General features: G+C 33.9%; 46 protein-coding genes and 6 long non-coding RNA genes across 92 annotated transcripts; 22 read left to right on the top strand and 30 right to left on the bottom strand.

The window, feature by feature from the left end:
* Positions 1-2,868: 2,868 nt before the first annotated feature.
* On the bottom strand, positions 2,869-4,444 carry LOC149736285 (uncharacterized). Its single transcript, XR_016384953.1, has 2 exons — positions 3,971-4,444; positions 2,869-3,724 (listed from the first exon to the last, which is right to left on the bottom strand). It is a non-coding gene; the product is annotated as an uncharacterized LOC149736285 (long non-coding RNA).
* A 133-nt stretch (positions 4,445-4,577) lies between these two features.
* Positions 4,578-5,913, top strand: LOC149736284 (YEATS domain-containing protein 4-like). The gene has a single exon (XM_089877109.1). It carries the CDS (start codon positions 4,831-4,833, stop codon positions 5,530-5,532), a length of 702 nt encoding a protein of 233 aa, XP_089733235.1. The 5' UTR covers positions 4,578-4,830; the 3' UTR covers positions 5,533-5,913.
* Positions 5,914-5,952: 39 nt separating this feature from the next.
* LOC149736283 (regulator of microtubule dynamics protein 3-like) lies at positions 5,953-9,897 on the top strand. Its single transcript, XM_089877107.1, has 8 exons — positions 5,953-6,099; positions 6,579-6,737; positions 7,365-7,490; positions 7,826-7,988; positions 8,363-8,526; positions 8,744-8,895; positions 8,957-9,111; positions 9,374-9,897. The coding sequence occupies exons 1-8, from the start codon at positions 5,996-5,998 to the stop codon at positions 9,500-9,502; spliced, it is 1,152 nt and encodes a 383-aa protein (XP_089733233.1). The 5' UTR covers positions 5,953-5,995; the 3' UTR covers positions 9,503-9,897.
* Positions 9,898-11,859: 1,962 nt separating this feature from the next.
* On the bottom strand, positions 11,860-13,561 carry LOC149736282 (uncharacterized). Its single transcript, XR_016384952.1, has 2 exons — positions 13,404-13,561; positions 11,860-13,319 (listed from the first exon to the last, which is right to left on the bottom strand). It is a non-coding gene; the product is annotated as an uncharacterized LOC149736282 (long non-coding RNA).
* LOC149736281 (uncharacterized) lies at positions 12,346-25,296 on the top strand. Its single transcript, XM_089877096.1, has 15 exons — positions 12,346-12,681; positions 12,881-13,553; positions 14,696-14,780; positions 15,051-15,208; positions 15,808-15,994; positions 16,605-17,748; positions 17,918-18,187; positions 18,511-18,614; positions 19,121-19,226; positions 19,737-19,850; positions 21,648-21,820; positions 22,312-22,450; positions 23,001-23,235; positions 23,542-23,771; positions 24,083-25,296. Exons 1-15 carry the CDS (start codon positions 12,346-12,348, stop codon positions 24,149-24,151), a joined length of 4,023 nt encoding a protein of 1,340 aa, XP_089733222.1. The 3' UTR covers positions 24,152-25,296.
* A 211-nt stretch (positions 25,297-25,507) lies between these two features.
* LOC149736280 (chondroitin sulfate synthase 1-like) lies at positions 25,508-32,589 on the bottom strand. Its single transcript, XM_089877097.1, has 5 exons — positions 30,526-32,589; positions 30,273-30,399; positions 29,164-29,364; positions 27,706-28,125; positions 25,508-27,365 (listed from the first exon to the last, which is right to left on the bottom strand). Exons 1-5 carry the CDS (start codon positions 31,479-31,481, stop codon positions 25,809-25,811), a joined length of 3,261 nt encoding a protein of 1,086 aa, XP_089733223.1. The 5' UTR covers positions 31,482-32,589; the 3' UTR covers positions 25,508-25,808.
* Positions 32,590-33,092: 503 nt separating this feature from the next.
* On the bottom strand, positions 33,093-48,777 carry LOC149736279 (uncharacterized). 2 transcript variants are annotated; one of them, XM_089877092.1, is made up of 24 exons: positions 48,609-48,776; positions 48,318-48,543; positions 47,817-48,073; positions 47,387-47,495; positions 46,423-46,875; positions 45,719-46,152; positions 45,323-45,408; positions 40,173-44,949; positions 39,828-40,013; positions 39,320-39,535; positions 38,879-39,075; positions 38,677-38,803; positions 38,539-38,621; positions 38,217-38,382; positions 37,203-37,344; positions 36,864-36,928; positions 36,760-36,806; positions 36,431-36,528; positions 36,188-36,285; positions 35,526-35,666; positions 35,106-35,229; positions 34,449-34,756; positions 34,009-34,149; positions 33,093-33,622 (listed from the first exon to the last, which is right to left on the bottom strand). In XM_089877092.1, the coding sequence occupies exons 2-24, from the start codon at positions 48,538-48,540 to the stop codon at positions 33,395-33,397; spliced, it is 8,706 nt and encodes a 2,901-aa protein (XP_089733218.1). In that variant the 5' UTR covers positions 48,541-48,543; positions 48,609-48,776; the 3' UTR covers positions 33,093-33,394. The 2 variants fall into 2 exon arrangements, 1 of the variants encoding a protein (XP_089733218.1); XR_016384949.1 differs by lacking the exons at positions 33,093-33,622; positions 34,009-34,149; positions 36,864-36,928 and having other exon boundaries at positions 34,737-34,756; positions 48,609-48,777.
* Positions 48,778-49,822: 1,045 nt separating this feature from the next.
* On the bottom strand, positions 49,823-54,177 carry LOC149736278 (SWI/SNF-related matrix-associated actin-dependent regulator of chromatin subfamily B member 1-A-like). 2 transcript variants are annotated; one of them, XM_089877101.1, is made up of 10 exons: positions 53,791-54,099; positions 53,424-53,535; positions 52,985-53,041; positions 52,241-52,370; positions 51,796-51,936; positions 51,506-51,633; positions 51,116-51,285; positions 50,743-50,933; positions 50,243-50,374; positions 49,823-50,085 (listed from the first exon to the last, which is right to left on the bottom strand). In XM_089877101.1, the coding sequence occupies exons 1-10, from the start codon at positions 53,890-53,892 to the stop codon at positions 50,055-50,057; spliced, it is 1,194 nt and encodes a 397-aa protein (XP_089733227.1). In that variant the 5' UTR covers positions 53,893-54,099; the 3' UTR covers positions 49,823-50,054. The 2 variants fall into 2 exon arrangements, with proteins under 2 accessions (XP_089733227.1, XP_089733228.1); XM_089877102.1 differs by lacking the exon at positions 52,985-53,041 and having other exon boundaries at positions 53,791-54,177.
* Positions 54,178-54,700: 523 nt separating this feature from the next.
* LOC149736277 (lysM and putative peptidoglycan-binding domain-containing protein 2-like) lies at positions 54,701-56,411 on the top strand. Its single transcript, XM_089877110.1, has one exon. The coding sequence runs from the start codon at positions 54,701-54,703 to the stop codon at positions 55,220-55,222; it is 522 nt and encodes a 173-aa protein (XP_089733236.1). The 3' UTR covers positions 55,223-56,411.
* Positions 56,357-58,051, top strand: LOC149736276 (uncharacterized). The gene is made up of 5 exons (XM_089877108.1): positions 56,357-56,495; positions 56,774-56,925; positions 57,142-57,291; positions 57,496-57,652; positions 57,799-58,051. The coding sequence occupies exons 1-5, from the start codon at positions 56,432-56,434 to the stop codon at positions 58,008-58,010; spliced, it is 735 nt and encodes a 244-aa protein (XP_089733234.1). The 5' UTR covers positions 56,357-56,431; the 3' UTR covers positions 58,011-58,051.
* A 424-nt stretch (positions 58,052-58,475) lies between these two features.
* On the bottom strand, positions 58,476-68,649 carry LOC149736275 (NPC1-like intracellular cholesterol transporter 1). Of its 3 annotated transcripts, XM_089877093.1 has the most exons (21): positions 68,549-68,649; positions 67,866-67,959; positions 67,528-67,760; positions 65,582-65,741; positions 65,054-65,218; positions 64,118-64,920; positions 63,793-63,965; positions 63,487-63,589; positions 62,975-63,139; positions 62,776-62,904; positions 62,349-62,531; positions 61,940-62,182; positions 61,745-61,876; positions 61,250-61,418; positions 61,078-61,189; positions 60,404-60,652; positions 59,990-60,235; positions 59,591-59,822; positions 59,425-59,538; positions 59,065-59,227; positions 58,476-58,822 (listed from the first exon to the last, which is right to left on the bottom strand). In XM_089877093.1, exons 1-21 carry the CDS (start codon positions 68,594-68,596, stop codon positions 58,638-58,640), a joined length of 4,101 nt encoding a protein of 1,366 aa, XP_089733219.1. In that variant the 5' UTR covers positions 68,597-68,649; the 3' UTR covers positions 58,476-58,637. The 3 variants fall into 3 exon arrangements, with proteins under 3 accessions (XP_089733219.1, XP_089733220.1, XP_089733221.1); XM_089877094.1 differs by lacking the exons at positions 67,528-67,760; positions 67,866-67,959; positions 68,549-68,649 and adding an exon at positions 66,027-66,269; XM_089877095.1 differs by lacking the exons at positions 67,528-67,760; positions 67,866-67,959; positions 68,549-68,649 and adding an exon at positions 66,112-66,269.
* A 1,291-nt stretch (positions 68,650-69,940) lies between these two features.
* LOC149736273 (glioma pathogenesis-related protein 1-like) lies at positions 69,941-82,339 on the bottom strand. Of its 4 annotated transcripts, none has more exons than XM_089877103.1 (10): positions 81,452-82,339; positions 79,407-80,879; positions 77,697-77,806; positions 76,223-76,356; positions 76,017-76,152; positions 75,607-75,814; positions 74,833-75,035; positions 74,225-74,429; positions 72,095-73,499; positions 71,759-71,897 (listed from the first exon to the last, which is right to left on the bottom strand). In XM_089877103.1, exons 4-9 carry the CDS (start codon positions 76,332-76,334, stop codon positions 73,206-73,208), a joined length of 1,158 nt encoding a protein of 385 aa, XP_089733229.1. In that variant the 5' UTR covers positions 76,335-76,356; positions 77,697-77,806; positions 79,407-80,879; positions 81,452-82,339; the 3' UTR covers positions 71,759-71,897; positions 72,095-73,205. The 4 variants fall into 4 exon arrangements, with proteins under 4 accessions (XP_089733232.1, XP_089733229.1, XP_089733230.1 ...); XM_089877104.1 differs by having other exon boundaries at positions 79,411-80,879; XM_089877105.1 differs by lacking the exons at positions 77,697-77,806; positions 79,407-80,879; positions 81,452-82,339 and adding an exon at positions 76,558-77,254.
* On the top strand, positions 80,886-81,502 carry LOC149736274 (uncharacterized). Its single transcript, XR_016384954.1, has 2 exons — positions 80,886-81,157; positions 81,296-81,502. It is a non-coding gene; the product is annotated as an uncharacterized LOC149736274 (long non-coding RNA).
* Positions 82,340-82,412: 73 nt separating the features above from the next.
* LOC149736272 (uncharacterized) lies at positions 82,413-88,657 on the top strand. The gene is made up of 12 exons (XM_089877098.1): positions 82,413-82,590; positions 83,126-83,249; positions 83,682-83,796; positions 83,862-83,980; positions 84,165-84,294; positions 84,505-84,658; positions 85,502-85,674; positions 87,350-87,559; positions 87,823-87,922; positions 88,047-88,160; positions 88,218-88,493; positions 88,558-88,657. Exons 1-12 carry the CDS (start codon positions 82,428-82,430, stop codon positions 88,590-88,592), a joined length of 1,713 nt encoding a protein of 570 aa, XP_089733224.1. The 5' UTR covers positions 82,413-82,427; the 3' UTR covers positions 88,593-88,657.
* On the bottom strand, positions 88,527-90,657 carry LOC149736271 (protein lines-like). Of its 2 annotated transcripts, XM_089877100.1 has the most exons (3): positions 89,623-89,782; positions 89,036-89,111; positions 88,527-88,978 (listed from the first exon to the last, which is right to left on the bottom strand). In XM_089877100.1, exons 1-3 carry the CDS (start codon positions 89,645-89,647, stop codon positions 88,648-88,650), a joined length of 432 nt encoding a protein of 143 aa, XP_089733226.1. In that variant the 5' UTR covers positions 89,648-89,782; the 3' UTR covers positions 88,527-88,647. The 2 variants fall into 2 exon arrangements, with proteins under 2 accessions (XP_089733226.1, XP_089733225.1); XM_089877099.1 differs by having other exon boundaries at positions 89,036-90,657.
* Positions 90,658-94,601: 3,944 nt separating this feature from the next.
* On the top strand, positions 94,602-107,023 carry LOC149736270 (uncharacterized). Of its 3 annotated transcripts, XM_089877452.1 has the most exons (27): positions 94,602-94,837; positions 94,960-95,061; positions 95,351-95,521; positions 95,674-95,773; positions 96,145-96,295; positions 96,467-96,578; positions 96,820-98,219; positions 98,480-98,676; positions 99,065-99,249; positions 99,430-99,581; positions 100,008-100,102; positions 100,421-101,038; positions 101,204-101,329; positions 101,689-101,801; positions 102,097-102,227; positions 102,555-102,720; positions 102,973-103,094; positions 103,457-103,570; positions 103,649-103,811; positions 104,050-104,204; positions 104,395-104,441; positions 104,500-104,549; positions 104,722-104,922; positions 105,116-105,335; positions 105,508-105,734; positions 106,224-106,481; positions 106,541-107,023. In XM_089877452.1, exons 1-27 carry the CDS (start codon positions 94,718-94,720, stop codon positions 106,712-106,714), a joined length of 5,670 nt encoding a protein of 1,889 aa, XP_089733578.1. In that variant the 5' UTR covers positions 94,602-94,717; the 3' UTR covers positions 106,715-107,023. The 3 variants fall into 3 exon arrangements, with proteins under 3 accessions (XP_089733578.1, XP_089733577.1, XP_089733576.1); XM_089877451.1 differs by having other exon boundaries at positions 99,433-99,581; positions 103,457-103,811; XM_089877450.1 differs by having other exon boundaries at positions 103,457-103,811.
* A 1,071-nt stretch (positions 107,024-108,094) lies between these two features.
* Positions 108,095-128,565, top strand: LOC149736269 (low-density lipoprotein receptor-related protein 4-like). 2 transcript variants are annotated; one of them, XM_089877449.1, is made up of 35 exons: positions 108,095-108,353; positions 110,981-111,124; positions 112,518-112,634; positions 113,263-113,382; positions 113,861-113,974; positions 114,504-114,689; positions 115,664-115,777; positions 115,990-116,109; positions 116,429-116,554; positions 117,073-117,192; positions 117,250-117,399; positions 117,653-117,889; positions 119,190-119,309; positions 119,959-120,115; positions 120,201-120,418; positions 120,698-120,874; positions 120,992-121,151; positions 121,237-121,405; positions 121,664-121,851; positions 121,922-122,056; positions 122,110-122,288; positions 122,460-122,706; positions 122,767-122,897; positions 123,227-123,376; positions 123,541-123,652; positions 124,020-124,188; positions 124,267-124,499; positions 124,809-125,073; positions 125,330-125,523; positions 125,840-125,975; positions 126,566-126,742; positions 126,800-126,922; positions 126,982-127,324; positions 127,383-127,476; positions 127,534-128,565. In XM_089877449.1, the coding sequence occupies exons 1-35, from the start codon at positions 108,293-108,295 to the stop codon at positions 128,213-128,215; spliced, it is 6,168 nt and encodes a 2,055-aa protein (XP_089733575.1). In that variant the 5' UTR covers positions 108,095-108,292; the 3' UTR covers positions 128,216-128,565. The 2 variants fall into 2 exon arrangements, with proteins under 2 accessions (XP_089733575.1, XP_089733574.1); XM_089877448.1 differs by having other exon boundaries at positions 114,501-114,689.
* Positions 128,566-130,172: 1,607 nt separating this feature from the next.
* LOC149736268 (putative glutathione-specific gamma-glutamylcyclotransferase 2) lies at positions 130,173-131,983 on the top strand. The gene is made up of 4 exons (XM_089877457.1): positions 130,173-130,191; positions 130,360-130,781; positions 130,950-130,985; positions 131,136-131,983. The coding sequence occupies exons 2-4, from the start codon at positions 130,383-130,385 to the stop codon at positions 131,667-131,669; spliced, it is 969 nt and encodes a 322-aa protein (XP_089733583.1). The 5' UTR covers positions 130,173-130,191; positions 130,360-130,382; the 3' UTR covers positions 131,670-131,983.
* Positions 131,859-137,434, bottom strand: LOC149736267 (tRNA (uracil-5-)-methyltransferase homolog A-like). Of its 2 annotated transcripts, XM_089877453.1 has the most exons (11): positions 137,206-137,434; positions 137,009-137,144; positions 136,100-136,251; positions 135,623-135,759; positions 134,998-135,164; positions 134,508-134,715; positions 133,748-133,963; positions 133,073-133,292; positions 132,629-132,762; positions 132,184-132,272; positions 131,859-132,126 (listed from the first exon to the last, which is right to left on the bottom strand). In XM_089877453.1, exons 1-11 carry the CDS (start codon positions 137,372-137,374, stop codon positions 131,991-131,993), a joined length of 1,764 nt encoding a protein of 587 aa, XP_089733579.1. In that variant the 5' UTR covers positions 137,375-137,434; the 3' UTR covers positions 131,859-131,990. The 2 variants fall into 2 exon arrangements, with proteins under 2 accessions (XP_089733579.1, XP_089733580.1); XM_089877454.1 differs by lacking the exon at positions 137,206-137,434 and having other exon boundaries at positions 136,100-136,258.
* On the bottom strand, positions 137,394-140,674 carry LOC149736266 (protein farnesyltransferase subunit beta-like). 2 transcript variants are annotated; one of them, XM_089877455.1, is made up of 11 exons: positions 140,499-140,674; positions 140,276-140,343; positions 140,039-140,111; positions 139,876-139,967; positions 139,668-139,814; positions 139,343-139,519; positions 138,750-138,924; positions 138,426-138,545; positions 138,263-138,354; positions 138,100-138,205; positions 137,394-137,710 (listed from the first exon to the last, which is right to left on the bottom strand). In XM_089877455.1, the coding sequence occupies exons 1-11, from the start codon at positions 140,655-140,657 to the stop codon at positions 137,621-137,623; spliced, it is 1,299 nt and encodes a 432-aa protein (XP_089733581.1). In that variant the 5' UTR covers positions 140,658-140,674; the 3' UTR covers positions 137,394-137,620. The 2 variants fall into 2 exon arrangements, with proteins under 2 accessions (XP_089733581.1, XP_089733582.1); XM_089877456.1 differs by having other exon boundaries at positions 140,039-140,115; positions 140,499-140,673.
* Positions 140,675-144,770: 4,096 nt separating this feature from the next.
* Positions 144,771-148,188, top strand: LOC149736265 (ammonium transporter Rh type B-A-like). Its single transcript, XM_089875995.1, has 10 exons — positions 144,771-144,926; positions 145,207-145,355; positions 145,902-146,094; positions 146,203-146,353; positions 146,541-146,685; positions 147,016-147,179; positions 147,236-147,373; positions 147,435-147,568; positions 147,640-147,826; positions 147,913-148,188. Exons 1-10 carry the CDS (start codon positions 144,922-144,924, stop codon positions 147,985-147,987), a joined length of 1,341 nt encoding a protein of 446 aa, XP_089732121.1. The 5' UTR covers positions 144,771-144,921; the 3' UTR covers positions 147,988-148,188.
* A 1,070-nt stretch (positions 148,189-149,258) lies between these two features.
* Positions 149,259-158,350, bottom strand: LOC149736264 (uncharacterized). The gene is made up of 17 exons (XM_089875994.1): positions 157,727-158,350; positions 157,371-157,525; positions 157,049-157,199; positions 156,490-156,721; positions 155,945-156,096; positions 155,335-155,458; positions 155,156-155,273; positions 154,788-154,984; positions 154,179-154,379; positions 152,088-152,231; positions 151,666-151,821; positions 151,409-151,513; positions 151,215-151,341; positions 150,449-150,623; positions 150,214-150,380; positions 149,988-150,148; positions 149,259-149,829 (listed from the first exon to the last, which is right to left on the bottom strand). The coding sequence occupies exons 1-17, from the start codon at positions 157,785-157,787 to the stop codon at positions 149,517-149,519; spliced, it is 2,739 nt and encodes a 912-aa protein (XP_089732120.1). The 5' UTR covers positions 157,788-158,350; the 3' UTR covers positions 149,259-149,516.
* A 147-nt stretch (positions 158,351-158,497) lies between these two features.
* On the bottom strand, positions 158,498-165,807 carry LOC149736263 (organic cation transporter protein-like). The gene is made up of 12 exons (XM_089876959.1): positions 165,506-165,807; positions 165,237-165,319; positions 164,741-164,798; positions 162,870-163,039; positions 162,529-162,680; positions 162,017-162,185; positions 161,399-161,521; positions 160,253-160,387; positions 159,954-160,168; positions 159,527-159,635; positions 159,278-159,408; positions 158,498-159,106 (listed from the first exon to the last, which is right to left on the bottom strand). Exons 1-12 carry the CDS (start codon positions 165,695-165,697, stop codon positions 158,976-158,978), a joined length of 1,668 nt encoding a protein of 555 aa, XP_089733085.1. The 5' UTR covers positions 165,698-165,807; the 3' UTR covers positions 158,498-158,975.
* A 1,306-nt stretch (positions 165,808-167,113) lies between these two features.
* Positions 167,114-169,455, top strand: LOC149736262 (putative ubiquitin carboxyl-terminal hydrolase MINDY-4). The gene has a single exon (XM_089876956.1). The coding sequence runs from the start codon at positions 167,481-167,483 to the stop codon at positions 169,278-169,280; it is 1,800 nt and encodes a 599-aa protein (XP_089733082.1). The 5' UTR covers positions 167,114-167,480; the 3' UTR covers positions 169,281-169,455.
* LOC149736261 (pyrroline-5-carboxylate reductase 1, mitochondrial-like) lies at positions 169,413-175,502 on the top strand. Its single transcript, XM_089876964.1, has 6 exons — positions 169,413-169,550; positions 169,997-170,139; positions 170,278-170,382; positions 170,680-170,889; positions 171,125-171,217; positions 171,388-175,502. The coding sequence occupies exons 1-6, from the start codon at positions 169,478-169,480 to the stop codon at positions 171,574-171,576; spliced, it is 813 nt and encodes a 270-aa protein (XP_089733090.1). The 5' UTR covers positions 169,413-169,477; the 3' UTR covers positions 171,577-175,502.
* LOC149736259 (uncharacterized) lies at positions 175,167-187,422 on the bottom strand. Its single transcript, XR_016384936.1, has 2 exons — positions 185,207-187,422; positions 175,167-182,359 (listed from the first exon to the last, which is right to left on the bottom strand). It is a non-coding gene; the product is annotated as an uncharacterized LOC149736259 (long non-coding RNA).
* LOC149736260 (cystathionine beta-synthase-like) lies at positions 175,360-183,344 on the top strand. Its single transcript, XM_089876957.1, has 17 exons — positions 175,360-175,502; positions 175,727-175,830; positions 176,013-176,122; positions 177,439-177,573; positions 178,227-178,306; positions 178,822-178,956; positions 179,238-179,307; positions 179,395-179,486; positions 179,657-179,778; positions 179,971-180,059; positions 180,680-180,785; positions 181,007-181,084; positions 181,367-181,501; positions 181,862-181,970; positions 182,024-182,108; positions 182,483-182,542; positions 183,043-183,344. The coding sequence occupies exons 1-17, from the start codon at positions 175,398-175,400 to the stop codon at positions 183,114-183,116; spliced, it is 1,689 nt and encodes a 562-aa protein (XP_089733083.1). The 5' UTR covers positions 175,360-175,397; the 3' UTR covers positions 183,117-183,344.
* A 932-nt stretch (positions 187,423-188,354) lies between the features above and the next one.
* LOC149736258 (CD166 antigen-like) lies at positions 188,355-196,653 on the top strand. 3 transcript variants are annotated; one of them, XM_089876953.1, is made up of 20 exons: positions 188,355-188,514; positions 190,990-191,088; positions 191,147-191,292; positions 191,565-191,673; positions 191,749-191,877; positions 192,158-192,184; positions 192,454-192,542; positions 192,600-192,668; positions 192,730-192,796; positions 192,876-192,984; positions 193,357-193,487; positions 193,591-193,728; positions 193,823-193,930; positions 193,998-194,129; positions 194,184-194,330; positions 194,545-194,571; positions 194,850-194,960; positions 195,122-195,211; positions 195,281-195,348; positions 195,580-196,653. In XM_089876953.1, exons 1-20 carry the CDS (start codon positions 188,469-188,471, stop codon positions 195,580-195,582), a joined length of 1,845 nt encoding a protein of 614 aa, XP_089733079.1. In that variant the 5' UTR covers positions 188,355-188,468; the 3' UTR covers positions 195,583-196,653. The 3 variants fall into 3 exon arrangements, with proteins under 3 accessions (XP_089733079.1, XP_089733081.1, XP_089733080.1); XM_089876955.1 differs by lacking the exon at positions 192,158-192,184; XM_089876954.1 differs by lacking the exon at positions 194,545-194,571.
* A 4,061-nt stretch (positions 196,654-200,714) lies between these two features.
* On the top strand, positions 200,715-202,723 carry LOC149736257 (uncharacterized). The gene is made up of 4 exons (XM_089876965.1): positions 200,715-201,098; positions 201,567-201,717; positions 202,055-202,159; positions 202,243-202,723. Exons 1-4 carry the CDS (start codon positions 200,922-200,924, stop codon positions 202,389-202,391), a joined length of 582 nt encoding a protein of 193 aa, XP_089733091.1. The 5' UTR covers positions 200,715-200,921; the 3' UTR covers positions 202,392-202,723.
* Positions 202,161-208,875, bottom strand: LOC149736256 (very-long-chain (3R)-3-hydroxyacyl-CoA dehydratase 3-like). The gene is made up of 10 exons (XM_089876963.1): positions 208,699-208,875; positions 208,429-208,471; positions 207,794-207,867; positions 207,220-207,381; positions 206,775-206,940; positions 206,361-206,488; positions 205,977-206,089; positions 205,386-205,492; positions 203,092-203,223; positions 202,161-202,711 (listed from the first exon to the last, which is right to left on the bottom strand). Exons 1-10 carry the CDS (start codon positions 208,804-208,806, stop codon positions 202,632-202,634), a joined length of 1,113 nt encoding a protein of 370 aa, XP_089733089.1. The 5' UTR covers positions 208,807-208,875; the 3' UTR covers positions 202,161-202,631.
* Positions 208,876-211,326: 2,451 nt separating this feature from the next.
* On the bottom strand, positions 211,327-214,134 carry LOC149736255 (mixed lineage kinase domain-like protein). Its single transcript, XM_089876962.1, has 9 exons — positions 213,895-214,134; positions 213,426-213,572; positions 213,082-213,262; positions 212,875-213,022; positions 212,637-212,778; positions 212,431-212,583; positions 212,101-212,228; positions 211,837-212,024; positions 211,327-211,771 (listed from the first exon to the last, which is right to left on the bottom strand). The coding sequence occupies exons 1-9, from the start codon at positions 214,042-214,044 to the stop codon at positions 211,740-211,742; spliced, it is 1,269 nt and encodes a 422-aa protein (XP_089733088.1). The 5' UTR covers positions 214,045-214,134; the 3' UTR covers positions 211,327-211,739.
* Positions 214,135-217,130: 2,996 nt separating this feature from the next.
* LOC149736254 (uncharacterized) lies at positions 217,131-233,714 on the bottom strand. The gene is made up of 10 exons (XM_089876970.1): positions 232,010-233,714; positions 230,181-231,822; positions 229,775-229,831; positions 226,087-226,128; positions 225,676-225,771; positions 223,791-225,112; positions 223,622-223,637; positions 222,134-222,408; positions 221,804-221,998; positions 217,131-221,561 (listed from the first exon to the last, which is right to left on the bottom strand). The coding sequence occupies exons 2-10, from the start codon at positions 230,507-230,509 to the stop codon at positions 221,473-221,475; spliced, it is 2,421 nt and encodes an 806-aa protein (XP_089733096.1). The 5' UTR covers positions 230,510-231,822; positions 232,010-233,714; the 3' UTR covers positions 217,131-221,472.
* Positions 233,715-237,755: 4,041 nt separating this feature from the next.
* On the top strand, positions 237,756-243,137 carry LOC149736253 (phosphatidylserine decarboxylase proenzyme, mitochondrial-like). The gene is made up of 9 exons (XM_089876960.1): positions 237,756-238,440; positions 238,499-238,793; positions 238,850-238,984; positions 239,038-239,133; positions 239,371-239,491; positions 239,703-239,858; positions 241,739-241,899; positions 242,167-242,301; positions 242,546-243,137. The coding sequence occupies exons 1-9, from the start codon at positions 238,163-238,165 to the stop codon at positions 242,627-242,629; spliced, it is 1,461 nt and encodes a 486-aa protein (XP_089733086.1). The 5' UTR covers positions 237,756-238,162; the 3' UTR covers positions 242,630-243,137.
* Positions 243,138-244,617: 1,480 nt separating this feature from the next.
* LOC149736251 (MAM and LDL-receptor class A domain-containing protein 2-like) lies at positions 244,618-346,832 on the bottom strand. Of its 2 annotated transcripts, none has more exons than XM_089876945.1 (216): positions 346,672-346,832; positions 346,172-346,603; positions 345,975-346,109; positions 345,810-345,921; positions 345,494-345,659; positions 341,211-341,295; positions 340,847-341,154; positions 340,611-340,740; positions 340,121-340,264; positions 339,754-339,850; positions 339,307-339,429; positions 338,865-339,019; positions 338,565-338,707; positions 338,143-338,259; positions 337,657-337,839; positions 337,144-337,282; positions 336,674-336,846; positions 336,326-336,464; positions 335,856-336,030; positions 335,519-335,640; positions 335,251-335,455; positions 334,909-335,006; positions 334,351-334,577; positions 334,011-334,098; positions 333,131-333,286; positions 332,589-332,746; positions 331,997-332,192; positions 331,752-331,880; positions 330,769-330,935; positions 330,428-330,523; positions 330,009-330,132; positions 329,523-329,753; positions 328,898-329,073; positions 327,434-327,674; positions 326,914-327,123; positions 326,517-326,740; positions 326,173-326,320; positions 325,670-325,836; positions 325,167-325,464; positions 324,596-324,825; positions 324,269-324,404; positions 323,861-324,041; positions 323,415-323,521; positions 323,194-323,352; positions 322,583-322,848; positions 322,032-322,263; positions 321,482-321,642; positions 321,117-321,227; positions 320,402-320,567; positions 319,911-320,051; positions 319,337-319,470; positions 317,993-318,167; positions 317,384-317,639; positions 316,771-316,975; positions 316,257-316,524; positions 315,961-316,092; positions 315,620-315,756; positions 315,074-315,289; positions 314,180-314,376; positions 313,756-313,906; positions 313,338-313,524; positions 312,896-313,209; positions 312,262-312,402; positions 312,095-312,205; positions 311,656-311,907; positions 311,137-311,353; positions 310,638-310,821; positions 310,109-310,355; positions 309,529-309,695; positions 308,820-309,060; positions 308,399-308,543; positions 307,976-308,086; positions 307,500-307,660; positions 307,099-307,237; positions 306,720-306,961; positions 306,163-306,405; positions 305,535-305,760; positions 305,177-305,318; positions 304,718-304,871; positions 304,375-304,465; positions 304,182-304,313; positions 303,818-303,935; positions 303,387-303,513; positions 302,841-302,943; positions 302,547-302,639; positions 302,031-302,201; positions 301,548-301,642; positions 301,264-301,429; positions 300,870-301,011; positions 300,385-300,512; positions 300,221-300,329; positions 299,934-300,096; positions 299,590-299,691; positions 299,229-299,423; positions 298,910-299,108; positions 298,548-298,673; positions 298,069-298,214; positions 297,777-298,008; positions 297,304-297,437; positions 296,576-296,703; positions 295,647-295,824; positions 294,998-295,206; positions 294,692-294,851; positions 294,197-294,287; positions 293,758-293,901; positions 293,252-293,406; positions 292,969-293,090; positions 292,342-292,483; positions 291,860-292,062; positions 291,605-291,766; positions 291,121-291,232; positions 290,696-290,879; positions 290,216-290,400; positions 289,969-290,157; positions 289,500-289,621; positions 288,759-288,919; positions 288,320-288,449; positions 287,965-288,179; positions 287,692-287,848; positions 287,283-287,446; positions 286,799-287,024; positions 286,606-286,741; positions 286,262-286,372; positions 285,735-285,882; positions 285,241-285,430; positions 284,599-284,835; positions 284,150-284,338; positions 283,614-283,761; positions 283,182-283,281; positions 281,958-282,094; positions 281,671-281,797; positions 281,489-281,615; positions 280,991-281,113; positions 280,660-280,778; positions 280,246-280,440; positions 279,663-279,838; positions 279,250-279,454; positions 278,805-278,964; positions 278,337-278,449; positions 278,118-278,279; positions 277,624-277,830; positions 277,168-277,343; positions 276,636-276,795; positions 276,150-276,278; positions 275,906-276,090; positions 275,384-275,639; positions 275,072-275,238; positions 274,714-274,978; positions 274,207-274,413; positions 273,660-273,857; positions 273,499-273,604; positions 273,197-273,402; positions 272,804-272,957; positions 272,220-272,413; positions 271,796-271,947; positions 271,652-271,744; positions 271,459-271,597; positions 270,968-271,129; positions 270,789-270,913; positions 269,956-270,193; positions 269,613-269,731; positions 269,228-269,423; positions 268,157-268,343; positions 267,739-267,842; positions 267,250-267,419; positions 266,852-267,002; positions 266,434-266,595; positions 266,037-266,234; positions 265,633-265,865; positions 265,047-265,251; positions 264,599-264,769; positions 264,078-264,259; positions 263,692-263,809; positions 263,296-263,470; positions 262,835-263,006; positions 262,240-262,356; positions 262,082-262,180; positions 261,647-261,820; positions 261,229-261,418; positions 260,955-261,057; positions 259,641-259,794; positions 259,256-259,380; positions 258,860-259,017; positions 258,263-258,428; positions 257,915-258,071; positions 257,523-257,595; positions 257,280-257,465; positions 256,982-257,108; positions 256,567-256,702; positions 256,133-256,294; positions 255,451-255,658; positions 255,012-255,119; positions 254,613-254,740; positions 254,136-254,306; positions 253,861-253,951; positions 253,369-253,545; positions 253,098-253,155; positions 252,872-253,040; positions 252,302-252,514; positions 251,932-252,066; positions 251,785-251,879; positions 251,496-251,704; positions 251,081-251,302; positions 250,666-250,929; positions 250,265-250,382; positions 249,512-249,653; positions 248,946-249,070; positions 248,533-248,692; positions 248,127-248,292; positions 247,733-247,918; positions 246,871-247,104; positions 246,352-246,557; positions 245,929-246,126; positions 245,584-245,758; positions 245,253-245,343; positions 244,618-244,966 (listed from the first exon to the last, which is right to left on the bottom strand). In XM_089876945.1, the coding sequence occupies exons 4-216, from the start codon at positions 345,917-345,919 to the stop codon at positions 244,720-244,722; spliced, it is 34,932 nt and encodes an 11,643-aa protein (XP_089733071.1). In that variant the 5' UTR covers positions 345,920-345,921; positions 345,975-346,109; positions 346,172-346,603; positions 346,672-346,832; the 3' UTR covers positions 244,618-244,719. The 2 variants fall into 2 exon arrangements, with proteins under 2 accessions (XP_089733071.1, XP_089733072.1); XM_089876946.1 differs by having other exon boundaries at positions 335,522-335,640.
* LOC149736252 (septin-6-like) lies at positions 342,402-345,065 on the top strand. Its single transcript, XM_089876961.1, has one exon. It carries the CDS (start codon positions 342,517-342,519, stop codon positions 343,804-343,806), a length of 1,290 nt encoding a protein of 429 aa, XP_089733087.1. The 5' UTR covers positions 342,402-342,516; the 3' UTR covers positions 343,807-345,065.
* On the bottom strand, positions 345,946-346,943 carry LOC149736250 (MAM domain-containing glycosylphosphatidylinositol anchor protein 2-like). The gene is made up of 5 exons (XM_089877079.1): positions 346,877-346,943; positions 346,672-346,815; positions 346,466-346,603; positions 346,172-346,399; positions 345,946-346,109 (listed from the first exon to the last, which is right to left on the bottom strand). Exons 1-5 carry the CDS (start codon positions 346,941-346,943, stop codon positions 345,946-345,948), a joined length of 741 nt encoding a protein of 246 aa, XP_089733205.1.
* A 611-nt stretch (positions 346,944-347,554) lies between these two features.
* On the bottom strand, positions 347,555-370,834 carry LOC149736249 (chondroitin sulfate proteoglycan 4-like). 6 transcript variants are annotated; one of them, XM_089876947.1, is made up of 42 exons: positions 370,691-370,834; positions 370,275-370,438; positions 369,743-369,956; positions 369,267-369,407; positions 368,178-368,346; positions 367,191-367,313; positions 366,115-366,200; positions 365,647-365,788; positions 365,204-365,360; positions 364,443-364,796; positions 363,720-364,170; positions 363,215-363,360; positions 362,829-362,974; positions 362,320-362,559; positions 361,566-361,776; positions 361,407-361,508; positions 361,002-361,114; positions 360,618-360,754; positions 360,379-360,566; positions 360,015-360,129; positions 359,280-359,430; positions 358,630-358,810; positions 358,023-358,251; positions 357,668-357,839; positions 357,225-357,585; positions 356,815-357,013; positions 356,171-356,292; positions 355,743-355,896; positions 355,139-355,233; positions 354,920-355,076; positions 354,658-354,763; positions 354,189-354,330; positions 353,646-353,783; positions 352,901-353,132; positions 352,563-352,648; positions 352,327-352,503; positions 351,798-351,972; positions 351,383-351,550; positions 351,115-351,247; positions 350,386-350,471; positions 349,585-349,754; positions 347,555-349,249 (listed from the first exon to the last, which is right to left on the bottom strand). In XM_089876947.1, the coding sequence occupies exons 1-42, from the start codon at positions 370,767-370,769 to the stop codon at positions 348,614-348,616; spliced, it is 7,548 nt and encodes a 2,515-aa protein (XP_089733073.1). In that variant the 5' UTR covers positions 370,770-370,834; the 3' UTR covers positions 347,555-348,613. The 6 variants fall into 6 exon arrangements, 5 of the variants coding, with proteins under 5 accessions (XP_089733073.1, XP_089733074.1, XP_089733075.1 ...); XM_089876948.1 differs by lacking the exon at positions 370,275-370,438 and having other exon boundaries at positions 370,691-370,832; XM_089876951.1 differs by lacking the exon at positions 351,115-351,247 and having other exon boundaries at positions 349,075-349,249.
* Positions 370,835-370,859: 25 nt separating this feature from the next.
* On the bottom strand, positions 370,860-371,413 carry LOC149736248 (small nuclear ribonucleoprotein F). Its single transcript, XM_089876969.1, has one exon. It carries the CDS (start codon positions 371,335-371,337, stop codon positions 371,074-371,076), a length of 264 nt encoding a protein of 87 aa, XP_089733095.1. The 5' UTR covers positions 371,338-371,413; the 3' UTR covers positions 370,860-371,073.
* A 3,297-nt stretch (positions 371,414-374,710) lies between these two features.
* Positions 374,711-386,681, bottom strand: LOC149736247 (heparanase-like). The gene is made up of 13 exons (XM_089877191.1): positions 386,133-386,681; positions 383,714-383,823; positions 382,597-382,718; positions 382,306-382,392; positions 381,472-381,639; positions 378,953-379,127; positions 378,487-378,534; positions 378,347-378,422; positions 378,165-378,289; positions 377,682-377,793; positions 377,490-377,626; positions 377,014-377,157; positions 374,711-375,039 (listed from the first exon to the last, which is right to left on the bottom strand). The coding sequence occupies exons 1-13, from the start codon at positions 386,193-386,195 to the stop codon at positions 374,868-374,870; spliced, it is 1,539 nt and encodes a 512-aa protein (XP_089733317.1). The 5' UTR covers positions 386,196-386,681; the 3' UTR covers positions 374,711-374,867.
* Positions 386,682-390,871: 4,190 nt separating this feature from the next.
* On the bottom strand, positions 390,872-392,225 carry LOC149736246 (uncharacterized). The gene is made up of 2 exons (XR_016384965.1): positions 391,786-392,225; positions 390,872-391,510 (listed from the first exon to the last, which is right to left on the bottom strand). It is a non-coding gene; the product is annotated as an uncharacterized LOC149736246 (long non-coding RNA).
* Positions 392,226-392,665: 440 nt separating this feature from the next.
* On the bottom strand, positions 392,666-402,245 carry LOC149736245 (heparanase-like). Of its 2 annotated transcripts, XM_089877190.1 has the most exons (14): positions 402,231-402,245; positions 398,039-398,151; positions 396,864-396,973; positions 396,593-396,717; positions 396,390-396,536; positions 395,936-396,103; positions 395,568-395,742; positions 395,462-395,509; positions 394,874-394,949; positions 394,693-394,817; positions 393,964-394,075; positions 393,763-393,902; positions 393,551-393,694; positions 392,666-393,211 (listed from the first exon to the last, which is right to left on the bottom strand). In XM_089877190.1, the coding sequence occupies exons 3-14, from the start codon at positions 396,905-396,907 to the stop codon at positions 393,031-393,033; spliced, it is 1,485 nt and encodes a 494-aa protein (XP_089733316.1). In that variant the 5' UTR covers positions 396,908-396,973; positions 398,039-398,151; positions 402,231-402,245; the 3' UTR covers positions 392,666-393,030. The 2 variants fall into 2 exon arrangements, with proteins under 2 accessions (XP_089733316.1, XP_089733315.1); XM_089877189.1 differs by lacking the exons at positions 398,039-398,151; positions 402,231-402,245 and adding an exon at positions 397,447-397,979.
* Positions 402,246-403,827: 1,582 nt separating this feature from the next.
* On the top strand, positions 403,828-431,591 carry LOC149736244 (tRNA (32-2'-O)-methyltransferase regulator THADA-like). 10 transcript variants are annotated; one of them, XR_016384959.1, is made up of 39 exons: positions 403,830-405,116; positions 406,146-406,243; positions 410,970-411,088; positions 411,236-411,432; positions 411,751-411,987; positions 412,173-412,246; positions 412,308-412,510; positions 413,189-413,254; positions 413,373-413,542; positions 413,953-414,102; positions 414,293-414,465; positions 414,754-414,906; positions 415,216-415,302; positions 415,779-415,934; positions 416,295-416,369; positions 416,654-416,777; positions 417,108-417,253; positions 417,537-417,679; positions 418,097-418,231; positions 419,068-419,252; positions 419,435-419,577; positions 419,976-420,085; positions 420,548-420,680; positions 421,008-421,136; positions 421,194-421,293; positions 421,549-421,660; positions 421,929-422,011; positions 422,515-422,629; positions 422,814-422,973; positions 423,182-423,273; positions 423,524-423,606; positions 423,967-424,108; positions 424,428-424,531; positions 425,135-425,208; positions 425,557-425,724; positions 426,679-426,813; positions 430,415-430,537; positions 430,892-431,022; positions 431,187-431,591. XR_016384959.1 is itself a non-coding variant. In XM_089877182.1 (39 exons), exons 1-39 carry the CDS (start codon positions 405,038-405,040, stop codon positions 431,307-431,309), a joined length of 5,046 nt encoding a protein of 1,681 aa, XP_089733308.1. In that variant the 5' UTR covers positions 404,985-405,037; the 3' UTR covers positions 431,310-431,591. The 10 variants fall into 10 exon arrangements, 5 of the variants coding, with proteins under 5 accessions (XP_089733310.1, XP_089733308.1, XP_089733309.1 ...); XM_089877182.1 differs by having other exon boundaries at positions 404,985-405,116; positions 406,149-406,243; positions 426,660-426,813; XM_089877183.1 differs by having other exon boundaries at positions 404,985-405,116; positions 416,693-416,777; positions 426,660-426,813.
* Positions 431,592-433,582: 1,991 nt separating this feature from the next.
* On the bottom strand, positions 433,583-435,997 carry LOC149736243 (uncharacterized). Its single transcript, XM_089877197.1, has 2 exons — positions 435,826-435,997; positions 433,583-435,379 (listed from the first exon to the last, which is right to left on the bottom strand). Exons 1-2 carry the CDS (start codon positions 435,886-435,888, stop codon positions 434,300-434,302), a joined length of 1,143 nt encoding a protein of 380 aa, XP_089733323.1. The 5' UTR covers positions 435,889-435,997; the 3' UTR covers positions 433,583-434,299.
* Positions 435,998-447,933: 11,936 nt separating this feature from the next.
* On the bottom strand, positions 447,934-458,616 carry LOC149736242 (uncharacterized). 2 transcript variants are annotated; one of them, XM_089877188.1, is made up of 9 exons: positions 458,201-458,319; positions 457,737-457,812; positions 455,837-455,977; positions 452,357-452,594; positions 451,747-451,897; positions 451,329-451,489; positions 450,552-451,107; positions 449,845-450,092; positions 447,934-449,610 (listed from the first exon to the last, which is right to left on the bottom strand). In XM_089877188.1, exons 3-9 carry the CDS (start codon positions 455,903-455,905, stop codon positions 448,352-448,354), a joined length of 2,682 nt encoding a protein of 893 aa, XP_089733314.1. In that variant the 5' UTR covers positions 455,906-455,977; positions 457,737-457,812; positions 458,201-458,319; the 3' UTR covers positions 447,934-448,351. The 2 variants fall into 2 exon arrangements, with proteins under 2 accessions (XP_089733314.1, XP_089733312.1); XM_089877186.1 differs by lacking the exon at positions 457,737-457,812 and having other exon boundaries at positions 458,201-458,616.
* A 1,131-nt stretch (positions 458,617-459,747) lies between these two features.
* Positions 459,748-475,011, top strand: LOC149736240 (mitochondrial dicarboxylate carrier-like). Its single transcript, XM_089877198.1, has 9 exons — positions 459,748-459,968; positions 460,028-460,147; positions 470,660-470,771; positions 472,034-472,124; positions 473,625-473,739; positions 473,807-473,899; positions 474,095-474,175; positions 474,392-474,448; positions 474,639-475,011. Exons 1-9 carry the CDS (start codon positions 459,870-459,872, stop codon positions 474,735-474,737), a joined length of 867 nt encoding a protein of 288 aa, XP_089733324.1. The 5' UTR covers positions 459,748-459,869; the 3' UTR covers positions 474,738-475,011.
* LOC149736241 (zinc finger MYM-type protein 1-like) lies at positions 462,456-467,993 on the bottom strand. 2 transcript variants are annotated; one of them, XR_016384964.1, is made up of 2 exons: positions 463,317-467,993; positions 462,456-463,252 (listed from the first exon to the last, which is right to left on the bottom strand). XR_016384964.1 is itself a non-coding variant. In XM_089877192.1 (2 exons), the coding sequence occupies exon 2, from the start codon at positions 465,288-465,290 to the stop codon at positions 463,908-463,910; it is 1,383 nt and encodes a 460-aa protein (XP_089733318.1). In that variant the 5' UTR covers positions 465,291-467,330; positions 467,694-467,993; the 3' UTR covers positions 462,456-463,907. The 2 variants fall into 2 exon arrangements, 1 of the variants encoding a protein (XP_089733318.1); XM_089877192.1 differs by having other exon boundaries at positions 462,456-467,330; positions 467,694-467,993.
* A 310-nt stretch (positions 475,012-475,321) lies between the features above and the next one.
* LOC149736239 (isobutyryl-CoA dehydrogenase, mitochondrial-like) lies at positions 475,322-489,384 on the bottom strand. Of its 3 annotated transcripts, none has more exons than XM_089877194.1 (10): positions 489,171-489,384; positions 482,810-482,910; positions 482,313-482,482; positions 480,467-480,576; positions 479,507-479,583; positions 476,711-476,848; positions 476,267-476,402; positions 475,973-476,070; positions 475,626-475,778; positions 475,322-475,506 (listed from the first exon to the last, which is right to left on the bottom strand). In XM_089877194.1, the coding sequence occupies exons 1-10, from the start codon at positions 489,217-489,219 to the stop codon at positions 475,354-475,356; spliced, it is 1,185 nt and encodes a 394-aa protein (XP_089733320.1). In that variant the 5' UTR covers positions 489,220-489,384; the 3' UTR covers positions 475,322-475,353. The 3 variants fall into 3 exon arrangements, with proteins under 3 accessions (XP_089733320.1, XP_089733319.1, XP_089733321.1); XM_089877193.1 differs by lacking the exon at positions 489,171-489,384 and adding an exon at positions 487,722-487,985; XM_089877195.1 differs by lacking the exon at positions 489,171-489,384 and adding an exon at positions 486,764-486,782.
* A 2,214-nt stretch (positions 489,385-491,598) lies between these two features.
* LOC149736238 (uncharacterized) lies at positions 491,599-517,839 on the bottom strand. 4 transcript variants are annotated; one of them, XM_089877391.1, is made up of 23 exons: positions 517,554-517,696; positions 513,870-517,500; positions 513,523-513,601; positions 511,433-511,570; positions 511,045-511,149; positions 504,644-504,733; positions 502,101-502,241; positions 501,816-501,941; positions 501,429-501,554; positions 500,804-500,929; positions 500,419-500,574; positions 499,785-499,876; positions 498,815-498,940; positions 498,563-498,723; positions 498,263-498,375; positions 497,596-497,653; positions 496,621-497,274; positions 496,129-496,212; positions 495,804-495,911; positions 495,363-495,450; positions 494,251-494,325; positions 492,545-492,587; positions 491,599-492,294 (listed from the first exon to the last, which is right to left on the bottom strand). In XM_089877391.1, exons 4-23 carry the CDS (start codon positions 511,463-511,465, stop codon positions 492,208-492,210), a joined length of 2,592 nt encoding a protein of 863 aa, XP_089733517.1. In that variant the 5' UTR covers positions 511,466-511,570; positions 513,523-513,601; positions 513,870-517,500; positions 517,554-517,696; the 3' UTR covers positions 491,599-492,207. The 4 variants fall into 4 exon arrangements, with proteins under 4 accessions (XP_089733517.1, XP_089733516.1, XP_089733519.1 ...); XM_089877390.1 differs by lacking the exon at positions 513,870-517,500 and having other exon boundaries at positions 517,554-517,839; XM_089877393.1 differs by lacking the exons at positions 511,045-511,149; positions 511,433-511,570; positions 513,523-513,601; positions 513,870-517,500 and having other exon boundaries at positions 517,554-517,691.
* Positions 517,838-519,109, bottom strand: LOC149736237 (cytochrome c1, heme protein, mitochondrial-like). The gene has a single exon (XM_089877395.1). It carries the CDS (start codon positions 518,999-519,001, stop codon positions 518,096-518,098), a length of 906 nt encoding a protein of 301 aa, XP_089733521.1. The 5' UTR covers positions 519,002-519,109; the 3' UTR covers positions 517,838-518,095.
* A 14,188-nt stretch (positions 519,110-533,297) lies between these two features.
* On the top strand, positions 533,298-540,633 carry LOC149736236 (uncharacterized). 3 transcript variants are annotated; one of them, XM_089877396.1, is made up of 6 exons: positions 533,301-533,722; positions 533,825-534,721; positions 535,301-535,387; positions 535,906-536,121; positions 539,163-539,886; positions 540,337-540,633. In XM_089877396.1, the coding sequence occupies exons 2-5, from the start codon at positions 534,694-534,696 to the stop codon at positions 539,342-539,344; spliced, it is 513 nt and encodes a 170-aa protein (XP_089733522.1). In that variant the 5' UTR covers positions 533,301-533,722; positions 533,825-534,693; the 3' UTR covers positions 539,345-539,886; positions 540,337-540,633. The 3 variants fall into 3 exon arrangements, with proteins under 3 accessions (XP_089733524.1, XP_089733523.1, XP_089733522.1); XM_089877397.1 differs by having other exon boundaries at positions 533,300-534,743; XM_089877398.1 differs by lacking the exon at positions 535,301-535,387 and having other exon boundaries at positions 533,298-534,721.
* On the bottom strand, positions 540,620-542,344 carry LOC149736235 (uncharacterized). The gene is made up of 2 exons (XR_016384974.1): positions 541,591-542,344; positions 540,620-541,322 (listed from the first exon to the last, which is right to left on the bottom strand). It is a non-coding gene; the product is annotated as an uncharacterized LOC149736235 (long non-coding RNA).
* Positions 542,345-544,801: 2,457 nt separating this feature from the next.
* Positions 544,802-552,775, top strand: LOC149736234 (uncharacterized). The gene is made up of 13 exons (XM_089877394.1): positions 544,802-545,265; positions 545,356-545,410; positions 546,004-546,215; positions 546,297-546,342; positions 546,403-546,470; positions 549,117-549,220; positions 549,290-550,202; positions 550,272-550,322; positions 550,538-550,724; positions 550,989-551,142; positions 551,728-551,836; positions 551,939-552,081; positions 552,272-552,775. Exons 1-13 carry the CDS (start codon positions 545,151-545,153, stop codon positions 552,455-552,457), a joined length of 2,343 nt encoding a protein of 780 aa, XP_089733520.1. The 5' UTR covers positions 544,802-545,150; the 3' UTR covers positions 552,458-552,775.
* Positions 552,776-574,900: the final 22,125 nt, after the last annotated feature.

Below are 574,900 nucleotides of genomic sequence, written 5' to 3'. Positions count from 1 at the left end.
TACATTGCTACATTTATTTCCGCTCTGTTTTTTTATATAGTTCTACCTGTATTCGCAAGTTGATCACAGCACTTTACTAAAGTTACAATGAATTTTATTTCGGAATTTAGGTTGTGTCATGACGCATTGGAGGGCATCTTAATGCAAGAACCGCGCTACCTCTGTGATGATTTCCCGAATGCCATAAACAATAAGAAATTGTGCTTTTGTTTTGCGTCACACATTTACGCCTCTGCATTTTGGATTGGCTTAACCTATAATGACAAACCCGGATGTTACATATATTTTTTACAATATTCTCTACTTCTACAATCCGCACGGTCGTTTTTAACTTAACATATTTGGTTTTACTGCATAACTTTTACTATCTATTTCACACATATATACGTGGCTTATTTACCTCTATTCGTGACTTATTAAGGTTTCGATCAAGATTAATTTCTGTCATAATATTTAACAACCTTAAGCACTTGCGAGAAACAACATGCTCATGCATTGCGTATATTTACTTAAGATAAGTAATGCCTTCGAATTAACGTCTGTTTTAATATCAGCCTTTTAAAAAAATCTATTATATGATTAAAATACAACGGAATATTTAAAACTCCATACCTTAAAACCCAAACAAAATCTCTTTGTCGTATTTACTTCGTCATAACATTATTAAGCCTCAATAGACACTGCATTCTTAATATGACATTATAGATACAATCTGTGCTGCATCTTCATAATTGTTGTCACATATAAATTTCTGCTTGTGATTTCAGCGCTAGCGATTATGCCACCTGGACAACGCGATGTTCGACTTACAGGTACAATTAACCAAAGCAACAAATTGCCATATACCTCATGTTTGGATAAGTCGGTTGAAGAATCACAGAAGCAATTCTATGTAACGGAATGGGAAGAAGATGACAGCAGCCTACTCGTGTGCGAATCACTTAAGAAAACAACCACGACGAGGACAGTCGGGAAACTCCAAATGACTTATTACGTATAATAACCTACGCGGCATTATATTTTAATGATTTATGCCAAAAGGAAAATGTGATGATGCATACATACCACGCACCTATATTTAACGAAGCATACGGGTGCAAAGGAAAGGTATTTTTCAGTACAAGAAGTTACGGCTATGATACTTGTACGGTGATTTTTACAAGTGTTACCATGTGATATGATTCGAAGGTTAATAATCTCCATGTGTTTGTTTAAGGTGCGAAGAAAGCCGTGCCCACCCGCACCAGACACGGTGCGCCATTGCTTGCAACTTGAGTTGCATGTTCCTGCCGTGTAACTCGAAGCCAGTCTGGGCAAGCAGCTTCCACAATAGCTTGTGCACACACCGTTCCGACCCTTGTAACCACCGCGGCAAGCCTTCGTGCAATCGGAGAGCCTCTCTCTACAAGCTAAGCAAACATATCAGCTAAGTTGTCGTCCGCAGAAGAACTTTACAGCCGCTTACAAAAGTTGACACAATGCATCAGCACTTGGCATATACTGGTACGCCGAATTAATAGCGCTTATAAAACGACACCTGTATCTCATGCATCTCGTTAAAATTCTTTGGCTGTTTGATTAAAAAGGGTGCCGCCTGCATCTGTCAGCTACTCGTTTAACCTGAACCACATCGAAAGATGGCCTTTTATTTTTACGATTGTAATAGATATTTTTTAGACGGTTATGTTTGGATAAAAGTTTTAAATATTAAAAGTGTTGTTTAAAGTTGTTAAGAAATGCGAAATAAAAATAGATCAAAAGGGTCACTTACGTGCGGCCATTACTTGATTGACAGGCAACGACAAGCAACTCTGCAACGCCACCTCGCGAACTGTGTGTTTATAAAGAATTCGTTTTGATTTTGAAGTAAGACTAGTTTTATTTATCACCGTTCCTGTTTAAAATATAAAAATGGGAATTTCCACATAAAAATATTGCTATTTTGTGGTTATTTTACTTTTAAGGTATATACCGTCTCCGTGGGAAAGTGGTTGGCTCACCTGCCTGTTACCCAGAGGCAATTGTTTCAAGTCTCGTCACTGGCTCGCTGCCACCACTGTCGGCGTATGTATCCTTTGGCAAAAACTTAACGGCAATTGCTCGAACCCAACTCTGGCTTCTCTTCAGCGCATGATTCTTTCAGCATTTCAATGAGTCTTTGACTATTTTTCCACACCTGAATTTGGTCAGGATTATTTACTGCATTCTGGTTTCATGGATTTGGTATTGCACATTTGTTAAAACCTCTTTTAGCCAATTTTGTGAACCGCATGACGATATCAAACTATCCTCGTTTATGACCGACCTTTTAAAAGAATATATAATGTAACATGCCAACTCACTAAAAAAAAATTGAACCCGGTAGTCACTAAATTATCTGCCATACATAAAAAATCCAAAAAAAATATTCACAAACAAAGTAACATACATGATAACTCGTAAGCTGACACGAGTTGTATAAACACCCTTGTTATAACGACCGTCATTTTGTGGCCACGCGAGGATATATAAGTTACATTCATATTCATGCGTTAAAATGTAAATCAAGTTGTTAACCTTTAACGTAGTCACATCATATCTACCATCAGCAGCAACTTTTAAAATTTGACGTAAACAGTTCGTTTCAAAATTATTCTTTAGGTTTCCTAAAAACGAAAAGAGATCATAGATCTAATGGATGAGCACGGTTTAAACTAATTAGTATAGTATTAATTAGCACTTTTACTACAACGCATTTTACAAATCGACTTCCAGCTAATACGTTTTAATATCGCAACCCCTACATTTTTATAAAATCGACGCCACTGATATTATATGTCAAATAAACTTATTAGGGGAAATTTTGAGTCTTTATTAAAACCAAACCAGTGCAATACAATGGATTTGTAATGAAAAAACACAAGTTCGACAAAGAATACATAAAATGTTTGTGTATATTAGCTTATTACACATTTATTACGTAACTGCACACATATAGGCTATTAGTGTTTTGGATACTATAACAAATAAAGAAGCATTTATATAAGTTGGCATACGAGTCAATTCAGCAATACTGAGGTGACAAGCAATTGTCTATTTTCAAAGCTGGGTTCACAAAGCCACACTATATGTTTATCCAGGTGACCTGTTTCAGCTCACAGATGTAAACAATTATTTGCATTAAATAGTTCACTATGAAACTCATTTGTATATACCAAAAAGTAAAACATGCTGTTATTGTATGATTACAACGTATTGAATAATTTAACAGGTACAACCCCCTTATTGCATGGTAATACCCAAGAACTCTACCATTGCACAAAACAAAACGGTGATTTAGGATTAGGATCGTCATTCACATTTTAACAAAATCTGGGATGACGTGATTAAAATGCATTTACAATCACAGCTTAAAACATAAATAAACTTCATTGAATAGTATGAATAGAGTAGGGTTTGGGTCTGATTGTTTCCATAGATACTTAACAGCAGGTTAAAAACTATAGTGACTTGTAAAACTGGGGTGACGAAACACACTATCTCACTTTTGTTTTGAAAAATTGGGGTAACAAGGCACCCTCGAAACCCCTAATTGAACGCCTATGAATAGTGGTACATAAATATCACTGGGTTTTATACTACTATAGTTAACTATTGTTTGAGAAATAAATAATACATGATCGATTTCTTGTTGCTATGCATAGAAAACCATCTCTTCAACTTCTATGCTTTTCTTGATTTTGCTCTGCGTAGTAGATTATATACAGAACAAAATATGACTTACAGTGTACAAGGCATAAATATTGGTACACGTCAGTCTTCGCGAAAACTACGTTAACAACTTAAGTAACCGCATCAACCTATGTAGGTAGTCAAACAGTTCACTTGCCTGCTAGTGCTGTTTTAAAGTGAAAGTATGTAAACATTGGTATATCGTTTTACTTCTATTAAAGTGGCTTTGTTTAAAAACTCGTAATAAATTAGTGCTTACCACTATAAACACAACCAATTACGGTCATTGAATAATCCGTAGTTTAATATTCCATCTCTACAGTGCTGAGTATAGTAAGTACCAACCTCATTTCACGATGTAAACTGTTCTTGGCACAATTGCCTGCTGTTAGCACTAACTGAATTTGTTTGTATGAAAGCAAGTGTACCAACTTACGGTGACAATTTAACGTCCAAACTATGATGTAAACGATTTACTAACCAGACTAAACGAAAACATAAACAGTGCAATACTCGAGCGCAAAATTGCCAGCAAAGCAAAAATGAAAATCCTGATTTCTATGATATTTGGAGTTTGTAGGGGAAATCCCGATTGAGTCGGCCAGACGGCCACTAAAAAGACTAATTAATCGCTAGTTATGCGCGATTTTAAATCGAAATTTAGTCTAAAATTTATAGATTCATTTTATAATTTTATTTCAATCAAGAGATTAAAGAATAATGCTAGAATTAAGATTTGAGATTAATGCGGAAAAAAGTCGTGGAAAAAACAACAACAACAAGAACAACTGTTCGACGAAAAAGGATCTATATGACCACTGCCGTGCTCAATAATTCCCTACTGGCCAAAAAAGAAAGATTGGCCAACAAAGTGACGTCATAATCTCCTAGCGGTAAGCGATGGAAAAACAGCAAAAGAGAGATTGCTGCAACTTGACTGTTGGCAAAAAGTGCCCACCGTAAAAAAACATAAATTGAATTGCATGTTGGGTGGCTGTGAATTGACAACACGATACTAGCAAGCTTTGGACTATTGAGTTATTTTTAGATTTTTAAGTTTCAAATGAGCTGCGACTGTCTCTAAGAAACCTTTGCAAACATCGTGGATAAGGTTAAAAAATGAGTCGAAATTCTAATGAGTTTACGAACGCTGAAAGCGGAGGTCGAGTTAAAGGTGTTTGCATTATAAAACCAATTGTTTATGGTAATTCTGCAAGATATTTTGGTAAGAAGCGGGAGGAAGATGGACATACACATACATGGACTGTCTATCTAAAGCCATATCACAACGAAGATATGTCAGTGTATGTAAAGAAAATTCAATTTAAGTTGCATGAAAGTTACGCCAACCCCATTCGTGTTGTAACTAAACCACCATATGAAGTTACTGAAACTGGTTGGGGTGAATTTGAAATTGTAATTAAAATATTTTTTCATGATCCAAACGATCGGCCATTAACAATTTATCATGGTCTGAGATTGTTTCAAACTGAAAACAATATTATTGTTGGTAATAAAAAAGCTGTAATCTCTGAATTTTATGACGAAATGGTGTTTCAAGATCCAAGCACAATGATGCATTCGCTACTTACAAGTAACAGGCAACTTACACTTGGTGCACATAAACATGAAACTGATTTTGAAGAAAAAGAAGCAACCACCCTTGCACAACTTCAGTCAGCAAAGCAGAAAATACAGAATGAAGTGGAAGAGTTAAAAGAGAGATTGAAGAAAAGTCGAGAAAACATTAAAAGTTTTCGGGATGAAATTAAAAAACTGGAGCAAGAACAAGTAACTGACATGGAACTAAGATATGACTGAAATTAACGTGATCTAATAAAAAGTTAGTTTCAAAAAATTGAAACACCCTTTTTACTGTATGTGATAGTTGTCTTTAAAGCAGAAATCTATTATTATTTATGGCACACAACACTTTCTACAAATAGCCACACCTGAAGTTGTCAACCAAAAACATAACACAGGCAAATCAAGTGTTTTAGCTTTGGGTCAAGCAATGAAATTTAAACCAATCATACCTTATAACAGAAAAAATAAGAAACATCGTTGTATAATATAAACTTTTTCCAGTGACTTCTATTATGTTCCACATTACCATAATCTTTTCTTAGTTTTGGCCAGACTGTCTAATGAAGTGTTTTCAGGTATATTTCAGTTTTATGTTTCATTTTTCTACTTCTTAGATTGTACGTCTATTGTTAATATGTATTAGATTAGGTATTTCTATTTGATTTATTAAACCTTAACCAACTGTATAAGAATAATCATGTCGTCTATGATGAGCTTATCTGATCGAAGCACATTGAAACATATTGGGATTGGTATAACTCTGTTTGTTGGTGGGGGTCTTGTATCATATGCAGTTATTCAGTAAGTTTGTAATTACTAGAAATGGTAAAAATTGTTTTTTTTTTTTACTTTACTGTGATTGTGAACCTGTATGGACAAACACAAGAGCTGCAATGTGTTGGTTTATGAGTCTTTCGAGGCTCATAATTTATAAAGATTCCAAGTAATGCTTCATAACCTTGTTTGATTTTTGATTTTATTCACCTTACCAAACATTGCAAAACAAATTTCTTTCACCCCCTTACAAGATTTTTTTCAGAATAACACAAAACTGTGAAACACAATGTTTTTATTAAAAACGTCAAATTGGAATTGAGCACAAAACATTTCATTTGCCAGTTTATTTCACTGATATTTTCCCATCTAAAGAGTATATATTTAATACTTTAATTTTTGATTCTAATAAAACATTACATATTACATTTATATTCATTTGTTGCATGGTAAGTGGCCCACTGAAGTACTAATGTGCAACAATAATATCTGTAAACTTATCACAGGTTTTGGTCATCTAACAATCGAGTACAAGATCCAGATCTATCTCGTAGCATTGTAGAACTTAAAAGAGAAATAATAAATTTGAAAGGTAATTTATCGGATGCAGTCGTCGAGCTAAGAAAAGAATTGGATGGAATAAGAGGAAGTATCAACCCAAAGAAGTAATATATATATATATATATATATGCTTGTGTTTATTAGCTAAATTTCCAAGGTATACATAGGGATGCACATTACAGAATTTCGAATCCATGAGATTCGAATCTAATTACGGGATTCGGTATTCTGTTTAATGACATCATCATACGTCATCTCATACACTATATTAACAATTTTTCAAACTTATTAATTTAAAAAAAAATGTGTTTGTGGGACTTTCAAGAGTATACGTTATGCAACGTCTTTTCATAGCCTGCTATACGTTTCATGACGAAAAAACTACCCAATAGTACAATTTTCGATCGTTTTACAGCTCATGATCCAACAAGGCTGGTATGAAAGAGTCAATAAACCAACTTATGTGGCTAAAATTATTTTTTTCTATAAATATTAAAAGATTCGAAATAAAGTATTCTAGGATATCCTAGAATACCTAATTATTCTGTAATGTGCATCCCTAGGTATACAGATGATACACTGTTTGTGTGTTGTGTGACCTTGAGCAAGGTTTAAAAAATAGTTTATATATTATATAAATATTTCTTAATAATATCATTAATAGTTACTTTACTGTTTAAATATAGTGGGCAAATTTTTTAAATAAATTTTCTTTGTATTGTTTATAAAAGACGTACTACCAGCACACGCAGCAGAAGTGGGACAGCATTATCAATCGCCTCAGGCCGAACAGCTGGGACTTTTCAAACAGCTTGTAGCGATTATGATGATGATTTCCCATCTGATGATGAATTTCTGTGAGTTTGTAAATAATTAACCTGGATAAAATATAAAATGGTCCAAAATTATAAGGTGACTAAATATCGAATTATGTTAGCAGTAACATGAGAAGATTGCCTGAAAGTGTGTCCGGCACTGTGGCAAATTGGTTGCCTGTAACTCAAAGTAAATGGGTTCAAGGCTTGTCGCTGCTACCATTATGGGCTTGTGTGTCCTTGGGCAAGACACTTGCTTCAACGCAAATTATTAGCCATACATAAAAAAATCCCAAAATAAATTACCCACAAAAGAAAAAAAATAAATGGGTAATTTAATTGAAAAAGATACAATATTAATTTAACTATTTTTTTAGATCACCACCAGATCATATTGCCGATGATGTAATTGAGAAGCAACCATTACCTGGCTCTGATGAAGAACTGAACATAATTTGTGTAAAGGTTGATCTACTTAATGAGGGAACAGATGAAGACAGAGAAGAAGCAATGAGGATTTTGCAAGATAATGAGTTAAATGTAAGTGTTGTGTTTTTCTGCATGCAGGTTCTGGGAAATTAACTTAATTAATTAACCGAAAGTGTCTTGAAGCTGGTCCCATTAAATTAATATAGCTAAAACGTTGTGCCTGTTTCTCGTATTCCCAACAACATGGAACTTGAGCAGCACTAAGCATATTCAGTTTTCTTCCTCGGTGGATTTTGAGAGAATTTGCTACTTTTCATTGATATATTTGTTTTGCTTAATTTATTTAGCAAATATATATTTCTCATATAATCTACAAACTGAAATAAATAAGATGGTTCTGTTACAAACATTAAACAAAGGCAGAGTTTATTAAGTTTATTTGTATCTGTGTTGCGACAACATTGTCAACACCTTTCATACCACAGCACAAAGATTCCTGGCAGCTGTTATGGAGATTGTGTCGTTCACATGTTGGTGCATATGATATGCGGGACGCATACGATGAACGTTGTCTCCACGCCATGTCAGCTCTCGAGTACGCTAAGCAAGCCATCTCTCTCAATGATAATTCTGCTGACATTCATAAATGGTAAACTATGCTGTCATTTATTTGCACACAACATTCACCATTTACCATTCAATAACATGTCATACTCATTAAACAGATATAGATATTTATCTTTTTGAGAGGATAACGATAAGATCTTATATTAAGTAAACAAAGAGACAACAATTATAAAACCACCCCAGGGAAATAAGTTAAAAACTGTTGCCATTAATCTTGAATACAGTTTTTTGTTTTCAAGGTATGCTATTAGTCTTGGGGCAACAACAGATTTTGTTGGAACCAAGGAAAAGATTGAATATGGATATGAATTAAAAGAACATATTGAACGTGCACTTGAAATACAACCAGATGAACCAACTTTACATTTTATGCTGGGCCGATGGTGTTGGGGTATATGTTTTAATACATCCATACACTACTATATATTATTGATATTATATTTTAACTACAGGTGTGTACATGCTAACTTGGATTGAACGTAAATTAGCAGCTACATTATTTGCAACCCCACCAACAGCTACAGTGGATGATGCTTTAAAATCGTTTCTAAAAGCTGAGGAAATAAATCCTGGATTTTATAAGTCAAACCAATATTATGTTGCAAAAGTAAGTTCAGTTTTTTCAGTTATATAACTTGGTTCTGAAAAACACCTGTTTGTTGTAGAAACCTTCTTTGTTAACCATAGGTTATTTAAATTGTGGGTATGTGTGAATGTGTCCTTGGGCAAGAGATTAAGTTGTTGTTCCAACCCAGTGATCATGGGTGTTATAAAGATAAAGCAATAGCTTTTAAAGTTGCGTACTTGTACTTTTTAACTTACGGGTAAATTAGTAAATATTATTAATGTTATTTCTTTAAATTATATAGTGCTACTATGAAAAGTCGGATTACTCAAATGCAAAGAAATGGCTACAATGTGCAGCTCAACTGCCATGTAAAAATAAAGATGATCGAGATACGCACAGAGATTTACAGCAATTACTTGCAAAGTTATAACTTTATTTTTACCTAAACTTAAAGTGATGATTATCATTACGTCACTGTGTATTCGTAATTAATTATTGAGTAGATTTTACAGTCCATGTTTTATTACTACCATTTCCATTTTAAAATGATGTTAAATTCATACAGAATTAGCGCTACCTCTGTATTGGAAACATTGTGTTGTAAAATGTTTTATTAAAGCTAAACTCAAGAAAAATGCTTTTAATTATATTTTTTTGTTTTACCAATTGCTTTGTAATATTATATGATGCATTATATCTTGTTTACCCAAGACATCAAAATGTGTTTTAATTGAATTATTTGTGTTTTAAAAATGTTCCGTCGGAGTGTTTTTATTATAATTTCTTCCAGCTTGTTACGAAGCCATTACAATTGCACCAAAACAATCATTGCAAGTTTATATGCTTGGTTGGTTTTTTAGAAAACCCTTTAGAATGTTTGTATATTAAACTATGCATTCATACCAACATATTTTAGATTTGTATGGGCTGTTGTTGCCAGGCTTTATATAAACATAACACAGCACTTTGCTTAATTTATTTAATATATAGACATTTCGGCTTCCTATTTAGGTCACATGTATCAGGGATTCAGGGTAAATATCTTTTCTAGATTTATAACAAAAAAATTGAAAACTGATTTAATTGAGCACGCTACTGAAGTAGTATTATTCATCGACTGTAACAACTGCTTTTACTTTACTCTTTAATCAAATGCGCCAAATTCAAAATGCACCTTAAACTTCAATTAAATGATTGTACTCTATAAAGTATTTTGAACTAAGCATAGTTTTATAAACCATATTGCATATGATCGCCTAATTAGCGAGTAATTAACGATTACATTTTTGTTTGTTTAAGGCGCTAACTCGTACTTAAAATGTACCTTACCATTGATTAATCGACTGTATTCGATACAATAATTTAAACTAAGCTTAGCCTTATAAACCATGGTGTATAAAATCGTCCAATTAATGAGTAATTATTAATGATTGTAACGCTTGCGAGTCAAGTAAACTGCCATGCATCGGGAAGTCGCTGGTAATCGGTAACTTTTGGCTTTGTTTGCGTTAGTATGCAAATATAAACAAAAAGTATATATAGTAGTCTCATATATCTCTTATTAAAAGAAAACAAGTCCATAGTATATTTGCAGGCGAGGGTCGAACCCCGGATATGACGTTAGTAAAGCGTGCGCTATAACCGTTAGGTCAATAGATCTACTAATCATCGCTGTCGAGACAGCGTCTATATTGTCTGTGAATTTGGAACGCACGTGTTGGTGAGATAAGGAATCCTCACATCGATTCACGCCTGAATCAAACTATTTCCATTTAAGTGGGGACGCATTAAAAGTTTTTGATCAAGCTCAGTCGACCGTTGCAGTAAAAGGGTTAATTAATACTATGCTAATTAGTTTAATTAACGTGCTCACGCATTAGATCCTTGATCTCTTGTTAAACACATTTTGCACAGTTTCAAGGTAAATTTCTACCATCTTATACTGTTGGCGTCGCTATGTCTGATTACGTCAGACATCATATTGTGCCGATGATTACCAGTAATGATATAAAGACCTAAATCACTTGCCTCTGCGAGTAGTTTATTTGATAATAGCTTATTGTAGGCTATGTATAACATGCCCCACTCAGTTCACACATAACCTGCTCAAAATTTGGACCGGTTTGTCATTATATATGTTTCGATCTAGTCCATCTGCGCATTAGCGTACGTTGCGGCACATGCGCCCGGTACAAGTTCAACGGTCAGAACAATTATATCACGATGCCGGCTCTAACAAGAACTCTTGCAGCTGCATCGACAGATACAGCAAGGCAGAACAACTACACATTTTATTTTGGTTTGTTAAAATAAACCTGAATGATTCCGATCAGCATTATAAAATTTATCTGTTTTTTTTTCTCTTTAGTCTCATTTGTAGACCTACCAATGGTACCTATGGTATCATTTTCTTTAAAATAAAAGTCGGTCGTTCATGTTGAAAGTTAGGTTTGAAAAATGCCCAGTCAGTATAGGCCTAATCGAGGTTGATTTATTGCTATTGTTGAAAAGAATGAGCATTTTATCATTAAATGATATTTGCCGTGTTTAACTATCGTAGTATATAGCATAGTTGGTGGGGGAAAGATGGGATATGTTTTTATTCTCTTTTCTCATTCCATTTAGTAGTAAACAAAGAATACTTACAGAAGTATATATTCGTGACCCCGCGACTCTAAAAACTATTGCTAATTGGTAATAACATGGTTGGAAAATATGCGATACAACTGCTAACGATATCGAATCTTACCTTACAAAAATATACTGCTAAAGAAAGAAATGTAAACGTTCACTACGTGCACATTCAAATACAATTCCCAAAAATCAATATAAGTTTGTCCAGTGAGGCATGACAGTTAACCAGCTGCACAAACACAACATAATGACAATGCTGTAGTGTGCATGTAGCTAAAATTCACAATGCGTCAGGTATGGCAATGCAAAAATTGGGTTTTAGTTGAAATTGTGAATAAGTTTTAATTCATATAATTTAAATTAATAGTTCAGTTGCTTCATTCGTATTTTCCAAACATCGTGTTAAAGTTGATGTGCGCCAAAGATTTCCATATGTAGGAGTTGTACCATTTAATTCTCATTGCCAATTCTGCCAAATTTAGCTACAGATAGGAATATGCCAAACAAGAATCTAATGGTGCAACAATGCAACTCTACAGAAGGAAATATATTTGCAATCTATTTTATCTTATTGACATACTATTATAACTGTTTAAACATATATATATATATCTTTAGATACTGGGTTAGAATCTCATTATGTCAGATTACACAGATGATTGCTTGCTTAATGATATTTTATCATTAGAGTCTAATGATGTTCATGCAGACAAAGAAGATGGGTTGCTTTTTTCTTCACAAACTGATAAATTTGGTGTCAGTAATGATGAGGCTTTAAACAACACAGATAAAGAATACACGGCATCATTTTCTCCGCAAAGTTCTTCATTCAGTTCATCTTTAACAACTTCCTACACTAAAATAAGCGTCAAATCAAATAAACTTTCATCAAGCTCTTCTGAAGTAAAAGATACTTCAGACTCTGAGGTTCAAGGAAGGACTTACATGGCGCTTTGCAATGAACAGGATAAACAGGTATGTGTAAACCAGATTAAAATGATAAATATTTGTGTATAAAATGTTTAAGTCATTTTTTGGAACTGATTTACTATTACTAGGATTGGGTTTTATTGGGAAAAAATAACCTTATCAAAATAGTACAACACCAATCGTTACTACACATGAACTTTTTGTGTTTTTATCATTACATTAATAAATTGTTTGTTTTGTTCAGTTTTCAAGCAGTGAAACTTCAAGCCAGATTGAGGAAACACCATATGTCCAGCAGCAAACATCTCAGAGTTGGATCAAATTTGATGATGGCCAAGTAAATGCTTCATCTAACATTGATAAACCTTCCTATGCATTTCTTGCACACACTAACCAGCAAGTACCGGCAATACCGAGCAGAAGAATGTCAAATAATACAAATAAAATAGACCTTTTAACAATGGACAGTGACTGCTTAAATACTCCCCTTGAACAAACAAATAAAAAAGTACCTCCAATTCCTGACAGAGTTTTATCTCCAAAAAAAATTCCATCCAATACATCTTCACCATGCCAAAGTCCATCACCTGCTAGCTTTGACTTCAGGCTTCCACCTCCAGCCTCAAGAGGAAGTTCAATGAGAAGACAGTCTCGTGGTAGAAGTTCAGTTAACAATCCAAGCACTGTTGGGACAAAAGATAAAATTATTTTTCCTGTTACACCGACTTCAGTTAAAGGCCCCCCAGTCCCACCCCGTAAAGACTTACTTGGTGACCAGCCGCTTAAAACAAAACTTGATATATTGGCTACTGCATCTTCATCCGACAGTTCTAGCATAACCAAGGAACCCAGTGGCCCAACCTGGATACAATTTGAAGAAACCGTAAAAGGTGTAAACAGTTGTCAATCACCATCAGGTAAGCGTTATAAGAAAAGTTGTTTAATACATGTTTGACTATAAAGTTAAAATCTATTAATAAGGATCATTGTAGTCAAGTAGTCTAGATTTAAAAGAATGACACAAACGCACAAAAGAAAAAACCTTGTGGTAGATAACTAGTTATATTGTCCTATTCATTTCAATAATTAATAATTACATACTAACATCTTGTTAACCAGTTAAAACACAAGGATATGAATTGTTATAGCACATCTGCTGTAGTATACATAACAATTCTTATAGTACAGCACAATTCCCAGTAAGAATTTCTGTCTAACTGTTTTTTTATATCGTCAAAATTGCAAAATTATGCAACTTTGTGAAAGTGTCCTATGGCAACTTACATTAATGCGTATTTAACTACAGTATTATTACAGTGTTTATGGCAGAACAAATGCCAGGCAGATTTGTAATTTAGGCCATATGCATATATATATATATAATTACTGAAGCAATCCAAAACCCTTTCTGTGATCTAAAGTTACCATCAAAGTAATCTACAGATTTTAATTTTTTGTTTGTATGCGCCTGAAGCTGAAGCCATGTATTTGACAGCAGATCTAATATATTTATCTGCTTATATGCGTTGCTGGCCCATTTTGTGCATATATAATGCATAGCTTTATAACTTTCAGTGTTAACAATAAGGCTATTCCTAATAATGATCCTATCATTTTGATTATTGTTCGTTATTAATTTACCAATGATAACAAATGATTATCTCTGGGGGCAGTCTCACTCAAAAACCCAAATGTTAAATTTAAGCTAAATTTAAATTAAGTTTCACTTGTTTTCTGTTACTTCTGCTACCAGGCATAGTATAAACAATATATCAGTGGCTCATCTGGTATAAATTAAAAACGTAGTGTATTTCCAACGTTTCGTCTGCCAATTAAGTTTTACTTGTTTTAAACACAGCTTTTTTTGAGCATAAGGTATAAACCATTTTGTTCAGGTGGCAACCTAAACTATTCAAATGATGTCACCCATCCATATTTAGATAGCTACCAGGGTTTCATATGTATTTGATGCATACTGTTAGTAGTTACTAGCTACCTGTAAACTGTAAAATTATGTAAGAGAACAAAAGCTATGAGTGATACTTGTTTATATTTTTAGCTTTTGAAAATGATCTAATTGGAGCTGGTTTTGATTCTCAAATAAATGACGGAAATAAATCTTTCGACGATTGTGTATTTGAAGAGTAAGTCGAGTAATGCAGTGATATAAATATAGTTTGGATTGAAATGATTTTATATCATTTTAGTGCCCACACTACACTCATGCCTGATACCTTATAAATCAAATGAACTCTGAGGGCTGAGTAAGACTTTAACTCAACTTTGTATATCTTTTTTGTTGTTTGTTAAAGTTACTCTTTATCATAAGTTTTTAATAAGTAGGTTTAAATAGTTGGGACACTTTAGTTTTATATTAATATTTACATAGCTATATACTTGTGCAATTTACACAGAGGTAAGATTGAAGTAATGAAGCCAGATGAAGGAGGATGGCCAACCATCACCCCAACACCAACCTCTTCACAAGGATCACCAAAATCTTTGCGAAAGAAGAAAGGAGGATATCAACATTTGCCAAGTGATTCAGATGAGGAAAAAAGCAATGTTTCAGGTTTTTGTATGCCTTGAATGATGTACAGAAAGCTGGTTTTATGTGTTTTACATCGTATTTGTACATTTTGCAGCCTAAGGGTGCGCAAACATAATAAGTTGTTAAAATTCAAACAGTTAGTTTCTTGTTTGCTTTTTTATGTTGTTGTGTCAGTGACTGAATTAGCATTCAAATTCAAATAAACTCTAGCAATTTAAAAAAAATCTTATTTCTGAACTACTATGTACTGCTACCCTATTTCCAACAGTTTGCTTTTATTATGAAGCAATTTTTGCAGTGCATGTAAGTTATTATGTCTATGATGTAACCTATTTATTTATTTTGGAATCTTACTAATACAGTAATGAACCCTAATTAATTATTTATAACTTTCCTGCTGTACATAGCCAGTTACATTTTCTTGCTTTTAGTATCTGTGTCGGGAAATAACATTTTCATTGTGGCAATATTAAGATAAAAAAGAAACAGCTCCTTTGAAAAGATTATTTCTCAGACAAATGTTTTGATTACCCATCCAGGTTGCATTTATTTTTAGATTTCAGTTATGCTTGTGCCTGGCAGCCAAAATTTTAAATAATCCACAATCACATAACTTGCAGAAAATGCCACCGTGAAGATAAAAGTAACGGATTTATCACCGATGAAGCCGCTTTCAAGATGGGCTCCAATACAAAATGAAGTTGATGACGTGGCTGGTTCATCAGGGAATGTCAGTGCACATAATAGTTTAGGCGATGAACTTGTATCTGAAGATCTGGGTTTGGATGATGACTTTGGTTTGAATAGGTAGGACGTAGGACTATGTTCTTATTACATTTGGTTCCACACTTCAATATATATTTAAATCAACCAAGTCAAACCATATTTCAAGACTAGTGTAGAGTCTTCAAATTTTTATTTAAACCAAAGAACAATTCCAACAACTTAAACTAACGAACAAGTAATCCCAAGACACCAACCGTAACCTTTACTTGTGAGCTTTAACTTTGTCATTTTAATTGATTGTTCAAGTTTCTGTTTAAAGTTATTAGACTCCTGTTTGATAAATATGGTGTTAAAGTGTAATATGAATCAATAAGACATAATACTTCATTTAAGTATAAACTTATGTAATTTAGTACTTTCATTTCCCTGCCCATTTTATTGATTATTTCTAACTATATATAAATAATCAATAGAAGCGTGTACGTGTCTGTATCAGACTGTATGTATTAATTCCAATGGATATAATCTCACTGTACAACGTATGGTATACTATTTAACACACATGTCAACATCATTACTTCAATTGTACAGCCTGATTATGACTATTGTGATTCATACTATAATTAACATGGCCCTTGATGTTGTTTTATATTAAAATTACATACTGATATATATTTGATTATACACACAGGCTTTCAACAGAGATCAATGGTTTAAGAGGATTTAACCGTGCTGACAAAGGCTCCCAGAATAATTTGGTTGATTTTTCTGGCTCTGATGGAAAGAATCAAGGATCTGTTCGATCCAGTGTCTGCAGTAGTGCTGAAGATGAAGATCTTGAAACAATATTTGATATGACGGCCAAGGGAGACAGTTTAAAGCGGAAAAGACACAAAAAAATACAGGAAAACATTCCAGGTACTTCACAAAATGAACCTGCAAAACCTGAAAATATTAAAGCAAACACCAACGAAACAAAAGAAGAGGAAAATTTGAATTTAAACCCTCAAACCAACCCTTTCTGGACGGCTTCTCCAATTGGAGATACTTCATCCCTTGCCTCAAGTACTGGGGAAGGCAATCCATTTGAAAGAATCCAATTCCAATCCGTATCATCCGCACCAGCTGCAAAACAACTCTTTCCAACCATCCCTCCACCTCCCAGTACAGGAAAAGTGAGGTCAACGTCAGGGAGTTATAGAAGAAGAAGAGAAGTATCAGCGTCCTCTCCCTTTCAACCCAGCAATGTAGAAAGTGATGATCTTTCCGAAGTTAATGAACGTAAAATAGTCAACACTCCTGAAGCATCAACTTTATTAAACACCAGTGTAAAAAATGAGGATACAATTTCCACCCTGTCAAATTCAGTAGATCCTATAGTAGTTCCCACTGCAGCTCACTCATCCACACCAGTAAGCATGTTGGATGATATTTCCTGCACGGGTATATCAACAAAGAAGGAAGAAAGCAGCGAGAAAAATATTTTGAATACTACTCTGTCGTTGCTGGATATTTCTTTACAACCTAAAGATGATTCTTTAATAAATGCTCCTGATGTAGATGTTCTTACTTGCTCTGCCATGCAGCTTGATCCTGTTTTTCCTGCTAGCATCCTCCATGATAAATCTATGGAGTCTTTGGAGAAGTTACAAAAAGCGATCTCGGTTGAGAGTCCGGACTCCACAGATGTGGTGGAGACAAAGAAATCCTTCGCAAGTGTGGAGATTATTCCTAGGTTGACCGAGTGGAGCATGTTAATGAGGTTCCCTCGCCAAAAAAGAGTAATGAGTACTCGCAGATGGGTTCCTATTTATGTCAGGCTAAACATATCAAAGGTATTTATATTGGTTTCATATTGATTGATTGCAAATCATATTGATTACACAATGCTTTTAATAGACGAATAGACAATGCGTTAAGTCATAATCCTTTGAATTTGTGCTGTCAGCCCCAATAGAAAGTTTGGTTTACACTTTTAATTTTTTTATTCCGCTATTTTTCCAGCCTGAACGCCCTAGTCTACAGCTATTTCACACAAAGACATCAAAAGATCCGTTTTATGTTGTGTCACTATCACAACATGATTGGCAAATGACTGAACCAACATTGCAAGCAAGATTTAGCAGCAGTGATGATTTATCTGATGTTGATGCAATGTTAGCAGCCAAACGTAAAGTTCACTCTGTTAAGTTACTTCATGTGCGATACAAGGAAAAAGTTGCCTTTTCAACCAAACAAGACAAAATTCTGATGAAGCCGCCTGTTGGGTTCAAGGTAGGATAATACACACTTTTATGACAAGGTGTTGTATCTATGTATGGATTAAATGATATGGTGCTTCCATAAATATACATACCTTGTGTGACGGAATTGGATTATTAGTTTGTGTGCTGAAGTGGTAAAATAATAAAAACTGGTTTTAAAGTTTTGTGGATCAGTGATTGTACTTGCTTTAATAATGTGGTTCTTAATGCATAATATTTTATTATCTGTTTTTTTGCCTATCCAGTCAGATATTTCATATTACCATAAGATAACTGAGAAATTACTGCAGCAGGTTATTTGAAAATTGTAATTATCCAATGTTGATTTTCCAGCATTCTTTGAAGTGGAAACAAGCCATCAAAATTGGGACAGAAAAATATTCCGACCTGTGTAGCTTCATTGCTTCAATAAAAGATGCTGCTTTCAATGCAAATAGGTTTGAGATTTACTGGTATAAGTTTAAAGATTTTAAGTATGTGTTACATGCTTTAAAAATTGATGTTTAACCACAAATATCATTTCTTTTAATAATAATCTTACAATTCTTACTTACCAACTCAAACCCATAGGCCACCATTTACTGAACATTATACACCATTAAAAAACTCAACCAAGAAAAAAAAAAACAGATATTTGTAATGTGTTTGTTATAACAAAGTTGTTGTTGTTAAGTGTTGTTGTTGTTAAAAAGTAACATAGGATTTTTACAAAAGTGAATCTCGCAAAGATTAGGATTCCATATTAAAACTAGTTTAAGAAATATTTTTGGAACTGACAAAAATATCTGTGGCCCAGTGGATAAAAAACACTGCTCTAAAAAAACTGTCATTAGACTTCCAACACATGCAACCAACCCTTCACCTTCACCCTATTTGTTTTGCCTTCAAACTCCTTTTTTATCATATAAATGCAATGATCAACCCGATATATATTATGTTAAAGGTTGCCAGGGTTTGTAAAAAAAGAAGTTGCAGATCCCGAACATTCACCTGTTGTCAAGTATCATTCAAGAGATGAGATTGTGTTTGATTGCAAGGATGAATTTAAGGTATTTGTAAATCTTAAACCATTCTAATCGGAATTCATTATCTTATCGCCTTTTGGGATTCTATTCAGAATTTGTGAAAAATATTTTCCAGCAATACCTGTTTTATATTTCAATTATGCCTGGCAGCAAAAGTCTCCATCCATGTTCTAAAGCTCTACCTTCATAGCTAAAGATACGTTGCCCTTTGATTTGGTTTGGTCACTACAGTGGTTCACACAGCCTTTTGATTGTTGTAGAATAACGGTTAAAATAAGGTTTATAATGTTGGTTTATGGTTAATATGAGACTGTGTGCAAAAAAAAAGTTAAAAGACCGGTTTATGTGTTAAATATTAAATAATTCTTCTAATTCAAATTGCTACAATTGGATCTTACCATATTAGATAAAGTTGTTTAACAAATCAATAACTAAAACAAGAATTCCAATTCTATTGATTTAATTTTCCCAGGGGTCTGACATTTCCACTAATAACTTTGGTGTTCACTTTGGTTTAATTACTTTATTGAACAGGGCTTTGTGACTTCCAGTGGTGAAATTAAAGCTTGTGAAGTCACCGTGAATGTTTTTGTTACTTCGTTTCTTTCTGGTGATCCAATGGCAACTGTCACATTTAATGACGCAGAGGTAGCATAGTTTCGTGTTCAATTATCGTATATTTAGTAGATTTTTTGTCATTTTAATTTTGTGTTTTGTTGAATAGTTTAAAAGATGTCAACTGTTAAATAAACTCCAGTTGGTTAATGATATAAATATTCATTTTGAATATTTTTGCACACCGAATCTAATGTCACTGCACACAGTTTGAGAAGTCGTGATTTCCATTTTACCTAAAATTTGTAAAATTCTCCTGTTATTTGTTTTTTTTAGGGATGTGCCGAGCCGAGCCCGAACTCAAAAGCTCGTGCCCGAGCGTCTCCTTTTTTGACGCTCGGCGCTCGGCTAAAAACTGGGCCGAGCGCCGAGCCTTATGCTATAATGTTGCACGCGAGAGCGAAAATTATCAAAAATGAAAAAAAAGTGAAGCTACTAAGAGATAACGAGAATAGTCAGCGTAGCTTTCTCTTTAATTGTTTTTCGTTCGTTGTGAATTTGCTCTCTCGCAAGTAACGAATCGCAACGTCAGCAATTTGCCGGTATCGAATTACAGCCGGTGTCGGATTACACGAGCGCCCAATGTTTTCGTATCAGATTTTAAATAAAAAGCCAAAAACTCTTTAACTTTTTTATAATGAAATATTATAAATTGCTGCAACCACGGTTTTGCAACCACATGACAGCCCCCTTAACCGCAGACACGCACACAACCAGAAAATGCTAAGACGCACACACACACGCGTTGCATTCAATATAACATTCCTTCGCTTGGAATTGGAACAATTTTTCATTTAATTATTACGTCAGGTGTCCTATCGCAAGGTAACTATTAATTATGACGTTTCATAATATAACAATCGGGAGGAATGTGCCCACTGCCCAAATTGGGCAGCCAAACCAACCACGAGATCAAACCATCGTGTATCAGCGTCACATTTTTACACTCTGCGCCGGCGTATGAAATAAAGGAAGACGCATGCGGTAGCGTACATTCCACACGTAACAAACGAAGCAATCGTTGTGAATTTATTCTCCTGAAAAATGACGTAATGAAACTCTGTTTTCTCGTGCGGTGCCATCAAACGATGTTTTTTTGGCTTCAGTCCAAGCTCGGCCGGGACGATACTTTGTAATATCATATTACAATTTATGTTGGTTCCCATTTACTGATAGCGTCGCTCCTCGCTCTTATATTTCCACCAATTAAAACTCACATAATCGGCGTTTTACCTGCATTTAAACTAATCATCAGAAACAAAAATTATACACAAACTGCAGATCGTATAGAAGCGAATAAAACACGATTGTTTTCACCATCTCGTTTGAGATGTAACGATCGTAAAGGTTTATTTTGACGTAAATAACCGTTACCATATCCAAGATGAACATGCGTAGAAACTTGCCAGTTGCGCCACTGGCTGTAACAAGTATATATATTTTTTTAATTAAATACTTTTTGTATGAATTTTACATTTTGCAACAGTAGAAATTACGAAACGAGACGCGTCTTTAACCGCAAACCACGTGTTCTGTATTATTTTGATTAGCGACGCTTTTCGGCTGAATGGGAACGCATTCTCGTACGCCTTTCTCCTTGATGACGTCATAGGTGCTCGGACTCGGGCTCGTGCCGAGCTTTTCGTTAAAGCTCGGCGCTCGGCGAACCCGAGCTTTTTCAACTTCAGCACATCCCTAGTTTTTTTAAAAAAACATCAAACATGCCAAACCTTTTTCATAAATTATTGTACATTAGTCATAATTTTAAAACACATACCACAGGCACAGCACACAGCTTGGACATTTTGTTTATCAAAAATTTCCTTCCAGGTTGAAGGTAGAGAAGTGGTTAGGAGAGAAGACATCATGCCAAGTAGTAACTCACAGTGGGTGGAAATACATGACGTGGCAGTTCATCGATGCAGTGCACCTCATGGATATGATAAACAGAATGCTTCATTAACTTTCTATCCACCTGATGCTTGCAGATTCCAACTCTCCAAGTATGTCATTGTGACAAAAGTTGTTTACATGTGTGTAAATATCAGTATCATTCAGTAATATGTACCCAATACTTTATTCAATAAGTTGCATACAGCTACGCAGTGTTTAGTCTATTGTACTAGGGATTTAGAAAACCTTTTCCCCTTTTACAGCAAAAGGAATATTTTTATGTCATGCTTATGTCTTGTGTGAGATGTAGTTTTGGTGGCCATGTCACGTGTCACCAAAGCTTCACCATTTACTTTTGCTGCAAAAAAAAGGTTAAAAACAAAAAGCACTGCTATAGGGTTTAAGTCTTGGGGCTACAGTTTGAAGATAATAAGAACTGAGGTAGAGGTACCGGATTGGAAATTGAAAGCTTTAAATTTTGGTTGCAATTCCTTAAAAGGCCTAAGTTGATTATATCTTTACTTATGTTGGTATACATGTATACTGGTAATGGTATATGTGTATAGTGTATTAAACTTATATTCTAATTTATTAAACATAGATTCCATTGCCCATACCGTGAATCAAATCTTCCGATCACTGTAAAAGTAACCGCTCACGTGAAATCTAATCATGTGAGTTTACGATGCATCTTGCGATCCAGTGGAACTCATAGTTCAAATAAAGATCCTTTGGCTCAGGTTTGTCACTCATTTGTTATCTAAATGTTCTATAGTATTTGATGTGGTAGTAACTAATGTGTTCCTGCCATAGGCGCCGATTTTTTTAAATTGCAGAAGAGGCCACGTTTATGATGACGTCATTCGTTTTGCAGAAATTAGGAAAATACGGTATACGCGAGTTTTTATCACTCGCGCCAAAACACGATTAAGCTATACTTTCCATGGCAGCAGTAACAATAACGGCGACTATTAAAGTTTGCCAAAGCTGCTGACTATCGTTCATGCGGGTATGAAACTGGCAAAATCACACAGTCAAACTCGTTCGTCGTTCTTTGAAGGACGTTGTTCCTACGCAGGAACTTCCTGCATAGCAGAGCAACTAAGAGTTATAGCATTTCAGTGCAATTACATACCATTCGTAGTAGTTTTGTACATGTTTATTGTGTATAAACTTTGTTAGTAATTTGTTTTTACAAATTTGGAAAAACCAATGGTGGCCACTGAGATTCAAGCCATAACTGTTTAGTGTCTAACCCAATACACAACAATAACAAGGGTTACTTGAAAGGTTCCATGTGAGGATCTCAACATTCGATTCTTCGTACCACCAAGCTGGGTGCCTGCATTCAGGCGTAGTGGAAGATTCCGTATTAAATCTGTTCATGCGAAACGAATTATAAAAAGATCATCTGCAGCCAGGTCCACATTTGCTCATATGGAAGCCACGATAGGTTCCGCTAAATATGAAGCTGCTCATGGTGCTGTGGTGTGGAGGGTTGCAAGATTTCCAGGGAAAAATGCTGGTGAGTTTATAGTGAATATTACTTATTTAATCCTTACATATTTTCCATAGTTTATCGAGGGTCCCTAGATAAAATATAACATGAGTGTCTCATGTTGTGGGTCATCCCATTTTCAACTTATTAGTGACTGGGTTGGAGAAATTGTAGCTGAATGCCATTTCATACACCTTTCGCCTTCTTAACAAACTATCAAGCAAGTTCCGTTTTTGTTCTCTGTATGACTGTTATATTACACAACCTCTGGGTTAGAGTAATTGTACAAGTTTGGTGGCAAGTTTTCATTAAACCTACATGTCTTCTTATCAGCTCAAAATACACCTCAAGTATTTTCGTGTGCGCTCGACCTTGCATCTGACCTTGATCTTCCCCGTCGTGATGTCATTGGTGATGATGTCATGAATACATTCACTCAATGTGAAGTGGAATATACGATGCCGAGTGCAACAGCATCGGGGGCATGCGTGCGTTCTATCCATCTACCCAACACTAACAAAGCTGAGAAGTTTACATGTTACAGCGCGCGATATTTCTACAAAGTAAGTAAAATGTATAAACTTTCTTTTTTTAATTTTCTTACTCAGATAAATATAGTTCATTGCAAATTTCAGCAGATATATTACATACGCAATGCACATACTCTGTATTTCACACTAAAGAATAACATAAACCATAACTTTACCAGTGTCAGTTGTTATCATGCAAGATTCCTCGACTTTAATCTAATCTCTGATAGGTTTATTGTGATGGGGAAAAATGGGACACCTTTTCTCCAACCTACTATACCACTTTTATCAGACCATATGTGCTCATGTGACATTTCATCTAATATTTGTATAATCATATGTAGGTTGATATGACAGTAACCCACTATCATGACACAAACACAAGTGAAACAACGGACTGCACGGTTCAGTGAACACCAAAGTCAAGTTTTTGTACAGGCAACATATGAATATTAAGTATTTGTAGTTCATGTCATTTGCTTGGTACTGCCACAACACTATGTTATATTTTTTGCTGCTTACGTTGTTACATTATGAAGCAGGGTTTCTCAAACAGTTGTTTAACTAACAATAATTTATGAAAAGTTTCACCTTGTTTTATGTATGGTTGTAAAATAAGATCAAGTGTGCCATGAACTAAAAAAGTTTTGAGAACCCCTGCTACAAAGGCTCTAATAGTTAAGTAGGGCCCCCTATTTTACTTTCGAATAACCTTGAAGCAAATATGTGGCTGTGCATATTTACTATGCATATTCACCACCGTCTTCAGCACTGTGCAATCAATTCTTCCCTGTTATTGCTGCGGGTGTGCCATATATTATTACTGCAGCAAATATAAAGACAAATAGTAATAACAATTGAATATTTTTTACAACGTTGCTAGTCACTTGGTTCTGTATTATTTAGATCACTTTTACTGTTACAGGTGTTGTATTGTAAGAAGTAAATAATTTATTTTTGGCGTCTAATGGCGTCCGCGTGGTGACGCTCTCTCAACTGTGCATGCTTTCTTAGCTTATGTTCACTAATAATTTGTATTTATTGCCAGTTTTAAGTTGTTTTTTTTTAATGTTCCCATATTTTATAACCGTTTTCAAACATCATAACTCGTTATGACCTGGTACAACATCAAGACACCCAAGCGTATGCACCAGTAAAACACTGTAGTGTCAAATTTTGTTACAAAATTTATTATTCCATTAAGAAAGCATCTTCGGTACTGTGGTTTCTCTTTTCATATAACACTTAATTGCTAGTTCCTGTAACAATGAAATGTGTCTAAATGCTTTTGCATCTGTAAGCAATTATTGTTCGGTGCTACCTGTAATGATATTTCTGCCATTTCATGTGTCCTATTTGTCAGTGTTGTAAAAGAAACGACTCATTTTCATTGTACCTCTTGTCCTCTTGTATATCAGTGATTGTAGAAAAGCTGCTTTAGATGCAACCAAGTAACATTGTCAGTGACCTGCGAATGGTAGCTTACATATCTCTGTTCAATCAGTCTTTTACTTTCGTTGGTTACTGCTGCATGGAAAATACAAAGCCGCTTATAGTTTTCGGGAATAATTTATCACTCATGGTCATGGATCGTCACCTCTAACATGTTAGCAGTAGAAAGTTTTTTCTATGGAGAGATTTTGTCTGTCAATGACATTTAAATAATCACGGAGATTTGTGTTCCGACGTTTTCATATCTGCTTTCGCACATCTCCTTAAAATATTTGATTATCTCACGGATACTCGAATCAACTTTCAAATATCACATGTGGAGAAAGTGGGTTAATTTATTCGTATTCATTTTATCACAGTGTAAATAAGGTTTGTTCAAATTTGAAAGTTTTAAAAAACTGTACGAAACAAAACGTTATATGAGGTAATTGGGTAAAAAGTCTTTTTTAGCGCAGCATGCCCCACATATGTTCGCTACATATAAACGAAGATCTGCCTTTAAACATTTAACTAATTAGTTAGATAATGTTAAACATATGACTTCATCTTTTCGAACTCGTAGCCACCTAACCACCGCTCGAAGCTCGACATTTGCATTTGTTTTTGATAATTAAAAAATCAGCGTATCCCGTTTCGATTAAATTTTCTATTCTGTTTCAATTTCAACGTTCTTCTTTCGATCTCTAGCGCCCTCTCCCGTCTATCGGAAAAGTTCTCAATCCCTCTCTCTCTCAGTTGCTCTTTTGCGACGTCATGTGGTAGCACAGGAACTATCCCACTGACAGGATCGGCCACAGCAGAAGCGGTTCTATTCAAACCAAGCAGTTGCCACATTCTGTTTAAATTATAAGTAGATGTAATACCAGATGCCCTGGATGCTTGACACATACGTAACTGATTCTCCATCAAATTTGGATCGCAGTGAGAAGGATGATAAACATGAACCAACGACGGTTCTGAAACACGCATAATCTCCATATTCTTTGTCTTGGCAGCTGCTTCATCTTTAGTCAATGCGTCCGCTTTCTTTTTGTGTTTCGAGCCAAGAAATTTGTCAATCAAATCCACATCTTCAAGACCCCACCCTTGTATGGTCATGTCGAAGCCACCGGTTTCCGTAAAATCCTTCTGATACACACAGAGCAAACCATACCCATAACTTCTCCAGTGGCCAGTGTTTTCCGTTAACTCATAGTGATTTTCACGTGGTTTTACTACGTTCCGTGCGTCTATATCATCCGAGGTAAATTTCCATGACGTATCAGCTCCGTTAAAACGGGGATGGAACTCACTGAACAACACGGGATAAAAAACTCTTTTTCCCAAATCTGTGTTTGATCTGCATTTCCTAGTAAACTCGTTGTCGAACACAACGTCTACGTCACAAAAGAATAACAATGAGTCGTTTGAGAAATGCGAAGCTCCTATTTCAAGCGCCAGCCCTCTTGAAAACTTGGCGTTTATTGGTATTTGTCGCATGTCGTATAGTGGGTAACGCTTTGAATAGCTGTCCAGCAAATCACGTGTTTTTATCCCTTCTTCTTTATATTCCGAATCCACGCCGATAAACACAACGGCCATAAGACTAATTGGGTCGCCTCTTGATAAACTGACATTCTCCAAGTTTGACATAAAAGAACGAAATGTGTCGTAGCGTCCAGATAACGGAACTATTATATTAACAGTCTCCACATTTGCTTGACTTCTTGCATCTTGTGGAAATACTCTAAAGGAACCGGTATCATACTGGACTTTCGATTCTTTACGTTGTATTGACTCTTTATCAATGTCAATCGGTTTGCTCGATTCTGCGACCGGACTCCTTCCACCAGCAAGTCCCATAACTGATAAAATAGTTTTAGATTTGTTTACCAAAGAGTTCATGAAGGAGAGAAGCATGTTCGCACTTGAGCCTCTCAAAATGCGTTTAATTTCATCTTTATCGATAGGGCTGTTCTCATACATGTCCGTACGGCCAAAGCTTTGTTGAAGATAAGCATGACGACGTACAGGGATGGTCATTTTCTTGCCTTTATACCGCTTATAGATAAGCAGGAGATCTAGCACATATTCAGCTCCATAGAGGGGGTTAACTCTGCGGTATCCATAACCAACTTGTTTGAAGTCAATCACTCGACCACGGACACGAGAATTAGAATTCATCATTGCCATTACCTATGTTTACCAAACAAATATTATTATAAGGCAAATGAGTAAATTGAAATATTTATTTTCGCGTGGTGGGCAACTTAACATTATAACACTGGTGTATTTCATACACCTCGGGTCAACTACATATACAATTCTATAAGTGACCGCTTTTTGTTATCTAAATCACCATTAAGTCTCTTGCCTAAGGACACACACGGCAAGAATAGTAGAAACATTGAGCTTTGATCCGATATCCTGGTAACGAGGCAAACGCCTATAGGCTCTACCACTATGCAATGGCGTCAATATATAAAGTAAACCACAGTACGCGACAAATACTATTTAATTGATTTTCTAACATTACCTGCATTACTATGCTCCTTATAGTCATTTGCCAATCGTTTGGAGTTGAGCGTCTGGGTTGGTGGGGTGGCGTGGAATAAAGTAAGTGGTCAGTGATGAAATTCCAATGTAAAACCTCTGAATGTTGACGTGGCATAAAACGGTTTAATGTAAGGGGGGATCCCAACATAAAGTCTTCAATATCCGAACCACTACCAAGGTATCCATCCATGTTAACTACGTCCCTTGATAGTCGTTTAATATCCATCATACGTTGTTTGAGACGCTGTGAGCGCATGAATTGATGTAGTTTGACTTGGTAGGCGGGATTTTTGTTAGGGTGAAGCGTCATTGCGGTTCGAAATTTCGGGTTGTTTGGTTCCTCGTAGGGGTCAATGTATCCTTTGCGAAGTGTATAATGCTCATAGAACAATTCCTGCATCTGTAAAACAATTGGAATGTGTTCACATAACTACACAATGGTACTTCATCTACGTATCCACTAGATTATGTCCCACATAAAACAGTTAAATGTAAAATTGCCTCATTTACTCGACTATCCACTGAGCCATGACCAATGGTTTCCGTTTTGTTACGTCACAGCAGCCGATTCTACTTTTATGATGGGAGTAGTTGGCCGATCGAGAAAAACTCGGTTTTACAATCGTATTGTTAGAAGCGCATCTAAATAGGGGTTACTGCTCAACTTGATACATTGTTTGTAATCTGGCGTTTAGGTGATCTTTACGTCTAACCATGGCATATTTAAAAACTTTCTCGGGCTAAACGCCCCACACCAATGACTTCGTATATATACCGTTCTGCACCGTATATTACTAATTATAATGAATAGAAATAAGTTTAAATGCGAAATCGCTTGTGGATAGTTATTTCAAATGCCCTTTAAAGTAGATCGAAAAGGCATCTTCTGTTGTCCATGATTTAAAACGTTTTGCTGGCGATTATTGGACAAATTAATGTATCCGGTGGTCGAATTGGCAGCGTGACAACTAGCTAGTTAATAACTTCCCGTTTTCCACGAATAGACTGAATTACTTCTCAGGTATACAGAAACAAGTAGTACATAGTTTGTTTGATACCAATTTAAACTTGTGGGTTTGAGGTACACAATAATATAGTAGAATGAATAAATGTGATTTATATTTCACCGCATTGCCCGATAATTAAGGATATACCACGGTTGTTCTGTTTAACAGTTACCGTGTGTGTGACTTCATGTGTGAATATTTTTTTGTCAGTATGACAATAACAAGACAAATTAGAAAACCAATTACTAATCACAAGGTTGTAGCAATTGCCGTCAAGTGTCTTGTTCATGGTCCCACGCCGACAATGGTCTCAACACCGGGTTGGAGTTCGGTATCCTTTGTTTCGCTACCTTTGATGTGATGGTTCTAACTATCTATTATTGTGTCACAGGGCCATATATTACAAGTGTAATATAAAAACCTCCATTTACCTGATACGACCAGGCACAATTCACCCCGGCGAACTTCCGAACACAGCGACTGATTTCCACATCTTCATGCCACGAATAAAGATGGTGTACGCACTCCCGGATGTGAGGACCTATCCTACGGAGGACTTCACGACTGAATATCATACCAGGTCCACCCATACAGTAGTTCTCTCCGTGCAGTAAACTCAATCGTCCCCTTTCCTAAGTATATTTGAATTAAAGTTAATTTAAATATTGCTACACAGTTTCGTTTATAAACTGAAAAACAGGTATGGAATATTTCGATTGGAAAACCGCATATCTTAGTTGTTAACAATATTGTATCTGTGCACATTTTCCTTAAATCAGAACATTAGTGTTCGTTTAATTAAATTAAATCATCTCAACGTGAGTTGTTTTATATGTTGTTGGAGGTATAACGTAAACAATTTTATCTTTTATCGCGTCATAACGACTGTCGCTTTACAGTTACTTCCCGCCTCGTTTATTCGCACATGGTTAATACCTTCGTTACTATAACTAAAGAGAAAAATAAAATAAATAACAAGTTTGGGTAATATGGGACATATTTTCATTCTCTTTTATCATTTCATTTGGTAGTAAACAAAAATATTTTTAAAAATATATAACCGCAACCCTCTATAAGAGCGTTGTTAATTGTTCAACACAAGAAATATAAGATTTAGGTTCTAATTGTATCTCGTCTTACCCCACAGTGCCATATGTTCCATTTCATATTTTAAACCTTAAATAAACTTCCCCATCTACACCAACATTCCTAGCGTACGAGCCACAATGTATATTATAGCGTGATGGCCTAAACAAGTTAATGTGTTTCCCTTGTATGAGCGACTGGTAATACATCAGGGAACAGTCAGTAACATGAAACAGCGCGTTATATTACGACAGTAATAAGACCTCCGTTGAATGTTAGCTGTGTACATTGGTATTGCAATATATTTACTTATTGTAAAATATTTTTTATTAAAACGCATTTATTCAAAACATTAGAATCAACTATACAATCATTCGTTTCCGATAAGCACAAGTGGAAAAGTATGGGGAGTTGGTTATGAATACGTGTGAACGACAAACGATATTAAGCGTACCTCAGCATTCCCGAGACCAGTCTGTCCAAGATATATCGGCTCGGAACTGTTCAATCGGCGAAGAAATAACTCAAGTTTATGCGTGTTGATATACACATCATCATCAGCACGCATGAACCACTGATATCTGTTAACAAGAGAACAAAAGGAAATATGGTGTTTACCGTTGCATTGAATCAGCAAAACAAGCTCAAGTTATGTTTTGTTTCAAAGCAATATATTTTGAAAACACCCGATATCGTAATCTACCTACCCAGAGTTAAGGTAGGAGTCGTACATTCGCTTCAGCAGTAAGAATGACTTCTTTTGTGGCGGGTAAACGTCATCTTGAACAGACTGTAGATTGACTAAGGGCAGAGGGTCTTTCTTTTCAGCATTAATTTCCTCTACGCCTTCGCCAACGTAGAACTCAACCTTTCCAGGGACGTGAGGTTCCCAAGTGTGGTGGATAGCGCGACCTCTAGTCGCAAGATACTTCTGTGCCGTAAGGACGCCGATGTATAAAAAGTGATTCCGGTCTGTTAACGGTTTATGCAATTTTCGATGCACCTCATCAGCGAGCATTTGATCACTGTCACGAACGTCCCCATTATGTTCGCCATCAATTGAATCGCTATTCTGGGCGTTGACGTCACTTTCGTAATCTACGTATTTCTCAAAGTTCCGCGGAAGTTGAAACTCTTCGAATCCTCCACCATTCTTCGCATCTCCATCATCGTTTTCGATGTCACTTTCATAAAAAACTTCTAATTCTTTTTGGCGTTTCAGTCTCTCTTGTTCTAAATCGAAACCATCGGGTAATGCGCCTCCTTCTTTTAAACTTTTACTATTTTGATTTGCTTGCTTTCTTTCGTTTCTTCTTTGCATACGTTTTTGTGAAAGTGGTTTAACATCAGCAGATTCATACGCAATTACTTCATGTTTGCATCCCTTTCCTATATGTAACGAACCCACACCCTTTTGCCTTCGTATTCTAGCTGCACCAACGCGAAACTCAGTCAGTCCACCAGCCATTCCTTCCAGCCCTTCCGCTCCATTACGAGCTATTACAGCAATTTCGATATCAGTCCTGTTTGGCGTCGGTATCGCGATGTACGATGCGATGTTAAAACCTAACAGAATTCCAATACCGAGTCCAATTAAAGCTCTTCTGCTCACCAATCGTCGGTGGCTGCCCATTCTAATGTCTGACACACGTAATGGAATCATAGATTCTATAATTACTCTTCGAGCGAAGCTTTTTTCTCAAGTTTGGCTTGCTGCTGTTATAAGTCTATGGGAACTTGGTCCCTTTCCAACCTTCCGAGACCTGGATCGCAGTTCAATTCATTGTTCTGTCTCAAATCTTATCGCCTGGTATCAAGAAAACAATGACATTGCTTGATTAAGCAAATAAAGCCCGGGGGAAGATGTAAGTTAGAGCGAGTCTGTACATACAACAAGCATATACTAGAGTCGTTTAAACACTGACATTAGTCTACAGCACAAAATACCTATACGTGCAAGCGTTAAATAACCTATCTCTGTGGCTCGCCGCAATTCCTGTGAACTGTACAATAGAATGGATTGTTGTCTCATTTCCTTGAATCTAGGCTGCTCAAACATAGCAATGGGTTTCTCTATTTACTCGCGAAAAGTGTTGCTTCTAAATCTGGCTAACTACGCTATTTGCTACAATGGTTCTTATCAGAAAAAGTGTAACAACTGGTAACTTTAACGACATAAAAGCGTTTAACGAAACGTTTTACTTTAATTGATTGTCCCGTTCAAACATTCCACAACACTACTCCTTTACGAAAGGTGTGTGAGTTTGACTGTCTTGTCGAAAGCCTTAAGTATTTCCTTATCACTGAGTGCGAAGCAACGCAGTTAATACGACATGCTGTGCTTTTGCGGTCGCCCAATACAACATTACAATCGTTCTCGTTGTTTTTCCTTAAACACCAAGGACAGAAAAAGGCGTGTTCGATCACCCGAGACGAAGCCGAGTGACAAAACTTGCGTTCGTTACGCAGGTACGGACAGCTGTTTTTTGCTTGACCATTCCGCAATTTAGGTTAAATCTGCCACATTAAGTACATACAAATTGGATAAAACATGACAGAAAAAATACCCACACCGTATAATTTGACCGATAAATTATAATGTACCAGGAACACTTACATGAAGCGAGTATTAATATGCTCGCGCCTATTTTATTGTTGGTTATCTAATTCCGGCTTTACTACACTACAAGTATCTTCTATTGTAACCTGGAATTGTTCAAACTACCATATGCAATGTTCTGGTTGTACTGTGTAAATTTATTATATTCTTTCAGTCTCGAGTCTAGACGTTTGACACGATGTTTCGTAGCTTTATCCCTGAGGTATAGAACCGGAGTCTAGCCTGCTGTGACGGTCTGGGTTGGAAACCTCAATTTTTCTTTTTTCCTTAAATTAACAGCCAGCAGGATATCTCACATTAAATGAATGTAGGCCAAGCGAATTGGTGTTCATGCGTTGCGGAATGAACCAGACACTTTTCAATCCTTCCGCATACCACTTTAAATGTTGGGCGATATAAAAACTCAGCCACACTTTCTACTCGGTTAATTTAAGTTTAATTCACTTGGTCGTGACCGGTTTTAAAAATAAAGCAGCTTTTTATGTCATTTTTACTAAACCATTGTTCGTGCACAAACCGCTGATCCACGACTTAATAAATTTGTCCCATACGTAACGCGCAACTTTTTGATTAATTTGGATAAAATATAAACCTAATTATTCAAAAAAACAGTTTACTTGACCATATGTGTCTTATATTCACATATTACCAATGTTTAGATTAGAAACATATCTTCTTCGTAATCAAACACGCAATAAATACCGCAGCTAACAGCACCCAATAACACGTTTGTCCAATGTTAATAATAATATGGCAGCTTGGAAACTTTGTAAGGAAATATAAAGGCTCGGGTGACGTACCATGAATGCCCATTGCAAGAAAACGGCAATGTGCCTTTGGAAACAAAGCACTAAAAATCTGTACAATACTGTGTTAAAAATGAGGCAACGAGAAGCAATTGCAGAAACCTTCATGAACAACGATACTTGTTAATTCTTCCGTAACTAACAAGCATTTCAAAATTGTTTGGACTTGACAAAGGCAAGTCCATGAGTTCGCATGTGCGTTCGTAGCTCTGTGTCAGCGTCAAACTTTTTAAAGCAGACCTGACATCGATGGATCCGTTCGCCCATGCCTGACGTCGCAGATATCTCGCGCCCTCCATCGGACGGCGAGGAAGAGTTATTCTGTAGTTCCAAACGTAAGCGAGCGTCATACCGCTCTAATAACTTAAAATTTTTGATCTGGTAAAACAATATGAAAAATGTTATATTAGATACTAAAATAAATTAGGCAGATTAAAACTTACAAAACAGTATGCCCTTTATAAATTGAAATAACCAAAACGTCTAAAAGAGTTGCACCGTTTTTCAACCTAGAGCAAGCATGCGTCGCAAACTTTTGAAAGTCAATGAAAAAAAAACTTGTGGCCCTAATTCTGTTCAGTCTTAATTGTTAATAAAGAGCAAATATCGTATAGATTTTATCTACTGAACAAAAATTACAGAAAATCAGCAAAATGATGTGAAATACTTTCGATTTATATTTTTGCAATAGTTCATGACCCTTTATTAGAACTTCTTGATATGAAAAGGTAGTTAAAAACAAAGTGTAAAAACAATCAACAAACCTTATGCTTTATAAAAAGATGTTTTTCTTTTGATGCATTTGAAGCAAAACACAAGCCACATTCAGTGCATTGTACCATGGTGAGCGCTGCTGCTGTACCTGAACTAGTGGCATCCATGGACCGATGCTCTGTGATATGTTCCTGTAATAAAATATAAGTCTGTGAATATTGGTGCTGTTGCACAGTTGTTAAATACTCGTTACTGGATGACACTGGGTTCGAAGCTTAAAGCCGCTATTATTCCTGGTACTTAAGCAAGATACATTAATATAACTGCTGCAAACAAGTAGTCAGTATAAAGCTACTACATATGTTGAACAACATAACAGCTTGGTTATAACTCTAAGGTTCCCCAACGGAAGAGTATAAATATTGGCGTCTATACATTCATTGACATCAATTTAATTCATAATCGCAGCTCATGTTAAGTACAAACTTACCTGAAACAATATTCGATCCTCATGTGAATAATCACACTTCACGCATGTGTATATGGTTGGTAACCGTAGCGATGAAACATCAATATCCGCAACATCATCTTCCTTATCATCATCTGAATGATCCTGCTCCTCCATGCTCTCATGGATGACCTCCCCACCCTCCACCATTCTCTCATCCACCTCACCAACTGATTCATCGGATCCAAGTTGTTCTTCTTTCATCCTTGCTAACCGCCGTGCACGAGCTTTAGTAGGACATCTAGTGGTGATCTTTTTACGAGGGAAGCGACGTTCACCAACAACATCATCTAACAAATATATTTATTAAAAATATAGGACAACAGATCTCAGAAGTAACAAAACAAATAATTTTTGGTTTTGTATTCTTTAGTATAAAAATGTGACATTAATCATATCATATTTGTTAGTCAACATAGACTTTGGTCGAAATTGAAAAGGTATGTTGCACCAAGTCATAAAAAAGGCCATGTTACGAACACTGGAAAATCTTTTAACTGTTAATGTAGTTTATTACTTAAGTTTAAACAAACTTGTTATGCCCTTGACCGACTTGACCAGTTGTGTTAAACATAGTTTGGTTAATTAGAATTAGTTTGGGTAATTAGAATTATTTGTACAATGTAATATGTAAATCACCTTTTAATGTTGTAGTCTCATTGTTGTGTATCTTGCTTGTGGTTGGACTACTTGCTAGCTTATGTGGAATATATGTACGCACAATTTTAACATCTTCCTTTTGTGGAGTGCTTATATCATGAACCTTTAACAACACATGAGCATATAAATAAATGGGTGTCACTTATATACCGACGCATGGTGGGATAAAGAGTTACCAGCAACAGTTGCAATTTTATGGGTGATAATTAGCCATTTTGCACAAGACATTATTGATCAATAGGTTTAAATAAAATAGTTATGTGTTTATGTGGCTTGCCCTAAAATACAACTACCCACAAAGATAGCAGTAAGCTTCAAAACAAGTATTTCTGGTAGTTAGGCAAGCACTGTCACTGTAGCATGGCGTCAGTTAGACGCAGTATTTTAAAAATAACTCACTTTGAGCAAATGTTTCACCAATGTTATACGCTTGGCATATTTGATTGGTACGGAAGTGCAGTATGGACAGCAATACAAAGCACGTATACCTCGGTGTACAGTACGTACATGACTCGATCTACTGTGTGTTGATAGAAACACCTGAGTACAAATAACAATTGGTTATACAATAGCCATGCTGTAAAACTCAAATAACAAAACAATAATTAAATTTATTATTGGTATGTATACTTAAAACTAAAAAATGCTTTGACCCAACCTGCCACATTCTTGCATCAATATTTTAATTTCAATTATTTATACTTGTGTGGCGGGACTCAGAGAGTTACAGCAGATGTTTTGAAACTCATCACCTTATTCATGCTTACAAGCTACAAAACGTAAAACTTTACAAATGTTTTTATTTATGGCCCATTAGTTATTACTGGATTGGCACACAATTACTGTTTTACTGTTTAGTGTTTAAGCACCATTTAGTGTCAGCAAAAACATGGCTACAATAGCAGCAGCACCTAGCACCTACGCATGTACCTTTGGTTAAGTATTTACATACAGTAAAAAAATACACCGGATATATTTTAAGTATATGCAAATAACAAACAACACTGGCTTGATAAATTCTAATATCAACAATGTGTTGTGAATGCAACAATATTACGTACCTTTTCACATTCTCCACACTGAAACACTTTCTTGCCAGACCTGATAAGCACTGAACCAGCTTTGACAGCTTTATTAACATCTGGTGACTCATTTGAACCTGGTAAATATTTATTGCCTTTACGAGGTGTTCCTAAACCTAAAGACACACCCTATTGATAAAACCTATTAAACTTAGCAACCCCCTTTACACAAAAACACAATGTTCTTTTTTATATCTAGATCAAGAACTGAAAAAACCAAACCTTTTAATCGGATTTTAAATGCTGGTCGTGCATGCTTGGGTTGTTTATCTGAAGAAGACGAAGAAGAATCCGATTCTTCATCACCAGGGGGAGCCAAACTACACAAGTCAGATAAAAAAGTTTATTTTGAGCCGAAGGTCCAAATTTGTTTGCATTAATTTGGAGTACTACACATGCACACAAGACTGCTATTAAGTCTACTTTAACACTACTTTTAAAAACCAACAAACATGATAGTATTTTCTGCACGACTGTTTAAATCAGATGCCACTCCAAAATGTGTATTTTCACAGAAAAGTTTATTAAAAGGTAATATTATCACACACTACCTCGGTGTCTGCCGATTAGGTGTTTCCATAATTGATTTTCTCCCTTTCTGTAAACAGTATGTTTAAATAAGTTGTTTACTGAACACAGGTCTATAATATGTAACCTTGTCTGATTTCTTTTTTAAAATCACTTCTCCATCCTTGCTGCTATCAGGTATTTGCTTACGATCTATACAATAGTGTTGAGTTAATTAACCTGTACTTTAACACAGCTCATTACAGTACAACAGCTTGGTTAGAATGACTAACAAGGTCAAACACATGAGAGAGAGGGAGGGAGAGAGGAAAAGAAAAAAAGGGAATATAAAAAGAAGGCTGAACCACTGCAGCATGACAAACTGCAAATAATGAATTTTATAGGGGAGTAACAAACAATCCCAAATACATAACATTATACTAAGCTTGTGCACATATATGATATATTATAAAAATATTATGATTACCTTGGTTTTGTCTAGCATCATCAAGTGTGTTGCTAAGATCCAGTTTATTGGCAACTTCTGTTAACGATGAAACTTCATGTATGTTGCGTAGATGGTCGCGCAATGATGACTTTCTTTCACTCACGTTACTGCACAAGTAGCACTGCAGATTTGCTTAATTATTAGTTTAAAATGGATTATTTAGGATCACATGTGGCCAAGCAACTTTTGTAGGATTAGAAAAACACATTCTGATTTGAATTTTCACAGAACTGTCACGGCAATACTTTGCAGCTTGGTCATTCATTCTTAAACATTCCTAATTCTCATACACTTGACCAGTGTCCTCATTTTTAAAAATAAATAACAAACCAAATTGTAAAGTCGAAATCAATATTTTAGCAGTAAATGCCAAACACTTCTTATTTGACCAAATCTAGAGTATTTACATCAAACATAAAAAACCAGTCCTAGAAATCCTTGCTTGATTATCCATATCCTGATTAGCAGGAACTTAACTATCCCTTCTTTTTAATGATGTTAAAACTACAAAAATACAGTTCTATGCATTGTACATCTGACATGTGAAAAATATAGTTTTCTTTTTTCTATTAACTACCATCTGCACATTATCACCATCCCCCCCCCTTTGTTCAATGGAGGATTGTCTTACAACCATTGTATTTCTGTTGTCTACTTTTTGTGCTTATTCAGTCAGACTTTTAATTAAAAAAATATACAGTAGGGTGGGAGAAGATGGGACACCATCACATAATATCCAAATATCCTAATCGTGTTTTAAAGAACAAGGGTCTATGGGAGTCGTGAGGATATAGTTTTATAATTCTTTGAATAACTTTTGTTTACTACTAAATGGGACGAGAAAATAGAATAAAAAGGTGACCCATCTTTCCCTAATATATCTATATATATATATACATATAGATAAAAAAAGTTGTAAAATACTTTCTCCAATTAGACCAGCTAATTAGAGAAGCAATGAAACTTTTACTGACTGAATATAACTAAATCAACCTTATATGCAGTAATCCTTAGAGATGTGATGTGGCTATCAAAATGCTTATGTAGCACAAAAAGCTGTTGAGAATGACTGCAGTCTGTAAACACTGAATCGCATAATGGGCATTTATAAATGGTTTTCAATGTGTTCATTGGTTCAGGTGTTTGATTGTGAGCAGTTCTGTAATTTAAAAACAAATTTAAAAAAATGTTAAATAAAAGAAAAGGTAATTGAAGATGTATAAGAATAATAAGAGGGTCGTGACTTCCGAGAAAAAGGGTTTATTTAGTATATATGGTGAAATCACGGGATTAGATGTAAAATTGATTACCCCACCTTTGATGGTTGCTTATATTCGCAATTGTTTTGAAAGCCATCGGACATTCACGACATTTGTAAAACACTTGTGCATGATTTATCTGCAAAAAATTGATTTAATTTTCACTTGTATATAACGAATATTATATTTGTTACCCTGAGATGGTTCCGGAGCTGGTCATCAGTAAGAAACAATACATTACATAATTTGCATTTGAAACAAGACACACGACTCAAGTGAAAGCACTGGATTCTTAGATGAAGATTAAAGTCCATACCATTGCTGTAATAATATACACCAGCAGTGATATGAATAAAACCAATTTCATTACTTTAAATCCATAATGTAAACACTCACCCATCAAAGCTTTGGCCACACTCTGGGCATGTATGAGGTGGGACTCTTTTATGCATTCTCATATGAGCAGAAAATGAACATTGGTTGTGTAACTCAAGTCTGCATATGTCACATGTGTACCACTCTGCTGCCCTCTCCTGGAAATGTTGATCAAGCACTGCTTGGTTTGAGCAATTGAACTTACATTCTGTGCATGTCTGTAGAATGCATGGTTACAAGTTAAAACAGTATGAATTTAGGTTGATAATATTTAGTCCATGATTAAGTGGTATCGAATTATGATTAGATTTTAAAACAGTAAAAACACCCATGTAAAATTACTCCAACTTTAGTGACCACCAGTTTCAAGTTTTAGTATTGAATTTTACATAGAAAGTAGAAACAAATGAGCAAAAACAACTGATCAATTACATAGCATAAACACTTAATAATAAAACTTACAAATACTTCTCCATGATCCTTCTGCTGCTCTCTTTCGTCTGCTTGTTTAAGGAAATATTCTTTAGTTCTTGGTTGGCATAAATGGAGGGGTATTGGGGTAAGATGTGCTCCATTGAATTGCATTACATCCCCACGATCACTATGCTCCCGCGCATGTTTTAGTATCTCACATTTGTTGAAAAACATCAACATACGATTGCATTGCACACAACGAACCTGGGAAAATAATATCATATTAACATAAGATATGACTTTTGCGAAAAGTTAAACCAAGATCACGGAACAAAAGTATTAAAATTTAGCAATTAACTTATTCAACAGGGCAAAACCACAATTTAGATTTAAAACAAGGCTCCCTATCTATATGAAGGCTTTTTTTCGAGGCCCTATCTATATGAAAACCTGCATTCCACTGACTGAGAAGGAGTGTTTAGTGATAGTTCATGGGACTGTGCCAGACTTACATGGCCCCTTACTTCAAAAACAAATTTATGCTACTTGTACTAACTTTGACAGTAATACTTCTTCTTGAATAATGATGTTGAAGACTTGAGTTAAATAAAAATGTGTCTCCACATTCAAAACAGCGAAAATTTTCAAGATCAATTAAACCAGGTAGTAAATGAGAAGGCATTAGTGGTGGAACATATTTTTCCAATGGGTTGGGACTGCTGATCAGTTTGGAAAAGGCAGCCTGAAATAAAGTACATGTTAAGGTTAAAAAAATTCATAAACTGTTATTGCTAGGCATAAAATAAAACATATTTTTTCATATTGACTTTCAATGGGGTAAATATTCAACATTCAGGTTGCACCATTAAACATGAATTTTATAATTTTATAAAATACCTACCTGAAAGCAAGTATCGCCAGGGGCTTTGGCTTCATACTTTGATTCTGATATATCTTTTATCAACAGATCACTGACTGATTTGACCGGAACATTCGATGAAGTTGGTGAAATTAATATCTTGGGAGCTAATGGTGAGCTTGTAACTTTTGTCATCGGTGAAGTGAAAGTTACATTACACATGGAGTTATTTAATGTGGATGCTTTGGCTGGGGAGGTGTGTGTACAAACTGTAACTGATGCTTTCGGAAGAAGTGCAAAAGGGAAACGCTTCATTATAACAGGTTGGGTCGGAGAGACTACTATTTGTCTGTATTGTGAATTACTTTCGCTGGGCGAAACCGTACTTTGATATGATGTGGTCGTAGCACATACAGTAAGAACAGCTGCTTTCCCAACTGTAAATGATGAACAGGTTGCTTTTGGTATAATAACACGCTGAGCTGTACTTAGTGCAGAAACTGTTTGAGATGTTTTGATAACATACCGAACTCCACCTAAAGAGGATTTTGGCATGATTTGTGCCTGTGGAGTTTTTGGTGATACGATGGGCAGTTTTACACTGACGATCTTTCCCTGTGCTGTGGAAGAAATGGAAGGAGATGAAGTGACTTTCACTGAGGGTTTACACACTGGTCGTGGAAGCAACTGGATTGTTGGGACTGGGTTTGAACCCGCAGAAGTAGACTGGTTTACTGATGCATTTAAATATAATGGCAGCTTGCCTGGTTCTCTACCAAATGCTGCAGATGATGTTGTAGATGTCGAACCTTGGCTGGGTTTGCATTTATATCGGGGCGTAGATATTTGGGATTTTTTTTGCTTGGATTTTGACTTGTCCTTGTCACTATCAACACCTGAGCTGGTTGTTCTAATTCGCTTTAATGGAGGATTCAAAACCTGTTTGTTTAGACCAACACCCTTTTTTCTTTTCTTTACTTTACCAGAACCAACGCTTGCCTCGGAATCATTATTACTACACGATGCTGCAAGTGGGTTGAGTTCATCAACCGAACTGTAGGGGAACTGATTGACTGATTTTTTTGCTGGTTTTGAAACAATAGTTGGTGCAATTTTTACAGAATCTTCGCTGCTGGATGAAGAAGTCCTTCTGCGCTTTTTCTTCCGCTTTTGCTTCTTTGTTTTCTTTTTCGATTTATCTCTCTGTAAACCATCTTCATCTTCTTCTGGAAAACTGGGACCGACTCTTGATGCTTGGTGGATGACTTTTCCACTAGATGAACGAAAAGCAACAATGCGGAGTTTTAACCTGCTACCACTAACTTGAGTTTTTAGGTTTAAATTTCTGGACGTACTTTTATCTTCAGAATCCAGTTTTACGGCAGGAATTTGTTCTTTGGGTTCTACAGGTTCAGAATTAGCAGCACTTGAAACTTTTGCATGTTCCTCAGCATTTGATATTACAATGTTTTCAGTAGTAGCAACTGTAACTTTTGGTTTTATATTCTGAGATTTAACTTCTGTAGCTTGCGTGGTGGGTGTTACAGTTGTAGGATTAAGGTTGTTTCGAACATGTCTTCTTTTAAATGGAAAAGTAGCAGGGCTTCTATTTTGTACAGAAGTAATGTTGGTTTTTTGAACACTTTTTTCAGAAGCAACAGTGGTAACAGTGTTAATAACAGAAGATATTGTATTTGTACTTTTTGTACTTGGGTTAGAAACTGTTTTTTCTATAGATATAGTAGGTTTAGTTTGTTCTGGCTCAGTAACTTGTGGTTTTTTCAAACTTTTTGAAGCAGACTGAGATGCTTCTTGTAGCAACGAATCAAACAAAGAAAATATTCCTGCAGATTGTTCTTTATCTCTAGACAATGAATTAGAATCAGAAACATTTTTCAAGTTTCCTGTGGCTTGTTTGATTTCTGGTTCAGCAACACTACTTTTGTCATTTATTACCGGTTTTGTTTCACTTGTTTTCGCAACTTCAATGGTTTTAGTTTGTATTGTAGGTTTCTCAGGTTGTGTAGACCTCTTGTCAGCAGAAGGTTTTCTAGCCTTTGTTGATTTTCGACCAGGTTTCTTCTCTGCTCCAGTAACACTTGCAATGTTTTGCTTTAGCACCGTGGACACAGAAGGCACGCTGGTTACACTCACTCCACTGTTTTGGATGTTTTGCTGTGAATACTTTTCTAAAATATGCTTTTTCTTCGGTCCATGGTAGGTCTTGTCATGCAAAATAGAAACAGTACTGGGTGCAGATGATACAACATCTGTTTTAATTGCAGGTAAACTCTTGGTCAATTGAAATGCAACTGGAGCAGCAATGGTAGCTTCCGAAACACTTGTTGGCATGGAACTTGTGGTTAAACAAACAGGAACATCATTTTTTGATATTGAAAAATTCAGGGGTTTATTGGGGGGTGGAGCTTCATTAACTGAAACTGTAGGTTTAGAAAAAAATGTCTCAGTTATTGTGCTAGTGTTGGGATAAGTTGAAACCTTGTGTCCATTCGCAGATGATATAACCGGTACTGGGCTATTCTTTTGTTCTATCCTTTCTAATGTAGATTGGATACTTTTTGTAAATTGTGGCAAAAATTGGTTAGAAACTGACTGCTCATATGTTGGTGGCTTAGCCTTAACTTCCACTGAAGTTGCAGCAGTAGTGCAGGGAGCTATATTTATGGGTGCAGCTTCAGGTTGTCTGTTTATTCTCTCTTGAGTTTTTCTTAAAACTTCTAATGATTTTTTAACAGCCTCTTTATCTGGTAAGATCATACTATGAAAAGCATCAGCTTTTGTTGAGGGCAGCAAGTTAGATGGTGGTTCAAACATTTTAGAAGTGTGATGTGCAGAGAAGTCTGGTGGGTTGGATGTATGAGGGTGGTGGTAGAATTGTGAGTTTACCCCATGCATTAGTGAGTGAGGAGGATTTGTAGTGTGTGGAATCGTACTTTGAGATGGAGTGGATGAATGGTAATGGAACAAAGATGGAGACGTTGTAGCTGTATGGAGCACAGAGGGTGGGAAATTATGTTGGTCCAAAAAGTAAGGATATGGCAGGTTTTTTTCAAACCCAGGATGTGTGACACTTGACTGGTTCCACAAACCAGCCATGCCAATATTGCTCAGAGCAGCAGTTGAACGTAAGGTTTCAGAAGTTTTTGTATCGGTTACTGAACATATTTGAGCATTGTGGCCAGCATAGTCGAGTTGAATTTGTGACATGTCTGGTAGTTTGACATGGTCAGGTACAGATTTAAATAAGGAGTCCGTATGTGGCTCAGAATGAGGGACTTTTAAACTAAAGTTTGTATTTAATGAACTTGAGGAGTTTACTTTTGACTTGTTGTTTTCCTTTGCCCCACCAACAATTGTTGTAGATTTTGAGGATAACATTTCATCCAGGTCTTGTGACAAGGTTTTGGTCAGTGTTTGTGTAGAGCTAGATACAGAAGCCCAAGGGAGTTTGGACCAGTTAAGAACATCTGGTTTGTTTATTTCTACTGGAGGTAAGCTTGAATGAGTAAGGTTACTCTGCCCCCAAATGTTATTGCTTGATAACAAGTCTGGATTTTCTGACAGCGGTAATTTTGATAACTGAGTTAAAGGGGTTGACTGAGGCAGTGTGTGTATGGATAAGGGATTTGATAGTTTTCCTGATACTGGTACTGGGACTGGGACAGATTGATCAAATGTTTTTGAAGTTGTTGATACTTGATGGTCTCTGTTTCCAGTGTAAGTGTTAGATGCCGATGCTGCTTTCTTATTTGAAAGCACACTTGCTGGTGTGTGCCTATACACATATGTTGATGTAGTTGAAGTAACAGTATTTGGCTGATTCTTTTGTGCATTTGAAGCAACAGGTGGGGTAAATGAATTGTTTATAAATTGTTGAAAGTTGTTTTGTGTATATTGAACTTGTGGTATAGGATGAGACTGCTTGGTTGTCGATACTGGTGGGAACGAAACACTTGCCTGCTCTGTGTGATGCTGGAAAGCTTTTTCCATTTTGTGTGCTGCTAAAAAGTTATCCTGATGGAAAGGCATAGACTTTAAATTTAGATGGGTATCCGCTTGTGTTTTTAACGGATGAGAAAATTGTGGCAGCTTTGATTGTATTGGTAAACCAGAGTTGACCGTTGTAACCGGAACATTTGGTCCAGTTAATAAATTACTTGGCTCATTTGTCCATGCATTTGACTTTGCAGGTTTTCTTGATTTAGTCTGCTTGTTTGATGTTGTGTTATCAACTGTTGTAGTGTTGTTGGTCGTGGTTGATGGTGGGGGACGATACACATTACGAAAAGCTTTCTGTGGTTGAGGTTTATTCCGAGAAGCATTCAACTTCTGCATTAGTGACTTCTGTTTCTGTTGCAATGCAGCCAATTCTTGAACAGAATCATAAACTGACTGATCAGAATAACTCTCTCTCTGCAATGGCAAAGGATTTGGAACACTTTCCAAAGGTTTGTTCTGAGGTTCTAAATTGCTTGTTAGTTTCATAGGGAGACGTATGGTAGGTTCATCTTGGTCAAATCCGAAATCATCATCCAAATTTAAACCATGCGACTTATTAATAGACTTTGTATTTTCATTTGCCTTGCGCTCTGCACTGGCACTACGTCTTCGTGCGAGTGGTCCAAATTTTGTTGTTTCACCAGCATTTACAATATTAATATTGTCATTTCCAAGACCACTTTTATCATCCTTGTCTTTCCCAGCAGAGTCATTTAAAAAAGATGAAATGTTGATAAAGCTTTCATCAATGCCGATTGAGTGATGACCTGATGCAGTTGATGTTGCTTTGGAAGTAACACTAAAATAAAAAAAAATAAATAAAATAAAAAGTTATAATGCAATGTAGCAACTAGATACTTATAAACTATATAGGCTGTATTTTTAAACATTACCTAATATTTAAAATCCTAGGCAGAACCAAGTTATGCTCCAAAGTCAATCTCATAGGTAAACAATTAATTTATTTTTGATTTTTCAAACTTTTTAGGTTCATGATCGTCATACACAACACATGCTTAAGTATTTTTTTAATTACCTTTAATTGGTGTTAACTACATAGCAGACCTAAGTTAATTCCACAGCACAAAGCTTGAGATTCACTGTGCTAGCTAGTAATAGTTACCTAGACATAATCATTTATTTAGTTTAGTATTATTATCAATATGTGTTACTTTGAATCACTAAATCCAGGTAAGGGTGAATTGGAATAATCACTAATTGGACTCACAGCTTCGTATGCAGAAGATTGTGAATAAAACTGAAAAAAATATAAATTACAAATTGTTCAATAAAGGTAATTACCAATTGGCCTTTAAATTTTGAAAAACTAGAAGCTAAAGCAAAGCTTTTCAATGTAAATAACAGCAGCCTATTTGGTCTGTGAATCCTGTGATTTTTATTTATAGCTTCAAGGTGGTTGGGAGTTACGGAAGTATCACAAGATGCTATTATTCCACTTTTAGGTAAATTTACGTTTTAGGTTTTTATTCGCCATTTAATTTCTTACTCGCTCTGTAACAAAAGGAAAACAAAAATAATGTTTAGCCAAACCCACACAACAATCTTACTTGTTTAATTCCACTTTCTGCTTGTCCCAATAAATTTAAAGTTTTACTTTTCGGATTCTGAATTTGCTGCTTTTGGTCAGTTCCAAGATTCAATTGATAATTACTGGTCTGTTGCAGTCCACTTATATCACTGAACATATGTGGTAATGAAGCCTTGGCATTATTCGGTTTATTGTTTTTCTTTGATGTTAAACTGTCCAACAACTGACTCTGAGTTGATGTCAAGCCAGCTGAGGAGTTTGTCATGTGAAAATTATGTCCTTGATTATTTATTCCAGTGTTATGTTGCTGAGTGAATGTATAACCTGTCCTTTCTACGTTACTTTGCATGCCTGAAGTAAACACTTGATTTGTGGGGTCTTCCATCCAATTAGAAGTTCTGGTTGTAGATTGTAGACCAACAGGTTGTTGAGTTTGAAAATCTGTATAGTTATCTATAAAAGAAGAAGGAAAATGTCATTGTATGAAATATGACCACAACTTTGTTTTCTTTCTTAGTTTATATTGGGATACTTAAAATTTAGGATAAACTTGTCAGACTTTCAGCCATTTTATGTTATACAGTATGAACAATTTTGGTCAAATATAACTGAACTTTTTTATGTTATAAATCAAATTATTGATTTGTACTGCTAGCAATTAAAGAGTTTTTTTTTCAAACAGTAAAAAGACACATTAGTAAATCAATTCTACATATTCTTTACCATGTAGTCCAAACACTGATTTAATGGGAGTTGGTAAATCATCCAAAATTTCAGAAGACATATTTTTCTGTATCTGTGATGAACTTGTGTTGAGGTATTGTAAATGAGATTGGTCATCTGGAACAATAGGGGGTGGTGGGGTGCGCACATGTGGTAGCATACCAGGATATGATGGGTCAACAATCACTCCTGGGTGCTGCAACTGTAGCTGGGGGGTGGCTGCTGCTGATCTGTTTTGCTGTGAACCAACCGACTGGTTAGATTGTGGGGTAAGGGGGTTGTTTGATAATGGTGTTCTTGGATTAAAATTGGAATCAATCGAACCACTAGGGCTTGGTTGAGGGACACTGCCAGGATAGAAGGAGTTATCACAAGATGTGTTGGACTGTGGGCGTGGAATTGGTTGCGTGCGGTGATATGTTGGTTTAACAAATGATTCCGGAGATGGACTTGCTGCAAATTAAATAAAGAATAAATATTTTGTAAGTACAGAGTACATATTTGTGATAAAATCCTAGTGTAAGAATGCAATAAATCAGAACAGCTGCAAGATTTTATACTGTTAAGAAGGTTTGTTTTACAGCCGGCATATTTGACACTCTTTGTAACAACAGCACATGTTCCATAACAATCATAAAATTGCTCTGAAAACAATTTAGACAATGTATGTTGTGTAAAGCCACCTGCCTATATAAAAAATGTTATTTCAATCCAATTTATTTCACAGTTACTAAATTTTTCCACCGGACAAAATTGTACTTGCTACTCAATATAAAACATTTATAACTCTAAATTTAAAACCATAATATTTTTAATACCAACAGCTTTGTTAATTTGTAGACAAACAATTTTTTGCTAAAAAAAGTTTTGCTATAAAAAGTATAATAGTGGACTACAATTTAAAAACAAACATACAACATTGACTGAACAGATTTACAGCAAATAATGTAGAAAAATGACTTACCTAAATATGATTCTTCAACATTACGAGATGCAGATGGTGGTCTGTATGGTGCTTGCAGAATATTTTGACCTTGACTGTAAGATGATTGACTTTTAGATGGAAGCTGTTGCTGTGAAAACATAAACTTTAAATTCTAACAAAACGCTGATGTGGTATATGTAGATTACTTCGAAATTAAGTGGAGCATGAAGCTGCCAAAAATCCTATATAGAGTAAAACACCAATGTTTCCAATACATCTACATGGTTGGTATTTAAAATAGCAGAGCACAAGTTTAATAATATAAATCAAGTTTGATTTAAGATAAATAGGTTTTGTGCATTACATCCTGTAGGAACCAATTTAGATTTCCATCTGAGTTGTGTTTTGTTACAATTGGGACAGCTTATACAAGTTTTCCCGTATATGATTGTAATCTATATGAACCAACCTGTGATAAGTTTGATGTGGAAGTGTCAGGTGTTGGATGAATAGGTGAATGAGTAACCACTGTATCAGCTTTCCGTATTAATTGCTTTTTTGATTTATTCTTTGTCGATTTCTGTTGCGTAACACTAGGTGGGGTGAATGTCTTTTGACTTGATAAGTCTTCTTCAACAGAGGATAAAAATAAACTTCCAAGACTGTTTCCACTTGGTAGATTGAACTGCTCCCTTTCATTGGTTGGTGTTGGAATTGGAAATGAATCTAAAGGAGATAACTTAACTAATGTGAAACAACTATAGGAAATGTGGACGCAGTTATACAAAATCAAAATACTACTTGCCTAAACAAATAACAAGCCCAACAAATAATCACTATCTTTTAACAGGGACAAAAAATTACACTTTCAGCCTGTTTCAGGTAATAATAAAGAAGAAATATATAATATATTTGTTTATTGATAATGTTTAATTATTAATAATAAACAAAATCCTACTACACTGCTTACATTCATTCATTCCATTGGGATTGGTACTTTGAATCCTGTCATTGACACCACTGTTGATATTTACAGATCCTGTTTGAAGCAGATCAAACGGGTTGGTGTGCATACTTTGTAGCATGGCTGGTGTTTGCATTGCATGTTGGACAGGAAGATTACTATTGTCTGCTTTTGAAGCATCTTCGTCCCATGCAGCAAGGAGTTCTTCAATATCAGGCACATCTGCCATTTTCTATTAAAATAAATAAACCTTGTATTATTTCATTTATTATAAAGCCTATAGTATTGGTAAATTACCTGTGTTTTAAGTCACATATAAAATCTGATAATAACAACTGTTCGAAAAAGGTTTATTCCAATTTTGATACATTGCTCAAATGCATTTTCACAACTAAAATAAACAGTTACATGATAATGATTACTGATAAAAGAATGCTGAAATAATAAAACATAAAATATTAGCTTACAAAGTTATTTTAATGCTTAGATAATGCTTAAAGATACTGTTCGCTATATATCTGCTTTTCAAACACTAAAATAGCCTATCACAGAAAAAACTAAAACACTGCTAATATTCACTTTTAAAATTGACATTATAAACCAAAGAACTCTTTTATCTAACACTAAATCTGATATCAGTTTTCTATCAATAACAATACTTTAGTTAATCTGTTATATTTATAACACTAATATTTACTTTTATTAAATCCATACAGATTTTATTCAAATGTTTGAAAATGATTCATTATGATCTAAAAAAATAAACATTAGTCAAAAAACTGTGGCTAACATTCCCACTTTTAAAACTGTGTCATCAACACAATGCGAAACGTTACCAGCGCGCGTAGTCGCCAATCCGATTGCACGACTTCAACACAGGAATAGTCTGGTAAACCGGCTGAAACCGGTTAAAACTGGTCCTATGACGGAAGCCATTCGCGGTGTGTGCGCACAGCGAAGAGCATAAGGCACCATCACGCTTCGCTGATTCGGTACAGGGTTCGAAAATCCTCAAATGCTCTTTAACTACAGGTTCTTGTTGAGTGAAAAAATGGCCTATTTATTCACAAGTTTATACCTTAATCGACTATGACGTTAGTTATTTACCAATAATTGATTATAAACGGATGAGAGTAAGAACTCAAAATAAAGTAAACTAGAAATGTTTTCATGTCTGCTGTTTACGTCGTACATAGCTTTCTTGGGCAACATCGTTTGAAAAGATAGTACGCTCTCTCGTATTGCATTAACTGCTTTTTTTCTTTTTACTGATTACGAGAGATTAGTGAAAAAAGGCAATCGTGGAGCAGCATTCAACGCAGAGTGGAGTCAGCGTATTGTGTCAGTGCAGTTGTTGCTGACATCATTTCAGGGGAGTAGTATTTCGGTTGCTCACAAACTTTTGTTTCCCTAGTTACATTGCTAGTTTACAGCGGTTCTACAATTAAATTGCAAAAAATAGTTTACTAAAATAATTAACTATATACCGTGGCGAACAGTAAACTTTAACAGACTATACGTTTCCTGTTTTATTCACAGATAAACAAAGTAACGCAAAAAACTTTCCACAACAGTTTTTTAGATTTTTGGCGGTGCCTTTCGTTTCCATGTATTAGGGTCTATGGTTTTTAGTCTGGAATGGACAGGACTACTATAAAAGGAATTCAACAAGTTTTATGTCTGAAGTAAGTCGAAAGTTTTTATAGGTAATCCAATTGTTCTCTTATTTAGTTTCCCATTGTATCACCAGGCAGCAGCTAGTCGTCTCATTCTCCTGTGGAAAAAGATTAAATATTGAATAGTTACTATGAATACAATTCCATTGTTTGCAGATACTTTAAGGGATATTAGTGCGATATTGAACTTTAATCACAAACAACACAGGTTTACTTAAAATGTAACTAATTATAAATATAACTTCGAAAATTAACCTTGTGTTTCTATCTTGATCTCTTATCTTCTTCTCCATCTCCGCATCAGTTAGAGATTCAAGGAACGGACACCACTGGTCAGCTTCACCAGTGTTTCTCAATGCAATGTCAACAGATGGAAGTGGATTCTCACTGTTAAAGTATTAGCATGGGTTACATCACTGCATACTATTTGATTTGATTGGGTTGCTCACTAGAAGTGGGAAAAACCTTCTGTCCGTTTGTGTTAATTTGTAAAAGTATTAAGGTGAATATTTAGGTATCTAAAAATGCTTGTTAAAACATGGCTGCATGTCAGTTGCCACTACACGGTTAACATTTACAAGAATACTATTAAAGAGTTAAACAGTGTATTTTTAATGACACAAAACCTGTTGGGAATGTTTATTCTAGTGCTTGTAATAAGAGCCTTTCATAATAGAATATACCAGTTGTAATACTCAGTAATAAACCAATTGTAGTACTCAGTAATAAATCTTTAAAGGTGATGTTATCCTAACCTAAATGCATATGTCCTTTGATGCCAGCTTAATTGGCCACGGATACTGTAAGCTATAGCTGTCACAAATTCCCCTCCTAGTCCAAGCTCTTGGCAAAGCTTTGCAGCAAATTCTTCTGGACTGTTGCTTGGTTCTGACATGTCCCATTCAAACTGGTCAACTAAACTGATGTTGCCGACATGAATGTTCAGCTGTATGATCAAAAAAAAGTTGTGTCAAAAAATAAAGGTAAATAAAAAAAGACCACACTAAAATTTAAAAGATGTTTAAGAATTAATTGCAACTTATCTGCCAAATGAATAATCAAATACCAATTAAGAGGTACGGGTATTCAAATCAAACCAGTACTATATTACTACCAATTAAAAGTTACTTTTAAGATAACCCGCTGATCAGTTTGTCCTGATAGTATGTTTGTTTCTAAAGGAAAGGCTTCAATTTGTGTTCGTATGGCTTGTGCAATAAGTGGTACGAATGTGAGTGCATTCAAATCTAAATCATCGCACAAAACTTCAGCAAACATTTCTGGTGTTATCAGTTGTTCTGAGAAATATAACCTTGTTACAAATAGAACTAAAATTTACTAGAAGTAGCCCCATGACGATGCCATAACACTGCAGCACCAGCACTTTATAATTAGTCTTTAAAAGGCCTTAAACAAAAGTCAGTGTTTTTAAAAATATGTAGTCTTGGTAAGGTTTGGAAACAAGCTAAACTGACACACAATTGAAAATACATTACATTAAAAACCAGTACAAGTTACCATTTTTATTCCAACAAAATGTATCTCTTAATTTTTGGCCATCCACTTCCATATCGAGGCGTATTGGAACCAACACTTCTGGTTGAGCTGCATTGCTGTGAATAGCTGCGGGTCGACGATCATCATAACTTATTTAAAACACAAAATGTTAAAAACAAGAGAAAATGGGTATGCACTGGTACAAGGTGTATGAAACAGAACACCCATGTCATAAAGACTGTCGTTTCTGGCCATAGGAAGATTAAGATTCAAGTAATATATTAACTTTGGTACAATACACAAAAACTCACCAAAATGGAAAAGTGCGAATTTTTTTCTTGGATTGCGGAATATGTGTAATAGATGTTGCACAAGGCACTGCATCAAGATGGTGTGAACTATTAGGTAAAGTTGGAACCCACTGACTGCTGCGCTTTTGTTTGTTTGCTTCTCTATAATTAAAATATTACTATTTTGAGTTAAAGTTTTAAAAAATAAACACATATAACCTGAATGATAATGGTAATACTAATACAGTATATACACGATAGGTAAAATTGGGCAGCCAGGCTTAGCTGGTAGCTTACTGTATTTAATATTCATGTTACCACAAATATTAAAGCTTAAAAGCTATTTTACCTGGCTAATTTTACCTTCAAACAATTTATTTTAAAGTTTCTATTATTTAATACATATAATTTAGAACTTGGTTAAATACTGTTTACAAACATTCAGCTAAACAGTTGTAAACATCACCTTGCAGCTATGTCTGCTGTAGTTGATAAAGTTGCAGCGCGATATTTTTCATCATTACCTTGGTACACGTCTTCGACTTCACTTGCTTTCAGCAAAGAAACATTAGTTGCAAGACTACTATGTCCGATATCTAAACAACATTTAAACTGAAATTATACTGGAGTAAATGTATGCAAATTTCAATGTATAGGCCATTGAGTGGTATATAATATTGTTTTGTGGAAAACAACATTATACCATGAATTAATAAGAATGATACTATTTCTACTTTATTGGGACATGATTTCACAGTATTATCTTGGACATAACATGTACTTGTGTAACCACATAATGGTTTTATATATATAAAACTTGAATAACTCAAGTTACTTGATATGTAGAAGAATAGATAAAATTCAACTCGACTCTCAAAAAAATGCTATAATCAACTGAGGACAGTGACTAGTAAAACGTCAAATTGTTAATATGGTGCGAACAAATAAGATAACATGTGAAACAATAACCACCCAAAATTAGTCTATAAAACCTGGTCTACATTAATGTTTAAGGCTAAAAGTATATATATTTATGTACATGTATCATCACTTCATAAACATGCTTCAGCAGACATACAAGGAGTTTAATTGCATTTAATGAGGTTTTGATTTCTACATTTATTATACTTAAAACTAAACTACTTCATTCATATATTTTATTGGATAACTTGCACCTTGCATCACTGAGTATACATATCTACTACTTCACCTTGACCTCTCTTTAACCTTATTCTTGCAGCTCTTCTCAATATTCTTTGCCAAATTTCTAAATTCAGTAAATAAAACTCAACAATAGAATTCATAATAAATAACGTACTGTCTCCAAATCTGTTATAATTAAGGAATAAATTTTAAACCACTCCAAGAATTTTAGCGCTAAATTTAATAAACCTTACTGTATGACAAGCTGTAACTAAACATAACGAAAAATACAATTAACCATATATAAATAATATATATATATATATTACACAAGTAATGCTTACTACACTTTACCTTTTCAATGTTTTAATATAAATGGTTAAATAAGTAGTTTACCCTGTGTGTAGAATGTTTGACTTATTTTAAATATTTAAAACATGTATTAAATCTACTAGGCTATTTAACAAAAAACGCCATTTTTTTCCATATAAAAGACAAAAATAAACCTGGAGAGCGTGAGGCAATTAGTTTTCTCTCTTCTGTTGTTGCCATACGCCTCCATAATGATGGGTATCGTTTGTATAAGGAGCCACGGAATAAACGAAGATAATTGCCAACCTACAAGTAAATTTTTTAATAATCTTCAACTTATTTAATCAAAATAAATGTTACATTTTACTCAAAAAAAAACAACAAAAGGTGTATAAAAAACTTAAAGAAAGTGACGCTCATTTATACAAGTGCATTTAACTTTACTTTAAAAATATAGATTCTTAATCTTACAGATGTTTTAAATGTTGTGTAATTTATGCCACTGTAAAATCAAGCAGATTTCTTTATACAATAAAAAAGAAGCAAAAGTTGCATTCATACCTCAGATCCAATCATATAAAATTCGCCACCTTCTTCTAGTTGAAACTTCGCTGGTTTTTGACCAAACGTACGCGGGGTGGTAGTTTCATTAGTCTTCGACATTGTTCAAGTTGTTGAAGTTGCACAGCTTTACTCCAAAACCAACCGTAGCCCGTAACTATATGACATAAAATGACGCTAGAGTACACAAACGTCTCTGTTACCCCCACACACGAAACTCTCCACAAGTCAATAAACAAATCAAAAATTGTACAGTGTTTCCCGTTTTTTTTAGTATTGGTAGACACACACTATTCGACAGGCAAAGTTCGTGTGCGTTGATTGTAAGTGCTGTACAAGCACGCTATACATGTGACTTAACTGTTTCCGCGGCAACTAATAGCTAATAGATTCTGTTGGGTATTTGGTTGGCAGTTTCCCACGTAAGTAGCGTGGGGACTGGCCACTGGTTAGTTATTTTCAGTGTTTCCGCTTTGACCTGTGTTTTGTCTGAGAGGCTTAATTATTTGTCATATGACGCCAGTAAGTATGTTGGATCATAGCTTACTAAAGAAGTGGATACTAGTGAAGAATCCTCCGGTACATAGCAGGAAAGTATTAGAGGTTGGTGGTTACTGGTTAGGGGGTTAGTGGTTATAGGAGACCCAGGAGTTGGTAGTTTGGGGTCAGTGGACTGACAGTGGTTAGCAAATAAAGTGGGGAGGGGGATTCTTCACTGGCACCGCTATAATACAATCCATTATAGATAACGAGAAGAGACTTTGAGTTTATAACCTATCTTTTATATTAGACAAATTTTGTAAAATGAAGAATAGAGCACTTGTTAAACTTCTTTATTTTTGCTTTCTGCAGTTAACTAGCAATAGACAATTATAATAATCGTTTAATGTAATGAACGTTGTTTGACATAATGAGTGAATGGGAATCAATAGTTACATCAGGCAAGCCAACCACATCTTATGGCACATGTGTACGAGCCACTAACAAGCCTTTATGTCGATATACGAAGCATTCCTTGTCAAAATCAGACACCCTACAAGGAATAGCTTTAAAATATGGGACAACCACAGAAGAGCTTAGAAGAATAAATAAACTGTACAGTTCTGATTCCATGTTCATCAGAAGCTATTTAATGGTTCCTTACTCTGAGAATTGCAGCAGCAATTTAGATGTCCCAACAACAATAACTAAAGATAATCAAACAAAGGTGGCTGAAAATCAATCAACAGCAGTTAATGATGCAAAACAATTTTTAGAAAATTTGGATTCAAAAATAATGCTTCGAAAGAAGGCTGTAAATGCATTTAAAGTTGATGAAGAATCAAATACCGATAATGTTACACCTACTGCTACATTAGGAGAGCTAAAAGCTCATCCAAAAACTATATTTTCTCATTCTAATTCTGATAATGATAATCTATTTCGACTATAGAACATAGTTTATTTAAATTAAATTTCTCACTGTGCTGTCCTATACCACGGCACAAAATGAGAGATTGTGCAAATAGCTGTACTGTTAGATATTTTTCCATGTAATGTTCTTTGTTTAAAAAGTAATAAAAGGTTAGTGGTACATATACCTTCTTTTTGTATAAGATCCAATGCACCTTCAATATTATTGCCAACACCAAAAGTTGCTTGTAATTGGAGGATAGTCAATGTGCTCTGATCTGACCTAAATTCCAGGTCTTCCGGGTGTGCCGCACCACATAATCCGCCCATATTAAATGGAATCGCTTTACCATACATTATATAAAAGTCTATTGCTGATAAAGTAATTGACACAATCATGTAAGCTCTGTTGTAAATATTCAAATAATTGGTTTTAGCTTCTTTTACTTTATGTAATGCAAGAATTAGATAGGATATTTGATTATAAGAAATTGAAATAGAAATTGACTTGTTAAAAGTTATAAAAAAAATTATGAGTGATGGTTGGCTTAGTTCATTGTCTCAGGATTAAAAATTGCTGTCTTTTTAAGCTTTATTCAGAGTAATCTGTTTTTTGTTTATTAAGACAATTTTTGCTGAAAGATTTACGTTAGTGCATTTGAAAAATGACAGGACAGTACGGGCTACATTTGTGCTTTACTGTTTGTTTAACAAACTTTAACTATGTTTTTTTACACTGTGGTTATTTAAACAATAACTGTATGAATGCATCGTGAATTTTATGTTTTTGTACCCATTGTGCTTCATTCTTTTAGTAATCAAGTTGTCGTGTACTATCTGAATACTTTTCATATATTTACTACTAAAAAAGCAATGCTTATTAACCTTGGTTTCAATCCCAAATTTTGGATTGGGTTACCCATTGTAATGTTTCATTAAACCCTTTATCTTTTAACACAAAAGTTAAATCATTTTCTGTATGCTGACAAAAAGGTCAATTAAGTGTTATTGCTAAAATCGAGTGACAAAATTTTATTATGTATATTTTTTTGATTATTTGGTATGGTCGGTAAAAGGCTTTAAAGCACTGGAGTAAATGAATATCATTCTTTTTTTCTTATATAGGGAAATATAAACTTCTTTTTGCATCTTTTCTTAAAAATGACCTTTGCAGTGATACATGAGCACTGATAATGTGGCACCTTTTATTTTAACATTTTATGTTTAGATCACCAACAATAAGTTTAGGATGAATTCTCCATGTTTAAGAACAGCTCTAAGTGGAATATACATTCGTCATATTGGAGCTTTAGGTATGTAAACTGTTTTTATTAAGATATGTTCCTATGGGTGCATGTAAGATTATTAATGGTCATTAGGGATGTCAGAACATCTTATAAGTTATGATTTAACATGTGTTCCCCAGCAGGTTTTATAGGTGTCTCTAAAGTTTTAAAAATTATAAAATTCAATTAAATGATTACAATACTAACAGGCATTTGAGTATAACACTTTCTGAAATATTACTCCCCATAAAAATGCAAGTTTATGGTAGATTTGTTGCATTCTTTCACATAAATTTCAATGGCAGGATCGTACACAAATATTCCAAAGAGAAGTAGGTACTTTTGGGAAGCAAGGCCAGAATGCCGAGAACGAAAACTCTTAATGCAAATTACTTTGCCTCGTCTCAAACAAGCAGTGGACCCCACGCAGTTTGTTCAAGAAGTAGAAGAAGAAAAAGTTAGTTATTTTAATGTATTTAACCTCTCTCTTGGTCATGGCTTATGTTAAATATACCAGTAAGTTTTTGATAACAGAACAGGGTCCAGTATTAATTTAAGGTGATAGTCCTATAAGGCCACAATTTAATTTATTGTTATAATTCGTTCATTAACATTTTGCAACCGATGATTGCACTAAAGCAATAATAATTATTATAAGCCTTTTCTTCAAAAGCTTTACGGACTTGATGTGATCCTGCATAAAGAAGTTCAGCAAATATTCAATGAAAATGAACTTATTGCTGTGTGTTTATATTCTGAAATGCCCAGTGACAATTTTTACCAAGTCCGATATGAATTGCAGCAACATGGAATGAGCATGGAGGTATTTTGCAAAGTTTGCTACGATAATCTGATTTCATTGTATATGACATTTGTTTCTGTGACACAGGCCGTGGGTGCCCCATTTCATACACTGCATTTTATTTTGCACAACCTTCTGACAATAAGTAGGCAATATTTATTTATTTTTTTATTTAACACATTGATAGTTTTATTTGTTTTGAAAACATACTTTTATATTATGCAGAAATATCCTGAACATGTGATGGAGTTCACATTGAAACAAACACCATATGAAAATATGTTGGAGCTTTTTCGGGGAGAAACAGCAGTCATATTTGGAGAAGCAAACGTCAAACAAATGATTAGTGCAGTTAGCAAGAATAATTACCTTCTTTTACTTGGTTTGTATTTTTATCATTTATAATTGGATGATTTATAGTGTATTGGATTTTATTGTTTACTAAAGATGTATTAGATATTGTTTCATTTTGCACAACTTTCTTCTATTTTATTTAACATTTCTTAGTAATTATTTCTATTTTTATAGGTGGTTTAGTTCAAGGAAGATACATGTCTTTAAAAGAATTGATAAAATTTTCAAACTTAGCTGGTTTGGATTCATCTAGAGCGGAATTGGGCTTTTTACTGAACACAGCAGTTAGTTCAACTAAAAATATGATGCAGAAACCAACTAATCAACTTGTTCATTCATTACAACAATATATTGAACAGTGTTCTAATGCTTCAAATGAAAATTAAATTTTATGTCCGCGGTTTAATAAATATTAATTCTTTTACAACTTGTGTCTTGAATTCTAACAAACGTTTGACCAAAGGTCACATTTAATAATGCTTTAATCTTTCAGCTTTTACCGATCAATTTAATTGTGGATTTGATTCTAAGTCTTGCTGGTCAGGTTAGTACTACTGTATATAGCTCTGCGAACTGGGCTTCATATGAAATGTCATAAACTAAGGGACACAACATATCAGAGATCAAATTTTGTGTTAGTTTTTGGACTTCTATTGTTTTCAATATTAAAAGCTGTAATAGACGTTTTAATGAAGAATCATAAACATGCGTACCTTATATACTTTCTAGTGTGAACAACTTGTTTTATGTCAGACAAAGTAAAATACTTTCCATTGGTAGTTGTAAGGGCCAACTACTATTTCTAAATATCACGTACTTACCTAAATTAAAATGACGTCTGGCTAGAGAAATGAACGTATGTTTTGTATTGATTACTCATGAAAAGTTAATGCAGTTTACAAGTTAGATAATCTAGTGCAATAATAAATTAGTGTGAAGAAATTAGGTGCAATTTGTATAAAACATCTTAATCCTTTGTAAAAATAACATGGGGGAATGAAAATGATAAAAAATTAAAATTCTGTATAGTCACATTGCTTTTCTTGATCTGCTTTTTCTACATTCATATAGACATTCTTATTTGTTTTGTCACATTGTTTTTCTTGATCTGCTTTTTCTACATTCATATAGACAGTTTGAGTTGCTTTTCGTAACTCCGACTGTTCTTCATATAGTATAGCCTTGTTTACTGGTGGTCCTGAAATAAACAAATGAAAGTTTCCATTCAATGCGAGGTCGAATTTAATATTAACATAAATCAAATGCAACTATAACCAAGCTTGTAATGTCAATTAGAGCTTGCCCAAGCGATTAGTTACATAGTTTTCTTTCCTTGTAATCTAAACTATTAAAATATATACAGGCACATTTTTAATGGTACATGTCTACATGACTTAAACAAATAATTTAATGTATAATGTATATATACTATGAGCTTACCAAAATAGCTGAGAAAAACAGGAAGAAAAATCAACCCATGTGCAGTGCCAAGCAGAGTTATGACCAAACACATTCGGAAGAAAAAGATTTGAATTAGTTGAGCAGTCGCCCAGTTGAGTACAATTATTCCAGGAAGATTTGTCAAAGCAACTCCAGCAAAAACCTGAATTACAAAAACAGTTAATATTAAAAATAGCTGTTTAAAAAAGAAACCACTTCAATTTGTTAACACAAGGTAGTTTTAAGTTTTATAAGTTTCACTTGTTATCTAACAAGACATCTGTTTTTTTCTAATATTACATTATGCCTGGTAGCAGCGAAAAAAATATGGTTTAGTATTTAATACACATATTTGTATACCGCTGGTCCCATAGTTGTCATTGATTCAATCACTCGTTTCTTTTTTGATATGTGGGTCTTTAAAGAGAAAGTCCGTACCACATGGCTTATAAATTCAACCGACAATCCAATTGCCTATGTATAGAAAACATTATTACTGGAACACATTTTTACTCTGAAGACTTACCGCCACAAGATTTATCAAAGACACAGCATTCATATCCACACCCCATAGTGAACAGAGCCCTGCTGTATCCACAACAATCATTACAATTGTAAGGACTGTTATAATGCCTGAATAGAAGTCAAATCCAAGTAAAATGAAACTGAATGCAAATGTGGGAATAAGGCAAATTCCAAGTTGGAAAAGTGTGTCTTCAACTGCAGTCAAGTATTGTTCGTAGTAAACATAGTAGAGACTGCAACATAACAAGCATTAATATATAAAAACTAAAAGGTACAAATTGCCATTTAAAAATACTGTAAAGCCTAACCTATGAAGGTAGCTAAACACAATAAAAACTGCACATGAGTATATTGTAAAAAAGTAAATTAAATTAATATAACAAATTTAAATTGTATTTACCAATAAGGAAACACTTCAAAATCTTCCTCATTTTCCAAAATATTATTTCCATCTTTATTTGCTGCTTTCAATGTTTTAGTAATATTATCTGCCAGTTTTCTTGCTTTTATCAGATTTTCTGTGCAATCCACCGATTTAATACACACACTGTGAAAAGCCATAAAATAACTGGCATCTACAACATCTGTACCACTTCCAGTGTAGTTATTTACTATGTTCACTGCATTTCCATATGCTGAATGGCCCCTGTAAACCAAAATAAAAGCATTGATATTGGTTGCAGGTATAATTTCAATTCTAAATACGTGACATTGTATGTGTGGAAGAACAGTTTTCCACAACCGCGTTCTCTCCCAAAATCGATTTTGTTAGCTTATCTACAACAATGGTCCTAAAGCTACTGTAACTATTTACCCCTTGTTACACTCAACACCCGGGTTGTCAATCAAAAACCAGGGAAGATATTGCATGAAGTCATCTGGTGTGTAGTCCTCATTTTTTAAGCATGGTGAGCATTTTGATACTGTATCAGTTGCTGGACAAAATTCATTTGGATGAAAGGTTTCATACCGACAGCATGACTTCCTCCCACCTACACCTTGTGGGGGCAACCAATCCACATAATCATCATACCAAGATGCAGCAGGGGTTTCTATTCGCCAGCTGGGTGAACAAACGATGATTACCAAACATTAACTTTAAGTTTGTGATAACTTGTATCATTTTTTATCTAAGTTGTCTTATCTGGGTTAAAAATACAAAAATATAATAATAACCTTTATTTATCTTTTCGATTGTGGTAGTGAAGATTAAAAAATATTTTAAATGAAAAGTCAGGATACAACGACAAAACAACAGTTTTTGATTAAAGTAAAGACATATTTACATTTAGTTGTAAGACAATAAGCGTGTTGACTCTTTTACACAATATTTTTGTTTCACTGTCCATTAACACCCTTAACAACTTGTCTCATTTGAACAGTTTAAATATTTACAGAATACAGGTATTTTGACAAATTAAAGCAGTGATTTTATATTCAACAAAATAGGATGATTAGCCTACTTACAAAAAAAGTCAATTCACTTACTATGATGCATTTTGGCTGGCATAAGATATTTGTTGCGTCAATGAATATGTGTCACAGCCAGCAGATCCGCAAATAAGTGAACTTGCATTTTTGTCGGCAAAATTATAAGCCCCTGTTATAAGATTGAATACAGAATTTAATAAAATTAGATTTTACATTAAACTTAGTTCACCTTTTGTCACAAAGTAAACTGGCACACCAACATCTAGATATTTTTCCATGTAATCAAAATACTTCAATACATATGAATCTTTTGGAACAGAGAGATCTTGATCCAATCCCACAGTAATTCTTGTACACAGTATGGTACACCAGCAACTGAGTCCGACAAAACCAATCATCTGTAAGTGGAATAAATACTTTGTTAAGCTTTACTAAATAACCCCATCTTTTATTCTACCCCTGCTTGGTAGTTCGGTTTGGACAAAAGAAGTACAACCCAAGTCACCAATATTCATATGATTACAAATGTTCACTAATGTATAATATTGTGTTTCTGTAACTTAAAATACCAATAAATGGCCACCGGTTTAATACAATTACGACAAAGTGTCATAACCAATGACACACACCCACAACGGCAGTAGCACTGGGCACTAAACTTGATAAAACTATTAACTAGAATACTTAATCAAGCCATGGAATAATACGCAACATAGTTTCTTACCACCACGTATCGTACAAGATCGTTCATTAATACCGGTGCATAATATTTGTGGAAAAAAGTCTCAAGATAAGTTTTTGTGTTTGGTTCTGCAGGTTCCATCTTAATGCAACAGCAAACATCCACACGATTACCCTTGATTAAAATATTGAGAGATGTTACTAACTCTCAGTTTCTGGTACAAAATATTGAACCTACCCTTGTTCGTCTAGCGTCTAATGACAAAACTGCTAGAAATGCTGTTATTTGAAGTAAAAAGTCAAAAGCAATCGCAACAGCAGCAGCCAAGGCAAATTGTTCAACAGCTGGCATGTCAGTCAAAGCACCGAGAAAGAAAGCAACACATTCTGTAAGTGAACATAGCAGCATGCTTGGGCCTACTTCACCCATTACTCGTCCTATTTGATCTGCAAGATCTTCATCTGGTTTCCTCTCATCACGCTGTTGAATAAATACAAAATATATTAAGGTTTTTATGCATGACTGACATATTAGACAACTTGTGGTGATTGTACACTCCCCTGAAACAGGAGGTGTGCACTCAAACAAGTGTGGTACATGTTTGATTCGAATTAACATTCTAATTGATGACGTGCAATAGTATTACCTGGTACTCAAGTGTTAGAATGAAAATGTTATCTGCTCCAATTGCTAAAACCAAGAATGGCACAACTTCAATCACAATCAGTGAAGTAGCGTACCCTATATAACCAAAAAGTCCGATACTTGTAAACACACTCGCTAAAATGACAAGTATTCCTGATACTCCAAGTGATATCTTTGAATCCACCTGTAAGCATAATGATTTTAAGTTGAATTCAAAAAACATGTCATTTATCTATTTAAACTACAAGAATTAAGAGAAAGTTGTTTGTATGTGACTATCAGTTTTAACAACTCGTTATTGATGACTTGGTTGAAACGAACACTGTTAATTATAATAGGAAAAGTATTGAGCTTTGAACACGATGTCAGCTAGGTAGAGGCAAGTATTTTAACCAACTACTATGTCAGTTAAAATAAATTTGACTTACAGGGATGCGCTTCAGTGATGTGTAAGTGCCAAGTGCTATCGCAATGTAAGCAAATATTACAAGATAACTAACAGCAAACACAACAACATCAGTTTGACTAGATCGTTCCAATTCATCTTCTGGTGACCTCTGTATATCCAATGCACACAATGTTAATAATTCTAAATATACAACATATTTTTTATGGTGGGAAATTTACCTCGGAGAAATAGGCAAAATCAAAATACTCTGATGTGTAATTATCCATGAACCTTAGGAATTGTTTCTCCCATGCTGTTACTAATTTAGTTCTGTTATCTTCCTTAGCAAAGTTGCTCACGACAAATGTTAATATTGAACTTGGTGCTTCGTTATATCCGTTGCCCTGCAAATATGAATTATAACAAACAGTCAACTCTGCAAACAATGTTCAAGGTAAAGTTTAAAAACATCTAGTAGTCCCAAGGTGAATGTTTAATTACAAGCTTGGTAAACAACAGCCTTACACATATATTACTTACTTGCACGCAACTTATGTTTTACATTAAACATAAAATAAAAAGATTTGACTTTTACAAACATTTCTATGGTGCCATTTTTTTAATCCTAATACTTTGAAAGACAGTGATGAATTATCTTTTTAAGCTATTGTGCCGAAAGTGATAATGTAATTAGCCTACAATTCATTTTACTATGTACTAGCCAGGTAATATAATAAAAAGAGTATAAAACCTCTCCTTGCCCCCCAAGAGCTAAATATGGAAATACTGGTCCACCAAAATCTCCCATGCAGTTTTGTTTCAATGGTGTTGTATCTTGGACTGTAGCTGGGGCTCTGTAATCAACAATACTAATAACAAAATCATCATTATATACCCATTCAATTTGTCAGCCATCTCAGAAAAACAATATATAAATTCAAGGTGAACGGGATCAGTCACCTGTGTTACAATACTCAGCTGCTCATTATTCCAGCATGAATAAATTAATTTATTCTTTTTTATTAATTTTTAATCAAGTTAACTGTTATTCTCTTACTGTACGCAATATAAGAAATGGTCACGATAATCGACAACATATGTCTCCTCTGATATTTTATCTGTGTAGTTTGCAGTTTTAAACATTTCATTTGGATCATTTTGCCAGTAGTTCATTACTGATGTAATGGTGCAGTTGTTGTTATCAGGTGACAAGGGTATGAAACAGATATCCTGAAAATTATTACAAAGTTAAACAGAAAGAGTGTCGCCATAAACAAACATAATGTTAAGTACCACATTCTTAAACCAACTTGATCTTTGTTATCATATACGTAATAAATATTTAATTTAATTTACACAGTCAATAAAATTTTAATTCTTACATTCAGCGTTCCAATGTTTACTTCACCATCAACTTCATAGGAAACGTTCATATATCGAAGCTCATTTTGTAAAGCAAGCATTTCAAGTATGTATTTGGTTTCAAGAATATTACTGAAGTTGTATTTCACACCAGTAAATGAAGTATATTCCGAAAATCCAGTCACATATTGTGGTTTAAGTTTCATGATAATCATCTCTGTCCGATAAAAAGCTCCAAATTTTTCATCATAGTAATCTTTTTCTTGTCTCACCCTACTTCCAGCAGAAGACCATAATTCAATTGGATCAGTTGTAAGAATGACAAACTTAACACCAACGCACAAAGCCACACACACCAAGATGGCAGAAATAAGAACAACCACAGGATTTCTTGCAACAAAACTACCCCATCTACGAAACACTGAGCTTATAAAATCTTGAGTTGATTTTCCAACTTTTTGAAAAAAGGGGATTTTTGTAACAAGTGTCCGACCTCCATTATCCTCAGCTTTAGTATAAGGTATTTTGCTCTCAGCCTCCGCAACCATGTAGTCGATCTTTTGTTTCACATTCCCATTTTTAAACATAAAATCAATGACGAGATATGCTGTGAACAGAACCACAAATGCAAGAAATATGATGAGCACTATAACAGCAACACCATCCGCAGTGCCGATCATGAATGGTACTTGATCTGGTTGTAGTATGGGTGGGGCAGGACATGAGGCTTCACAATCAGTACAACTACATGCAAACTCCGTTGGACTTGGAGCATCTTGGCACTTATAAGCAAACGCATCGAGTGGAGCCATGCCCTCTGGTGCTGCAGTAAAAACCTTTAATTAGTTAGGTAATAAATCAAACTAATCTTAAAAGAATAGATATATTCATTCAAAAATTTACTGGCGCGGTGGCAAAAAATTATTAGCCAAACATAAAAATTGAAAGAAACTTACGTGATTGTATAGCATCACTGTTTGGACCTGTGTCATTACCAATTTGTTGAAAGTCCATATTTAGTGGAGCAATGCCATTATTAGTGGAACCCAGATAATCAAGGAATCTTTGTGGCGTGCAGTCATCACCACTAAAACCATTACAAACCAAAGCCATTGCTTTTCCTAAATAATACAATGGTAATATCTGATTTATCATTATTGCTTTTAATATTCAATATGTTGCCCCTGTATGATGCAACCTTGAAATAATGTGATAAGTGTCAAAATAAATTTCCAGTAGGCCATTTACTGCCAAGCATTAAATTTGAACTACTGTATTCCATCATACATTCGTTGCTAAAGGCAAAGTTTTCTATAAGACAATATGAATGGGACATTAATATATCATTTAACAGAAAATGTACCGAATGTTTTTTATTTGCATTTTAGTATTTAACAAACACAAATATTCTTCTCTAGGAATGGCCTTAATGCCTGAAGAAAGCCTTGCCTATACTAAACCTTCAATCATATCACTATGCTTACCATTAGTCTGTGGAAAAATGACATCTTTACATGAAGTGTGAACATTAGTCGCATATGTTTCAGATATATAAATACTTTCAGTGAATGCACCCTCGGTTTGGGTGGTATTGCGCATTTCTGTGACGTTCATAAATGTTGCTTGATTTGGCGAACATGTTATCTGGTGAGGAAAGCATAATCTTTGTTTAACTCTGCATATTTTGGTAGCAAACAATAAAAATAGCGCACAACAACAAAAATATATATAGTGACTACAGGTCAGTCGGTTCCTGACACAACAAATCAGTTAAAACCGTTGCCGGTAAACTAACGATTAAAAAATTAAATATTAATCTTAAACCAGCAAATTACGACATCTTTAAATAAACAATGAGCATTAAAACAGTATACTAGTTTTACAAAGAGAGTGAATAAAATAAGTGATAACTTTGAAAAGGGGGATTACCTTTCAGTAAAACACCGAACTAGAGATATTCTACACCAATAAGAGTTAAGTTTTAAAATTAATTCAATAAATATTTTTATCGTACACGAAAAGTATAACACGTAATCCAATGCAGAGATTCCTTGGAATCTCTTTAAGCAAGACCCCGAGTGACAACATATTGGAATTTCGCCCGTGTGAATCTCGAGTGAAGCGAAACAGCGTTCCGATATTGAAATTGCGGTGACGTCACAAACCTATCCTACCACTATCGCGCGCATTCTTCGTAGCTTACATATAACCATATGTAAATGCATTCGTGTGTTCAGTTTGTTCTCACAAACATAAATATTATATTCTGTTACTCTTACTACTTACTATTACATTTATATGGCGCAGTTATATACACTATATATGAGAGTTAATGTGGTATATAGGCGTAGGGTAAAAAAATCCTAAAGTACAGTAACATTGTAGAATACACAGCAACTGTCTTTTAACCACATCTTAACTTTCCGGTGCACCTTCACCTAACATCCTTTGTCGTAACTAAACTGGTTTACGATTACGAGGTATAAACCGAAATACCAGGATATCTTGCCTTTGTATACCGCCGACTTTGCGCACGAACCTTAATGTGCTTGCCCGCCATTTTAGTTTCGCATTAACAGATACGCAATATTAACATTCTGAAACCCGTGTTCTTATTGGCAGGATTAACACGACTCATCAATACTACCAAAGCTAAAATACACCCCGTATCATACAGTAGGGTGGGAGGAGACGGGATACCTTTAGTGCATAATATCCAAATAATCTTATTGTGTTTTAAACAGTTAGCAACGATCTATAGGGGTTGTGAGAAAGCGAATTTTTAATTCTTTGGATGTTCTTTGTTTTCTATCAAAAAGACAAGAAAATAGAATGAAAAGGTGTCTCATCTCCCCCACACTAATATATATAGAGGAACAAATTATTTATACGAGGAAACCTACGGTCGGTTATAAATTTAAAATATAGTAGTGTGGGGGAAGACGGGACTCAGGGTAAGACAAAATTTTTTAAAATTTCCTTTTACAGCTACCATTTTGAATGCTGGCTAAATTATATATACATCTAAAACTCGAGTTTAAATCATCAATCCAGTATCGGTTTTAGTTTTGTGTGAAAAACTGAGGTACATACTTAAAAATGGACTAAATAACTTAAATTAGAGATAAAATCAAAACAAAAATACATGTTTCCGAATCGCTAAAATTACACCTGGTGTGCGAATCGCTAAATAGATCCTCGTGTGTTTTAATATATTTCTTTGAATTGTTGTTAACTAATTAAAATATTGTAGTACATGTTCGTGGTATCACTTCAATATCGTCATAAATATTCTGAGTATATTTCGGATAATATGTGCAAGGATCCTGCCTTACCCCGCCCTATTATACAATACAGCGGACATAGGGGCATCTTATATTCTTGCTGTGTGTAATAAACTTTAACAGGCTAAATTAAGCTACATACTTACTTGACAATATAAGCCACGAAAATTTTCCACACAACTTGGACAGCGATTAAAAACCAAAACTGAGGCTGTTAGTTGTCTTTCCAACGTATTGAGTTGTTGTGGGTCGCAACATATTGCCGTTGGTTCGCCATCCGGCTTTATAAGGTTCGGACATGTCTTTGCTAAACTTTTGTAATGCGCTGATGTCTTATCAAGCACCACCGCTTTCCGGTTGTCCAAACAAGGTAACTCTCCTAGATTTATATGTCATGATTTGAATACTAAAGTAACTTGTTATTTAAACAGAATTTCATTTGAAATATATTGAACTGGTGGAATTAATGGTCTTTCATAAATACCTTTACTATGAGTTGGATCATTTTCTTCGTAGTATCCGCAGTTCCCATAAAGCATACACATCCCCGGCTCATGAGAAATTGTTGTTGCAGTAACCTTATAAATGTGAAATTGATTAAAAAAAATAAATTTGTAGGTCTAGTATTTTTTAAATATATACGACATTTTTAGTCGAAACATATAAGTTAATGCCAGCACGTTATATTTACCTGGTATTCGCACTTTGGTATAAGAAATAAAGGAATAAACAACACTTATTTAACCTTATGTGGCGAAACAACGGGGTCGTTTGGGTACAAAGGCACGGTATGTGTTTTATTTCATAAATCTCGTGCCCGTTTAAGAGTTACACGTGTAAAGTTTAAGGCACGATGTGGCAGTATCGAAACCAGTATCTTGTTCAGCGCTCTGGTACACCAGCATTGCCGCACCGCTCGTAGAGATAACGATTATGAGTTTGATTCTCGGTCTAGTGGTATCCAATACCATAACTTCCCTCGAGTAAAACACTAAATATGTATTACCCCCAAGCGATACGTTATATAAGGGTGGGCTAAAAGTAGCAATGAATAAATAACACAATAAAATTGATTAACGCTATTAAACCCAAGACAACTATTGTCCAAATTGCACGTCCCATATTCAATATGCTACCTGAGTTATATTATATAAAATTAATACTCACAGATGTTCCATACAGCAGGATTAATATTCCACTTAACAATCGAAACATCCTTAAGATTCTACTTTATAATCAGTTCTGAAAATACAACTTGTCTGTGAGGAATTGTTTTAATTTTAACGTAACAATTCGTGCCAATACACTTATTTGTGACCTTATATGTGTTAAATGTTACTTACAGTTTCGGCTAAAGCTTAATTGACGCCTGAATTTGTTGTACGTTTGCTAATATGTTTTTTAACACTTTGGTTAACCTGTTTACTTTATCATAACTTTTTATTCCAAAAATCATATGTACAGACTTTAGTACTGTGTGGAAAATCTAAAAAAAAAACGAAAAACAAAAATCAATGATGACACTTTAAATTATGTAAAATCTATTTCTCGCACTCATTCTTTCAGTGTTATCACGCCAACGTTCATTGTTATTCCATAATTAGCTACAAATCTAAGATTATGTGTTACGTTTAAAAACATAAATCGATTTTATTTCATCATCTGCCTATAGCGTGCCACCCTCGAACGATTCGTATTTATTTTTCTCCAGTTGATCATTTGTAGAATCTTGGTGACGTATTCAATGACGAAATATTCGTCGCTGTTCTGATTGGATCCGCCAGTCACCCCACTTCATGACGTTTATTACTTAATCACAGAGTACCAACATTTACATAGCCGTTTAAACCACCGCAGGTCAAAGTACGGAACCCCGTCCTGCCCACATAGATGCGCTTAAGATACATATATGTATCAGCAAATGCTATGACCAAATACGTGTTGTGGTTTGATTTCTAAATTTTAGGTGCGCTCCTACAAATATTTACACTAATCATGCGAAACAATATTTTAAGAGGTGACAATACTTTGCAATATTGTATGCGATTATTATTACACAACGGCGTTTGTAGAATTTTAACGCGTATATTCATTCATGCATTCAGGTTCATATAGGTGTACTGGTATAAATAATACAGAACATGAAATCCGTTAAGGTACAAGCAATTCTGCAACAGTGTAAAAGAAGTTGCTGACTGACTTAACTAATAATAGTTTTTTATTCCGACGTGTTATAAACTTGACAAATTAATGTCACAGAAGTTAAACACAAAATATCTATATTGCATATATGTAACACCTATTTTAGTCAGCATACCAAAGAACCGTAAACTTCCCGAACAGTGAAAACGCAAGTTCATGACTTTCGTCGTCATGAAAGTTTCACATTTCATCACCCTTTGTACATCAGGAATATTTTGCACCAAAATCGCCAAGTAAGCTGATGTTTTATTTCATGGCAAAAGTGCATAATAAAGTAGATGAGCATTTGTTCTGGGTCAGACATTCAAACATTTAGCCGTTCTCCTGTTGGTTAATATTTAACACATGACTGATTGATGATGTTTCATTTTCTTGTACTTTCTTAAAGTTACCACTTTCCATTTATCGAGTTTTATTTGTTTGTCAATTACTTATAATACAAGAAAGGGTATACGATAGTTTTTGGAATGCCGTATTTAGCAATGGATTAAATATTTTTCAGCATAAAGTATAGCAACATATAATATTCTTATAGATTAAATCTATAATGCAATTTCATGATTGCAATGTATTATTTACAAATCGCTCACATCTATGTAGCTAAACTCGAATAATACATTTTTTCTATTGCAAACTATGGTACATCATTACGTGAATAACAAAACTAATTAACAAAACATAAAAAGATTGACAATTTTTAGATATTCTACGAGTAAGCCAAATGCTAACGTTGTACACCATACTGTATTACCCAATGTTAGAACGCTTGAACAACCACTAGTAGTTGATTGCATCGTCGTAGCCCCCTCAACAAACTTTGTTTTTTCTTGCTTTATTTCTGTCACTTGCATATTGTCTTTAAATGTGATGCCTGTTTTTTCCGGCTCTTTCGTATTGTCTTTGAAAGTGCTTGTTATTAGGTGAGTATGCGTTGTTGTATTATTGGTTGGTTCAGGAGAAACACTTGACACAGCTTTGAGTAATTCTTTGTATTTATTAAACAGAATCTGTTCGTTGGGGGTGCAGCATAAATTACTTTCACATATAGGAACATCTTCGGGACATGAGCTGCTCAATAAAATAAATCCCCGATAAACAAAAGTGAAAAAATTAAAGTTTGGCCAGCGTTGAAACTTCGTTTGTGTCGGATATATTTAGAAAAAATACAACATGTAACCACTTTACGGTTTAACCAAAAAAACTGGCGCTAAAACTCATGCTTTTGTTTTATTGACCTAATAAATTCTTTAGGACCAAGATTGAACTCGGATGCATACGCTATACTTAATATGTTTATGTGTTATATGTTTAAAATGTTTACCTGCATGGTGCGCCTGTGGTGTATGGGGGTGCGGGTTTCGTATTAAACAGGAAGCCAGCTTGCTTGTTACCTGATGGGTAATACTCACAAAATATCAAAGTAGCGTTTATAAGATCACCATTTGGGGTAGAAACAGGTCCGGAACAGAACTTTAGCCCACAGCCAACCATGTATGTCGATGACCATGCAAGCTATAAGCAAATATAACGTATAGTAGGGTGGAGAGAGATAGGACAGCTTTAGCACATACCACTCAAACATCCTGATCTTGTTTTAAAGTTAAAACAATTAACAACGGTCTATTATGAGTCGTCAAAATATAGTTTTATGTTTCTTTGAATGTTCTTTGTCTGCTACTAAATGGGGCAAGAAAATTGAGGTAAAAGGTGTTCCATCTCTCCCCACCCTACCGTATATTACATATACAGGCCACCTCTTCCTTACCCCTGGGCCACTAAGTTATCATGCATTTGCTTATGTACCTGTGTGTAGTGACCACATTTCTCCCCCGTTTCGCATATGTTCGTTGCCAAATTATAAAAGTGAACTTCTGCGTTCCATTTGAACACGGCTCTTTGAAAATACCTGGTCCCTTTGCAACAAAAAGCAATGTAAATAAATGTTCTTCGTTATATCGTAACCGAAGAGACGAAATAAGATTTCATTCGTTCATTTAGTAGTAAACAAAGAATAATTAAAGAGTTATATAACCGTAGCGACTTTTAAATAGCGAAGTTAATTGTTAAAAACAAAATCAGGGAATGTAGGATTTAGCTGCTAACGGTATCCCAGTTCACCTCACAGTACTATATTGATATTCTTACTTGGATAACTTCCGTCTGTTACGTAAATATTTTCTCCTAATTCCCCGAGCTTAGGGTGGTGCACTCGTACTCCGTGCGAATAAACACATTCTTCAGCTTTAGCTTGCGCTAGTTTTGATAAATCAGAATTCCAAGTCATCATTCGCATTTCAACTGCTGGTGGTGTAATCTATAAGTGTATGCTGATTATAAAGTAGGTTCAGTAACAATTCAAAGCCACAAATTCAAAATTGTTCAAGACCGTCAATTCTCAGTCGACAATGTAAATATATGCAAACTGGCCCAAAGTTTAAATCTGCCCCGATCGGCCAACTAAAGGGCCAGAGACCCCGCAACCAACAACTCCATTTATTACGAAACTCATACCTGTGATCTATACTTGTTGTGCAGTAAGACTAACTGCGCTATATCTTCATCCATAAACGAATATCCTGTACTTAATGAAAGTGAAGGTAGCCACACAACAACTATGGTGACAGAGCATATCACACAGCAAAGTAAAGACATCACATCAAAAGACACTATAAGCTAATAAGGTTATATTTCAATGGCGTGGAGTTTTTTAAAAAGTTTGCAAAGGTCATAGTAAAGTATAATGAGCTTAACACATGCATGCTTTTTATTGGCGTATATAAAAGTGAATAGATTTGCCGCGTAGTAACGAACAATACATGATCGTTCATACATTGGCCGGGTGCAAAGCAAGTCTGCAGCCGACACTCGATGTGTGCAACGACATTTAACAATGAATACTGCTTATACGTTTGAAAGAACCTTCTACAAGCTAATAAACTGAAGGATTCAGCTTCCTTTTTGATTTAGTGCAGATAAAACATTATCGTATATTGCAGACATTAAAGTTATATAATATAAAGCTCGCATCAGGATCTACACGGATACACCTGATTTCTTGCTATGTACGTTTACTCTATAATCTTAAACATCTGAATTTAAGCGTAATCTATATCTATAAAACGATATGTAATAGAACATATTGCAGACATCAGACAGCGCAAGACAAAATCAAATATAGGTGGTTACGTCATGAGAAATGCAACAATACACTCCACATTGTTTGAACGGAAACGCAACATTTCCTACTTGATGTTTTAAAGGTGCCAAACAAAGTGATGATTACCAAGTTTGTAATGTCAATCATGATGTCTCGGAAGCAACCGCGGTACCTACATAGCAGCGGTCACCTTTTGAACCTCACCTAACATTTAAACGTTACAAACGATTAAATAAATCGATTGGTTGTTTTGATTTTCAACAGAAAGTCAATAATGCAATATAAAGATTTTGTATCATTGTAAAACGTTTGGTGTCATTTTAATTCAATATAGTTTGCATGTTTCCGCCATTTAAGTGAAAATGTATAGAATGAACTGATGTTATAGAGACAGCAGTGTTACTGATTTTAAAGTTAACAATAAAAATGCGGTGAAACTACTACGTAAAATAAAAATGTGTTATTTCACAGTCCATCTTGTTTTATGGAATTCAAATCTTTTTGTTCGTTAGTTGTTGTTGTTTTGCAAGTCCGGGTAGAAAACACCAATTTTCGTACTTCGAAACGGAATCGTTTTACTGTGACGCAATAAAGAAAAAAGTTAAGTGCTGAATTTGTTATACCGCCTAATGCAGCTAAATATTCCAAAATTTGGTCTCCATCACAACTGTGGGAATGTGCGTCAGCATGAGTCAGCATAATTACAGCTTGCGGAATCCACAGCAGAATAAATGTCGAACTAACACAAAGCATCATCACCTGTAATAATTAAAGGAATTTAAAAATATCTTTGATACCGCGTCTCAGTTTAACAAGAGATCACAGATCTAATGAATGAGCACGTTTTAAACTAATTAGCATAAGATAGTAGAGTCGGGGAAGATGGTACACCTTTAACACATAATATCCAAATAGCCTGATCGTGTTTTAAACAATAAACAACGGTCCGTTGTCGTGGCCCCTAAAAACGTTTGTTTTCGTGAACTTTGACAAACCGTAATTAGGTAATTAGGTAATGTTAAAAGTTAATATTAATCATATGATGTTGAATTAAAAATGATGTTTCAATTACGATTAATGATAATACGGTATAGGAGTAGTGCATTTAATGCGTCCCCACTTAAATGCTAATAGTTTGATTCATTCGTGAATCGTTGTGTGGATACAACACGTGCCGTCGTTTTCCGCCAAACTCCCAGACAGTGTTTCCGCTATGTAAAGTGCATGAGGAAAGTAATCGTTAAATAATCGCTCATCGTGCGGTTTTAAATCTGAAAATTTAGTCTAAAAATTATAAATATATATTATGATTTGATTTCAATCAATAGAATAAAGAAAAATGCTAGAATTAAGAATTGAGATGAGTGCGGAAAAAAGTCACGAAAAAAACAGCAACAACCACAAGAACAACTGTTCGACTAAAAAGGATCTATATGACCACTAACGTGCTCAATAACACAGAACACTTATCACATTATACCAACCGTAATCTTTCTGTTCATTCGTCGGCGCGATCGCACCATAACCGAGCTATTGGGTTGACAATTTAACTTTCGAAATATTGCCGCGTTTAAAAGTATGATGATAACATAAGGGATCAAAAAAGCAACGCAAACGTGCAGGATCAGGTTTATGAGATATGCTGTATCTGGAGAAACCCGAGCCATCAACGAACACCCGAATACCAACCTAAAATAAATAAATAGAGAATAAAATAAAATTCGTTCAGTGTTGTGGAACTCTTTGTGGGATGTTGAAGCTACATATTTATTTTGAACAGCCTCACATTTAATAACTGAACTTGAAGAACGTGCGAGACCTTTTCATTCTCTTTTCTCATCCCGTTTGGTAGTAAACAAAGAACATTGAAAGAATAATAAAATCGTATTTTTACGACTCCTATAGACCGTTGTTAATTATTTAAAACACGATTAGGTACTTAGACTTTATGTGCCAAAAGTGTCCTGTCTTCTCCCAACCTATTTTTTTTTCTTTCACTTTTTCCACTTTTCATTGGTATGCGCCTTTTAAGGGCTAACACAACAGAGTACCTGAGAACCATAATATATATCAATATTTATTCATAACTTACTTCATCTGAGAATCAGTGGTGTTCAATGTGCCATGTAATCGATCATCGTTACTAAAAATCACGTTTTTTGATTCATTCTCACTCGGTTTCATGAATATTTCAGCCACGTGGAGACCACCACCATGTTTCGATTCAAAAACACCACCAGCAAGTAGGTAAGGTGCCGCAAATAGGAACGAAAGTACACAAACTGCTATTATAATCTAAAAAAGTCTAATTATAGTGTATATTATATAATACCCTAATTTACTAAACAGTAAATGTACAATGCTGGTAAGTATATAGCATAACAACATATTTTCCATTGATTAAACGTCTAACCACGTTCTAACCAATACAAGGTTGTTGGATTATAAGAGCATCAATAATTTCCAATTTAGTAAATGTCAATAGTTAGATTAATGCAATTATACAATAGTCATAAGTTTATCGCCGTTGACATATGTAGCCTATACGTCATTTGTACGTGTGTTGTAGAAAAACTAAAATCGACCCAATGCTCACGGTGGTAAAGATCCCAATAAAACGTTAACATCTCAAGAGATTTACTGATTAAAGTATATAACAAGCCTATTTAAATTAGGCAAGTACGTAGTACCGTTTTGCCAATCAGCAGCGTGATAGCTCCGGTGGTAAAACTCTTAGAAACACTATACGCTCGTAGAAACAATTATATTATGATGTTTTGTATTGTTCAGTAACGCACGTGTTATTTATTAGTGCTCTATTGTGGTTTAAAATAACCACCACATTACTGTATTAACATTTACCTACCATTTTTGCTTTTTTTATACTGTGGTTTGTCCGTTTGTATGTAAAAGGCAGACAAGCTGCCAAAAATCTGTCAAAAGTCATGACCACCAAAAGCCAAACAGCAAAGTTATGCGAGCCGTGCATGAACAGTCTGTGCCATCTACACAGGTAAACTTCATACACCCAGTTGGGTTTATGTGGGTCATACAACAATGAAATAATCACGTATCTATGAAAAACATAGTATTATTTAATTGACATTTTTACAACTGCAATACAGAGGAAAAAGGAGCAAAGTTTATCTAAAGTTTTGACAATGCTGCAAAAACAGTAATGATAATAAAAGTGTATATATATAGGTTGTTATTGTCTAAAATATATTTAGAGTTTCTTAATAAAAGTGATATGTGTAAAGTTATAAATAAACTCACCTTAAAATACCGTTAAATATCAAAACCCCGCTATCTGCAAACGCTAATGCAATAACGTAAAGTCGGTATACGTTGGATAGTATCTTGCTTTTTCGACCATTATTTTTAACAAGAACTGCAACTGAAACTCCGTTACCTACGAAATGATCATCATTAAAACATAATTATAAACCAATGTTGGCCGTGGAATTTAATAATGAACTCACCAACTATTCCAATTACAGTCACAAAAAGAAAAATCCCAGCAAAGTATGTTTTTAATTCGCGTCCAACTTTATCACAGTTTTCTTCATGCAAATGTGTATCGTTTATCTTCATACTGATGTCTTCCCCTTCGTTTCTGTTATACAGAGGAATGATTACACAACGGGCCATCCAAAAATCAACCATAATTTTGAAAAAGGGTAATAGATGCCACGTGTTAAATTATGCAGTGCATTTAAAGATCCCAATGCTTTGAAACAAAATCTTAAACACGATGAACTAATGATTTTAAGTGAGGCTAAAATTAAGGAAACTTTTTAAAATTTTATGAATCTACCTTAAGATCCGTCTGTGTCGCAGCAAATTCTAATGATTATGTTCACTCTAATCAGGCAATCAACCTCAACCTAAGTCGCTTGCCTGGTTTGTTTGGAATTAAATTTAAATTTGCTGCAAATTATTTATAATTAGGGTTTTAAAATAATACTCGCTTTAAAATATTTGTTTAACCTCAAGTTTGTTCTGTGTGGAGATTATCTTGCGCCGTATATTTGACTTAATGTTTACAATAGGAATGTACGTATTAACCATACAACAAACCATACACAAGTATGCCAAGCCACATCTTAAATGTTTGATTGAGTTGCTGTATATGTTATAATGAATATTTTATAAGTTACCGTCTAGATGACACGCAGAATAAGTGTTTATTACATAATCGGAGAAGCCAATTCGCCTTAGCTTTTATGAACTAAAAAAAACGTTATATACGCCTTTAAAACCTTGCCCCTGATGGTTATCATGTATATATATATTTTTTATCACGAACACTTGTACTGTTTTGTTTACTGATAACATGTTGTCTGTTGGTATTTTAAATCTGCAGCTAAAAGTCGTTTCACGTATACCCCTTACGCAGCACATGTAGCCATGTCTTAATTGCATAAACCTTCTTCTAAGCAATGGAAGTTGTTACGAAAAAGGATTTGTTCGCAGTGTGCAAACGATCAATAGGACAAACGAGATTTCCACGGTAAACGCAGGAAAGTGATTATAAGTTCATTTCAGTAAAGCTAATGTCTGTCTTTATTGGTTTTAAAAATAAAAAAACAGCAATACTTGTTTTTTTTGCATCTGAACTAGAACACAAACCCATTGATTGCAATAAAATACATATTTATGGAACTGCAAAATGTTACAGTTTTTTTAAGGCTCTTTTAACCGAGAGCGCAACAAATCCTATTTTTTTATAAAACTACATTTTGGTAAATTAAGTAGCTAACTACAGTTGTGAAATTTCCTCAAAGCGCAACAATGCATTCTATGTTTAATTGGTATAGTCAATGTGTTTAAAACGGCATATACAAACAAGTAATGCATACACGAAAAGTCATAGTTTGTAAAAAGAATCTTTTATTTTTATAAATATGTATACAAACACGAATCGCCATTGCACTGTATACTTTTTACATTTACCTTTGAGTACAAATGCCCTTAAAACGGTGTCCGTGTTTTACAGACTAGCTGTTGAAGCGGGAACGTTGCAAATGAGATTATTAGGATTACCTTTTCGCACGAGTAATAACCTGTAAAATCGAATTTCGATAAGCAGAGAAGTGATGTGCAATCGTTATAAAACACAAAAGACGTGAGGTATTCCAGTATACAGTAGGGTGGGGAAGATGGGACAACTTAGCAACACATACTATCCAAGTGTCTCGATTGTGTTTTAAACAATTAACAAGGTCTATAGGAGTTTTAAGGACACGGTTTTGTAATTCTTTAAATGTTCTTTGTTTCATACCAAATTGAACAAAAAAGTAAAATGAACAGGTGTCCCATCTTTCCTCATCCTACTTTATAGCAAGGAAAATATTTTTTTGGTACAAAGAGCGGCAATTTTAGCGTTTAGTTTGGATACTTTGCACTGATGTCCTTGCAAAAAACAACAACCTATACTGATTACAACCTGTAGATTCTATTCGTGAAATAAATTTGTAACAAATTTAATCATTTAGTAGGGTGGGGGAAGATGGGACACTTTGTCAAACGAGACCTTTTTAATTTTTTTTACGGACCCCCATTTATTTATAATCGGAAAAATAATGTTACATAATTATTCGAAAGTATTATCATATCACGACTTGATAAAACGCGCGTCGAAGCCGATCACTGTATCTATGGTTGGTGTTTGTTATCAGCACAAGAACCACAGAAACAAGAGATCACACAGATCTAATGCATGAGTACGGTATAACTATAAACTAATTAGCATAGTATTAATTACCCCTATCACTACAATGGTCGACTGAGATCGATCAAAAACAAATCAAAAGTAACCAACAAAGCGGGTTTCAGTCGCCATTGGTGACTGTGGAGCAGTAGATAGAAAGCATTTAGTCGTGTATTAAAACTCATTAAACTTAAGACGTATAAGGAATGAAAGTTTGGTAAAGAATATGTGTAAATACGCTTTGTACAACTCCTGTACCATGTGTTAACATGTAAACTTACACTAGTTAACCTTGTCGTCGCTTAAAGACGTTTGCTTTTGTGAATTTGGATAAACCGTAATCACGCAGTATTATAGGTAACGTTAGAAGTTAATATTATTCAGATTGTGGCGGCTGCATAATGATTTATCGCGAGCGGTAAACTAAAAGAGCAAAGAAACGAGAGACGCGGTGTTTATATGGAAGATAACGATAAGAAAAAAGCACTCGTCTACGCTTCGGTGCACACACGCTAATTGTGCGGTTTTAAATCTAAAAATTTAGTCTAAAAATTATAAATATATATTACGGTTTGATTTCAATAAAGAGATTAAAGAAAATGCTAGAATTGAGAATTAGGATTAGGATAAGTGCGGAAAAAAATCGCCCTATCAGCAACAATATCAGCAACGCCCTATCAGCAACAATTTAAACCGACCATCCCTATTAACACTTTACCATTCAATGATGTTAAGTCATATAAAATATTGTATATCTACTTGGTGTAATGGAAACAATCAATTAATTGCTAAACTTCAAATACTTTGCAACAAATTTATTCGAATGATCTTTAATCTACACAAACGGGTTAACACAACTAAAATCATGAGACAACATGGCCTTCTTACAATTCAGGAAATGTATAAACTGAAAATTCTCACTCTAATGTACAAATGTAACAGTTATAAACTACCTACAGCTCTGCTTCATTCCATCTCCCATAAACCATCACACATTACACGAATAACTAGAAGTCAAGCCAAATTCTCCATCCCCTATTGTGCCAAGACTACCTCCCAACAATCCATTAGATATATTGGTCCTAAACTTTGGTCTTCATTACCAATAGAAATCCGCAAAATGGCGACCTTAAAAAAATTTGTCTGTGCTGTCAAACACCATATGTTTACAAACACTAACTTAAATACTGACTAATACACTTACCATATTACCCTACTTAAACCATTTTAGCCAAACACACACTTTCATCCTTTCTTTTTTAATCTATAACCCTCTCTTCTATGAATAACCACTTTTTTTTCCTATATAAATAACTAGGATGTAATTTACCACTATTTTTCTATTGTTGCACTTTATACTTTGATTTATTTTAAATTGACCACTGTGAAACACGATAATTCTCATTTTTTATTCTTTTTTGCATGGTCTGACTTTTACTACTTTGCATGGTCTGACTTACTTTATTGATACAGCACTTACATTCACTGCCACCACATTTTGATGCACATTGTTTCAGTGTTCAACATCGACATGAGTACTATTACTTGGCAAGCCGTTGGCACACTTGTGTTTTGTTTGTTTATTTTCCTAATTTCCCCTGTGCAGGCCCTAATAGAACTCTGTCTATCAAGCTACTGTTTCCGTAGCTCACATTACTATTCTTATATACCACACATTCTGCATGTTACTCATTTTTGTTCATATTTTAATTTTTTTATTTATTAAATTATGCTGATCCACTCTTCTTTCCAATACTTGCTTATATATCTTTTCTTATCTTTTCCATCGTATTCCTAACTTTTCAACTCCTAAGCATACCCTAAACAAATTTACTGCCCACAAGCACTCTAAATTGCAGGTTCAAATCAACATCAAAAGGAACCCTTCACGAACTCGAGCTCCAGGCATCTTAAGGATTAATATTCAAAATCAATAAACATAACTCAATTTGCAACTAACTGGACATTATACTTGCTGCCCATTTTCCTTTTTGCTTCTTATTTATTACTATTTTTATTTATTTGTTCTTTTTTTTTTTTTTTTTTAAGTTCTTAATCCAATGTTTATTTATACTGTGATGTGTATTAATGTAATGCACTTGTTTCTAAATTCTATATAAGTGTGCACTCGAAACTGTTTACTGTAAACTTTGGTGGAATTTCTTTTGGGGGGTTTTGTTTTTCCATCACGTTCCAATCTTTGGATCAATCTTCTTTAAGGCCGACTCCCCCCATTGTACGGGTTGTGTCCTTACGCACACTTTTCTTCCAATTAGAACTTTAATATGTTTAATTAAATGTTATTTATTTAATTTTGAAATTGTATCGTCTGTAGGGTGTAACGGTCACGCCTTTTATCCAAAACATTATTTCTTTCTTTTTTATCAACAAGCGTGTTTTAACAACTGTTGTTTTACCGTTACTACCTGTAACGTCTTAATTTGCTTCATAATTCGCTCTTGCTTTGTAGCAGCTTGTTTATGTCCCCTAATTTTAATTTCTTATGCGTGTGTATTTTATGTGTTATGTGACGTCACAATTACGCCACGTTTTGGCTGCTGGTAATCATTTTTTATCTTTCTTTTCCGATCACCTCGCAGTCCAAGTGTACTGTTGTATTTATATCTGCCAACATCCATCTTGTTTGAATAGTTACCCCTGAGCGGCCCTGTGTGTGCCTGCTATCTTGTCCTAAAATTGTTCGGTAGGTGCTATGTTTTCTATATATCGTATTATTTTGTGTGATAGTTTGTAAACCGTACGCCCTGTGTGTGTGTACTATTTAAGTGTGTATGTATCACTTAAGTGTCTGTGTATTATTTAATCGTGTATATATTTTTAGAAAACCGTGCGTGCGTACATACGTACCGTACCGTGCGTACCCGTACAAAATAAATTCGTTTACAACAAATCAACGTACGCGTTTTCGTCAATCTACAACCCTCGTGTGACCTGTCGGGGCGACCTAGGACACGCCTCTCATAGACCGTTACACTACCCGTCTTTTCGCTTTTTATCAACTCTCTTGTTCTTCGTTATCGTGACCGAAGAGACGAAATAAATTTCATTCAACAACAACAACAACAAAGCCAAGAACAACTGTTCGACGAAAAAAGGGATCTATATGACCACTACCGTGCTCAATAAAAAAGAGTAGAACGCGCGTCTTTATTGTCGGTAAGAGAGAGAGCATGGTACACTCTTTTTCACGACTCGTTCCCGTTTACTATTGTAGTCAATGGAAGCCAGGGCGTTTTATGTAGTTTTTGTTCGTTTTTTGACTTAATATAAGTTTATAGGGAAAAATAACTATTTCCAAACACATATATATTTCCAACAAACCGTTTGTTTGAACGTTTTTAATTAAATTTATAAAATAATTAATTTTTCTAAACAAGCGCTAAAGTGTAAGCGTGAACCTACCAAAAACTAAACTGGCCTAATAAACTGGAATAGTTAGTCCATTTTTTAAAATAAACAGCTAAAACCTCCCAAAATCACTGTGCGCCTATCTTTTACAATAGAGACCAAGCAAAATGGGGACGGAGTTGGCGGTCACGTGAATAGAAAAAAGAATATATCACGGTTTTGGGAAGTGGCGCGTTCTACTCTTTTTTTATTTCTGTGACAAAAACACGAACCAGCAGTGATGCGAAACTAAGCGAAACTGCTTCAAAATCACCGGCGTGACGTCATATGCCCGCGAGTTCCTAATGTAAGATTGCTACTTTGCCTGTTGCTGGTTCGTGTTCTTGTTGGTACGTTTTGTCAAGTACGTACGCTGTGGCGTAGATATAAATGTCTGCATTAAACTGTCGTTCTGGAAACCTTTTCGATATTTATATTTACATTTACCATTAGCACACGTCAACACGTGGTCTTCCAATCTTCCACACGTGCGAAACTAGTGAAAAAACTCTAACGCTTGTATATAAACATATACATATATATCTAAATTTCTTTATATTTATATTATGTTCATAGAAAATAGGTCAACTAAGTTAAGTAGCATATTGATATATCCGGCCATTCTTTCCAATCTGATATATGTAATCTTTGATCTATTTGAAGACCATTCTTACAAAATGAATCAAATGGTGAAAAACTTGACCCTTAGATTAGCTCAGCGCTTTACAGGTATATGTGTGGCCTAATGATAACCAGTATATCATATGTACTACATATTTAATATATCTGAATTATATTATCTTCCTATGTTAGTGTTAGTGTACGAATGTATGACTACAGGACTTACTACAAGGAATTTTTATTATAGGCTTCATTAGTTTCTGTACATTATCACTATCTTATTTTACTTGGCATATATTATTATTAGCCTACCAGTATTGTAAAAATGCGACTCAAATATTGGAATTATAAAACAAGGATAACTTTAGCACAGTTGTTGAAAGTCATTAAAGTCACTGATAAACTCGGTTGTAATTTTGGCAGTACTACAGAAAGTGAATGCCGAATGGCATAAAAAGACATTGCGCATGGAAAGACGCACCTAATATTAATATAATATACACTGTCACCTGGTAACGGATGCTATAATTTTCTAGTGATGTAGGTTTCTTAGTTGTTACCAAGAATGTGCTGCATGTTTAAGGGAAAAAGCTTGACGTCTTGAATAAATTGAAAAGTTGAATTAAAAAAATTTTTTTTTTAGAACAACAAAACATTGAACTATCTGCTGATGAATATTTTAACAAAGTAGTGTCAGTTTTGCCACAGTCTAAAATCAAAGCATATTTGTTAAAGAATTTTGAGCAAGAGGTTCAATTATTTAAAGGGTAAACTTTTTCGTTTTGTATTTAAGTTGTATATATATAGTACCTTTCCTTAATTATCTGACCTAATTGGCAAGCCATTTTTTTAAATAGTGACTAAACAATCAAAGTTTTTTTTGTTAATTTCCTTGGAAAAATTCTTAATAAAAAAAATCAGGAAAAAATTTATCTTGAAATCATATTTCGGTTGTTCAATAGAAGAGATGTATACCAACCAACGCAAAGTAAAATGTCATGGAATTTAACATAACTGTGTGTTGATGCATGCGAAATATATGATACAATGCCCATCCATACAGCGATTTAGCAGTAGCTATGGAAGGGGCAACATGACTGACATATGCAATGTATTAATTAAAAACTGGAATACATCCGTACAACTACAGCTACAATATCTACTTTTATGTTTGTTATGATCTACAATTATAATTGCAGGTATTGTGAAACATGCAAGCATGGTATTACTTCGTCAAATAATCCTGATGTTCAAACACAACTTAGTCTTGCTGAAGAGTTATTGCTTTATCAAGATAATTCTGAAAAATTAAGGGTATTTTAACTTTACCATAATTAAACTTCTTTTTAGGTTTTGTCTTTACATTTTTTATGTTTTAGGTTTCACTGAATTCTCAGCTTCAACTAAAGTCCTGTAACAGTTTTAGTCAACTTTTGTTGGTCATATTAGGATCAGATTCCAAGCTTGTTTTAAATAGCGTTGCAAAAGGCATATACAGGTATGCAATATATATATTTAATACTTACTCGGCATTAGATTCATGGCATATCTTACTGGTGCAATACCACAGCAATTGTAGCATTTTCACTATAGAATACAATACAGCTTCCAGGCTTGATGCTCAATAAATAAACAATAGTCACCCATTTTAATTGACAGATTCTCTTTCATTTCCCAAACAGGTTTTGTGAAACTACTCTGACTAATACTTTAGCAAATGAGGCGTGTGTAATGGAACTCAAACAATTAAAAGATTTCATTTTGAAAATCTGTTTCTTGCTTCAGATAAGGCACAGAGAATTAGAAAAACAGGTTTGACTATCATTTGTAATTTTTTTAATGCCATAAATGTAATGTAATACCGCAAATTTAAAGCCAACGAAATAGGGAGTTAATTCACTGATACGGGTTACGAGACTTTATGGTTTGGGCTTGGGGGTTATTTAAGGGTCAAGGGCCTAGTTATGAAACGAAACATATTCTCCTTATTAAATTTAACGGAATGATATAAATTAATTTCAGGAAATTCGTAGTGATTCTGGACTCGGTGCAATAATGTCTGCCTTGTTTTCACTGTATATTGATGTGGAAATAAATCTTAATGTAAAATGCAATGAGGAAGCTAAGCCTGAAAATATTGGAAATGTTATTGTGGAGAAAGCACATTTAATATTAGGTAAGAACTTTAAGGAATTCACATTCTATTCTAAATACCCATTTTGTTCCTTTAGTGATGCCTATGAAACATTTTTTACCATGTGCATTTGTAATTTATATGTTTGTAGTATCCAGCAATTATTATTAGCATTCATCACATTTTTCCTTTTGTTTAAATTCAACAATCAGGTTGTTTTGCTGGATTAATCACTCACACCAACCCATGTGTTTGTACTTTAATACATAAGTTGTACGCCGCATTGTAGCGTTAATAATAATGTTTCTGCTAACAACGAATAAATACGCAAAATATCTCTTGGCATAAAAGCGGAAACAAACTATTAATTCTAATACTTGAAAAGCATTCAACCATCATTGTGATCAACAAGTGAACTGGTAATCAATCCCTATTATAAGGCAAATAATCTATGTGTGAATTCTAACTTGGTACTGTTTCTTAATAGACAATTTTCTTTGACCAATCGTAATTATGATAACTGGCGTAACCAAGGCCAAAATTACCACACACACACGTCATGCATTTGTAGCTACGATTCCTTTGTATAAGATGGTAGTTATTTTTAAAACAGTTGTAGCAGAATTTTTTTATCTTCCTGGCACAAAATACTAGGAGAACATATGTATGATTAATAAAGCCAGTCTTATGCAAAATTCACTGTTTATGTTTTTATACACTTAGTAACTGTATGTCTATTGCTAAAGACGATTTGTGTATTGCAGATGCAAATTGTAATATGCTAATTTGACGCTTGGTTATAGGTAGAACTATAGATCTTGGTAAAACTTTATTATTTAAAAACATATTACACTAAACTGCTTATAACCATAAAACTATTAAAAGGAACAAGCCCACAATTACCCATGAGTGCCTTGCTGCAAGTATCTTCACGAGATGTAAAAAATTGTTCCGATGTTTTATTGCCATTATATTCAAATATTTTGTTGGAAAATCCATGGCCAAGAACAGATGTGACAATCACCCAATACCTACAGTATATATTATCAACAAAACAGGTAAATGAGTTGAACATTATTATAATTACAAGGAATGAATATAAATGTAACTTGCTTCATCATGACTTTGCCAAAATTGAATGTCATTATAACACGTATGTTCTGTTTTCATGCCCTCTTAGCTCTTACCATGTATGTAACTTTGTTTTTATGTATAGCTGACATTTTTTTAGACAACTTAAGTAACCACTAGCTTGGGGCAACTGTCATTAAGTGTCTTGTCCGAAGACACTTATACCCAAAACGATAGCACTGACAAGTGACGAGCCTTAAACCCATAATGTCTGCTTCCAACCACTTTGCCTGCATAGCCTCTCGTCTAAATCATCAGCCTTTATCATGCATTTCATGAGTACGTCATGGTTGAAACAAATGTGGTGTCTGGTGTGACTGTAAATATAGTACAATGGGGGAGGATAGGTACTACGAATTAAGTACCATCATTCCTTGTGGGGGGAGGAGGTATTACTACGAATTAGTACTATCATTCCTTTATAAATTGACACCAATTTAATAAAATATAATAAAACACACGAGGAGTTATTTAACTATCCGCACAACAAGTGAAATTTTACAAATTCGAAAACACACAGGATAAGATGGGACAGTTTGAAATCATTGTTAATTTTTATTATTAAGTGTATTTATAAATAGGAATATACGTAAATAAAACAAAATAATACTGTACGCTTTGAAACTTAAGTTTAAACATTCTTTTTCTTGCCCTACTACAGCTTACTGCTATAGTTTTTAACATGTTACCTATACATTATATTATTGCATAACAATTGGTATTGTTTGAACGACAATGGGTAATGTTCGAACATCAATGCATAAATATTGTATCCAACAAGTGTGTCACACACTGTGTGTGTATATGAACTTGTAATAACAGAAAATTGATTATAACTTTTAATAAAGTTTTTATTTTTGCTACAAATTGGGTATTACTACTCTGTTTTTGGCACAAGCCACTTCTCATAAATTATCACCAAGTGCAAATGACCAAATTTCGAATATATTTTCAAAATATTATCATTTTATTATATCAGTATCTTATAGTTGAATATCCCCTGAGATATAAATTACTAAATTAAAAGCAAATCTTTAAAAGTTGAAATATATTTACACTAGCAGTATTCTGAAACTTGTAGTTAACCTACCGAATTTAACAGGCTGTGCTAGTTTCTTTGCCATGTAAACTTCATATATATAACGTTAAACCGATATTTTTTTGTTGTCATTATCTCAAATTAAAGTCATATTGCCTCCTGCCTATTTTCTTTATGCTTATATACAAAACTAAAACTAGTTTTATGAGACAAAATCAAACTGTACGAAATATTATAATGAAGCTATGAAACTAGTTTAATCGTTCGCACAGGCAAACTAAAAAATTCATTGGCTTTACTATGATTTAGCGAGCATTAAAAAATAGCACCTTACTATTTCGTTTTTTTTACTTTTAATATTTAAAAACAGTAATCAGCTTTGCAGTCGTTTTGTAAAGTCGTGATAATACTGTCGAATAATTCTGTAACCTTATTTTCCTGATTATCATTAAATGGGAGTCCGTAAAAAGAAAATTAAAAAATAGTCTCGTCTGACAAAGTGTCCCATCTTCCCCCACCCTACTATATATCTATGTACGAATCACCCATATTGTGAATCTTAGGCAATGTCAATGACCAAACAAACTAGTCTGTTTCAAAGCGAAGTACTGAAGTTTGCAGCACCACTTAACTTTTATGACTGGATGGTCAAAAGACAAGGTGGCTCAAAACTGCTGGATTCAACAACGATTGTTCAAACTACAGAAAGTTATGCAGTAACAAAGTATCTTGTTCAAGATGCTGATTTAAAACTTGTAGAAGATTTCTTGGATGTAAGGTTTTACGTTAATGGCAATTTTTTCGGTTGCTTTTATTATGCTATGCTAATATTTTAACAAAAGCCAGTGAAACGTGGATAATTGATAGAATAATAGAGTCATAAAATAATAGAGTTCAATCAAGACTCTTAAGATGTTTTAATTTGGGGTTTTAAAATGTCTTATATTGAACTTTTTATATTACTGGTATATAAGCTAGTCATCTGGTAAATTCTTGTAATGTTGTTTCTCACTTGTAACTATGGTTCCATGTGCAGCTGAGTCTTGATAGTGTGCATCTGAATGCAGAAGATAAAGTTGTTAATGCAGTTATTCCTATGGAACAAGAAGAGCAGACAAAGGATGTAAAAGAAGAAGGTAGAATTTGTTTTTTATTCTTCCATGAATGGTTGGGATCTGTAAATGTCTTTAGTCTTCTGATAACTATTGCAATAGTCTGTTATACAGTAGGTATTAAACTTCATTCTACCATGTTAAACAGATGCAATGTTTTATGTTGATAAAAAACCATCATGTGAGGTGCTGAAGGTGGAACAACTTAATAAAGAATATATCGAAGACGTTAAGGAGAAATGTATGTTGCTGCTAAATAAAGGTAATCATCAAATATGCACTTAGCCTGTAGCGAATATTTCGTAATTTGTATGTATAGGTGAGGAACCAACATCAGCTGTTGAAAAAACTTCTGATGATGAAGAATCTTGTGAAAACATTCTAATTACCCCAAAAAATCCAAAACGAAAATGCTATTTGTCCAAATCGGCAAGAAGTTTAAAGCGAAGAAAATGTGTTGTTGACATCAAACCACTCACTCCAATTTTGGAAGGCAAACAAAAAGAAACTCTTTGTAAAATAACACACCCCCTAAAGGTTGAGCAAAGCACAAGAAAGTTGCGATCGGAATCTGAATGTTCTACTGGAAGTCACGGTAAATGAATTAATTTAAAAAAAAAAAACAATGTTATTTGTTTATTGTTTTTATTGTGTTACAGGCTATAGCACAAGATCTCAAAAGAACATGTCATGACCTGGAAATATTTTATCAATCATGCATCTCAATGTTAAATTTAATACAAAAATTGTTACAAGCGAGTTAATTTAATGACATTCTCTAAGTTCTTAATCAGGGGTTGCGGATTGTAAGGAAACAATTCTTTCATATGCAACTTGGCAATACGTAGTTTTAGGTTTGCAAGTTCATTTAAAACCTGGTGTTTTACATGCCCCATTATCTTACATGAATCACAAAATCTTTCAGGAGAGGTTTGTAAGTATTTTAGGTATTTCACAAAATATAAAAGAAAATCCGTTTCATTTGACATCAGCCAATCTAACAAGACCGAGAAGTCAAATGAGAGTTTGATCTGAAGAGAGATGAATGCTTCATGTGGATCAAATAGATAGATTTTAAACCTGCAACAATTGTGAATTAATTGAAATGCACACTTTCCCCTATTGTATATGACTTACTGAACACATTTGATAAACGTTTGCAGATGAAGCAACAAGAATTCCATTAACCCATCATCTTGTTCCATAAAAAGGTCTAACATTTTAGAAAGAATGGTTGACATTTTAGGAAAGGGAAACAGGAGTGATAATATATGTCGGTCTTGCGATATGCATGTGTTGATATCTGAAGGGCATGCACAACATATGATGGCACTTGCTCTAAGGCAACTATTGATAAGGTCAATACATTCTGATGCAGTCATTGGATAGGCACAATTTTCCTGCAACTCATACCCACCAAAATGGATTTTGACCACTTCGCTTTCAGAATATTCATATTCAATTGCATTTAGAAATTTTGGAACAGTTTTAAGAAGCGTGTTAGCTACCATTTCATAACCCTTTTCCACACAGGGCTGGCATGGTAGAAAATCTTTCAAAAGAGCTATGCAATAAGGTCTTGTAGTATAAGAAATGTTTGTGAGCCGCCCAAGAAGGACATTGTATAACTGCAACATATAACTATGGAAATGGCTTGACTTTCCAGGAATAGAGTAAATAATACGACATAATTCCAAAAACTGAATGGAAGTAGGTTCACATACTTTGCTTAACATATTGGACAACCATTTCATGTTTGCCAAATGTGGCTGTTTTATCAATTCCTCTTCATTCTCCACATTTTTTACAACTTTAGCATAAAAACTGCATGATATGTTAATGGTGTCCACATTTTCACTTTCATGAAGATTTAATTCTTGTATCCATTGATAAGCACTGGTTAACTGAGAATAAAAAACAACATGGCAGTGCTCATGTTTTTTTAGTGTACACAATACAACTTCAATTGTTTTAAAAGATGAATAGTAAACTATAGGAGAACCCAGTTTGGTGAATTCCAGTAAGGTGCGCAAAAGCAGTGGACACTGGACAGTACAATTAGATAGGTAATCACTACATTGGTTTAGCAACAAAAACAGTTTTTCAAGTATTGTAAAATGTAATAATATTGATGAAATACATAGCCATTGTTTCCCAGGGTTTTGCAAAGACTTATGTGTATGCAATAAATGTGATAAGCTGTTACACAAGCCTTTGCAATGATGGCTAAGACTAAAATAATTATTTTGTTGTTGATATTTTAACAAAAGTTTATATACAATATGTACATCAAAATTAGACGTTTGGCAACATAGTTCTTGACTTTCCATGTTTAACTTTTCGCTATTTACATCATACTTTGTGGTTGCTGCGTTAACAAAAGTCCAAATCTTCGTTTTATTATAATTCTTTGTCTTGAATATTTGTCATCGGGTGAAAACCTTGCTGGGTGTGCGGACTTGGTTGGAGTTGAACCGTCGGTGGGATTTTCCTTTTTTAAAGTATACACGCGTTTACCGTTTTCGTCCAAGTAAAATTGCAAAAACATTTTTGCAAAACTTATTTAATGCTATCACACAAAAACAAAAATTTACATAAATATTGTTATCTAATTAAGCTACCAACTAGTACTTCGGTTCGAACGTACTCGATATTTCAAAATCTGCTTCATAAGCTATGAGTAGGACCAACCAAAACCAACTACAAGCTGCGCAAAAAAACACGTGTTTCCTCGACAGATATTGGTGAGAAAGAAAGCTCTAAAGCCACAGAAATAAAATAAAGTAGAATGCGCAACTGCTCAAAACCGTGATACAATCTTTTTTCTATTCACGTGACCGCCAACTCCGTCCCCATTTCGCTTGGTCTCATAGATATCATATATATGATATCTATGCTCAGAGTCGTAAAAACACCGAGTAGTCCAACTGCCGTCTTTGTGTGTTCAAAATAGAGCAAAAGCGGTGACTTTCGCAATGAATTTAAACGAACTTGTTGAGTTTTATTTGCGATTTCCTTTTGTGGAAAGGCGTAAAACAGCTTCTATTTACATTACCAAACATTTTTTTAAAAAAACATGTAAATTTACCCCCATTAAATGACTAAAATGTCACAAATCAACCGCTTCTAATTCCATTTTTTGACTTTTTTGATACAGAAAACAAATAACACTTGTTTTTTACACTTTTCAACCTTTAAATTTGTTTTTAGACTTAAGTTTTTCTCTAATTTACCGAAAAACATGCATTTCCCTATACCTACTGTGTTATTTTGGAACCAAATTGCCGTTCAATTTGTGTTTTACGTAACAATGGGTTGGACTACTCGGTATTTCTATGGCTCTGTCTATGCTTGGTCTCCATTGTAAAAAATAGGCACACAGTGATTTTAGCAAGTTTCCCTGTTTATTTCAAAAACCACACCAACTATTCTAGTTTATTAGACCAGTTTGTTTTGGTAGAATAACGCTTACAAGTTTAGCGCTTGTTTACAAAATTTACTTATTTAAGAAATTTAGTTAAAAACGTTTAAACAAACGGTTTGCTAGAAATCTAAATATATTTGAAAATGGTTATTTTTTTTTTTAATTTAAATTAAGTAAAAAAAACGAAGAAAAACTACATAAAACGCCCTGGATTCCATTGACTACAATAGTAAACGGGAACGACCTGTGAAAAAAAGAGAGTGTATCAGCTCTCTCCTTTACCGACATTGAAGATGCGCAAAATTGATAATAACTATTGATAAAGCTTTTATTTTTGCTACAAATTGGGTATTACTACTCTGTTTTTGGCACAAGCCACTTCTTACAAATTATCACCAAGTGCAAATGACCAAATTTCGAATATATTTTCAAAATATTATCTTTTTATTATATCAGTATCTTATAGTTGAAAACCCCCTGAGGTATAAATTATTAAATTAAAAGCAAATCTTTCAAAGTTTGGCAATAAAAACATACAAAACTACAATGTGGGGAAGATGGGACTCTAAATTGAAATATATTTACATTAGCAGTATTCTGCTACTTGTAGTTAACCTACCGAGTTTAACAGGCTGTGCTAGTTTTTTTGCCATGTAAACTTCATATATAACGTTAAGCCGATATTTTTTTGTTGTTTTTATCTCAAAAAAAAATCATATTGACCCCTGCCTATTTTCTTCATGCTTATATCTCAGTGTTTTTTAACAAAACTAAAACTAGTTTTATGAGACAAAATCAAACTGTACCAAGTATTCAAGGTTGTTTTATGAAGCTATGAAACTAGTTTAATCGTTCGCACAGGCAAACTAAAAAAATCATTGGCTTTACTATGATTTAGCGAGCATTAAAAAATAGCATCTTACTATTTCGCAACTTTTTACCTGTTTAAAGTATACTGTTTCTATTTTACATATATTTTTTAATATTTAAAAATAGTAATCAGCTTTGACGGGCGTTTTATAAAGTCGTGATAACACTGTCGAATAATTCTGTAACCTTATTTTCCTGATTATCATTAAATGGGGGTCCGTAAAAAGAAAATTAAAAAAAAAGTCTCGTCTGACAAAGTGTCTCATTTTCCCCCACCCTACTATATCTTTAGTATACTCTGATTATACATCCCAAAACAAAATAAAATAGTCTGTAAACCAGTTTTATAGGCTCTGAAAAACGAAAACATAACTAACATAGGAGTTGATATACCCAAAGTCCTTAAGGTGTAACCGAAGAGATTTTAATCTCTTTGGTGTAACGATCACACTTTTTATTCAAAAAATTACTTCCTTCCCTTTTTTATCAATAAGCGTGTCTTAAGTTTTAACAACTGCTGTTTTACTGTTACTGCCTGTCTGTTCGCTTTTGTAAACTCCGTTCTTCATTATCGTGACCGAAGAAATGAAATAAGTTTGGTCAAAGCAGAGTCCGTATATGAACACATACGGACTCTGATTCAAAGTCATCGGTGCTTCTATGAATTATAAATTTATTAAATTTATTCAAAGAAAAATAAATTTATTTAAAGCAGAGTCCGTATGTTTATATACCGTATGTTTATATACGGACTCTGATTCAAAGTCATCGGTGCTTCTATGACTCTCGATATACCGATTACCCAGCCATAAAAATTACATATGTGGTAACAACTTTTCAGCAAAAAGTTAGTCATTACTGTTGTCGTTGCCTCGCCACGCGATGATAAATTCACATTTATTCGATCTTTTTTATTAAACGATCGTGGGACCAATGCAATTTGGGATCGCACAGCTAAGGGTCGATTGTCTAATTTTTTAAAGTACTGTGGTTTAATTTTCTTATTCTCGGTTTTGTGTTTTGGAAGTTAAAATATAAAAAGTATCTGTTTCTGCCTTTGAATATCGATATTGTACGTTATTATAATTTCTATAATTAATGGTCTATTACTACAAAATTATTTAGACATTTATTTTTACAAATTTAATCGATTTATTTAACGTTCGGTAAAATATTTACAATGCGTTTTACTTACAATTGATGTTACGAATGTCGTGTGTATACAGTTGTGAGGTGCTCCATTAGTAGTTAATGTATTTATATAAAAAAACAAGCTTATAATAGTGGCGGTAGAATGCAATATCCTATAATAATAATTCTCATTGTCGCGTAAATACAGACGACACAGTCAATATGTATTTAACCATGCTGCAAGATTGTATATTTTTGTCCTTTCACTAATAAATACTTAATTTTGATTAGTTTTTTATCCGAAATGTGGATATTATGTGGCACTGTTTTAATAATATTACATAGCATTATATTCTAGCGCAGCATAGAGCCTGATGCCCGGTTCCTTCACTTCACTATGTCCACCATGTTCGCCCGCAATATTCGCTATGTCCACTATGTAATGAATATTGTAGACATAGGGGACATAGTGAAGTGAATATTGTGGACATAGCGTACATGCACTAATTAAAGGAACCGGGCATCAGGCTCTATGCTGAATATTGTAGACATAGGGGACATTAAGGACATGGGTAATACTGCCGCTGGTGACCAGTGAAAATTTTGGTCTCAAAATGTTCCTTACATCTCCCTGATACCCGCTGTATAATTTTTTTTTGAAAAAACTCGGGCGTTCGTGTCGAAAATTAAGTTTGAAAGTGCGCGAAATCGTGCTGCGTCACCGTATTTTCCACACGAGTCGTCATGGATTAAACAAAGGTTAGATTATGACGTCATAGAATGCGAATTACCACGTTTGATTTCTACGTTACAGATTACGTAATTTGTTAGTTTTTTGGGAGATTTAGGGGTTGTGGGTTAAAAGTAGGGGTTAGGGTTGGGTTAAGGGTTGGGGCTTGGGGCTTTCCCCAGCAGAAAACAGTGCGAAAAACAAGATTATAACGTGCTGTAATGTTCGAAATATGTCACTACTGTGACGTAATGTATCGTTAACCTTATGCAAGTCAGGCGAATTACGGTGACGCAGCATGTTTTCGTGCATTTTCAAAGTTAATTTTCGACACGAACGCCCGAGTTTTTTCAAAAAAAAATTATACAGCGGGTATCAGGGAGACGTAAGGAACATTTTGAGACCAAAATTTTCACTGGTCACCAGCGGCAGTATTACCAAGGACATGCACTAACCAAGGGACCCCCTGATGCCCTGATGTATTGTGTTTTGTAAATACCTTTAATTTGTACTGTATACTTTTAGTTTGAAGTTAAAAGTTACCACTAGTCGTTTAAATGTAATTTTTTACCATCTTACTCAGGATTCAAAAGTTGTGAGCAAAATGTGCTGCTTTGCAGCCAGAATGCTTCAAAATATATTTGCTGTATATTACAAATGAACAATGAAGAAGCAACAACCTGCAGCCGCATTTCGTGGTAATTTCAAAGTAATAGTTGATCCCCAACTAAAAAAAGGACAGGAAAAGTTGGTTCGGTTTAATGGAACAGAATACAGCTGTGAGGTATGTTGGAACTGGTTATAAGAATGTGTTTTAATAACGGTTAATTAGTGAAACTTCCATCGTCATGTACTCATGTTGTTATATTAAATACTTGGTTTTGTGATTGTACACATTCTATACAGAACCATGGACAAGCACCTGTTGCTGTTCGTGATCCACGTGCAAGAGTATCAAGATTATGGAGTCGAAAAGAAAGAATTGATCTTCCTGTACCAAGATATAAGGCATGATTTAAGTTTAGTTTTTCTATAATACCTGTTAATTTAGGATGTTCCTTCCAATTTAAGTTGATATACTATTTGTGTGAATAAGTTTTGTTTTAAAATATATATATTCGGCATGGTTGCACCAGCCTCACTTTTTTACAAAAGGACACTAGTTTCAATGCTGCCACTGTGAATAAATTAATGACATTTAGTTATGTCTTAAAAAATCATGTACATAGTATGATCTAGAAGGAGTAGAAAGTAACAACGTAAACATCAGATATGGTTAAATGATTTATTCTTACAGGTGGATGAGAACTACACTGGTGATGTACCACCAAGAGAAGTAACCTTTTCAAAATTAAACGATAATATCACCAAACAGTTCATGGAACAAATGTGTTCTAAGTATGGAAAACTTGAAAGAGTTCGTGTATACCATCATCCCAAAACGAACAAGCACATGGGACTTGCAAAGGTTTGTATGCTTTCACTGTGACTCTATTAATAAATTACCCTGAGTGTTATTAAAAAATGAACCTGAGTTTATTCTAACGAACTTGCATCTTTGGTTATATACAACTTTGTAGTAATTTGTCTTTAAAATTAAATTACCAAATATATTATTAGGTTGTTTTTGCTTCCATCAAGTCTGCATCCATGTGTATATCTAATCTGCACCAAACTTCAATAATGGGAAATATTATTAATGCCGAAATTGACAGTAAAGGTAAGACCACTATTATTATTATCTTTGCATATTGCATGGTCTTCATTTTATGGACCGGTTTAGCTGAAGCTTTCACGAAGCTTATCTATACTTTTTGATGTCTGCAAACTTTATTGGTCAAATTTTAAAATGTATGATGTCTAATATTGTTAAGCAAAAGTTTAAAATAAATTAATTAAAACAGATGTCATTTTATATAATTTATAAAACTTGGGTGTGCTCTCTGTTTAACTCTGCAGTGTTTAATTGAAACTTCCATTGATGCCACCTTTGCACTGAATTCAGTTGCTTCACACAAATAGCTACTGTAGCTTAGTTCATTATCATCTGTGCGAAGTAAGTTAGATTATGTAACTGTTGTGTTCATTTAGGTGAACTGTTAAAACATCTTTTCAATAAAATAATTCGTGGAGAAATATTGGCTGAGACGATGCCAGATGTAATTCGACACACACAAGAAAAACCAATCACTCGGCCAGTACCTGTTAAAGACAGAAGGAAATCATCTCAAGAAGATCCAAGGTGAATAAAAGAATATCTTGTGTTGTAGAACATTGGTTAGATGTAATACCTCCAACCTTGTAATCGAAAGTAATATCTCGAAAGGCACCAGGTTGCAATAAACAATGTTACTGATAGGAAATTTTTGTGTTATTGATTTCATGCTTTTTAAATAATAATTTTTAAACTTAGACGAAGGTCATCAAGTGATAGGAAGTCCTCCATGGAGCAAACAACATCCAGTCACGGTCCAAAGACTCCTCCATCTACTCTTATTGATGGAAAGCCCAATGATAACAAACAAGTACTTTTATTTTTATTGTAGAACTGGTATTGCAAGTATTGAACTAAAAAGTGTTTTGAGTTATGCGACTCTTTGAAGAATTTACAAATATTGTGAATATTTCAGCCAGTGATGTGTAAAATTGACTCTTTTGAAATTGTGCTTTAAAAACACAGCAGGGAATCCAAGGGTAATGTAGCCTTTAATAAAGGTTTGAGAATACTTGGTGTGCATAAGATATGACATACTTTCATTTGGTTAGGACTTGCTAAACATGGAGGGTGCAAGAGTTCCAATGCATTCAAATACCAAATCATCGGATAATGAAAGTGGGGTTTCTGATGAAGCTACCAGACAGCACCAAAATCCCCGGGTAAACAAACGTAAAGTTAAGAAAAAGAAAAAGTCTAGGAAATATAGCAGGAACTCTGATAGTGATACTGAAATGGAAAAAGGTAAAAAAGGATTACCCATGTGGTCCACTGAATTGGAACAACGTATTGAAAATTTATTATCCGAACAAAATCGTAAGTACAACCTTGATAGTACAAGTCGGTCGTCGAGCCATGAATTTAAAAGTACAAGCAGCACAAAATCTAGTGATCGGAAGTACAGTGAACAATCAGGGACTGATAATGATCATTCAGAAACAGCTGAGGAAAGTGATGTTTTTGATCAAGCTTCCATGTCAAACCACAACCATGTAGAAACAGCTGAACTTATTGATTTGGAGGATGGTGAGTGCTCCGGTGATGCAGAAGAAGTCCACAATGAAAGATCAAGGAAACAATCTCCAGTCATACAAGTGATGGAAAGAGCGCAACATGAAACTTCTCCTGATACGAAATCTGAACGCGTTTCTTATTCCCCTTCTGTGGTTAACTCTGTAAATGAAAATTCATACCACGATAACTCCCCCAATCAATTTCCTCCAAGTCAATCACCCCACAGAATAGTAGGTAGAAGTATACCAACAGACTCAATAAACTATGAAAGACGACAAGAAGATCGTCGGAGACCGCCCAGTCCAATTGAGTTAAGATCACGCAGTCCTTTCCCCCAAGAAAGGTATCGGCACGGTGGTCGAAGTCCAGAATACATTGATAGACACCACTTTGACCGTTATCCACCAAGACACCGAAGCCCATCCTTTGAACATCGACACCGGAGAAGTCCGCCACCTTTTGAACTTCATCGACCAAGGGGTCGTAGTCCAAACTTTGATCACCGCGGTTTCCACCACGGGGGTTATAGAGGAAGAATGGGAAGTCCTGGTTATATGCGACCATCAGATTTTCCACCTGGGCATCCTGAGTTCAACAGAAGAAGGAGTCCAAGTCCAGGGTTTAGTCGTAGAAGAAGAAGTATCTCCCCCGTCCATCCAAGGTATGGAATTCGTAGGGAGTTTGAAATGAGTCCCCGTCGAGATAGATACCGACGAACACCACCAGATATCGGTCGCCATCGTCGCGAACCTAGTCCTCGTTTTGCTGAGTATGATCGTCATAGAAGAAGAAGTCCTGGCTTCCATAGAGATCATCATTACCATCCTCCCTCGAGCCCAGACTCTCGAAGGCAACGAGATAAACGGGAACTTCCGCCAGAATTTCAGGAAAGATGGTCAAGAAATCGTTCCCAAAGTCCTCATCATTCACACTTCAGGTATACAATATACATGCATGTAACTTTGGTGGTTTAAACCTTAACCGCGGGTCGCAAGTTCGCAGCAGAACTTAAGAGAATCAATATCATTGCCAAAGCTTCTATAATTTATGCTAAATCTTTTGGGTCAATGAAAATCTATACATGCAAGTGGTGCATGTACACTTACTTTGCATGTGAGATAGGACCCATGTGGGAATGGGGGTAGCTAAGTTAAAACTACAAAAGATCCTTCCTTAATTTGACCCATGTTTGTTTAGACGAGACACTTCACCCAGGCACGATAGTCACATGAGAAGATCGAGATCCAATTCTAGAAATTGCTCAAGACCCCGATCTCGTTCCCCGAAACTCACAGATGATCGACCTTACTCACCTGGTGACTTTGCTGTTGAAGATAATATTGAATCTGATGTTGCTATTCATACTTCTGTATCTACTGATGCAGTTGAATCTTGTAAGTACATTGGCTAAAACTATTGAGGCTTACAATGTGAGGTGATAACACTTATCGCCCGTTAAAATTTCTAGGAACCAGTTTGGGAATATTTTCTAAAATGAATTGTGGGCTAAAATATTGGGTAAATAAAACGTAATGATTGAAGCAGTGATAATCTGATCCTGATTAATCCAGGACAGTAATGGGTAAAATGTTAAGATCATTAGGATAACTGGTAAAATCTATGTTTGCTTTTATTGTATGATGGGTATGCAAAGCCATTTATAACAGGATTATAGAATTCTGTTAAGAAAAGATAAGTATTTAATGAAGAGTATTTAATGTAGTGTTGTACAATATTTTGGCAAAGTAAAAATTGCTTTAGAAACATTTAATTTTTTTGCAGATAGTGATTCTGCAAATCATAAGAAAGGCCGACGCAAAAACAATGATTCATCTGATGTTGGTGAACTACAGCAAATATCACTGGATGAAAGGTTAAGAGAGATGACCGGGGAAGCCCCTGATGATGGGACACCTCCACACTCCCCATTATTAACTGAAGCAGAGGTTCCAGTGTCTGATAATCACGTAAGGCATGGCTTTTTTTCAAGAAATGCCTTTTAATATTTCCTACAAAACTCACACCAACGTGTTGCTAATAAATGCAGTCATAACTTCTAGGACAGTTTATCTTGTCTTACCTCACAACCTTTGTATAAACCTTACATGTCATTTTAAGTGATGTTTGAAATAATCTCTTCGTAACAGCAGGAAGACATACCGGATGGTTCGGACGATATGGAAATATCTTCAGGTGGTAGCACACACTCACCTCACTTACAGGAGAAACAAAACTTTCATCCAAACCAGCAATCATGGCAGTATAATCAACAAGAAATGTGGAATGGTTTTGATCCTAGGTTTGTATGCAATCAATATTTATATAAACTGTTAAATTTGGCAATATGTTAAGAAGCACCAGGTTTATTAAGCCAGCACATATGCTTCGCGATATAACATATGTGTCTGTGTGGCAGTGGTATTTTATTAGCCGCCAGAATATGCAATAATGTGTGATCCAATGTTGATTGAATGATTGAATCAATGTAACTTGCTTTATCTTCGTTTGGCCGGGAATTGACAGTCGTTTTTACACAGATATTCTGTTTTTATATATCTTGTGGCAGTGTACGAGTTACGTTACTTTGTGGTATAACAAATGTTTTTTCTGTATGATTGACAACTTACTCAACCGTTAGTGACTACCGGGTAGGAGCAAATGGCGTTAAGTGTCGTATGAGGTTTAATAACAGTAGCTTCAGCTGTTTAACTTTCACAACATCCAGATTTCATCTTCCCAACCAACAACCAATGTGGTGTCCTCCAGCACAAAGGTTTCCACATAATGTTCCAAATGGTTTTATTCGACCTTTCATGCCAGGTAATTACTTTACAGTAAAAACTGAAGCAGTGCTTTCCGAAATAACATATTCAATGCTTTTTGAGGTGGCCTTTGTCACTTAGTGAAGAGTATTTTTAAAACATTAGATATTTTAAATTGTCAAGCACCTTTATATACACAAATTAGGTTTGATTTGGATTTCTCAAACTGAAATATGATTAAATAAGTAGGTGTTTTGTATTTTCCATTTGGTGACATATAAAATCCAATTCTGTTTAAAAACTTCCTTTCTTATGTTCTGTCCACTTTTGCCATTGCTACACTATGTATATGTAAAGTTTTCCTATTTTTCATTAGATTGTCCGATTGACATGAAAATATTACCACCCCCACCCCCTGGTTGGAACAACAGACCATGGGTGCAGGGTCAACCTGGTGTCCCACATATGTCACACATGCCACCTCCCTTCTTACCACCATTAATGCAAGGTTTGAATCAAATGGATAACACAGCGGTTGACAATGCATTCGCTCACTGTGCTTTAAACAAAGTGGCGGCAGAACTAAAGGAAATCATGAAAAAGGACTTGAATCGGAAAGTTATTGAATCAATGGCATTCAAAGTGTATGAAGCATGGTGGGACGAACAGTATGCACTCAAAAACCCGAAACCGACGGCTCTAAAAAAGACAACTGTCCATCAAAACCAAGCAAGTTTAAAAACTGAATCAAATATCAACACAGAACAACCAGTAGTTGATAAAGTTAAAGCTGAAAGCAAACCTGCTGGTAAATTGCCAGCTTTGCTTAACACATTTGATCCACTTAATTGGGCTAAAGGTTCAATGGAAATGGATGGATTTCGAATTGGTCTTGGACTTCGATCTGCCATCTCTAAGATGCCTTCATTTCGTGTCAAGAAACCAACTCCAAGCTTTGATGAGAAATCAAAACTAATTGGTGACAAATCTAAAGGTAATATTAAAATAGCAGTTTAGTTTAACAAAATTGGCACCCAAAATCAACCACATGAAATTGTGTAATGTAGATCTGAATTTAACAACTTATTTGAAATATGTAAAATTGTCAATATGTGCGATATAACATTGTAGGAGTTGTCAACTTTAACATTTTTTGCAGCTGAAACGAAATCCGAACAAGAGGTTCAACGAAGAAAGAGGATCCGACAAACACTTGATAGTGAGGGAGAGGAAGATGATGAAACTGATTATTCAGATGTGGACGACAAGAAAACAAAAATAATTGGTAATTTAGACCAAGATTTAAAAGATATTGTGCTTTTTATTTTATGAGTGGCTGCCATAAGGGAGGCTGAGACCTGACTTGGAACGTTTTTCCAACTTATATGCCTAACAATCTCTTTTCTTCTATTTATTCACTTCGAAATTATAATGTCCTAAAAAAGACACTAAATGACAAGAGTGTTGTTATGTTGATAAGTTGTTGAAACATGGGTACAAAATAAATTACAATAAATTTAGAGCTAGTAGTTCACAGCCTACAATTCTTAACCAAAACCCTCTAAACCCCCACAATTTAACTTATAGTTATTAAAGTTAAAGTTAGTAGTTGTGTTAAAGTAAATGTTGATAATGTTGGTTCAGGTCGGCTTGATGTTGATGAAGTCTTCAGCACATCTTCATCATCTCAGAGCTCGGAAGATGAAGATGATGATCAAGAGTCCAGTGAAGAGGAGAGTGATGAAGGATCGGATGAGGTGATATTTATAAACCATGTTCGGGCAGGTCAAAGGCAAAAAATGCCTTAAAAGCAATAATTCAAAACTAACAAAATAAGATAGTTGTAAGAAGTTAGTGTGTGGGTAAGATGCTATAGCAGATAGCAGTTAGTGGTTACGTTTTACTCTTAGGTGCTGTTTGCTGTTTGTTTGGTAATATCTCATTAAAGGGCTGGAATTCACACCTTTGAAAGCAGCTATCAGCTATAAATTGACATAGAACCACCTAAATCTTCTGATTCATTTTGTTGATCTGTGATACTTATATCATCAGGATGTTGAACCATTAATTGGAGTGAAGAGGACAATACATGATGATGTGAGGAGTGAACCTCCGAAAAAGAAGAAGAAAGATAACATAGATGAAGTGAAGATTGAAGCTGAAGTTTCCAAACCAACAAACAGGTTATTATATGATCTCTTATTTTAATAATAACATTTCAAGTTGCAAAATGAAATACATATACTATTATATAACGTCATGTTATGTTACTGCTAATTGACGCAAATCACGCAATTGTTTAAATACATTTTTCCCCATGTTTGCATATTTTAGAAAGTACATTTTCTAAATTACAAGTTTACACAGCACTCAAAAGTTTTTTTTCGAGAATTATTGTCATTAACTCTTCTTAAATGCAGCTTGGTGATACTTAATTATTTTTTATTGCTGATGTACGTATAAATGCTTTTAATGCTATTTTTTTAACACCAACAAATAACTTTTTATAGATCTGATGACGTAATAAAAGCAGCATCAATGTTATCCGAGTTACAATCCGGTAAATCATTACTTCCACCATCTGCCCCTGCCAATATTGTTACATCACAAACATTAAAACACGTTCATCCGAAGAAAAGATTTCGTTTACTTTCTACTGATGCAAGTGGTCATGAGGTGGGCCTTTTTAATCCTTGGTTTTTAGAATTGGTTCAAAGTCAATCTAATGCAGTCAAGTAAAAGCTGACAATTCCTCAGCTTTAAACCCCTTAATCTTATGTTCCTTTCCTCTAACTTTTTTTTGTAGCTTTGAACTTTGGGCTGTGAATTTTTTGGATACATTTTAAACCTTAGCATTAAAATACTTACACAATATTGCATATATAGCGCTTACATGGCATTTGTATAATTATCAATGTAAATGTATAGATATCTGAAAGGCTTCGTTCCGATGATGAATTATCAGCTATGAGTGACAAAGAAAAAGCTGCTTTGGAAGTTCTCACTGATATGAAATCAACCCCAGAGCGACGAATGTCAACTGTAAATAGGTATGTGTTGTCCAAATGATTTTATTTATGTCAAAAAATACCATTTTGCTTGTAAGACACGTAATGCTTAGTCAGTCAAAATTACTAGAAAGTTCTCCCAAATATACAATACAATCACCCACAAAGTACATCCCTTTAATGGACACAAGGTGTTTGAAATTATGCAAATTTACAATGTTATTATTAGTTTGAGTTACTCCCAAAGTCCCAAGCAGGGATAAATAAGTGATTAAATAAAAGTGAATTTCATAAATTTACATATATATATATATGGGGCAATTGGTTAACAGTCATGAGTATGAAACATGACCATGTGTTATAATGACTCTCGTTAAATCATATTTCTCACTCTCTTATTATAGATTGTCAAGTTCTGATTCAAGTGACCAACCCATCCTCCCAACTACACCTGGTCGTCAACACAGTGAAGTGACGAGTGTCTTCTCACCACCTCTCACCCCCGCACCATCATCAAGGTCAATATTCAGCCATGATACACACCCAAGCAGTGACATGCGAATACCTATAACACCCGGCTCTGATACAAATCTTAGTGATCGTAAAAAGTCTGACAGCAAAGAATTGGAAGCAGTTCAAGCGTTGCTCTCAATAAAAGAGTCTCAACCTCCCATCCCTCCCCTGTCTCCTCCCACTCCTGTGAGCACCAAGCATCAACCATTGAAGAAGAGAGCAGATCTTCGTTTAACTATACCTCCGGTAATATATCTTTTTATATGTTTTGTTATGAAACATGAAAACTAGCCTGACAGCTCTCAGCTCATGGTTATCAGTTTGAAGATCCCATTATAACAATGTGTGTCCTTGAGTAATTCACCAAAACATCATTTAAAAAAAAATACCAACAATTGTCTAAATTATCATCCGTGCCACATTGAGTAATTTGGCATTATGTATAAATAAGAAAAAAAATATTTTATATTATTTCTTCAAACAGAAAAGAAGCACTTCTGTGTTGACACAAGAGGATAAAGATAGGATGACAGCATTAGCTGAGGAGCATAACTACTTTGCAACATCACCAAGAATTAAACCAACATCAAGTCACATCCATCCATCTCTGCTTCAAATATTAGAAGAACATAACTACAGGTAAAATACAACAAGCATACCATGTAATCCAGTATGCAAGCATCTAACTTTGACTCAACTAACTTTAAACCCTATAAAGTAAGCAGCACATGGTAACTTATGGTTAGGTTTATGCTTTGATGCCTAGGATATGGGGTAACAGGTCAAAAATACAGAAGTATATTTTATTGAAATAATGTTTTTATTTCAGCTGTCCACCGAACCAAGCACCAAAAACACCACTGAAAAAATCCCAAGGTATATTTGTAATTTAATACAAGTTTCAATATCTATTAATAATCAATTTATTGTTAAGATGAAGCACCATTCTTACATAATGATGTCATATCAACATCTGAATCTCCGGTAAGTAAAAATATTTTAAGATTTTTTGGGGGATTTGTTTTTTTATTTTTTAAAGGTCAGAATATAACGTCAAAATGTTGCTACGAAACATTAATTCACTTAAAGGACAGTTTTAAAAATCATCTTTGGTATTTCTTTAATAACCCAATTTCTTTTTTATTCTACTTTAAAGGCATCAGCAGCTGAACTCGTGAAACTGCGACATGGTGATTCAAAGATGTACAAAAAAATTAAACAGAGGACTGACCAATTATATTATGAGGAGAAAATCAAAAGGTCACTGGTTGGTCGGTTTAGGGAACGCACACATATGGATGATATGAGGATGATGTATAATATCTGGGATAGAGGGCTGGATGTCGAAGATATGAAGGTAATTTAAACTATAGTGAAGTGGGTGTAGTTTAGTAACTTCCACATCAACAATTCTAAGCCTACATTTCCCAACTAACTACCAGCTTAGCCAGTTAAAGATTTACAATTCTATTCTACATGAATGAGGCATTAGATTGTGACAGGCCATGCAACCAAGAAAACTTCAAAGTTTACCCGTTTCATATCCACAGTATTTACGTCAAGAATATGAGGATATGTTGGCTAACCCTGGTACAGGGGGGTGGGTGAATGACACACACTGGGTGCCTCACCCTGCTACATACTTCCCTGATGAAAACGATGCTCTCACCACTTCTCCTGATAAAAGGAACAAAAGGAAAAGAAGGCAGGCACGAAAAGATGATATCTCGGATATCAAACCTCATAAAACTGGATGTGCAAGATCTGAAGGTGAAAGCTTTTGCCTGTTAAGTTTTACATACAAGGTTCCTACAAACTTGAACCCTTATCATACATGGATGCTATAGTTAACCTACAATTGCTGGGCCAAACTGTTTATTGCCTAGCTTACAATCGATCTAGTACAGTCTTAGATTTTTATGTCTAATACTTTCTGTGACAGGTTTTTACAAAGTGAACGATAACACGAAGTTGATACAACGGAAGTTAATGTACAGACAAGCTGACAACACACCGCAACCAAAAGGTCGATCAAAGTACGCAAATGAATCTGCCAGTACATCGGGTGTAGCCACCGAGAAATCCCGCGAAACGAGGCACATGATGCGACGCATTGCATCTGAATTCGGTTCTGACGCAAGTGATCTGCTTAAGTATAATCAACTTATGGTAAGTGTGCCTTCAGCGTGCGCCTTTTTTGTATACTGTACACATGAATGTATACAAGATCAGTGTTTCTCCACATACAGTTCGTGGTTACACAGTCACTCAACACCCACACTCCATACCCCATTAACTTATAGTTATTTAAATATAGTAGGGTGGGGGAAGATGGGACACTTTTTCATTCTATTTTCTCGTCGCATTTAGTGGTAAACGAAAAAATTTCAAAGAATTATGAAACCGTATCCTCACGACTCCCATAGACCGTTGTTAAATGTTTAAAACACGATCAGGATATTTGATTATTTTGTGTTAAAGGTGTCCCATCTTCCCCCACCCTACTGTATAAATATGTGCTATATTATTTACCGAATTAAAACAATTCAAGGTTTATTTCTACGGGTTGCTGAATGCAATTTTAGGGATTTGTTCAGGTTTTTGAGGGTAGTGGTCATATGAAAATCTCATTTATATACCTTTCCTCTTTTTTTAAAGTATCGAAAGAAGAGCGTTAAGTTTAAGCGAAGTCATATTCATGGTTGGGGTCTTTTTGCCGAGGAAACTATTGGAGCTGACGAAATGGTCATTGAATATGTTGGCCAACTTGTTCGTTCCCTCATTGCTGATAGAAGAGAGGTTGATTATACACGACGTGGTATTGGAAGCTCGTATTTATTCCGCATTGATTCTGACCACATAATTGATGCGACGAAATGCGGGAATTTTGCCAGATTTATGAACCATTCATGCAACGTAAGTTACGGCATAATACTAAACTAAAAACCAGACATTGATATGTTTTTTTTCTACAGCCAAGTTGTTATGCTAAAGTAATAGCCGTGGACGGGGCAAAGAAGATTGTCATATACTCCAAAGATACAATCAAACCAACCGATGAAATAACTTACGATTATAAGTTCCCGATAGAAGACGTTAAAATTCCTTGTTTCTGTGGTGCACCTAACTGTCGGGGAACGCTTAATTAAATAGCCCCTACCTCTAAATATTTCTACGAACCTACGGAAGTTTCGAATTAACTATTTCCACCTAAAAAAAGTTACTCTGTTATAAGAGCAGTATATAGCCTATTTTAGGAATTAATCTGTCTCTTTTTCATCTATATTGCCCGAAAGTCAATAGTTTGTTACAATTTTTTACGCTCTGTGGTTGCCGAGTTAAGTTTCCACCCCTGCATTTTATTATGTCGTTGCTCACTGCTACATTTTGATATTTTTTGCGAGTTTTGTTGAGCGCTGTAGTAAAACAGGAAGTTTATAAAAAAAATAGAATGAAAATCGTGTCAAAATTTAGTTATGAAGGAATAAAAGTTAGTATGTTTGCTTTTAAATAACAACCAGTAAGGTATGCGTGACATGCTCTCCAGTAAATTCAGGTTGGTGTGCCTCCGTATCAGAACGAGGCTTCTGTTTTTGTCATAGCTGCAATTGCTCTGGAAAGAACATTATCGCCTGTTTATTTTCTATTACAAGGAAGTCCACTGGTTTAATAATTACGTCATTGTAACGCAAAGTGTTCATATATATAGAAGCAAGGTCGTGTCGCGCCTTCATTATTCTAACAAAGACGAAGTGACCCGGAGAACAGCAGGCGCGTGTCCTATTTTTGCTGGACACAAAGGCGTTCTTAGTATCCTAACATGTCATTCAAATTTAAAATTACGTCCGACAAGATTAAGTAACGTTTTAGGTTATGAGACGTGGCGTTATTGAGCTGAAACTTAAATAAGTAGAAAGAAAAAAGCTCCACGAAATTAGTTTGGCATCCTTGTCTGTATAAAGTTAGGAGAAGTATACTGTATATTATGCAGCATGTAGCAAATACAAATATTAGCTGTACGTAAGTTCGGTTTATGCGAAGAAATTCGCGTAGTAATTTGCTACCTACTCGTACGTCAGAAAAGAGCGAAAGAAGAAAGACAATATAAATAAATAAACAAAGGCACAGAACGCCGAATGTAAGTTGGGATAAAAGCGCCGAACGCGTGCTTTCTCTGGGATAAGCCTTGGGCAAAAATGTGTCGCCCAGTCTCTCTCTCATCGCTGGAGAGAGAACGCACAGCGCGTAGTTGAACTGTCAGCGAAGGAATAGTGATTACAAATTCCAGCAAGATTTAGTAGTCAGCGTACAGTTTAAGTTACCTTACACGTCGCTAGCGAATTAGCCCAGCTTCAAGACAGTTGATTTACAACCGCTGAAACGCCTATTATAGAATATTAAGCCAATATTGACCCAAATGACCTGGAGAGTTTCCCTGGCTGTACATATCTGATTAGCTGTCGTCACTTGTCTACAGCTTTCTTTGAAGCAGACATATCGTCGGTTAGAGCTCAGGTTTAAACGATCTGTAATTTCATAATGGGTTCACTTACCACAGATGTATGTTAGCTAACTGATAGTTTATGAATGTTTCAATACTTGGAGTTACATGTGGACATTCTCGAAATAGTTCACTGAATGAAAGTGACACCCAGGATTAAGTTTTGCGGCATTTGTAGAAGCCAATTGCCGTCAATATTCTGATTTTTACCGATGAAAAGACAGAGATGAATAATTCCTACACACGGAAAGCCTGGATTATTTTCTGCTTGGCAATCATTACCATTGGTAAGTTAAACATGTTCATGCCACTGGATTTTAATACGTTCCATATGGTTAAGCCTTAACATTAAAGCTTCTGCGTGCAGTATATTGTGACTAATAGAACTTATTATTAGACTACAAGACTTCCACGCCATTCCATAGACTGCATAGAGACTCCGCATTATATCTTAAGTTTACCGTTTAGACACACTCAAGTACACAGGGTCGTGAAAGCACCAAGTTTATGCTTCAATGAACCTTTATCCAAGCGTAACAGTCACGCTGTTTTCTATTTGTTTGTGGTTCAAAGGTATTTTAACAAACATTTTCGACTTAGTATGTTTAGTCAACTTTTTACACGAAAGTATGGCAAGCACTTTTGAGGTTTTGAAGTATATATATAATGTATATCACGTGATAATGTTTTTAAATGTTGGTCCGTTTTAAGTCAAAATTATTCTTAAAACGCATGAGTAAATAATTACTTCGCAACCAAAACTTCGTAAACAACTTGTGTGCGATTGAAAGTTGAACCGGGAAGTCGCTTTCTGAATTAATTACCATGTAGTAATATCGGAAGCACGGTCGAGGTTTTGTCCAATTTAAAGACAGGATGCGAATTGCTTCTTCAAATAAAATTTTCAATCCCGCTGGTTTCATATCCTGGTGTTTATTTGCGCGGCACACTACTGCGTCTAATTGCTTATCACGCTGAAATATTCATCATATGCTGGGCGTTCTTTCGTTGTTAATAACCTCTTTTGTAATTCATATAATTAATCCACTATGCTATAATAATTATAGCATTTACGTTTTATATTATAAATAGAAGGACGTAGTAATAGATGTCATTCGCAAAATTGGGGTAACCACTAAATAATACTATACGGAGTAGTTCGGGTATCAAAAATAGGAATAAATCATTGCCTAATAATATAGGTATCGAATTTATAGCCCATGAGTTTAATATGTTTAATATTGCGCATTCCAACATTGTACTTGTGAAGTTAAGGTTATTATGTTACAACATCCAACATGGAATGTTTAGTGAAACGTGAAAGTTAATCCTTTCGGTTTCCTTTGATCAAACCTTGTTTACCAAGCACATGTAAACTTATGTGGTCGCACGTGCTGGTCGCCCGGGGCTGCTTGTTAGTTTTCTAATCTTTCAGTTGTCACCGATTCTGCTTGTCGCATAAGATGTTCTTGTGCTAATATTTGTAAACACAACATCTTACGAGTGTGTCTGTTTTATGTTAGTGGCGACAAGCGAGAAGTGTCGTATTTTATTTGAAGTGTTGTAACTGGGTTGGATAGTTGGTTGGTATTCACATGTATTACTCATTTGTCTGTACAAACTCATGTTAATGCAGAACATTCAGTAACAACTAGCAAACAAGGTTGAAGCTAAGTAAGCTATCTCTGGCTAGACGCTGTCATTCATTTTAACCACCGAACGCGACTTACATTTACCGTTCATGTATGAATTACCATTGCTCACGTATTGTCCACCATATACTCGTTATAATCCTATTCAATATTCTATCTAGTAAAGTCAAGAACACTCCAACAAGAACATAGCCAATTGAAATTTACAGATGAGCCCCCGTCTTTATATTAAAACATTAATTACGTCAAGCATATTTATGCGATGCTACGTACTGACTATTATGTATATTCACTCATACAGAAAACATTGTATAAATATTCGTGTAAAAAGAAACTGATTAGTTTTCTGTTTAATATATTGTTATCAGCGTATTATGCACATTAAAATACTCAAGCTTGTATTTGTGTAAAATCCAGAAAAATACGAGGTTCTTATATAAATTGTTAAACTAGCGTGCAAGAAATGACTAGTTGTAAGACTACACCTTTCGTGCAAAGTATTACCTGCTTGTGCTACACAGTCGGCGGTATCTTTGGAATTTTACGAATCGAAATATTTTCGCCAAATAAGCGCATAAAGGTTATGTCATCGTTGCATGAAAGTTCAGTGTTCTAACGTGTAACTATTAATTTATTTTATTAACGTTATAACAAAGGGAAGCTGTAAGACATATGTCTGGTTTTCGGAGTACACAGAAAAAATCGAATATATTGGTTCATTTATCTCGACCTCGTTTTTTCTAGTTGTGCCGGTGCGGAATCCTTTGTGTGCTGGCTACTTGACTACTTGATCTATCATACTAATTAATTGTGTACCTTCTCTCTGATGATGATTAACTTACACAAACGTCTCTCATTGTTTTGATATTAACTATGTTAAAAAGTAGATAAGTCCTTTGGGTAAACATCGCTACTGATAATCGCTGTACCAGATCGCCAGTTGCGCCAAGTTTTTTGTGTATTTATGATATGGATTGGTTACGAATAGCAGCGACCAAGAGACTGACGAATATGTTTAAAGCTGAAGATACTATCGCTGGAACACGGGTCACGTTTTTAAATTATCATTCCAATTTAGGTTAGCATTTTACCCATTCTCAATTTAAAAATGTCCAGATAGACATGTAAACACATTGTGATGTTGTCGTTTCTCATGCTTGCATCATTTTCGCTTGATGGGACGTCACTTTTCGTAGGTTAATTCCGCTTACATTTATAAAGCATTAATCCCTAACTTGATTTAATGTAATGCTTTGTTTCAGTGTGTGTTACATCAATGCCAGAGTGCAAATGCAAACGAAAACAGTTTGCATGCTCTGTTAGTAACAAATGTACGTGCATACCAGTAGCTTGGAAATGTGATGGAGACACCGACTGTGGAGATGCGAGTGATGAAATGGACTGTGGTGAGTTACTCCCTGTTTTTATTGGTGTTTCATTTAAGATCTTATAATTTTCGTTGAGTCTGTATCATATCTTCACTGTAACAGGGTATTATCGGTTTACAAATAAGTGCGAACAATAGTTTTTTCGTTTTATTTATTGCAAATCGGAAAGTAAAGATACTTTTTGAACTTTGTACCACCAATCGTAAAAAAAACGTTCACCTTTGAAAAGTGTAAATTAAAATTCGGTAATCAAATCTCGACCGATGTGCTAAACGGGAACTGCGGACAAAGGGAGTCAGCCACAAGGTAATGAAAGTCAAACAGTTCAACTAATTGTAAATTGCATTTAGGGTTTTGATATATAAGCCGAAGCTTACGTTACTTACGGCACGCTCAACAATCCTCAAGAAAGTTGAATTCTCGCTTTTTGACGAAGTCGCTAAAAGCGTGGAATCGGATACCGCTGAGTTGGTTTCAGCACCGCTGTTTCTCAGTAATATTGGCTTGCGTGCGAATGTATTTACTCTCCGCTTGACAGCCCACGACCAAACCTACAGACGCGATCATTAAGACCTAGTTTTGTGGTGTAAAAACTTTGAACTAAGGTCATTTTTAAAAAGGACTCGTTTTTCTTCGCTAAAAATCGTCACTTACGAGCGTGAAATAATATTCCGGATTTCCGGTTGGGAGTTACAAGTTTCATTTTGCTTTTTTGACATTGAGATGCAAGATATCTCTGATAAACCTGGTACCTACGCACTTTACCACCGACTCTTATCATAATCGCTTGAGGAATTTTGATCTATATTGACATTCATGGATCGTTACCAGCCCAACAGGAGGGCGGAAGGCTTCCAACATAAACTAACTATGGCAGCTTTCCAGCACATAAACAGATCGATTTCGCTTGTACAGTTAAGATTGAAATAACTTTTACTGCAGTATTTGTAAAAGACTTATTTGGCAGGACTGCTGTAGTTGTATTTAAAGGAGTGAATTTCCCCACTATAAAGTAGAGTAGTAGACCATCATTCTACTACTCCTTCCCCCACAGTGTTCTACGAATCATTGGTTTTAAAACACAGAGTATTACAGCGTTTCTATAACACAATGGTATTACACCATGGGTATTTGAAAATAGAGTATTTTGTCACGTTAAACCTATATGTGTGCGACAATAGCACGGGTGCGTCGTGTTTCTAATCCCGCATTCGTACTAGAGGAAATGACTGTCTTGAATTTCAAACAATTGCACGAAAACGTTCCGAAGATTCTGTGGTTTACTCGACCAAGCTATATACCTGTAATTTAGGCGTGCCGTGGATCGGCCTCTTATATCTCTTTACGAGGATTAGGCTGGCATGGTTTCCCGATGCTCTAGCACTGGTTATTAAATACTTGGTTCTTGCAGTAATACCCACATGTCGACCCTCTTCGTTTCAATGCGACAATGGAAAATGCATCATGGCAGAATGGAAATGCGATGGTGAAAACGACTGTGGTGACGATAGTGACGAAGTTTCGTGCCGTAAGTACAAATTATCGCATATAGCTGTATTTGTTATATAGTGACCAAAGAGATCTAATTGCATGTTAGATGCTTTTAAATAATTTTCCTCGTATTTAATTGGGTCAAAATGTAAAAATGAATATTACAATATTTAAAAAAAATCATAAACAAAAAACTCTGGTTTGGAGCAAAGTTTCGTAAATTTTTTGGATTTTGTCTACACGGTTTTTGCCGATGTATTACTACAAGACACTACTGCAGGGGTCTAATTAAATTTTTAGTTAAAAAGGATGAGTCGATTGCGACCACTAGTTTAAAGTTTAAGGTATGTGTGTTTTGGTGCGGAAACCAACAGTACAAAGAAAAGAACAACAAGAAAACTATTGAATGGAAAATATGAATAGGGATATGTGCCCAAAGATAAAACACGGGGCGAAAGATTGCTTCATATTTTCGGATTATATTACGAAGTGGATCACACTATCCCCTTAAATGCGACAATTACATGACATTCTCCTATTGTAATTTACGCTCAAAAATTGTCGCGTGCGATTTTTGACAGCGTTAAAGTGTGTTGATTATTTTTATGACTTGATTGGGTCATTGTTCTATTTATGTCATAACAATGTTGATTCTGCTGTCATAGCGATCCAGCCATGCGACGAATCGACGGAGAAGACGTGTGGATCTGGCGATTGTGTGCCGAAAAGATGGTGGTGTGACGGTGATGAAGATTGTTCTGATGGAAGTGATGAAACTGATTGTAGTAAGCATAATTATCCATTCATGTTTTACGTAATGCTTTAGATTTCCAAACCTTGCATTTCAATTCGAGAGACCGGTGTTTGGTGTCCAGTGCTCTCAAGGTGGCCGCAATCTAGGACGTTTTGAAGTGGATGCAAACAAACAAAGGCTTGAACAGGCACTAGCGCGTCCAAATACCCGCGACAGGGTATCATATGATACGCTTACTGTAGTAAACGCACCTGTTGGATAAATAATCCATCACCTGTTGCCTTACTCCTTATAGATAGATATTCTCCGCTGTGAAAAAATGTTTTTATCACAAACTAAGAAGTTTAAATGATTTATATTTAAATTTGATACAAATAAGCAAAACAATTTAACATTGAATGTGCTATATATGCTGACAAATGTTTTAATGTCGTCGATTGTACCTTATGATGTGTTGCCCAAAAACACCCAACATATTTTCTATTGTTAACGAATTCGTTTCATCGCAGATCGTCGAACTTGTGGTGGTACAGAATACGCATGCACAAGTGGAGAGTGTGTGAGTTCAGCATTTAATTGCGATGGTGATTTTGATTGTCGGGATGGCTCGGATGAAGAATGTGGTGCGTATTATTGTATTGCTTATTATTTAAGTTTAACACTCATAACAGCTCTTCGCGGAACGTTAGATAAAAATACGTTTCTAAGAGAGCCGTTCATACCGTAAGCACCTAAATCCCATATTTCCTAATCGTGATTTTAGCAGTTGAAAATGTTCTTTTAGAATTGCTTTGCTATGGTGGTACAACTCTGTAAATATTATTTGTTTACTACCAAATGGAACGAGAAAAGAGAATGTAAACATGTCCTATCCTACCCCACCCTGGTATATATACATAGTAGGCTGGGGTGAGACGGAGGTACCTTAGCTCATAATATCCGAATGTCCTGATCGTGTTTTAAACAATTAACAATGGTCTATAGGAGTCGCGAAAATGCGTTTTTTTTTAATATTGTTCTTTTTTGACTACCAAATAGAACAAAAATATAGAAAATATGACCAATCTTTCTCCACCCTACTATAATACACCTGGCAGCTACAGTTGTATGTTATGTGAAGTATATTAGCTAAAGCAATGTTACATTTAGCAGAAGAACCAGCAGACCCGGACGTTATCCCAAGCAATTCAAACTTTACCGCATGTAAGGACGAGGAGTTTTCGTGCGCAGGCAGCGACTCTGAAGTCGGCCACGGTCAACTTGACTTTTGCATTCCATTCGAATATGTATGCGACCAAGAGCTTGACTGTGATAACGGAATCGATGAACGAAATTGCAGTAAGTTAACGTTTAGTTTTAGTAAGTAAACGTTTAGTATCTAACCTAACGGACAGATTTCTGTAAAATATTTTACTTCTGTATTTAAAATCTTTGTAATCCTCTTATTTTACGAACAATTTGGTAGTATTAGCAAGTATTTGGGCAGGTAAGGCGAATATTACTCCATTCTAGGCTGTATGGGGGCTATTTGCATTCACATCCCATCGTGCGTGTTACGCCGTGCAGTTGAGGCCACTTTGATCAGGCGTAACTATGCTGGTGTAGAATGACGTTCCTTGCATTCCTACTCGCAGTTCTACTTGGTCGGATATTGGTTCGAACCATTAGACCGTAATCACTTGAACGTTGTTTTCTTGGCCGCCTATTTCGTGACGTAGAAAGACGTACAGTTTGTTCACAATGCGGTAAACGAATCGCAATAAATATTGGCAGAGATTCACATGTTTGCTTTCTAAGCAAAATGAAAATATAATTCCGTTAAGAGAATCATAAAAAAAATTTTTGTTGTTATTTTTACATTTGTGTTCCAATTCTGTAAGATTTTGTTTGTCTTCACGTTTTGCGTGCGAAAGGCTCTTTAACTTTCAGTTTTGTCACGCGTTGCTTGATGGCGACTAACCGGTTAAAAGCATTTTCGCAATCATCGTTGCGTAGCTTTGTTTACGAGGTTTCGTCTACTTTAACGTCCCTCGGCCCTGACAATTTGTTTAATTCAATGATTCGTGCGAAATATTCTCTGTTGTGTTTCAATTATTAAAGATTTAACATATTTCGTATTTCATGGCTTCTTAGCTAAATATGCTCACCACACTTTTAGAACTTATGTTTTCCATTTCTTATACATTTGTAGAAAAACGCGCCGAAAAGAATCGGCTATTAAACGGTGGATGTTTTGCCGTTTCTACACACACTTTAGAAATCATGTTGTGTACTTTTAATATTATACTAAGTGTTCCCATGCTTTGTAACAGGTCACCCATGTACCGATGAACAATATAGATGTGGTAATGGCCAATGTATTGGCTTGCATAATCACTGTGACGGCCAAGACGACTGTGGAGACGGGACGGATGAAATCAACTGTCGTGAGTGATTCAATATGATATATGTTTTCTTGATCAATGCTTGCTATACGTCGCAAAAGGGTTTTCCGTCGATTTAGTTTTTTAACCAGCTTAAAATTTTTAAATGTGCCAGCTTAAAATGTGCGACTTTAAGTTAAGGATAAACTGTTGCAAAGTTTGGTAGTTTTTGAATGAACCAAGAAGTTCATTTATTTATGTTATTTAACCGACAGCTGAATATGAGGAATGTATTTATGGAGAGTTTAAATGTAAAAGCGGGATGTGCATAAGTGAAGCGTGGAGGTGTGATGGAGATAGCGACTGCAATGATGGATCTGATGAACAGAATTGTCGTAAGTTTTTTTTTCTCAAGGCTAACCTTTTTGTCACTTTATCGGGATTTTCCCATTATTAATTCTCTTTTTATGTGTCCCCATTTAATGATAAACGAAATAGTATATACTATAAGTATTATCCCGAGGTATTCTCACGACTCACCAACTTATTCCAATTGCTATTATTGAGATAACGCCCAAAACACTTAATAAATCATTATTTTATTTTGTTCTTAAAATGTACATTTAGGCCATTTTACATTTTAAATTTGAGAATTTCATATCCGTGTATATGTGATTACCTTATTGAAAACATTTACAAAGTCTATAAATTCAGATGAAGAGCCACTAGGTTGCAACGACGATCAGTTCGAATGTTTCACCAGCAAACGATGCATTCGTATAAGTTGGAAATGCGATGGCGAACATGACTGTTCGGATCAAAGTGACGAAATAGAATGTGGTAAGTTGCATCGTTCCTCATACTGGTTCCCTTATCTAACCAATTTGTTTATTCTCGCGCGCCGGAGCAGCGTTAAGGTGGCTGTGCACAGTATCCGGAATTTGTTCGTTTTGTCCGTTTTGTCCGGATTTCGCTGCCGCATGCGGAACTCGGTAATGGGTTTGCATACGACTTCGCAAGCAAATTCGCATGCCGGATACTGTGTATAGCCACTTTAAACGTATATATATATGTGTGTGTGTTACACGAATGTTTCTGAATTTAGTTTTTCATATACCACGTTCCGCTGACGAAATGCCGCTAACTTTATTTCTGATTGTTTTATTTAATACGGAGCGTTTATTGCGGAGAAACCTTTCGCTCATGTGTATTCTTTAGGTCCCGATAACAACAAAATCACAAATATAAGTAACATATGTTAAAACAAATGTCAGTTATTTCATTGTTGCAGCGGGTATAGTTAATGCTGTTTTGGTGGTTTTTAATCATTAACATCTAACAATGTGACCACCACGCAGATACCTGTGGGAGTGGAAAACACAGATGCAACAATGGACAATGTATTGGAATTCACAAAGTATGTGATGGAGTTGTCGACTGCCTCGACTCCTCTGATGAAAGTCCAAGGAGAGCATGCAGTAGGTTTAATAACAACTTATTCTTCATTTGCTATATTATACTTTGGAATGTTTCAGATGGTTCGAACATGCTACCGACCAATTTTACTTCATGCGCTGATAATAATGGAGGATGCGAACACACTTGTAGAGAATCTTTATCCGGAAGGGCTCAATGTATTTGTCGGAAAGGATTTGAACTATCACCCGATCTTTCTAGTTGCATTGGTAAATATATTTTATATAAGTAGATTTTGGATCAGAGTTTATTTTGCACCCAAATTAGTTAAGAACTATTTTTGTTGGGTTAAACGGTCACATCATTTGTACAGTTGGTTTTGTTTACTTTTTCATCTTTAACGACGCCGTTTTAACGTTAATTCATGACTTTCGTTTTTGTGTAGTATTCTGGCTTTAGTTGATTGACCTCAGATACAAATTATACATTGTATGTTTTAGACTCAAAGCTTGTTTTTTTTAGATTTAAATGAATGTAACGAAGAGGCATCGTGTAGTCAGGTTTGCAACAATACGATCGGGAGTTTTGTATGTTCTTGTTTGCATGGATACATTCTACGGCCTGATAGCAGAACTTGCAAAGCAAGTGGTCCTGAGCCAGCTCTCTTGTTTACCAACCGCATCGATATTCGAAAAATACTTCCCGATCGCTCCGAGTTTCGATCCATTTTACGAGACCTGGAGAATGCCATTGGTTTAGGTGAGTTTCATGTAAATTATAAAGCGTGTGGTTCTGTGATATTTCTACTTGTTCATTATGGTTACTTTTATTATTTCATAATATGATTAAAGTGTACAGGTAACTTTAAACCGCCGTCAGCCTTGCGATCGCAGCTAACATACATCATTAGGCCATTAGTAAATGTCATGTTGAATAGAAAATACAAATTAACGTTTTAAAATCGTGTTTTCCCCGTCCTAAATAAGTGACATACCATACGTTAACTTGATCTTTCTTCGGGTCAAGATAGTACCACCTTGGCTTGCTTTACCTGGAGATAGCTTGCCATGACCCTGTGTAGAAAGGTTACTAGGTTGTTCACACTCCAAGGCACAAGTGAAACAGCCGCGTTCACAGTTTGACCACCTAGCTCCGTTTCAGGGTTTCCACAACGAAAATTACACAGTACTGTTGTTAATGGCATTTTAATATCGTTTGCTTGTAACAAAGCTTATCTATTGACCTAATTTGTTAGTTTTGTTTAATAGCATATATTTGTTTTTTACAATTTTAACAAAACAAAATTAAAAGAATAAAATTGTTGTTTTTTTGTAAATTAAACATTTGTGATCTATTTTAAATGCTTTGAACTCGACTTGAAAATAATAGCAACCAGGGAAACTGTATTTAAACCAAACTATTACAGTATTGACATTATATCCTGGGTGGGCTAATTTCTTTAGAATTGTAAAGTGTATTTCTGTATAGCCAGCAGAATATTTTGAATTGGGAAAAGCTCATTACATATTGTATTTCCGTGGTGGTCGACACGGCGTCGTTTTGTGAAAGCCACATTCGCTATAATGAGGCGTGAGACATAACAAATACAGCTCCTGGGAATCAATGCCCGTTGTTTGTTTAATAATAAACTGAAAAAGGTTAAAACATATCTTGCTTGATGGCCTGAGAGTGTTTCTGTTTACCTTGTATGTATTTACCCTTGAGTGCAAGATTTCAAATGAAAAATTACTTTTGTGCGATTGAGGTTTAGACTTTAAGAGTGTGTGAGTTCGCCTTGGTTCCACTCAATTTCCGACGCATTATTTGCTGTAAAAACAACGTTCCTGCGGTAGACTGTTTATCACCCGACGACACAGTTCAGCTGATACTTTGGCTCAAATAACTTCCACGAATAGTCATTATGGATAATGTACAACTAGAAGATGCTAATTACTTTGGACGATTTTCCCAATGACAGAAAACACACACGATTTATTACATTGTCCAATAATAACACCGGTTTTAACTCATCAATTAAAGTTAACTTTTTAATTTCCAGATTATCACATCGATAAAGGCTTGATGTTCTGGACCGACGTCACACTAGATCGTATTATGAGGTCATACGTAAACGGGAGTGACGTGCAAGAAGTGGTTTCATCTGGTCTGGAAAGCCCGGGTTGGTATTGTTAATATTTATTTACTTGTTAGCAAATCAAAATATATAATTATTGTGTTGATTTGGCTTTTAGTGATGTATAGCGAAATTAAGTTCGTGTTTTAATGTTTACAAACCCGAACCACTTGGTAAATCGGTAATATCTGCACCAAACACCCATATGGTCAACTATTCAAAAAACCGTCTTGCTCAATTTGCGGCTTCGTTGTCAAGATTGGTTCCGATAAGAAAAATTATCAACACTCCATCCAGTATCGACCTCCGGCACACAATTCAGCCGACCTTCGCCTCGTATTTTACCGCGACAATGATTCGATTGTGTCGGTCTCCTCGTTGCCAGGATAAGATCAAGCAATTATAGTTATTTGAACCAATATATGAGCACATCAAACTTGTAGAGCTGTTTATTAGTATTTGTACGTTACTTATTGTTAAGTTAGCGTTGCAAGTATATTTTAGTGTTTTTATTATGTTGAACTTACTGATAAAACTATTCGCATATTTTGCCTGTATAAGTGTATACTTGTGTTTTATCCTTCCTTTCAAAGTTAAATCCACTCTCTTCTTATTTTAAACTAATATTGTTTTGGTTTTGTAACCAAAAATGTAATTATTTAATGTTTTTTTTAACTTATGCATTTCTTTCAAGGTGGTGTGGCAGTCGACTGGATCCACAATCTTTTATATTGGACTGATTCCGGTACTTCAAGATTGGAGGTTTCATTATTGGATGGATCTCTTCGTAAAGTGCTTGTTTGGGAAAGACTGGAGAAGCCAAGAGCTCTTGCCCTTCACCCATTGCATAGGTAAACTGATTTCCATTCAATACGATCTAGAATTGCATTCCCGTTCCGTTGTTTTTTGTTTCTTACCCAAACTTTTCGTTTACAGTTTAATGTTCTGGACGGATTGGGGTGATACGCCTCGTTTGGAAAGCGCTGCTATGGATGGTAGTCAACGTCACACAGTTGCCTCACGGAACTTACATTGGCCAAATGGTCTTGCTATTGATTACACGAGGAATCACATATATTGGGCTGATGCCAAATACCATATTATCGAAAAAGCGAACTTGGACGGTGGAGACCGGCGCGCTGTTATAAGCAGAGGTGAGTGATAGATGAGATTATGTTTTAACGATGTGTTTCATTTCTAAAGTAAATAGAATTTAAATCAACATTCTATATTTTTTGATAACCGAAAGTGAATTTGTGATTTGACTCTATACCGTTTTTTAACATTCCACGAACGTCAAGTCTTCTCTTGATTCTAAACAGAAGTATTTCTTTACTTTCACATCCTCACAATGTGTATGAATGTGCTTGGTAGATTGCTTCCCTATTTCCACCACAACTTAGCAGGTCACCAACTTATTTCAAATATAACAGGCTTGCTGCACCCATTTGGAGTTACTATTTTTGAAGACAAATTATATTGGACCGATTGGCAAACAAAAAGTGTGAACAGCGCCAATAAATTTACGGGCAGAGGAGTAAAAACGATTCGAAGTCGTCTTCACTTCCCCATGGACATCCAAACATACCACCCACTACGTCAACCGAATGGTGAGCACATTGTTATGTGTCTAGTCATAAAGGTAACATTGCCTAGAGCTACAACGAACACTACTTGTCAAAGTTATTCCTGCTAAAGCTGGATTGAATTTATATAATCTGTTTCAGGCCACAATCGTTGTGAACAAGCACACTGTAGCCACCTGTGTCTTCCACGACCTGATGGCATTACATGTGCTTGCCCGACCGGGTTCCGACGCGTCAACATCACTCACTGCGCTGAAGATATCAACCATTTCTTGGTTTTTACCAGAAAGACCGACATTCGGTATATTTAGCGGCTACTTTGGTTTAGCTTTGTTTCTATTTTTCGTACATTAAACCATATGTTAAGACTTTGTTTGGCTTTTCAGTCGCATCTCATTCGACGGCGTTGAAAGAGCGGACACAGTACTCCCAGTTAAAAACCTTAAAAACGCTGTCGCACTTGACTGGCACAGCGACCACCCCGGCCACATTTACTGGTCTGACGTCAGCAAGGATACTATCAGCAGGGCGGAATGGGATGGAAGCCAGGAAAAGGTTTGTGTTAATTACGTCACACTTTGCTCGCGTATATTGTAAACTAGTTTAAAGCATAGGACAGCCTTCATTTATGTTTTTAGTTACGAAGTTCAAATATAAACGAATACACACACGCATGATAACGACATAACGACAGTCGTTCACGCATATTTTTTGTTAAAATATAACACAACTAATCGGTTAAAAAGCTTGGTTAAAACACCAAGCACACAAAGGACTTGCGTTAAATTTTAACAAATTTACAAAACGACTTAGGTGATCGTCAGTAGCAGTTTGGACTCACCAGCCGGTCTCGCAATTGACTGGATCACCAACAAAATATACTGGACAGAAGCCGGTATAAACCGGATTGAAGTCGCATTGCTGGATGGTTCGATGCGATGCGTTTTAATTTGGACAGGCCTTGATAGGCCAAGAGCCATCGTGGTTCATCCCAAAACGGGGTAAATTCATTTTTTAAGAGAAGTAAAGTTTATGAAGTTATTTTTCAATTAAAATTTTGTTACATTTTAGCCATATGATATGGTCCGATTGGGGAGCCGAACCCAAAATCGAACGAGCTGGTATGGACGGTACCAACCGGACTACGCTGGTTTCAACTGGTCTAACGTGGCCCAATGGCGTGGCTATTGATTACACATCTGATATGTAAGTATATATTAACTATGTACGATAAAATATAAATAAAATTGGGTATTTAGGATCTATTGGACCGATGCTGGGGCTAAAACCATCGAAACTTGTGACTTACATGGTGCCCAACGACGAGTTTTGGTCAATGATGATTTACCTCACCCATTCGGTATCACACTGGATGCCACACGAATATATTGGACTGATTGGCAATCGAAATGTATCAGTAGCGCCGATAAAGTCACTGGTCAGTATATAGCAGAGGTTGGAAAATTATCTTTTTAATTGCTCCTCCAATTTGTTACACAGTACGGCTAAATGGACAAATGGACATTTTAATTCATTTTAGATTAAAAATTCCAATATGCATGTTAACTACTGTGGCGATTAAAATTTATGAAACGCCGTTGGTCTACAGGAGGCGATAGAACAGTTTTGCGAGAAAATCTTGAATATTTGATGGATATTCGATTCTATCACAAGTCAAGACCCATGACCCCAAATCCCTGCTCTGTCCGAAACGGAGGTTGTACACATCTATGTCTGTTGTCACCAAATATTGGCGAAGGAAGTCACAACATATTATCCACCCCCTATCGCTGCGCTTGCCCAACTGGACTTACTTTGAGTCCTGACCGCCACAAATGCAATACGGAAATGAACAAGTAAGCAAATTTCTCGTTACCTAAATGTATATGAAGTCCTTAAACATAATGTTTTACCAGGTTTTTGGCGATCGCGCGACGAACCGACATTCGTGTCATTTCATTAGATGTTCAGTATTCAGCTGATGTAAAACTTCCGATCAAATCTTATTTAGCAAACGTTGTGGACGTGGCTGTCGAACCACGTGACGGTAATTTAAATTACAGTTTATTTTAGGCAGCCTTTGTAACATTATGGTGCCTTACCGCGTTGGTAAAAACGCGAGCCTCGTAACTAATATATAATAGGTTCGAAGCTCAATGTCGCTAAATGTCAGTAGACATAACACTAAAGCCTAGTGATCACTGTTGTGTTGTCCAATTAATGCAATTATTGGTCTGCAGACAAAGCAATCACCTGAAAAGCTATATACCCCACTGGATAACTCACGTATGGGCACGATTTGTATCAGAGTTGCCCCACTATACCCAAGGTTAAATAGGTAATTGCCATCGTTATAATATCAGACGTATGTTTCAGGGTATTTATATTGGTCTGATATCGGCTCGCATGAAATATCACGAAGTCATCTTATCGACCCGACTGTAAGTGAGGTTGTTATTTCTTCCGGGTTGGACATTGTGGAAGGTCTAGCTATTGATGCTGTTGGTCGTTTATTATATTGGACTGGTGAGTACGTTCAACTAGGAATTGTTTGTATTAATGATTGTTACTTAAAATTACTCCGCTTCTGTTCATGTGCCTGTTTTACTGCATTCGCACATTCGTTATTTACCGAAGGAACATAGTAGTTTTACGTCATTGCAGTTGTAACAACTTACTTATATTCGTAGACGATGGTCGGGATATTATATCTGTGTCTACATTAGATGGAAAGCACAAAAGGATTTTAATTAATGATGACTTGGGCTCACCAAGAGCTATCACTCTACATTATGGAATCGGGTGAGAGATATGTTTCGTAGACATTGCGTTGTGCCCTGACGCCGTAACAGTTGTTTAAGGGGGCTGGCTTTTTACATATATATAGTTATAAGCTTGATTCTGCTAATACTACTAGCTTTTGTGTTATTGGGTGAAATATAAGCCGACATATTGGTAACCACTGATTTGTCCAAATTTTATATTAGATAAGAAAAAACCCATCATCAATTAAGTTTCACTACTGGTAACTAGTTAAACGGGGAGACTGAGGTTAAGCTATTGTCGGCAAGTGTTTTGCGCAAGAATACAGCGGTGGCTGCGTCGCGCTTCGACGCCTGTAACCGCCTAACCACGATGCCTATATGAGCAAATAAACATTCTTTTTCAGGTATATGTACTGGACCGACTGGGGTAACAAACCGTCTGCCAAAATAGAAAGAGCTGGTATGGACGGTAGTGACCGTTCTGTAATCATCGATACAGGTCTCACATGGCCCAATGGAATAACCATTGATACTGAACTTGGATGGTTGATTTGGGGAGACGCACAGACCGAGGTAAACTATTAAAAGTTTGGTATAATGTAAATGTAAGGCCAACATCTTCTAAACCCTACAATAAACCTTATTTTTTAGAAAATTGAACGGTCGGATCTCCTTGGCAGAAACCGCACAATACTTTATTCGTCTTCACCCCACCCTTACAGCATTAGCTGTTTGGATGGATTAGTGTATTGGACAGACTGGGAGACCAGAGATGTACGTCGGCTTGATCTCCATAACACGAGTGATGTGCAAACTTTGCGTGGGAACATGCCCAGTATGATGGGTATGAAGGCAGTTTCCATGGAACCTCCCGCAGCCAACATGTATGTTTCCCTATATTTAGTCACTCTACTACTTTACAACCCTTACATTCAACAAACCACAAAAAGATTTTCGCGATGTAATAATGCAGCAAAATACGGTGCCTGTTAAATTGAATTTAATTGTTAAAACTGAATAAGCTCATAGGTTACACTTATGTAAATGATAAAAAATTTACAGAAACCCAAATTCCGCAAATTTAGTAAGTAAGTTTCACGAAGTTGTAAGAAGAACTCGCGGTTCGTCGCCCAATGATTGTGTGCGCTGTGCGAAACTTATGCTAGTCCGTTTAAACAAGTAAATTGTTTCAGGTGTGGCCTTAACAACGGCGGTTGTAGCCATCTGTGTATTCGAAGTCCAACCAGTACAACAGGATTTATTTGCGCATGTCCAACGGGGGTTCGTATTAAAGAAGACAAACAAACGTGCGACGATCTTCCTACTGAATATCTCTTGTTTACGACCCGGCTGTCGATTCGCAGAGTTTCTTTGGAGGCGGATAAAAACTCCTACGTTGAACTACCTGCCGGTGAATTGGAAAACACCATTGCATTGGATTACCATTATGGCCGACAAGTGAGTTATTTGAATTTAAAATACATTAAATCGTCACCCAGAATTCCACGTCAATTAAACTGACAACTTATTAAAGTCAACAATTACCAACCCCAAGCCCCCAACCCCAACGTTTAACAATTAGCATCAACCGATATAGTTATTATTCTACAAGTGTCATATTCTTTCGAATACGGTTTCTTAAATGTTTGTTTAAAATGTCCGGTTTTGCAAACTATGTATCTGCGGAGTGCTTTAACATAACTATAATTGTTAGCTTCTGTTTTTCACTGACGTTTACCTGGATGTAATTAAACGGTCAAACTTGGATGGATCGGATACGAAAGTTATTGTCTCAAGAAACTTGAAGACAACTGATGGAGTTGCTGTTGATTGGGTGGCGGATAATATTTATTGGACCGATGCTGGGCCTAACACAATATCTGTTGCGAGACTGGATGGTACAAGCAGGTATTTATGTATTTCATATTAATTTAGAGGCGCAAATTATCAGCTGTCATTGCCATTGCACCTTCAAATAAGAAAAGATATAAAAACACTAAATCCTAAGTGGCATTCTACATTTTCACATTGGCCGCTTAACGTTTTGGATTTACTTACCGAAATTTAAAGTTATACCCATTAATCATATGACCGTACATCATCAATTTGTTACACACATACAGGTCTGTGGGGTAAGATCGAATACCGTTATAGCAATATTCTTTGTTTCTACTAAATGGAACGAGACGAGTGAAAATATATTTAAGTTAATTACATGATGTAGGAAAGTGGTGATCGACCAGGGATTGGACGAACCACGGGCATTGGTTGTTCACCCATCACGTGGGATAATATTCTGGACGGACTGGGGAGACAAGGCAAAAATAGAAAAAGCAAATATGGATGGAAGTGCTAGAAAGGTATCTACATTCTCATCACATAAAGAGCTGTTGTTTTACTGGCAATGAATTTTATTTATAGGTTATACCCGTGACCATAGTTTAGATTCCCACAAGCACATAATATAGTACTGTGTGGTAAGATGGGACACCTTGGCACATAATATCCAAATATCGTAATCGTGTTTTAAATAACTAACAACGGTCTATGGAAGTCGCGAAGAAATGGTTTATAATTCTTTTTTGTTTACTACCAAATGGGATGAGAAAATAGAATAAAATGGTGCCCCATCTCCCCCCGTTGAACTATATAATAAATTGGACGGTGTATCGTTACTTTTCGGCTTTTCCTTTTTTAAATATTATTTGTAACTCTACTATAACCGTAAAATCTTAATTAAGTTTCGTAACGTGTCTTAAAAAATACTGTTTACATGCACTTAAACTGTGCATCTCACTTGGAACAACACCTTTGAATATACTATTGACATTGATTCTACTGACAAGCCAAAATCAGGCCTCAAGTAACCAGACCTTACATTACAAACAGATTAAAACATAAAACGCGGAGTTTTCAACTATTGCATTTTCCGAACTTTCTCTATTTTTAGACTCTTGTTCGAAAGAACCTGCAGTGGCCGAACGGGCTGACAATCGATTACAACAATTCAAGACTCTACTATGTAGACGCATACGATGAATTAAACCGCATCGAGACTTGCGATTTTAACGGAAGAAAACGAAAAGTTGTCGTTTCACCAGTGCCACATGGGTTTGCTATTACATATGTAAGTTTAAAGCTGCAACAATACTAAACCGTTATTACAAATGTTTTTATGTTATAGTTGTCCGGGACTTTATATTGGACAGATTGGCAAACGTCAAGCATTCATTCAATTACGTACCCATTTAATTCTTCAAAGCGTAAAACAATTCTTGGTGGCGTGGAAGGCCTTATGGATATCAAGGTAAAGTTATCACTTATATATCATATTTACCAACTAGTCGTGATGAATTCTATCTGCAGGCGGTTTCATCAAAAAGACAAACCGGGACAAGTCTCTGCGACACAATGAATGGTTATGGAGGTTGTTCGCATCTATGTTTAATGAAAGGTTCACGAACGTTAACATGCGCTTGTCCTGATCCTATCGATCCACCACAAGCTCCTGTGGCCGATAGTATTTTGCCAAATATCAATCATGAAAGTCCTGATGGCGGAATGTTAAACAATTGTAGTCTTACTCCAGTCCGAATAATAAAATATTCATCTACACACGCACCTGCCTTGGTTACAGCATACGACCTAACAACTCTTTCAAGTGAAGGAACATTACATAATAATATAAGTGAGGACACAAAAGCAGAAGGTAGGATATTTTTGTTCAATGGAATATCAACCATTTACTTACCATCATATATTTATAGCTCAACCAATTGTTATCCACGTGCTTGCTGTGTTCTTGGCGGCGGCTCTAATCGTTTTTGTAATCATCGTTGTTTTCGGATTCTTCATGTGGAAGTAAGTTTTTGTATTGAATATATTACAGCTTAAAACTTAACGGTTAATGTTTGGCAGGAAAATTAAGAAACGCAAAACACCAAGGTCCAACATTCCGAGCAATGATAATGCAACAGTGACCTACAGAAACAATGTCAGTTACAGAAGTGGCAGCAACTCTTTACTTCACCACAACAACACGAGCAGCGAGCATACACCTACCTTGTGGCCTGGTGTTGACCCGCGGAATAAACACGAAAGAAGTTCTTTGATAAATAGATCTGAAAACGAAACTCATCCGGCGGACGATTCTCTTCCAACATCGGAAGATGATCGTTATGATGAAACTTCAACACAATACAGCAGAGTTTCAACATTGGAAGGTCCCAAGACGAAACCACCAAGTCGAAAACTTGGGACTGTTGGATTACCTACCTCACGAGACCACCAGCTTACTGCCCCACAAGCGTTACCTCTATTACGTGTCACAAACAGTCCGCAAACTTGCCAAGCTACGAACCAACTGGCGTACTGTATAGATGACGGTGACGTCAGCAGTTGCTATAGCGACGATGACTTCTCGAATTGTGGGGATGTTCCCTCACCGATACCTTCAAAGGCCAAATCAAAGAACCGATTACTTCGTAATTTATTAGACAAGCAGCCGAAAATGAGCGTAACCACAACATGTACAATGCTTTCTGAGGACGATTGCCAAAGTTCAGAAGCGATATCAGCAAACTCAGGCACCAACGATTAAAACTTCTGAACGGCTGATTAAAATGTCTTAAAATTTTAAATAGAACTCTACTTTTACATACTGCGGTATTTTACCATTTCTAAAATTTATTTATTCTCTTTTTTTTGACGCGTGAATGTTTTATGGTGTCTTTGTATTTGCATAAAATGTAGAATCTATAAATCAAACCTCCTACGTTTTCCAGTGTTACAGCCGATAAAAACGGTTTAGCCCACTCGGAAATGTTTTCTTGGTGTTAGCCAGTTTATTTTTTTTCTTCTTGACCATCTTTCTTTACAATACATGTCTCCCATGTATAATCTCTTTTGCGATACAACTGTTCTGTTTGTATAATAAAGTACATGTTTTAACGGTTGCCTCATTTGAAAAAGGTTTGAGTTAAGGTCTATTTTAACACCCATTTCCGTTTGGTATGGATGTAGTTTCATCATTTTTGAAACTTTAAATATCTGTACATACAAACAAAATATACGAGTAAGACCGAAAAATAAACGGTTGACTTAAATTTTCGTGGTAGACAAAGTGTACATGAAAGAAATAAAAATGTCCGTGGCCGACGAAAAATGCGGACAATTGAAACGTCTGAGGCTGTAAAATTGTACCTAATATGATACTTATACGATTAGCGTTAAAATCACTGCACTTCATCGCGCCCACCTTCAATACAGACCCGATGTTTGAGACAAGTATTACAAATATACAGTGATGAATTATAAAGGTCATCTTTGTGAAATCATATCCAAAAGCTTTTTGTCACACAGCGTCAGCAGCACGTGTGAGTACTCTACCTTATAACTATGTCAGACGTTGCGTCAGGCCACACATAACTACATGTAAGATGCATGGCAGAAGAAAACAAACTCGAGAGTTTTGACCGACGTTGGTTTGGACTATAGTCAAACGCACGCAGAGGCGTGTTCGACTCAATATAACACATTGGTAGGTAATGGCGAAGGCTAACTATATACCCATGTTCTGCTAAATACACAACATCAAAATGTAGATATAGTTCGCTACGGCAAATTATTTTGCTGTACACAAGAAAAATACAAGATATAGTAGGGTGGGTGGACACCTTTAGCACATAATATCCAAGAAGAGACACCTTTAGCACATAATATTGAAATATCCTGATCGTGTTTTAAATCATTAACAACGGTCTATGGATGTCGTGATGATACGGTGTAATGATTATTGAAATTTTCTTTGTTTACTACTAAATGTGACCAGAAAATAGAATGATAAGGTGTCCCATATCCCCCTACCCTTCTATAAGATATCCAAAGACGGCGGGCGAGTTTTAAAAAGGGAACGAAAAATTCACGCCCCGTTTAAATATAACAGTCGTTAAATGTAAATCAAAAAATGAGACATTATAGCTGGTCACGTCACTGCATTTCCTATGACGATAGACTGTAGACGCATATTTTCTACTTGGATCTAGATTTTATGATAGTGTATGGGAACATTTAATTTGGGTGAAACAAAATATCGATTTCTTTTGTACAGTAGCATACCCAATTGAATATGAAATTAATTTTAGTATGAAGTAGAAAGCTTCATTACGACAATTCAGGAAAGTGACGCAACCGCGTATCAGCTGATTTTGCATACGGCGTGTGTAAATTTTGATCTATGACCTAGTATGTAAATTAACTGTTTTATTAAAACTAATAATACGTGAGTACAAAATCACTTACATAAATATGTTTATGCTATTATTAAACAGGGAAGCGTGTGATTTGTGTACATTATAAAGGTTAAAAATAAAAGTTTTAAATGTCGGAACACAGTGTGTTCAACCGCTGAAAAGCAATGTTGTAAAAGAAACAACTCAGACTGTTTACGAATATAGAACGCTAGTATCTTTAGTTGTTATGAAGGCATAAGGAGTAAGAACCAAGACATCTTAAAATTGATGGCAACGTTTATAGACATAAAGCTTTTACTGAAGACTAATTGTAGCGACAAAGACGGTAATCACATAGAAAACGTTTCGTTAATTATCTAATTACGAAGTAGTCAGAAAATGATGAGAGCTGTACTACATGACGCAAGAGTAAATCATGACCGTGTTAGCGTATTATTACACATTCGGTATATATACTACATTATTTAGGTCCTCGTTCTATTTTCTTATTCAGGTTTGTCACAAAGTAGATGCCTTATGTTGCCCATTGATTCGTATGATAGGATGGCGGAACGCTGTGGCTGCTCCAACAATAAACAAATAGATTCTCCAGAAAAAAATTGGCAACAACAGTGCTATTGTTCAAAACAGCAATATATAAGAGACATGAATTCAATCGATTTAGATATTACCAGCGAAAACCAAGTCAGAAATGTAGAAAAACAATTAACCTCGAATGAGATATCTGAATGGCTACACCAAGGGTCTGGATTTAAATGGTCTTGTCCAGAAACGCAATCCTTGCTCGTCTTTGGGTATGGTTCGTTGGTTTGGCTGCCCAAGTTTGCCTTTCACAACCGAGAGGTTGGATATGTTCACGGATTCGTGCGACGGTTTTGGCAAGGAAATATATCACACCGTGGCGTTCCAGGTTCGGTAAGTACTTTTATGTTGCTTATTTATATATATGCTCTATAAAATGGATGATGGGTTACTATGGAGAGGCACGGCACCCGATCTGGGATTTAGTCCAGAGTAGCTTACATTACAGTACTGTAGCTAGTTTTTGCTTTCCTTTGAGCTTATTATTTTTTTATATTACAGCCAGGAAGAGTTGTCACACTCGTCCCTGATGACAAGGTACGTTACATTATATTTAATCTGTAGTCAGTAGTCTATATTGAGTATACCAATATTGACGAACAGACCATTATCAACTTTAAAACATCGATTCGGTACTTCTCTTTTGGCGAGCCACTGTATTATCATTGTGTTTTTTTGTCTTTACAGGGAGTAACTTGGGGTGTAACATTCCACTTAAAGGGAAAGAAACAGATTGAAGCTGCCTTGCGTCACCTCGTGACAAGAGAAATGATCAACGGCGGTTACGAAATGCGTACAGCAAAGTTTTATGGACATCGTACTTACGACATTTTGACTTTCGTAGCTATGCCAGATAATGCACATTATCTCGGCCCTGCGCCCGTGGAAACTGTAGCTGCAACTATTGTCAACTCTCGAGGTCGAAGTGGACATAACCTGGAATATATATTTAACCTAATCGACACGTTGCGCAGAGAGGCGCCCCAAGGTGTTGACAACCATCTTACTTCATTAGAAGAAGCTTGTCATCGAATACTTTGCAGTATATTAAAAAAGCGGCATCGAATATTTTGCTGTTCGGGCACCAACGAGGCTGAATTTATGACCGATTGCCGCAAATGCCTGACAACAAAACACTCAGACGATGACCATTACATAATTTACTGTTTTGCGCAAAGAATGGACAGAATACGTTTAAGCTCAATGTCAGATGCTCCATAGATTTCCTCTTTATTACGCAAAATATGTTCGTTTTACCACTCAATTGCTACTTTCTAGTGCTGGTGCACCTTTTTGTGGATACAATATTTGCACAGCCATTTTATATATTTGCTTTTTGCAACTGGTACTTTTCAATTTATATTTTAATCCATATTATTTTAAATTTAGCAATCAATAATATCGAAGATATCACAGCAAGAGTTGTTTATTGCTATCATGGTCATAACACAAAGTGAAACCGAATACTCCTTGTAAAGGCAGTGTAAATTTAATACGAATTGAAAACAATAAAGCTTGTCATGAGCTTCTTCAAATGATGGTTTAAAGAACTGGTAGTATTCGTTTGAATAACAAAACAACTTCGCAATGTTTTGTGTGTGGAAACAGATCAACAGGTTGCGCTAACATCGGTTTAAATGGAGGTCCATTAAGTCTCTTTGACTGTGGTCTGCAAAGACTAGACATACCGAGAATAAATTTAAGTAAAATTGCAACTTAAATTTTAAAAACTTACTCGACAAAATTTGTCTTTGCTTGGTCGACACTACAGGATACGTATATGAGGTACTGGATTGCTGGGCACTGTCGAATCACCTTTATAACCTAAAACAAAATATAAAGATATTAAATACTTATTTATCGTCCCTAGTCGGTGAACTAAATGATATATCACATGTTTCCTAATGTGCACAATATATGGTGGCTTTATACACCTCACGCTTGCTTACAAGAATGCAATTTCATGAGTAATTGTTTTTGAACATGTCTGCTAATTGAAAACCCATTAGTGACCACATGGTTAGAGTAATTCCCTCTAACACAGATATACACATCAACAGTGGTGGCAATATAGAATTTCTACACATTATCACCAGTTAAAGCCTTTAAACTAACCACTGTACTACATAGCGTGATTGGTGTTCTTGACGTTGTTCCATTGTTAAACTTTCAGACATTACCTTGGCATGTAAACCACATCTAGGCGGGTCAACTACTGCCACAAGGTTCATGGAGTTTATTCCAGATAAACTTTCAATTGCTTTAGGTAGAACATCTTCAGCTTTCCCAACATAAAACTCGGCATTGGTTATATCTGTATAGTGTGGGTAGTATACTTTTGTTTTAACAAGTAAAAAGCAAACTACATTGTGATAAGTTATAAAGCAGCTTACTGCTTACCTACCACATATAGTGGTTTCACTCATATATCCTACAAGTTACCAAGTATATAACTATGACTTGTTTCTGTTGGACTGAAAATATGTACAACACAATATAGACTGCTGGAGCAATTAGTATAGTGTGTCCAACTCTGAGACAAACAATACCGACTATGATGGACATAAGTTCTAAACCTCAGATTCTCGAGTTACAAAACTCTGAATGCATTTCCATGTACTCACTATTTAATGTAGCATTTTTCACGGCATCTATAATAGCTTGTTCACATATATCAACCCCAACCAGTCTGTTCACACATGAAGATAATGTAAGGCCAATGGTACCAGTTCCACAACATACATCTAACAGTGCAGTTTCTTTTGAATCCGGTGTCTCATCTATTGCTTGTTTAACTAAATCACCAATGCACTTGTACAAGACTTCAGCAGCTTTGGTGTTACACTGTGCAGGTAAAAATAAGATAAGGTGATTGGTTACCTAGCATGCAGTTTTAAAGTTATTTCAGAAATGGAAAAACCAAGTTATGTGTCCATTTTAATCTGCTACGAGTAATTAAAGTTCTGAGCATTTTTAAAACACTGTATACATCACATAGTTCGTCAATCTAAAATAAAATCTGGTTTATAAAAATATTGAGCCCTATTTTACAATGGTGCTTCTAAACTGTCAACCTTTTTGCGAAGTTCCCTAAATTAATATAATTATATAGAGTAAAAACAAATTTTCCACAGCGGTCAAAAAAAAATTGGTTAAGTACTAGTTGGTTACCAAATAAAATAGCAATGAAGTTTGGGTTTGTGATTAGTGACCCAGGGGTTAAAAAGCACCACTGTACAACATTAATTATTACTTCGCTTTAAAATAGTAGTAAACATTATCTAAAGCAAAAAAGTTACTTGGAAGAAAGCATCAGGAGAAATTCGAAACTTGAGATCAAACAATTTTTCATAAATGACACCGTCGCCTGTTAAAGTTTTGATAGAAATTTCCTTTGAATTACATCTGTGCGTAGGTACACCCTCGTATAACATTGTATCAACTTTAACATTACTCGTTTCAAAATGATCAATTACTGATTGGAGTTCAGTTTGGATTTCTTCATCTGTTAAATTCTAAAATAAAAAGGAAGTTATATAATGAAATGTAATGATGTATATTGAAAAAAGAAATTAAAAGCCACAACTTCAAAGCTGACAAAAAAATTTTTAGGGGGTTGTTGGTTTGGGACAATTGCAGAATTTTCAAATTGAAATTGTCCGCTTTAAATTTATTTAAAAATCAAATTGACCAATAATTAATGCTTTGAGACACCCCACTTGCTTGTGTTATAACAATAATATATGTGCCCTGCCCCTATTTTATACCAAGTTTATAAAATGAACCTATGTTGGTCTTCCTACACCTTACGGCCATGTAAGTATGCAACTTTACAGGTAACACATTTTTCTTGAAAGAATGAAGGTAACTTTTTCATCCATGTGTGTTCTGTTTCATACACCTTATGCCAACTTTTAAGTTCTTGGTTAAATATTTTTGAGGACATTTATGCACACAATAAGAGCAGCTTCGAGACTCCAAACTCGTATCCTCTGGTCAAAAAGGTAGCCATTGAAACATAGCTTAAGAATAACTTTTATTTAAGCATTAATCCATTACCTGTTTGCACATTGTGATTATAACCATTGATGAGTTTTCTAGTGTTGTCCTCACAGTAATTTGCTTCCAAAACCCTTCATGAGTGTGGGTATTGTACACTGATAGTTTTGATCGTTGTACATACTGTGTGAAGCATTCTACGATTTGTTTCATCACATCTGGTACATGAATAAGACAACTTGGATTTTCCACGTTACATACCTGGTCTCTGTTTAAAGAAATATTGAATGTTTAAAATACAGAAGACTTTCTCAACTATCCAATCTCGCTGGGAATAATTGTCCGACTAATTTATTAAATGTTGATATTGTGCAGATCAACTGGATAACAGGAGAAACGACGATGACACTAAAAACTGATGGTTCACATTCAAGCAGTAAGCGATAATCAAATAAACAAAATACCACTTAAACAAGGTATGGACAATTGAGGAATCACTTGTACAACCATGAACAATCCTATACAAAAATATTTAAAAAATGAAACAAACCTGTATCTTCCCAATCGAAATCCAACCATAGCTTGATCTTCCGAGTTTTTACCAACAGTAAACCCACATTTGTTTCGATAACCTCCAACACAGGGAGAGGGTAATATATCATCCATTGGACAGAAAGCTCCGGATTCTTTCTTTTGTTGCATCAACCACACAAACACCTGAAAGAGAAAATATATATTCTTGTACAAGGATGACAAGAATTTAAATTTGGCCAAAATGCAATGTAAGAAAATATTTATATAACAACTGACTGCTATATTACAATTATTGTTTTGATGATGAAAATTATACTAGTTAATGTTGTATTGTTGTGGACATATTGGACGACATACACTTTCTATTGCCACATGTCAGTTACAAGTTTGAGTAAATGTTGTTTTGTGAATTGTAGCAAATATGGATAGGTTAAGCAAGTCTACAGTGAAAGCATTATCAAGCTTTCCTCTAGTTACAAGATGAGCCTCTGTATTATGTTACAGCACTTTCCATGATATTAAAATGATATTAAAATGATATTAAAAAGACTTTCCATGATATTAAAAATAACATGTGGTAACTATAGTACTCACTGTACACAAAATTCAAATAAAGTTGACTATTTAACATCCGCAAATACCTCATTATCCAAATTATCAACTGCAGAAACTTTTTTTCGGATTTCAAGCAAACTTGAAAACATTGAAGATTGTTTTAATTTCAATTGCTCTTCATATGAAGATTTCCACCAGGGGATTACTGTGTTTTTTAATTGATCTAAATATAGTAGCACAATTAAAAACCTTAAAACAGGACTGCTAGCATTATTTTTTCTGAAGTTATCTTGAATGGAAGTTGTCATATTTGTCTTATTTTTTACTCACAAGCGCGGCATCCATAGAGATGATAACAATAAGTGCACGACTGTTTACTTTACGTCATCTTCGCTTGCTATGGAGTCACTACTTAGGATATTTGCAACAAACAAAAACCTGATGGTAGCAGAATCAAGCCTCGATTCCGGTATCTTCAGGTTACGAGGCGATCATTCTAACCACTGTGGCACAGCACCATCATGCCACTTAAAAATGATAAACAAAACTCTACTGAAACCTACCTTCCATTGAAATATTCTCATCTTCAACTTTAATTTTCTTATTTTCAACATCGGACGTGCTTGAATCAACGTTTTCTCTTTTGTTTTTGGCCATAACATCCGCTTTTGGTTTGGCATTTTTTACAGATAATTTGTTCCCTTTTAAAACAAACCTGCAAACTAGTTATATTTTAAATGTAGTATGAAACAAAGATATTTAGACCATAATCTGTTCCCAGGTAAAACATATCATAAAACTAATGTTTTACAATTAAATAGGAGTGCACTTAATTAAAGTATCTATTTGTGTATTAGCAAAGGCATACAAAACATACTAAATAGAAACAATTAAAGGGGCATACCAAAAAATTCAAAAGTATATAGATAAAGATAGAGATGCTTAAATGTGATCTAAAAACTAAAGTTACCAGCAAAGTTTTAAAAAATAAAACAGCTTCTGATAAAATGCGTGTTCCAAACACAAGTCTATTTCTGATAATAATAAAATTGGTTTCATAAAAAAATTCCATTTTTTTACGGGAAATCCCAGGCATTGTGGCAAGTCCAATTTTAAAACTCCTGTGGGTTTTTTGAGTTTTTTCAGAAGCTGTTACGCTTTTTAAACTTTGGTGGTGCATTAAGATCCATTTGAGGATCTCCATCTATATACAATTTATAAATTTATCATTTTTCGTTGGAATGCTAATTTAATGTATATTGACTGAATAAAAAATACACATCCCCAAATATTACAAAAGTTTTCAGAAATCTCATTAATGAAAAGTTATAGTAATGATATGAATCAGTTTTCCAACTACTCTTCCAAATACTTTTAAACTTGTCAGTCACTAAACTAAAAACCCTGCAACAAAAAGAGTAAACAAACAATTTTTTACTACACACTTGCACACAGTAAGAAATACACCTTACGCATTTAGCTTGGCAACAGCATCAACCTTATCTTCTTCGTTTTTGAACGTCACATAAGCTTTGTTGATACGTGACACTACATTGATTTTGTGTGGATTTAATTTCAGCTTTTTATTCATTAACTTTTTCAGCTCTCCTGTATAAATGTATAAATGTATGCATTTAAATTAAGTAACCGTTTTGTTATTTATACTTACCATAGCCACAGTGACGTGGAAGATTTCCAACTTCGATTTTAAAAACTTCGGATGTAAAATTTGAGGTCTTTGTGTAACCATAGGCATCATCAGGGTCTATGCTGTTTTTGACTTCCTCTGTTACTTGGATGCTGCTTATTTTAGGTTCAACATCAGCTGTATCATCCATTTAACCTACTTCAGATCAGCTACAAGAGCATTACAACGTTTGATGAAGGAATAGTGTTTACCATTAAAGCGAAAAACAACAAAACAAATATATTTAATTTTGTACTTGAACAGACCAGATAAGTAAAAATTGTGGTCATGCATTGTAGTTTCACAACATTCAGTTCAACAATGTAACATACAGCCGCATAATTATCAAAGAAGATTGTTTAAAGTTTTTGGTATAATAAGGGATTTTTCAGTTTTATCATTCCTGTGAAAAGGTCAAACTGTTGAAATGTTCAAGGGCTGATCTCACTGCAGTGCATGTTATGTTGAATGCCGGGTGTATGGCTTGCTGTGGATGAATAACAGAATTTTCAGCATCACCTATTTATGCTCATGTGATTGTGAGAAGGCGTTTCTGAGCTTTAACAATTGAACAAGTGTTTTATTTTCACTTAGCTTCCAACTATCTTGTAACTGCTTGTAAGTTACATGCTATTTTAGACAACCAAATATTTTATTTATTTTTAGATTTGTATGTTTGGCGGACATATTAGGCAACCCATAAGGAAATACAGAGTCAGAGCTATTGTAGCTAGGTCTAGGTGTGTTGTCCTTATGCCCAAACCAATGACAGCAACATCAAGCTTTATAGTTGTATTCTCTTCGCTATAGACAGACACTCTAATCTCTGTCTTATACTTATAAATTAAACTGTAGAATAAAAAACTCAGTACGCACCAGTTGGTTAGATACAGGACCAATGTTAACTGGATGTAGGCTTGGGCAATGCTGAGCAGTTGACAAACCACTGAGTCCATAACAAGTATGATAGTAATCGGGCGATCTGAAAATGATATTGTGTAGATGGAATAAACTAATAAAATAGAGGTAAACCTCTTACTTTCCAGGTTTATCCAATAAACCACCAAAAGAACTTTGACAACAAAGCAAGGCATAGAACTGCAGAGCTTCTTGGTTATATAACCAACTATTCTGTTAAAACAAAAGTTTATTTTAATTCATTAAAACTAGGACTGTAGTGAAAGTGATAAAAATGATCTTACATTATTTGGTTGCGAGTCTGAATTTAAATGAGCATCTTCCATAACCAAGTTGTGAAGCAGAGGTAATATACCTCCTTGCCAAAATGAATAACATCCATCAACCAGTTTATTTGTCCGACCCTAGAACAAAAGTATTAACCTAAAAGTTCTTTAATTGTTTTAACATTAAACATGCTTAGAAATGCTGTTAGGCTAAAGTATTACAAATTTATTTACATAAATTTATGTTTTTATTTATGACATAGTTAATTTGCATCGTTTTAAATGCAACTCTAAAGAGGTGTATGGTGTATGGTGTAGACATATTATATCTTAAAAATAAACCTGAAACCCTCCTTCAAATCTCATTTGTCGATTGACCACCCATCGAAGAAGTTTATCAGCATCTGTAAGCTTTGTATGACCAAGAATAACAAGCGCAGCATATCCACAGAATGTATAACCACCATGCGCTTCAGTGCCTGGAAAACCACCTATTCCTCCTTCATATGTTTGGCAACTAAAAAATTAAAAAGGTAATACATTAAACACAGGTAATATCAATTCAAAACCAAAAATTTACTGCCAACAGTTTTAGGTCTGTAGCTCCCATTAAACATTAAGATATGAAATAAATCATAATGCTATAGCAACTGTTGTTGTACTACTATTTTGTGTATAATTTTTGTTTCATACGGCTTATAATTTTGGGCAATCTATAATTAGTGACCGATTGGTAGCAGCAGTGTCCGTTAAGTGTCTTGCCCAAGGACATATACGCTGATCAGTAGTAGTATTGTCGCCGAGTATCAAACCGGGGACACTTTGGTTCAATGCAGCCTAAACCACTGAGCCATGGCGCCGCACCACTTTTCCACATTAGCCTGTCTATAAATTGAATTGTCTGTATTCTAAATTAGTCTGTTTACAAAACTCACCTTACAATCCACTGTGGCGAGTTATCAAACAAATTCACAACTGTGTCAATCATTCCAGTCAACGCAACAACAGAAGCAGCACAATACAAACTTCTTGTGTCAGTTTCACCACCCTTGTGCATTGTGAAACTTCCATCTTTTTGTTTCATGCACCACAGAAATTTTAGCAATGATTTCCTAACAAGTGAAAATGGTTATAGCATTGAAAACTTAATTAATATGTCTAAAATCATATTATTAAAACAATTATCCTGGTAGTAGCTAGCTTATTTTTTAACCGATAAAACATTTAAACTAACTTTTAAGAAAAAATGTAGAAACCAACCTATTTATGACAGAGTAAGCCTCCTTGGTTGCAATTGAGCAAAGACAATTAATTGCAGCATAAGTGGGTGCAAGGTGAGACATTTGACCAGGGCCACCACCAAAACCACCATCTTTGTTCTGACATTTTGATAGAAACTTACATATGCTGAGGACAATTTGTCAAGTTAAAGCTAAAATAAGCAGTTTAAATAAATAAAAAGATATACCGGGATTTCATTTCATCAGGTATAGGATGATTCAACAAACTTAAACTGTGAACAATCCAGTAACACAACCATGGCCGACTTGAATCCAGGCACTGTATTTTGGACATAAGATGGTTAAATTAAAATGGTTTATTTTTCTATGGACAAGATAAAAGTTTATTACCTGGTAGGATTTTGAAAGATGTTCCAACCCACGAAACAAATAAGGAATATGAGTTTCAGTGTGCAAGACAGCTCTACCTAGCACAAGGTTTTATTAGCTTTTTTAAATAAACCATACAAAAAACAATCACCAACAAAATTGTGAAAATGATCAGACATGAAACTTAATCATATCATATAGCCTATAGACCAACAGACGTATATGACATGACAACATGTATAATAAAAATAATCATACTCTGGTTCAACATCCAAGAACTCTTCAAAGTCTTTGTATTTCTTCATTACGACATGTTCTACACCTTTCTATAAAATAAAAAAGGTTGATAAATGCATAGTAAATTATTTGGTTCTTCCTGAAGATTTAACTTAACTTTAAAAAAGGGTATGCACATGTACATGCTGCTGAGTGCTGACACAATTACACAGTCCCCTAAAACAAATTATGTATTTCAACATACTTGTTCTTTTGATGAATGCGTCGGTCTTCCTTCATCATCAACAAATTTAGTTGATACATCTCCTGTTTCAAGCCATTCCATTTTCGACTGGTGTCCCTGGCAATATCTGACAATAAATGCTATAAGCCTATATACATTGACGTGTATGTCTGTTATCATATATAAAGAAAAGTTAATTTTTTAAACGATAATAAAGAATTTGGTGCATATACACGTTTGTTTCTAAACTTTGTTTAAGAAATTTCGATTTTGGTAATGGTGTACAACCTAACTTTGGTACAACCCTACCGCAACGTCATAGTAAAAAAACGTGACAAAAGCAAAACGAACCATGATCACTTTATCAACAAGAGATCACAGATCTAATGAATGAGCACGTTTTAAACTAATTAGCATAAGATAGTAGAGTCGGGGAAGATGGGACACCTTTAACACATAATATCCAAATAGCCTGATCGTGTTTTAAACAATTAACAACAGTCTGTGGAAGTCGTGAAGATACGGTTTTACAATTCATTAAAAGTTCTTTGTTTACTACTAAATGAAAAGAGAAAACAAAATGAAAATGTGTCACATCTACCCCTACCCTGCTATATTAATTAATCCTTTTACTACGGTCGACTAACGGTCGACTAGGCTCGATCAAAAACAAATCTGAAGTAACCAACAAACCGGGTTCTAATCGCCATTGGTGACTGTGGAGCAGTAGGCAGAATGAATTTATACATGTATTATAACTAATGAAACTTATGACGTATGAGGATTGAGTGATTGGTAAAGAATATGTGTATAAATACGCTTTATACAACTCCTGTACCATGTGTTTATTGTAAACTTACATTAGTTAACGTTGTCGTCGCTTAAAAACGTTTGTTTTCATGAATTTTGACAAACTGTAATCACGCAGTAATTAGCCAATGTTAGAAGTTAATATTAATCATATGATGTTAAATTAAAAATAATGTTTCAATTACGATACTAATAGTTTGATTCAGTTGTGAATCATTGTGTGGATTTCTTATCTTATATAAAACGTGCCGTCGTTTCCCGCCAAACTCCAGACAGTGTTTCCGCTATGTAAAGTGCACGAGGAAAGTAATCGTTAATTAATCGCTTATCGTGCGGTTTTAAATCTGAAAATTCAGTCCAAAAATTACAAATATATATTATGATTTGATTTAAATCAAGAGATTAAAAAAATGCTAGAATTAAGAATTGAGCTAAGTGCGGAAAATAGTCTCGCAAAAAACAACAAGAACAACTGTTCGACGAAAAGGGATCTATATGACCACTAACGTGCTCAATAAAACCCTCACGACTCCCATAGACCGTTGTTAGTTATTTAAAATACGATCAGGATCTTTGGATATTCTGTGCTGAAGGTATCCTATCTTCCCCAACCTACTATATACTAAAACACGTCCGGCGGGCTGGCTAGTGAAAATTCCGTGCAAAGGAAGCTTTCCCTATGCAAGATCCATCAAAATGTACGTGGTAAACAAAACTTGTAAAAAAATTGGATCATTTTTTCGGTCTGCAAAGCATAAAAGCGGGCAATTTTCTGTGATCAAACTTACAGAAAAACTGAAATCAAACGTAGGATCGTGCGACTAGAGGCTTATAAAATCTACTTACGCCAGGTTTGCATAAAATGCCAGAAAAAGAGGTGCGAATACTGAAAAGCTGAACACGATAACTAAACGACCCACCATGTCTAATATTTACATGACTTGTTTTTAAAAGTTATTTTTTCGTTTGTAAAACTTATATTTTTTGTGTTTAATATTAAAAAATCAAATATAAATGTATGTTTATGTATAGTTCTGTGGTGTAAAGTAGGACACTTTTAGCACATAATATTTAAATATCTGAATCGTGTTTTAAACAATCAACAACGGTCTATATTTGAGTCGCAAGGGTATGGATTTATAATTTTTAAATGTTTTTTTTGTTTACTACCAAATGAGACAGAAATTAGACTGAAAAGGTGTCCCATATTCCTCCGCCTATAGATAAACCATTAATATTTTTGATAAAAACACAATTCACTATGTAAGTGTAACAAACGAAACAATGAACTCCGTACACCCATAATCAAAGTTTATAATCAAAAACTTTAACTCGGGGTTCTCATTGGGCTAAAAATCTGTATACGCGCATCACATTTTGTTGAATCTTGCATAGGGAAAGCTCCCTTGGCACGAAATAATCACTGTTTTAGTAAGACCGCGCAAAATTTCAAACGAAACTGAAATCATAAATATCTAAACATGTTTGAATTGGCACATAGGGGATGTCCCGATTTATGAACACCAGCTACAAAAAAAACTAATTATTTGCTAATTAAGAGCGGTTTTAAATCTGAAAATTTAGTTTAAAATTATTTTATGATTTGATTTCAATTAGGAGATTAAAGACTAAATTCTAGAACTAAGAGTTGATATAAATTCGGAAAAGAGTTTAAAAAAACAGCAGCAGCAACAACAACAACAACGACTTTCGACGAAAAAGGATTTATTCTATATGGTCACTACGTGCCCAACAACCGTTCGACAAAAGGATCTGTATGACAACTACCGTGCTCAAAATGGTTGGAACATAAAGACAAAAAATTCTTTTTCAAACATTCTGTTATTTAGTTCACGTTAGAGTTTTACGACTGGCACCTCCCCAAACATGGTATCGTCAGAATTGCAAGTTGCAATAGAAACAAATTAATTGGCGGGTAATTGCGGCTACAAGACAATCGTGTTTACAATGTACGAAAGTGCGTGACAATGGCATTTTTTTACCGAACAAATTAATAATAAGGTGTGAAATCTAATCAGTATGTCTGACAAACAAAAGTTCTAGTATGGCGTTGATAGATACTGTATATGGAAGGACAGTCGATACACAATAATTCCCTTTTCAAAAAGCCGTTTCTACAAGATGGTGAACTTGATACACCAGTTTAAGCAACCTACGTAACATTTTTCTTCTAGCTGAATGCATACATGGAATCGGGTTTTGCTTACGCGTCTTTGCCCTTTTATTGTTACCTCATACACCGCTGTTCTTTCGCTTGGATGGGCGTTCTGTGTATTCATTCGAGCATGATATGTCCCAAAATTAGTAAACGCATTTCGTATATATAAAACTAAAAGTCGCTTTGGACCAGTTGAAACTGGTCAAAATTTATATACAACTATATGTCATGTTTTGATGTTGATCGGTTTTATTTGTTTGATGACGTTTTTGAAACTTCACGGCTTCGGTTCGGTCGGTTTTACCTCTGTTGTCCTATTACGTCACAGAGTAGTCGGCCTTGGTTTACGGTTGGTTTGGTTGACTCTGGAAATGAACCAGTCCTGTTCAATATTGAAATGTAAAAACATACGTAAACTTTGACATAAAATTGTGCGTATTGCCGACATATTCCAATTTTACTACATTACTAATTTTGCAGTTTATTGGAAGCTGGCTCAGGAGTTTAATTTAATTTAATTTTATTTTAAGTTTTCAACAAATATAAAGAAAAATCATTTCAATAACCGTTGATACCAAAGTAATCCATTTTATCTGTTTGTTAGCAAAGCTTAAACAAATAGCAAGCGGATGCACAAACTTGTGTTTATCGGAAATAACCGTTTTTAGTTTTGCTTCGCTGCAGACACGATCTCAAGCATGCAACGTATGCGGCTTTAACGAAAAACGAAGACCTTTCTGTAGTTTCAAGACTGTAACGTCATTTTAGAAAATACTCTTGAGGCAGTTCACATTAACTAAACATTATAACGCATAAGGAATATTCATGAAAAAAATACTTTTATACAGGCCAAATACAACGACACTGTAATACTTTTATGTTCACATCATCATGCACTTGTTTTGTATTGTAGCGGGGTAGGTCACCTGTCATTATGTTTTTTCGTTTCATTTGGTGGTAAACAAAGAGACAATATCTGCTAAAGGTGTCCCGTCTTTCCCTTATACCCTAACATATGAATGTTTTATAATAAAAATTTATAATCCTTGAAATCTCACCAGTGGTGGGTTTTATTCAACCGTACAATGATGACATGTGTTGTTACGAAACTATTGTTGTAACAGTAGGCTACTGTTAAAGTATGCACTGATGTTTTTGTTCCAAAAACCGCCGCACCGGTCTTTTAAATTTGCACGTCTGAGAACTAACTATTCGAACAATGTGGTTTTAACCCAAAAACGATATATTCGAACAATGTGGTTTGAACCCAAAAACAATAAGGGCAACAAGAACCCCCTATAGGGCTTGGTTTGTGGCGCAATTTACGCCCTACAGCTATTAGCCAATCAGACATCGAGAGCTCGGTGGTATATAACGGGCTGCTGTTCATCACGCCACATTTTGCAGCTCTTGTTTAGTTGGTTGTCAGACTAGAGTAGAAACAGAACAAGAGTTATGGGGTAAGAAAACTAATATTTATTTATCTTTTTTTGTGTAGTGCTATGGGGTAAGATGGAATACTGTAAGCACGAAGCACATAAGCCCATATTTCCTAATCGTATCTTAAAAGTTTAACAACGCTTTTTTTCGATTTGCGGGGCTACACGGGTTAATAATTCTGTAAATATTCTTTGTATACTACCAAATAGAACGAGAATAGACAATGAAAACATGTCTTATATTACCCCATACATTTATACTAGAAGTATAACAACAAAATAACCTAATTTAAATTTCCAGTAACACACGAGGAAAAGCAACGGCCTTGCTTTTGGTGGCTCAAGCAATAATCCTCGTGTTATTTGGTCTCTTCGTAGATTACGATGTGGCTGCTGGACCTCGGAACAACAGTTTAACTACACATACCACTCTTGCTCATTATTACCCAAGTAAGTGATTATACGAAGTGAAAATTTATATTTAGATACTTTATTTTGCTGCGATAAACTGTATAAATTTATTGTAGGTAGGGTGGGGGAAGACGGGACACTTTTTGCACATAATATCCAAATATCCTGATCTTGTCTTAAACATTTAACAACGGTCTATGTGTGTCGTAAGAATACGGTTTTATAACCTTTTGGAAGTTCTTTGTTTACTACCAAATGCGACGTAAAAATGGAAAGAAAAGGTGTCCTATATTCCCCTCACCTAAACTATACACGAAATTTTGCGGTCACAATTTGTAACAATACGTTTCCACGTATTTTATTCATAGCCTATTTTACTAATGTAATTTTCCTATTAATTCCAGTCTTTTGTTTTAGTGGCGGTAAAATAAAAAAATGATGTAACATTTAATTTTTAATTCAACGCCTGTTTTTGTGTGTTGATTGTTTAGACTTGCTCTATAATCTGGATATAAAGTGTGTAATAAACGCAGAAGTTATGAATCATCGCGCATGTTTTCATAATATTTAATTGCTGACTTGCAGTATACCAAGATGTTCATGTTATGATGTTGATCGGCTTTGGTTTCTTGATGACGTTTTTGAAACGTCACGGCTTCGGTTCGGTGGGGTTCAACTTTCTGTTGACTTGTTACGTCATAGAGTGGTCGACCTTGGTCAACGGTTGGTTTGGTATGATTGGTTCAAATGAAGGACGAATATTGATCGATATTAAAAGGTTAATACACATTTTTTTGTTTTAGCCATTCGCACGGCGGCCGTGACTTTGGCATAAAAATGTGTGTAACCGACACAGTCCAATTATAGTATTCCACTTGTTTTGCAGTTTATTGGAAGCTGATTTTGCGGTTGCCACTGTTCTTATATCATTCGGAGCCGTTCTTGGCGTGGCTAGTCCGGTGCAACTTATAGTGATGGCGACCATTGAAGTTGTATGTTATAATGTCAGCATATATGTCGGGATTGTTAGGTTTCAGGTTGGTAAAACTGAAGTACGAGTCAGTTAAGTTAAAATAACTCTACAATAAACATAATTTGTATATCATTGGTTGCCGGTGTATATCTTACTTATCGGCATAACATGAGATTGTTGACTGTCATTTTACCTACAGTGGAGCTATGTAATAATTTCAGCCGTTAAAACATATCATTATACTTAAACAGGTCACAGATGTGGGCGGGTCGATGTTCATACACGCCTTCGGTGCTTATTTTGGGTTGGCAGTTGCACGCGTGCTTTACAAAAAATCACAGACCCTAAGTAAAAAAGAAGGTTCTGAATATCATTCGGACATCTTCGCTATGATCGGTAAGTATAAAAACAACTAAACATCTTGTATTGGTTATGTTACTAACATGTTGGTTATACTGATTTAATATCAGTGATATTACGTCAAACATTTGTACAAACAGAAAAGAGATTGACCTTATACCTCAAGGCAACAAACCGACAGTAATACGTGATCAATCACTGAACTGTTTACTGCAGCCGGTTACTTTGATTGATAGTCTGTCAAGTCAGCAGTTTTTCTCCGTGTCGAGGCAACATTTAAATTCTTATCAGCGGTTACAGCTTTGCGATGAGTTTATATAGTTATACACATTATTAACAAAATATTACTCTTCTATTTTCCACCAGGGACACTATTTTTATGGTTATATTGGCCAAGCTTTAATGCTGGACCCGCGTCGGGTACGGAGCGACATCGTGCGGTCATAAATACCGTACTTAGTCTTTCTGCTTGCACGGTCGTCACCTTTGCTTTATCTGCTGTTACTGACAAGAAAAACAAATTGGATATGGTAAGCGTTATCTTCCTATAGTCAAACATCTGTCTCATTTAAATGCTTATGTCCAGGTGCACATACAAAACGCAACATTGGCTGGCGGCGTGGCCATGGGAGCAAGCGCAGATCTAATTGTTCAACCGTTTGGTGCTCTCCTTATTGGTTCAGTTGCTGCTTTGGTGTCCACGCTTGGATTTAAATACTTACAGGTACATATCTTCAACATAAGCGTGTATATACATGAATATCTAATTAATTGTTTTTTAATAGCCAATATTGCAACGTAACATCAAACTGCACGATACATGTGGTGTACACAATTTGCATGGCATGCCAGGAATACTGGGTGTGGTGGCCAGTGCTATAGCTGCTGCCATTGCTACACAAGAAACCTACAAAGACAGGTATGTTGATATATTCATCATGTCTGTCAACACTAACGAAAATGTTATTAAATTCCAACAATATTTATCAGCTACCACGAGCTATTTAAAAATACTACTCGAACTTCTGGACAAAACGGTGGATACCAAATCGCTTCGTTGGCAGTTGTTCTTGGTATTGCTATAATTGGTGGAACGCTCACGGGATTTTTGTTGAAGCTGCCTGTATGGGACAACTTGAGCGCTGAAGAACTTTTCGAGGATGAGGTGTTTTGGGACGTACGTAGCTTGGTCTAATTATTGGCAATAACATCATTTATATTAATAACTAGTTTTGGAAAAAAATCTTTGTTTTTTCCCTACAGTGTGTCGAAACGGTGAGCGAAGATGAAGCTGAACAAAATGGGTCGAATGATAAACAACATGAAGTAGTTGCTTGATTACCTTAAGTATTTTGTGGAATAATAGCGACTAACCATTATATTACTTTAAACATAAAAGTTTTACTAATAAATCTAAAGTTATAAAATCATGTCAACCTATCTATATACTTTCCTACATTGAGTTTTTGTACATAGTTTTGCAAAAGTTTTTTTACGAAATTGATTCGTATGCAAAAAATAAAATTTACTATCATACAAGTTTGCAAAGTCGGTATTATAATTCCGCTATTTTCGATAAACAGTCGGTATTAATTTCGCTATTTAAGATGACATCAACTAAATAAACAGAATAGTTAGGCAAATAATAGTTTTAGAATATTTGATACATGGGAGGGAACTGAGGTCAAACTTTATAACTGTTGCGCAGGGAGTCCTTATATTGAGCTAAATCTACACTTTCATTTTTTCTTTAAAACGTACCGTTATCGAGCACAGAATTAAAGAAAAGAGTAGAATGCGCAAAAGGATTTTATTTAACAAAAACAAGTTTCCGCATGCAAGAACATATATACATCCACTCAAGCGATAAGCAGTGACGTCACTGGTGCAAATATAAGTGACGTGAATTCGAAAGCGATAGAGTTTGAAACAAAAGAGATAAGAGTTATAGATTTAGCTCAGTAAGATCTTTATACTCTATAAGGACTCCGAGGTTGCTTTGGATTATTTCGCAATGTAGCATTGTAAATATTTTAGAATGTATACAGCGCAGACTTCCTAGAAAAGCGAATCTTTGGAGCACGTAAAAAATCTTAGACTCACAGAAATGTTCCAGCTATAATTTGGCCTTTACTTAAGTTCCAAGTCATGCTGAAAAAATTGGCTTGACTTATTTATGTGGTGGCTTTGAGCTATTAGTACCAGGAACCGACATGAATATAAAGGTCATGAGTCTAATATGTTACCACCTGTATACAAACGGGATGTGCGCAATTATAGTTTATTTAAAATAGTAGCAGCTGATTCAAGTAAATTGTACTAGCAATTAGATTTGTGAATTCCTCAACCTACGGTGTGTATTAGTATTAGAGGGTGCTAAATATGTTTCGTTGGCTCACACTCAAAGAGACCATTTCAATAAAATCGTGGCGGACGATATCCATATACGCCTTGGGTGCTTATTTTGAGTTGACATATGGGCGAAAAGTATTAAGACTTATATATATAGTGTACAAACTGCAAATGAATTGAACGTTTTAAAGCAGTAAGCCGAAATTATTTAGTGATTATTCTTAATTCTCTTTACCGATATTTACGATAAATTACACTTGTTCCAGTCTATGTTTTTTCGTTTGAAAATTCCAATTATTTAGAAAGACTGTATGCTTAAAATATTGCGGTGCATAAAACTAATAAACGTGCAGTAAAATGCAGTAAGACATTCCGCCGAGAACGCCGTACTAACTTTGAGGGTAAACGACGTAAATGATTTAAACATAAAGCATGTGTATATAATACAGCGAGTGCGTATATGCCTATATGGTGTTATAGGTACAGCATACATTGTTATATAAGTGAGAGAAGTTTTAAGTCATGTTAATGATGAGAGAGTAAGACAGAAATGAAAACCAGATGCAGTACAGGCGAGACAAACCGAGCACACGTTGATAACCACTAGTAGTTGTCTGCGCGGTTGGTGGGTTTATCATTTGTATCGTGGCTTTCATGGTGCGACTCTCCCTTCCAAATGAAACAGTTTTAAATTCATAATCTTTGTTGACTGCAAGTGGAAGTATGCTCCAACACACAGATGTTCTCCATTGGTCAGCACCAACTTCTCGATAAGCAATTTCTAACCCAGGAAACTCACATGTAATGGTTGGACCAGTTTCGTTTGCACTGTAAAATTAAATTTTCCTTAAGATAAAAGAATTATTAAGAGTGGATTCGTATTGTTTATCATTTTCGCAGTATGTGAAATATGCTGCATAAAGTGCACCGCATTTTGAAGAACTAGGTGTCTGCAGAAAAGAAAGAATACACACGCGACGTAATACCTAATCATTTGTTTGATTCCTGGTAATGGAATTCGGTATTCGATACCAAGGTCATGCAGTCTATTTAATTCCTTTGTTCCTACTGCTGCAGCAAATTCAGACCAATCTTTATCGCGTAAGTCCATGTTGCCACCCGCACCAGCTGTAGCTTCCCAAGCACCCTGATAAACAAAAACAATTTTTAAAATCTATATTGTTGAGCTGAACAATCATTATTTAATATTACCTTATGCCAGGCACGTTCAGCTAAAGCTATTATTCTAGGATATATCATATATTCCAAATCTTGTTTCGTCCTGACAGTCTCGGAGAACAGTTGTCCTTGCATTCCCAGTATGTTTTCTGGCTTATCTAAAGGCGTACACGCGCCATCTGTTTGACAAAGCTCTGACTCTGTTCAAAAATAAAACATTTTAAAAATAATTTGACTTATACAAATTAAATGTAGTAAAACTTCATACTTGTGTATGATTCTCCACTACGTTTTACATCAACATTGTCGTAAACAGAATCTGGCATGAATCCGAACGTTTTGAAACTGTCAGTAAATCTTGATGCCCAGTAAAGTCCTCGTTCTTCCGGATCAGGTTCATTTGGCATGTCAAAATACAAATGAGTTGCTTGAGAAAGAACCACCTGGGAAAATATAATTAAAGTAATTTAGACAGTTGTGTACAGACAAATAGATTTACAAAGTCAAATTCTAAATAATAATGAGACATTATACAGTAGGGCGAGGAAAGACGGGACATCCTTTAACTGTATTTTCTCGTCCCATTTATCAGTAAACAAAGAACATTCAAATAATTATAAAACCGTATCCTCAGGACTACCATAGACTGTAGTTAACTGTTTAAAACACGATCAGGATACTTCGATATTATGTGCTAAAGGTGTCCCATCTTCTCCCAACCCACTATATATTTGATTTTGGTATTTTACAAAAAAATTACAATAGTCCTGTCACTTCTAAAGTCTGCCTCCACGCACTCCTAATATTAGCATTATATTGTGAAAATCAAATGCTCATTGACGTTTCGTTTATCGCAAGCGCAGCAGTATTTTTTAATGCAAGAGTGTAACCCGAAATTTGCACCATGAAAGTCAAAGATTAAACGCCATATCCGCGTAAAACCTATAACTGGGTGCTTCAATGTTAAAGGTAAACGCTCAACAGTTTTTGGGTAAATTTTAAGTTTGTTAACTTTATTTAGTCTAATAAAGTACCTTATATCCGGCATTCGCGAGCTTATACGCTCGGTTAGCAACACCCCATTCCCATATGTTTTGCCACGCGTACGCTATAACATCATCATCAGATATATCTGGTTTAGTATATGGTTCATCGCCTTCCCTAAAATAGATATACAACAAATAATAAAATACTTTATAATTATACCATATAAATAAATAATACTCACCCAAGTACACCATCTTCCCAAAACCCCAACTTCAGATTATTACTTGTCGCATTCAAAACAGAGTAGCTCGCCACTTTTATGAAATACTCCATCAGGTCACTAACACTACGGGATAAGATAAAATTAAATTGTTCCATATTCCAACACATGAACGCGATAGGAAACTTTTGTATAGTTTGTCTACAATACATGATGTTTCATAAAGAAAGACACGTGTCCCTTTATAAAAGAGCTGTTCCCTGTATAGACATGCTTACCTTGACGGAAAACTAGTAGTAACATTTAAAAATTGTCGACATTTCTCTGATTCTGTCCACGCATCAACCACTTCGTCGCCACCCAAGTGGAACACGGTCAAATTCTGTACTCCATTATGAAGATCCACAAGTTCTTTAACAACTTTCCTTATAAACCTAAACAAAAAGTGGCTTGCCTACACATGACAGGTGGTTTTACATACTTTATCCAATCATATAGTAGTAGTTCTCATAATTTTTAGGCATTTTTGGGTTTTCCAAATTTGTTTGCGACACACTAACTTTTAAAAATCCCAGAATTTTACAAAACTGTTTTTTCTATTTAATATTTTTAATTGGTGAAATACATAGAGCCTGGCCCGCTTTTACGACACCTATAGCTTAAAAGTGGTTTATCATATACAGTGTAAAACATAACTTACGTGTAAGTTCCTGGTATGCAAGGGTTAACCGTGTTGTCAGTAAACATTTGAACAGATAAATATTTAGATTTGTCTTGTAAGTCCGAAATTAAGGAATCTTCCGCTACCTCTTGATTTTCACCTTCGCTTAGCAACCGTTTGTAGCTGCAACACCGTATTACACATTTATTGGTTTTTGAAAGGCACTGGAGCAAGTCGAGAGCTCGCCTCGTAATTTATTTTTATTATTCTCTATGGGTAAAGTCCTTGTCAAGGACCTGCATGGGATTTAAGCTAGATTGGCCCATTACCTCAACACCCGGAAAGCCCGTTTTAAGTCCTTTGTGCGACCGGTGCCACGACACCGGTATTGCACTTACACGCGTATTCTGCTTACAAGTTACCACACTTTTCAACTTTGTGTATAATTTTTGTTAAGCACGTTGTTGAGCACGTTTGTGGTCATATAGATCCTTTTTCGTGGAACAGTTGTTCTTGTTGTTGTTGTTTTTTAATTAGCGATTAATTATCGATTAATTTACTGTTTGATCAAGTCAAATTTAAAATGCATTCTAAACTTTAATTAAATGGTTGTGCTCTATAAAGTAATTTAAACTAAGCATATAGTTTAATAAACGATACTGCATATGATCGCCTAATTAGCCAGTAATTAACGATTACATTCGATATATTTTCTCTACCTAAGCTCAGTGTTATAAACCATATAAGTGTGTAAAATTGTCCAATTATTGAGTAATTAATGATTGTAACGCTGCGAGTCAAGTAAACTGCTATGCATCGGGAACTCGTTGGTAACACAGTAATCGGTAACTTTTGGCTTTGTTTACGTTAGTGTGCAAATATAAATAAAAAGTGTATATAGTATTAGTCTCTATTAAAAGAAAATAAATCTAAAATAAATATACCGGCATGCGAGGATCGAACCCAGTACATTAGGCTTTAAATCGGGCGCCATAACCGGTAGGCCAATAGTTTCGGTTCTCAGGTTTGTCGAGACATCGTTTATACTGTTTGGGAATTTGGGATTGAAACGTGTTGGTGGGATGAGGAATCCTCACATCGATTTGCGCCTGAATCAAACTATTTTCATTTAAGTGGGGACGCATTAAGAGTTTTTGATCGAGCTTAGTCGACGTTTGTAGTAAAAGGGTTAATTAATGCTATACTTATTAGTATATGACGTGCTTACGCATTAGATCTTTGATCTCTTGTTGTTGATGTTTTTTGCGCAACTTTTTTTCCGCACTTATCTCAATTCTAATTCTAACATTTATTCTTTAATCTCTTGATTGAAATCAAATCATAATATATATTTATAAATTTTAGACCAAATTTTCAGATTTAAAACCGCATAATTAGCGTGTGACCGCCGTTACGTGTGTGTGCGCCGGAGCGAGTGCCTTTTCATATTGTCTTTCGTATAAATATCGCGTCTCGTGTTTACTCGCCCTCTTAGTTTACCACTCGCAATAAACCATTATGCAGTCGTCACTATATGAATAATATTAACTTCTAACGTTAATTATAATTACTGCGTGATTACGGTTTGTCCAAATTCACGAAAACAAACGATTTTAAGCGACGACAAGGTTAACTAGTGTAAGTTTAGATGTCAGAGTTGCACAAAGCGTATTTACACACATTTATTACCAATTCTTTACTCCTCATACATCATAAATTTTATGTGTTATAATACATGTATAAATGCATTCTACCTACTGCTCCACAGTCACCAATGGCGACTGAAACCCGCTTTGTTTGTTACTTCTGATTTGTTTTTGATCGATTTCAGTCGACCGTTGTAGTAAAATGATTAATTAATACTATGCTAATTAGTTTATACCGTGCTCACGCATTGGATCTTTTGATATGGCTTATCATTTGGACAAACCATTTGATATGCCCTATAACTTGGACTATAGAGTTAGATCGACGCCGATCAGTGTTAGTCCGGCTCGCCTCGTAATTTGAGGATACGTGGTTCTTGCAACCCATTTAATCATTTTTCTTTTTGGGTTGGGATAATATAGGATTTAATTGACTGGCATAAATACTAGTAAGTGCAAAACTGGACGTATTTCAATTACTTACTATTGTAAATTCGATTTAATCGCTGCATGCGCGTGGCCTGGTAGATCTATCTCAGGAATCACCCTTATATGATTCTTTTCTGCTTCCATTAAGATTTCTATGTATTCATTTTTCGAATAAAACCCACTTCCACTTGTGTCGTTGAAAGGCCCGGACCCTAATTGTGGAATAATCCCCTCTGTTTCATTTACATCGTGCACTCTAAAGAAACATAATGTACACTTCGATCATGTACATCTTGGAGTATGGTAAAAATATAAAAAAGTTGTTAGAGCAAAATATTTTTCATATCATCGTTTTTTTGACACCTTGTTCGTGGACACGAAGAATGAGTCTACTATACCTACGTCGAAATCATTTATCGCGTACAGTACCATTTGTAAAAGAAAATAATCACCCACAAAGAAACATACAGCATAGTAACACGTATAAGCTGGTACAGGGTGTATAAAACAACCGCTGTTATAACGACTGTTTTTTTCCTGCCACGCGAGGATAAAGCAAGTTACATTCATTTATTCATTGGACATTTGAATGAATGAAATTTATTGGTGAGTTAAAACAACATCTCCTTATTAACGTGTAGCTTATTTCATAACATTATCATACCTTCTAGCACCTATCGACGTAAGTTCCGGGCACCACTCCATTTGAATTCGCCATCCTTCATCGTCAGTCAGATGTAAATGTAAGTTATTCAGCTTATACATTCCCATAACTTTAATCAAATTTAATAAGTCCGATTTTTGGACGAAGTTTCTTGCCACATCAATATGCATACCACGGTATTGGAACCGAGGGGCATCCTGGCAAGTAAAAAAATAAATCGATGAATCAAACTGTGTATGAATGTCACTAATTATGTACATTCGTGTAGCCGATATAATGCAGTCTTTGAACGAATCAAACAAATATTTAAAGTAAAAATAGGTATCGTAAGTTGAATTTAAAATACAATTTATTTATAATAGCATTACCTTAATTGAAGCTTGTTTTATTGTGAATGAGTCTCCATTTTTCTTTGTTAATGATTTTAACGATTGACTTGCATAAAATATTCCGCTTGAATCTGGAGCTTCAATGATAATTAAACCACTGCAAAAGTCACGGGTCACACTTAGTGTGCATTTTGTTTATAACTAAAAACTGTATATACCTTCCTATGGTCAGTGCATACGCTTCTTCGGTGTACAAAGCTTCGTCGACTGCAACATTTTGATTTCGTACTGTTATGACCTTTTCAGTTATTACTGTATCTTGTATATTGATCTTAAAGAAATCTATGGTATAAAATAGAGTCAGTACCAGTACCTATGAATCATATGTTTTCTGTATTGCGGAAAATTCGGGCAGCCCATTAGTGACCACTGTGTCGGAGCAATTACCGCTAATTGTCTTGCTACGCTCACAACTCTAAATACCACAATACAGAATATACAGCACATATACAGCATATATACACGAACATCATGTTATATGAAGCATATACAGAGCACATACACGCGAACACCTGTGTATGTGCTGTATGTGCTCTTTATGCCACACGTGTATTTGCTGTGCTGTATTGTGGTATTTAGAGTTGTCCCGCTCACAATGGTAGCAGCGGCAAGCATTAAACATATATGGTTAAAAGCAAGCAGCATTTACTTATAGACGTTAATTTCGTAATTAATATGCAGTACATTCACAAAATATGCAAAGCAACATTTTAATGATGTAAAACTCAAAAACTCATACCAATCTAAAACAATGTAAATTAAAAATACCCGATAAAAGTTGACATTCTTTTTGATAGGATGGTTCAAGACAATTTATTTTCCAAGTATTATCGACCAACGTATCTGCGTTTTCCACCGTAATTTCGGTTGGTGTTGGTATAATTGGCTTTGGTGTTGCTTCGTGGTTCATGGAGCTTAATCTGATTTAATCAAACTATATGCCTTAATATGGTTATATATAATTCTTACTATGTAAAATAAATGCGGTTCAAAACTCGCAGTTGATCATTTAGAAGTGTGGGGAAAGATGGGACAGTTTGGCAGACGAGATTTGTTTTAATTTTCATTTTACGGACCCTCCATTTAATATAATCAGAAAAAAAACTGTTACAAAATTATTCGACAGTATTATCACGACTTTATTAAGCTCGCGTCAAAGCCAGTAACTGGTTAAAAATATGTTAAATAGAAATATTAGTTTTTAACACGTAAAAAAATGCGAAATAATAAGATGTTAATTTTGAGTGCTTGCCAAATTATAGTTATATTATAAGCCGTAGGAAAGCTGTAGTTAATTTCTGTCAGCGGCTTACCTTGCGTATCTATCTTCTCCGGAAAATGGGTGGTATCTGTCATCAGCATATCTCTTGTATTTATCTTTTGTATCAAAGCTACCAACGAACTCCGAATCACTTTCCGTTGATTTTAACATCACTGGTAAAAAACCTTGAGAAGCAACATACCAGCGGGGCATGTGATCAGTTCTAGATACGCTCCAATATTGAATCACCAGATTGACAGTTAAAGTAGCGCCAGGCTGAAGACCTGTAAAACAGATAGTGTTGTAGCAAAGAGTTAATTTTTATTTTAACGATGACATAAACCAACATCATATAGTATGGTGGGGTAAGATGGGACATCTTTTACCTCTTTTTTTCTCGTTCCACTTGATAGTAAAGAAAGATCATTCAATGAATTATAAAACCATACCGATCTATACTTCCATATATCGTTATTACCGGTTTAAAACACGATCAGGATACTTGGATAATATGTGGTAAAAGTGTCGCATATTTTCCCACCCGGCTTTATTATAATTATCAAACAGTAATAACGACTTAACGACTGGTGGAGTTAAACCTAACTACTTACTTTTAAAATTAGCGGAAGGGCTAAATTTAAACAGAATTCCATTCACGTGATAAAACGTGAGTCCTGTTTGAGGGATTTCGTAACCCGTAATATTTGGTAAGTGATCTGGTTCTATCATGTACAAACTATAGAAGAATATTTCCCATGAATCCTAAAACATACAACAAATGTATTAGGAAAGATTTGAATATTAAATATTGAAACATCGTTTTTTTACGGAGAATCAATTGTCCCTGTTTTCAACGTTATAGCATGCAAGATGTTTTAAAACATAAGGTTTATTTGCGTTAAATATATACGTATACATCAGTACATAGCATACCTTATTTATAACTGACGGTCCAGTGTTATGCAAAAGTACTTCAGCGTTGAAGTTTTCATTATTTCCATTTAAATTATTGATCACGTTAAACTGCACATTCAAATTTTCCCCGATGTAGTTCAAATCCGATTGAGCCAAACATTCTGAAAGTTGTGCTGCCACAAGAAATCAAACTGGTGTTCACTTAAGCTTAGTCAAAATCGAGAGTTCATCAAAAATAATCAATAACAAAGTTGCAACAAGACACACACCTTTCTTTTATATAGTACACCATGTGTTACCACTCGTCTGAGTTGCAGTCATGCGAATATAAATTATTTGTTATGTATTTATCCAGTAAACAACACAGTACTTACGTGCATGTAACAAGCATATGATCGCACACAACAGATGCCACATTTTGGTTCCTTGTTTCATAGGACGATCGGCTGCTTATGCAAGTTATAATGATATCTAAACCATGAATGATGCTTTACCTGCAAGTTTTATGTTATATTTGCTTTCTGTTCACTTGATTTGACCGTTGTAGTTTCATGGGCATATATACATTGCCATTTAATGGCGTATACTTTGCTGGAAACCGTAAAGCAAACATGGACCTCCGCCGCGACAATTGTGATTAACTGGTTTCTTGGAATTTATTAAAGGCAACTTCAAAAACATTATAAATTAATCCTCGGTGCTAAAGAATATAGCCTTTGTCATATTTAGTGCTATAAGTATTTAAACGTCTGCTATAAAACGTTTCGCCGGCCTTCAATAGCGATAAATGTTGGATGTTCTCTCGTAAAAAAACCTTTGGTGATCGCGCAGATACCCAAACCTGTCTTCAGCTTTAGATATGTGTACATAAAATTCTACATAAAAGCTCTAAAGAGAACCAATAAAAGCGGCAGAATTCGCTTGTAAACAGGCATTGGGAAGTTTCTATTTATACAACCTTAATCGAAGAATTATTAACGATCATGTTATGGATGCCTAAACTGGAAAAGCATTTAGAGTTTGGGCAGACAAGACAAATCTAGATAAAATTTTAGGTAATATTTCCTCTTCTATTTTCGAAAAACGATAATCAATTTGATTTCTAAGGGTTACTTTTATTCCAGAACAACTCATTCGGTTGTAGAACTTGTGCAGTTCAAAATGATATATATAGCCTGTACCCACTTTAAAATGAATAGAAGGCTTTACAGTTAAAACCAATACTTACGCCTTGCTGTTAAACAAACTTGTATTTGTTTCTTATGCACAATAAAGCGTCTCAACAATAAGATCCTACATTAATTGATATTGCGTTATGTAATTCGATATTAGGAGATCTCAACTTTTATTGCAGCATGCGCATTTTGCGACAACGGCTCTAAAGAAGTTTTTTACACAGTTGGCTCACGTATCTAATTATAACTTTGCACAAACTGAATTGTTCTACTTTATGTCCGAATTGCAAGTTATATAAAGGTGTGAAAGTGCTGCTTGTCCGGGCAAGTTGGGAACTCACAAACGAGAACAATTTCGATTCATCAGTATTTAATGTTGAATAAGTTTAAATTAAACTTCACATTAAAAAAGAATAGCGTACATGTCCGAAACACCGATTGAGATGATTTATTTTAAATGCTTGGTCATGCAGATTCGCCGCAAAGGACCAGCGTTTAGATTAGCGAACTCGTTAGCTTCTTCCATTGATTCAAACATTCGAGCTTTTCTGCTCTCAGGTAGAAGCATCATCAGAATACCTTTGAAAAGATATATCAATATTTGATTATGTCAGTATGAGGGTCAGTTTGTATAAACAGGTGTCGGGCTCTAGGACACACATGCTCGTATGGTGGCAGTGTGGAGCTTTATTAAACTTATTGGGTGCAGAGCCTCTGTTACACATTTTCTTATTGTAAAACAGCACATACCTGCTAGCAATGACAACACACCAAATGTTACATATGGTAAGGACGGATGTACAATATATAAACCAGATATAGCGGGAGCAACTATTGCACCGATGCGGGCGAGTGCGCTTCCATAGTTTGATGCGGTTGCTCTGAAAACAAAAATTATAATAGTTCGTGAAATTATTATAGACTGATAAAGAAACGAAATACGCATTCGTTATTGCAAAACATTTCCTACATGCGGTGACATCCTGGACTAAAATTTACCTCATCAATGTTGGGTAAAGTTCGATGGTGTACAAGAATAAGGTGCAAAATGGTACAAGACTGAACACCCGGCCAAATAGAAAGACAGTCAGTGACAAACCTTTTAGTTCTATAGAAAAAAATCATATAATATTCAATTTCTTAATACAACAGAAATTTGGAACATTAAAACGTTTAAATGTGAACTATTTTAAGGGTGACGAGTCGTTAACAGCTACAAAGTCGGTATCGTGATATATTGGAGATGGTGGTTGAATTTGGAACAGTCGTAGTAATATTTTGCCCCCGACCATATTTAATAGGTCTCGCTTTATGTTTCATTCGACCTTATTTGCTTGGATAGTGACGTCACGGCGCATGCGCAATAGCGCCCGGCACAAATATATCACGACACAATCACAAAATATACGTTTAGTTGATTAGTTACCGTCGGGTATAAAATACATTGCGATGCAGAATATTCCGCAAAGCAGGAATGACGTGTAAATGACAACACATCGACCAATCTTGTTGCAAAGTATCGTTGCTATAAATGCTGATGGAATACCCATGCCACCCATGATCATCGTGTTAAAATATATGTTACCACCGATTCTTGCAACGTTGAGTGTCATTCCATAGAATACACAAGAGGTTACAAACCTTAAAATAAACCATTTTCTAATGAAACCAGATACTTTAATATGTCGACGTACTCCTTCACATTTCAAGCAAAAAAAATCTTACCAAGCATAAGACAAAACTATGGTCTGCAATCGTAGCCCCGAATATTTCAATGTGTGCCACATTCCAAACTTTTCAGTGACATTTCCAGGATGTTTAAGGTTTTCAGCGGGCATTTCCACCAAGCATGCTTCGTATCTGTTAAAACACCACGAACACTTACACGAGGTTTAGTTGCTTAAGTTCCTAAATGTTATTTACTCAATAATTGACTTTTTGTAAAAGAAAACATGTATAATATAGTAGGGTGGGGGAAGATGGGACATCTTTAGCACATAATATCCAAATATTCTGATCGTATTTTAAACAATTAACAATGTAATGGTCTATGAGAGTCATGAGGACATAGTTTCATATTTCTTTGAATGTTCTTTGTTTACTACTAAATGGAACGAGAAAATAGAGTTAAAAAGTGTCCCATCTTCCCCCATCCTACTGTATACTAAGCTCAACTGAAAATATTACAAATTCTTGCAATTACAATTTTAAAATTAATTATGTTTTAAAATACCACTTTGTACTTAACTGTCGAAAAAACTGTTAATTATTAGTGGCTGAATAAATGTATAACATGTTTTATCGTCGCGTGGCAGGAAAACAACAGTCGTTATAACACAGATGTTTTGTTTCATACACCTCGTGCCAACTTGCAAGTTACCAAAACTTCGTGGGTGATTGAGATATAAGAGACATAGGTAATCGAAATGTGCAGAAATTATCAACCAATAACAAGAACAACTATCCAACAAAAAAATCCGATTGCCACTTCGTGCCCAACAAACACCGACAAATAACACACAAGTGGAAACTCATTAGCGTTCTGTGCCGTTGCTGTCCTCACTCGAGGATAAATCAATTTATCTTTTTGATCACGATAATGAAGATCACTATAATATATGACAACGAATGTCTTAGTTCGTCAGCCTATATGACAAACATGTTTGGAAACCATTGTTAAAGGGCATATTTGCTTAACAGGTAAAACCAGTGCTGAACTTGCAGAAATTCGCTTGTCATTAAAATGATAACCGTCATAAAATGGTAAATGTTAATAAGGCTTGAATCAAATATTTAGTGTGACCGGAGTCATAAAGATCAAAAGGAACGTTCATAAAAATAAAGCAATTTATTGCTGTTAACATTTCCAACCTGTTAAGAACACACATTGCTTCGTCGTTAGCTTTGTTAACCTTCGCAATTTTAAACAAGATTTTGAGAGCTTCATCATATCGACCTTTGGAAATAAGCCAACGTGGTGATTCGTCAAAAAGCCTGTGTATACGTAAAAATTACTAAATGGGGCTGTGGTGGGTCGAAATATAACCTTTTGATGAACAAGAGGGTTAAACTTTTTGAATGGGCAAATAGACCAAGTATATATAGTAGGGTGGGGGAAGACGGGATGCATTTAGCACATAATTTGCAAATATTGTGATCATGTTTTAAACGATTAACAACGGTCTATAGGATTCGTAATAAGGATACGGTTTTGTATTTCTTTGAGTATTCTTTGTTTACTACCAAATGGGACGAGATAATAAAACGAAAAGGTGTCACATCTTCCCTAGCCCTATTATATTATTATATTATAAGAAATTGAAAAAAGTGTATGAACATACGCTTGAGTGCGGAAACCACCAATTCGTGTAAACTGATTTAGCAGTTGGATGTATATATTTGCAGTTTTAAATCAAATATTCACATTTAAGTCTAGCCATATAGCGTAACAATATAGTAAAGGGTATATATAATACACAGAGCTCATACCACCAAATTATCAAGTTGATGAGAGATAAAACTGAAATGGCAATTTGTAAGGAAACCCAATCTCTGATAAAGTAAGCAATCACTGCGAAAATTGCGGTGCCGACAGAGAAGCCCATGCTTCCCATTTGGACACTAAAGGATCGATAACGCGGAAGAACACACTCGGATGCTGAAAACGCAAATAACGTGATGTATTAAAAATTGCATGTTTAGTTGGCATATACGGCAGCTCTGTATTGGTATACATAGTCTTTTCATTAACAAATACAATATAAATGTATGTGGTGGGGGAATGATGGTCAATATTCTATGGGTGTGCTCTTTGATACACATCGTGCCGCTCATGCACGAGTTACCACATATATAACTTTATGGGCGGCTGGAGCAGTTGTCGTTAATTGTCTTGCCGATTAAAGGACATACACAACGGCACCAGCGTTGTGACTTGACCAGAAACATGCTATAGCTATTTTTCAAATTAAGGAAAATTGATATACTCAGCAATCACTTACTAAGAACGTATGATATGCTTAGTGTTAGGCAGAATACGCCCATAACACTACGCATGATAGTATATAATATCAGGTTTCCAACTGCTGCTGTTAAAAATGATAGCAACATGGTAGAACAACCCATAAGCAAAAGAATCGTTCTTCGACCAAACCTAAAAAACAAGAATGGAACAGAATAAACAAAAAATACCAAATCTCATTCCCTTTTTTTGTATTTTGGCACAAGTTTTATGTGTTTGTTTTCACACACAGAAGAAACACAACACATTACTAAATTTTTTGGAAAGTTATCGTACATATGCGGCCAATAACATACAATAGAGTTTTATTTTTTAACTTACATATCTGCTAGTTTTCCAAATATCATTCCGTTAAAGAACACACCCACCATAAACATAGACTGAAGCATGTAATTTATCCAAGAACGATCGCAAGTAATATTAAAGTTCATAACGATTGAGGTGGAAACAGAGCCATCAGAAATGAAACGATGTGTTGTGCATTTTTCAATCTGCGTAAATTAAATAAATATATAGTACAATGGGGGAAGATAGGACACCTAAGCACATATTGTCAAAGTCGACACAGCATGCCCGCTGAAAGGCCCTTTGTTTCTTAAGCACAGTCAGGATGAAATCGGAAAAGGCTATAACTGGTATCGTGATATACTTGTTTCAACCGTTGAACTGACCGGGCGATATTTCCATAGCTTCATAAAAAAAAACTTGAATATTTCGTACGCAGTTTGGTTTTGTTTTATAAAACTAGTTTTATTTTTGTGCAAAAAAATAAGTGAAAATATAGATGACGATTTTTGGGTAATACCAGGAATTAGTACAATCATTCCTTTATAAAGTGACAACAATTTAATAAAATATAATAAAACACACGAGGAGTTATATTTAGCGATCCGCACAACAATTGAAATTTTATAAATTCGAAAACACACAGGATAAGATGGGACAGTTTAAAATCCTTGTTAATTTTGATTAAAAAGTGTATTTATAAATGGGAATATACGTAAATAACACGAAATAATACTGTACGCTTTGAAAATTAAGTCTAAACAATCTTTTTCTTGCCCCACTCCGGCTTACTGCTATAGTTTTTAACATGTTATACCTATACATTATATTATTGCATAACAATTGGTATTTTTTAACGACAATGGGTAATATTCGAACATAAACAAATAAATATTGTATAGTAGGGTGGGGGAAGATGGGACACTTTGTCAGAAAAAACTTTTTTTTAATTTTCTATTTACGGACTCCCATTTAATGATAATCAGGAAAATAAGGTTATACAGAATTATTCGACAGTAATATCACGACTTTATAAAAACGCCCGTCAAAGCTGATTACTGTTTTTAAATATTAAAAAAGTATGTAAAATAAAAACAGTATACTTTGAACAGTTGAAAAATGCGAAATAGTAAGGTGCTAATTTTTAAAGCTCACTAAATCATAGTAAAGCCGAAAATTTTTTTTAGTTTGCGTGTGCGAACGATTAAACTAGTTTCATAGCTTCATAAAACAACCTTGAATATTTCGTACAGTTTGATTTTGTCTTATAAAACTATAGTTTGAGTTTTGTAAAAAAACACTGAGATATAGGCTAAGCATGAAGAAAATCGACAGGGGTCAATATGACTTTAATTTGAGATAAAAACAACAAAAAATATCGGTTTAACGTTATATATATGAAGTTTACATGGCAAAGAAACTAGCACAGTCTGTTAAACTCGGTAGGTTAACTACAAGTTGCAGAATACTACTAATGTAAATATATTTCAATTTAGAGTCCCATCTTCCCCCACATTGTAGTTTTGTATGTTTTCATAGCCAAACTTTGAAAGATTTGCTTTTAATTTAGTAATTTATACCTCAGGAGGTTTTCAACTATAAGATACTGATATATTAAAATGATAATATTTTGAAAATATATTCGAAATTTGGTCATTTGCTCTTGGTGGTAATTTATAAGAAGTGGCTTGTGCCAAAAACAGAGTAGTAATACCCAATTTGTAGTAAAAATAAATACCTTATCAATAGTTATTATCAATTTAAAAAAAAAAATTAAAAAAAGTCTTGTCTGACAAAGTGTCCCATCTTCCCCCACCCTACTATATATCAGCGACAAATAATATTTGTTGAATGTAGTCTTACTAGAGTTCTGTTAAATGTTATTCATGATATACACATGGTATTACCGTTAAGATGTCCCAATTTGTACAATTCATGCTTCCACTGTTCACTGTAGCTTTGAACCTGTAATGTCCATATAATAGTAGAAAGGTGCATGCTAAAACTAATTAAAAAATTAAAACTAAAAATTTGTTATCATCTATTTAATAAAATTTGTATCCGTTCTACACCAAATTATAACGCCTATATATATCCAACAATACTTGCATTTGCCGCGCACTTTATTGGGCCGTGTGAATACTTTCGAATTATACTGTAAAATTTGTTCTCGTTTATTTTCAAATGGGTATTTACAGAAGAGTTTAAAAAAAGTGTCTTAACCAGCCTGGCAATGTGGACTAAAAAAAGTGACCACTGGGCTTGAGCGACGCTGGGTTGGAGCAAATGCCGGTAAATACCTTGTACAAAGACCTTTACGCCCACTACGGTAGCAGCGACAAGCATGTGTGCTTTACCGAAACATTATAAGCGATGTAACAAACTTTCTATACAAATTCTTACATGTGGCAGTGATCCAATGAATTGGTTTCAAGCTTAAATTGTTCGAAGGTTGCTGAAGTATTCCAAATTGTCTGATTGCAATTCTGTTAAAACCATGTTTAAAACAACAACTATTATAGATATACGGTGTGGGAGACGGAACTCTGACAAAAACGGGACTTTTTAAATTTAAAACGAAACAACTATATTCTGTATTTTTGTGTTATTTTATTGGTTATAAAATAAATTGGGTTGGTGCTTTGGACTTAGATATTTAATAAAAGTCTTACCTTTGCAACATACTCTTCCATTGGTGATTCGCAAACATATGGAATGGGATATGCAATAAATATCGAAGATAAAATGTGTATAGAAGTTATTATTCCAAGTAAAATGGAATACAGAACCCATAACTGTTGATGCCTTCCCCAACCAATGTGTTTGATAACACCGTCAAAAGATATTGCTTTTTCTTTGTCCATTTAAGCTAAGAACTGAATCTCCTAAACATATTTTATATATAAATCACAAGCAACCTGACAACTTGCTACCTCTTTTTAGAATAATTATATTACTTCAGCTGCACCGAAAAAAGAAAGTTTAACCGAGGAAATGCAAATATAATTAGTGGTTATGCAAACGTAATACGGTTGCTGTTTAATCTAGTTCGAATAAATATATGTGTAGCCTATAACGTACTTTATTATGTTTGCACTGAAAAACTGCTGAGGGAAAATATTCTATGCAAGCAATTTGAGTGTAATATGTATAGGGATTGAAGCGGTTTATGGTCGCGTAGCAAAACAATGACACACGTTGTAAGTTGTAACAGGGATTTCCATTTAAAACAAAATCAAAAAAACTACATTTTAACACGCAAAGAAGCATCTTTTTTATGGATAGAAGGAAATAATAGAATGGAAAGTGCATGTCCCATCTTCTCCCTATGCTACACATCGTTTGGGACTACGAGTTACCACAGCTTTGAGTTTATAAAAAACACCTGATTCCCTATTTACCACGGCCTACTAGAGATATAGTAGGCCGTGTATTTACTAATGCTGATTACACACTTTTAAGTTTCAATAATATTTTACACATACTTTGTTCTATAAATGATTTGTATAACAAAGTTGTGATTGTAGATGTTTAGGAATATTTTGCCGGATATGCATGACGCATTCATCATTACTTCCCGTCTTTTCGCTTTTGTCAACTCTCTTGTTCTTTGTTATCGTGACCGAAGAGACGAAATAAATTTCATTCATTCATTCAATTATTAAGCTGTATGGTCACGACCGTTCTTAATTGTTTAAAACACGATCAGGCTATTTAAATACTATGTGCTAATGGTGTCTCATCTTCCCCCACTCTACTATGATATAAGGAAAATGTATTCGAAGTTCAGTCATTTGTACTTCGAAATAATTTATGAAAAGTGACTTGTACGAAAAACAGTGTAGCAATACCAATTTTTTAAACAAAAAACATACATTTCAGTCCTTCAGCAGCATACGTTTTGCTTTTAGGTAAAAATGACATCTCCAGTCCTCCAGCATATATTATACGCCACAGAAGTGAAAGAATAGAAAGCGCAACTGCCTGAAACCGATCTCCGTCACAATTTCGTTGCTCTCCATTGTAAAGGATAGGCGCACAATGGTCTTAGGAGGTTTATCTGTTTATTTCAAGAACTGCACCAACCAGCGCTTGTAGAAAATTTATTTATTTAGTAAACTTTTTTTGTTTGTAAAAATATATGTACTTGGAAATAGTTCTTCACAGACATTGGAGATGCGGGTTCTATATTTTTTGTGACGCACGTTGGCCGATAGCGTCACAAAAGAACACACAAAGATGTACGTCATAATTGACGGGTAAGTGAACGTAAAAAAGGGGCCATTCGTCAGCCTCAGCCATTTAGTTTCTATCGCTACCTGAATGTAACTTACTTTATCCTCGCGTGGCAAGGAAACGACAGTTGTTATAACACGTGTGTTTATACACTTTCTGCCAGCTTGGTGCCAAGTTACCATGTATGTTACTTTGTGGGTGGCGGACACGCTAACCACTTTGCCACAACCACGGTGCTGACATGTGGTTTGAAAATTTAAACATATTTAGCCCATATTTATATAACGTTGATTCAAACAATGCGTTCCTGCTCTTTATCTATGTAGTAACTTTGTTTATATAGTAATGTTGTAGGGTAGTCTGTTGACAGATGAAGATTACGTACACAATTGAATTTGCATTAATTATACTATGAATAACTTAGAAAGCATAACTGCATCGTTAGTGCGGGAATATCTACACAGACACAAATGTGTTCAATCACTTCAACAACTCGATGTTGAGTTTCCAAGAGATGAATCAAGTATCAGTAACAGATCTAAGCTAGCTTCAGCATTAAACATGGACGGTTTGATGAAGGTAAATAAAATAAAAAAGCAACCATACAAGTCTGTACTTGAAGTAATGGTTTCCAATTTTGTTTTAAAAAATAACACACCAGTAATCGTGGGCAGTGATGTTGGCTTACCACAACAGTCTGTACAAAATGAAGACAGTGCAAGGCTAAAGACATCACAGTCAGAAAACACAAATAAAAATAACTATCACGATACACAACCAGTAGATCATATGTCAGGTACCAACAAGAGTGCTAATGTTTCTACTTGGCTTCATTCTGAAATCAATCAAACAGGAGATTTATGGAATGATCTAAAACTATTTGATGTGGGTCAATCAAAAGCAACCTCTCATGCACGCCCATATTCTGCTGTGCAATCTACTAACACGCATCAGGTATATCGGGAGCGCTCAAAAACTCCCAATATAAGTAGTAGGAATGTGGATGAAGCAGATTTAAACAGAGTTGTAGATATTCTTAGTTTAACAGATGTAACAGAGGATGAACCAACAACAAAAGTTAATATTTCATCTTCAAAAAATTGGAAGCCAACAAAAGAAAACTTACTCACTCATGACACTACTCTTGTCTCTTTTGATGCCAGCACTGTTATGGATCTTAGGAATTTATTCTTTGGTCAAACCAAAAATGGTTTTAGCAGTGAGTGGGTAAATCAAAATTTCAGATTTTGTAACTGTTCTAACGGTGAACCAAATGAACTCCGATTTGGAATTGTGCAAAACAAAGGTGGCCCTTGTGGGGTATTGGCTGCAGTTCAAGCTGTTGTACTAAAACACATGTTGTTTATTGAGAACACAGTTGTTTGTCCTAGTGATCTTAATGTAACTGATAAACAGAGAACTAAATGTTTAGTTTCTGCACTGGCTGAAATAATATGGAGAAGTAGGTCTGTACAAACAACTGCTTATTTAGCACTGATGGCTCAAAGAAAACAATTCACGTTACCAATGTTGTGTAGAACTGATGGAGTGAGTGAATATGTTTTTTTACAAACCTGTAAGTCCTTTGAAGAATTAAAGCTTTGTATTGAACAAAATATTGATATTTATGAGAAGGGCAAAGGAAGTTGCATTCTTCTCTTGTTTTCATGTATTTTATCGCATGGAATAAAACAAGTCAAACAAGATATGGATGAACCTACTGGTCACATAATGGGTGTACATAACTATTGCACCCAAGAAATGATAAATTTATTGCTGGTTGGCACAGCTACATCTAATGCTTTTGATAACAAGATAAAGTTAGATGCAGATAATACACTATATGGTGTTTCTCTGCAAAGTGACGTAGGAATGCTGTCTCTATTTGAACATTATGGATCTTGTACCATTGGTAATAATTATAAAGTGCCAAAATACCCAATATGGCTGGTGTGTAGTGAAAGTCATTTTTCTGTTTTGTTCTCGTTTGATAAAACAATTTGTGAAAAGTTAATTAAAAAAGTTTTTGATTTATTTTATTATGATGGATTAGCAAATCAAGATGAAGTGATAAGGTTAACAGTGAACACCACTGCTACTAATGTATGTAAACATGATGATAAGGATTTAGTTCCACCACTGGATCATTGTATTCGTACAAAGTGGCCGAATGCTTCAGTGGATTGGAATGACACCGATCCAATTTTGTAAATTTTTATATTGACAGCAATTGAAGAAATCGTGTTTGATTAGAATATGTGTTGTAGAATGGGATAGTTTAAAAAATATTATTGTAATTGAGCTGTTTTTGTAGAATTGCTTTTGTTCCCACTGTTACCTTTTTCAAATTTTATATGTAATAGTCCTTTACAAAGCTATTTTTTAGTCTTAAGAGTATTACATTTGCAATGGAGCATAATATAGGTTTTGTAGGAGGTGGGGAAATGGCATATGCTGTTGCAATGGGAATACTAAAAGGAGGTACATCATGATCATATCCTATTGCTGTTTGTATAATATTGTCAGGTGCATTTTCTGTACATCAGAGTGGTGCTTACTGTCGACTACTTTGGTAAAATACTCATTTATATACATGTAAATTTTCTGTAACATAAGTTGAGTAGTGTCTTACTGTCTTTATGCAATTTTTCTTTAACATAAGTTTAAATGAAGTAGTGTCTTTATGCAATTCAAACAAAGATTAGGGTTTCTTAATCTACTGTGTTACCTCATGTTTCTTTCTATTGAATTTTTAACAACCACAGATATTTAACTTGTCCAAACAATACATTTGTATTCGCCTAGATTTCTAATTTCTCTATCCTAGCTTTACATTCTGTGATAGCAGTTTGTACCAGTCAATTATAAAAGTAACTATTACTCCCAAGACACATTATATACCGATTAAATATTAATGTAATTGACAGGTGTAAAAGCACCATCAATACTTGTGAGCAATCCTTCGGCAGAAAAATTGGTTCGATTTCAAAATAAGGAGATAAAAACAACTAGCAATAATATGGAAGTTCTTCAAACTTGTAATATAATATTTTTATGTGTCAAACCTCAGGTCAGTATCCATTATTATTAATTAAACCAGTCACTATTCACTTACTTCATCATAGCTCACAATTTTATGCATGATATTTTTAAGCAAAAATGTAACTCATTGCAAATTGTTTTTATTCCAAAATTTTGTTTACAATAGATATTTCCAAACGTTGTAAAAGAAATGGATGATCATGAATTTAAAAGCCAAGATCAGCTTATTATATCTGTTATTGCTGGATTGACAAATGCAAAGTTGGAGGCGGTGGGTTAGGTGCTAATTTATCTTTAAAAGTTTACTTAAATTAATATCAATTACTACTTCTACTTTTTAACTAATGGTAATCTTGGCTTACACTAAACTAATTTATATTAGCTGTTCAATGTTCATTTTCTGCGCACTGAACTACAACTGAATTCCATTATTTCAGTTTTTACACTTAAGAGGTCATTGTATGTAATTAAAGCTCAATTATAAAAACTGTCTACGTTGTTAAAATTAAAAACAGTAAAAGTATTGAGTTTACTTCCATACTTATTCTCTGGTTTATTATGCATTCAGGTTTTTCCAAATTCTCGAGTGATACGAACCATGCCAAACACACCGTGTTTAGTTCAGTCTGGTGTGTTCCTATATTGTGGTGGTAAGAGTGCCACGGAAGATGATATTAAACTTTTACTTCAATTGATTTCATCATGCGGAGAGTGTTTATCATTAGCTGAACATTTGATTGATGCTGGACAAGCTATATCTGGTTGTGGCCCTGCATATGTAAGTATTGTAATGCTCCCATTTCCATCCCAACTTGAAACTATTTATCTTGGCATGTCATATGTTTTGAAATGTTTTATCCGTTACTCTATTTGTTTAATTGTAACACATTTTTGTATTAAGGTGTAATTTAAATAAACCTTGAGCAAAATTTAGTCTTTGTGTCAAAAATATTTACCTGTTATGATACGAATGTTCATCATGCATCTACTTATTACTCATCTTATATTTTAAGATGTTCACCGCTATGGATGCTCTTGCAGATGGTGGAGTGAAAATGGGACTTCCAAGAGCACTTGCCATAAAATTAGCTGCAAAAACTTTAGTGGTATAATTAATTTTTGCTTGGTTACTATGTTCTAATAAATAGTATGTTAAATCTAATGACTAATGTGCAACTTAATTTTTATTTAAAACTCATGGCCATAACTACATTATGTACTTACCAAGTGAAATGTCATTTACCAAACAGTAATACAAACCTCATGTTGGTTTTAGGGAGCTGGAAAGATGCATTTAGAAACTGGTTTACATCCTGGAGTTCTTAAAGATGCCGTCACCTCACCTGGTGGTGTTACTATTTGTGCATTGCATGAGTTAGATAAAGCAGGCTTCCGTGCTGCATTAATCGGGGCTGTTTGTAGTGCTACTACTAGATCAAAAGAAATGGCAAACTTTAACAAATAATCATGTTTGATTTGTGCCAATGTTTATTTTGGTGAATCTTGTTTAGCTTTCAGTTATAGATTTTTAGTGGTAATGAATAATACTTTTTACGAGATATGAATTAGTAATATTTAGCACTTCATAATCAAAACACAGTTATGTGGTTAAAATACTATTGAAAATGTGCATATGGATAGAGGTGCCACAATGTTACTTAACACTACCATCAAAGTTTACCAAAATATTACACCTTCTAAAAAATTGTGTGAAAAAAACGCTGCAGTAAAAAAATCAGCTGTTTTAGCAATGCATAGAATTTTCCATAAAAAAGACACTAAAATTTGACCGTTTCTAGTTTCTAACCACCAAAGAATTTTTTTTTGGATTTGGTGTAATAAATGCTTCTTCTCTGTGAACATATAAAAAATATAAACTTTATTATCTTTTAATTTTTCGATTAAATCTAGCTGGCTCCATGATCTACATACAAAATTATTCTGGCTTAGCAATTTTTCAACCTAATGTTCAACACGAACAACTGACTTTTTATAAAGAAAATGGTAGCTTACAGCAGGGACAAAGACATATCGATCATTTTAGTAAAAAAAAAGTGTTAAAAATTGTTCAATCGAAAAATAAAACAAAATAACATCTATGTTTTTCAATTTTTTTATATATATTCTTAAAGAAGAAGCATTTATAATGCCAAATCAGAAATGAAGTTTGAATTTTCTTTAGTATTCCAAAAAGATCGAAGTTAAGTGATTTTTTTTCTAATCGGAAATCTCATGCATTGTTTCATGTCCATTTTTTTTACTCCGGCGGTTGAATTGCCGGTTTTGAAATTCTTTTGTATTTTGAAACTTTGATGGTACCTTTAGATCACATTTGAGAATTTCTATTATTACACAAATTTTGATTTTTCGTTGGTATGCCCCTTTAAGAAGTATTTAAGATATATGTACATGCAAGATGTATGTATATATCTACATGCGAGATTAATATGAGCATATATGCCATATAGCATACTATATATTGATTGAAAGTAACTTATTGGACACGAAGTACCTATATAGATTCTTTTTTGTCGAACAGTATTATTTTGGAACTCTTATCCTCACATCTCTATTCTCATATATCTACTAAATTTAAATTATAAGTGATTCTATAACTTTTTGACTGTACGTGTTGAGGGTACGGGAGAACAGTTTTAGCTCCCTTCCATGTCAACATAACGACTCTGAAAAACGAGCGCCTTTGGGCTATAGAGACAAACGTGAGGACAGCACAGGTAGCTCCTACTACCCTTCCAACACATAGAAGAGCTTTTATAGCATAAAACACGGGTACAAAGTAATAACAGAAAAGAATGTTTGACACTGAAAAGTGGTATACAGTTTCCCATACTCACTGGAAAAACGCAAGATGCGTCGATCAATTATAAACACAGTTACGCCGATGTAATAGTTACGGCTGTTTAATACTTAATCTTTATGCATTAAGTAAATTTGGGTAAACTGTGATAAAGTTCTGTGGGGAAAGATGGGACACCATTAGGACATAATATCCAAATATCCTGTGGTTCCTTCGAGAGTCACGAGGATACGGTTTTATAATTCTTTAAATGGTCTTTGTACACCTGTTGTGTGAATGGCTAAACAACTCCTCGTGTGTTTTATTAGATTTTTTTACTTGTTGTCAGTCAATAAAGTAATGATAGTAGACTTACTACGTCGTGGTATAACCCCGTCATGTGTTTTGAATTTGAGAATGTTGAGCATTATGTGCCTAAGTGTCCCATATTCTCCCATACTCTACTATACACATCACGACACCGGTAGGCCTATAGGCTAATAATCGGCACAGCCTGCGGTCTTGCAGTAATGACGTTATCAGCCATCGTGACATCAACGATGTAGGGAAAATGGTAGAATGTTTTTTGGGACGGTACAAAGGTGTACTTAGTTACAAGAAGTGTATACTTTGTCTCAGGTTGTTTTCCTGACTGTCCGTATTTATTAGGTCCCGCATTTTCTTTAGCCTGAACTTTTGCGCATGCACGATAGCGTTTCGAAGCATGTACTGCATAATACTTTGTATGTGTTTCAACCTAATGGCAAATTATTTTTTATTACACTTGATTAGAGCTTTGCCGTCTTGTTTAATTGGCGCACATGTTATATTGTATCTATAGGTTAACATGCGGACTCCGCCTCCATAAATTGGACCAATCAAAATGTAGTATTCGAGTAACGTGATGTGCAACTGATATGCGCTCTACGTAATCTTATACGTGCGGTAGAAACTAAACGTGTGATTATTGAAATACGAACAAGAAAGTGCACTGGTATAAGGTTAATTACAGAACCATGGAATGTCGAATCTGCGGAACAGGATTTAAAAAAAAAACAAAGAGATTCATATGAGCTATCCGTGTATGTAGGTTGTAGTTACGTCGTGTTTGCATAATTTAAAGGCGCCAAATTCAATATACCGGTATTCCTTTAGCTGGTGGCCACCTAAAATTTTGGTTTTAAAATGTTTCTTAGGTCTTACTGATATCCACTGTCTATTTAAAAAACACTCGGCGTTCGTGCCGAAAATTAACTTTGAAAATGGCGAAAACATGGTTCGTCACCATAATTCGTCTGATTTGCGTAAGGTTAACGATTTATTACGTCACAATTGCGGTCTGTTACGTCACAATAGTGGTATATTACGTAAGTTACAGGACGTTATAGCCTTGGTTTTTCGCACTGTTTTGACGTAGAAATCAAAAGTAACAATACGCATTCTTAACGTAATAATCAAACCTTTGTTTAATTCATGACGGCTCGTGTGGAAAATACGGTGACGCAGCACGATTTCGCCCATTTTCAAAGTTATTTTTTGACACGAACGCCTGGGTTTTTTCAAAAAAAATTAGACAGCGGGTATCAGTGAGACGTAAGGAACATTTTGAAATCAAAGTTTTAATTGGCCACCAGCTAAAGGATTACCCAATATACCTAAATACTTCAAAACACGATATAGAGTAGCAGTCCAAATTGACTAACATTGTTTAAGATAATACGCATGATGTTAATAAAAAATGTTTACTTATTGTTTTGAAATATAATATGTCGTTTGCTTACATGTTTGTATTCAACACATGCGCCTTCTTATCCGAATATCACTCTCTTTTTTGGGCGCTCATTTTTTTATTATTATTTTCTGGGGACTTTTAAAAAACCCCGTTTTTGTGACATATAAAACGTGTATTGGTATAGTATTTCAATATTTTATAAAAAATCATTTACTAACAGTTAGTTTTACAGTTTACACACATAAAACTTAAACCCCTAACCCCCTAACTTCTAACCCCCAACCCCTAACCCATGCTATTCACACAAAAAAATTAAAAAAAAGTAAAACGTATTGCACTATGCGGAACTTGAACCCGGAAAAAATGAAACAAAGAGATTAAACGACGGCACGCTAACTGTTACAGCACAGATCCGACGATAGTAAACAGAAGGAAAGAGCGTATATAACTTACCTTACCTAATTTGGGAAAGATGTTTTTACCAGTGTTTTATATATTTTTAAAGGTATTTTCAGTATTTAAGTAATTTGTTTTACACTTATTACCAATTTAAAGTGTTTCTTTGTGTATATTTTCAAAATTTTAAACTTAATAAGAGCGCCCACTTGTGAAAAGAAGAGAGTGATATTCGGATAATAAGTCGCAACTGTATTCAACAATTATCTGACAGATTAATGGTGTATCTGATCATAATATATATAACAATATTCGATCACGTATAGTGTAGTCACACGTTTCATATTTTTCTGTATAATGGATGCCTTTATTTGTAGTTGCAGTAGTTAGTTTGTTGCATACACAATTTTTTTTTATTCTGTTACTAAAAGAAAGAATGAGTTCGGTTAATGGAGGAACAACAATGGTAATATTTAGTTATTAACATATTATGGCACTAGTAAAGAATTTTTAGGTTTCTTACTTACAGCTTAGGCTGATGGAAAGTTTTCGATGATTGATAGCTAGGGCTATTAATTAGGGATAATAGTGGTTAGCAGGTGATGTATGGAGAGGATTCTTTACTGTAGCACCTATATTTATTATGTACAATAAATGTATGGTTTAAATTTTGGTATTATTTGCCTGTAGAAAGAAGCTGGCGATGCAGAAAACTGGGTTCGTCCTGACCTTCCACCAAAGTGCACATGGAGTGTTAATACAGATCAAGTTTGTCCACATCCTGTTGTCAGACCGTAAGTTAAATATTTTACATAATTTGCAAAAAAATATTTACTGCAAAGGCATGTGTATATTGTTTAAGAATGTACAAATGTGTAATTGTATAATTAATGTTAGAACTTACATGTGTTTAGCATAGCCACGTATTAGAATAGGTGTTCATCAAAAGAAAATCATTAAAATCCCTTATTTGCAGATTGCGAAACCGAAATGTTGCTTTTGGTTCGGTTCTTGAAGCTATTGGAGATACACCAATGGTTCGGTTGTCAAGACTGGAAAAAGAATATGGTTTAAAATGTGAATTATGTAAGTAAACATTAGGTATTTTATTTGATTATAATTAAAATTTCCAAACATTATTTTAGAGAAACAAATAGATATATATTTAATACATAGGCGCCAAGTTTTGTTTCATTCATGGGGTGGCCGGCTTTAGTGACATAAAAATCATTATGACGACATATATGTTGTCAAATAATTGGAACTTCAAGCCTATGTAGATATATAAACATATATGTATATGTATATAGGACTATTTGTATGTATTTAAAATTTCCCAGTATTCCTACCATGTTTTTTTTATAACCATTTTATGAAAAGCATGAAAAATAAACCAAAAATTAGTTTCATTTAATGATATAAGCTAATATATTTCTAGGATATATTAGGTGGCGTCGATTTTATTAGTTTCCTTTTAGCTGTATCCTGTAGTTAGGTTTGTAAAACATCAATTCACCATTATCTTGACAGAAATATCATCTTTTTACTGACATGTTGGTTACAGTTTCAAGTGTGACCTTACCCGTTTTGATAATGGAACACGTGACAATAAGGCTTGTGTTGTAATGTAACTTGTTCAACTTGCAGGTGTAATCTCTTGCGTTAATTCGCTGCATCACAAAATATATTGTATCTTTGTCCGTGACTGGAGTCATATATTTAAATTGATAATTCAAAAATAAGGTAGCTCGCTATTAGCAAGTCGCTAATATTATCACGATACTAATCAATCAGCCAAAACATTTACATTTCTTTATTGAGAATTAAGCTGTCTTATACATCCTGCTCAGTGCTCACACATTCTATAAATTCGCTTGCATTTGTCAGTGTTGCGTACTGTTTAATTCAGAATACTTTTTATGTGATTAGATTTGATTCAGTCCTATTGATGCCATAGGCCATATCCTTTCACACAGGGGATGAGACTGTAATAAATGCAAATATTAGGTAAAGAAAAAACAAAAGACTGTTCAAATATGGCTTGTTCCTTTGTGGATCAATTACACTGCTGATTCTTTTAGTAATGTGCCAATGTTCAGACACCACAATATGCAAAATTTAAACCCTTTTTAAATTGGTTAATAATAATTAATAAATTTATATAAGTTAGACCTAATATAACATTATTTAGTTTAGTATATTCCATAATATAGCCTATTAATTAGTTGCATTACAATTTTATTTATCCCGCAATACTTAGGTTTTTGCAGACCTGCAAACTCATGTAAATTGGTGATAATCACAAGTTCACAACCAATAAAAATATGTGTTAATATTTATTATATATATCATTTCACCGTGTGTATAGATTTTATAACTCTATATTATTTTTGCATTTTTAGATGGAAAATGTGAGTTTTTCAATGCTGGTGGTTCTGTTAAGGACCGGATAGGTTTACGAATGGTGGAAGATGCTGAAAAATCTGGTCGAATCAAGCCGGGTTTTACCATCATTGAACCAACATCAGGAAATACAGGTAAATAAACTTAGTAGCTTACTGTATTTCTATATAAAAATCTTAACTTAACTTTCTAGAATATATATATATATATTGAATTTCTCATTTCATTTTCTACTGCGTATTATATGTAATATGTATAATGTTTATATATATATATTTATTTTTTTTCGTTCATTTATTTACTTATTTTCTATTTCAATATTATTTTCCTCCTATTTTTGTTGTTTATGTATAATTATGAATGATAGAATAAATGTAACTTACTTTATTATCCCCGCGTGGCCGGAAAACGACAGTCGTTATTACACGGGTTTGACACCTCGTGCCAGCTTACGAGTTACCATGTATGTTACTTTGTGGGTGATTATTTTTTTTTAGATTTTTTTCATTTTTTTATGTATGGCTGATAATTTGGACAACTGATTAGTGGCCACTGGGTTGGAGCAATTGTCGTTAAGTGTCTTTCCCAAGGACACATACGCCCACAATGTTAGCAGCGTCGAGCCTTGAACCCATTACCTCTGGGTTACAGGCAGGCACGCTAACCACTATGCCGGACATATATGTCAGTATTTGTTGTTATATATGTCATTATTTATTGTTTCTTTTCTACTATATACTATTTCATTTTTTCTATTTGTTTACCTTTTACTAATTTATTTCTTCAGGAATTGGCTTGGCGTTGGCTTCAGCAGTAAAGGGATACCGATGCATAATTGTCATGCCAGAAAAAATGAGCCAAGAAAAGGTGAGAATATTATTTTAATGGATTTCTGCAGTTATTTTTATATATTATATAAATAGTTTATTGCAAATGCCACCTGAAGACTTTTTCTGAATGGATGTTATTTATAATTAGATTGCAATGTGAAAGTCCATAGCACCCTTTGTGATATGGATATGTCAATATGTGGTAATGTATGCATGGTGTTTCTGTATTGTACTGCATAGGAAAATTAAATTAACATAAACTTTAGCACCTTGTAGTTCAAATTGATAAATACACCTAAAATTTATTAGCGGAATAATATTTCTGTATCATTATTCATTACCCAAACGTTCATGAACAATTAAAATTTACAAAATTGAAATTAAATTTAAACTTATGTCCAATTGAACTTTGACATAGACATCTTTATTCTAACATAGATGTGTTGGTGTCGAACACTTATTAATTAGATAGGTTAATAACAATAGTTAACAAAGTTTTTATAAACAGCCAGTAAAATCTTAATTTGACCTCAAGTGTACACCTTGTGACAGGTGAACATATTAAAAGCGCTTGGAGCTGAAATTGTGCGAACACCAACGAGTGCTAGGTTTGACATGCCAGAATCTCACATCAGAGTTGCTCAAAAACTGGAGAGTGAAATACCAAATGCTGTTATTCTTGATCAAGTAAAGCTTTATCATATCGCTGTTTAAGTGTTTATATATTGTATAATATCACCCAAATGTATTTTCATATTTCATAACATTTATTTTTGTTTTTCATTTTTTAAAATTCATTTTTAATAATACAGTAAATACTTAAATTTTGCTTCTGTGTATAAACAATAAAAGCTATTTTAGACATAAAGCAGGACGTTAAAACATGTGTTGTACTTGACGAGACATTATACCATAACACTGAAGATTGACATGATGTCACAATTTACAACAAATGTATTTTTATTCAGTACCGAAACCCAGGTAACCCATTGGCCCACTATGACACAACAGCTGAAGAAATTTTAAAACAATGTGGAGGTAAGAGTATGTTTTGCAATGAATAGCAGAAATTAAATTTATATAGTATGAGTACCTCCCAGTCATTAATATTTTTACCTCACATAGGTCAGATTGATATGCTGGTATCTGGTGCAGGAACAGGTGGAACAGTCACTGGTATTGGTCGTAAACTGAAAGAAAAGTGTCCGAATTGCCAGGTGTAGTAAGCTTTCTCCACAGTAATGGTTATGGTTCCGAATTATCAAATCGATATTCCAACAATTACAGGTTTACTACATCCACCAATCGAAATGTTAAATTTGCTTTTTTGCTTTGCAACAAACCTTCTCAATAAAAATATTCTTAATATTTTTTCTAATTTTTAAAGGTGATTGGAGTCGATCCTGAGGGTTCGGACCTTGCACTTCCCGTAGAGCTGAATAAAACGGATGTCAGTTACTATGAAGTTGAAGGGATTGGATATGACTTTATACCATCTGTTCTGGACAGGTACCTTAACACATTGCATAACTTAAAGGACTGTCAATAGGTTTTAAATGCCGTATGCTGAAAAATTAACTCAAACTTGAGAAAACTAGGTAGTTGAGGGATTGTGGTTTTTGTTTGTTTGAATTAGTTAATGTCTCAATAAGCCTCAGGCATGAACAACTGTGTAGACAATAAATAACTCCTATTCCATAGGTCAGTCATTGATAAATGGTATAAATCAAAGGACAAGGATTCCTTACTTATGGCAAGGAAGTTGATAAGAACTGAAGGTTTACTGTGTGGTAAGACACCTTATTTTCAGCAACTGTGATGTAATTATCTTAAATAAAGTGTTACAACAAAACATTTAAAGAGTAATCCAGTAATGTATTATAGTTATATTATCACTATTGGTGATTACCCAGTTTGTAGAATCTAGATATTGAATATTTAAGATCAAATATCACAACAACCAGATTTATATTTTTCATACAATGCTTAAAGTTTGCAAATAGTGAAGGCAAACCTCCCAATGTTAATATATCTTAACTATTTTGCCTGCTGTTAATTTATTTGATGTACATAAGTAACAAATTCATACAAAATGATTTTCTACATTTACATTTGTATACACGAACATACATCTGGTATGTTGACCATGTAAGACACGGTTTCTCAACTTTCTGCTGTGTTGCCTAAGTAAATACCAACCATAAATTAATAACAGTGGCAAACCAATGTCTAAACATGCGTTAAATTAGTTTTCGGAATACCGATCATTAGATTTTCTTAACCTCTAATTGACAACCCAATCAAATGAAGACTCACTGTTACTGTTTCACATCAACCCAGGGGTTGCACTCGAAAGGAATCATTAAAATATGAAAAAAAGTTCTTACTTTCTTTAACAATGCAAAACTAGGTGGAAGCAGTGGAACTGCAGCATATATTGCTGTTGAAGCTGCTAAGGAATTGAAAGAAGGACAGAAGTGTGTTGTAGTCCTTCCAGATTCAATCAGAAACTACATGTGAGAATGATTTTTGTTTTTTAAAACAACTTTCGACCTCGAACTTGGGAAGCTAAAACTTCCGTTAAGTTTTACTAAAGTAAATTTTAAGATCTTTTTAAGATTTTTTACTTGGGCCACACATTTAAGTGTTGTGATATTCAGTATGGTGATGGTAAAGTCTCTGACGGCTGCTGAGCCAGTCATGCAGTTTGGAATAATTTCACATATTTCTTCACCAGGACAAAACATCTTACAGAAGATTGGATGATTGAACGTAACTTTATTACAAAGGATAAACCAGAAGTAAAAGGAGCTCCGTGAGTTTTTTGTTTATTTATTTTAATTGTTTTGTGAATGTAATATTACTTCTTTATTGTAGGTACCTTGTTTAATCGGAAAATAAATATCTCTTCTTTTAAGTGACTTTATGGCGTTAAAATTCTAGTAAACAAAAGGTGTCACATGATATATGGACCAGGATTAAATATAGTATTACTGTAACCAACGTTTCACTAGTGAATAGTTGATGACATTTATTATCATAGGTTACATAAATATGTTAGCCAAATGTAACGAACCTTTTTATTTTTACTTAACAGTTGGATGGACTTGAATGTTGGAGACATGAATTTGGCTTCCCCTGTGTCCATACCACCTGTGATGTGTTGTCAGGAAGCTCTTGATATCATGAGAGCACAAGGTTTTGACCAGTTGCCAGTTGTGGATGCTACTGGGTAAATATATACTCTAGTCTAGTTCATCTCGAGCATTTTAGTATCACTATTACATGTTAAATGTTTGGCTATCATGTTTATCTCTGACATAAACCAGTGTCCTGCACCTTATGTCAACACATGATTACTCCTTATACAACTTTATTGGTGATAGTTTTCATGCAGCATTTTAAATGAAGAACATTAGATTCCAAGCTATATATGGCCAAATGCCAACCACTAGGTTAAAGCAATTAAGCATCTAGCTCATGCACACAAGTCAATAAAGCAGCATTAAGTTTCAAACCAAATGTTCCCCGGTTAAGAGGTATTTAACGAGTCATGGTGCTTTCCTATTTTCACTAATGTAGTATTATATAGAAATGTACATGGAACAGTTACTGTTGGAAACATGATGTCTAACTTCACTGCAGGAAAGATTACATGGTTGGATCCTGTGTCTAAGTGTCTCTATTCAAAGTTTAAAAAGGTAAGCGTGTATTATTACAAATTAAAAGCATTTTTCAACCCATTGTTTTTCAGGTTCAGATTGAAGACAAACTTTCCACTTTGTCTCGAATCTTTGAAACTGATCACTTTGCTATTGTGATGGGACCAACATTACAATGTATGTAAACAGATAAGAAACTAAGGCTTGAAACTAGTTGGTCTATTATTAACTCCTTATCATCACACTTATTCTTGTATGGAGGGGGGTCTTGTTATAATACAGTACTTGGGTTGAGTCTTACAGCTCATGATTAGTTAATAGTTATTATTAGTTATTACACACCATATGTGATGGCGTCATACATCTGGTGTCTATATACGAGGTCCCAATGTATTAATATGCATCTTTTTGGGTCAGTTATCTTTTTCCTAAAGAAGACCCATGTTGACATAATGTTTACCATTAAGTTTTGGTTCGTCATTGTGCCACTACACACAATTATTATGGTTGCTTATTTTTACATTATATTTAAAGTATTTTTTTTTCTTTAGTTGATCTAGTAGACGTAGGGTCACCATCTAAGGAATTGCAAAAGAAATCTGTTAGAGCAGGTTTGTTTTTAATTGAAATCAAAATTGACTATATATTAACTCTTTTTTACTATATATTAAAACGGACGATTTAAGTTCCATTTAGGAACCTTGGCTGTTTTTACAAGTTTTTTTTAGGTATTCTGAAGCAACTTTTACATACACAGGTGTTTGTGTAAATTATCCTCTTTTGCTTCTAATAAATATTGTTTTTTACGATTATATTGTAATTTATAGGCTATTCATAATAAATTGTTTTTTGTCAGAATTTTAGCAAAACTTAACTCCACATATGTCGTTAAAGTGCCCTATAAATTTTTTTCACAACATTTTTCAAAATGTATATTTGATTGTTTTTTAACTAGCACAAACACCTGTGTCGCTAGAGAGCAATATGCAACAGTTAGTCAAAAATATAAAATAAAATTTGTTTAAAAATATCTCTTCCCTAAAGTCTTATTACATAATAATTTTATTCATTTTTTCTGCATATTATTTTTACAATTTATTTATTTATCCAGAAAAAGGTGGTGAAAACATCTCTGGAATCTTGTCTTGCGTCGACTTTTTGAATTTTCTTGCAACTCTCAAGTAGAAGTATGTTAATATCATACTCCGTAGATGCACATGTATAAGTTAACATGTATATAAAATAAAGCTTTTAACATTTAGTTTGTGTAAAATGGGGCAGATGTTAGCACTATTTATTATAACTAATCTTGGTTGAGACTACTGCAGTTTTTTACCGTTAAGCCTTTTTCAACTAACAATACTTATTGCGTTCCATAGTAGTGTAGTAAATAAATAACATACCATCTACAAAGTTTTAATTTGTAAAGGAAAATGGAAGTAGTTAGAAGCATTGAGGAAAAATGTTAAGATCAAAGTAATAATAATGGTCATTTTTTTATTCACCTGAACATCACACCATGTGTAGTGTTTCATGTGCGCTATGGCAAGACGCAACTTTTATTAACAAATATCCCTAAGTATCTTGCCCTAAGAGCCACTACAATTGTAAATATTGCAAACTACAAATTTTACTGTCGGTTACAATCGGATACAAATCTCTATCATGAGCATTGAAACTAGTGATATGGTAGGCAAGGAAAGGACTTTTTTTAAATAAAGTACCCATTTCATAATAAATGAACAAAAATTGCACCAGTCTTACAGTCCAACAAATTGCGTGGCAAAGGCCGTCACTGTTAAGTATTAAAGTTCTGTGTAAAATGGATACAACGCTTTTTCAATAGCTAAAAAGAGCTAATAATAGGGAACTTATTAAATGCTTGTTCAATCATGTCAAAACAGGGGGCAAGCCTATCGTTTAAATTAGGGATGAAATCCACAAAAAAATAAGTTTTGAAATTATATATAAAAAGTTTACGTGGCAAAGAAACTAGCACAGGCTGTTATTTGTAGGTTAACTACACGTTGCAGAATACTATTAATATGAAATCCTTTTTTTTGTCCTATCTTTTCCCACATTGTAGTTTTGTAGGTTTTTATTGCCTAACTTTGAAGGTTTGTTTTTAATTCAATAATTTAAACCCCAGAGTTATTCAAATGTATTATGCTATTTAATTACTAAGATATATTAAAAATATATTCGAAATTCAGTCACAGACACTTGGAGACATTTGATGAGAAGTGGCTTAAACAGTGCAGCAATAGCCAACTTGTGGCAGAAATATACACCTTAATTTTAGTTAATACTATTTCATTTTGTTATTACAAGTTTATATCTGTTTTCAGGATACAATATTTGTCAATTGATGTTCGAACAATTCATACAATAACCTACTGTAGGAGTGTTAATAACATGTTTATTGCTTATAATGTGTTTTAGTATATTTTTTTAGAATAGTTGTATAATATTTGTTCGGCACTTTGGCAAAGTGGTTTGAGCCCCTGCCTGTAACCTAGAGGTAATGGGTTCAAGGCTCGTCGCTGCTATCATTGTGGGCGTATGTGTCCTTGGGAAAGACATTTAACGGCAATTGCTTCAACCCATTGGTCACTAATGGGTTGTCTAAATTATTAGACATACAAAAAAAATGATCACCAATGAAGTAACATACAAGGCAGCTCATCATAAACAGCCGTATTTTTCGTATTTTAACGACTAGTTTTCCGGCCACGCGAGGACAAGGTAAGTTAACATTCATACATTCATAGTACTAATTTGTGGTATCACACAAAAAACGTCATAAACATTTTGATTTTGAAAGTATTGGGCAATTTGTGCTTAAGGGTCCTGTCTTATCCCACTATTTTATAATCAGTTGGTACACTTCTACACGCTTATTTTCAATTTTAAGCGTTCATACACTTAAGTTCAATTTAGACTTTAATAACTTATTTCATTGAGTTACCTCTACCTATTTTTTTTATAAAGACATGTGTAGGAGTATTAATGGGAACATTTAAAAGGGAGTATTCGTAACTACCTTGTACATGGACTGTTAACAAACGTAATGTCATAACACAACCGCATATATAATGTTCATACCACACGGTTCATGCGCCAAGTGATGGTTTACATAGATAAACATAGTAACCGCTTTCTGTAGTTAATTTAATGAAAAATTCCGCCGGTGGCTTACACCTTAACATTCCGATGTTATGACGCAGTCAAGAGTTTGAGAATTCAAAGCACGCACGGGTTGCTTTAAAACTTACCGCTTCACTGGTTAGGAGTTCACGTGCGACATGTAACTTGTATCCTATTTTCGACAAACTCTACGACACTTAGAAAATTGATAAATAAAAAGTCAGCGAATCTGTAACATGCTTCAAGTAACTATAGAAGAAAACTGGAGTTGATGGTACCATAACAAAATGGCAACTGCCATTAACATACTTTTACTCTTAATAATGAGGTGCTACATTTGCCTCCCGCCCACGCAAACAACACGACGAAATTTTAGCATTTTGGTGTGATTCACCTGACTACGCTAACCGGGACATTCGTTCTTGTTGGGTCGTTTGCTAAAAGTTCATTATAGTTTAAACAACTAAACTGTTGGTGCAAGTTTTAGAGAGCCGAAAGCGTTCGTCGAAAGTGTGGCGCGAAGTAGTTTAGAAAGCTGCTGATTGAAGCCGGTGGCGATTACAACAGATTTACAGGACGTTCCCTCTTCTACGCTATCGATTAACTTTTGTCTTCCCCGGTTTTGTGTTGTCCCGGCTAGCAATTATAAATTTATGAAGGTAATAGTTTGAGGGTCTTATTTTAATTACTCAGTGTTTACATGACAGCAACAATAATAAGCTGGAAGAGTTTAGAAAGTTGTTTACTTAGAATGATTTTCAAATCGAATTCGTCGACGGTACACAGTGCAGGAAATATCCAGTATAACCTTAAAGGATTCGAAATGATCAGGATGCTGCGTTGTGACAAATTGGCTTCGAAGATCGTCAACGCCCTACGGTATATCGACGATTTGCCTGGATGTGCACAATAGTAGCATGCTGTTAGTGAAAATGCGGTTGGATCCAATCTGTAGCTCTACGGTATCGCTATCTGACTGAACAATGCGATCCAACGACGTCACGTGGCGACGCGGGAAAGCTCACAATTGCCTCACCGGAGTCGATAAGAATGATTAAGTAGACCGAGTTTTGTAATTCAATGAAAGCCAGTGTTTGAAATAGAACGAAAGGTCTAAAGTTGCACGTGTGCCAGGTATTATCTCATATACGGGTCACACAGTGTATTAAAAGTTAATCAAAAAAAGTATAAAAGGGTAGCTGAACTGCTGAAAACAATTCAATAAAAAATACTCCTGTTTGTTCCAATGGAACTTATCAACACAAACTAACTTGAATCCGTTTTTATAAAATTATCTACTTCTATTTGGGTTATAGTATTTGTAAGAACACTTATTATATTCGCCAATGAAATGCCTTCCCATACTTGCAGTTTTAACGGAGCAACTAATGTAGTCGCCCCAGGCTACAATGAATAATGCGCACGCTTGTGTAGTAAGTCATATTACTGAATTTAGTTGATTATCATTGTACCAGTCGTTGACTAATAAATAATAGGTATTCGTAAAAGCAGCTTCATCTGCAGGCTGCAGCACTTCGGTGCCCAAATATAATTTCACCAAATACCGAAACAAATTGCTCCTAGATCGTTTGCTTGGCGATAACGTTAAGTGGGGTTGTGTAAACAGCATGCTGAATGGTACAATGTGCTGTTTTCACTTTAAGTTGTATTCGTATCATCAAATTTAGCTTTATGGAATGCCCATACTTTAAACAATTAACTAAGGAACAACATGAAACCAGGTTTTTATTAAAATGGTTGTCATGTAGCGGTATGTGATGTCATTTTGTCCGTGGCTTTGTCATATTATCATATTGTACGTTTTAAACGCAACAACACCCATAATAAACCGAGGTATACTGGGGTTAACAAACGCGTTAAATGTACTCGTGTTAAGTGGTCCGTATCGATTCAGAAAAACACCGGGTCGAAGGAAAATGCAGATTACGCACTACTTACGAACTCATTCTCGCGAGTTACCAGCGAAAAACGCAAAGCAGAGGAAAAAAATCGTTGGCGAATGTACTCTAAATGGCGATGCGATGAAGCGCAACACGGACGTGTTCCGTCGCTCACTCGCTTGCTTTTTTCTCATCGTTGTTGAGAAGATGCCCCGCCCTTTGTGGCGCTGCTGCTGTGAATTACTGCGTATAACGCTTTCTTGATTGCTCTCATTAGCTTGTCATAAATTGGTTCGCAGATGCAGGAATCATCACAGTGGTGACATGCAGTCCCAAGGCAATCTAATAAATAGTTAAAGTCAAAGTAAAAAGCAGACAGAACATACAAAGGTTGCCAGTGTAAGGAACTTCTCAGTCAAATGCATGAGTTTAAGTGAGCAAAGTTAGCTGTATGATTCAAATTAGTTGAATTAATGTTCGGAATAATTTGCAATTCCATGTTCGACAAGTTGGTGTTAACTGCTAAGGTTTTTGTTTGTTTAGAAGATGGCGGCATCGCTTTCCACCTAGGTAGTACTTTGTCCGAAGTAAATATTGACTATTTGTTGATTAAACCGCGTTGGTGATTACATAGATTCCTTATACGACGTTGATAAGATACCATAGGTTCATGTGACGTCTATGGCCATTCCATGGCAAATGTTTTATACAGTTGTTTTAATAAGGTATTTCTCCTTAATTGACCCAGCCTCGCTTTGCTTAAAAGCACTTAAACGATCAAAACGTATCAGAGAAGAAACACTAAAGCCCGTCATCGTGTTGTTTCAAGCCATTTGCGCGAGTTTCAAGTTGTGTTAGCGATTAGTATTTCAACCAACGTATTAAATTTCATGTAATGGGCTGGTGTCGTACGACGTGGCACAACACAAATTATAACTTTTACCTTACAGCTTACACAATACACTGTAATGTATGGTAAACAAAGAACAATCAAAGAACTATAAAATCGTAACCCCACGACTACCATAGAGGCATAGACCGTTGTTAATTGTTTAAAGAACGATTAGGATATTATGTGCTAAAGGTGTCCCGTCTTACCCCAAAGTACTATATCGTCAATGAAAGTAAACTTTCAGTTACTGCGTTTGTTATCAGATGGAGCCGCGGGCGGTAGATTTTTAACATGTACCTACATATCAACGCCGTGCTTCTAAAATAGAATTGGTTAGGCTTATACAGTGCTGGAATTGCTTCATAAGCAGTTTATAGCACGCGTAAACAGAAGGGCAACGTCAATACAGAATGTTTAGTTTAGGAAACAATGAAAAATAACTACTCAACTAATTAATTTATTTTAAAGTTATCCGCTAAATTGTATATATTTTCCATTAATTAACGCAATTAATTAACTTATCTTATTACAGAATAATCTAGTTTTCACAGACTTTCTACATTAAGGCATTGCTGCTGCAGTTTTTACTACTAAGACATGATGATCTGCATTCGTATTGTATTGGGCCTATTTTTTATTGCAAGTAAGTGGTTGTTTATTATTTTTCCTGTCCGTTTAAACGAACTTCTATATTCCAACATTGTTAACCTTGAGTCGGGGTAAAAACGTTGTAGCAGTAATGAAAGCATGTGTGGAATTTTGTGAGGTAGTTTCGTGAATTTACAATCGCACATTCCTGTTGCCAAGTTGGCCCGCGGTTTATATTCCCCTTTGTGTATTTCTCTAAATGTAACTCCCTCGTGGAGATTGGATATTCGTATAATGTAGTGAACCTAAGCACAGCCCACGCGTCTAGCTGTATTTTTTGTGCAAACTTCCGCCACACCTGTTAATTGTTTAGATATCACTCCAACCGTTTCGTGCCCCTATTCATTGTATGCAGCCACTAATCTATTATTTTGCGCGCGTGTACTAGTAACGCAACCAAAGTATGCCACGTTTACAACTTCTAACATTCGAGTGTTAAATCCTTTCGTCGAGGCGCCGGCAAAGTGGCCTACTTTTTGCTACGCACACAGAATAAAAGCATTTATGCTGATGCATAAATAAATAAGGCTGGCTCTTCGTTGTGAGGTATAATAGTCCGCTTTTATCTTGTATCTACAATTCATAACAAACTAGTCACGCGTTTCACAATCACTTTGGTTTACGCTATCTACAACGACCTTCAGTGTTGTACTTTACATACGCGTCTGGTTTCGCTTTGGTTTCCGAATTTTACACTATTGTTTGTTCAAACATGGTACTTTATGAATCTAACATTCGAATGTTATCCACTTGTCATTACATCATAATTGAAGCTTAATTTTTATGGATGTGCCAGAAGCTAAAATGTCAGTCTCAAACTCCACATGGTGTACATTTAGAACCTAATTCTTTGTTTAAATGTTTAGTTAGTGATTACGTTTATTATTTGTGGCAACTTGGGAATTACACATTCTTTCAAAGAGGCCGCATATGTCAATAACGTCCAAGCGTTTTATCTGAGTTCAACTTTTAATGTGATGGATACGATATTTTTAGCAGCCGAGTTAGATTGATCACTTGTTAATATTGTGAGCGGCAATTCATCTTTTATTTCTGTCGTTCTGAGAACCCCAAGCGGTTCTAAATAATCCGACAGCGCTCAACCATCTTATGCGTGGGACATGGTTGCTCACTCGTGAAATCGCTTTTATTTTAGAACTCAGCAGTGCGTATCTTATGTCCGTGTATATTGTACTTTAGCAACACTGGTCACATTATTTCCAAATTTATTGAATGTTTTGCTTCACGCATAGTTTACCCGAAAAACCGTTGGTCCGTGTTACAGACTGGCACTGAACGCTCTGCTATTAATCATACTTCAAGTATGATTAACGAAAAAGTCATCCTAATTTACAGATTATAAGTTACAACAGAATAAAAGTGAATCTCTAAACTGGGCACGTTTTGTCTGACCTTCCGCGTCTGCAACAACTGGTTGTCATTTGTCCCATGAGATATCGCATGTCTGTAACGGCTGGCTCCATCTGCTTTAAATAATTACCGCGTTGATTTTAATTGTGACAAATGGTTGAAATATTCACTTTAGGGATTTCGTCATTCCATTGAAGCGCTTGCATTGATTAAAAAATAATTCCTTTGTAATATAAATTAATTATGCGCAGCCTACTTGGAGAGCTGGGACAAATTAAATTAATGTTCGAAAAAGCCTGTAAAAAGTAAAATATTTTGAAGTTACAAATCGATTTGTTTTTTTTTTAAGTTCCAGTGATGTCACTGTCGGCTAGATAAACACGTGTCACTCCTACGCAAAAAATATTACCTAATACGGGTATTGTAGAGTTTAGCCTCGGGCCCTACGACCCTCTTTTTGTAGTTTAAAAACCGAAAGTGTGACCACGTTCCCACGCTGATACGAGACAAAGACACTTCCGTATTTTTATCTCCGGTCTTTGGACGTTTACGTTTTTAAAGGCACGGGCATTTAAAACCGTAGAATTAATTTACTGATATCAAACATTTGATCAGAGAATCAAAACACACTGCCATGCGAAACTGCTTTATTGTATCTTTTGATGTGAATTAACGACCGACAGTCTATGTTTGCAATGACACATTGGACAATAAGATTCTAGACATTACGTCATATTACGATCTTATTGACGCCACTTTTCAATACTTCCTCTTTCAAGTTACATTCGCTTCGCCTCAAATATCTTACAACGTGTAGCTGGTTAATTTTTTGGAAAATTCGTATAGTATATATACCTAATTTCTTTACCGTGGTGGTGCATATGAAAATACTATTTACCATTTCTTTTTAGGGTTATAACGTCATTGTGAAACCGTGCCATCTTACCCACGGTTAAACATGTTTTATTCATAGCTCGCTTATCGATTTTCTTTCTTAGTAACTGGTAAGACTGCTTAACGTTAAGGGGGTTTATTTTGAATGTATTTATTTAATTGTAAAATACTGAACAGTTTATTTATAACACTTTTTCTTTTACAGAATGCAGTGCTCAAATCACTTTTATGCTTCAAAATGTTACGGCCGAAGTTGGCAGTGATGCAGTTATACCATGTATATATGAAACTGTTGGGCTTGAAGGTATGTGTATATAGTCAGTCTCAAATTTCAACCCTCATTTCTCATCTAATTCCTTTAGGCATGATACCAACGATCAGGTGGTACGCACAACAAGAAAGTAGCAGACCACGTCTCTACGTATTCGTGCAAGGTGATGAAGGATCGACATTTAAGGGAAAAGGCATCACAAGAAACCTTACCATTGGGATGGATGGGTCACTTATCGTACGTATACCATATACCTACAGTACAGTTGCATGGAATATTATTCAAACGTATAGTATTGTGGGGTAAGATGGAATACCGCATCGAAATTCCATATTTCCCGATTTTGTTTTAAACAATAAACAAGGCTTATATAGAGCCATGAAGATAAATATTCTTTGTTCACTACTAAATGGAAAGAGACAAGAGAATGAAAACGCGTTTCATTTCAGATGTGTAATGCATGCTGATACATATTAGTTATTAAATATAGCATTTCACTTACATTTTAGATTCCCCAAGTAACTCTCGCCGATAATGATGAATTTTCCAAGCTAGTTTGCGAAGTAGATTTTGCCAGCGGTGGCCAAGCTGAAGGTCCCCTTACTTTTGGTGTTTATTGTAAGTATTGACTGTTTGGAATTCCCCTTTGTCCGACTTATGTTTAATAATGTATACCAATCTTTGTCTTTCCAGCATTCCCTACTACTGAGCCAGTTACAACAAGTGACTTGACTGAATTTGAATCTAGCGTAGAAAAAGTCATTGTCGGTAGTTGTGAAAGTGGAAGTGGGTATCCTGAACCAGTGATAACATTTTACAAAGGTATAAAACCTTCTGATGCACCTCTTTTGGCTATGCAGTTAAAAGCTTATTGAAACTTCGCTAACATTTCAATTTAATCACTTTCTTAACATTTGTAACAGTCTTGCTAAAATGTAACTTTCTTTGCTGTAAGTTAAAATGCAGTTTTGAGTTTTTCTTAGCTTTTGTAGCACTTGTAAATTTAAAATACCAGTTTTACACTCTTAACATTTGCTTGTTACTTACTATTAACATATACTAACTAACTTTTTTCTTTGTGGTGTTTTCTTCTGAATAAAAGGATCTGAGCTGATCAGTAGTGATAGCGGTGAGTTGAATATAGTGTGGGGAATGTGTTTATTAGTTCTGTCTCTTCCTATTAGAATATTGCATGATACATATTTTATATAAGTGCACTTCTGACTGTTGACATATAAGTACCTGACTGTTGACGTGAACTTAAATTTGATACACTGAATAAGGATGATTAATGTATATATTATAAAAAAAGACTTATCATTGACATTACTGTCGTATTTGGAAGTTGTTCACTATAGAAAAGCTTCATATACCATTAATGAGTTGTTTTGCTACCAGGTGATGAGAAAGTTAACGAAGGTGAAGCTAATGACTTTCTCAATGTATTCAACTCTGGAATAATAAAAACCTCCGAAACAGATGGCACTGTAAGTTGTACTACCATTTAAAGGTGTTTTAATGCTAATGTTTTTTATTTTTTTCAGACCTCAGTAAAAAAAACTCTCAGCATTCCATTAAGCAAGGCGGACGATAACGTGCAATTTTACTGCGTTGTAAGTTATTTTATATTTTTTATTAAACCTAAATGAAAAAAATCGCTGTCATATTTTACAGGTCACCACAACCATGGGAAGCGAAAGCAAGATGCAAAATGCAACCATGCCATTATTCAGAGTTAAATGTAAATTTGTTTTGCAATAACTTATAGACTATATCTATACTACAAGATGCAGATTTTATAAGAAATTTCTTTAATTTAGACCCAACTGATGAAGTAACAGTAACAAGTGATTCTAATATGATTGAGATCGGTGATACGATCATGCTTACATGCGAAGGAAATGGTTATCCCGAACCAAGCATAACAAGGTAAGCATTGTATGGGTAAGATTGGGAAAGTGTTCTTGTCTAAACCGCAGGATATCATTTCGATGTAGCTTTACTTTTGCAGGCATATAAATATTAAGGTTACCCAACATGTTGGGATAAAAAGTTCCATTTATTCCTTCAAAGTAGCCATTTTTGTTGATATTTTTGTTATGCATCCCAGTTTCACAGTACACAAAGATTGATTGCAGAGTACAAAAAAACTATGAAGAGACTAAAAGCAAAATAGACGTTAAAGTACGCATGGACAGTAAACTTTTTATGGGTTTTATTCAAAAAGCATTGCTGATAAACTCTAGTGCCCATTTTACCACCCTATAACATACTCATTTTGTATTAACATTTTTTTTAAAGCTTTAACGAGGGAACTTCTTCAACAATAAGTGTCACAGTCACTAAGGAGGATAACAACAGAGTGATTGAATGCACAGCCACCAACCCAACATCTGTTCCAGTTACTGGAAGTTATACTATTAATGTAAATTGTAAGTAAATGCAAAAACAGTGCATTAAATGTATGGTCACTCTACATTTATTTATATATTTTATTTATTTTTATCTATATTTTGCTATGTATTTCTTTTACAGATCTTGACACACCTATGATAACTGGAAGCGAAATTGTAAAGCTCGGTGCAGCATTTGAACTCTCTTGTGCTTCAAGTGGAAACCCACAAGTTTCATCTATTATGTGGAAAAAGAACGGCCAAGATTATTCTGAATCAAGTAATAATACTTTTTTGGGTGTTTCTCATATAGTAATATAAAAACTGTATTACATTTCTTTAATAGCTTATTAACTGGTATATTGCTTTTACAGATCCTATCAATGTGGCATCAGCTGCGTTTTCTGACCAGGGTTTATACCAGTGTGTTGCTACTAATGGAGATAAGACAGCTACTCAAGAAATTGAAGTGACAGTCAATGGTAAGTTCTATTGCATAGAGCAATATCTCCTACTGTTCTTCATAATTCTAATGTGGATATTGTCCAGGATTGAGTGTTAACAACGAAGAAAAGATCTTTGAATCAATCGACTCTGGAAATACTGCAGAAATGGTTTGTGTTGCTGAAGCTAACCCTGCACCAAGCTTTGTGTGGGCACGTGTTGGCTCGGAAGAGGAAGGTATGCATGACATTGGTTTAAATTTACAGATACAAAACCCATTCATTTTAATAGTCACTGAAGCTATTCTTACTCAAAATGGAATGACATACACAAGCACATTGACTGTTGGACCACTTGATAAAACATTTTCAAATGTAAAATATACTTGTACGGTGTCAGCTGATGGAGAGACTGTAGAAAAGTCATTTGTTTTACCAGGTATGTAGCTTTCGTTGGTATAATCATCTTTACGCACTCTTGTAGTATTAGCTGCTAGCTTCAACTTAGTGTAATCAATTTTAACAAAATGGATCATATTTTTTAACAATATAATCCCTATTAACATTCTTAATGCTTTTATATGGTGGTAAATTATTAATAAGAGCATGAAATTAACCTTTCTAACCTTCTGTACCTTTATTTCTCTTCAAAGAAATAGAAACGGACAAACCAGAGAAAGGTGATTAACGCATGTTAACATATGTCTTTCCTGTTTGTTTCAATTGCATGTTTTAATTTTATTATCTGTTTAAAAATTAAGATGTCACTTACATATCCCCACATAGCAACTTAAAAAGGTGTAACACAAGTGTCCATATCTCATTACATGTACCTTTATGCCCACAACGCTGTTTGTGATTTTGTTTGAATTTGCCAACATTGTGACATTTTAATATATCAGTGAACATATATTGTAAAATAAACTGTAACATAAAGCTGTAAAACTGTATTCAACAGAAATTCTTGACAAATCTGGTTCTCCAACTGCTGGTATTATAATTGGCATCCTTGTCGCTTTGCTGGTAGTTGCCATCATCATTGCCGTTTTATATAACAAAGGAATTATATGTAAGTTGGTTTTATAACTTTGTAATAATTAAAATTGCAATTCAACAAAGTGAGTGTTCTGTTGGTTGTATGTGGAGGTAACATTTTTTAACCAATAACATGCCATTATAAATTAGGTTATCATCACTTTTTCGTTATAATTAAACATAAACATACAACAGGCAACAAAGGAGAAAAGGGTGATGAGAATGCAGAAGATATTGCCGTGGAAATCAACAAAGATGATGCAGCTAATGATGATGTAGAAGCAGGTGGGTAATATCAAAATATGAAATAGAAGTGATGAGAAATATTGAGCTAATAAATAATATTTGTTTTAGCGCGTAAACCTGAAGATGCTGCTGAACCTGAAGAAGACACAAGACTTGTTAATGGAAACGGTGATCAAGTAAGTTCTTTGTCTTCAAAAATCATATAATATTTAAGCATTAAACAATTTTTATTTCTCCAACTTTATTGTAGTCTAAATTTAAAATAGCTGTTCTTGTCAACTTTTTTTTACTGACTGGTCGAAGTATTATTTAGACTGTCCTTATCGGGACAAAAATTGTTTTTTGTTTAAATTTTATTTTTGCTATGTCGGCAACAATAGATTATATATGATTGTATTCCATTTCAGTGATCACCATACAACGACGATTAAAGATTTTATGCAATTGCAACGGTCAGGTGGAACGGTCATTATAAACACTTGGTGTTTCAAGACACAATTTCTTTGTATGCTACCAACCACCTAACATACATGGTGTTTTAAAACATTGTAACACGTTAACGGATAAGGACAATCGTGGTGGCATACTGGTTTGTGTCTCGTTTTTTTATCTATTGGCCAATATATTGCTTTCATAACTAAATGCGATCGTTACTAAATCAAGAATGAACGTATTTCTTGACGTTCGTTGTGCCATCCATGTTTTATTGCATTTCTTATAAACCGTGAATTCCGGTGCCATGTCGTGTATATATGCATTTTACTACTGATGCGTTGTAGCCGGTAACAGCATTGTTAAACGCAGTGTTTTTAATGTTACACACAAAACTATTACCTTTACATATATGACATTAAATATTCAACATAACGTTTTTATTTGAAAACATTTTCTCACTAATCCAAGCAAATAACTTCCACATATATATTTACTGCACCGAGTTTCATAATGTAAATAGATGTGTTCAAAATTTTAACTCACAAGCCATTGTTGACATGATACGCCTTTTCACGCTTTTTATGCCAACCTGGTATGGTTGTTAAAGCCAGCTATATATTTAACAACCATAAATTTAGAATTTCAGGATTTTAGTGCGTTTTTCCACACCCTATGATACTTCTTTTTTTGGACCTTAAACATACAACACGATCTACATTGTGAACTACAACGACTGTACACTTGATTCTGTCCACAATTTTTCGTTTGTTGCTATTTTCATTTCTTATGTGTATATTGGCTTATTGTTCACTCGAGATAGTTAGCAAAATAAGTTCACCAAATATCATTATAGAGACTAGCAATTCTTTCCCTGCTACTATATATGAGTTACATTTATATTTGATGCTATTTCGCTACGAATCCATAACTACTTCCATACTATTTTATAATCTATTGTTAATTGAACGTAAACCAAAGCGACTAACATTAAATTTAAGTTAACACCTTTTTGGAATAAGTTAATTAAATACAAGAACTTTCGAGTACACTGTGTTGTTTTATCCAAGAAAGTTTGTTTGCATGGATATTTCGAAATCCTTGACCTACATACAGTCCATCGCAGTTTATATTTTTTACGGTTAATATATCTGTGTGCTGAACAGTTTATGCCTGTTGCCAATATTTTTAGTCTTCCCTGTTTTGTTTCCGGTGGACCACTTTAGTTTTGCACCGTATATAGACAAAAAAGTCTTTGTTTAAATCTTCCTTTAAAACTTTTTTTATAAAATCTTTTTTCACGGGCGCCCATTTGATAATAGACAAAACATATTTTACAGTATTCGACAGTATTCTCACGGTGCGCGACAAAGGCGGTTGCTGTTGTTAAGTAATAAAGTTCGAAAATGGATAAATACAACATATTTTTCAATGGCTGAAAAAAGCATAAAATTTTGAATGTTCGCCGAATCACGTATTTCTGTGGGGTAAGATGGGACACCTTTAACACATAAAAATATACAAATATCCTGATTGTGTTTCAAAGAATTAACACCGGTCAATGAGGTTCTGGAGATACGCTAGTTCATTAAATGTTTTTTAGTTTACTACCAAATCGGAAAACAGAATGTAAGGTGTCCCATCTCCCCCTACCCAACTCTATTTAAACTGTCAAAACCTGCAGTTTGCTGATTTGAATTATTCCAGTACTGATTTAAAAAAATAGGATGAAGTATGTCGTATAATTTGATTTTTTTCATAAATTATTTTCAGTTTTGCCTAAAAAACTGAGGTAAAATAAATTACCTTCCTAAAATTATATATAGTAGGGTGGGGGAAGATGGGACACTTTGTCAGACAAGACTTTTTTTTAATTTTCTTTTTATGGACCCCCATTTAATGATAATCAGGAAAGTAAGGTTGCAGAATTATTCGACAGTATTATCACGACTTTATAAAACGTCCGTCAAAGCTGATTACTGTTTTTAAATATTAAAAAAAATATGTAAAATAGAAACAGTATACTTTGAACAGGTAAAAAATTGAAATAGTAAGGTGCTATTTTTTAATGCTCGCTAAATCATAGTAAAGCCAATGATTTTTTCAGCGTGTGCGAACGATTAAACTAGTTCGTAGCTTCACAAAACAATCTTAAATATTTCGTACAGTTTGATTTTATCTCATAAAACTAGTTTTAGTTTTGTAAAAAAGCACTGAGATATAAGCATGAAGAAAATAGGCAGGGGTCAATATGACTTTAATTTGAGATAAAAACAATAAAAAAATATCGGCTTAACGTTATATATATGAAGTTTACATGGCAAAGAAACTAGCACAGTCTGTTAAATTCGGTAGGTTAACTACAAGTTGCAGAATACTACTAATGTAAATATATTTCAATTTAGCGTCACATCTTCCCCAACATTGTAGTTTTGTATGTTTTCATTGCCAAACTCTGAAAGGTTTGCTTTTAATTTAGTAATTTATATCTCAGGGGATATTCAACTATAAGACACTGATATAATAAAATGATAATATTTTGAAAATATATTCGAAATTTGGTCATTTGCACCGTGATAATTTATAAGAAGTGGCTTGTGCCCAAAACAGAGTAGTAATACCCAATTTGTAGCAAAAATAAAAACTTTATCGATAGTTATTATCAATTCTCTGGTATTACAAGTTCATATACGTTTGTAGGATACGATATTTATCCATTGATGTTTGAACATTACCCATTGTCGTTCAAAGAATACCAATTGTTATGCAATAATATAATGTATAGTAGGTTGGGGGAAGATGGGACACCTTTTCATTCTATTTTCTCGCCCAATTTGAAAGTTTAGACCTAATTTCAAAGCGTACAGTATTATTTCGTGTTATTTACGTATATTCCTATTTATAAATACACTTAATAATCAAAATTAACAATGATTTTAAACTGTCTCAGCATCTTATCCTATGTGTTTTCAGATTGGTAAAATTTCACTTGTTGTGCGGATCGCTAAATAACTCCTCGTGTGTTTTATTCTATTTTATTAAATTGTTGTCAATTAATAAAGGAATGAAGGTACTAATTCCTGGTATTACCCAAAAACAGTCATCTATTTTGATTTTGGAAAAATTTGGCAATATGTGCTTAAGTGTCCCATCTTTCCCCATTGTACTATATGTAAAGTTTACGTAGCAAAAATAGGAGAGGTTGTGAATTTTGGGAGATTAACTTCAAGTTGCAAATTACCATTCGTATAAAAATATATTTTTTTGTCCCGTCCTACCCCACTTTGGAGCTTTATCGTTTTTTTATTGCGAAACATTGAAGGATTTTGGTTTTAATTGAACAAATTATACCTCAGGGTTGTACAAATACGATATAAAAAAATGAAACAAAATATGTTTAAAATTCAGTCACAGGCAATTTGAGATAGTTTAAGAGCAGTTGGTTGGGCGAAATATAGAATAGCAATACTAAATTTGTGGCAAAAATATGAAATTTATTTCGAGGGCACACTTTCGTTAAATTTAGAACGAGCTTATTACACTTTTTTTTTAAATGAGTGTGTTATCGTAGTTTAAAGAAATATGGGATAAAAAATAAACCCAAAATTTCAAGGAAAATGGGCAGCAAGTATAACGGCGGATTAGTTGCGAATTGTTGCTTGTATTAAGTTCACTGTCTTCACAGATATCAATCCTTGTGATGCTGAACCTCGGGTGAATTGTTCCTGTCGATGTTGGTTAAAACCTACAATTTAAGGAAATTGGGGGAAAAATATATAGACAAATATATCGAAAAGAGAAGTGGCCGGTCAATTAACAGACAAGGAATACATCAACAGGATTGAATAAATGAAAAAATAAAATATGAACCAAACTTTAAATTAAATATGAAAACAAAATGTGAGGTTAGACATAAAAAAGGGGGTAAGAGTGTTTTGGGCTGAAAAGATTTATATAGGCTATATAGGGTAATACACGCTAGTAAGTTTATTTGCAAACATATGTTTGACCCACAAACAAAAAAAAAACAACCCACAAATAAAAAAAGCAAAACTAATGTAAACGTTGTTTTTGTTTACATTGGTTTTCTTTTTTATTTCTGTTGTTTGACCACAAGCACAGACGAAAGGGGGGGTTTTCTAAGTCATAGTTGGCACGTTATACAGACGGATTTCTGACTGTGTTTTACCTGATATAAAAATACCATAGTGGGGGGTGGGGTATATAGTAAAATTCACGTCATCTCGTGTGTCTAAAGAAGAGGTGCTGTGACCGTGACTCCCGTGTAAATTAAGCCGAGGTATCGTTTTCCCGTGTTTCGACCATGTTAGTATGATTACTAAGCGGAGGTTGAGCTAGTAAACAAAGTTTTATCTGAGGGCGTGTTAAATGTTAGAGAGTGCGGGTTTCCTTATGGCTATGTCCAGGAACGCAACGTGGAAAGCTGCGGGAGAAGGAAAATCTGTCGATTGGCGATATCAATCAAAACGCCGAAATGATTTAGTAGGAAACCAGAATACGTTGGCGCACGTTTGCGATATAGAACTTCTATTGTAAACTTCCACAGCCATCAAAGGAAATTGACATGTGTTGACACCCATAAAGCGTTAATGATGGTGTTGTTCAATGCTGCAACTGGGGTGTTGCCGTGTTGGTATAGAAAAGAAAATTAAAAAAAGAGTCTCGTCTGACAAAATGTCCCATATTCCCCCACCCTAATATATGGAGCAAAAAAAGATTCTCATCCCATGACGTTTCGTCTTTGCTTGAGTGTTTTGCTTTGGTTGATTATGATTGCCGTTCTTTTTATCACGTCGATGGTTTAGACACCCGTGTTGGTATTTAGTTTGTGGTTAATTGCAGATGGACTGAAGTTGACTTCGTTTGCGCACGAATGTGTCTAAAGCTACCTGCTATAGTCTGGATTACCTAGGAGTTTCCGTTTCCTAGTCTACGGTATTTTTGCTGACAAGAAATCACACGGATCTGTACTCTCGGTTACAGATGTTATATATATTTACTTGTTCGTACACTTCGTATCGGTATCACATTCGTGTTCTCATTCGTCTAGTTCTTTCGCTGTCATTCTTTCTTCACAGTATAGCAGTCGGGAAATAGTTTGCTGTGAAAATTTAGAAATGTTGTGGCTTCTACAACGACGGGCCCCTACATGTCAATGACAAAGTTGATAATCTGCAGACACACGAACCGTCTTTCGCCGATTACAGAAGCAGTAAGAATGATAACTGGACATAGACAGTAGTTTCCCAAGGTTTTTTGTAACATATTGCTAGCGAAACAAGATATAAATAAAAGTATGCCGTTTGTAAAGCCACGGTTAGAATGTTATACCATATTATGCATGTGCGTGAACACAAACGTTATTTCACCTTTGGTTAACTGGTTAACCCAATCATCAAAGCCGATAGTTACAGTATTAAAAGAAAAAGAAGAATTTTCCATCCGCTACAGTACGAATGGGAGGCGCATAATGGTAAAGAATTAACACATAAGTATACTATTTATTGTAAATGCACTTTTACTGATAAATTTTTAACAGCAAATACTTAAGTGCACTCTTTTTAATCATAACGTGTAACAGAATAACTATGGTACTGTGGGGTAAGATGGGATACCGTTAGTACCTAAATCCCATATTTCCTGATCGTGTTTTAAACAATTAACAACGCTCATTTAGACGTCAGGAGGCTATACGGTTATATAATTGTGCGAATATTTTTTTGTTTTTACAATGGGACGGGAAAATAAAATGAAGACATGTCCCACCCTATATACTATACATTGCACAATATATAGTGCAGTTAATACATGTCGCTTTGTTTATAAAAGACACACGTGATCGAAGGGATAAACAAATCTGTATTGTAATTATATAAATAATAATAAAAATAATTTTAAAATAACTTATAGAGAGATATTATTTACATGTTTTTTAATGTAGATAAGGTTTTGGGTCATCCAGCCAACGTTTGCATCTCACCCATTACCAAACATCTACCACAATATTCACGCAACTATCCTTGTACATCAAAGTTCAAATATGACTGATTGGTTGATTTGGAAAGATTTAGTAAACGAACACAACCCGAACGGTCGGTTAATTTGTTAAATTAGTGATTCTTAAAAATAGTTTTCACAAATCCTTGCATTGTAAAAACTAAATCTTCTCTAGTTTTAGAAATTGAGCCGTTAAAACTTCTTTAAAAATTAAAGTTAGGATGTGCCACAAAAGCGGTTAAAATCACAGAGGTTAAATCCACGTTATCATACGGACTGTAGTATTATAATGTTGGTTAACGTAAATTCATTTGCATTTAAGTAACTCGTAAACGTACTTGAGGGGTATGGTATATACGTTTGAAACAGTCTCTCCAAGCGAAACTGAGTAAAACACAGACATTTATTCAAAATAAATGCGTCTATTTTCAGCTCAACAGTATTTGGTAACTGAATGCAACATTACCAAATGCATCAAATATTTTGACCAAAGTAACAGCAGACAGACGGACTACACAACTCTCAACATCAACAGTGGTACATTTATATTATACATTTATATTAATTAAAGAAATCGCAGCAGTTTACGTTTGTTACAAACCGATTGCATAAATTTTCAGTTAAAGATGGACAAAAGTTTTTAAAGAAAATTATCAATTCAACTCAAAATCACTCGAGCATGGAATATCGACACACAGTTGACATCACACGTGACCAACGTGACGTTATAAACACAACAAGCTGTTATGAAAGAAATGGAATCGCATAAATTACTGCATAAAACCATTGTTGTTGAGAAATCTCTCACCAATTATGATAAAACATTGGAAATCATAAAAAAATGACAGACCAGGATTTCCCAAACTGTGTTTTGCAGCACTGCCTTAAAAGTAGTTCATATATGCCACAATATTTTATGAAAACAATAACTTTTAAACAAATTTGTAAAGAACTAAACAATGATTCTAAACAGTTTAAAAACCCCTGGTCTAGATTTGTACAATCCAAATCATGCTGGTTTATATTTCATTCGTTTTCCAAATTTTCGCTGTCGCATTTTCCACATATGTCGCATTAATACAAGAACACCTGCAACAAAAATATTTTGTTTATTATTTAACACAGAAATTTTTAATTCGGATAAGATTAATCCCTCAGTTAAACAAAAAAAATAGCATTTTTATTAGCCAATATATTTTATTTAAGGATTTATGTGAATCCAGCTATCTGACCGCAGAACAGCACCCAGGGTACGATCTTTATAAATATTATCATTAATTCATTATTCCAGCATGGGTGACACTTAGGCAATTTAGTGTTACAACATGGGTAGCCAATTGGGCACTATGTGGGGCAGGCTTCATTTAAGTTATGCTTGCCTCAAATAACAAGTATGCAACTTTGTAAGCTACTCTTTTTTGAACTTATACTGTACGATGGTCGCTTGAAATAAAAAACACAATGAATACCTATTACAAGTACTGCAGTGTATAATCGCATGAATGAAGACAGTTTAAAACTAAAGTTGAACATATTGGGAAGTGTCAACTTGTATATATTCTTCTCATCCAAATAATTTGCAGCAGCAGATATAACTTCAACTGGAATAAAACATTGAAAAGTTAATATAAAACATGAATTGCTAAACTGTAGCTATAATTGTACCAGTGTTACTGCATACTAGGGATGTGCCGAGCCGAGCCCGAACTCAAAAGCTCGTGCCCGAGCGTCTCCTTTTTTGACGCTCGGCGCTCGGCTGAAAACTGGGCCGAGCGCCGAGCCTTATGCTATCATGTTGCACGCGAGAGCGAAAAATATTAAAAATGAAAAAAGTGAAGCTACTAAGAGATAACGAGACTAGTCAGCGTAGCTTTCTCCTTAATTATTTCTCGTTCGTTGTGAATTTGCTCTCTCGCAAGTAACGAATCGCAACGTCAGCGAATTTGCCCGTATCGAATTACAGCAGGTGTCGAATTACACGAGCGCCCAATGTTTTCGTATCACATTTTAAATAAAAAGCCAAAAACTCTTAAACTTTTTTATAATGAAATAATATAAATTGCTGCAACCACGGTTTTGCAACCACAGGGTTTTGCAACCCCTAAGCCACCTTTACCGCAGACACGCACGCAGCCAGAAAGTGCTAAGACGCACACACACGCGTTGCATTCAATATAACATTCCTTCGCTTGGAATTAGAACAATTTTTCATTCAATTGTTACGTCACGTGTCCTATCGCAACGTAACTATTAATTATGACGTTTTCTAATATAACAATCGGGAGGAATGTGCCCACTGCCCAAGTTGGCAGCCCAACCAACCACGAGATCAAAACATCGTGTATCAGCGTCACATTTTTACACTCTGCGCCGGCGTATGAAATAAAGGAAGACGCATGCGGTAGCATACATTCCACACGTAACAAACGAAGCAATCGTTGTGAATTTATTCTCGTGAAAAATGACGTAATGAAACTCTGGTTCTCGTGCGGTGCCATCAAGCGATGTTTTTTGGCTTCTGTCCAAGCTCGACCGGGACGATACTTCGTAATATCATATTACAATTTATGTTGGTTCCAATTTACTAATAGCGTCGCTCCTCGCTCTTATATTTGCACCAATTAAAATTCACATAATCGCGATTTACCTGCATTTAAACTAATCATCGGAAACAAAAATTATACACAAACTACAGATCGTATGGAAGCGAATAAAACACGATTGTTTTCCAACAATCTCGTTTGTGATGTAACGATCGTAAAGGTTTATTCTGACGTAAATAATCGTTACATTATCCAAGATGAACATGCGTAGAAACTTGCCAGTTGCGCCACTGGCTGTAACAGTTATAAATAATTTTTTAATTAAATATTTTTGGATGAATTTTACATTTTGCAACAGTAGGAATTATGAAAAGCGAGACGCGTCTTTAACCGCAAACCACGTGTTCTGTATTATTTTGATTAGCGGCGCTTTTCGGCTGAATAGGAACGCATTCTCGTACGCCTTTCTCCTTGATGACGTCATAGGTGCTCGGGCTCGGGCTCGTGCCGAGCTTTTCGTTAAAGCTCGGCGCTCGGCGAACCCGAGCTTTTTCAACTTCAGCACATCCCTACTGCATACACAAAAGAAATACAGTACATATAAAATACCAGTATAGTGAGGTTGAGTTATTAACTTGGCAAAATTGAAAATATAAATGAGAGACTCTTTGTTACATCATCAGTTGTTACTTGTTAGCTTGTGACAATTGTTTGTTTATAAGTGGCGCTTGGTATAATCTGTTATGATGCAACAAGAACTATACTGCAAAATATAACTGCTGGATCAAGGCCAGCATTAGGAACATATCACAGTTTATGTGCAGGCGCAGTAGCACAGTTGGTTAGATTGCCTCCCTCTACGAGGTTATTGGTTCAATGCTTGTTGCTGCTACCATTGTAGGTGTATGTGTCCTTGGGTAAGACACTGAACGGCAACTACTTCAACCCAGTCTTCACTAATGGATTGTTTAAATTATCAGCCATATAATATAAAAAAAACAATTACCCGCTAAGTTACATATGTGGTAACTCTCTGGCACAAGGTGTAGGAAAGAGAAAAACCATGTGGCCATGTTTACTTATGACGACTGTTGTTTTCCAGGCATGCAAGTATACAAGTTACATTTATTCATTTATTTATTCAGTGACTATTAGTATCAATAACACAAAGTACACACAAACATGAGAGAGTCATAAGTGCAATAAACTAATCAACTTACATTCACTATAACCACCAAAGGGATAAAGAATAATCCATGCATGATACCTCAACCATGATAATGCTTTAAATTCAATGCCAAGTATTTGTGCAGTGTATGTTGGATACCTGGATGATCATAAAGTATATTAGTAAAAGTGCAGGGTATGCTCTTAAACTAAAGAGAACATGCATGTCTACTTTTGTGGAAATAACAAAGGGTGACAACAAGTGTATAAGAGAGTCAAATTCTTCAATGAGCTATTACTACACCTGTGTAGAGGTTTTAGTTATCACTCAGTGATGAGTAATGCCTCCAAATGTTTAAAAAATCCTTTGTGTGTATATAGGCAGTGAATGTGATCGTGTTAAGCTTTTCTAATCATTCATTCTTTTTGTCATGGATATATACATTTTAAAATTGTGCTATATTTTTATTTTCAAAATAGCATATATACATATAAATAATGCATATTAAGCCTAATTAAAAAAAAAACCCAAGCCATTGTTAGCTTATTTGCAGGTTTAATGCACCAACGTTTGATGTCTGTAACTGAAACTATAATACACTTAATAAATAAGTGCACAAACACAATTAACCTTACCAACATACCGAATAACTTCTGCAAGACTCCATGCTATGAATAGATTAGACACAGAACAACCATCTTTAGCTGTTGGTTCAGCTAACCATAAACATAGAAGTGCAAAACATCGACCTGAAACCTGTGAAAATTGCCATCACTATGAATATAGTAGGGTTTCTCAGACATGGGTTTGTAGTGGCTTTGCAAGGGGCTCCCCACGGTCTTACTTAAATGTAAAAAATATCTAACAGTTACCAAAAATCTGCGTTATACAAATAAAATAGATTTCTAATATTAAAGTTATTTTTATTAATCATGGTTGTTTTAATCCAGTGTTTGTACGCCAAAATTAAATTCTTACAAATTCTACTTCATTGTTAGTCGACCAGAACACACAAGTTGGTACAAACCTGTATAAAGGGTTGAATCCAAGAAGACTTAACTAAACCTAGCAATGGATGCAAAGCTTCAACATACGAAAGTATGACGGAAAAAATAACCAGCCATCCAATTGTATCATAAGTTGTAGCACATACCTCTGAAATAAATATATACTTCTCAAAATGTTTCACTGTATATTTATATTTTGATCAGAACAGTAAACGTCTCAGTCAAAAACAGTCAAATTAAATATCATAATTTATATTTAAGACATCAAGTTTAAAGCCTAATTCTGCAGCCAATGTGAGCATGTGTTCCCAGGCAAAACATATTGGCATACTACTTAGAATTGTTTTAACCAAGGACACAAAAAGTTTGCTATACAAGTTATGAGTTCAGCCCAACTACTAGATATGGAAATAATGAAGTGAATCAGCTTTTACCTGAACCTGATCTTAATCGTCCAGTTAAACAGGTGAAAAGAATCAATGAAAAAAACATGAACTGAATTCCATTATAAGTAAGTAGGTAAACATTTCCAGCCGTTTTCTTATGGTTCGAACCATCTTTAACTTCATTATTAACAGTGTTTGCCCGAACTGCTGCCTTCTGAAATCAAATATATATATATATGTACATAAAATATTAAGTATAAAACATAACATAAAAAGATGTAACATAAGTAACCAAAAGTATGTGTGTAATGTGTGTTCACTAAAGTATGTTGGAATTTTCCTTTGTACCTGAATTTATTGTCACTTGTCATACAACGAAAATTGCTCTTTGTTGTAAATTTTACAAACTGTGTTAGTATATATATACATGAATATTATAATATATATTGATTTGTGCTGTTGATACATATTCAACCAATAAACGTTTAAGTACCTGTTCTTCTTCATCGGATTCAGTTGACCATTTATCAAAATTTAATTTTAAAAAATGAGGTTTCTTTTGATCTACAGGAACAAGACGAGGCCACCACTTCCCAACACCAGCTTTTGTAATTTGTATTTCCACTGAATGAGGACTGATTTTATACACACAGCCCTAGAAATTAAAAGACAACTGAAGTCAAATTTTATAATAGGTGCGCAGATAGTACTTCTTGAGCTAGATCTACCCATTTTTTTTTATTCAAAATGGCTTGTCATATTTGTATAAGTGATGTAACAATGCTACTTGATTATGTGCAGCTTGGAAAAACATGGTATTGTAGCTTCAGCTCAGGTAGGATTCTTTGCACGCTAATTATAAAACCTGATTTCTGATGTCCTTTAAAAAAGATGCTTGCATTTATAATATTTATCAATTGCGCCTACCAATTGGTATGTCAACTGTATATTAACCTGAGTGGACACAATTTTCTGAAATAAATACATACAAAAACACTGCCAATTTGAATAACAATTTAATGACAGTGCTTACAAATTTTAAACTGAGTGAGACATTTTGTACAAACCTCAGGGTCGATGGGTAAAAAGAAATCCAAGTGAAATTTATAATATTTCTCTCCAGTTGCACCAGTTCCTTGAGCTAAAAAAAAGTAGTTCAAACTTTTAAAGTTCAAATTATGAAATTATACCAATAAATCTATAGCTTCTAACCCCTTATTTTTAACATGCTAATTTAAGATTCTTACTGACTTTAAACTGTTGGGATATCATTTGGTAAATGATGAGTAATTGAATGTAACCTATTTATACCGGTGTGGTGTGGCAATAAAATCCCTTATAAAATGGGTGTTTTGTTTCACACATCTCATGCACATAATTTTTTTGGTAGGTGGGGGCAATTTTCTATGTATAACTGACAATTTAAACAACCCATAAGAAACCATTGAGTTGGAGCAATTGTTGTTAAGTTTTTTTTTTGCTAAGAACATATATACCCACAATCAATAGTAGGAGCAATAAGCCGTGATTCCATAACCTCTCGGTTAAAGGCAGACCCACCAACTATTAAGCCATGGGGACAGACAGAGGCTCATAAGTCATAACTGTGCCACCGCGGTGATGTGTTTATGAATCAAATATCTATGAATTACGATCAAAACAAAAAATAATATTGTGTTAAACACAAAAACAAAATACTTACCTTCAAAGTCTAATGATGTTTCACTTAGTTTAATATTTGGAGCCTAAAAATGAGATATATAAGCTTCAGTACTACAGTACATAGGCAGGCACTTATAGTGAAGAATCCTCAGGTACATTGCAGAATAGGCTGGTGGGAAGTGTTACAGGTTGGTGGTTATATGGGTTGATGTTTAGGGGTTAGCAAATAAGGGGGGGGGGGGATTCTTCACTAGCACCCGATATATATCAGGATCACAATTCACAATCACCCTGGTTAACGAAAACTTACATCTGCTTTACCAATTTCAACTTTCAAGCTGATAGTTTCTTTTCGCTGTGCCCACAGGACATTTGGGTAAAAAGTGTCCATATCCGTTGTTGCATTATCGCCACTCATGCTTGCAGTTTTAGCATCAACAGTATTTAATCATAGATACCGTGATTTATTGAGCACGTTATTGAGCACGTTAGTGGTCATATAGATCCTTTTTCGTCGAACAGTTGTTCTTGTTGTTGTTGTTTTTTCGTGACTTTTTTTCCGCACTTATCTCAATTCTTAATTCTAGCATTTTTCCTTATTCTCTTGATTGAAATGAAATCATAATATATATTTATAATTTTTAGATTAATTAACGATTACTTTCCTCATGCACTTTACATAGCGGAAACACTGTCTGGGACGGCACGCAGACATGTGTTGGTGAGATAAGAAATCCACACAACGATTCACGATTGAATCAAACTTAGCATTTAAGTGGGACGCATTAAATGCACAACTTTTATACCGTATTATCATTATTCGTAATTAAAACATTATTTTTAATTGAACATTGTATGAATAATATTAACTTCTAACATTACTTAATTACTGCGTGACTACGGTTTGTCCAAATTCACGAAAACAGGGGTTTTAGAAAACGACAAGGTTAACTAATGTAAGTATACAATGGTACGGGTGTTATATTCTTTACCAATCACACATATTCTTTAGCAATCACTCAACCCTCATACATCATAATAATAATAATAAGTCTTTATAATACATGTGAAAAATGCATTCTACCTACTGCTCCACAGTCACCAATGGCAACTGAAAACCGCTTTGTTCGTTACTTCGGGCAAAGAGATTAAAACCATTGGTTTTAATCTCTTTGCTTCGGGTTTGTTTTTAATCGAGCGCAGTCGACCGTTATAGTGAAAGGGTTAATTAATACTATGCTAATTAGTTTTAAACGTGCTCACGCATTAGACCTGTGATCTCTTGTTATTTATCAATAGACAGTAGACACGCAAACTCAACCGCCAGAGAGCGTTGCGTTTATTTTTTATTTTGGGATTTGAAAAGAGTTGAAAGAGTTCAACAAAAACACATTTTTCGCAAATGTTTTGTTTTCATCGCGTGAAAAATAACTGTTGAATGAATGAATGAATGAATGAATGAAATTTATTTTGTTTCTTTGGTCACGATAACGAAGAACAGGAGAGTTAAAAAAAAGCGAAAAGACGGGTAGTAACGACAAAACAACAGTTGTTAAAACATGCTTATTATTAAAAAAGAAAGAAATATTGTTTTGGATAAAAGGCGTGACCGTTACATCCTACAGAAAATACAATGAGAAAATAACATTTCATTGAATGAATGAATGAATGAATGAATGAATGTAACTTACTTTATCCTCGCGTGGCCGGAAAACGACAGTCGTTATAACACGGGTTTAACACCTCGTGCCAGCTTACGAGTTACCATGTATGTTACTTTGTAGGTGATTATTTTTTTTGAATTTTTTTTATTTTTTTATGTATATGGCTAATAATTTAGACAACCCATTAGTGACCACTGGGTTGGAGCAATTGCCGTTAAGTGTCTTGCCCAAGGACACATACGCCAACAATGGTAGCAGCGTCGAGCCTTGAACCCATTACCTCTGGGTTACAAGCAGGCGCGCTAATCACTATTCCACGGCGCTGGACTTTAAACACACATATATTAATTTAACATATATATTAAAGTTCTAATTGGAAGAAAAGTGTGTGTAAGGACACAACCCGTACAATGGGGGAAGTCGGCTTAAAGAAGATTGATCCAAAGATTGAAGCATGATGGAAAAACAAAACCCCAAAAAAGAAATTCCACCAAAGTTTATAATAAACAGTTTCGAGTGCACACTTATGTAGGATTTAGAAACAAGTGCATTACATTAATACTCATGTTGCAACGTATACTTTTGCTTGTAAACTAATTACATAACTTTACTCCTGCTGTGGTCAACAGCGAAATCTTCGAACAAACATCACACAGATGAAAGTAAAAGTCGTAGAAACAGGTCTTTCTATGACTCTGATGAAGGAGAGTGTGTAGGTTACTGTGTATGTATGTTTTTGCGAATAGAAAAAGAGTCTACTACACACAACAGCACATTATCAGGTATGAGGTTTGCTATCATTGTTACAGTGATCGTAGGTGTAAGTAAGGTAACTTGCGGGCGATAAAGAAGTACATATAGCCACTGAGTGCCTGGAGAGTATATAGAAGGCCGTTCTTTTATACGTACTCGGCCAGCACGAAAGGTAATTAAACGCCTCTTCACGTGACAAAATAAAAAGTAAAAACTAAATATGCTGCTGCCTGTGTTATGTAATCTGAAATGTCAGTGTCGATCTTTTGTGTCTGTTTTCGCACTTTTTTAGCATTTATGTTTAAAGCTGGTACATAACTGACCAATAAATACTTGCACGCAGGTCGTATCAGCAATGTGAGCTTGCTGTGTAGACAGACCTAGCAAGTTGCGCTATTGTCGTTCTCCACAACACGAACATATAGTGATTATGCACTAAAATACCTGAGCTGTGCTGCAGCATTTTATGGCCTCTACGACTCTGGTCACAGATAAGTCGAAGTGAAAAATAACCAAGCAAATGCGGAATCGTTTTTATATACGATAAACACAGTAAAATAAGTGGAATGCGAGTGAGAAAAACTCGGAAGTGTTGGTTCGTTTCTGTATGCACGGCGAATGGTGTGGTGACAACATGTCTGTTCAGCGTAAATTTACATCACAACAATGTTTTTATCTGAAAACGGATTTTACCATGTTTATGGTTCGGTGTGACGTTTAAACAGAGATGGGTTTGAAATATTATAATAAAATCCATACACTGTGTATATAGTTACATCATTTGTTTTAAACTTTTAAATGCGTACGCTCAGTACTGCTGTTATAAAACGAAAATATTTTTTTTAATTTACAATAAGAGCACAGTGAAAACGTAATTCATGAAGTTTGATGCATTGTCCTGTATGCTTCAGAATGTCTAGTTGTTTTTGATTTCTTAATGTGATGATGTCAGCAATCGTACAGTTTCTAAATAGCAGAAATCATTGCAAAATATCGCCTGGTACAAGATTAATCAAAATGTAAAATTATACCTTCCATGGTGGGTCGTAGGTCTTGATCTTTATTCAACATATCTCTGGCGAGTTGCATTACAGGTTCTGGTCCATTTAAATTTTCCGGAAGGTGTCGCTGTTCATTACAGTCCAACGCGTTTTCTTGGGTTCCGTTATTTTTACTTTTATTGGCGTTTGAAAGTATTTCACAAAGAATTAATCCATAACTGTAACGATAGGTCTGTTTAATTTAACCCAGATTTAGTATAGTTGGAGAATTCTATATAGACTGGTGTGACAAACCTGTAGATGTCGGATCGTTCTGTATATTTTCCACCTTCATTTAGCTCGGGCGGTTGACAACATGACTGCTTCACCTCCGTGTTTAACTGACCAAATGATTCAGTTGACGAAAACTCAAATCCAGATATCTATAATTAGTGTAACGTCAAATAAAATCTGCAACAAGTTTGTTTTATTAACCAATTACTCGACTTACACCACAACATCAGGACCTAATTACGTCACAAGATGACTGGCAACAAAAACGATTTTAGGGAGTAACGGTAAAGGGTTTCGTGGGTGGTTGAGGAATGGGTAAGAAGATATAGGGTTTTGAGAATATGTAGTTACCTTTACGTGGAATTCTTCGTTGACCAGATATTTGTGGGAAGTCAGGTTTCGATGAAGAACTTCACAGCAATGCACGAAGTATAAACCTCGTGCAGATTCAAGACACATTCTTAAACGCAGTTCATCGGAAATATAAACTTTAGACTCTAGAACCTGTTTATCTCATATATGTAAATGAAATTATACAGATAATATATACAACGTACTTGTCTCAAACTTCCACGCGACATTAGTTCGGTCACAATCATGTAGGATTGACTTGAATCGACACACACACCAAACACGCGAACGACATTTTCTGAGTTGAACTGCAGCATGTTTTTTGCGTCAATGAAAAAGTGCTCTCGCCTGTGAAGATTGTTAAATAATATCTTCTAAACCTTATTTAAGTTATATGTGTAAGAATGTTATATTTGCAAACGTTTAAATTCTACAAATATATACCTGACAGCGGTGATCTCAAACCTTGGCTTTTTCAAAACCACAGGTGCCAGTCTATACTGCGCTGTGTAAAAGTTGTATAACAGCGATTCTTTCAGAAGTTTTCTTTCTCTTAATTCAAACGAACGGATGTACTGAAAAGAAGGCATTCCTGTAACAAAATAACATCTAAAATAAATCATTGTCTTTTTTAGAAAGATATTCAAGTACCTAGTGAATTAAGCATATGTTGTATGTCTTTCATGTCATTTGATTCATCTTTAGTATCTTCGGTCATTCGAACTTCAGCTGAAAATGTTTGCTGGACACATCGCCTGCTTTCCACTTGCAGTCCAAAAGTTAGTGCTGGGACCAAACTATTTAAACGATCATTTAAAAATTCGAACTTTTCCTGCAAATGTAACCATATATCAAATGTAACCATAGATCCAACTATATCAAAAAACGTGGGAATTATTGGTAGAACCGTGGTCGTTATAACACAGTAGCCTATAAGTAGTAAAATAGTGTCCAAAACAAAATTTAAAGTTGTAAATAAAATACAAAATACTAACTTTTACTCGTTTTGCATAACACACGTCTTGTACACGACGGAGTACAGATTTTCCTTTTATAAATGTTTTCAAAAATTGCCGAGCTTCTTCAAGTGTCCGCACCAAATCGATCAAAGCTTCTTTGTAAACGGCTCCACCCCCCTCAGTCTAAAACGAGAGTTTCGCGATATTTGTTGCATTAAAAGTCATGTATAATACTGTGGGGTAAGACAGAACGTGTGTTTCATTTATCTTTTTATTCCCATTTGGTAGTAAATAAAAAATGTTTACAGAATTATAACTAACCGTAGCTTTATGACTCTAAAATAGCATTGTTATTTGTTAAAGCACCATATGATATTTAGGTGCTAGGAAATATGATATTTAGATGCTAACAGTATTCCATTTTTCCTGCATCATTAAACTTGGATTAAGTAAACACTATATGCATTATAAATATTTTGACAACATTTGACAGCGATAAATATACCTGCTTCACCAGTTCTTCCAGCGGAGCAATCAGACATCGTATTCGCTCACTAAGTCGTAAACACCTCTTTTTGTTCGCCTGTACTTCATCTACGGTAGCATAAATTTTTGTAGACACCTTAAAAACACACGCAACAATTTCCAAAGCCATGTTCAAAAGTTTTAGACGACAAGCTTCCTACATACAACGACGGTTACTAATGACGTGTGTAACGTAGCGCATCAGTATATAATTGCTCCAGCCAGCAGTAATGTAGACTTTAGTAGAAATAGCAAACGATGAAGTAATTGTTATGAGACAATGTTGTCGTGTTAATGTTGAATTTGTCACCTTATTGTGAAAACGTGATGATGGTTCTGCGTGCCATATGGCGGGTGTCCAAACAATGTGTTACGACCGGGAAAGTAGTGTTATATACAATACAGTTACCATGCAACTTTTAAACAGAGAAAAGCATAAAGCATAAAAAACGTTGTCATTCGTTTAAAACACTATCAGGAAATGTTGAATATATCTGCTAATGGTTTCCCATACTATCTCATTTTATCTCTTATTTAATATACATGTATAGTTATGACCAAATCGTCACAAAACTGATTTTAACCGTTTCTAAAATGTGTTTAATTGTTGAACTGATTTAATGTTAGAAAAATGTCAAACTTTGATTGCTTTATATTTTATTTGTGTCATGCAGTCGTAATTGGGTTTGAGCAACTCCCCTTTTATGTGCACGATACTGAACATAAAGTGTACACTGTACACCAAAATCGCACCGTATCGATTGGCACATTATTTTACGCTGTGCTTAAACTGTGGTTCGTGCTTTACTGTACTTATGACTCTGGTGTTCAGTGGTACAACTGTCATGATCTATGTTGTAAGAATAAACATACAAGCCTATAGTTTAGGTGTTATATACCAGACTTAACAGAATAATGAATTTATGTTGTAAGTGTTAGCTACAGATAGTAAAATTTATTATGAGTATTCTTAAAAGTGTACGAGTGTAACTATGAGTATTATTGAATGAATGACATGTTTCTATTCTTGTTTAAGTATGTTTTTACAGCAATGTGGTACACCTGCGTTGGGGTTAGTTGCCTACTATACAGAAACCTTAATTAAAATAACTAAATTGCAATGCTTATGAGCCTTAAACAGGAATTTTGTTATTGTTGCAGTCTGTTGATGTATATACTGTCTCTAGTCTAACATAATGGTTCATATAGTGAGCTCTATAATGCAAGCGTAACGCTATACGCTATAGCTTCCATTAGCATACAGGATACGGAGGTGTATATTGTTTTATAACCACAAAACGAGTGGGCTAGCAGACTATCATGGGTCGCACTTTTTCACGGTTGTTGTCGCAAATTTAGTGAACCGGTCGGCGGTCTCTCGTCTCTTGGTTACCACACCCGAAACGAGACAGCCTTTTTTTGTTTCAAAGCGGTATTCTCTGAATATTTGCACCCTTTGAGGGTCAAGACAAAAGTAAAATTGCTCGAGTCATACAACCAATTTTGATTACAATAACAAGTAAATGAATCTGTTTTCACCGGAAAGTTGTGGCTAAAGAAATATCTTTCGTTTGTAATTTTTTGTATAAAAATTTTTCTAAACGTTAAATTGTTGGTTGCTGTAAATTTATTACTTTTACCTGAAAATTAGATACTAAAACTAACTGTCTAAACTGTCTAACATCGCCTAATTAACGTGTAGGTAATGTTAAAAGTCGTCATAATCTCCACGATCTTCAATCCGCACGAGGGCGAAATGGGTCGAATCTACGGTGTATTTAGGGCACAGAAATAAAAAAACAGAAGAACGCGCATCTCCAATGTCGGCAAAGGAGAGAGCATGATACGCTCTCTCTCTTTCGCGGGTCGTTCCCGTTTACTATTGTAGTCAATGGAATCCAGGGCGTTTTATGTAGCTTTTCTTTGTTTTTGAGCACGTTAGTGGTCATATGGATCCTTTTTCGTCGAACAGTTGTTTTCGTTGTTGTTTTTTGGACGACTGTTTTTCCGCACTTAGCTCAATTTTCAATTCTAGCATTTATTCTTTATCTCTTGATTGAAATAAATTCATAATATATATTTATATATTTTTAGACTGAATTTTCAGATTTAAAACCGCACGATGAGCGATTGATCAACGACTACTTTCCTCATGCACTTTACATAGCGGAAACACCGTCTGGCAGTTTGGCGGGAAACGACGGCACGTGTTGTATCCACACAACGATTCACGACTGAATGAAACTATTAGCATTTAAGTTGGGACGCATTAAATGCACTACTCTTATACCGTATTATCATTAATCGTAATTGAAATATTATTTTTAATTCAACATCACGATTAACATTACCTAATTACTGCGTGATTACGGTTTGTCAAAATTCATGAAAACAAACGTTTTTAAGCGACGACAACGTTAACTAGTGTAAGTTTACAATAAACACATGGTACAGGAGTTGTACAAAGCGTATTTACACACATTTTTCACCAATCACTCAATCCTCATACGTCATAAGTTTCATTAGTTATAATACATGTATAAATACATTCTGCCTACTGCCCCACAGTCACCAATGGCGACTAGAACCCGTTTTGTTGGTTACTTTAGATTTGTTTCGATCGAGCCTAGTCGACCGTTGTAGTAAAAGGATTAATTAATATAGCAGGGTGGGGGTAGATGGGACACCTTTTCATTTTGTTTTCTCTTTTCATTTGGTAGTAAACAAATAGCATTTAATAAAATATAAAATCGTATCTTCACGACTTCCACAGACCGTTGTTAATTGTTTAAAACACGATCAGGCTATTTGGATATTATGTGTTAAAGGTGTCCCATCTTCCCCGACTCTACTATCTTATGCTAATTAGTTTAAAACGTGCTCATTCATTAGATCTGTGATCTCTTGTTTGACTTTATTTAAATTTATAGAGAAAAATAACTATAGTTAAATATATATTTCCTATGTAACGGTTAGAAACATAATACTTTTTTTCAGAAACATTTTACCGAGAGACGTTTATGGTTAGAAACCTAATTTTGGAACACATTATTAGGTTCCGGAAACCTAATACCTATATTTTTAACAACCAAATTACCAACCGTCAGTGGGCAGCATGGAGCTAAAATGCAATTTTACTGAATAAAAATAATGAAAAAGAGTTACACAACTCACGCACAACAATGTGTATATTATGATAGTTAATCAACGAGCTAGTCATGTATTCAGCTTTATTGTTGAAACGAAAGTCAATTTAACAGTTTATGAACCTATAAAAGCACATTATTATATACACTTCAATACAATATAATAGAAATATAGTCTATGGACCCATTAAAACACAATACAGTAGAAATATAGTCTATAGACCCATTAAAAAACAATGCAGTACAAATATAGTCTATGGACCAATTAAAAAAACACAATGCAGTACAAATATAGTCTATGGACCCATTAAACACAATACAGTACAAATATAGTCTATGGACCCCATAAAACACAATGCGGTAGAAATATAATCTATGGACCCATTAAAACACAATGCGGTACAAATATAGTCTATGGACCCCATAAAACACAATGCGGTACAAATATAGTCTATGGACCCCATAAAACACAATGCGGTAGAAATATAATCTATGGACCCCATAAAACACAATGCGGTACAAATATAGTCTATGGGCCCATTAAAACACAATGCGGTACAAATATAGTCTATGGACCCATTAAAACACAATGCGGTACAAATATAGTCTATGGACCCATTAAAACACAATACAGTACAAATATAGTCTACGGACCCATTAAAACACAATGCGGTACAAATATAATCTATGGACCCATTAAAACACAATACAGTACAAATATAGTCTATAGACCCATTAAAAAACAATGCAGTACAAATATAGTCTATAGACCCATTAAAAAACAATGCAGTACAAATATAGTCTATAGACCCATTAAAAAACAATGCAGTACAAATATAGTCTATGGACCCATTAAAACACAATACAGTACAAATATAGTCTATGGACCCATTAAAACACAATGCGGTACAAATATAATCTATGGACCCATTAAAACACAATGCGGTACAAATATAGTCTATGGACCCATTAAAACACAATACAGTACAAATATAATCTATGGACCCATTAAAACACAATGCGGTAGAAATATAATCTATGGACCCATTAAAACACAATACAGTAGAAATATAGTCTATGGACCCATTAAAACACAATACAGTACAAATATAGTCTACGGACCCATTAAAACACAATGCGGTACAAATATAGTCTATGGACCCATTAAAACACAATGCGGTACAAATATAGTCTATGGACCCATTAAAACACAATACAGTACAAATATAGTCTACGGACCCATTAAAACACAATGCGGTACAAATATAGTCTATGGACCCATTAAAAAACAATGCGGTACAAATATAGTCTATGGACCCATTAAAACACAATGCGGTAGAAATATAGTCTATGGACCCAATAAAAAACACAATACAGTACAAATATAATCTATGGACCCATTAAAACACAATACAGTAGAAATATAGTCTATGGACCCATTAAAACACAATGCGGTACAAATATAGTCTATGGGCCCATTAAACACAATGCGGTACAAATATAGTCTATGGACCCATTAAAACACACAATACAGTACAAATATAGTCTATGGACCCATTAAAACACAATGCGGTACAAATATAATCTATGGACCCATTAAAACACAATACAGTACAAATATAGTCTATGGACCCATTAAAAAAACACAATGCGGTACAAATATAGTCTATGGACCCATTAAAACACAATGCGGTACAAATATAGTCTATGGGCCCATTAAACACAATGCGGTACAAATATAGTCTATGGACCCATTAAAAAACACAATACAGTACAAATATAGTCTATGGACCCATTAAAACACAATACAGTACAAATATAGTCTACGGACCCATTAAAACACAATACAGTAGAAATATAGTCTATGGACCCATTAAAAAACACAATACAGTACAAATATAATCTATGGACCCATTAAAACACAATACAGTACAAATATAATCTATGGACCCATTAAAACACAATACAGTACAAATATAGTCTATGGACCCATTAAAACACAATACAGTACAAATATAGTCTACGGACCCATTAAAACACAATACAGTAGAAATATAGTCTATGGACCCATTAAAAAACACAATACAGTACAAATATAGTCTATGGACCCATTAAAACACAATGCGGTACAAATATAGTCTATGGGCCCATTAAACACAATGCGGTACAAATATAATCTATGGACCCATTAAAACACAATGCGGTACAAATATAGTCTATGGGCCCATTAAACACAATGCGGTACAAATATAGTCTATGGACCCATTAAAAAACACAATACAGTACAAATATAGTCTACGGACCCATTAAAACACAATGCGGTACAAATATAATCTATGGACCCATTAAAACACAATGCGGTACAAATATAATCTATGGACCTATTAAAACACAATGCGGTACAAATATAGTCTATGGACCCATTAAAACACAATGCGGTACAAATATAATCTATGGACCCATTAAAACACAATGCGGTACAAATATAATCTATGGACCTATTAAAACACAATGCGGTACAAATATAATCTATGGACCCATTAAAACACAATGCGGTACAAATATAATCTATGGACCTATTAAAACACAATGCGGTACAAATATAGTCTATGGACCCATTAAAAAACACAATACAGTAGAAATATAGTCTATGGACCCAATAAAAACAATACAGTAGAAATATAGTCTATGGACCCATTAAAACACAATGCGGTACAAATATAATCTATGGACCCATTAAAACACAATGCAGTAGAAATATAGGGACCCAATAAAACACAATACAGTAGAAATATAGTCTATGGACCCAATAAAAACAATACAGTAGAAATATAGTCTATGGACCCATTAAAACACAATACAGTAGAAATATAGTCTATGGACCCAATAAAAACAATACAGTAGAAATATAGTCTATGGACCCATTAAAACACAATACAGTAGAAATATAGTCTATGGACCCAATAAAAACAATACAGTAGAAATATAGTCTATGGACCCATTAAAACACAATGCGGTACAAATATAATCTATGGACCCATTAAAACACAATGCAGTAGAAATATAGGGACCCAATAAAACACAATACAGTAGAAATATAGTCTACGGACCCATTAAAACACACAATACAGTACAAATATAATCTATGGACCCATTAAAACACAATGTGGTACAAATATAGTCTATGGACCCATTAAAACACAATACAGTAGAAATATAGTCTACGGACCCATTAAAACACAATACAGTACAAATATAGTCTATGGACCCATTAAAACACAATGCGGTACAAATATAATCTATGGACCCATTAAAACACAATGTGGTACAAATATAGTCTATGGACCCATTAAAACACAATGCAGTAGAAATATAGGGACCCAATAAAACACAATACAGTAGAAATATAGTCTACGGACCCATTAAAACACACAATACAGTACAAATATAGTCTATGGACCCAATAAAACAAAATACAGTACAAATATAGTCTATGGACCCATTAAAAAACACAATGCAGTACAAATATAGTCTACGGACCCATTAAAACACAATACAGTACAAATATAGTCTATGGACCCATTAAAACACAATGCGGTACAAATATAGTCTACGGACCCATTAAAACACACAATACAGTACAAATATAGTCTATGGACCCATTAAAACACAATGCGGTACAAATATAATCTATGGACCTATTAAAACACAATGCAGTAGAAATATAGGGACCCAATAAAACACAATACAGTAGAAATATAGTCTACGGACCCATTAAAACACACAATACAGTACAAATATAGTCTATGGACCCAATAAAACAAAATACAGTACAAATATAGTCTATGGACCCATTAAAAAACACAATGCAGTACAAATATAGTCTACGGACCCATTAAAACACAATACAGTACAAATATAGTCTATGGACCCCATAAAACACAATGCGGTACAAATATGGTCAATGGATGCATTAAAAGCATAATGAGGTAGAAATATAGTCGAAGAAATCTCTAAAAATACAAGGCGGTAGAATTATACAACCCATACTAGAGCATGACTGATAGTAGCGTTTTTGCTAATTTGAGGATTACTCAGAAGAGGGGCATTAATATTGCTGTGAGTTAACCAGACAAACGAAAAAACATTCATCATTATAAATTCAAAAAGCAAACTGGTCCGCAAACATTACCTAGTTTATAAACCTAAGTTACTATCAATTAGTTTATAAATATTGATAGCTTTTAGAGCAACCAAATATTGGTTATATGCAACTTAAATTTGTATAATATTAGTATCACATCATATTGAAAAAAACAATGTCAGTCAGGCTCCAGTGTATAATCCCAATCGTAAAAACAATGCAGTAAAATATACAGTCTAGTCTTTATACAGTAAATTAAACAAGGCAATTAATATAACAGCTTCTTCTTTCTTTTTCGCTTAAATGGAGATTCAGCTACAAACTCATCATCAGAACGCACTTGTTTGCATGGGGACCCTGTAAAATAATACATAGTTAAGTATATCTGAAGAGGTTAATAAAAAAGAATACTTTGTGTTAAAATGGACAACTATTAATCAGGTGAACAAAGACAAAACCTGAACCACTAAAATTAAATTCAAATGAGTAAACATGCAAAAGATAGAAAAGCATGTGTTAAAAAAACAGACAAGATATGAGCATACATTTAAAGGTATATGCAAAATAAAACAGACAAATTATCCATAAATACCACTCACAAGTTGTCACAACACGTCGAGCTGGATAAAAAAGGTTGTCTGCGGGCCACCTCGCTTTGCATTCTTCTTCCATCTTAATTTCATTAAACTGCTTGATGCGTTTCCCATTTTTTGTTTTTAAATCCCGCACACGGTAAATATCTATTACTTCAGCATCATCAGAAAATGCAACCCGAATAAACTTTTCATCTTTATCTGCAAAATAAATGTCAGCATTTCATTTTCACATAAAAAACAGTTACCTGCTTGACGTTTATGTTATGTAAAAATTAAGTCCAGAATTTAAACTACTCATTTAAATATACAAAGTAAAAGTACAACATAACTTACTTAAGTCAGCACACACAAGATCAGTCTCTTTATCTACCGCAGTCGGATCAGAATCAGTCAGTGTAACACCGCTTTCTTCCTCAGCAGAATTGGGATCAGGCAGTCTAGCACCTCTCTCTTCCTCAGCAGAATTGGGATCAGGCAGTCCAGCACCTCTCTCTTCCTCAGCAGAATTGGGATCAGGCAGTCCAGCACCTCTCTCTTCCTCAGCAGAATTGGGATCAGGCAGTCTAACACCTCTCTCTTCCTCAGCTGAACTAGAATCATGCTCATTACTAGGGATGGGCCGAATCGAATCCGAATCCGAATATTCGGCGTTGTTCGACGCATTTTTAGGTATTCGATCGAATCCGAATATGCGTGGTCGAATCCGAATACTTTCTATTGCCCACGAAATGCCACACACACTACTGAATTCGCCAAAACAGTAATTTCGTGATCGTCTGAATATAAAAAATCTTGATTTTATAACCAACAATTACGCGGGTTTCACATTAGAGTTTATAACCTAACTCAGTTTTCGTTCGAATTTACTCTAGGAACACAAATTTCGTTCGAATTTTTAACACAAATTTCGTTCGAATTTACTCTAGGAAATTAACGAATCGCAGCGCCTACGAACTACTGAGTGGCCTATGTTTCCGCGTATGATTTGGTAATTAAAAGCGAAAAATCGTAAAATTGTTTTTATTTTAATATTGCAAAATCTTCTGTAACAGTTATAAATAAATGTTGTTTAACTTTTGTTAACTTGAATTAACCAGTAGCAGTAGTTAATTCTACATCTCGTAACAGTGCAATTCACGAAACTCGTAGTCTTGTGCGGTCTCTTTGATCGTGAACCACGTGTTCGTTTGATCGGAAACCACGTGTTTTGTGGAATTTTTAATAACGCGCCTTCAGACTAAAACCGAACGTGTTCGCGTGCGCCTTTTCTCCTTATGACGTCATTAGCTTTCGGACCTCGCCTATTCTTTATGGCGCACTCTCAGAAGCTTAGCTTTATACAATGTCCGATTCCAGATATTTAAAAATTAACGAAACCATTATAATTTATAAATTTTACATGCCTGGCTACAGGTAAAATACGATAAAACGAAATATGAATTAAATTCGACCGTATTCATAACGAAAAATCTACTCATCAATACAACGTTTTACCTTTGTACTTCTGGATCCTATAATGGTGTAGAAATCGAGTAAAACTTTGATTGCATGTGGCCAATAGCCGGTGCGCCGCGTTTTATATGCACTCGGCCGGCGTTGATTGACAGGTTTTTAATTAATTTCTCGGCTCGCAGATAACGCTACGATAGAACGATACCAATAGAAACGACGCTGGATATGCACCGGTTATACAATTTCATTTATTTCACCACAGTAAATTAGTTGAATGACGTCATCGAATATTCGGATTCGATCGAATATTAGACCCTAGATATTCGGATTCGCCGAATCCGAATAGTTTGGATCTCAGCCCATCCCTACTCATTACACTTTTCATCTGCAAAATAATTTTAAAATAAGGAATTTGGAAAGCTACAACGTTTATGTTATTTTTAGTTGTTAATAAAAGGATTATTTATGAAATGTGGCTTTATAATAAATTAAAGAAATATGGCATTTATGTAGGTTATAAATATGGATGAATTCTAACCATTTGCTAACTGTTGCAATGTTGTACGACCCTGTTCCACAAGCTCATGCGGATGCGAAATGTCATACACCTTATGAGCTACAGCAATTGAGTGACCTTTAGACCTAGCAATGGCAATTTGAGCTGATTTCGATTGTTTACTTGCAACCATCGTAATTAACTTCCGGACATCTGTTACTGTTATATCCTTGTTTGTTGAATGAAATACTTGACTGCTTGTTTTCTTCCAATATCTATTAAATTCTGTTGACTCCATTTTTCTGTTACAACTTATTGAAGGAAACACTTTATCTAACTTGGTTGATTTTTGTTTTTTTGTTGCCCATAAATGATTTGAGGTAGTCCTCATATCGTGCAATTCCTCAACACTTAGCACTAAACAGGCATGTTCATTTTTTAACTTTTGGTCTTTAACGTATATACTATAATTTCCTTTCGGTGTTTTTTCTGCTGAATCTAACTCTTCTATTGTGACTCCGGTTAGCACAGATGGTCGACAACCAGCTCGACAAACGACTCTTAAAAAAACATCACCACATAATTCTTGAACTTCTGATTTCGACAAACTGCCAACTTCACTTCTGCGTAACTCAGCTATGGTCATTCCATGATTTTGCTCATACTCTAAAATTGCCCGGTAGGGCTGTGGCAAACCACTCAACTTTTTTCTAGAGTGCTGTTTGACAATGTTTTGCCTTTTTTCTTTCCGTGCTCTTTGTCGACTCAACCAAGAAACTGTGTACTTTATTAGTTTATGAACACTCTCACTCATGTACATTGGATATTCCAAGTCTACAAACTCCAAAAAGTTTTTTAATGTAGCCAGGTACGCATATTTTGTTCCATCTCGGCCATCACCAACAATGCTCTTTTCAATATTGATAAAAATGCGCTTGGGGTCTTGTATTTCACTAGGATTTTGAATCATCTTTTTAACCTGATTCATATATGTTTTAGCTGTATCTGCATTGACTGGATTTCTTTTTCCAACCCCAATATCTTGTAAATGTCTCTCGTACATTAATAAAATTTTGTTGTACTGTGAAGTTTCAGTATTGCAATCGACCAACATATTTTGAAACTGAGTGCCTTTTATATCAATGTCTGGATGAGCTTTAATGCAGTGCCTTTTTAAACACTTTACTACAAGGTGACATATGCTGCACTCATATCCATTAAAATCTTTATAGTTTCCCTGTTTTTGAAGTTTTAACTCAGAGTCATAGAGAAGCTTGCTTTTTGGCAAATCTTTATGGTGATTGTTATAGTGTGTTGTTACATTATAAAACATTTTGGAGCAGTAGGGACATTTTCTTTGGCGTCTGGAATGAAAAAAGATTAGTCTGTGAACACAAAATCATAAAGCCAGCAGACACACTTAAAATAATAATAGAAATATTTAGGTTTTGATTTTTGCACTTTCAGTAAACACAACATTGCAGCCAAACTTAACAAGCATTGCATTGCAGGTTGCCTCTAGCACTTACTGAGATAAAAATAATTTAATGTGTATGGTAAGGATATACCATTCCATAAACCGATAGGAATTGTGGATCATAGGCGAATTGCCTTCCATGGATTATTAAAATTAGGTGCCGGCATCATTAACCAGTAAGGCCTAAGAAACATTTTGACATTCAAATTTTCACTAGTAACTGATTTTACTGGTTTTACTAAAGATTAGCCTACCCATCGGTTACACTTTAGATGGAATGCAAAAGAATAAATTGCGACAAGTGTTGCTTTTTTGGTCCATTTATACTTAAAATAAAAAACACTTAAAAAAAGTTAAAACTTTTGGTTCGACCCAGAAATTTAGAACCTTAATTAACTTTTATAATCAGATTATCAGAAATACACATACATTTGAAAAATATCATCTTACCTGCCAGATTTCGAAATCTTTCCAGTTTTTAATATTGTACTACTTTTGGTGGATAACGGTGTACTACTTTTGGTTGATAATGGGGAAGAAGTTGCACTGAAACATAGCATATGTAACATAACAAACTATTGCACAAATAAAGTAGGTGATTCAAAAATGCGTTAAAAACTCGAGCTTTATTGGGTTTGCTTGTGGACAATAATACCCATTTTAATAAAAAGAATATAATATATCAATATATATTGTTAAAAAGACGTGTCTTAATTGGTATAAACAGATGAAACATTGGTGCAATTTTTATTCATGTTCATCGTGGATAATGTAACGATTATTTGCACCATATTACCTTTGATAACCTATTACGATTATTACATCACAAACAAGAATGTAACTAAATATTTAAACACATACTTCGAGCTGGTTCCAGAACAGGTTGGCTGATCACTAAATATCCTGTAAAGAGAAATTATTGTTTATTAACCAACCATGATGCAGGGTTGATATTAATTATTAAAAGGAAAAACATAGTATTAAACTGATTTACTGCCTATACATTAATTTGCAATGTTCAGATAATATTGGTATTGCAGTAGTATATACTATGTTGCACATTTAGATATTCTTCTTAATAAACTAGATGCCCATAGACAATGTATATAACATTAGAATGTTAGATATAAATAATTGAACTTCCAGACTCCAGTCTTAAACCCAACCTGCTTTAGCCACGAGGCAAGTACACTTATTGCAAAGCCATGGCTATGAAATAATAAATATTGAATTAGAATATACATACAGTGGCGCACCCAGACGGAAATAAAGAGGGGGGGGTGGGGGGACGAGTTCGCGACCTCTTAGGATCGTTTAACCAGGGAGGAGTTGGCGGCTGTGTAACGTAGCATATTTTAACCTAGGACGAGTTCGCGGCCGTGTCAAGTATCATATTTTAACTGGGGACCAGTTGGCGGACCTGTAACCTACCATCGTTTAACGAGGGACGAGATCGCGGCCGTGTAGCATAGCATCGTTTAACCGGGGACGAGTTCGGGGACGTTTAACGTAGAATCGTTTAACGGGGAACGAGTTCACGCCGTGTAACGTAGCATCGTTTAACCGGGGACGAGTTCGGGGACGTTTAACGTAGCATCGTTTAACCGGGGACGAGTTCACGCCGTGTAACGTAGCATCGTTTAACCGGGGACAAGTGCACGCCGTGTAACGTAGCATCGTTTAACGAAAGACGAGTTCACGCCGTGTAACGTAGCATCGTTTAACGAAAGACGAGTTCGCGGCGGTGTAGCGTAGCATCGTTTAACCGGGGACGAGTTCGCGCCGTGTAACGTAGCATCGTTTAACCGGGGACGAGTTCACGCTGTGTAACGTAGCATCGTTTAACCGGGGACGAGTTCACGCCGTGTAACGTAGCATCGTTTAACGAAAGACGAGTTCGCGGCGGTGTAGCGTAGCATCGTTTAACGAAAGACGAGTTCACGCCTTGTAACGTAGCATCGTTTAACCGGGGACGAGTTCGCGGCGGTGTAACGTAGCATTGTTTAACAGGGGACGAGTTCACGCCGTATAACGTAGCATCGTTTAACCGGGAACGAGTTCACGCCATGTAACGTGGTATCGTTTAACCGGGGACGAGTTCACGCCGTGTAACGTAGCATCGTTTAACCAGGGACGAGTTCACGCCGTGTAACGTAGCATCGTTTAACCAGGGACGAGTTCACGCCGTGTAACGTAGCATCCTTTAACCGGGGACGAGTTCACGCCGTGTAACGCAGCATCGTTTAACGAAAGACGAGTTCGCGGCGGTGTTACAACGTAGCATCGTTTAACCGGGAACGAGTTCACGCCGTGGAACTTACCATCGTTTAACCGGGGACGAGTTCACGCCGTGTAACGTAGCATCGTTTAACAAAAGACGAGTTCACGCCGTGTAACGTAGCATCGTTTAACGAAAGACGAGTTCGCGCGGTGTAGCGTAGCATCGTTTAACCGGGGACGAGTTCACGCCGTGTAACGTAGCATTGTTTAACCGGGGACGAGTTCACGCCGTATAACGTAGCATCGTTTAACCGGGGACAAGTGCACGCCGTGTAACGTAGCATCGTTTAATCGGGGACGAGTTCACGCCGTGTAACGTAGCATCGTTTAACCGGGGACGAGTTCACGCCGTGTAACGTAGCATCGTTTAACCGGGGACAAGTGCACGCCGTGTAACGTAGCATCGTTTAATCGGGGACGAGTTCACGCCGTGTAACGTAGCATCGTTTAACCGGGGACGAGTTCACGCCGTGTAACGTAGCATTGTTTAACCGGGGACGAGTTCACGCCGTGTAACGTAGCATCGTTTAACCGGGGACGAGTTCACGCCGTGTAACGTAGCATCGTTTAACCGGGTCGAGTTCACGCCGTGTAACGTAGCATCGTTTAACGAAAGACGAGTTCACGCCGTGTAACGTAGCATCGTTTAACGAAAGACGAGTTCGCGCGGTGTAGCGTAGCATCGTTTAACAGGGGACGAGTTCACGCCGTGTAACGTAGCATTGTAGCATCGTTTAACCGGGGACGAGTTCACGCCGTGGAACTTACCATCGTTTAACCGGGGACGAGTTCACGCCGTGTAACGTAGCATCGTTTAACAAAAGACGAGTTCACGCCGTGTAACGTAGCATCGTTTAACGAAAGACGAGTTCGCGGCGGTGTAGCGTAGCATCGTTTAACCGGGGACGAGTTCACGCCGTGTAACGTAGCATCGTTTAACAGGGGACGAGTTCACGCCGTGTAACGTAGCATCGTTTAGCCGGGGACGAGTTCACGCCGTGTAACGTAGCATCATTTAACGGAAGACAAGTTCACGCCGTGTAACGTAGCATCGTTTAACCGGGGACGAGTTCACGCCGTGTAACGTAGCATCGTTTAACGAAAGACGAATTCGCGGCGGTGTAACGTAGCATCGTTTAACCGGGGACGAGTTCGCGCCGTGTAAGGTAGCATCGTTTAACCGGGGACGAGTTCACGCCGTGTAACGTAGCATCGTTTAACGAAAGACGAGTTCACGCCGTGTAACGTAGCATCGTTTAACGAAAGACGAGTTCGCGGCGGTGTAGCGTAGCATCGTTTAACCGGGGACGAGTTCGCGCCGTGTAACGTAGCATCGTTTAACCGGGGACGAGTTCACGCTGTGTAACGTAGCATCGTTTAACCGGGGACGAGTTCACGCCGTGTAACGTAGCATCGTTTAACGAAAGACGAGTTCGCGGCGGTGTAGCGTAGCATCGTTTAACCGGGGACGAGTTCACGCTGTGTAACGTAGCATCGTTTAACCGGGGACGAGTTCACGCCGTGTAAGGTAGCATCGTTTAACGAAAGACGAGTTCGCGGCGGTGTAGCGTAGCATCGTTTAACCGGGGACGAGTTCGCGCCGTGTAACATAGCATCATTTAACAGGGGGCGAGTTCGCGGCCGTGTAAGGTAGCATCGTTTAACGAAAGACGAGTTCGCGGCGGTGTAGCGTAGCATCGTTTAACAGGGGGCGATTTCGCGGCCGTGTAACGTAGCATCGTTTAACAGGGGGGGCGAGTTCGCGGACGTGTAACGTAGCATCGTTTAACGAACGACGAGTTCGCTGCGGTGTAGCGTAGCATCGTTTAACAGGGGGCGAGTTCGCGGCCGTGTAACGTAGCATCGTTTAACAGGGGGGGCGAGTTCGCGGACGTGTAACGTAGCATCGTTTAACAGACGAGTGCACAAGCTGGTGTGTTTGAATCAACAACGAGTTCTGGAATTTTACACCGGATGCTTGTTGAGCCCAAACATATTAATATGTCAATTCGTCGGCATCTTATCTAGACCTATCTGGAATTAAGTTAAAGTATCCAAAGACGCACAGTAAGCTAACACATTACATATGGACACATTACGCGAATGCGAATTTATATTTCTGTAATGGTTGAAGGGAATTGTTACCATTTATTGATATCAAAAAGGGGGGCTGGTCCCCTTAATTTCACTCCCCCTGCATGTGCCATTGTATACATACAACAATTTAACAAATAAAAAACATAAATTTAAAACAGTTTTGTTTTGTAACCTTTCAATGCTTGTTGTAAAATTCTTGACAACATCTCGGAGCATCTGTTTTTTCCTTCTAAATCATAAAAACATTGGAGAGCTACTTAGTTATATATTATGAAAAAGGGGAAAAGCAGACTTGCGCAAAAGTTTTTTAAGTAAAGAAACTAATATAGTCTATAATATATAATTATATAGCCTATGTCACCAAAATTCAACTGGCTTTTTGCGCATTATAAAAGTTCAGTTTTAGTACTAAAAATTAAAGACACATTTTTTTAAAAATATTATATAGTGGGTATCACCATGTCAGTGCGAGACCTAAGAAACATTTTAACACTAACAATTTTACTAATCACCAGCTAAAGGATTGCCCAACAGACTACAAATACAGTACTAGATAGTACTCGTAGTAGGTAAGGTACCTGTTACATTCTCGTCCTAATAAATGTACATTATTTTGTGTACAATTAAGAACATTTTCATTATCTTCACTTAACACTTCTGAATCTTCACTTACTACTTCATTGAAATCTTCTTCTTCTAAATCTCTGTAATAAAAAGAAAACTTATGCAATGTGGAAACAGGTACAAATGGTGATACCGAGTCTGAACAATCGCATTCGATATACAGCAAATTCAAATACCTTTCTAAAACAAACGAGTCGGCATGAACGGATTCCACTTCACCATCACTTGGACTACTCACGGAAGAATCGGTAATTAAATTATAAAAACTTGACACGGACGACATTATTTTACAGCATACACATTCAATAACTCTTGCTTCTCAACTTCTGTAAACTAAATTCCCTCCTAACTGAAAAAAATACCCACAATGCAAAGCCAGAAAAACGTGTTTTTACCTGATTCATTGTTACGTTCAACATACCTACTGTTACGTCAGGCAGCAGGGCGCCATTTTGTATGAAAATAACACAGCGGACATGCGGAAATGCACATATTTAGCAAATGAAAGGAACTATACGCATAAAACAATTTTAACGATGGAAAAGTGAAAAAAATGTATTGACGTGTTACTAAAATAAAAACTCTTGCTTCTCAGCTTCTGTAAACTAAATTCCCTCCCAACTGAAAAAAATTACCCACAATGCAAAGCCAGAAAAAACGTGTTTTTACCTGATTCATTGTTACGTTTAACAAACCTACTGTTACGTCAGGCTGCAGGGCGCCATTTTGTATGAAAAATAACACAGCGGACATGCGGAAATGCACATATTTAGCAAATGAAAGGAACTATACGCATAAAAACAATTTTAACGATGGAAAAGTGAAACAAATGCATTGGTGTGTTACTAAAATAAAAAACGAATGTAAAGAAGGCCAATTTGTTAATGTTTTGGCTAATTGTTGGTACCCGAATTGGGCCAGTCATCGTTTTCTAAAAATGAACACCATGAACTCGTAAAAATAAAAGTTTGCGTGTTGCTGTAAACATAGCCATAACACTCGACTTAAGAAGTTTTAATTGGAATACATTTTTTCGTACTTGTTATTATGAATCAAATTAGGTTTGTATGTATTTGTCACTGTGGCTGACTTCTTGATAAGCTTTCGGCCATATGTCTATGACTCTATACGATCATAAAAGTTTCGCGGGATTTTAATATTCAGATATTGCACCAGTAAGTTGCTCTTCGGTGTCCCCACTGATCAGACTATGACAGAAAAGCGATAAATGAAGTATAAACCCACAACACTTGACATGAGGGTTGATGTGACGTCACGTGAAAAAACCAAGTAAAATATTTTAAAATAGACTAATAGAGCATTGTCAACACAACTACCAGAACTTATCTCGCGCGACTGAAAGATAATTTAAGCCTTGGGCAATTCTCATGAACCAGCTCTCTGTTGGCCGAAATTATCGATGTTTTACAACATGATCAAATGTCGTCCTTCCCTATCATCTGACGTCAGGTCGCTGTCACGTGATTTTATTCTTCATGCATAATTCGCCATTTTTCGTCCGCCAAAATTAAAATTAACCCAACTACCTTGTACTGCGTCTCCAGATCAACTTATTGGCCACAGGCGGCTCTGAAACTATTGGAAAATAATGCCACTGAAACTCACCACAAAATACTTTCTATCACAATAGCATATAGGCTACGCTAATGGGAGTAAATATTTTCGTTCCACAGATATATGTAACTTATACGTTTGCACACACACGAAGAGTACATAAAGTACATATAGAAAGCATAAATTTATAAAGAAAAATCCACTTCACCTGTAACTCCTTGATCAAAAAAACGTATCGGTCGGTAGCCCGGTTTCGGTGATGCCAGGATAGAGGATATACACGAAAAATGTCATTGTTAATAATCTCGGGTTTCGAAAATCCTACGTCTACACTCTACAAGGTGATCTCTGTTTGAATCAGAAGGAAATACCCAACAAGACGTGCGTGATGAAAAATTTCCCAAACCAAATAACTTCACTAAACAAGTGTTATAACGGCATATGTAGATTAAACTAAAACGTTAAAAGTAAATCGTGCCCACCACGCATCATCATGGAAACAAAATATTTCTGGAAAAAATATATTTTGCAGCAGTACAATTAATAATAAAAAAGAAATTTGTCAGTAAATAAGCGAATACATCCCATAAATGGCAACGAGTAAGAAGTTAGCGCCACCTAGCAGAAAATGTGCAGAAATAAAGACTTCCGGGGCAGTGGCAATGTTATTAAACTTACAAATAATACTATACGAACACCAAATTCTTTCTGTTCACTCACTTTAAGCGCTGTTCAGTTAAAGTTTGGGTGTGTTTCGTTGGCAAACTGATTACCGCTAGAAAGCCGGAGACTTGAATTTGGATTCTAGCTCCGGTAACAGCCAATTAAATAAATTTAAATAAAAAATACTGTAAACTTTTATTGTGAGCTAAAGTTAAAAATCCACTCCCGACACAGACCCACAAAACCGTATTCACTTGCGCAATACATTTAACCCATGCGCCAGTTTTATATTCACTTGCGCAATACATTTAACCCATGCGCCATGATGTTTTTTATGCGTGCGCCGTATTACAGTGCAATAACTGCTGTAAAAAAAACTAATTAATTGAATATGTATTATTGCATTTACAAAGATTAATAATTTTATAAAGTTATTTAGAAACCTTATTACGATTGTATAACATTATCGGCGCTGTAGCACACTTGGTTAGCGCATCGGCATCCAACCCAGCGGTAATGGGCCCAAAGGTCCTCCCCGTGATCACAAATGGGTTGTCCAAATTATCAGTCACACTTAAAAAAGTAAAACAAAATTATAATAATTATACCCACAAAGTAACGTCCTTGGTAACTCGTAAGGTGGCACATATGCTGGTGTTTGAAACAGAACACCCGTGTTATAACGACTGTCGTTTTCCGGCCACGCGAAGGTAAAGTAAGTTACATTCATTCATTATATACGGTTTCGGAAACATAGTCCAGTTTTTGGAAACATAATCATACAGACTCAGAAACATAATCCCATATCTGGTAACATTATAATGTTTCGGTTTATGGTAATATTGTTTCGGAAATATTTTCTGAAACATAAAAAATCGTTCTCAAAGACGGCAAATTGTTTCGTTTATTATCGTTAATGCACGGACCTAATTGTATATTTAATAATAGGCAGTCGCGCGTACCAATTTTAAATTATTATTTTTTTGTTTTTTTCATATTTTCAGGAGCGCGTTTAAAATGCGTAAAAACACCCCGCGTTACTTTATTTTTTGTGGTAAATTCAAAAAGCGACCGTTTTATTGATTCCAAAAACTTTGCTTATTGAAATTGGTCCAGTATAGGCGGAGATATTCGTCCTCAAACAGTGATCTCTAGCGCTATCCTATTTTTACTACGAGCTCCGTGATTGTGACGTAGGAACGTACTATAGGCACGTGCTGACTGATTCATTCGTGAAAGCGAAGCATGCGTTTTTTTGTTCTCTCGTTTTTTGCTGAAAACACTGCCTCTCGCCTTTCAGAATGAGAGCAGCCACGCTTCAACAATTTTGTCACGTGTTTTGTCACGTTCGTAGTACACTTCTCATTTTTTCGCCATGCAACTTTCAAATCAGCTTTATGAATTTCACGTGTTTGAGCTGGAGTATCTTTGGTTATACTGAACCGATTAAAACAAGTAAGGTGTCGTTGGAATTAGAAAAACACACTCTATATATTAAAGCGATGTACATTTGGGGTGTGTTTAGGCCCTTTAAGCGAGAAGCACCAACTACATTACTAAACCACTTTACAACCGTCTTGCCCGCTAATAACTGTTTCGTCACAATCCTAATTGTAATGTCATACACTGCCGTAGCTCCGTGCATATAGGCGCCGGTGTCTTGATATATTCGTTCCGATTGGTATATTTGTATTGCGCATGCGCCGCGACTCCAATATGACCATCCGGTCCAAATTTATTACCACCCTCCGTTGAAAACGTTGCAGACTTTTACACGTTGGAACTTTAGCTTTTGATTTAAAGTCAACAGAACTAAGTTGAGTGTTATTTGTGCCTAGAATAATTTGAGATTAGTAAAACTAACAAATTTCTCAAACAGGATGGCTTACATAACACCATACCTTTCTCATTCATTGTAAACTTACATAAACAAAATCAGCTGTGTATAATACAAACAAAATATTTCCCCCAGGTGATCAAAAATAAACAATGCTAATTTCGAACTAAACTCTTTGTTTTTGCTTTACAATTACATAATAGAAAAATACTAACATAGTCAAGTGTAACAACGAAGTGATTTGAGTGTTTATTTCATTAATGATAATTATCGGCACAGCATGATGTCTGATGTGATTAGACATAGCGACGCCGAAACAGTGCAGATGGTACAAATGTACCTTGAAACGGTGCAAAATGTGTTTCGTTTTGCCCAGGAACGTATTTTAGCCGGTACGTATTTATTAGAGCCCGTATATAAGTTCCGACCTACAGGGCATGCGCAGTAGCGTCACGGCGCATGCGCAATAGCGCCCGGTACAAATATATCAGTCGAAACGAATATATATAGACACCAGCTTTTTGAAAAGTAGTGCGGAGGCGAAGTCGATTATTACGTAACACAGTTGTGACGTCATAATACTTCGGTGTGATTACTCATGACTTTGGAACGACTCTAAAACAGCCGAAAGTGAGCTATAGTACTGGTATTAGTGTCGTAATGCTACCGCAAAGTTCTATCATTTTATCAAACAATCAATTTATTTCAGTGCAATTGATATTAAGTTAATGCGGTAATACAGTGACTATATGCGCCACAATTTCTTTAAAAACAAGAATGTTACGAATATTTTTGTGTGATGAACAGTTGTAATCAAGTAAAGAAAACAGAAAACGTTTTCGTGATCACTATACTGCCTTACATTTCCGTAGGATCGTCTGGTCTGTTCATGAAATAATGCTATTTGTGTCGATTAAAACGTCACAATCGAAATTTTAAAAATGGCTTTTTGTAACTTAGGTGTTTTTAGGGTATTGCGTCCTACCAACCATTGCTGTTGCATTACAGACACGAGTATATTGACAATCTTGCGCAAGCCCAGTAGTACACCTGCAAGTAAAGCGAATTCATTACGTCAGAGGCGTTATTGTGATGTAACTGATTATCGTACTGCATAATAGTAAACATATATTGAATGCATGTACTATATAAGATTGTAAAACCGTCGTTAGTTTCCTTGATAAGACACCATTTTTCTCGTTAGGTGGCAGTACATTTATGTATTTTGAATTTAAGCAACTAAAACCAGCACTACAAAGTGTTAAAGGGTATAAAAAAAACGAATTAAAAAATAAACTAATTATATAACAAAAGTTAAATCACTTAAAACAACATCGAATATAAACTTTCCCGCCCTATACTCAGTTTGTAAAGGCACTTATGACACCATTTCTACCGGGTTCCCAACCTTGTTAACTCTTTTAAAAGTTTTTTTTGTTTACTTAAAGTCTTAAAATGCGTAAAAACAACCCGCGTTACTTTTATTTTTGTGGTAAATTCAAAAAGCGACCGTTTTATTGATTCCAAAAATACTTTGCTTTTTGAAATTGGACCAGTATAGGCGGAGATATTCGTCCTCAAACAGTGATCTCTAGCGCTATCCTATTTTTACTACGAGCTCCGTGATTGTGACGTAGGAACGTACTAGGCACGTGACTGATTCATTCGTGAAAGCGAAGCCTGCGTTTTTTTGTTCTCTCGTTTTTCGCTGAAAACACTGCCTCTCGCCTTTCAGAATGAGAGCGGCCACGCTTCAACAATTTTGTCACGTGCGTAGTACACTTTTAAATTCTTTCGCCACGCAGCTTTCAAATCAGTTTTATGAATTTCACGGTGTTTGAGCTGGAATATATCTTGGGTTATACAGGACCGATTAAAACAAGTAAGGTGTCGTTGGAATTAGAAAAAAACACTCTATATATTAAAGCGATGTACATTTGGGTGTGTTTAGGCTCTTTAAACAAAGTTCATTTTTTTGTGATCGACACGTGTAAGGGGATATAATTGAATTCTTGGGCAGTGGCAAGGTTATTAAACTTACAAATAATACTCCGAACACCAAACATAATCAGAAACATATTCCCATATTTAGTAACATTATAATGTTTCGGTTTGTAGTAATAATGTGTTGGAAACATAATAATTTTTCAGAAACAATATTCTGTTTCTGGTGTGGTAACTATGTTAGCAAGGACAGTCCTTATTACACGGTTGTTTTACTCATTAGTGACCACTGGGTTGGAGAACATTTGTCGTTAAGTGTCTTGCCCAAGAACCCATACGCCCACACGGCCACACTATTAGCAGCTACAAGCGTTCAACCCGCACCCTTAACGTCCGAGGCAGGCGCGTTAACCACTGTAACATGGCGCAGACGAAAGTTTCAGAAACATAATACTATTCAGAAACATTATTATGTTTCTAGTATGGTAACAATGTTTCGGAAACATAATATGTACAATTTCAGAAACATTATTATGTTTCTAGTGTGATAATAATGTTTCGGAAACATAATACCATTTCAGAAACATATTATTATGTTTCTAGTGTTGTATTATGTTACGGAAACATTATTATCACACTAGAAACATAATAATGTTTCTGGTGTTGTATTATGTTTCTGGTGTTGTATTAGGTTTCGGAAACATAATGCCATTTCAGAAACATTATTATGTTTCTGGTGTTGTTTTAGGTTTCGGAAACATAATGCCATTTCAGAAACATTATTATGTTTCTGGTGTTGTATTAGGTTTCGGAAACATAATGCCATTTCAGAAACATTATTATGTTTCTGGTGTTGTATTAGGTTTCGGAAACATAATACCATTTCAGAAACATTATTATGTTTCTGGTGTTGTATTAGGTTTCGGAAACATAATGCCATTTCAGAAACATTATTATGTTTCTAGTGTTGTATTAGGTTTCGGAAACATAATGCCATTTCAGAAACATTATTATGTTTCTGGTGTTGTATTAGGTTTCGGAAACATAATGCCATTTCAGAAACATTATTATGTTTCTGGTGTTGTATTAGGTTTCGGAAACATAATACCATTTCAGAAACATTATTATGTTTCTAGTGTTGTATTATGTTTCGGAAACATAATACCATTTTTAGAAACATTATTATGTTTCTAGTGTATCGAAACTGTTCAGTTTTAAAAATGCGAAAAAATATGCTCTTTGTTGCCACCTAGTGACATTTTTTTGTACTTAAGTTTCGGAAACATTATGTATTAATTTTGCTAAAATCTTATGTTTCTGGATTTTGTTTCGGAAACATAATTCAACAGAGGTATTAGGTTTCCATTCCAGGGATTATGTTTCTGGATTATGTTTCTAGAAACTTTATCTTTGAATTAGAAACATTATACACGCCTGAGAAACGAAAATAGAAACATAATACCGACTCCCTATGCTTAAGTATAGGGTGAACAATTCCCAACAAAACGTTTGTTTGAACGTTTTTGATTAAACTTATTAAATAATTTATTTCTTAAACAGGTGCTAAACTGTAAGCGTTAACCTACCAAATAACTAAACTAGCCTAATAAACTGGAACAGTTGATGTAGTTTTTAAAATAAACAACTAAAACCGCCTGAAACCATTGAGCGCCTATCTTTTACAATGGAGACCAAGCGAAAATGATTTGGGGACGCAATAAAAAAAACTAAAGTTACTTAATTAACTAAAATATTGGGTACCCGAAAAATATACAGAAGTTAACATTTTTTAATGACGATATATATAACAAACGGTGAAGAGGTTTATGTCAGTTCACATTGGGACACACTTTTCACATTGAGGTTTTGCGCTGTACAATACTTATTTTCGTATTTTATTTATAAACTAAATATAACATGAATATTACTTGCCGATTCATTGTTGTTGTTTTTTTTCGTGATTTGTTGTTGCTCATGGTCCATCCAATACAGGTCACAAACTTGTCATTTCAGATTATTTTTTTTGTGGGAACTAGGTTTAATTTGGTCAAAGACAAAATGATTGTACGCATAATGAATTTTATATTTTCGTTCCTGCTTTGTATGCACTTTATACCTGGTGCTTTAAAATCTTTTCTTGGCGTAAAAAGCAAAATGCCGACAAGCAGGAAGGAGCGTGCACGTACTGATAAATGGTAAGCGAAGTCAACAAATTATTATATATTTTTTATCAATAAACAAAATGATTTTCAGCTTGTCAACTCTGAAGAGGAAACACTTACGTAGTAGCCTACGTTTATGGGAAGTCGCTCCAAAAAATAACATTATACGCACTTCCAAATCACCAAGCATTATCCCTGCTGGTTGTTTAGTCTCTGGCAGCTGTACATGTTTAGTAACCATAGCAGCAGTAAGCCTAACATCATGTACATTTAACGCATTGGATTCCAACTCTTGGTACTGTTTGCTTCTGTTGGCCTCATATAGCGTATGGGACAAGTCAGACAGTATTAGGAGTAGTGTTCAAACATTACTCAGTACATTACAGGTAAACTGAAATAAGTTTCTTAATATGTTCTGTTTAATACACAATGCTTTATACAGATTACTACACTACAATATGTACCTTTTCGTTATTTGTCTCGTCTTTGGGGCAAACTGTGTTGTATACACGTGCCTTACACATTACGACCTTATATTTACGGCATGTACATTACTATGTTCGGAGTTAACCTACAGGTATGTGTTATTATGCAATGAAATAGTCATAAGTTAACCAATCTAACACACAGGAGGCTGACCCACCGAACGTGCATTTCTACAGCACACTAGGCGAGTTCTTTCGGCGTAAAATAAACTTGAAACTGCGGCCAATTTCTAATGTGCAGGTAAATGTTACTAACTGTTTAAATACAGTACTGTTGGGAAATTTGCGAAACCTTTGTTATCGTATTTTAAACAATTAACAAGACCAATTCCTTCTATTGGAGTCAATAGGTTACTGCTTTATAATTATTTGAATGTTCTTTTGTACCACCAAATAGGACGAAAAACTGGCATAAAAATATACCCCATCTTTCCCAAACCTACTATACGATTTTTTAACGTTTATTTTGTTTTATAAGGTGGTAAGTCCAGTGGACGGAACAGTGCTCCATAATGGAAATATAGCAAACGGTCTTGTGGAACAATTAAAAGGAGTCTCATTTTCTGTCCAACAGTTTTTGGGTCCATTGCTAAATGATGGTAATGTTTGTGTGTGTTGTTGTGCCTGATATTATGTAGCATTGGTATTTTGCTTGTAACATCCCAACGCGGTTGTGGTTCTGTCATTAAAACCTGACAATTCCGAAACACTCAAACCTGGTCACCATACCGCAGGCCAGATAGCGAAATTGTAGAATTATATAAACAAAATTTATTCATTAAAAAACTTTGTTGAATTCGCTTGTTACAGATAATAATATTCCACTGGTCGAATATTCTAAACGCCTAATGATGGATCCATTAAAAAATAAACTCTACAACTGCGTTATATACCTCGCACCTGGTGACTATCACAGGTTTCATTCTCCAGTGGAGTGGACGGTGCTACGAAGGCGACATTTTGTCGGTAGGTTTTTCAACATATTTACATTCAGTTAAATTTGTGGATATATATGCTTATAAATAAATCAATGTCATCATCATCTTTTCATCACTTCCCAAATGTACTGACCATCTTCTTATAGCTTCGTTTAATTTCACTTCATGATGGGCATTTGTTGGAAAAACAGCGCTCACAGCTTTAAAATCCTTACCCAAATTTACTAAATTTCTTGACACAAAGGTAACGGTTCGTTGTTGATACGTATTTGTAAGCGTGCTCATGTCTGTTGTTGTGTTAAATTCAATCTTGCTTTTTCCTTGGGTTATTTCCATTTTCCTAAGGTTGTAAATGGTCCATTGATCATCGCGAGCTACTGTCCCAGATGTATCACAATTGTTAAGAACTAATTCTTCAGTTACGGAAAAGTTTAATATATTGTTAAGTAGTTGATCAGAAACTTGCCCGGTAATTGAGTCGCAGCATATAGTTAACGGCTTGGTGTTCCAAAACGATACAGTTGCATTTGCTTGTTTGGCAGTAGATGATATTTGATCGCTGGTGATATTAACACATGGGCAGATTAGGGAAAATATTTGATGAAACAGACAATTACTATATTGGCACGAGCAGTTTGAAGCGATTATCCCATTTGATGTGGAGATAAATTTAATGAAGTTTGATCGGACAAACATATTTGACATTGCAATAAGCAACAATACAAACAACTTATTCATGACACCAGCAGTTCTTAAAAACCCTAATGTTAAATAGATCGTTAGTTAAAACAAGGTATAAAAGATATCGCAAAAAAACATTAATTTGCCTTTTTTAATTGTAAAAGGATGGCCGCTCAATCGAAAAACACTAGTGACGTCACATAGTAAAACATAATTGACTGGAAAAAATACGATTTTAAACGAAAACGTCGGAAAGAAAATTCAGATTTTCAATTAACGGAAAGAAAAATCAGTTTCAATTATTCAGCGCAATATAGACTTCACTGATAACTCATTAAGTAATAAATCAACATTGGACGTTGGAAGCTTAATTTAATGGTTACAGAAATATTATAATCCGCATTCGTTCTTTTATTTTTGATAGTTAATTTCAGGTTTTGAATTTAGATAAGTTGAATATTGGTTATGGCTATATGTCCTTCATAAACTACTAATATGGGTATCGTATGTTTCTGACTACTTTAGCCCTACGCCCTCTCCTGTGCTCTGTAAATCATCACTGATATAGTGACAGACGCGCACTGGTGCTAAACCGGCAGATCACTCAGGTCTTTGTTTTTCAGGCTACGGACCAACGACTGTAGATAGCGTGTTGACATTTTTCAGTGAACCTTTACCAACGAAATGTGAAAACTGCTCTTCCGCAGCATGGTTCTTAAAACACTTAACCGCGAATAATGACTAATTCACTTTTTTCAAAAAGCGTCATATACCTTATAACTATATCTATTCTGCCTTATAAATTTGCCCCTCACGCATTGAATTTTAAGTGAATAGCTGTTTTCACCATAGATTATTTGTTCGTCCGAAAGGACTATATACACCGAATGACGCGCCTCTTTTGTCCTGCTATTTGCTCACAGTGTAAGAATAATAACCACAACGTTTTCACCGAACGTAGGCTCTTAGAAGTAATGAAATTTATATTATAAGCAGATTTGAAATAACAACCAAAATATTATTTTCTTTTAAACTTAATAACAAATTCGTTACAAATTTTAAACTTCGAAAAAAACAAACACAGAAAATCATAAATTTCATGACACGTTAAAAGTTAGCTTGGTTTCAAAAAGTATGCACCATATTTATGTTTGTAAACTATATATGTGCATAATAAACATTTGTTACAGCTGTTTCGACAAATTTACATATTTCCTTTATCGGCAGGGGATTTAAAAAGTGTTAACCCCCGCATGGTGTCGTGGTTTCCTGATCTCTTCGTAACCAATGAACGCGTGGCTTTATGTGGGAAGTGGAAATATGGTTTCTTTTCAATGACCGCCATCGGTGCAACTAACGTTGGTTCTATAGTTGTTTACCATGATAAGGTATTTCGATGCTAAACTGGTTTTATAGTAGGGTGTAGGAGGATAGAGCACCTTTTTAATCTAGTTTCTTGTCCCATTTAGAAGTAAACAAAGAACAATGAGTTATAAAACCGTATCTTCACGCCTCCCATAGACTGTTGTTAATTGTTTAAAACAAGATCTAAAAAAGAATAAAATAAGAAAAGTTTTTGAATTGTTGGCTTTATAATTGCGTACTTGATTATTTATCGTTTTGATTCGGCATGTAACCTTGATTGTTCAATATAGGAACTTGTTACGAATCAACCACAAGCCAAACCAGGAAGTTACTTTGACCATCAATATAAGGATGGATTAAAATTTTTCAAAGGAGATCCTCTTGGTGAATTTAAACTTGGATCAACCGTTGTTTTGCTGTATGAGGTGATGTAAGGATATGACTGATTTATCGGCGCGTGGCGGGCAACGACAGTCGCTCTAACACGGGTGCTCTGTTTCATACACCTCGTGCCCGCCTACAAGTTATAGTAAAGTGGGGGAGGACGGCGTTGTACAAATTGTTAACTTTACAATAAAATTCCGTTATCACAATTTACAAATCCTAAAGACCAAAAATATATATGGATCAAAAGTGACACCTTTTCACATATCAGCATTTACGTTTCAGGCGCCAAGAGAAGAAAACGTTTTTTCTCTAACAAATGGAAAAATAAAAATAGGACAACAACTTAGTTCGTCTTTTTCAAGCTAGACCTATTTAGCTGAATGTTACTCAGACTGACACAATTTTATACTCGTCTTCGATTTTTCTGTTGTCTTCTTAAAAAACCCGTTTAGAATTACTTTTTGCAATGCAAATATTTAACACATTTTAGAAAACACAATTAACGTCAAATGTCACTAAACTTGACCTTTTTTAAGTTCACAACATGCGCAATAAATAATATACTAAGTTCCAAAATGAAACGTCATACACACAGTTTGCTTTTTTGTTTCAAACTTTTTTTTATATATCATGGCATGTAAATGTCTTAAAGACTTTAATTTCACCCGTTGTGCGGAGATAATACGACCTAATAGAGATATCTCTGGTTGGCCATGCGGAGACCATTAGGCACGTAAACATTCGTGTACAATACTGCTGTGTTTTGTTCTCTAAGTTATTTTATATTTACACTGTTAATCCAACGCTAATATGTTGTTTACTTATCTACACAAGCCGCTATTTCGGGCGTTTAATAAACCAGCACAATATATAAGCGTTTGTATTTTAAATGAACCCTATATAGTAATATGGGGTAAGATGGGACACTTAGCACATGCTTTCCAAATATCCTGGTGTTTTAAACAATTAACAACGGTCTATGTAGGTCGCGAAGTGACGGTTTTATAATTCTTTGAATGTTTTGCGTTGTGGGGAGGAGGGAGATGAGACACATATTCATTCTATTTTCTAATTTCATTTGGTAGTAAACAAAGAAAATTCAAAGAATTATAAAACCGTATCCTCACGACTCCAATAGCCTATTGGTAATTGTTTAAAACACGATCGGGATTTTTTGATATTATCTGCTAAAACTGTCGATTCTTACTTAACAGTGAATGCATGAATAAATGAATGCTATTTATTTCGTCTCTTCGGTGACGATAACAAAGACCAAGAGCGAAAGACAGGTATTAACGGTAAAACAACAGTCGTTAAAACACGGTTATTGAAAAAAGAAAGAAATAATGTTTTGGATAAAAGGCGCGACCGTCACCCTACAGACGACACAACGTCAAAATTAAGTAAGTAACATTTAATTAAACATGTTAAAGTTCTAATCGGAAGAAAAGTGTGCGTAAGGACCCAACCCGTTCAGTGGGGAATCGACCTTTTAAAGAAGATTGTGTAATTATAGCAATTCGAAAACACACAGTGTACGGGACAGTTTAAAATTTTTATTCTTTTCGTTAATTTTGATTAATAAGTAAATTTATTATTAGGAAACACGTAAATACCACGTAATTTAAATGTTTCATCCTATTTTATTAAACTACGATCATAGTATACTGAAGTGATACTATGTTACGATACTGAATTGGCGATTCAAATTCACAAACTACAACATTTTGGCAGTCTTTACCCGAGTCCGGTCTTCCTCTACTCTACTATACATAGAGTTTATCGCGAACATGTTTTGTTCGCCGCCTGTCCAAAATTACCAGCATTTGCATTAGATTTAAAATGTCTGAATCAATGTAACCTATTTTATCTTAGCGTAGCGGCGCAACGGCGGTTGTACTAACACCGTGCTTTGTTCTATTTACGAATTACCAAGTGTAGGTAATTATTATTTTTTTGGGGGGCATTTTCTTTTTTAATGTTTTGCTGACGAACTTGAACTGTGTAACTTGCTTTAGTTGTTATAACATGGGTTTAGTTGTTATAACAAGGGTGTTCTGCTTACGAGTAACCACCGGAATGCTTTGTATTCGACCATTTTTTGATTTTTTTATGTAAGGCTCATAATTTTGAGTGTTCTGCTTCATACACATCGTGTATGATTTTTTTATGTGTGGCTGATAATTTGGACAACCCATTAGTGGCCACTGGGTTGGAAAAAATGCTGTTAAGTGTCTTGCCCAAGGACAAACATCAACAATTATAGCCGCGACGAGCCTTAAATTCATTACCTCAAGAATAGAGACACGCGCACTATACACGGCACCATAATTTGCTTTTCGCAATTAAACACACAGTGTTATGTCAACGTTTATTGCATTATAATATAAATTATTGAGCTAAAAATAATAATAGTATAAAATTAAACAACAAAAATGAGAAAAGAATGTTAGTAATTATGCATTACTATCATCGTGTTTGGAAGGTTTTTGAACAGTTGCATATATATCACTAGATTGTCCAAATGTTTGTAAGTCTGAATCATTAAAACCAGGGTTGGATATTCCACTTGGTGAAGGTATTTCTCTCATAGCAGTAGCACCGCTTGTGCTTGTCATTTCAGTTCCAAAACTAGATGAACCATATGGTGTTGTGTCATATAGTATTGGGTTGTCATAACCGGTATGATCCAGTTTACTCCGGCTGTTCAGAAAGTAAGTTTATATCACATGACTATAATTTTTTTATTCAAATAGACCAATGCTTCTCAATTGCATTACCGTAATCCAAATATTAGGAACAAATTAATTGGTAATAAACCCAAATATTAAGCTTGATTATGGTATATAGTAAACTATAAAAAACAAGATTTTTTGCTATAGTACTACAGACATAACAATTTGTTTATAAAATTATAAAATATTCATTAGGCGATACAAATTTATTTCCAAATATTTTTTTCTATAATGCGACAATTATCATCACTTACAATCTTCTTTCTCTTGTAATATAAAAGTATGCAGCAACTACAAGCATGATGACACCTAGGATACATCCAATCACAATACCAGCAACAGAACCTGCAGGAAACCTTATGTTAAATATAGGAAATTTAATTTTAAGGAGGTTTTCGAACTTTTTAGAGTTATTGTGTATCCTCTCGGTTTGCATTACATGAAAATTTCAAAAACTGATGTCATTTAGTCTTTTCCCAACACATTTCAAAACTTAATCATGAATATTAATTAGTGAAACAACTGGATTTTGGTTGATTAAGTTTGCGGAATCCTGTTACATTTACTTATGAAAGATTAACTTACCTCCACTTAGACTGGTAGATGTAGGGTTACCAGTATCCGGTTTATACACGTTGCACCTCATTCCAACATAGTCAGTTAAACATTGACAATATGGGGCTCCATGTGTTGCTAACTTACATTGACCGTTGTTTTGACAGTAGTTCATTGGACACATGCCACATAAGCTTTCATCTGCCTGTTAATATAATGCAAAACAAATTATAACTGGCACATTAGTGACTGTGTTCCTTTAAATCATTTAATTATATGTATGTGTTTGTTATAACTATTGAACTGTCCTATTGTAAGGATGGAACACCATTCCTAAAATTATTGGGGTATATAGATGTACCACATGTTACTTACATTATACGCCATACAATCCACTTGACCATCGCATTGTAAAGATGAAGAAAGGCAACTCCCACCATTATCATTGCAGTAAAACTGACCAACAGAGCAAGTGATGACTGGGCAACTCTTTTCATCATCTCCATTGTTACAATCAGCCACGCCATCGCAAACTAACAAACCACTTATACAAGCGTCGTTTGAACATCGGAACTGCAATGCAGAGCAAAAGATTCAAATTTAAACTACCATTATTCAAAAATAAGGGTCACTTATGGACTGTTAAACATTTCAGTGATGAAGAAAAAAAATGGTTAATTTTATTATTGGCATAAGGTGCATCAAGCTATCAAACTTGGTATGGAATAAAATACTCATGTAATAATTGTTCTACCACCAAAGATAAACAAGTGATCATCATAGTTCAAAATACAATACCTCATTATCTTTACATTTCCCAGTATGTTGTTGTGGTGTTGTTCCAGGGTTAGTGACAGGTGCACACCCAACTTCATCTGTACCATCACTGCAGTCAACAAAACCATCACATATATATGAGTTTGGCATACACTCCAACACACCATTGTTTGAACATGAGAATTGATTTGTTGTGCAATGTATGGGTGGGGCAGTGGCTGTGTGTCCTGTAATGTCAACACACCTGGTGTTTATATTTATATGATACATTATTTATTCAATCTTTAGATGAGCATTGCTTAACATTTGTTTTTATATCATTTTTACTTCATGTAAGCCACTTAGCGGACAAACAGATTATGAAATTCTATTTAAACAAGGTACCATAACTGAGTTGGCACTGTAGTTTACAACACATGTTTAAATTTAGTGCACATATGTGCTATGTACAAACTTTACTGAAGTTTGTGTCAAAACTACAGCAGACAACGTGTATAATATCTAACAAATAAATCTCTCCTATAATATGCATCATATTACCTTCACGACATGCATCAGTGAATGTGACATCATCAACTGCAATCACTCCGCCACTTGAGGCATAATTGCCAGTTTCAGCCTCAAATTCAACTCGGAATAAATTATTACTGCTCACAACTACTGATGCATATTGCCAATCACTGGATCCAGTATTTCCATAGAAAGATGAAGTAAGTAGACGTGTGCCAGTGCTTTCAACAACATATGTTCGTAATATTGTGGATAACTCAGTTCCTATATTTAAAACAACTGTGTTATATCATTGTATGTATTTTTATTAATTTGTTTAGTTCTGCCTTTCTGATAATTTGGACAATTAATCAGTGATTGCTGGGTTGCAATTATAGTTAAGGACACACATTGTTTAGGGTTGTGGTAAAGTAGTAGCATAGCCAATAGTTTAAAGGCTCGATGTTGCTACCCTGTCGGCGTGTTTGTCTTTAAGCTACACACAACAATTGCTCCGACCCATTGGTCACTTATGGATTGTTTAGATTGTCACCATACATAACAATTGAATAAAAAAACCTCTACAAAATAATTCTTTCCAAAGCTACATATATGGTAACTTGTAAGCAACAGGTGTGTGAAACAGAACACCTGTGTTGTATATTTTACATACTTTTAATAATGGTATCGTTAGGCTTGGAACCAACACTTTCGGCACATTACTATCAACAATGCTGCTACAAATAAAGTTGTTTGTCCATTTAGGAAAAACATTTTTCAGTGATTACTCAAACCCAGTGGTCACTAATGGGTTGTCTGAATTGAAAAAAACAATCACCTTAGAAGTGGGCCCAAGGTATATAAGGCTATTTAGTCGAACAAAGATAAATAAATAAAATTCCAATCAACACACCTGACATAAAATACCAAAATCGAATTGTACAGATGTCTGTACTTGCAGGCATTGCTTTTGATGTGGTGAACCTAACCACTGAACCAGGTGGAAGGGAGGTTACATCAACCATTGCGAAATAACCACCAGCAGATGGTGTATGGTCCATAGATGGTCCACTTGTGACAGGGTTTCCATTATTTAGACCTGAAAGAAATTCATTTCTTAAAAACCTAAAAATGTTTTACATAAAGCAAGATAAGGTGAGGTGTTATGATCGAGTTAACATTACTCTCTTTGGTTAATAGGAGGGTTATCACAGCTTCAATTAATACATTTATGTTGATTGCCAGTACCACGTTTATCCAGCCAGGTATTGCTACCACATAAAAGTAGTAAAACAAATGTTTCCTACCTGTCCCATCAGATAATTGCCAATCACCATTATCATCTTGGTTTTGAACATACTTGCAACCACTGGTTCCACCCCATGCTTGTCCATCAAATGTACAATCTCCATCATGTAATGGGCATGTAAGTTCATCACTTCCATCATCACAATCATTTCTCATATCGCATACCTAAGTGAAGGGATATAGGGTATAAGAAGATTTTAATTTATGAGGTCTGGCACACAAAATGTTGCTTATTTTTTAACTCGAATGATTGACAGTGCTGTATGAAGCCACCACATATGGTGGGCAATATGACACACAGGATATAACTTCTTTGTAGCCCCACCACACAAGGATACATAGTAGACCTAAATTGGATTTGGCTTCCATTTTTATTTTTGTTAAAATTGGAATATTGAGACTAACCTCATCAGAGAATATGCATTGACCATCTGCGCATGTAAATGCATTAGCATCGCATACATGACCTGATGATTGGTCACCACAGTCATTGAAAGTAACGTCATCTATTGCAACATATCCACTGGCTTTCCCATTTTCAACTTCAAACACAATCTCAAAATCTCTGTTTTAAAAACAACGAATTAACCCATAGTTGTTCAATCAGGCAGAACCAAATTACTGTTGTCATTAAAGTAGCAAAAAAGAAGAAAATTTCCCCCTTTTTTCAAATATCTTTTTTAAAGGATTTCAAATATTTTTTAAAATAGTTTTTGTTTATTATGTATCATTTCCTAAATGTTTCCTTCTTTTAACTTTCAACTGATGTTACTTATAACTGGCATTGATATATATACATATATAAAACATGAACATACCTGTTTTGTCCAACAGGAACTATACTCTGTGTCCATGTATTGCCTTGGCTTCCAGGTATATTCAAAACAAGATTTGCACCCAATGAAGACTTGATTATTACATGAAGCATTCCAATATCAGGATTCTGAAAAGAAGTTGAACAATAAAAAAAAATTTTTGTTCAAACATCCTATATAATTGATAGGAACACTACTAATTTTAACGCCATCCAGACAATTCAAAGCCCGTAATTAGAAGTGTTGTCATAAGAAGCTAATCAGTAAGAGATAATAACTTGACAATAGAAGCTAAAATTATATGGGTGAAATATTTTTAACAAGCAGGAGCACATCGTTCGTTGGTAAGTAAGGAACGTTACGGTGCGCAAGAGACAAACTGTTCTAAGAGCTAAGACTAAAGCTACCTTTCTGGGCAAATGGTGGGTTTGTAACTCAAAGAATGGGATGTTTAGAAAAGCTAAAAAGCGCATGGCTTAATAGAAAAGTTTAACCCATGGGAACCACTGGAACAAACTGACTTTGTCAGTTTAGGGTTCATGTGGAGTTATTTTTAAAGAATTTTTCACCTGATTATCGTTGGAGTTCATGTTGTAGTAAAAATTCATCTTACAACTTGCAGCAGATCTATGGTATACATCAGTGATAAGGTGAGCTTTTGATCCAACATTGGTTTGTGGCCCAGTTGTTACAACCATGTATGAACCAGACCTGTATAAAGAGAATGATAAACGTCACTTTTTTAATCCGGAGTGGTGGATAATGGGGTTATCTAATTTATGCGCCTGTTGACAAATGTTATAAAAACTTAAGTTTGCAACTGTAGGAGTCAATAACTTTCTTAGTATGTCTGGCAATGTGTACAACTCATAAGGGAGCAGTGGGTTGGAGAAATTAAACTAAATTTGCTTAAGGAGACTCATGCCCACAATGGGAGCATTGAGCGTTGAACCCTCTGTGGTTTGGTTACAAGGCAAATGTCTAGCAACTCCCTACAGCAGTTGGTTAGCATGCACGCATCTTAGCCCCGAAGTAAAGGGTTCAGGGCTGTTTGCTGCTACCATTGTGGGCATATGTGACTTTACTTCAAAGGGGTCATTAATGGGTTGTTTAAACTGTCATCCATACAATATACATAAAAACAATAAACACAAAGTAACATACATGGTATCGTAAGCTGGCACAAGGTGCATGAAACAGAACACCCGTGTCATACCGACTGTCTTTTTCGGGCCACGTAAGGATAAAGCAAGTTACATTACAGCATCGAATTATTTGGAGTCATTGTTTCAATATAAACAACATTATTCAATTAAACTTACCCGGATGTATGATCAGAACCTGGACCTGAAGAACTGGATCTTGACCAATCAAAATTATAAGTTGCTGACTTAGAGTTTGTCCATCCACAACCATCGTTATCAAATGTACATGATGATCCTGAAAATATCATGTTTTAAAATTAATTTTACAAAACTAATCTTTTTATTTACTGAGACCAAAATAACATAACATGGCTTTTCTTTTCAGTTATAGATAATTACAGAGTCGTGAAGAATATGCGAAAGAGACAAGAACATACATTAAAAAAACTTTTAGTGTGTCATTATGACAAATGTTTCCACCACTTATTGGACCAAGGGCGTAAGTGCTTTACCAACATACAAATAACATATGTTATGTAGTTCACCAGCAGTCAATATATTAATATGACGTTACTAACCACAAGATTTTTCATCTGACGGTGCATTAGGAGGTTGTGAGTCTTTACATTCATCAAGGAAGTCACATCTTTGTGAGTTATCATAGCAACCACCCGCAGCGCATGGGTAATACCCATCCCCGCATTCAGAGGGTTGGGGTGGGGCTGTGGGGATGACCCCATGCTCACCCGACGCATCATATGCACAACCATCACTAAAGCTGATATCATCAATAGCTATGGATGGTGTGAATTCACCAGTTGTGTGACTTGCTTCAAAAATAACTGAAAAAATAAATTCGATTTTGACATTTGCAAACACTATAGCGTTAATTGTCTTGGCCAGGTACACACAAGTCCAAAATAAGTTTTCAACAATGAACAACCACGATACGAGGAGCACGAGCTCCAATGTTACAATGCTATAAAGTGTTACCTTGGAAATCAGTGGATGCTGCAACAGTTACATCAGCTCTCTGCCAGAAGTTACCAGGTCCAGCATAATTAGCATCATCTGTGTTTGTGTAGACAAGGTTAAGACCAGTTGTTGGGTTGGATGTCCACGCAGTGCGTGTGTAAATCTTCAACACATCACTAGTTGACATCACATGGTAGTAGAACCGAACAACACAATATAGAGAAGTTGATCTGAACAACCCTGACAAGAAAAAACAAGAACGTTGAAATATAAGTACACTAGTAGTGATTATCGTGTATAGAGAGCTATAAATCTCACATAGTTTTGAGAGTCATTATTTAAACATACAATTTTAATTAATATTAAACAGCATTGTTTTTTAATATTTTAACTAAACATTGAAATCAATCCTCATAAAGGGTCAAATATTTACCTGGAGTTCCAATTCTTGCTTTCCCATTATGTGATGGATCAGTTGATGTCATGGGGTCAGCTAGCAAGTAATGACCTTGTGGTCCATGTAGAGTATGGTCATATGCCGGTTGTAACGTACCATCAACAACCATAGCTGGTGTTGATAGCTGCCATTGAAAGTCAACAAATTCTCGTTCAAATTGACACAAATCTTGTTCAAAGTTGCATCTGGAACAACAGAACAAATTATGTCATTCTTATACAATGCTATGTTTAACTTTATTTGTACAAAACATTGAATAAAATACCTTGGGAATTTTTGGTAACAGAGTGCTTGTACTTCATCACTTGCATCTCCACAATCATCGGCATAATCACAAATTACTGACTGGTCAACACACACCTATAAAACACAACTTAATTTCAAGTAACTGAACATTTATTATAATAATTACAAGGTTAGCACATGTAAACTGTGTTGATGCACATCCACTTGTAGATGGTATATTTGGTGAACAATCCATAAACTCCAAGTCATCAACAGAGATATCAACATCGTTCATATTTTGTGCCCTTGCTTCAATCACAATCTACAAATGATAAAATGAATATCAGTATTTATATATTTGTTAATCCTTTGGCTGCATCTCTTTTTAAATAAAGGAATAAATAGCCCTACAGATCTTAACATAGTGAGGCAAGTTTAAAAGATATAATATGCTGCCTACTTGGAAACTATCAAATATTAAACTGTGCCATGGGCTTTGACAGAAAACTTATTTTCTGCTGCTAAAAAACCCAAATTTTATATTTTATCCTAAATACCTGGAAATTAACAAGCGATCCTATCAAAGCTCGTGCTTCTGACCATTGATTAACTTGTACACGTTGGACTTCAACAAGTTCAAGTCGTGTTCCTTGGTTATTCACAGCAACTATATGAAGTGAACCAACTTGGTCGGTTGCTTTTGATCCCATCCAGTAGAAAAATCTCAGTGTACATTGAGAACCAGATTTTGCGATCATAGTTGAAAATAACTGTATTTATACAAATTAATAATCATCACTTGTTCAACTTTGCATGGTAGTTCTGATATATAACATGAACGCTCTATTTCACACCATATGTGGTGGCTTTATACACCATGTGTCGCCAGTAGTTACCATGTTTGTAAGTTTGTGCTAAGCTGCCGTTTGTTAGGCTGTTGGCCACGGTGCGTTTTTTTCAGGAGTGAATGTTAATTTAGACAATAGAGACCAATGGGCTAAAGCAATTGTTGTAAGTGTATGCACACACAAAACTGCAATGACAGCAGCATTAAGCTTCGAACCAAGTATCCCACAGCTAGGAAACAAGTGCTCTAATTTATAGTCAGCACAAATAAAACAAACAACCTGAGCAGTAGAGTTAGATGATGCCTGGTTTGAATCAGCATAAATATAAAATCCAGATGCAGTCGATTGTGTATGGTCAGTTCCAGGTCTTTTCCCATTTTCATTTGGAAGTAAAGTACTTCCTTTGCCCTTCTTCCAGCTGTATAAGTTTGTATCATCCATTGTTTGGCTGAAATAATGTAAAATAAATAAAAATATTAAATCCAAGCGGTTATTACATTCTTACATTTGGGTTCCTGAAGTCCAACCGCACCATCCAGATTCAAAGTCGCATTTCTTGCTAACTGTAGTGAAATATAGTTGTTTAAAGGAAAAATAATAAATTAAAAACCACTAAGGACGAGGCTTATTTAGTGGAAAAAATGAAAGATATAGGATTCATAGGACTTTTGGTTCAGTGTTAGAAGTTATCACTTCGAATTGTATACTTTAAAATTTTGCTTCTTAATCAACAGCACTGATTATAGGCCCAAAATTTATTGATAAAACAAACTTACCACAAGTTGACTCATCTGAGCCATCCTGACAATCTGATCTAAAGTCACAAACTGTATCCAAAGACACACAGTTCGCTCCTGAGTTTATTCTGCATGAAAACTCAATACTTTCATCACACGATGATGGTGGGTTGGGTTCAGATGGTGTGCCACCATTGGGTAATGTGGGGAGAACTCCTGAAAGTATTAGAATAGATTAATAGAATATAAGAAGTTAGTGAATAACCACAAGGATGAGTTGGCACAAAGGTTATGACGGTATCAGGATATATAATTTATGGTACAATGAATACATAAATTACACTCTTTATGGTAGAGCAACACCATTTACAATAACAAAAGTTATAACAGAAGCATTCTGTCCAATTCTGGCTAACCCATTATTGACCAGTGGGTAGAACAATTTACGTTGAGTATCTAGCCCAAACACACGTCCACAACCTATAAAGGTACATTCATGCAAAATAAACACTGGTTCTATAAATAACTTACCATTATAAGTTGAACACTCAGTTGAGAATGAAACATCATCAATTGCAATAAAACCAACATTTCCGTATCCAACAACACCTTCAATTACAACCTAAAAACCATGTATACTATTAGATATATAAATAAATGTTTTTAACTTGCTATTTAATCAATATAGAATGCTAAGTTACAAATTATTCACCAATATTGAAATATTTAGGCAAACCAATGTTTCAAATAAATATTCTCCAGTAGAGAATAGAGTTTGAAAGTTACAAGTGTGTCTACTAACTTACCACAAACGGGTCATCCACAATCAGTGGTATAACAGCACGCTGCCACAACATGTTGTCAGTTGGTTCCCCAATAAAGTCTTTCAAATGATTAAACCCACCGTTAGTATTTATTCGAGTATATACAGAAAGTCTGTAGACGTCTGGACCATTCATGTAAAACCAGAATCGAAGCTAAAAAAGTAAATTTCATAAAAATAATAAGAAATACGAATTCTGAACCGGCAATATTAAAACCCAAACCGATAGCATTTTTAGATTTAGAGCAAACCTGCATCATATTAATCTATTACGGACACAACAATCTTTGTAAATCCATATTCTATAAGTTAACGCCAAAACTCTTTCATAAATATCATAATGTTTCCTGGCCCTTCAGTGTTCCCCAACTGAAACCTCCTAAACCCCAACCTACAACCCATAAATTTGACAACTTCCGATTGTTTGCAATTGTAAGGAAACAATATAAATCCACATTACCTCACAGTTTGTTCTACTTTGCATTGGAGAACTATTCAACCATGCTCTATCACCAGCCGTTTGTGATGCTGATGACATGACAACGTAATTTCCAAACTTGTTCGAAAGTGTGTGATCTCTTAAAGGTCCTAACAACATGATTAAATCAATTATTTAAAGTCACTTTTTGTCCTCTTTTTGGTTGGTTTATTATTTGATATTATTTTAATTTCACAACCCTGTAATGGTCACTGAGTTGAAGCAATTGTGTCTTGTCCTAGGACATGCATGCCCACAGTGTTAAGCCTGGAATCTAGTAGCCTAGGGTTAAGAAGAAAGCACACTAAACACTTTGGTATGGTCCTGCCATACATACACATACATTCAGCAAATCATTTAAACTTAATAAATTATTCAAACCTGTTGTAGTTTCTGAATATTTAGATTGTAATGTCCAGTCAAACTCATCAATATTATCTTGGCTCCAACCATTTAATCCAGTTTCAAATGTAGTAATGAAAGTGGTTTCTATAAATATATGGTTACACTTATATTTTATTAAATAAATCTAAAATGTAACATATTTATTTCTAAGTTATAACACACAGTGTTCTGTTTCTACAAAAATATCTTCAATAATTTTTTTCTGTATTATACTAATTTCTCTAAAATGTGAGGTACTGTTGGTTGGCTCCACAACCACTCGTTTTTTTTACTTTCTTTAACAGTTTTTGTTCGAGTGTGTTTTAAGGAACATACTTTTACAATATTTTCTTGTGTTTTAATTATTAGGTTTTTTTTTAAGTTAGAAAATGTGGCAAATAAAAGTAGAACACAAGGAGTAAAAAAGGCAACTTACGACAGCCTGATTCATCAGAGTAATCTCCACAATCATCCACACCGTCGCATATATTATCATGTTGGTCTACACACACATGTGTGGTGGTACATTGAAACTGATTAGCAGGGTTACATGATGATGGTAGTGGTGTGTTGCATCCAATGAAATTCACATCATCAATGGCAGTAATCCCATCATATCCTTCATCTACTTTTGTTATAGATATCTAAAACAGATCACAATTTACTTTTAATAACAGTAATAGGGAATATATTAATATCAATCTAGGTACAAAATATTCTTCAACAACTTGTTTATTTAACCAAACATATAAATCACCACACTTAGTTTCAACTATTTCAATAAAGAGATTACCATCAGCAGTGGTAAGAAACCCAAACACTGGGGTGAGAGGTTATAAAACTACAAGTGATGTATACATGATGTTGCTTTCAGGCATGTTAGATGTCTAACAGAGCTTTTCACAAGACTCATGTAGTTAAATATATTGCCGTGTTTAACCAAAACCGGGTTATCTGTCAATGCAACTTTAAAGCATAGATTAAATAAAATAACCATAAGATTCGTGTTTATATTTAAATATAGTTCATGTTTTATATATTTTTTCACTAGATATGAGGTTGATTGATTTGTTTACTGCAAATACTTTTATAATTAAATATAATAATACAATATTTACCTGGAATGTGTATACTTGTTTACCAATATCCAGTGCTAATGCTTTCCAGTTTGAATCCCCATTATTTGTTATTGAAGCCATCAATGAAAATTCATTGTTTGTTGTTAAAACTACATCCATTTGACCGGGTGAGATTCCAGTTTGGTAATAATACAGGACAATCTGAACATATATAACAAAACAACATAAACTAGATGGTTATTTTATTTATATCAGCTATATCAAAATTTTTACTATCATGTTACACTTGGATTTTCTAAATTTGTTTATGACACACAAAAGTTTCTAAGACTTTTAATAGACACAATTTTATAAAGCTGTTTCATAAGTTAAAGTTTTGTGCCACACCTGAGCTTTATTCACAACACACAGTTTCATACATCGTGATTAAGTAAAAAATATTAAAGGGATTTAAAATTAACATCAATACCCACCTTACAGGTGCTGAAAGACTTTTTAAACATAGGTGAAACAAGTTCAGCAGTTTGTAAAGGTTGATAACCAAGTTTGGTAATGTAAGCAAAACTTCCTTGCTGGGACATTGTGGTATGGTCAGTTGTTGGTGCCATGCTGTTAAGAGAATGTGATTTGTGGGTGTTTCCTCACATAAAAAAGATATTCATAAATATAAACTCGATTTAATAAACAAACACAATCAAAAAAATAATTTTAACACTATTTGAACCTAAGGTAATTATGAAATATTAATTTGCTGAAATAAATGTTCTATATTTTCATAAAGCTTTAATGTATATGACAAAACGTTGGTACTGTTTAAAAGTTATAACAAGAAAGCTGCATTAAATAGTAAAAGAATCTTTTTACAGTAAACATTAAATTAGACATTACCCTATAATTGCACTTTGAGCATCAGATATCACCCAGTTGAAACTATCCAGTTGGCTTGCTATACTTTCACCCCATCCACATTTACTTCCATCTATAGAAGGTGTTCCCTCAAATGAGCATTGCGTTGCTGAAAATGATAAAACAAATGCATTATTTATCCGTATACCTATTACAAGTCCAAAATTATGGACCAATTAGATACATTCGTGACTAGTTGATTGGAGCAGTTTTGGTTATAAATAATTGTACAAGGCAGGTTAGTTTAAACATTATGTACAATAACGATATACAAACTTACGGCAATTTTCTTCATCTTTGTTATTTGGGCAATCCATATTGAAGTCACATTCTTTATCTGGATCCACACATACAAATCCTGATTCATCACAGAAAAAGCTGTTACCATCACACACATATGGTGGCATAATGGTTGTGGTTTGACCACCAGGTATTACAGGGCCTTCATTTGGTGATTTAATGCAACCTTTGATAGAATGGGGTTATTGCATTTTGAGATTGATTAGTTAATTATAAGTCATACCTTCACTAAATGAGATATCATCAACTGCAATCACACCAGGACTGATAGATTGGACCAAACCTTCTAGTACAACCTAATAAATAACAAATATTTAATCATATTACATTATTATCGTTTGTTATTATTCTAATGCAGAAAATCATTTCAAAGTTGTAACACAGATGTTCTGTTTGTTAAAGCAGCTAGTGTCTGTGGTTGGCAGTTAGACTTTTGTACTGTCTATCTACAACCAATAAGGTGGCCACTGGGTTGGAGGAAAACTGATAGGAGTCTTGCCTAAAGACCCACATGCATACAACATCAAAATTAGAACCTGATATTTTCCGGTAACAATTCATGTCGTTGAAACACTGCCTATTTACTTTATTATATTTCATTATCAGTAAACTGACCTGGAAAGCTGAATTAGCTGGAGTAAGTAAAATGCTTCTCCGTGTCCACTGCGCACTGACATCTGGTGCCAATGTTAGTTTTACTGACTCTCCAGTTGTTGTGACAACAATCACCTTTAATGATTGTGCTCCTGGTCCCTCAATAAATGAATAGAATCTGTAGATGTTAAGTGGTTAGTATAAGAAGCTATTCAGGTTTGGAAAAACATTTAGTGAGACAAAACTTTAGGCGAAGTCTAAATAGTATTTAATCACAAGCCAACTCATAATTTGTATATCGCAAACAGATCCAGAAACTTTATAAAACCTTATAACCCCAGAATTAAAATTACCAAGTTTTACTTTTACCTTATGTAACACTGAGATGAAGTAGATGAATATACAAAACTTTGAAGTTGGGCACTTCCACTCATACTAGATGAATCAACATAAAGATATTTCCCATTTTCTAAATTGCTTGTGTGATCGAATGCAGGATTGTTACTTGGAGATTTCCCAACCAACCATTCGTTTCCTATAATACAAAGTTGAAATTACGTTATGGTATAGGATGGGGGTGTTCCATTGAACACAACGTATGATAGCTTCTTACACCTAAGGATTACCTATGAGTATTGAGTATTTCGAAAAACAAAAATAATTTTTTTTTTATTTTATCTTATTTTTATATATTTACAAAGAAAAAGCATAACTCATTCCAAATTCGAAATAAAATTTGTTAGTCTTTTAGAAAATGGGAACGGTCAAAGTTGATGATACTTTATCCTATGGGAAATCACAAGCCACTTAAAGATTTTGTTCAAGGACACACACATTAAGTAGGGTGGCAGCATTAAACTTCTGACCCCTTGTTGTCTATTTCAGAAACTCTATCACTAGTTACAAGAGGCTGTAGTAAATAATGTGCTACAGTGCAAATAATATTTAAAACAAAATTTGGGTCACCTGAACCATCACTTGGTTTTTTCCACTCACAATAATCACGTTCAAAATTACAGCGTGAATAGCTTGCACATTCAAAAGCATTTTCATCAGTTGCATCACAACAATCATAGTTAAAGTCACACCAGTAATCAGCATCTATGCAATGGCCACTCATACATCTGGTAAAAAGATTGAATAAATGAAAGAGATGCTTTTTCAAGGAAACTTTAGATATAACACAGATTTACTATTTTAATCCAATGCGATTGCTGACCAGTTATTAAGTATATAACTTTGTAATTTATTCCCGTTTGGCCACCTCTTTAGTGATCCCTTGGTCGGAGCAATTAACATTAAAGATACACACAATCATAGCAAACTATATAAAACGGCTTCATGAAAATCGATAAAACTTACTGTTTTTGGTTAGCGGAACATGTTGAGCCAGGTGTTGCATCTGGGTATTCACATGAGAGGAACGATACATCATCTAATGCGATAGATCCAAGACTTGCCGATATTACTTCAACTTCAAATGAAATCTAAAAAAATACAAAAAGTGATAAATCTACCCTATTAAAATAGAATAGGAGTTCCTAAAATTTGTTGCAGTCCTCTTAATAGGTTTGGAGAATTCGACCAAGAATTCGACCAACGACCAAAATTTTATTTCAGAACTTAACACAATAAGTGAGAAAGCTTTTTAAATTCAATGTTTTTATAGTGAAAGTATTACATTACATATAAGCCCAGTCACGACATACAGTTTAAGAAACACTAAACTAAGGGCTCTCATAATTACTTGGAAGTCTTTTAAACAAGTTGGTAATTTAACAATGTGTTTGATCCACTGACTGCCCTGGTCACCATTCTGTTGCCAATATTCTTTTGAATCTGTATCCGTTACTGTCTTAATTCGAAGTGTAGCAAAGTCTCCATACATGTATAACCAGAACCTGAAAATATTATTCATTTTTTAAACTCACATGAAAATACAACTTAGAAGTTATGACATGAGTGACTTTTATCCTAAATTTATCCTTAAACATTTAAAATGCACAAGCCAAAAATGGTGGAGTCAGGCCTGATGTCCGCCAGTCACAAGTTAACATGCCTATGGGACTAATATCATTCTATAACCATACCCTGGATCAGGCGTGCCCAACCTTTTTTGACCCAAGATCTACTTTTCAACTAACCAACTGCACGCGGTCTACCAGCTAGCAATAAGGTATGCCGAAATATCTCTTGTATGCGTTTATCCCCTGTATAAGCAACTGCAGCGGTTCAATGAGTCATGCTCATGGTTTTAACTTATCAGTAACAAAACTACTTTAATTACTACACAAATTTCAATGACTTCGTTACCAAAACTAACTGAAATGTTTTTAATATGCAACAAATGAAAAACGTCACTCATACAATTGTTGCGTCACATGTCATCTTTAGCGGAGCTTAGTTGTGTTTTTGCAGGAAAATCCCTCTCATAGCCCCGTGTACCGTTCTAAAGTGCTGCTCCTGATTTGCTTTTTTGGGCCTACGCTACCGTTGCATATTAAACAAACAGGCTTTGAATACGAATAAACAGAAAAAAATAATCTTCCTCCCATTTAGCGTTAAAATGATAGGTCTTGGCTCGTTATCTCTCTGCCATGCTACTAACGTTTCTTGCGATCGCTTGTCAAAAGTCGGAAAGGATCAAAATTTTGGGGAATTTAGTCAAAAATACTTAGTTTGAAGCACAGAGAGTTACTAGTGTACAAATCATGCAGACCAGGTTAAGGAAATTATTGTAAAATAATCCCTATTGTTTTGATTCTTACGTTATAGTATTCGTCATCTTGGATTTTTTGCCTGTTGCCGTACAGGTACGTAACTCCCTCTTAACACAGTGTGTATTTTTTGTACAAGATATTGATAAAATTAATGATTTGGTAATTAATTAAACGCCACAGCAGATTTTTTTATTTTTTTTTATTACACCTGTCGCGGTCGACCTGAGATAGGTCCGCGGACTACCGGTAGACCGGGTCGTTGGGTTGGGCACGCCTGCCCCGGATGAATGTTTTGCAATGCTGGATAAACAATTTAACAATGTTATCACAGAACAACTTACTGAATTGAACAAGTGAGACCAGCTTGTGAAAATGTTGGACTTAGCAAGCTCACTTTACTGTTGACTGACACTTGATTTGTAGATTTCAAAATAACAAAGTTGCCTGTCAATAAATTATGAATTAAATAGGATCTTTAAAACATATTCTCAGATTATTTGGTTTAATTAGAAAAAACATTTCCAACACTTCGGATTTAACGAGGTAAAAGGACTACGTTGGTCAAAAGTAACAAACCTTTTCATTCTTCTTAATTAAAATTTCAGGAAAATATACCTTGATTTGTACCAGACGTATGGTCAGTAGCCGGTCCCCCAGTACCTACAGGACTACTACTGATAGCCTGCTGATGTGTCCAATGTATGGAGTTCTTAGGATCATTTGACCATTGGCATAAACCACCAGCAGATTCAAAATCACAAGTAGAAGGGCAAGTCAGTTCATCTGAGCTATCTGGACATTCAGTCTGTAAAACAAACCATTATTATTGAATATTTCAAAATCTTTGCCAAGAGTCTTGTTAATTATGAAGTGATATTTAAGTTGTTGCAAACATGCAACAGATAATTCTAAAATGCTTTTTTTTTAAAAGAGTTTTATTCCCAGACTTCTCCACTAAGGTAAAATTATGACGTCATAATGTTGATAGGATAAGGCCTAAATTTTGTAAATTAACTCTGCAGCAAATTCAAACCTGGAAGTTGCAAAATTTATCAGCTGCAAGACAATATCCATTGTCACATGGTAGGTTGTTAGCAGGGCAGGGAAGGATGGCATTTGGATCAACTTTGCAGCTTGGTGAAAGACTTACATCATCGATTGAAATAGTTCCTTGATCAGCAACACCACGAATAACCCCAATAACAACCTGAATAAAGCTATGTGCAATCAACCATGGTTTCATCATTGTAACATATAAGGGGCTCAGTGTGTTCAAAATATGTGGTCATGCTCATTTATGAGTTACCAAGTGTACCTTTGTAGTATTTTTGACAATGTGGAAAACCCATTAGTGACCATTTGGTTGAAGCAATGGCAGCAGTATAGGGAATTGAAACTGGTATGGCACAGTTATAAACTGTTCCTTTTTAACTACTTCTGTGTTACAGTCGTATTATAAACAACATACCTGGAAATATTCTTTTGAACTCAGGGGTACAGATTGTTTATGCCATAGTTGATCATTGTTTATGGTAACGATACTGCTAACCAAGGAATAACCACTTGACTGTCAAAATAAAACCATTATGAGCGATTTGTTTCACATTCAATTGAAATATGATTTACCGTAGTTCGAATCCCAATGTCTATTCTTCCTGAATCAAGACCATATATGTTGGAGAAGAATCGAATTTGACAAGCTGTACCATCAACAGGGTATACTACTGGACCATTGAGATATGACTGCAAAAAAACACATCTGTCTAGCAAGAACAATATTTTTATATCTGTGTTACACAAAAGAGATTCTTAACTTATTGCAATTTACAGATTACTTCTTATAAAGATACTCAACTCTATGCAAAATTTTACATTGTACAAGTTAAAAAAACTATAGTTTAACTTCAAATCATTGTTTCTGCGCTCCTACATAATTGGGACATCGTTTATTTGTACTATGCTAAAACGTCCTGTATTTGTCTTTTATTTATTTTAGGCTTCCAAAATATGTGTAAAACTCAGTTTAAAAATATATAATTTGCTTATTATTTTGCTCAACAAAATCATTAACAAGTCCTGACATAAGAATTGATTTTATATGGTTGCATAGCACTGGGTGTATGGATAATAGAAGCTTTGGCCTACGGGCACTATGGCTACACCCCCAGGTTAGGATGCTGCGATGTAACACCTTACTCATATAGCATAGAACATAACATACTTGTTGATTATTATTTGCAGATGTTGCTTTAACATACAAGTATGAACCACCAGCATTATTGTTATGGTCTGTTGTTGGTGAACTTGAATCGTATGATATCCCTCTTGTTAATGTCAATGTACTCGATGGATCAGTTTCCCACAAGCAAAAGTCAGTGTTGAAGTCACAAGCTCTATATATATAAACAGTTAGGATAACAGTAAGTACCTTTCTTTAAAAAATCAGGTATAATATAGGTGGTATGACTTATGTAAGTTGAGTGAATAACTACCATCTTTATTACCAGTTGAGTATATCAATGTGTAGACTTAAAATAAATCATTTAATAACAAAATGTTTTCTAATCATAATTCATAATCCATTGTTTTTGGAATATTTTAATGAGTAATGGTTAAAAAAAGGCCTAATTAACTTACTTATATTAATGTTTCAACAAGAAAAAAATTAATAGGATAACTCACTGGTAGCTTGGACATCCTTGTTCATCACTATTATCACCACATTCATCAACAAAATTACATCGATTTTCTATTGGAATACAAGAGCCAGCGGTGCAGGCAAACTGACCAAAGTCACACTGGTTGGATGAGGATTGTTGGCAATCAATGAATGAAATATCATCCAGGGCAACACTTGCTGTGAATTTAAATGTTGTTAATAACATCAGTGTTGCACGGTATTTAAATAATCATACACTCAGTGCTGTTTCTAAATTTTTGTCATCATTTGTTTTTAATTAAAAAAAAACAAATTTGCATTTACATTTTCCGATTGGTGAGTTGAAAGGCATGTCTAAGAAAGGACCGAAAATATTTTATTTATTTTTTCAATAAAATTACATGAATAAAAATTCAAACCTCCGTTTGAGCCATGGTAAACTTCAAATACAAAGTAGTGACCATGATTTTGTGCGCCAACCACCATGTTTTGGTTGTTCCATCGATTTCCACCATTTATTGCAGAACTCCAAACAATCTGAAGAACAATCATTGTTGTCTGTTTAATACTTATCTTATCTACTGTGTGTTTAGAAGTTACTTAGAGTTATATCACATATGACTATGAGTTTAATATTGTGCTCACATGTGGTGTTTTAATACACCTCGTGTCCACTTACGTTTTTGAAGTACGCAACTTTATAAATGGGTGTTTTATATTTTTAGATATTTTTTATTTGGCTGATAATTTGGGAACGCTTTTATTGTTTTATGTTTTAGAGGACAATAATAGGTAGTTAACTCACCTGACTTCCATCCTCATTGTTTAACAACAAAGCGATCTTTGCATCAAATGAATCCGTTGGTGAATACATGTAATACCAGAAGTTGATGGCACAGGTGGTTGATGTTTGTGGAAGTAGAGGGCTGATCAAGTGTGCATAGTTCATGTAGTCACCAGCTGCTGGGTCAACATATGCAAACCAACCTGGAAAATTATAATAAAATATCATTAGAGGGTAATATTGTGGATCAAACTTCTCAAAATGGGTTAAAAAAGTAGGTCACTATTAAGTTGGGTTGCCGACACTAGTTCAGAAAAGCATTTTTGTTCCAATAAGGACCACTAGGATGGAGCAAATATAGTTAAACTTTCACTCAAGGACAACACTTGCCAAAATACAAGCAGTATTGAGTTTCAAACAGAGTAGCCTCTGGTTTGAATTACTGAAACTCTTTTGTCAGTTACCAAAGCTTAGTTATTAAATGAGGCCTTTTATGTCACTACAAAGTAGGTTAAGAGGCATTGAAGATGTTCCATAAATACCTGAACCAGAAATTTGTGTGTGGTCTGAAGAAGGATAAATAACTGAGCCCGATGACACACGATCCCATTGATATAATCCAGAGCTCACATCATCCCAACCACACATGTCAGTTTCAAATGTACAATCACCACAATATAACTCGTCCAAGCCAGTGCTGCAATCCGTTACTCCTGTAAAAAGAAAACATTTTATGGCATGATAACAATTATGATTGTGCTGTTAATTTATTCTCTTCATTAGTACTTATTAATATTTCATATGTTGTTGGGTATTATATTTAAGGAGAAAAGACTAACACAGCCACAAACATATCTTATCATATGTGTGATGATTTATTAGTGACTACTGGGTTGGAGCAAAATTTTCTTGCCTAAGGACACACACACACAATGGTTAAAGTATCAAACCTGGAAAAGATGCCACAAATATTATATCAACAATACTAACCATTACAGTACTTTTCAATATGCATACATGTTCCATCACCACAGTGAAACTCAAGGTCACCAGGACAAGGTGATTCAGTTGTAGTTGCAACAGTTGTACCAGGTGGTAATACGCTACCATCCACTTCACATGAATTTGAGAAACTGATATCATCAATTGCAATGTCACCTAGTGCACTGTTTGGGGACATTGCTTCAATCAAAACCTATAAAATGTAAACAAAGTTCAAAACAATGAAAATTTTTCAGTTTATGATAAATTTATTTTCTAACATAAGATTGTCGTAAAATGTAAGTATGTATTAAGTAGAAAGAATTATTTTTCTTTGCACCAGTACACGAAAGTTATATTTACCTGATATAGCACACTTTAAAAATTAAACGAAAAATTATGTTTTTGCAGTGTTGCCATTTTTTTGATGCAAAACTTCACTGTTCTAAGAAAAAAAGAAAAAAAAAACACGATTGGTCCATAAATTTTAATAATTTTAGGCAAGAAAAAACAAAATTGTGGGGCAAAAAGTGTAAATCAATAATATTTATTATTGGCAAATATTGGTACTAAATAACTTAGCTAAAATTATTACCTGGAATGGTATATTCGCAATTGGTTTAAGTTTCACTTCAGTTCGTTCCCACGCATCTCCTTGTGTACCATGCTGTTTCCACTGTTGTTCTAATGGTCCTCCTATTTGAGTTCTGGTAAAAACCGTCAAACTTCGGACATTTTCTCCATACATATGGTAATGTAAACGTAGTGAGCAATCATCAGCATTGACACGTGATATCATGGTAGGACTCAAAATACGAGCTGTCTCCCCTATGTAACAAATATAATAACATTATAACAAATGATGTTATGAATAAATAAATAGATAATTAAATGTAACTTATTTATCCTGGCGTGGCACCATACTGACAGGGTAATTTTGTATTTAGATTCACCCCAGAAAAAATATGTATACTTTTTAGGAAATCATTCAACACTGACCTGAAATTTGGGTTGAAGAATCTATAAATAGAAACTTTCCATCCCGAGTGCTTGTTGTATGATCAACACAAGGTCCAGTATCTGCTCTGCATCGGAAACCACTAGAAACTGTCCAATCAAACACGTCGTCATTATCTTGAGTCCAATCACAAATTCCACCATTTTCAAAGTTGCACCTTGCAGGGTAAGCAGTGCAGTCTAAGAAAAGATGATAAACAATTTGTGTGATGGTAATGTTTAATATCATATATACACAGTGTATACAAAAACAGTTTAACATTTATTTTAAGCAGACAACCCCTGTAATATCCTAATTACTAAGAACTGGTTTTTCACAATTGCAAATTTAAATTGTCAGCTTTAAACTATATTAATACAAAACTGCGGAACAACTCACCAGCTTCATCCGACATATCCCCACAATCATCAGTGTAATCACAGATGCGAGTAACATCAACACATGCCCCTCTATCACACTGAAATTCTTGGGCAAGACAGCTAGACTGTGGAACAGGCAGGCCACAATTTTGAAATGCTATATCATCTATTGCAATATCACCTGAAATGCAATATGAAGTAAGTTTTTTAGAAGTTGTGCTGATAAAAACATAAATTAATTGTCTTCAAAACTGATCTGCTGGCATTACATTTTTTTTGTAAAATGTATTTTTTAAAACCTGAAAAGCTGTTGCTGTATGGCAAACAAAATGTTGCTTTAAATAAAATCTGCATTACATTTTGTTAAGCCAGATGTTTTAGGTAAATATATTGTGTCAAAAAGCAACAGACAGCAGCAAAGTATCTCTATGTTTTACCTAAAACATCAAAACTCCTCGTAGCAGTTACATCAATTTGGAAAGGTGTGTTTGTTCTTCCTAGCTTAACAATAGCTTGGTACCATGCATTTGCTTGATTGCCTACAAGCGACCACATTATATTGTCCTGACCATTTATCTTTTTGTTCACCTAAATTAGGATATATAAACAATTATACAAAGTATCTAGCAAATATGAATACGTTAAAGTAAGAGTCCTAATAAATGAATAACAGTTTTTATCATTGCATTGTGGGGAAAATAATGTATAACACTGGTGTCTTGCTTATGAGCAGGTTGTCTGTGGTTGTTTTTATCTGTTTACATGATATACCTACCTCATTTTATGGTATGTTAAAGAAATAAACGAAACATTGAAAGTAGCTAGATATGCCGACCTGCAAAGTTCCAATATGATCACCATACATGTGGTAATATATGGTCATCTCACACTGAGGTCCACTTTGAGGAATCACTTTACTAACTAAGTGAGCTTGGCTACCACTTACTCCACTATCAGCATCAACATACATGTAACGACCATTTCCTGTGTGGTCACCACTAGGACCTGTACAATACAAGTGCAAGAAATTTTAACCCAACATTTACATGTAACCTGTATGTGATTGTTTTTTGTATGTTAATTTTTTTAAGTTTTTATGTATGGCTGACAATTTATTTTAGACAATCCATTAATGACTGCCGGGTTGGACCAATTGCCGCTAAGTGTCTTGCCCAAGAACACATACGCCCACAATGGTAGCAGCGACGAGCATTGAACACATTACCTTTAGGTTAGTGGTATACAGCATTAACCAACTGTGCCATGGGCCAAACAAACAGGTGACAAAATGTTAGCAACATGCAGATCAACCACATTTATTTACCTGTATTAGCATCAGGTGTGCTTCCACTACCTTGTGACCAACGAAATGATCCACTGCTCGCTTCCATCCATCCACACAAGTCTAGATCAAAAGTACAGTCATACCTACATAACACAATGGTTCTATAACTATATTGACCAAACCAATAAACAGTATCAGAGTTCAGGAATAATTTTTTATTAATTGATTATTCAAAGAATAGATAATCTAAGCTAATTGCAGTTTTAGGTTAATAATATACTAAAAATATAAAAAAGTCTACAGCTCAAGACCTCTTAATTATTGCTGACAAAACAAGGGGGTTGAAAGCGGTTAGGGGGTAAAGGCAGCAAGCGTAAGGTTCATTTTTTTGTTGGTTACAGGTTAGCTGTTACAACTTATTAGTTTGGATTTAAAGGTTGAATTGGCCACAACATACTCGCAGTTTGTTTCATCAATTCCATCAACAGGACAATCAATGTTAAAGTCACAAACAGATGCTGCTGGTATGCATACTGAAGTGGATGGGTTAGATGGATCACAATAGTATGCACAGTCAGGTGGTGCTGTTGGTACATAAGGACACACACCAAGCATCAGGTTAATATCATCAATTGCAATGTCAGCTGAAACAAATTTTAATAATAAAACGGCTGCAGCACGGCCTACTCCAAATACTTAAAACTCATATTCTACTTTTGAAATAAGAAGGCCTATTGAATGCAACAACACCACTGTTATTCATTGTTTGGATGTCAACGTATCAGCATAGTACAGTTTAGTTTGAATTTATGCAAGTTGCAATGAAACCATTAGGCTTATTTGGTAATAAAGTGTAAACTTTGCCTGTAAGAAAACTCACAAATAGTTTTAGATTAGAACAGAATAGAAAATCAGGTATTACTGAAATTTGAACCCAATTGCAGAAATTTACGAGACTGTAACGCTAAACATTATGCCCCTGAAACATTGAGTATTCTTGTCAGAACTAGAGCATATAAAGTTAGTAAACCAGATAATTTTAATAATCGTCACTTGGTCAGTTATCATTTGTGTCAATGTTTAGATGTTTGGTTTTTAATTTGAACCACCTGCAAGTCTAAACTTACATTGTATAGTTGTTTGCAGATCTATTATACATGTCATTTAAACGAGTATTATATTATATACATTTACCTACAGTTTATAATGATCTACAAGTCAGATCAATATGTTTTTTACATTACTACTTCAAATTTTAAGGACAGTAAATAACAATGGTGTCTGTTACTACAATTTGCTTCTTATTTTAATTGTAAAATGTGAATTATCAGCTGTATCTCCAGTAGGCCGTGGCTGCAATGCTAGGCAGCACTTGTTAAAACTTTGTGACACAAAATCCACAACCAAACTTTTTACTCAAAAAAGAATTCAATGTCGAAGCACATAAGCATGATAGGCTACATTTTGCTTTCCTTCTCTTTATTAGTTATTTATTGCTGCATTTGAACATACTAAAATGTTAAATTACCGTAAGCACTACTTCCAACATACGCTTGTATTCTTATAACAAACATATCATCTTGTGTGACGTTGTTTGGTAAATCCACCATAGCTTCAACCCACTGATCACCATATGTTGAATGGTCTTCCCATAATTCATAATTATAATCAGAATTCCAATACTGAATAACTTTTATTGATCCCATTCCTGTTGGTGTCTTAGCCTAAAGAATGTGTGGTTACGACATTTTAACATAAATGTTTTTAATGTTTCGATGAGTACAGTTTCTACAATACATATATTTGTTCTAGGTAGGAAATCAAATTTACATACAAGCATTATAAGAGAATTACCCATGTAATTGTTGCATACAATGTTGTATATAGTATTTATTTAAACAAGTAATTCCTACCCGCATGTGATAGAAAAACTGCAAGCATCTTGGTACTGAATTATCCAACCTGACAGAGAATAATCTTGCCATATCTCCTTCTACTTGTGGTGTGGATGCTTCCATAAGTAAATACACACCTGTACAACACAGTCTTCAATTATTGAACGTCATATATTTATCCTGCCTTGGTAAATTAACTAAAAGTTATAACAATGTATTTAATTGAATTCCATATGCACTAGCTTCATACACCTCATGCCTGCTTATGACTGCCAATTAGAAGAGCCTATTTCTTACACAGGGACACACTTACTCACAATGGTAGCATTGATAGATACACATATGGAGAATACCAACTTACCATATGGTGTTCCAAGTGTGTGGTCCACTGTTGGTCCTGTATCTGCTGTCATGCTTTCCCCAGCAGCTCTTAGCCAATCAAAGTCATCAGAATTTTCTGAATTTTGCCAAGTACACAAACCATCTTCAAATGTACATGATCCAAGTGGTGGACAAGCATTAGGTAGAAGTAGAATATCATCAATCGCAATATCGTGACCATCCCCTACTTCACTTCCAACAATACTTTCAAATATAATCTGTGACACAACATACACTTTGGTGAGAGCTGGTATTTACTGCACTAATGTATAAATGCATCACAATCACTTATTTATTTCACATGGCAGTCAATCTTAAATAGGTTATATTATGTGATATGTATAATGACTTTATAAAGCTCTGTAACGGTAACTTATTTATCAAATTTATTTCAATGAAAGTATAAAAGTTATAGATATTATTTTTATTAATGTTTTGACTGACAATAAGTGCCTTGGCACACCGAGACTTAAATCCAGTATGTTTTGTTTAATAGAAGAATACTCTAACTGTCCAGCGCCGTAGCACTAGAGGTAATTCAATCAAGGCTTGTCGTTGCTACAGAAATTGCTTCAACCCATCAGTCACTAATAGGTTGTCCAAATTATCAGCTACACATAAAAAACATGAAAAATACACAAAAAATACTCATCTACAAAGTAACATACTTAGTAACTTATAAGCCGGCACAATGTGTATGAACACCTATGTTATAACAACTGTCTTTTTCTGGCCACGCGGGGATAAATAAGTTACATTTATTTATTTATTGTGTATTAGTTGCAAACAATACAGAATATACAAAGTTTCAACCTGATATGAAGTTGTTGCTGTGATAGTAACTTGCATTGGTCTCCAATGGTTGTTCATATCTTCACTTATGGACCACAGCAGCATGGGCAAGCCATTTTCTTCCTTGTAAAACACACTCAGTGTTCCTAAAATTACATCAATAAACATTCCTATTTTTAATTATAACCTGCTAATATAACCTGTATTTGATCCATACACATGTGAATAAAATGTCAAACATTGGGCATTAGTTGGTGGGTAAGTCCTAGAAACAAGTCTAGAACGTTGACCAGTTGAAGCAGAAGTATCCATGTACATGTAATGACCATCAGCAGTTCCATACGTATGGTCGTATGCTATTCCTAAAGGATAATGTTGTGTAAGGTAAATGAATGGCACTTATATATCCGGCACAGTAGAGCAGCATTGGAAGCTGTCACAGGAGTGTCCTATTTGATACATTACCTGCCTGCTTACAAGTTACCATTTATTTAACTTTGCATGTTTTCAGCATGGTAGTTGAGTCAACCCAATAGTTACTGCAGAGTATCTTTCCCAATTACTTACATATAACTACGATTGTGGCGATATCAATCCAAGAACATAAAAACCTTTGGTTTTATTTTTTGTGTGTGAAAAGTAAGTATATGTTTACATAAACTATAAAGAGTATTGAGTAATAAATTGAAACCTTTTGTGTATCCATCTATTCTTCCACTCCCTCTAATCCATACAAAGTCTGCTGTATCATCATTTGTATACCCACATAACCCACCATCACCACCCTCAAAACCACAATCCAACGTAGGTGGGCAATTTCCATAATCAAACTGAAACATATAAACGTTAAAACATGTATCTATCAATAGAACTGTTGTACTTACTGTAACATCATCAATAGCAATATCTCCAGCCCATGCAGGACCTACAGTAGCTTCAATCACCATTTGGAGTGTTTGTTGTTTAGTAACATGTGCCTGTAACAATATGTTAATAATAATGTCACATTTTTATTGAATAAAACTGACTTGTCCATAGCTCCACTGTGGTCCACGCGTACCATGTCTTGTCCACAACAGCTCCTGGTTAGCACCACCTCCTGTCATCCAGTATACATTAAGGGACCCGATATCTCTACCATACATGAAGTACCAGAATTCAATACAGAGCCCATCAATACCTGGAAAGTAAGCACAAACATTTATACCTTCTGCTAGAACTTTTCTTGCTTCCCAACATGATATGTAAACCTAGAAGAGATTTTCATGCACAACAACTTAAAGTTGGCTTTATTTAAAGCAAAATTTAATTTTCTTGAGAAACTGGTGATTAGGAGCTAATTCACTGGCCAAAATTCCAGGTCCCATACCATATTACAGATAGACTTCAACCATTAGAATAAAAACAATATTTTTCACACAGCATCCACGTTATATGATTGTAAATACCTACCCGGAGTTATATCACTACTTATAAGTCTAGCATTAGCACCCTCATATTGACCAGTTGCATCAATATAAGCGTAATGTCCTGATGACGAGAGAGTTGTGTGATCCACATTAGGTCCAGTTGAAGTTGAATCAGTAGCCCCTGTTGTTCGTAGCCAGGTTACTGGATCATCTGGTGCTCGAATCCAGTAACAAAACCTATGTTAATATTAGTTTAAAAGTTTATACTTTTTAGTAAATCGCAATCAGGTTTCCGAGTGGGTGTTGTCAAAGGATCTTATTCATATAGAATAAAATATGGAAACTAAATGTGTGTTTTTGTGTTTTAGTTAATTGTATACCAAACAGTAAAAGCATTGAGATCAGTTTTTAAACTTTCCTATTAAACATTGCAGAGATCATGCGCTACTCTAGTAATAAATAATTCTTCTATCATAAACCTTAATTACTTTTCAATTAGGTTGTGTTAGGAGTAACATAAAGGTAATATTTCAATTATGGCCAATAGTTTAAAGTTTAGGTCAAATTTTAATCTCCAAAGTACCAAATGATCTACGATTGTGTGATAAAAACAAATATTGTAATTACCCATTCTCAAAGTCACAATCATTTTTAGTAGGAACATGATCAGGATGTGTCAACCAAGCTACAGTGGTTGTTGGTGGGCCAGGTGTGGGACAGCCATCCAAGTTGACAGTGATGTCATCTATTGCGATATGGCCAATGGTTGATGTAATTACAGCTGTTATAAAAAAAAGTATGAGATTTAATAATGCATGATATAAACAAATGGAAGTATCAAGTATTTATTCTTGCATGGCAAGGCAATTTTAGATGTTACAACACAGATATGGTATTTCATACATTGCATGCTGTTTGGTTGTACCATATGTGAATTTTTTTACCCTTATAAAAGATTTATATTATTTTATAAACAGATTCATATTATTCTAGAAAGCTGGGTATTTATAACTTCGTAACCTTCAAAAACAATCCAAAAGTTATTTGATGGGTATTGGTCAATCAATAGTTGCTGCTGGATCCAGATATTTCCTTGTGAGCCACTTATTGTCCATATTTTAACATTTTGCTGATTCTCAGCATTGTAGATGTAAATATTTAGTGTCCCAACTCCTGTATTCAATGGAATACCCGAGCCATAGATTTGATACCAGAATGTCAAGCATCTGTAATAGTTAGGTGTAAAAGGTTACTATTGTTTTCTTATTGTGTGGAAGGACTACTATATGAGTTGTAACAAGGTAATAACAACTTAAACAAACCTGTCACTTGCAGCATTAACTTCAAAAGTTTCCGACAGTAACATAGCTTTATCGTTGGTATTTCCCAAACTCATTTCCACAAACATTGAATAACCATCAGGAGTTTCTGATGAAAAATCACTAGTAGAAAATATAATTACAATTTTAAATATACCACAAACCAGTTGTGTGATCAAATTCAGGTCCAATTATTTCTGCAGAGTCAGCACTACGACCTCTTAACCAATCTAAATCATCCACAGCTGATCTTTCATTGACATAACCACAAGTTCCATGTTCAAAATCACAATGCCCAGGTAGCGGACAGTCGGTATCAAGCAGTATGACATCATCTATTGCTACAACACCTTTGGAGCCATCTGTTAAAAGTTAATTATATTGTTCTTATCCTGTAACCTTCTTAAAATGCATCATCTAGTTATCCTTGTGTTATATAAATAGTTTTTGTTTTATTTGTAAAATTTAATTTGACCAACCAAATAGTGCAGAGAGGCAAATATCGCTAAATAGCCCATATGACAACAATTGTTTAACGTATCACAACTTCACAACAAAGGTATAAAAATACTCCATCAAGCCTGTTGACTTCCCATTACAAATTTCATAGCCATTATGCTATGATAGGTATGTTATAAAGTACAACTTCTTTCATTTTTATGTGGCATTTAGTTTTCAAAAAATATAATCAATTACAACATACATATCTACCTGTCTCAGTTTCAAACACAGCTTGCCACTGATATGATGAAGCAAACATTTCAGCCGACCCAAACCTCCACACATCTCCCTGGTTTGATGTACGTTGCCAAGAAATTACTTCTTGATAAAAGTTTGTTCCATTTCCAATACTTTGCTTAATTCTTAACGGAGCAGTATCATCAGACATATGGTACCAGAAAGACAGGCAGTTTCCACCTAAAATAAAATAAGTTTTCTTAAGATTACATTGAGTAAAACATAGAATAGGAAATAACACGTCAATCTTTAAAACAAACAACAAATAAAAACAATGTAATAAAAGATGGAAGTTAAACCCAAGTGAAAATAAATTTAGGACATTATGTTGCTGGATTTCAAATATGCATGTATAAAACAGAATGATGATTGCTTATTAAACAGAGCAAGGTCGAACAACTGGAAGTTTTAACACATGCGTACCAGGTTTGCAAATTTGTGACCGGCTGTTTTAAAAAAAACATCAAATATGGTTCTTACCAAGACAGTAACCCCAGTAACCAGCATATACAGCAGTAGTGGAACACCAAGCCTTATCCGAATCATCATAAGTGCAAGTATGATATGTCTTCCCATTATATGTGAATGGGAACGCACAGCGTTGTCCACTACCTGTACCTCCACTTGTCCATATTATACCAGTTTCATCACAATTAACATAACCATCACCACCTTGGTACACAGGGTCAGTTGAACACCACAGTTGGTCGTGATCAACATTGGTACATTCATAATATGTTTTACCCTAAGAATTAAACCATGTAAACAAAACATTATAAAACAAAGTGTATGTAAAAAAATGATTTAAAGTTTGTTAAAAAAACATTTTATTTCTTACATTGTATTCAAACGGAAAAACACAAGCTGCTTTCTGACCAGAAAAATAGACAGCTGATAGAAATCGTGCTTTTGCTCCAATGTCACTGCCTTCATTTGGATCAGCAGACATGTAATAACCAGCATCATTTGTTGTGTGGTCTGTATTTGGTCCATTGCCTGTTCCACCTAAACAAACCGATGTTAAAACTTAATTGATTATTTTTTATAAATTGTCTACATTAAACCAGTGTTCCTCAAAACTCAAGCCTCTAAAAAAGTTAACATAACAAAAAACAGTTAAAAACATTTCCATGGATTACTGTGCATATACCAAGTTGAGTTCTTTTCCACATAAAATCAGCTGCTTGGTCATTGAACCAGTTACACGTGTCTTGTTCAAATTCACAACCAACATCAGACTCTGGGCAAAATCCATCAACAAATGTGACATCATCAATAGACAGGTCACCACTCCAACCATTGTTACGTTGAATAACAAATGATAAACGATAAGCTGATGCTGTGCTGGTCCAATGTACATCTGCGGGTCGCCATATGTCATCTTCACTTCCTTCTCTTGACCATATCTACATCATTAGATGATGTATTATATTTTATGACATTATTCATTATAGTACAACAATTAGGGAAACATGTTTTTAAAACTGATAAAGGAAGCAAAATACTCTAATAGCAGAAATGCAACGGGTAAAGTGATAATAATGCTTCGATCAACCAAAGCCAGTAACAGGTGAAACATAATTACACTGAGAAGTCTAGCGCACATTTAAAGTTGTGTTAGTAGAGATAGGCATGTATACACAAGGAAACAATGTAATCTTAGCAAACCAACCTCATTTAAACTACCATCTTCTGTATGTGTTGACAACATCAGTTTACCAACATTAGACCCAAACATATGGTAGAAGAATGAAACACAAATTCCATTGACAGCTGTTGGTGGATAGTACTTATCCGTCGATAAATATGCAAGTGATATATCTGACATATCCGCCCCATGACCATGCATGTAGTATCCTTCAATTTATATAAATATATATTAAACTCATACTGTATTTTTAAAAAAATTTTTATACCTGTTTCAGCATATTGTACAATTTTAGCAATACCATTATTTTTAGGCACATAAACACATTGGAACCACTGAGGTAAGCTGTTTGTGTCTCGAACTTTTTGAGTCAACATAGCCCAAGCATCTCGAACACCTTTAAATAGATATACAGTATAAATAAATGCCTATTATTAATGTTCACGTGGCACTTTGGGTGTTCTATTTCATACACTTCGGACACACTTACAAGTTACCATCTACATAACATTGTAGGTGATACTTTTATTTAGTATTCTGTATAAAAACAACTCATTAGTGAACACTGGGTTGGGGCAATTACCATTAGGTGCCGTTTTTAATACAGTTTTGCCAACATTATGGGCAAATGAGCTTTGAACCTGGTAATCTCTGGTTACAAGGCACATGCTTAAACTATTTTGCTACAGTGTCACCACCATTGTGCCATAAATATAAAGCAGAATTTAAAGCCAAGTATATAAGCTTTATGTACCAACTGTTTGCACGGGGCAGTTCCCACCACCGGCACCCAAACTTTCCATAAAAGCAACATCACTTTCATCAAACAAGACTCCTTGTGTTGCATCCATTACAGCTATTGCTATAACTGATTCAAATGGGACACTGTCCAAAAAAGTGATCATGTCTTTAACCTGTTGGTGTAAAAAGATTTAGTGTAAACAAATAAATATCAGTTCTTTATCGGCAAATGGCAAAGCAAAGTGTTTTAATATAATATACTGAATAATTAACTATGGTATGTCATTTTGTAAGTGATTATACTTTTATGTTTTATTTCTGTATTGGTGACAATTTGGGAAACTGTTTAGTGACCACTGGGCTTGAGCAAAAATACAATAATACGTTTCCCCCCAGGACAAACACACCCACAATGGTGTATACAGCCATGAACCAGGTGTCCATTGAATATGATTCGAGTGTTCTAACCACTACACTAGACTGTTGTGATAATACATAATGTGTAAGTGATCCAAAATACACAATTTGAAACATAATTTACTTACAGCACTTGCATATCCATATGTATCAAAATAGACACTTGTTATATCTTTGGTTCTTGGATTTATAACAACAACATTATGTCCACGTTGGTTTGCTGCATAGTCAATCCCATTAACTTCAATTTTGCAATAATTTCCATCTTCAAAACCAGCCGATTCAATGTTCACATGATAAACACCTTTAGAGAGAGAACAAAACCAATATTATATATTTATTCAGATGTGCTGGGGCAACTCAAAATTCATGAATCTATATGTGACTAAAAAGACCTTATACCACTAACTAACTTTATGATGATTTGTTTGGCTTGTTACAGCAATATTAGTATCATTCTGTGTCTTACCCAGGCACAGCAAATATAGTACTAGAACCCTGACTTTCTTTGGTTATAAGTTCTGTGACCACTGTTAATGGTGTCAATAAAATTGTTTAACTAAACTAATATAATAAGATCTTACTGTCTCCTCCTGTTGTATGATCAAATGAAGGTCCATGTCCAAGATCTGTTCCATCAGATGAAGTACCAGTCTGTCTCTGCCATATCATGTCCACACCACTATTTTCCCAACCACACTGATTTGTTTCAAAAGTGCAATCCTCTGGCATGACACTATATATTGGTGGCGGTATAGTGGTGGGTGGAGACGCACTTGTTAAAATGTCTCCTGAGAAAAAATAAAAATGAAATTAATCTTTGTGACACTAAACTAAAATAGAACACATTTATAAACCTGTTGAATTTAAAATTTACACATTGAGACAATTCATCCAAACATTTTTTGTGTGATCATCCCTTTGAGATAGTGATTAAATTATTCATTACAAATATCTTTAATAGAGTGGTATGTAAACTTTCTTATTGTTTCATGTAACTATGGTACATATAAAGTATCATAGTATCAAACTAATGGAACTATAATATAAAAATGTTTATATAACCTTAGATGCTTACCTTGGCAATTAGCTCCAATGTCTAAGTTTATATCATCAAGTGCAATGTCTGATGCATCAGCAACAGTGCTCTTAATAACTTCGAACACAATTCTGTATGGAACCTCAATTTTGATATCCAAACGCTTCTTTTTCCATTGGTCACCTTGGTTACCACTCAAACCTGTATTTGAAATTAAAGCTTAAGAACTGCTGTGACAGTTTATATATATTTGCTTACCCCATAGTGTGCTAAAACCATATTCAGTTTGAATAAGAACATTAAGCTCTCCTGTGGACCTGCCGCTCATGTGATACCAAAATTGCAAACAGGTTCCAACAGTGGGACTTAATCTGCAGTTAAATGAAAATGAACATAAACTGTTTTTGAACAGCTTATATCGCAAAACGAATGTTATATTAAGGCACATTACATATGGCATTGTGACAATATTATGCTTGGGGTATGGCTTAAAACTATATTAAAGAAACCAAATATTTTTATTGGGGGGTTTCTTTAGTATAATTTTAGGACAATTTATTTTTAGATTTATTTAAGATCATGTTTTGCCAGTTTCTGTATATGTCAGATAATTATTTGTTACCCAAAGTATTATTTATCCATGCAAAAAGCATTAACTGATATGCTAATTTATCTGTTGGTTAAAGTAGAAATACAGCATATCACAAAAATAAAGGAATATCTTACTTTTCTGATGTGAGTCTTGCATTTTCACCACCAAGATTTAATGAAGTTGATTCCACATAAATATAATGTCCTTCGTCCGTGCCTGTTGTATGATCAGCTGTTGGTCCTGTGTATGAGCTCGGGGTTGCACCACTGCTCCAAATCCAATCAAAATCATCACCTATAATATAAACAATGTACGAGTTATATATAACACATGTATACAACACTGTGCTCTCTGGGTTGCCATTTGGTCAGGTCACTGACTACAATAGATTAAAAATGTCACATGACTCTAATTGTAAAATAAAAGCCATTATATTGTATGCTTGCAAATAGTTATGTAAAGTATACATGTAGTCATTTTTGTTTGGCTAAATATTACGCTGCTTCTCTATGATAAATATTTGGACTGCCATAAAAAAGATTTAAAAACGGTGATATAGAATAAAAAAGTATAATGTACCTTCTCCATATGTATTATGCCAGCCACACAATCCAGTTTCAAAGTTACAATTCCCTTTTGGTGCACAAGATCCTTGTGTAAGTTTCACATCATCAACAGCTATGGAATATGGGTTTGATACATCAGCTATTACTGCTTCCATTATAACCGAATACGGTGTGTCACTACTTGTAATTGTTACTGATGCGTATTCCCATAGGTCACCCTGAATTAGGTTTTAACAATTTATAGTTAACAGATTATTAGATCTTTTGTTTAACATCAGTCAAGATTGTGGATACATATGTATACATTTGATATCATACATCTATAAAAAAGGAGCGATGTTGAAATAGTTCAATTATCATTTCATTAATTAAATATCCAAGTTAAAATTTGAAGATATAAACATAACATCAAACAAGTTAATCTACCTGATTTCCAGACAAAGACCATACAAGTTTATCAATAAACAAATCATCCAATCTTTTGTAAATATTTAAAGTTCCGGGATTGTTCTCATCTGTTTTACCATACATGTAATACCAAAACTCCAAACAATCAGCTTCACTTTGTGGGAAAACGTGAGTCACAAGTTGACATTTTGAACCTTGGTTATGTAATAGTTAGTTTTTATACAACACTCATTTATCCCAACGTGACAGGGCAATGCAAATAATAATAAAATGTGGCTGGCATATCGGGTTTCCTATATATAGTTCATGATGGGAAAAAATCCTATATATAGTTCATGATGGGATATATATAGTTCATGATGGGAAAAATAAATGGCACTTATTTATCCTCACATGGAGGGACAAAACAGTTATAACACAGATGTTCTATTTCATACACCACTTATGAGCGACAGGTATGCAAATTTGTGAGTGATTAGCTTTGTTTTCTTTTCTATGCATGGCTGACAAATTATACAACCCATCAGTGACTAATGGGTTAGAACCTTGAAGAATCTTGCCCCACAGATCCCACAATAAAAAATAATACCAATAATTATACCTGGAGTTGTGTGAGCGTAAGCGCCATTATAAAGATATGAACCAGATGAAGATCTTGATGTATGATCCACAGATGGTCGATAATCACCAGCACCTTCAGCTTTCTCCACCCACCATGTATAATCACCATCACCATCCTTCCAATTACATTTATTTGCCTCAAAATTACATTCCGTCTGTGGCTCAGGACAGTCACCTGTTATTTATTATTTTCATTATCCCATCTGGGAATATATAAGCAAGGTATAAATAAGTCTAAAATAGATTTTGTGGCAAGTTGTTATTATACGGTTATTTCAAGATTCACTCTGGTTTTCAACGTGATAAAGGTTTTGAAATACATTATTTAAAAAATAAAGGTAGTGAAACTGGTGCTACTTATTTATAACTGTGCTATAACATGTTTAATAATTACCATTTAATATAAGCACATCATCAATTGCAATATCACCATCATAGCCACCTCGGAATGCAACGAATCTTAACTGCCAATTAAAATATGTCGACCAATCGTGAACCTGTGCTTGCTTCCACCTAGGGTGAGAAATAATATAATCAAGCATGTAAACCTGAGCCTGGTATCACAAACTAAGTTATTTTAAGCGTAGTTGATTTGTTTCTTGTGTTTGACAACTTGGACAATCTATTAGTTACTACGTGGTTGGACCAATCACTTGCCCAAAACACATCGTAAGCGTACCAGAATCAAATAGCACTGATAAAAACATAAGAAATAATCAACATACATGTTTCCTTGTGTTCCAGTTTGTGACCATATTACATTCCACTCATCATAGCCAGTGTCGGATTTCCCCCATTTTTTGATTTCCAGGTTGAGGGTACCAATGCTCGGACCATACATGTGGTACCTTTATAAAAACCAAATTTAGCATCATATGCATTTATTAGAATTAAAGTTAATGTGCCAAATCTAGCCTCAATCCTAGGTCCCTGGTGAGCTGCTAAAAGACTTATTCCTTTTATGCATGAATGTATCTTGTTTATCCTTACGTGAGGCCCTCAGCCAAACATGCTCTAAATTATGATAGCTTCGAAGCTGAAATCTGATTTCCCGAGGATGAGGCGAGAGCTCCAACCAGTGTGTCATGGCACGGGTGTACAAATCATTACATAATCTTTCTAAATTTGATAACCAAAAACAAACATGAGAAAGACAGGAATTATTGATAAAATCATTAAAATACACACATTAACAATATTAAATGGTTTGTAATAATATTTACCAGAATGTGATGCATTTTCCATTTCCCGGCATTGCTGTTTGATTCATAGTAGTTAAAACTGCGGCTAAATCTGGCTGTAGTCTGCTACCAGCATCAATAAACATGTATTCACCACTACCACCTTTGCCTTTATAGTAAATTCACATTAACACATATAATGACATGTAACAACACAATAATACCTTGTGTGTGATCATATGATGGACCAGTGTTAAGAATATCATCTGTGCCAGGTTTACGTTTCCAATTAAAATCATCATGCTGATAATTAAACCAACCACACTGCCCATTATCAAAATCACAATCCAACTGCAAAATAATGTTCACTTATTTATCTTTGCTTGCTAACCTAATGTTACAGCATCCATATCCTATTGTGCACCATATGCTTCGGTGACCACTGGACTTATGTACTATGATGATGAACTAAATGTTTAAAATAATATTAAGATGTTTTAAAAGATAATACCTGGTCATAATGTGGAGGTATGTCACCAGGTTGACAGTATTGAAATTGAACATCATCCACAGCAAGGTCGTTACAATCAAATCCTCTTAAACAGGGCATGCCAACAATCTTAACATGAAACCCCGCATCCCAATCGCCTGCAACCAAAATATTACAATTCTTAACGGTTGGTCATGCATCACCCCCATGTTAAGCTTTTAGATCTCTTTTTGTTTACATTTTCACATGAAATTATATCCTAAACTTTAAACTAGCAGTATCTTCCTAACTGTTTTTCAACTTAATTAGGCTTGTGCCGTTTTTTATGTTTGTTCTCCTGTTGCTGCAAGTCATAAAAAAACGTAAAAAGCTCTTAAAAGGTTAAAAAACAAATTCAACCGCTGGAGTAAAAAATATTGGCTGTGAGACAATGCATGGGATTGTCTGTTAGAAAAAAATCACTCAACTTTAATCGTTTTTGGTTTTTAAAATTTTAGAGAAATTTAAACTTTATTTCTGATTTGGCCTAATAAATGCTTCTTCTTTAAGAATATGTATAAAAAATTGTAAAACATAGACTTTATTATGTTTAAATTTCCGATAGGACATAGCTATATAATATGCTGACTCTGCACTTTTTTCTATAAGCTAATTTTTAACACTTTTTTACAATGTTCAAAATGTCTCACTAGTACCTGCTGTACCATTTTCTTTATAAAAAAGTAAATTGCTTGTGTTAAACATTAGGTCCGAATAATTGCTGAGTCAGCATAACCTGGTAAGTAGGTAGGTTCAATCGAAAAATTAAAACATAATAAAGTTTACGTTTTTTTATATATTCACAAAGAGACATTTATTGTACCAAGTCCAAAATAAAATTTGACTTTTCTTCAGTACTTTAGAAACGGTCAAAGTTCCGTGTCTTTTTTTCTTATGGGAAATCCTATGCATTGTCAAAACAGCCAAATTGTTTTACTGTGGCGGATTTTTTTACGCAATTTTTTAAAAGCTGTATTATTTTACAAAACTTTGATGATACCTTTAGGTCACATTTAGGCATCTCTATCCATATATAAAATTTAATTTTTGTTGGTATGCACCCTTAACTACCAGGTTTGTATTTACCAAAACAATTACATGAGAAATTACAATAAGCCCAATCCCAACGTTAACTATATAAGCTCCTTGGGATTTATGGTAAAATTATATATTTTTTTTTAAAAAAGTAAGAGAATCTTGTGTTACCTATCTCCACAACCCCTTGTACCCATTCATTAGGTTGGTTGGATATTCTTATCCATGATATTTGAAAATCTCGTCTTTCATCGGGTGCAAAGTTTCCAACCTTTATATTCCGTACAAATTTGATGACAATAATTAAACAATTAAAAAACAATGAAAGAAATATATATATATTCCTACATGGCAAGATAACAAAGGCTATGCCGCGGGTGTCTTATTGCGCACCATTACGTTTTTACACATCCGACCACTTGGATCTACAAACACTTCGTGGATGATTTTTTGAGGTACTTTTTATTGTTGATTGACTGCCAACTTTGACAAACTATTACTTGCCATTTGGTTGTAGCAATATCCATTACATGACTTGTCGAAAACACACCCACAAGACTACCAGCACTAAGAACTACATTGCCCTTACTAAAACATTTTTACCTGTATCATCGTTATTCCCGAGTGTGCAGTACCTCCTTGATAATGCATGAAGGTCATGGTACATGCTAATCCGGTTTGACCAAACGGTGGACTCATTAGTTCTGCTGAAGCCAGGAATGTACTTTGTGTAGCATCGACGTGCATGAAGCTAGAATGAATTTGGTTTGGATTTATCTAACATGTTATAAGATAAATGTTATGTATCACTTTAAATATGAAAGCAAAGAACCAATTGTATACCGGTGGGTTGATTAATTGTCATTAAGTGTTTTGCCCAAAGAGGTATATCTGTACAATGGTATCAGTGACGATCTTTAAACCTTAACCTCTGAATTAGAGACAGTCATGCTAACCACTGTGTCAGACTGGTGTAAGTGGCAATAAGACTACACATAAAATTACAGAGGTTTTTATGCGATTGAACTGGTTTATTAATTCCTGGTACTCATTATTACTGAAGTTTTGCTGCTTAGACGTGCTGGGTAATTCTGTTACCCTAAAAAAAGAGTTGTTTAACATGAAAATAGGAAACTCACAATCCATTTGGATTTCCACTTCCATCAGTATTAGGACCTAATGGATCAACAACAATTGTTGCATTCTCTCTGTTCCATTTATAATGTCCTGAACTCCAATCACTCCAACCACACCAGGAATCTTCAAAATCACAATTTCCACACATTGTTTCATCAGAACCATCTAGACAGTCTGGTTTAAAGTCACACCTGTAATTATAAACCATAAGGTAAAACATTATAACACAAGTGTTTTGTTTCATACACCTTATGGTTGTAGACAACTTATCATATATAACGCTTTGTGACTGAGTGTTTTTGGTTTATTTTTCTGTATGTTTGTGTGTCTGATATTTTGGACAGTCCATTGGGTTGGAGGCTTTAAAGAAGGTAAAAAGTAGAACATGACCATAAATAAAACCTCTAAAAATGAACTGTTATGGGGGCACACAATATTTCCAATCACATACCATAAGTTGCTATCAATGCATGTTCGATCTTGACACATATGTTGGTAGCTAGGACAAGGACTTTGTGTAGGAACTGGAGTTGTTCCAGTAGGAAGTATCTGGTTATCAGAGACAACACAACCATATCGAAAAACAAGGTCATCTAATGTAATATCTCCATAATCTTGTCCACCTACTTTAGCAACAATCACAAGTTGCCATGGCTGGGCAAACAATTCATTTAACTCCAAGTTGAACCTAAATAAAAAAAAAACAGTTAGAAGCTACATCACATTTTATAACTGTCTCAAAAATTAAGTACCAAGCTGTTAGCAATAAAAGGCAATAGAGTATAGGAGTCTGAGTTAGGGCTTGGTTTCTTGTGACTATTGGTTTGATGTTCGAACAGTTTTTTTTACCATTTCAGTGTTTGTAGGCATAGGTTATTAACGACTAAAAGTGCTGACTATAAATACCAAGCGATTTGCTTATCATTTCAAGAGACTATAAAAAAAGACCATGCACAAGTCTGCTTTTCGTGAGTAAAAAATGTTAGAAAAAAAATCGTGAGTAAAAAATGTTAGATTTGGACTTAAGATTACAACCACTGATATTACCATACAGAATAATCAAATGCATTAATGTTTAACTAGGCTGGCATACCTGGAAAAGAATGAAGTTTGGTCACTTCTCTGCCATAGCAGTTTTAATTCACCACCTTTCTCAGTCCTGTAGTAAACAAATAAACCACCACCTTCTATTTGGGTTGTTAGGTGTGCATAAAATACAAAGAAACACTGATCTTCACCAGTTGTGGGTTCAAACACAGGACTCACAAGTCTTGCTGTGTCTCCTGGAAAGTTAATAGCATCATGGAAAAATTCCTTTCTAATTACCTGTTCTTTAGCTTTCAAGAGCGATAATACAATAAAATAAACTAGATTTTGATTCTAGTACATCTTAAATGTAGACAAACTTTTACTGCTTTTAGTGTAATCGACATTTCACTCGTTATTTTCATTGGTTGCTCAATTACACTTCCATTGTCAATTTTGCTTAACCAGTTGTTTATTTTAAATTTTTTCTATACTGGACTGAATAATAAAGAAAGTATCATAGTTGTTATTATTATAATAAGAAAAGTATTCTGTTAATACCTTTAAAGTTTGGTCTTTTAGTAGTAACAGTGATATAGCGACCGGTATCTGAGTTTGTAGTATGGTCACGATTAGGTGCAGTTTCACCAGCAACCAAATCGTTGCTGAAGTCAGCTCTCTGTATAACCCAGTTCACATCATCTGTGTACTATACATAACAGTTAATCAGTAACTGAATGAAAAATGTTTATATACAGTGTAGTTATATAAACAATACCCATTTCAACTCAATGTGTGTTTACAGTACATTTGGTTTAACAGTCACACATAATTGAATAATAATTTTCTACTAACAGATATTTATCCACAGTATGTTTTATTGACTCTTGATTTAATGTTATTTACCAATTCATGGTTGTTTTAATTATAGTCTTTGTTACCTTGATCAAAAAGAAAAAACCTATTTTGTTGTTTAGGTTATGAATAAATGTCACTTATTCATCTAATGCTATCCACTTGATAGCTTATAGCATTAACACATACCTAAAATTGTTATATCTAGATATAGATTAATATTAAAATATTACCCTTTCATTTGAAAACATGCAGAAATCTTCATCTTCGAAGTCACATCTTGTATAATCATCACAATTTTTCTCATCCGTTCGATCTCCACAGTTATCAGTAAAGTCACAAACCTATGCCATAGGCCAAGTATATATATGTAAATGTTAACAAACATCTTTACGTCATTTACTCAGCAATTCAAATTGTTCAAATCAAAACCAAACATTTTTTTATTCTTTTCTATTCTATAAGGATGATGTCCTACACCCTGGAATGCCATTGACTGAGTGTCACTTCCTTGAAGTTAGTTAAGCCATTTGGACATCTACCGACATAAGAATGTTAAGGTTACTAACACACTCACCTCCCAACGTGGCACACAACTACCACGGTCACATCGATAATAATAAGTATCACATTGACCACTTTCAACTGGATCCAAACCACAGTTAACAAAAGATATATCATCAATAGCAATACTACCAACAATATCGAAAGCTCTGCAAAACAAAGTTAAAATATAAAAAAAAAGAAAAACTAGTATGTTTCTCACTTACCTAACAGCATAAAATATTATTTCGAAATCGCCTTCAATTCTGCCAAGATTGACAGCTTGGTAATTCCAACTGTAAGGAAAATCTTCCTCTAGTAATTTCCACACTGCTGTCTCTCTGGAACCTTGTCTTACATAAAGTGATAACTCTCCTACTTCAGCATCAGCATATTGTGTTGCACCACGGGTTTCATTATTATATACAATTCTGCCGGCCCGTTTTGTTCGAGCTAAAATGAAAATCATGTTATACTATCTCAATTAACACTTATTTTTTCCTAGAGTACTAAAGTAAAACAAGGTAGTAGCATGGGTGCACTACTATAAAAATGTGGCTTTATAAACTTTATGCCCATTTTTGAATTACCAAGTAAGCAGATTGTATACACACAGACAACGATAGCAATCTAAATTTAGTATCTTCTAGTTATTTATAATCTTTATGTTATAAAAATTACTAAGTTCATATAATTATATCACACATTTACCAGTTGGTGCACAATCTCCATAACAAGGATAGCAAGCCCGATCTCTTGCATCAAAACAGCAACCAATATGTTCACCATTGCAAACACCATCCTCACAGTTAAGGTTGGGAGCTAAACCAGGACAATTCCAACCAACATTCAAGTCGCGCATATGATAGTAAAACCTAGATTTATTCAAAAATCAAAATTACACATATAACTTGTAACACTAATCTTAAAAATATTGATTTATTGCTATGATGCCTCAATTTAAATAAAAAATAGCCATTATAACACGGGTAATTTATGTTGACCTTTCGCATAAAGACAAGTTACAACATAGGTGACTTTGTGGGTGGTTCATATTGCTGACACAGCTCATTAGGGACCACTGTGTTAGTCTAGTCAAATAAAATTTAAATGTTTTTACTTTATTTGGCAACTGGCAGAAGCTTGGCGCATAATAGGGCTTTCTAATCGAGCAGGTACATTCTGAGTTCCATCATAAGCTTCAACCGCCCAAAAGTGGCCAAATCCGGTTTGTGTGTCATGGTCATTACCAGGCCCATTGTCTCCAGCCTGATTTGCTTCATATTAACAAATAATGAGGATTATATTATTTATAAGCAATGAAAAGACGCAAAATAACAAAAAACAAGAGTTAACAAAATATGGAAAAATATGAAATAGTAAAATTTTGTACCTTGAACCAACACCCACTGATATTGTCCAGCACTTTTATCCATCCAACCACATGTATATTGATGATTAGCAGCATCTTCAAATTGACACGCACCACATGAGGCTTCATCACTCTTATCCGAACAATCATAAATAAAATCACACTGACTTTCCCCGTCAATTGTTTTGGATTGGTTGGCGCATTTAAACATTGGTAATGGAGTAGGGTGGACACATCTACAAAAAGGATAAGTAGTGTTAAGCTACAAACCAGGTATCTTATGTTTAATAGACTGATGATATGACGAATGCACTACGGCAAGGTAAAATTTAAATTTAATTTCTTTGTTTTAATTAATTAGTATAACCAAACATACGATCCATTTGAGATGGTAAATGCATCATCAATTGAAATAGTTCCACCACCATTGCTAACTTCTGCTTCAATGATAATATAGAATGATGCAGATATAGAGATACTGAACTGAGCTAACTGCCAGCTGTTTGCTATAACAGAAAGATATGCGTTAAGAAAATATACGAATGAAAATAGCTTAATTAAATATAGCTTAGGTTATAACACTGGCTTTTATGCACCTCATTCTTGTGACATACCATGCATTATTTGTTAATTTTGTAAAATTGATAAGCGTACACAAGAGCGCAATGAATGTGAATTTCTGAAGAGCATCAATGCTTAAAATATAAGCAGCAAGCTTAAAGAGTAAACTTCAGTTATAAGGCAATCTGTTACAGCGCTGGAACAAGCTAATTTCATAATTTTGATTTCATATTTTTTTTTTGTTCAATACTTACTTGGAGCTGAGCTAGAAGACCAGGCTTGTTGACTTCCCAACTGTACATTGTGTGTAGAAACAGTAAGCTTTGTAGCAGTTTTAGTTGTTCTATACCAGAAGTTGAAGCAATGGGTTTCTGTTACAAACGGGTAATTTTCGGGAAATAATTCCGACTCAATTCTGCAGGAGAAATGAAATATCACTTATTTGTTATTAGGTGGTGTTAAAACATGAGAAGTAATAGTAAGTAGGGTTGAGAAAGTGTTATATTTGTTGAATCTTCGTTTAAATAAGGTATTGTACAATGCCTTAGTGACCTCATGTGTATAGATTGGTAAATCCGAGTCTAAAAATTAAGTGTTGTTCGATGCATTTTTAAATATTTTTAGATATTTCCACTAAATTTAAATCCCCATCTGTTGTGCATTAAAGTTACATCGACATACAAATCCAAATTGGCACTTTGTCAGTGATGATCAATGGGTTTTAGAATAATTTTAAAGTAACAATATAATAAAAAATCTGATGTAGGAGTGGATAATGGCAGTTATTTAGAAGAAATAATTATTAAAAGCAACATTGTATCACCCAGGTGAACTAATTTTAACTAAATTACATAATTGTATGTTTACATTTGATTCATTATTGTTTCCTAGATAGTTCAAATTGTCAAATCTGAATAGTTTGGATCTAATCCTTACTGGATATAGCAACCTTGATACGAACACACAGGCCACAATAGCGGTAATGTAATAAATACCTGGCTTTGTAACCAGCTGTTTCACCATCAGTTACTAGAGCTAAGTAATGTCCAGAACCTGTACCATGATCACCATCTATTTCTGTTGAATAACGAACCCAATCCAGATCATCATCATGGCTCTACAAATAATGTTGATTTTATGTTCAATATTGCTACTTTGTCATACATATTTCTATGTGTTTGTATTTATGATGTCTTTTAATTGTGATAATGTGAAAACAATAAATCTAAAATCATCAAATTATTTTTAAATTTTCAGCTGACAAAATAAGGAAAGTGAGGGTTTGATTCTATGAGTGTTAGGTTAGGTAAGAAGACATTGGTTGGACACAGTTCATATTTATTATTAATTCTTGGTAGGTAAAGAAGATTAGTAAAACAATTAAAGACCATCTTTTAAACATGTATTTTCTAAAATAAAATATTAAACTATGTGTTCAAACTTGTATAGTTAAAGATCTCAAACCTGAGTCCAACCACAAAGACCAAGTTCAAAATCACAATCTCCAAAGTTGGCACATGCACCATCTTCCATATAAATGTCATCAATTGCTTTATCTGACTTCTGGTACGCCCCATCTATAGCTTCAAACACAATTTGGTATGGTAGTGCACTGTCCACAGTAAACCTACTTCTTTTCCAGTTTTCATCAATCTGTAGTAAAATATTGTCATGACTATACCAAAAAAGTGGTAGCATATAAACGACATACAGATTCTGAAACTGTCCACAGTTTATCACCAAGACCCACTTCAGTCTTAGCATAAACATTCAGTAAACCAAATTTGTTTGCCGAACCATACAAGACAAACCAAAATTGAACACATTGTCCATAAGTTGGTTGAAACAGAGGGCTTTCAATCCTTGCTGCATCACCTTCATCTGCATTTCCTGATTCTGTTATAAAGATAAAGAATGTTGAGGTTAAATGTCAACTCTGGTAAAACCTTAATGACAACATGTGACAAGGGATGTCATTTTTTTAGAAATATACAACATATGGATGCTATGGGTCAACTGAACTCAGAGGTGTCTTCTTCAAGCCTGTTGACACTGGGTTGGAACATTTACCATAAAAATTCACGTGCACTCTCACTATGATAACAGTGCCAAGCTTTAAACCTTTTATTCTCTATATATGAAATATGTTCTCTAACCACTGTGCCAAATACAAAAAAAGACATATATTTACCTGATAGCATATAATGACCTGCACCAGTGCCTGTAGTGTGGTCACCAACTAAAGGTCCTGTACCACCTGAAGGTGAAGGTCCTTGTTGTTGTAGCCAAGTATAATCAGCTGTATCATCACTAGTGTAACCACATAAGTCATCAGATTCAAATGTACAAAGATGACTGATTGGACAATCGCCAACCTACAAAAAAGTAAAATAGTTAAATATTAACAACTAGAAAAATATAGAACAAGCAGAAAAAAGATTGTATATGTTACTGTAGATTTCAGATATATTATAAAAGCCCAATAAAGCTCTTCTGGCAATTTATGATTATATATTACTTTGCTTATTTTTTAAAAGCTCCAATTTAGGTCGCCCTTAACGGGGTAATTGACCCCGAAGCATTGGTATGCTAAGGAAAAAATAAATTTATGTTAACCTTCAAAGAAATATCATCCAGTGCAGTATCTCCGTAAACTCCATTCCCTCTCACTGATTCAAATACAACAATATATGAACCAGGATCAATATAGAAGTTTTCACCATGCCATCTAAACATATGGATTTTATAATAGTTGATAGAAATCTTGTAAAAATCTGAACTGGCAAATAAAGAGATATTCGAAATGCAATAAAGTTGTCATAATGCTCTCATCAACCAAGAACATTATTGGATAAAATTTGATAATGTGTAGATCAAACAGCAATCTACTGAAATAATAAATACACTCAAACATTAGCCCGGTATTTATTTTATGCATGAGATATGCTGTTTGTTTTATTGTATTATTAATCTAATAATCACTTACACTGTAGTATTATAATAAAGGGAAGCTTAGTATTTTATATGCTACTAAATAAAATAGACATTAGACACTTACAAAGGAAAATAATTAAAAGGAATAAAGTATAAATTAACTTACTTGTCCCCATAGTCACCAATTCTTTGAAACACAGGTTGACTTTGTGTAGATCCTTCAGGTGTAACATAAATATTTAAAGTGCCGGTGTTCTCTCCACGCATGTAGTAATGGAAACTTAAACATCGACCCGCAGAAGGTACAGTAACAACCGTGCTCACTAACCTGGAAATATTTTTCGTTTTTAATTTTTTTAAAAATATTTTTCAAATCTTTAATATAAATTATAATGGTATACATAACAACATAGTGTTTTACCTTGCTTTATCATTTTCCAACATCCCATCAGCTTCCATATAGATATAGTGGCCTTGAAACGTTCTTAATGTATGATCAGCAGGTGGACCTGTATTAGCAGTAGGAGTAGAACCTGATTGAATTGTCCATTGGCTTTCAGCCGAGCTGTCAAAGAACCATGTACATAAACCGGACTCAAAATCACAATCCCACTGACTGGGTGCCTAAAAAACGATAATAAAGTTATTTATCTTTAAATGTTTGTGCACTGCCAAGTAAAAGTTATAATGCGGGGTGAATTATTGTGTCCTGATACCAATTTACCAAGTATTCAACGTTTTAGATTACCATTTATCTGCCTATTTTGGCAAGCCATTGGTAACTACTGTATGTCCTTGAATTCAATAAATTCTGTTTATAAAGCAAACACTCCAGCCACTGTACTGTACCGGATAAATTAACAGGTATTTATTCTTTTATAAAACAAACAAAACATAGATTACTTGTGTGGGTGTGGTAGTGAAGGGTGGTGGTGGTGTTGTGACATCGGATCCTGCACATGTTTGGTGAATAATAAGATCAAGATCATCAATTGCAATGTCTCCGAAGTCAAGAGAAGATGTTTTTGTTGCTTCAAAGATTATCCTGATGAAATATGATTAAATATAATTAACCATAACATGTTCATAACAAAATTAATTTTTGTAAATTTAAAAGTTGAACTTTTAGGTTGAATATTTAAAGCCTACAGAAAAATGTTCAGACCAAGTGCTTTAAACCATATTTGGTCTTTCAGAATATATTATTAGTTAGGAGTTTTGGTTTAAATGATCTGTCGATGCTACTATTAAGGATGTATGTGTCCTTGGGCCAGACACTTAACGGAAATTGCTCCAACCCAGTGGTTACTAGTGAGTTGCTCTATTTGCCACCCATAAAGAAAAAAAACAACAATTACTCACAAAGTAACATAACTGGTGAGATGTCAAGAGGTGTATGGGAAGAACACCAACTTTTTTCCTCTCAAAGATAAATAAGTTACAGTCATTTATTTAACCTTAGTTGGCCCTTAGTTGTTGGCCATTAATTGACAACATTCAATTTCGGTCAAAATAAACAACCTGCTCTACCTCCATTCAGTTTGTGATTGAATATCAACTTCCCCATACTCCCATTGATCACCATGATCACCAAATTGACTCCACACCCTGCCTTTACCAGTTCCTATATCACTTATATCTTCTGATACATCCTTTAAACAGAAAATAATTAAGACAATTACATTTAAATTACTATTAAACAGAACTTTAAAATAGTACCTAATTTACACCCCTTAAAGATTTTAAATAAAAAAACACCAGAAAGTTTAGTAAACATTGCCTCAAATTAGCATAAAACCCTTGCAAGCAATACCTGCACATATATGGATAAGGCTCCCACAGTTGGTCCGAACATGTGATAATACCATTTAAAACATGCACCACCCGTGGCTGGGTAGATCTCACTTGACACCCAAACTTTAATTACTTCACTTGAAAATCCAGTGGATTCAATATACAAGTAGTGACCTATACATGATAATAAGGTTCACTTTATTCTTCTGTTGCAGAGAAACTAAGGGTTACAACAGTGGTGTTTAATATGCATACATATTGTGCTCACATTCCAGTTACCCAGCATGTAACTTAACTGAAACTTTGTGGGTTTTCATATTTTTATTATAAGAGGCAAGTTGGCATTACTGACAATTGGGTAAGAATAAATACTGTTGAGTGTGTTGCCACACGTACTGACAATGGTAACAGCCTTGAGTTTTGACCTCGTAAATAATCATTTATGAAACAAGTTCTTTAGCCCTTGTGCTATGACATTACTATTTACAAATATTCAAAAAGATAGATTTGACAAAGCTATATCACCAGTAGCGGAGTTGGTTGTATGATCCACTGTTGGACCAGTATATCTACTTGGTGTTGCACCAGAAGACCAAATCCAATCCATTACACCATCTATATTTGCTACATTTGACCATCCACATAAGTCTGTTTCAAAATCGCAGGAACCTAAAAAAAAGCACTTTAGTGTAGAATTTAATTATCTCTTTGTGGGGGCAACTTTAAGTTATAAATTGGGTGACTTATACTGTATTATATGAGACTTTTTGCAATTCTGAGAGTGATTTTTCTTTCCCGTTTGACTATCACGTATGGTAAACCATTAGTAGGCAATAGGTGGAGCAATTTTCATTAAATGAGTTGACCAAAGACACACATTGCCACAATAGTTGCAATGTGAACCATGTTTTCTCTAGTTAGGGACCAAGTGTAACTACTGCGCTAACTGTGGCACATTATATACCTGGTGGTGGGCATTCTCCATCATATATTTTCATGTCATCCATTGCGATGTCACCATTCTTTGTGTTGCCTTTTATTGCTTCAAACGCAATCTATTAGAATTCAAAATAATATGAAAAACTATACGCGAAAATCGGAAAAAAAGAGCTATTAAAAACTATAAAAGCAATGATTATCATAATTGTTAAATGTCATAAGTAAAAATTTATAACTCTTCCTTAAAATTGTTAATCTTTCAGGTTTATACAATGCACGACCGTCTCGTTTCTGCTAATTGCTAGCTCTTTGTACGTTTGAATTGATTTTCCCTTATTGTCGTATTTGTGAAAATGAATAAAATTGAATTATTATGTTTAAAACATCCAATTTTTATGCTATGTTCCTTCTAAAAATAGACAAACTCTGACTTGCATTGCTGGTCTCTTGATGTGCTATGTTGTAAGACTTACCCATACACAATACAAATAATGTCAAATATGTTTAAAATAGTGTGAACCTGGAAGTCAGATGATGATGGTGGTAATGTTACTTTTGCCAGTCTCCATAATGGACCAGCATTTCCTTGTTTAGTCCACAATATATTTGCCTTATCAAAGTTTGCATAAGGTTGTGTGTAAACATTAAAGAATCCAACACCATCGCCATACATGTAATACCTAACAAAATAAGAATTACATATATTTAACTTATTTTACATGTTAGGTTTTAAAAGCAGGGTGGTTAAAACACTCCATTGCAACTATTGTGTAGTCATATTATTTTAAGAACTGTTAATACAGTAAAAAAAAACATTTGATAGTACCAGAAAGTAAGACACTGTGAAGAAGAAGTGCCAGGATGGCTTGGAGTGAGAGTTCTTGTTATAAGACCAACATCAACATCATATAACTCAGCAATATAATACGATCCTTCATCAGTTTGTAATGTGTGGTCAACAGTTGGTCCAGTGACATCTGAATGTTTAGCTGCTCCTTTGCGAATTGTCCAGAAGTCTCCATCATCAGTTTTGTCCTGTGGTAAGAATAGAAAGTTATTAAATACCAAAAGTGGGTATTTAACAAAACTGTTTATGTACATACAAGTTTTGTGAGTTGTAAACAAGCATAAGGTGTGTAAAACGGAACACCCATGACAACTGTCATTGACCTGCCACACCTAAATGTTAAAGTTGCAATCATGCATTTAATTGTTTTCACCAAGCCAAAATGGTGACACATAAAAGTATGTAAAATAATCACTTACTTAACATATGGTTAGCAACCCTAAGTTTGAACTTGTATATTATGTGAGTGGTGGCTTTTGTGTTTGATTGTATTAAAAAAATAATTTAGTGAGTTATTAGTAAGTGTCTTGCATATGGACACATATGTAGCCCAGTATTTGGGTTCATACTTTCCATTTTCTCTTATTAGGTTATAACAACTATGCTATAATGACTAAATCACAAATACTTGATTTAAGTGGCAGTTGGTTGCTTCAAAGTCACATTCTCTAGGTTTAAGTGGACATCTTCCTTCAGTGACGGAAATATCATCAATGGCAATATCTCCATCAAATCCTCCCCTAATACCCTCAAACCATAATGAGTATGTTATGTCAGCTTGGAATTCGTAATAGCCATAATTCCATCTAAAGAAAAGTGATGTTTTATATAACAGAACAAAGTTGGGCATGTTAAGTCAACAGAGTAAACTTAAAACAACATTTTGTTATCATTGTGACCAACAAGTTAAATTACATGAAGCATTTGTCATATTGAAAATATTGATTACAAATCTTTCTACGATTAATGTTTTTCTAAAATTTAAAAATCGTTTTATCTTTTTTGCATGGTAACTATTATGCGCGTAAGTACTAGCAAATTTACTCGCAAGAACAAAGTTAGCACACATAACGTTATAAGTGTGTTACTGTTATCTGCTGTAGAAGGATGTTTGTTACTCGCAAATATGCAAGTAAAGAAAAATATAGTGGTAGAACAGTTTCAATTTTAAGAGTATTTATTTTTTGGTATTGTTTTTACAGTTTTTAGTTGGTAAAAGTACAATCAAGTATTACAAATTATATTATAAACATGAATAAACGATATTGCGCTAGAAAATTAGCTAATTCAATTTTGATACAAGCATAAACTGATAGCTGTGCAAAACAACGCCCTTAGCAAATTACCAAATGAGGACTTAATGCGAATAGCTATGTTCATGAACATTTTACCACACAAAAGGGTATTAGTTACTCATTAGTTAGACGGTATTGTATGTTAAGATCAAATTAATAGTTAAGCTTAACATTTTAATATAGAGAAACTAAAGACTTGAAGAACAGCTGTTTTTACAATAGCTCTTTATGTATAACACTAAAAATATAAACAAAATTAAACCTATTTCCTTGTGATCCAATTCTTGTCCAAATTTTCCACCTATTGTCATTATTGTCATGGTTTATTCTGTACAAGTTAAGAGTTCCAATACTTGGTCCAAACATGTGGTAATACCATTCAACACAAACCTAAATAAAACATATTTAACAGTTACGTACACATTTTTACGATAGTGGTTGTAGTGTGTTGTAATGAATTTTTTTACCTGTTGAGAAACACTAGGTTAAGGTATATACAGACATGTCAATAATATGCACAGTATTCTTTTAAAAACAACTTTTACTAAAACATTACAGTATGAATCAATGCAGTATGGATCAACCAGACTATACAGTGTTCTATGTGTTGGTTGCGACCCAGGGGTTGAATAAATGAATGAATGTAACTTACCTTATCCTCGCGTGGCCGGAAAACAACAGTCATTATCACACGGGTTTAGCACCTCGTGCCAGCTTACGAGTTACCATGTATGTTACTTTGTGGGTGATTATTTTTTTGGGGTTATTTCATTTTTTATGTATTGCTGATAATTTGGACAACCCATTAGTGACCACTGGGTTGGAGCAATTGTCGGTTAGTGTCTTGCCCAAGGACACATACGCTCACAATGGTAGCAACTTTGAGCCTTGAACCCATTACCTCTGGGTTACAGGCAGGCGCGCTAACCACTATGCCACTGCTCCAACGTTAAGAAGCATCATGTTATGTCAAATTAAAGATAAAATTACATAGTGGTTGTTATCCTTGGATGGTGGTTGTGGGTAGGTTATTAATCTGGTGAATAAATCTGGTTGTATATTACGTGACGCATCAAGGTACATGTAGTGCCCACCATTGCCCTCTCCAAGTGTGTGGTCATAACCTGGGTAGAAAGAAAAAATCAGAAACACACTTTACAGAAATAGGTTAAACACTTTTGGCATGCAATAATGTTTTATACCTAGTCTTTTATAAGCAGTCAAAAAAACAACTTTTTTAATTAAAGATTTGTTTCAAAAGTGGTTTCAGCTGTACCAACTTGAAACTGACACTTGTGATGCTTAATTGCCTAATTGATTTTTGACTTTTAGGTTTTTTTGCTTACCTGGAAATTTATATTACTGTTCAATGGGTTAAAGCAATCACTGTTAATATTCTTTGAGTATGAGGTAAAGGAACTAACCCTTGTGCTATAGTTAACATATTATAAAGAAATGCTTACCAGGTCCAGTGTTGGTTATTATAGTTGCTGATTCACCTTGACCATACCTCCAATCAAAATCATCAAGATCTTGTTCTTGGTACCAACCACAAGTATCAACCTCAAAATCACATGTGAGGTTGTAAGCATTTGGTGGCAAGTAGGATGGATGACAATTAGTAAAAGTCACATCGTCAAGTGATATATCCGTGGTACCAACAGCTAATATTGATGGTAATGCCAAAAACATAACCTGGTGATATAAATATAAATTTTAAATAGTTATGAAAAACTAGGTCAATTTATAACCAACTTTAAACCCAGCGGGCCTCATGCCAATGTGTGCAACTTTGTCACTCCATGATTTCCCTTGTGAACCCTGAGCATACCATACATCTTTGTGCTTCTTGTTGTTGTTAGCATCAGGAAATACACGAACAAACACAGCACCAGCATCACCTGAGTTATATCATCATCAAATATTTATCCTTGCATGGTGGAATGACTCATTACAGAAGCAAAATATTTCAAAAAACATGCTTTTATACAAGTTACTAAATATGCAGTTTAATGGATTTTTTTACTTGACTTCCAATTAGGACAACTTAATACTGACTATCTAGTTGGCACAATCATTATTAGGTGTCTTGCAGAAGAACTTATATCTCCACAATAATGGCAGAAACAAGATTTGAACCTGACATTATTTGATTGCAAAGCGAGTGGTCTAACCACTATGCTGAGATGGGTATGATACAGTTAGAAAGAAAATCCAACAATCATTTGTCTCACCGGAGCCTCCTAAATAAAGAGCAAAGTTCATTTGACAGGCAATTCCTGTCTCACCCAATGCCACAGTCTCCATTGTAGCATTAGCAAGGAAGGAAGCCTGGGTGCGATCGATATGCATGATGTAACCTGTAAAAGTGCATTAAAATCATTATCATATGTTTATCATTGCGTGGCATAATAACTCGAATTTGAGCAAATGTAATTGTGTTATTGCTCTGTATACAGCGGTATTATACACCACATGCTCTCTCTCAGAGTTACCAAATATCTCATGAAAAACTCATTCAAGGCCCCAGGTTGGACGTCAGAGTAATTATTTCTTTACAAATGAAAACCAGTGATAGCAGCATCAAATGACTTACCATCTAAACTTCCAGTAGTATGATCTCCTTTTGGTCCTTGAGGATCATCAACAGTACGAGCAGTTTCTCTGTTCCACGCCCATGTACCATAACTTGTATCTGTCCAACCACATCTATCATTCTCAAATGTGCAGTCACCGCATATTCCTTTTTCATCACCATCACCATTGTTGGGACAATCAATTTGGAAATCACATACCTGGAAGATGATAATGATGGAGACTTGTGTAACAGGACAATTCATAAGCTATAACACAGTTGCTTTCATTGAGCATTCTATCTAGTGCCTTTATACACCTATGTATTTATAAACCAATACCTGTGTCCGGTCAATGCATACAGTTGATTGGGTACATGGTATTTGACCATTTATAGGACAAGGTGATGGAGTGGTGGGTGGTGTGGTTCCAACAGGTAGATCTTCATCAACAAACTTACAAGTTGGGGAAAATGAAACGTCATCAACTGCAATATCGCCTTCATGACCGTTGCCGACCACACCTTCTATTAATATCTAAAGGAACAAAAAAGATAATAACACCTGGTTCTTTTAAGCTACACAGTCAACTCTGTCTGTTAAATATGCTGTGAGGTCGCAAGGGCATAAACAAAAAATGTCTGTTTCATAAAGCTTAAGATCCACTTGTTTAAAGCACAACAAAACTAGTATGGCACATTACCTGATAATTTCTTATTTCAGTGATCGTCAAATCCACTTTAGCAAAATAATCCAAAGGTAAAGCTTGGTCTCTGTTCCATAATAATATCCATGGCCCACCATCCTAATTGGAATGAATTTAAGCATGAAGATTAAAACATTATTTAAGTGTAAAATATAAAAAATAAGTTTTAATAACCATTTAGTTTTATTTTATAAGGGTAAAATAATTTGTTTTAGATTAAATACTCTTAGCATCAGAAAAGCATCTAAATATGAATTGAATGAAGAACATCTTTATGATATTAATTTTACAACACCAGTGTGTTTAAACATAAATATTTGCAAATGCTCATGTGTGAATACCTCTGTTCTTTTATATACATTGAGACTTCCCACATGTTGTCCAATCATATGATAATAAAATGTGAGATGACATACTGATGATGAACCTTGGATGGTTGGGAAACCAAACACAGCATTATCACCAACTACATGTGGTCGTGCAGCATTCATATAAATAAAGTGACTGCAAAGGACGAAGTTGCTAGTCTTAAACAAAAGTAAAGTAAAAAATGAATAACATGAAATGACACAATAAAAACCTAAAAAGGTAGAGAGAGAAAAACATAATGTTTGTATTTAAAGTGTACCCAGCATCAGTATTGGTGGTGTGGTCTCTGGATGGGCCGGTTCCTACAGTATGCGGTGTATCAGCTGATCTCCATTCCCAATCAATTGTACCAAGTTTAGTGTTAAAACCTGGATTAAATGTGTTAACAATGTAACATATTTTATTATTACTGAGTGAATATACCAGAACAAAAATCTTGTTCAAAGTTGCACTGTGTGTAAGTAGAACATGAGTTTTCATCACTTGTATCTCCACAATCATCTGTCATATCGCAAACCAATGCACTATCTATACATGCACCGACTGCACATCTGTAATTGTGTAAAATGATGAACAAAAGTATGTAACTTATTATTTTACATGGAAAGTTACCGGGACGGTTTATAACATATGTGTTTCGCTCATAAATATCACTTACAGGTTACTCTAATATTGCACCAAGATATTAATTGTTTTGTTTTCTTATGACTGATAATTTGAAGAATTCATTTATAACTACAGAGTTGCAGAAGTTGCAGTGTATTGCCCAAAGATACACAAACTCACAAAGGTTGCAGCACTGAGCTTTGGAAGTTGTATCTTTTGGTTATAAGGTAAGTAGTTTATGTACATTCTGATGGCATATATTTATTTACTTACACATCAAGTTATTTATGACAAGATTTCACCTGAATTGGTCAGAAAGACATGTAGTTGTTGTGTTAGGAAGGGCACAGTTTATAAAACTAACATCATCAACTGCAAGGTCTCCTTTGCCACTAAAACTACGTGTGGCTTGGAATGAGAGAGCAAATGGTTCTGCTACACGACCTGTATATACAATGTTTATATTATATATATATATAACATTAACACTGTTTGGTGGCTTGGAACCCCCAAAAAACAAGAAATTTAATAATACTGGTCAAACTTAATTTGATAAAACATTTGTGTTGCATAATTGCTAAAATTGCAGATTTATATTTGCTTAGTTTCTGATAAAATCTACTTTAATGTAAGGCCTTTTTTTATTCAAATTATGACAAGCTTATCTGCATCATACAAAATACAAACGTTACATACCAATGTAGACATTCCCCTCAATCCATTGATTTCCTTCATCAAAGCTATGGATCCAGATATCAAAAATCCGAGTATATCGTCGCATCACAAGTCGTAGCTCACCCGGGTTTGGATTTCGTAGTGACTCCGTGAATCCATTACCATACATATGGTAGTAAAATCTCAACTGCAAAATAAACATAGTAAAATTTAAACTACGTAATCAGTGCTTGCAGTTGTGACTTATCTCTTCAATTCAGTAGTTAAAATAAAAACTTACATTGAAATGATCAGAATATCTTTACCTGACATGAAGCACTGGTTTGTGAAACATATGGTGAGATCATCACAGCTTCGTTGTTCCTTTCACCTGTACTTGCTTCAACAGCCATGTACGAACCTAATCGATATAAATGAAGAACTGTATAGTAATTTATTTTTCATGATGGAAAATGACAGTTGTTAAAACATGCATGTTATGTTTCATATATGTACATTTGTAAGTGATTATCTAATGTTTATTTTGTTTGCTGACAATTTGTGCAACCCATAAGGAACCACGAGCTTAAGGCAAATGCTGTTATTTCACATAAGTAAAAGTTCCGTTATTTCATTGTGTAATGTGCTATGGGATCTGAGATTTAAGCTCATTACTCCAGAGGTAAATGCAGGCCAAAAACCCATAGGTCAACATTGGAGGCAGAATTAAGCTTCGAACATATATTATCTGATTGAGAGAAGACCACTAATCCCTGAAGCCAGACAAAGCAATAATATCACATACAAACCTTCAGGAGAGCCAAGTGTATGATCAACAGATGGACCAGTAGCAATACCAGATGTTCCATCACTATCTTTGTTCCATTTATATGAACCAGATGAAACATCATTCCAACCACATTGTGTTGATTCAAAATCACACTGACCACAAGTTGCTTCATCCCAACCATTTGCACAATCTAAACGTTAATGTATAAAATATTACATTGGTCAAACTATATTTCTTTCCACCAAAATGACATTTTTTATTAAAATAAAACTCATACGTCTAAATATATATATGTACGTCAGCATTAAAAGCTGCAGTCAAAATGAGGTTAAGAGCTGCAGATAGGTAAACAAAATAAATTTACACCAAGGTGTACCTAAATAAAAAAAACTGTTTATAATTAAAAAACAATTTAACTACATGAGTCTAAAATAGCAAAGACACCTTTTAAAAATTGATAGCAAAGACAGCTTTTAAAAATTGATGTTCTAAAAGTTAGACCAAAATGAAAAAAATCCCTAACTTTCTACTTCACCTTGTTTATAATCACACACTTGTGTGGTTAGTATCACTTCATCAGTTGGGCCACAGTTCACTTTAGTAGGTGGTGCAGCAGTAACACAGCTTCCTACAATTTATTCAAAAGATGTATGTTGTAAATATAAATTTTGATACATGAAACAGACCCACACAACTTTCACTTTCAAGCTATACATAACAAGTTGCGTGTTGTATAAATTATAACACAGTTGTATTAAAAGTTTGTTCCATCAATGGATCCTAGTGCGCTGTGACTTTACCTTTTTATTATAATAAATTTAACACCCACCTGGCCAAATAACAATATCATCGAGGGCAATATCTCCACCCACACCAGGGCCAACTGTTCCCTCAAATACTATATAAAATTCATCATATAGAGATATTTCCAACTAAAAAATAAAAGTTTAGTAGAACACTGCAAATCATTAATTATTCAGTCTGGTTTGTAAAGAAGTTTTCAAAGATCCAGCCTGATAGACAAAAAAAGTAACCAACCGAAATATAATGAAATGGCTATGAGACTCAGATCTATAAACATAAACGATTACGAATAGTCTATAGTTAAGATGTAATAGACCCAAGTCAGTTTGTTTTAATGTATTACCACAAAAGCTGAGCATACACAAGTATTCAAATATAAGCGCTGTGTTACATTGGTTTTAGCACTTGCTTCTGGACAAGAGATTACCCAATATTTGAGGGGAATAAGTTACAGCCATACTTTCATTTTTGTTTTTAGGAGGTACAAATAATTGAGGATATGAAGCATTTTAATCAATACCCTGCCACCATATTATGGATATAATAGCATTAGGTTTTGCCACCAAAATACCTGATGATAATTCCATTCATCAACTTGTTCACCACTTTTATAGAATACACTTTTTGAAACTCCTGGATAAGTTCCCGAAACAATAAATGCTTCTAATGAACCAATAGTTGACCCAACCATTGAATACCTGTGTAAGTATTATTAGGTCAGTATTCTGTTTATTAGGCAAAGTTTATTCAGAATATTAATGCGTTTTTATGAAAACAGTAATGTATGTAAAGAGTCCTTAAAAGTTTGTGTTCACTTTTTAATGACAGTCAACAATCACACCGCCTGTCTTTAACCTAGGGGTAATGGATTCAAGGTTCTTCGCTGCTACCATTGTAGGTGTATGTGTTCGGGACAGAACCCCCGTCGTTTCCCAAGACAGGAGGATAAAGTAAGTTACATTCATTTTTTCAATAATATAATTTCTATCTTTAAAAAGTTACCAGAATGTGAAACAGTGAGTGTTCGCAGTGGTTGAATATTTAATGAAAGTTTCTGACATGAGCCGAGCTGTCTCATCCGTAACACGTGGGCTTGATGTTTCAATATACATGTATTTACCTGCAAATTAGCGTTGTTAGCATAGCAGTTACGTTGGAGTATCCGGCTAATTATCTACTACTTTACCGCCGACTGAATGTCACATCCTGTTTTATGGTGATACAATCTCTGTATTATGAAAACCAGCAAAAGCAAAAAAAAAGAAAAGATGACAGAAGACAGTGGTGAATATTCAACACAATAAGTTTGATGGTTAAATTTATAAAAATGTTAATAAATACTTTAAAAACTAATTAAGTTGCATACCACTTCCACTTGTATGGTCCCCAGAAGGCCCAGTATTGTCAGTGTTAGTTGTTCCACTATTGAGTGTCCAGTCAAAAGAATCATCGAAAACGTTTGTCCACCCACAAGTGTCATATTCAAAGTCACAAGTACCTAATATATGTTAGTAAGATAAAAACCATACACTACATAAGAACATATTTTTAACTCATACCAACTAACGGACATAGTTGATCGCTCAGTTGAATATCATCAATAGCAATGTCTCCTAATTCTGATTTACCACGTATTGCCTCAAATACAAGCTGTAAAATAAAATTGAAATATATTTAACAAGTGGAACTGTTTGGTTTTATAATTTAAAACTGCAATTTAGACTCTTATGAATCTGTGTTTAGTGAAGCAACTTTACAATACAGGTGTGATTTACTGATTTTCTTAATGACGCACAACTCATTGGTCAAAAAAACATTGGCACAATGATTGTAAGTTGGGAAATTTCACTTGGTCATAATGCGAGTGCTTTGACCATATGACTGAACCATAACCTCATATACCTGAAATGGTGTTAATGCTTGTAATGGAAAAGATGCTCTCTTCCATATATCACCACGATTACCATATAACGACCAGTGTGGATGTTCATCATAAACTTGATTTTCCACTTTCCAAACATTGAGCGTTCCAACATCATCACCGTACATGTTGTACCTATGCATTTAATCATTGAACAATATATTGTATTACAATTATTTAAAAGGTTGTATTCTTATTGTAATTCAGAAAATGATATGATGATTGTCCCATTGCATACCATACCTGGTCTTTACGAGGTAAAAGTATACAAATTAATGAGTGATTAAATTTTTTGTTTGATTACCAATTAGGACTACCCATTAGTTGGAAAATTAAAGACATAATAGTAACAATGATACAACTTCTAACCTTCAACTTGGTAACCCCCAGTCACTGTGCTGAGAGGGAGTTAAAAATGTTTATTTTCAACAAATACTTACCAGAATGTAACACATTTATCAGTAGTGGCAGCATGTTTAGCTGTGATAAGTTTAGCCCTTGAACCTTCTTTATCTACAGAACTCGCATCCGCCAACATGTAATGTCCATTCCCTGTCTGTGTAGTATGGTCGATAGACGGACCTATGTATTTATAATGATATTAAAACTATGGAATATTAGTGCCGCAGCAATTCAAAGAAAATCAAAATTAAGACTTCCATCCATGTAACGTCTTGAAATTACAGCTGACAAAGTAAGATGGCTAAAAATAATGAATATTAAAAAAGCTTTTGGAAGTGTTTAAATTAAATTTTTTCTGTTCTCTGATGTTGTAGAAACAAAATCCTATTTATTTACCAGTGTTAACTGTGGTTGTATTTCCTTGGTTAAGTATCCAAACAAATTCAACAGTTGGATCATTTTCAAAACCACATATATTATTTTCTTCAAAATCACACAACTGAGTTGCTGGGCATGCTCCGATAATAAACTTGATGTCATCCAGTGCAATATCTCCTTTATATCCGGCACCCCTTAAAGCTTCAAACACAACTGTAAAGTCACCGGCACGCTGAATGCTAACCTATATAAACAAATATTCATATTATTCACTGATTTAGTAGTAATAATTAATTATTTTAATGTGGCAGAAAAACTAAAGGCAGTATTTCCTTCTTCTATCCGTATACCTGCCAATGTGGACATTCTAATAAGATGGCTGGGTTTGGTTGGAACTTGGGTTAATTAATTTTAACAGTTTTTTAGAAAAACACATGCCAAAAATTAACGGCATATACAAACAAAACCAGTCTTCTTCATTTTTAGTTATAAGGCAAATTCTCCCGACAACTGTATGATGATATTTAAACACAAAACGATTTTTACGACTGATTTATAAACTACAAAACACATTTTAAATTGCCCATACCACAAGTTATCAAATGTTTACTTTTTTTTTTAAATGCACAAACAACAAAACGCTTACCTGTCCGTAGTTCCATGATGACCCAAGACTTCCCTGCCTTGACCATAACAACCCAGAAGTATAATCCCTTTGCTTGACATACACACCCAACTGATTTACATGGTCACCATACATGTGGTACCAGAATGTTAAGCACAGACCATTTTCATCAGTAACAGTAAGCATGGGGCTAAACACCTGAGCTGGGTCGTTCATGTGAGGGTCTTCACCCACATAATCCATATCAACATATATGTAGTAACCCTAAAAATAGTATAATTTTATGTATTAAATAAATAAAGGGGGAATTGGAAATAGTATTTTTAAACGTGTTTGTTAGTATTTTAGTGTTTATTTAATGTTTTTATGGTCTTATTAAGTAAGATGTGTATGTTCTGGTGCCCTCCATTTTATATTATTGTTTAATATTTATTTCCTTATTTTTTAATTTTTCTAAGCTTACTTAAAAAAATTTGTCTAAAAATCTTTGCGTTCTTGGTTTTGTGTTAGATGTAAGCTCCTTATTTTCAAATTACATCAGTACAAAATATAATTTAAATCAATATTCTAAAACTAACATTCTCAGACAGAGTGGTGTGATCTGTTGATGGTCCAGTATATGAGCTCGATGATTTGCCTTGCCATCTTGTCCAGTTTAAGTTTAAGTTTAACTGATTTGTCCAGCCACACCAATCTAATTCAAAATCACAGTCCCATGGTGTAGGTGCCGGTGTAGGAGCGTCAATGGGGGGTAGAGTTGGTTGGGTTAATGTATCGCATGGATATTCCAACACATCAAGGTCATCAATTGATATATCGCCTGTAATAATAAAACAATAATATGCAACAGACCATTTAAAGACACAAAAAGCGTATTAGGATATTGAACACGAGTTGGGAGTTTTGAACTATGTGCTACGAATTTGCTGCTGTAAATTACTACGGAACAATTTTTACCTGTATAACCCTTTCCTTTGACTGCTTCAATTATGATAAAGAATCTCTCTTGTGATGTCACATTGACAGCAGCGGGTAGCCAATAATCACCATGATCACCAGTGCGCGACCAAAGCATATCTTTTAGTACAAGATTATCCTAAAAACATGAAAATGTCGTTAAAAATATTGCATTAGGTTTAAAGTATATATACTTTTCCTGACAGGTGCTAAACTTGTTACTCAAACTAGTGTTTTAAAGTTCTACAAAAAAAAATAAAAACAAAGTTTATTTAACAGTATTTAATAATAACCAGAATCAACATTTTTTATCCTAAAGAAACTGACCTGAATAGAATGACAAAATATAAGAATGAAATATAAATTTGTCAGAACACCTGATTATACGATACATTATTTACCTGATTATCTTGTGCTGTATACACATTTAAACTTCCAGTATTATCACCAAACATGTGAAACCAGAATGAGACACATAAACCACCCGATGATAATTGAGATGTTGGTTCATAAGATGAACTTAACAACCATGCTGTATCTCCAGTGGAAGACTGACTTGTTTCTGTATGATTATAAAACAATTGCAATACGTATCATTGAACATCATTATAGAGACATAAAAAATGATTTGCATAAATGTAATGGCTAAAACAGTGATAACGCTCTGATCTACCAAGGAGGGTAACAGGTAAAATGTTAATACTGTCCAGATAACTACTAAAATAATGTTTAAACTAAAACTATACAGTCTGGTCTACATTAGGAATTAGGAGATCATATTCAGAAAAACGTATGAATAACTAAATTGTGGTTAATCAACCTAAATTGTGGTTAATTCTGGTATTTTATTAAATAAAATTTAGGTTAATGGCCTTACCAATATAAATGTAAAAACCAAGTGACGATCCCGTTGTATGATCAACAGTAGGACCAGTTGTCACACTTGGAGTAGAACCAGCATTCCGAACCCAATCCATCTCATCCAAACCTAATAATGTGGAACATTTCAAATAATGCAGTTTGATAAAACGCTGCAAGAAACTTGTGTGACGTCAATTCAAGATCAAATATTTAAAATAAATTACTCAAAACTCACATTTCAAATTAACAAATTTAAAGTCGATTTATTTGACAATTCATAGCTGAGAAAATAAATTTGTTTAGGGTTACAGGCAAAGAAATGAATATTATGTTGACGGCATTTATGCATTTTGAAGTTACAGTTTAAGAAATTTTAGCTTTGAATTTTTGATCTTTGTTTTAGGATATACATAGAAATAATGTAAATCCGATATCTTACCAGGAGTTTGTACATTAACCCACGAGCAGAAGTTCTGTTCGAAATCGCAAAAACCTTGAGGTAGGCAATCACCAACATTAGTTCTTGTATCGTCTATTGCAATGTCACCTGACCAACTAGAACCCACCACTCCTTCAACCACAATCTAAATCAATACAAAACATAACTTCTGTAACTTATATTAAGATAATATTGCATTTAAGTTGATATCATGTGGTTGTGTATGTTGTGCGGCAACTTAAAGTCACTTACCGACAAGTCCCATCCCTTAATGCAATGACTATTGGATTAAATCAATTACACTTCAACTTACCCACAATAATGACAGCATTTAGCTTTTAACCTAATATACTGGAGCAAGGCATACTCTAAACTAAAGCAAGAAATCTAACCACTGTTTAGTGGTCAATAATCAACTTACATTAAAATCATCACTTGGGTAAGTTGCAGTGACTTGCATATATCTCCACAAGTCACCCTGATTGCCGGTTTCACTCCACACAAGTTGCGAAGGAGATAATTTTTGACTTGAAGGTTTCACATAAACATTCAGTTTCCCAATGGATGCACCAAACATGTGATAAAACATTTCAAAACAATATCTACTTGCAGCTGGATAGTCATAACTGATAAGCTGAGCTGTGTCGCCCGCTATGCGAGGGCTGCGTAAATGGTAAATGTTTGTAAAAACTTTTAAATAAATTTCAACCAGTAACGTACCCCACCTATCATTTTTCACGTTTTAAAGCTTTTTACTTTTATGTAATTTACTTAAGATGTAAAATGCATCAATACAACAAAACAAAGTTTTACTATCTCCTGACAGAAAAAGTTGGCACAAAGTTTTTCCTTTTAGAAAAAAGGTATGCTGATAAACCTGAATTGTTTAAGAAATATTAGCCCAGTAAAGTGTGCAGAAACAGCACCTTCTGGGAAAATACAAATTCAGTTTTGCAACAACATTTTTTCCAGAAAAAATATTCAATTCTGATGAAGACAAATTGAACAGAATATCGAATATAATTAAAAATAAATTTGAGAAAAGAGCTGTTTAGGGTTTATATTATCCATGGGTGAAACACTTTATAGTTATACACATATATGTGTGTATGAGTGTTTGTGTCAGTTACCTTGATGTTTCAATAAAACTGTATTTTCCAACTTGTGAGCCATATGTGTGGTCTAATGATGGACCAGTACCTTGAGATGAAGTACCGTTGTTACCACGTGACCAGTCAAACACATCACTGCTGGATTGCGTCCATTGACAATGATCAGCCTCGAAATTACATGTTCCCTGTTAAATATATAGTTTTATAAACATTTGAATTAAAAAATAGAAGTTGTTTGCATATTACTGTTAGCCTGTTTTATCTACTAGGTATTTATGATATAAGTTTATGTTTTCCACAAAATCATCTTCTGCTACAAGCCATGAAAATTGAATTCAACACATATGATGCAGAAGTGTGGTGGTGCAACATAAGGTAAACCCACAGTTGGTTGAGGTTTATTAAGTCAAATATTTCAAAATAAATTTGATACAGCTTTACTAACTATTTTTTCCTTTAAATATTTTATACTTAAATTTTCTTTATCCTATTTAAGACTTGGCGCTTTTTATACAAAATAAGTTTGGCAGAAAAGGGTAGGTGATTCACATTACGCCTGGCAACAACAGTTTGTATATATAAGCAAAAAGCAACGTACATCTGGTGGGCAGACTCCATAGTCCAATACAAAATCATCCAAAGCAATATCACCACTGAAGCTCTGGCCAACAAAAGCCTCAATCCAGAAACGCACAGGTGTAAAAGTTTGGATTGTGTATTTTGCTGGTAACCAATAATTTGACTGCTTTCCTGTTAAGGTCCACAACAATATGCGATCTCCATGAGAAAATTCAAGATACATGTTTAGAGTTTCTACTGTGGCCCCAAACATGTGATACCAGAATCTGTACATGAAACATGATGATCACTTATTTTACCTTGGAGTTATAGAAGGGGTAATGTTTGTTTTATATAGGTAGTGGCTTCATTGACCTATACAGCCAACGACTTTACCAGCTTTATATTTGCATTATGGAACAACATAGGAATAAAAAAAAAAACGGTTGTCCTGATGCACACATGCAAATGGCTTTATAGATTGGGTAACTCTGTAAGTATTTATTTTTGGTTTATTTGATTTTTAAAGTTTAAATAAAGCTTCAAAAATTCAATAAGTTATCACCTACCCAAAACAGCCTGAGTTTGATAGTGGAGGCAACCATGGGGATAGAAGCACAGTGCGATCACCAGGAACTCTTGGGCTTGAACTTTCCATATATATATAATAACCTGTACCTGATGTATGGTCACCATCTGGTCCAGTGTTGGCAGAGCTTGTATGTCCAGATATACGTAACCAGTCAAAATCATCTGTTAAGTAGATTACTGAATTTCAAAACCTTTTACAAGCTGAAGACACGCCTAAATCCATTGGTTTGACTATTACCCCAACTTTCTTAATTCAAATTTAAAAAATTTCTTAATTCAAATTTAAAATTTAAAAAATTCACTTTACATACTCAACCTTTTTTATTACTGCTGAATGAAAGGTTTGCAGCATGGAAGTTATACAACATATATATTTTTTATATATTTTTGTGACATCTTGTGTTAATCATTATAAACAAGAATGTCTTTTACCCAATAGCAATAATATGATATATGGAATAGTGTATACTAACTGACCGTCATTACTATTTGTCCATGCACAAGTGTTCTGGTCGAAGTTACAGTTAGCAACGGTAAGATCTTGAAATGGTTCAGCTTCAGGTGGAAGTAATGTGCAAAATTTATCATCAACAAACCGTATATCATCAATAGCAAGATAACCATTAGGTAAATTGGGTAAACCAAGGACTGCTTCAAATACTATGTTATATTCAATAACACTTGATATTGGTACCTGTAATTAAAAATCATGGAACCAAACAATTTCTCGGTCAGTTGTGCAACTAAAAAGTTATAACATGCATGTTCTACAACAGACTATTATGCATGATTGAAACACCGCCAGCTTGCTTATTTATTACCAAGTATGCAAATTTGTGGGTAACAGTTTTCTTATGTATAACTGTCAGTTTAGAAACCCTTCAGTAGTGGCCACTGAGTTGAACAATTACTGCTTAGTGACTTGTCGCTTCGCCTTTAATCGTAGCAGCTTTTTTGAAATTTAAAATTAACCATTAACATTTTTCTTATTTTTACCTGAGCAGAATACCACTGATTCCCCTGCTCCTTACTGAGTGACCAAACAGGGAACATATTTGCATTAACATTATGTGTGCCGGGAATCCCTTGGTTGATCAGAACTTGCAAAGTACCAATTCCATCACCATACATAAAATACCAAAATTGAAGACAAGCAGTGCCAGTAGTAGGAACCATCCGTTCAGAATTTAATCGTGCAATATCTCCTTGATTTATTTGTTGTGATAAATCAATGAACATATAGCTACCCTGCATGAAAATGCAAGTATTTTAACTGTTTGTTCTTTTGACATCAGTGTTTCAAACACATTCTGCATTTTTTTCGTACATTCTTTATAGCAAAAACCTTTTTTCAGCACCAATAAGTAGCATTTAAGGAAAAATTATCCCACTGCATAAGAATTTAATATTATGTTTAATAATTGCAAGATCTGACCTGTGTGGTTCCTGTGGTGTGATCATATGGTGGACCTGTGCCTTGTGATCCGGAACCAACTATCCAATCAAAATCATCAGAATCTTGCTCGTTAGTAAATGTACACATTCCCTGAAATTTGTTAAATTTATTCAATTTTTAAATAATTTTGGTATTAATCAACTTACAGCATCAAAGCTACAACTTGCAACTGGAGCACATTCACCTTGTGTGATAGTTACATCATCAATACCTATATCGCTTGCAAAGTTACTTCCAACTACACCTTCAAAGATCAACTGATATGTTCCAGTGTTAAGGTAACTTATCTAAAAACAATATAAATCGAAAAGTTGGATAAATAAATAAAACTAGTTTATCTTCGCATGAGGGCATAACAGTTATATTTCATACACTTCGCGCCCACTTTCGAGTTACCACATATTTTTCTTGGTAAACTATGTTTTTGTTCCTTATTAATTCATATAACCAACAATTTGGACAACACAATATACTTATAGTAACGATGATGTTGAAGCGAATAATCTGTGCTTCAGCTAGTATTGAACCCAATGCCACTTGCTTACTGTGCAACCACCTGACCACTTAGCTATTGGTAGGGAGTAGGGGTCAAGTCACAACATTATTAAATGCTTTTAGCAAACACCTAATTGCATGATTCTAATGCTACATTCCTAAAAGTTGATTTTGTCGGCTTTATTTCTTTTGTTGTGAATTGTTGGGCTTGGTATATTTATTAAAGGAAATGCTTTAAATTATAGATTTAAGTATTTGCCTTGAATTTTATTAAAACCAACATACCTGTGCGATATGCCATTGGTTTCCCTGGTCACCATACATACTCCAAATAGAACTTCCAAGTGGTTGCCCTTCTATATCTGACCCTGCTGTTCTGTATACATTCAACGTACCCATTGTAGATCCATACATGTGATAGTAGAATGTAAGACACTCATAACCACCACCTGTGCTTTTGTATTGGTTATATGGTCGACTTATTAAACGTGCTTTATCATTCTTAACCCTTGGTGATGAGGCTTCAGTGTACATATATCTACCATATGTAGTACCATATGTATGATCGTATGTAGGACCACTATCAATTGTTGATGTGCCTGTAGATACAAAAATTATCACATCATGAAAGCAGTAAGCCTTAAATGGTTAGATTTTATTTGATAAAAACATATTATATACAAAAAAAAACAAATTAAACCCATGAAAAATGAGAATAGTAGCATACCTCCTGAAGTTTGTATCCAGTTAAAATCATCTGTGTTGTCTTGTTGGTAACCACATGCAAGATCATCCTCAAATGAACAAAACAACTCCTGGTCATTTGGTGGTGGACACAACCCAAGTATTAATTGAACATCATCAATAGCAATATCACCAGTGTAGCTGCTGCCTGCTGTGGCATTAAAGTATATCTGCAATAATAGATGATTAAAAAAGTTTTGTACTGCAAAAGCTCTATTACAGAAACTTTAATATATTAATCCAAAGCCAATAATTGAAAGCTTTAGGTCAGCCTAAAATGTAAAGTTGCAATTTCACACTATAAACTTTACATTTTAAAATCATCAACTTAATGTTAAAAATTCAAAACTAAAAATCTCTGAAAAGTACATCACACACAACTTTTACACATGGAACACCACCTGAAAGTCATAATCTGATATGATATCAACAGCAGCAGGGTACCATGCACTACCTAACCCTGTATCTTGTTTCCATAACAATGTTGCATTTGTTGATGGTTGCTTAATCAAAACCTCCAAACGTTGTATATAAGATCCATACATTGAATACCTGAAACACAACATTTTAAATAAGCAATACATTTTTACACATTTTTATTATTAGCAATTTAGTAATCTCTTTAGGTGGCTTTCAGATAAATTTGAAGTGAAAATCTGAATTAAATAAATGTAAATTATTTATTCTTGGCAGGCAACTTTAATTGTTATTACTTGTTCTAGCATGTTAAACTTCTTGTTCCAGCATAAGAGTTACAACTTGTGGGTAATTGTATTTTTATGATAACAATAATCACAAGCTTAAGTATTTGTTAAAATAAGTTACCAGAATCTGAGGCATGCTCCTCTAGTTGAAGGGCTTACACCACTCATAATAACAGCATAATCCCCTGGCAATGTTGGCGTTGATGTTTCAATAAAAATGTATTTTCCAATCCCAGTAGTGTGGTCACCATTGGGGCCTGTGTTCTGTGTAGGTGTGTTCCCTGTACCTTGCGACCAGTCAAATATATCAGTTGTATCCTATTCAAGTTATAATAATTAGAAAAGGTGGGCATGTGTTTTACCCCACAGCACAATGGAATTTTCCAGATCCGATAACAAGATGTTTATTGTTAAAAAGCACATAATAATTATGTCTGCTTATTGTTTTTAAAAAGCCAATGAAAATATTTTATTTACAAAAATCAGAGTAAAACCGAAAAACTTCTCTGGTACTGTAGCATATAACTTGCGTTTTATCATAGAATAAAATATTGGTAACAAACTAATGTTATAATAATATGCTATGTGATACTTGATTAGCATCGCTGCATCTTTTGTACCTGTGTCTTTTTAGGAATTTATTTTTATATTTAATTTCTTGTGTATTACAGTAATGCACTTCTTCTACAATTTACAAGTTTGCTTCTGAAACTGTTCACTGTGAACTATTGGTGGAATTCATTTTTTGGGTTTTAATTTTTCTATCATGACCCAATCTTTTGGTTAATCCTCTTTGAATGTTGACTCCCCCCAATAAATGGCTCCTGCACACTTTTTGTTTCTTGTTTTTTTTTTCAATTATAAATGTAAATATGTTTTTAACTGTAAGCTTGTTTCAACAACCGTTGTTTCGTTGAAAACATTTCTAAATCTTTGCTACCGTAATCGAAAAGGAAAATAGAGTTATTATTTTCATTATACTAATAAAACTCCTATAACACATATAGTAACTAACCTGCACATAGCTGCATAAGTTTTGGTCAAAGTTACAATTAATAGGACCATCTGGTATAGGAGGTTGTGTGGTAGGGAATGGCGTGGTTGTTGAACCATCATTATAACTTGGGTCAGCTTCCAAAGGAAACGTTCCACAATCAAATTGTAAAAATTCAATGTCATCCAATGCAATGTAACCACTTAACCCACTTGTTAGCACAGTTTCAAACAGTAGCTATTAAAAACATTAGTAAACTTCTAGTTTAATACTTTCTTGACTATCTGATCTGGTTGTAAAAATATATTCAAATTTGGTATAAATGGAAAAAAAAAAAAACAGAAATGTAATGGTTTAAATGGTGATATTGCTCTGATATACAAAGGACAATAATGGGTAAAATGTTGATAAAGGCAGATTAACCAGATAGCGAGTAAAACATTGATTGCAGCAATAAAAACTACAAAGCTTGGTCTAAACGTTTTGTGTTTTTACCAAATTAAGGCAGTAAAGATAATCTAGCAAGGTTTGGATATTTCTGGAAGAAATGTATTTGAAACAACTTACATTATAAGGAGCAATAAGTCCACGTAGTGAGATCGTTCCTTCCAACCAATCATTACTTTGTGCTCCACTAAGTTGCCACATGGTGTATGGTGTATATACACCAGCATTATCCTGACCAATCCAAAGAACTAAATCACCTGTGGTTAACACCAATGTAATATAAACACTTACTATATCAAACTATGCTACAGATACTGCTAGGCATAATGAAAATGTAGCTAGAATTTTTTAAAACAACTTGTAGTTGAAATAGTACCCTGGTCACAGCTGACAGAAAGTTAAGGGTTTCGAATGACTTTTAATTTAAAAATTCCTTTAAAAAATATTTATATTACACACACCAGCATCTGGACCATTCATGTAGTAATAGAATCTAAAGCATTGAGCAAAATCACTGAGAACTGTTTCCGAAAATAGCTGAGCACGATGACCACTTTCATGGGGGTATATGTAATTCACATACACATATTGACCTGGAAGTTTGTATTATGATGATCAATATTCTTCGTTGAGTTAAAATACAGGTATTCTTATGAGCAGTATGTACATCAGCATCTTACTCTTATTAAACATTTACAAGATAGCAAACAATATAAGCCAGTGTAAGTTATTATCTTTAATTTAAAAAAATACTTACCAGCTGGTGTTCCAAATGTATGATCCACTGCAGGTCCAACACTGGAACTTCTTGTTTGAATTCCGCTACCAACCAACCAATCCATCTGCGCCTGATCAAACCCGGGCAATGCATTATTATTATTATTCTGCCAAGTACCAGCTCCGTTCTCAAAGTCACAGTTTCCCTGCACGGGACAATTGCCTTTGCGAACCACCACATCATCAAGAGCGATTATGAAGTCATAGGATTGTGTAGGAGCAGTTCCAGAATAACTTTCAAATACAATCTAGAATGTAAGTTAATATAATAAGCAAACCTAACTATATTGGCATACATTGTTCTATGAAACAATATATTAAAAAAATTTATTGCAGTAGCTTTAATACACTATTTCATCAGTTATCAGAAATTGCCAAATTTTTATTTTTCAAAAATCGTGTTTTAAGTGGAAAAATGATTAACATAAATGTAATTGGTAAAGCTGTAATTATGCTCTGATCATCCATATAGTAACGGTAAAAATCTAGTTTACCTGATGATATTGTTGTAATGATATAGATATCTGAGCAACATTCCATGAAGTTCCTCTATCTCCAACTGCTTCCCAAACTGCCGATCCTAAACTGGTGCCTTGTTTAAGATAAACCCTTAAGTAGGCATCCGTACGCAACCCTGACATGTAATACCAAAACTCCAGACAATCTCCGTTTGTGGGAGAGTGAGTAGGCGAGAGTAACCTGAATTTAATGCAATTTATAAACTTTTCCCTTCTATCTATGACTAACAATTTGGATAACTTATAAAGTACCACAGAGTTAAATCAATTACATTTAATTGTCATATGCTCTAATTTGGAGGTTAGTGGTCCAACCACTGTGGCAGCACAAAGGTGGTAAGCCATAATAAAAAAAATAACCTGTTCCACACCAAGTTGCAAAGCAAGTATTAGCTACATTAATAAATCCTTTTTGCTTATTTAAGGAACATACCAACAAAAAAAATGTAATCCAAAGGGATCAAGTTTCAAGCTGTTATTTATGCAATCTTTTCAGAAGCTGTTTCGTTGTAAAAACTTTAGTGATATCTTTAGATCAATTTGCTCCTTAGGTAGCCCTACCATGCTAGAATTACCTATGTTTGCTTACCGTGTAGTGGTTGAGGAAACACCATTAGCAGAAGTCAACATATATTTTCCATAAAAGCTGTTTTGTGAATGATCATACAGTGGAGATTTAGGGTATTGCTCTTCAGCTAAAAATGCACTAGCATGCAGCCAAGTATATAAGCCACTAGATTCAATTAGATAACCACACATTAGTTCACTTTCAAAGTCACAGACCCCAATCTCCGAGAAAGGGCACTGGTCTGGTGACAACCTAATGTCATCAATAGCAATATCACCTAAAACAAAATATTAGGTTAAAAATTTGCATAAGCATTTTAGGGTGTGCAAATGTGCTGTTAAAATATTAGGTACTGTGTATCTATGTCTGCTTAAAGAGTATTATTGTTATTCATTTTGTCAGAGGCATCATTAGAATGTAAAATGACAACAGTTTTAAAAACAAAACATATTTTCATAAAGATTCGAAAAAATTCTTAAATTGAGCACGAAGTCCAAAGTGTTAAAAGTGTTTATATAAACTGAAAAATTGATAATGTTTTTTTATATTAGGCAACCAGTAAATAAGAAGAAAAGGAAAATTAGGCAGTGTAATTGGAAAAAAGGTTAAGAATCACTGAGTTACACATACCACCATCCTGGGCATCAACAATTCCTTCAATAATAAATAAGGAGCCAGCCACAGGTGCAACATCCACATGTATATTGAACCAATTATTAGTGGTGCCCCCGCTATGTGACCATATTGGTGTTGAACCGATTACATTTGTGGTGGACTGCATGTAAAGACTCAATGTTCCAACATGCTGAAAAAAGAGATATCGCTTTTTTAAAAATATAATTAAAACTAAAAGTGTTCATATCCTATTGCTAATTTTAATATAGGTATATGATTTATTTGATATTATTATTGTGCATAAATATACTTTTAAAACTAGTGTGTTTAGCATTGTAATAATTGTTTTTTGATGTTTAAGTAATCTGTTGCAACTCATCGTGAGTTTAATGTATGCTGGGTCTAACAGTCAAACACACTTTGTAAACAATCCACTTTTTTTATATGTTGTATGTTTTAATGACATTTATTTTTTTATTATTTCCATTCTCTTTGTAGTTGTTAAGTAATTATATACTTTTCTTGTATTTTCTACTTCAAAGAAACTTTAACACTTTTTTGGAGTTTTGGGTGTTTTGTTTTTTCTCTAACATAAACAAGGATCAAAATAACACATCACAATTACCATTTTGCGTTAGATAAATCATTTTTAGCAATGGACAGACAGTTACCAAACATAGTGAACTACCCATTAGGCTAGCATCCTTGCAATAAGGTTAACTCATCAGGCAAGCAAATAATTATTTTATGTCACAACAGTATCAATTCATACGTGGTTTATTTATGTAAAAATAGGGATGTAGTAACAGTTTAATTGTCGCAATATAGCAGCAATTGTATTGTCAGTTATTATCACAGTAGTGATTAGATGCATTTATTGTGTTAAGATTAGAAGTGTGTAGATTGATAGAATATTTGCGCTTTTACAGTTAGTGATATTTTAAGTATTTAATCGTTGTAAACGTTATGATGTATGCTGTAATGTAATGACATGGGTTGGTGTGAGTAGTTAAAACTTAAAAATACGATTATATAATTTTAACAAATAGAAAAATGCGATGAAAGCTTATGCCACTAATTCGACCCCTGCTTACAACGTCTTGTGGTTTCATAAATGCGAATATTGCATACAAGCTGAAGCTACCACAAACTTTGTGGGAGATATTGTTTTACAGTGATATGAAAACATTTTTCAAGAGTTGCTTTTTTTAAACTTATTAAGCCAGACCCTTAACAGCAGTTGATATAACCCAGTGGTCCCTTACGGGTTGTCTAAATTGTCAGTTACCCAAATAAAATATAAAAAATTAGAAAAACCTGCATTAGATTTATCTGTATGTATTTTAGCAAACAACTCACCGGACCAAACATGTGATACCAGAATGTGAAACATTGAGCTGGTAGATTATAAGGAGGGTTCCCACTGTATATGCGCGCTGCATCACCAAGTCTGTTAGGAAGTGATGATGTAAATAGAATATAGCTTCCAGATCCTGTTAAGCACGAAAAATGAAATAAAACAATATAAAGTTTCTGTAATGAATGTGCACAGTATTAAACACTTGTATTACTGAGATATAAATAAATCTTAATCAATTGCAAATCGATTAGTAGTATTACATGTATATATTACTTTTTAAAATCTTAAAGAAAACTGTTGCAAGCATGGTGATTAACAGTTTAAATTGAATATGTTCTGTACTAAACAACCTGATATAAATATTGAGTTACAATGCTCCTCATCAGACAACAAGCTTTTCTTTAACATTTTAAGTCAAAACAATTATTGTATATGAAAGTGCATAAAAAATAACAACAGAAAAAAAACTATAGTTACTGTTTGACAAAACTAGAAATTTACTTACACTATGTGCACATTAAAGTAGTAATAATTTTAAAATATAAAAAAAAACATTAAATGTAAGAGTTGTACCTGATCCAGTTGTAATATCAACATGTGGTGCTGAGTTTGAAGACATTGAAGCCCTTTGAACAACCCAATCACTTGTATCTGATGTATCTTGATTCCATTTACAAATTCCAGATTCAAAATCACAATCAATATTAGTCGGAACTGTTTAAAATTAATAATGTTACATGACTATCTTAAAATAGTGTTTTAATAATTTACAGCTTTCACATTAATGTGCAGTCTTAATTCTATAATCAAACCTGATAATTAAAAAAAGAAAACAGAAGAGTGTGGTATTGGTTAATGCCGTTTACGCGTTTAGTTTTAAAAAGTAAAAGTGATGCCCCTTAGCGCTCAACCAAACCCCCTAACCCACATTGTTAAACCTCCAGTGAGAGATTCGTAATCGCTAATTCTAAATCCGAACCCCTGTTTTTTAAAAACTTGCTTGTCTTTTTATTAAACCAGCTGTATATAAATTATAACAAAACTTTTCAATATACACAACACACCTGGTGTAGGTCCAGTAACCACAGTTTGTGGTGGAAGTGTAGGGGAGGTTGGTTTGATAACTTCAGCATTCTGTGGAAGAAATGAACATCCCCCAGCATTGAAACTCACATCATCAATGGAGATATCTGAATATGTTGCACTGCCTAATATTCCTTCAAGTATGATCTGTGAAGAAGAGAACAGATCTGTAATAAATGTGTCCAAAGGAATGATTCCCACTTATTTATTCCTGTATGGCAATGCAGCAACAGTCAATATAACATTGGTGTGTGTCTTCTCATACACCTCCGGCTCGTTTACAAGTTATTACATATTTCTTTGTGCATGACTAACAATATAACAACCAATTAGTACAACTTTGGTGGAACCAATGACTCTTATGGGTCTTGTCCACGGCCCATACAGCTTTTAGCTCCATTTAAAACAAACATAAAAACACATTTGCATCTTGGCCTTGTTTGTTTTAAAGGCTAACGACAGAAAATTAGACAAATAAGATAACAAACATGATACGTTAAAAAAAATCTAGTTTATTTTATTAATAGAGAAAATGGCATAAAGGTTGAATTTCTAAAGGAGCAACAAACCAATAAAGAATGAAAACTAATTGCTAATGCTTTGGATATATAGGTTGTGGTACCAAAACACCCAATAACTGTTTGATGAAAATGAATTCATACATACTCTACCAAGTGCACAATGTCTAATTATTACCTGGTATTCTACATTGCTTGTAAACTGTAGACGCCCATTATTCCAGCTGTTTCCTTGATCCTCAAATAACTTCCATAATAAAACTAAATTTTCATCCCCATTTGATGCAGACTGTAAAATTACATGATGTTTTTCATTTTAAATTACTTGAAATTATTGAACTATCAAATGTGCATTAAACAAAACAAAAACACGGGAAATAAAAAACACAACAAAAGAAAAATTCCCTAACAAATGATTCTAAACATCATGTTAGCATTGGTAAACACAGCAAAATTCAATGTAAACATTAATGCCAGAATATTTATTCCTAGTAAATACCTTATACGTAGTTGCAGTAGTGGTAAAATAAAATTTATTACTACCTGTTGGAGGTATACATTCAATGTTCCCATACCAGTACCATACATATGATAATAGAAATTCATGCATCTCTGTCCAGATGTTGGTGCAAACCACTGCGAGACTAATCGAGCTCTGTCACCAGTGGATTGTAAACTGTTGGAGTTGACGTAATAGTATCTGCCTGAAAATGTAAACTTATGAACATTCCATATTTGTAGCAAGACCACTTAGATGGGTACATAGTGAGACAAGCACAAAATTAATTAAATAATTAGATTTCATATATAAAAAAAAGATGGAAAAACTACAGCGCACAAAAATAACCAAGAATTAAGTGCATTAGTGGCTGAATTTTGGTTTGAAGTAATTAGTATCTTGCCAAAAACACACTCTCATAATAATACCAGCATCAAGTAAAACTCAGTATTCTCAGGTTATGAATCAAAATTCAATGTCCCCTAAGCTGAATGTTTGTTTAATGGTCAGGTATTTTTGCTCCCCATAACTTTATGTATTGGTCAGGTATAAAACAAAATGTTGCTTATATACAAAGCATTTAACACTGATTACCTTCATCAGACTTTGTTGTATGATCAGTAGTAGGTCCAGTGTTGCCTGCATTGTTTGTCATACCAGATCCTTGCATCCAATTAAAGTCATCATTAATGTTGGTGTTGCTCCATGTGCACCACTGTTCAAAGTCACAGTCACCAGGTGGCGGGCAAGGGCGGTCCAACAAACGAAAATCATCAACTGCAATATTCCCTAAATAGCTTGGACCAATAACAGCTTCAAATATAATCTGCAAAAATAGGGAAATATAGGTTGACTATTCTATTTAAACATAATGATAAAGATAATAATAAAGGGCCAAATGTCTATCATTATACATTGATATAGTTACAATATATATAAATAATTATAGGAAAACTGAGGCTGTTAAATCTAACAGGTTGGTGCATATAATTAGATTTCACAATAAACTGTAATCTAACCAATTATTTAAAACAAATGATGAATACAACTTAAAAAAAATTTAAAAATCGATAAAAATGAAGTAAAATCGAATTCAAAATGTATAAGGGTGTGCAGTTAGGATCACTAAATAAATAAAGATGTACCTCGTAGTTATCAGATGTTAAATATACAGAAAACTGTGTAGGTTGCCATTCATTTCCTTTTGACCCTGTTTGAGACCAGGCAAGAGATTGCTTTTGACCAACTGTCCTAACATAAGCATTAAGTGCTCCAATACTGGCACCATACATATGGTAGTAAAATGTGGCACAGGTTTCACTTGATGAAGCAGGTGGTGTGAATGTTGGTGTAATTATGCGAGCTACATCACCAAAACTTTGCAATGATGCATCAACCATGGCATATCGTCCTGTACAAAAGTATTCCATTACATTTAATAAAAAGAAAAGGACGCTTTAGAAATTGTTATCCAATATTTATTCTAAAAGAGTAACTTCATACACTTTGTGTCCACTTATCAGTTACCAATTATAATACTTTGCAGATAATTGATTTTCTGTATGGCCGCATTTTGGAAAACTCATCATTTACCTTAAGATTTGAGTAATAAAGTGGATCCTATAAGACACATATACCATTAATAACAGGGTACTAATATTGAGTTGCAAACTTGGTATCTTCCATTCATGAAGTCAACATTCCTAGCAATATTCTGTAGTAGCCACATTATTTATAAATAAAATAAGTAACTTACCATAATTAGTTGTATATGAATGATCAAATGAGGGACCAGTTTCCACACTAGTTGCATCACCAGATCGAAACAGCCAATCAAAATCATCAGTGATGTCTTGTTTAAATCCACATACACTAATATCTTCAAACTGGCACAACTCATTGTATGGAAGTGGTCCTGAATTGATATTGCTGAAGTAATATTTTTCTGTGTAATTGGTTTTTGTTTAAGTATATTACCTGTACATTGTGTAAGAACTCCGCTAACAATATGAGCTTCAGCTATAAGTGTATCTGATGAATTACCTCGACCATAGCAACCTCCCGCATAGCTATCTCCTGTAAACCTATGTTAAATATAGGAATATGATCATTTATTTATATTTGTATCGTATTGTTCAATATATGTGAAGACTTAATACACCTAGTGACTCCACATCCTAGTTACCTAGTAACTTTGTTATTGTTAGTATTCGATGCAACACTGCCAATTTAGAAGGGACAATGGGTTTAAGCAATCTCTCTGTGTCTTCCCAAAGACACATAGTCCAACTTTGGTATCCGCATTAAGCAGTAAACCTGATATTTTCCAGTTACCGGGCCATGCACTTTGATCACAGTGCTAAAATGCCCGTTACATGAGATTCATTACAATTTTCTTAATATAAAAAATCACTATAACTTACGATGGTAAATGTAATGTCCACGCAGCACAGCCTTGTGCAAAAGCACATGCTTCCGCACATCTTTCAAGATCAGAACCAAATTCACCAAAATAAAAACTATTTGGTCTATCATCAAGCATCGGGCCAGGTAATAAGCCATAAACAGCATTGTATTCATGATATGTATCCCAACATGTAGAATCTGAACATACAAAAAGTATTAGGAATCCATGATAAGTATTAGTTAGTTATGGTCCCGTGGTGGGGGAGGGTTCATAATTAACAACACATGTTTTGTCATTTATTCCCTTGTGCTTATTTAAAAGTAACTATTTATAACTTAATGAGAGAGTTTTTTCTGTGTATTTGTCAACTTCGACAACCCGTTAGTGACCAGTGATCGCAAATGTAAAAAGAGATGTTCATTACATGTATCACAAGTGCCATCTTTCACATAAATATCATCCAATCCAATGCCAGAAGTATCATCATATCCACGTATGCTTTCAAATTGAACTTGCATAACATTAGTCGTATCTGTAGTCGGTGGTAAGTTTACCATGGCCTACAAATAATAAAAGTTTTTTTTTTATATATTCAATATACTTGGGCTAACAAGTATATGTCTCAACAACACATTAGTAGGCTATGCCTTAAAGCAATTATAGCAAAATGTTGCTTTTCAGTAACATCATGTTAGCAGTCATTTGACATAGCAGCACTGTAACCAGAGTGCTGCAACACCAGCTAACTTACCTTTTGCCAGTCAATTCCTTGGTCACCTGCTCTTCCCCACACAGTGATCACAGAATTCATGTCTTGTTTATATTTAAGCGAAAGACTTTCAACAGCAGCACCGTGCATGGAATAATGAAAAATCATGCAACGCTGTCCAAACTGATCACTTGATATTGATGGACCACTTAAAAATGAATTGGAAAACACTTGTGTGTTACTTCCCAAAGAGAATGCATATGATCCTGTGCCTGGTGAGTGTATAGTGTATAAGGGGCCAATGAAAATAATTATTCTTAAAAAGGAGTGAATCTAAGGTTAATAAAAAGTTTTTTATCCTCATTAGTGGGGCTGCATACAATTTCCAAATGGGATGAAACAATGGCTGTTAGGTGTCTTGCCAAAAGGCACACAAACCATAATAATAGCAACATCGAACCAGATATATTTTGGTTATAATGCAAGTAATCTAACCACTGTTCTACCTTACCAAAACCAAACAAACTTTCCTGAGAAAAAGTGTTGCGCAGGTTTTGTAGGTATATCTAAGGGTGGTGCTCAATAAGCTTTATATAGTTTAACATTGACAAACCTGTTGTATAATCTCCAATTGGACCAGCGTTTAATTCTCCAATACCACCACTTCTACGATTCCAATCAAATACATCATCTGCACTGTTCACCCACCCACACCAATCACTTTCAAAGTCACATTGAAAACCAGGTATTGGTGGTAGTGGTGTTGTAGTTGGGATAGTAGGGAAAACTATTGGTAGTGCAGATAAAGGATAAATAATTCCTTTACTACAGCTAATGCCAGGTGTAAACTGTACATCATCAATTGCAATATCTCCGTTAATACCTTCGCCTACTATTGCCTCAAAATAAATCTAAAACAAAATTTACAAAGCTTAAAATTAAACACCTTGAATGCAGACAAAATTTAAAACCATAAATTTAAATACAACAATCTAAAAGAGGTCAATATAAGGTTGAGAGTAGGGGGTTACAGACTATAGAAGTAACGATGAACCTGAGTTTATAACAACTTTGAATAGGCGGGCTTGCACTAATAAGGAACCAGAGCAAACATACATGGTAATTTGTATGTGAAGTTATAGTAACTTGAGCTTCGTTCCAGTGCTGACCCTGATCACCATGTAATTGCCACCATACAATGTTGTTATTTGTATCACCAACAAGTATGTTTAATGTTCCAATAGTTGATCCATACATGTGGTAGAAAAAAGACAAGCAATCCCCTAACAAAAAAGTTATTACAGCACCTCCTTAATTATTTGATCTATTTGTAAAAATAATATAAAACCTTGCTTTACAAAGGCAGAAAAGTGGACTGAGTTCTATGGTGAAGTGATGGCATGCTCTTATCAACCAAGAACAGTGATGGGGCAAACGTTAATAACGTACAGTAAAAGACCAAACATATAAAGTTCTGAAGTATGATCTACATTTATCATAACACCCATTCAACTGACGAACAAATTCCAGTCAAACATATATATATAGATAATCAAGGAAAAACTATATTACTATATTTCTTATTTTAATAAAACATATCAATAAAACAATTTTCAAACCTGAGCCAGTTGTCTTTAGTTTCTGATCACTCTGCAAAAGCGCCCGATCTCCTTCTAATCTTGGATTAGATGTTTCAATAAACATATACTTCCCCTCGCCTGAAGTATGGTCTGTAGTGGGTCCTGTATTTGTAGTTGGAGTGGTTCCCTAATTTTAAAGTGGAACAATTATAATTAGCTTATAAGTACACTGATTCTCAAGAATACTAGGTATTAGTTTTAATAACTTGTTAGGTCAATATAAACCTTTACTACATTTTCTAATAGTGCCACTACTGCCACACTACACACGCGATGAACTGCTATCACATAAAAAGAAACTGTACACAAGTAATAACACTTACTTGATTCCAATCCCAATCAAAATCATCAAGCGTTACAACTTGCACCCAAGTACATGGACCAACATCAAAACTACAACTTCCAGCAACACAAAAACCTTCATAAACCAACACGTCATCAATTGCAACATCACACAGTTGGCTGTCACCTCTTTCAATTTGAAATGAAACAATAAACGAAGAACCCGTTTTAGTGAAACCAGTTTGAGCGGGAAGCCAGTCACGACCTTATGATAATCATAGTATCATTTATATGAAATAATTTCAATAAATAATAAATGTGGCGTGCAACATTTGTAGCGAGTATTTTTTGGCGCAAAATATCACTAAGTAAGCAAATAAATGGCAGATTTAATTGTTGGTCCATCCATACAATTTGATACAAAGCAATGTCAAGTACCTTGATCACCCTGTTTATTCCAAATACTTTTCACCACAACTCCTTTATCATCCAATTGAACAACAGTCAAGGTACCAACATCTTTCCCATACATGGTGTAATAAAAATCCACACAAACATTTGAACCAGCTATATTATACACGGGTGTGTTTAGAGATGCAGTTTGTTTTGTTGCGGTACCACTACTGCCTTTCGCTAGTGCATATTTGCCTGTAATAAAGTGTTCTATTACCATAATGAATGAATAAATGTTACTATATTATCCTCCCAAGGTAGGATAACTTTTTTATAATAAAAAAGTTGTGTTACATACGCCTTATAATTATCCGATATGTTTTTGTAAAAATATAGTTTTTGAAATTTGGTCAACAAACTGCACTATTATTTAATGATGAATTAGGTTGGCAAAATAATGCTCTAAAACATTTTAAATATGGCCAATTCAGACCTACAAACCAGGTCTCTGGAATACCTCACAGTATAAGATTTTATTTACAAAACAAAAACTTGTTTTTCTAACCTGAAGACGTCTTGTAAGTGTGGTCACTCTTAGGTCCAGTTTCACCACTAGATGATGCTCCAGATACAAAAGTCCATTTATAACTTGTGGTAGATTGTGTTGTGTATTGGCAATCAGTTTCAAACGTGCAAATATAAGTGTTAGGAAAAGTTGGTGGTTGACAGTTGCCATCGTAAAGAGATATTTCATCAATGGCCATGTCACTGGTGTAAGAACTCCCAACTACTCCTTCAAATGCAACCTGAAATATCATAATAAACAGTAAACACTTAGAATAAAAGCCCAAACTAATAGCCATGTTGCCTTTTTCTTCTCCGAAAAATCCAATATTTAATTTACAAATGTTTTCAAAATCGCCAAATCTATAGATGTAAAGTGGGGAGGATGGGACACTTAGGCACATATTGTGCAATATTTCCAAATATACATGATAGTTTCTGGGTGATACCACAAACAGGTACTATCATTCCTATATTAACTGACAATAATTAAAATTTTTTTTATAAAACACACGAGGAGCGAACAAATGATAAATATTGTATCCTACTCCTACAAATACATATGAACTTGTAGTAACAGAAAATTGATACTAATTATTAATAAAGTTTACATTTTTGCTACAAATTGGGTATTGCTACACTGTTTTTTACACAAACCATTTCTCATAAATTATCTCTGGGTGCAAATGATAGAATTTCGAATAGTTTTTTATATGACAGGCGTTCAAGTCTCGTCACTGCTACAATTGTGGGCGTATATGTCCTTGGGCAAGACACTTAACGAAAATTGCTCCAAACCAGCGGCCACTAACGGAGTAACGGGTTATCCAAATTTTTGAACATACAAACAATGAAAAAATAATAATTCCGGCCACGTGAGGATAAAGTAAATTACATTCATTCCTATCAGTATACTATATTTGAATTACCCCTGAGAGGGAAGATGGGACAAAGAAATGAAATATTTTATATTATTTCAGTATTTTGCAACCTTTTAAAAACCGACTGTGCTAGTTTCTTTGCTATGTAAACTTTATATATATGCCTGTAAAACAATATTGTTTGGTTGATTTTATCCTTAATTAATGCCATATTGACCCCTGCCTATTTTCCCCATGTTTATATCTCAGTTTTTTCACAAAAGTAAAATTATGTTTCATGAGACAAAATCAAACCTCGCTTTATATTGTCACAATACTGTCGAATAAATTTGTAACTTTATTTTTCTGATTGTTATGAAATTGGGGTCCGTAAAAAAAATTAAAAAAGTCTCATCTGACAAAATGTCACATCTTTCCGCACCCTATTATATATTATAAATTTTTTTACTTTTTTGAGAAAAGATTTTCTTTCAAAACAGCTGGGTATCACATACTTTAAACTACAGAACAAATCTCCAGACTGATGAGTTTTTTGGAAAAAAGTGTATATTTCTTTGAAAACCAAAAGGTTTAAGAATACTTACCTGGAAATTTGATTCTGGTGTAAAATTAATTGCAGAATAAATCCATGCATTTCCAGAATCTCCTGAGTTTGTCCAAACTGGTTTTGTTGGCAGTGTTGATCCATACTTAATGTAAACATTCATTGTACCCATTGTACTACCATACATATGGTAGTAGAACACAAGACATTTAGGGTCTAAAGCAAGAACATTACTACAAATTAAAAAACATAAGAATCTAAAAGAGAGACCGATAGTCTATTAAATAAATCTAAATTTATATAAACAAATTTAACTTGTTTATTCTTGCACATCAGGAAAACTTAAATTAACAACATAGGTGTTGGATTTCATACACTTATGCTCGCGCACATATTACCAAGTATGCAACTGTGCGGGTAATCATGGTTTTTCTTTATGACTTTCTTTATGCCAATTGGGACTAAGCATTGGTGACCACTGTGTTGGAACAATATTCATTACAAAGTGAGTGGCACTAGCTAATTAAAATGTTCCTACATTCTCACGCAAGTAAATTGATTAAAAAGATACCAAACCTAATAACACTATATATAAAAAACAGAATTTAGGGATGTTGGGAGGATTTAGAGACCTAATGGTCTTATAATAAATGTTATTAATGTACCAAGTAAACCAGCATCTTGTTTACTGCTTAATAATCGCGCAACATCTCCTGTCTTGGTTGGAGAAGAAGATTCAACATACATGTAGTAGCCAGTACCACCGTATCCTGATGATGGACCGGTGACTGATGAGGTTGTGGAACCTGAATGTCTGTTCCACGTTATATCTGCAGTGTCATCCTCGTTCCAACCACATTGATTAACTTCAAATGTGCAGTTAACGGGCAGAGATGCTGAAAATAATAATTTTTAAAGGCACAATTAAAGGGTGAAAATATAAAGTATCATACTGTTTGTAACGAACAAATGTGTTAATAAACTAACAATGGTAAATATATATTAAATTAATTTAGTAAATATGTACAGCAGTACAGGCTGTTTATAACAGCAAGGCTCATGGTGATTAAGTGTCTATGATAAAGGACCGCAATCAACACAATTGATATGAAACAGTTTTAAATCAAATAAACATATTTGTTGTTGCATACGTTCAGTTGTAGGAGAGGGGGGTGCAGCTTCAGTAGGATATACTGCGCAAGTGCCACTTGTCCAATCTATATCATCTATTGCAATGTGACCACTTCCACCAAGCATTGTTGCTTGAAAAACAATCTAGTAACACAAGGTATAAGTTAAATCAACCACAATGTACATACATGTAACTTTTGCACGACAAATATAATACAATATTTACAGTTTTAGCTTTTTATTTAACCATCAGGATAATGTGGAAAAATAAAAGACCGAAATTATCGAAAAAAATCCGCTTTTGAGGCACACAAAAGAATAAATTATTTATGTAATTGATAATAGTTTGGGTGGCTCGGCCAAACATTGGTTAAACATTCGCAAACTTAAAAATGACAACTAAAGAAGTGCGTTAATCCATTTTTTTTAATTATACAACCTTAAATTGGGAGGAAGTGTCAATAGGAACAGCAGCATTTATCCAAGTATTGCTTGTGTCGGAACTATAAATCCATTGCGTGTAGTTCTTTCCATTCTATTATACAAAAAAATGTTGCATAAAAGTACAATTCTGTATATACATTACTACTTCAAAGTATGAATGAATAAATGTGATTATTTTATTCTTTGATGGAGGGGCATCTGTGGAACTTAACACATATCTCTTGTTTAATAGTTTATACCTTTTCATGTGACGCAAAATTTAAACAACTCGTTAGTGACAAAAGAGTGGAGACAATTATCATTAGTTTGATGTCTTGGTCAAGCACACAAACTTACTGCAAGGCGTTGAATAACTCGTAAACCTCCAGCATTGTTCCCGGCAATATTGATCCAAAATCTTAAACACTTTGGTTTACCATCACTAAGGTTGATAACCTGACCCCATAACTCAGCTGTATCTTGAGCCTTCATTTTATTATGGTATTGAACATACAAGTAATAACCTGTTATAAAAATAGTTGTATCAAGCAATATAATCACTTTTTTCTCCTATTGGGGAGATGCAACTCATGATTAAAACAAGTTAATGTTGTCCAACATAGGTGGTAGCTTGCTACATGCCATTGCCAAAGAACATATATATCAGCAAGTAAGGACAAGGCCGCCATCTTGTTTCCCACAAGTTTCCCGCTCAAACATCGTTGAACTTCACAAGCATAAACTGACATATTTGCTCATTTTTGAGCAATGTTTGGGTTATTTATGTTACACAATTATATATGTATAAATTTAACGTATTTGGCACCGGCATTGCATAAGTTTTAAATACTATATTTATGTTTAAAATGCGAATGCTTGAGTTTTAGTTGGGTTGTAAAATATTCAATTATTTTCAATTTTGATGCATAATAAATGTTTCCTGTATCCTATAATACAACTATTGAAACAAAAAATGAATAAAGGTCTAAAAAGCAGTTAAAAAACGCAAAATATCCGTCTGGCGCCCATGCTGATGCATGCATTTCACGCCTGATGTGGGAAACAAGATGGCGTCCATTGACCATTGTTTTCAAACAATGGGTGTCCTTACTTGTTGTATATCTATTTACTTTGGCCATTGCAGGTTACTAAGCAACTTGGACAATTGTTTTTGGTGTGTGACTTTTTGAGCAATCCATTAGTAAGCTGGGTAAACTACTGGCCACGTTAACCATACACGAGTTTTGCATTAAGACACAAACATTGACAAGGTTATATAAACTACTACAATAAAGACCACTTACTTACACACCATTATACAAAAATAACTAAAATTCTACCTTGATTGGAACCCATATGATCAATTTGTGGTCCAAGTCCATCAATTCCTCTGCCTTCAATCCAATCAAATTTATCATTTCCTTTCACATTCGCCCAATCACACAAGTCAGTTTCAAAGTCGCAAGTCACTAAAGTATATAAATTATATCAATAAAGATCTAATTTATTAAGTTTTAAACTAGTAAATATGAAGCATATATTATATATGGTGAGCACAGCACTGGATGTATTAAAACATACTCACTTGGAATTGGGCATGCATTGGGTATAATGGTAACATCATCAATAGCAATATCTCCATAATAGTCATTTCCACCCACAGCGTGGAACACAATTTTATAATCATATATAGATGGTACATCCACTCTTGCCAGAAACCAGTTAGGTCCTTGTTCACCGTCTAAACTCCAACGCCACGTATCTTTATCTCCCTTAACATCCTGAAAAAAGCAAACTTTGTAATATTTACTACATGTTAGTGGTTACCTCACTGCCAAACATTCAACAGATGTGCCCTTTCCCTCCTCCCGCCCCCATGTGTTTAGTTTATACACTTCGTGTTAACAATTAAGATTCCAAGTATGTAACTTAAGGAGTTAATTATGTGCCATTTTACTTATGTATGACTTTTAATTCGTACAACCTGTTAGTGACTGTGTCTTCACCAAGGTCAAACACTCACACAATGGTAGTTAGTAGTAGTGCCAAACTTTAAAACTAGTATCCTTAAGTTATGAAGTATGCTACAGCACTGGCCACTGGCTAATATAAAGTTTGTGAACCACTGTTATATATAAACAGCAACAAGACAAATTAAAAAAAATTGTTTTACTTACAGCCCGTTGATATAGAATAAGTGAACCGATATCTCTTCCCAACATATGATAATAAAACTGCACACAATGTGTTCCCTGATCAAATGCATACAAAGGAGAAATTAATCTGGCAATATCTCCATATGTTCGTCCACTCATTTCAATGTACATGTAATAACCTATAAATAAATCATATGTAGTCATTTGCTTCAATATTATAGGCAACAAATAAGTGCGACTTAAATACCCCAACAAAGCAATTAAGGCTCCCATAGTTAGCCTATAAAATAAGTTTCCTAATTCATAAAGGCTTTGTCAACTTAAGGTGGTATAGCAACAGTCTAAATTCATAAATTCAAAGTTGACATTTTAAAGTCAACAAATAATAGTTGGTGTGTGCTAGAGATTTGAGTGGTGCAGGACGATTCACAGTTATAATAAACAAATCATAGTTAAAATTTAGAGCAATACAAATACTTCTTACAGATTCCTTGTGTGCTCCTTTTTTTATAAAAAGCAATGTGAAGAATGTAAAATTTAAATGGTTTAAGGTGAATATATACCTTCATCTGATTGATATGTATGATCTGTAGTAGGTCCAGTATTCACTGAAGAAGTTGCTCCTTTTTTTCGAGACCAATTAAAATCATCTGTATTGTCTTGTGTGAAAGAACAAATAGAAGGATCTTGAAAGTCGCAGCTATGTATGGCAGTTTCAACTAAATGAATGAATGTAATGTAACTTACTTTATCCTCACCTGGCCGGAAAACAACAGTCATTATCACACAGGTTTAACACCTTGTGCCAGCTTACGAGTTACCATGTATGTTAGCATGGTGATTATTTTTTTGAGGGATTTTTTCATTTTTTTATGTATGGCTGATAATTTGGACAACTCATTAGTGACCACTGGTTTGGAGCAATTTCCGTTAAGTGTCTTGCCCAAGGACGCATACGCCCATTATGGTAGCAGCGTCAAGCCTTGAACCCATTACCTCTGGGTTACAGGCAGGCGCGCAAACCACTATGCTACAGCGCCAACAATTGAAAATAAGATAGCAACTACAAACCCTACATAAACAGACACATGTTACACAATGTAATGAATGAGTTTATGGGTACATACTACATAATGTAGGAATTAATCAGGTTCGAGAGCACCTCAAAAAGTGATCACAGGTGTCCTAATATATACCAACTTCACTTTTAACTTGCCACTCTCAGGAAAAATATACCGCAGTTGAGTTTCCAATTGGAATTAATTACTCAGATTTTAATCTGAACAGCCAGTTCACCATTCACTGTGGTTTGAGAAAATTACATACGAGAAAATGAACAACAACAACACTCAGGAAAATAGGTAGCCGACCATAAGGGTTTCATTTAGCACATACATGCCCTAACATTAAGTGCAATAAAAAATATATGTAGAAGTAATTTACATTGTTCACAACCCCCATCATAAAGAATGACATCATCGATTGCCATAACACTTGATTCAGGGTCAGCACGTGTACCAGCAAACACAATCTAAAAACAAAGTTGTTGGAATATAAAGGAAATGTGTTTAAGTGGGGGCACTCAAGATTTATAACATTAGTGTCTTAACTCATTAATAACCACTAGGTGGAAGCAATAATGTATTGTGTCTTGACCAAGAACACACCAGTTCAAAAAGATAGCAGTGTCAAGCTTATGCTCTTTGATTACAAGACCAAGGCTTTAACCACTGTGCTATGATGACAAGTAAATGACTGTCAATCACTAAATCGAACATTTTACCTGATAATCAACACTTGATTTAATTTCAACGGCAGCATGCTGCCATCTGTTCCCTTGGTGGCCATTGCGGATCCATAATGGCTGACCAATATGTGGTTTAGTTTTTATATTTACAGAAAGTTTACCCATTTCGTAGCCAAACATATGATACCAGAATGTCATACACCTTGTTGTGGATGTTCCATTTGTTCTGTAAACTGGCCCAACCAGCAATGCCATATCTTCAGCTGTGTAATAAAAACAGAAATAAATATTTATCTTTGCATGGGGTGATATTTACAAGTTATAACATGGATGTCCTAAACAAACAACTTGTTTATGCTTATGAGGTACGATGTATGTTACTTTTTTGTTGATGGTTTTTGTTAATTTTCATTTGTATAACTAACAGTTGGACAACTCATTAGTGACCAGTGGGTTGAAGCTTTAAGTACTTTATCTAAGGACACACCAATAGTAGCAGCATGAAGCCTCTAAATCAGTACCTCTATTTGTGGCAAATAAACTACATTAGATCCTAACCAGTGTGTCATGATGTGAAGCGATGGCTGAACTTACCACTTGCTGAATTAGAATCAAGCATCATATAATATCCTCTACCAGAGGTATGGTCTTCATTAGGACCAGTACCATCAATAATACTGGGACCCTGGGCCCTAAAGTGTAGACATGTGTTTTAATGACCAAGAAAGTAACTTAGGTATATAATGACCCTTCAGTCAACAACAACTAGAAAGCAAAATTACACATAACAAAAATAAAACTTGGTAAAATCATAAATGTTTACAACAGTGAACAATTAATGGATAATGAATGTGAAAAACTCACATCAAGCCATTTGGTTAATACAAGATTACTCTTCCAGCAAAATGACGTTATAATCCATAAATAACAGTTTACCTTTGCCAAGTTAAGTCGTATGTATCATCTAATGCCCAGTTGCATGTGTTAATATCAAAGTTACAATCAGCCGACCCTGTGATTAGGGGAGGGGGTGCTGTAGAGTTTTCTGATGGTGGTGTGATAGGGTTAAGGTTAGCTGCATTGTTTGGAAATGTAGGGCAATCAAGATCACTGAAGACAATATCATCGATCGCTAAAGCTTCTGAAAAGGTTGTTGGCGGAGGTGTATTGTTGAAATAGTTTTATAAGATTAATTTCCACATACCACCTGTGCTACTTCCAACTAATGCTTCAAATACAATCCTTCTATGGTAATCCCCTGCTATGTTAGCTGCTGCATGATTCCAAACAGGAAGTTGATTACCAACAAGTGACCACAACAAATACCTGGTATAATTAAGATTGTTCAAAAAATCCAAAAATATAGAAAAAGTAACATGAACATATTAAATATAAAAAAACAACAGAATAATAAAATATGAATAAATATTAGTTCATCAACAAAAAAATAAAAAATCAACAAAATTAGTTGAAAAGTTAGAAATCAACAAAATACAAAAAAGGAATTGGAAAAAAATTAAAGTCTGATATAGGTCTCATACCTTCCACCAGTATTAACACTTTCTGCATACACAGATAGATTGCCAGTTGCACCAGTCATGTAATACCAAAAATAAACACAGTTGAAATCAGGTGATGATGGTGGTATGGTTTCACTTTCAAATCTGGCTACATCAGCTGGTTTACCAATTGACATATCAGCCATTAGGTAGTAACCTGAAACAATGTGTAATGCTGGTGTCAATTTATTTATCCTGACATGGTGGGTCGCCTGGAAAGTTGCAGGCTTCAAAAATGTCTATGCAGTAGCAACCCGGGTGTTGGAGTAATACCACATTAAGGGACCTCACCCACTTGTTATATCATGGTTGTACTATTACACACAATATGCAGTGCCACAACAGAAGAAGCATTATGTTTTAAACCAAGTGTACTTCAGTTGCAAAGAGAGCTGTAGCCATGAGCTGTATGTTACAAAACACAAGAAGAATAATGGTTGCAAATGTAATACCAGTATCCGATGATGTTGTGTGGTCAACTGGTGGACCAAGTTCATTTGCAATTTTTCCTTGTTCTTCTGTCCAATCAAAATCATCATCATACAACACATTATTCCACAGACAAGGTGTAGGGTGATCAAAGTCACACGTCTGTAATATAATAATGGTAGGTCACAAGTCTATTTTAGCTACCAAAAAAATCCAAAAAACTGTTTCAACAATGTATTATCACTACTTTATCAGCTACAATTTCCATGTAAGTGCAATTGGTATATCTCTTCATAACAAATGTCATGTAAACAAAATGTAGATGTAAATCTTAGACTATTAGGAAAACAGCAGTTATTATGAGATGGCACCTCGGAGCACGCGCCATCTGTAATTGTGATGTCATCAACCGATATGTCACCATAGTAAGATGAACCAATACTACCAGCTATTACAATTTCATAATCCTTTGCAGATGAGATTGTGGTTTGGCCAAGTAACCATTGGTCACCTTGGTTGCTATCTCTATACCACAATGGTAGACCTGAATAATAATATAAACAAAAATCATTTTAAATTACTGTCAAAATTAAATGTAATGAGTGTCCTCAATTCAAGAGCACATATTTAAATTTGTAAATTAGATCCTCATAAAAAAGACACATTTTGAAGGTTAGATGCAATTGGCCAAGGAAGAGAGACACAAGGGATTTCATCCATTAATTTAAGTAAAATGTTTGATTACTAGTTTTGTTTTGGTTAATACAGCAGATCTTTTGTGTAAAGCAGAAGTGGGCTGACTAAGCTCTCTATATGTTCATATTACAATGACAAAACTTACCCATTTGAAGGCCATGAGCAAGATAAATTGACAAAGAACCAATACTTGTTCCAAACATATGATAATAAAATCTCATGCACTTTGATTCTTTGGAACCAACAAAGGTAGGGGAAAACATTCTTGCAACATCACCTGAGACCTAAACAAGCAAAGCTCTATTGTATTGGCATTAGAAAAACATAAAAAAAAACACATATACTATCAAAAATATAATATGGGAACACATATTGCTAATTCAATAAAAAAATGTTTTTACTTAACACCATCATACATATATATATATATTTAAATTGCATTTTCAGAAATTCTTTTTTTTTATTGTGAATTTGGAAAAACCTTAATTGCAGGCTATAAGGCATTGTTTCAGACTCAATTTCGAAAAATTTAAACTATTGGAGAAAGTGAAATCACCTAATCCAGATACTCCCTCAGTTTGTTGATTTGCGTACTGCTAATTTTTGGGAAAGGACAAAGCCAATGATATAATGAAAATAATGCCAGTGGTATACTAACCCTGGGTGATGACGCTTCAATGAATATGTAGTGACCTTGTTCAGTTTGGTAAGTATGATCATATGACGGACCTGTATTAGTAGATGAAGTACCACCACTATCCCAGGTCCATAAAAAGTCTGATGAGTCATCTTTAGTCCACCCACATAATTGTGAATTTTCAAAGTCACAGAAACCTGCAACCTAAAACATTCAATACATAAACCGATGCTGCCATTAACAATTGAAATCTGAGGAGTTCTCCCAGAAAAATAGTTTTTGTACCAATGTTACAATGGTTTGTTTGGGTGGACTAAATCTTGGTATTAAAATAAATTTGTTGAAAAATCTGTTTATAAGATCTAACCAAACGTTTTACTCTTAAAAAAATATCAAGTTTTATTGAAATTGTATATTAACTGTCGAAAAACAAAAAAGTTGTAATTAGAAGGTTATTTGTTGGACGAAATGTTTTGTATTCGGATTTCTCAAAGTAGTCCACGATACCTCTGGACATTGACCACTTGTCATTGCAATATCATCAAGGGCTATGTCAGATTTTTGTCCACTACCAACCACAGACTCAAATGCAACTTTATAATTCACATCAGATTTAACATTCACCTACAACAATAAACAAAGAAGTGTTATTAATGAAATGAAATATAAGTAGTATTAATGAAATTAAATCAATGTTTTTTACACTACAACTATTACTTGTGATGCAATATAGCATTAGCATTCCATAATGGGTATTTTGATTTTAAGCATGGTTGACATTTTCGAAAACCTATGGGTGACTGCTGGGTTGGAGGAAATACAGTAAATTGGCTCGAAATATACACGATTACAATGGGCGAGCAGAATAACAATCATGCCATAGCATCATTATGTACCTCAACATTAAAATAGAACATAATAATGCTTACCGTAGCACCAACCCACCACCTGCCTTGTGGTCCATGTCGGGACCAAAGAGGATTAGTTTTAGCTTCTTCTGTTGATAATAACATGTTCAGTATACCAGTATCTGATCCATGCATGTGGTACCAGAATGACACACACTGTGCCCCTGCAAATTTTGAAAAAAATTATAAAAGATTCTCATTCAGGTAAATATAAAAACTGTATGTGCCCATCATTATATTTTTCTAAAAGTCAGTATAAACAGAAAATTTGAGTCGTATAGATTTGTAGTTATTTGTTATAAAGCTGTTTGTTTTACTAACCATCTGTATTTAATGGTGAACTGAAGAATTGGGCGGTGTCCCCCGGTACATTTGGGGGTGAGCTCTGCAGATACATGTAGTAACCACTTTGACACTGAACACGTCTGCCAGATATGTGGTTTATTTCTTTGCTCTGTACGTCTGGGGTGCTTGCTCTAAAATAGAAAAATCTTAATATTGAATATTCAAATTTTACGATTTATACTAGTGCTTCCTAGCATTGTTTTTGTAACAATCCAAAGAAAACTATTAAGTTTCACAATAATGGTTACGAAGGTTTGGGAACCACTGGAAAAAGCGTCGAAGCAACCCCACCAAATCATAAGGAAAAGTGACCCACATTTTAGGTAAAGTCATAAGTGAAATTCTGGTTAGTGTTACATGTTAAATTAATTTTATAATCCCAAATGATCTGTTATTTTATAGCTGTTATATAAATTACCTTCCATAGCAGTAACCAGCATATTCTCCATTAGTTGCATCATTTGTTACAAAAGTATATGCAGCACAAAATGGTTGAATGCTGCATTCTAACTCACATTTATCAACCTCTGTGTCTGAAAACCTAAAAGTACAGGTGTTGAATATATGTAAGTTAGTTATGTTAGAAAATATTTGGTGCCGTGCCCAGAGATTATACAAACAAGGCTCAATTACTGTTACCATTGTGGGCATATGTGTATTTGGGCAAGACACTTTAAAAACAGTTGGGTTGTCTAAACTGTCCCCCATACAAACAAATTACCACACAATCACATTTGGTCCATAAACATGTAATTGTAAAGTATATGTTGTACATGTTAAGTATGTACAAGACTAAACCATGTATTTGTATTTCAGGTAAACAAGGTGTGGAAAGTGCAGGATGTTACCAGCCATAATAGCTTACCTTCCAAAATTCCATACATTGGGTGGGTCATTAAACGTTGGATCCGACACTAAATCTTGTATCAAGTTAATGTTATCTAGTTTGTTCCAACATACATCTGTAAAAGGGCTCAGTTCAAAATTATGCCCATAAACATTACAATGTACATCGTCTTCATTATTTTTATTTTGTTTCAACTGAACTTTTGAACAAACCATTAAACACTAGATAAGAGAAATTAACATTCAAGGGTTTTGCCCATTATCACACACACACACATACTGATAATGATAGACTTGTGGCATCGGGCTTTAAATCATTCAGGTATGAGCCACATCACCCTACTATTATATCTTTATTCTCTGATACATTATAAAACATATCATACTTCCATGTGTGTGGTCTCCACTTGGACCCGTGTTCTCTGTATCTGTTGCTCCAGTATGCCTAGTCCAATCAGTGTCATCTCCCTCTCTTCTGTTCACCCAACCACAGAGACCAATCTCAAAGTCGCAATTAAAAGGTCCAAGATCTTTGAATAAGTGTACATAGTGTAGCCTATTATATTAACATGAGCAGTTACTTATGTCTGCATAACGTTACAACCCTTAGTTTTACACTAGTGCTCTACATATACTCTGTATGAGTGGGACCCTTGAGGACCTAGGATTTAAGCCAGATTTGGCCCATTAGGCATACACCGAACTGACGTGCCGGCTATAGTAAAGTCCCTTATTGTTGTTCCGACTTACCAGCGTCCCAACCAAGTCCTAAAACTCTATCTGCCAGCTCATTTTCACAGTTCATACTCTTCTAGCTATTATGTAGTTGCACCATACTTAAATAATATAATCCTTAAGAATCATCTGTTTATATACTTTTGGTTGGAAGGAAGCTGGCATCTTTGTGAAGAAAATCTGTACCATCATCTTCACTTATCATCAAGTTAAAATCCTCATGTCGAATATAGAGGTTTCGGTAGTTCACTGATTCATATGCTGTATAACCCTATACAACGCAAGATGCAAAAACTATTAGCAGCACAAACAAAATGACTTATTTGGGAAAGGAAATAGGAATACTTCCTTTATAACAATGCTAAAATATAAACTACCTTATAAAACTTGTCACCGTGTGGAATGAAGGAGGAATCTTGTCTGTACAAGTCCGTAGTATCATACTTATGTAGGTACAGAATGTAGTTTTGATGGCGCAGATAGTAGTGTGGGTTCACTTCTGACTCAAATGATATAGAACCAGAGGTACCACTCAGCCCAGGTGAGACCAAAAAGAAACGATGGCCCGCATTATTTACAATTAAAGCTTCGTCGTCATCGTTTACGTCAACAGCGTACGTAGGAAAATTGTTGGAATAAAGTAGAAATGGTCCATCTCGTGTTTGGAGCGCTTCGGACGGCAAAACTGTGTACAGTGACATTTGTTCGAAAAAGCGTGATAAAAATACAATAGATATGTACCTTCACAATTCTCTTGGGTAACTTGAACATCGTCCAGCGCAATTGTGCCTTGGTCGCCGATAGACAAGACCGCTTCGATGTCAATCTGTACAGTTAACTTGCATTAGTATATATAACGACAGTAGGCTCAGATATAAAATTTGTTTTGTTTTCTCCTATGTATTTACAGGGCAAACACCATAGATAATAACTGTATTGCGCTTGAGTGGATAGGCGACGAAACATACATTCTAAAGTAAATAGTCAAAGAATTTCTTTAATGATGCCTGTTAAAGCTGCACCGCAAGGACTGATTAGCACTTGGTGTCTAGTTGATGTAGTTGTAATAGACTATTGTAGAGTACTCTGGTTTTAACTATATAGAATGTACGTGGGATTTATACGTAATAAGCGGCGGGTAGTGACACAAGTTTCTTTAGATTATCATTGAAGTTTCCAAAAAAATAGTGCAGGCAGTTTTAGGTGTGATGTAATTTTGATGGCTATTTATTAGGCTGTAACGTGTAGTACTGTGGAGCAGGTTTTTCAACCGGTGTCGTGATATATTCGTTCCGACCGGTGCACCAAAACATAAATGGGTTTAACCAGTACAAAATGGTATACAAGGGTGTATCACAAACTTGTCACGCTAAACAATTACTTTTAACAAATACTTTCTGTGAGCCAGTGGCGTATTTTAACCCCGCAAACACCTTAGCTGTGGGCTGCCTAGACGAATTAGGGGCCCAGTAGAATAAATATGTTAAAATAATGGTAAATGGTCCTTGAGTATATGATCCTAAAATCGTGACGTCAGAATGTCAAGTGTAATGTAATAATAATCATATTACAATTACAACTGATTGATTATTACGTCATAAGCCCCCAGAACACATACGACGTAATGTAAGTTGTCCATGGTACTACAGTTTGGTGCCCTTAACGAGGGTTCATTAAAATCGAAACAGTGGTTAACCCCCAGTCGCTATATTTATACTATTAATATTGTTTCGGTTTATGCAAGCAAGCATGCATTAAGTAAACGGACTAAATTGCAAAGGAAGCATCTAAGGTCAATACATCTCTCCCCGTCGAATGTTAAGCTAATCGGAACCCATATGAGTCGAATGTATTGTGTGTGCATGCACGCTGACGTAAACAAACCTATTGAAGTGCGCGCGTCATGCAAGGCGGCACACATTAGCTCGAACGCCGCCGCGCCTTAACCAGCCAGTGATATCGAATGTTGGTCAGAATTTATCGAACTGTTGTTCATTTAGGATAAACTTTAGGGTTTCGTATTATTGTAATGAAATTTAATTAAGACATGGTGAAGATGGAAAAAGACGAAGCTGCTGGAGATTACAATGGATCTGTAGATGAAGGAATGAGAACTCTTAATTTGTCCGGCCATGTTGGTTTTGATAGCTTACCCGATCAACTCGTCAATAAAGCAACAAATCAAGGTTTCTGCTTTAATATTTTGTGCATTGGTGAAACAGGGTTGGGTAAATCAACCCTTATGAATACTCTGTTCAATACCAATTTTGAGAATGAACCACAACACCATAACATGCCAGGTGTTAAACTAAAGGCAAATACATATGAGCTGCAAGAAAGCAACGTTCGACTTAAGCTTACTATAGTAGATTCTGTGGGCTTTGGTGATCAAATTAACAAAGAAGAAAGTTTCAAGCCTGTTGTTGAGTATATCAACCAGCAGTTTGAAAATTACCTACAGGAAGAGCTAAAAATTTGCAGGTCACTGTTCAGTTATCATGACACAAGAATTCATGCTTGTCTCTATTTCATTTCACCAACTGGACATGGCCTCAAATCTTTGGATCTCAAGACCATGAAAAATTTAGACAACAAAGTGAATATTATACCAGTGATTGCCAAAGCTGATATAGTTTCAAAAGGTGAACTACACAAGTTTAAAATTAAAATCATGAATGAACTTGTCACAAATGGAGTGCAGATCTATCAGTTTCCCACTGATGATGAAACTGTAGCTGAGGTGAATGCATCAATGAATACTCATCTACCATTCGCTGTGGTAGGCAGCACAGAAGAAATTAAACTGGGCAACAAAATGGTCAAAGCGCGACAGTATCCATGGGGTACAGTACAAGTGGAAAATGAAAACCATTGTGACTTTGTAAAGTTGCGTGAAATGCTGGTCCGTGTAAATATGGAAGATTTGAGGGAAAAAACTCACACAAAGCACTATGAGCTGTACAGAAGATCCAAGCTAACTGAGATGGGTTTCATAGATGATAATGATGGTGGGAAAAATTTCAGTTTACAGGAAGTTTATGAATCAAAAAGAAATGATCACTTGAATGAATTGCAACGGAAAGAAGATGAAATGAGGCAAATGTTTGTTTTAAGAGTGAAAGACAAAGAAGGGGAGCTGAAAAAATCTGAGAAAGAGTTGCATGACAAGTTTGACAAGCTCAAAAAGATGCACATGGAAGAAAAGAAAAAATTAGAAGAGAAAAAGAAAAGCTTACAAGATGAGATAACTGGATTTGAAAAGAAAAGACAACAAGCAGAAACTCTCGGAAAAGAGCATTTGGCAATGAGCCAAAACAAAACTGGAAAGAAAAAATAAACAAAAATTAATGAGCCGCTGGCAGAGTATGACAGCTGCATATGATATTAAAATTGTTGGCATACAAATTACAATATACAAACCATAATTTGTTATCACCAAATCTCTATCAGAATATAAATAAAAACTTATTTTTCGTTGGAGTATATTTTGCAAGCTGATGTTATATATTAATGGATGAGATATTGTCAAGCACTGTCACCTGTCAAGGCTGTCATATTCTGCAGACTGCCAACTAAGTAATGTTACTTTAGCTTGATTTGTGCAGTAAAATCAGTAATATTCAACCATATTCCAAACATATTGCCATTACATTGTATATCTATAACATAATATATGTATGTATTATACACTATATTCAAAGAGTATGCAGCATGACATTAGCAATGCTGCATTCCATATTTTTAAACTCAATACCCCACTAATCCTGCTATGTGTATTTATAAATGTTAACTAGTTGATTCAAATTGTTTCAGAGTTAAAAAATAGTGCTTCTCAACCCCTGCCCTGTGACCCAAAAGGCAAAAGCTTCTTACTACAGTAGTCACCTACTAATCTGTTCACAAATCTGTTATAGTATAAATTAAATCATTTTCATTATGCCCTTACAACAGTTAATTTTAAAAGTTGTCTCAATAACATTTATATTTGGTTCGTGCAAAGTGGTTGAGAAGTACTGTGCCAAAACAATGTTATGTAATGCAATGTGTATACATAAATATAATATTTAATCGCTGCGGAAAAATGTTGTAACATATTAATATAACATTCCATAGTTTAGCTGGTCTTCTATTCCAAATTGGTAAAGTCCTACAGTATGCAAAGTCAACGAATGTGTGTAGGCCAGATTTGGCCTTATTTATTCTTTGAAGGCGGAATTTTATAAATATGAAAAGTAGTGACTGAAAATGTACTTGCATATCTATCACCACTATTGTAATCTGCTCAGTAAATAGCGTTATGCTTCCAATACTTTTTTATTGCATGGTTCATACAAGATGTTTTGCATGGTGATATTCAAGTTAAAAAATGAGAAAAATGTATGTATGCAACTATTTACTTTGCAAAACTTCCTATTTCTATAACCTTGCCAATTAACATGAGTATTTTTGCTCAATTTTAAAAATGATTACCCTTCAATTTTTGTCAATGCCCGTGTTTAATATTTTGTGTCACATTGTCATATACATTCATGTTTGTTTACTGAGTTTGGTATAACCAAGTGCATTGTTTCATTAAACAGATTAACAACCAAAAAACTGCATTATGACAATTTAGAACAAAAAGGCAATATTTGAGCTTTTTATTTTGAAAAGGGTGAGGTTCATTGGCGTTGTACGCTATGAACCTGGGATTTTAAGTCAGATTTTGACTATTAGTAACATCCCAAACATTTTAGCCTTTACAGAGATGATCGATTTCAAGTGAAATAATTACAATTAGTAAGAGCTTTTTAGCATTGCATTAGTTTCATACATAATAGGGTGGGGGGAGATGGGACGCATTTTCATTCTGTTTATTTGTCCCATTTGGTGGTAAACAAATACCATTCAAAAGAATTATAAAACCGTATCTTCACAACTCCCATAGACTTTTGTTAATTGCTTAAAGCGCGATTAGGATATTTGGATAATATTTGCTGAAGTTGTCCCATCTTCCTCCCCACTACTATACCTAAACTATTTACCCTGAAATCCGTCGTAGTGCTGTTGAAAGAAACTTGCCCGTGTATCCACTGATCTCCGTGGTCACCTTCAATCCTCCACACACGAGATCCTCTTTCGTCCATCATATTACCGCTGCTTCGCTGTAGTATGTCTAACGAACCAATGTTAGATCCGCTGATATAGTACCTGTAAATACAAATTTTGTATTATTACCTATGATATTTAAACAATCGAAAGGCGAAGCTGCTGATTTATTTTCTTGTTATTTTACCAAATAAGTCGTAACTTCCTCGTCATTATGATCAAGATAAAATAATGTAGTTTTTAAATTCTTACCAGAAGCTAAGACAAATGTTCGTATCAGGTGATGTTGCAGGAATCAGGTATGATGTAACTCGTGCAAAATCTCCTTTTTGCTGTCCTTGCGGCGAGATGTACAGAAACATACCTAATTTTGCAACGAGCTGTAAAATTAAATGTGACGTAGCAATAATCGCGAACCTGTGGCTGTCTTGTTTGTATGGTCAAACGCTGGCCCGGGGTTAAGAGATGTTGTCTGACTTGCTCGTACCCACTGTAAGTCCAAAGCCGAGTCTGAGACCCAATCGCACCAATCGTGTTCAAAATCACAGGATCCTACATTTAAAAACCCAGATGTAATAACGTAAGATCTAAATCTGTTTTAATTCGTACCCTACCTGACGGAAGGCAAGGTAAACTGGAAAACGTCACATCGTCGATTGCAACATCTCCGTAGAAACTCGTGCCATAAACTCCCTCAAATGTTGTTTCCCAAAGCAACGACGGATTACCAGATTCTATACTTACATCAGCTCTAAACCAGCGGTTTCCTTGATTGGAATTCACCTGCCATATCGGACTTGTCAACTGAGATCCTTGCTGTTCCACAAACACATTAAGGCCACCTTCGACAAGTGAAATAATTAATTTTATTCGATTTTTAATATTGACTCCAGTATGTCCAATCGTACCTAAAGCTTCGCCGTATGCATGGTACCAGAAAGTTAGACAGCTTTCTTGAGTGGAGTATGGCTGAGAGGTAAAAACAATCTGAGCTTTATCTCCGCTGGTCAAACCGGAAGTCGACGCTTCGATGTACAAATAAAAACCTGTTCGTGTTTAAAATACAATTTGTAAAGTCCAAAATACCCAATTTGCAAAACAATGAATGCTTTACCGGTTTTATTTTTCCACGTGTGATCAAAATCTGGCCCTGTATCCGTCGATGGAGTTGCACCGCTCAGCCTTGACCAATTAAAATCATCTGACGTACTTTGTGTGTAACATTTTTCGGTTGTCGTATCGAACGTGCATGCCAAATCTATTGAAAACCATAAAATATAAACAAAGCTTCTTTATAACACATCAGTATTACTGCTCACCCGCAAACACAGACGAGTTCGCACAAATACAAAGTGCGAAAATAAATATAACCTCTTTCCACCTCATTATGCCTGCAAAGGCAACAACTGCGAAAACGGTAAATGATTTTTTAATTTGTTACAACACGCCTAACTTTATGTAATAAAAGCTAAGACGCCAAACTACACAACAACGAAAAAATTAATATTATTCCTGTTATAAACGAACGAAACTATCATCATCAAAATGGCTGTCATGTTGTGACTGTACTTTTTTATGTAACGGTTATACAAGCAAATCAAACATAAACGCATGGAAGGAAAGAAATCTCATGTATTTATCAACTAAAACAAAGGTGTGCACATTTCGAAACAGTCGGTTGATCATTAGTCAACAGGTCAAGGCACGGAGAGTTCGTGGTTAAAGGGAACAAGAAATGTTTTTAGACATTTACTTTTAAAGATTTACTACAAAGTCACATACCTTATAAAAACTATATATTATAGTATAAAAGTACACATAGTTACGTAAACCATTTTTAAACGACTCATTCATTTGCAAATCTGTACGTGAAACGACCGCACCTTTAACGATACATGCCTTGCATGTGCGTATAACATGCATGTAAGGCAGAGACTGGCACGATCATTAGTTATTTAATGTTTACTTAATTGTTTCACCACTATACAATCATTGACTAGCATTTTACGTCTATTTTATTACTCACATTCAACCTGCAAGTGCTCATCTGCGCAACAGAATAAAGCTTCCGACAATGTATAAAGTATGGCGGGGGAAGATGGGACACTTTTTAATTTTTTTGTCCTATTTTCTAGCAAACAACGAACATTCAAATAATTATAACACCATATCCCTAAGACTCCCATAGACCGTCGTTAATTGTTTAAAATACGATAAGAATTTTAATTATTATGTGCTAAAGGTGTCCCATCTCCCCCCACAGTACTGTCCTTACAATAACACTCAAAAGGTTGTGAATCACTGTGGTAGACGAAACAGCGGTTGAAAAGTACTGGTTTATAGCACAAGGCATAAACTTGTTAACTTGTGCCTGAAAATTAGTTTATTAAACTCGTAAAATTAAAATGAAGTTTATCATATATTTACAGAAAACCTTAAATTAAAAACACACAACCACACACATGCTGAAATTTCATTTCAAAAAATATAAAAAAAGACACCGAATTAAACATGCCTAACCTAAACATTAATAAAAACATGCGACATTTGACAGGTTTGTGCAATGTAAACCTTGCCTTAAAAATAATGAAGGGACAGTCTCGTTTATATAATATAGTTATTACACTTCTAAGGTTGCTAGTGCACCAATACTGCTTGTTCTAAATAACATATGGCAGTAAGTTATACTAGTAAACCCTGATTGTCTGTTTGGGCAGATTGTAATAATATACTTTAAATATTGATAATGCAAGAAAGGGAAAACTATATGATGTAAGATAACACAGTCTGTTAGTGCATATCAGTATAGGTAAAATTGTCATTGAAGTATGTATAAAAATATACGATTTACATCGAATGCAAATACAAAATAAGGGCTAATAAAATTATATATATTAGTTTATTTATGTAGAAAAACATAATATTATACAGGAGGTAAAAATTATAGAAAAAGTCTATTCTACTCTGTAGGTAGGGTATAGGTGGCCGACAGTCTGGTACGCAATGGAACCTAGGACTTAGGCCAGAGTTAGCCAAAAACCATCAAAATGGAGAATTCAGACCCAATATTGTTTGACTTGAGAAGCAGGTGTACTAAATCCTCGTGCGCTGTGAGGTATGTGTAAAGATCCCAACGATGATGTCATGCTTTGTTTATGCTGATAATTATCATCATTTGATAACATGCTATCATCAGATGAATACATATCTTGCATATCTGTGTCTGTATCAACAGCTGATTCAGTTGTAAGTTTTCCCCCAATATAAACATCTCTGTTTGACAACACACCATGTGCTAATAAACTTTCATGCGGCATCGAGTTTGATAAATGATCTTCATAATAACCCTGTCCTATTACATCACTGTTTGTATTGTTGGGTAACTTGGTGATAGGAGTAACCACCACTTCTGCTGTTGGACATTTTGCAGACTTTACCAATCCAGGACATGATGTAACTTTTACACAAGTTGTGGCATCTATAGATAATTGTGATGGTTGCGGTGGAGGCTGTGCAGTTTGCTGTGATGGATTCAACGTACTTTCTTCCCCTTTTACAAATGCCGGCCCTTTTTTGGAATTTAAACGACGACAACACACAACAAGTGCAATTATCAGAATAAACAGGACTAAACATACTCCAATAATTAAAGGAATCAGCCATGAAATTCTGCTGTCATCTTCCATAACAACCTGTAACATTTGCATGGTTGTCAATACACAGAACATATTTTTCCAATACTTCAACGATGAAGCTAGTTTAAAACCTCAAAAAGCAGAAAAACTTAATAACAGAAATAGTAATGAATGAAACTAGCTTATCTTGGTGGGGCATATACCATGAATGTACTATATCTTGCCCAACACATACAGCCACAGTGTTGGCACTACACGTCTTAAACTGTAATAGGTAAAGGATAAAAAAGACACACATATAAATGTACACGCCATAAATAAGAGTCTGTTTATAATAACAGGTTCGTTAAAACAAATGGCAAGAAAGCGCTGCATCTACTTTTAAAACTAACCTTATGCATAGAACTAAGTGTAGATGGAGTAGTAGCTTGTTCCTGTTGGGTGGTGGTGGTGGTGGTGGTGGTGGTAGAAACTGGTTGATTGGTTGTAGGAGAACTTGTAAGACTTGTGTGAGCAACAGTTTGTGCATCAGTTGTTCTTGTTTCTGGGGTAGTGGGTGTTTCTGAATTGATATATTATGATTAATGTTTATACTCGAATGACAACTCAGTTATAACGCATGTGTCATAATGTTCACCATGTGTGGTGGATTGGTACACCATGCACATTTACCACTGGCCCTGTGGGCTATGGCATAATGGTCAGTGTGCAAGCAACTATCCCAGAAAATACGGGTTCGAGGCTGCTACTATTATCTGCATATGTATTCTTAAGTAACTTAATGAAAAAATTGTGTTCTCTTAAAAAATTGTGTTAATTGTCAGTTATATATTTAAAAAATAAATCTTCAAGCACCAAGTTACAAATGATGTGAAGTAAGTCAGAATTGAGCAAGAGGTACATAAAACAGAACACTGCGTTTCATGACTACGTTGTCCTGCTGCATAAGGATAAATAAGTTGTATTTATTCATTCAGTTACTAAGTATGTAACTTTCTTATTGATTGTTTTTTATTCAAAGTTAGGTCAACCTACTAGTCACAAGAGTTTTAACACTGGTGTTTTATTGCACACCACATGTGCTAGTTTCATACACTTTTTGACAACTAGTTGTAAAATTGGTTTAATTACCCAGTTATAAACTTGCTTAAGCACAATTTATGACCACAATAATAACTCAACGATAAAATCACCTTCAAGCAAAGTTTCATTCTTAGATGTGATTGTAAATACAAATTGTGCAGTAGCTGGCTGAACTGAACTATCTTCGACTTGTAATCTAAACATATCAAATAATTGCAGCTCAAATATATGTTTTAAAATTCAAAACATTTCACTTACAAACCGATGTTACGTTTAGAACTTAAAGCCATAAATTAGAAGCCAACAATTCAAAGTTGAGACTTTTTTAACTCTAACTAACATTGTGTACAACACGCTGCAGAAAAAGCATTACATAAATTCCTGCTTGATTTTCGTTTTACGTTTATCATTTTACATGTTCGTTTAATGGGAATGGGCTTTAGTTAAACAAGCAACATTTCTAATTTTGTTGTGTGGGCTAGATGCGGTTGTTTTGATGATCCAACTCTTACAATAGTAACTATTAGAGGATATACAGTTTCTAACTTAACTTCTCATATAATACAACTAAGTATCGTTTATGAATCACTCAACGAAAAAGTATTTTCTAACTTTAGTTTCATGCAAATATTTATGCCATTTTTCATTACTAGAAGTACTTGTTATTAAATCAGTAAAGCAATCCAATAAAAATCTAACAAGCTTATTTTGAAGCAATCATTCTGTTCGACTTCAGTTGGTGTTTCAAACCACAGTAAACTGGTGTAACATGCATCGTAGGGATGTAATGGCTATTTTTTGTTTAAGAGTTAAAAACTCAAAAATTAAAACAACTTAACCTGTATTGAAATTTATCTTTTAGGGTGGTGTTAGATTGGACATTGTCAGTATTAATAACCACATGACCAGCAACTATATCATTGTGTGTAAAAGTTAAATATGATGTTGAACGTCGGCTACGTCTTGTTGAATCTAAATTAATAATAGAAACTAAATTAATATAATATTATTTCATTATTTAAACACAAATTTTCTATTCAGATCATCTTTCAGGAGAGTTGTGTTACAAGTTTGCCACACTTGGTAGCAACAGTTAGTACAACCAACCTCCATATGATGTGTATTGATTTACAACATTGACATGTATAGTAGAGAATCTCGGTGGTTGAGTAACCTCATAAAATGGAAGTGAATGTGTGGTGTTAGCAAGTTGACTTGCATCCAACACATCCAATGTTATCACTTTGTTGTCGCCAGCGGTAACTTTAAAACTTCCTGAATACATAAATGGAATGTGTTTATAATTTAAAAAGATTCTTGTTTCTTGTGTAAAAAGAAAACTAAGCCAACATTATACTCTGCACTTAGGAAAGGAGATTATATTTGAAGAAAAAGCAAACACAGTTTTTTTTCAAAAAAATATACCTTTTTTGCAACCTTTATGTTGGTTTTTTACCGTTGAATATTAACCTAAAAACACTACAGGTTCTTTTTGGGCTAACCTATATTTATGTTAACTTACCCATAGTTACAAGTGGTGTGACAACTATACTGAGTGTGCAGCTAACATTTACAGAACTGATTCTACTATTATTGTATATCATCATGACTATCATATCATCTTTCTCATAAGCAACATCATTCATGAAAAACATTACATGAGCAGCAGAAATATTAGACATTTTGAACTCGGTGATCTGATCAAAAAAGAATATATTGACTTATAGCAACAACTTTACCACTATTTACAATAGCAAAACACTTTTTTGTCGATATGTGTAATTGGGACAATATTGTAATGACTGCAACCCAATGTGGTCACTGATAGGCTGCTCAAACTGTTTTACAAACAAAACGTAAATAAATCTTTACCAAAGTTACATACTTGGTAACTCACAAGGGAACAAGAGTTATAAGCCACAGTACATGGGGCAAAGTATCTCTTCTGTGTATTGACTATCGGTTGCCCCCTCTTCACAATAACAAGAATAATAAAGGGATAATGTTTATTTCTAACTAGTAAGTAGTAACATATAACAAGAGTTAGATACCTCATGATTATCCATCATCAGCACACCACTTTGTGGTGGTTCCACAACTACAAATTGCACAAACTCAAAATCTCCATTAGTTGTTGCATTTATAATTTGTGATGTGATAGGGGCATTTAGTGTACCTTGTTCCAACATCAGTGTGGATATGCTCATATTTATCACAACTGGCACAATCTAAATTATTTAAATACATTAACAGGTGATAAAAGTAAGTTGCAGGTTGCAGCTATTACCTTAATCCTGAATAAAGTATAAGAAGGTCTATGGAATCCATCACTTAAACTAAAGTAAAATGCATCCGTCAATACACCATCGTGACCTGTGAAAATAAAAACGTTATATTTTATTTATTCGAGCTTAAAACAAAAATCAAAGCAATTCAAACCAGACAACATTAAAGCCTTCCCCAAACATTTTATTACACTTAACCCTTTGGTTAGATGAGGCGTTCCTACCACAAGGTACATAATTGTCAGTAGTTTGGTTATTACTCTCTGGCCTTAAAGAGTCAGCATAAAGTTGCCAGCTATATTATACCAGTATACCATAATTTGATTACAGTTAAATATACCTGGTTGTAAAGACTTGGCAGCAATTTCATTTTGTTTAAACAATATTCTACCATGATTAACATCATCTTGTGTGAAGGAATCAATGTTAGTAGTAGCAGTATCACCAACATACATGACTTGTCCATATGTTGGTGGTCGTATAATAACATACGTTATATCACTTGGTGGATTATCAATATCTGTTGCGACTAAATTATCTCGACCTAAAGCTTTAACAAAACCTTGTACAACCTGCAGATAGGTTTGGTAGTATTATTTTATATTTAAAAGATACCAGAGATACTTTTTCAGTAAAAAGATAAACAATGTTGGACTCATCTTTGTATGAAGATGCCGTTACCAGTCACAAAATTCATACACAGTGTATTGGGTGAATACTAACTTTGTAAAGTATGTTTATTTAACAATATAGCACTGGTCTGTGGTACACTATTGAATGCCTTTGAAGATAAATAGACACTTTGTACAAAGTAAGTACTTATGAAATCAACAGAACAATATTCAATTAAAACATAGGTGCTTGTAATTGAAGCAACACAATCCGGAACATTTGTGAAAAAGCCATTTTTTCTAGATAGATCCCACTCTACTAAAATTGAATCAGTAAAAATTTAAAAAATTATTTATTGGTAAAATAACATTTAAAATGAAACCTAAAACAAATCATTAAAAATGTAGTAAAGCAGTGTAACCTAACTAGTTTTGTGTAAAAACATGACTTGATAGCAACACAAAAATACATACCTGCATAAAAGGAGCTTTGGTGATAATTTCTGGTGGATTGTCATTGACTGGCATGATTGCAATATTAAACTCATCATATAATTGAATGCCACAATGTTTACCACCTTTCAATAAATAAGCTGTGAAACTGAATTTGTCCTGTAGTTTAAACATCTCAGGTTAGTAACTATTATAGGATATACAGTTTTATAGGATTAGACATACATGTACAATTTTAAACATGTGGGACACATTGTGCCTTAGTTAGGCAACTCATAACAAAGGAGACAGTTTGTACACTATGTGCTAAAAGCTATATGCTGCCACCACTGTGTACATGTGCATTCTTGACTAAGATATAAAAATATTGCTCCCACTCAGTGTCCAATTACTCATAAAGTTATATACATGGTAACATGTAAGCAGGGTGTGGTACAATACAACCATGTTTTAAGTCTTATAGTTGCACTTGCACTTGAAGATAAATAAGTAAAACTCCTTAATTTACTGAAAAAGATAAATAAGGAAAACTCCTTAATTTACTGAAAAATAATAAAATCTTACATGAAAATGTTCGCTGTCATCATGTGAATATGTAACAACATGTTTAGATAAATCTTCATGTGTGAATGATATGTTCACTTCAGTTATTCTTTTATTATTAACATTGATTGTGCCATACATGGGTAAAGATAGAACCTTGTACCTAATATGTTGTATAGTTATTCAGTTTAAGTACAACAAACATACAATGCTTCCACAAATATATATACACATACTTACGATAAAGCAGCATTATGATAAAAATACAAAAGTTTAACAAAATGCAGCTTAATTTTCGATCTTTATAGTTTTAGTTTAAACATTATTTTACTAGTTATCTGGACAATATTAACATTTTACCTGTTACTCTCCTTGGTGAATCATAGCGTTATCACTGTTTCACCCATTACATTTATGTTGTCATTTTATGCATAAAACAGCTAAATTTTAGTAGAACAACCAATTAAGAAAACATTGTTCAAAATTTTACCTTAATGTATATTGATTTTTCTTGTTGTTTATTTGATTGAATAAATTCCGTGCATCTAAATTATGTGAAGTCAAATCCACATGACCACCTTCCAGTACACTGGCACCTTATAATTTAAGAATTATCTAATTGTTAATGCTTCTTTTATTACAAAACACTGCTTATTTGACACAAGTTATACCAAACACATGCTGTTTCATGGTTTCTGTAGTGTGGAATGATATCTAAGTTACTATAAACATATTTTGTAAACAGCGCTAACCTTTATTAATCTGTATGGGGCTTTTCATATTAGCAAGTTGATAAGCGTCATAAGATATGTTGAATAACAGTTCAATATTTTTGATATTTCTTGCTGGCTGTGAGGATGCCTTTATCTCTATTGTATCTACTACACTCCATGTATTCAATGTAGTAGTCTGTAATATAAATTAAAGTTATAGCATGCATACATGCTACGGTGTGTATACAGTAGGCTTACCTGTTGATACACGATTAGGTTCATGTTTATGTCTTGTTGTGTGAAAGTAGTTACTTCAACTAAATTAGGTAAATGATTGCTGTCTGTTGTAGGGCCTAGCAACAACATGATGTTAAAATTTATAAACTCACTGTCCACTTATGAATGAAAAAGTGTATATTCATTTTCAGGGTTGAAACAAATAAGCTATAAACCTGGTGTCTTGCTTCATACACCTAATGTATGTTCACAAGTTATCACATATTAGATTTGTGATAAAATAGAATTTTATTTTTAAAATTCGATATAGATTGGGTTGGAGCAGCTGTTGCTAAGGACTCCCACACCCACAATGTTAGCAAACTTTGTTCCCCAGGTTATATAACAAACAAAACCAGTAACCGAAAAGCCACAAAAAAATAAAAACCATTATTTTTCTATTATTACATGAATGGCTTTTAAATGCATATATATTGATTTTTTTTCATCATGAAATAATTTCATATGTTTAAAAATACCCATAGGTTTTGTACATTTTTATAATGTTACTTTCTATGCTAAGAGTTAGAGAGAAACATCCACCACATACACAAAGCTATAACGGTGTATTCAATATTTCACAAACCTGTTGTGTTTTGCATATGATTAATGACTTTAAGTATTCTACCCATGTTGGGTAGTCTCGTAATATTAAAAGTGACCATACGATCGTTTGAATTATCATTTGTAAGCCCATGTAACACACTTGAAGATACTTCACTTGTGGTGTTTGGGAAAATCTGAATTAGACAGTAAAATTTAACATAGAGAATATCTGGAACTTGTTAAACCAAACTTTGATAACTTGATTTCTGATTCTACCAACAAACTATTTTATAGTATCATTATACATGCATCTTAAATATAGACCAAGCATTTAATTTAATTACTTATTTGATTAATTTACACATTTCACTTTTCACATTTCTATTAAATCTTTTTCTGTTTACCAGGCCAGATTATCAAAAATAATTTTCCAACAAAACCAGACAAGCAAGAAAGTAGTTTATCCACCTGCATTTTCAATTCCCCAGTGATACTGATAACAAGAGGTTGAGCCTGAATAACAAATATATGTTTCACGTCATAGTTAAGACCATCATTTACTTGGAAAGTGAAGCCACCCGTATAAGCACCTGGAATAACAAAGGGAGGCGATATAAACAACATTTTTACTTGGTAGTAAACTTTCTAAAATATCATTAAAATAACCATATTCCTCTCTGTATTAGGATAATAGGATATACTAGCAAGATAAAAATAACATGCAAGTAACTGTCTTCCCCAATGTAGACTTTTAGGTGCTTAATGATTGATACTATTTCAGTTTTTTTGCTATATTTTTTTTTAAATAGTAGGGTGGGAGAAGATGGGATACCTTTAGTACATAAAATCTAAATAGCTGTATCAGGTTGTAAACAATTAACAACAGTCTATGAGAGTCGTGAGGATACGGGTTTATAGTTTTTTGAATATTTTTTGTTTCTACCAAATAGGACAAGAAAATAGAATGAGAAGGTTCCCCATTTTTCCCTACCCTACTACATCATTTTAATGAGTGAATGGCACACTAGGTACAATTACAGGAAGCCAAAGTCTAATTGTTCTCCTTGAAAATCCAATGATTTTCACAGTGCTGTTTGTTGGAAATACTACACCTGTATGTACGAAATAAAGTTGTTCATTGTCAATATAAGCTTGTGTGAAGTTAACAACAGGTTGGTATGGTTTGGTTATCAGTGATAAATATCCATTATGGGGGGGTAGAATGTTATAAAATAAGTACGCAGATGGTGTATCCAGATCTAATGCAGCTAGATGATTGTTAGTTAACAGCGTAGTTGAGTTCACCCACACCTGTTGAACATATAACACAAGTTTGTTGAACCACCAAATATGCAAAATGTAGCACATATATACTGTGAGCAGTAACAAACATACACATTGCCACAAAACACATTCAGTTTGTTAAATATTGGATACTAATATGGCATTTATGTTAACTATTTGATTATTCCGCATTTTTAGGCAATAAGTGACTGAGCATACAGTATAGAAATATATATACCTGCATTCCAGTATTATTAACAACCCAGGGTGTTTGATCATTATCAGGTATGATTGAGATGTAAGTGGTAACCACTTGACTCTTTCTTGTTCCATCTGATAAGGATGCTTGTAACTGATATTTATCCAAGATTGTATCGCTACCATCATGTACATAATACACAAACTCAGCCACAACTAATCGTAGTGAAAATTGTTGCAGGGCGATACCAGCATTACGTGTAGATTCAAGCTGACCATGCATTGGTTGCATGACAACATCAATATTAATATCATTGCTAATAAAATGCTGATTATCCACAGAAAGATAGTCTTGGATTAAAATTCGCGACATGCCTTCATCAACAGAGAAATTGCCACTTCTAAAAATCAGGAAAATTCTAGTTTAAAAATTAAACAGAAAAATTTAATTTTAAACTAAAATAATTAAACAAAAATACAAACCTTAATGGAATTGCATATGGTATAATATCTATGCTCATAACAACATTAGTAAGGCTGAGAATTCCATTAGTAACAGTAAATATGATTCTATCCATAGGATTTTCTTGATAAGAAATATTCTTGTTTTGTTGGTATCTTACAAAACCATGATTTATATCCCATTGACTGAAGCCTAAATAATAAAACAAAGCAAAAATATCATTAAAACACATTCTCAACTAAAACCAATAATCCAACAAGAGTAGAACTTCATAAAACTGTTGTTATTTTAAATTTTCATCAAAATAGAAAGTGTAACATCAATTCACAGACACAAGTTAAAAGAAAAAAACGCTGGTTTAGTTTAAGCACGTACTTGATGCATTTAAAGTCAGATTGTTGTTATTCTGATTTACAACCAAAATCCCAACCACAGGAGAACTTGTAACTTGAAATATTAATTCCTTTGTTCTCACAGCAGAGTGGGCAGCACGTAAATCTGATCGCTTAATCTGAACAACCCCTCCTTCCTCAACAATTAATACTTCGTTCTTTTTAATCACTGGTGGGCGCTGTTGACTTGCAGTAAATATGCGGATAGTTACCTAAACAGTAAAAATAATAATTAATACACTAACACTAGTTACTTTATCTACTCTAGTTAGCAAAAAATGGTTAAATAAACAGAAGTGTAATGGATGAAATGGTAATAATGCTTTGTTCAACCAAAGACAGTAACGGGTGAAATAACATGGTGACTCCATCAAATAATATGGAAAACAATTAAAACAAAATAAAATATAAAGAATGGTCTATAATTAATTTTTCTGTGCGTTATATTGTTATTTAGTTTCATATTTCTGCTGACAAACAAATGTAATTTAGGTTAAAAAAGTATGAATATTCAATTAACCACTGTATTGTATTTTACATGTTCATGGTAATTGGAATAATGTAGAAAAACTGCGCTGTGGTATTCTTACATTTCCATTTGTAGTAGCTGCACCAACTTGAACAGAGAATCCAAATCTGTCTTTACCATTTGATGAGCCATCATGTGCGTATATAACTTTCCCTTCATTAATATCATGCTGTGTGAAAGTATTAGTAGACATGCCTGATGTTGTAACAATTATTTTTCCATGTTTTGCTGCCTCTGTTATTCTAAAAGAAAAAAATATTTAATTAGGAAAAATAAAAATAATGAAAAATTTATGAGAACTGTACGATTTTCCACATTTTTTTAAACATTAATGATGATTACTTTATCAATGTTTTTATTCAGTATTACTACGTGCTTATTTAGTATGTGTTACAAACCCGTTTATACGAGTTTGCCAAATGTTGGGAAATTGTTTTTGCAATAACCAACTTTCTACTTAAGATACACACTTGTATGTTGAATCCCCAGACTGGCAGTTTAAGTAAAAATTGTGTTTTAATTTTTAAACCCAACCAACAATTTAACCTTTCCTTTTATTAAAATATATATTAATGTAACTAACCAGGAATAAACATAAACAAATTTCTGACTAGATTGATATGGTACATTCATAGATGCTAAAGGAATATTTTTTTTTATAAAAATAAACTAAGTAAAAAACAAATCAAATTAACTATAACACATTCATACCTGTATATAATATGAGATGGCTGAGAATCCACATTGTTTCTAGTATTTATATTAACAGACGATACTGTTGTATTTTCCGATTTTTTGGCCAACAATTGCGTGTTGTTTGTAATGTGTACAAAGGCAGGTGATGCTATGACAACAAACAGACCTAAAAGGTAGGTTAAGGTGAAAATGACTAAATATTTTATTATACATAATACAGTTAACACTGATTTTATTTTGGATTTGGCTTAATGAATTCTTTTTGGTTTTACAATTAAGCATACCTACTTTTTATGCTGACTTAGCAGTTTCGCTCCTACTAGTTAATTGAAGACTTTTTTGTATTAAAATGTTATTTTTGTCACACTGTTACTAACTACTATACTATTTTCTCCAGAAAATAAAGTTAAAAAAGTGTCAGCATAATGTGGTATGCCACTATGTTCAATCAAAAAAATTAAAGTATAATAAAGTTTATATATATACATTTTAATTTTTTATATATTTATAAAGAACAAAGAGGAAGCATTTACTAACCAAAACAGAAAAAAAAATCTTTGGTAGTTTAGAATCTTAAAACAATCGAAGTTTAGTGACTTATTTTCTAATGGGAAATCTCATGCATTGTCGCACATTCGAACTATTTTTCAGAAACTGTTATTTTTTTAAAATGGACCTTACCCATAAAGAATAAAAAAAAACATAAAAAATCGCCGCTTTATTAGAGGTAGGAAGAATCAGACTTTCGACCTGTTGCAAAATGTTTTCCATCTTTCACCCAAAAAACAAAACGACCAAAATCTCGACCGCGATGGCGGAACAAAACTTGGTTTGAAACGATATCCCTTTGTGTGAACTCAAATATCTGAAGAAACATTTTCATGGTTGAAACAAAAGTTAGAGAAAGCACAAACAGTGGTAAGAATGCTGACATTTTAATAATAGGATACATGATTCAAGAAACAATGTTTCCACTAGTGCGTGTAGTTTTATTCCTAAACAAAACACTTAATAATAAAGTTACACATTAAAGTTATAAGCAACTTCTAAAGTTGTATGCCACACAAGGATAATAAGCAACATGCAGTGAAAAACTATGAAAACAAGTATTAACCTTTTTTCTGGATGTAGCGTTAACAATATCACCATTTGATATCCCTCGACGAACATACTTCAAATCAAGATCATTATCAGTAAGATCTGGATCATGATACCAAATATCGTAACTAGTAATCAACCTCTCAAAGTGTCTCAAAATATCAAATGGCTTGTTTATCATTCTTACCGGTGAATTATCATTTACTGTGAAAAATATGGTTAAAGTTGCGTTTCTTATTTAATGTAAATACATACTAAGTGATATGGAAATGTTAAATACTTCATTCCTGGTAACATTTTCAACTGAACTTAGTTTTTCTGGCAGTTCACCATCAAAGAAAGGTTGAACGGTAAAATGAAAGAAGTCGCTCGCAAATTCACTGCCATCATGTCTAAACAATCAAAGAAATTATTGGAAAACTAAATCTATAATTGTTTTTTACTAAGTAAAAAACAGTTGCTTTTGAATATTTATTTTGAATATAAACTAGAAAACAGCTATTTTATTAAATTTATTTTAGCAACGCATTTATAAATGGCTCTTTCGAAATTCTAATACATATAAGGCATTGGTATGGGAAGAGCGAGCTATATAATGCTGGACATCAATTTAATTCAAGCCTTAGTTGGAAAAGTTACCTGTATTTCAATCGCCGATCTATTATATCTCTTGTGGTAAAACTTGTAACATTTATACGCAGACTGCTTGGAGAGTTGAGTAAAAGTAAACCATGTGTTGGGCCTTGATAAACCTGTACAAGTGAAGGTTACAGACTTATGGAAACAATAAATCACAAACATCATAAATACTACTTATTGATTTGGACTGCCAACTGGTACAAAAATGTTTGGCGTTTAATCTTATATACGTGGAATCATCATTAGGGTGGTTCAAAAACTTCTGACATTATTTTTAGTTGGTGTATTTTATTGTACGCTTATTAAACGTTTTTGACATGAGGTTTTTAAGTTGCCACAGCTTCACAATTATATAAACCTACTATTTTGAGGAATTGCTAAAATTAAGAGGTAGCCTAAACATACCACAAATGCAAACTGATGGTGTAGTAATGTTTCAGCAAAAAGTAAATCCCTATTTATTGTCTGTTCACCTCCCTCAACTATTTGTAATACATTTGAAGTAATCTGTAATACAACAAATGGTTAATGATGATCACAGACACCTTTTTAACTAATTATTACCTTGACAGACTTTGTATCTGGTATATATGTTATATTAAAAGTTATTGGTAAGGAATTGTATCTGCCACGGACAATAGCATGAAGCTCAAAATGATCAAAAAGGTGTTCCTGCGAGTTGATATGCCTTGAATATAATTCATAATGTAGTCGACCTTGTGTCACCTCACCCAATGTAAAGTAGTCACCGTAAGATAGAGTTAAACCAGTGTCCCTGAAAAAAAACAAGTAGATAACAAATGTTTCCCTATGGGTTTGTGATTACTTGGGTAAGAACGTTTTAACTGTTACAATACAGTGAAATCTCCAAACCAGCATTTATGTGGTAAAAGGCAATTAATAGATAACTCAAAAAGGAAATAATTTTATATTAGGATGGGGGAAGATGGGACACCTTGTTATTCCATTTTCTCGTCCCATTTGGTAGTAGACAAAAAACATTCAAACAATTTCAAAACCCATAGGGAAATCTATAGACCGTCGTTAATTGTTTAAAACGCGATCAGGGTATTTGAATATTACGAGCTGAAGGTGTCCCATCTTCCCCCACAGTACTATATCAACAAAGTTACGGGTGCTTGGGATAATTATGACAGCCCAATTTTTGAAACAGAGGTGGCATCATATGTTGAAGAACCAACAGCTTTCCCCTTCTGTCTCAGTGTTTAAAGACTATCAGTGTAACTGCACTTTAACAGTGTCACCCAAGATTTGGAGATTATAACATATCACTAAACAATATTATCAAAACACTTACCCATACACTAGACTACCATATGACGAATCACTTTGCAAAACAAACTGTATTTCCTCATTGGACACATCATGTATACCAGACAAACTAACATTCAACAAATTAGTTGTTAATAAAAACCCAGTGTTGCCTTCATCAATAACCACTGCAGTAGTGGTAATAGTAACAACAACTTTTATTAAGGTGATGTTAAACACTTCAGTGTCGCTAGTAACTCCAGCAGCTGAGACAGTGTATAAAAACCTACATGAAAGAAACAGAAATATTAAGAAAATATAACTACTAACATTAAGAAAATATAACTACTAACCTTCCAGTGGTTAGAGCAATTTATATCAAATTTATAAAATAATATTTCAACCTGGTATCTTACATTAGGAAAGCTAAACTTTCAGTTTTGCTACTAATATGTGAAATAACATGTACCTCAGGCAACGTCTTAAAATTTAGAACAAAATCGGATAAAAGCTTGACCAACAGTTCTACCATAGCATGAAAACATATATAATGACCTGTCTAAGGTGTCCGTCATGTCTGTATTCGGAAACTCAACGTTAAGATAGCGAACACGACTACTTTTGAGATCAGATTGTGTAAAATGTGAAGCAAAATTCCACACAAGATGAGTAAGATCATCAGTTTTGTCGCCACTAAGTATCTAATAGTTATATATAAATAAAGTTTAACAGTGAAAAACCTTATAAAAAAGCCAAAAATTTAAAGGCATAAATATATATCTCGAAAGGATAGCTAATCATTCAGTTGGTAGAATTAAGTGACCTAAAAGCTAAAGGCTAGTAAGCAACCCAGAGAAATAAATGAATTTGTAACTTAAATTTAAGAATCTGCACAGAAGTACAATTAACACAAAGTATATTAACATGCAAATGTAACTAACCTGGATTTGTCCATATGTCGGACTGGTTACAATGTTATAGTTGATTTCCACTTCAGATTTGCCAGCATTTGTTGAAATATTTAGATGACTAAGAGTTAAAACTTTAGACTCTCCTTCAACTAATGCAATACCAGTGTTTCTAAATACTGTCAATCAAAATATTGAATGTAAAAAATCCACTAAACAATCATGACTATTGCACCTAATGCTTATAATCCAACTACATAATAGTAAAACGTATATACAATAATAAGTATAGAAGCTTTGTTTACTATCAAACAACATCACACATAAGAACTTAACAATTTCATACCAGTTTTTAACATTCTTTTTAACAGTGTTTTAACTTAAACAGTCAAAAGATTTTGTGAACTATGGTAGGTCTAGTAAGTACCTAACCACAGAGCAACGCACTTTGGAAAAATACTTTGAGATTGAGAATTAACTTGGAGGTAATATATTTTCCCAAGTTAGACATGGTTAGGTTTTTAGTTTTTAGGCTGACCTGAAATTGTTAAAGGTCTTGCCGAAACCCTCAGTACAGAAGTAGTAGTGCTCAGTGAAAATGTTGAATTTTTGTTGGAAACTTGTATAAGTAATCTTATTCGATCTGGACCACCAGCGTGGACAAAATATATTTGACCTTGGTCCAAATCCTGTTGTGTGAACTGTTCTATTGGCCGACCAGTGCTTATACGATTTTCAATGTATAATCCACTCCCAATAACCACCATATGATATATTATGTCTGCAGGCTTGCTGTCATGGTCTGTAGCTTTTAAGATTGCACCAGGTAGTGGAGTTTTTGAATGTTTTATCGGTGTGAAAGTATAGTCAGGTGGTATTGTAAGCACCGGAGCATCATTTACTGGTTGAATTTCAATGTAAAGTGAATATTGGGTAGAATTATCAACTATGTCATGCTCAACTGAGCACAGATGATATTTCTTTAAATCCTAAAAAATATGATTGTTTTTTTATATTTTAAAATAGAAGAAAAAATGAAATAGCAATGATACAATATGATATCTTTTTTAAAAAAAGAGCATTTTAACCTTTAAATATTTATAACAATTGATAAAAATGCTTTGACAAACAAAATTTTAAAGTAATCCCAGAACAAAATATTTCACATCCAAACAAAATTAAAACAGGTTTCTTAACCTTTTGTCAACCACCCATTCAAAAGTGTAAACCAAAAGTTAAGATCTAACTTAAAAATATTTACCTTCAAAGTTGTATTCAAACCAACTGTACCCACTGTAAAGTTGAAATGATCTAGTAAAGTTTCTGAACCATCATGAACATAGACAACACTTCCTTCTTGAATATCTTGCATTGGAATTGCATTTCCAGGTTGTAAAATATTTCCATGTTTAAATAATTTTCCATGATGTGGTGGAACAGTGAGATTAAACGTTAAGAAATTGAACACATTGTTATTTCTTATTCTTTTATTGCTGTTGCTAAGCAATTGAAGTTGGATAACATCTTGCGAAATATTAGAAGTGCCACCTTCAAATAAGCTCATGTTGTGTATGGTCTGTTTATAGCATATGGATTGATATAGTCTGTCTATGCCCTGAAATTTAAAAAGTTGTTGGTCTTATTACTAACACAACATGTTGCTATATCCTAAAAAAGGTTTAAAAACATTAATGAAAGCTAACAATTTAACGAATTTGACAGCGAGATTTTTTTAAAAGTTTTTAACTTTTGACCAGGTCTCACTTAATTGGATTTTGCATGCAAAGCATAGCAGCTAGACCAGGAGTTCTTAGTGCCATCTGGTGTGCAGTGCAATCAAGGGATAAAGCTATCAATCATACCTGATAATTCTATTTTATTCAAGCTAATAATACAAAGCTGACAATTAAAAACCACATTTCCAACAAAACAATTAAAGCACAACTTTTCTAACCTTTAACCTAGAACCTAACCCATTATTTTTGACAGCCTTGTATTGTTGGTTTCCCAAAATATACTTACCAATGTTTTTTGTTTGTGTTCTGGTTTTGATGGTGATGGAACAATAACAAAGGTTGGTATTGCAGGAAGTTCAGGTTGTGTGTATAACAAGGAGCTATTTAGTGAACAACCAACACTCACAGCATTTGTTGTCAAGTAATCCTTAGCTGTCTTTCTCCTTTAAATGACAGAAATAAAATGAATATGTAAATTTTAAGCTTTAATTTATCCATACCATCAATCAAGGGAGGGGAACTTTAAGCAAGTTTTTATTTACAAATAGCTTTAAGTTTGAACGAATTGTCTGTGACCAATGGGTTTAACTTGGAGCAATTACTACTAAACGCCTTGCATAAAAACTCCAGCCAGAAAAAGGAGGTTCGACCATTTTGACATATGCCCTAAGCCCCTAACTAACCACTGCTAGAACATTACACAATAAAAATAGAAAACAAATATCTTACATCATATTAACTCTGACACTTTTTATACAACCAGGAAATGAAGCCAAGTTCATTCCAGTGAACAAAGCTCTGTGTTTAATCACACTATCCACACCAGCTATGTACAGAGGTCCATTTAAGCCCATCATGTTCAATAAGTTATCTGCAGTACACAAAGTGATGATAATAATTCATATGCTCCGAGGCGGGGAACTCAGAGACAGACTTAATACAAGAATGTTCATTGGGTATTATAAAGGGAGGGTCCATATACATCTTCCCTGTTTATAAGTTATAAGCATGTAACTTTGTGGGTGATGATATTGTTTTTTTTTATACGGATATGGATGACAATTTAACCCAAGGGTGTCCACTGGTTTTAGCAATATCTATTAAAGGACATACAGCCAACACTTAACACTTTACCATTATGCTATTTTGCAGGTTTAAAAAAAAAGTTCAAGAAGGCAAAGCATTCAAAAGTTTTACCTGTACTAGAATGCTCTTGGCCCAGTAAAATTTTAGTTCTGTTTGTATCAACTCGAATTTCAATCAAACTCAATGTAATTTTTAATCTGCGAAAAATTAAAACTCAAAAATAAAATTCATACAACAAAAAGAGAGCGGAGCTATAACTGATAGGCACATATTTTACAATGGTCAGTATTTAAGATTTAACTTAATTTAAAGAACCGTGCAACAGCAACATAAGCAAAAGACAGTGCCAAAAAACTGCTAGGTGACATAAAAGTGCAGTACACAAAAAATATAATAACTGTTGGACGAAAAAAGATTCATAGGAACAAACATCTATTGGTGTAATGGTTTGGCAATTATGTGGGAATGCGCATACACGCAAATGGAATGTAGTTCAGATGTATCTTACCGCATTATTTAAACCGAGTAAGGCGTAATTATTGCGTAAAACAGCGACATTAATTTATCAACTTGGCTTACCGCAACACATTAATTATTTGCTCAACAACTATCAACTACCCATGTTTCGCAATATTTTTTTCTGACGCACAACTGCAATCAATTAAAGAAAATCTGAAAAAATTGCTGTAATAAATATTTTTGTATTGCGCGATTGTCTGGTCTATCCACGATTCCTTTTTTTGATTGGTCTATTAGAGCAGTTGTAAAATGGGTGTCATTGCCAAGTATGAATTACTTTACTTGCAACTTACTTTATCCATGCCTGGCCGGAAAACGACAGTCGTTATAACGATGTTCATACACCTCACGCCAGCTTACGAGTAACCAAGTATGTTACTTTGTGGGTGATTATTTTTTGTGGAAATTTTTCATTTTTTTATGTGTGCCTGATAATTTGGATAACCCTTTAGTGACCACTGAGTTGGAGCAATTGCCAACAAGTGTCTTGCCCAAGTACACATATGCCCGCAATGGTAGCAGGAGCAAGTGGTGATTGTGTATTAAATAAAATAAGATTAGCGAATTTGAAAATTGGAAGGAATGTCGCACTTCTACACGCTAGTGTATACATGACTAACAAAAGCAACAAGGAAAATTAAACACGACTACAATAAAAATGGAGTCACCTTAATCTGTGCCACTTCCCATCATTAACAAACTGATTTGATTGAAGACCAAACACACCTTCACCTGTATTTAGCAAAACGCCAATTCTACCATTGGACATTTCCATTCCAACAAACTCATGCCTGAAAAAAAAAGATTTAGGAAGTAATTCAAATTAGAAAGCAAGATTTACAAAGCCTTTTTCTTAATTTGGACAACCCTACATATTTACAATATATTCTATACTATATAAGAAAATATATATATACATAAAAGTAAGATATCAGTTTAATTTGATGAACATGATTAAGAACATACATATATATATATTTGTCATTTGGTAAACAGCGGAAATTTTAAATTTTGCATATTAATTTTAATCAAGATCTTTTACAAACACAAATGATGCATGAAGGAGTGGAGTGAAAAAAACATGCTTGGGTAAATAACAAGGCCGTATATATATATAGGTGTTATTTTTGGTGGGATTTTTTCCTTTTTTATGTATGACTCATAACTTAGACAAATAGACAACCCATTAGTGACCACTGGATTAGAGCAAATGACCAACGTACGCTGTGTTATCACAGGTGCTTTTAATAAACTTATCGCAACTGCTTTAAATAAACACACGACAACATACTACGTCGAGAAACTAGAAACAGTAATTTTTTTTGTTGCACAGCTAATTTTTTACTCCAGCAGTTGGATTTCCTTTTCTGACAGAGTAACATTACAAACTTGATTATGGTGTGGAATACCAAGTTTTCAAAAAAAAATTTTTAAATGCTATTAAGCCCTTTTTAAACATTAAATATTGACAGATAATTCTTTTCTCTTTCCAATAAAACCAACTGTAAGAGTTTCCCCCTACTTTTTGTGAACACCTGCTTCAGAATGCATATTTGCATTACTCATCCCCAAAGGGTTTTTCTTTTTATAGCTGGGTCACTACTTCTTTTTATAGCTGGTTCACTAGGTGGTAGGAAATGTAAAAGAGCACTCACTCCTCAGAACCAGAGTTAAATAAAATAAGTCCATGTTTTCCTCTGGTTTTAATCTGACATTCAAACATAGCTTTGTTAGATCTGGTCCATTGCGGTAGAGATAGGAAAGCATTGGATGAAGTGAATGACAACGGTTCATTCGGACGCGCTCGAAAAATTTTAGAACAACCTATAAAACATACAGATTTATTGAATGACAACGTATAGGCTTGCCTATATAATACAGGAGATCAAAGATCTAATACATGAGTATGGTATAAACTAATTAGCATAGTAATAATTAACCCTTTTACCACAATGGCCAACTTAGCTCGATTAAAAACTTTTATTGCATCCCCACTTAAATGGAAATAGTTTGATTCATCCATGAATTGATGTGAGGATTCCTTATCTCACCAACACGTGGCCTCCCAAATTTCCAGACACTATAAGCGGGTTTATTTTTTTAATAATAGATATAGGATACTAATACTATATACACCTTTTATTTATATTTGCACACTAACGTAAACAAAGCCAAAAGTTACCGATTACTGTGTTACCAACAAGTTCCCGATGCATGGCAGTTTACTTGACTCGCAAGCAGTATAATTGTTAATTACTCATTAATTGGACGATTTTATGCACTATGGTTTACCTATGCCAACTTATATAAATGCTTCTTTATTTGTTATGGTATCCAAAATACTAATAGCCTATATGTGTGCAGTTACGTAATAAATGTGTAATAAGCTAATATAGACAAACACTTTATGTATTCTTTGTCGAACTTGTGTTTTTTTCATTACAACTCCATTGTATTGCACTGGTTTGGTTTTAATAAGGATTCAAAATTGCCCTTAATAGGTTTATTTGACATATAATAGCAGTGGCATCAATTTTATAAAAATGTAGGGGTTGCGATATTAAAACGTATTAGCTAGAAGTCGGTTTGTAAAACACGTAAAATGCGTTGTAGTAAAAGTGCTAATTATTACTATGTTTAAACCGTGCTCATCCATTAGATCTATGATCTTTTGTATTAGGTTTAATTTATAAGTACCTAATAAACTAGCAACTACTGTAGCACATGAAATTACTAATACTAACCTGCATACACATTATGAACAATTTTATGGTTGTGAACATTCATAATGGGATCTAATACATCAACACCATTATATAAGGCACTGAGAATACAACCACGAAAAAATGGTTGCTCTGGTACAAGTGCAGCACCTATGTTGGAATCTAAAACATGTATATGTCAGTTAGGTAACAATAGGTTCTGGTCATTGATATTTTTAATAATTTTAGTGCACTGGCTAATTTTACAACATAAGTTTCATGAATTGAATATATATAGATATATATATATATATATATATATATATATATATAGGTAATATTTTTTTTTATTTTGAGTGCGACTTGACAAATCTGTTTTTTCCTTGTTTATAGACGCTCATAGAACATTTTGCAACAACCCTACCACCCTAGTCCCTACTTATATTTGTGCTTCTTATTTTATGATACACCTGTCATACTATTATTAATGATTTAATAACTTATTCCACACGGCTTACCATATCCACCTAAGAAAACTCCAAGATCAATATTCAAATAATCTTCAGTGTTATTCAATGAAAGAGATTTTGTGAGAACATTCTTTCTATTAACATCAACATTGATTGTTTTATCAACACGTATCAATTGAACTTCATGCCAGAGTAAGTTGTTGTATTTTACTCCAGCGGGAGTCCAAAATATTTCTTCTTTTTGTCCAGTGTTAATTCGAATCTAAAAACACACAGCAACTTATGTAACATAATATTTAATAAGACGCTCAAAGGTCTTTTTATTGTTAACAATCAAAACTATGTCATCATCATTCATCAACCTTCAGGGTTGAGTTCAAAGGTACAGAGTCAAAAGTTGGACAGCCGATTTTTTATCTTATGGATCAAATCCATGTAGTATGACATCCCAGGCATACAAAAAAACAGATTTAGGTAATATATATTTCTTTTTTTACATTCGTTTTAACAATAAATAAATACAAACAATTTAACATAATTTACTACTTATACAAATTTTGTGGTCTCACATATTACATACTTCTAGTCTGCCTTTTCTCAGACATACAATCAAATAATCTGTTTGTCCAGCAGCAATTAAAATAACACCATTCAACGCCCTTGTTTGAAATTGCAATGATAACGTAGTATCAGCAGAGTTGTCAGATAGGCGTTCGAACAAAAAGCTGTTTCCATAAAACGAAGCTGCAATATACAACTAGTCTGGTCAAACAACACTTTAAAACATGTAAAGAAATAAATATTGCCCAAAGAGTTTTAAACTTAAAATTTGCATGGCAGCTATAGTTTTAATATATATAAAACATTTATGAATTTCATAAGTTACAAATATACACTTCTTTCATTATTTTCTGGTCTACATAAATCAGCAGGTAAGAGAGAAAACGTCCATATGCCAAAATCTAAATAGCATTGTATATATATATATATATATACCTGAATATGATGATGCAGTTGAGAAGATTATTGGGCACATCAAACAAACCAAAACACCTAACACGCCATTGATTGACATTACGTTTCTTTCTTTCACTTTTTACAGGTCAAAAAAAATTTTAATTCTAACCAAACATTTTACTGTCCTAGCCAAGTCCAAATCCTTAAATCTTACAAAACATTTTATTTTCATAAAGTTACAACTTAATGTTTGAAATTGTCAGTAATAAAAATTGGCAGAATTAATGACAAACTGCTTATTTAGCAGCTGTTACAAAACTGAATAACATTGCGCATTAAAAAAGAGTTCGTTATGGAGGCTAAGTTGGGTAAATACGCAATGAATTTGATTCTAAAACCAAGTCCAGATGTTAAAGAATAGTTTATTCCTTCATTTCACCATCTTCATCTTCTTCCTCAACACCTTTGATGTAAAGAACATTATTACAACGAATTAAAATTTCACCCAGATGCCCTGACAAGGCCCCTTCCACAAATTCTTCAGTATTTGCAAGCTGCATATTCATATAACCATCAACAGATACTAGATATCCTTTGTATTCCATCCCCCACTTCAGTTTTACAAGAACTGGTTTCCCGGTTAAACCATTTAGAAAGGGCTTTGGGTTCATTGGTAAGGTAGACATGGTTGTTTTTCAGTGCTTTGATAACTTAAAAACCTAGATTTGTAATCTGACGATCAAAAATTAGATATCAAAGCAAAGTTATTGTTGTATATCTTAAAACTAAATGTAACCACACGGTAACACGATAGCTATATCATATTAATATCATATATATAGCCTATATAAAGCGTTTGTTTGCCCGGGTGGTATATTGCCGCAATCTGTCTCATTTTATTAATCTCCATTTGCTTTGTGGACATGCACATAATGATACAAAGCACTTAATTGTTCATACGAATATATATACAAACGAAAAACAAACCCTCCTGTCCGATCATAGAGGTTTCACTCATGCTGGCTTTTTTACAAGGTGCCAATTTGAACTCTCGAGTGACAGCGTGTGTTTAAATACCATGGGCACGTCATTTTAAGAGAATGAATGAATGAAATTTATTTCGTTTCTTCGGTCACGATAACGAAGAACAAGAGAGTTGATAAAAAGCGAAAAGACGGTTAGTAACGGTCAGAGTCGTATAAACACCGAGTAGTCCAACTGCCGTCTGTGTGTGTCCAAAATAGAGCAAAAGTGGTGACTTTGACAATGGGTTTAAACGAACTTGTTAAGTTTTGTTTGTGTTTTCCTATTGTGGGAAGCAGAGCCTTAGAAGTACCGAGTAGTCCAACCCATTGTTACGTAAAACACAAATTGAACGGCAATTTGGGTCCAAAATAACACAGTAGGTATAGGAAAAATGTATGTTTTTCGGTAAATTACAGAAAAACTGGGGCCTAAAAACAAATTTAAAGGTTGAAAAATGTAAAAAACATGTGTTATTTGTTTTCTGTGTCAAAAAAAGTCATAAATAGAATTAGAAGCGGTTGATTTGCGACATTTTATTCATTTAATGCGGCTATATTTATACATTTTTTCTAAAAAATGTTTGGTAAGGTAAATAGAAGCTGTTTTACGCCGTCCCACAATAGGAAAACACAAACAAAACTTAACAAGTTCGTTTAAACCCATTGTCAAAGTCACCACTTTTGCTCTATTTTGGACACACATAGACGGCAGTTGGACTACTCGGTGTTTATACGACTCTGGTGGGAAGGTGTAAAACAGCTTCTATTTACCTTACCAAACATTTTTTAGAAAAAATGTATAAATTTATAAATTTCCTATTAAATATCAAGCCTTTTGTAATTCAGGCATTTTCAACCGTTCATTTAACGATAAAACGTTGAGGTTTAGGATAAAAATATATATAAGACAGTGCTATAGTGTTTGCATTAGCATATCTCCCTGGAGCAACCCGTTTATTAATGAAGCATTGGTATTGGATGTATCTGAATAATTTAAACACGTAAATTTACTAAATTTGACTTTCCTTTTCTTGGGGAAACTAGAGCCGATTAAAGGTATGAAAAAAACAAAGATGATTTTATATATAGGGGGGTGGGGGAAGATGGGACACCTTTAGCACATTATATTCAAATATCTTGATCGTGTTTTAAACAATTAACAACGGTGCATCGGAGATGCGAATATACAGTTTCATAATTTGTTGAATGTTTTTTTGCTTACTACCAAATTGGAAGAGAAAATAGAATGAACAGGCGTCCCACCTTCCCCACCCAACTATATAAATATACGCGCATTCACAAGTTTATACGCACACTTAACATTTAAGAACAACATTTTTCCTTATAATTATTCCTTTTTTCCTGCGTTATTCGTGCCACAACAATATAGTAGGGTGAGGTAAGTTGTCAGACGAGACTTTAGTATATTTTTTTACGGACCAAACCATTTAATAATGTTGTTTAGCGTTGTTTACATTTATTTCTATTATTAGTTTTCCTTATTCTACTTTTTGTAATGGGTAATATTGGGCAATATGTGCTTAAATGCCTCATATCCCCACACTCCACTATATATAATGATATAGTGAATAACAATATTAGTGAATAAAAAAATTTGTCCCGCCCCGTGGCATAGTGGTTAGCGCGCCTGCCTGTAACCAATAGGTTAATCGGTTCAAGGCTCGCCGCTGCTACCATTGTGGGCGTATGTGTCCTTGGGCAAAAAACTTAACGTCAATTGCTCCAACCCAGTGGTCACTAATGGGTTTTCCAAATTATCATCCATACATAAAAAATAATCAACCACAAAGTAACATATAGTACAATGGGGGAAGATGGGACACTTAAGCACATACTGCCAAATATTTCCAAAATCAAAATAGATAACGGTTTTGGGGTAATACCACGAATTAGTACCACCATTCCTTTATTAATTGACAACAATTTATTAATATATAATAATACACACGAGGAGTTATTTAGCGATCCACACAACGGGTAAAATTTTACAAATTTGAAAACACACAGGATAAGATGGGACAGTTTAAAATCATTGTTAATTTTGATTATTAAGTGTATTTATAAATAGGAATATACGTAAATAACACGAAATAATACTGTACGCTTTGAAATTAGGTCTAAACATTCTTTTTCTTGCCCTACTGCTATAGTTTACCTATACATTATATAGTACAATGGGGGAAGATAGGACACTTAAGCACATATTGCCAAATATTTCCAAAATCAAAATAGATGACGGCTTTTGGGTAATACCACGAATTAGTACCACCATTCCTTTATTAATTGACAACAATTTAATAAAATATAATAAAACACACGAGGAGTTATTTAGCGATCCGCACAACAGGTGACATTTTACAAATTCGGAAACACACAGGATAACATAGGACAGTTTAAAATCATTGTTAATTTTGATTAACAAGTGTATTTATAAATGAGAATATACGTAAATAACACCACGGCCTACTAGAGATCTCTAGTAGGCCGTGATAACACGTAATAATACTGAACGCTTTGAAAATTAAGTCCAAACAATCTTTTTCTTGCCCTACTGATGCTATAGTTTTTACATGTTACCTATACATTGTATTATTGCATAACAATTGGTATTGTTTGAAAGACAATGGGTAATGTTCGAACATCAATGGATAAATAATGTATCCTACAAATGTATATGAATGTGTAATAACAGAAAATTGATTATAACTACTGTTTCTATTTTACATGTTTTTTTTTAATATTTAAAAACAGTAATCAGCTTTGAGGGGCGTTTTATAAAGTCGTGATAATACTGTCGAATAATTCTGTAACCTTATTTTCCTGATTATCATTAAATGGGGGTCCGTAATAAGATAATTAAAAAAAAGTCTCGTCTGACAAAGTGTCCCATCTTCCCCACCTTACTATATCTATACGACCACTTACAAAAAGGGATCCATACGGCCATTTACGTGCTTAACAATAACAACATAACTAAGTGTTCGACAAAAATGGATCAATATGACCACTATAATTATTTATGCAGGTATATATTCGATTTTTCAGGCAACGCTAACAAAATAATGATATACACTGGTTGGGGTACCTTAAACACACGTTATTTCATAAATGATATACAAGTAAAACGAAATAAAATAACTGATAATTACAAACATTAGGCTACTTTAGAATTATTGGTAGCAAGCGAAAGCGTTTGCTCCGCTTAAAACAAGGAAACCGTATGTAAACGAAGGAATCTTAATGCCCAGTTTTAACTTGGATTCGTCTATTCTCGTAGGCCGAAGGCGGGGAAAAGTATTCGTACTGCTCAGTTTTAAAGTTACTCCATTTAATCGAATTGATCTGAAATGTAAGAAAGTTTTACATTTATAATGCAGTTATAGTAGGTGGAGGAAAATGGTACACTTTTTTACGGATCCCCATTTAATGATAATCAGGAAAAATAACGGTATAGAGTTATTCGACAGTAATATCACGACTTTATAAAACGCGCGTCAAAGCTGATTTAACTGTTTTAAAGTATCAAAATACTAATAGAAACAGTACATTTTGAACAAGTAAAAACTGTGAAATAGTAAGGCGTTTATTTTGAACATCGCAAAAGTAATACTAAAGCCGATGAAATTTTGTAGTTTGCAAGTGTGAACGATTAAACTATAGTTTTATAGCTTCATAAAACAACCTTGAATATTTCGTACAGTTTGATTTTGTCCTTTTATATATGCATAAGTAGAATATAGATATATATGCATAAGTAGAATATAGGCAGGGGTAAATATGATTTTAATTTGAAATAAAACGAACAAAAAAATATCAGTTTAAAGTTATATGCATAAAGATTACTGGCAAAGAAACTATCACAACCGGTTAAATTTGGTAAGTTAACTACAAGTTGCAGAATACAGTTAATATAAAAATACTTTAATTTAGTGTCCCATCTTTCCCCACATTGTATTTTTTGGTTTTTATTGCCAAAATTTTAAAATATTTACTTTAATTCAGTAGTTTATACCTCAGGGGTGATTCAAACAAAATATACTGATTAAATAACAAGTGAAACATTCGAAATTCAGTTACATGCTCTTATTTTTGTTTTCAGTAGTTTAGAATCTGGAAACCCTTAAACAACGAATATATAGTACAATGGGGGAAGATGGGACACTTAAGCACATATTGCCAAATATTTCCAAAATCAAAATAGATTGTGGTTTTTGGGTAATACCACGAATTAGTACTATCATACCTTTATTATTTGACAACAATTCAAAAAAATGTAATAAAACACACGAGAAGTTATTTAGCGATTCACACAACAGGTTAAATTTTACAAATTGGAAAAATACAGGATAAGATGGGACAGTTTGAAATCATTATTAATTTTGATTAATAAGTGTATTTATGACTAGGAATATACGTAAATAATACAAAATAATACTGTACTCTTTGAAAATTAAGTTTAAACATTCCTTTTCTTGCCGTACTGCTATAATTTTTAACATGTTGCCTACACATTACATTAATTGTATATAACAATGGGTATTGTTTGAACGACAATGGGTAATGTTCGAACATCATTTGATAAATAGTGTATCCTACAAATGTATATGAAATTGTAATAACAGAAAATTGGCAATAACTATTGATAAAGTTTACATTTTTGTCACAAATTGGGTATTACAACAATCTTTTTCGTACAAGCTACTTCTCATAAATTATCTCCAAGTGCAAATGACTGAATTTCGAATATATTTTTAAAATATTATCTTTTTATTATATCAGTATCTAATAGTTGAATAACCCCCGAGGTATGAATTATTTAATTAAAAGCAAACCTTTAAAAATTTAGGCAATAAAAACATACAAAACTACAATGTGGGGAAGATGGGACACTAAATTGAAATATTTTCACATTAGCAGTATTCTGCAACTTGTAGTTAACCTATCGAATTTAACCGGCCGTGCTAGTTTCTTTGCCATGTAAACTATATATATATATATATATATATATATATATAACTTTAAACCGATGTTTTTTGTTGTTTTTATCTTAAATTAAAATCCTATTGACCCTTGCCTATTTTCCAATATATTTGTTTTTAAATATTTTAAAACAGTAATCAGCTTTGACGCACGTTTTATAAAGTCGTGATAATACTGTCGAATAATTCTGTAACATTATTTTCCTGATTAGCATTAAATGAGGGTTCGTAAACAGGAAATTAAAAAAAGTTTCGTCTGACAAAGTGTCCTATCTTTCCCCATCCTACTATACTTATGTAGATATTACAAAGTCAGAAGTTATTATGTTGCACTTACTTAGATGTAATGTTTCCCTTCTCACCCGGTGTTAGAAGATACATATCGATAACTGCTCCTCGGTTTTTCAGAGAATTTATTGACAAATAAATTGTGGTATTTTTTAAATTGATGAAGTATAAAACGACAGCACCTTTAGAATACCTGTCAGTAAATTTTGACAATAAAGTTAGTTTACACAACTTAGTCTGATTGGTCATTCTATCGTCGTTTTGATTTTTGTGGTTACGCGGTACTATTATTCTTTAATGATTAATCACTTGGTTGACATAAAATATCTGTAGTTAACGTAGCATATATTTTTTCATTCTCTTTACTTTTCTAATTCGCCAGTAAACAAAGAGTGCTTACAGAAGTTTATAACAATTGCCACGAGAAATACCGTTGGAAAAATAGTTTAAAACACGATTAATTAGAAAATATATTTCTTTAGATGTTTTTTTATCCGAACTGTTTTACAAACTGCACGTAAATACCTTCCATCCTTTGTACAGTGGGCATATATTCGAACTTTTTTTCCCTCATTGTCATTCTTCTTATTGATTTTAATCAGCGTTACTTTTAACACTTTGTTTCCGACCAATTGCTTATAGAGAAAGGTCAACCAATAATCCTACAGTTTGACACGGATTTTTACAAAGTAATAACTATTATGTATTTAAATATACCGGTAGTGGATCAAAGTGTTTGTCTATAAGTGCGTAACTGCCTTCAAATAATGATTGTCTCATCACAACGTCAACTCCCATTTGAGCGACAGTTCCAAGTTTATCTAACCACCTACAACAGAGCTTGTTATATTGTATAGGTTTAATAACATAACACCTGATATGATGACGTTATTTTGAGTCAAAGACGTCTATTTAAGTAATGCATAAATTAGTAATAACTAGCCGATGTTGATGGACGCATCGATTGCAAGTAATAACGGTATTAAGAACACTAACTTTGGACTGATAGTATCACTGCAAGAAAAATCCCAAAAAAATAATCAACCTCAAAGTAACATACATGGTAACTCGTAAGCTGGCACGAGGTGCTAAACCCGTGTGATAACGACTGTCATATACACAGCCCCTGCCATCCCGATTATCCTCTAACCACTGTACCGCGAGAATTTTCGATAGAATATAATATCATCTACAGCTTACGTAAACCCATCGGCAAAAGAATTCGAAACTCCCTTTACCCCGCCATCATATGCAGAAGCAGTTTCACCAAGCCAAATCGACTTATCCGGCGCGTATTTCGAGCGAACGTCAAGGATTTGCTGAGTCTGTTAACAAAAATAAAATTAATAGGTTCTTAAAGCAATGAACATTACCAACTTTACTTGACTACGAATACGATACAGAGTGTGTGGATTTAAGAAATCTGCAAGTTCAGCAATATTCCCGTTCATATCGTACCTACATAAATTTTAAGCATGGTAAGTTGGGTACATGATATACGAACAACAAATGCAGTATTTACTGATGGTACGTGATTCCGTCAATAGTATGACCTGCTGCCTTGAGAAACCTAAACACACAGGTATTGCAGATTACAATTCTATATATAAAAAGCAGAGACTGAAAAATCGTTGCCGTTTTAAAACGTGGCAGGCCATTGTGTTACACTTACGTAGTCTTCAGGTTCGTAAAACTCGGTAAGATAAAATCGTATTCTAATGTAAAACAGCATAAAAACAAGGAACGTCCAACTCTTATCACGACACAGTACGTACTGGCTTTTCACTTAGACCACGGCCGTTTCCACGTCACGGCGTTGGAGACTAAGAAAGTAATTAGCGTGGGAGGAAATTTGAAGGAGCAGAAGCAGGAGGAGCGCATACGGCTCGAGGCATACATAGGACAAGTTTTTAAACAAATACGACCGAAGACATTGTTACATTGGTAGCTAATCTTCGTTACGTTTAAGATTATTACTTAAAATAAACCTGCTCAAAAACTTGGCAGCATTCAAACTTCCAACGTGATTTAGATCAGGGCCAACTATTATAGACGATTCCCACCACGGTGATGCTTGAAGTAACTTCCGAAGTTGGTTAAACCCTTCACCCACTTGTTCAGGTGATATGTACAATCCCATTTTGTGTTCATACGAATTGGGTTCTTTTTAAAAGTAAAAGAGCGGGTTAACCAGAGTTGTTGCCAACTGAACAATGAAGAAATCGTTGTTCACCAGAAAGCGATAAAATATTTGCAATCCTTTTAACTTTAAGCGTCCATTCAAGTCACTCACAAATTTCGACACGGAAAGTCTAAACACGTAAATATATACTGGAATGGGGTAAGACGTCACCTTTACGCACGTACTGCCTAATATTTTCAAAATCAAAATACCTGGCGTTTTTTTAGGGTGATACCAAGAATTAGTACTGTCATATAATTGACAACAATCCAAATATATATATATAAACACACGAGGAGTTATTTAGCGATTCGCACAACAGGTGTAATTTTACCAATTCGAAAACAGGGTAAGGCAAGATTGTTTAAAATCTACAAAGTGGGTTAAGACGGGACGAAAAATATTTATTTTTTTGGTTAAAATACGATACTGAATTCATGATTCAAACTCGTAAACTAAAAAGAAAGAGTTTTATAGTACAATGAGGGAAGATAGGACACTTAAGCACATATTGCCAAATATTTCCAAAATCGAAATAGATGACGGTTTTTGGGTAATACCACGAATTAGTACCATCATTCCTTTAATAATTGACACCAATTTAATAAAATATAATAAATCACAAGAGGAGTTATTTAACTATCCGCACAACAAGTGAAATTTTACAAATTCGAAAACACACAGGATATGACGGGACAGTTTGAAATCATTGTTAATTTAGATTATTAAGTGTATTTATAAATAGGAATATACGTAAAAATAAAATAATACTGTACGCTTTGAAAATTAAGTCTAAACAATCTTTTTCTTGCCCCACTCCGACTTACTGCTATAGTTTTTAACATGTTACCTATACATTATATTATTGCATAACAATTGGTATTGTTTGAACGACAATGGGTAATGTTCGAACATCAATGGATAAATATTGTATCCTACAAATGTATATAAACTTGTAATAACAGAAAATTGATTATAACTATTAATAAAGTTTTTATTTTTGCTACAAATTGGGTATTACTACTCTGTTTTTGGCACAAGTCACTTCTCATAAGTTATCACCAAGTGCAAATGACCAAATTTCGAATATATTTTCAAAATTTTATCTTTTTATTATATCAGTATCTTATAGTTGAATATCCCCTGAGGTATAAATTACTAAATTAAAAGCAAACCTTTAAAAGTTTGGCAATGAAAACATACAAAACTACAATGTGGGGGAAGATGGGACTCTAAATTGAAATATATTTACATTAACAGTATTTTGCAACTTGTAGTTAACCTACCGAGTTTAACAGGCTGTGCTAGTTTCTTTGCCATGTAAACTTCATATATATAACGTTGAACCGATATTTTTTTGTTGTTTTTATTTCAAATTAAAGTCATATTGACCCCTGCCTATTTTCTTCATGCTTATGTCTCAGTGTTTTTTTACAAAACCAAAACTAGTTTTATGAGACAAAATCAAACTGTACGAAATATTCAAGGTTGTTTTATGAAGCTATGAAACTAGTTTAATCGTTCGCACACGCAAACTAAAAAAATTCATTGGCTTTACTATGATTTAGCGAGCATTAAAAAATAACACCTTACTATTTCGCATTTTTTTACCTGTTCAAAGTATGCTGTTTCTATTTTACATATTTTTTTTATAATTTAAAAACAGTAATCAGCTTTGACGGGCGTTTTATAAAGTCGTGATAAAATACTGTCGAATAATTCTGTAACCTTATTTTCCTGATTATCGTTAAATGGGAGTCCGTAAAAAGAAAATTAAAAAAGAGCCTCGTCTGACAAAGTGTCCCATCTTCCCCCACCCTACTATATTATGATTAAGCGAGCATTTAAAATAAACAAGTTAAATTCGTGCAATACCAAATTTGTTATTTAACAACATTAATCGTCTTTGCCGTGCATTTTGTTAGAATACTGTCGAATATTACTGTCATTCCTTCGTTTACATTAAATATAGATACCTGTAGAAAAAGATCTTTAAAACGTCTCGTCTTACCCAACCATATCATTTAATGATTTATGTTATACAAAAGGTTAATGCGTTTTTATGGTAATTTGTGTAAAACTTATACCATCAATGTTAAAATGGATCGTTGCGTATAAACTTTGTGGATTCACGGCCTACCAGACGTAAGGCCTGATAATTTACATTTTACGCTTGAAATTAAAAGGCCATGTACGTCACAAACATTATTGTTATTCATTGTATCTCTGGTAGGCCGCGATGGATTATAATAAAAGTACAACTGTAATAGAATTTACAAAGTGCATAGTTCAAACAATAAGGGAATATACCACAAAAAAACCAACCATTTCCCAATTCCCAGTTAACATGGTAACGATTTTCAGTAAATTTGATCAGTTGTTGAGCATTCGTGTAATTCCAACGACTTCCGTTCCTCATCAGCAAGTTCAGATCAAAGATTAGTTTCCAACCAGCACATGAACAAAATTCGTTTAACTTTTCCCAATCTCCTTCTGGATATATAGTGAGGCGGGGTAAGAATGGACGTGTTTTATTCCATTTTTTATCCACTTGATATTGTGTTTACTTTTTTACGTAAACGTTTATTATCATATCTATGTCACATTTCTACGCGACCGTTCGTTAGTTAATTTTAACAGTAGAACGAGTTTTTACGTCACTGGCTTGTCTCGTGTCCAACTTTCGTTGTTCGTAAACATTCGTCAGGTACTTTAATGTTTAAAAATCAATCGAAAAAAAATGGCCTTTAGGTGCTAACGGTATCCCATCTAACCCCACATTAATGTATTACGCACTTGTTCTTTCTTTATAATAGCATGACGAGGTAACTTATTATGTAGGGTGGTTTTCATACATCTCGATCCTGCTTATCAAGAACTTTGTATGTGACTGTTATTTGTTTTAATTTACCTCTTTATTTCATGTCTGTTTGAAACAGTAGAATTAAACAATGAAAATAGGATATATTATGGGATAGGGTAAAATTCTAAATCAGTGTGTATTTTGAATATTAAGTGCTTTGTGGGACCGTATAAATATTCTTGAATAAAACAGTAGTGTAATATATATATTTTTTAATATATAAATGGGGAACCGTATAAACATAAACAAGTGATGTCATCTTGTCCGACACTATTCTATATACTAATACTTTATACCAGTCATAACGATAGACGCTCTTTCTAATTTTTCTTTGTTGCTATAGATTATCTTTCTTCGTCCACTTAGTTTGCGATCCGAACAACCTGTAAAAAACATGGACGATGGTAAACATTAAAGTTGCAAAACTCTTACGTGATTGAATATTTTCAGTTTACATAAGCTGTAACGTTGAAGCGAGGCTTTGAAATGTTTGTGTATTTTGACAGCAGCTTTAGTGAGCGCTCTAAACACATTGACCGACAATTTTACGAACCCGTAAAAATAACTTAAAATTTAAGCAGCCTCACTGTAAGGTTTTTTCATTCTTGTTTTTGAATTCATAACGAACGTTATTTCATCCGCTGTAATTCCACCAACACGTAGATAGCTGGGACCAAGACTTCGTGCCAGTTTCATAAATTTAACATTCCTGTTAAAAACAGGGTTTGAAATATATACGCAGGATGTTTTAGTTATGAGTTACATGATAGGACGGGTAACTCACAAAATATAGTAGAGTGGGGAAAGATGCTAACACGTTAGAAACGATAGCAGTAGGGCAAGGAAAAAAGTTCGAACTTAATTTTTTAAAGCGTACAGTATTATTTCGTGTTATTTACGTGTATTCCTATAAAATAAATTTACTTAATAATCAAAATTGATTATAAACTGTTCCGTCTTATCTTGTGTTTTTGAATTTGTAAAATTTCACCTGTTGTGCAAATCACTAAATACCTCTTTTTATTAATTTTTTTTACTGTTGTCAAATAGTAAAGAAATGATAGTATTAATTCGTGGTATCACCCAAAAACCTTCACATATTTTGATTTTGGGAATATTCGGCAACATTTGCTTACATTTCCCATCTTCCCCCACACTACTATACATAATATATATATGTATATAGCATTATGCGAAACTATATAAAGCTATATATAGTATATACCATCATCTGTAACCATACAATGTATATAAATTGTCATCCATATCTAAATATTGCATATAAACGTTACATCCGTAACTATATATTGCATATATACCACCATCTGTGGTATATATGGTATCCATATATCAAAAAAATATAGTTTTACACATTCATCCGTATATCCGCTGTAAATTAGTATTAACCTGATGGGCCACTGTGGGTTGGAAAATGGCTTATTGTAGACCTTGCTGGTTGAAGCATTTATCGGTAAGTATCTTACTTAAGGATGGACATGCTGCAGGCCAACAACTAGATTTAGACGAATGCACGTAAACAAAATATTGGTCGCTGTTTTATAATATGTCCTCAGAAAGGAAATGCGTGTGCTTTATATGTGGTTTTGTAATATATAGTTTCCCAATCTGTCGGTCCTACAGACAATTGTCCCGTCACAAAATAAATACGTGATTTCTTTCAGAACTTTCAATCGCACCACTTACTTAAAATGATCAATCCATCTTTGTTGAATTATGTTCTGGTTCAACGCCAATGAAGGCGACAACGGATCAACAGTTTGAATGACACGATTCATGTCTATATCCACTGAAACCTACAACAACAAAAAAAGTTAGGACGTCTTACGAATCATACGCGTGACATAGTCACAAATTGTTTTGCTACAATGCATGTGATTTTTTATTACAAAGTGTGTCACCCAATTTTGATCGTTTCTAGTTTTTAAAAATAACAAGGTGTATAAAACAGGGCATCGGTATTATAACGACTGTCCTCGTTCCGTTAAGCCTAAGGAGTTATACATGCAACTGTCATATACTTAATAGAGAAAGAAGATTGGTATAGTAGGGTGGGAGAAGATGGGACACTTTGTCAGACGAGACATTTTTTAATTTTCTTTTTACGGACCCCTATTTAATGATAATCAGGAAAATAAGGTTACAGAATTGCTCGACAGTATTATCACGACTTTATAAAACGCCCGTCAAAGCTGATTACTGTTTATAAATATTAAAAAAATATGTAAAATAGAAACAGTATACTTTGAACAGGTGAAAAAAAGCGAAATAGTAAGGTGGTATTTTTAATGTTCGCTAAATTATAGTAAAGTCGAAGAATTTTTTTAGTTTGCGTGTGCGAACGACTAAACTAGTTTCATAGCTTTATAAAACCACCTTAAATATTTCGTACAGTTTGATTTTATCTCATAAAACTAGTTTTAGTTTTGTAAAAAAACACTGAGATATAAGCATGAAGAAAGTAGGCAGGGGTCAATATGACTTTAATTTGAAATAAAAACAACCAAAAAATGTCGGTTTTTACTGTTATATATATGAAGTTTACATGGCAAAGAAGATGGCACAGCCTGTTAAATTCGGTAGGTTAACTACAAGTTGCAGAATACTGCTAATGTAAATATATTTCAATTAAGAGTCCCATCTTCCCCCACATTGTAGTTTTGTATGTTTTCATTGCCAAACTTTGAAAGGTTTGCTTTTAATTTAGTAGTTTATACCTCAGGAAATATTCAACTATAAGATACTGATATAATAAAAAGATAATATTTTGAAAATATATTCGAAATTTGGTCATTCGCACTTGGTGATAATTTATGAGAAGTTGCTTGTGCCAAAAACAGAGTAGTAATACCTAATTTGTAGCAAAAATAAAAACAGTTATAATCAATTTTCTGTTATTACAAGTTCATATCACAAAAATAAAAAAGAATAGAACGCGCATCTCTAATGTCGGTAAAGGAGAGAGCATGATACACTCTCCTTTTCACGACTTGTTTCCGTTTACTATAGTAGGCTATATGAAAGCCAGGGCGTTTTATGTAGTTTTTCTTCTTTTTTTTGATTTAATTTAAGTTTATGGGGAAAATTACTATTTCCAAACATATATATAATTTTAACAAACCGTTTGTTTAAACGTTTTTAATTAAATTTATAAAATAATTAATTTTCCTAAACAAGCGCTAAAGTGTAAGCGTTAACCTACCAAAAACTAAACTGGCCTAATAAACTGGAATAGTTAGTGTAGTTTTTAAAATAAACAGCTAAAACCTCCTCAAATCACTGTGCGCCTATCTTTTACAATGAAGACCAAGCGAAATGGGGACGGAGTTGGCGGTCACGTGAATAGAAAAAAGAATATAAAATGGGGTGGGGGAAGATGGTACACCTTTAGCACATAATGTCCAAATATCCTGATCGTGTTTTAAACAATTAACAACGACCAATCGGAGTCGTGGGCATATAGTTTTATATTTCTTTGAATGTTCTTTGTTTACTACTAAATGGGGCGAGAAAATAGAGTTAATAGGTGTCCCATTTTCCCCCACCCTACTATATCACGGTTTTGGGCAGTTGCGCGTTCTACTCTTTTTTATTTCTTTGGTTCATATACATTTGTAGGAGACAATATTTATCCATGGATGTTCGAACATTACCCATTGTCTTTTAAACAATACCAATTGTTATGCAATATTATAATGTAAAAGGTAACATGTTAAAAACTATAGCAGTAGGGCAAGAAAAATAATGTTTAGACTTAATTTTCAAAGCGTACAGTATTATTTCGTGTTATTTACGTATATTCCTATTTATAAATACACTTATTAATCAAAATTAACAATGATTTTAAACTGTCCCATCTTATCCTGTGTGTTTTCGAATTTGTGAAATTTCACCTGTTGTGCGGATCGCTAAATAACTCCCCGTGTGTTTTATTATATTTTATTAAATTGTTGTCAATTAATAAAGGAATGATAGTACTAATTCGTGGTATTACCCAAAAATCGTCATCTATTTTGATTTTGGAAATTTGGCAATATGTGCTTAAGTGTCCCATCTTTCCCCATTGTGCTATATATTTAACTGTAAGAAAGTTGCATATACTCACTTTAAATCCATCACACAAATGTAATAAACTGAAGAAACGAAACATTAGTTGCTGAATATTCATCTTTAATACCTATATTGATGCGTTACGACAAATTTGAACTTATTTTGTTTAGTGCTTTACTAAATTACTACATGGCTTATACGCCTGCTATTTTCCTAATGCCTTTTATACATATTACAGAATGCTTATCTGAAATACTATCTTTCTCATGTGTAGGTAATTGGAACCTTATTAGCTTCCGCACTACTATAATTATTGCACACATTGCTCTTTAATTATGGCAGTTTCTGTTGTTTCGTAATGTATCAAAGAATCTACCGTTTAGGATAACGCTTTGGTGTAGCTGTCTCATCGTGTTCTATACGTGTTCGACATCCACTCCAGCATGCTGTCTAACATATCTTGATACCGACTGTATTTAGAAGAAATTTTCAGATTTAAAATTGCATAATTAACGAGTAATTAGGATGGATTACTTCACTGTTTGATCAAAAGCGCTAAATCCAAAATATATCTTAAACCTTAATGAAATAATTGCCCCTTATGTAATATTCCTAACCAATCATAGTTTTATAAAGCATAGTGCAGTGCTCTTCAACTGGTGTGCACGGTGCACCATAGGGTGCACCAGTGCAAAAAGGTATACAAGGGTGCATCACAAACTTCAACAATTTTCAGCAATATTTTTTCATTTTAAACTTTTTTAACCAATTTAGCCACTTTCCTACATTTTTTATATGAATTCTATATCTTGCATCACTGGGAATTGTGAAACTTCATTAGTTTTACGTTAAAGCAATCAGGGGTGCATGAGTTCGACGCAACAACTTTAGGGGTTCACCAACCCATAAAAGGTTGAAGAGCACTGGCATATAGTGCATATGATCGCTCAATTATAGCGAGTAACCCACAATCCCCTTTTTGAACACGTTAGTGGTCATATAGATCCTTTTTCGTCGAACAGTTGTTCTTGGCTTTGTTGTTGTTGTTGTTGCTGATAGGGCGATTATTTTCCGCACTTATCCTAATTCATTCTCAATTCTAGCATTTTATTTTTTACTAATTCTCAATTCTAGCATTTATCTTTAATCTCTTGATTGAAATCAAATCGTAATATATATTTGTAATTTTTAGACTAAATTTTCAGATTTAAAACCGCACGATGAGCGATTAATTAACGATTACTTTCCTCATGCACTTTACATAGCGGAAACACTGTCTGGAGTTTGGCGGGGAACGACGCACGTGTCGTATCCACACAACGATTCACGACTAAATCAAACTTTTAGCATTTAAGTGGGGACGCATTAAATGCACTACTCTTATACCGTATTATCATTAATCGTGATTGAAACATTATTTTTAATTCAACATCATATGATTAATATTAACTTCTAACATTACCTAATTACTGCGTGATTACGGTTTTTCAAAATTCATGAAAACAAACGTTTTTAAGCGACGACAACGTTAACCAGTGTAAGTTTACAATAAACACATGGTACAGGAGTTGTACACAGCGTATTTACACATATTCTTTACCAATCACTCAATTCTCATACGTCATAAGTTTCATTAGTTATAATACATGTATAAATACATTCTGCCTACTGCCCCACAGTCACCAATGGCGACTAGAACCCGTTTTGTTGGTTACTTCAGATTTGTTTTTGATCGAGCCCAGTCGACCGTTGTAGTAAAATGATTAACTGATATTGCAGGGTGGGGGTAGATGGGACACCTTTTCATTTTGTTTTCTCTTTTCATTTGGTAGTAAACAAAGAACATTTAATGAATTATAAAACCGTATCTTCACGACTTCCACAGACCATTGTTAATTGTTTAAAACACGATCAGGCTATTTGGATAATATGTGTTAAAGGTGTCCCATCTTCCCCGACTCTACTATCGTATGCTAATTAGTTTAAAACGTGTTCATTCATTAGATCTGTGATCTCTTGTTGTTTGTTTAAAAGCGCCAAATCCAAAATTCAGCCTATATAAGTGGAACAGAATGGGACACAAAATTGCATGATTTTATCATAGTATACTGAAGTGATAGTACACTAACGAGACCACGTGACCACTTTTTACGCATGAGTGCACAGTTACACTTCGCCCGACAGCCAGACAGTGCAGTATAACAGTGCATGGCAGAGTCCGTATATAAGCATTTTTATAGATTTATATACGGAAAAAGATCACGAAAATTGTTGTGTAGTGTACAGTGACACATTTTTATTAGTTTAGCGTAATTAACTGATCGATCGTTTGCGTAACGAAATTACATTTGTAGCCAGATTGGAAATATTCATCATAGAGGAGCATATAGATACAGCCATATAAGATATATACAATGGCTTCTGCTTAAATAAAAGTTTTCTTGGCGACCTATTTGCTGATTGACAAGGCACAACCAGATATATGGACTTCATAAGTAAAAATCTTAGAACTTATGCATTCAGTTCTGATCTGGCAAATATTTAACCCACTGTAAATATACGGAAACAATTTTAATGCATCTATTGAGATGATGGGGAAAGTGCCTGGACTGGTTAAAAATGCCCATCTGTAGACTACCTGTATGTGCTCCAGCAAATCTACGATTTTGCTGTGAGGGGAAACACACAAAAACCTAAGGGTATTTGATTCTAATGCAGTGTTTCACAAAGATGGAAAACAACATTTATAAAAATATTTGATGATCATTTGCCGGATATACATGGTGATAGGAATGAAGAGGAGAAGTTAAAGATTTTGGGTTATACAACTATTTGCTGGTTCACTGACATCAGATATAAGGACTTCACAAGTAAAAAGTCTTAGAACTAATGTGTCGATTCTGATCTGGAAGATATTCAATCCATTGTAAATAATGAAGATTTTTGGAATGAATTTTCAGATTTAAAATCATGTAATTAGTCAGTAATTAACAATTGGCTTAATCAAATGCGGTACTTAAACATGTGTCCTAAATTTCATGTCTGTTAATACAGTATTTTAAACCAAACCGGTGCAAATAAATACCACAATTATCGGGAAAACCAATAGTATGTCTAAATTGTTAGCCATACAGAAAACGCATATTGTTAACTCCTAAGCAAGCACGAGGTGTATGAAACAGAACATCGGTGTTATACCGACTGTCGTTTTCTTGTCACACGAGGGTAAAGCAAGTTACATTCATTTATCAACCCTGTTAAAATGACTATTTACTGTATTGCCCTTTGGCTATTACACATTGCAACTTTTTTTTTTCTTTGTTGAGCACGTTAGTGGTCATATAGATTCTTTTTCGTCGAACAGTTGTTCTTGTTGTTGTTGTTTTTTGGACGACTTTTTTCCGCACTTACCTCAATTTTCAATTCTAACATTTATTCTTTATTTTCTTGATTGAAATCAAATCATAATATATATTTATAATTTTTAGACTGAATTTTCAGATTTAAAACCGCACGATGAGCGATTAATTAACGATTACTTTCCTCATGCAATTTACATAGCGGAAACACTGTCTGGCACTTTGGCGGGAAACGGCGGCACGCGTGTTGTATCCACACTGCGTGATTACGGTTTGTCAAAATTCATGAAAACAAACGTTTTTAAGCGACGACAACGTTAACCAGTGTTAGCATACAAGTCAACACATGGTACAGGAGTTGTACAAAGCGTATTTACACATAATCTTCACCAATCACTTAATCCTCATACGTCATAAGTTTCATTAGTTATAATACATGTATAAATACATTCTGCCTACTGCCCCACAGTCACCAATGGCGACTAGAACCCGTTTTGTTGGTTACTTCAGATTTGTTTTTGATGGAGCCTAGTCGACCGTTGTAGTAAAAGGATTAATTAATATAGCAGGGTGGGGGTAGATGGGACACCTTTTCATTTTGTTTTCTCTTTTCAATTGGTAGTAAACAAAGAACATTTAATGAATTATAAAACCGTATCTTCACGACTTCCACAGACCGTTGTTAATTGTTTAAAACACGATGAGGCTATTTGGATATTATGTGTTAAAGGTGTCCCATCTTCCCCGACTCTACTATCTTATGCTAATTAGTTTAAAACGTGCTCATTCATTAGATCTGTGATCTCTTGTTTTAATTGTATTTGGAAAATTTCATTATAATAACGTTCTCTAAAAAAAAAGATTTTGCTTTGTGTTTCACAGTTAGTGCAGTAAGAAGTTTATTATTCAGCTTACGCCTATGACCAGTGGCATCCATCTTATAAAAATGAAGGGGTTGCGACATTACTTTTATCAGTTAGTGCAGTATGAATGTTTTATTTGTTATTTAGCTTATGATTATCATGTATATACACCAGTGGCGTCCTTTTTATAAAAATGTAGAGGTTTGCGCAATTAAAAATGTGTTAGAAGTCAGTTTGTAAAACACGGTAAAATAACGCGTATAAGATGTAAGCCTGGTAGGTAATTGCAGTTAAATGTTTGAAAAATTAAACATTGAGGTAAATATCATCATAATATGATTGCCGATACATTGATTAATCTTACACACCCTTACCCGTTACGATAATGGAGCATATCACAATACTGTGTTTAAATAAAAAAATACAGCATTGCGCAATGTCGTAAGTAAATTCTCTGCGTCACATTATTATTTGTAATGCATGCAATATTCGACTTTTAAACTTGTAAATGTGTAGCATCATAAAAGTTGTTCGCATCACAATTGTGAACAGGTAACAATTTTAAACAAAACTCGAGAGAACAAACAAAATGTATTAAACATGCATGAATCATGTATCACAGCACGCGGTTAATTAAACATACGTAGCTCCGCAGAATATAAAAATAGAACGCCTAAATGTGTGGAAAATAGCCGTTGCGTTTATACAAGGAGATTTTAGGAATAATTTGCTTTTATTGTCGGAAAATCCAGGAGTTGCTGCAACCCCTGCACCATAAAAATCAACGCCCATAGTATACACTTTAAAAAACGTAAAGTTATCGATAAATTTAATTAGCTTTTTGCCTCGACTGTATCGATTTGTTCTGCTATCCTACCTAATACATCATTTTTCAAGTTTTTTAAAGTAAAATTGGACAGAAGCCTGTCCTTGAGATCAATTTTACGATTGTAGGATAACAAATAAATGTTCAAAAAATCTCACACCGGTGGCCCATCGTTATTTCGGCACATACTTAAATGTCTTTTTCATGTGACCTTCGAAACCAGAAGATCTGTTAATAACTTGATTCTTGATGTTTTTCAAGAGATTTCGTTAAAACAGTATGATATGCCTATAATAAATAGGACCGCTGTATAAATCAAAATCTTCAAATTTCTCCTCTTCATCCTTATCACCATGTAGGCTATATACAGCAAATGATCAACAATCTTTTATAAAACACTGCATTAAAATCAATTTCCTTTGGATTTTTGTGTTTCCTTTACACCAAGAACAAAGATTTGCTGAACACATACAGCAAAGAGATTAAAACTATCTCTTTGCTTACAGGCAGTCTACACATGCTGGGCATTTTTAAGCAGTCCAGGCAGTTTCCCCATCATGTCAAAAATTGCATTAGAATTGTTTTCAAAATCTTCAATATTTACAGTGGGTTAAATATCTGCCAGATCAGAACTCAATGTATAAGTTCTAAGATTTTTACCTTATATCTGGTGCTGCCTTTCCAGTGAATCGGCAACTAGGTCGCCGAGAAAACTTTCGTTTAAGCGGAAGCCATTGTATATATCTTATATGGCTATATCTATATGCTCCTCTATGATGAACATTTCCAATCTGGCTACAGATGCAATTTCGTTGGGCAAACGATCAGTTAATTTCGCTAAACTAATAAAAATGTGTCACTGTAGACTATACGATAATTTTCGTGATCTTTTTCCGTATATAAATCTATAAAAATGCTTATATACGGACTCTGCCTTGCAACGTTATACTGCACTGTCTGGCTGAACTGTCGGGTGAAGTGTAACTGTGCACTCATGCGTAAAAAGTGGTCACGTGGTCTCGTTAGCGTACTATCACTTCAGTATACTATGGTTTTATATTAATAGTATATGGGACAAAATCAAACCGTACAAAATACTTCAACTTATTTTTTAAGCTACTAAATTGATGATTCAAGCTCGCAAAATTTCGGAAGTTTTATTTTGATTTAGCAAGCATTGAAAATGAACACTTATGTCCTTTTCAGGCTTTGAAAAAATGTTGTATTCTTTTAACACCCAGTTTTAATACATAACAATAGTTATCATGTTTGCCGCGCACTTTGTTGGACCGTAAAAAGACTGTTCAGTAACACATATACAATATCTGTTTTCGATTATCAATAAACGAATTGCAAAGATATTTAAAAAACTGTCCTACATTTTCCTTTGTCCCAACATACCCCACCATACTACATTCACTGTTGAACATATCTTTTGAGAATCCCTAAAAAACCGCTACCGTTTATACGCACATGTGCATGTCAAAAAAAGCAGTTTCTTTGTTATCGCATTTAGAATAAAAATTAATGAAAAAGAGAATAAATAAGTGATATTTATTCAATCGTGCGAGTCGATGTAAGCCGTTGTAGTAAATTAGTAGAACAATCCAAAATATCTGTCGTTATTACGCCAATAAGAAAATAACGTGATATGCTTTAAATGTACAAGTATATGGAGAGTACAGTGAGGGAAAACGGGACACTTTTAGCACATAACAATGTAATATCCTGATCGTGTTTTATACAATTAACAACGGTCTATACCTATAGACTCTATACAAGAATCGTAAGGACACGGTTTTATAATTCTTTGAATGTTCTATTTTTAGGCCGAAATGGGACGAGAAAACAGAACAAAAAGGTGTTTCATCTTTCCCCCATCCCAATACATATAGTTAATATAGTTTAAATGCCATTATTGATACACGCTGGAGCGTTTGCTCCGCTTAAAACAAGGAAACCGTATGTAAACGAGGGAATCTTAATGCCCAGTTTTAACTTGGATTCGTCTATTCTCGTAGGCCGAAGGCGGGGGAAAGTATTCGTACTGCTCAGTTTTAAAGTTACTCCATTTAATCGAATTGATCTGAAAGAAAAATATCACCATGTTTGCGTACGTTTTACACACTAAACTACCTATATATATATTTAGCTATTAGTTACTTTATATGAGAATAGAATAAAGGAAATATCCTATAATGTTTCAACCAGAGCTAAATGCTTGTAATGCGACAGTGTGTATAAGTAAGATATTCGGAGACGTTCTAAAGTTTTAGCAAAAGAAAGCAAATATTTAAACGATTAATAAATATTTTAAAAGAGTTAGGAATACCAAAAATGCTTAATATTAGTCCACCACGATAGCGTGTTATGTTAGTTAGACCCTACAGTTCTAGATTATTTCTGATATAGAATATTTATTTACTTTGAAGTTAAGTTTCCGGGTGGAGAAGGCTCCAATAGATACAAGTAGCCTTGCCCAGTCAATCCAGCAAACGGTTGTAGTGCAAGGTGGAGCTTTCTTGACCAGAGGTTTATAAAATAAATTACAATTGACCCTTTACGATATCTGCAAAATAGAGAGTACATATGACTATGTATAGACTACAACTCGCACGCGTGGTAAAGTAGCCGTACTTATTTTTTGCACAATGGGCATATATTCTCACTTTGCTTCGGTCATATAAGGTACAGTTGTCACCTTTACACTGATGTAATGTTGTGTTTAAAACTTTCCCACCAACTAATCTCTTGTACAGTAATGTAAGCCAATAATCCTAAAAAAGCATCGTTTGGTATAGTTTACTCCAAGTTTTATCACTTGTATAAGCAACATACTGGTAATGGATTAAAGTCACTGTCAATGAGAGCGTAGCTAGCTTCCAAAAATGTTTGTCGAACCACAACATCAATTCCCATTTTTGCCGCAGTGCCAAGTTTATCAAGCCAACTAAATAAAATAAAATTAAATTTTCTGTCGGAATAAATTATAAATAAACGTTAATTAAACAATACGTGTTATACCGAGTCACGAGTGTCATTGCTCGGCAACGCGGGGATAACCAGATTATATTTATTCAATCATAATGTGTTGTTAAAATCACCAGCAGAAAAAAAACAAACATCCATAAACATGCATGTATGGTATATAAGTAAAATTATGTATAATGTGTGTGAAACACGACATGCATATTATTATCGTTCGGCGCCATCGCAAGGTGGTTAAGCGCCTGCCTGTAACCAATAGGTAATGGATTCAAGGCTGGTCGCTGCTACCATTATGGGCGTTTGTGTCCATGGGCAAGACACTTAAAAGCAATTGATCCAACCCAGTTGTTTTTAATGAGTTGTCCAACTTATCAGCCATATACAAAAAAAAATAAAAATAGCCAAAAAACAATCACCCACAAAGTAACATACATGGTAACTCGTAAGCAGGCACGAGCTGTATTAACACACGTGCTGTTTTATAACATCTGTCCTTTTCAAGTCACGCGAGAATAAAGTAAGTAAGTTACATTTAATTCAATTTATACTGGACACAACATCAATTCAGTTAGCACTTACGGAAAGCCATCTGCATATGAATCAGATAAGCCTTTAGCCCCACCTCCAAACGCTGAAGCAGTTTCACCAAGCCATATTGGCTTTCCTGGGGCCCATTGCGCCCTCACGTCTAATATTTGCTGAAGCTGTTTTCAGAACTGTTTATTTAACGTGGTTCAAAACACATGCAAATATTAGTTACCTGTTGGACAAGTCCGTTTAAAGTGTCAGGGTTCGTAAAATCGTTTAAAGTAGCCTTTCGTCCATTTAAATCGTACCTTAATCATTACAAGCATCATATTTTACAACTACAAATTTATGACCGTGTTTGTCTTAGCATTTTAATATTTAGTTGTCCAAGCTTATTGTAATGTACGTCTAAGAATTGTCTCATTGCACAAATAGGCCGATTTGTATGGACCGATTTGTACAATGGTGTTTTTCTAGAAATAGATTTAGGACAAGACAAGCAATGTTTTTTGCCTAATCAGATATATAATAAATATTGCTGTAATATCACTTCAGAGACACGGTTTACTCAGCCTTTTTTCAATTCGTTTTAACTGGCAATAGATCTTAGTTTGATATCTAAGTAAATGTAATGTGAAACTGCGGGGTAAGATGGGATACTGTTAGCTCCTAAATCCCATATTTCCTGATGTTGTTTTAAATTAAACAACTCTTTTGGAGTCGTGAAAATACGGTTAAATAATTCTTTAGCTGTTCTTTGTTTACCACCTAACTCAAGCGAACAATGAGCCATCTTACCCCGCCCAATTATATATCTTACTGATGAACGGTGATTTTGTCGACAGAGTTTGATGCAGTATGTAGAAACCTATACAAGTAAAAATATTACTTTGAGCCAACGCTCGAATGAAATATTTTGAATTGACCTCGTTAAATAGTTTCCGGCACTGAATTTTCCAACTCTGTTGATGTCAGGGCCAACTATTATAGACGATTCCCACCACGGTGATGCTTGAAGTATCTTCCGAAGTTGGTTAAACCCTTCACCCACTTGTTCAGGTGATATGTACAATCCCATTTTGTGTTCATACGAGTTCGGTTCTTAAGTCGAATTTTACGTTAATAATCGAGTGGAATAGCAGTTTAATGTTATTAATATAATTATGTGCAGTATGATCGATTGACTTGTTAAACACAGTGCATGTCTACACGGAAGATGTCGCATGTACGAAGCGGGATATGGTTAGCATTTCGTATACTTTTATTTATCCACAACCAATAAATTTCAACCAACCATTTCCCAATTCCCAGTTAACATGGTAACGATTTTCAGTAAATTTGATCAGTTGTTGAGCATTCGTGTAATTCCAACGACTTCCGTTCCTCATCAGCAAGTTCAGATCAAAGATTAGTTTCCAACCAGCACATGAACAAAATTCGTTCAATTTTTTCCAGTCACTTGCTGTATGATATAGTTTATTAGTAATTCATGTCATACAGGCGAAACTAATACGCCAGAAAGTTACCTAACAAAAACTATTATAAAGTAGGATGATGAAAGATGGGAAATCTTTTTATTCTATTTTCCCGTCCCATTTGGTAGTATAAGAACATTTAAAAAATTATAAAACCAAAACCTCGCACTTCCATATTTCGTTGTTAAATATTTAAAACGCAAGGAAGTTTGGATATTATGCGCTGAAAGTGTCCTATATAACTATACATTAATGTGCAAGTGAAACCACTACCGTTAAACGAAACAGGAGTTATCGCCCTTTGGATGCCTTGTTGTTGTTTTCGCAAATCATACAAAAGTAATTGCTGGTCGGCCCAAACTTTGTGAAGTTGAAAGCTTTGATCGTCTTTTTGTGTGCTTGAGCAGAATGTCGAGTTCCCTGTGTTGTAACAGTTCTTAATTTTCATTGAAACTCACAAAATTATTAACACCTACATACGGAATTACGCATTCTATCCGTGGTTTCCTCTGTAATAAATGTAGTTACGTCGGCTTTTGTCCCACCCACACGCAAATACGACGCACCGAGACTCCGCGCCAAAGCCATAAACTTTGCGTCGCTGTAAAATAAAAAAAAAACAATAAAGTTATTTGGGATTGGTGAAGCGCTGGATAGCAGAGAATACGAGTTCAAGGGTCGTTGTACCACCAAGCGAAAATAAAAGTTACGTTTATTTATTCATTTAAACAATGGAATCATGTATACTTAAAATAGTCAACCCATCTCCGTTCAAATATCCCAAGTCCCATGGCCACAGATGGTGAATAAGGGTCGACTGTATGAATGACGTCATCAACATCTATTTGTAGTTGAAGCTAGTAATAAAAACACAGCTGAAATTTAACTGCGTAACCATCCTTGTACAGTGTGGACCATCATGTAATGTGTAGGTTAAGAATTACTCCAGCGTTGTTATTATTATTTATGCCAACCAGGCATATCTTACAACAAAATGAGTTTTCTGTGTAACTGAATGTCCAACAAGAGCAATCGCGGAAACTGACGTCACTTATTGCGTGCAAACGCGTTTTTACAAAGAACTTTCACGTTAATCAACATTCAATCTCGTTTACTTGACTGTATGAATGACGTCATCAACATCTATTTGTAATTGAAGCTAGTAATAAAAACACAGCTTAAATTTAACTGCGTAACCATCCTTTTACAGTGTGGACCATCATGTAATGTGTAGGTTAAGAATTACCCCGGCGTTGTTATTGGTGAATACATAATATTGGATTTAGGTGCTAACGCTATCCCATCTTACCACACAGGTCTATATATTTACCTTGAGACCATTACAGGTCTGTAAGACGAATATGAACGTAAGCAAAACCTTCATTTTAAACTTTATAATATACTTTGTTACAGTTGTTTGCTTACTATACCAATATTATACTGATATGCTGTTTGAACTAAAATGTGGTTGAATGCTAATTAGCTTTATATTAATACAAATCTGGGTTTATTCGTGCATATAACTTGCATTCTTTTTGCAGTGCCAACCAGGCATATCTTACAACAAAATGAATTTTCTGTGTAACTGAATGTCCAACAAGAGCAATCGCGGAAACTGACGTCACTTATTGCGTGCAAACGCGTTTTCACAAAGAAATTTCACTTTAATCAACATTCAATCTCGTTTACTTTAAAGTTTGGACTACTTAACGAGATATACATTTTCAAGTTATAGCGTTTCATGGTGTCGAATTTGTTCTGCGGTATGTCTGACGCTGGATACTTTTGCGCATGTGCGACAATCACACCATAGATACCTAAACATAGGTAACTATGTTTATTTTAGTTATATAACAGATGCATAAAATATGTAATTTAGTTTATTAGTATAGGAAGGCTTAGTGTATAAAATGGTTGATTACCTTTGTGGATTTTTGTGAATGAAAAGCAAAAAACCCAGATATAATAGGATGGGGAAAGACGGACTGGGCGTAATAAGACGCACATCTTCTTTAAAATCGCCCATTATCGCTACCTATTCAATAATAAACAAAAAAATGTTACAGTATTTTGGCTATCTATACTAACTTTGGGTTTACACTACGGGCGGTGAAAGCGCCGGCGATGCGAGACATCAGCGATTATCGTCCGACAAAGGATTAACGGGTAACACTAATTTACTGACGGCGAATTTACGTATATGTGCGGATAAATGTGTTAAACTAATTTACTGACGCGCGGATGTCCGGATGCTTACGGACAACAACTAAAATACAGTAAACTTTCATATTACTTACGGATGATGGTATATATGCATTATACATTTATGGATGTTATTTTTACATTCATATTTAGTCGAAAATTATCTCCAAGGTTTAATTTACAGAGAAACAGTTAACGCGAAAATTGTTACTATCCGCGCCAAAGCAGTTCATCGCTAGCGATTATTGGTAGAAACTTTTTCTAACCGAAAGTTTCAGAAAATAAAAAACTCGTCACACTCTCTCGAATCGCCAGCCATCGTAGCTTGTGTGAACTCGCCTTAAAAGTAAGATGTTTAATTTTTGAGCACAGTAGGGGTCATAAAGACCCTTTTTCGTAGAACAGTTTTTCCCGCGCTTATCTCAGTTCTCAATTCTAGCATTTATTCTTTAATTCTTTGATCAAATCATAAAATATATTTATAATTTTTAGACTCAATTTTCAGATTTAAAACCGCACAATTGGCGTGTGTGCGCTAAGTAGTTTACACCGTGCTCGCGCATTAGACCTTTGATCTCTTGTTTTGAAGAGTCGTTAAATCAAATTAAAACTCCCGAAATTTTGTACGACCATAATCCTATACATTTCTGCGGGTGTAGGACTATGTAAAAATTAGACACAAGTAACAAAGTCACAAGTAAGGAAAATAAGGTTACAGAATTATTCGACGGTATTATCACGACTTTATAAAACGCCTGTCAAAGCCGATTACTAATTTTAAATGTTAAAAAAATATATATAAAACAGAAACAGTATATTTTGAACAGGTAAAAAATGCGAAATAGTGCTACTTTTTAATGCTCGCTAAATCATAGTAAAGCCAATGATTATTTTTTAGTTTGTGTGTGGGAACGATTAAACTAGTTTCATAGCTTCATAAAACAACCTTGAATATTTCGTACAGTTTGATTTTGTCTCATAAAACTAGTTTTAGTTTTGTACCCCCCACATTGTAGTTTTGTATGTTTTCATTGCCAAACATTAAAAGATTTGCTTTTAATTTAGTAATTTATACCTCAGGGGGTTATTCAACTACAAGAAACTGATATAATAAAAAGATAATATTTTGAAAATATAATCTAAATTTGGTCATTTGCACTTGGTGATAAATCATGAGAAGTGGCTTGTGCCAAAAAAACAGAGTAGTAATGTCCAACTTGTAGCAAAAATAAAATTTTTATCAATAGTAATAATCAATTTTCTGTTATTACGAGTTCATATACATTTGTAGGATACAATATTTATTAATCGATGTTCGAACATTACCCATTGTCGTTCAAACAATACCAGTTGTTATGCAATAATATAATGTATATAGGTAGCATGTTAAAAATTATAGCAGTAGGGCAAAAAAGAATGTTTAGACTTAATTTTCATAGCGTACAGTATTATTTCGTATTATTTACGTATATTCCTATTTATAAATACACTTATTAATTAAAATTAACAATGATTTTGAACTGTCCCATCTTATTCTGTGTGTTTTCGAATTTGTAAAATTTCATCTGCTGTGCGGATCGCTAAATACCTCCTCGTGTGTTTTATTATATTTTAATAAATTGTTGTCAATTAGTAAAGGAATGGTAGTACTAATTCGTGGTATTACCCAAAAACATCTATTTTGATTTTGGGAATATTTGGCAATATGTGCTTTAGTGTCCCATCTTCTCCCATTGTACTATATATATATGTATATTTATCCGAAACGACTCGCGAAAGAAGAGCGTAACAGCTCTCTCCTTTACCGAATTTGGAGATGCCACAGAAACAAGAAAGAGTAGAACGCGCAACTTTCCACAACCGTGATATATTCTTTTTTCTTTTCACGTGACCGCCAACTCCGTCCCCATTTCGCTTGGTTTTCATTGTAAAAGATAGGCGCACAGTGATTTTAGGAGGTTTTAGCTTTTTATTTTAAAAACTACACCAACTATTCAAGTTTATTAGGCCAGTTTAGTTATTTGGCAAGTTAACGCTTACAGTTTACAAGAGATCATAGATCTAATGAATGAGCACGGCTTAAACTAATTAGTATAATATAGTAGGGTGGGAGGAGATGGGACACCTTTAACACGTAATTTCCAAATAGCCTCATCGTGTTTTAAAAAATTAACAACGGTCTGTAGAAGTGGGAAAGATACGGTTTCATAATTCTTTGAATTTTCTAACAAAATAAACAGGTGTCCTATCTCCCCCACCCTACCATATTAATTAATCCTTTTACTACAACGGTCGAGTGGGCTCGATCAAAAACAAATCTGTAGTAACCAACAGCACGGGTTCTAGTCGCCATTGGTGACTGTAGAGCAGTAGGCAAAACGTATTTATACATGTATTATAACTAATGAAACTTATGACGTATGAGGATTGAGTGATTGGTAAAGAATATGTGTAAATACGCTTTGTACAACTCCTGTACCATGTGTTTATTGTAAACTAACACTGGTTAACATTGTCGTCGCTTAAAAACGTTTGTTTTCATGAATTTGGACAAACCGTAATCACGCAGTAGCCTAATTAGGTAATGTTAAAGTTAATATAAATCATATAATGTTTAATTAAAAATAATGTTTCAATTACGATAAATGATAATAAGGTATAAGAGTAGTGTTTTTGATGCGTCCCCACTTAAATGGAAATAGTTTGATTTAGGCATGAATCGTTGTAAGGATTCCTTATCTCACCAACACGTGTGGCCCAGACAGACAGTATAACCGCTATCTCGACAAATCTGATTAGTGGATCTACTGGTCTAACGGTTATGGCTTCCGCTGTTTTAGCCTAATATCCCGGGTTCGAACCTCGCCTGCAGTAACAATTATTTTGGATTTATTTTCTTTTAATAAGAGATATAGGGACTAGTACTATATACACTTTTTATTAATATTTGCGCACTAACGTAAACAAAGCCAAAAGTTACCGATTACTCTGTTACCAACGGGTTCCCGATGCATGGCAGCTTACTTGACTCGCAAGCGTTATGATCATGTACTTTGGTTATGAGACTATAAGCTTAGATTAATGTATCGAATACAATCGATTAATCAATGTTAAAGTACATTTTAACCACGAATTAGCGCCTTAAACAGAAACGTAATCGTTCATTACTCGCTAATTAGGCGTCCGTATGCAGTATGGTTACAAAACTATGCTTAAGTTCAAAATATTTTTTTAGAGTACAATCCTTTTATCGAAGTTTAAGGTGCATTTTGAATTTGGCGCATTTGATCAAACAGTAAAGTAATCGTTAATTAATCGCTAATTATGCGGTTTTAAATCTAAAAATATAGTATAAAAATTCTAAATGAATAATATGGTTTGATTTCAATCAAGAGATTAAAGAATAAATGAAATGAGAATTGCCATAAGGGCAGAAAAAATCCCCCCATCAGCAACAACAACAACAACAACGCCAAGAACAGCTGATCGACGAAAAGGGATCTATATGACCGCACTACCCTGCTCAAAAACAAAGAAAACCTATATAAAACGCCCTGGATTCCATTGACCACAATAGTAAACGGAAACGACTCGCGTTGAAAGGAGTGTGTATCACCCACCGAAATAAAAATGAATAGAACGTAGCCTACATCTCCAATGTCGGCAAAGGAGAGAGCATGATACACTCTCTCTCTTTCGCGGATCGTTCCCGTTTACCATTGTAGTCAATGAAGTCGATGACGTTTTATGTAGCTTTTCTTCATTTTTTGACTTGATTTAGAGTTATAGGGTAAAACAACTATTTTCTAATATACAAATATTCCTAACAAACCGTTTGCTTGAAGGTTTTTAATTAAAATTGCTAAATAATTAAATTCCCTAAAAAGTGGTAAACTGTAAGCGTTGACGTACCAAATAACTAAACTGGCCTAATAAACTTGAATAGTTGGTGCAGTTTTTGAAATAAACAGCTAAAACCTCCTAAAACTACCATGCGCCTATCTTTTACAATGGAGACCAAGTGAAATGGGGACGGAGTTGGCGGTCACGTGAATAGAAAAAAGAATATATCACGGTTTTGAAGAGTTGCGCGTTCTACTCTTTTTTATTTCTGTGGTATCACCATAGTATACTCAAAGAGATTAAAACCATTAAGGTTTTAATCTCTTTGGTATACTTATATGGTAGTCCAGACATTGTCTCCGTCACGCCTGACTGACTATTTACGCTTGTGGCCCACCTGAATGTACAGTCTATACGCATACGGTATATATGCGGGTTTGTCACTTTTCTATTTGTTAATCTATATTAAATATTGTTTTTCTTATTTTTACTCTTTATTTAAAGAAGCTGCGAGTAACACCAGGTAGTAAGTAATGAGTATACTATGGTATCACCTCTCTTCTTTACCGACATTCGAGATGCGCGTTCTATTCTTTTTTATTTCTGTGGGAGATGCGCGTTCTACTCTTTTTTATTCTGTGGTTTTCACGTCATTTTCAAATAAAAAATAAATAATCTCGATCATAGATATAATCAAAGAGTTTAAAATGGTTTAAATCTCTTTGGATATCATACATTATATATATATATATATATATATATATATATGATATCCATGATCTCGATTTTCGATGTTGCTCTGGGGTTTCACCTTCTAAGCTACCAATTAAAAATGTGGTTTTACTATTTAAAGCAGTGCTACTACAACCAGAGTCGTATAAACACCGAGTAGTCCAACTGCCGTCTATGTGTGTCCAAAATAGAGCAAAAGTGGTGACTTTGACAATGGGTTTAAACGAACTTGTTAAATTTTGTTTGTGTTTTCCTATTGTGGGATGGTGTAAAACAGCTTCTATTTATAATTTACCTTACCAAACATTTTTTAGAAAAAATGTATAAATTTAGCCGCATTAAATGAATAAAATGTCGCAAATCAACCGCTTCTAATTCTAATTTTTGACTTTTTTTGACACAGAAAACAAATAACACATGTTTTTTACATTTTTCAACCTTTAAATTTGTTTTTAGGCCCAAGTTTTTCTGTAATTTACCGGAATACATACATTTTCCCTATACCTACTGTGTTATTTTGGACCCAAATTGCCGTTCAATTTGTGTTTTACGTAACAATGGGTTGGACTACTCGGTATTTCTATGGCTCTGACTAAAACACGCACCAGGCCCCGGTCGAAAAACTATACAAAAACCACAGAAATAAAAAAGAGTAGAACGCGCAACTGCTCGAAACCGTGATATATTCTTTTTTCTATTTACGTGACCGCCAACTCCGCCCCCATTTCGCTTGGTTTTCACTGTAAAAGATAGGCGCATAGTAATTTTCGGAAGTTTTAGCTGTTTATTTCAAAAACTACACTAACTAATCAAGTTTTTTAGGCCAGTTTAGTTATTTGGTAGGTTAACGATTACAGTTTACCACTTGTTTAGAAAATTAAATTATTTAATAAATTTATTTAAAAACTTTTAAATAAACGGTTTGTTAGAATATATATATATATATTAGAAAAACATGGGACTATACAAAGAAGATGGAAAATTTTTTCCGCAAAAGGCGGTAATTATTTAAATTAAAAAATACGGGAAAATGAACAAAACAGCACTACAAAGTGTTAATAAGTGTAAAACAAATTAATTAAATAATAAAAATACCTTTCTAAATACATAAAACACTAGTAAGAACATATTTCCCACATTAGGTCGGTTATATACGCTCTTTCGTTATGTTTATTGTCGTCGAGTCTGTGGTGTAGCGGTTTGCGTGCGGTCGTAAACTCTCTTTGTTTCATTTTTACCGGGTTCGAGTCACGCACAGTGGAATACTTTTTTTATATTTTTTTTTCAAGTTTTTTTTTGTTTGACGAGTTTGGGGTTAGGAGTTAGGGGTTAGTGTTAGGGGTTTATATCTTATGTGTATAAACTGTGAAACTAACTGCTCCCCATAAAATAGAGAAACGAATTTGTCATCGCCTCCTAGCGGAAAAATTTTCCGTCTTCTCTGTATAGCTCCATGTATTAGAAAATAAAGTTTTTATCCTATAACTTTAAATTAAGTGAAAAAACTACAATAGTAAACGGGAACGACCTACGAAAGGGAGAGAGTGTATCACCTCTTCCCTTTTGCCGACATTGGAGATGCGCTATTCTTTTTTATTTCTGTGACTAAAACAAGCCCGGTGCGGGGCCCGGTAGGATCCGGTGGAACCGGTCGGCGGTCATACTAAAACACGCCCGGTGGGAGCCTGGTGTGAATTTCAGCTAAAGGGAGCTTTCCCTATGCAAGAACCACCAAAATGTGTATGTGAAACAGAACTTATGAAATATTGGATAAAAAGATATTGTCTGTCTGCAATGCATAAAGTGGGCAATTTTCGGTGATAGAAACTACCATCTTGTTCCGCACTTCATCGCAGTAACAAAATGTGCTTGAGAAATGAAACATGCTAATGAAAATGGACTCTTAGTTCGCGAGTTCTTTAATTATCGCTCTGCTAAAACGGAAACAAACGTGAGATCATAAGTTCTGTTCCACACACACATTCTGATGGGTCTGTTAGTGGCACACTGGCACTATTGACACATAATGCTGTGAAATGGTAGTTTATACGATACCATATGTAGCATATAAATTTAAACATTATTTTTAATTGTAAAATTCCACCATTCATTTTTTTGCCAGTAATATTACAAGTAAACTGAACATGAGAGTTAAACAAACTATTGTGAGTAGTTTTACAAAAAGTGCTTGTGTGCATTTTGAATCAATTCTTTATAACATTGGTAAGTATACGTTTTTAAATCTTTATTTGGTGAAGGTAAAGAATTATTTTGCCAAGTCATGAGTCACCAAACTCCTAACATCTATGTACAAGGTGCATTTTTGCCCTATAATAGCTATTCTATTATTTTTTTTGCGGGAAAATAAGTGTGCCACTTGTGCAAAACTCTTTAAATATCTAAAACTGGACTTTGATGAATGTCCAGAGAAAAACAATTATTAGAAGCTGGCAGATATATATTTTTTCCCGTACAAATATTTTTATATTTTTACCAATAACTGATGTTCATCTGCACCTAGTACGTGAAGAATAAAATGTGTCGCTTTAAAAAAATCACTCTGTCGCTAAGGCTGCTCTCTCCGCGGTCACGAGGACCAGGATTTAAACTTGTTTCAATGGTTGTATATACTAGCGAAAGGGGACGACACGATACATAAAAAGAAATGCTGGAATCTTAAACGTCTTGCGCTCAGTAATTGGGGAAGTAAACACTTCACTATTTGTCTGGTATAATCACAGTATACTGAAGTGGTATGATGGCTGACGAGGCGTTTTGCAATTTTCTTTAAGTTCATCGCAACTTTATTCTTTCTTCTCTAAAACGTTTCGCATGCTTCAGTTCAAACCAAGTAAACATAGACATGCGCATTCACTTAGGCTTTTATTACTGACGAGGTCGGTATGCATTGATAGACGCATTCTTGCAAAAACACAAAACGTATTAGATTGGCTGGAAAAAATAATTCAGAATAATTCAGAAATGGGAGATTGTCCTAGATGTGCTGTCTCTTCTCATTTTGGCTCGATGGTAAAGTTTTCAAGATACTTTTATTTATTTGCAACAATGAATAAATCGAACATTAGTAAAGGTTTTAATGCTGTTTATGTTGCAATCCAAAGCCTCCCTTTAAAGCTTAACAGTTGAAACATCCGAAGTTTACTCAGTCAGTGATATTATTTCGCTTGTCTTAATTATGTGACATCGGATGATTGATTTTATATATTAATTTATTTTTTTTTACATATTTAGCAGTTAAAAATAAGGATGAAGAACAACTGCTGTTTCTGCTGAATCAAATCATCATAGCTGCCAATAATCCACGTCAACTAACACAATTTCTAAAACAGGTATTAGCCACTTTTCTATGCAGTGGCGCAACCAGAAAAAAATAAGGGGGGGTGTTTAACCAAAAAATTGTTCAAAAATTTTTTTTTTTAATTTAAAAAAAAAATTTTTTTTTGGTTTAAAAGGGGAGGTCACGACCCCCAAAACTCTCCTGGGTGCGCCACTGTTCATATGGGTAAAACTAGAATCTGCAAATTATTTGATCACATATGTATGTAAAATTGGAAACTACCTGCAACTGGGATTTGCTTCAGTGCAAGGGCTCAAAGATTAAAAGGAATAATTTGTGGTTAAACTGTGAGCTTCGTATTTTTTGCTTTTAGCTATTATATGTAAACAGACATTTCCAGGTTAAAATTATTCCTAGTTGAATAAATATGTATATATAGATATACATTGACTAGGGAGTTTTGGAAGTACAGTTTAAAATCGTTGTTAATTTGAATTGATAAGTGTATTTATCAATAGGAATACACATAAATAACTTGAAATAATACTGTACGCTCTGAAAATTAAGTCTAAACATTCTTTTTCTTGCCCTACTGCTATAGTTTTTAACATGTTACCTACATTATATTATTGCATAACAATTGGCATTGTTTTCGAAATAGACTGGACTGATCATAATGCTATCACCACTGTGTAGTGTTTGTTTTGAGATATGTTAGGCAGATAGCCTATTAAAGTGGTTATGCATTTATACTGGGTAGGCCTACTCTTGATTTTGTTTCACGGTATGTACGCATAACTTGCATACCCATTTTTGGCTCCTATAAAAGTTTGTTAGTACTTTACTACTTACCTGCACAGCATTCCTTTACGTGAAAACCCCCCAAAAATTTAGGAATGAACTGAATCATTAGTTTGTAAAATGGTTCCAGGTTGCTGGTTTGATTAATTGTAATGAGCATTTTACATCCTTGCATACATATGGACTTAAAATTATCGTCTTCAAAGTTTCTTGCGCCGCCATACCTAACTACGCACTAGGTTTTGCTAATTGGGTATTACATAGATTAACATCTCTGGCATTTCTTACGATATTTATTATTTGCATCACATAAAAATAGAACACAATCGTTCTTTTTATATCTCAGGAATATTTATTACAAAAAATATGTTTCCCAATGTAAAAATTCCGAAGTCAATATCTTTGATTTTAAAAAACTTGGTATTGACTAATTTAGAATTGAATTCCCTTTAAATTAAGACTTCCAAAAATGACTGCGGAAACCCTTTAATTTTGCTAAACTTACCAGGAGTTTTATTCACGTTGGTGTATGTTAACAATTTACCTTCGTTAAGGTTGCGTCGCATAGTGAAGAATAGAAGCTTCTGTACGCTAACACCAATTAAATACGCAAAATATTTCTCAGCATAAAAATAAAATTGTTCTATGAAGCAAACACACTCTTAATTGTAACACGTTGAATGCACTATTGCAATAATAATCAACACAACAATTAATTCTATGTTGCTAGACGAATATCGTCTTTTACTCGTATTTGTCATGCCATATGCCAAGTTTGGAAAAATGTTTTATATGCCTAACGTGACATCATAATTAAACAAAGCCCTATAGGCATCGCTTATCAGTATCGGCGTATTGTTTACCACTCGCCTATGGTTGTTATTTCACCCTTGAAGTATTAAAGTCGATGTTTAAGTTTTTCAACCACTACGCATAATGCTTTGTTACGTCATAGTGGCGATTCACACGTTGATTACTTGCGTCATATTTACGTTCTTTATTAGCAATCCAGGAGACCGATGTTTACGGTGGTGTTATTTCACAATCTTACCTGTAGGTTGAAGCGGATGCGGCGATTTCCTAAATTTTTACAATAAACCGAGCGCAGCGCCGTAACTATGACAACACTTAATTTATTGGATATATTCGGCACACTGGTTGTGTGTTTGACAGAAACTCGCAACATAGTATCACCGCTGCGTAACTCATGTAAATAAATGTAATTCGTTCTTGGAACAAGTGGTTATAAACTACTGTACACTGTACCTAAATTATTCCAGAAGTAGTATGTTTTATATTTACAATGTTTTCCTTAGACAAGCAAAAAGTATGTTATGAAATAGTAGGGATTCACACGTGGGTTCATTGCATCATAATAGCGATTGTTTGACCTGGCCATTAATTACGACATAATAGCAATTCACACAATGATTGTTTGCTTTATAATAGCAACTCACATGTTTATTATTTAGTATGTAATTGCTTAAAAACAAGCGGAATGTTTGCTATTCCAGGTTTGCGTTTAAGTAAAGAATTAGCACGTTCGCATCAGGGGCGTATCCAGGAATTTATAAAGGGGGGGGTCCGCAAGTTTTTGCTTAGAAAATGGATGCGTATAAAACGTAACGTGCTCGATAAAAACCCCCCCTGACTAGCATAAATAATAACGCACACGCTGGCGCAAATAGATGTGTTCAAAGGGAGGCTATCTAATTTGCGCCGAAGGCGCAAAAAAAATTTTGCTTAAACCCCCACCTTTCTGCTGTAAAACCCCCCCGTTTTACAAACCTAATTAAATTTTTAAATTACCACGTACGTTGTCATGTTATTGGGTTACGACGGCGAAGCTTATTTTGCGACGTAACAACAATTTATATGTGGTTAATTGCGTCATAATGTCCATTGACGCGTCCGTTATTAGCTACATCGTGGATGTAAAAAACACGTTAGAATTACGTTCCTTGTTCTTTTTGTGATACTACCCAACTTTCTATACCTCAGTAAAAAGTCGTAATCGAGTTAAGTCTACTCACCGTGTGACACACAGCGTGTGTAGCAAAAATGGGTACAAAGACGACCGCAATCAAAATTTTTGATAGTCGATTGTATGAGATAACGTCATGATTTCTACACATGCGAAACAGTTATAGATCAACATCCCAAAGCATTAATAAAACTGATCTTGACGCATGGTGCTGCGTAGGTACCGGTGCAAATCGAGCATCGTTTCTCTTGGTAACGTTTTATTTTAGCGTTTTCTACAAGCCGAGAAATTAATTAAAAACCTGTCTATCAACGCCGGCCGAGTGCCGATATAAGGCGATGCACCATCATTGACCACATGCCATGAAAGGTTAAACTCGATATTACATCTACATATTATCCAGAATTACAAAGTTGGCAGAGTGAAATGTTGTATTGACGACTGGTCTCTACATCAATACGGTTGAATTTAAATATTTAATTCACTTTTTGTTTTATGATATTGCACCTGTAGCCAGGCATGTAAAACGTGCAAATCGTTATAGTTTTATTAATATGCTTCTGTTAACAGTTAATAATGGCCTGGGCCCGAGCGCTAACGACGCCATTAAGGAGAAAAGGCGCACGCGAACACGTTCGGTTTTAGTCGGAAGGAGCCGCTAATCAAAATCGCACAGAACACGTGGTTTCCGATCAAACGAACATGTGGTTTACGATCAGAGAGACCGCACAAGACACGAGTTTCGTGAATTGCAGTGCTGCAACATGTAGAATTCATGTAAAAAAAATTATTTATAATTGTTACAAAAGATTTTGCAATATTAAAGTATGAGTAGTTTTACAATTTTTCGCCTTTAATTACGAAATCAAACGCGGACACACATGCCACTCAGTAACTCGCAGGTGCTGCTGTTCCTGACTTCCCAAGAGTAAATTCCTAACGAACGAATTTGTTTGAACTAGGTTTTGTTACAAACTCGAATCCCACGTATTCAACCACGCATATTCGGATTCGATTGCATAATAAAAAATGCATCGAATAACGCCGAATTGATGGAATCCTGATTCGGCCCATCCCTAGTTTTTTACACGTGATTAAGCACCTTATACTAACCCCGGGTAAAAATATTAACACAAAAATAGTGGAACTTTAGATTAAAAAAAAAAAAAAAATTTACAAAAAAAAAAAAAAATTTTTTTAAATAATATTCAAAGGGGGGGGTCCGGACCCCCGTGACCCCCCCCTTGTATACGCCCCTGGTTCGCATTGAATATGAATACTTTGTAAGCGTTTAAACTAGACGTAAAACTGCTCTGATTTGTTGATTGGTGTGTGACCGCTGGACAGCTTAAGCGTTATTAACTCCGTTTTAAAAATTCACAAGGTGCGTCGGGAGTCGACGCCAGTGCGTCATGTACACGCGCTACGTCACACACAGCATTATTCTTCGTGAATGGCACCTGTGGAGATGCAAACACTAATTCATCAGTTGTGCGTTTAATGCATGTAGTGTACTACTATTTCGTTTATTGTGTTTTTTCTTAACTAATTCATTCCACAGAGTTACTTCAATCATTCATTAAGTTTACTGTAAATAAACCAAGCTTTGAAATAGATAGTACCTTATCGTCGAGTCGCAACAATCTAATTGTTACTCAATCCCTGATATGACGCAAATAATCCATGTGTGGATTGGTACTGTGTCGAAACACAAACAGAATGCATTTACCTAATTTAACATAAGAATTGTAGTTTTAATTTACAACCGATAAACTTGTTGCGCAATGAAAGCTGAATTCCAAAACTCATCCAACTGTGCTTGTGCTGTGATCACAAACAGATCGCGTATTTGATGATCTTTTAGTTATAAAATCGAATGGCCTTCCACTGATTTTGAAATTCAGTCGCCTATGATAGAAATATTTCAGTTAAAATTTGTTTGGGATGTTATGGGTTACGGATAATAAAGTTACATTAAGTTTTGTTAAATTAGGTAGAAGATCACTTAAAAGTTTACAAAGATGAGAAAGTTCCTTCTAGCTTCACTCGAGTTCTTTGTCACATGTTCATATTGTGCTTGCCAAAACATAACTGCAAACTAAGGTTTTGTGGGTAAGTTTGTTATTCATGCATGGTGAATAATATTACATGTATATAATATATTCAATAAAAAAGGCTTAAAATGTACAAATTAATCACATTAGTAAGCTGATCTAACCAATATTGGGTTATGATATGAATTAATTACTTTTTCCACAGTGTTCTGACAACACCTATGGTTTCAAACGCAGATGTATTCAATTCAATGGATTTATTTTTATCTTCCTTATTTAAAGATGCTAACCACACCATATATGGTATTAGCAAAAATGAAATTGTGCAAACATTTCAAATGTGTATTTCAAAATCACTTCTACGACCAGTCACACTTGACAATTTTCAACTTTCTTTTAAAGGTCACTAAAATCTAGCATGGGCTACATATATGTTTTGGTAGGAAGTAAAAACCATAACATTTTCTATTAAAATTTTATAAAATTCTTTTGGATACCAATTTTTTGAAAAGTTTTAGTATGTGTGATATACTTACGACCATTGGACCATGGACCATATATTTATATATATCCCAAATAACACAAGTATAAACCAAAAAATGCTGGACAATATGAAAGTTAGTTGTAGAAACCAATTCTAGTACCTCAAAATAGGTCTTTCATTTATATTCTTTAATATTCATTGACTGTTTTACTAAATCATTATCGTGATCATTACAGGCATTGGGTTTTTGGTGGACGTGATCAAAGATTGCCCAAATTGCTTAAATGGTTCGGTTCTTTTTCAAGTTAATGATGCAGTATTGTTTCAACTGACCTATGCCCTTAAGTGTGCAAATGAATTATTTCATATCTTAAGTTCGAAAAAGAAAGACTTACAGCATGAGGAGTATGCTGCATTTTATAATGACGCATGGCTTCAGTTGTTTACAATTACTGAATCAGTGCTTCAAAATGGTACAAACTTGGTACTTCTATTAAACTCAGTGTACTATATTAAGATTTGTGTGTGTATATATATGATTTTTTAGGGATTAAATTTTTGTTTTTATAACCGTATACTTGATCAAGTACAGATATTTAGTCATGCCCACTAAAATAAGTTTTGTTACAAGTTGCTTAATCTATCATTTTTATTACAGGTTCATTGAAAGGAGATGCTTGGAGTTGTGCTGGTTCACTCATGGCAACTTTGCTAGTTCATAATACTACTAAAGTAAAGTCTGAAATTGCTCATTGTATGATTTCTAATTTACTTTAAAAATCTAAATTTACAGTTTCAGTGTATGTTTGATCAAGTGGTTGATGGAAAATTAGTTTTTTGTCCAAATGAACTTTGTGATGAAGCGTCGTGTACTGTATTTAAAGGATTATTAGTTTTACTTGGAAAGAGTAGTCATGCGTTTTCTACTCTCACCGACAATACAGTTGTTCATTTTATGATTTTAGCAAAGAACTTTATCACACAAGTATCTTCTCGGTAAGTCAATATTTTAGATAATTTTTACTTACACCCACATTTCAAGTTTAATTATGTATTGGTTGTATCCACCTACATCATTTTTTTGCAGTGTATCAAAAAAAATTATGTAACAGCTTTTGGCGAAGGTTTTAATATTTTGCCAAGCAGTTTGTATATTTTTGTTTTCAAACCAGCTTTTATACACATATGTAAGAACCACACAATTAAATAATATCTTCCAATCGTTTCACATCCTTGTCTTATGTTACTTGACCAAAATCAAATCATTATATACACCCATGAATTCCAGAATAAATATTTAGATTTAAATATGCATATTTTTCAGGTAATTAGGAATTACCATAACAGTTTTAAACCATTGGTCGCAGTAAATAGCATGTTTTCAACTGGTCATGATTCGATGTCATTTTTGTTCGGCCGATTAGAAAACTGCACATTGTTCTCCCGTTAGCAAGCAAGGACTATGCATTATAGGTGGCTTTTGTGAGGCTACGCCATATCATACTTTAGCATTGATTTGTTTTATAGTTTATTAAATGTTTTGAGGTAACAATGTGAATGTGAGCTAAGTTTATTCGAGGTACGTAGTGATGCACTCGAGCAGTTTTTTATTCTTTTAATAATGTGTTATATACGTGCCCTTTCATTAGAACTGTGCTCATTTTTACATTGCAGAACTGTAGATGTTACTGGTTATCTCTCTCTATCAAAGTGTGTGGTAGAATGGATGATCACATTGAGGTAACAAATGGATAAATTTAACTAACTGTAACCTTGTGTGGCGGGGTAACGAAAGTTTTCATAACTGGAGCTCTGTTTCTTACACCCTCGTAATTAACCACCTTAAAACAATTTTCAGTAAACTCTGTGAAGAGGAAAATTCTTGTATCTCTGTATTGGTAGAAGAGTCGGTTGATTGGGTGTTGGAGTTGGTTTCAATGTTGCTCAGTTTGTTTGTTGACTCCCTCAAGCATCAAGCAAAATCAATCTTATCTAACTATCTTCATGCTGTGCATTTTCTAAAGGAGGGTAAGTATAAATTGCCATAACCTGTCTTGAAAGTTTAGAGGGTGTTGTTTCACCTGTTTTTATAGTATTTATCTTGTCCCTTAGGGAAGCCAGGTTCATAACTTCATGTTACCAATATAGGTAATTACCTACAAAGTTACACACTTGGTTCAACAGAAACATTTTTTTTTAATATTAGAGTGATTTTAAATGTGATTTAGAGCAGTGGTCCTTAACCTTTCACTGCCAGACTAGTAAAAACAAAAAAATCGTTTTATGGCCCAATAACCGCAGTATTAAGGGCATGATTAATTTAGGAAGGTGCGCAAAATCTTATGGTCAAAGCTTGGTAAAGTATTAAATAAACTGTTAAATGTGTTTGCCACCATTTAGAAATTAAAAAAATTACAACTGTTGTTTAAATATTGTAGATAGTATTCTTACAAAAATTACTCAAACTGTATTCAAATGGAATTGGAATGAAAGATCAGTTTATATTTGTTTGACCTGCATACTTACTGTTCTACCTGTCGATATTTTTATCAATTTACATCCAAACAGTCCAGCAAAACTTTTACAAGGTAAATATTATTATGTGATTTGAAAGGTTATCTAAATATTTGTCAATATAAACTTTATAGTTTTTAGTACCATCATTGGTTTACTCGGTTTGTCAAATGAAGAGTTGTATTACCGTTTTACCAATTATGTTCATGTTAATGTAAAGATCAATTAGAAAATAGTTTACCATGTTGAAATATTTGTTTACAGCAATAGGTGACCAGACAATTGCCACTTATGCTTCACATTTATATTGCAATCTATCTGCACTGAGTTGGGCAAATAGAAATGTTAATAAAACAGATGAGTTGAATAGTTGGTTCAATCCAATCCTTGAGTTGATGTTGGATCCTGACTACCCACATTCCAAACAAGTCTATGATGTAAAAAATATTTCTAATATTTTGAAGCTTTACCTATTCCTTTTGTAGCCTTTACATTTCTGTGCTGCAAATCCAAGCACTGTTATTTCAATGAATAATTTAAAGTCGACTGTTCAAAGATGCCAACTCAATGGCAACAAAAATAATGATTTTATTACCTTGTAGTTTTTAGTATAAATCATGAAATGGAGTTGAAGGCTATAGTAGCACCAATCTAGTGTTTGCTTTGAATTGAAGGTTATTTAGATTTATCAAATTGGGTGTGTTAACATTTTATTTTGTGTATAGTATTTTCTTCTAAAGCTGCTGAAAATATATGGAGCCGATGCAGTAGAATATGTAGTTAGTATGATGGTTACTGGTTCCCAAGACAAATCAAATTTGCTTTATGTTTATGCAATATGCTTACAAGGTGCGCAGAAATGTGGCTTTCTTAAACAGGTTTGTGATTCTTTTTTTGCATGGTTGACAACTTTAGTGGAATTTATTTGGTTATTTATCCTTGTGTGGCTGCCAAAGGGCTGCTTCGTGGTAAAGTGGTTAGTTCCCCTGCCTGTAACCAATAGGTAATGGGTTCAAGGCTCGTCGCTGCTACCATTGTGGGCATACGTGTCCTTGGGCAAGACACTTAGCGGCAATTGCACAATGAAATAATTAAAATGGTAGCTTCACCATGACTCTAGCTTATATATTTTTAAAGTGATGACAATTTATGTATTTTATAATCTGTTTCATCTGTATATAATGCAGATAATGTTGAATGACAAACATAGCATATGGAAGTTTAAAGTTGAGGTTTCTGTTTTTCAAGCAATGTTGACACACCACAGTGACAAGGTATTAACTTGACATAATTCTTTTGCATATTGTATTTTGCAAATTATTGTTTTTAATTGTAAAACATAGTCCCATTTAATTTGGTTCATTTATAAAAATAAAAATGTTTCAGTGTTATTTTTAAATTAAATGTATATAACTGTAAAAACTGCTCTTCAGGCAAATATATTTCTCATACACCAACGTTTGATGTAATATTCAAATCACCTTAACCAGCTGGAACGTTCGGTATAACACAAATTTAATTTGTCTTTTTATATTTATTGAACAAAAAGACACCCAACTCAGTCATAAAAATATGGTTACAAACAAAAAAAGTTTATACTGTTAATGTTTACATAATTAAAAGTAAATTCTACATCCAAATTAATTTTTGTTTCAACTTTTTAACATCCTACTGAAGCCACTATTATCGGGCAAAACTTGTAAAATCAACCTAAGTAAAAATTTTAAAAAACCAGTTATACTTTTGCCAGCTACGTTTGGAAGGTTTTTCATTTTTGTGTGAAAGTTGGCGATTTACCAAACTTAACGAAGCTGAACAAATGGAGCTGATAAAATATTCTCTGCCTTATAATTTATCAAGCCATTGTTCATCATTTAGGCAACAATTACTTCGCTATCTAATAAAGGTTTGGCTGTTACATATTATTTATGTTCTATGTATGTATATTATGAAATTAGCAAATTGGCCATTACAATATTAATTAATTTAACAGTTAAAAGATGAATGGGTAAATTGATAATCCTGTTATTTCAAAGTTTGAAACAAATAATTAGAAATCAAGAATTGTCAGCTTTCTATGGAATGTGTTTTGGTCTGTCATGTGCACACCTAGTTCACTTGCGCAGTGTGCTATACATAATCAACGGAGAATTAATTTTTTCTTGGTGACTTACATGGTGGGGAATCTCAAGTCGGAATAATAAATGGTTTTGTATTTATGTGACTAACTGCCATATGCACTAAATGCTACATTCCTGCTCTTCAGTTTCTTCAGCGTTTTGTGACAAATTACCAAAAAGCTGCCAAAAGTGGTGAAGATGCGATGATGGAAAGATGCTTGGTAAACTTGTGTTTATTTTATTTATGTTAACTTAAACTTAAACAGACATTCCACACTTTTAATACATACTCCTGGCCACAACAACATATATATTAGGATGGGGAAAAACAAGACACAGTTTTATTCTATTTTCTCAGCCCATTTAGTAGTAAACAAAAAGAACATTAAAAAAACGTATTTTTCAAGACTTCCATAGAATGTTGTTAATTGTTTAAAACACGTTCAGGATATTTAATAATAACTTAATACAATTGTATTCTTACTATGAACCTTACTTACTGCAGAAATTTCTTGACTGGTTGTTAGAGTTGCTTTTTTCTCAGTTGTTTATTGGATGTTCTTACCCTCGAAGGAATTTCACTTTAAAACTGTTGCATCAGCTTGTACTGAATACATTCGAATATAGAGGTATTTATATTTTTGAGTTTAGTATTTTTCCTATTTGAGTTTCTTCAAATATTTTATCTGAAGCACTAAAAGCAGTTGTACAACAAGAAGGGTTCACAATAATACGCTGGTATATAGATCTTTCATGTGAAGTGACGTGCGTTCGACTTAACTTTTAAGTGTGCGATCAGTTGACCTTTATAGTGAACCCTTCTGCTTCCTTACATTTTTTTGCAATAATTTGCTAGAAAATCACTGAAACCGCCTAAAAGGTATACAATAAATATTTTCGTGATTTACATTTTTTGTTAATTGCCTCATTCTTTAATTATGTTTATTTTTTGAAATTAGATTTATTTCAAAGACTTCTGAAATCTTTCACTTTTTGCAATATTGAAACATTGGTTGGTTTCTTGAAAGATCCATTTGAGGAAAATCAACAATTATCATTAGATGTTCTGACCAACCAAAGTGTTAAACATCATATTCATTATCAAGTAAATTGCTTAAATAGCATGTATGGGGTAGCTGTTAAGGCTACAGTGGCAACATAATACCTTTTAGCACCAAAGAAAGAAAAGCTTACTTTTACATTTCTGTTAGGTGTCTATAAAACTATGCAGTGACAGGTATATTCATATACTACATTCATTGCACTAATCAATTAGATTCCTATGTTTAGAAAAACTGTACATGTAACTGCATTTGCTATCATAAATTCTTTTAAAATGTAAAAAGTGTGCTGCCTTTACAGATTATATAATAATTCTATGTGTACAGATGAACGATATGTTGTCTGAGTTGTCAGAAACATCTTTGTTGAACTGTCGAAAAAGTTTCAAGTCAGAAGTTTCAAAGAATGCTTCATTTGTTTTGCGTTTGGTGGCACTGTTATCAGATGATGTAAATGCACAGATTTTAAGGTTTGTTTAATATTTATAAACTGACATTATAAAATCAAGAACAGATTTACAACATTTTTTTGCATTCTGATGTGCTAATCAGGTTGTTGTCTTGTTGGTATTTCTCATAGCTGTCCAGAAAATAAATTTATGTTTTGTTTAAACTTGCGTACTAGGATAATTGGTTAAGCAAATATTGACAACGCCGTTTTTTTTTTGTAACAAATCTATGATTTATGAAAACCTAAAATTTCTATAGTTTTTATCAAAACCAGCAAAATTCTTAGTTAATTTTTAAAAAGGTATTAAATAGTTTATATATCAGAGGACAGAAATCATCAACAACACACCTGCAGTGGGTAGACAACAAGTTTGTTTTATCGTGTGTTTGTAAAAGCCTTAATTGCTATTTTAGATGACGACACTGATTTTGTGCAGGTTGTGTAACATCTTGTTGAGTTTTTTGGAAGAAGACGTCAATTTGATCAAAAATCAACTTTATTCTATAACAACAACCCCTGTATATGGGAACATATTTGCTGTAAGAATGTTGCTTAATGAAGTTGATACAAAGTGAGTTATTAAGTAGTAATGTACCGATTCGTTATAAAGTCAATTTGGCCGAAACTGAATTTTCGGCCATTTGTGCCGAATAAATTGGGCCAATCATGTATTACATCATCAGAACCTGCGGCAACCGAAGGTTCGTTTTAAGCCCGAATAAGAAGTTAATTTGAGAACTTTAAAATTCTTGACTTTAATCAATGATCAAAAATAAAACCTATGTAATGCAAACAAAAAAAGATCATTATTGTGACAAAAAACATTGTGTATTAGCGTCACATTTTATGCCCTATGTTGGCTTAGAACATAAAAGGAGACGCTTGCAATAGCATAGATTCAAAACTTTAAACCCGAAGGAGTCGTTGTGAATTTATTCCTGTTGAAACTGACCAAATATAAGGTGGACTTTATTAGCGGCCAACAACCAAAACGGTTTAGTTTTGAGCTACCTTAAATTCAAGGGGTCAAAAATTTCAATCTAATTATAGTCTACTACTGCCAACCTGAGAATTAAAGATATGAATTTCCTTCAGTGATTGTTTTAAACCAGTGAATTTTTGAGTTCTCCAATTCGCAGCTATTAAGAAAATAAAAACAGGATCTAGACAAAGAGTCAAAGACCAACCTATACAGTTGAGACAAAGTATTAAGCACCCAAGTTATAAATCCTATCTTTACCCTGTATGGCAAAAAGTAAATAAGTTACATTCCATTACTAAAGATCTGTTCAAATAAGCCCAAAAGAGTTGTTTCAAGTTAACAAATGGTTTGGTTTTGTAATTGTTGTCCCACAAGTGTATAAAGCCCCACACATGATGTACAATAGGACATTGTTTTGTTTCTAGAAATGAAAACAATTATAAGAGTTGGCGGACATTGGTATGCAAATGTATTGATCTGTGTGTTCAAGTAACATCTGCAGTTCAACCAGTTGTCAACAATGATTCTCCTGAAGGTTTTCTTCCACAACCTAATGTTGCAGATGACAACTTTGATTTAAACCAAAACACTTCTCCAAGTGGCGTAGTAGGCAAGTATTGTTTCAGGATTATCTACCACATTTTTTAGACTTTATTCATGAATGCTGTAGAGATATATTTTCTACTTTTTGTTTAGTTTACATGTCACATTGACATTTTAACATAAAATTGCATGGGTAGTCATTTCATTTACAAATAAAAAATTGTTACAAATATTTATTTTTATTTTTAGATAATCATGTTGAAGCACAACTTGTGCTTGTTGCAAGTTGGAGAAGTGCCAAAGAATCGTTGCTACTTCTTCAGCACATTGCTTGTAACTTCCCACTTGATTCATCTAGCAGTGTGAAGGATGCCGTTCTATCTTGGCATCAGGTAAGGAAAACACAGATGTTAAATTTATGTTAAAACTACTAAAACATGCTGTATAGCGGCCGTGGTATAGTGGTTAGCGTGCCTGCCTGTAACTCAGAGGCAATGGGTTCAAGTCTCGACGCTGCTACCATTGTGGGCATATGTGTCCTTGGGCAACACACTTAACTGCAATTGCTCCAACCCAGTGGCCACTAATGGGTTGTGTAAATTTTCAGCCATGCATAAAAAAATGAAAAAATCACCCCCAAAAAATAATCACCTACAAAGTAACATACTTGGTAACTAGTAATCTGGCACGAGATGTTAAACCCGTGTGATAACGACTGTCGTTTTCCGGCCACGCGAGGATAAAGTAAGTAACATTCATTCATTCATTCAAAGTAAATTAATTTTTGTAGGTAATTGGTATTGGAGATCACTTACGATGTCAACTTGTGCAATCTGTACATAGAGGTGTATTTGAGGTTGCATATGCTGCATTCAAAGCATACTGCCCTCTTTTATGGAGGTAAGGTTATGTTTTGACTAAATTTTAGTTAATACTTCTGATGTGGCTAATTCTAAACCAGCCTTTTCTAACCTGGTGTAAATTAACCCCAGGGGCCTTTATCTACTACTTTACCAGACATTGAACGACTTGTTGCCAAAGGCAAGGGCAGTCTTCCATTGAATATAACTGTAATTTGTTACTTTTTTTCAATAATTGAGAACCATTTTATATATTGGGCGTAAATCCGATAAACATCTGTGTTAAAAGGCTAAAACATACAAAAAAGTTTAAGAACCTCTGTTCTACACTAATCACAGCCACCACATGATCATACGTATCCTTGTACAGGATGCGTATACGTAATTGCTCCAACCTTATGGTTCTTATGAGTTGTCAAATTTGGAGATTAGCGCTTGGCAAGTATCCAAAGCTTTTACAGCACCCATCTTATAAATAAGTGATCATCATTATAATCTTCAGAAGCACGCATGTACAACTAAGTAATGTCCCTGATAAATGGGCAAGAAGTATAACTGATGATATTAGTGATGGGAACACATCAAATATGATTTGCGTCACACGTAGAAGTGCTGGACTGCCTTTCTTGCTTCAGGTTTTCGTATATTGTTATTCCAATGTTTTCTAACCGCGATAATGGTTTAAAAATGATTATTATTTTTTCAATGTGCACCCTAAGCTGTGCCTTCATACACCTTTTCCTTGTGAACTAAGTATGGGGGGGTAATTAAAAATTTTCCCGTAATTTCAATTTAGACAACCCAGTGATATCCCAAGTCAACGCAGTAACAATGGTCACAAAGTATTTATCTTGCTATTCTCCTGTTGCTTCAATACTAAGCATATGTGTTGTTAGTTATTGTTTCATTTTATAACTTTATAAAATTAGTTTATTTATTTTACTGATTGTGTCTACTTTTAGGCTCTTTTAGGTTCTGCAAAATGTCCACAAGGCCAACAATGTCTTAACTACATTGTAAAATCACTTTTTAAACTTGTTGAAAGTATTACATTGAATGGGAGTGATGTTGCTGTTTCTTCAGATAGCACGGTATAATTATTTTTTATTATAATCAGAATTTATTGTTTCATGTTTATGTTGTATTAGATTCATGCACTAAACATATTAAGAGGTTTAGTAAAAGATGCTTCACTTGGAGATGAGATGCTTCCATATTTATCAACTTGTTTAAAAGTTGCAATTGTTGGTAAGTCTTTTGTTAGATTTTCCTTGTGTGAAAGGGAAACTTTGAGTTATAATACAGAAGTATGGAAACTTTGGGTTATTATGAGTCTGCCAATTTGGAAAAGGTTATTAGTTTAAAGGAATTAAATGTTTCTCCCATCTTTGAAATACTGACAATGACATTAAGCTTTGTACCCGGTATCTTTCAATTATAAGGTAGTGGTCTAATTTGTTACGGACATGCAACAAAAATGTTGACTGTAAAGTTTATTGCCAGGTTTTACTTCCAATAATTGGCAAATCAGGAATGCATCAACTTTGTTATTTTCATCCATCATTATCCGTGTGTTTGGTGTCATGAAAAACTTTGAGAGTTCAGACAAAAATCGGTAATATGTGTATAGTGCATTAATTATATTTTATTTGTATAGTTATGCTGAAATTTGAACTTTATTCCAGTTTTGCTCCCTGATACAATTTAGTCAATCACAGTTTTATTCCAACCCAGCCATAATAGCCAATTTGTTCTTTTAGTTGTCAACAATGACGTATAGTAATCCTAAGGTATATAAAGCACCACAAATGGTGCACACCAGAATTAGGTGTCAAACTGCCTAACCTCGGAATAAATAATGTTGATCTTTAAATTATCTACAGATTATCAAGTTACGAGTTTTTCACTCGAATGCCAGAGCTTCACCAATTCTTTCTTCAACGTTTAGAAGAAATCACAAAAAGTGGTAAATTTTTTAAAAATAAGGAACTGCTGCCACTCCTAAAATATTATCTGTGCCTTAACACAACATTTGCATCTGGATTAGAAATATATGAGTTCAAGGCTCATCTCTGCCACAATTGTGGACATATATGTTGTGTGGCAAGATATTTCATGATAATTGCTTCAACCCTGTGGTTACAAATAGGTTCTGCAAAATGTTAGGCTTACAAAGAGTAATATGCATTATGCATACATATACATACATGAAAAAATGTGTAACTCTCCCTACAAAGTTACACATTTGTAGCTGGGTAGAAGGTGTATAAAACAAACCTGTGTTGTCCCAACAGATTGTTTTTGTACTAATTTTAGGATTCTTATGAGGGGCCGTGATACAGGTTGCCTTTATTAGGGTAAAAGGCTTGTTCACTTTGATGATGACAACCTGTACAGTGAATAGATATGTTGGTCAATGTCTGATATAATAACATACCGCCATACAATATTAAAAATATATTTAAACAGACGATCTTCCCAAACACACTGGTCTTTATCCTTTGCTACTTGTTTTATCAAGACTATATCCAACTGCAACCCGTACAAATTCAAGATTAAACAAATACATTCCATTGATTGTTAGGTAATATTCACTTATTTATCCTCATGTGATTTGCCAGCTTAAACCTGATTGCTATTGCGCACCCTATGCTCTGGTGTACCTCTCCTGCTTACTTATGAAGTGTCGTTTGCCAATTTGTACAACCTATATGTGCTCTAATCACTGCAATACGCCATAATATCATTTGCTAATTTTAAAATTTTAGATGCAGACAAAGCCCCATTTACAAGTGCAGGGTAATGGCAGCAAATGCATTACTTAGTGTGTTACCTCAACATGAATACGGCAAAGTCATATCCCAATTATTTATTTCATTGAAGAAAGCTGGAATTTCACGAAACAGTTTACATGGAACGCTAATTCAGGTAAACATAATTAGTATTGAAAATACTTAATATCTCACCAACACAGAATCATATCATAGATGTCCCATGACGTACCATATGTGGTGGTTGCATGCAGCTTGTGTGGAAAAAGAGGTTATTTAGAGAATGCATGAATGTTACTTTCACAAATATAGGGTACCCAGGTTAAACAAAATCTAATAATCTTGCTGATTTTTTGTATTCACAGCTGAAAGCTCTGATTAGTTCTAAAAACTGTTCAAACACATTTCCAAACATATGTTCTCAACTTATTTGTGAAGAAATTACAGAACAGATAAAGTAAGTCAAAAGAATTGGTTAAGAGCAAAAGTTCAAAATATAGAATGTTCATCTTAACCTCTTAAATATTAACAATTAACCATTGTATTTTAAAATCACAAAATATGAAAATCTACCTTATAAAATCTTATGTCAACCAACATTGTATTTTTTTATTTAAATGCTATTTTCCAACCAAACAGTTGTTTTGTATTTGTTACTTAAATATGGTTAAACTAAGCTCAATTAAACTTTAATATTTTGTTCAAAGATCCAGCAGGTGTATGGTTGTGTATGCATCTTACATTGATTTGATAATCGATGTATTTTTATTGAACAACCCATTATCTGAAGGTGTGTGGAGTTATATTTTATTATTTTTTTACATTTATTTATACTGTCTTTACTTTTATTTATTACGTCATTCATTATTCCCAAAATAGCAAAAAGTTCCAAACTAAATAAGTTTTAATAAATACTTACTAGCCTAAATTTTGCAGTCTATATCTGACAAGTATTTCTGTTAAATGATCTTTCAATCCATTTGTATACCAAATGTAAACTTTAAATTAACCAGAACAAAGCGATTTATCATGAAACAATGAAAGACAGCATCATTTGTGCTGCAACAAGCATGTGGTTTAACATGGACCACTTTTGTTATATTTATCTACACCTTATATAGCTAATAATATTGAACTTTTTATGTTTTAGATTTTCAACCAAGAGTTAAGGAAACTTTACTGTGTTTCATTATAGATTGTTTACAATATCTAAAACAAACTTGTACTTTGACACCAGGATCTACTATGTTTTATACTTCTTTTGCTAAACTGCTTGTTTATGCTCAGTTAAGGTACCATCAAATTAATTGTATCCTGGCTATTGTGCTGCAAATTAAAATCATTAATTTAAACCAGAGTAACCTAGTGATTTGATGATAGTTGAGGTCAAAATCAGCATATCTCAACTTTTATGTCTGGCTACCTTTTAGAGGCACTCATCTTACATGACTCCTGCTGTATGCGGCTCTCCAGTAAACAGTATATGATAAAATAGGGATATTGATCACAGATAAGGACCTTTCTTTAATCCCACACCTGTACTCTACAGGTGTTTGGTGTAAAATACATCTAACTTTTTGGAAAATTCATTTAAAAAAATATTTTTTTTAGCGGTATATTTACTGATGGAATTAAGACTTGTCTACAGAGTAATGTACTAGAAACAAAATACACTGCACTAAAACTATTGAGTGAATTACCTCAAAGCACAAAAGGTAGGTTTCCTACATCAGGTGCTTTAAGCTTTTTAGGTTCATAGCACAATTAAGTCAACACTGTATTAAATTTATTTACCAATTTAGACAACCCATGCTTAAACTTTTCAATGGATTATTGATAAAAACAAGAGTTTCATGACTCTTATTTTGAAAATGATATAGGATTTTTAATGTTGAAATATGATATAGGATTTTTAATGTTGAGATAAACCGATGTCATGGGGCACAGTGGGTAAAGCGAAAGTCTCTAAACCAAAGAATACAGCTTCGAGGCTTGTACCATTGTGGCGTATCCACGGGCAAGACACTTAATGGGCGATTACTCCAACCCAAAGGTTCTTTATGAGTTTTTAAAATTGTCAAGCAAATATAATAAAACAAAATCCCACAAAGTTTCAAACCCGGTAACTAGTTTTAGTATTTAAAACAGAACATTTGGAATTTAATGATTGCCTTGGGAACCCTATGCAAAAAAGTATAGGTTACACAACACCCAACTTTATCAAAAGCAGGTTTGGTTCTCATAGAACAATTTGTCATCTCCTTTATAAAGCTTACCCTTTAGTTTAGGAAGCCCTGTTTAATCAAATTGTATTTCAGTTTCATGGGATGAGTTGGTAGCAGCGTTAGTTGACATGGCAATCCACCAAATCGATCTTTCTTGTTTGGAAAAGGTATTTCTGAGTAGTTTCTTTTGTTATTTAGTCGATATTATAACACAGTATTTAAAATGATTGCCTCTTAAGTAAAAGATACTTTAATGCCTGATGTTGCTACCAATGTCATCGGACCTTCCTTGGGTATGACAAAGTTATTGGTTGAGTATGAATCTGAAAGGTTTTACAAAGATGACAGTCATAGAAAAAAATCACTTATGTCTATAAAGTGGCATACTTGTAAGCTGACACAAGGTACATGAAGTCCCCTAACATGTTGCATAATATGACATGCATGTTATATTTCTGTATTTGCACACAATGAAAATAAATAAATAGTGTATCGATTAGTTTTTAAATTTGCAGATTTTTGTTTTGTGTTTTCAACGTATATCTCAATCAAACTATGAAGAAATATTGAAGGTATCTATCCAATGTGCAAGGTCTGTTTCACCACTTAATCGTGAACTATATGGAGCATTTATAATGTGTAAAGCTGCTTGTGCAAAACATGTTATTATTGCTAATGCACAGGTAACTTTGTTGTGTGATAGATTCATCTAAACTTGTGCACTTTTTGGTGACACCACCATTAATATTAGACAAAATGCTTTTTAAATCAATCTAGTCACCGAACAAACTAAATCAGAAGTTTGAGGTCCTGACACAAGAGTTACAGTTATGGAAGTAATACATTATTTGGGTGCTAGCATTGTAACGGAATAATAAGGATTGTCTGATGGTGCTTTCATTGTAAAGGTGGCTGTACACAGTATCCGGCGTACGAATTCGCTTGAGAAATCGTATGCGAACCCGTGTCCGAATTTGCGTCCAAATTGGCATATTCTGTATCTATGTACACAGTATCCGGTGCGGGGAAAACAAAGCGTCTGCGGAAAATCACTGTTTTCAAAGTCTGTAAGGAATTCTCAGCCAATAGGTATCAGGGGTAGGTTGGGACAAAAGTTAAGAAATTTAATTATAAATCCAGCACCAAATTACATTATTTTTGTAAAAAATATATAATACTTAATGTATTTCTTTGCCCGATTGCCAAAATCAAAAATTTATGCAATGACGAAACGCAAAATCTGGACAAAAGTAGAGGAGCTTACTCGATTCAGACGGCAAGAATCCGGTCCAGTCGCTGATCGAGCGAAATCCGGATACTGTGTACAGCCAACTTGGCAAGACACTCACAAAGTTTTTCGGTATACAGACATGCTGAGCTAAATCTAACAAAACTAATGCTTCCGTTCTAAACAATCCCAATTTTAGGTTTACGCCATTTGTTTGACACCAGCAGAATAATATATTGTTGGAATTGTTGGCATGTACAGAAAGCTAATAAGCTGACTCTTAGGCGTTTGTGTTGAATGGTCTGGTGTTAACCTGCCATGTGTGAATAAATAAGTTACATTCATTCATTCATTTAAAACCATGGATCTAAACTGTACTGTATTTCACAGAACATTGTATTAAAACAAGGTTATATATCTGAATGTTTGGATCAAATGTATGAAGGTATTTTATCGAATTTGGACAACAGTAACTTCAGATATGTTGTTGTTAATGCTTTTCTTCATCTGCAAAGTGTTTTGGAAATTTACAATCCATTTATTAGTAAGTTAAAATTCATATTCCTGCATTTTTATATTTTTATTTAAAGAGTCTGGACCATGCTCATACAAGTTGGTTTTAAATGAAAGTTTACACTAAATAAATACTATCTGTGGTATTTTTTTGTGAAAAAATAATTAGTTTGGCCCAAAAAAAACGTTTTAAAAAGTACCAAAAAATCGGCCTATTGTTGCGTCACTCGCGGGCACTATGACGTAAATTACGTCACGATATGTTTTAATCGATCAGCTGATAGGCTTTGCTAGCAGAAAACGAATTTATGTTTGCAGCAAAACAGAGTGTACCGTCGACATAGTGTTTTTGGTTACTTTTAAATTAAGAAATATGCGTAGGTATTGCCATGGCCAGATTTTAGTTCAAAATTAATGTGTTTTTTTAAATTGTTTGTAAGTGTATTACAGTATTTAAATTTGTCATTTAACAATAATGTAAAAGTGTGTGATGTATAGTCAGGTAGAAGTATTTTATCTGAAGAAGTGACATAAGTAAAGATCCTAGTCCACTAGCAATAGGTATTGAGCCTTTCCAGCTTGAACCTGTGCTTCCAGCAAGTGTTGGGAAAGTAGACAGGCCAAGTTTGCCTACCATGGAAAACAAGTGAAGCTGAGAAAATCAAAAACACAATTTGGTGGGTTGACTAAGAATAGCATTTATTAAAAAAATGTGACATTTAATAAGTCTGTTGGTTAAAGTGTTGCACTGTCTTTTTTCCTGAATTTGCTGAAATTTGTGTAAACACATATGTGTTGCAAATATGATATTCTTGACTGAGACCTGGACATAGAATACAAATTTAGCGAAATCAATTTACACTAATATAGTATTTATTGTTGGCCTTCATATCAAAAAGATGGCCAACCACATGTTTATGGTGTTTATTTTGTTTAAACAGTATCGCTACACAGCTGATCAGAACTTTGTTCGATAGGTACGGGAATGAGTGGAAAAGGAAAACAGAAAGGTTCCATCAGTACTGATTCAAACTATAAGCGAACAATATTATAGTGACAGTTCAACAATATTTGCAAGAATATTTCATCATTCAGTTTTGAATGGTCCTGTTTCATACAAAATGTGATTCATGCAAGAGTTATGTTGTTTTCATTCAACATTTTTAGAAATACACATTTAAGTATTGGATTGGATTATTTTAATTGTTTTGAATAAAGACTGCTTGTACGTGAATCTGTTTTTTCTGTGTTCTGCTGCGCTCTCCAAATAAATGCTACTTACTTGATCCGAACAAGTTTCCTTGCATATCCTAATGGGAACATATCATAGTAAAACCATCTGAAGTAAAATGTGCACTACAAATATGAGATGACCAGCATACCAATGTAATGTTTCTTTTTTTCTATGCCCCACTCTTCCTTTTGAAATTGAAAACACACACACCTATATATATATATACTTATTATCGCTTTAGTCATTCTTGACTTGCTATTTTAAACACAGCACCAATCAGGCATGATTACTCGGCTTATGGTAAACTCCTATAAGATATCTTTAAATACAGATATAAATATAGTCTATGCCATATGAGGAAAAAATGAAAACAATTTAAAATCTGAACCCTGGAAAGTCATGAAAACTAATTCTCCACTAAGCTTGGTAGGCTATTTTGTGTGGTTATACACTGATTCCCAGGAAATAACTTTCAATAAATCGCTGAAGCCATTTAAAGTATTGTTAATACCTTAAAAAAATGGTTTGATTTGCTTATCTATCAAAATTGCACCAATAAACGGTAAACCGCTGATAGGCGTGGTTTTCCCCATAAACGAAATATTGTATTGTGACGTCACAGTGCCCGCGAGTGACGTTTTTACAACTTTGAAATTTGATTTTTTCATCGTTCATATCTTTTAAATTAAAGAAATTTTCACAAACTAGCTGTTCATCAGTAGACATAAAACTTTATTCTTATGCAAAAAGCTGCGCAACCGTGAGAACCGTGAGCCGGACTCTTTAAATTTTCAACATGTAGGTATATTAGCATGAATAGTTTTTATATTATGCCTAAGAACAACAGTTTATATTATGGGATTGTTCATTTGCATGTTAGAATACCTGGTGTGTTATTGTGAAAGAAGTTGGTTAAATTTATAACAACCAAATGATTCTATAGTATAAACAATATTTGCACAACATCTTTGCAAACATTTCTCTAAAAAAGTTATGGTATTAGGACTGGTAACAAAAGCAGCAGAATGCGAAGTAAATAATTAATTCAAAGTTCAAACTTAATGTTAGTTAACTGTAAATAACTTTTACCTGCAATGCTTTATTAACTGATACCTTTCAACATTTTGTATGTCTACTATGTGTTTTAGCAACTATTAAGTTAGTCCTAATTCTAATCTCATTGTTTTAATTCAATATGAGATCTGAGATGAGTGAATAAATTGATATTATTTTCAGTCTTAATCCAGTTGGTGTTGTTAGTTATTTTTATTACTTCTAAACTATATTGAGCTCGTAAGTGGTCATATAGATCTGTTTTCTCCAAGTAATTTTTTTGTTTTTTTTTGCCAGCATAATATTCACATATCTCAATTCTTAACTTTCACATTTATTCTTTAATCTCTTAATTGAAATCAATCATGAATTTAAGAATAATTTTCCAAGTTTAAATTAGCAAGTAATAAAAGTTACTTTCCTGTTTAATCATAACTTCCAAATCCTAAATGTACCTTAACCCTTTGGGGACGAGTAATGCAAATATGCATTTCAAAACTGGTGTTTACAAAGCTGATCATAAGTTTAATTATAGTTGGTAAAAACTCTTATAGTTAGTTTTTTGAAAAGGTGAGGAATTATTATCTATCAACATAAAGAAAAAAAGGGGGCATCATAGCAATTAAAAGTTTTTATTAAACCTGATTTGAAAATCCTGATGTATTTTTTAAGAACATGGTTTGTAATTTACCCCAAAATCAACGTCTTAACGACTTAACATCATCACTTAATTACTAATTAAAATTTGATTTTAGAAACCTTAGCTATTTTAACAAGTTTTTTAGTTATAATGTAACAATTTCTACACAAATGATGTTTTTTGTATTATCAAACTTACCTTTCATTCTAGATGTTTTTTTAATGTTATATTGTGATTTTATTTGTAATAAATGGTTGTTTCCAAAGCACAAACTTTCAATTGGTTCTTTTTAGCCTACAATTTTTCCAAAGAACAAAATTTCAATTGTTTTTTTAGCTAACACAAACACCTGTGTCACTAGTGATCAAAATGTTACAGTTGGTCAAAAAACAGAAAAAATCTTTAATTAAAAATAAGAGAATTTGAGAGTAGTAAGATAAAGAATCCACACAACGATTAATGCCATTGCCATTTAAATAGGGATGCATTAGAGGAAAATTTCTTCATATGATTAATATTTTAACTACTCAAGAATAAAGAATGCATTCTACCTACTGCTACACAATCACTAAACAACCGAAAATCCGCTTCTGGTTTGTTTTTTATCAGGGACTGCAGTAAAGGATTAATTAAAGTTATGTTATGAAATAATTATAGATATGAATAACTGGAGTAAAACTCATTTCTCTGTTTGTGTTCATTCAGCAATTAAAGCTTGGAAATTATTTCTCCTACTGCTAGTTGATGAAGTTGCAGATATTCGACAACTTGCTGCTTCAATTGTGCTCACCAATAAGGTTGCAACTACCCAAACTAGCAACTATGCAAGTATGTGTTATTTTATATAAATTAGACGAATGGTATCTTAGTTAACATGTATGTTCCGTTTATACAGCTTCACGCAAGTTACTTGGTATGTATTTTAGTGGTTAATTGTTTTTTGAGAGGGGTGTTTTCTGTATGGCTGACAATGGTTGCAGCACTTGAACCTACTTGACAATGGCAATTTTTTTAACAGCATTTTTTGTGATTTCTTCTTCATTAATAAGATATTTGAATGAATTTGGCAATGCCAATTTTACTTCGTAGGTGATTTTTTTTTATGTATAGCTGATAATTTGGACACCCCATCCTACTGTCCCAATGTTCATTCATTAAGAATATCACAGTAAAATGTTTTAGATCAACGTTGTGTAGAACCACTTTTCATGGAGAAAATTGTAGAACATTTGGTTTCTTTATATGGAAAACAATACCCACAACTCTGTCGTGAAGTTTGCAGCTTCCTAAAAGATCTACAAAGAATATTTGTGGTAAACGTAATATATAATAATGGTGTTATTAGTTTGTCATATTATGGGGTTCAACCAGGCTGTCAGGGTCTTCGAACAACCTGGCCTAAATCCCAGGTCGCTTCTAATGCCTCAACTTATGACCTCATTCATACAGAAAACAAATTTACCTATATATTTACCAGGCTTCACCAACAAAGCAAGGAGATTCCTTAGTATTCGATCCATCTGCCACAAATTCTTACTATGAGGCACATGTAACTACTGAACAAGCCAATCGTGTGTTAAGATTGCTGGAATCTTTGTAGTCAGATTTATGATTTTTTATTTGAAATGTAGCTGTATTTTATAGGGCAGTTTTAATATAGTAGGGTGGGGGAAGATGAAACACCTTTTCATTCTATTTGCTGGTTACATTTGGTAGTAAACATAGAATATTCAAAGAATTATAAACCATAACTTTACGGCTTCCATAGATCTTTGTTAATTTTCCCCCAACCTACTATGTGTGTTTATTATGATTTTTTTAACTTAGGTTAAATAAGTGGGTCCAAAACATGTAAAAAATAAAACGGTGGTTAACAAAAAAACAGGTGCTTTGTAGATTCTGTTGTGGTTTGTATTCCCAATTTTTTAAGATTGTTTTATTTTATGTCACACTGTATTTAGTCTGTCGGCATTAGTACCGAAAGATACACATTACGTTCGTTTCCATCTTCGAACATCACAATATGCCGATACGAGTAACGTCTTATTACGTGCTTTGTCTGTTGTTCAAACAGCAAAGTTAAAAATTGAGCAACGATGCGAGAAGCTAAAACGAGGATCAATGACTGTAATCCTACCTTAGCGCAAATACTGGGCTCTTCTACACCCAATTTATACAAAATGAAACGAAAGAGAGCCCGGTTTCGGTGAAGCGGAGCCGATTGTGACGTAATATTGTCTGTACATTCCCTTTTACACTGTGAGGAAAGGTTTTTCTCTTCGTTAATGTGAGGCTTGGTAAGAGTTCTCTTGACAGTGAAGCCCGTTTGTAAGCTGGTGTGCGTCTAATATTATTCCTGGGCCGCGTTCCCAATAGAGGAAACGCGGGGTCGGGACGGTTGAGTTCGCTTCAACAAATAGAATTGGCGAGCTCGGTATCCAGCAGAACCGCTTCAATCCTCGAAATGCAGATTAGCAAGCTGCTTCGCACACACCATTAAGTTTTTACACGTAACTGAGGCATTGAACCTTATACAACAATTTATTGTCATAAAGAACATTTACTGTAGGCCCATAGTTATAAGCCACTCTGGATCATTGTGCGATAAATTTATATAATAGTAAAACCGTTTCATTTTTTAATTTGTTTTAAGGCACGAATAAAAATACAAGCTATGTTGCAACTGTACAGTTAAAATGGTGTAACTCGTACGTCGTATTGTAAGGAAGCCAACAATGTGGTCAATTGAGCCGTGCGGTGCACACGCAGCTCATACACACAGTATTTGTGTATCAAGCACAAGCCACCGTGATCCAGCTCTTTCACGGTTGGTTAGCTTGTATTACAGTTTGTGATCGCACTGGTAGGTTTACATAACATTGAGCTTGACTCTAAATTCTACCAAAATTTAATAAAGCATTTTCTACTTTTAATGAAAAGTCTTAACATTATTAAATATATCTTGGCGCTTCGAGTCTGTAAACCTATCTTTAGAATAATATGTGTTGATATTACTTACATATATTTTGTATCATAACAGAACTCTTAAAACAATATAAATAAAATGTGATATATATGTATATTGGTTGTTGGAAAACTATTGGCACTTCTAATAAATTTTGACTGTTTACTGAAATTAAAGCGTGTTTTACTTTTGACCAGAAATACTTTTCCTTTAATTTTTACACTAAACCCTGCTTTGTTTATTGTTAAGTTAATGTTAAGTGGCATTGTTTTAAGGATACTGAAGTAAACGTGTTTTGTAACTGAACTAAATGTCACACCTGTTTAGCGCTTATACAGGATGTTTTGCTTATAGCTGAGTGTCCCTTTTTTCATGCATAATGCAGCTGTTTCGATACGATTGCCCTGCAGCATGAATAACGCGCTGTTGTTTACAAGTGTGTCAAGTTGCATTTTCGATGACGTGACGAGTATACTTACTCTCGATAATTCACCACTGCAGGTTCATTTTTGAGGTAAACCATAACCAAGCTAATGTAATCTTTTTTTACATCGCGCAAAGTTTGCTTGGCTTATTTCCCTATGACTCATCCGTGTACGTGAGTGTGTCACCCACTCAATTTTTGCGATCCCAGCCGTAAGCAAACATTCGAGCCAACCCGACTGTGTCTAAGAAAGCAATCCAAGCATTGAAGCTAAATAATGGATTAAAATAACGACTCGTCGAACTGCAACATCGATATGCCATTTTATAAATTTAGGATAACATTTTGAAACGTTCCTCAAATTTATATTAGTCCGTTTTTTTTTTAAATTTAAACGTACACAAGTTACCGAGGCAGTCTTTATTTTTATCTCGGCCCTTATAATTACTGTCACTGATGTAGGTCTTAAAAAAAGGTTTCTAAGTTTGTACGATTCATATTTTAATAACATAAAACAAGTTGTAGTAAGGAAAACTGCACGCGAAAAAGGTGCACATAGCGGCCGAAAAAGTGGATATAAAAATAAAAAATAAGAAAAATAAATTATGGTATAACATGCCTGAGTGCAGCAACCCTATAGCTGGAAGTTCCAGTGCCTTTGCGGAAGTTCTAAAGGGAATAGTATTGACACCTTAGTATGAAACACCCAACATAACAGAATACGGTATTTGGTTAAATATAGAACCCATTTTGGGCATCAGGTCAGGTCGCAACACTGCGTTTAAATGACATGCAGCAGAACATCTTTCTGGGCACTAGCAGAATAAAAATACGGGAACGAACGCAGAGCTGTGCGTATGTGGCACGAATGTGCAGACATGAATTTTCTAGTTTTACTATCCGCTGAATTAAGCACAACAAATGCTGGCGAAAACCGCACGTAAACAGTTAAAATACTCGATTAGATCCACGGTGTTGAGGCAACATAATCAGTGAGCAGTGATGGCGTTAAAATACAGTAGGCATATCAGTAAAAATATCAAAAGGCACAAGCTCCCAAAGTTACGAAGGCTAGAGGTAAAACACATAGCCGGTACTGGTTTTGGGGGAACACGGTCGTGTGTTAACATAAATAATGTCTGTGTGCAGCATAATATCCAACTTTGGATTAGAATAAATATCATGAAAGGAGATTATTTTTTCACTCGGTTTTAGACAGGCATCGGAAGATTGGTAACCTTTGGCCCATTTGCTCATAGTTTTTAGGTGATCCAGTTGCCGATTCTCGGTCGGAATCCGGTGGTGTTGGGGGCGTATCAAATACGAGATCATCGCTTGTGTCGATGGTCGGAAACTCAGTTGGTTGTTGACTTCGATTAAAGATGTCGAGTTGTGTGATCGGTGGCGTGGATTGACGGTTGTCGGAGAAACTGCTACGTCGGTTCGATTCCACCGGAGAATTACTCCCTTTACCACAATAACTAAAGAACTGACCGCCTGTACTATTTTGTGGCATGGGTGAAATTGGAGATAAGACTTCACTTAATCCAAACATGGGTTGCGTGTTGTGAATACTTGGGCTGCTGTTGGATGGCGAGTAAGGTGGCATGTGGCCGTACGATGCGCTTTGTGTAAAGAGTTGAAGATCACGTGGTCTTTGATGCTGAGATAATTGGCGATTATTAATCTTTACCGGGACTGACGTTTGCGATTGTATTCTTGTTGGTTGAGTTTGTTTTTTAGCAATGCCAACGTCCTCTTGGTTGTGGATAAAATGGCACCGTGGTCCGTATGGACAAAAACCACTGGTGTGATACGTACGACAAAGTTCCGTTTTGTATTTCGGGTGTCGAACCATTCTACGTAACTCGTGTTTGCCGTGAGCAAACTGGCATTTGTCGCCGTATTTGCATTTTCCGTTTTCCTCGAACGGCCGACACAATTCGGTTTTATAACGGCTCGTGGCGGACTGTTGTTGGTCTTGCATTGATTCTTGGCTTAGTACAGACGAGCCTTCGCTAAAAGCTCTGCTACGGAATTTTTCTTCATTCACTGTCTCTAGTGAAGCGTGCGAAGCAAGCAGAGCATTCTCGTTGTATCCTGTCAGCGGTGCGTTATTTGTGGACGCTGAACAAAACATAGATGAAGAGTGGCGGCGTGTAAGGGCAGGTCGACTAGTCAAATTAGCAGCGATCACTTTTTGGGACACACTCATGTCAATCTTGTCGAATCCACTTTTTAATACTGAATAGTCCATTGTAGTACGAATAATCGCTGACTCCTGAAAGTTGACAAAGCAAAATTACAAACACATTTCATTACAGCATTAGGTTACATAATGGCTGTACTATAGTTGCGGTTTAATATAAGTGCACGTCATTCATTCTAAAACTACTGAATTGTTTACGCCTATGATAGAACGTGCCGAAACAACGAACAAAAAACTATATCACATATTCAATATGTGCACGAGGTATGACTAATAAGTTACCTACAACATTAACATAGATACGTAAAACAACAGATCCATATGCAGCTGTACACATTTAATTTACTATCTGCTTATGCAACAAATAACTATTACTCGCTAGTTATAATATTTTGAAACTTAGTTACAAAAAAAACATGACAAGACCAATATTTCGGGACTGGTAAAAAAAGTGTTTGCAATGTCGTATATTATCAAACCAATCACTTTACACGAAGTTCTAATTGCATTACACTTACCCAAAAGTCTTTATGTAAGTTCTCGCTAAAATCAGAATAGCTTGAGATCATAGTTGAAGACATAGTGGCATTAAGATTATTAAATACTTCAGTCCTACCGAATAAATAAGTTTCTTGATAGCTAAATAACCTCGTGCATTTGTGTTTGCTACGACTGTGCTGCAGCTGTTTATATATAGCCGTGAGACGTCAATCAAATTCCTTGCAGCCAATCACGAAGCTGTAGGTGGAGCTTAAAACGGAAATCGCGCGAACAGAAGAACGCCGCTCTCTCGTTTCAGACAAACAAGCGGCGAAAAACAATGGATGCTCTGTTTACGTCATAGACCTTCCACAAAACGCGGTAATGTTATTTTTCTCCACACTTAAAACGAGAGAGCCGTTCAGAAAACAAAAAAGTGGGAAATTACACCACAAAAATATCTCGTATTTTGTTGTTCAGTATTCCTTGAAAAACATTTTAGACCATATGTAACCCGTGTGGCCAAAACATTGTTAAATTTAACTGTTTTAAATTTTAAAAATTATCAAAAAGCCAAACTTTCGCGCATGAAATTTCATACAAACAAAAGTCTAAAAAAGTTGTTAAATACATTTAAAATAAATTTTAATACAATTTCCATACAGTAGGGCGGGGAAAGATGGGACACCTTCAGCACATAATATCCAAATATCTTGATTGTGTTTTAAACAATTAACAACGGTCTATGAAAGTCGCGAGAATACAGTTTTATAATTCTTTGAATGTACTTCGTTCATTACCAAATGGGACGAGAAAAGAGAGTTAAAAGGTGTCCCATCTTCCCCCACCCTACTCTATATAGTTTTGCCTCATTAGTAATACTGTCAATAACGTTTATTTTAGTAGTACCAGTATTTAGACCAATTTTACACGTCATACAATAAAAAATGCGTCGTTTTACGACAAACAGTATTAGGTAATTAACTAGAAACACGACAAACCGAAGAAACTAATTGAAGCCAATTACTAGTGCAAATATTACAGGAAAAAAACAAATGATTAACAACTAATAATGTAGTAGGATGGAGTAAGATGGGACATTGTTTTATTCTCGTTTCCCGTCCCATTTGGTAATAAACAAAGCATATTTACAGAATTAAATAACGGCATCCTTACGACTTTAGGACCATTATAATTGTTTAGAACGATCATGAAATATGGGATTTAGGTGCTAACGGCCCCACCTTACCCATCAGTACACGAATTTAGGGTACACGTATACGAGGCCGATGTTTAAAACAAAATACACATTCAATAAACAAAACGTGCACTTGTGCGTGATCAATATTGACCGAGGCTATTGAAAACGTAGGTGTTCCAAATATTAAACTATTAAAGGCTTTTTGCTTCCTTCGGCTTTATTTTAACAGAATTGACACAATAAACTTGTAGACGGTCGCCAATAGTGAGATTATGTTGAATAAACAAAGTTGGCTGCTGGAGGAAAAAGCGATTAATTAGTTTGAGCCCTGTTAGAATACAAACATAAACAATCGGACTCATTGTGGGACCTTGATTAAATATTTTCGTGCTTTTGTCTGAAAGCTGCAGTAATGTTAGTCATAGACTTGCAACGCACCTTATACACTCCTGTATAAGGAATTAGGTCGCCAATGTTTCCTTTGTCGTGTTTTGACAAGAAAATCGACTCTTGTAGAGTATTAAGACCACTGAAAGGGGTCAGTCATTATGAAGGTGTTTACTATATATGATAAGAACGTCCATGGTTTGCTGCTTAAGCCGCTAGCAGGCAACTGGACAAAGAAATCTGTTAAATCCCATGAAATCAAAGCATTGATTCGTGTTCTGCTGTGGGAGTTAAGAATCGTTAAAAACTGTGCGTAAGATAGTAACTACCAATAGGCACACACTTGCTTTTCAAAACTTCTATGTGTTTTTTTAAATTGAAATATTTTATTACCTTTATTAAATATATACATTAAACACAATTAGACTAACAGATAATTGGAATTTGCTGTATGTAGCTAATTTTATAGGCAGTTATAACACGATGCATACAATTGCTGGCTTGTAGTCGAATAGTTGGATTAAAGTTTAAAAAGTAGATCAATCGTCGTTGTTTTGTTTCTTGGCCAAAACTGTTCAGGATTCTGTCATAGCTAAGTTTAATCAAGACCTCTCCTGTTTACGAGAAAGACGTTCTAAGGTCATTTATATATATATTTAAATAGTGTATATATATTACGATCAAAGCACGGCTTCAATAGAACTACTAAATATTGACCAACAAGTTATTTCGGAATAAAACAAGATACTGTGAAAAGTAACCACGGATTATTGCTAAGTGAATAAAGACGATACCTTTAAAAGCAGCAACGTATTTATAGTACGCCGGTCACGACGTTTTTATCGCAAGTTAATGCAGAGTAATACCGCATGCGTAAATGATTGAAGAGAAAATCATTTAAGCTGGCAACACCTGGGACGTTACGCTTACACAACTATATAGGAAATGCTTGCGATTGAATTCGGTTTTACGTCATGGCAGCCGTAACGGCCAATTGGTACTCGTGCTCACGTGAATCTCTTGACGTCATATAGGAGAAAATGTCATAACAACGACAATAACATATAAGGTGTTTGCTGATAATACTGCTTGAGTAATACATTGTGTATTACACGACTATTTGTCGTTATTATTCCTACCTACAAAGGTGTATTACCGTGTACGTCATGAATTCATATGGTTCATCTGTTTATTAATATAAATGAGCCATGGACAGTGATCTTTAAAGGGTTTGAATTCAATCATTATACAAGACGGCATCCAAATTATATTGGCCGAGCCAGTTAATAGGTCGGAACGGAAAAAATTGTCTGTACTGAATAATAACTGTTAAAAAACGAAGCGGGGGGGCTGTAAGAGGGCGTAAACAAAATACCAATTTTACATTAATGAAGACCAGTGTTTAAAAGCTGGTGACGACAACATGGATAAATACAAACAAATATTCACACTTAGCAACTTACAATGTTATTTTCCTCCCAAACACACGCAGCCCACGCAGGTATTAGTTTAAATATACGTTGTGAGTTGTTCAAGTCTGACATAAAGCCTTTAGGAAATGTAGTTCTTTTGCGCATACAGCAGTAAATTACAATAAACTGTAATTTAAGTACATAACTAAAACCTAAGTGTAAATTTACAAGTATTTTATTAATTCGTTTAGCATTAAAATGTTTTTATGCGTGGAAAAAATTAATGTTTTGTTTGGCGCGGTTATAGCTTTGCAGTTCAGACTAACGTTTAGTGTAAACGCCGTTGGCTACCAATTATGCCACACTGTGGGACATAGGTTTAAAATAAAACACTGACGTGCGATAAATGTCTTGACATAATATGTGATTCGATTAATAAAAGCTAACGCATTCGACATGGATGTAATTATTCATGAATTAAAACTTAAGTTTAGCGTTCTTGGTTGTAATTAGAATTAATTTAATATAAACCAAGACAATAATTGTGCTATTTATGTTTTGCGGTGTAAACGTCTGAAATCTGAAAAATAATTGTATTTAAAATGGTAATAAAGCTGTTATCAAAGATAGAAAAACAACTCTATTAGAGTGGGGGTAAGATGGGACTTGTTTTCATTCTGTTTTCTTGTCCCATTTAGTAGTAATAAATAATAACAGAGTTATATGACCGTACCTTAACGACTGTATGAGAGCGTCGGTAATTGTTCAAACCGCGATCAAGAAATTTGATTATAGGTGCCAATGGTATTCCACGTAGGGAAAACAATTGTTATTAACCTTTCGGAATAGAATATTATACTTTTAGGTAAATTGAACTGGCCCATAAAAAAATAAACTAGACTAAAACACGTTGTATATAAATAATGTTGCTGGGTATACAAACTTGTACATAAAGTATATACTATAACTACGCATCAAAATACTAGAAACTATTTTTTAATTCCTACCACAAAGACAAATCTACAGTTAGTAAATTGTTTGAAACAGTATGTAACAATTAGTTTAACGCAGATACAATTATGTTAATAAAAAGATCAAAACAAAGGTATAAAAAAAAGATTACTACAGCTGGTTCGTCCACAGTGTTTGCTTTTGGTTGCATAAGTCCACCTTCTTATTTCGTCAGCTCAACCATCTACGTCATAGCCTTTAAATTCGCTTACCGACTTACCGAACATAACCATGACATCAGTGTGTTTGCGCAGTCGTTAAAATCACTTCATTAAGCATGTTTGCATACAATAAACTTTCGTCATATAGCCCAACGTAAAGAGGAACACAGACTTTCTAACTTTACCTATAAGAAACAGCCGTTAAGAAATGCAACAGGTATTACTGTTCACTTCTTCTAAAGTCGAAAGGTTATTTGGATTATATAACAACAATCTGAATGTGAGTCTTGTTTTTGTTGCAAATATTTGATCTAATTGTTGTTAAATATTCATTTTATAACTTGATATATCCCGATTTATCCATTATGGTTTGAATACAAATCGATGGCTGGATACTCGTGAATTATTGTGCAAGCGCTATGAGTGGATTAAAGTGGGCTTGTCTGTACGAGTGGGTATAGATTCAGTTAAAATACAACGAGAAAAAAGAAGAGACATTATTGTACTAGTTAAGAGGAAAGTTAGAGTGCAACATCCTTTTTGTTGACCGCCTAAAATCTCAAGTGTGACCCAATTAGTGAGAAGGGTATACTTGTGTAAAACTCCTTGTTCGGTAACCCCAATGGTCTCTCAGAGCCGTAAGCGTTTCGTATGAGTACCGGTTAATTGGGGCACGGTTTTAGTGTAGTTTTATTTTGTTTAGTTGGTCTGAACTTTATCATTAATACAATATTAAAATTACACATATTTTTTTTACAATGAAAGTACTGTAGCCTTTTGCGTATGTACTGAAAATATAAAATGTAAATACAACAGATACATAAGTTTGGCTAAAGTGCAGTTAAAAGAAACGCGTCGATATTCCTTTGTCTCTTTTCAGTTGAATGCCTCCGGACAAATGGTTTAGTGCGCCACAAATTTATTCCTGCTTCAGTCCAGTGAGCAGGCGTTCGTTTGCACTAGACTCGGGTATAAAACACATAACATTACAAAACTAAAGCTTTATGGTGATATTTTGTTAATTCTAAAATATCCTAAAACGGACAGTATTTCTGATTCTGGAAATACAGTATAATAAAATCACAACTTTACATTCACAGTCTTTGCAGTTCATAAGTAATACTATGAATAATTTTAATCTAGAATCTAGGTGCCACTTTATCACAGTATATAATATATATGTTTCTATAGCAACACTAATTTAGGTATATCCAAAGTTAGTAGGTCTAATGACTTTATCAAAGTGTAACACCACAAGCAATTATTACGTAACAATTACTTTAGGACAAACCCTGTTTATAGTAATTGGAGATTTACAGAAGTAATTTGAGGCACTGCAACTGTGGTTCTTCACGCAGTTTGTATTAGAATGAGAAACAGATAGTAGAAATACGAAACAAGACATCTGGCTATCACACATAGGCCCGTAAACACAATCACAGCCCGTCGTTTAAATAGACCAGTGTTACTACTGTCAAATAGAAAAGAGTTATTACAGTCTTCTCCCAAAAATCAGTTATTTTGCGCACAAAGACATACACTGCTACAGGCTACTTGAACTGCGGGTATTTTCAAACTATTTTGAATAGTTGCATTAAATTTGTAGAAAAGGTGATTATAGGATATAATTTCAAGACATGTTAGAACCTAACGTGTGAAAATAGCGCATAACTATATAAATTGACACCAATAGCTGCAATCAAACTATTTTACCGTAGACGTATAAATAACAAAATCGGTCAAACGAGGTTGACTCCGCGAACCCGATTGCTCCCAAACGTGTTTGCTCTGCGTGATAAACGGTATCTCTTTCACTTTGTCTCTTTTCTCTCTCTTGCTCTTAGTCGCGAGTCCCATTAACCAGCTTGACCTATAAATATGTTATGGGTTGAATTAAAAATATAATGACAAATAAACTGTTAACGACATTTAAAAAAAGGCCACCCAATATAATATACTGTCTACTTTTTTAACTGCAAATTTAAGAGATATTAACCTTCGTTGCGTGGATGGGTTTTTGTCACAACTTCACTTTCACATCCAAAGGTTTATTTCACAATTTTTATTAAAGGAATACAATGATTGTGCCAGTAACAGTTTTTTTCCGGCACAAAAACATGTTTTTAAAATGCAAAAAATAAATTTTGTTCGGGTACGTGAAAATAGGAACACATAAAATATACGTGACGAATGCAGAACGCTACCAAAATACACATGTTTTTTAAAAAAACTGGAGTTCCCTATCTTTAGTGTAGAAACCAGATTTCAAATAGTAAGGTGGGGTAATATGGGACAATAAAGCACATAATATTGTTCAATATTTCAAAACTAATTTTTTTTCGCAATACTATTAATTTGTAATATCATATATTAATTAACAACACTTCAGAGAAATTTCTTATAACACACAAGGAGTTATTGGTAATTTGTACACTGGGTGTAATTTTACCAATTCAAAAACACACGGGGTAAAACGAGACAGTTTAAAGTCTTTGTTATTTTTGGCCAGAAAATGAACTTATTATCAGGAATACACGTAAATAACACAAAATACTATTTAACGCATTGAAAATTGGGTTCAAACATTATTTTTTTGCCTCACTACTATTTAACCTGTTAACTACAATATGTTATTGTATGAAGAATTAGCCTTGTTTGAACGATGATGGGTATTGTTTAAACATTAATTGATGAATATGGTATGCTTAAAATTCATAAGAACTGGTAATAGAAAAAAAAGAGTAATATCTATTAATAAAGTTCATATTTTTACGGCAAACTGTGTTTTTCTATACTGTATTTTCGCACAAGCCATTTCTCATAAAATATCTGCAAACGAATATATTTTTCATACATTATTGTGTTATTATGTTAGTATATATAATATATAAAAATCATTCTAAGTTAGAAATTATTAAATTAAAACAAAACCTTTTAAAGTATGGCAATAAAAACCTATAGACAAGTATACAAAGTGGCGTAAGATGAGACAAAAGCATGAAAGAATATACTAATTGTGTTTTACAACAGTTACCCAACCGGAATTAACAGGCCGTGCTAGTTTCGGGTCCTACTACAATGTGCTTTGTATACTACCAAATGGGACAAGAAATAGAGTAAAGGGTGTCTCATCTTACCCCACCCCCTATTAACAAAAATAACGAATAAACTTTTGATAAAACTACAGTTCATTATGTAAGTGTTCCACGAAACAAACCTTATACATCCATCATCAAAGTTTATAATCAAAAAAACTTTAACTCGGGGTTCTCATTGGGCTAAAAATCTGTATACACGCATCACATTTTGTTGGATCTTGCATAGGAAAAGTTATCCTTTGCACGAATTACTCACCGGTCCCCCCGCCGGGGCCTGTTTTAGTAGTTTCTTTGTCATCTTATAGTTTCTTATAGTTGACCGATAGTTTCTTTGTCACCAGATTAACCTATGACTATTTTTTCTTATGCACATGTCCCAGTTTTTCTTTAAATTAATTTTGTGTGACAAAATTAAACTGTGTGCGAAATATTTTAGGTTATTTTCTATTAAAATATGATACTGTATTGATTATTCAAACTTGCAAACTACAAAATATCGTCAATTTCGATACGATTCTGACAGCTTTCAAAATAAGCCTATTAGTATTATTATGCTCTTTTCAGCCATTGAAATATGTTGTATTCGTTCAACACCAAAGTTTGCCGCTCACTTTGTTAGACCGTGAGAATATATCGTCGAATAATCCAGCGGCACTGTTTCTATCCATCAGCAAATGGGTACCCGTAAAAAAAAAGATCTTTAAAAAGTATCCAATCTTACCCCATATCCCAACCTAACCTGCTATATGTTTTTATTGATTTTTCACAGAACTAATAATAGATAACTCATTTGGGGCGGTTGATGGTCCTGTCCAAAGTTAGTATAGACCAAGTTAGGAAACGGATTGTAAAACAACGAGTCTTGTTATCCATTGTCTCGCGTCTATGACGTCTTAGTCGCCACCATTACGGAGCCCACGGCATAGCATTTTATCATTGCTGGGTGCTGTTTTTCGTTTAAATATTGCGATTTTTTAAAAACCAAGCACTTCTGCGCGTAAAAATGGCTTTCTACTAATGTTATATCTTATCACAATAATAAACCTCACAAAAATAATCAACTTTTATTGAACACTCAATCGATTCAAGAGTAAAAAAACAGAAAATATCAAGTTTACTAACCAAAAACATAAAAGAACGTGTTTAAAATATAAAAACGCATAACATTACCATAAACTGGTGTATCTAGCTGCAGTTTTGCATGTAAATTGCCGTGATTTTACTTTTTGGCTCACAAACTCAACGCGTATACCCGGCAACGAAACTTAAGGTATCTTTGTAAAATTTGCCTAATATCGAAGTGACATTGAGGAAAACAATACTGAGTTACTATTTTTGTTCCTTTGCTTGAATTAGTAAGCTACCTTTTCTGCGTTCCGGGTCTTTATGAAATCGGAAAACGCGAACACCTTATCTGCTAGTATAAGCAGTTTGGAGCTGCATGTCCACCAATGTTGGATAATAAATGTAGTAAAGAATGGCTCTGTAGGTTCGTAGGTATGATCATATATTATTATGTAAACTAAGCTGATTGCTGCTAGTCTTAATCGCCAACGTAAAGTACCCTGTTAAACCACACTGTACGCCGAAAACCAGTCAAAATACTAATTTACTCCACATTAAATCCTAGATTTAATATTATATAACAAGATTTATATTAGAAATTATATTTTATATGTTAAAACAACCGCTATACGTGTTTTTTAGCTTTGTATCGCTTACAAGAACTAAATGAACACATGCCGACCATGCATTTGTATAGGCGATTCACGCTCTGTGGGCTCCGTAATGGCGGACACGAGCGCCGTTTCCTAACTTGGTCTATACTAACTTTGGTCCTGTCCATCAGGTTTTACCGGCACCCATTTAATGATAGACGTAAAAATGTTACAGTATATTATTCGACAATGTATACAAACGGTCCAACAAAGTGCACGGCAAAAACGATTACTATTGTTAAGTACTAAAGTTCGGTGTTTAACGAATACACCATTTTCCCTAAATTTTAAGGTTTGTCAGTATGAACTATCAATCCGGTATCGTAGTTTATAATAACATATCTGAAATGGTTGATTTTGTCTCATAAATTAGCTTTAGTGTTATTAGAAAAACTGAGATACGTACGTAAAAAAAATAGGCAAATAGGCAAATTTAAATTTACATGCCTCAGAATCTGGCACAGACTGTTACATTCGGTAGGTCAACTGCAAATAGCAGAATACTGTTTATATAAAATCTTTAAACTTTATGTCTCGCCTTCCTCTATATTGTAGTTTGGTAGGTTTTTATTCCCAAACTTTAAAAAGTTTGCTTTTAATTGATTAATATCTGACCAGTAACTAAAATATTAACAAGATAATATATAGTACAATGGGGGAAGATGGGACACTTAAGCACATATTGCCAAATATTTCCAAAATCAAAATAGATTGCGTTTTTTGGGTAATACCACGAATTAGTACTATTATTCCTTTATTAATTGACAACAATTTAAGAAAATATAATAAAACACACGAGGAGTTATTTAGCGATTCGCACAACAGGTGAAATTTTACAAAATCGAAAACACACAGGATAGGATGGGACAGTTTAAAATCATTGTTAATTTTGATTAATAAGTGTATTTATAAACAGGAATATACGTAAATAACACGAAATAATACTGTACGCTTTGAAAATTAAGTCTTTAACAACGGTCTGTGGAATAAACAATTAACAACGGTCTGTGGAAGTCGTGAAGATACGGTTTTATAATTCATTGAATATTCTTTGTTTACCACCAAATGAAAAGAGAAAACAAAATAAAAAGGTGTCCCATCTACCCCCACCCTGCTATATTAGTTAATCCTTTTACTACAACGGTCGACTGGGCTCGATCAAAAACAAATCTGAAGTAACCAACAAAACGGGTTCTTGTCGCCATCGGTGACTGTGGAGCAGTAGGCAGAATGTATTTATACATGTATTATAACTAATGAAACTTATGACGTATGAGGATTGAGTGATTGGTAAAGAATATGTGTAAATACGCTTTGTACAACTCCTGTACCATGTGTTTAATTTAAACTTACACTAGTTAACGTTGTCGTCGCTTAAAAACGTTTGTTTTCATGAATTTTGACAAACCGTAATCACGCAGTAATAAGGTAATGTTAGAAGTTAATATTAATCATATGATGTTGAATTAAAAATAAAGTTTCAATTACGATTAATGATAATACGGTATAAGAGTAGTGCATTTAATGCGTCTCCACTTAAATGCTAATAGTTTGATTCAGTCGTGAATCGTTGTGTGGATTTCTTATCTTATATAATCACAGAAATAAAAAAGAATAGAACGCGCATCTCCAATGTCGGCAAAGGAGAGAGGTGATACACTCTCTCTCTTTCGCGGGTCGTTCCCGTTTACTATTGTAGTCAATGGAGTCGATGACGTTTTGTGTAGTTTTTCTTCGTTTTTTGACTTAATTTAAAGTTATAGTGTAAAACAACTATTTTCTAATATATATATATTTCTTACAAATCGTTCGTTTAAAATTTTTAACTAATTTTATTAAATAATTAAATTTCCTAAACAAATGGTAAACTGTAAGCGTTACCCTACTAAATAACTAAACTGGCCTAATAAACTTGAATAGTTGGTATAGTTTTTAAAATAAACAGGTAAAACCTTCCAAAAATACTATGCGCCTATCTTTTACAATGGAGACGAAGGGAAATGGGGACGGAGTTGGCGGTCACGTGAATAGAAAAAAGAATATATCACGGTTTTGGGCAGTTGCGCGTTCTACTCTTTTTTATTTCTATGTATATAATACGTGCCGTCGTTCCCCGCCAAACTCCAGGCAGTGTTTCCGCTATGTAAAGTGCATGAGGAAACTAATCGTTAATTAATCGCTCATCGTGCGGTTTTAAATATAAAAATTCAGTCTAAAAATTATAAATATATATTACGACTTGATTCAATCAAGAGATTAAAGAAAAATGCTAGAATTAAGAATTAGGATAAGACGAAAAAGGATCTATATGACCACTAACGTGTTCAATAACGTGTTCAACAACTGTTCGACGAAAAAGGATCTATATGACCACTAACGTGCTCAATAACAATTGGTATTGTTTGGACGACACCTGTTTACTGTTTCTATTTTACAAAAAAAAGTATACTGTTTCTATTTTTTTTCTAAAGTATACTGTTTCTATTTTACATATTTTTTTAATATTTAAAAACAGTAATCAGCTTTCACGGGCGTTTTTTAAAGTCGTGATAATACTGTCAAATAATTCTGTAACCTTATTTTCCTGATTATCATTAAGTGAGGGTCCGTAAAAAGAAAATTAAAAAAAAGTCTCGTCTGACAAAGTGTCCCATCTTCCCCCACCCTACTATAAAAACGTCGTGCCTGGAACGTTTTCAACACAGGGTCGTAATATATTTGAACCGGGTGGTTACTATATTTATTCCGACCTACTACATGCGCAGTATGTTCGCATTAGCGTCTGAACGAATATATCAGGACACCCGCGCAAAGGCCATGTAGTTAGCGAGCCTGTCACTAACGGTCGAACCCAGAGGTAATGGATTCCAGGCTCGTCACTGCTACCATCGTGGGCGTATTCGTGTTCTTGGGCAAGACACTTAACGAAAACTGGTCCAACCCAGTGGTCACTTATGGGTTGTCCAAATTATCGTCTGTACAAATTTTTTTAAATATCACCTACAAAGTAACATAGAGGTTTATGAAACAGAACACCCGTATTATAACGACTGTCATTTTCTGGCCATGCGAGAATAAAGTAAGTTACACTCATTCATTCGTATATATATATATGATAATTGTCAGAAATATTTACCACATTTCTCACCAACAAAATGTTTGTCGTAAACATGAAAATGAAATATATATATTTAAACAATCTGAAACATGAGTACAACTATTAAAGTTACGTATACATAGCAAGTAGTTGAAAGAAACCTAAAAGTTTGATGCCTTTTTCAGTTATTCAAGTATAACACAGGAACTAAAAGTGGAACCAATATTTTACACGGAATAATGTAATAATGTACACAGAACAAAGTAAATACAGACTTAAATATAGAAGTTACAACACTTTAAACATGCTAACCACATATTTATGACACATTACACAATTACGGTGATTTTTTTTACAAGTATATATAATATTAAAGTTATTATACTTGGTTATGTTAAATAATGTTGTCTAATTTGATATTCATGAACGCGAACCTGAGAAAAACAAATCTACACAGATATGCAGTATAATAATTATCATCACATGAGAGTGCAGCAGTCTTGAGCTTTCATTTTCTTTATAACTGAATTTTCAGCTCTGTACGCCAGAGGTGTTGCACATACACCTCTTGAAGTTTTGTAACTGTTGAGACGGGCTATGATTCCATTTCTTTTCACCTTTGGAGTGCACTTCAGTGATTTTTCTTTAAGCTGATCATTGGGAATCGTTGGGATACAATCAAAGCACTTATTATCTAGATACTCCTTGCATGGAACATGAATCCAATCATTGGTTAACGATTTGTTGATTGCTGGCTTTGGCAAAGTAGTGAGGTAAGGTGGTGGAGGTAGTTCATTCACAGGGTCAACAACAAATTTACTTCCACTACAGGTTGATGATGCAATGCTTAGATTGCTTTGCTTTACTGATACAGCCTCGTGTGCAACAACTGCAGGATTCATTACCTCATAGTTATCGCTGCAATTTTCATCAGCATATTTTATACCATGCTTTATTCTTGATCTTGTACTGATCAATATTGAACTGGTCAGTGGTTTTCTTATTAATGCATTACCAAATGCATCCACAGCTTCTTTGCCACTTAAAGTGTAGCAAAATCTGCAATGCTGTGGTGAGGTGTACAGAGAAGGAAACGAAGAACATGATCTTGCGATGGATTCATTCTTTTTACATTTACAAGCACCATAATTCTTTGTATGACAGCGTAATACCAATCCAGTATCAGATCTAGTTGAACTGGTATTTTTAGTCACCCAGCCAACATATTCCTTTCCAGATGACCACATTTGGCTACTGGAGCTAAGACTACTACAACTGCTCCGTGCGCTGCTATTTCTACTTATAAGATGCACAGATGCCGTTGTGTGGGATTCAGCACTTCTACTTCTTACCCCAAAAACATTTATAATTTTCTGATCTGAACCCTGTAGCAAGAGGCGCTTTTTTGATAAACTATTTAACAGCAAGGTGTTGTTTAATCGGTTTTGATTTCCTTGATTATTTCCAGCATTGCAATCTTCTGTATTTTGAGTATTGCTAGTACTTTCTATTGTACAATCAGTAACACATGCACTACCATGTGCAGCACCTGGCCCAAAACTTCCACCCTGACCACCACAACCATCACGATCTTCACTGGAATCACGATGATAACGTAACATCATGTTTGATACAACTGAACTCAGGTTAGTTTGGCTTGTGTGGCTGCTTTCACTTTCTTCTTCACTTGTATCAGAGTTACTTGACTTGCGCGATCTTCGCCTTCGTTGAGGACGACCTGAACGTAAAAGATTGATGAAGACCACTTCTATGTGAGGAAAGGAGAATCAGAGTAAAACGGATACTATTCTATACAGCGTATATGGTAATATAGAATGCTGGGCAACTATTACTAATTAACATCTTAGCTTTAAAACAGGATTTTTAAAGCTAAACAGTAAAAATAAACTTAAAAGAGCTAAGAAATGTCATTACTGGATCTTGTGTAAAGTAGAATATTAAAACAGCATACCTGTGCGTACGTTATACGCAGTGGATGTAACATTTGGTATCATCCCGATAGGTTGTGAACCTGAATCTTTAGGCAGTGAACACTTTGATGGAAAAACTGACATGAACTGTCGTGAGGTGTTTGTACCAGCATCACCCGAAGACATCGTCACATCAGTTTCACTCTCATTTTCTTCACATATTTCATTAAGCACGGGTGCACTCTTTCTTTTCTTTATTCTTTTTAACTGCAAAGATGCCCGCTGCAAACTGTAGAAATAAAAGAAACTGTATAGTCTTCTTGCTAATATGCAGTTACATGTGTTTTAAGACACTATTTTGTCTTTTCAGAGTAGTAATAGGCCTGTTATAAAACTGGAATATCTGTATATGTGCAAGTTTGCAAACATTGAATGGGACAAAACACGGCTAGTTAAAAAGTGAGCATTACATTGATCAAGCTGCCAAATTGATTCCAGAAGTTGTTTAGGTTTAAGCTACGTAGTCTATGATATAGATTATGAAAACATTTTAATAGGTAGCATAAACATGCAATATAGTGGTCAGTCAGTGGTACTTAATTCCTCCAATTCAAGCCACTAAAAGAAAACCCCAAACATTGAATACTTAATATATCAGAATCTAACACAGGTTGTATAACTCACCACGTCAACTTCAGGATAAAAAGTAATATAACAAATATGAATTAAAATAACTATTAACACTTACTGAGAAGCAAGGACATTCGGATTGACCATGTTTGTTATATCTTCAGCATTATCTGCTTCGTCATCTGTTGTAGTTTGTGAGCGACTACGTTCTTCTTCTTCAATAAGAGTATCAATACCTCCACGTACAACACTGAAGCCATGTCGCGGAGTTATTGTTAAATGCTCTCTTATATAAGAAGGTGAAGATCGGCGTTCAGCGGCACGAGAAGACAAGTTAACCGAGTCTTCAGAGCTTGAACTTGCCGTCCTGGACCTTGCAACATCACTGGGCATGGAGTAGGATAACAATGTGCTCTGCTTTTGTGGTGGTGAAACTGACAATTTGGAAGTTGTATTTGACAGATCAGGATTATATGTTTGTATTGGAATGTTGGTTGTAGCAGTAATAGTAGAAATGTCAACATCAAGAAGTGTTTGATTTTTCTTTGAGTTACTCTTACTTTCTTCTTGCTGCATTAAATTTTGTTCAGCGAGTAAAAAGTAAGTTGAAGTAATATGGTCGTAACGATCTTCTTCAAGTGACTTTAATATTTCATGTTCATCGGCTAATTGACCTACAGATAATATAAGTGACTTTTCGATTTTTAAAATAAAACAATCAGATTTTAGTTAAAACTGACTATGCTTTTTAATGTAGTATATATGGTTGATCTGCCCAATATCTTTGCTTCATTCGTTACATTTTTCGTTACCGGACATTCTGACAAGACGTGTGGAAATATTTGCTCCATTAGCCCAGAAAATGGGGGGATTACTGCAGAAAAATAAGACTTACCAGAAATCATTTTTTGCAGAATCTCTTTGTGTAGGTGGTCTGGTATGAGATTTCTTTCAAGAATTGGTGTTGAGTTTCTACGAGCTCTTCGTAATGACTTAGCTCCTTGCAACCATGGATGGCAAATAATTTCATTTAAATGAATTCGTTTCACAGGATCTCTAAAACGTAAAGAAATAATAACCAAACAAAAAAAGAAATTAAAAAAAGCTCTTCTGGCATTTTTTGTGCCTAATTCTATTCAGGTGGTTGTGATTTTTAACAACATATTGCTTTTATCATATCACCTATAACTTTAGGTAATTTAAAAAAGTTGCTTCACAAAATAATTTGTTATTGTTTTATTTTTGGTCACTAAAAAAAAAGCAAATATTTAAAATATCAATATATATTGTCTATATAGATTTTAATTTCCCACCTTATTATCATTTTTTTTATGAGGTCTTGACATTGTGGGCTTACATGTTCAAGAACTGTGTATCGGCAATCCATGATATTGGTTAATGTCTCACTGTCATTTGCTTCATTAAAAGGAGCAATTCCACAAACCAACATGTACAATATGACACCTACGAATTAATAACAGATAATATTATTTTGTAGGGCTATCTATTATCAATGTAAGTAGCAACATTACAAGTTAAGAATGTTGTTTCTTAAGTAAAAAAAATATGGAAAATTAGTAAAGGTCACGAAACACATAAACATCAAATTTTTAGGAATTCAAACTTTGAATTTTACCTAACATGTTCAATTTTTGTTTTACCTAATCATTGTTAATTAGTAAAAGCTTTTATACTATATATTATAATCAAATAATGAACATCATAATGACGAAAATGTGAAAAATTTGGACAGCTCATAAGTAATGACCGAATTGGAGCAACTATCGTTAGTTCGTCAATGACACAAAGCTGTGTTACTACCATCAAACATCAAAATATCCTATACAGCTATAATTACAATGCAAGCACCTTAACCACTGTACAACAGTACTGGCTGGCTGGCGCAAAAGTACGTTAGCTTACCCAAACTCCAAACATCAACTGCAGGCGCATCATATTCTTCACCAAGTAATATTTCTGGAGCAGAATAAGCAAGCGAGCCACACGATGTGGATAGTTTTTCACCAGGTTGATATTGATTACTAAAACCAAAGTCAGTAAGCTTTACTAAACCTTGACTTTCAAAAAATACAACATTTTCTGGCTTTAAGTCTCTGTGTACAACATGCAACTTATGGCAGTAAGCAATGGCACTGACAATCTGAAATCAAAGCAGAAATATAACATTATAGTCTAATAGGATTAATAATAATATTCAAACTGGTACTCCCATGTCATGCATAACATAAACCTATAAGATAACAACAATACTCTGTAGGAAATATATTTGTTGCAGTCACGTTATTATGTCCTTATATGTTACTCAATTACTATAAAAAGCTCGACCTAAATGGGGCCAAAATCTAAAAAAAAACAGTCCCACCCCTAATACATCTCTCTGCAGAATTGACCAATAAGCATTATAGTAGCAGAGACTAGCAGTAATTATTAACTAAAGTACATATTTACTAATTTAATTGGGATTAAATAATTATGCGGATATTGTTACCAACGTTATATAATTCATGAACAGAATGTACAAATCTTTCTAACCAGGTGTTTTTGGCAGTTTTCCACTTAACCATTGCACAATTAAGTGGCTCCTTTATATACATGTATATATAACACAGCCTATAGCAGTGGTTTCCAAAGTTATTTTAGTGCGACCCAAATCAGAGTTTTATGAACATATCACGAGTCACGACCCATGTTTCCCAAGCCTCAAACATCGAAAAAAAGATGTTTGAGGCTTGGGTACATTTTTAAAGTATGCATTCTATAGGCTACTATTTTTTGAATATGTATGAAGTAGACCAGTGAGCAGTGATGTTCAAATGGTGTAGCCCCACCCGTATTAGGATTTTTTCAACTGTTTGTGTGGATCTTTCAATGTAGTCTTGAAAAAAGGCTTAAATACGACGCACGTAAAGGTATATTGAAATAATACAAAGTGCTGCATTACGTCTTTTCTTTCATGCAAACCACGTGTTCTAAATGATTTTAATTTCGGTTTGCGTTGTAGTTTAGCCTTATATTTATCATGTTTTTATTTGTTTTTATTGTCAAATGCGTTGGCAAAACCGTTCCACCTGCGATGAATTGTCTTTGTAAGAATTACCAAAATTTAACAGTGCTTTAAGACTGACGTTATTTTATATTTTATAATACGCTGATCTACACTCTCCAAACATACAGGAGTTAAAATATTGGTTTGTATTGTTACGTATTGCACAAGTCACTATCCCTATCCCTATCACTGGCGTAGAGTACGGGCGTGCGACGCACTCCTGCCAATTTACGAATTCGCTACTCCTTTTAAATGCACGGCTACTGCACGAGCGTAAAATGTTTCGACGATGACATTAATTCGTAAAGAAATGTGTTAAAATTTGACTTATATTTGCGCAAACATGATTATTATAACATAACATCGTATTGTTTGTAAATATGCCCCAAATCACGCCCATTTTACACCTCTCTGATTGACCAATCAGAAACAAAGGAATCGTGGATTAACTAGCATTATTACTGTGCGAGACAAGACAATCGCATAATATATATGGGATATTGGAGTATCTAGAATAGCAATGTTTAATTTACTTGATTGCGAGTTGCGAATGCGCGTCAGACATGTAAAAAAACAAAAATACGACAGATACTGATTCGTATTTAAATTTACCTGGCAGTTTCGTAAATCGTATAGACGCATGTGTTTTGCTTACACCGATGTGTTTTACGAATGTTAAAATCGTGTTAAAAATACTAAATTCGCAGTGGTGTTTTAGTTTTTTACTTATATTTTAACGAATTTACTTCTGTTGCCCCGCTGACAGTGTTTTTTGGCTATGACCAACGATTCCTCGCGCGGTCTTGATAATTTAAAAATGTCAATCTAGTTTCGTTTTTTTCCCGATCAAAGCCAAATTACCGCGAAGATTTTAACTTGCAACACACACAAACTGTCAGATAAACATTTGCGGGTAAAACGTTTTTTTTGCTCATGAAAAAAACAGCTCTCCTGATATAAATACGGCCCAGTTTCATGTACCATACTTCTCAAACTATGTTTGGTCAGCATACAAATTATTAACGAAAGCTAGTTTAAAATACTATAAAAACTTATCGGCGATCACCGAGAAACCGACCGCAGTTTAAAGCAACCAACACTTTTTTTTCTACCGACAACCAACTTCCTCTTTTGAAATTACCGGAAACTTAGTGGCGATTAAGGAATGCCTGGTTTGCAATTAATTCCGGAACATACACGTGTCGAAATACTGGTTTATATTGCTCACGTAATACGCATTCGTCACAATTCCTATTATTGCGAAATAGCTATTTATGTTACGTCACAATTGCGAATGTCTCTTGTCCGTATAAACACCGGAGTTATGATAAAATAAGGCTGTTTGTTACGTCAGAACTGCACGAATAGGTAACTTTTGTTATGTTAACATTATACGATTTTTTACGCAGCCGGCGAAGTAAATAAATTCCAGACTACTAAAATATTAAGCGATATTACACTTGCAAGTTAAACGATGTTAAATTGCGATAAGTGTTCCTGTCACATAGAAGGTCTAACTATTGCGTTAAGATACATCCCAATTAAATTGTCTTTGCGTGTTTGCCGCACTCCTACGCAATTGCAAAACTCTACGCCAATGGTCCCTATTATTGCGCAATCAAATACCGTAAGTGTCAGAGAATCCGCTTTTTTCTGCGAGAAAAGCTCCATATTTCACAGAACGATGGTGCGTTGCGAAACGTTTTCTCTCGAAAGTTATACGAGAATATTTTTCTCTCCACAAATACGAGAATATTTTTTTAAAAATTATTACCTGTCTAACTTAATATATATATATATATATACTTCAAAAGATGACATATGATGACGTCATTAAACAGAATACCAAATCCGTTAATTAGATTCGAATATAAAAGGATTCCAATCTCACGGATCCGAAGTTCTGTAATGTACATCCCTATGTATGACACATTTCAACCTCCTTTTCTCACATTAGATGCCTTTTACAACTACTTTGACATCAAGACTACTATGGTATTTACAATAAACCGCATAGAAATAATAAACAGGTATACCTTGTTTTCAATACATTAACATAAATCTTTATATTTATTATATATGAGGTTGTTAAGAATGAACAAAACAAACTGATCAAAAATTCCTTGGTGCTAATTAGTTTTATCAAAGCAAAGCTCCCTAAAGTGAGAATTTTGTGTATTGGTATTAAATATTAAATAACTTGAGTATGCCCTATACTCATTGCATGTCATTGGATAATATACATGGCAGGTGGCAACTTCTGCTGCCCTTCAGGTGGTGCAGTTTTAATTCAGGTAGTGCAGACATAAATCTTAGTTAAATACTAAGTAATAAACCTGAGCAAAATATTCTTTTGCTTGATCTTCATGTAACCCACGTTCATGTCGCATTATGTAATCGAACATATCACCTCCATCACCAAGTTCAAGTATAAGATATAACTTGCTGCTTGTCTCAATCACTTGATACAAACGAACCTTAAAAAAATACAACAAATACTATTTATTGGTAGTTCCTCATGGGATCTCTGTGTGTAAAACCAATAGTTTTTGGGTGTGTAAAATTGATAAAATGGGAGTACTGATGACTTTTATTTTTGAAAAAAATGCTTTCCATGAAACAAATTGTGGTGTGCATAACTAAAAGGCAAGGTTGCTCTAAAAATTAGGCTTGCACCAGCCATACCGGAGAGGAGCATTAGTAATTAATAGTACAAAGTTATGTCAACTTAAGATCACAACATCAAAGCTAACAACTCCCAATACCCAGCTTCTTCTGGCGTATGCGAAGGGAAACTGTGCACTGCATATGTACGGCACAAACAGATTTTTGGGGAAAATTTGCCATTTAATTTCTATTCTGTATTCCCTATTCTTTGTGGGTAAGTATTCTATTCGGGAAGCCTATGTAAGTCTTTCATGCGACTCATGCTGCACAGTCCCAAATTCCATCGGTAAAAACAAAGTCCAAACAATTCCATTCACAATTTTAAAGTCAACTAAGTCTCGTAGCAGGTTTGAACTAAGTCACAAAAGTAAAACTGCTTTATGTGCAACCAAAGTAAGCCTGTTTAAAACGTCCTACATGCCCAATGAAATGTCAATCCATATTATGACTCAAATTATCAACGTGTGAATTGGTATTATGTCGTAATTAATTCCCAGGTCAAACAATCGTTATTATGATGCAATGAATCCACATGTACATGCCTACTATCATGTTTGCTAAATAATTCATGTGTGAATCGCTGTTATGAAGTCAATAATCAACGTGTGAATTGCTATTATGTCGTAATCAATTGCCAGGTTCAAACAACCGCTATTATGATGCAATGAATCTACGTGTAAATCCCTACTAATTCGTAATAAATATGCTGCTTGGCTGAGGAAAACATTGTATATAAATATAAAGCAGTGTTGGAAACGATTTAGGCAGTTTATTTCCGCGATATTTCGTTCCGGAAACCTACTATTTCCGATGGACGGGTCTTCGTTTGTAAGATAACCACACACTCGTGTGGGCTTGACGAAAGGCGCATGCGACATAGCAACTGTGACGTCACTGGCCGGGCAATCGGATTCGACCGTTTCTCATTACACGGACTCGCCGAACCCGCGTAATTTTAATTTGTCTCATCCCTAAGTATTTCTGAATACGTTTACGTTTGTATGAGCGTTTAAAAAGCACATATTTAAACGGTTGCAAACCGAAAACAAAGGGTTGCAAAGACTTCCTTTTTTTTTCTGGTTTTTGCAACCCTAACGTTTAGTAAAACTTTACGCCTATGCATTTGAGGCCAAGTAAAAAATATTTACTTTGTAAGAATTTTAACCAATGTAACCCTCTCCTACTTCCGCAATTGGCATCAGACTAGTGGACGACTTATGAGTTTGAAACGGGGTATGTCAAATACTCTGTACATACTCTTGAGGTATGTGCCACATACCTAGAATCGCTGACTACGCCTTAACCAACATCCTAACATTCCTCTTGAAACTAATATTTTGTAAGGTTTAAATTAATAAAAGTTTGCAGATTTGAATTTCCTGGGTCAGGAGAGACACCGTTGCCACAGTTACATACTGTTTCATAAATCTTATTAAAATGAAATATTACTGAATCAGTATCATAAAACTAACAGTATTATTTTAGTGGGTTACCTAATACTTAATGCTGTTAGAATTCAAAAGTTTTGAATTCTAACAGCATTAAGTATGGTAGAGAAATATGAGACACCTTTCATTTCCAGTTTGCAGATTATGGCAGTTCCTGATGAGATCTTGTGTGTGCAAGACGACTATTTTTTGCGTGCCTGCGCGCGTGCTTTCATTAAAAATCTAGGTGGAAAGCATGCACATTTCTAAGCAACACTACGAAATCTTACCTAATTTATTACGAATTTTTTTCTTCATTTAAGTAATTGGTGTGCGTGAAACAAATTATGACATGCATCACCAAAATTTTGTAAACAGAATTGCTCGTGCACCCGCCATACTGTGCAGATTGGTTTCATTCTATTTTTTTTTCGATTTTATAATAAACAAAAACATTTCAAGAATTATAAAACCGTTGTTAATTGTTTAAAACACGATTAGGGTATTTATATATTTTGTACTTGAGATGTCCTGTCTAGTGTCTTCCCCAACCTACTGTATCTTTTAATTAAAATATTTAGGAAAAAACTGAAATTTGGTTCTTACCACATTTGGATGTTGTACAAGTTTCATGCATGCAACTTCGTGGTACAGGTGGTCAGCCGAAACCTTGTCCATTTTAGTTTTATCGATTACTTTTACGGCAACTTTCTCACCGGAGAAAAGATGATGGGCAAGTTTGACAACGGCGAAGTGGCCTCTGCCTAACGTTTTCTTTAACTCGTACAACTTTGATATGTTATTGTGTTCACTTGACTGCCACATTTTATTGATATTTTTTAACTTGCGGCTACACTTAACTCCTTATAGCATTGGACCAAGCAAGTAGTAAGTATAATCATAGAATACTGGTATAATAACTTGAGAGAGAAGTGAACAAAAAAAAGAAACAAGGAGAACGTATAATCATAACTGCCACCATAGACATCTTAACAATAAAAAAAGAGTAGAACGAGCAACTTTCCAAAACCGTGATATATTCTTTTTTCTATTCACGTGACCGCCAACTCTGTCCCTATTTCGCTTGGTATCCATTGTAAAAGATAAGCGCATGGTAGTTTTAGGAGGTTTTAGCTGTTTATTTAAAAAACTACACTAACTATTTAAGTTTATTAGGCCAGCTTAGTTATTTGGTAGGTTAACGTTTACAGTTTACCACTTTTTAGAAAATTTAATTATTTAATAATTTTAATTAAAAACCTTCAAGCAAACGGTTTGTTAGAAATATTTGTGTATTAGAAAACAGTTGTTTTACCCTATAACTTTAAATCAAGTCAAAAACTGAAGAAAAGCTACTTAAAACGCCCTCGAATCCATTGACTACAATAGTAAACGGGAACGACCCGCAAAAGAGAGAGAGTGTATCGTGCTCTCTCCTTTGCCAACATTGGAGCAGAGCCATAGAAATACCGAGTAGTCCAACCCGTTACGTAAAACACAAATTGAACGGCAATTTGGGTCCAAAATAACACAGTAGGTATAGGGAAAATGTATGTTTTTCGGTAAATTACAGAAAAACTTGGGCCTAAAAACAAATTTAAAGGTTGAAAAATGTAAAAAACATGTGTTATTTGTTTTCTGTGTCAAAAAAAGTCAAAAATTAAAATTAGAAGCGGTTGATTTGCGACATTTTAGTCATTTAATGCGGCTAAATTTATACATTTTTTCTAAAAAATGTTTGGTAAGGTAAATAGAAGCTGTTTTACACCTTCCCACAATAGGAAAACACAAACAAAACTTAACAAGTTCGTTTAAACCCTTTGTCAAAGTCACCACTTTTGCTCTATTTTGGACACACATAGACGGCAGTTGGACTACTCGGTGTTTATACGACTCTGCATTGGAGATGTGCGTTCTATTCTTTTTTATTTCTGTGGGTTTTGGGCAGTTGTGCGTTCTACCCTTTTTTATTTCTGTGGTTCTACCATAGATACCTAAACCAAAGATACATAAACAATGTATCTCTGTTTATGTATCTCTGCCTAAACATATGTTTCTACTCTTATTTTATTTCTGTGGTGGCCATATGTTACAAACTGATTTCTATGTTCTTTGATATGTTACAGACGACACGTGACAAATGCAGTATTGTTTTTATTTTGATAAAAGTGTACTGTACACAAATGTCCTGTTTTTTAGCATAACTCGTTAGTCAGTCAAATATACCATAATCTGTATAGATCATATTAACAAAAGTGAATATTTTCGCAGGGCAATGCAGTTAGATAATACGAAACGCATTTCTAAGTGGTATCATGGTGGACTTGCATCAGCAGCTGCAGCATGCTGTACCCATCCTTTAGACTTGTTAAAGGTAAAAACTTGTTTTAAAAACCTAAATAGTAAATAGTAATCCCTGTTATATTTGTCCAGGTGCATCTACAAACTCATCAAGGAACCAGAATTGGAGGAACACAGATGGCGGTTAACATCATTAGATCACAAGGATTAACTGCATTGTACAATGGATTAAGTGCTTCTGTTGGCAGACAGGTTGTTATGTTGTATTATTAACATTGGCGTAGAGTTTTGCAATTGCGTGGAAGTGGGGCAAACACACAAAGACAATTTAATTGGGATCAACGGCGGACACTGGGGGTGCCAGTGGGTGCGCAAGCACCCCCAATAAAATAAACAATAGAAGTGCTAACTTGCGCGCTTAAAATCTCTACTGCGCGCGAGTTAGGCTGGAGGACATGCGCACTTAAAATATCGTAGTTACGATCAGTAATTCAAATGGAACAGCTGATGTTAATTAACAATAATCCGTCATGCGCAGCAGGGCTTCATAGTTGTGTTAACCGAGGGTAACCAATTTCAATTGGAATACGGGAATTTCCGTATGCGATTGGTATAAACGCGAGAGCGAAAAATATTAATATTGAAGGAAGAGGAGCAACTAAAATTTAGTGTTGCTTTTGTTGAACAATTTTGGAGGAAGGACCAACGTGAATACTAAACGTTTACTATGACACACATAAATGCTATGCTACGATGCACGTGGACGTTAAACTACGACGCACAGCTAAACTATGACATACGTAAAGGTCAAGTAGAACGCATGCGCTTCGCACCAACTATTTTATATATCAGTGTATTATCTGCGCATTTTGACCGATAACGATTATCGGTGAAATGTAAATTTAGGCCAACCTCTAGTCATAGGCATTGATTTTTTTAATGAAATTCATATTTTTTGTGGTGACAAAACATTTTAAAACGGCTGCGAAAAACGGGTTGTAAACAAAGAGAAAACATTCGACCTTCGCGTGTGGGTGCACGTGCCTCGCGCGTGTGTGCGGACGTGTTATCAATAGTTTAAGATAAATAATTTTATTACAGATAAATATTTATTGTAGTATGTTTTTCAAGCAGGGTTTTAGAAAAAAACCCTTATCAGTGATAACGTCATCGTCCGGATCGTCGAAAAGCGTCCGTAACAGAAAAAAATTATATTTATATTAAAATTAACTTTCTTACGTCCGGCTAGGGATGCACATTACAGAATTTCGAATCCGTGAGATTCGAATCCTTTTGTATCCGAATCTAATTACGGGATTCGGTATTCTGTTTAATGACGTCATTACACGTCATCTTATATACTATATTAACAATTTTTGAAACTTATTAACTTTGAAAAAAAATATTTTTGTGTTTGTGGGACTTTCGAGAGTAAACGTTTCGTAACGTCTTTTCATAGCCTGCTATACGTTTCATGACGCAAAAACTACTCAATAGTACAATTTTTGATCATTTTACAACTCAAGATCCAACAAGGCTGTTATGAAAGGGTCAATAAACTGACTTTTGTGGGTAAAAATTTTTTTTCTTATAAATATAAAAAGATTCGAAATTCTAGATTCGGAATTCTAGATTCGGAATTCTAGATTCGAATTAAAGTATTCTAGGATATCCTAGAATACCTAATTATTCTGTAATGTGCATCCCTACGTCCGGCCAACAATATACGTTTTGGTTTCTTAGTTCAGTAATTATTGACGGTATAATGTGCGCTCTATTTTAACCGCATCGGTTACCCTGCGAGAACACCACGAATAGCTAAAATGACGAAACGGTTCGTGCAAACATTAAAAATATGCATTTTCCCAACACCCGCTTTATTACATTGAACACAAATCGTGTCACATGGAACCTTTACATTTATTTAAACGACGTATCTAAATCGGTAGAAACAAATGAAAAGTTTTACGCTCGTTCATCATGGATTATAAATGTAAGGATGACTATTACGTCATAATACTTTTGACAAATTATTAAAATTTTTGAAAACAATTGTGGTTTATGTGCTTCTATAGTTCGTATAACTGTTTTATTACCGATATAAATTTAAGCCAGCAACCAATATTAGTAACAACTTTAAATGCAGATAAACCGCGATTATGTGAATTTTAATTGGTGTAAATATGAGAGCGAGGAGCGACGCTATCAGTAAATTGGAACCAGCGCAAATTGCAACATGATAATACAAAGTATCAGACTGGCCGAGTTTGGACAGTGGCCAAAACACGTCGTTTTTAGGCACCGCGCAAAAATCAGAGTTTTGTGAATACCAGTTGCAAGATATCGATTTTACCAATAAAATATTTTATTTAAAATTTGTATACACTTGTTATTTTAAAACACTGTTTTAAAATCGAAAGATTAAACATGTTATATAAATCGTATAAGTTATAAAACACAGGCTGCTCGCTAATTCTGCTTCGGTTACATTTCGACCAGTGGCGTAGCCAAGGGGTCGGTCCGATGGGTCCGGACCGTCCCCTTTAAAAATCACCAACGGTTTTAAAACTCGCGTAATCCAGCGGTCGCCAAGTTCGCTAAAGTCAATGATCGTAAGATATGCAGATAGGAACATTGGTGATATTTCAATCAACGTGAACGCTGTTAAACATTAAGTAGGTCCTATTTGAATATAAATCTAGTGTTCGTGGGGTTTTTAGACTATAAAACGAAGAAACCGCTCTCGAAGGAAGGCGTGTATAGAAAGTTATATTCAATCACACAAAATTCAAACAGTTTTATTAAAGAAATCAAAAACAAAGAACCGTTCCAATTAAAACAAACAAAATGCATGTATAAATAAATTACAATAGAATATCAAGTTTGCGGGATTTCGTTTCTGCAAAAATCCTCACGATTTCATCTGTGGGAAGGGGTACGTCTCTATGCGCATTCATTAACGCAAGCGAAGTTAGGTGTTCTTCTTTTGTCGTGTTACGAAGATAAGTCTTCAACCTTCATAACTGCGAAAAACTTCGTTCTGCCGATGCTGTGGTCACCGGAAGTGTCCAAAATCTACAAGGAAAAAGTAATACAATTTTGTGTACGGCAACCTATAATTAGTCTGCCTTAGTTCCATACATACTTGTAATAAAATTTTTACATTCGGCAACATCGTGTCTGCTACAGCACGCATGATGTCGGGAAAAGTACTAGGTACAATGCTAGCATCTTTCCCCTTCCACTTGTTATGCCAAATCCGCATTTCGGCAAGGGCACATCCTCTTGACGACACATCCTCTTCATATACGTCCAAAATGTTGTTAAAATCTTTTGTCGGGCAGTCACTCAATAACCCTAAAAATGGAAAATGGTGTTACGGTTATTAATCCCTACCATTTTGTATCTATGCTAAACTTACACAATGACATCGGCATCAGTATGTTGCATTTGGCAGCTTTTTTAAACAGTGGCGTGAATCTCTCTTTCAATTGCCCAACATCTGAATCCAAAAAAGGGCAAAGATACGCTTCGTGGAAATGGTCTTTGAGTTGATTGTCGTCAGTTCCTACGCCTCGAACCGCAACTCTGGCTCCAAATTGATTAGCAAAATCTTTTGCCTCATTGAAGAGTGTAGTTATCTTATCTTTAGATTTTCTTCTAATTTCTTGAAATACTTCAATTATATTAGAAACGAGCTCTGCGCATTTAGGCAAATTCATATTTTTTGCCTGCAAGGCAACAGACAAAGGCAACGTCAGCTTTAAAACCAGCTCAACAATTCTGATGCCAACGATAAACTGCAGAGATCTCACTCGCATGTCAATATTCTCAGCCTTATGTGCCGTAGAAAATTCGGAATCAGCTCTCAATTCTCCAAGAATCTGGAGTATGACTGGGAGGAGTTCGACGAAAACATTGACCGCTTCGTGTTTCTCCACCCAACGAGTTTCACACAAGGATTTCAATCAGGTATGGCTGGCAGTAGGAAGAAGAGCGGCAATTGCACCTTTTAGCGCGAAACAAGTCTTTTGGGGCTCGAGGTAAAAAAGTTTAACGTGTCCGACAGGTTTTTCATAATTTTTCTTATTGGAGGAACCTTGCTTCCGTTTATTAAAACTAGGTTGAGGCAATGGGAACAACAATGGGTATAAAAAGCCTTTGGGTACTTTTGTAAAATAAGAGCTTGCACCCCCCTGAATTTTCCGGCCATATTTGAAGCCCCATCATAGCCTTGGCCACGAAGTCCCGCTAACTTTACCCCCCAACTTTCCAAAGTTTCCATCAATAAATTTGAAAGTGCTTCCACGCTGAGAACAGGAGCGTTGACGAAACCAAGAAAGTTTTCCTGAATCCCATGCAAACCATTTTCCTCTGCAACGAATCTGACACAAATCGACAATTGCTCCTCGTGACTTGCATCAGTTGTTTCATCGGCCAAAACACTAAAGTAGATACTTTGATTCACCATTGAAACTAAACAGTCACGAATCATGGTTCTGCATATGTCAAGTACTTCGTTCTGAATTTGTGGACTGAGGTAAAGAGCATTGCGTGGAGCATTTTTTATGAAACTTAGCAATTCTCTGTCACCAGAAGCTACTCTGAAGCGAACCACCGCCCTAAAATTTCTTTCGTTTTTGGCCGTTTCAAAATTTTCTGGATCTGTAAGTGGTCCACTGTCATCATGTCCACGAAGAGGTAAGTTTTGTTTGCCGCAAAACTTTAAACATTCTACCAGAGATGAAAGCGCCTGCCTATTTTTCTTTACAGTCTGGGCATGAGTAGAGTTACTTTGCTGCACAACATTTCCTCTAATTGATGTCCTAACTGCTTTAAAGTCCGCCGCGCGAACTAAAGAAAGGCTGTGGTAACCAGTTTCGGCATGTTTCATACAAATGCGTGTGGCATCGTTTAAATTTGTTAGCGGTGAACGAATTAACGTGCTTAAGCGGATGCCACCAGCAGTTTCCGCTTCAAATAATGCGCACGGAAAACAAAAACCCCCGTCAGATCTTGGACTGTAAACCAGCCATGGAAATCGATCGAGCCAACTGCGCTGAAATGATTGCATTTTACTCTTCCCTGAAGGTAATCGGCGCAACACTTTAGGGAAAGTAAAAGAAGCATCGGGTGACCAATGTCGGCAAAGCAGATTAAATTTTGCATCTTCATCGACGGTACCACTGGATAAATAATCAAAAATGTCCAACGTATCTCCGACTATTCGTGTGGACTGTGCCGACGATACCCCTGTAGAACTAACACTCGCTTGTTGTTTCTCAACTATTTCTGCTGCTGGAGGCTTTGGGCCTTGCTGTTGACCGGTCCTGTTCTGACTTTTCAAAAACGCTGTAATCCTTGCTTGCTTCGCTGACTGTGGTTGAGAACTCATATCACTGATTATTTTTGATTCGTTACTTAATATTCCACTGTAATATATACTAGTATCCCTGGTTATGGTTCCTGAGTCGTTTTAGTATGATTTAATTAAAACAACATACGAACATATTGTGACAAGCGTAATTGTGATGCCACACTTAACTATTTTGAGCTAATAGAAATATCTAAACAATTTAAACAAACATGTTGTTTGAATATCTATAGTGCTACCTTGTAAATATTTATTTCCAGGATGCACATCATGTATTTTTTTTGGTTACCGTTACGTTTTAAAACAGACAACATTTTCTATGGAATGGTTATCTCTTAGTCTTATCTGTATATTATTTTCAAGTCAAAGATAAAAGAGTGTTTCTTTATGGGGGTCGCGAGCAGAGAGAAGACGCATACACTATTTACAGAGACAAGGAGAGTGTTTCTTTATTTAGGATAAAAAAACTTGGAGGCCAATGTGACAAATAAATTGTTTCGTCAGCCAATTTATTAGCTTAATTTATTAGTTCTCGCCGCGTATAATCTTACTTTTACGATCCGCAGTGGCTGTCACGCCTTGGATAATGTTTTCAAAGTAAAACTGAATTAACTTGAAAAAACGTCGAATTAATTTTGGCAGTGTTTATAAAATATGCTGCGTTGGCGCAAAATTAGTTTAACCGCAAGACAATAGAATCGTAATTTTATTACTTGCACCTATATTTCGTTTGCCGTTTACGTTCAGTCGTTCGCCGAGACAGATAAGAGCCAGCGCGTAAAACGTCAGTAAAGACTTTGGACCGGCCCCTTTTTATTGCTCTGGCTACGCCCCTGATTTCGACGTTGCATCTCGTCGTTTTTCACTGAATAAATTCACAACGTTAGGTATTGAATGTATGCTACCGCATGCGTTTTGTTTTGTTTCCTACGCCGGCGCAGAGCGTAAATATGTGACGCTTATACACATGATGTTTCGATCTCGTGGCTGGTTGGGCAGTGGGCACATTCCTTCCAATTGTTATGTAATGAAACGTCATAATTAATATTTATGTTGTAATAAGAACTTGTGAAGTAACAATTGAACGCAAAATGTTCAAGTTGCAGCACGGCAAGGTTTGTTACTGGAGAGATTTCGTTACCTGATAATTACGAACACGCGACAAACAAAACACTAGATCCCTGCTTTAACAACCTTTTTTACCCCCAAAGGCGGCCACACCAGACTGTGCCTTTAGTCAGTAAGACGGTTTATAACACGATTTGGTGGCTTGGGTGACAGACGCACGTAAAACATATTACGTCCGGATTTTCAATAAAATTAACCGATCACCGTCCGGTTTTACAACTTTTACAATCCTGTTTTCTTCATGTATACTTTTATTATAAACAAAGCCCCATTGTTGCGTGTTCAACATACTTTATAAAAGCATGCGTATGGTACATGCCAGTTATAGTTTAAAGTCCATTCCCAACGAAACAATAAGCTGTATTTCGTCATAATGCCATTTTTAATGTTGCAAAACCATACGGTGAGACGTTTTTGACCGTAACGAACGTTTACTTCGAACTAAATTAATCGTGTAAATGCGACGGCGCCAATACAGCGTTAGGTTTTCTAACACGCTGGGCATTAAAACTGGGGTGGCATGCCACCCCTGCCACCCCGGAAATCGACGTCCATGCCTCTAGTTGTCTGCACCCCAAAATATTGACCAAGTATCCGCCATTGATTGGGAAGTATCTTAAGGCAGTAGTTAGACCTTCTATGTGACAGGAACGCTTATCGCAATGTAACATAGTTTAACTTGCAAGTGTAATACCGCTCAATATTTTAGTAGTCTGAAACTTATTTACTGTGCCGGCTGCGTAACAAATCTAGAGACCGAGCAATATCATTTTTTTCACCGATACCGATATTTTTAGCTTTTACCGATATTTGACGCTATAGCGAAACATATGAAATGATCAGTATTAAACAAAACTAATACCTGTATTCAAGATTAGAGACCGACTGATATAAATTTTTTCCACGATTTAAATCAGTTTCCAACTCGTTTAACTGAAGATGAAATTAATGTGGGGAAAATGGGTAAATATTGAACAACCATTTGATATATGTATGTTATTGCTACCAAGCATATTATAAGTCAGAAAGTAATCTTCTGGCAATTCTACATTGGTAACAAGGGTGAAATGAGAATCATTTTTAGGCAAGATAAACTGAAAATGTAGTACATCAATTTTAATAACAAAAAACTGCCCAAACATAAATTAAATCTATAGTAAATAATAAAAAAATGGGTTTATGCAAAAATAAATACAAAAACTCCTAAACTAAAAGCTTTAAAAAATTACATGGCCAGAACAAACACCAACAATTCAGTATTTATGAGTAATTGAAAGAAATAATGGAAATACCAACCGATTTATTATAAACTTCTTCATTCCTGACCGAAGTTCTTTGCATCGCATCTATGTCTGCTTTAACTGAGGCAAGTTGGTTTTCATATTGACGCGTTGTATCATCAAGTACACGATATTTTGTAAATTTCAGTTGCCGATAACCGATATTTTAATGCACCTAAAAATCTTGACTGATTAAAACAAAAAAATCTGATATAGCTGATAAAAATCAACTAACAGGCTTAATTATTATTAATTAGTTATTGGTGAACTTGTGATTGGTAAATTTGTAATTTTTTCGAATAAATTCCATTAAACAAACATTATATTTATCAGCTAATGCAGTTTATTTGTGTATCACGCTGACGCGTAAGTGACCTAAAGTAACCTCCACAGTACACGCGCCTGATAAACATGACGTGCGGTGGACGCGTGATCAGACACTTTGACCTAGTTTAATACGTTAGATTTTTACGAACGAGTTGAATTAGGTATACGAGTGAGTTTAGGTTTATGAACAAGCTATCGCTCTGCATTAATTCTTACATAAAAACGTCATTGGCCGTCTGGTTACTTAGTGCCAAAAATATCGGTCATTTTTTGCTCTTGCCGATCGGTAAATCACTAAAAATGCGGCCGATATATCGGCTAACCGATAATCGGTCGTGCTCTAATTATAAGTTAAAATTACATCTTCAGTCCTTAACCAGCATACACCACAGAAATAAAAAGAGCAGAACGCGCAACTGCCCAAAACCGTGATACATTTTTTTTTCTTTTTATGTGACGGCCAACGCCCCCATTTCGCTTGGTCTCCATCGTAAAAGATAGACGCACAGTGTTTTTTTCTGTATTTCAAAAACAACACCAACTAATGGGTATAAGGCCCGCCACTGCTACCATTGTGAGTGTGATTGTCATTCGACAAGACACTTAACAGCAATTGCTCAAACCCAGTGATCACTAATGGGTTGTCCAAATTATCAGCTAAGCAAAAAATAAAAAAAATCCCACCAAAAAATAATAGTCACCCACAAAGTAACATACTTGGTAACTCGCAGCTGTTAAGGTTCAGGAAACATGAAGCTGAAGCCAGTGGTATATCGACTGTTGTTTTGTGGCGACACGAGAATAAAGCGTTACATATATTTATAATATGCAAAATTCCTCCGTACAGTCTGCTAATTCCTGTAGAAGCTCGCAGGGGTTTATCACTAGGGATGCACATTACAGAATAATTAGGTATTCTAGAATATCCTAGAACACTTTATTTCGTGTATTCTGTTGCAGGAATACTATATTGCAAATTTAGCGTAATAATATTAAAAACAACGTTTGTTAAGGTGTTTTGTGACTATTGTTAAGAGAATTTTCAACAAAAACTAATTAAAACAGTTAAATATTACACGGTACACAATTACTTTGTAGAAAAATAATAAATTAAAACCAAAGTATATGGAATAAAGAGGCAGATATAACATTAGCCAATTCTTTGATAAATTCGCCATCTGCGTTGAAATTTATAAAATCCAATGCCCGTTAAACAAAATTATATTCTTTCCTGGGAATTTGCTCTACTTTTATCGCGTATTTACGCTAAAACTATTAAATTTATTTTTGTTATTATTTAACTTTACGCCAAACAGAACAGGATACCAGGCAATTTTACATTTGTGTGTGAATACTTTGTCAGCAGACATATCGGCCGACAATCACTCTCTCCCATCGGCAGCGCCTTTACCGCTTGTAGTGTGAACCCGCCTTAATAGCGACAACTCTAAATACCACAATACAGCACATACAGTACATACAGCACATTTTTTTCCACTAATACTGATATTTTTTTAGTTACGATACCATTATTTGACACTGTAGTGGTGCTGCGGTACATGTGAATAGTTCAGCATTAATCAAAATTACAACTTGTATTCAAGATATTGCAAGTTATGATAAAGAAAATGTAGATTGGTCTGCATTAGGGATGTGCCGTGCAGAGCCCAAACTGAAATGCTTGTGCCCGAAGACCTCTTTTTTGATGCTCGGCGCTCGGCTGAATACTGGGCCGAGCTTTATGCTATTGCTATATATAGAGTTGCATGCAAGAGCGAAAAATATTAAAAAACAAAAAAATTAAGTGACTAAAACAGCCCTGGAGACTGACGTCGGCAATCGGCAATTGTCGACGGTTTTGCCGACGCATTTGGACAAACCGTCGGCAGTTTATTGCCGAGGATGTAGAAAAAAGCAAATAAAAATTTTTTTAAACAAAATATTTACATATTGCAGACCCGAAATTGCAAAAATTACGGGCGATAAAAGCTAAAAGTGAGGTAATATAATACATATAGAAGTCGTATATAGCAAATAGAGTTAGGCGCACCGATTTCCTAACGCACCTACGCGTTGACTATATGACGTCATTAACGTCTTGTATACGTGCGACGCATAGGTTTTTTTCGGGGGGAATTGGTAACACGACCTTTCTCACAGCTGTGTGCAAAATAAATGTAATTTGCGGTAATAAATAGACTAGATATGTTCCAGAAGTAGCACTGGTTTGCGGTGAAAGAGAAGACGTAATGCAGCCCTTTTTAATATTTCAATATAAAAAAGTTTAGGAATTTATGTTTTTTTATTAAAAATCAGTCTAATCAGATACGAAACGTTGGGCGCTCGTGTTATACGATACCAACTGTAATTCGAAACGGGCAAATTCACGCTGACGTTGCGATTCGTGACGTCACGCCCGGCCACTCGTCTTTTAAATCGTCGGCATATTGCTGATGTACTTTTATACGAGTCTCCTGGGCTGCTAAAAGATATCGAGACTAGTCAGCGAATTACAAACAGCTGGTGTCCTATTACAGCCGATGTCGAATTACACAAGCGCCCCATGTTTCCGTATCTAACTTTAAAAAAAGTTAAAAAAAAAAAAAATATTTTTGAGATTTGTCTTAAACATCACATTTAATACTTTATCCACAGTTGACGTATTCAATGACAAGGTTTGCGTTTTATGATGTTATGAAACCTTTAATGATAAAGAAAGGCAAGGACCCAACGATGGCCCAGAAAATGTTGCTTGCTTCTATTGGAGGTATAACTATCAGCAAGCTAAGTTTTTTTGGTATAATGTAACTGTGCGTACTTTATCACCGGTTAAATAGCAAAGTGGTTGGTGCCCTTTTGCCGCTACCATTGCTTGTGTGTTTTTGGGCAAGACAATTTGGGTGATTAGCCCAACCTAGTGTTAACTAATAAGTCACTCACATGCAAGGGCGGACACTGGGGAGTGCTTGCACACCCTCCCATAAAATAAACAATGGAAGTGCAAACTCGCGCGCGCCTAAAATATATCCCATGTGGGTTTGTCTGGAGGATGTGTGCACTTAGAATATCGTAGTTACGATCAGTAATTCAAATGGAACAGCTGACGTTAATTAAAAATATTCCGTCATGCGCAGCAGGGCTTCATGGCCGTGTTATCCTGGGGTAACCAATTTCAATTAGGAAAAGGGGAAGTTTCCTTATGCGATTGGTATAAAAATAAACCCGAGAGTGAAAAATATTAAAATTGAAGAAAGAGAATCAACTAAAATTTATTGAGTCAAGCGAGCTTGTCTATGTTTAATGAATTTTTGTTCATTGTGGATGTTTGCTTTTGTAAAGACGAATCGCACGAGATGAGCGAAGCGTCAATCGTGCTTTGATCAGGGCAGGACGTGGGTGCGCTGCGGTCCGAGATCTGCACGAGAAATCGTTGGCTTGAAGCCAAAACGCTGTTTTTTTGGAACACAGGAGAAAAGATAGGAATACTAAGTGGTTGGCAATGTAGCTCTCTTATTAACCCACATGAAAATTTCTGTTATTAACAATTATTACTAATATCATTTTTTTATATGATTTCTGCATCTTGCCACCTTGGAACTCACAAAACGCGTCTTGCGGTCTTTATCAAGCAGCGTTTGAACGTAAACCACGTGTTCTGTATGATTTTATTTAGCGGTGCTTTTTTGACTAAACAGGTACGACTCGCGTAGCGTTTCTCCTTGAAAACGTCATTATCACTCGGCTTAGCCATCGTGCTAAAAAATATCTTTTTCACACGCTTTGTCTGGATTCAGTAGAGACCGACCGATCTAATTTTACTATTTTATATATCAGTGTATTATCCGCGCATTTTGACCGATGCCAGTTATCGGTAAAACATAAATATCATCCGACCTCTAGTTGTCAGCACCCCCAAATATTAACCAAGTGTAAATCTACATGCTGTGTTTAACGTTATTGGCAATCAGGTACTCCTGGTTGTTTTGTTCTAGGTTGCTTCACAATGCAAATAAAGCATTATAATTGCAGGTTTTATGGGTGGTGTGGTTGGCACACCATGCGACATGATAAACGTACGAATGCAAAATGACATAAAACTTCCAGTTGAATTAAGGCGAAAGTAAGTAGTATAGCTTATGTAATGCAGTACCTTGTAACCTTTTACATGGGCACATTTTTTCAAACATTTATACAATATTTATTACCAATAATGAATAAATTTTTGTTTTCATTTATTTTCGGTACTTATCAAAAAAGTTTTGAAATATTTCACTCATCGGCGTAGAGTTTTGCAATTACGTGGGAGTGCGGCGTACACGCAAACACAATTTGGTTCAGATGTATCTTAACACAATGGTTTGACCCTTTATGTGGCAGAAACACTCATCGCAATGACTAACATCGTTTAACATTGCTCAATATGAAATATTGCTCAATATCTTAGTAGTGTGGAATTTATTTACTTTGTTAAGTGCATAACAATTCTTATCATGTTAAAATATACCTAAACGTATATGTAAGTTGCCTATTCGTGCATGTCTGACGTAGCAAACAGCTATTTTTCATAAGCAAAACTTTGTTTTTACCCGGAAAAGTATAGCAAGTTGAAATCGTCGTTGTTATCTGGCTTTGGTTGGGAAAAGACGAAACATGATTGACACGTTTTTAATTAAGTTCATGAGGAGCGTTCAGGACCGCACAAGAAATTGTTGGTTTATAACCAAAAAGCACAATTGGTGGGCAGCTGAAGAAAGTTTGTTAAAAGTATAAGCAAAAAAATAAAACACCACTGTGAATTTAGTATATTTCACATGATTTTAGTAATCTGTATTTTTTAACTGCAATCATATTTTTTTGTTCTCGTTTAACTGCAATCATAAGTTACGGTTTCTTGTTCATGATTGCAGGTTATTAACCAATATTTTTTTTGCCCGATCTCGTTTTTACATGCCTAAAGCACAGTCGCAATCAAGAAAAAAAGAGAAATGTTCCTATAATAAATACTCCCATATCCCATGCATATTGTGCGATCGTCTTTTCTATCACATGTAATAATGCTAGTTGTTCCAGATTCCTTTGTTTCTGATTGATCAATCAGAAAGGGTGTGATTGCGGCATATTCACAGACAATACGATGTTATGTTGTAATAAACATGATTGCGCAAATAGAAGTCAAATTTTAACACATTTCTTTACAAATTAATCTGTTGATTGTCATCGTCATTATATGTGTGTCAGCATGTGCATTAAATAAGAGTAGTGAATTCCTAAATTGGCAGGAGTTCTGCTCGCCCATGCTCTCTGCCAGTGGTCCCACTGCTACTGAAAGTTGAATATTTTGTGTGGTGTTAGTTACCCAGGTTTAGAATACAATTATTGTTGATTTGTAATGGGCCATTTAAAATTAAAATCCTCTCAGAGTATTACCTAATTAAGTGATCTAATAATTAAATATATAAAGCAAATTAACTTTATGCTGGGAGCTCTTTGAGCAGTGTTATATTTAAGAATGGCTTTAATGTCTTAAATACATTTGCCTGCTGTGCTAAAATTGTTAATTCCAACTTTAACTGTTATATAGGCATTTAATATTAAATAAAGTATAATATATTAATTACAGTTATAAGCATGTGTTTGATGGCTTGTATCAAGTTGCTACTAAAGAAGGTGTATCAACCCTTTTTAATGGAGTTACCATGGCATCTACTAGAGCAGTTTTAATCACGAATGGTCAGGTAAAAATCTTAGGGATTTAGAAATAAAATTAAAAAGTTTAGTTTTACGATCTGTTGTTTTTTACAGCTTGCATTTTATGATCAAATAAAAGAAAATTTACTTCAAACTTCATTTTTTCAAGACAATATCATCACACATCTTACAGCAAGTATGATGGCAGTAAGTACTTTAATCTGTTTTAGATTGAAGGCACTATTTTGATTTGATTTTAGTCTTAAAAATAAATACCAAGCTTATTTTTATAGCATTAACACTGATTTAACCATTATATTTCTGTTATAATATATTACATTTACTCTTTAATTTCACTGAAATCCAGTGCTTTCACGCTAACTACTAATAGATTTTTTTAAGGGAACTATTGCAACTGCCATGACTCAACCAGTTGATGTTATGAAAACGAGACTAATGAATGCTAAAAAAGGCGAATATCGGGTAATTAAATTAATATTTATATGGATTTTACTTAAGTAGTCTAAAACTATGGTTAGATTTGTAATGAATTGTAATAGTATTAAACTAACAGTGAAAAATCAACATCTTGTCAACTTGTTTTAAAAGTAGTTTGAACAGTGCAATTATTAAAAAGCAAATAAAGTACACAACTATTTTAAAATAAACATCAATGAAAAATATTTTTTTTATTTGCAGGGGATTTGGGATTGCGTCGTGCAAACAGGAAAACAAGGACCATTGAGTTTTTTTAAAGTAAGTTTTTTAATAATTTAAATTTCAAGTTCAACTTACAATACTGCTTTTTTAATGATATTGGTCTCAAAAACTAAAAATTCAAGCTTCTTAAGTGTTTACCTATGAAACCAAATATTAAAGAAAGGGTTTTTATTTTAATAAAAATTCGTAGTCTTATATTACTAATATTGTTACAATAATTTTACAGGGTTTTGTACCAGCTTTTATTCGTTTAGGACCACAAACAATATTGATATGGGTTTTTAAAGAACAACTACGCTTACGGTTTGGAAAACACCCTGTTTAATAACCACATGGTCCTTTTCTATTTTGTACAGAACTAATACGTGCTTAAAAGATTTGACTTATAATGAATTCCGCAAATCATTTTTGTATAGTGAAATACAGTAATGATCGGATGCTAAAAAAAGCAAACTGTTTTTTTGCTTGCTTGAGATGGAATTTTAAATTTCATGAAATGCCTCATACTTTCCATTTAATATATTCTGCGATGCTGTTTTATTTCACTTTTAAATCATGTTGCATTCTTTGTATTGAAATAAATTTGCAGAATTAGGTTGTATTTGTGTCATTCCTGACTTGTATGGCAAGCATATCAGAATTTTTATTTATAGGAAATACATACATAAACTGTGCTTATACAACTCAGGTAAAAATTGTTTTATTTTTGGAAGAAAAGTGTGCATAAAAGACAAACTAAAAGCCCAAAAATGTCCTTAACAATTCTGGCATACTCGGAGATTTACATAATATACAATGTACTGACTGTTCATTATTATGCAAAGAATAAGAAAAAGTATTTCTAATAAATATATAATGTACGAACATGTCTTTTGCCTCTTAACAATTGCACAGTGAAACTGATGTGTATACAATTTGGCAGTTATAGTTTTATTAAGAATTTAGTATAAAGTATCTCTTGCAATGACAAGCCTCATGATTTCATTGGTGCCTTCTAGTATTTGGTTTACTCGGACATCTCGGACGAATTGTTGCACAGGATATTCACATAAGTAACCATATCCTCCAAACATTTGTAAAGCAGAATTACAAACCTACACATAAATTGAGTTACAACCTGAGATCCAACCATGTCAACATTAAACAAAATCTTTGCTATTATTCATCTTGCGCTTGCAGTTACGCAACCACAATCATGGTAAAACAAACTCACATCAAAACAGTTATCTGTTGCGTGTAATTTAGCCATAGCACAAAGTGCTGGAGCATTTGGATGTTTCTCATCCATTGCTTGCGCTGCTTGACGAACTAAAAATCGTGACGATGTTATTTTAGTTGCCATCTCTGCCATACGATACTGAAGGTACTGTAAAAAAGCGATTTGTATAACTTGTGATAATATTTAGAGCCAGTCAATGCTTTCCAACCTCTGACTCACTGTTGACAACAATTTTATGTATAGTTACAAAACTAGATTTATTAATAACTTAAGATATTTTAAACATTTTTGTGTCAGAAATCAGAGGATGAAAAGTGATTCCCACTGTTGGTCTTCAATACCTGATTATGAAGAAGTTCTTTTCCAAATGCTTTTCTGACAGACAAATGATCTCTGGCATGTTCAAAAGATTTCTGTGCTCCTCCAAGAGAGGTGGATGCTAAGATAAGAAAACAATTATTTCAAAAGTATTGAAATAAAAATAATTCAAAATACAGTGTTTCTTAATCTGTCACTCTGGTTGATCTACATCAAGGTTATGTAACCAAGGTTTCACCGGTTACTATCTCCAGTTAATTAAAGCGTATATATCCTAACTAAGTGGATATTACATGAGCTTTACGAGTAATGCTTACATATATTAATTCTTCCACCATTAAGACCTTTCATTGCGATATTAAATCCACTTCCTGCTGGACCAATCCGATTTTCTACTGGTACAACACAATCTTCAAAATTAACAATTCCTGTGGGTTGACTTTTCCACCCTAGCTGTAACACAAATGACACGCAGTCATATAATGTAAGTTGGCAATAAAGCAGACAAGTTGATATCAGACCAGTGCGGTAGCACAGTAGTTGCTACCATAGTGGGCTATGTATTCTTGGAAATACACTTAACAGTAATTGATTCAATCTTGTGGTGACTAACGGCGTAACGGGTTGTCTAAATTATAAACTGACATAAAATTCTTATTGGTGGATAGACAGGGTAGTATAACAGGTTGCAGTCACGGTATGAATAGGTGATCATAAGTATTAACTTTTGCTGTCTTCTCTTTAGCTTTAATTATAATTACCTTAACTTCAGACTTGCCAAAAGTTAAGCCAGGCGTATTTTTCTCCACAAGTAGTGTTGAAATTCCCTTTGGTCCTTCCTTCCCTGTCCTTACCATAACCAGATATACATCACTCACAGTTGCACCACTGATAAAGGACTGTGTAGCATGAAACCAATATAAGTTATCTGTGTTATTATATATAGTACAATGGGGAAAGATGGGACACTTAAGCACATATTGCCAAATATTTCCAAAATCAAAATAGAATATGGTTTTTGGGAAATACCACGAATTAGTACTATCATTCCTTTATTAATTGACACCAATTTAAGAAAATATAATAAAACACACGATGAGTTATTTAGCGATCCAAATTCGAAAACACACAGGATAAGATGGGACAATTTAAAATAATTGTTAATTTTGATTAATAAGTGTATTTATAAATAGGAATATACGTAAATAACACAAAATAATACTGTATGCTTTGAAAATTAGGTCTAAACATTCTTTTTCTTGTCCTACTGCTATAGTTTTTAACATGTTACCTATACATTATATTATTGCATAACAATTGGTAATGTTCGAACATCAATGGATAAAAATTGCATCCTACAAATGTGTATAAACTTCTAATAACAGAAAATTGATTATAACTATGAAACTGGGTATTACTACTCTGTTTTTGGCACAAGCCACTTCTCATAAACTATCACCAAGTGTAAATGACCAAATTTCGAATATATTTTCAAGATATTATCTTTTTATTATATCGGTATCTTATAGCTCAGTGGTTCCCATAGTTTTTTTAGCAAGACCCAAATCAGAGTTTTATGAACACGACCAATGGGTAATCCTTTAGCTGGTGGTCACCTGAAATTTTGGGTTTAAAATGTTTAATAGGCCTCACTTAGCCTGTTCACATGGCCAAAAATAAGGCATACCGCTTTTCAAAAAAGAAAGCAAATTCGGACCAAGTCGCGAGGTGGTCCAGACGAGAAAAGTCTCAAAAAAAAAGAAGCATTTCACAGCGTGCGCGTCAGTTCATATTTAGCTTTAAGGTTGCAGATGCTTGTTTCACTATTTGCAGCGAGGTTTTAGACAATGTTAAGTTATAAACTAGTTGAATATATATGGTTTTCAACCAAAAAAAAGTTTCAGCTAGAAATAATAAGTTTTTCTATCTTTAGAACGCATTTAGTATAAGAAATAGTACTGTATATAGTTTGTACATGATGCTCCTAGTTTGGCAATAAGAAAGGAAGTGTGGTGCTACTGCACAATTAATATTAAAACTGTTATAATGCAGATGTAGTTGAAATAATGAATTTTTAACTAAAAAATTGTATGTTGAAACATTAACTTCGAAATAATATGATCTAAATGGATGGTGGAGAGCAGCACATTAAGTTTGTGTCTTGATCACTACTGGACCAAGAGTTTGTAGAAGGTATGTTTGTATAATAGGCCATGAGTGTGAGTTTGTGTTGTGTAATGTAATACAGGTTGAACATGTGCTTAATTTGTTCTGCAGAAAATTTGTCGACAACACCGGTACATTTAGAAGCAAAATGGAAACCGAAAGAGTGTGTGAATTACATGTATCTACAGAGTGGTTTGTAAACCCAACATTTGAAAAAAAAGACAACATGCATAACATAATACGCGATACTGACATTGTACATAGTACTGGGCTTGCTTTACTGCAAACAAGTGTAATAGTAAAACATAATGTGTGTGTATTTTGTGTACATATATGTATAATAAAAGCAGTTATCACTTACTTTAAATGCCTTTAAAAGCAGATTCTGTTTTACTTTTGTACATGAAATGCACTTTTGTTATTGTTTGCATGGAGTTCTGTTTTGTTCTGCTTTTCAATAAAACTAAAAACAAAGAACTTGCTATATTACAAATTGATTCAGCAGGAACAAGTGATTTCAAATTATAACATGACTAAGTGGTAAGTTAGAGAAAAAAGTTAGATGGGTCTAGCATCTGTTGTGTAGATTATATATATTTATACGTGTGTTTGTGTGATATGTATAATATTACATTTTGAACAATTATGTGAAAATATTGATTAAATGCATCGCGTACATATGGGGAGAATTAAAATATTCGATTTCGATGCTTAAGAAAACTGGCCAAGTTTGGAAAAGACTCTCTTTCGTTTGGCCATGTGAACGGGCTAACTGGGACTCTAAATTGAAATATATTTACATTAGCAGTATTCTGCTACTTGTAGTTAACCTACCGAATTTAACAGGCTGTACTAGTTTCTTTGCCATGTAAACTTCATATATATAACGTTAAACCGACATTTTTTTGTTGTTTTATTCCAAATTAAAGTCATTTTGACCCCTGCCTATTTTCTTCATGCTTTTATCTCAGTGTTTTTTTACAAAACTAAAACTAGTTTTATGAGACAAAAACAAACTCTACGGAATATTCAAGGTTGTTTTATGAAGCTATGAAACTAGTTTATTCGTTCACACACCCAAACTAAAAAAAATCTTCGGTTTTACTATGATTTAGCGAGCAACAAAAAATAGCACCTCACTAATTCGCATTTTTTTACCTGTTTAAAGTATTCTGTTTCTATTTGAAATACTTTTTTTTAATATTTAAAAACAGTAATCAGCTTTGCAGGCGTTTTATAAAGCAGTAATAATACTGTCAAACAAACCTTATTAACCTTATTTTCCTGATTATCATTAAATAGGGGTTCGTAAAAAGAAAATTAAAAAAAGTCTCTTCTGACAAAGTGTCACATCTTCCCCCACCCTACTATATATTAAAATAATATCATGCCTTGGATCCATTTAAAATGTAGTTATCACCATCTTGCTTTGCACTTGTGATCAAAGCAGCTGCATCACTACCACTGCCTGTATAATATATATATTAAAATATTACATAGATTTAAACTAAAATAATTTTAGTTTCTTATGCTTTATAAGTTATTACAGATCAATTCAATACATCTTGAGTGATCAAGTCGTGACCTATTGGTTACCAAGTATGCAAGGATGAATGTTTTGGTAGGTCTATCGACTAACAATTTGGACAACCCATAAAGATTATTGGTTTAAAGCAACAGCTATTACACATTAGTTATTACATCTACACGTCTTTGCCAAAAAGCTTCAAATTTGTTGTTAATCTAGTTATAAAACAAACATTCTTCAGCATGGCTGTGAAGTTTGGTCTGTAGCATTGATTGCCTAATTTTCGCGACTTCAGAAGATTAGGTACTTTTTAACACATAATCATTCTTTTTTATATGGCCAACCAAAAAATAATAATGCTACCACAGATAACCCTGATGTCTTGTTGCCAACAAGTTGTTGGATGCAGAACATTGGTGAAATAAAGTTAACTTATTATATCTTGGAACAGCAATTTTCAAGCAAATAATAAAGAGCTAAAAGTTATTTATATTCAGTGGCGGAAATAGTTATTCATGAATGTTTGTCATGATTTCACATGACCAACAATTCAGCTGTCACATCAATCACTTCAACAAAATATGTTATTTCTACTCAGCCTTTTGGGCTTAATTTATAAAAAAACAAAGTATTTTTAGTTTAGGAAAATAAAACTGTAAAGTTTTTAAAAATGCTCCTTAGCCAAGATGTATTTGGTATTTATATCAACAAGAAATTAATAATAACTCTGTTAACAGTATGTTAAAAAAGTTTAAAAAGATAAAATTTACAATCTGCAATTCTGGTTTATAGTGAAAGTGCTTTGATTAACTTTTTAAACAACCTGGTTCTGTTAAACAATACGATGATAACTTTTCCATTGCAGTAAGGGAAGGCAGCCATTTATTCTTCTGTTTTTCATTTCCAAATGAATCCACCATCCAAGCGACCATACTGTTGTAACAAAAAAGTTTACACGCCAACTAATTCCCAACTACCTGCATTAATTTTTCATCATGGGCGCCGATCATGGGTATTCGGGTATGCCTAAGAATATTTACAGAGTATACAGCATACCCAGTTTCTAACTTAAACATTCTCCACCAATTACCAAAGTAGAAGAGTATTACCTTACGCGTGTATGAAGTATTCATTTAAAAAATATCAAACTTTAACCTGATTGCAAACAGGAAAGGCAAAGTTACACCTGTTTTTTTGTATGAATTGCTATTATGTCATAATTAATTGCCAGGTCAAACAATAGATATTATGCTGCTACGAATGCACACGCGAATACTCGCAGAAAGAGGTACATATACACGGCACATATCCAAAGATGAATATGGAGACATAGTCAATGGGCAGGTGCGCTTCATATAGGGATGCACATTACAGAATAATTTGGTATTCTAGGATATCCTAGAATACTTTAATTCGAATCTAGAATTCCGAATCTAGAATTTCGAATCTTTTTATATTTATAGGAAAAAAAAATTTTACCCACAAAAGTCAGTTTATTGACCCTTTCATAACAGCCTTGTTGGATCTTGAGTTGTAAAATGATCAAAAATTGTACTATTGAGTAGTTTTTGCGTCATGAAACGTATAGCAGGCTATGAAAAGACGTTACGAAACGTTTACTCTCGAAAGTCCCACAAACACAAAAATATTTTTTTTCAAAATTAATAAGTTTCAAATATTGTTAATATAGTATATGAGATGACGTGTAATGACGTCATTAAACAGAATACCGAATCCCGTAATTAGATTCGAATACAAAAGTGATTCTCAGAATCTCAGGGATTCGAAATTCTGTAATGTGCATCCCTAGCTTCATATATCTCAGATATTCGTGTGCGAATATTTATTACGCACATATATATGTGTAGAAGACGATGTAAGGTTATTCTTTTAACAGTGGAAAAAATGGGATGTGAGAAAGAAACGGGAAGTCTACCTTCTTTTAACTACGCTTTAACGATGTTTTAATTGTCTCCCTATGAACGTGCGTTTTAATTATTGCAACAGGTTCAGTAGAGCCAACTTTATTTAAACTGATACCAATATTTTGTAAATTACAGTTGCCAATAACTCCCAGATTTTAATGTACCTAAAAACTTCACGAAATAAAACCAAACAATCTGATACAGCGGATAAAAATCAAACTACAGGCTCAATTACTATTAATTAGTTCTTAGTGAACTTGTAATTAATTATTTGGTTAATTTGTAATTGTTTTCGAATAAATTTTACCTCCCCTCCATTAAACAAACATTATATTTCAGCATTATTTGTGTATTATGTTGACGCTTAAAAAGACGCGTAAGTGACCTAAAGTAACCTCGACGTTACACGTGCCTGATAAACATGACATGCGGTGGTCGCATGATCAGACGCTTTGACCTAGTTTAATATGTTACATTATTACATTGTTACGAACGAGTTGAATTAGGTATACAAATGAGTTTACGTTTATAAACAAGTTAGCGCCCTGCATTAAGTGGATAAAAGTGCCAACTCTTAGTAGCTCAACGACATACGTGACGCAAGAGACCGTGAAGTTGCTGCCGTCACACTTTGTTGCTGATGTCACACGCCAATCTATTCGGGTTTGTGCGAATAGCGTTTCTGTTTATTCGGGTTTGTGCGAATCCAAATCTTTTGAAAATTGACACATCCCTAATACATACTTATGAATGCTGATATATGCTGTAGTGCTGACACATCCAGTCGATAGTGCTTCAAATATAACACTCGTAGCCAAACGAGATAAACCAGTTCCTCCATACTTTTCATCACAATACAATCCACCAAAACCCAAATTGGCGCTTCTTTTAATGACGTCTACCGGAAAATGACCCTAATAAACAAAACCTATGAAAAGGCGAGTATGTTTCAGTATATTAATTAAATATTACAAAATATTTTTTTAATATATATATATAATATAAACAAAACATTTTTTGTGGGGCGTAGCTCTGTGAAGTGCGTTCGAAAAATCTATAGGCCTGATTCACATAGTATACCAGATTATAGTATATATACCGGCACAAGATTAGAAAAAATAAGATTATTAGGAACAAATGGAAGCAAGGCTGTTTACCATGACAGCATTGAGCCTTAACCAGCATTTTATTGTTTACAGTTGATGTAACCAGTGCATCACCATCTGATTACAATACCTAACCTGTTCATCCCATTTCTGCATGTTTGGTTCAAGTTCTTTTTTCGCAAAGTCGAGTGCAAGCAACTGAAATTCCTTGACTTCATCAGACAATCCGATAGACACTAAATAATGAAAAATTGGTTAGTGGTAATTTTGGTAAATATTATGGCCTATCGATTTAAAATGTATTTGTTCTGTATGACTGCAGCCCTGGAGACTCGTATAAAAGTACGTCGGCAACCAGTTGCCGACAGTTTTCAAAATACGTCGGCAATATGCCGAGGATTTAAAAAACGCAAGGCCGGGCGTGACGTCACGAATCGCAACGTCAACGCGAATTTGGCCGTCTCGAATAACAATTGGATTGATTTTTAATAAAAAAACATAAATTCCCAAACTTTTTTTATATTGAAATATTACAAAGTGCTGCATTACGTCTTCTCTTTCACCGCAACCCACGTGTTCTAAATGATTTTATTTAGCGACGCTTTTCGTCCAAAAAAGAACGTATTCTCGTACGCCTTTCTCCTTAATGACGTCATAAGCTCGTGCCGAGCTTTTGGTTGAATCTCTGCGCTCGGCGAACCTGAGCTTTTACAACTTCAACACATTCCTATTGTTAACACCAAATTCACGAAACATTACCAACATTGTCTGCTTCATAGCCCAGGTCGAAGTATTTATTGCAAACGTATCAATCCTTTACTTGATCGCATAGGTAAAAAGGCAAATATCCAACCTGTTTTCAAGCTCCTGCTGGCTAAATAATTAAGGGGACAATCGTTATTATGACGCAAATAATCAGCGTGTGAATTGCTATTATGTCGTAATCAATTGCCAGGTCAAACAATCGCTATTATGATCCAATGAATCCACGTGTGAATCCTTCCTTACCATTTCGTAATAAACATGCCGCTTGGCTGAGGAAAACATCCTAAATATACAGCAGTTCTACTACTGGAACATATCTAGGCTATTTATTACCACAAATTACATTTATTTTACACACAGCTGTGAGAAAGGTCGTGTTACCAATTCCCGCCGAAAAAAACGTATGCGCCGCACGTATACAAGGACGTTAATGACGTCATATAGTCAACGCGTAGGTGCGTTAGGAAATCGGTGCGCCTAACTCTATTTGCTATATACGACTTCTATATGTATTATATTACCTCACTTTTAGCTTTTATCGCCCGTAATTTTTGCAACTTCGCGTCTGCAATATGTAAATATTTTGTTTAAAAAAATTTTTATTTGCTTTTTTCTACATCCTCGGCAATAAACTGCCGAAGGTTTGTCCAAATGCGTCGGCAAAACCGTTGACAATTGCCGATTGAGTCTCCAGGTCTGTGACTGGGTAACATTTCTTAAATGCAGTAATTGATTTTAAAGGGTTTGCTACAGAGAGATTTGTCCCTAACTTAACATTTCCTCTTTTTTCCACAAAAGCCAAATATCTCCTACATACTTTTAACAGCCTTGTTTCAAAGCTTTTCTTTTATTTTATAATTTAATTTATCATTTTTGCTTCACTACTTCCTTTTAAACATAAGCTTACCCGCAAATAGCATTTATTTAACTAAAAACAAAGCCCATAAGTTTCATAACCTATATAAAGCACAAGAAGTTAGGCATGTGCTGAGCCCAGCCCAAACTCAAAAGCTCGTGCCCGAGCGTCTCCTTTTTTGACGCTTGGCGCTCGGGCTGAAATCTGGGCCGAGCGCCGAGCCTTATGCTATTGCTATAATGTTGCACGCGAGAGCGAAAAATGTTAAAAATGAAAAAAAAGTGAAGCTACTAAGAGATAACGAGAATGGTCGGCGTAGCTTTCTCTTTAATTTTTTTTCGTTCGTTGTGAATATGCTCTCTGGCAAGTAATGAATCGCAACGTCAGCGAATTTGCCCGTATCGAATTACAGCCGGTGTCAAATTACACGAGCACGCAATGTTTCTGTATCTGATTATAAATAAAAAGCCTACAACTCTTAAACTTTTTAATAATGAAATAAATAAACTGCTCCAACCATTGGGGCTGTTTTGTTGTTGACAGACCCCATTTCCACAAACACGCAGACAGAAAGTGCTAAAACACGCGTTGTATTCAATATTACTTTCGCTAGGAATTGGAACATGTTTCATTTAATTGTTACGTCACTTGTCCTATAACAACATAACTATAAATTAGGACGTTTTATAATAAAACAATCGGGAGAAATGCACTTTTAACCAACCACGAGATCAAAACATCGTGTATGAGCGTCACATGTTCACACTCTGCGCTAGCGTAGGATATAAAGGAAGACGCATGCGGTAGCATTCATTCCACACCTAACCAACAAAGCAATCGTTGTGAATTTATTCTCATGAAAAATGACGTAATGCAACTCCGGTTCTCGTGCGGTGCCAACAAACGATGTTTTTTGGCATCTGTCCAAGCTCGACAGGGACGATACTTAGTAATATCATATATATTACAATCTCTGCTAGTTCCAATTTACTGATAGCGTCGCTCCTCGCTCTTATATTTGCATTAATTAAAATTCACATAATCGCGATTTACCTGCATTTAAACTAATCATCAGAAGCAAAAATTATCCACAAACTACCAATCGTATGGAAGGAATAAAATGCGATTGTTTTCCAACAATCTCGTTTGTGGTGTACAAATCGTTATGGTTTATCAAAGTTATTCTGACTTAAATATTTGTTACATTATCCACGATGGACATGCGTAAAACTTACACCAATGTTTCATTTATTAAAAAATCGGTTTTAATTTAGTATAAACAATGTAATATTAATCCTAATTTCCCGCATAAAGTAGAACAGATATATTAATGTGCAGGACCAATATCTAAAGTGTTTATATCGCGTCAAAGATAACGATGTTTTTTATCTGCGTCAAAGATAACGATGTTTTTTTATTGTATGACAGACCCTTTTTGAACGCGCTGGTTGCACCAATGGCTGCAACAGTTATAAAAACTTTTTAATTAAATATTTTTTATTAAAAATTACGAAATGAGACGTCTCTTTAACCGCAAACCACGTGTTCTGTAGTATTTTGATTAGCGACGGTTTTGACTCAATAGGAACGCATTTTCGTACGCCTTTCTCCTTAATGACGTCATAGGTGCTCGGGCTCGTGCCGAGCTTTCGTTGAAGCTCGGCGAACCCGAGCTTTTACAACCTCAGCACATCCCTACAAGAAGTAACTAGAGCATTACACTTGATTTAACTAAATTATAAAGGCTTTTGAAAATAAACTAAGTTCAGCAACATAATCATAAAAATGATCTGTAACTAAACAGCCTTAACCCAAAACATAAATTACATCATCAGAAATGTGGGCAAAGCTGTAAAACATCTGTTTTAGATACTCAATTACCTTTAAAATCAATTAATTTATTAAGTGAATTAAAATAATTTACATACATAACTTTAAAATTAATTTTATCACAAGGTTATTGGTTGGGGTAAAAAAACAAAAACAGAAAAAAAAGACAAGAGAAAAAAGTATGAAATGTTCGTAAAATTTAAAATTAAAATATACCAGCAGCAAGGTACTTAAATATGTAGCAAATACCTGGAATCATAATAAATTTATCACGAAAGGCCTTCTTACAAAAAAAGTTTAGCAAACCCCATAAAAAGTTTTTTTTGTCAATTTTTTGTTTGATTTAGTATTTTGTGTTTTACCGAAAAAATAAATACCACCTAGAATGACAGTTGTCCTTTTTACCCACAAAAGCTGTTTGCGATAAAATGATTTTTTAGTGGGCTAGGGGGGTTGTCCTTTCTTACCCCAAGTAGCCCATTGTTTTTCATTACCCCACTTTACTATAAATAAATAAAATTCAAAGCTGGGACTCCTTAAATGAAAAACAAAATTTGTGAACGAATATAGATGCTCAAATGTGACGGTGTATATATATCACAGAAATAAAAAAGAGTAGAACGCGCAACTGCCCAAACCCATAATACATTCTTTTTTCTATTCACGTGACCGCCAACTCCGTCCCCATTTTCGGTTGGGCTTCATTGTAAAAGATGGGCGCACAGTAGTTTTAGTTGTTTATTTCATAAACTACACCAACCATTCAAGTTTATTAGGCCAGTCTAGTTGTTTGGTAGGTTAACGCTTACAGTTTACCACTTGTTTGGGCAATTTGTTTATTTAATAAATTTAAATAAAAACCTTCAAACGGACGGTTTGTTAAAAAAATATATATATTAGAAAATAGTTGTTTTACCCAATAACTTTAAATTAAGTCAAAAAACGAAGAAAAACTACATAAAACACCCTCAATTCCTGTGACTACAATAGTAAATGGGAACGACCCACTAAAGAGAGAGAGTGTATCACTTTCTCCTTTACAACATTGGAGATGCGCAGTCTATCTTTTTATTTTTGTGATATGTATATATATATATTATATATATGTATATATTATATTATAATGTTTTTTATAAATTCACAAAAATGAAGCATTTATTATACCAAATACGATTTTTTGGGGTATTTACTTTGGTAGTTTACAAACTAGAAACGATCAAAGTTAAGTGACCTTTTTTTCTAAAAGTAAATTCAATGGATGTAATTTTCTTTATCTTAGTGTGGCCGAAAAACGGCAATTGTTATAATACAGGTGTCCCGTTCTATACAACTCTCTCCAGCATACAAGTTACCATCTATGTTACTTTGTGGGTGATTATTTTTTATCATGTATGACTGATACTGGTAGTCATAGGCTGTTCTGTTTTTTTAAACTTTGGTGGTACCGTTAGATTACATTTGAGCATCTCTATCTATATACAAATTTTGTACATATGCCCCCTTATCCACTAACCGCAAACCGTAAATCTAACATATTGCATAATTGGTAGGGTTCTCCACTAGTACAAAAGTTATTTTAATAAATATTTTTCTTACTATCCAATGAGCTTGAATAATCTCGTTTGGTAAAGCTGGCCAAACATTTGAAGTTATAAAAAACTTTAGCTTTGTTGGTAGATTTGTTTGCATAGCTTGCCAATCTTGTACAACTATTAATTACTTTAAACATGATTAACAAAAATATGTTATAAACACTAACACAGCTTAAGCGTAGCTTATTATACCTAAATAAAGACAACATATGGTGCTAGTGAAGAGTCTTCCCCCTCACCTTATTTGCTAACCACTAACCCCTATAACCACTAACTAACTACTAACCCCTATAACACCTAACCCCCCAACCATCAACACCTAACCATCAACACCTAACCCCCTAAACACCAACACCTAATCATCAACACCTAACCCCCTAACCATCAACACCTAACCCCCTAAACATCAGCACCTAACCCCCTAACCATCAACACCTAACCCCCTAACCATCCACACCTAACCCCCTAACCATCAACACCTAACCCCCTAAACATCAACACCTAACCCCCTAAACATCAACACCTAACCCCATAACCATCAACACCTAACCCCCTAACCATCAACACCTAACCCCCTAACCATCAACACCTAACCATCAACACCTAACCCCCTAAACACCAACACCTAACCCCATAACCATCAACACCTAATCATCAACACCTAACCCCCTAACCATCAACACCTAACCCCTAAACATCAGCACCTAACCCCCTAACCATCAACACCTAACCCCTAACCATCAACACCTAACCCCCTAACCATCAACACCTAACCCCCTAAACATTAATACCTAACCCCCTAAACACCAACACCTAACCCCATAACCATCAACACCTAATCATCAACACCTAACCCCCTAACCATCAACACCTAACCCCCTAAACATCAGCACCTAACCCCCTAATCATCAACACCTAACCCCCTAACCATCAACACCTAACCCCCTAACCATCAACACCTAACCCCCTAACCATCAACACCTAACCCCCTAACCATCAACACCTAACCCCCTAACCATCAACACCTAACCCCTAACCATCAACACCTAACCCCCTAACCATCAACACCTAACCCCCTAAACAGCAACACGCAACACCTAACCCCATAACCATCAACACCTAATCATTAACACCTAACCCCCTAACCATCAACACCTAACCCCCTAAACATTAATACCTAACCCCCTAACCATCAACACCTAACCCCCTAACCATCAACACCTAACCCCCTAAACACCAACACCTAACCGCTAACCCCATAACCATCAACACCTAATCATTAACACCTAACCCCCTAACGATCTACCCCTAACCCCCTAACCATCAACACCTAACCCCCTAACCATCAACACCTAACCCCCTAACCTAGGGGTTAGTGGTTAGCAAATAGGGTGGTGGGGGGCGGGGATTCTTCACTAGTACCCTAACAGCCTAACAGGTACTATGGCACAACCGTGTCTAACTGTTTGGTCAACAGAAATAAATATGGATGGAACGCGCATCTCCAATGTTTGATACACTCTTTTGTGCTGGTGGCGGGGGGGGATTCTTCACTAGCACCCGGAACGCGCAACTGTCTAAAATCGTGACACATTCTTTTTTCTATTCACGTGACCGCCAACTCCGTCTCCTTTTCGCTCGGTCTCCATTGTAAAAAATAGGCGCACAGTGGACCACTAAAATCCTGCCAGAATTCTGCTAGAATTACGCTAACAGAAAAGTGACGTAGAAAGCGCAGTGTTGCCGGCAAAGTCAATAAAATATTTAGAGCAGGGTATAAATAAGAACTTATTTTTATAATTTTAAAAGATGTCCCGTCATTTCATTTGCAAAAATATAACGAATTCTTGTAAAGTAAAAAGGGTGAAAGCAATTTTTTTAAATCGAGTCAACATTATTACCGAAAACCGCAAATTTTACCCCAAAAAGTGCTCATACTCAAATCGTCCTGCTAGGAAATCTGTAACTTTTAAATGCAAAAGGACAACGGATCTTGGTAAAGTGAATGTATCTCTCTGATTAAAAAAAATAAAATCGCGCCCCTATCGTAACAATATTTTTTAAATCGAGTCAACATTATTACCGAAAACCGCAAATTTTACCCCAAAAAGTGCTCATGTTCAAATCGTCCTGCTAGGAAATCTGTAACTTTTAAATGCAAAAGGACAACGGATTCTAGTAGAGTTAATGTATCTCTCTGATTTAAAAAAATAAAATCGCGCCCCCATCGTAACGATTTTTTTTTAAATCGAGTCAACATTTTTACCGAAAACCGCAAATTTTACCCCAAAAAGTGCTCATGTTCAAATCGTCCTGCTAGGAAATCTGTAATTTTTAAATGCAAAAGGACAACGGATCTTGGTAAAGTGAATGTATCATTTTGATTTAAAAAAATAAAATCGCGCCCCCATCGTAACGATTTTTTTTAAATCGAGTCAACATTATTACCGAAAACCGCGAATTTTACCTCAAAAAGTGCTCATATTCAAATCGTCCTGCTAGGAATTCTGTAACTTTTAAATGCAAAAGGACAACGGATTCTAGTAGAGTGAATGTATCTCTCTGATTTAAAAAAATAAAATCGCGCCCCCATCGTAACGATTTTTTTAAAATCGAGTCAACATTATTACGGAAAACTGCGAATTTTAACCCAAAAAGTGCTCATGTTCAAACCGTCCTGCTAGGAATTCTGTAACTTTTAAATGCATAAGGACAACGGATCTTGGTAAAGTGAATGTATCTCTTTGATTTAAAAAAATAAAATCGCGCCCCCATCGTAACGATTTTTTTTAAATCTAGTCAACATTATTACCGAAAACCGCGAATTTTAACCCACAAAGTGGTCATGTTCAAACCGTCCTGCTAGGAATTCTGTAACTTTTAAATGCAAAAGGACAACGGATCTTGGTAAAGTGAATGTATCTCTTTGATTTAAAAAAGTAAAATCGCGCCCCCATCGTAACGATTTTTTTAAAAATCGAGTTAACATTATTACCGAAAACCGCAAATTTTACCCCAAAAAGTGCTCATATTTAAATCGTCTTGCTAGGAAATGTGTAACTTCTCTGGCGCCGTGGCGTAGTGGTTAGCGCGCTTGCCTGTAACCATTAGGTAATTGGTTCAAGGCTCGTCGCTGCTACCATTGTGGGCGTATGTGTCCTTGGGCAAGACACTTAACGTCAATTGCTTCAACCCAGTGGTCACTAATGGGTTGTCCAAACTATCAGCCATACATAAAAAAATGAAATAAATCCCCCAAAAAATAATTACCCACAAAGTAACATACATGGTAACTCGTAAGCTGGCACGAGGTGTTAAACCCGTGTTATAACGACTGTCGTTTTCCGGCCACGCGAGGATAAAGTAAGTTACATTCATTCATTCATTCAACTTTTAAATGCAAAAGGACAACGGATCTTGGTAAAGTGAATGTATCTCTCTGATTTAAAAAAATAAAATCGCGCCCCCATCTTAACAATATTTTTTAAATCGAGTCAACATTATTACCGAAAACCGCAAATTTTACCCCAAAAAGTGCTCATGTTCAAACCGTCCTGCTAGGAAATCTAACTTTTAAATGCAAAAGGACAACGGATCTTGGTAAAGTGAATGTATCTCTCTGATTTAAAAAAATAAAATCGCGCCCGAGGGTCTGACGAGATGCGCTCGGCATTTCTTAGGTGTTTTTACCTTTGGGTTGTAGTATCTATGGTTGTAGCCGCGCTAACCACTTTGTCACGTTGCCGGGCACTTGCAACTCGTAAGCTGGCACAAGGCGGTATTTCCATGGCTCTGGCACAAGGTATATGAAACAGAACACCCGTGTTGTAACGAATGTCGTTTTCCAGCCACGCCATGAAAAAGTATATTTAGAGAGACAGTTTATTGGTTTGTAAACAATTTATTTGTTTAAATTTCCAAGAGACAAAACACCTCTCAGAGGCTGTACACATATTTAAAGATTGCACACTGCAGCCAGCTGCGAAAATTAAGCAACATAGATTTACATTATACATAAAAAAGACACTAGCCTACACTTCACTTTGAAACAATTTAAGCAACTACACATTTAAAGCAGTAATTTTTAACTATTAGTTAAAATGTAACCTACAAAAACAATATGGTTTTGGTTAAAACCTGAAAGGAAGTCAGTAGTTTGGTGAACTATAAGAGTTTATCATTTTGAGTATTATAGCATACAGAATATTATGCATTTAATCTCGGTGTTACTTAACCCTTTTGCCGGCAACCTAGATATATTAAGCTTGAACTGCTGAACTCTTAATAGGGGCAATTCAAGATTTCAATTCAAACCGGTATGTGCAAGCATGGATTATATGGATTCTAAATAAACGATTTTTTTACAATTAAGTCAAAAGTGAATCACTGTAGTTGGTAACCAGATTTCGGTGTTGAGGCAAAAGGGCTGAGAAATTCACTGTTGGACAGACAAATAGAAAGATTTAAGTAAATTTAAAGGCAACACTTGTTTAGTTCCACATCCCACGACTTTCTACAGAAACACTTGGCCACATCTCCCATGTTTTTATTGTTGGATCATCAGTTGAAGTAAAATGCTAAACATAAAACTTCATCATTGCAAACAAATTGGATAACTTATTTATCTTTTCATGGAGTTAGTTATTTTCATGCTAGGCTAGCTACTTGGATTGACCAATGGGTTTGGGCATGATGTATTTTGAAGCTCTTAAACACATTTATAATAAATAGCAGCAGTATGCTATTAACCTAGTACCCTATGGTTAGAAGGCAAGCACAAGAACTGTGCTATGGCACTGTTGAAACATAATTGATCAAAAAGCTTACTTTTACTGCAGAATCACTGTTTTCTTGAAGGGATGCTGATTTCCTGGAGTAATAATTTATAATTAACCTTAATTTATAACAACTGAAATAAGATCCCTAATATAATACAAATAATTTCATAAAATTGCAAAATTATGGGTACCCATTTGATAAAAAATATTACAGTAACTGTTGTCAAGAGTTAAAACTTGGTGTTGAACAATTACATTTTTTCAATGACAGAAAAAAAACAACACGCTCATTTTAAACTCTCGCTAAATCATATTAAATCTCCCGAGATTTTGTAGTTTGAGAGTTTAAATCATCAATCCAGTATCGGAGTTAAATAAAATATGTGGAAATATTTCATGCAGTTTGATTTTGTCTGATAAGTTAATTTTAGTTTTTGTAGGAAAAGTTAAATTACGTATATGAGAAAAATAGACAGAGGTCAATATGACTTAAATTAGGAATGAAATCAGCAAAAAATATGGTTCCAATTTATATCTAGAAAGTTTACATGCCAAAGAAACTAGCACAGTCGGTTAGTTAACTACAAGTTGCAGAATACTATTAATATAAATACTTTTATTATTGTCTTTCTCCAACTTTGTACTTTTATAGGTGTTTATTGCCAAACTTTACTAGGTTTTCTTTTAATTTAATAATAATCAATACTAGTATAATCAACTTTCTGTTATTACAAGTTGATATGCATTTGTAGGATACAGTATTTATCAATTGGTGTTCGAACAATACCCATTATCGCTCAAACAAAATCAATTCTACATACAATAACATATTGTAGGGCGTAGGTAATATGTTAAAAACTATAGCAGTGGAATTAAGAATGTTTAAACCAGGGGTGCCCAACCAGTCAACCGCAGTCTCCGGATTTTAGAAGAGGTGTAGGACGAAATCTCCTGTGACCTTCAATAAATCACCTAATTGCTAAATCATTAATTTTATCAGCGCCTTGTGTTGCGTTCTTGGGTTTGTATTGAAACACTCGAATAGCCAATGAAAACTAAGGAGAGCACACACGTGTATATTATATGGGGCAATTAATGGCCACATTGCGAAACAAATTACTACATATCTACACAATTCGTGGGTGTGCCAAGAGGCGTGTCCATAACACTTTGTAAAAAAAATACACTAATTCGCCATTTTCTGTAACCCAGTAGGTGGAAAAAGATTCAAGACGGTGGCTACTAAGACTCGAAAAGCAATAAGGAATATTTACAATAACTTAATCATCTTTCTCTCCATGATTTGTACACTAGTAACTCCTTGTGTCTGGAACTAAGTATTTTTGACTAAATTCCCCCAAATTTTGCTGCTTCCGTATTTTTGACTATCTTATAGTTAGCGAGCGCAACAAATGAAAGCACGGCAACCCGCCTGTTTTAGAATCACTAATATTTCACCGGTTGTGCGAATCGCTAAATAACTCCTTGTGTGTTTTATTTTTTTGAATTGTTGTCAATTAATAAAGGAATGATAGTACCAATTTGTGGTATTACCCAAAAACTGTCATGTCTTTTGATTTTAGAAATCTTGGGCAATATGTGGGTGTCCCATTTTCCTCTCTACTACACTCCAATAAAATAAACTTTGATTTAGAATCTAAGATTATTTATAACCGGGATAAACAATAGGATATAGCAAACATGTTCTTCTATGTGGGTAGACATGCAAAGTGTTAAGCTTCAATACATACATACCTAGGAATAACATGTTGAACTAAATCTGGTGTGGAAAATATGTCGAATGAATTCATTCCTGTATTTGCCAATTCTCTGATAAATAAAAAATCAAAATTTGTTACAGTAGGAGTTTATGAATTTTAAATACTATAGTATTTGCCTATTTGGCCCTAAATAATGAAGCACTGTTGTCTGCAGTAACTAAAAAAAAGTCATCCACACAAGACACAACACAATTAACCCTTTAGGAAGAAGATTATATTTTGCAAAATCTCTTATTTCTACCATCTGACACATTAATTTGTTAGAAAACAGGTGTTCAAGCTAGTTGGAAATGATCTGTTGGATATTTGTTCCTTAGAAAAAATTCTATATATTTAGACATCTTTCGACGGAATCATCATAAGTTTATTTTCCTTTATGAGTGAGGTCCTTGGATTTAGGCCGGATTTGGCCCATTACCCCAACACCTAGAAAGCCCTATTAAGTCCTTTGTGTCACCATGACACCGCATCGCAGTCAGACGTGTATTTTTGGCACCATTTTAATCCTCTTGTGCTTACAAGTTACTACACTTTTCAACTTTGTGTATGATTTTTTATTTTGATATGGCTTATGATTTGGACAACCCATAAGTGACCACTGGGTTGGAGCAATGTCCAATAAGTGTCTTGCCCAAAAACACACACACCAGTAATAGTATCGCGCGAGCCGGGGACACATTGGTTACGATGCAGCTGCCTAAACAACTAAGCCACGGCGTCGACTGGCAAGGGAGAGGCTTTTAGTTAAATTTGACAGGAATAGACTATTACAAAGTTATTTATTATACTACAAAAGCTTACTACTCGGGTAAAAATATACTTTAACTCAATCGCTTTTACAAAATCATTTACATTCATTCTGAACAGATAACTCCACTTAATAAATGTTAATTTTGTTTCCTGAACTCTTAATTTGTTGTTTATGCCATTATACCTTTTTAACTGTTTTAGAATTTATTATTCTTTTAAACAAAACCAACTTTATAAGTTTCTACTAACCAGAAATGTAATCATAAACATTTTTATAAAAGTCTGTTACAGAATGCCACTGTGCACTAATGGTCCGCAAGATTAAAGCAAAATTACCTGTTAGCATTAGCTTGGCTGTTTTCTATTCGTTCATGTTGGTTTAGTGATTGTACTTGTGCAAGATAATTGGCATATTCAGAACTACCTGCAGTTTCAAAGTTAATCCACAAGGTAAAAATGAACTTTAAACTTAAATTAAAAATACAGTCAGATAATGATATGAATGTTGTTGTTTCTTTAATATTTGCACAAGATTAAACTGCATTTAATTGTTCGTTTTCTGGAATATATCTTTATAATGTGCAAATAAAACAAATCGACTTTTAATTCTCATTTATCTCAAATATATCACAGACTATTGCCCTTTAGTTTAATCATCATTTCACCAGTTATCTTTTTAAGACTTCTGTTAACCAGCTTTTTTCCTTTTTTTAAAAATTAGACTACAGAGAAAGTAGTATCCGATTCCTATTCAATATGTATGATTGAAAATCTTACAGTTTGCATTGGACATGATGTTGCTGACATTTCCCTTATATGGCCAAGTATTACTTTGAGATTTTTCAGGTTTACCTCTTCGTGAGGAAGCTGGACTACCTATAGGTCCTGGAAATTTAAAGCAACAAACAATATTTACAGAAATAAATGAATTCAAATCATGACAACAATCACACATTATTGTAATCCTAAACAGTCCATACAAAGTAAACGTATGTAGCATCACAAGCATAGAATTACGGCCAGTGTGAAAACTCACAGTTACATAAGATTTAGCAATGTTACACAAGGTAAAACAACCATAGATATAAAGTAATGTACAAACCTAAACTTTCATGTCTTGCCACTGAAACCTCATTATTATGAACATGAAGAGTTTTCGTTTCACTTCGGTTGTTTATGGAATGTTCTGTTTGCAACATAACAGAAATAAATGTTTGATATTTACTACATTAGTTTTGTAGTTACATTCAAGATGTTTTATTTTACTAAAAAGATTAACAAAAATATTCTATAAGTGAATTTATGAAATAAAAAATACTTCAGAAGTAATATAATTACAAAAACAAATATTTTGGTTGAAATCCTTTTTTTAAAAGGCATACCAACAAAGAATCTAATTGGTATATACAGATGAAATATGATCTATTCTAAAGGTACGACGTACGACAATAGCTTACATTTGAGCAACTTTAACCATATTTTCATTCACAAATTTTCATTTTTCGTTGGTATGCTCCGTTAAATTTTAACCACAATATAAAACTGAAAAATTGCAAAACATGTGTCCAAAAATTTGTACTACTGAAATGCATACCTGCTTTATAACTTGGTAAATGAGTTTTACTTTGTAATATAGATGGTGATATGTTAGGTTGATTTGATCTAAAGCTTTCACTTGAAGCATTAAACATTGCTTGATTGGGGAGATTGTTTTCAAACATTTGCTGTATATGATGTAGCTTCTCTTGCTGTACATGGTGACTTTGCTGAGAATGTATTGTACCAAAATCAACAGATGATGCGGATTTAAACAACTGACGAGGTATAAAATTGTCCCCTTGTGGAGAAACAACACTAGCTTGGTGTGGGGGGAAGTAACACAGCGGTGACACCGGCCGTGTTAGTTGGCTATTTACAAGCACAGGGACAGGTGATCTGAATAATACTGGCATCGAAACGGAATTAAAATTTTGGTGCGGTTGTCCGTTATGTTGCATATATGGACCAGGTATTGATTGGGTTACATAAGGTTCGGAGATATTTTGATTTGTTGACAAAGCCAACATCTTTGGGGATGTTGAAGCAGAATTGTAGTTATGAAGAGATCTGTCAAAGGCTGTGAAAGAGGCGGATTTATGGCTGCTTTGCTTCTTATAAAAATGTCCTTGGTTAACCGAGGACGATCTTGTTGTAGGAATAGTATTTGCTTTTGGATTAGAATCAACTTTATTTTGTTTGTTCCCTTCACCTTTAAAATTAGAATGTTACTGGACAAAGTATTTTAAACCGTACAGTACAATAATCATTTTAAAGTTATAATGCATTGGGTTGGGGAAGATGGGACACCTTTTAACTTTATTTTCTCGTCTGATTTAGTAGTTAACAAAGAATATTCCAAAAATTTTAGAACTATTTTTTCACGACTCCCATAAGACCATTGTTTTTTGTTTAAAACACGAAAGGTGTCTAATCTTCTTCCACCCTACTATATGTAAGTTATATTATCAAGATGGCCATTATTAAAGATATAATAATTCATAGTTGAATCTTGAATACAACTGAATCATACCTAAAGGTAGTGTACTTGATGACTTTTGCTTGTTTATCACTTGCTCTTCTGAGTTATCCTGTCATAATCATAAATTTCCTTAAAAAAATCTATTAAATTTAGGTGATATTATTGTTGGAACTGTCACATTCTGAAACACTAATACAAAATTGGGTGCGGTGAGAAAATATAGGAAGCACTGCGATGACACAGGAACTAGAAATGCATTGTAGAGGGTGGGTGTACATTATTTAAACCACTGTGGTAGCTTTTGTTTATTTAATTAATTTTTTTTGAGTAAAAAAGTAGTAACTTATTAATATTATGTTACGTAAGAATTTACACTCTCATGTTTTTATTTAAATAGTATTAGTAAAGTTGGCTAAGATGTTGGTTAATCAATATTTGGAAAATTATTCCTAAATACCATGGTTTCTATGCTGAAGGCAAACATTACTGAGTTAATAGTTTTTAAGGTTAAAACTATCGCTGAGATACATATCATAGTCCCACAAGGAAAAGTGCCAGCTTTTGATATCCCAAGAACTAGTTCGTAAATTAAATCATTTCAAACCTGGGTTAGTTGAGCTAGAAAACTGTTGCAGAGCAAAATAGCAACAAATAATATTTAAGGTTAATCCTATTGTTGTCAAATGCTCAACTGACACGAAACCAGTCAACTCCTTACTTTGTCTTTTTCTTCATCAGCAACTTCCATTTTCTCTTCGTTTCTTATTTTTAAACTTCCGGACAAAAGTTTAATTGCATCCTGTACAGCTTCCTCAGAATCAGAGGCAGCATCTTGAAAATATTTTTTAGGCCAAACACCAGTCAACAGATTATACTGAGTTTATATATACTACTTCCCCATTATCCATAATATAATTGTGGTTGTAAAAGATAGTGAAGGTAAAATTAAACACAAAAAAGTGTAGGTAACAAGCACGAAACACCAAAAGAAAAGTAAAACTAAATAAGTTAATCATACCTTGAGTAGTTCCAGAAGATTGATCATTTAGATTTGAATCTTCGTTTGTATGTAAGTTACCTTCATTCAAATTACCATCCAACCAAAATGTTGAGGTGTTGTTGTGTAGTTTTCCGCAAGCATTGTTTAAGCTTACTTCAACTAAAACACCTGGTTGTAAGCTGCGAGTAATTATATATCAATAATCAATTTAAAGAAAAGTATCAGAACATGCATTAGCGGTTCCAGAATGCATATATCAATTTTACTCACTAGTTGTCACAAGTTTTCCGAGTATCAAACACAGCCAGATATCTTACACCAATGTTAACAATTGTTTTATCTGGATCCACTTTACGATGCAAAAGAAACATTGTACCAGGATCTTCCTTTACACACCTGTGACATGTTTTAACAAGATTATGAATGAATGTAACTTACCTTATCCTCGCGTGGCCAGAAAACGACTATCGTTATCACGCAGGTTTAACACCTCTAGCCGGCTTACGAGTTACCATATGGTACTTTGTGGGTGATATTTAATTTTTTATTTAAATTTTTGTTTATTGGTTGTACTATACAGTTAAAATGCATCTAAATTAAGTTTTATGTTACCAAATGTTTACAAGCCATATACCGGAATAAGAAAAATAGCCCAGTTTAGACTAATAAGGTTTAACGGTAAAACATCAGCAGCCTTGTCCTTACTTGCTGTCAGCAAGTTGCTGGTATCTCTGCCTTTTTGCATGGAATTATTGCGACAAGCTATGTACGCGAGTAAATTAATTGTGCGGCAATGCATGGGATTTACCATCAGAAAAATACCACCTCAAATTTTTCACTGTTTCTAAAGTATTAAAACACTTTTTTTCTCATTTATTACAATAAGATTTCAAAAAATGTACAAGTTTAGTCTATTTTAATTGTTTGGTTGAACAAAGCTACATAAACATTTAGTACTATTTTTATGGGAAATATCAGCTTTGGGTTTTCCACTTCATTGTAAACTTACAGCACAAATGCCATACTTTTTTTTTAGTTTACAAATGTTCCTTACGTCACCCTGATACGCCCGCTATATCTTTTTTAAAGTTGAGCATCTGTGCTCCTTTTTCCATTAAAGAACTTTTTGTTAAAGTTTATAAATGTTAACCAGAAACGGTCAAAGTTAAAGGTCATTTTTTGTTTATCTAAATTTTATAGATGGGAAAGATTAAAAATAAATGGAAAAATTGATACATACCACGTAGAGGGAACAACTGCGATGAGATATGTTGATTTACTTGTGATAAAAGAACTTAATTTTACTTCACTTTGAACTGTATCAAGGACAACCTGTAAAAAAACCTTGTAAAGAGTATTTTTTGTACACTACCCACTAAGACGGCCTTATTAAACCCAGGTTTAAGAGCATTACACGGAAGATTCCAAGACTTACACAGTAAATGAGTAACAAGGCAAAACACCTTTTGCTGTCAATAGCATGAAGAGGGACATAGCTTCTCTATGAAATTTTAAACGCATGAAGAAGCCTCCTGTTGTACATCACAGTTTGTGCAATGCAATACATTTTAAGGATGTATAAATGAACGATTGAAGCTCAAAATTTTCTTGTTACAAGGCTGCTAAGATGTTGTTGAGACCCAGGTTTTTATCACATTGGTAACCCAAGTTGAACCAAAAAACATTTTGGCAAACACTGCCATAACCAACAGTCACACCAGTGCACACTCAACATGTAACGGTATCTTTAGGTTTGTTTTAAGTTGCCGAGCCGGAATATGATTTTAAATCAGCTTTAAACATCATTGTACATGTTTTCGTATTAATATGTGCGCAAATTAACTCAGAAGTTTTAATTCACCACTAAGGCTTACCAAGCCAGAATTTCCAAACATCAACTGTAGCGAAGTTTTAACATGGTTTCTCCATCGAGCAGGACATAATTCACCAAGAACTTCATGACTCAAGTTCCGCACATCCACAGAAGACAAGGCAGGATTCATTTTTTTGATCAAATTTGAGACAGTTTTCTAATAATTAAACAAATGAATTAAGTAAATTAAAACATAATACAGAGCAACAGAAAAATAATACAATGTACACACCTGATATATCTTTGATTTTAATTTTGATATTTAATCAACTTTCATAGTAAGTAATTAAAGAAGCAAAATTAAATAAAGAATTAAATAAAATTCGGCCAAAGTTTTTTTAATTCATTGTATTTTAATACATTTTGCACTTTTAACTAAAACCTACTATTTTACAGTTTGCATTTTCAAGAGATCCTGATGAACCAGCAACCAGCACTTTTTCCCCAATCTTAAAGTTGATTAACGGCAACTCACAATCCAAAAATTGGGAGACTGGTAAATGCTGCACACCCTGTAAAAAGAATAAAATTGTGTAAGGCGGTGGTTTCATTAAGTCGCACAAATAACTTTATATTAAAACATTAAAATTTAAAGATGTTTGAATAAGAAAGAAAATTATTGTTAACCTTTTTAAGGATTGAGACCCTTTCGAAAACACTCTAAACTAAAACCAGAACTAAACCCCAAACTTGTTATGGAACATTTTGAAGTTCGGAAATTGGGTAAAAAATAATCGGCTAGTCGACTTCTTTTAGCGGCGCTTCACCGTAAACCAAATGTTCTGTATAATTTTAAATAGCAGTGCTTTTTAAATTAAACAAAACGTATTCTCAGGTGCCTTTCTGCTTGATCACGTCCCAGTGTTTCAGTTTAACAGTAAAGTTGCTGGGGAGTGACCAACCACTGATCATCTCAATTAAGAAGAAATAATGTTTAAAACTAACAATGGGTTCAGTTTACAAAAAAAAAACAATTTCCGTACGACAAAAAGAAAAAATTGAATATTTAACCTGTTCCATTTCCCTCACATTGCAGCAACCATGTAAGACAGATTTTGCTTTGTTGGGTGCGATGTGAAATGCTCCTTGTATTGTTATTATTGGCAAAGCCAAGCTGCGAACATTGCCTTCATAGTTCTGAAGATTCCGTAGGTTACTTATTGATTAAATGTCAGTTTTTTAACCTTGCTTTTCATGGGAACTTTAAACGTAATAATAGGGGTGTCCCTTTTATATGCCTAGATTTATCAAGTACATAAATTTTTCGCCTTATTAAAAACAAAAAAGGCAAATAAAATGTTTAATGGTAGATTCGTCTTAGAATTCTGAGTTGTGCTTTTTTACAAAAAAAGAATATTATTTTGAATAATCAAAGCTGGAACAAATGTGGGACCCTACCTTTAGAGATGATGATATCCTTTGGTTGAGTTTACGTACATAACTGTCCGATACCGAAGAAGTATTGAGCAAATGGTGGATTTCAGATTCAGTTAGGCCAGTACTTTCCCGCAAAGAAGTTGTCATCTGTACATTGCGTTGAAATAAAAACAGGGTAAATATTATAAAAAAATAGATTTAGTACTATAATTTGTTTAGCCTTCAGCAGAAACAATAGGGCTAAATGTTGGTAATTTGCAATGCATATCTGTATAAACATTACCAGCATTTCAACAATAAACGTGCCTTTTTTGATAGGTCCCAAGATTTAACACAAGTTGTGTTTCGTAAGTTTTCCCACTCCAAATCCAATATTGACTGAATATTGTTCATATTTCTTGTGTTGTATTCGTGTGATGGCTGGTTTGAAATATTGGCATCAGAAATCTAAAAAAAATTTGAATGCAAAGGCAACGGTGATGCATAATGTTAAGCTATATAAGCTAGCAATTGTGGTGTACGAAGAAATGACATAACATCCTCTTGAATGAAAGGTGCTGGTGTTAGTTTTGTATTGTCGCGAATGTGGGTGTTATAAGAGTAAAAGAATCCTATAGTAACTTTACATAATTTAAAGGCACATTAAACAGTAGGAAAAAAAAGCCAATTTTTATCATATATATTATTTTGGTCAATTATAACACCAATTTAAAAATAGTAAACAAAAAAACCTTTAGTTTTTGATTTATATACGTTTAAAATTCATATACGCCAAAACGGTACGTGACGTCACACACCGCCAAATCAAACTTTACGCATGAACGAATTCTGTAGTCTACAAACCAGGGACTTTCCTATTCAGTGTTTACATTGATAAATCATAAAAAAATGACGTTTGCATACCGAACTTTTTTAAAAAAGTAGTGTTTATTCGCAACTACCCGGTTTCCTAAACAAGTTGCCTGATTAAAAAATTAGATTTTTGCGTGTAGGATATAGCGCGAATTTTGAAAACGTCATTTTTTGGTAATCATGGACTAGTCATGTACTACCTAGGTTAATAATGGCACTAATAAATACTTAGGAGTTCCAGTTTGTTTATAAATTATAATAATATGGCCTTCAAGTGATGTCTGAAACACCTACAACTTGCTACAAGCAATGATAGTAATTCAACAAGTTCTTGAAACTCTGATTCTTTATTTTCTGATGATAAACTTTTTCAATCAACATTTTTGCGCCCCGCTGTAGGCTGTTTATTTGATCCAGAATGTATCTTAGAAAGAGTTAGCAGCGAAAAGTCAGCCGTAGTTTCAAACTCCGGGCGATGTGAAGCAAAGGATTGGTAAGATTTTATATGTGGAAAAATTAAAAAAATAAGTGTTATGAAAGTAACTGTTCTTTCAGGTGCGAGCGTGGAAAATGTGGATTAATATCTGCAGAGAGGAAACACAAAGGTTGTAAACAGATATTGCATTTTTTTGCAAATAAACCAAAATCAGAGTATAAAATGCATTACTGAACATCCTTCATTTGTTTCCGCATCGGGTGCAACTCGAGTTCCTAAATTGTAAATATGTCAGTGTTTCTATACCACCAAAAAGAACTATATTTTTAATTACCTTTCGTTCGAAATGACACACATGCTCGTGTTTGGCATGCACAACCTTTATTGGTGAAACTTGTGTACATGCCTCAATATACCCGGGGGCCTCACTCTCTATACTTGGAGATGGTTCATCAACCGTATAAGGTCTAGGCAGAGGAAATTTCACAAAGTATCTTAGGCACTACAGACATAATGTTATATTAATTACACAACAAATAATAAGTAGAGTTTTGAAAATTAAAATGTGCACTGCATACTACACTACTTTCTGTTGGTCCAGCCAAAAACTTATGTATTGCAGTTGCAGTCTTATCAGTGATCACAACTAATTAAAAAGAAATATTTATAATCATGACCTACCTGATTTTTTTATAATCATATTATTTATAATCATGACCTGCATTTCCACATCCAAGAACAGAGCCAATATCTAGCATTTCAACAGTTAAAGTTAAACCCTTTAAGGGTATTTATCTGGCGTATCACATGGTAAAATTTCGAATGGTTATTACTGCTATACACTGTATTTAGCATATTTTAAAATACATCGACTATATAGGCTAGCCTAAGTTACTGAATTCAATTATCGCACTGGACCGATTCAAAATCAATAGTGCATACACATTAACAACCATTTATCTCTTTAGGCAGCCTAAATACTTCTTCAGTAGCAAATATACTTTACCAGAAAGAATACCAAGGCTAATCTGGCCTAAACAAAGCAGTACAACTTGTCCTCTGCGAAAATAAATGCGTTTACTGTGTGTTTTAGCAGCAACGCTAAAGCGCACTAAAGGGTGTCGGCGGTGTGTGATGTCACGACCCGTTTTCAGAAATTTCGAAAAATCGCATCTTAAAATGGAAATCAAAGTAGTAAAATCACGATTAGGTGTATTAAAACTGCAAAATCTAAGCAAATGAAATATTTATTTAGTCATAAATTGTGTTTCCAATCAAGTCATCCCTACTGTTTAATGTGCCTTTAAGGAATGTGCCAAATGGTAACAGAAAGTGTGTTCAAGCATTAAGCTCGATTAAACTAAAATGGCCTTTTGAAAAAGGTAATTTACATTGCCAGACATTATTAAAGATAGATCAAGCAGATTTTCCATTAAAAGCTGCTTCCCACCCACAAAGCTTTTAAGCGAGACGTCTACTTAACAAATCCCTCTAACTGACTGTAATAAAAACATAATTTTTTGAAAATAAACCTTACTAACAATCAGCAGTAAGTACTAACCTTGTTGGTCATCACTGAAGTGTCACACACAAATGATGAGAAGACAGCTACTTGTAAATTTTCCAAGCATGAAACGCATCGTTCCAGCACCTGCAAAAATTACTTGGTTTAACCCTTTGAAGCAGTGGTTCCCAAGCTGTGGTACACGTACCACTAGTGGTACGAAATAAATTCTTAGTCAGATTTTGCGAAAGGTTCCTCCTGGTGGCGAAAAACATGAACACGCATTTCTATGCAGAGTCCTTAATATTGCCAGTGGCGAAGATCTTAGTCAGACAAGTGATTGGAATGGAAGCGACTGCAAAGCTCGATAGGGCAGAATTGTGCAAAAAAAGGTCAAATTGTTTTTTTATAACGTGGCACTGTTGTTGACTGTTTATAATTACATTTGAAAATTGTTTACGTCTTTTAATTGTTACCCATTTTTTATTCAAACTGTTCAGTCATCTTAATATAAACGGACTTTTACGATATTGTACCAGTTCTAAGTCAGCCGTTCGACGCCCGCCATAAAAGCAGGCCGCAAAACCCACGTTAGCTACCGCCTTCCACGGAAAGACGCCGACAAAGCAGGCTTACACCCGAAGGCGTTTCGCCCAGTCCGGTACAGCCCCACATCCTGTTTTGTGCCAAGTCCTGATCGAGCTAGCTCCTAGAGCCAATCCTTTTCCCAAAAGAATGGATCTAGTTTGCCGACTTCTAGGGATGTGCCGAGCGGAGCCCGAACTCAAAAGCTCGTGCCCGAGCGTCTCCTTTTTTGACGCTCGGCGCTCGGCTGAAAACTGGGCCGAGCGCCGAGCCTTATGCTATAATGTTGCATGCGAGAGCGAAAAATATTAAAAATGAAAAAAAAGTGAAGCTACTAAGAGATAACAAGACTGGTCAGCGTAGCTTTCTCTATTTTCAGTTACAGCCGGTGTCGAATTACACGAGCGCCCAATGTTTTCGTTTCAGATTTTAAATAAAAAGCCAAAAACTCTTTAACTTTTTTATAATGAAATATTATAAATTGCTGCAACCACGGTATTGCAACCACATGACAGCCCCCTTAATCGCATACACGCACGCAACCAGAAAATGCTAAGACGCACACACACACGCGTTGCATTCAATATAACATTCCTTCGCTTGGAATTAGAACAATTTTTCATTCAATTATTACGTCAGGTGTCCTATCGCAAGGTAACTATTAATTATGACGTTTCATAATATAACAATCGGGAGGAATGTGCCCACTGCCCAAATTGGGCAGCCAAACCAACCACGAGATCAAACCATCGTGTATCAGCGTCACATTTTTACACTCTGCGCCGGCGTATGAAATAAAGGAAGACGCATGCGGTAGCATACATTCCACACGTAACAAACGAAGCAATCGTTGTGAATTTATTCTCGTGAAAAATGATGTAATGAAACTCTGTTTCTCGTGCGTTGCCATCAAACGATGTTTTTTTTGGTTCAGTCCAAGCTCGACCGGGACGATACTTTGTAATATCATATTGCAATCTCTGTTGGTTCTAATTTACTGATAGCGTCGCTACTTGCTCTTATATTTGCACCAATTAAAACTCACATAATCGCGATTTACCTGCATTTAAACTAATCATCAGAAACAAAAATTATACACAAACTGCAGATCGTATAGAAGCGAATAAAACACGATTGTTTTCAACAATCTCGTTTGTGATGTAACGATCGTAAAGGTTTATTCTGACGTAAATAACCGTTACCATATCCAAGATGAACATGCGTAGAAACTTGCCAGTTGCGCCACTGGCTGTAACAATTATATATACTTTTTTAATTAAATACTTTTTGTATGAATTTTACATTTTGCAACAGTCGAAATTACGAAACGAGACGCGTCTGTAACCGCAAACCACGTGTTCTGTATTATTTTGATTAGCGACGCTTTTCGGCTGAATAGGAACGCATTCTCATACGCCTTTCTCCTTGATGACGTCATAGGTGCTCGGACTCGGGCTCGTGCCGAGCTTTTCGTTGAAGCTCGGCGCTCGGCGAACCCGAGCTTTTTCAACTTCGGCACATCCCTACCGACTTCCTACATTACTGTTTTATCGGCCAAAGGCACAAGATACATGCTGCTTTACGGGGCACATGTCCCCATCTCCAGGGTCGCCACCCTTACCAAGAAAAGAGAACCCCCTCCTGGGTTCAAGCCAACGTTTTCCAGTTCGCTTGCGTTACCTGAGTTGATTTAAATCGTAGACCCGCAGCGCCTCGCGATACAGCACCCGATAGAAACCACGCCGAGCCGGTACGGAGCCAAGAACAGTCCTGGACTGACCCGACCAGCTCCTGCCAGACTTCATGGCACCGCCATAGCAAGACAATTGTGACAAAATCTCTTCTCGTCGAGTTGCGACACTTGCACGCGCCTCGCATGTACTAACCAATTAAAAGGCCGGGCTACCTTGCGCGCCACAGCTTGCCCGCTTTTCAGCTGGTCGCGGCCTTTCATCGGCATACTTGCGCCGACCTATCATCCAGGTCGTGTCCTGCGAGGACCCGCGATCCTCCTTCCCGCAGGCCCGATCGGCTGAGTCTTTGCCTCCCGCCCATTGCTGGGACCAGTCCCTGGTTGCCAGGTTTTTTATCAAACTAAATAAATTGGACTGGGTAAAGTTGGTTGGCTGCATGGGGGCTCCTTCTATGCTAGGTCGAAAATCGGGGCTTGTGGGCAACGTGAAAGTTGTGTATCCCTCAGTGTACAATTTTTTTCGCGACCGGTGGAATTACATAACGAATGCGGGAATATTTTACTCGAAACAAATATTTTAATTTTTTCTTCGCGAAAAACTCCTAGGGATGCCGTTTACCTACCACTTCATGCATTTATTACCAAGAGCTAAAATTGAGTCTGAGTCAACCGAAGCTACAACCTATGAAGAGGTAGATGGTTTGCAGGACACGCAGGTACCAGGTCCATCAACAGATAGAACAGAAGAAGAACATCAGTTCTGTCAATCTTTGGAAAAACCTTGGTACACAAGAACTTGCAAAAAAGGTTCGATGCAATGACTGAATAAATCAAGAATTTATTGAATATGGTGGCTACTTTAACGTCACTAAAAAATCTACAGCCGCACCAATACGAACTGAGTCGAAAGGAACCGACAGTGAAAGATCTATAATATCTGTAAGTTTACATAAATATGTCGACAATTTTTAACCTTAATGAATACAATAGAAAAAAACAACACATTAACACATTTTTTTATAGACCTGTAAAACAGATAAAGATCTGGTTTACGAAGCTATGCTGTCGCTCATTTACGCGACAGACAAGAAATATATAGCATGTGAGATTTGTACAGTCAGTTGTCTGCCGACGAGTATGGGCATCCCAATGTGTGTGATGACAGTTATACGACAGTCCAATTAACTGAATTTCGAAATTTAAAAAAACATGTCATCAACCACCTACGCTCCAAGCACCACACAGAAAAGATTGAAGGTATTGAAAACAGAACAACAAATTCTGTAGCAGTACATGGCATAGGCATGAAAATCTCCATGAAAACTTATTCTATAATATATAATGGCAAATCATTTACAGATTTTAGAAAAAGAGTGGCGGAGCAAGTGGCTGCAAAAGTTGTCATGGGCAATCTAAATCACACTGAAAACTTTTTTCGTCGTTTTTTATCCAGTAGTTATGAGGTGTTAAGTTCTGACGTGCGAAGTTATTTTAACAAACCATTAAAATGTACCGGACAGCAACAAACAATCTGCGTAAAGCCTGATAAGTTTAGTAAAAAGGGTAAGTCAAACCAAGCAGTAATTGTTCGTCACCCTGCATTTGTTAATAACAAGACGTTTCGGGAGACGTACATCAGTCATTTGCCATGTAGAGAATCGTATATTGTCTTAAAGGAGTCGCAGGACACTCAACATTTGCCACCGACCAGGAAAAAGAAAATCCTGAAGTTTTTTAGTTGCATTGAAGCAGCACAGAAAAAGTTTGAACGAAATGAGTTTCCTACCGAAGAAGAATTTGATTCATATGAAGTGGTAAGACAATTTTCATCATAGAAACTATTCCACCAGTTTATTAAAGACTTTATTTCTAAACTAATGAAGTAAAACAATGTTTGCAAAATCATGCTTCTGATAAATGTAGATCGACACAGATCATATCATAAAAAAACTAAATTACATTTTTGCGATATTTTAGACCACAGAAGGCGAAGAAGAATGTCAGCCGTCTTGCTCGACATGTTAGGGCGACGTCAATTTAGCGGCTACCGAAATTTTAAGTACTTCAATGTACAAAAATGTTCCATTGCTGCTTGGTTTGTCTGAAGCAAGATCCATTCGAACACGCAGTGCCAAGCCACAAACTCTGGATAACGTTAAGGTGGTCATGTTCCAACGCTATTCAAGTTTTTTGGGAGCTGTCAGTAGGTTGTTGCATTCTTACTTTGTTTGGGATGAATGGCTGCTCCACACTGTAATGGTGTTTTTGTTTGATAAGATGTGTTTTCAACCATTTCTGAAAATATGCACAACTGCGAAGCGATTGTTTTACGTCAGCAGACATTTTTTCGATGCGTTGTTTTAAATTTTCTAGCAAAGAGACTGATATTCGAGATTACGCTCCGTTTCTCCGGGCACACAATGTCAACAACCATCAATGACCATTCTAAAACAAATTTTTGTAGGTAAAGGGTTTCATGTGCTTGGCGATTAATGAGCCAACTGCATAACTTGAAAGTGTGTTCTGTTCTGCCCTCTCTCCTGACTTTCTAAAATTGAGCTTTGTTGTTCCAGGTCCCGTTTAAGTTTGTCCAGTTTGTTAAATCTGGACTGCACCTTTAGAGTACTGTGTTTCTGGTGCTTTGCTTCATAGTGCAGTTTTAAATTAAATTATTTGTTGACAGCCACAATATCCGAGCAGATTAAACAGACTAGTTTACCATATTGCAGTTTCAAGAAATATTTGTTAAAAACAAAAGCGACTTTTCGCTGGAGCTTATAAGCATTATGTTGTTCATAACAGGCGGGGTTTAAAGAAATTTACAAAAAAAGAGCGCGGGCCGTGGATTGCCGACCTTTGATCGAGCCGATTTGCCTCTGGGAACCTGGAAACAAGAGCATTTAATAGACATTCAAGCTGATGAGACAGCAAAAGCAAAACATAAGGAATGTTGTTCTATACTCTTCTAGCAGAGTATGGTGTGATCGTACCCTACACTCAGTCATGCTGTTCCCCTTTTATTAATTTTTCCGTCTACGTTGAAGTGCAAGCAGGGGTTCTATGCTTTAGTAACAGTGAATTAGACGAAAAAGAGAAAACGAAAAGTCTTGTTGCGCCTGAATATGACTTTCGATGCGCTGTCAGCAAAGTGATGCCTCGCACTGGCCAGCTGGTCAAGAAAAACAACTTAATCCTTCTCATTAAAATTGTGTTGTGTTTTTAATGGTTTTCATTGTATTCAATAAAGAACTTGCCTTTCATTTTTATTTGTGAATTCTGGAGAATATAATAATTATGTAGGTGGTATGAGAAAGCTGCATGAACTAAAAAATGGCATGCGAGTAGATAAAGTTTGGGAACCACTGCGTTGGGAGCAAGACATATTTTAACAAATTTTCTGTTTTTGACCGACTGTTACATAATATAGTTCTCTACTCTAGCCACACAGGTGTTTGTGCTGTTGAAAAACGGATCACGCTCATACAAGTTGGTTTTAAATGAAAATAAAATACACTTAAAAAATACTATTTGTGGTGTTTTTGTGTTAATTTACTACCTAACAAAGGCATTTTTTAAAATTTATAACATCAAAAAATATATTTTTTCATTCATAACAAGATAAAAACAGCTTAAGTTTTCTAAAACCGCATTTTTAACTTCTAACTTAGAAGGGAGAGCCCCAGAGCAACATAGAGATCAACTTAATTATTAAAATCTGCTTTCTTTAACAGAATTACATTAAAATATTGATATTTGAGTGGAATTAGAATCATATTGTTAAAAATTACATCACGATTTTCAAACCAAAAGAACTTAAAATTTTTTAAAGCTGTGTGATTTCGACCATTATATTAAGAGATAAAACTAACTGTTGACAGTTTTAACCAACTATAAATGAACTTATCAACATTTTTGTGAACAACTGCTTCAGAATACAGATTTGCATTATTCGTCTTCCAAAGGGCCTATTTTATACTAAAATCTTTTTTTAATGTAGACCAAGCTTTAGTTTATTTTAGTGTAATTATGGTTTTATTCTACGTAATTTACATTAAATTGTGCATTATAATCCATTTATTCACTAGTTTTCTATTGTCAGTTATCTATAACTAGGCATAATTTTGAAGTTTTTTCTACTGGACCAGAAAATGTAAGTGCAAAGTCGACAGAATAACATTACCATTGCATTGATTTGTTTCCAAGAAGACATTAGTTGATGGTGGTTGTTGTTATTCTGATTTGGAACAGTCAGTTCCATTAGCAGTCCAGCAAACTTATTTTTTGCCTAAAATAGAGTGATTTAACACATGATTAGGTTGGTGGATTATAATTAAAACATACAGTAAAATTAATAACATTATTTATATATAAATATTTGAATTTTTCTAGATTTTAAAATACTGTAGTGAATTGTCAATATATATATATATATATATATATGTGTGTGTGTGGTTTGTTGTTATTTTGTTTAATTAACAGCAAAACTAATGAACAATTTAGGATAAAAAATATTAAAACATACAATATAACCATATAAAAGAAATTTAACAAAATTTTAAAGTGGTTACTTGAATATTTAATGTTGTTGAAGCTTTGAGCATGTTTAAAAACTTATTTTTAACTTCCCCAGCATAAGTTTCATGGTCAGTTTCTTCCAGCAGTTGGGATAAAGTTTGAGCCAACCAAGCTCCTGTTTTACAAACCACCTGCCAAATAAAACATTATGTTTAATGTACATGATAAAATGCTAATCAGACGTAAAGCTAGTAGCTGAAACTGTTTTATAGAATCTGAACCTATTTTCTCATACATCGGCCAAATTTTTAAACAAAAGTATCCGCTTATGAGTTACCACGTGTCTAACTTTGTGAGCAGGGATGCAACCAGTGGGGCTGTTTGGCTGTCATGACAGACATGGTAGGCAAATGTCTATCCTGAAATTTGGCACATTGCCCTTTAACTGTACGATAATAAAGTAAACAAACGCACATACATAATTCATAAATTATCCACAATTACGTGTGCGGATAAAAACAAGGTTAATTAAATACAGTTCTAAACTATTGCCTTAAAGTAACCGAACGTTTATTCCAGGATTGTAGAAACACCCCTTTTTAGTAACAGCGTCACCGTCCGGATCGTGAAATACATCTAGATTTTACAACTTAAAAGTGACAATTACAAATTGTAATATGATATTACAAAGTCCCGCCTGCCAAGCTTGTACAGGTGCCCCAAAAAAGAATGTGGATTTCTGAATCCAAGTGGTGCAAGATATTAATTATTGCTAATCATTTTACTGAGAATACTTTATTTGAAATTTATTTACACCTGGTACGTTATGTAAAACTCGCGGTGCACCGCCATTGACCACATGCCATGAAATGTTAAACTCGATATTACATCTACATATTATCCAGAATTATAAAGTTGGCAGAGTGAAACGTTGTATTGACGACTGGTCTCGTCAGGAATACGTTGAATTTAAATATTTAATTCACATTTCGTTTTATGATATTGCACCTGTAGCCAGACATGTAAAATGTGCAAATTTGTTATAGTTTTATTAATATGCTACTGTGAACAATTAATAATAGCCTTAGTCGGAAGGAGCCGCTAATCAAAATCGCACAAAACACGTGGTTTCCGATCAAACGAACACGTGCTTTACGATCAGAGAGACCCCACAAAACGCGAGTTTCGTGAATTGCAGTGTTGCAGGATCATGTAAATGCAAAATTTATTTATAATTGCTACAAAAGATTTTGCACTATTAAAATAAAAGTAGTTTTACAATTTTTCGCCTGTAATTACGAAATCAAACGCGGAAACACATGCCACTCAGTAACCTGCAGGTGTTGTTGTTCGCGACTTTCCAAGAGTAACTTCGAACAAGTTTGTCTGAACTAGGTTTCATTACAAACTCTAATGTGAAACCCGCGTATTCAACCACGCATATTCGGATTCGATTGCATATATAAAAATGCATCGAATAACGTTACGCCGAATTAATCGAATCCTGATTCGGCTCATCCGTATTTTTTACACGTGATTATGCACCTTATACAAACCCCCGGCTAAAAATATTCATATAAAAAATAATGGAACTTTGGATTAAAAACTTTAAATTAATTTAATAAAATTTATTTTAGGATAAAAAATTATGTAAAAAAATTATTTTTTTTTCAAAGGGGGGGTTTCGACCCCCAAACCCCCCCCCCCTATTTGCGCCGGTGCATACGAGTCCTTGGGCAAGACACTTGACAGACACTGCTTCAACCCAGTGGTAAAAAAATGGGATGGCAAAATTAATAGTTGCACGAGATGAGGAAAGTACTTCACCTATGCAAGCACGCCACTTTCAGATGTAAATGGTGTGTTGGGTAATTGGCCAAATCTGGCCTAAATTCCAGTCCTGCTCACCCATACAGAATAAAAAAACAACTTTAATTTAACAGGGTTAAACTTTATTTCAGTCATGTTATATGTACCACTTGAATCCATCAGTTTTTTATGTTTGATAACAACAGTTCAATGAGAGAAACTGCATGTTAACAGTTTCACTTCAAATAATTTAAACAATTTGACCTGAAACTTACCAATGAAATATTTTTTACATTAAAATGAAATTATATAAAAATACAGAAAGTACAGTTACCTGAATGGAGTCAATATATGAAGCAATTCCTTGTTGTAGAAAAGAGACATGCAACCCATCAGGAATCTTGGTTGGCAAACTGTATAGATTATGTATTTACTAGGGATGTGCTGAAGTTGTAAAAGCTCGGGTTCCTGAGTGCCGAGCTTCAATGAAAAGCTTGGCATAGGGGCCCGAGCCTGAGCACCTACGATGTCATCAAGAACAAAAGCACACGAGAATTTGTTCAGTCAAAAAGCGTTGCTAATTAAAATAATACAGAACACGTGGTTTGTGGTCAAAGAGACATCTCGTTTTGAGTTGCAAAATGTAAAATTCATATAAAACAATATTTAGTTAAAAATTACCTATAACTGTTGCAGTGGTTTTCAATAGATTCTATTTGAATAAGAGACTGACGATGCCAGTTAGGCGAAATATATTTCTCCTATAATAACTAGTGGTTGGACTTGATTTTTGTTGGTTACGTTTTCGTAGCACCAGATCATTACTGTATTTCACTATACAAGAATCGTTCAACTATATGAACATCAGATCAGGGTCAGATTCGCGGAATTTATTATAAGTCAGTGGTTTTCAATATTTTGTAATAAAAATTTCAAGATTTTTTGCTTTATATTTAAAATCAGATACAGAAACATTGGGCACTTAAATAATTCGACACCAGCTGTACTTCGATACGGACAGATTCGCTGACATTGCAGTCGTTTCTTGCGAGAGAGCAAATTCACGACGAACGAAAAATAATAAAAGAGAAAACTAATTCGGCAACATAACCATAAGAATGACCTGTAACTAAACAGTCCCAACCTAAACATAAAATGTAGTCAAAGCTGTAAATTATATGTTTTGATACTTGGTTACCTTTAAAAACAATTAAATCATTATTTAAATTAACATAATTTTAATATAAAAAAAAACAGAAAAAACAGTTGTTTTTACCCCTTCCCATAAGGCGAGTTTGGGGTAAAAAAAAAACAAGAGAAAAAAGTTTAAAATGTTCTTAAATTTAAAATTAAAATATACCAGCAGCAAGGTACTTAAATATGTAGCAAATACCTGGAATCATAATAAATTTATCACACGCAGGGGCGTATTCAGGAATTAAAAAAAAGGGGGGGTGGGGGGTCCGCAAGTTTTTGTTTAGAAAATGGCCACATATAAACGTAACGTGCCTGATAAAAACATACCCTGACTAACATAAATAATAACGCACACACTGGCGCGAATAGACCTGCCCAAAGGAGAGTGTGTAATTTGAAAAATTCAAAAAAATTTGTGCTTAAAACCCCACCTTTCCACTGTAAAACCCCCCCGTTTTACAAACCTACTTACATATTTAAATAACCACATACGTAATTTTTCGCCTTTAATTGCGAAATCCTAAACTAACTCTGGATAAAAATATTCACCACAAAAATAGTGTAACTTTAGATTAAAGACCTTAAATTAATTTAATAAAATATAACGTAAAATTGGTTTTAAACTACAATGATATGACTGCTTTACCATTTTCAAAAAGGAAGGGGTTCTTCGTTTACAAAAAATTTTTTTTTTTTTTAAATAATATTCAAAGGCGGGGGGGGGGTCCAGACCCCCGTGACCCTCCCCTTGTATACGCCCCTGATCACACTCACAAAAAAAGTTACCAAACCCTATAAAAAGTGTTTTTTTGTCAATTTTTTGTTTAATTTAGTAATTTGTGTTTTACCGAAAAAATAATTACCACCTAGAATGACAGTTAGGATAAAAAATAACCCAAATAAATGTCCTTTTTACCCACAGAAGCTGTTTGCATTAAAAATGATTTTTGAGCGGTCTAGAGGGGTTGTCCCTTCTTAACCCGAGTACCCCATTGTATTTTATTACCTCACTTTACTATAATTACTTTAAATTAGCTACGCAATGCCTTCATTCTCTCAACGTATAAACCTGCTATTTTTGTACCCTGCGCGGTTACCTATAACGTCTGCTTGTTACGTCAGACCATGGTTGCGTCACATTGATAATCACAAAATCAGGGATTGTTACAGTAACAATTCTATTATTGTGTGCGAATGTAATATTTACTAGTCAATTTCTACGTTTTAAATGTCGTCTAACCTCTACTTCCAAAGCTGCTTTTGTCCCGAAAGCAATTCGAATTAAACTTGAAACATGCGAACCAGGATAAAATTAAACTATAGAAATAGGTGTTCTTTTTCCAAGACGCGCACATGTCATGAATTATATATGATGTTTTCCTCTGCCAAGCAACACGTTTGTTAGGAAATAGTAAGGTGTTACGCGTTGATTCATTACGACACATTCATTACGATTATTGCAACATAATAGCATATCACATGTTCATTATTTAGTTAACATATGAAACATTATTCTCGCTTGCAAACCTGATTTAGGTTTAAATGTTATAGCGCTACATAATACCTAAAGTAAAAACATTATTTCTTTTAAAATAGTGAGAGATGGGTGTTAAATATAAAAAAGTATGGTAATTACTTGAATCCTACGAATATTAAATTTTCAAATATTTTCTCACAAATATTATATATATAGCCTATATACAGCGGTGTAAAAAGTGCCTATTTTCGATGCCGCCGGCATCGGCCGGATTTTTTTAAAACTGCCGGCAAAAAAAACGGCCGCCGTGGGAATCCGGAATTTATTTACTTCGCCGGCTGCGTAACATATTGTTTCGTGTTAACGTATGCTTAGCCGTAAGTTACCTATTCGTGCAGTTCTGACGTAACAAACAGCTTTATATTATCATAAATCCGGCATTTATGCGGAGACAATGGCAATTGTGACGTAACATTACTAGCTATGTCGTAATGCACTTGCGGTATTTGATTGCGCCATAATAGGGATTGTGACTAATGTTATACGTAACAAGACGAACAAATATTTCAACTCGTGTTACGGAATATAAAACACAGACAATCTTAAAGCACTATTAAATTCCCGGTAATTATTATTACAAAGAAAATTTGTTGCAGGTAGAAACGTGTGAGTTTTAAACTGTAGTTGGTAATCGCCGATTAGTTTTATAGTTTTATAAAAGTAGCAATCCTAGTAGAGTATTCCTTGCTTAAACTAGCGTCTGTTATTAATTTCAATGTTGACCGAACAAAGTTTGTCGAGCGTAGTATAAATGACTAATGACACTATGCCGTATTTATTAGAAAAGCTCAGTAGCAAAACTTTAATTTTACGGCTAAATGTTTAGTCCTGTGACACTTACGCGTGTGTTACACGTGAAAATCGTCGCGGAAAACAGACTTTGATCGGGAAAAGACGAAACATGATTGACACATTTTTAATTAAATTTCTACGCTACGAAGGACCGCGGGAGAAACCATAAGGCTTATATCCAAAAGCCTCGTACATGGTGAAAGCGGCGCACGAACGCGGGGCTAGATAGAGATGCAAAATTTGACGTCAGAACACACGCGCCGGGAAAACTGCCGGAAAAATATAAATGCAAACCGGTATCGGCCGGATTTTTATTTTTTACATGCCTGCCTATTTATATATATATTTATATTCGCGAAAATATTACTGACGCATACATCTATGTAGGTGACTAGCATGTTATTCCTATCGGAAAAAAATAATTAAAAAAACAAAGTAACATTTTTTCCCCACATCCCAAATCCGGGTAATTATAATTTCGTCCCATCCCTACCTTTTATTTTAGTCGCTTCACTTTTTTCATTTTTAATATTTTTCACTCTGGCGTCAAGATTATAGCAATAGCATAAGGCTCTGCGCTTGGCCCAGTTTTCAGCCAAGCGTTAAAAAAAGACCTTTGGACAGGAGCTTTTGAGTTGGGCATTTGCTCGGCACACAAGGTTTTGAATTTAGACTCAGCTATTCACTATGGAGGAATACTTTTGGCATGACATGCCATGGGACTATGGATTTACAGTTATCCAATTCCAGGAAAACCACATAATTCAAAGTGGATAGTTGACACTGCTAAAAGGTAGAAAATTTTTATGAGCTATTATAATATGTATACCTAAATTTACCTTAGCATTGGATTTGTTGAAGCTGGTTTGACCAAGGTTATGCTAGGGTGTACATCATGCACCACACTTGGAGGTTTATGTTTTGCAGGATAAATTTGGGTGATTTTTGGAATAGAAAATGACATTTTAATTTAATTACTTAAAATGGTAATTGGTTTCATTCAGTGGCATATCGTTGAAGTTGTTTCCACAAATAGGTGACTTGGAAGCTTGAAAACAGCAATGTATTTTAAACAACAAAAATATCATTAGCCTAACAACCACAGTATAAACACCTATTGTGGCTAAATGAAAAATACCAACTGACAATTACAATGAATCAACTTTAAAATATTTTATATTGTGCCAATTAACATACATTTCACATATAAATTAACTCCATACATTTCAACAATTTGAACACTCACGCACCATGTTTGTAACACAGGTTCGAATTTAAATATTTAAAAGTTTTAGAACCAGTGAACTTTAATAACTATAATGTTGGCATAAAAGAAAAATTGAACTGTTCCATAAGTTAATCTATATGTTCTTAAAAAGTTTTAACCTTTGAATGCGATTTTCTTGCTCTTAACCAAGCTAAAAATACGTTTTTTCTGGAACCAGAAAAGGGGGAGGAAAAGTAGACCAAAGCAGGCAACCCGAAAACCAGACAATTTTCTTGTATCATGATGGGGTTCTGCTGCCCAACGTAGAAATGTACTAACATCTTTCGCAAGTTGGCTTTGAACTGCTGGTGTTCCATCTTCATATTCAATAATCTCGTTATACAGAGCTTGAGCCATTCCTATTGCCTGACCAGGAAAGTAGGCATTATAATGTTGATCTTCTCCAATTGTAACACCAGCTGGCGGGTCGTAATATCCAGTGAGCAGAGAGTAAATGTAATCTTCTTCACCATGACGACCTAAAACAATAAAGCTAAGATCTGGTGGAAGTGCGCCATTATTTGCTGCTCGAGCTTCATCATCATTGGCATATGGCTTTGGAAAATAATCTGACAGCCTTCCTGGTCTTTTAAACATTTTTCCTAACTCATTTGGCCCATCCAGAATTTGTGCCTGAGCAGCAAGTGCCTTCGCCTCTTCTTCTGTGTGCGAGACGCCAACTAAGTTACGAAATGCAAGATACTCCATGCTGTGACAAGCTGCACATACTTGTCTGTAGACCTCATAACCTCTCCTGACACTGGCAGCATCCAGTGTTTTAAGAATAGGACGATGTTGCCACGGATAGTGTGGGGTGTGAAGCTCATCATCAGATGCTTTGGCACACTGATGTAGCAAGAAGCCTGTTGCACATGCTGCACCCACAACTACTGCCGTTGTTCCACACAACAATTTTCCATTCCGTTTTATAAAAGTTGAAAGACTTCGTTTTCTCTGTGTTTGTAAGTGTCGCATGGAAAGCAATTTTGGAGTAGCTTGTTTGTACAAATTTAATGACATACTTATCCTGGCGAAAACTTTGCAAATCCGGAAATTAGCCAAATCTTAAATACTTTGGTTAAAAAAAAATTCTGTTCAATTTGAACCTGTAAATAAAATACTGATTATAAATCCGTAAAAAAAGCAATAAAAAATAATCAGGAAAAAATTAACAATGTAGAATAACCAAGAAAAACTATGGGAATAATATCTATCTAACCAACTGCATTTGCCTGAAGGCTGATTATGTATTTATACATCACAATTCAATTTACTCTATAAACCTTTAGCATTCCATTCAAAACATTAAAGTCATTTAATAAACAATCAACAATTGCGTGCCAATGGTAAAAACTCTAGTGATATGTTTAAAATTCAATCAAGTTTATATTTACGGTGACGGAAGATCGGGAGCTTTTATTCATAAATAATGAACTTGTTGTATTGTGTCTACCTGACCAACCAAATTGTTACTTTATAAATGTAATTGTTATAAAACCAAAAATGTTAGAAAATGCGAAAGCCCACACCTGCAAACTTAAAGAGCCTAAATACACCTAAATGTACATCGCTTTATTAGATAGTCTGTTTTTTACCTAATTCCAATGACACCTTACTTGTTTTAATCAGTTCTGTATAATCAAAGATATTTTAGCTCAAACACCGTGAAGTTCAAAAAACTGATTTGAAAGTTGCGTGGCGGAAAAATTGAGAAGTGTACTACCCAAGTGACAAATCATGTCACAAAATTGTTGAAACTTTCATTCAGGAAGGCGTGACTCAGGCAGTGTTTTAGTGAGATTCAGCATGCATAAATAAGCATATGTATTATCAATGCAGCATGTAAATAAGTTTTGTGTTTTATAACGAGAATGAGTAACCATTTATGAATGAATGAATGAATGTAACTTACTTTATCCTCGCGTGGCCGGAAAACGACAGTCGTTATCACACGGGTTTAACACCTCGTGCCAGCTTACGAGTTACCATGTATGTTACTTTGTGGGTGATTATTTTTTTGTTGGATTTTTTCATTTTTTATGTATGGCTGATAATTTGGACAACCCATTAGTGGCCACTGGGTTGGAGCAATTGCCGTTAAGTGTCTTGCCCAAGGACACATACGCCAACAATGATAGCAGCGACGAGCCTTGAACCCATTACCTAATGGTTACAGGCAGGCGCGCTAACCACTACGCCACGGCGCCGGACTAATTTAACTAACAACGAGGATAAAATAGATGTTGTCACTATTGCAACGGTTTTAAACCAGAATATTCAGATGCTGAACTATCATCTCATAGTTCTACTGATCACAGCTATATTAAACAATGTATACAGCAGACCACAGCTTGGTATATTAAAGAGACTGACTGATCTTTTTAAATCTATTTCTTGCATTATTGACCGACATTTGGAAACACAACAAACGCGCATTATACAGTGACTTGTAGACAAGCGAATAAGAAAGTGCTGGTTCTGCTTTTATATGAATTAAATCAGTCACATGACTAGTACATTCCTACGTCACAATCACGAAGCTCGTAGTAAAAAAAGGATAGCGCTAGAGATCACTGTTTCAGGACGAATATCTCCGCCTATACTGGACCAATTTTAATAAGCAAAGTATTTTTGTAATCAATAAAATGGACGCTTTTTAAATTTACCACAAAAATAAAGGTAACGTGGGGCTGTTTACACGCTTTAAGGAAATTTTTTCCATGAAATACTTTACGACCTGTATTGCAATGTGGACAATTTTTTAGTATTATATATATAAATATATTAACTAATTTAACTCTGGACAGACTTAAATTGCGAGTTGAGTCAAGTAAACTGCCACTCATCAGGAATCCGTTGGCGTTAGTAACCACTGGCATTGATTTATATGGTGCAGGGTATGCAAGCCTAACCTGAGAATTTTGCAGGGGTTACAGCAACTCCTGGATTTTCCAATTATAAAATCAAGTTAATTCTAAAATGTTCTTAAATAAAGGTATTTAACTTTATCAAACGATTGCTTTATAGTAGTTACACAACGCCTTTATTCCTTCAATGCATAAACTAGCTATTTTTGGACCCTGCACGGTATTTTATAACAGCTGCGTGTTAAGTCAGGCAAGTGTTTACGTCACATTGATAATACCAAAATCCCTGATTGTTACGATAACAATTTTATTATTCTGTGAGAGTGTAATCTTCACTAAACAATTTCTACGTTTTAAATGTCGTTGTCGACATTTTAAACTTAAAAGACGCAAGCCCAGATAAATTAAACTATAAGTATAGATGATCTTTTTCTAAGACGCGCACATGTTATTTTTGAGTTGCCTCCCCAACAGTTGCGTTTAAAATGTTATTTGCCTCTTAAAATGGCAGAAATAAACTACCTAAACTGGGTCGGTCACTGCTAAATCGGGTCGGTCATTTATATATGATATTTTCCTCAGCCAAGCAACATGTTTGTTACGAAATAGTAAGCATTTACGAGTGGATTCATTACGACATATCAATGCACATGTCGATTATTACAACCACTGGCGTAAAACGCGGGTATGCAAGGTATGCCTGCATACTCTGACATTTGACATAAAAACAACGTAATTTATACTTTTCGGGAAGTTTATTCAAAATATTTTAATAAATTATACACGATTTTCGGATGGGAACGGTCTCCCAGCCTACGCATTTTTCATTGCTTTCGTTACGTTTACTTGATCACGTAAAATATTTTTGTTTTTTTTTGAATTTTTTTTTTTTTTTTTTGTAAAATAAGAACCCCTCCTCTTTGAAAATGGTAAAGCAGTTATATCATTGTAGTTGAAAACCAATTTTACGCTATATTTTATTAAATTAATGTAAGGTCTTTAATCTAAAGTTACACTATTTTTGGTGCGAATATTTTTAGCCGGGGTTAGTATATAGTATAAGGTGCTTATTTGGCGTTATTCAATGCATTTTTATATATGTAATCGAATCCGAATATGCGTGGTTGAATATGCGGGTTTCACATTAGAGTTTGTAATGAAACCTAGTTCAAACAAACTCGTTCCTTAGGAATTTACTCTTGGAAAGTCAGGAACAGCAGCACCTGCGAGTTACTGAGTAGCCAGTGTTTCTGCTTAAGATTTCGCAATTAAAGGCGAAAAATTACGTACTTGGTTATTTAAATAGGTTTGTAAAACATAGGGGCTTTACAGTAAAAAGGTGGTGGTTTAGGCACAAAATTTTTTGGGCCTTTCTGCTTAAGATTTCGCAATTAAAGGCGAAAAATTACGTACTTGGTTACTTAAGTAGGTTTGTAAAACATAGGGGCTTTACAGTAAAAAGGTGGTGGTTTAGGCACAAAATTTTTTTGGGCCTTCGGCGCAAATTAGAACAGCCCACCTTGAACACATCTATTTGCGCCAGTGTGTGCGTTATTATTTATGTTAGTCAGGGTATGTTTTTATCAGGCGCATAGTGTTTATGTGCGGCCATTTTCTAAACAAAAATTTCAACTCTCGTTTCGTAATTTCCAGTATTGCAAATTGTAAAATTCATATAAAAAATATTTAATTAAAAATTATTTATAACTGATGCAGCCAGTGTGGCAACCAGCAAGTTTAAAAAGGGTATGTCATGCAGATATTTACGTCCAGTCAACGTTATCTCTGACGCGATACAAACGCTTTAGATATTTGTCTTGCACACCTATATATCTATTCTACTTTATGCGGTTAATTAAGACCAATATTACATTGTTTATACTAAATTAGGAACGTCTATTAATAAATGAAACATGGGTGTAAGTTTTACGCAGGTCCATAGTGGATAATGTAATGATTATTTACGTCAGAATAACTTTGATAAACCATTACGATTGTTACATTACAAACGAGATTGTTATAAATCAATCGTGTTTTGTTCGCTTCCATACGATCCGTAGTTTTTGTATAATTCTTGTTTCTGATGATTAGTTTAAATGCAGGTAAATCGCGATTATGTGAATTTTAATTGCTGCAAATATAATAGCGAGGAGCGACTTAATATTATTGAAAATCCGGACGTGATATATTTTACCTGCGTCTTCTACAAAATAGTGTTATAAACTGTCTTACTAACTAAAGGTACAGTCTACTGCGGGTGCCTATGCGACAGAAAGGGATGTTCAAGCTGCAATTTAATAATTCATGTATGTCCCGTGTTGGCAGTGGCGGATCTAGAGGGGGGTGTTTGGTGTTTGAACACCCCCCTCAGAAATTGTATACATATTTTCATTACGTAGCTCTAACTTAAAACAACGCGCGTAAAAGTAACAATCGTTCGTAGTTGATTTAAATCAAACTTCCGTGACTTAAGATCAACTACAATACTGCCTATATATCTGTTACTGATTGCGCAAGTTGTTGCAATCGGTATCTTATCATACATTCATGCTGAAGAAAAAAATTACTCGTCTTCCGAGGCAGACTACAGAAGCGGTAAATCGGCGAAGGAAATGTGTCAAATACAAACGGGCAGTAAATAATTTAGATGATTATTTTGACACCAGCAAGCAGCTTAAACAAGAATGGATAATTCGTGATCGTAGACAACAAGTTACGAAGCCCCAGCGTTACAAGGGAAGATTACCCGCTGTTATGACCCAACTAAAATCTATAGTAGCAAAAAAGGTCCGGCCAGTAGCCACCAAGCTTTATCTAAACACAAACTTTATTTACATGATTGTTGCGTTCACGTGCGTAAGAATTATTCATCGTAAACAAGACAGTCCTTTACTGATGCCAGACGTGAAAAAGCAAACATTCAGCCTGTTTTTAAGCATCTGCAGGCTAATTAATAAACGTGTGAATCCCTATTATGACGCAAATAATTAACATGTGAATTGCTATTATGTCGTAATCAACTGCCAGGTCCAAACAATCGCCATTATGATGCAATGAATCCACGTGTGAACTCCCACTATTTCGTAACAAACATTCTGCTTGTCTGAGTAAATCCTGCGTAAATAATGAGTTTAACACGCGTTGCATAGATTATTGTTGTTACCGTCGGAGATTGCAAGCGGTGAATTAAAACTTACGGGTTAGTTAACGCTCACATTAATACAACGCTTTACAACTATTAGTTAGACATTTTCTCGTGAACACCCCCGTCAGAAAAATCCCAGATCCGCCTATGCGTGTTGGCATTTATCAGGTAACAAAATCGGGAGCAACAAACATTGCCGCGTTGCAGTTTGAATATTTTGCGTTTAATTGTTATGTCACATCACATATCCTATTACAACATAAATATTAGTTATTAGGAATGTGCCGAGCCGAGCCCGAACTCAAAAAGCTCTTGCCGAGCCCGAACTCAAAAGCTCGTTTTTTCTGTATTTTCGTAATGGAATAATATAAACTGCTGCAACCAGGAGGAGGCTGTTTTGTTATCATGACAGGCCCCATTTCCGCTAACAGGCACCCAGACAGAAAGTGCTAAAACACGCGTTGCATTCAATAGTACATTCTTTCCCTAGGAATTCGAACATTTTTTCATTCAATTGTTACGTTATTTGCTCTATTACAACATAACTATTAATTATGACGTTTCATAATATAACAATCAAGAAGAATGTGCTCATTGTCCAACCAACCACGAGATCAAAACAACATGTATGAGCGTCACATTTTTATGCCCTGTGCCGGCGTAGGAAATAAAGGGAAACGCGTGCGGTAGCATACATTCCACACGTAACAAGCGAAGCAATCGTTGTTAATTTATTCTCGTTAAAAATGACGTAATGAAACCCGGTTCTTGTGCGGTGACAACTAACGATGTTCTTTGGCTTTTATCCAAGCTCGAACAAGACGACACTTTGTATTTTGTAATATCATATTACTATCTCTGTTGGTTTTAATTTACTGATAGTGTCGCTCTTCTCTTATATACATGCAGCAATTATTAGCGTCATATTTTTACGCTCTACGCTGGCCACCAAGTTACGGGGTGCTGGGGTGGCATGACCACCTCATAGATTTTTTATTAATAAAAAAATAGACAAAAATTAAAAACAAAATTTTTTGGGGCTGGAAAGTGATCTGTCAAAATCGTGTTCGTAACGTTATTTTAAATACCAAAAACCAAGCCGAAATATTACGCGCGATACCTTTGGGTTGTAAGCCAACGTGTACTCAGACCAGAGCTGTTTTGCTGTCATGACTGGTCCTTTTTTCTGCAAACACACACACAGCTAGTTCTAAGACGCACACTCTTGTTATTCAATATTAAAGGGCAATACCAACGAAAAATGAGAATTTGTATATATATAGATATGCTCAAATGTAACCTAAAGGTACCGTCAAAGTTTGCCAAAACGAAACAGCTTCTAAAAAATCGCGTGAAAAAAACCTGCTGGAGTAAAACAATTTCGGCTGTTTCGACAATGCATGGGATTTCTCACTAGAAAAAAATTCGCTCAACTTTGATCGTTTCTACTTTCTAAAATACTACAGAAAATTAAAATTTTATTTCTGATTTGGTATAATTAATGCTTCTTCAAAAATATATAAAAAAATTGTAGAACATAGACTTTAATATGTTTTAATTTTTCGATTGAACGTAGGTACAGATTATGCTAACTCAGCATATTTTCATACCTAACGTTACACACGAAAAAATGACTTTTTTATAAAAAAAAATGGTACAGTAGGTACTAGTGAGACATAATGAACATTTTAATATAAAAAAGTGCTAAAAACTAACTAATAAGAAAAAAGTGCCGAGTCAGCATGTTATGTAGCTATGTTTATTCGAAAATTAAAACATAATAAAGTCTATGTTTTACAATTTTTTCTATATAGTTTTGAAGAAGAGGCATTCATTTGAGCATATCTATAAACAGGATTGTAAAAGTTGTAAATCCGGACGGTGATCGTTTAATTTTATTGAAAATCCGGACGTAATATGTTTTACGTGCGTCTGTCACCCAAGCTACCAAATCTTGTTATAAAGCATATTACTGACTATCACCACGACACCACAGTCTAGTGCGGGCGCCTGTGCGATAGAAACCGTTGTTAAAGCTGCGATCTAATGTTTTATGTTCGTCGCGTGTTCGTAATAATCAGCTAACGAAGTCGCTCGAGTAACAAACATTGCCGTGCTGCAATTTGACATTTTGTGCTTAATTGTTACGTCACATGTCTTATTGCAACACAACTATTAACTATGACGTTTCATTACGTAACAATCGGGAGGAATGCCCACTGCCCAACGAACCACGAGATCGAAACATCGTGTATGAGCGTCACATTTTTATGCTCTGCCCGGGCGTAGAAAATAAAGGAAGACGCATGCGGTAGCATACATTCTACACCTAACAAACGAAGCAATCGTTGTGAATTTATTCTCGTGAAAAGTGCCGTACTGAAACTCTGGTTCTCGTGCGGTGCCAACGAACGATGTTTTTTGGCTTCTGTCCAAGCTCAGCCGGGAAGATAATTTGTAATATCATATTACAATTTGCGTTGGTTCCAATTTACTGATAGCGTCGCTCCTCGCTCTAATATTTGCACCAATTAAAATTCACATAAACCCAATTTCCCTGCATTTATTAAAGTTTAAACTATTCTTGGTTGCTTGCTTAAAATTATATCGGGAATAAAACAATTATATGAAATATAGAAGCACATGAACCACAATTGTTTTCTAAAATTTTAATAGTTTATCAAAGGTATTATGACGTAATCATCGTTACATTTTTAATCCACGATGAACGTGCGTAAAACTTTTCATTTGTTTCTACCGATTTAGATACGTCGTTTTAATAAATGTAATATCATTTTAAATTCACCACATTAAGGTTCCATGTGACATGATTTGTGTCAAAATTAGTATAGTAGGTGTTAGGAAAATGCATTTTTTTTAATGTTTGCACGACCCGTTTCGTCATTTTAGCTATTCGCCGTGTTCTCGCAATGTAACCAATGCGGTTAAAATAGACCGCACGTTTATGTCGTCAATAATTACGGAACAAAGAAACCAAAGAGTATATTGTTGGCCGAACGTAAGAAAGTTTATTTTAGTATAAATAGGATTTATTTCTATTAAAAAAATTTGGACGTTTTTCGACGATCCGGACGGTGACATTATCACTGAAAAAGGGGTATTTTTACAATCCTGTCTATAAATACACAAATTTTGATTTTTCGTTGGTATGCCCCTTTAAATTCCTTCGCTTGGAATTGGTACATTTTTTGTTCAATTGTTACGTCACTTGTCCTATTACAACATAACTATTAATTTCGATGTTTCTTAATAGAACAATCTAGAGAAATGTGCCCACTTCCAACCAACTATGAGATCAGAACATCGTGTATGAGCATCACATGTTTACGCTCTGCGCCGGCGGAACAAATAAAGGAAGACGCATGCGGTAGCATTGATTCCACACCTAACCAACAGAGCAATTGTGTCAATTTATTCTCGTGAAAAATGACGTAATGAAATTCTGGTTCTCGTGCGATGCCTACCAACAACATTTTTGGCTTCTGTCCCAGATTGGCCGGGACGATTCTACGTAATGGTATATTGCAATTTGCGTTAGTTCCAATTTACTGATAGCGGTTACTTTAAACTAATCATTAAAAACAGAAATTATAGAAAAATTACTAATCAAATAAATGCCAATAAAACACGATTGTTTACCAATAATCTCGTTTGTGATGTAAGAATCATAGTAGTTTATCAAAGTTATTCTGACGTAAAATCATTACATTATCCACGATGGAGATGCGTAAAACATGCACCAATGTGTTATCAGTTTATACTAATTTAGGAACTTTTTTTTGATAATGTAGTATTAGTTTTAATTTACCGCATAAAGTAGAATAGATATTAGCCTGCACTACTAATAAAGGGAGTGTTATATCGCGTCAGAGATACACGTTAGATGGAGTAAATATCAGTATGATAGTCCTTTTGAATGCACTGGTTGCGCCATTGCGCACGATGTTGCAATGCTTATCTATCATATCTCGTCCACTCGCTAATCATAGATGAAATGTTTGAGCACGTCGGAAGATTGAGATTTCTTAAAATTGAAATGCAAATACAATACGAAGGTTTGGAATCGTTCGTATTTTTACAATAGTGAAAAATGCATATTTAAAACTTTCACTCGTGGAGCACTCATTGCGATTAGCAGAAGTGTTGCCTCATTAAACAACATTAAACTGTTTTGATTGGGAGAAAACAACTGGTAAGTCAGTGTAGTTGTGTCTAAATACGCCTATCTCAATGTAAACGTGTAAGAAAATAAAGCTGCTTTAATCTTTACTGACCGTAAACGTAAAACATGCGCTTTTAGTTTACTTTTGCAAGGTTAACAATGACTGCATCAATTGCTATTCTGATGGAAATAATTAACGCGTCAATTGGTATTATGAAACGAAAATCTAAGTGTCATTCGCTGCCATAGGCGATTAATCCAGGTTAGGCAAACTTATAGTTACAATACAAATATCAACTACTTTATTGTGTGTATACGTTAGCTAAAATGGTAATTACTAACGTCACGTCAGAAAACGGCACTTGTGTCCGCCATTACGGAGCCCACAGACCGTGAATCGCCTATACAAATGCACGGTCGGCATGTGTTTATTTAGTTCTTGTAAGCGATACAAAGCTAGAAAACACGATTTCATAAAGACCAAGAACGCAGAAAAGGTAGCTTATTTATTCAAGCACATGACCAAAAATAGTAACTCAGTATTGTTTTCCTTAATGTCACTTCGATATTAGGCAAATTTGACAAAGATACCTTAAGTTTCGTTGCCAGGTATCGTATACGTGTTAAGTTTGTAAGCCAAAAAATAAAATCACGGCAATTTACATGCAAAACTGCAGCTAGACACACTAGTATATGTTAATGTTATGCGTTTTTGTTTGTATTTTTTATATTTTAAACATGTTCTTTTATATTTTTGGTTGGTATCAGTGGCGCAACCAGCGCGTTCAAAAGGGGGGTGTCATATTTACGTCTAGTCCGCGTTTATCTATGACACCATAAAACACTCCCTTTATTGGTTGTGCACACGAATATATATTCTATTTTACGCGGTAAATTAAAACTAACACTACATTATTAAAAAGACGTATCTAAATTAATATAAACAGAGGAAACATTGTTGCAGATTTACGCATGTTAATGTAACGATTATTTACGTCACAATACCTTTGATAAACCATTACGATTGTTCCATCACAAACGAGATTGGTGGTAAACAATCGTGTTTTATTTGCTCCCATACGATCTGTAGTTTTTGTATAATTTCTGTTTCTGATGATTAGTTTAAATCAGTGCTTCCCAAACTATGGTACGCGAGCACCTTAATAAGTTCACACCAAACGATCGCAAATGATCTTTTAGTGATTGTCGTAAGCATTATTTTAATTTACATAAATTACGTAGAGCGTGACATTCCATGCTATATTCCCTACACCGGCGTTCCTAACTTTTTAAACCTACGCTTTGCTTTACGCGTGTATAAAGTATTTTTGCAAGCCTATCTTTACTTATGCGCATGAAAAGGCAAATATTCAACCTGTTTTCAAGCACCTGCAGGCTAAATAATCAAGGGGACAATCGCTAATATGACGCAAATAATCAACGTGTGAACTGCTATTATGACGTAATCAATTCCCAGGTCAAACAATCGCTATTATGACGCGATGAATCCACGTGTGAATCCCTACTGTTTCGTAATAATTATGCTGCTTGGCAGAGGAAAACATCGTAAATATACAGCAGTGCTACTTCTGGAACATATTTAGGTTGTTTATTACCGCGCCTGTTGCCCTGTTTAATTGGCAAATTACTTTTATTTTCACGCAACTTTGAGAAAGGCAGTGCCAAGTTTGTGTTGCGAATGCCCGCGGAAAAAATAGGTGTGTGTGCGGTTTCTAATTTTACTATTTAAAATGAGTTGTTCACGAGCCTTCAGTAGTTTAGTATGTAGGTGGTTTGAGAACGCTGCATGAACCATAAAGTGGTACGCGAGTAGATAAAGTTTGGTAACCACTGGTTTAAATGCAGATAAACCGCGATTATTATGCATTTTAATTGGTGCAAATATAAGTGCAGGGAGCGACGCTATCAGTAAATTGGAACCAACACAAATTGCAGGCCAAAAAACGTGTTCGTTGGCACCGCACGAGAACCAGAGTTTTATTACGTCACTTTTCACGAGAATAAATTCACAACGATTGCTTCGTTTGTTAAGTGTTGAATGTATGCTACCACATGCGTCTTCCTTTATTTCCTACGCCGGCGCAGAGCGTAAAAATGTGACGCTCATACACGATGTTTCGATCTCGTGGTTGGTTGGGCAGTTAGCACATTCCTCCAGATTGTTATATTATGAAACGTCATAATTAATAGTTACGTTACAATAGGACAAGTGACGTAACAATTTTAAGCGAACGAATGTAATATTAAATGCAACGCGTGTGTGTGCGTCTTAGCACTTTCTGGCTGCGTGCGTGTCTGCGGAAAAGGGGGCTGTCATGACAGCAAAACAGCCCCCCTGGTTGCGCCCCTGGTTGGTATACTCGATATTTTCTGTTTTTTACTCTTTAATTGATTGAGTGTTCAATAAAATTTGATTCTTTATGTGAGGTTTACTATTGTGATAAGATGTAACATTAGTAGAAAGCCATTTTTACGCGCAGAAGTGCTAGGTTCTTAAAAAATCGCAATATTTAGACAAAAAACAGCACCCAGCAATAATAAAATGCTATGCGGTTGGCTCTGTAATGGTGGCGTCTATGACGTTATAGACGCGGGGACAATGGATAACAAGACTCGTTGTTTTCCAATCCGTTTCCTAACTTGGTCTATACTAACTTTGGTAATTACCGTACTCGCACATTATGCGCAGAGCATGGATACACAATGTCCGTGTGCGCGCTTACTACATACGCAGTTAATGTTTAATTTTAAACTTTTTTAACAAAGTCAATGTTTCGTCTTATGCACTACCCAGTCTGCACCCAAATCGTTTATAAAGAAACACTCGCTTTTTCCCTCTAAAAATACGCATGCCAGCTCTAGATTGTCGATAAAGAAACACTCTCTTTTTCTCTATAAACTGCATGCGTGTCTGCTCGCGATACGTATAAAGAAGCATTAGTTTTACGATGAAATTTCTAAAGTGTGAAAAACAATTAATCAAAAAAAAAATTAAATTATAGTAAACACCACAATAGCGGTTGTGACGTATTGAAAGATCGTCAAACTTGCAGGTGCTGGCTTGCGCAACATCCTATGATCTTTGTTTCTATCACAATGATAATTGTAACATCAAGGTGGAATTACGCAATACGGAAGTCCCGATAATGGGTGGCATCACAATTCCGCTTGTGACGTAATGTATCACCGCAAGTTGGTATTTCTTAACATCTGACCTTACGGTAATGGATTGCATCACAATGCTGCTTGTGATGTGATAGTTCCGTTGCTTAGCGCGCACTAATGACGTTATAAAGAAGAAAGGCTTATAAAAATGCCGTTAAGTCGAAATGGTGCTAATCAAAATCATACAGAACACAAATTCAACACATTGTGTTAAAGTCATAGGCGCCGTATGGTGCAGACGAGGCCGGCCTACTCTGTATTATACAGACGGTACAGCACCTGCTCCGTATAGCTGCAATTTATTATTAAAACCCATTTAAAATTAAACAGAACTAGTGGTTTTAGGGCCACAAATACTTAAAGAACTATATATTCCAACGTACTCAGTTATTATGCCCTCGATTGGGGTACCAGTGATCACTATCCGTAATGTTTTTCTCAACTACGCATAATGCTTTGTTTCGACATAGTAGCGAGTTTTATACTTAAAACAGCTTGCTATGAGTATATGGCTAGCGTCTTTGCAAATACAAGTTCCTGCGGTTATGCAACAACTGTATTAGAATAAAACAAATAACACATACATTGGTCTGCATTAAACACATAAAAGCTTCAACTGAACGGTTTAATATTTTTGCGTGGCTGATGTCCTTGGGTTCAATCTACTACTTTAACAGCCATCTGCAGACGTAGGTGCTTACTACATATTTTGGAACAAACTTTAGCTGCTAGTATAATTAATATGTTATCGAAAGTAACGGTTGACAGGCAAAGCCTATATTGCGAATTGCTTAAAAACGAACTACAAACAGTTTAAAGACATTAAAAACCCCACAAACACTAGGTTTGTATAAAATTAGGACCTATGTGATAATCAACAGCATTGATGGTTCTCGAGGTATCATTATTGTTCATATGTGTAGCGTACAAACAACGTCCTTCAAAGAACGGCGAACGAGTTAGACTGCCCGATTTTGCCAGTTTTATAACCGCATGAACGATAGGCAGCAGTTTTATTTTCCTAATTTCTGCAAAAGGAATGACGTCATCATAATCGTGGCCTCTTTTGCAATTTAAAAAAATCGGCGCCTATGGTTAAAGTTGTACTAAGTTTCACGTTTTGTTATAATACAAGTGACGAAGTGAGTTACACCTCACCCTAGTAACTATTTAGAGCAATTTTTAACTCTGTATTGTGATTAAACATATGTGGCATTGTGACATTTGTGTTTTTGATTTACCATAATAACCAATTGTACAAATCCAATGTATGCACTGGTTTGGTTTGTAGTTTTTATTAACATATATTGATAAGGTAACTGAAAGAAGGTAGTTAGTTACCCCTAAAAAGGAAAATTTGATATATCTTAATCTAATCACACTTTTATTAATGTATTTTACATTTTTTTAAATGGCGAATGAAAATTGCTTTGTTGGTAACAGAAGATATAAGCTAAAACATGACAAGAAACTGATTAATTTAGCATAGCAAATAAACTATATTTAAAGCCATTGCCATAAAGTTAATAGTGTACCGACTTAGGAAAGAACTTTCTTAAGTTCGCGTAAGCAACCCTGAAAAACCTTCTCACAGATTTGCACTTATACAGTATAACACCACACAAGCCACACATTAGGAGGATACGTTTCCATATATGCAATTCGTTCAAATTAATTTAACCTAAAACAACTTTACAGAACGAAACTATTTGTGTTTTAAACTTTAAAGTTTACTATTCTTTATCGCCAAGATTTACGACAAAATTCAGCTGACCTCCACGATGAACCCCACATTCTTCCAATGACCCCTCAACCAAAACGTTATGTTTCTTACGAACATCGAGATCACAAACTAACACAGATTTTTAATAAGCGTTTTCGACACATTTTAAACAAGAGACTAAGAGAGTATACTGATAATAAAAGGGCAACTAGGATTTCAGTTTGAAATTTATACTGAGACCAATGTATATATAACTACACTGTTTAGACCAAAGATAGATCTCTATAAATGAAAAGTTTAAGTTTGACCAATAGATATGGTTGACCAATGTGGCAGATTCGTCACGTTCGATTGCGTAGATCCGACCGCTGAGAAAGCGTATATAATGCCACAGATACCTTATCTACGGTAAGGCATAGTTTAATAATACAACTTCTTTATTTAACTATGGGTAAGGTATTTATAATGCTCTAGCGTCGGTGTCTATGTACAAATATAATTCCATCATAGATATCTAAACATATGTTTGTATATTTATGATGCCATCGGTAACAGTTTCTTTTAGTTTATATATTATCTATGCATTCTATGGTTTATAATTTGATCATGGTTCCAAGAAACTGAAGCATACCAAATTGTAAGTATCTTAAAAAAAGGGAAGTAAAACGAAGTTCATTTGCCATTAATCATCTGGAATTAGCTAAAAATAAAAAAGAGATTGACTTCCAATTCCATCCAGATTGAACATCCCAGCTCGTATTGTGCTCGTTCCGGCCTACAGCGTATGCGCGGTAGCGCCCCAACAAAGTTGAGTAAATGTTTACTTATCGGAAATCCCAAGCATTGAGCCACGGCCTTTTTTACTCCAGCGGTTGAATGCGCGGTTTTGAAACCTATTTTTTTCAAAAGCTTTTTTAAAAACTTTTATGGGACCTTTAGATAACATTTAAACAAATCTATCAGTACACAAGTTTATTTTTTGGTACGCTCTTTAAATGCTACGTTAAATCTACCGTGCTGTTATCAATGCAAAGATTTGTTCATCGGATAACCAGCGTTTACACATTAATCTATAATGCTTCATAAGCTGGATGACGTAAGGATGAAAGGTTTTTGTAAGTTTTTTTTTCAGCGTTTCATTCAAGTTATCTATTACTATACATAAAAGTGCTCTTTAGTTTTGTGAATAGTACTTGAAAGTAACTACTATACTTTAGCTGTTGGGTAGACCGCGTTTTAACGTGGAGCGCTACTATGTATGTAGTTGACTGAATATATTTGTCAAACTACCGTGTTTGTTCTAGATTTGTTTGATGAAGCCAGGTAGGCTATAATTTGAGACAGTCGTATTTGTAAGCATTGGTACCGTTAGCAACGTTGAGGCAAAGCAGATGAACAAAAAATAGCGATATTATTGTATTACATAAAAGTATCTACAAGTTATATCTGCATTACAAATAGGTTTTATTCAATGATAGCTTAAATATTTGTTGTTTATTTAACATAATGAAACGCACTTCGTTTTTGTTGCCGGAAGATTAGTTTAATGTACACTGTATATGTTGTTTTGGATGTTTTAGATCACATAATTGTTAGCAAGAATTAAACATGGCATTTGTCACCATATTATACGGAGGTGAGTTTTCAAAGTTCAACAGGTAAGACTTATTGTAACATCAGGGCAGCAACGAGTTATAACAAAGGGACATTCTTCACAGCATGCTTATATTATGAGCAACATCAAGTTTCGAACCTGTTATGCTTTACACAGACCGACCACCGTGCCACGTCACACAATATTCAATGTTTGGTTAACTCTGGTTTATTTAGTTTTTGCATTTTTTGTCCGGCGCCGTGGCGTAGTGGTTAGCGCGCCTGCCTGTAACCATTAGGTAATGGGTTCAAGGCTCGTCGCTGCTACCATTGTGGGCGTATGTGTTCTTGGGCAAGACACTTAACGACAATTGCTCCAACCCAGTGGTCACTAATGGGTTGTCCAAATTATCAGCCATACATAAAAAAAAATGAAAAAATCCACAAAAAAATAATCACCCACAAAGTAACATACATGGTAACTCGTAAGCTGGCACGAGGTGTTAAACCCGTGTGATAACGACTGTCGTTTTCCGGCCACGCGAGGATAAAGTAAGTTACATTCATTCATTCATTCATTGATTAGAACAATGCTTTTATCATCCTGACTATTTGCATTTAGAAAATCGTTCACAACTGTTTAATCCGGATTGCCTCATGCACCTGTTCCTAAAAGACGTGAAAGTAAGATGCAACTGCCCAGCTAAAAGTAAATCTAATAACACATATAGTACGTAGGGACAGATGGGACCCGGCGTTAGACGTTTTTAAATCTTTTTTTTACGGTTACCACGGCCAACGTTAGACCACAACCTACTAGAGAGTAGAAATATCTCTAGTAGGCCATGTGGTTGCCCTTTTAATATTAGACCAAAAAATGTTACAGTATTATCAATAAAATTTTGTTGGCAAAGATGAGAACTGTGGTAAAATATTAAAACTCGGTTATAAACGACTACAACATTTTTTCAATGGCTTAAAAAGCATAATAATAATAATAATATATTCTGTTTAAACGTTCACTAAAGCATATATATCTCATAATATTAGTGTTAGGTGTGTATTAAAACTGAGATATAGTGGAGTGGGGAAAGACGGGACACTTAAGCACGTAAGTGTCTTACCTTAGGACCCATACCACCACAAAAGGTGGCACCGACAAGCTTTTAGCCCGTACAATGATCTATTTAAAACATTTGTACTCCTCTCATATTTGTTCTTTTTCAGTACAAATCGACTTGTGTGATGAAGTAGGACTTTTAAAGAATCTAAACAGCACGTCTGCGAAGTTTGCCAATGAGATATTAAACAAAGAAAGAGAGAAACTTGTCCTTCTACAAGTAGAACATGGGTCAACAGAAAATATTAGTGATGGTTTACATACAAACCTGGTCTATAAACCATTGCTTGTAAATGACAACATTGTAACTCAAAGATTCAAAGGTGAACTACATCATGCTATCTCTCTCTCTCTCTCTATGTATATATAGTAGTAATGTGACAAGATAGGGGTCACTTGCTTAGGCTAGACTTATTTAGTTTTCTCTTTCACGAACCCCTTTTTAATCTTTAATGATAATCAGAAAAATAATGTTACAAAATTATTCGACAGTATTATCACGACTTTATAAAACGCGCGTCAAATCGGTTACTGTTTTTTTTTTAAAAAAAACAAACATATTAAATAGAAACAGTATTTTTAAAACAGATAAAAAAATGAGAAATGGTAAGCTGCTAATTTTGAATGCTCGCTAAACGATAATAAAGCCGAAGAAGTTTTGTAGAGCGTAAACGATTAAACTGGTTAAAACTATCTGTAGTATTTCGTACAGTGTGATTTTGTCACATAAAACTATTTCAACTTGGTGTCCCATCTTTGCCCACATATTTGGCAAGACACTTAAAACGGCAATGGCTATAACCCAGTGGTCATTATTTGGTTGTCCAAATTATGAGCGACACATAAAAAAATACCCACAAAGTAACATAAATGGTAACTTGAACTGGCACGAGGTGTATGAACACCCGCGATATATCAACTTTCGTTTCCAGCCATGCGAAGATTAAGTAAGTTACATTAATTTAATAATATAATATAGATAACAAAATTATAGGCAGTGGAGCAAGAAAACGAATGTTTAAACTTAATTTTCAAAGCGTATATAATATTATTTTCCTAAAAACAAATTCACTTATCAATCCAAATTAACAATGATTTTAAACTATCCTGTCTTTTATACCCTGCTGTGTGTTTTTTAATTTTTTAAATTACATCTATTGTGCGTTTGGCTAAATAACTGCTCGTGTGTTCTTTATATTTTTAAATTTTTTGTCAATTAATAAAGCAATGATAGTACTAACTCGTGGTATCACCCAAAAAAACGACCAAGGTGATTCTAGAATACAGATATTCTAGCGGCCATTTTCGATACCTTCTACTGGTGCCACCAACCTAAAATTTGGACACTGTACTAACTAGTCCCCAGCGGTACCGATTCTAAAATGAAAAAATTAAAATTCGAAAAAATATTAATTATGAATATTAATATTCGTCATAAAAACATATTTATAGAATTTTCTCCCGATCCAGCTTCGAATATGTTATAGCGCTAAGTGATACCTAAAATATGAAACTTTATTTTCTTTACAAAAGTGCGGGGATAGATGTTAAATATAAAAAAGTATGATCATAACTTGAATCATATAAATATTATATTTTCGTTTTTTTTTTCGAAAATATAACTTACGCATACATCTATGTAGGTCACTAGCATGTTATCTCCATCGAAAAAAAAATAATTTCAACTTTTTTTTTATAACTGAATATTAATATTCGTCATAAAAAAACATATTGATAGAATTTTCGCACGAACCAGCTTGATATATGTTATAGCGCCACGAAATACCTAAAAAATGAAATATCGTTTTCTTCAAAAAAGTGCGGGGATGGATGTTAAATATTGTGGAGAGTATTAATTACTCGAATTTCGAGTTTATATATTTTATTTGCACGGACGCAAAAATAGTAGATATTAATCCGCATAAATGTTTTTATAACAAAATTATAACAGTAAATATAAGAATATTGATATACCTAGTGAGGCTAAAAGTATCGACGTTAAATGGTTTTGTATCAATTGCTCTGACTAATTTGTTTACTACCTATGATAACTATGTGTTTTCAGTTATATTCTAGTACAGGAATCCGACGATGATCAACGAAAAGACAACGAGGAGATCATTAAATGTTTGGTCACTATTCCTCACTTTTTACTCTTCTATTAATTCTGCATCGTATCAGTTTGCAGAATAGTAGAAGAGTAAAGTGTTTAGATTACAACTGCACAAAACTCCTCTCTGGTGGACCTTGCCAACAACGTTAAAACTCTATAAATGCCAAAGATGAACACATTCGCAAATTAAATAACGGAGGTGCAAAGATTATCATAAAATGGGCGAAAGCGACCTTGCACCTCTACTTCAGGCGTTTCTATAACAAACAGGTTTATCTTCCTTTCCTTTAGACATTCATTATTGTCTGCGACAATTCGATCGAGCCTATTAATTAATCTTAGAGGCTTCAAGAACAAACAACCTTTTGTATTAATTGAAACAAATAAATTAAAATTATTGGTATATTTCCAGGTGCGTAAGTACGGACAGGATAACCGTAAATAACCCGAAATTCGAGTAATTAATACTCTCCACAATATTTAACATCTATCCCCGCAGCACTTTTTTGAAGAAAACGATATTTCGTTTTTTTAGGTATTTCGTGGCGCTATAACATATTCCAAGCTGGTTCGTGCGAAAATTCTATAAATATGTTTTTTATGACGAATATTAATATTCAGTTATAAAAAAAAAGTTGAAATTAATTTTTTTTTCGATGGGGATAACATGCTAATGACCTACATAGATGTATGCGTAAGTTATATTTTCGAAAAAAAATCGAAAATATAATATTTATATGCTTCAAGTTAGGATCATACTTTTTTATATTTAACATCTATCCCCGCACTTTTTTAAAGAAAATAACGTTTCATATTTTAGGTATCACTTAGCGCTATAACATATTCGAAGCTGGATCGGGAGAAAATTCTATAAATATGTTTTTATGACGAATATTAATATTCATAATTAATATTTTTTCGAATTTTAAATTTTTTATTTTAGAATCGGTACCGCTGGGGTCTAGTTAGTACAGTGTCCAACTTTTAGGTTGGTGGCACCAGTAGAAGGTATCGAAAATGGCCGCTAGAATATCTGTATTCTAGGATCACCTTGGTAAAAAAACGTCATGTATTTTGATTTTGGAAATATATTGAGCAATATGTGCTTACGTGTCCCATCTCCCCCCACTGTACTATATGTGTTTGTATAGTTCTTAGCTTTGGACTTAAATGTGGGACCATTCATTTCTCGGCAGTTTTGTTTAAATCTTCATAACCTATGCTTTCAGCCTGTGTTGATATTTTTTACAGCCCGGTTAAGTCGCCGTGACAACTCACCTCAAAAATCAGAAGAAAAATATCACAGCACAAGAGATAAAAGCAAAAAAAATGAAGTACACCCAGAGGATAACCACGTTGATACCACACCAATGAGCGGAAAATATAGAAATAAGAAAAATTCTTCAAGGTGTAGGTCACGTAGTAAAAAATAAGTGAATCGAAAAAAATAAATAAACGAGGCATATTTGTAACCATGCAAACCAATATACATGAAGGAAGCTTTTTGGTGTCTTCAAAGCTATAGTGCTGTGGAGTTAGATGGGATTCAACAATCTTTTAGAATCGTGAGGCTAGGGCTTATATAATTCTTCCGGCCCTTTTTTTTAACAAATAGAAATGAATCGAAAAAGTAGATTGGAAAATGCCCCAACTTACTATATACCATCACAGCATGTCGTACTTAGCTTAGTTCACATTAGTTATAGCAATAGAATTTGGATCTTTTAACTTTGAACGTTTGCTGTGACAAAACAATAGACCACTTGCCACAAAAAAAATCGATAGGTGGCGACCGAGAGTATGTCTTCCAAGCTAAGTCCATAGCAACCACTGAGCTATACATATAACTAGAGAGCGCGACTCAATCACACTCAATGGCAGCAGTGAGCGAAAATAGGACACGCTTGAGTGATTCAGTTTGAGCCCCAATTTAGACAGCGGGAAAGGCAGTTTGTGTAGATATAGTCGAAAGAAAGTAAGTATAAGCAGTTTTTCTTCGTTTTAAAGATTTAAATAGTAAAGTAAATGCGTTACTTTTTAATGGCTAAGCACATGGCCGGTTTACATTACCGCTTTTTCGCGCTAAGTGGTAAAATTAAAGTAGTTCATGTATGTTAGGAATTAATGTGTGTAAAGAGTTTTTAATTTAAAATTGCAGGATTGACTAAACAAATGTAACCAGTAACTATTAAACTATATAGGTAAAATTGATAAATATTTAATAGAAGATGTGGTTAAATTACGAACTGTTTTGCAGATACTGTTTAACAACTGCTATAAATTAATAATGTAATTACTTGATGTCTTAAGTGTAAAAATAAACCACAATTTGTATGCCATTTACCTTACTAGTAACTTAGTAAGTAGTTATATACACCAGATTAGCCATAGCTTGCAATCAATAAACTCTTGTTCTTCTTTACAGAACCCCAACCAATACAACAAAGCCAAGTTTTCCGACAAAAGAAACCGATTTTAAAAGCTTAAAAATAAACTTTTCGAGCTGCTAAAAGAGACTTCCAAAACAACATATTAATACATTGTGATGTGTAATGACAACACAAAACTCTAGTTCTTCTATTTCTAATGCACAGTATTTTACACAATGGCATTGTTTCGCATTGCTAATTTTCTTATCTTTTCTGTCTTTATTTTCAAAATATCAGTGACTGACATTATCTTATAAATGTGAAAGAAATAAACATGAAAAACATGAAGTGAATTGTATGTGTGTTAAAAAAGGATTTTTTTTTGTTTCCGACTCTTCCTGTAATGGGTTGTTTAACCAGTATTGCTGGTTATTCAATGGGAAAATGTAATTTGGAACTTGGTAAAAAAATACAAAAGAATATAGATCGGCTAAGTCTTGTTAAAATAAAACTAAAGAAAAATCCCGAAGACTGGAAAATAAATTTTAACATTAAAAGAAGCAATTGGTGCAATAAAGAAAAATATTATGATTAGTGAGAATTGTGCTAATATGCTGCAGAAAAATTTGGGTAAAGTGCCAAAATAAATTTTTAAAAGGATAGTTTTAAATCCGGAATGGGAAAAGTTTATCCGAAAGAATTGAAGGCATTTGCACTTATGCTTCAGTTTTATTCAACAAAAGCCTAGCTTCATGTTCGTTCGACGATGTTTCGGATTAGCTCTGCCTCATCCAGCACAAATTCGGAAGTGGTATACGAAGGTCTCAGCTGAACCAGGTTTTACTGAGATTGCATTTGTAGCTATAAAAGCCAAAGCTACATCCACACAACCACACAACAACCAGTCATGGGATGGTACAAAATACAGAGGGTTTGTTGATCTTGGTGGGATAATGAATTGGATGACTCATTTCCTGTAGCCAAAGAAGCTCTTATATTAATGGCTTTGGGTGTCAATCAGTCTTGGAAAGTGTTGGTCTTTCTGAAGAGGGGCGTGCAAATATAGTTAAAGTTCACATGGTTTACTAAATGGAATAGCATATGCAGTACTACAAAATATAAATTTATTGAAATGGTTCAGATGCCTGGACTCACACATGTTCGACTGTACTGTTACAGATAACTATGTTTTTGGTTTAATCAAATTAATTGCCAAAAAATACTACAGTATTCGCCTTCACCATCTGGGAAAAAATTTACAGCAAAGACGTGTGGGCACAAAATAAGAAAACAACTTATGAAGAGCATACTTTTTCAAAACCAATTAGTTCCAACTCAAGTTCTTCTGTTTGACTTTTTTCTTTGATTTTTCTTCTTTTTTTATTGAAAATCTTTGTAAATAGACCAAATTCCCATTTTTAATACAGATTCGTGAATGATTTTAACAGCATCAAGCATACTATTACTCGTAAACACAAAAAATCAATCAGCGCACACCTCTCAACGTTGCTATGATGCTACGTATGGGGACAAAACGTGTGCAGTCAAGCGTGCCCAAATGGCGACATAAAATTTGCCAATGGCGCTATCTAGTTATATATATGATATCTATGATAGCAACGTATCTTTTTGACCAAGGTGATTCTAGAATACAGATATTCTAGCGGCCATTTTCGATACCTTCTACTGGTGCCACCAACCTAAAATTTGGACACTGTACTAACTAGACCCCAGCGGTACCGATTCTGAAATCAAAAATTTAAACTTCGAAAAAATATTAATTATGAATATTAATATTCGTCATAAAAACATATTTATAGAATTTTCGCACGCACCAGCTTTGAATATGTTATAGATTTAACAACGAATCTGATACAACATATCTTTAACAATATCTACCCCTACTATACGTGGAAGTATTATTAAAAAATAGCGACCGCACAAGCACAGTTTCAACAAAAACGTCGCATAACTTTGCTAAACCAATGCAAAAAGATACGTTGCTATGGACTTAGCTTGGAAGACATACTCTCGGTCGCCACCTATCGATTTTTTTGTGGCAAGTGGTCTGTTATAACTTATATTTCCCAAAACACATATATAGTAGGGTGGGGGAAGATGGGACACTTTGTCAGACGAGACTCTTTTTTAATTTTCTTTTTACGGACTCACATTGAATGATAATCAGGAAAATAAGGTTACAGAATTATTCGACAGTATTTTATCACGACTTTATAAAACGCCCGTCAAAGCTGATTACTGTTTTTAAATATTAAAAAAATATGTAAAATAGAAACAGTAGGCTATACTTTGAACAGGTAAAAAATGCGAAATAGTAAGGTGCTATTTTTAATGCTCGCTAAATCATAGTAAAGCCAATGAATTTTTTCAGTTTGCGTGTGCGAACGATTAAACTAGTTTCATAGCTTCATAAAACAACCTTGAATATTTCGTACAGTTTGATTTTGTCTCATAAAACTAGTTTTAGTTTTGTAAAAAAAACACTAAGATATAAGCTAAAGAAAATAGGCAGGGGTCAATATGACTTTAATTTGAGATAAAAACAACGACAAAAATATCGGTTTAACGTTATATATAAAAAGTTTACATAGCAAAGAAACTAGCACAGCCTGTTAAACTCGGTAGGTTGACTACAAGTTGCAGAATACTGCTAATGTAAATATATTTCAATTTAGAGTCCCATCTTCCCCCACATTGTAGTTTTGTATGTTTTCATTGCCAAACTTTTAAAGATTTGCTTTTAATTTAGTAATTTAAACCTCAGGGGATATTCAACTATAAGATACTGGTATAAAAAAAAGATAATATTTTGAAAATATATTCGAAATTTGGTCATTTGCACTTGGTGATAATTTATAAGAAGTGGCTTGTGCCAAAAAAGAGCAGTAATACCCAATTTGAGGCAAAAATAAAAACTTTATCAATAAGTATAATCAATTATCTGTTATAACAAGTTCATATACACTTGTTGGATACAATATTTATCCATTGATGTTCGAACATTACCCATTGTCGTTTAAACAATACCAATTGTTATGCAATAATATTATGTATAGTAGGTTGGGGGAAGATGGGACACCTTTTCATTCTATTTTCTCGCCCAATTTGGTAGTAAACAAAGAAAATGCAAAGAATTATAAAAACGTATCCTCACGACTCCCCTAGATCGTTGTTAATTGTTTAAAATAGATCAGGATGTTTGGATATCATGTGCTAAAGGTGTCCCATCTTTCCCCACCCTACTATATAGGCAACATGTTAAAAACTATAGCATTAGGGCAAGAAAAAGAATGTTTAGACCTTATTTTCAAAGCGTACAGTATTATTTCGTGTTATTTACGTATATTCCTATTTATAAATACACTTAATAATCAAAATTAACAATGGTTTAAAACTGTCCTATCTTATCCTGTGTGTTTTCGAATTTGTAAAATTTCACTTGTTGTGCGGATCGCTAAATATCTCTTCGTGTGTTCTATTACATTTTATTAAAATGGTGTCAATTAATAAAGGAATGATAGTAATAATTCGTGGTATTACCCCAAAACCGTCATCTATTTTGATTTTGGAAATATTTGGCAAAATGTACTTAAGTGTCCTATCTTCCCCCATTGTACTATATCAAAATTCGTATTAAGCGATAAAAATATACATTTGTCTGTTTGTCAAACCTGACATATCGCCAGTTGTTCAACCAACGATGTGCAATTAAGCGTGGATGTTTTAGAAAGTGTGTCGTGTTTAGGAGTATAATGTTCTAACCGAATACAAGTTCAACCACTTTAATTGGTTCCACGTCGATATAGACATCAAACACCGGCTCAGCAGTCTTAAAAGTTTTAATTTATGCAAAAGCAGGCATATACCAATACAATACAATGTGAATAATTTTATTGGTAAGAGTGGTTACAATTACCAAAGTAGCATACGCAAATTGTATAGATTCATGTGTAAGTGCTTTACGTTTCCGGTGGAGTTTCCGAGTGAAAAGGACCATTACACATTAGTTAATCACCAACAAAAAAACTAAAGCTTTCATGGAACTTTAGATAGTTATAATGTTTTTCCCAACCTGATTATTAAAGCAGCGTAATTAAAGATCATGAATTACTTGTCGCTGAAATGCGATCAGAGAGCACACTGATTTCATATAAACAAAGGATTCCTTTGTTCATCCCCGGTAAGTCTACACCCATGCAAAACCATAAATTGACCGAATCAGACAAAATTGTTGGTATCCATTCAAGAGTGTTTTATCGAGATTGTATGGGGACGTTCTAATCATTTTATACTGACCGGTATGCAGACATTAGCGTTCGCTAATAATTAGATACCAAAACATCGGGGGTTTTGTTATAGTTACGCGAACCGCATTGCGTGTCTTGCTGGGTGTGCACTTCTAATGCACTCTTTCGTGATCGGGTGGTGGCCGTGTTACGATGATAATGTTCAACAAAATCGCGTACATCGATGGAGCGGGCATCATTTTGATTCGACATTCAGCGGTGTCATAGATTGTCTACCTATATGGTTAAACGTTTTTTTCGTAGCTAAGTTAGTTAACTGATCGGAGGATATGATTGTAACGTTAGTTCGGTGAAGTGCCAGTCGAAAAGTTCGTTCGTCACCAAAAATTTTAACTGGTTGAAACAAAAACGATTGTTCTACTAATAATTTTTGAGCAAGACATGGACTTTCCACTATGGAACTTCTATATATTTATGCCGTGCTAAGGCATACCAATCATATGCTTTAAAGTAACTTTTATATTTCACGAATTTCGCAGTAGTAGCTTATAGTGTGTGCGTACTAGCTTACATATATACGTTCAGTCATTCTAAATCGTTGTATGTATAGATCTGGTACAACAAGTAGAACTTTGAACCAAGATATGAATCTGAAGATGCGAGTGGTTCACTTGATGTATATTTGGATAAATTTAGCTCAAGTACTCTCTTCGCCTGGTAAGAAAGTCCGGATAATCATTATCGTACAGATTGTGCAAAGTTTTATGCGTATAGTGCTGTGTTAAAATAAAACCCATTTTCTTATAGATAAGATGGGTAGAGTGAACGTAACCCAATGTAAGAACATTCCAGAAGCAGTTAGGTAATGTATACAAAGTTCTTAGTTTACATATAGTAGGGTAGGGGAAGACGGGACACCTTTAGCACATAATATCCAAATATCCTGATCGTGTTTTAAACAACCAAGAACGTTCTATAGGATTCGTAAAGTTACGATTTTATAATTCTTTGAATGTTCTTTGTTTACTTCGAAATGAGACGAGAACATAGAATAAAAAGGTGTCCTATCTTCTCCCACTCTATACTACATAGTAGGTTAAGGTTGGACGGGGCTTTTTTAAAATCTCTTTTCACAGCTAGGTACATATTTTAAATGGACGGTATTAATAAATTTACTTATCAATCAAAATTAACACGAAGAATTTTAAATGGTCTCGTCTTATACCCCGCCTGTTTTCGAATTGCTAAACTTAGCCTTGATTTAAGAACAATTAAATAAGTCTTTGTGTGTTTTAATATATTTCTTTGAAGTGTTGCCAACAATTAAGTGTAGTACTAATTCGTGGTCATCTATTTTGAGTTTAAAAATATTAGGCATTGGGTGCTTGATCGTCCCGTATTATCCCACCCTACTACACAAAAACAATTGGGATTTTAGAAACATTTATATTTTAGAGTTGAATGCGGTTTCGCGGGAATCACACCGAAGCAATGCAGAGCAAGGGGTTGTTGTTTTTTGACAACTTTCACTTTAAATGTACCATGGTGTTACTCAGTACAAGACAGCATACCAACACCGAAAACAACGACACAAGCTACTATACCAGAAACAACTTCAACAACTACTTTCATACCGATTTGGATGCAAAAACTACTCGATGCTCGTGGTATCTAATTTATATTGAATATTTCATGGTGACACTACTAACGTTTTTCAATATTAAATCCCGCTATATAATTCATTTCAGAAAAGGATGAAACGTTGGCACCCAAGAAATTGGATTCAAACAACATGTAGGCAGTAAATTACCCAAACCAACAAGCTAGCCTTAATCACTTACCACGTTTTTTTAGATTAACGACAGAAATAGACAATGAGCTGAGATGCCAGAAAACGGCTAGATTATTTATGCGCGTCAGTGGTAAGTTATATGATGTGTATTGTGCAAACTTAACGTACGATTTTCCCAATTCAATTATTTAATGAATGTAACTTTTTTCGACCTAGTTAACACTAGTTTATATTTATATAGTACAATGGGGGAAGATGGGACACGCACATATTGCCAAATATTTCCAAAATCAAAAAAGATTGCGGTTTCGGGTGATACCACAAATTAGTACTATCATTCCTTTATTAATTAACAACAATTCGAAAAAAAAACGCACGAGGAGTTTTAGCAATTCGCACAACTGGTGAAATTTTACAAAATCGAAACAACACAGGATAATATGGGACGGTTTAAAATTATTGTTAATTTTAAATATTGAATGTATTTTTTATTAGGAATATACGTAAATAACACGAAATATTACTGTACGCTCTTAAAAGGGTTTAAACATTCTTTTCCTTGCCCTATCTATAGCTTTTAACATCTTGCCTATATTAAAGAGCGTAAACATACCCACGTCACCTTCATTTTTTGTGGTAAACTCAAAAAGCGACCGTTTTATTGATCCCCAAAATAATTTGCTTATTAAAATTGGTCCAGTATAGGCATAGATATTCGTCCTGAAACAGGGATCTCTAGCGCTAACCTCTTTTTACTAAGAGCTGCGTGATTGTGACGTAGGAACGTAATAGTCACGTGACTGATTTATTCATTAAAAGCAAACCTGCGTTTTTTTTTGTTTTCTCGTTTTTCGCTGAAAACTCTGCCTCTCGCCTTTCTGAATGAGAGCGGCCACGCTTCGATCAGTTTTATGAATTTCACGGTGTCTGAGCTGGAATATCTTTGGTTATACAGAACTGATTAAAACAAGTAAGTTGTCGTTGGAATTAGAAAAACACAATCTATCGATTGAAGCGATGTACATTTGGGGTGTGTTTAGGCCCTTTAACAATTTTGTGACGTAATTTATCACGTGGGTGGTACACTTCTCATTTTTTTTCGCCACGCAATTTTCGAAATCATTTTTATGAATTTCACGGTGTTTGAGCTAGAATAACTTTGGTTATACAAAACCAATCAAAACAAGTAAGGTGTCGTTGGAATTAGAAAAACACACTCTATCTATTAAAGCGATGTACATTTGGGTGTGCTTAGGCTCTTTAACTGTTTAACAATTGGTATTGTTTGAATGACGATGGGTTTTGTTGGAACATCAGTTGATAAATATTGTACCCTACAAAAGTATAAAAACTTGCAATACAAGAAAAAATGATAACAACTGGTAATAAAGTTTATATTATTTTTGTCACAAATTGGGTATTATAATACTGTTTTTCGTACAATCTACTTCTCATAAGTTATCTCCAAGTGCAAATGACTAAATTTCGAATATATTTTTAAAATAATATATTTCTATTATATCAGTATCTTATAGTTGAATAACCCCTGAGGTATAAACTAATAAACTAAAAGCAAACCTTTAAACGTTTGGCAATGAAAACATACAAAACTACAATGTGGGGGAAGATGGGACACTAAATTGAAATATACTTACATTAGCAGTATTCTGCAACTTGTAGTTAACCTACCGAATTTAACAGACTGTGCTAGTTTCTTTGCTATGTAAACTCTATACATACAACATTAAACCGATATTTTTTGTTCTTTTTATTTTAAAATAAAGTCATATTGACCCTTGCTTATTTTTTCTATGCATATATCGCTTTTTTTACAAGTTTAAAACTAGTTTTATAAGACAAAATCAAACTGTACGAAATATTCAAGGTTGCTTTATGAAGCTATAAAACTAGTTTAATCGTTCGCACACGCAAACTACAAAATTTCATCGGCTTTAGTATTATTTTTGCGGCATTCGAAACTAGCACCTTACTATTTCGCAGTTTTTTACCTGTTCAAAATTTGCTGTTTCTATTTTACATATATATTATGCATATAAATTATTTTCTATATTTATTTACATATATATTATATATTATATTTCTGTCTTTTCGTTTAAAATATTTTTAAATCTTTGCTACCGTAATCGAAGAGACCAATAAAAGTTATTATTATTATTATTATATTTTCGGAATTATCATTAAATGGGGGTCCGTTAAAAAAAAATAAAAAAATCTCATATGACAAAGTGTTCCATCTTCTCCCATCCTACTATATACTTGGTACGTGCTTGAGAGTTACGTATTTAACTCCGTGCGTAATTATTATTAAGAATGAGATTTCTTTGGTAATGTATGGCTGGCTAACAATGTAGACAACTTGTAAGAAGCCACTGGATTGATGTAATTGCTATTCAGTGTCTTGCTTATAAGGACAAACATGTCCACAATGGTAAGTACGACGAGCAATGAATTCGTTTATTGGTAGCCATTAAATGATAGACAAAAAATGTTACGGTGTTAATTTACACCTAGTGTGGGAATCGCTGAATAACTCCTCGTGTGTGTTTATGTTTTATTTTTGAGTTGTTGTTAAATAATAACAGTACGATAGTACTAATTCATGGTATCACTAAAAAAACATGTATTGGATGTGAAAATATTGGGAGGTATTCCCCACTCTAGAATATAATTAGTTATTTGTATTCAACTATAAGTTTACACGTCGTAAACATATCCCAGTAGCCTATACATGAATAATATTATTAAACTGCCACAGGTTCAACGGTATGTGACACAAACATCAAAGAAAGAATTTCGTGCGCAGGTAATGAAAGCCTCAGACGAAACATTGGGGAAAGTGCATGTCAGGCTTGTTTAAAGGTATGAGCTGCAAAAACATACGTTAAGAAGTATATCTTTATTTTTTTTCATCTTTTATTAAATTTACAGAATAACTGTTGCTACGATCCGGTGACAAAAAGAGTAAACGGAACACTGGTACCTTACTGCTTTAAAAAGAAGGAGAATAAAACTGCATGGCTGAAAGTGGTTCCTAAAACTAATTTGTCACAAACAATAACATCAATGAAGCAATGGTCCGGGATCCGTCAAGAGTTTCAACCTGGCAGAACTCAGGTTGGCAACTCTGGGCAAAGCAAAAGACTTAACGCATTAGTCAACTCACTTACTGCCGGGCGTTTCCCATTTTCAACCAATATAAATCAGAACAACATTTTGTTACCACCGTCTAATCTACAAAGTGGTATTCAAAACTTACAGCAGTTAAACTGGCAAAATAATGGTAACGGTGTGTTTATTAATCGGCCAAGTCAAAGCACACCATTTGGAACAATCAATCCCTTGATACAAAATCACCCGACTATTGCGGCGTACACAGGAGTGTCGCAAAATACATTGGGAAGTGCTGCAAATTCTGCATTGGCGTCTTATTTTACCAACAAGCAGAACCCGATTGGCAGTATCCTCAGTTCGTTACAAATTACAAGTCTGCCGCCTTCAGCTTCGAGCCTTAACGGTGGGACATTTCTAACACAATATTTGCTCGGCTTGACACCCCAAACTCCAACTGTAGAAAACAATCTTAACAAATTTTCAAACATTTTGAGCAATCTTTTGCCATCTGGACCAGAACCAACTACACAAGGAAACTCGATTTTAAATGAATTGCTTTTAAACAAGCTTCCCCTATCAAGTTCATTCAGCACTGCCTTTAACAAATTACCCACTATTAAGCCAACTACTGCACAGACTCCTTCTACTTTAACGGCGAGCATATTAAATGGTATTCCTATTATATACGAAAATGACAGAAGAGAAAAACCCGCCGAAATATGTTACCCACGTAAGTCATATTTTTGTGAACTATAAATGTATTTATCCAAGCCAAATATTTACAAAACTACAATAACAGGTAACTGTGGTCACCGTGCTACCGATGGACAGGTCATGCAAAGAATTGTTGGTAAGTTGAAATTCATGAATTCATTAACGCATCTAGAAACCCGCTTGTGTAGTTATAAACCCATTTTAATCAAATAGGAGTTCTGTGTTTGTTTTTTCTTCTCTTTTTTAGTATTGGATACCTAACTTGTAGATGGTATACATCCAGAAGATTCCTGTATTGTATAAATATCTAACAGGTGGGCAGTTTAGTCAATTCAATACTTTTTTCAACAGGTGGATGGGAAGCTGGCTCTGTAAAGTATTGGCCGTGGACAGCTTCTCTCAGACGCACATTTCGTGATGATAATCGTTTTACGCATATTTGCGGTGCGACCCTTATTTCTAAAACTTGGATAATTACAGCAGGTCATTGCTTCATGGCGTATTTGCGTAAAGGTGCCAAAACTATGGGCCTAGCAGAGTAAGTAATGAATGTAAATCAAACTATAAGACACGATCGGGATACTTGATATTATGTGCTGAGGATATCCCATCTTCACCTATCCTACTATATCTAATGTACGCACGCATCCGCAATCTATAAGCAACGCTAAACACTTTTTGCGTTAAAAAATTGTAATTAAATTGATTAAGGATTGTGAAAAAAGTTGCCGTATACTACAGACCTGAATGTAATATCAGTACCGTTTGTTATTCGTTTTAAATAATATTTGTTCACATCTAGAGAGTTTGTGGAAGTATACTCAATACACGTCGGGCGATACCAAAGAGACACCTCCGAAGAATTTATTCAAGTTCTTGAATTAGACTCATTTCAAGTACACCCGAAATATGATTTTCGCTCATTGAGACATGATATTGCTGTTGCTAAACTAAAGGTGCCAAACTAAAGTACAAATGATTGGATTTCGAATATATTATCTTGTTATTATATCAGTATATTAAGTTTAAATTACCCCTGAGGTATAAATTATTGAATTAAAAGCAAAGAAATCAAAGTTTGGTAATAAAAATATACAAAACTAATGTGTGGGAGGTAGGCGACAAATTAAAATATATTTACATTAGCAGTATTCTGCAACTTGTAGTTAACCTATCGAATTTAACCGGCTGTGATAGTTATTTTGCCATGTAAACTTTATATCTATAACATGTTTTTTTTTATCTTAAGTTAAAGTCATATTACCCCTGCTTATTTTCCTTATGTTTATATCTTTTCTTTCACAAAACTAATTTTATGGGACAAAATTACACGGGGGTCCGTAAAACAAAATTAAAAAAGACTCGTCTGACAAAGTGTCCCATCTTTCTCCACCCTACTATAACTAAGAGTTTGTCATATTTTTAGACCCAACACCTTATAATTGCCGTTTTGTTTAATGCGACAAGCTTAAAATCTACTTTAAAAAAACAAAGACAAATATATCGTGACTATATAAACATTTTAATGGTTTGCCTTTCAGACGCCAGCATTTTATACGAGTCATGTTCAGCCAGCATGTATTCCTGGAAAAACCGAGAGATTGCAACCGGATGATCAGGTTTGGGTAACAGGATGGGGCGAAACTTATCGTAAGTATGAACTAATATTATTAAAAGTAATAAAGTTATTTTGATAAAATAAAAGTAGCAGCTATATAGGTTATAGTATAATTTCCGAAAAATGTTTTATAGGAGTTGGAAACGGAGCCAGAGACAAACTAAAAGAACTTCGGTTGCCTCTTATATCATCAGCCGAATGTAGAAGCAACTGGCCCAATCATTTTCATGAAGCATGGATATGTACGGTCGGTGCTTACAATGAGGATGCATGCGCGGTTAGTATACGGTTAATAAATTCAAGCATAAAAGTTTTCTACGTTTGATGGTACTCATTATGATTGAATTTTCGCCCGTCGTTTTTAGTTCAATGATACAAGTTTACATTTGTTCATCTTATATGTTGTTTTTTTTAGACTTAAAGTGCGGGTCATTAACCTAATAATTAAAAATGATCTACTTTTGCAGGGCGATTCTGGAGGACCTTTAGTGAAGCAAGGGAGCGATGGTCGCTGGGAACTAGTTGGAATCGCCATCGCAGGCACCAGACGTTGTTCAACAGACATATCTGACATTAAACCAGGAATTTACACCAAAGTTGCATATTACAGAGATTTTATTGACATAGCAACTCATGGATCATGTCGTCAATAAGTCGCTTACAATATTTACGTAAATTTGCACTTTGACATTATTCTTATATACTTGCTTTAACTTTTTAATATTTCATTAAGGATCAACGTCACCGTATATTCAATTAGAGTGCTGTTATATTTGACTTATTTTTTTACGTGAGACACTTTTATGTTTCCGTTCATTTCTGTGATATTAACGTGATTATCCGTGAAGTTTATTTCATTTTGTTTTGTTTCGTTTGTAACTTTTGCATATTTTTTCTATTTTTGCACGTGAGCTTTCATAGCGACTCAACCAAGTTAGTTGTAATCCAAATACACGCGATTTATAAACATATTATCGTTGCAAACTGCAATTGTCAGAAAAATAAGAAACCGGCAGAATTGTAATGAACCAACAAGGGTAGTTCATAATGACCAAGTTAAATGAATGGTAGGGATATTTCCAAGGAGTGTGAAATAAAAGCGTGTGATGATGGTAGACATTTCAGTCGGAAGTATTTCAATTAGGAATTAAATTTAATAGGTCAAGGCTCGTCGCTGCCACCATTGTGGGCATCTTTGAGCAAGACAATTAACGGCAATTGCTCCAACCCTTCCCTTTTTCTGCAGCCTACTGTGATGCAGTACAGGGCTAGTATTACCCAACGTCGTATTAACCCTGCTATTCTTACTTTTTTGTCTAAGATGATACCGCTCTTTCACAAGAAACAAGCACAGCCTGTAAATTTAGGCTATGTTTCTGTTTTTTTACAATACATTGTAGAAACAAAAACGCGTTTGGAAAACAATATTTTCGTTTCTGTAAAATTAGTTTTGTTTCTTAATTTAAATTACATTTTAGAAACAAAAACACGTTTGGGAAACAATAATTTCGTTTCTGGAATAAAATTTTTGTTTCTGACTTTACAATACGTTGTAGAAACAAAAACGCGTTCGAGAAGCATTACTTTCGTTTCCGGACAAACATTTTTGTTTCTGAATTTATAATACATTGTAGAAACAAAAACGCATGAGGGAAACATTATTTTCGTTTCTGGAATGTGATTTTAGTTTCTGCATTTAAAATACACAGTAGAAACAAAAAAGCAACTAGAAAACAATAATTTCGTTTCCAAAAAATTTTATGTTTCTGAATTTAAAATGCATTGCAGAAACTAAAACGCGTTTGGGAAACAAACATTTCTTTTCTGTAAAATGATTTTTGCTTCTGAATTTAAGATACATTATAGAACAAAAAAACGCGTCCGGGAAACGATATTTTCGTTTCTGTAAAATAATTTTTTGTTTCTGGAATATGATTTTTGTTTCTGAAATTATAGTACAGTACAATGGGGGAAAATGGGACACTTAAGCACATATTGCCAAATATTTCCAAAATCAAAAAGATGACGGTTTTTGGGTAATACCACAAATCAGTACTATCATTCCTTTATTAATTGACACCAATTTAATAAAATATAATAAATCACAAGAGGAGTTATTTAGCGATCCGCACAACAGGTGAAATTTTACAAATTCGAAAACGCACAGGATAAGATAGGACAGTTTAAAATCATTGTTAATTTTGATTATTAAGTGTATTTATAAATAGAAATATACGTAAATAACACGAAATAATGCTGTACGCTTTGAAAATTAAGTCTAAACATTCTTTTTCTTGCCCTACTGCAATAGTTTTTAAAGGGCCTAAACACACCCCAAATGTACTTCGCTTTAATCAATAGAGTGTGTTTTTCTAATTCCAACGACACCTTACTTGTTTTAATCGGTTCTGTATAACCAAAGATATTCCAGCTCAAACACCGTGAAATTCAAAAAACTGATTTGAAAGTTGCGTGGCGAAAAAAATTGAGAAGTGTACTACCCACGTGACAATCACGTCACAAAATTGTTGAAGCGTGGCCGCTCTCATTCAGAAAGACGAGAGGCAGTGTTTTCAGCGAAAAACGAGAGAACAAAAAAAGCGCAAAAAAGGAACAAAAAAAAGGCAGGTTCCGCTTTTACGAATGAATCAGTCACTAACTAGTACGTTCCTACGTCACAATCACGGAGCTCGTAGTAAAAAAAGATAGCGCTAGAGATCACTGTTTGAGGACGAATATCTCCGCCTATACTGGACCAATTTTAATCAGCAAAGTATTTTTGGAATCAATAAAACGGTCGCTTTATGAATTTACCATAAAAAATAAAAGTGACGTGGGGTGTGTTTAGGCCCTTTAACATGTTACCTATACATTATATTATTGCATAACAATTAGTATTGTTTGAAAGACAATGGGTAATGTTCGAACATCAATGAATAAATATTGTATCCTACAAATGTATATGAACTTGTAATAACAGAAAATTGATAGTAACTGTTAATAAAGTTTTTATTTTTGTTACAAATTGGGTCTTACTACTCTGTTTTTGGCACAAGCCACTTCTCATAAATTATCCCCAAGTGCAAATGACCAAATTTTGAATCTATTTTCGAAATATTATCTTTTTATTTTATCAGTATCTTATAGTTGAACAAGAGATCACAGATCTAATGAATGAGCACGTTTTAAACTAATTAGCATATTATAGTACAGTCGGGGAAGATGGGACACCTTTAACACATAATATCCAAATAGCCTGATCGTGTATTATAACTAATAAAACTTCTGACGTATGAGGATTGAGTGATTGGTAAAGAATATGTGCAAATACGCTTTGTACAATTCCTGTACCATGTGTTTACTGTAAACTTACACAAGTTAACGTTGTCGTCGCGTTTGTTTTAATGAATTTTGACAAACCGTAATCACGCATTAATTAGGTAATGTTAGAAGTTAATATTAATCATATGATGTTGAATTAAAAATAATGTTTCAATTACGATTAATGATAATATGGTATAAGTAGTGCATTTAATGCGTCCCCACTTAAATGCTAATAGTTTGATTCACTCGTGAATCGTTGTGTGGATAAAACACGTGCCGTAGTTTCCCGCCAAACTGCCAGACAGTGTTTCCGCTATGTAAAGTGCATGAGGAAAGTAATCGTTAATTAATCGCTCATCGTGCGGTTTTAAACCTGAAAATTCAGTCTAAAAATTATAAATAAATATTACGATTTGATTTCAATCAAGAGAATAAAGAATAAATGCTAGAATTAAAAATTGAGGAAACTGCGGAAAAAAGTCGTCCAAAAAACAACAACAACAACAACAACAAGAACAACTGTTCGACGAAAAATGATCTATATGACCACTAACGTGCTCAATAACGCCTGATGTATAAATTACTAAATTAAAAGCAAATCTTTTAAAATTTGGCAATGAAATATACAAAACTACAATGTGGGGGAAGATGGGACTCTAAATTGAAATATATTTACATTAGCAGTATTCTGTAACTTGTAGTTGACCTACCGAGTTTAACAGGCTGTGCTAGTTTCTTTGCTATGTAAACTTCATGTATATAACGTTAAACCGATATTTTTGTTGTTATTTTTATCTCAAAATAAAGTCATATTGACCCCTGCCTATTTTCTTCATGCTTATATCTCAGTGTTTTTTTTTACAAAACTAAAACTTGTTTTATGAGGCAAAATCAAACTATACGAAATATTCAAGGTTGTTTTATGGAGCTATGAAACTAGTTTAATCGTTCGCACACGCAAATAAAAAAATTCATCGGCTTTACTATAATTTAGCGAGCATTAAAAATACCACCTTACTATTTCGCATTTTTTTACCTGTTCAAAGTTTGCTGTTTCTATTTTACATAGTTTTTAATATTTAAAAACAGTAATCAGCTTTTACGGGCGTTTTATAAAGTCGTGATAATACTGTCGAATAATTCTGTAACCTTATTTTTCTAATTATCATTAAATGGCGGTCCGTAAAAAGAAAATTAAAAAAAGTCTCGTCTGACAGAGTGTCCCATCTTCCCCCACCCTACTATATATTGTAGAAACAAAAACGTGTTCGGGAAACAGTATTTTTGTTTCTGAAATATAATTTTTGTTTCTGAATTAAAATACATGGTAGAAACAAAAACGCGTTCAGGAAATAATAATTATGTTTCCGGACAAACATTTTTGTTTCTGTTTTCACAATACATTGTAGAAACAAAACTGTGTTCGGGAAACAATAATTTCGTTTCTGTAAAATAAATTTTGTTTCTGAATTTAAATTAAATTGTAGAAACAAAAACGCGTTCGAGGAGCAATAATTTCGTTTCCGGACAAACATTTTTGTTCCTGAATTTATAATACATTGTAGAAACAAAAACGTGTTCGGAAAACATTATTTTGTTTTTGGAATAGGGGAGACCGGGGATACTTCGGACGCGGGAATAGTTCGTACCATGTACATGACGTCACAATAGAGTATTTTGATATCATTTTTATCAAATCTTAATGTTTCCATTACAAAGCAACATAGTGTTTGGGGGCATGCGTAGTTCAACCGATTGGTTATAACAAACAAAGTAAGTTTAACAATAATATTAACTTTTTAAGTTTTTGGTTGTAAGGGTATATAGTTCGGTCGCTGAGAGCCGAAAGTAATTCTTTTGCGGTGGAAATCGTAGTTTAGAAGCAACACTTCAATAACAAACGTAGATTTTGAGCAGGGGGTAAACGGGCGGCTATGTTTTTTATGTCGCCACGTGTCTGGGGAAACGTCGGACATTTTGTCGTATACCGGATTGGTAAGTTTATTATATTGAATGCTCGCAATAGTTTTAGATCATAAAATTTAGTAAAAACGTTTAAAAGAAAAACTACAGGAGAGTATGCTTAAAGCGATTTTTGTTTCTAATGATTTTTTTTGTTTCTGCCGTTACAATGGGAAACATGTAAAAATTGATTTTTTTTTTTGCATAAAAATTGTAGTTGTACTAATATAAACTTAAAAATTTCAAAAAAAAAAAAATTGTTGTAAAAACTAATGTTAACAATTTTTTTTTTAATAAAATTTAATTTTTTTATTGTTTAAAACAAGTAATTGTACAGTTCTAATTAAAACAGTTTGTTTAAATTCCTTTGGGAAACATGAAAAAATTGTTTTTTTTTGTTTTTTTTTTGCTTAAAAATTGTAGTTGCACTGATAAGAACTTAAATTTTTTTAAAAAAAAAATTTGCAAAAAAAAAAAAATTGTTGTAAAAACTAATGTTAAAAATTTTTTTTAATAAAATTTTATTTTTTTTATTATTTGAAACAAGTAACTGTATAGTTTTAAATAAAACATTTATTTGAATTCTTTTGGGAAACATGAAAAAATTGATTTTTTTGCATAAAAATTGTAGTTGTACCGATATAAACTTAAAATTTTTTCAAAAAAATTTTGCAAAAAAAAAATTGTTGTAAAAACTAATGTTAAAAGTTTTTTTTATTAAAATGTTATTTTTTTATTGTTTAAAACAAGTAACAAACAAAAAAAAATTGTCGTAAAAACTAATGTTAAAAATTTTTTTTAATAAAATTTTATTTTTTTATTGTTTAAAACAAGTAACTGTACAGTTTTAAATAAAACATTTTTTTTTAATTCTTTTGGGAAACATGAAAAAACTGATTTTTTTTGTTTTTTTTGCATAAAAATTTTAGTTGTACTGATATAAACTTAAAATTTTTTCAAAAAAAAATTTGCAAAAAAAAAATAATTGTTGTAAAAACTAATGTTAAAAATTTTTTTTTAATAAAATTTAATTTTTTTATTGTTTAAAACAAGTAACTGTACAGTTTTAATTAAAACATTTTTTTGATTTCCTTTGGGAAACATAAAAAAAATGATTTTTTTTGTTTTTTTGCATAAAAATTGTAGCTGTACTGATTAAACTTATTTTTTTTTCAAAAAAAATTTGAAAAAAAAAATTGTTGTAAAAACCAATGTAAAATTTTTTTTAATAAAATTTTATTTTTTTATTGTTTTAAAACAAGTAACTGTACAGTTTTAATTAAAACATTTTTTGAATTCCTTTGAGAAATATGAAATTTTGTTTTTGTTTTTGTTTTTTTTGCATAAAAATTGTAGTTGTACTGATATGAACTTGAAATTTTTCAAAAAAATTTTGCATAAAAAAAAAAATTGTTGTAAAACCTAATCTTAAAAATATTTTTTTAATAACATTTTTTTTTATTGTTTAAAACAAGTATATGTGCAGTTTTAATTAAAACATTTTTTTGAATTTATTTGGGAAACATGAAAAAATTGATTTATTTTTGTTTTTTTGCATAAAAATTGTAGTTGTACTGATATAAACTTAAAATTTTTTCAAAAAAATTTTACAAAAAAAAAATTGTTGTAAAAACTAATGTTAAAAATTTTTTTTTAATAAAATTTATTTTTTTTATTGTTTAAAACAAGTAACTGTACAGTTTTAATTAAAACATTTTTTGAATTCCTTTGGGAAACATGAAAAAAATTGATTTTTTTTGTTTTATTGCATAAAAATTGTAGTTGTACTGATATAAACTTTAAATTTTTTCAAAAACATTTTGCAAAAAAAAAAATTGTTGTAAAAACTAATGTTAAATTTTTTTTTTAATAAGATTTTCGTTTTTTATTGTTTAAAACAAGTAACTGTATAGTTTTAAATAAAACATTTTTTGAATTCTTTTGGAAAACATGAAAAAATTGATTTTTTTTGTTTTTTTGCATAAAAATTTTAGTTGTACTAATATAAACTTAAAATTCTTTCAAAAAAATCTTGCAAAAAAAAAAATTGTTGTAAAAACTAATGTTAAAATTTTTTTTAATAAATTTTTTTTTATTGTTTAAAACAAGTAACTGTACAGTTTTAATTAAAACATTTTTTTTTGAATTCCTTTGGGAAACATGAAAAGATTGATTTTTTTGTTTTTTTTGCATAAAAATTGTAGTTGTACTGATATAAACTTAAAATGTTTTCAAAAAAAATTTGCAAAAAAAAAAAATTGTTGTAAAAACTAATATTGACATTTTTTTAAATAAAATTTAATTTTTTTATTGTTTAAAACAAGTAACTGTACAGTTTTAATTAAAACATTTTTTTGAATTCCTTTGGGAAACATAAAAAGATTGTTTTTTCTGTTTTTTTTTTGCATAAAAGTTGTAGTTGTACTGATATAAGCTTAAAATTTTTTCAAAATAAAATTGCAAAAAATAAAAAATTGTTGTAAAAACTAATATTAACATTTTTTTTAATAAATTTTTTTTTTATTGTTTAAAACAAGTAACTGTACAGTTTTAAATAAAACATTTTTTGAATTTTTTTGGAAAACTTGAAAAAATTGATTTTTTTTGTTTTTTTTGCATAAAAATTTTAGTTGTACTGATATAAACTTAAAATGTTTTCAAAAAAAATTTGCAAAAAAAAAATTGTTGTAAAAACTGATATTAACATTTTTTTTAATAATTTTTTTTTTTTATTGTTTAAAACAAGTAACTGTACAGTTTTAATTAAATTTTTTTTTGAATTCCTTTTGAAAACATGAAAAAATTGTTTTTTTTTGTTTTTTTTGCATAAAAATTGTAGTTGTACCATTATGAACTTAAAATTTAAAAAAAAAAATTTTGCAAAAAAAAAAAAATTGTTGTAAAAACTAATGTTAAAAATTTTTTTTTTTAATTTTTTTTATTTTTTTATTGTTTAAAACAAGTAACTGTACAGTTTTAATTAAAACATTTTTTGAATTCCTTTGGGAAACATGAAAAAATTATTTTTTTGTTTGTTTTTTTTGCATAAAAATTGTAGTTGTACTGATATAAACTTAAAATGTTTTCAAAAAAAATTTGCAAAAAAAAAAAAATTGTTGTAAAAACTAATATTGACATTTTTTTTAATAAAACTTTATTTTTTTATTGTTTAAAACAAGTAACTGTACAGTTTTAATTAAAACATTTTTTTGAATTCCTTTGGGAAACATGAAAAGATTGTTTTTTTTTGTTTTTTTTGCATAAAAATTGTAGTTGTACTGATATAAACTTAAAAATTTTTCAAAATAAAATTGCAAAAAATAAAAAATTGTTGTAAAAACTAATATTAACATTTTTTTTAATATTTTTTTTTTATTGTTTAAAACAAGTAACTGTACAGTTTTAAATAAAACATTTTTTGAATTTTTTTGGAAAACATGAAAAAATTGATTTTTTTTGTTTTTTTGCATAAAAATTTTAGTTGTACTGATATAAATTTAAAATGTTTTCAAAAAAAATTTGCAAAAAAAAAAATTGTTGTAAAAACTAATATTAACATTTTTTTAATAAAATTTTATTTTTTTATTGTTTAAAACAAGTAACTGTACAGTTTTAATTAAAACATTTTTTGAATTCCTTTGGGAAACATGAAAAAAATGATTTTTTTTTGTTTTTTTGCATAAAAATTGTAGTTGTACCATTATAAACTTAAAATTTTTTAAAAAAAATTTTGCAAAAAAAAAAAATTGTTGTAAAAACTAATGTTAAAATTTTTTTTTTAATAAAATTTTATTTTTTTATTGTTTAAAACAAGTAACTGTGCAGTTTTAAATAAAACATTTTTTTGAATTCCTTTGGGAAACATGAAAAAATTGATTTATTTTTGTTTTTTTGAATAAAAATTGTTGTTGTACTGATATAAACTTAAAATGTTTTCAAAAAAAATTTGCAAAAAAAAAATTGTTGTAAAAACTAATATTAACATTTTTTTTAATAATTTTTTTTTTTTTATTGTTTAAAACAAGTAACTGTACAGTTTTAATTAAAATTTTTTTTGAATTCCTTTTGAAAACATGAAAAAATTGTTTTTTTTTGTTTTTTTTGCATAAAAATTGTAGTTGTACCATTATGAACTTAAAATTTAAAAAAAAAAATTTTGCAAAAAAAAAAAAATTGTTGTAAAAACTAATGTTAAAAATTTTTTTTTTTAATTTTTTTTATTTTTTTATTGTTTAAAACAAGTAACTGTACAGTTTTAATTAAAACATTTTTTGAATTCCTTTGGGAAACATGAAAAAATTATTTTTTTTTTGTTTTTTTTGCATAAAAATTGTAGTTGTACTGATATAAACTTAAAATGTTTTCAAAAAAAATTTGCAAAAAAAAAAAATTGTTGTAAAAACTAATATTGACATTTTTTTAATAAAACTTTATTTTTTTATTGTTTAAAACAAGTAACTGTACAGTTTTAATTAAAACATTTTTTTGAATTCCTTTGGGAAACATGAAAAGATTGTTTTTTTTTGTTTTTTTTGCATAAAAATTGTAGTTGTACTGATATAAACTTAAAAATTTTTCAAAATAAAATTGCAAAAAATAAAAAATTGTTGTAAAAACTAATATTAACATTTTTTTTAATATTTTTTTTTTATTGTTTAAAACAAGTAACTGTACAGTTTTAAATAAAACATTTTTTGAATTTTTTTGGAAAACATGAAAAAATTGATTTTTTTTGTTTTTTTGCATAAAAATTTTAGTTGTACTGATATAAATTTAAAATGTTTTCAAAAAAAATTTGCAAAAAAAAAAATTGTTGTAAAAACTAATATTAACATTTTTTTTAATAAAATTTTATTTTTTTATTGTTTAAAACAAGTAACTGTACAGTTTTAATTAAAACATTTTTTGAATTCCTTTGGGAAACATGAAAAAAATGATTTTTTTTTGTTTTTTTGCATAAAAATTGTAGTTGTACCATTATAAACTTAAAATTTTTTAAAAAAAATTTTGCAAAAAAAAAAAATTGTTGTAAAAACTAATGTTAAAAATTTTTTTTTAATAAAATTTTATTTTTTTATTGTTTAAAACAAGTAACTGTGCAGTTTTAAATAAAACATTTTTTTGAATTCCTTTGGGAAACATGAAAAAATTGATTTATTTTTGTTTTTTTGAATAAAAATTGTTGTTGTACTGATATAAACTTAAAATTTTTTCAAAAAAATTTTGCAAAAAAAAAAAATTGTTGTAAAAACTAATGTTAAAAGTTTTTTTTATTAAAATTTTTTTTTTATTGTTTAAAACAAGTAACAAACAATAAAAAATTGTCGTAAAAACTAATGTTAAAAATTTTTTTTAATAAAATTTTATTTTTTTATTGTCTAAAAGAAGTAACTGTACAGTTTTAAATAAAACTTTTTTTTAATTCTTTTGGGAAACATGAAAAAATTGATTTTTTTTGTTTTTTTGCATAAAAATTTCAGTTGTACTTATATAAACTTAAAATTTTTTCAAAAAAAAATTTCAAAAAAAAAAATAATTGTTGTAAAAACTAATGTTAAAAATTTTTTTAATAATTTTTTTTTTTATTGTTTAAAACAAGTAACTGTACAGTTTTAATTAAAACATTTTTTTTGAATTCCTTTGGGAAACATGAAAAGATCGATTTTTTTGTTTTTTTGGCATAAAAATTGTAGTTGTACTGATATAAACTTAAAATGTTTTCAAAAAAAATTTGCAAAAAAAAAAGTGTTGCAAAAACTAATATTGACATTTTTTTTAATAAAATTTAATTTTTTTATTGTTTAAAACAAGTAACTGTACAGTTTTAATTAAAACATTTTTTTGAATTCCTTTGGGAAACATGAAAAGATTGTTTTTTCTGTTTTTTTTTGCATAAAATTTGTAGTTGTACTGATATAAGCTTAAAATTTTTTCAAAAAAATTTTGCAAAAAAAAAAAAATTGTTGTAAAAACTAATATTGACATTTTTTTTAAGAAAACTTTATTTTTTTATTGTTTAAAACAAGTAACTGTACAGTTTTAATTAAGACATTTTTTGAATTCCTTTGGGAAACATGAAAAGATTGTTGTTTTTGTTTTTTTTGCATAAAAATTGCAGTTGTACTGATATAAACTTAAAAATTTTTCAAAATAAAATTGCAAAAAATAAAAAATTGTTGTAAAAACTAATATTAACATTTTTTTTAATAAAATTTTATTTTTTTATTGTTTAAAACAAGTAACTGTACAGTTTTAATTAAAACATTTTTTGAATTCCTTTGGGAAACATGAAAAAAATGATTTTTTTTTGTTTTTTTGCATAAAAATTGTAGTTGTACCATTATAAACTTAAAATTTTTTAAAAAAAATTTTGCAAAAAAAAAAAAATTGTTGTAAAAACTAATGTTAAAATTTTTTTTTTAATAAAATTTTATTTTTTTATTGTTTAAAACAAGTAACTGTGCAGTTTTAATTAAAACATTATTTTGAATTCCTTTGGGTAACATGAAAAAATTGATTTATTTTTGTTTTTTTGAATAAAAATTGTTGTTGTACTGATATAAACTTAAAATTTTTTCAAAAAAATTTTGCAAAAAAAAAAAATTGTTGTAAAAACTAATGTTAAAAGTTTTTTTTATTAAAAATTTTTTTTTTATTGTTTAAAACAAGTAACAAACAATAAAAAATTGTCGTAAAAACTAATGTTAAAAATTTTTTTTAATAAAATTTTATTTTTTATTGTTTAAAACAAGTAACTGTACAGTTTTAAATAAAACTTTTTTTTAATTCTTTTGGGAAACATGAAAAAATTGATTTTTTTGTTTTTTTGCATAAAAATTTTAGTTGTACTTATATAAACTTAAAATTTTTTCAAAAAAAAATTTCAAAAAAAAAAATAATTTTTGTAAAAACTAATGTTAAAAATTTTTTTAATAATTTTTTTTTTTATTGTTTAAAACAAGTAACTGTACAGTTTTAATTAAAACATTTTTTTTGAATTCCTTTGGGAAACATGAAAAGATCGATTTTTTTGTTTTTTTTTGCATAAAATTTGTAGTTGTACTGATATAAACTTAAAATGTTTTCAAAAAAAACTTGCAAAAAAAAAAGTGTTGTAAAAACTAATATTGACATTTTTTTAATAAAATTTAATTTTTTTATTGTTTAAAACAAGTAACTGTACAGTTTTAATTAAAACATTTTTTTGAATTCTTTTGGGAAACATGAAAAGATTGTTTTTTCTGTTTTTTTTTGCATAAAAGTTGTAGTTGTACTGATATAAGCTTAAAATTTTTTCAAAAAAATTTTGCAAAAAAAAAATTGTTGTAAAAACTAATATTGACATTTTTTTTAAGAAAACTTTATTTTTTTATTGTTTAAAACAAGTAACTGTACAGTTTTAATTAAGACATTTTTTGAATTCCTTTGGGAAACATGAAAAGATTGTTGTTTTTGTTTTTTTTGCATAAAAATTGCAGTTGTACTGATATAAACTTAAAAATTTTTCAAAATAAAATTGCAAAAAATAAAAAATTGTTGTAAAAACTAATATTAACATTTTTTTAATAAAATTTAATTTTTTTATTGTTTAAAACAAGTAACTGTACAGTTTTAATTAAAACATTTTTTGAATTCCTTTGGGAAACATGAAAAAAATGATTTTTTTTTGTTTTTTTGCATAAAAATTGTAGTTGTACCATTATAAACTTAAAATTTTTTTAAAAAAATTTTGCAAAAAAAAAAAATTGTTGTAAAAACTAATGTTAAAATTTTTTTTTTAATAAAATTTTATTTTTTTATTGTTTAAAACAAGTAACTGTGCAGTTTTAATTAAAACATTTTTTTTGAATTCCTTTGGGAAACATGAAAAGATCGATTTTTTTGTTTTTTTTTGCATAAAATTTGTAGTTGTACTGATATAAACTTAAAATGTTTTCAAAATAAAATTGCAAAAAATAAAAAATTGTTGTAAAAACTAATATTAACATTTTTTTAATAATTTTTTTTTATTGTTTAAAACAAGTAACTGTACAGTTTTAAATAAAACATTTTTTAAATTCTTTTGGAAAACATGAAAAAATTGAATTTTTTTGTTTTTTTGCATAAAAATTTTAGTTGTACCATTATGAACTTAAAATTTTTTTAATAAAATTTTATTTTTTTATTGTTTAAAACAAGTAACTGTACAGTTTTAATTAAAACATTTTTTGAATTCCTTTGGGAAACATGAACAAAATGATTTATTTTTGTTTTTTTGAATAAAAATTGTTGTTGTACTGATATAAAATTAAAATTTTTTCAAAAAAATTTTGCAAAAAAAAAAAATTGTTGTAAAAACTAATGTTAAAAGTTTTTTTTATTAAATTTTTTTTTTATTGTTTAAAACAAGTAACAAACAATAAAAAATTGTCGTAAAAACTAATGTTAAAAATTTTATTTAATAAAATTTTATTTTTTATTGTTTAAAACAAGTAACTGTGCAGTTTTAATTAAAACATTTTTTTGAATTCCTTTGGGAAACATGAAAAAATTGATTTATTTTTGTTTTTTTGAATAAAAATTGTTGTTGTACTGATATAAACTTGAAATTTTTTCAAAAAATTTTGCAAAAAAAAAAAATTGTTGTAAAAACTAATGTTAAAAGTTTTTTTTATTAATTTTTTTTTATTGTTTAAAACAAGTAACAAACAATAAAAAATTGTCGTAAAAACTAATGTTAAAAATTTTTTTTAATAAAATTTTATTTTTTTATTGTTTAAAACAAGTAACTGTACAGTTTTAAATAAAACGTTTTTTTAATTCTTTTGGGAAACATGAAAAAATTGATTTTTTTTGTTTTTTTGCATAAAAATTTTAGTTGTACTGATATAAACTTAAAATTTTTTCAAAAAAAAATTTCAAAAAAAAAATAATTGTTGTAAAAACTAATGTTAAAAATTTTTTTTTAATAAAATTTTATTTTTTTCCTGTTTAAAACAAGTAACTGTACAGTTTTAATTAAAATATTTTTTTTGAATTCCTTTGGGAAACATGAAAAGATTGTTTTTTTTTGTTTTTTTGCATAAAAATTGTAGTTGTACTGATATAAACTTAAAAATTTTTCAGAATAAAATTGCAAAAAATAAAAAATTGTTGTAAAAACTAATATTAACATTTTTTTTAATAAATTTTTTTTTATTGTTTAAAACATGTAACTGTACAGTTTTAATTAAAACATTTTTTTGAATTCCTTTGGGAAACATGAAAAAATTGATTTTTTTTGTTTTTTTGCATAAAAATTGTAGTTGTACTGATATAAACTTAAAAATTTTTCAAAACAATTTTGCAAAAAAAAATTGTTTTAAAAACTAATGTTAAAAATTTTTTTTTAATAAAATTTAATTTTTTTATTGTTTAAAACATGTAACTGTACAGTTTTAATTAAAACATTTTTTGAATTCCTTTGGGAAACATGAAAAAAATGATTTCTTTTTGTTTTTTTGCATAAAAATTGTAGTTGTACCATTATAAACTTAAAATTTTTTTAAAAAAAATTTTGCAAAAAAAAAAAAATTGTTGTAAAAACTAATGTTAAAAATTTTTTTTTAATAAAATTTAATTTTTTTATTGTTTAAAACAAGTAACTGTACAGTTTTAATTAAAACATTTTTTTGAATTCCTTTGGGAAACATGAAAAAATTGATTTTTTTTTGTTTTTTTGCATAAAAATTGTAGTTGTACCATTATAAACTTAAAATTTTTTAAAAAAAATTTTGCAAAAAAAAAAAAAATTGTTGTAAAAACTAATGTTAAAAATTTTTTTTTAATAAAATTTAATTTTTTTATTGTTTAAAACAAGTAACTGTACAGTTTTAATTAAAACATTTTTTTGAATTCCTTTGGGAAACATAAAAAAATTGATTTTTTTTGTTTTTTTGCATAAAAATTGTAGTTGTACCATTATGAACTTAAAATTTTTTTAAAAAAATTTTGCAAAAAAAAAAAAAATTGTTGTAAAAACTAATGTTAAAAATTTTTTTTTAATAAAATTTAATTTTTTTATTGTTTAAAACAAGTAACTGTACAGTTTTAATTAAAACATATTTTTGAATTCCTTTGGGAAACATGAAAAAATTGATTTTTTTTTGTTTTTTTGCATAAAAATTGTAGTTGTACCATTATAAACTTAAAATTTTTTAAAAAAAAAATTTGCAAAAAAAAAAAAAATTGTTGTAAAAACTAATGTTAAAAATTTTTTTTAAATAAAATTTAATTTTTTTATTGTTTAAAACAAGTAACTGTACAGTTTTAATTAAAACATTTTTTTGAATTCCTTTGGGAAACATGAAAAAATTGATTTTTTTTTGTTTTTTTGCATAAAAATTGTAGTTGTACCATTATAAACTTAAAATTTTTTTAAAAAAATTTTGCAAAAAAAAAAAATTGTTGTAAAAACTAATGTTAAAAATTTTTTTTTAATAAAATTTAATTTTTTTATTGTTTAAAACAAGTACTGTACAGTTTTAATTAAAACATTTTTTTGAATTCCTTTGGGAAACATGAAAAAATTGATTTTTTTTTGTTTTTTTGCATAAAAATTGTAGTTGTACCATTATGAACTTAAAATTTTTTACAAAAAATTTTGCAAAAAAAAAAAAATTGTTGTAAAAACTAATGTTAAAAATTTTTTTTTAATAAAATTTAATTTTTTTATTGTTTAAAACAAGTAACTGTACAGTTTTAATTAAAACATTTTTTTGAATTCCTTTGGGAAACATGAAAAAATAGATTTTTTTTTGTTTTTTTGCATAAAAATTGTAGTTGTACCATTATAAACTTAAAAATTTTTACAAAAATTTTGCAAAAAAAAAAAAAATTGTTGTAAAAACTAATGTTAAAAATTTTTTTTTAATAAAATTTAATTTTTTTATTGTTTAAAACAAGTAACTGTACAGTTTTAATTAAAACATTTTTTTGAATTCCTTTGGGAAACATGAAAAAATTGATTTTTTTTTGTTTTTTTGCATAAAAATTGTAGTTGTACCATTATAAACTTAAAATTTTTTACAAAAATTTTGCAAAAAAAAAAAAATTGTTGTAAAAACTAATGTTAAAAATTTTTTTTTAATAAAATTTAATTTTTTTATTGTTTAAAACAAGTAACTGTACAGTTTTAATTAAAACATTTTTTTGAATTCCTTTGGGAAACATGAAAAAATTGATTTTATTTTGTTTTTTTGCATAAAAATTGTAGTTGTACCATTATGAACTTAACATTTTTTTAAAAAAATTTTGCAAAAAAAAAAAAATTGTTGTAAAAACTAATGTTAAAAATTTTTTTTTAATAAAATTTAATTTTTTTATTGTTTAAAACAAGTAACTGTACAGTTTTAATTAAAACATATTTTTGAATTCCTTTGGGAAACATGAAAAAATTGATTTTTTTTTGTTTTTTTTGCATAAAAATTGTAGTTGTACCATTATAAACTTAAAATTTTTTAAAAAAAAATTTTGCAAAAAAAAAAAAATTGTTGTAAAAACTAATGTTAAAAATTTTTTTTTAATAAAATTTAATTTTTTTATTGTTTAAAATAAGTAACTGTACAGTTTTAATTAAAACATTTTTTTGAATTCCTTTGGAAAACATGAAAAAATTGATTTTTTTTTGTTTTTTTGCATAAAAATTGTAGTTGTACCATTATAAACTTAAAATTTTTTAAAAAAAAAATTTGCAAAAAAAAAAAAAATTGTTGTAAAAACTAATGTTAAAAATTTTTTTTTAATAAAATTTAATTTTTTTATTGTTTAAAACAAGTAACTGTACAGTTTTAATTAAAACATTTTTTTGAATTCCTTTGGGAAACATGAAAAAATTGATTTTTTTTTGTTTTTTTGCATAAAAATTGTAGTTGTACCATTATAAACTTAAAATTTTTTAAAAAAAATTTTTCAAAAAAAAAAAATTGTTGTAAAAACTAATGTTAAAAATTTTTTTTTAATAAAATTTAATTTTTTTATTGTTTAAAACAAGTAACTGTACAATTTTAATTAAAACATTTTTTTGAATTCCTTTGGAAAACATGAAAAAATTGATTTTTTTTTGTTATTTTGCATAAAAATTGTAGTTGTACCATTATGAACTTAAAATTTTTTAAAAAAAATTTTGCAAAAAAAAAAAAAATTGTTGTAAAAACTAATGTTAAAAATTTTTTTTTAAAAAAATTTAATTTTTTTATTGTTTAAAACAAGTAACTGTACAGTTTTAATTAAAACATTTTTTTGAATTCCTTTGGGAAACATGAAAAAAATGATTTTTTTTTGATTTTTTGCATAAAAATTGTAGTTGTACCATTATGAACTTAAAATTTTTTAAAAAAAATTTTGCAAAAAAAAAAAAAATTTTTGTAAAAACTAATGTTAAAAATTTTTTTTTAATAAAATTTAATTTTTTTATTGTTTAAAACAAGTAACTGTACAGTTTTAATTAAAACATTTTTTTGAATTCCTTTGGGAAACATGAAAAAATTGATTTTTTTTTGTTTTTTTGCATAAAAATTGTAGTTGTACCATTATGAACTTAAAATTTTTTAAAAAAAATTTTGCAAAAAAAAAAAAAATTGTTGTAAAAACTAATGTTAAAAATTTTTTTTTAATAAAATTTAATTTTTTTATTGTTTAAAACAAGTAACTGTACAGTTTTAATTAAAACATTTTTTTGAATTCCTTTGGGAAACATGAAAAAATTGATTTTTTTTTGTTTTTTTGCATAAAAATTGTAGTTGTACCATTATGAACTTAAAATTTTTTAAAAAAAATTTTGCAAAAAAAAAAAAAATTGTTGTAAAAACTAATGTTAAAAATTTTTTTTTAATAAAATTTAATTTTTTTATTGTTTAAAACAAGTAACTGTACAGTTTTAATTAAAACATTTTTTTGAATTCCTTTGGGAAACATGAAAAAATTGATTTTTTTTTGTTTTTTTGCATAAAAATTGTAGTTGTACCATTATGAACTTAAAATTTTTTAAAAAAAATTTTGCAAAAAAAAAAAAAATTGTTGTAAAAACTAATGTTAAAAATTTTTTTTTAATAAAATTTAATTTTTTTATTGTTTAAAACAAGTAACTGTACAGTTTTAATTAAAACATTTTTTTGAATTCCTTTGGGAAACATGAAAAAATTGATTTTTTTTTGTTTTTTTGCATAAAAATTGTAGTTGTACCATTATGAACTTAAAATTTTTTAAAAAAAATTTTGCAAAAAAAAAAAAAATTGCTGTAAAAACTAATGTTAAAAATTTTTTTTTAATAAAATTTAATTTTTTTATTGTTTAAAACAAGTAACTGTACAGTTTTAATTAAAACATTTTTTTGAATTCCTTTGGGAAACATGAAAAAATTGATTTTTTTTTGTTTTTTTGCATAAAAATTGTAGTTGTACCATTATGAACTTAAAATTTTTTAAAAAAAATTTTGCAAAAAAAAAAAAAATTGTTGTAAAAACTATTGTTAAAAATTTTTTTTTAATAAAATTTAATTTTTTTATTGTTTAAAACAAGTAACTGTACAGTTTTAAATAAAACATTTTTTTGAATTCTTTTGGGAAACATGAAAAAATTGATTTTTTTTGTTTTTTTTGCATAAAAATTGTAGTTGTACCATTATGAACTTAAAATTTTTTTAAAAAAATTTTGCAAAAAAAAAAAAATTGTTGTAAAAACTAATGTTAAAAATTTTTTTTTAATAAAATTTAATTTTTTTATTGTTTAAAACAAGTAACTGTACAGTTTTAATTAAAACATTTTTTTGAATTCATTTGGGAAACATGAAAAAATTGATTTTTTTTTGTTTTTTTTGCATAAAAATTGTAGTTGTACCATTATGAACTTAAAATTTTTTAAAAAAAATTTTGCAAAAAAAAAAAAAATTGTTGTAAAAACTAATGTTAAAAATTTTTTTTTAAAAAAATTTAATTTTTTTATTGTTTAAAACAAGTAACTGTACAGTTTTAATTAAAACATTTTTTTGAATTCCTTTGGGAAACATGAAAAATTGATTTTTTTTTGTTTTTTTGCATAAAAATTGTAGTTGTACCATTATGAACTTAATATTTTTTAAAAAAATTTTGCAAAAAAAAAAAAGTTGTTGTAAAAACTAATGTTAAAAATTTTTTTTTAATAAAATTTAATTTTTTTTATTGTTTAAAACAAGTAACTGTACAGTTTTAATTAAAACATTTTTTTGAATTCCTTTGGGAAACATGAAAAAATTGATTTTTTTTTGTTTTTTTGCATAAAAATTGTAGTTGTACCATTATAAACTTAAAATTTTTTAAAAAAAATTTTGCAAAAAAAAAAAAATTGTTGTAAAAACTAATGTTAAAAATTTTTTTTTAATAAAATTTAATTTTTTTATTGTTTAAAACAAGTAACTGTACAGTTTTAATTAAAACATTTTTTTGAATTCCTTTGGGAAACATGAAAAAATTGATTTTTTTTTGTTTTTTTGCATAAAAATTGTAGTTGTACCATTATGAACTTAAAATTTTTTAAAAAAAATTTTGCAAAAAAAAAAAAAATTGTTGTAAAAACTAATGTTAAAAATTTTTTTTTAATAAAATTTAATTTTTTTATTGTTTAAAACAAGTAACTGAACAGTTTTAATTAAAACATTTTTTTGAATTCCTTTGGGAAACATGAAAAAATTGATTTTTTTTTGTTTTTTTGCATAAAAATTGTAGTTGTACCATTATGAACTTAATATTTTTTAAAAAAAATTTTCCAAAAAAAAAAAATTTGTTGTAAAAACTAATGTTAAAAATTTTTTTTTAATAAAATTTAATTTTTTTTATTGTTTAAAACAAGTAACTGTACAGTTTTAATTAAAACATTTTTTTGAATTCCTTTGGGAAACATGAAAAAATTGATTTTTTTTTGTTTTTTTGCATAAAAAGTGTAGTTGTACCATTATAAACTTAAAATTTTTTAAAAAAAATTTTGCAAAAAAAAAAAAAATTGTTGTAAAAACTAATGTTAAAAATTTTTTTTTAATAAAATTTAATTTTTTTATTGTTTAAAACAAGTAACTGTACAGTTTTAATTAAAACATTTTTTTGAATTCCTTTGGGAAACATGAAAAAATTGATTTTTTTTTGTTTTTTTGCATAAAAATTGTAGTTGTACCATTATGAACTTAAAATTTTTTAAAAAAAATTTTGCAAAAAAAAAAAAAATTGTTGTAAAAACTAATGTTAAAAATTTTTTTTTAATAAAATTTAATTTTTTTATTGTTTAAAACAAGTAACTGAACAGTTTTAATTAAAACATTTTTTTGAATTCCTTTGGGAAACATGAAAAAATTGATTTTTTTTTTGTTTTTTTGCATAAAAATTGTAGTTGTACCATTATGAACTTAAAATTTTTTAAAAAAAATTTTGCAAAAAAAAAAAAAAATTGTTGTAAAAACTAATGTTAAAAATTTTTTTTTAATAAAATTTAATTTTTTTATTGTTTAAAACAAGTAACTGTACAGTTTTAATTAAAACATTTTTTTGAATTCCTTTGGGAAACATGAAAAAATTGATTTTTTTTTGATTTTTTGCATAAAAATTGTAGTTGTACCATTATGAACTTAAAATTTTTTAAAAAAAATTTTGCAAAAAAAAAAAAATTGTTGTAAAAACTAATGTTAAAAATTTTTTTTTAATAAAATTTAATTTTTTTATTGTTTAAAACAAGTAACTGTACAGTTTTAATTAAAACATTTTTTTGAATTCCTTTGGGAAACATGAAAAAATTGATTTTTTTTTGTTTTTTTGCATAAAAATTGTAGTTGTACCATTATGAACTTAAAATTTTTTAAAAAAAATTTTGCAAAAAAAAAAAAATTGTTGTAAAAACTAATGTTAAAAATTTTTTTTTAATAAAATTTAATTTTTTTATTGTTTAAAACAAGTAACTGTACAGTTTTAATTAAAACAATTTTTTGAATTCCTTTGGGAAACATGAAAAAATTGATTTTTTTTTTGTTTTTTTGCATAAAAATTGTAGTTGTACCATTATGAACTTAAAATTTTTTAAAAAAATTTTGCAAAAAAAAAAAAAATTGTTGTAAAAACTAATGTTAAAAATTTTTTTTTAATAAAATTTAATTTTTTTATTGTTTAAAACAAGTAACTGTACAGTTTTAATTAAAACATTTTTTTGAATTCCTTTGGGAAACATGAAAAAATTGTTTTTTTTTTGTTTTTTTGCATAAAAATTGTAGTTGTACCATTATGAACTTAAATTTTTTAAAAAAATTTTGCAAAAAAAAAAAAATTGTTGTAAAAACTAATGTTAAAAATTTTTTTTTAATAAAATTTAATTTTTTTATTGTTTAAAACAAGTAACTGTACAGTTTTAATTAAAACATTTTTTTGAATTCCTTTGGGAAACATGAAAAAATTGATTTTTTTTTGTTTTTTTGCATAAAAATTGTAGTTGTACCATTATGAACTTAAAATTTTTTAAAAAAATTTTGCAAAAAAAAAAAAAATTGTTGTAAAAACTAATGTTAAAAATTTTTTTTTAATAAAATTTAATTTTTTTATTGTTTAAAACAAGTAACTGTACAGTTTTAAGTAAAACATTTTTTTGAATTCCTTTGGGAAACATGAAAAAATTGATTTTTTTTTGTTTTTTTGCATAAAAATTGTAGTTGTACCATAATGAACTTAAAATTTTTTTAAAAAAATTTTGCAAAAAAAAAAAAAATTGTTGTAAAAACTAATGTTAAAAATTTTTTTTTAATAAAATTTAATTTTTTTATTGTTTAAAACAAGTAACTGTACAGTTTTAAATAAAACATTTTTTTGAATTCTTTTGGGAAACATGAAAAAATTGATTTTTTTTTTGTTTTTTTGCATAAAAATTGTAGTTGTACCATTATGAACTTAAAATTTTTTTAAAAAAATTTTGCAAAAAAAAAAAAAATTGTTGTAAAAACTAATGTTAAAAATTTTTTTTTAATAAAATTTAATTTTTTTATTGTTTAAAACAAGTAACTGTACAGTTTTAATTAAAACATTTTTTTGAATTCCTTTGGAAAACATGAAAAATTGATTTTTTTTTGTTTTTTTGCATAAAAATTGTAGTTGTACCATTATGAACTTAAAATTTTTTAAAAAATTTTGCAAAAAAAAAAAAATTGTTGTAAAAACTAATGTTAAAAATTTTTTTTAATAAAATTTAATTTTTTTATTGTTTAAAACAAGTAACTGTACAGTTTTAATTAAAACATTTTTTTGAATTCCTTTGGGAAACATGAAAAAATTGATTTTTTTTTGTTTTTTTGCATAAAAATTGTAGTTGTACCATTATGAACTTAAAATTTTTTAAAAAAATTTTGCAAAAAAAAAAAATTGTTGTAAAAACTAATGTTAAAAATTTTTTTTAATAAAATTTAATTTTTTTTATTGTTTAAAACAAGTAACTGTACAGTTTTAATTAAAACATTTTTTTGAATTCCTTTGGGAAACATGAAAAAATTGATTTTTTTTTGTTTTTTTGCATAAAAATTGTAGTTGTACCATTATGAACTTAAAATTTTTTAAAAAAAATTTGCAAAAAAAAAAAAATTGTTGTAAAAACTAATGTTAAAAATTTTTTTTTAATAAAATTTAATTTTTTTATTGTTTAAAACAAGTAACTGTACAGTTTTAATTAAAACATTTTTTTGAATTCCTTTGGGAAACATGAAAAAATTGATTTTTTTTGTTTTTTTGCATAAAAATTGTAGTTGTACCATTATGAACTTAAAATTTTTAAAAAAATTTTGCAAAAAAAAAAAAATT

The sequence above is a fragment of the Ciona robusta genome, chromosome 4 (genome assembly GCF_009617815.1).
Source record: "Ciona robusta chromosome 4, ASM961781v2".
Lineage (NCBI taxonomy): Eukaryota > Metazoa > Chordata > Ascidiacea > Phlebobranchia > Cionidae > Ciona > Ciona robusta.
Note: the sequence above shows the minus strand (reverse complement) of the source record. Positions and strands in the feature narration are given on the sequence as shown.

What these genes read in the sequence shown, in the direction of transcription:
- LOC149736256 (XM_089876963.1), bottom strand. Translation starts at nt 208,806, where the DNA reads ATGAGTGGCGATAATGCAACAACGGATATGGACACTTTTTACCCAAAT. An exon ending in TTGAAATTGGTAAAGCAGAT is followed by an intron (nt 208,472 to 208,698) that starts GTAAGTTTTCGT and finishes TCTCATTTTTAG; the next exon opens with GCTCCAAATATTAAACTAAG. An exon ending in CTTTGGTGGTTATAGTGAAT is followed by an intron (nt 203,224 to 205,385) that starts GTAAGTTGATTA and finishes GTTTTATTCCAG; the next exon opens with TTGAAGTTATATCTGCTGCT.
- LOC149736239 (XM_089877193.1), bottom strand. Translation starts at nt 487,926, where the DNA reads ATGTTGTCTTTATTTAGGTATAATAAGCTACGCTTAAGCTGTGTTAGT. An exon ending in TGGTGGAAGAATTAATATAT is followed by an intron (nt 476,071 to 476,266) that starts GTAAGCATTACT and finishes TTCTTATCTTAG; the next exon opens with CATCCACCTCTCTTGGAGGA. An exon ending in AAGAACTTCTTCATAATCAG is followed by an intron (nt 475,779 to 475,972) that starts GTATTGAAGACC and finishes GCTTTTTTACAG; the next exon opens with TACCTTCAGTATCGTATGGC.
- LOC149736236 (XM_089877396.1), top strand. Translation starts at nt 534,694, where the DNA reads ATGGCATTTGTCACCATATTATACGGAG. An exon ending in ATGCAACTGCCCAGCTAAAA is followed by an intron (nt 535,388 to 535,905) that starts GTAAATCTAATA and finishes GTTCTTTTTCAG; the next exon opens with TACAAATCGACTTGTGTGAT. An exon ending in TGTAACTCAAAGATTCAAAG is followed by an intron (nt 536,122 to 539,162) that starts GTGAACTACATC and finishes TATTTTTTACAG; the next exon opens with CCCGGTTAAGTCGCCGTGAC.
- LOC149736247 (XM_089877191.1), bottom strand. Translation starts at nt 386,195, where the DNA reads ATGAATATTCAGCAACTAATGTTTCGTTTCTTCAGTTTATTACATTTG. An exon ending in TGTATCGTATTCGTAGTCAA is followed by an intron (nt 378,290 to 378,346) that starts GTAAAGTTGGTA and finishes TTTTGTTAACAG; the next exon opens with ACTCAGCAAATCCTTGACGT. An exon ending in CACTGTACAAAGGATGGAAG is followed by an intron (nt 377,158 to 377,489) that starts GTATTTACGTGC and finishes ATTTACTGACAG; the next exon opens with GTATTCTAAAGGTGCTGTCG.
- LOC149736252 (XM_089876961.1), top strand. Translation starts at nt 342,517, where the DNA reads ATGGTGAAGATGGAAAAAGACGAAGCTGCTGGAGATTACAATGGATCT.
- LOC149736240 (XM_089877198.1), top strand. Translation starts at nt 459,870, where the DNA reads ATGCAGTTAGATAATACGAAACGCATTTCTAAGTGGTATCATGGTGGA. An exon ending in ATCCTTTAGACTTGTTAAAG is followed by an intron (nt 459,969 to 460,027) that starts GTAAAAACTTGT and finishes ATATTTGTCCAG; the next exon opens with GTGCATCTACAAACTCATCA. An exon ending in TTACAGCAAGTATGATGGCA is followed by an intron (nt 473,900 to 474,094) that starts GTAAGTACTTTA and finishes GATTTTTTTAAG; the next exon opens with GGAACTATTGCAACTGCCAT.
- LOC149736283 (XM_089877107.1), top strand. Translation starts at nt 5,996, where the DNA reads ATGTCGTCTATGATGAGCTTATCTGATCGAAGCACATTGAAACATATT. An exon ending in GTATCATATGCAGTTATTCA is followed by an intron (nt 6,100 to 6,578) that starts GTAAGTTTGTAA and finishes AACTTATCACAG; the next exon opens with GTTTTGGTCATCTAACAATC. An exon ending in TGCAAGATAATGAGTTAAAT is followed by an intron (nt 7,989 to 8,362) that starts GTAAGTGTTGTG and finishes TTCATACCACAG; the next exon opens with CACAAAGATTCCTGGCAGCT.
- LOC149736234 (XM_089877394.1), top strand. Translation starts at nt 545,151, where the DNA reads ATGTATAGATCTGGTACAACAAGTAGAACTTTGAACCAAGATATGAAT. An exon ending in AAATTGGATTCAAACAACAT is followed by an intron (nt 546,343 to 546,402) that starts GTAGGCAGTAAA and finishes ACGTTTTTTTAG; the next exon opens with ATTAACGACAGAAATAGACA. An exon ending in CATGTCAGGCTTGTTTAAAG is followed by an intron (nt 549,221 to 549,289) that starts GTATGAGCTGCA and finishes TTAAATTTACAG; the next exon opens with AATAACTGTTGCTACGATCC.
- LOC149736270 (XM_089877450.1), top strand. Translation starts at nt 94,718, where the DNA reads ATGAAGAAGCAACAACCTGCAGCCGCATTTCGTGGTAATTTCAAAGTA. An exon ending in TATTCGACCTTTCATGCCAG is followed by an intron (nt 100,103 to 100,420) that starts GTAATTACTTTA and finishes ATTTTTCATTAG; the next exon opens with ATTGTCCGATTGACATGAAA. An exon ending in TGGATGTGCAAGATCTGAAG is followed by an intron (nt 105,336 to 105,507) that starts GTGAAAGCTTTT and finishes TTTCTGTGACAG; the next exon opens with GTTTTTACAAAGTGAACGAT.
- LOC149736278 (XM_089877101.1), bottom strand. Translation starts at nt 53,892, where the DNA reads ATGTCGAAGACTAATGAAACTACCACCCCGCGTACGTTTGGTCAAAAA. An exon ending in TTTATATGATTGGATCTGAG is followed by an intron (nt 53,536 to 53,790) that starts GTATGAATGCAA and finishes ATTTACTTGTAG; the next exon opens with GTTGGCAATTATCTTCGTTT. An exon ending in ATTCGCACTTTTCCATTTTG is followed by an intron (nt 51,634 to 51,795) that starts GTGAGTTTTTGT and finishes GTTTTAAATAAG; the next exon opens with TTATGATGATCGTCGACCCG.
- LOC149736244 (XM_089877181.1), top strand. Translation starts at nt 405,038, where the DNA reads ATGAGAGTTAAACAAACTATTGTGAGTAGTTTTACAAAAAGTGCTTGT. An exon ending in TGACACACCACAGTGACAAG is followed by an intron (nt 415,303 to 415,778) that starts GTATTAACTTGA and finishes TACTTTTGCCAG; the next exon opens with CTACGTTTGGAAGGTTTTTC. An exon ending in GAAATTACAGAACAGATAAA is followed by an intron (nt 423,274 to 423,523) that starts GTAAGTCAAAAG and finishes TTTTGTTCAAAG; the next exon opens with ATCCAGCAGGTGTATGGTTG.
- LOC149736265 (XM_089875995.1), top strand. An exon ending in AGAAAAACAAATTGGATATG is followed by an intron (nt 147,180 to 147,235) that starts GTAAGCGTTATC and finishes GCTTATGTCCAG; the next exon opens with GTGCACATACAAAACGCAAC. An exon ending in TTGGATTTAAATACTTACAG is followed by an intron (nt 147,374 to 147,434) that starts GTACATATCTTC and finishes GTTTTTTAATAG; the next exon opens with CCAATATTGCAACGTAACAT.
- LOC149736257 (XM_089876965.1), top strand. Translation starts at nt 200,922, where the DNA reads ATGCCGTTTGTAAAGCCACGGTTAGAATGTTATACCATATTATGCATG. An exon ending in AAACGAACACAACCCGAACG is followed by an intron (nt 201,718 to 202,054) that starts GTCGGTTAATTT and finishes GTCTATTTTCAG; the next exon opens with CTCAACAGTATTTGGTAACT. An exon ending in AACTCTCAACATCAACAGTG is followed by an intron (nt 202,160 to 202,242) that starts GTACATTTATAT and finishes ATAAATTTTCAG; the next exon opens with TTAAAGATGGACAAAAGTTT.
- LOC149736269 (XM_089877448.1), top strand. Translation starts at nt 108,293, where the DNA reads ATGAATAATTCCTACACACGGAAAGCCTGGATTATTTTCTGCTTGGCA. An exon ending in CTTGGCAATCATTACCATTG is followed by an intron (nt 108,354 to 110,980) that starts GTAAGTTAAACA and finishes GCTTTGTTTCAG; the next exon opens with TGTGTGTTACATCAATGCCA. An exon ending in TCGTTTATTATATTGGACTG is followed by an intron (nt 123,377 to 123,540) that starts GTGAGTACGTTC and finishes TTATATTCGTAG; the next exon opens with ACGATGGTCGGGATATTATA.
- LOC149736280 (XM_089877097.1), bottom strand. Translation starts at nt 31,481, where the DNA reads ATGATTCCATTACGTGTGTCAGACATTAGAATGGGCAGCCACCGACGA. An exon ending in ATTGTGCCTGGTCGTATCAG is followed by an intron (nt 28,126 to 29,163) that starts GTAAATGGAGGT and finishes ATTGTTTTACAG; the next exon opens with ATGCAGGAATTGTTCTATGA. An exon ending in TAAGGAGCATAGTAATGCAG is followed by an intron (nt 27,366 to 27,705) that starts GTAATGTTAGAA and finishes TGGTAAACATAG; the next exon opens with GTAATGGCAATGATGAATTC.
- LOC149736253 (XM_089876960.1), top strand. Translation starts at nt 238,163, where the DNA reads ATGAATATTACTTGCCGATTCATTGTTGTTGTTTTTTTTCGTGATTTG. An exon ending in TGTTCGGAGTTAACCTACAG is followed by an intron (nt 238,985 to 239,037) that starts GTATGTGTTATT and finishes TCTAACACACAG; the next exon opens with GAGGCTGACCCACCGAACGT. An exon ending in GGCCAATTTCTAATGTGCAG is followed by an intron (nt 239,134 to 239,370) that starts GTAAATGTTACT and finishes TTGTTTTATAAG; the next exon opens with GTGGTAAGTCCAGTGGACGG.
- LOC149736266 (XM_089877455.1), bottom strand. Translation starts at nt 140,657, where the DNA reads ATGATAACAGACATACACGTCAATGTATATAGGCTTATAGCATTTATT. An exon ending in CCTGATGAAATGAAATCCCG is followed by an intron (nt 139,815 to 139,875) that starts GTATATCTTTTT and finishes AATTGTCCTCAG; the next exon opens with CATATGTAAGTTTCTATCAA. An exon ending in CAGACTCGCAACCAAATAAT is followed by an intron (nt 138,355 to 138,425) that starts GTAAGATCATTT and finishes TTGTTTTAACAG; the next exon opens with AATAGTTGGTTATATAACCA.
- LOC149736251 (XM_089876945.1), bottom strand. Translation starts at nt 345,919, where the DNA reads ATGTTTCTGTACATCTCGCCGCAAGGACAGCAAAAAGGAGATTTTGCA. An exon ending in TACAACCACAGTTAACACTG is followed by an intron (nt 305,319 to 305,534) that starts GTAAATAAATAG and finishes ATAAATACATAG; the next exon opens with GTCCGTCTATCGACCATACT. An exon ending in CTGCCCCGTGCAAACAGTTG is followed by an intron (nt 276,279 to 276,635) that starts GTACATAAAGCT and finishes ATCTATTTAAAG; the next exon opens with GTGTTCGAGATGCTTGGGCT.
- LOC149736238 (XM_089877390.1), bottom strand. Translation starts at nt 517,678, where the DNA reads ATGTCATTTTCTATTCCAAAAATCACCCAAATTTATCCTGCAAAACAT. An exon ending in CAACAACATTAAATATTCAA is followed by an intron (nt 511,150 to 511,432) that starts GTAACCACTTTA and finishes ACTCTATTTTAG; the next exon opens with GCAAAAAATAAGTTTGCTGG. An exon ending in AAAATGCAAACTGTAAAATA is followed by an intron (nt 500,575 to 500,803) that starts GTAGGTTTTAGT and finishes TTTAATTATTAG; the next exon opens with AAAACTGTCTCAAATTTGAT.
- LOC149736279 (XM_089877092.1), bottom strand. Translation starts at nt 48,540, where the DNA reads ATGGCAGATGTGCCTGATATTGAAGAACTCCTTGCTGCATGGGACGAA. An exon ending in AGCTCCGGAACCATCTCAGG is followed by an intron (nt 38,622 to 38,676) that starts GTAACAAATATA and finishes AATTTTTTGCAG; the next exon opens with ATAAATCATGCACAAGTGTT. An exon ending in AGTGTGGAGAATGTGAAAAG is followed by an intron (nt 35,667 to 36,187) that starts GTACGTAATATT and finishes ATTTGTACTCAG; the next exon opens with GTGTTTCTATCAACACACAG.
- LOC149736254 (XM_089876970.1), bottom strand. Translation starts at nt 230,509, where the DNA reads ATGTCGTCCGTGTCAAGTTTTTATAATTTAATTACCGATTCTTCCGTG. An exon ending in TTAGGACGAGAATGTAACAG is followed by an intron (nt 229,832 to 230,180) that starts GTACCTTACCTA and finishes TTTATGATTTAG; the next exon opens with AAGGAAAAAACAGATGCTCC. An exon ending in TGTTCTGGAACCAGCTCGAA is followed by an intron (nt 225,772 to 226,086) that starts GTATGTGTTTAA and finishes GCTATGTTTCAG; the next exon opens with TGCAACTTCTTCCCCATTAT.
- LOC149736276 (XM_089877108.1), top strand. Translation starts at nt 56,432, where the DNA reads ATGAATTCTCCATGTTTAAGAACAGCTCTAAGTGGAATATACATTCGT. An exon ending in AAGAAGTAGAAGAAGAAAAA is followed by an intron (nt 56,926 to 57,141) that starts GTTAGTTATTTT and finishes TTTCTTCAAAAG; the next exon opens with CTTTACGGACTTGATGTGAT. An exon ending in TAATTACCTTCTTTTACTTG is followed by an intron (nt 57,653 to 57,798) that starts GTTTGTATTTTT and finishes CTATTTTTATAG; the next exon opens with GTGGTTTAGTTCAAGGAAGA.
- LOC149736258 (XM_089876953.1), top strand. Translation starts at nt 188,469, where the DNA reads ATGATGATCTGCATTCGTATTGTATTGGGCCTATTTTTTATTGCAA. An exon ending in GGATGGATGGGTCACTTATC is followed by an intron (nt 191,293 to 191,564) that starts GTACGTATACCA and finishes CTTACATTTTAG; the next exon opens with ATTCCCCAAGTAACTCTCGC. An exon ending in TAATGATGATGTAGAAGCAG is followed by an intron (nt 195,212 to 195,280) that starts GTGGGTAATATC and finishes TATTTGTTTTAG; the next exon opens with CGCGTAAACCTGAAGATGCT.
- LOC149736277 (XM_089877110.1), top strand. Translation starts at nt 54,701, where the DNA reads ATGAGTGAATGGGAATCAATAGTTACATCAGGCAAGCCAACCACATCT.
- LOC149736250 (XM_089877079.1), bottom strand. Translation starts at nt 346,943, where the DNA reads ATGAGGTGGAAAGAGGTTATATTTATTTTCGCACTTTGTATTTGTGCG. An exon ending in CACGTGGAAAAATAAAACCG is followed by an intron (nt 346,604 to 346,671) that starts GTAAAGCATTCA and finishes AAACACGAACAG; the next exon opens with GTTTTTATTTGTACATCGAA. An exon ending in TGCATACGGCGAAGCTTTAG is followed by an intron (nt 346,400 to 346,465) that starts GTACGATTGGAC and finishes CACTTGTCGAAG; the next exon opens with GTGGCCTTAATGTGTTTGTG.
- LOC149736272 (XM_089877098.1), top strand. Translation starts at nt 82,428, where the DNA reads ATGTTCATAGAAAATAGGTCAACTAAGTTAAGTAGCATATTGATATAT. An exon ending in ATAATTCTGAAAAATTAAGG is followed by an intron (nt 83,797 to 83,861) that starts GTATTTTAACTT and finishes TTTATGTTTTAG; the next exon opens with GTTTCACTGAATTCTCAGCT. An exon ending in TATGTTGCTGCTAAATAAAG is followed by an intron (nt 88,161 to 88,217) that starts GTAATCATCAAA and finishes TTGTATGTATAG; the next exon opens with GTGAGGAACCAACATCAGCT.
- LOC149736264 (XM_089875994.1), bottom strand. Translation starts at nt 157,787, where the DNA reads ATGAAACAAGGAACCAAAATGTGGCATCTGTTGTGTGCGATCATATGC. An exon ending in TAAAACAAGCTTCAATTAAG is followed by an intron (nt 154,985 to 155,155) that starts GTAATGCTATTA and finishes TTTACTTGCCAG; the next exon opens with GATGCCCCTCGGTTCCAATA. An exon ending in ACGTCGATAGGTGCTAGAAG is followed by an intron (nt 154,380 to 154,787) that starts GTATGATAATGT and finishes ATGTTTCTTTAG; the next exon opens with AGTGCACGATGTAAATGAAA.
- LOC149736249 (XM_089876947.1), bottom strand. Translation starts at nt 370,769, where the DNA reads ATGTCAATCAATGGCGTGTTAGGTGTTTTGGTTTGTTTGATGTGCCCA. An exon ending in TGTTCATAATGTGTATGCAG is followed by an intron (nt 368,347 to 369,266) that starts GTTAGTATTAGT and finishes TATGTTTTATAG; the next exon opens with GTTGTTCTAAAATTTTTCGA. An exon ending in ACCATCAGTTTGCATTTGTG is followed by an intron (nt 361,115 to 361,406) that starts GTATGTTTAGGC and finishes TCACTTGTACAG; the next exon opens with GTTTATCAAGGCCCAACACA.
- LOC149736242 (XM_089877186.1), bottom strand. Translation starts at nt 458,419, where the DNA reads ATGTGGCAGTCAAGTGAACACAATAACATATCAAAGTTGTACGAGTTA. An exon ending in AGTTGATGTTTGGAGTTTGG is followed by an intron (nt 451,898 to 452,356) that starts GTAAGCTAACGT and finishes ATTAATTCGTAG; the next exon opens with GTGTCATATTGTACATGTTG. An exon ending in CCGAATGTCCTTGCTTCTCA is followed by an intron (nt 450,093 to 450,551) that starts GTAAGTGTTAAT and finishes TTATTTCTACAG; the next exon opens with TTTGCAGCGGGCATCTTTGC.
- LOC149736284 (XM_089877109.1), top strand. Translation starts at nt 4,831, where the DNA reads ATGAGTCGAAATTCTAATGAGTTTACGAACGCTGAAAGCGGAGGTCGA.
- LOC149736267 (XM_089877453.1), bottom strand. Translation starts at nt 137,374, where the DNA reads ATGGATGATACAGCTGATGTTGAACCTAAAATAAGCAGCATCCAAGTA. An exon ending in TAATCACAATGTGCAAACAG is followed by an intron (nt 133,964 to 134,507) that starts GTAATGGATTAA and finishes TTTTTATTTTAG; the next exon opens with AATTTAACAGATGAAGAAAT. An exon ending in CTCCTGATGCTTTCTTCCAA is followed by an intron (nt 133,293 to 133,747) that starts GTAACTTTTTTG and finishes TTACCTGCACAG; the next exon opens with TGTAACACCAAAGCTGCTGA.
- LOC149736243 (XM_089877197.1), bottom strand. Translation starts at nt 435,888, where the DNA reads ATGTCTTCAACTATGATCTCAAGCTATTCTGATTTTAGCGAGAACTTA. An exon ending in ACTTACATAAAGACTTTTGG is followed by an intron (nt 435,380 to 435,825) that starts GTAAGTGTAATG and finishes GTCAACTTTCAG; the next exon opens with GAGTCAGCGATTATTCGTAC.
- LOC149736273 (XM_089877103.1), bottom strand. Translation starts at nt 76,334, where the DNA reads ATGAAGATAAACGATACACATTTGCATGAAGAAAACTGTGATAAAGTT. An exon ending in GTATAAAAAAAGCAAAAATG is followed by an intron (nt 75,036 to 75,606) that starts GTAGGTAAATGT and finishes AGACTTTTTTAG; the next exon opens with ATTATAATAGCAGTTTGTGT. An exon ending in GAATGAACAGAAAGATTACG is followed by an intron (nt 73,500 to 74,224) that starts GTTGGTATAATG and finishes TAATTATTACAG; the next exon opens with GTGATGATGCTTTGTGTTAG.
- LOC149736268 (XM_089877457.1), top strand. Translation starts at nt 130,383, where the DNA reads ATGTTGCCCATTGATTCGTATGATAGGATGGCGGAACGCTGTGGCTGC. An exon ending in ACCGTGGCGTTCCAGGTTCG is followed by an intron (nt 130,782 to 130,949) that starts GTAAGTACTTTT and finishes TTTATATTACAG; the next exon opens with CCAGGAAGAGTTGTCACACT. An exon ending in CACTCGTCCCTGATGACAAG is followed by an intron (nt 130,986 to 131,135) that starts GTACGTTACATT and finishes TTGTCTTTACAG; the next exon opens with GGAGTAACTTGGGGTGTAAC.
- LOC149736237 (XM_089877395.1), bottom strand. Translation starts at nt 519,001, where the DNA reads ATGTCATTAAATTTGTACAAACAAGCTACTCCAAAATTGCTTTCCATG.
- LOC149736261 (XM_089876964.1), top strand. Translation starts at nt 169,478, where the DNA reads ATGGAGCATAATATAGGTTTTGTAGGAGGTGGGGAAATGGCATATGCT. An exon ending in TTTTATGTGTCAAACCTCAG is followed by an intron (nt 170,140 to 170,277) that starts GTCAGTATCCAT and finishes TGTTTACAATAG; the next exon opens with ATATTTCCAAACGTTGTAAA. An exon ending in CTGGTTGTGGCCCTGCATAT is followed by an intron (nt 170,890 to 171,124) that starts GTAAGTATTGTA and finishes TTATATTTTAAG; the next exon opens with ATGTTCACCGCTATGGATGC.
- LOC149736248 (XM_089876969.1), bottom strand. Translation starts at nt 371,337, where the DNA reads ATGTCTACCTTACCAATGAACCCAAAGCCCTTTCTAAATGGTTTAACC.
- LOC149736275 (XM_089877093.1), bottom strand. Translation starts at nt 68,596, where the DNA reads ATGTTTCGATTGTTAAGTGGAATATTAATCCTGCTGTATGGAACATCT. An exon ending in TTCGTGGCTTATATTGTCAA is followed by an intron (nt 65,742 to 67,527) that starts GTAAGTATGTAG and finishes TTTCCTCACCAG; the next exon opens with ATAACATGTTCGCCAAATCA. An exon ending in CATTTTTCCACAGACTAATG is followed by an intron (nt 65,219 to 65,581) that starts GTAAGCATAGTG and finishes TGTATTATTTAG; the next exon opens with GAAAAGCAATGGCTTTGGTT.
- LOC149736260 (XM_089876957.1), top strand. Translation starts at nt 175,398, where the DNA reads ATGCCTTTATTTGTAGTTGCAGTAGTTAGTTTGTTGCATACACAATTT. An exon ending in GATTCAATCAGAAACTACAT is followed by an intron (nt 180,786 to 181,006) that starts GTGAGAATGATT and finishes TTTCTTCACCAG; the next exon opens with GACAAAACATCTTACAGAAG. An exon ending in GATGGGACCAACATTACAAT is followed by an intron (nt 182,109 to 182,482) that starts GTATGTAAACAG and finishes TTTTTTCTTTAG; the next exon opens with TTGATCTAGTAGACGTAGGG.
- LOC149736255 (XM_089876962.1), bottom strand. Translation starts at nt 214,044, where the DNA reads ATGGCTTTGGAAATTGTTGCGTGTGTTTTTAAGGTGTCTACAAAAATT. An exon ending in ACATATGCTTAATTCACTAG is followed by an intron (nt 213,023 to 213,081) that starts GTACTTGAATAT and finishes ATTTTGTTACAG; the next exon opens with GAATGCCTTCTTTTCAGTAC. An exon ending in GAACGATCCGACATCTACAG is followed by an intron (nt 212,025 to 212,100) that starts GTTTGTCACACC and finishes CTATCGTTACAG; the next exon opens with TTATGGATTAATTCTTTGTG.
- LOC149736245 (XM_089877189.1), bottom strand. Translation starts at nt 397,500, where the DNA reads ATGAAGGTTTTGCTTACGTTCATATTCGTCTTACAGACCTGTAATGGT. An exon ending in TAGAATGCGTAATTCCGTAT is followed by an intron (nt 396,537 to 396,592) that starts GTAGGTGTTAAT and finishes GTTACAACACAG; the next exon opens with GGAACTCGACATTCTGCTCA. An exon ending in GACAAAATCACCGTTCATCA is followed by an intron (nt 394,950 to 395,461) that starts GTAAGATATATA and finishes GTAATGATTAAG; the next exon opens with GTACGATTTAAATGGACGAA.
- LOC149736263 (XM_089876959.1), bottom strand. Translation starts at nt 165,697, where the DNA reads ATGGACAAAGAAAAAGCAATATCTTTTGACGGTGTTATCAAACACATT. An exon ending in TCATTGGATCACTGCCACAT is followed by an intron (nt 164,799 to 165,236) that starts GTAAGAATTTGT and finishes TGGACATTACAG; the next exon opens with GTTCAAAGCTACAGTGAACA. An exon ending in ATCAACTTGATAATTTGGTG is followed by an intron (nt 161,522 to 162,016) that starts GTATGAGCTCTG and finishes ACGTATACACAG; the next exon opens with GCTTTTTGACGAATCACCAC.
- LOC149736262 (XM_089876956.1), top strand. Translation starts at nt 167,481, where the DNA reads ATGAATAACTTAGAAAGCATAACTGCATCGTTAGTGCGGGAATATCTA.
- LOC149736241 (XM_089877192.1), bottom strand. Translation starts at nt 465,290, where the DNA reads ATGAGTTCTCAACCACAGTCAGCGAAGCAAGCAAGGATTACAGCGTTT.
- LOC149736281 (XM_089877096.1), top strand. Translation starts at nt 12,346, where the DNA reads ATGTCAGATTACACAGATGATTGCTTGCTTAATGATATTTTATCATTA. An exon ending in ATTGCAAGGATGAATTTAAG is followed by an intron (nt 19,227 to 19,736) that starts GTATTTGTAAAT and finishes TTTATTGAACAG; the next exon opens with GGCTTTGTGACTTCCAGTGG. An exon ending in TCACATTTAATGACGCAGAG is followed by an intron (nt 19,851 to 21,647) that starts GTAGCATAGTTT and finishes ATTTCCTTCCAG; the next exon opens with GTTGAAGGTAGAGAAGTGGT.
- LOC149736271 (XM_089877099.1), bottom strand. Translation starts at nt 90,228, where the DNA reads ATGGAAAGTCAAGAACTATGTTGCCAAACGTCTAATTTTGATGTACAT. An exon ending in ACGTTTATCAAATGTGTTCA is followed by an intron (nt 88,979 to 89,035) that starts GTAAGTCATATA and finishes CAATTGTTGCAG; the next exon opens with GTTTAAAATCTATCTATTTG.